This window comes from Haliotis asinina, chromosome 8 (assembly GCF_037392515.1).
Source record: "Haliotis asinina isolate JCU_RB_2024 chromosome 8, JCU_Hal_asi_v2, whole genome shotgun sequence".
Classification (NCBI taxonomy): domain Eukaryota; kingdom Metazoa; phylum Mollusca; class Gastropoda; order Lepetellida; family Haliotidae; genus Haliotis; species Haliotis asinina.
This window is the reverse complement of record NC_090287.1, coordinates 37900273-38455002: the sequence shown is the minus strand read 5'-3', so window position 1 is coordinate 38455002 and position 554730 is coordinate 37900273. Positions and strand designations below refer to the sequence as shown.

The 554730-nt window shown below is 42.1% G+C and overlaps 22 protein-coding genes and 1 pseudogene across 31 annotated transcripts; 10 read left to right on the top strand and 13 right to left on the bottom strand.

Annotated features, from left to right (window-relative positions):
- Positions 1-1099: 1099 nt before the first annotated feature.
- On the bottom strand, positions 1100-18409 carry LOC137293814 (neural cell adhesion molecule 2-like). Its single transcript, XM_067824568.1, has 13 exons — positions 18361-18409; positions 17528-17821; positions 16921-17211; positions 11441-11698; positions 10714-11022; positions 10115-10429; positions 7882-8184; positions 7063-7101; positions 5784-5834; positions 5234-5284; positions 4352-4432; positions 4051-4173; positions 1100-2321 (listed from the first exon to the last, which is right to left on the bottom strand). The coding sequence occupies exons 1-13, from the start codon at positions 18407-18409 to the stop codon at positions 2152-2154; spliced, it is 2334 nt and encodes a 777-aa protein (XP_067680669.1). The 3' UTR covers positions 1100-2151.
- A 9108-nt stretch (positions 18410-27517) lies between these two features.
- LOC137295264 (galactosylgalactosylxylosylprotein 3-beta-glucuronosyltransferase 1-like) lies at positions 27518-50199 on the bottom strand. The gene is made up of 5 exons (XM_067826581.1): positions 50097-50199; positions 47889-48484; positions 40385-40471; positions 39985-40191; positions 27518-27613 (listed from the first exon to the last, which is right to left on the bottom strand). The coding sequence occupies exons 1-5, from the start codon at positions 50197-50199 to the stop codon at positions 27518-27520; spliced, it is 1089 nt and encodes a 362-aa protein (XP_067682682.1).
- A 13631-nt stretch (positions 50200-63830) lies between these two features.
- Positions 63831-67163, top strand: LOC137295263 (uncharacterized). Its single transcript, XM_067826580.1, has 2 exons — positions 63831-65033; positions 65505-67163. The coding sequence occupies exons 1-2, from the start codon at positions 63831-63833 to the stop codon at positions 67161-67163; spliced, it is 2862 nt and encodes a 953-aa protein (XP_067682681.1).
- A 6316-nt stretch (positions 67164-73479) lies between these two features.
- LOC137295262 (galactosylgalactosylxylosylprotein 3-beta-glucuronosyltransferase 2-like) lies at positions 73480-94261 on the bottom strand. Its single transcript, XM_067826579.1, has 4 exons — positions 93917-94261; positions 90807-90893; positions 90067-90273; positions 73480-73581 (listed from the first exon to the last, which is right to left on the bottom strand). The coding sequence occupies exons 1-4, from the start codon at positions 94259-94261 to the stop codon at positions 73480-73482; spliced, it is 741 nt and encodes a 246-aa protein (XP_067682680.1).
- A 9886-nt stretch (positions 94262-104147) lies between these two features.
- Positions 104148-112920, top strand: LOC137294538 (galactosylgalactosylxylosylprotein 3-beta-glucuronosyltransferase I-like). 4 transcript variants are annotated; one of them, XM_067825574.1, is made up of 6 exons: positions 104148-104643; positions 105615-105687; positions 107551-108113; positions 109201-109287; positions 110521-110727; positions 111352-112918. In XM_067825574.1, exons 2-6 carry the CDS (start codon positions 105636-105638, stop codon positions 111451-111453), a joined length of 1011 nt encoding a protein of 336 aa, XP_067681675.1. In that variant the 5' UTR covers positions 104148-104643; positions 105615-105635; the 3' UTR covers positions 111454-112918. The 4 variants fall into 4 exon arrangements, with proteins under 4 accessions (XP_067681675.1, XP_067681677.1, XP_067681676.1 ...); XM_067825576.1 differs by having other exon boundaries at positions 104185-104643; positions 105615-105743; positions 111352-112920; XM_067825575.1 differs by lacking the exon at positions 104148-104643 and adding an exon at positions 104733-104865.
- A 5307-nt stretch (positions 112921-118227) lies between these two features.
- Positions 118228-163580, bottom strand: LOC137294333 (transient receptor potential cation channel subfamily M member 4-like). 3 transcript variants are annotated; one of them, XM_067825334.1, is made up of 29 exons: positions 163516-163580; positions 160860-161061; positions 158852-158931; positions 156303-156462; positions 154330-154528; positions 153620-153786; positions 152000-152168; positions 151134-151237; positions 150090-150187; positions 148098-148258; positions 146799-146900; positions 142836-142978; positions 141961-142020; positions 141126-141276; positions 139184-139290; positions 138570-138670; positions 137095-137323; positions 136514-136587; positions 135036-135135; positions 134404-134532; positions 133169-133423; positions 132358-132538; positions 129063-129186; positions 125906-126156; positions 125493-125612; positions 124245-124433; positions 122031-122115; positions 120499-120603; positions 118228-119945 (listed from the first exon to the last, which is right to left on the bottom strand). In XM_067825334.1, exons 2-29 carry the CDS (start codon positions 161037-161039, stop codon positions 119732-119734), a joined length of 4038 nt encoding a protein of 1345 aa, XP_067681435.1. In that variant the 5' UTR covers positions 161040-161061; positions 163516-163580; the 3' UTR covers positions 118228-119731. The 3 variants fall into 3 exon arrangements, with proteins under 3 accessions (XP_067681435.1, XP_067681433.1, XP_067681434.1); XM_067825332.1 differs by having other exon boundaries at positions 160860-161079; positions 163516-163577; XM_067825333.1 differs by having other exon boundaries at positions 122031-122112; positions 160860-161079; positions 163516-163577.
- A 13829-nt stretch (positions 163581-177409) lies between these two features.
- LOC137295261 (galactosylgalactosylxylosylprotein 3-beta-glucuronosyltransferase 1-like) lies at positions 177410-306286 on the top strand (annotated as a pseudogene).
- On the bottom strand, positions 194839-206448 carry LOC137294985 (uncharacterized). Its single transcript, XM_067826221.1, has 7 exons — positions 206368-206448; positions 198570-198735; positions 197732-198206; positions 197073-197219; positions 196743-196876; positions 195708-196183; positions 194839-195213 (listed from the first exon to the last, which is right to left on the bottom strand). Exons 3-6 carry the CDS (start codon positions 197767-197769, stop codon positions 196137-196139), a joined length of 366 nt encoding a protein of 121 aa, XP_067682322.1. The 5' UTR covers positions 197770-198206; positions 198570-198735; positions 206368-206448; the 3' UTR covers positions 194839-195213; positions 195708-196136.
- On the bottom strand, positions 296437-338258 carry LOC137294635 (uncharacterized). The gene is made up of 11 exons (XM_067825696.1): positions 338014-338258; positions 305958-306057; positions 302217-302493; positions 301388-301862; positions 300727-300873; positions 300397-300530; positions 299363-299837; positions 298737-298882; positions 298407-298540; positions 297363-297838; positions 296437-296875 (listed from the first exon to the last, which is right to left on the bottom strand). The coding sequence occupies exons 4-7, from the start codon at positions 301423-301425 to the stop codon at positions 299791-299793; spliced, it is 366 nt and encodes a 121-aa protein (XP_067681797.1). The 5' UTR covers positions 301426-301862; positions 302217-302493; positions 305958-306057; positions 338014-338258; the 3' UTR covers positions 296437-296875; positions 297363-297838; positions 298407-298540; positions 298737-298882; positions 299363-299790.
- On the top strand, positions 311904-314789 carry LOC137295260 (lactosylceramide 1,3-N-acetyl-beta-D-glucosaminyltransferase-like). The gene is made up of 2 exons (XM_067826577.1): positions 311904-312779; positions 314784-314789. The coding sequence occupies exons 1-2, from the start codon at positions 311904-311906 to the stop codon at positions 314787-314789; spliced, it is 882 nt and encodes a 293-aa protein (XP_067682678.1).
- On the bottom strand, positions 318478-320376 carry LOC137295259 (adhesion G-protein coupled receptor G2-like). The gene is given in 7 exon segments (XM_067826576.1): positions 318478-318584; positions 318587-318838; positions 318841-318861; positions 318864-319487; positions 319490-319578; positions 319840-320214; positions 320372-320376. Coding segments are annotated over 7 exon segments (1473 nt in total).
- LOC137294634 (lysosomal proton-coupled steroid conjugate and bile acid symporter SLC46A3-like) lies at positions 334774-351374 on the top strand. Of its 2 annotated transcripts, none has more exons than XM_067825695.1 (7): positions 334774-334802; positions 342281-343274; positions 344389-344622; positions 345964-346047; positions 346880-347036; positions 347672-347772; positions 348380-351374. In XM_067825695.1, exons 2-7 carry the CDS (start codon positions 342419-342421, stop codon positions 348430-348432), a joined length of 1485 nt encoding a protein of 494 aa, XP_067681796.1. In that variant the 5' UTR covers positions 334774-334802; positions 342281-342418; the 3' UTR covers positions 348433-351374. The 2 variants fall into 2 exon arrangements, with proteins under 2 accessions (XP_067681796.1, XP_067681795.1); XM_067825694.1 differs by lacking the exon at positions 334774-334802 and adding an exon at positions 335497-335617.
- Positions 351375-352762: 1388 nt separating this feature from the next.
- Positions 352763-359085, bottom strand: LOC137293756 (uncharacterized). The gene is made up of 6 exons (XM_067824469.1): positions 359037-359085; positions 358258-358346; positions 357711-357830; positions 357299-357344; positions 356436-356515; positions 352763-356074 (listed from the first exon to the last, which is right to left on the bottom strand). The coding sequence occupies exons 2-6, from the start codon at positions 358321-358323 to the stop codon at positions 354119-354121; spliced, it is 2268 nt and encodes a 755-aa protein (XP_067680570.1). The 5' UTR covers positions 358324-358346; positions 359037-359085; the 3' UTR covers positions 352763-354118.
- Positions 359086-377409: 18324 nt separating this feature from the next.
- Positions 377410-388380, top strand: LOC137293648 (uncharacterized). Its single transcript, XM_067824318.1, has 6 exons — positions 377410-377585; positions 381346-381468; positions 382296-382335; positions 382853-382950; positions 383991-384683; positions 385485-388380. Exons 1-6 carry the CDS (start codon positions 377583-377585, stop codon positions 386919-386921), a joined length of 2394 nt encoding a protein of 797 aa, XP_067680419.1. The 5' UTR covers positions 377410-377582; the 3' UTR covers positions 386922-388380.
- A 521-nt stretch (positions 388381-388901) lies between these two features.
- On the bottom strand, positions 388902-401858 carry LOC137293484 (DNA replication licensing factor mcm5-like). The gene is made up of 16 exons (XM_067824052.1): positions 401613-401858; positions 400875-401001; positions 400634-400762; positions 399825-399997; positions 398598-398753; positions 398128-398212; positions 396713-396969; positions 395854-395965; positions 394346-394414; positions 393802-393942; positions 393063-393239; positions 391826-391941; positions 391560-391688; positions 391208-391350; positions 390626-390753; positions 388902-389485 (listed from the first exon to the last, which is right to left on the bottom strand). Exons 1-16 carry the CDS (start codon positions 401765-401767, stop codon positions 389384-389386), a joined length of 2199 nt encoding a protein of 732 aa, XP_067680153.1. The 5' UTR covers positions 401768-401858; the 3' UTR covers positions 388902-389383.
- Positions 401859-402818: 960 nt separating this feature from the next.
- LOC137293485 (sterile alpha motif domain-containing protein 15-like) lies at positions 402819-406460 on the top strand. The gene is made up of 3 exons (XM_067824053.1): positions 402819-402947; positions 405080-405178; positions 406284-406460. The coding sequence occupies exons 1-3, from the start codon at positions 402819-402821 to the stop codon at positions 406458-406460; spliced, it is 405 nt and encodes a 134-aa protein (XP_067680154.1).
- A 790-nt stretch (positions 406461-407250) lies between these two features.
- On the bottom strand, positions 407251-435571 carry LOC137293430 (arginase-1-like). The gene is made up of 10 exons (XM_067823962.1): positions 435450-435571; positions 423738-423970; positions 418296-418368; positions 416337-416443; positions 411428-411693; positions 410170-410226; positions 409661-409765; positions 409272-409348; positions 408823-408882; positions 407251-408380 (listed from the first exon to the last, which is right to left on the bottom strand). The coding sequence occupies exons 2-10, from the start codon at positions 423804-423806 to the stop codon at positions 408220-408222; spliced, it is 975 nt and encodes a 324-aa protein (XP_067680063.1). The 5' UTR covers positions 423807-423970; positions 435450-435571; the 3' UTR covers positions 407251-408219.
- Positions 435572-446812: 11241 nt separating this feature from the next.
- LOC137293647 (nuclear pore complex protein Nup133-like) lies at positions 446813-502494 on the bottom strand. 2 transcript variants are annotated; one of them, XR_010957491.1, is made up of 35 exons: positions 502238-502494; positions 500303-500439; positions 499846-499949; positions 497977-498195; positions 496696-496761; positions 496379-496489; positions 495725-495841; positions 494682-494741; positions 487906-487967; positions 486921-486988; positions 485518-485597; positions 484890-484983; positions 484415-484474; positions 483400-483481; positions 482653-482698; positions 482143-482247; positions 481872-482028; positions 480808-480917; positions 479449-479555; positions 478462-478564; positions 477477-477596; positions 477100-477237; positions 475766-475979; positions 474165-474298; positions 473660-473699; positions 456464-456588; positions 455532-455591; positions 452537-452609; positions 451099-451160; positions 450523-450579; positions 449847-449927; positions 449170-449237; positions 448777-448862; positions 448217-448471; positions 446813-448123 (listed from the first exon to the last, which is right to left on the bottom strand). XR_010957491.1 is itself a non-coding variant. In XM_067824317.1 (34 exons), the coding sequence occupies exons 1-34, from the start codon at positions 502360-502362 to the stop codon at positions 448335-448337; spliced, it is 3408 nt and encodes a 1135-aa protein (XP_067680418.1). In that variant the 5' UTR covers positions 502363-502494; the 3' UTR covers positions 446813-448334. The 2 variants fall into 2 exon arrangements, 1 of the variants encoding a protein (XP_067680418.1); XM_067824317.1 differs by having other exon boundaries at positions 446813-448471.
- Positions 502495-503162: 668 nt separating this feature from the next.
- On the top strand, positions 503163-506842 carry LOC137294232 (protein ZNRD2-like). Its single transcript, XM_067825228.1, has 4 exons — positions 503163-503267; positions 503654-503814; positions 505050-505134; positions 506320-506842. The coding sequence occupies exons 1-4, from the start codon at positions 503255-503257 to the stop codon at positions 506688-506690; spliced, it is 630 nt and encodes a 209-aa protein (XP_067681329.1). The 5' UTR covers positions 503163-503254; the 3' UTR covers positions 506691-506842.
- Positions 506843-510926: 4084 nt separating this feature from the next.
- Positions 510927-515732, bottom strand: LOC137295258 (uncharacterized). Its single transcript, XM_067826575.1, has one exon. The coding sequence runs from the start codon at positions 515730-515732 to the stop codon at positions 510927-510929; it is 4806 nt and encodes a 1601-aa protein (XP_067682676.1).
- Positions 515733-520083: 4351 nt separating this feature from the next.
- LOC137294489 (cytochrome P450 3A17-like) lies at positions 520084-524300 on the bottom strand. Its single transcript, XM_067825517.1, has 5 exons — positions 524000-524300; positions 522963-523646; positions 522494-522595; positions 521741-521920; positions 520084-520651 (listed from the first exon to the last, which is right to left on the bottom strand). Exons 1-5 carry the CDS (start codon positions 524069-524071, stop codon positions 520319-520321), a joined length of 1371 nt encoding a protein of 456 aa, XP_067681618.1. The 5' UTR covers positions 524072-524300; the 3' UTR covers positions 520084-520318.
- Positions 524301-525038: 738 nt separating this feature from the next.
- LOC137294488 (solute carrier organic anion transporter family member 4C1-like) lies at positions 525039-540915 on the top strand. The gene is made up of 14 exons (XM_067825516.1): positions 525039-525132; positions 525236-525363; positions 526840-526928; positions 528765-529090; positions 530484-530702; positions 532334-532436; positions 532826-532947; positions 533669-533790; positions 534112-534250; positions 535168-535366; positions 538309-538462; positions 539190-539398; positions 539821-539885; positions 540680-540915. The coding sequence occupies exons 2-14, from the start codon at positions 525346-525348 to the stop codon at positions 540898-540900; spliced, it is 1986 nt and encodes a 661-aa protein (XP_067681617.1). The 5' UTR covers positions 525039-525132; positions 525236-525345; the 3' UTR covers positions 540901-540915.
- Positions 540916-543552: 2637 nt separating this feature from the next.
- Positions 543553-550668, top strand: LOC137294072 (complement C1q-like protein 4). Of its 3 annotated transcripts, XR_010957504.1 has the most exons (5): positions 543583-543749; positions 544010-544320; positions 547431-547642; positions 549315-550040; positions 550099-550668. XR_010957504.1 is itself a non-coding variant. In XM_067825007.1 (3 exons), exons 1-3 carry the CDS (start codon positions 544017-544019, stop codon positions 549522-549524), a joined length of 726 nt encoding a protein of 241 aa, XP_067681108.1. In that variant the 5' UTR covers positions 543553-544016; the 3' UTR covers positions 549525-550668. The 3 variants fall into 3 exon arrangements, 1 of the variants encoding a protein (XP_067681108.1); XR_010957503.1 differs by having other exon boundaries at positions 543553-544320; XM_067825007.1 differs by having other exon boundaries at positions 543553-544320; positions 549315-550668.
- Positions 550669-554730: the final 4062 nt, after the last annotated feature.

The window sequence follows — 554730 nt, the reverse complement described above, 5'->3', positions numbered from 1 at the left end:
TTGCTTTTTGTAGGGGTTTTGTTTTTTACTTGTATTTTTTGTCGCTAATAACGAAATTTATTTTGTATTGTTGAGACTTTCTTTCTGTTTTTTTTAAAAAAATGTTTATGCTCAGAGCGAATTGTATTTTTGGAGGGTTTGTTTCTGTTCTTTTATGGTTTCTCTTATAATATTTATATATTTGCTGTTCTTTTTTCGGGGGGATTGATTCATGTTTTTGTGTTTTCGCTTGTCACAAATTGTATTTTGCTGTTTTGTTAGTTTTTCTGTTTTTTGTGTGTATGCTTATAACGAATTGGGTTTTTGTTGTTGCTTTGTTGGGGATTCGTTATGGTTTTGTTTCGCTTATGACGAATTGTATTTTATGTTGTTTTTATGTATGGTGTTTGTGTTTAATTATATTTTTGTACGGGTCTATACCAGGTACAAAACCCCTGATGTCATCACCCCTGTACTCGAAGTTGATCACACTTTCATGTTACAGTTTCTGGTGAGTTTGATGCATATTTATGTGCTTGCACAAACTTCCGCCTTCCTTGGTTAGTACAAGGAAGTTTCACAGCTTGAGTCTGTTAAAGCAGTTTCAGAAGCCAAATCGTCGTTGTGTTTCTCGAAGTGTGGTCATGGTTTCTTAAAGTGAAGTATCGGACGCCAGATGGGCGGGGTGTGCTCATCGTTCTTAAGTGAAGAATTTGTTTCTCGAAGTGAAGTAATGAAATGTATTTAGCAAGGAAATGTAATGATATTTTTTCTCGGAGATTGTTCATGAAGAATTTTTTCTCGAAGAGTAGTAATAAAATATTTGATGTAGTAATGGACGTTTATACTTGAGATGTTAGATACTTAGAGTGAGCGAGGTTAGTCTTACGCCGCTCATAGTAATATTCAAGCAATACCACGGCTTCGGACAAAAATGGATTTCACACATTTGTTCACAGGGGGAATCGAACCTGGGTCTTTGGCGTGACGAGCGAACGCTTTAACCACTAATCCACCTCCCAAACTAACACTTTAAGGGTAGATATCTAGTGATACTCAAACGATGGACTACCTATGGTCATAATTTTCTATTTTACACGAAAATAACATGACAATTTCAGAAAACAAAATATTTTTATTATCAGTAAATATAAATATTGTTTAAGTAAACATGAGTCAAATGATAGAAACTCTTACATGAAACTATCAGTATCTATTTAGTAACACATCTGTTGCGAGCCATTATGTACACGGAAACATTTTAAAGATGAGGTCTGCACACATGTCTGAAACGCACTGTGAAATGATGAATTTATTAATATAACAAAATTTAATGTATATAATACATGTACTTTAAAATGCGTAATACTTAACACTTTTAGTACAACTTGGGTTGAAGTGAGTTTGGTAGGTGAGTTTGTTTTACGAAACTCCTACCGATGTTCTAGCAATAGCACGGTGGAGGACACCAGAAATGGCCTTGTGGGGAATCGAACGTGACGTCGACCGCTCTACCCACTAGGCTACCCCGCAGCCCCTCGTTGACTGAAGATTGTATTATATACAGATTATCACGCTCTCCTTTCCATATCTTGTTTGGTATCATCCACGACACGCCCTTCTCTGACTGAGGCTGTCAGAAATGGCTTGAGGGATGGTAAGTGGCAAGATGTGGAAAAGAGAGGGTCATAATATTTAACATTTAATACTTACAAAGTAAGAATTAAAAACAGCCAAACCTTTTATACTCCACAAAGATATTTCACTCAAACACTCAAAAAACGCATAGATCAAAATTTGGCTCCACATTAGTTCACCAGCTGTAGAATGTCATTCATCGTTCAACTGAGCACTTGACGTCATTTTGTTGTGTTAGGGTCTATGACGTCGCACAGAAAAAAGACACAGAAAGCTCAGATATCTGTAATCTTCCCCGCATGGAGCAAACAAGATTTTGGTTATTTTGTCAGGTTCCGGTATGGTATCGCCAATATCGGGGAAGCAAAAACTTGGATATACGGAGACATTATTACTGTATTATGTGATAATTAAAAAAAACTAAACATGGCAAATATCGTATTTACATGGGTGTGGTTCAACGACACGTTGAACTGATTCTACAGTAATTCAGTTATACCAAGGTACGTCAGCGTGTGATCTCAGATGTTAAATCTAAAATTCACAAGTCGTTCTCTGACGGGGCTGTTCCAGTTTTCTGCATCTTTCTGAAGCTGTCATCAAGTACACGGAAGGTACTTCATGTTCTGTCCCCTCCATCACGACAGGTACTTCATATATGTGTTCACTCTGTCGAGAAGAGCATCCAGCGTTCTCGCCATCGTCTGCAAGTCAGGCGTACTTAATCATTGAATCATTGGACAGTTTTAAACATCAGCGCCAGGCGAAGGCGAAGGCGATATGAGACCTCGAAACGAGAAGTGATAAGAGAAGCTTTTTACCCCAGCATGATATGGCGGATAGACATAGACATCAAGATCGGATTTTAAGAAACGTTAAGGGTAACTCGTGAGTTGATCTGAGGGATCCATCCTACAAGCAGTACACTAGGGTGTACACTTGTAGGGTGGATACTTTTAGAAACCATGGCAGAAAGGAGAGTTACTTGCAACGCTAAAGGTTATGTGATCAATAGTTACAGACATTAACACCAGAGGATGTAGGAAGGATCGTTACCGAACTTGACACCCGATATGCAGGAAGTAGAGTTACAGACCTCGACACTAGAGGATGCTGGAAGGATAGTTGCAGACCTTGACTCTCGTGAATGTAGAAAGGACAGTTACATACCTTGACACTAGAGGATGTTGGAAGGATAGTTGCAGACCTCGACACTAGAGGGTGTAGGAAGGATAGTTGCAGACCTTGGCACTAGAGAATGTAGGAAGGAGAGTTACGGACCTTGACTCTAGTGAATGTAGAAAGGATAGTTATAGACCTCGCCTCTGGTGAATGTAGAAAGGATAGGACATTGACACTAGAGGATGTAGGAAGGATAATTATAGACCTTGACTCTATTGAATGTAGAAAGGATAGTTACAGACATTGACACTAGAGGATGTAAGAAGGATAGTTACGGACCTTGACTCTATTGAATGTAGAAAAGATAGTTACAGACATTGACACTAGAGGATGTAGGAAGGAGAGTTACGGACCTCGACTGTAGTGAATGTAGAAAGGAGAGTTACGGACCTCGACTGTAGTGAATGTAGAAAGGATAGTTACAGACATTGACATTAGAGGATGTTTGAAGGAGTGTTACAGACCTTGACACGAGAGGATATATAAAGGAGAGTTACAGACCACGACACTAGAGGATGTCAGGAGAGTTACAGACCTTGACACGAGAGGATGTAGGAAGGAGAGTTACAGACCTTGCCACTAGAGGTTGTAGGATGGAGAGTTACAGACCTTGACACTAGAGGATGTAGGAAGGAGAGTTACAGACCTTGCCACGAGAGGATGTAGGAAGGAGTGTTACAGACCTTGGCACTAGATGATGTAGGAAGGAGTGTTACAGACCTTGGCACTAGATGATGTAGGAAGGAGAATTACAGACCTTGACACGAGAGGATGTAGGAAGGAGTGTTACAGACCTTGGCACTAAAGGATGTAGGAAGGAGTGTTACAGACCTTGACACTAGAGGTTGTAGGAAGGAGTGTTACAGACCTTGACACGAGAGGATGTAGGAAGGAGAGTTACAGACCTTGCCACGAGGGGATGTAGGAAGGAGTGTTACAGACCTTGGCACTAGATGATGTAGGAAGGAGTATTACAGACCTTGGCACTAGATAATGTAGGAAGGAGAGTTACAGACCATGACACGAGAGGATGTAGGAAGGAGTGTTACAGACCATGACATGAGAGGATGTAGGATGGAGAGTTACAGACCTTGACACTAGAGGATGTAGGAAGGAGTGTTACAGACCTTGACACGAGAGGATGTAGGAAGGAGTGTTACAGACCGTGTACGATAAACCAAACTCGTTATTTAACTTTACAATAGAATAACAATATATCTGAATGGCTGTCTACAGCAACAGGTGTGTTACCTTCGCCTCCTCCAGAGCCGCTGTCGCGTGTTGTGGGCAGCTCATATGCGTTTTCCTCAACACTCATCCTTGTGTGCTGGTTCATGGTACCGCCGAGGCGCATCATTCTATGCTTTAAAGGCCCTAATTATAGAAAACAATTCCGGTAGAGTAACAACGCAGTGGTACACAAAGGCAAGTCAGTTAGTATCGAACCTGCAAACATTTTAACAACCTACGTTTTCTTCTCACTTACTTAATTAGAATCATACATTATAGTTATTTGAAATTATATAAACTACCTTTTTCTTCAAGGTCTTACCTTTAAACAAGAGAAAGGACACCATTAGGAACACCACAGATGTTCCCACGAGAGCAAACACGATGCCAGTGATACGGGAACCTTTTGAAAAAGCAACCAATTATTATCTTATACACTTCAGGGGCGGGTTACATTATCTCTTTAACTATCACACGTATCGCACGGAGAGTTATAAGGTTGTACTTATTCCTTCAGTACCGCACTGGGGGTTAGAGTGGTTGTACTTAGGGGTGGTGGTGCTGTGTCTCTCCTGTGGATGTCCAGTGCATGAACGACACCAGTCTGTCTCGGGTCTACAACTCTTTATTCTCAGTTACACACACGTGTAGGCTACAGTCTCTCTCTCTCTCTCTCTGTCTGTCTGTCTCTCTGTCTCTCTCTCTCTCGTCTGAGCCGTTATATATGCCCAGGGTTGGTCAGTTTTGGTCTTTGTTCTAGCTAATCCCCCTTAGCTCCTGGTCAGTGATGGGTTATCGGTAATTATGTTAATTTGGCCCCTAATTACTAATTGGCCAGAATGTGCACTGCAGATGGTGTCTTAACGTGATTGCTTTTGTTTATACCGGGGTGGCCAATGCATGTAAGGACTTGGTCTTTCTATCTGTGCTATTTTTGGCGGCCAGCACGTGTATGCTCAGTTAGGGGGCCGGCTGGACAACGATTAGCCGCCCGCAACTATAACGGTAATTACCCGGGGCAATGATGTGTCACTGACCAGTGCTAATATCAATTACCCTACCCGCTTAGTGAGTGTGGGCTCCTCTGCTCGGGATTTCTAAACTGACTTAATGCATGGGGGACCAGCTAGGTTCTTGATAATGTGCCTTGGATACATGCTTGCATACATTTCTTATTCTGACCTCAGTTACATAGTATACATACCATATGATACAGGATGGAAGCCGACGAATGATGTCTCATTGTCTTTCATTACTGTCACTGCAAACAGATCTACCGTTAGTCATAATCGGATGGGTGACTTCGGACCTGTCCCACAACGAAAAACGTGCGATACTTATAGTCCCACCTTAGGAAAGTGAGTTTGATCAAAATTGTCGCTGTTCACCCAGCAGAAAATAGGTACCCGGCGGGATAGGTGATGCCACTATAACACTCTAGTGCCTAACAGACACCTTGGTTTATCAGCGGTAATAATGTTCTTTACTTTCATTGCTAGCGGCATAAAATTTACTTAGTGTGGAGTTTGGGTTTGGCGCAATATAAATGGAAACATTATTATCATTTATTCATTTATTTCAATGGAAACTGGTGTAATGTAATTTATTTCGTCTCGAAATGAAATAGCTTTTCTACCTCTAACCCTGAAGGTGTATTCACGAGATTAATTAATTATTTAATTGATTAATTATGACTACCCTCTTCCCGACAAAAGCAACCGGGTAGTTAGTTGAAAAGAGAAGCAGATGCTTACGAGTGTTTCCATCAGATGTGTGATCCCACAGTGGTCGTCCTGTTGTTTGTCCTGAAATGCAAACCTTAAATGCACAGATCTTTCAGTAGGAATATAACAGGAAAACAGACGGGTTTAGAGTTTCTTATCTGTCGACGTGCTACGATAGCTGTAAGTTTAATGTATGGCACTTACGACAATCTTTGCTTGAAGAAAATTTTGAAAATCTAGGCCCAGGAATATAGCAGAATACAGCAGGAATGTAGCAGAAAACAACAGGAATATACCAGATATACAACAGGAATGTAAAAGGTAACAACAGGTTCCTAGATTTTTGGAGCAGGCTTAGTTCTATGCCAGTGATATGTTAATCTTTAATGCATGACATTTACGACTATCTCAGCTTTAAGAAAAGTTCGAAAATCTAGACCCAGGAATATTGCAGAATACAGCAGTAGGAATGTTGCAGAAAAACAGCGGGGAAAAAATCGGGTATGTAGCAGACAACAGCAGGAATACAGCTGAAAACAGTTGGAATATAGCAGAAAATAGCAGGAATATGGCAAACAACAGGAACATAGCTGAAAGGGGCATGAATATAGCAGAAAACAGTAGGAATATAACAGGAAACCAGCAGGAATATTGCATATTGTAGCAGGAATGGAACAGAAAGAAGCAGGAATATAGCAGAAAACAGCTTGAATACAACATAAACCGCATGAGTATACCAGAAAATAACAGGAATATAGCAAAAAACAAAAACAAAAAAACAAACCCAACAACAACCAAAAAAATAGATAAAAAATAAAATCATTGATATGGTTAATTTCGAAATAATTCATTCAATGAATTAGAAGGGGCTTCGTAATTTATGCTCGAGAGAAATCGACAAACGTGGATTCAAATCCCACTTAAACTTGATTTAGTTTCAGGGAGAGTTGCTGAGGGAAGCTACCAGTAAGGTAAACGGTTGGTCCATTGTTTTACGCCGCAATCAGCTGTATAGTGGCGGCCTATAAATTATCGTATCTGGATAATCCAGTGGTCAACAGCATGAAGAATCCATTTGAGCAACTGGTATAGGATGACAACCAAGAGGGCGAGCCTGACCACCTGATCGTGTTCATCGCCTCTTACAATCATGGGTTGCTGAAGATAAGTTCTACTCGGATCTTCACGGGTGACCTAGGTAAATGACTGACATTGCATGACACAGTAATACAACTGAAAGACTGTCACGCTAAACACAAATCAGTCATTCATTCCCACAGCTATCACATGAGGTCAGAGTAATACTGACCCGCTGCTGTTGTGCGAGGATCTGTTCGGGATGGCTTTCCTGTTAAGAAAGAAAACCCAAACAGAATTTTCTTTAAGGACAAAGCTCATAGTCAAAATGTAATTAGATGAAACTAACTATTGTTTACACCTTGACAAGCACTTTATTACACCCACCCAGACACCCATGATATTTCAGGTGTGTTTTTTAAAAGTTCCTTTTGTTTGATGTTTTCGATTTTGTCCATAAGAAAAGGTCACTTTAAAACTGTAAGCAGTTCTTTTTCTGTACTGCCATCCTTTTGTTGCTTAGAATTGCTGTAGATCCTTGGACCTCTTCGAAATTGACATGCCACTTCAATAAAGTTTTGATAACATCGGGCTTATGGATTTAAGAAATCATATTTTGGGGATTGTATTTTCTCAGTAAAGTACAGACACTTTCGGGACAGTGTCAAACCGGGATTCAAACTCACATCTCAGTTTCAGTCACCCCACCAAGGTGACTGTCAATTCCTCAGCGGAAAATGTGGAAAAATGCTTAAAATACACTTCATACCTCAATTCAGAGTAAGTCACCTAATCGCCAGCTCACAAGGTCAGCCGTCTTACCCATTCAGCCACCGTGGCTTCTACAAAAAGGGCATCTTGACAACCGGATGTCTTGACTGAGTAATATGTATTCCTCTGACAAGTGTAAATTGTTGCTCCATTTTACAAAAATGGACTCTTTTTGTCTCATTAATTTTGTGATCACCACTATTTTGATTCTTTTCCTGACGTTAATATTTGCTAACGTTGATAGGAGCATAAAATACCTTTAGCAATACTATCAACATACCTCCTCGCTGTGTCTGAACGTTCACCATGTTGGAGTAACCGCTTGTTCCAACGTCATTCCGAGCGCGTATACGAATCTTGTACATGGTACCTTTGTCTAGGGAACTAAGATTTACGTGAGTGGTGTCCTCTCTGATGATGGTCGGGTCAATAGTCCAGGGCTGTTCCTCAGATGCTCCTGCACTTTTGAATGAAATTTCAAAGTGCTGTATGGCATGACCATTAAATCCTGCCTTCCACAAGATACCAACGTAGGTCTCTCCCACCATGGTGACTCTCAATTCCTTGGGCGCCTCGGGAGGAACTGTGGAAGCAAGTGTATAAAACACAACAGACAATTTGCCTGATAGGATAGCCATGCTTTATGTACCCCCGAACAACTGCTTTAGGGTCACCGCTTGCTGCTGCTCCTCCTCAACCTCATCTCCACCTCTTCAACATCCTCCTCCTTCTCAACCTCACCTACACCTCTCCAACATCCTCATCCTAAACCTCATCTCCACGTCTCCATCCTCCTCCTCCTCAACCTCCACCTCTCCAACATCCTCCCCCTCTACCTCCACATCTCCAGCATCCTCCTCCTCACCTCCACCCCTCCAACATCCTCCTTCTCAACACCTTCGCCTTTCCAACATCCTCCTTCTCATCCTCATATCCACCTCAACATCTTCCTCCTCAACCTCATCCCCACCTCTTCAACATCCCCCCTCCTCAACCTCACCTCCATATCATCAACATCCTCCTCCTTCTCAACCTCACCTCCACCTCGTCTACATCCTGCTCTTTTTCAACCTCATCTCCACCTCTTCAACATCCTTCTACTTTTCAACCTCACCTCCACCTCTCCAAGATCCTCCTCCTCGACCTCACCTCCACAACATCCTCCTCCTCAACCTCATCTCCACCTCTCCAACATCCTCCTCCTTCGCAACCTCATCTCCACCTCTCCAACATCCTCCGCTTCAACCTCACCCCCACCTCTTCAACATCCCCCTTCCCATCCTCATATCCACCTCTTCAACATCCTCCTCCTCAACCTCATCTCCACCTCTCCAACATCCTCCTTCTCAACTTCACCTCCACCTCTCCAACATCCTCTTTCTCAACCTCACCTCCACCTCTCCAACATCCTCCTTCCCATCCTCATATAAACCTTTTCAACATCCTCCTCCTCAACTTCATATCCACCTCTTCAACACCCTCCTCCTCAACCTAATATCCACCTCTTCAACATCCTCCTCCTCAACCTCACCTCCACCTCTTCAACATCCTCCTCCTCCTCCTCAACCTCACCTCCACCTCTGCAACATCCTCCTTCTCAACCTCACCTCCAGCTCTCCAACATCCTTGTTCTCAACCTCACCTCCACCTCTTCAACATCCTCCTTCTCAACCTCACCTACCCCTCTTCAACATCCTCCTCCTTTTCAACCTCACCTTCACCTCTCCAACATCCTCCTTCTCAACCTCACCTCCACCTCTCCAATATCCTCCTCCTCAACCTCACCTCCACATCGCCAGCATCATCCTCCTCCTCAACCTCACCTCCACCTCTCCAACATCCTCCTTTTCATCCTCATATCCACCTCTTCAACATCCTTCTCCTCCTCAACCTCACCTCCACCTCTTCAACATGGCCTAGTCCCAAGTTAGTCATTAATAGGTGCTGTGTTATTACCTTTCCCATGGATGCTAAATTATTCTTGATACTTCTTAATAGGTGGTATGTGTTTGCAAAGAGGCCAAGGCTCTTCTTTAAGTTGTGAAGAGTTGTGCCCCTTAGCTGTGCAAGAAAGGTATTATCTTCAGTGATGTTCTGTCCTTCAAACAGTTTAACTATTATTGTAATTTATCCAAGATGAGTGAGTGAGTTCATTTTTACGTGACAGTCAGCAATATTCCAGCCATAGGGCATCGGTCTGTAACCAGACAATCCATTGCTTAATATCATGAACATTGACGTACGCTGGGAACCAACGATACCTATCAACCAAGCCACCGAGTTTGACCACATCCGACAAGCATGGGTTATTGAAAATCAATTCTGTCCTGGATTTGGACAGGTCGGTTTGATAAAATGTTTAAGGTATGAATGGTTGCAGCATTTCCTCCGAGCAGTATTACAGTCATAATACTGTTTAAATTCGATGTATACTAAACTGACTACGTGAGCATTTCTAACAATATAACACCGGGTTGCCATATGGCGACATTATATAATGATATACAACATACCTTGAACAGTAATAATGTATCTGAACTCCAGGCTACTCCCTACATCATTGGTCATTTCTGTCCTGTACTCCCCTTGGTCAATGTCCGTCATGTCAACGTGCGTTAAAATCAAACCGTGTTCAAATTCCTTTGGCTTGGCGACATACGTCACGGTGTACACCTGTGTGTTGACCTTGATCGCATTGTCACCCACAATATGCTCCCAGCCTATAAGTAGTGGCTTTGGATAAGCGATGACATGTAGAGTGACATTCAGACTTGTTCCTGTTGGAGTAATGAATGATTCATCATGGTCACCGTCTGTGCGAACAGAACCTGCAAGAAAACAGTATATCTATATACACGTAGTCCACATTTATTGTAATACTAATTGTAATATTGTGTACAAAAGAAAACATTGATACAGATGCACAATATGTCCTAAAAAGAAAAATATATATAATTGTTCTGCAACTAAATATAAATCCAGATCGTGTCTGCATTGAAGCTGTAACCAAGTTGAACACATATTACAATTTTGTTCCAGGTCTGGTGAAAGAAGTGTCACAAGTGGCAAATATTAAACTACACATTACACATACAATTACTTAACAGCTTACATTTCACATGTAAGGTAACAGTTTCTTCCCTCTCATTTCCGACACCATTACTGGCTTGACATCTGTACAGACCGCCATCTTCACATACTGCACTCTTCTTTGTGAAGCTGTTTCTGAAGATGTGCTGGTCTCCACTAATGTTTGGTACATCGGCGTCCAGTGCCTTTCGCTTCACTACGATATCCTCTTTCAGCCATGTGATGGTTGGTGCTGGGTTGCTGTCCACATCACATCTCATGTCAACCTCTTGACCCTCGTTGATTGTTTGTGTCGGAGTAAAGTATGTTTCTTTCATGATATTTGGTTGATCTAAAATCAATAAATTATCATGACGAATCGCCAGGCTCCATTTGAGTACAGTAAGTAAACATATGGTTGGTCTTGATAACATTATCAATACAGCTTGCATAACTAGAAATTGCCAATGGTTGGATTAGTGTTATCTCAACCATCCTCTTCGTTACTTCTTGTAACGAAGACGTTCTTGTAACGAAGACGTACTTGGACTAGATAAGTGTTTTTAGAGAGGGGATTAGACAAACTATTAGACCTTGTAATAATCAAGTCTTTGGAACTCACAACACGTATCAACATGTGAATAAAATTTTGTTACTTAAAATTATTTGTTCAGTCTAAAACCAAAGGACACACGTTCTTCTTTCAGTAACCCCCCTGCTCCTACCCCGAGTCTCCAAATGGTTGCCCAAATGGCAATCTTTCAACTCACACTGAACATCCACCTGGATTCGTTTTTCCAGGTCGCCATGACGATTGTAAGCTTTGCAACTATAGTAACCACTCCGGCTCCTCTTTACATGTGGCAGTACCATCACCCCTGAGACTGCGCCATATAGTACTTCGTCCTTCCGCAGCCAGGTATAGGTGCAACTTGGTTTGCAGTCAGCAACGCACGACACACACAGGTTAGAATCTTCCACAGGTCTCGCTATCTCGGAAACATTGACATCAAGGCTGTATGGTCCATCTGCAGAGAGCAGATTACAATGTATCGTTGCTGCTAATTGATATTATACAATGTGCAGTTGGTAACACAATGCCAACATTACAAAAAGAGAAAGTGACAAGTAAGTGCTAAGGTTTCTATACTCCTCAAGAAATCGGGCATAATGCCATTAATATTCATTTGAGGAAACAGAATTACATACATACGTATGCAAGTATGTATTTTGTTACGGTTAAAAATTTGCCGTGACAAAAAGGTGTAAGATATCCCCTGTGAACCAGCAAAATAGCACATTAAAGACAAGTCTAAAACATTCAAATAATGTATTATCAAGCAAAGAGAGCAAGTTGTACAAAGTCACAAGTCAATTTCACAATTCCGATTTCAAATACAATACAAATGAGAAAAAATCTAAGGCAGCGGGTCACAAAATATAAAGCAAACTCACCAAAGTCTTGATTTACACAAAGAGTGAGAAGCACTTATGCAGGATGTAACACACACATATACATGTATATATATACAGTCATTCCCTGAACACATACGACCATCGCCACTAACGTCGAATGCTCTAAAACAGTCTCCCGGAAGTCAACAAACAGAAAGCCAAAAGCAGATACCTCCAAAGTGCTCCCTTAGCGGCGTGTCGTTTAAATAATTCTCTGTAGGAAATGTGACCCATAATAACTTAAAACCTTAAATATTGTGGCCCAATTACAACTACCGCAATAACAATTAATAACTCAAATCACGGAAAATACACTCTCGTAACAATGTACCTACCTACATACATACCTACGTACCAACCTACCTGCACGCACGCACACACACATACATATATACCCAAAAGCGAGCTGAATTGACGTTCTGAGAAATGGTTAACAACACGAGTTACGAACTTGTCCGCAATGTCAAGGACGAATGGACCCTATCCCCAGCCTATGGCGGCAAGATGCTTGACCTGAACAACGTCGGGACCACGGTCGTCGACCGAAACACGCTGTACAGTCTCGAGTGAGTGAGTGAGTTTAGTTTTACGCCGCTTTTTAGCAATATTCCAGAAATATCACGGCGAGGGACACCAGAAAATGGGCTTCACACATTGTACCCATGTAGGGGATCGAACCCGGGTCTTCGGCGTGACGAGCGAATGCTTTATCCATTAGGCTACCCCACCGCCCCGTACACTCTCGAGCTCGTGCCCACCGACGACGACAAGTGGACGTTAGTGCTGTCTTGAAATGACTGGACGATCAACATCATGCTCGGCTCTCCCCTAATTTTCACGGAAAACAAACATCACTACCTGACGAAAATCGTGAACGCTGCTCTTGGCTTACGTCCTGACGCACAGACACAAGCGTAATCATCACTGCAGTAGCGAGTAAAACAACCTACAGGATATCGAAAATAAACCAGGACGCAAAATGCAGAGTTGCAGATGGTGTCGGAATTCAACGGCATGGACACAATACTGGAAGATCTGCTGGCGAATTCCACGCTGGTCATTCAAGTCTACACCGGCAACCACCAGACAGCGACGTCGTTGAAATCGTGAAAGGGATCAAACTCGCGTGGTCCAAGCAACAGGAATACCATGATTTCTTCAATTACGTGAAGGTGAACATTAACGCCTACACCAGCCTGCAGGGATGTCAATATGGAAGACATAATATCGGTACCTCCATGTAGGATTTTCCTACTTGACAGCATACATTTCATGGCTTTGAAATGCATGTTCCGAGACATTATTGGAAAACCAATTGAAAACTATTTTGTATCACATATCCGCAAGAAGAACCATCACAACGTCACACTAGCCTATCTCAGGGACACGGTGGGATTTGATCTGCCCAGGGAGGAAAACGCCTTGTATGGCTTGCAGTTACGTAACAACGTGTCAAGACTGAATCTCAGTGGAACTGGATTATCATTCTCATCTTGACCTATCCCTACCTCATCATCACGGATGAGAATCGCCATGTCCTCGAAATGAAAAACAAAGGGGTTCTATTGGACAGTTTTATACCATGTGAGAAAAACGGAAATTATGCCACACCAATACGAGATCAAACGGGTTAAACACCCATTCGGGAAAGCAATGCATGTATTTAAACAATTTTCTGAAATGGTTGTCCACAATCGTTGCCACGTCCGTGGTTTTTGGGCATCGAAATAACGGTGGTGGGGTTGGCCGGACATACAGTACATACAGTGGCCCGCCTGACTGAGACAACCCACCTCAGGAAGACAGCCATGAGCTGCTTTTCATTCACCTTCAGGCAGCTATCACCTCGCTAGTCAAACAGGCAACCACTTCCCCGTTTCATTCACCTACAGAACAGCTGCTGCCTCGCTAGTCTACCGGCTGAGCATCGGTATGTCCGACCCCGTCCCACCCATGCACCCACCCACCCACACTGTTACTCGTCTACGGCGCTTGCTCAGAGCGTACCTAGACGGTAGGGAGGCGACGACTACCGAGACCTGTGTTTCATTCACACATCGCTACAAGCCCGTCCCAAAGTCACAACGACAAAGAGACGGGGGATGCCGATAGCTGAGTTTCATTCGTCTGGAAATACCTCTCACATCGCTAATATATAACGAGTACGACAAGACGTTGGATTGTTAGCTTTTCGCCAGGCCGACCCCATACTCAAAGTGATTATTTCCTAAACTATTCGACCGATTTTCGTGAGATTTTTTTTAAGCAGATGTCCGCGCTATGACAAAACGGGACTGGAAACGCTCTCGATGACGTCATTAGATTAATTATCACTTAATTACGTCAAAACATTTTAGCTTTTCCCCGACCGACCCCATGCGCATTTCAAAGACTATATCTCGAAAACTATTTGACCAAATTTAGCCAAATTTTGCATCCACCTCTGTAGTAGGATAGACAGTGGTGGCACGGGATAGTTTTCGAATTAAGGCTCTGGGGAGAACCTGGTTTGTACCATCACAGTCTATACAACTCGTGTTTGTAATCGCAAATAACTGAGGACACTAGGTGACACGATTTTAAGATCTAAAACTACAAATTATGATGCCAGCTATTGTATCTATTTGGGATATTAATACATGATATATTTTTTAAAATGGGCAATAATATCAGAACAGTATTTGCAAACTGTATACAATATATTATACATTCTGCAGAAATCAAGCAATGCATACGGCATCTTTTTTTTTTTTTGCTTTTTTTTTTCACCTTTCACACTCTCATTCGTACCCATACATCTTCTACAAACTAAGTTAGTCAGAGGTAAGTTTTTGAAACGGTGCCCATTTTCATTCAAATTCTTTAAACTCACATTTATTCCAATGTCCAACTTTTTCTAGAAAATAATAATATTGTAATTCCTTGAAGTTCTTTAACTACAATAATGTAGGTTTTGTCGCTCCCAACTTACATTTATAAAAGTGGTGTTATGTAAGATCAAGACCAAACCTTCATCAGAATGAAAGTCGGTGAACACCCAAAAAGGATCACACTGAAGATATAACGCACCTGCGTATATAAGCTTGACTCTAACCAGTGTGAGAACTTTTGTCAGAAGCTCCTAGTAACTCTACAGTTCCAGAAAAGATAAACTATTTATTCAGGTCCTGCATCACAGAAAGTACATAAATTGCTTTCAACAATACGCATTTTCTTCAAATTCACAGCTAGAATTCCAGGGAGCAGTCTGAATTGCATCAATCTTAGTTTTGGATCTAGTGTGCTTATAAACGGTTTATTAAAATATTAACCAGTTGGTATTTCTCAAAATTTTATCTTCTTCCCATTTTTCTTTGAGTTTTTCATTATTGGCTGTAAGAACAAAATAATAGTTCTTTGATCAAAAGTTCATCAAAAGTCCTCAAATGACCATTATCATTCAAAAGGCATGAAATACTAACTATGTCTGGTTCATTAAACTTCTTACGTTCATCTGATCATGAGTCAACTGTGATATTGCTGTTATACAAAAGTGGTTCTCTCTTCGATGACAACTATTTTACACCGAACATACTTCAGAAGAAACAGAAACAATTGCTCATTACATTTCCTCAGTCCGGTTTTACTTCAGATGTCCTGTTCTATTTAATCTATTTAAAACTTGTTTGTACAACGTGAAGAAAAGACGCATAACCAAAAGCTACATGTATGAAATAAATGATGACAATCTTCAAAATGGAGAGTATTGGATCTCAAAATTCACAGGAGTGTGTGCATATTTTTCCAACGTGATTGAAAACATGCATAGCACATATACTTGTACACTGATGATAGTTGTTATCATTGGACCTTGTGCAAGTGAGATTTCGTCTAAGGTATCAGTCGCAACGTTGGACATCGGACATAATCATGATTTTGATTGGTTGCTTTGTTGTTTAACGTCGCACTCAGCAATACTCTAGCTATATAGCCGCGGTCTGTAAATAATTGAGACTGGACCTGACAATCCAATGATCAACATCGTTTTGCGCAACGATGATATATGCCAAGTCAACGAGCCTGACCATCCGATCCCGTTAGTCACCTCTTACGACAAGCACGCGTTATTGAAGATCTATTTTAACTCGGATCTTCACGGGTAGCCATAAACATGAATCTGTCATAATAGGAAACACCTCAGCTGGTACCAATTCTTTGGACCGAATGTGTGAACATAGCTGTACGCCGCTTTCGTCAATATAGGGCCCGTACGTAGGTGAGGAGACCTTAGTCCTCCCTGTGAGAAACAACGACGTCGTAAATTTGGTCCGGTCTAGTAAAGCCATATTTGGCGGTTGGAACCAAAACTGTTTCTTGAATATATGCCTGTCACCGGAAATCTGATACCGGAAGTAAGCTGGACCCCGACTCAAATAGCGCATGTTGGTGCGTAAAAAGGGAGCCGAGAACCAGCCAAGTACCGGAAGTAGCGCCTGGCGAGACTTACAGGCCCAGTACGAGCAATATCATTGCGGGGAACCCCAGAAACGGGTTTCCCACACTGTACCCATGGAGGAAATGGCCCCCGGTTTTCATTCTCATTTGTATGCTTGAAATTACTGTATGATATATTTGTCAATTACGAGACTGTCATATAACAAAGTGAACTTACATTCGGGACTGAACTCCAGTTTTGCCAGAACAGATTCAGACTCGTCTTCTTTTGCCAAACATTGATACTGCTGTTCTTCACGGTGGTTGACACGTTTTATTGTCAAGGAATCACCAGAAATGTCATATAACAAAGTGAACTTACATTCGGGACTGAACTCCAGTTTTGCCAGAACAGATTCAGACTCGTCTTCTTTTGCCAAACATTGATACTGCTGTTCTTCACGGTGGTTGACACGTTTTATTGTCAAGGAATCACCAGAAATAAGGATGTTGCTGTTATTCCTAAGTAGCTGATTTTCCTGAAGCCACTGGTATCTCATTACCAGATGATGGGTCGCAGGTATGGTTGTAGAATTAGATTGACATCTGAGAATGGCTTGGTGACCGTAAACTGGGATTTGTTTAAGTCTTATAGTTGGGACAGTTGGCGTGCCTGTGGAGTAAAAGAGTTCTTGTGAGGGATCATTTGTAATTATTTGGATTGGAGGGTGGTGTCAATATCTATGCGGGGAGGTCTAGAAAAAGTATTTTGAAAGAAAATGGTTTAGGATATTTAGCTGGAAAATGTCAAAATCTCCAAACATCTTCTAAATACTGCAGGTCAAAACAAGAGCATAATGAGCCATTTTATCTGTCGAAACACGCCACCAAGTTTCAAATGACAATCGGTGAATGGATTAGTGATAACACCAGATGTTCGTGAAAAGATGTACTGCCATACCAAGCAGAAGTAAATCTGCTATACTGACCTGTCACAAACATCGTCAGCAGCGTGCCACTGGTATTTACCATTGAGCCCAGGGACCAATGATAATGTCCAGCATCTTGAGAGGTTATGTTGGTCCAAGACATTCGAACTTTTCCGATCTCGGTGGATTGTCCGCATCGAAACGTCTGGTTATCAGAATATATTTTCATCGTGTGATAAACTTTGATTATTGTACATAAATGTGTATGATGTGGACTGACCACGTACAGAAATTCATAAGGAGGGAGCTGGACATCAAGGTCAAGGTCATCTCCAATTCTCCTGAATACAGAACCTGCAAAAAAGTGTTTGGACTGCATTTGAATTAGTTAAAAGAGCGAGTTAGTTAATTATCCTTTAGCTGTCACATTAAGATGTACTGTAGTACGTTGTATCAGAGTTAGGTACCTTGGGCGCGCCAGGGAACCATGGTCGTGCGTTCGGTTTCCAGGTTTGCACTATGTTTCTGGTTTAATCGACTCCTGATATATAGCCATGATATGAGATAAGACCCGTCAAGATTCTGATTAGAGTTGTTTTTCAGGAGCCCATGATTGTAAGAGACGACTACAGGGGTCGGGTGGTCAGGTTTGCTGACCTGGTTGGCACATCTTCCTATCCCGAAAGTGTAGACAGATGATCATGGTTTTGATCACTGGATTATTTGGTCCAGTCTCGATAATTCACAGACCGCGACCATGTAGCTGGAATATTGCTCAAAGCTGCGTTAAACAACAACCAACCTACCAACTCGTGGAATAAACATCTAAGATTTTATAACACAAAAACGGTTAGGAAATGTGCAAGAGCAACTCTCTCAAAATAAATACACACCTGCGAAGATGCATTGTAGACAGGCTACCACTATCGCCGAGAACAGCATACTGCTTATTACACGTTTTGCAGGGTTTTGCTTGTAACAGGGTGATAAGGCTGTATAAGCATACGTCCGAAAATGACAAACGGTTCCGGATCAAAACTAAACTGCAACCGGAAATGTCTGTGCTATTCATTTTGCTGTCATTTTGCAATGTGGGGCGCGAAATCATATAAAAATAGATTTGAAAACAATCAAATATACTCACTAATAATAGTTTAGGATTTCGTACGAACGCCAATCCCACCGGTGACACACATTTTACAGACTAATGAAAAAGCAAGCCATTTGTCATTTGACACTACGCTTGAAGAAATACAGAATTGTATCGAACATCAATCTTTTCTTGTTGTCCCGTGGAGATCCAGGTCAGAATTGATCTGGCTTGTCGGAAGAAGCGAAGAATCGAGTGGTCAGGCTCGCCTACTTGCAGGCTGCCACCTTATGGCTTGAAAAATGAGTGAGTGCGGCGTAAAACAATGAATCAACCAAACCGTTGCTCACTGGATTGTCTGGTCTAGACTATTTACAGACAACGGTGTGTGTGTGTGTGTGTGTGTGTGTGTGTGTGTGTGTGTGTGTGTGTGTGTGTGTGTGTGTGTGTGTGTGTGTGTGTGTGTGTGTGTGTGTGTGTGTGTGTGTAACTGATGAGTGCTTATATGTGGAGTGAAGGTAGATCACCATACTACTGCTTGGCTAGTATTAGATGAGCCACAGTCCGAGAAATGACCCCGATTTTACATATATGGGAACGCCCTCCGGAGCATTCCATTTAAAACGAGAGGGAAACAGGTTGTCGTGTAAATATTGAAAAGTTCAATTTCCTGGTGCGAATCGTGTCCTTATGGTGTTTTGCTGTCCTAAATCGCTCTACAAGACACGTGTTAAACAGTAGCGGTGTTGATTTCACGCTCAGCATATATTCTTAATCGCCAATCTACCTGTAGCAACCAAATGTATTCGTCCAGATTACTTTGCTCGCCTGCTTGTCACAAACGCGTTCACAGAGCCTGCTCGTCTAATACTTGTCAAGCAGTAGGGACCACAAGGTCGTTCATGTGTATTTGCTTCCAGCATGGACCCGAACTGATTTTACACTATCCCTTTAATTTATGACAATCTAGCCATAACGTAAAATGACGTACATGCTGCATTTAAAACAAGCATCGAGACGGAGACGATCTTTTTCAGACTATGGAAAGGGGCAGGTGGTGACTAAAGACTAAAGAGTTACCTCCCATCAATCTAGAAAAGTTATTGTATCAAACTGATATGATGGACCAATTATACTAATACCGACATGTTGAAAGTATAACATTATAAGCATAAATACCGTTTTCACTGTCGCACGTTTCACCAAAACACGAAGGTGGAATATGTTATAAATATACGAGTGGCGTTTATTAAAGGTAAAATAAATCCACTCAATTCTCTCTCTCGCACACACACACACACACACACTCTCTCTCTCTCTCTCTCTCTCTCTCTCTCTCTCTCTAAAGGTTTATTAAATCGCCTATTAAGTCACCTTATAAGGGTATTAGCAACAGCATGCATTCAGAAACACCAGGTAAATATCGGAACAGGTATACAAACAACAGTTTAATAACTACTTCTCCAAGTGTATGGACCGATCTATCACTGGATATTTCAAGGGTCTCCGATAAGCAATGAGTAGCGTTGACGTGTCTTTAACAATAACATTTGCTGACAGTTTGTGCTTCGGTCAATTCATTTATTTCATTTACTTGATTCACTCGATCCCGCTATTCACCTCTTCCGCCAAGCATTCGTTACTGAAGATCAATTCTTTCCCTGATCTGCACGACTTCAGGGGATTTATTTAGCACAGTTTAAAGCATGACGTTACCACTCTACAGCCAGTGACGATTTCAGAAACGGAATAGATCAGAAGAAACTCTTCATCAATATCTAGATCATTCGATGGGGTCATTCGAGAGTCCGCAGTTAGGTTAAGACTATAACCACGTGTGTAGGAATGACTACGTGTGTGTGTATGAGTGAGTTCAGTTTTACGCCGCACTCAGCAATATTCCAGCTTTATCAAATCTTTGGCCCGGTGGGCGTGCTGGCTAAAGCGCCAGACTAGTGATCCAGCGAGGTCGAGGTGTCAGGATCGAGTCCACCTGTGACCGGGTGTGCAGGCTTCTTTCCGTGTTGTCACAACCAGTAGTGTACTGTACACAACCCATGTATGTGATGGTATAAAGAGATCTGATGCGTGTAAGATATCATGCCCTGCAGGACACCTCCTTCACAAACAGATGTACAGGTACCTAATTATATACAATTAATTATTATACAAGGCAACCTACATAGTCGACACTTTCAATGGCTCAGGTTTTCACACTGAATGCACGCTGTAGCTGGTCCGTTTGAATTTTGAGTGAGTGAGTGAGTGAGTGAGTGAAGATTTATAGTCACATCGGCAATATATCTGCCATACCGTGACTTTAACTAATTACTTATTCATGATAAATGCAATCAGATCATAAAAAACTGCCGACGAAGGACAGTAAAATAAGTAGACTGTCACAGGTAGAGAATTAAAAACTGTAACGGGCTACTGTAAAATCAAACAAACTTTATGAACAATACAATTTATAAAAAACGGTCTAGAGATCGCAAGCAACTGAAGGTACATCACCACGGGAATTTACAGTACCTTTCTACCGTTAGCTGGGTTTATCAAATGTTGTGAAATAGAATTTTAATATAATCTTTCACGAGAAATTTCCGAAAAGGTATACAGATTTACAATGAACAGGAGACCGCGAGATTGGCCTCGTATTTGAGAAAATACTTTTCATTGAGTGGGTGATTGTGATGGTTTGTTTCTGTGTGAAACTGAGTCGCCCGAAAGTAACTTAACTGTATGGAATATTGATGGGGTTGATGGTGCACGAGCTGCACGGGGGTCAATGGAGCGCAACTGTCTGGGTGACTGTGAGGGTGGACGCTCTCACACGGCAGTGAAAGCTGAGATACCGCTGGGTGGTGCCGGATGGTATTTGTGTCGAAATGCGTGAGTATGTTTATTTTGTATTTGAAGTGGAAGAATGTTTTCATGTACGTAATTTCATGTGGTTATTAAATGCTAGGTATGTAAACACGAGTAGTGACCTGTATTGTGATTGAGTGCCGGTATATAAATGGTGTTTGGTGTATGCATTGAATGTTTACTGCATTTGTTGAAAGTAATAGCACTTCAAGATGCATTTTGTATGAAAGTGTAAAAATGTACAAAACACATGTATGAAACACCAGTGAACTGGGAGAGCAAGGCTCATGTGTGGAACTGAACTGGACAGTTTGACGGAGGTCATTCTGGGATGTGTAATGTGACCATGCGGTCAACAGAGTTGTAAATTTAACCCCGCAACCGTTCAATTTCCAATGTTTACTGATAATTACCTACTTATCTAATTACAATGGCATAATGTTGCGCATGTAGAGTGCATGAGACGTACCGTGGGTTGTATGTAGTGTGTGCGCGTGCGTGCGTGTGTGTGTGCGTGCGTGTGTGTATGTGTGTGTGTGCAATGACTGGGATCTAACCACGCGTGCAAGGTGTATGCAAGACATACAGTGGGGTTAACGTAAATAAATTTTGGAAACTGAAATTTGTCTGATCTGGTTTATGACAATTAAGTCTTTGTTGTTAATGTGTTAAATTCAGTTCCGTTTAAAACATAAAATTGTTTTGGAAAAAAACCCTCTGTTCGAAGCCAAGGTGACATCATCTACAGATAAAAATGTAACCAACAGCTCATGCACATCTGAATAAAGCTGTCTGTCTTTCAGTTGAATTTAATATTCCTAACAGTATGTATTTCATTGGAGAAAACAAATGGGGCTTATTCTACAACCTTGTTTCCATGCAAACGAACACTTTAAGTACCTATACCATTGGGTGTGGGTATGGGTGTCTTCACGACAGGAATATAACCAGATCAACTTTCCTAGAAAGAGGAAAGGCTTAAGCTACCCCACCCCCTTATCAAGCTACCCCACCCCCATATTAAGCTGAAAGGAAAGCCTGAATAAATATAGAACTCACAAAATCTACCTTGGGTAAACTCACAAGCACGAATATGGCTCTCGTTAGTGGTCTCTTAGCATACTGTGCCACATTGATCACAGGACACGGTTCTCCGTAACTAATGTAGGCACCCTGTACGACATCTACAGTATTACAGCCTTGATAATGAAGAAACTTTGACCTGCCTTTCAGCAGGAATTCCTAATGATTGTGCATTCGGGTTTCACCGATTTATTGTAATGAATGCAAAACGAGACACGAGTCTTACTATTAACCAGTTCAGACAATGATCTACTTTTCAGCCGATCCGAATTTTTACGTGTGAAATTAAGACTCTACGAACAATGGTAACATTGAATTCCAATTCTTTGTTTAATATTTTCATTTCAAAATTTTAAAAAGTCATATTTTATGTCAAGGTTCAGACAGCAGGTTGTTCAACAAATACTTCACAGACTGCCCTGTTTGAAGGGGTCGTACAAGGATTCACAATTCATCTGACTCACTGGTAACACCTGTTATTTTGCTCTTAAAGCATATTAAGTGTATTTTTGTAACACAATGGGGTTGACATAATCTAGTCCGTACCAGACCGTCAAACGTATCTAACGGCAAAACATCGTTTTGAGATTTCCACGATTTGCAGATTTCCGTTTGTCAGAGCACGCTGCACGACGTGATTGGAACGATGAGAAGAGACGTTGCTTGCAATATACTGGTGATTAGATGTATCAGTTAATACTAAAAAATACGAGTTGTTCTCCACATTCTGGACTTGTTATTTTACTAAGGTTGCGAAATAGGACGGAGCCCAGTCGACACGAAACGAGACTAATGTGTTGACTTGAAGAGTTGACTTTTTATTTGAATGAAAGCAGACATCACGTAAATACGAATGAATGAATGAGTTAATATTTCATCTCGTGGTACATATAAACATACATATGTTACAATGAAAACTGTAGACGACGACAAATACAGATAAGCAATAAGCGACAGGGAAGGATGTACCATTTCATCTGTTTGTAGTCATAATCCAACAGGATTTTGGAACCAGAAAATAGGTATTGATCATCTCTTTATGTCATTGGGTGAACTTTCAAAGTTGACGCAGAAATTGTGTTGTTAATAATGAGACGACGCTACGTTTTCAGCAAACCAAGCCAAGTGTCACTGATCTTTGTCTGCAACACAAAGTATCCTCAAGGTCGATAAAAAGTAATTCCGACAGAAACTATCTTTTACCGTCGAGATAAAAATGTATCTAAATATCTTATTTTAGCACTAAATACGAAATAAAACGCAATAACCTAAAGCAACATATTATGCATGCTCAATGTAACACGCGTTTACAAAGCCTCTCATTACGGTAAGTCTCCCATATATGGTACATATTTTCAGGACTCACATCTACACTTACATCTCGCCTTTTCATCACAAAATCACAAAGGCTTACTTCATAGTTCCTGTCAAACCAAAAAGTCCTGAATGCTTTCAGCTGGACACCAACTGTTCTGGATAGAATAGCTGTTATATACACGTCTTCCATTCTGACATACGACACGAACTGTGAAGCCTCTAACAACCTTGACATAATTTCCATTGGCATCGCGTAAAAGTACCCAAGAATATAAGATGGAATCATGTAGAAGGGTTACTCCTTGTAGCTTAACATGTATTTGCCAGAGCGCTTAGTAAAGGCGAACCAGACCATGTGACCACCGATGTATGAGCTGAATTGGTGGTGGTGCAGCTGGTCAAGGATCTGGGGCAAGTCCACAAACACATCATCGTCGACCTTTATCACATGCTCAGTTCCCCGACAATGTTCCTTTGCCCATTTGAACCCCATCAGAATCTTCTTCTGTCACATTAATGCCATATCTCTCCGTTATTCCTATTTGAAGAACATCGTCAAACTCAAATGCATCAGCTCTAAGACTTTCCTTCAAATCAGCGTTGTCGGAATAGCCGAAGAGGTGCACAAACTTGACGGAGGTACCAATATGTCTTGAGGGCCATGTGTTCGTCCTCGCAATGCTGCCCCATGTTTCCCGGATCGACATCCTCTTGGTTTAAGATTCTACAGTGGTCAACACAATGACCAGTGTTGAAGGGCTGTTGGAGTAGGAGCAGACATGTCTAGGCGAAATAATGTGCACCAGAGAACAATATCTAGATTATGGTTTCTTGATGACCGTCTCTATTCAGTTAAGGATTATCCGAGAAGTAACTGAACAGCAGTCACTAAAATTTACTTGAGTTCACTCACTGACTTCTCACCTCCTTACTTAATATCCGACACTATGCATTGTCTCCAGATATCATACCATACACCGTACATCACCTCCATATATCATATCGCCTACCATGCATAATCTCCTTACATCACACACCATGAATTACCTCTTTTATGCCCTTGTTCCTCATATGTATTCTGAATCCTTTTAGTGTGGTGTGTGTTACTGTGGAAAGAGCTCAGGTGACAATCAGTTGAAGTTATAGTCTGTTTGCAGTGAAAAACATACCGAGGAAGTTCACTTTAAAAATAATATATATCAAATAAACCGAAATTAAGATTGCAAATTCTCTTAAATCTACCTTGCCAATTGAACATTTTATTCAACTGAGAATTTTATTCAACTTAGGATAAAAGTTGTTTAACAAATGATCACAGTTAACTTAGCGTTAACTCAGACCAAACCTACTTGATCTCGGTGTTTCATTAATAGTGCATACACCCAAGTAATACCTCCATTTTATCATATCACATATATCGCCTATTTATATATATACGAAATCCCATGCTTGCCTTCTTTTATCACATACCTATCAATAATATGGGCCATTTTGCACATACAATACTGGGCCCCGTTTCACAAAACACTCTAAGATCTCGTGACCTTTCTTGTAGCACCCGTGGCTCCTGTGTTACAGTATAGGGGGTACAATGGCTATGAGAAAACTTACGAGATCTCAGCTTTACGAGAGTTTTGTGAAACGGGGCCCTGGCTGTCGGCATACGTCCATACTGACCACCCGAGCCACTCACCCAGGGACAGAATATGCCAAGTATGTGAAGAGACGAGGAATACTGCCACTCTCGAAGACGAAAAACACTCGTTGAAAAATGTTCCTTTTGCACGGATTTACGTTTCAGTCTTTTGAGTTTTGCTGAAAAGGAAGGTAATTATTTCAAATGTAGATAGTTCAATACTTCTTTTACAACCTTTTTTACTTTGCACTCTTTACCAAATGAACAAAAGAAATAATCTTAATTACATTGCTGTTATATTCAGAATTTTATGGTATTTTACATTTTAATGTGTGTCATAATATAGATATTGTTCTTCCAGCTGTTTATAACCAGTTTTAAATTGCATATCACAATCTATGGATTTTTTAATAATAATTTTATGTGTTCATGTGTCTCATAATTCATTTCTTACCTGGACCTAATATTGTATGTGCTTGTCGAGTAGTTTGGTGTGACAAACAAATAAACATCTCCTCTTCTTCCTCATCATCTGTAACTTTCAGCATTATTTACACATCCTATAGATTTGGACCGGTTAACCATATGTCCCTTTTCCGAGAGACACAAGGCAATTAGCATTTATGAATCAATGACAAAAGTAGTAGTATTATGGATAAGTGTTATTGATAAGTATAGGGCTTATATTCGAAACACCCATTAATAATACTACTAAAGTTAAATTTTCGAAACTGTTTCTAAAATGAATTATCATGCTTCTACATTTACTGGTAAATCTGTACAAAATATAATTTATCTGCATTTTGATAATCACGGGACTTATAACTCTACCTTGTGGCGGATCATTTTCACACTAGACACATCTTGACCATGGAAAACTTGGAACAGACATTTCTGAGCATGTTGTCTTTTATGTACATGTGTTCAGCGTGACGAGTGGACGCTTAAACCACTACGCTACCCCACCCCTCTGAACAGATTATGGCTTGTATCTAACTATCAAGACACATTCGCCATCTGCCGCCATATAGATGGAATATTAAACTCCCACATTCATTTGTCATCTGCTCCGGGAGAGAAATTGTGTGGTACTGATATAGCCACTTTATCTTCATCGTTGGATAATTAAGTGTCAGAGTAAGTAAGTGTTGTTTTACGCTGCTTTTAGAAATAGTCCAGCAATATCACGGCGGAGAGACACTAGGAAATGGTCTTCACACATTGCACCCATGTGGGAAATCGAACCTGGGTCTTCGGTGCGACGAGCGAACGCTTTAACCATTAGGCGAGCACACTACCCTGTGTCAGAACTTGTGTCCAACATGTCGGGTAGACAATGAATTTTCTTAAACTCACTTGCAAATGACCAGAGCAGCCAAACGTTTCAAGTTGTTAGTCTAGTGTATTATTTCTGAATATTGGTCACAATACTGTATCGGTCATTGTATCACCTGTAGGAAAACATCACGTCAACTAGAGGGAGAAGTCGCACGATCAACCCGTTAAACTTCGGCAAGTTTCTTTGTAAACAATATCCAGTTAACAGGTACTTGAAAAATGACCAACAGACGTATAGGTTTGTTTCCTTACTTTATTCGTCGTATCAAATTCATCATAACACCAATCTATGGAGATGAAGATGGCTTGTCTGACAATTCTCTTAGGGCTGCCTCGTAAGTAATGTTATCTTGTGGTATGTAAGGGAGTGTGTGGGACTCACTCTTGAAAAGGGAGTGCACATTTCACGGGTTAATTAATGAGCTTTCAGGACAATGGTGTGTGTGTGTGTGTGTGTGTGTGTGTGTGTGTGTGTGTGTGTGTGTGTGTGTGTGTGTGTGTGTGTGTGTGTGTGTGTGTGTGTGTGTGTGTGTGTGTGTGTGTGTGTGTATGTGTGTGTATGTGTGTGCGTGCGCGGGGTGTGGAGAGTCCGGGTCCCCGATCCGTCTATGAGAGGGGCTCGGTATCATTGTCAGTGGTGTGATCAAATGGATCGTTTTCCCTTTTTCAAGTCAACATGTTTCGTGCAACCCAAGAACAGTAGTATGATATGACTTCTCTATACTTCGTCAATGAAGTCCGGTCCAAACTTCGCCTTCATCGCATCCTCTTTTGTCAGATCTGGACTTATGGTTCTAGTGTGCCACACAAGGACCTGCCAAAGTAAAAGAAATACAAAGGAATCTCGTTGATGCTTTGTGCAGTATTGTACCAAACTACGGAAAGTGAAACATCACCTAATTTTGGTATGATTGTACAATCCGGGCTTCGGTTCAATGGCAGATGCTGACTGAAGACGCAATACCAACGTCTGGTATTCAAGCACGATGGAAACATAGGATAACGATTGACTGTGACCAGCGAGCTGAGCCACTCATGCCGCCAGTCCGTACAGAGTGTGTCATTGCTGAATTCGTAAGGAATAGTATTCAGTAGTGATGCGATCATCACCGTGATTTAAACAGTATTTTATTTCCCGAAATTCATGTAGCATACATTAAACATTAATAAACTACAAAATGAAATATTATCAGCAAACAGACTGCATCAGTCTACGTTTCTGCAAAACATAATCTTATAAAGAAAGAGTTTATAAATACATTTGTGGAAATAGAGAATTCAATACTTTCAAACTAAATTCAGAATATGGTACCATTCTTTATGGTGAACGTTTGGTGTCACGTAAGAAATTATAAACCGATCTTGTTATTAATTCGTTTTCATACTGAAGAAAAACAAATAGCATGTAAACTTATTTTATTTTGAAAGAAGTATTAATTAAATCTAAATCTATCATACAGAAGACACTGAAGAAAATAATGGGAAGGATCCTTTCGAGTGTCTTCATAAGAGCAGGTTCGGCACTCTGACAAACATCTATCAAACAAGTGAGAGTTAAGATCACTGCAGCACAGTCGTCAACGACAGAGAAGAATTTGACCTCGCCTGGGACCATCCGATGTGTAATTTTCAAACATTAGGGATAACGTCAGGCCACTAAACGTACACTTCTTATATCAGGCTAATGACTCAACATTTCCAACAATGATGACTAGTGAATTCCATACCTTGACAGCTGATGGAAGAAAAGAATTATTACAGTAAGACACACGCCATGCATTACACTGGAGATTATCGGACTTTCGCAATTAAAGCGGCTTTGACTAGAACACGTCACAATTTAATTCTGGACTCACAATAGTCCAGAAACTCTCAGCACTGTGGCCACTCTCTCACAAGGGATTTCGCAAAATTAAACAGGCAGCTGTTATGTATGTGTGCTAAGGATGAAAAAATGAAAAAAAATTTTTTCGAAAACTCAAAATTTAAACTCGTTCGCCCATGGGCACGCCCATGGGCGAACAGTGGCCAATGGGTAGGCCCATGGGCAGGCCCATGGGCGAAAGTGTTTCATTTCATCCAGAATGAATGTTTTGGAGGTTGTAAATGAATGAAAAAATGTTAATAAGTATCATGACACAAATTTCAGCTTGTTGTGACTTGACTCTGCTAACTGACAGCGATTTTGAAAAATCTCGCCCATGGGTGAAAAACATATTGGCCCATGGACGAGAATAATTAATTTCATTGAATCTACATGTTTTTTTTCCAGGCTGTGCAGTTTTTCAATAAATGAACGTGTATTTATTATTGTCTTGACACGAGATTAAGCTTATTTTGACTTAATTCGGCTAATTAATAGTGATTTTTCAAAAAGACTCGCCCATGGGCGAAAACCATTTGGCCCATGGGTGAGAATATTTACTTTTACTCAAAATACACCTTTTCCCATGTTTTGGAGGTTGTGAATGGATGAAAGTATGTTCATAAGTATCATGTCACAAAATTCAACTCATTTTGAATTAATTCCGTTAATTTAGAGCTATTTAACAAAATCTCAGCCATGGGTGAAAAACATTTTGGCCCATGGGCGAGAATATTTCCTTTTACCCCAAACACATCTTTTCCAACATTTGGAGGATGTAAATGAATAAAAGTACATTTATGAGTATCATGACAGAAATTTCAACTCACTTTGACTTAATTCCTCTAAATGAGAGCAATTTTGAAAACTCTCGCCCATGGGAGAAAGACATTTTGGCCCATGGGCGAGAATATTTGCCTTCACTCAAAATACATCTTTCCTAATGTTTTGGAGGATGTAAATGTATGAAAGTGCCGTTGTGAGTATCATGACACAAAATTCAACTGATTTTGACTTAATTTTGCGACTTTAGGAAGATTTTTTTAAAATATGCCAGAATAATCACTTTTACTCAAAATACATCTTTTCCCGTGTTTTGGATTTTGTAAATGAATGAGGATATATTTGTAAGTATCATGGCACAAAATTCAACTTATTTTGACTTAATTCTGCTAATTTGTAACAAGTATAGGATCTGGATTTCCACTTAAATTTTCATAGTTTTTTTTTTATTGTCTTGGGGGTTGTAAATTTATGAATGAAAGTGTGTTTATAAGTATCACGACAAAAAAAATGAAATCATTCCGGTCTTAATTCGACTAATCTCTCTCGTGGACGAAAATATTTTCGTTTGCTCGTTTTCTTTATTTTGCAAACATATGGTTTAAAAATAGATGAAATTCTAATGAAAATTCAGTTTAATTTCGTGAGTTTAGTTTTATGTCGCACTCAGCAATATCCCAGCAATATGGCGGCGGCAATCCAGTGATCAACAGTGTGAGCATCTACCTGCACAATTGGGAACTGATGACATGTGTCAGCAAAAGTCAGCGAGCCTGACCACCCGATCCCGTTAGTCACCTCTTACGACAGGCATAGTCGCCTTTTATGGCAAGCATGGGTTGTTGAGGCCCTCTTCTACTCCAGATCTTCACGGGTCCCGAACACAGAGCTTTACTTCCAGCAACATATACAATACACTTAGAATACTAAGCCTTGAGATTCTTTTGAATTTAGGTATTCTATAAATATACCAAAATTCAACCTATATCTATGAAGCTGAAGTTATTTGTGAAAGCCCTAATCAAGAGTGACCAAACTCCAGTGACTATGCTGGGACACATTAATAAACGGTGTTGTGAGATCTTTAAACTGTATTGAAATATGTCTTGTCAATTCCACTGACATTCGCCAAATGTATCTACCTAGTAGTTTTAAGTGTACCTACCTTGGTAGGTCACTCGCTTGTTTTCTTTACCATTTGTACTAATTAGTATGCGCCTCCTCATGCTCCAATGCACACAGTGACCTGATTCGTCTCCATCGCAACTTAGGCTGCGTTTAACAGTACTTCAGCCAGTTTACTGTATCAGTCGAAATCTTACAATGAATGAATGAATGAATGAATGAATGAAGAGCAAGAAGTATATGTGAATGAATGAGAAAGATATAATAAAAGAAAGAAGTACATATGTGAATGAATGGAAGAATAAATGATACATCACGGCCATCCCTTCCAAAACATGCTAAAGAACGCAAAACTATCGTTAGATCACATGTGTTAACATCAGCTTGTTATTGTCTCCCTGGTCAGGCGTAACAATTGTCAGACAGGTTAAAACAACAAACTATCTGGTTGACTGCACAGCTACCTGTTGACGTAGTATACCCACAACACCTACTTTTCCTGCCTAACCTTCATCTACATCACCACCCTTAATATATTGAGCAGAGAGCACAGAAGGCCCTATAGCTGTAACCAATGAACCGTGGCGTCTCTCTGCTCCCAAGTTCCCAAGTGGGGGTGTCCTTTTCTACCTATTCCATTGATCTTTAAAACATCTAACACGCTCAACGCATGCATTTTTTTACTCAAATGTGATGTTATACATATCATAAGAGTATTTTTTATGTGTTAGTCAGTTGATAAATTATTATTTCATGATACATATATGTACAATATTTTGCTTCGATTCTGTAACTACCCACATTATGACATTGAGACCATTCTGATTTATCTAGTAAAATACGATTGTATAGTTTTGAGTTTGAATCTTGGCATATTTTACCGGTTTGCCACTTTTGCACTCTACCTATTTAAAGGGGGCGTGCATATTTTGGTGGTTTTTAGTATTCCATCTATTCATTTGGATTTATTAATTTATTTGTTTTTGTTTTGTTTTTTACAGCTAGTGGGCCTGTTAGTCTGCTTTGATAACTGTAAATTTATTCTGACGTTTGACGAGCGGAACATGAAGTGTTGTTATCATGTATGTTATGTAATTATATTATTGGTATGGAGCGGCATTGATATGTATGTTTATGCTTGACAATCCAGTCCCGATTACTTGAGGAGATTAGTTTAAACTATACATTAACGTATCCATACTATTAATGTGTAATCAGTATATCGGGCTATGAGGAATACGTAATGTAATCAAGATTGACTTTGCGTTTACTTTTCTATTTTTTAAATAAATTTTCACTATTTTTGCTACACAGATTTACTTTGGCTTCCGTGATTGTTGTCTCTAAGTATTTTAGAAATTATGTTGTTGAGACAACTGGAACAGTTGATCTGCAGTCTTTCAAAATTCATTTTCACGAGATATATTCTCCCTTTTTACCAGTTCTCAGAATGAACATATAGCTGTTTACACAAAGGTATCTTCCCGTAAAATAAGTAGGACGAAACGTGAAGCATAGCAGCGCATTTGCCATAACTGAAGTTGTTAAAATGATCCTGAAAACTGTCATTTTCAACATTCACCTTGCAAGCAATTTTACCAAGAAACTAAATAACTCATTACTACTGGAAGGAGTGAACTGAAAGCCCATTTTAACTGAAGTCACTGATTGAACTCGCTAACATCGATTCACTTACATTCTGGTACACGTGTCTTATTTCGTTTCCTGAGGACACACATTTTACTTTTTTATAGAAAAGCCGTGTCTAATCCCATAAATCAACACCGTTGTCACTACACCAAACGATTTTGACCTCGACCCAAAACAAAGGTTTAACTTACAGGACTACCTGTAAGATATTCCTTTCTTGATAACGAGTTTAACAGCTACGCCGAAATGCTGCTTACCTTATAAGAAGTTGTATATCCATAGAACTTTCGTATTTTTTTCCAAATGATCATGACCTGAACAGATATTACTTTGTCAGAGACTTCATGAGTGATTTTCAAGTTCTAATCCACACACTGATTTCCACTTTTTCATCATTTTGACTTTTATCTCAGTTTGTTGAGTATCTCAGCATAACTCGCAAAGACAATGGAAACTGAGCGGAACGATGACGCTTTCTGTTTCTTCCGCGTTCACTTACGTAATTTCCGCAAAGCGCCTACGACAATTTGCACCGAAAAAGTCATGTCTCGTCCGCTGGTCTTGTTTATTGGAGTATAACAGCTGCCGCTTTCATGTGTATTTTACTTGTCATTTACAAAATTCATCCATGGATCACATTAGGTCATTAGGAGACACCAGCTTTGAAATGAACAGGTGTTCGTGAGTGTATATGGATGAAAAAGACTGATTGCGCAAGACGCGCAGCCAAATATCTCACATTCAAAGGAAATCTCGAATTGATTGTTCTATAAGGCGTCGAGCTGACCGGTTGGTTTTGGTGTTGTGTATAAACCTCCTTTGCAAGAACTTTGTCAAGCATACCTGCTTTGTCCTTTTGCAAGACCTGCACATATTAGTCTTTGAAAGACATTGACATTTATGTGCAGGTGCTCTGGAAAACCTTGTCCGGCACGATATTCCTTCCAATTTAGTTATTGTGTGCATGCTGCATTTCAATTTTGGAAATGTGCTTAAAACATATTTTGATTCTCAAAAAATGTGGTTCGTTTAGCAAGCAAAATATTGCTTTGATTAACACTTCACCAGTACTATACAATATTACAGAATACACAAAACCGGATACACAAAAACGACAAATTATAGCATTGTGATTAGGGGTATATGGGGTTATAGGAGTCCCTTTTTATTCACCGAGACAAGTCCTACACGCCCTGGTGGGGTGTGGATTCGGGGAGGGGATAGCGGAGGAGATGACCAAGACACACGTACTCCATACGCTATCATGGTCTTCCTTACTGCTTGAAGATCGACCTTTTCTCACTGTGGTCTATGATGACTTCGGTGAACGGAAAAGAACTTATTCACTGTGAAAACCAGAAAATAGTTGATCCGTCCACGATTTTATCATAAAACACAAAGCTTGATTTTTTAAATTTTTTAACAGGAAACTAATTAACTTGTCAAAAACCTTCTCACAAATGTTCAGTGTTTCTACAAAGAGCTAGTCAGACACAACAAACCATAATTCTATTTTTCATGTTTACTTATATGAAAGATGTATTTGATGTAATGATATGTATGCATATGTTATTATATGATAGTTCATATGGATGACGACACATGCTTCATTTATATTTTGTATTAAATGCTGTATGGGTGAGGTACTGTAAAGCTTGTTCACCAGTCCCTATCAGAGTTACAAAACATACAAAAATACAACATGGAGATGTGTGGAGAAAATAGAGACATATGGAGAACAGCAATGTCATAACTGAACAGAAATCATTCCCTCTATTGGTGAAGGCCGTGTGGGATTAGTTAAACAAAGAAATCTAGTCGACCATGCCTCCTAATCCTCTTACTCCTTAAACAAACGACTTGCCTGGGCTGTCTAAAATTGAATTGAAATTTTTGTAAATTCGAGGTCTCGGGTAATACGTAAGGAGGTAATCAGGTGTCAACACTATGGCGTTCGACGCTCCGGACATGAAGGAAAACCAAATACGTTATAAAGTACAGTAATGTGGTCACTATGAGCGAGGCAGACAGTCTGATGAGCACAGCTCATTACGGAAATCTCTTGTCTTTGGAGCTGCTCGTTGAGACGCTGAAGCCTTCTGTCAAGTTCTTCTTTATTCTTTATTGTGGCCACTGTCTCACAATATGCAGTTTACATTGCTCACAGACCCTCGATTCACGATGACGCCAACTTTCTCGACTACTGTTCGTGCGACGACTATCATTCAGGAATTGGTTCCGCAGCTCATTCTTTCACCGAAGTCTGTGTGTATGTGTTTTAGCTCGTTAATTAGCGTAGAGACGAGTCTTCTGCTATTCACGGGCATTCTCGGGCACAAGTTCTCCAAGGTAGTCGACGCTCCGGGTGTCATTAGAACAGTGTTGAGCACTGTCACACTCCACTGCTTTTCGACAGTCCTGTTGTGTATTTGATAAAACAATCGACAATCCGGGTGTGAACCAAAAGAGGATACCACCATTCTCATCGGTGGATGAAATGGGATGAAGAAACCCGCATACTCTTCATCACATTGCTACACCGTATTTACCATAACGAATGTTTAAATATCACTTTATGTAAAAAGAGCATCAAAACAAGCTGAAACCATGTATTATATTTAAGAATGAAGATTATTATGGATATCAACTTCTTTATGAGAGAACACAACGTTTCGGAGTTAATGCTTACTCCTTCATCAGGTGTTGTGTTCTGTCATAAAGAAGTTGATATCCATAATAATCTTCATTCTTATGTATTTTCACTTCTAAATGACATTCAAAGACTTCATGTATTATATTAACATGGTACTAACTATAGTCGATTCGAACCACTGCTTTACAGTTCACTGACTGGATGCAGGCTTTTCCCACGTGGCGGGGTAAAAATTATCTATTCTCCCTCGCAAGGCCACGTGAACCAATCAGAAATGGACATTCTTAAATGAGGTAGGAGAAATGTGCCTTGTACGTTCTTATGAACCTTGATCTTTCAGGTACATTTCATCACTTGTGTACAAATAATGGTCTAGCATAATGTTTCAAACACTTTAATACGTATTGATGCAGGGGCCCCATATATGTTCTTGTTTACGTCCCGCTCGTCAAACGTCAGAATAAATTTACAGGTATCAAAGCAGACTCACTCGCTGGGCCACTTGCAATAAAAAACCCAAACAAAGCAAAAACAGGTAAATCAGTTAATTTAAACAAATAGATGGAATACTAAAAACAACCTAAATATTAGTATGCACGCCCCATTAAAAAAGATAGAGCGCTAAAGTGGCAAGATTCAAACTCAAAACTCTTCAATCGTATTTTACTAGATAAATCAAAATGGTCTCAATGTCATAATGTGGGTAGTTACAGAATCAAAGCAAAATATTTTACATGTTTATGTACGATTTATTTAGCAAAGCCAGAAAAATCCCCGACAAACACGGCCGCTTCTCCTCAATACGTGGGTTTGTGAGAGTGAGGGTACTCCCTGCAAGGCTCACTCCCATTAGTTAACAAGGCGTCCTCCCATTTTATGTATTTTTTACTCGATAGGTACGGAAAATTAATTAGGCGATGTGGGTATGTCATGACTGGTTGATTTCTCAGGATTAGGTGAACTGGGTATGGCAGAGTCGATATACTATGATCATAGGGGATTTAGCAACCATGTTGGAGTGAAGGAATGACAAAACTCTGCGATAGATTAATGAGTGTCTTTTTTAAGCATTATGAAAATGGGAATGGTAAATTAACACAAAATGCCCTAGACCTGTCCAGCGTGTCATACATATATATATATATATATATATATATCATAGAATAATAATTTATCAACTGAATAATACATAAAAATACTCTTATGATTATGTATAACATCACATTTTAATAAAAAGATGCATGCGTTGAGCGTGTTAGATGTTTTAAGATTAATGGAAGAGGTAGAGAAGGACACCCCTACTTGGGAACTTGGGAGCAGAGAGACGCCACGGTTCAGTGGTTACAGCTGTAGGGCCTTCCTTGCTCTCTGCTCAATATATTAAGGGTGGTGATGTAGATGAAGGTTAGGCAGGAAAAGTAGGTGTTGTGGGTATACTACGTCAACAGGTAGCTGTGCAGTCAACCAGATAGTTTGTTGTTTTAACCTGTCTGACAATTGTTACGCCTGACCAGGGAGACAATAACAAGCTGATGTTAACACATGTGATCTAACGATAGTTTTGCGTTCTTTAGCATGTTTTGGAAGGGATGGCCGTGATGTATCATTTATTCTTTCATTCATTCACATATGTACTTCTTTCTTTTATTATATCTTTCTCATTCATTCACATATGCACTTCTTTCTTTTATCATTTCTTTCATTCATTCAGATATACTTCTTGCTATTCATTCATTCATTCATTCATTGTAAGATTTCGACTGATACAATAAACTGGCTGAAGTACTGTTAAACGCAGCCTAAGTTGCGATGGAGACGAATCAGGTCACTGTGTGCATTGGAGCATGAGGAGGCGCATACTAATTAGTACAAATGGTAAAGGAAACAAGCGAGTGACCTACCCCTGTTGTAGATAATTTCTGGTCTGACAAATAGGAGAATACCCCATAAAACCTCGGACGAGGAAAAACCGGCACGGGCAAACGGGAATTACTAAAAATGGAGACCACACTATTAAAACGAAACATGCTAAACTGGGTAGGTACACTTAAAACTACTAGGTAGGTACATTTGGTGAATGTCAGTGGAATTGGCAAGACATGTTTCAATACAGGTTAAAGATCTCACAGCACCATTTATTATTGTGTCCTAGCATAGTCACTGGAGTTTGGTCACTCTTGATTAGGGCTTTCACAAATAACTTCAACTTCATAGATATAGGTTGAATTTTGGTATATTTATAGAATACCTAAATTCAAAAGAATCTCAAGGCTTAGTATTCTAAGTGTATTGTATATGTTGCTGGAAGTAAAGCTCTGTGTTCGGGACCCGTGAAGATTTGGAGTAGAAGAGGGCCTCAACAACCCATGCTTGCCATAAAAGGCGACTATGCTTGTCGTAAGAGGTGACTAACGGGATCGGGTGGTCAGGCTCGCTGACTTGGTTGACACATGTCATCAGTTCCCAATTGTGCAGGTCGATGCTCATGCTGTTGATCACTGGATTGTCTGATCCAAACTCGATTATCTACAAACTGCCGCCATATTGCTGGGATATTACTGAGTGCAACATAAAACTAAACTCACGAAATTAAACTGAATTGTCATTAGAATTTCATCTATTTTTAAACCATATGTTTGCAAAATAAAGAAAACGAGCAAACGAAAATATTTTCGTCCACGAGAGAGATTAGTCGAATTAAGACCGGAATGATTTCATTTTTTTTTGTCGTGATACTTATAAACACACTTTCATTCATATATTTACAACCTCCAAGACAATAAAAAAAGCTATGAAAATTTAAGTGGAAGTCCAGATTCTTGTACTTGTTACAAATTAGCAGAATTAAGACAAAATGAGTTGGATTTTGTGCCATGATACATATAAATATATCCTCATTCATTTACAAAATCCAAAACACGGGAAAAGATGTATTTTGAGTAAAAGTGATTATTCTGGCATATTTTTAAAAATCTTCCTGAATTCGCAAAATTAAGTCAAAATCAGTTGAATTTTGTGTCATGATACTCATAATGGCACTTTCATACATTTACATCCTCCAAAACATTAGGAAAGATGTATTTGGAGTGAAAAGGAAAGATTTTCGCTCATGGGCCCAATGTTTTTCGCCCATGGGCGAGATGTTTTTGAAAATCGGTCTCAATAAGCAGAATTAAGTCATAATGAGTTGGATTTTGTGCCATGATACTCATATATATATCCTCATTCATTTACACCTCCAAACCACAGGAAAAGATGTATTTTGAGTGAAGGCAAATATTCTCGTCCATGGGCCAAAATGTCTTTCTCCCATGGGCGAGAGTTTTCAAAATTGCTCTCATTTAGAGGAATTAAGTCAAAGTGAGTTGAAATTTCTGTCATGATACTCATAAATGTACTTTTATTCATTTACATCCTCCAAATATTGGAAAAGATGTGTTTGGGGTAAAAGGAAATATTCTCGCCCATGGGCCAAAATGTTTTTCACCCATGGCTGAGATTTTGTTAAATAGCTCTAAATTAACGGAATTAATTCAAAATGAGTTGAATTTTGTGACATGATACTTATGAACATACTTTCATCCATTCACAACCTCCAAAACATGGGAAAAGGTGTATTTTGAGTAAAAGTAAATATTCTCACCCATAGGCCAAATGGTTTTCGCCCATGGGCGAGTCTTTTTGAAAAATCACTCTTAATTAGCCGAATTAAGTCAAAATAAGCTTAATTTCGTGTCAAGACAATAATAAATACACGTTCATTTATTGAAAAACTGCACAGCCTGGAAAAAAAACAACATCTAGTTTCAATGAAATTAATTATTCTCGTCCATGGGCCAATATGTTTTTCACCCATGGGCGAGATTTTTCAAAATCGCTGTCAGTTAGCAGAGTCAAGTCACAACAAGCTGAAATTTGTGTCATGATACTTATTAACATTTTTTCATTCATTTACAACCTCCAAAACATTCATTCTGGATGAAATGAAACACTTTCGCCCATGGGCCTGCCCATGGGCCTACCCATTGGCCACTGTTCGCCCATGGGCGTGCCCATGGGCGAACGAGTTTAAATTTTGAGTTTTCGAAAAAAATTTTTTTCATTTTTTCATCCTTAGCACACATACATAACAGCTGCCTGTTTAATTTTGCGAAATCGCTTGTGCGAGAGTGGCCACAGTGCTGAGAGTTTCTGGACTTTTGTGAGTCCAGAATTAAATTGTGACGTGTTCTAGACATTTGGTGGTACCCATATTAAGAGATATTGTAGAGTTAACCCATTTACCATTTTGTAGAACATGCATAATTTATGATAACGGCGCCTTTCGACTAAGGAACTATATGTTGTCTCAGCATGGAGGTTTTCGTGACTTGTGCCCCTCACTGCACCTGATATAGTCCTAAGGGCATAAATGTAGCTTCTCTATCAGATAAACCATAGCAGTCAACGAAGTATTCATCCGCACTTTCAAGCGATATTCTGTTTCAAACTTTTCAGACAATTTATTAGTAGACTTGCTCTGGCTACTATATAATCAATATGTTTCTGCCATTTTCTATAATTTTGTAAAATCAGACTATGGTGTTTATTTTCACAAACTTCAGAAATCGCAGTATTATAAAGTGTTAGTCGACTTGCATAAGTCTTACTGGAGTATAACATAGCTTCTGTCTTTTCAGGATTAAAATTAAAATGCCACTTGCTAGGCTAGTCTGAAATGCGTTCTAGGTCAATATTAAGCAATGTCTGAGCCTGAAACGGATGTTCAGTTACAAGTATAGGGACGTATCACCAGCGAAGAGATTAACGTTACCTAGTATTCTCGCTCGTATAAACGAGAAATAATACTGGTCCCAAGACAGAACCTTGAGGAACACCAGCTAAGACAGATTTTGTATTTGATTTGTGACATTAATAACAACTGACTGTTTTATATCACCAAGATAATTTTCTAACCAAAGCAGTAGTTTTCCTGATATTCCTATGGAATATAACGTATAAAGTTTTGATAACATTCATGAGTGTTCAATATCACAAGAGACAGCTCGGGTTTCTTTACCCTCATCTACAGCATTTGAGAAAAAACGTGATAAACATCACAGGTACTCACCTTTGTGCAGTTGTCAGCCAGCGGTTCTAGTTCATTCAAGGTAATATTGGTCTTAGAGATGATATAGGATTCTTGAGATCCCGGCCGTGTGTAGTGGGAAAATTGAAGATCCGGAATTTCAAAGAAAAGACGAAGATTCATGGCAAATCCTGCCATGTCTATTGCAAATTTTCGAATAGGGTCATAGCTTACACGCCAACGGGTCACCTGAGATGAGAAGCAAAGTCCAATGCATACACATACGTACCGTACGCATCAACATATACATCTTATATTTTCAACAAATTACATTTTAATTTACTCTTTAATAAAACGATCCTCGGTAACAAATCGTTGGAATATGAAATATGTTTTCTCGAATTTGTATCAGAATACGAAAAATATGTCCTTTTATCGTTACCTTTCCATTCTTCACAATAGGCGCTGTATATCTTTGATCTCCAACGAGTCCAACCGGCCAGACAGAAATCTTCCGGGTTCGGCGCATCTGTGGGAGAGGTATGTTTAGAAATATCAATCAAAGAACACACTTGATGACGACATTGAGTAAGGGAAAAGAAGTACGTTAACCTGAGTCTTGAAGAGTGAGTGAGTGAGTTAATGTTTAACGTCACATCGGCAATATTTCAGCCATATCGTGACGAGAACATTAAACAGGAAATGGAATACATTTATATCATAAAAACCTGTCAACAAAGGACAGTAAAACAACTAGAATATCACAGAGAATGTAAAACTAGTAATTAGATCTAAAACAGTTCAACTATAAGAGGACAATACAATATAAAAATGGGCTATGGATTGCCAACAACTGAAGGTAGATCACCATACTAGGGACCATGGGGACTTACATTACTTTTGCTACCTACATGGACCCTAGCTGGATTTACACCATCCCTTCAGTCAGTGGCATTTATGCGGAGAATTGGCCATACATTAAAATGACAAAAATACTGCGATTAAAAACCTGGAAACCTTAAATTTACATCAAATGTTTCGGGACTTACGTACCCTCTTAGGAGGACAATAATTTTACAGTACTTTAACCCCCTTTGAGGGTACAGCCACTAACATATTGAGTTACTAATTTAAACTTCCAGTTATAAAATATGTATCTATTTACAAATCAGTTAACAGATCTAATTCTTTTAAAAATCCTATGATTAAATGAGCACTAGTATTGTTAAAAAGATCCTTCATTGTTTTTGATTTGAAATAAGTGTCCCTTGTGATGGAATACTCAACACAGTCAAGCAAGATGTGCTTGACTGTGATTCTTTCATCACAAGGGATACAAAACGGAGGATCCTCACCTTTTAGTATATATTCGTGCGTGTATCTTATGTGGCCAATGCGACATCGTCGCATAATGACCTCTTCAAATCTCGTCTGACAACCCAAGTAGGTGTAACCAATAGAGGGTTTTATCGCATGTAATTTGTTTATACCTACTTGGGTGTCCCACTTCTTTTGCATCAGATCACGGATGTAAGATCTAATGGTGGCTTTGTAATCGCTGTAAGGAATAAGAAGTGGTGTCACAGATTTGTTGAGTGCTGCTTTAGCAGCTAGATCGGCCATTGTGTTACCAGAAATGCCCACGTGGCTGGGTAACCAACAGAAGACGATGTCGTATTGGCCAGTAGCAAGATCATTATGCAATTCAATAATTTCAATTAAAAGTGGATGTTTGCAAGAAATATTTTTAATAGCCTGAAGGCAAGAAAGAGAGTCGGAATAGATTACATACTGTTTATGCTTGGGGTGTCTTTGAACATATTTAAGAGCCATTAGTATGGCGTTTGCTTCAGCTGTGAAAATGGAGCTGCAATCTGGCAATCTAGCAGATATTGTTCTGGATCCAATGACAGTGGCACAAGCTACTGGGCCATCGTCCTTGGACCCATCGGTAAATATGGGTTTGTAATTGCTATATTTATGTTTTAACTGATTATATTCTTGTTTATATTGTAATTGATTAGTTTCTGACTTCTTAAACTGTGTAAGAGTTAAATCAACTTTTGGCCGCACTAGTTGCCAAGGAGGAGAAGAAAGTAAACGCGAAGGATGTATAATCTCCAGCTCAATGCCAGCATCAGAAAGGAATGGTTTAACTCTATGCCCAAGAGGTGGAACAAGGGAAGATTTCTTAGTATATAAATCCCCATAGAGGGGATTAAAGACACAGTTAAAGGCAGGGTTAGACTTGTTAGAAAAATGTTTTGTAATATATTGTACGGATAATTTTATACGGCGTTGTGAAAGAGATGGTTCATCTGCTTCGACGTAAAGACTGTCCACAGGAGACGTTCTGAAGGATCCGAGACAAAGTCTAAGACCTTGGTGGTGGACAGAATCCAGTAGTCTTAAGCTGCTTTTACAGGCTCCCCCATATACGATGGACCCATAATCAAGTTTTGAGCGGACCAGTGATCTATATAGGTGAAGGAGGGTAGCTTGATCCCCTCCCCATTTTGAATTGGAAACAACTTTTAGTAAATCCAGAGCCTTCAAGCATTTATTTTTTAGATATTTAATGTGTGGAAGAAAAGTTAAATGGGAGTCGAAAATTATACCCAAGAACTTGGCCTCCTTGACCACTTTAATGGGAGTGCCATTTAAAAAGAGTTCTGGGTCTTTATGTGGCTTATATTTTCTACAGAAGTGTAGACAATTAGTTTTTGACTGAGAAAATTTAAATCCATTTTCGAGACACCATTTATTTATTTTGTTTAAACACAACTGCAGTTGCCGTTCAATAGTATGCATATTTTTACCGCGGCAAGAAATATTAAAATCATCCACGAAAAGCGATCCATCGATGGAATCGTTTAAAACCTTGGATAAACTGTTAATCTTAATGCTAAACAGTGTGACAGACAAAATACTGCCTTGTGGGACACCCTGATCCTGAATGTAATGATCAGACAGGGTTGAACCCACTCGGACTTGAAATTTTCTGTCATTTAAAAAGTTGGATATAAATTGAGGTAAACGACCTCGTAATCCAAAGTCATGTAAATCTTTTAAAATTCCATGTTTCCATGTCGTGTCATACGCTTTTTCTAAATCGAAAAAGATTGACACTGCATGTTGTTTATTAATTATGGCATTTTTAACAAAAGATTCTAAACGCACTAAATGATCGACAGTACTTCTGTTTTTACGGAAACCGCATTGTATATCTGTTATGAGGTTATTGGTTTCCAAGTACCAAACGAGTCGATTATTTATCATGCGTTCCATGGTCTTGCAAACACAGCTAGTTAGTGAAATGGGCCTATAATTAGAAGGATTAGTATGATCACGTCCAGGTTTAGGGATGGGAACAATAATAGCATCACGCCACGAGGAGGGGAATTTTCCACTTGTCCAAATGTTATCAAAAATATATAATAGTGTCTCCAAACATGAGTCTGGCAAGTGTTTCAGGAGTTGATAATGTATACCATCAGCTCCAGAAGCAGTATCGTGAGCCTGATCAAGAGCAGTGTGAAGTTCATGTATCGAAAATGTTTCATTGTAGTCTTCTCCATTATCTGAATTGAAATTAATAGGTGTCCTTTCCTGCTGTTTTTGATATTTTTGGAATTCAGGTACATAATTAGACGAGGAAGAGTGTTTGGCCAACGTTTCACCAAGTTTATTTGCAATATCTGATTTACTAGTCAATAATTGGTTCCCATCTTTCAGATGACTGACGCTAGCTTTCGATCCCTTACCCTTGATTTTCTGGATCATATTCCACACCTTTGATATCGGCGTGCGCGAATTAATTTTTGAGACATAGGTTTGCCAAGAGTGGCGTTTACTCTGCTTGAAAGCACGTCGAGCTTTGGCGTTCAAAATTTTAAATTTATCTAAATTGTGGACCATAGGATGGCGACGGAAATAATGTTCGGCTTTCTTCCGTGCCTTCCTAGCCTGTTTGCATTTATCTGTAAACCATGGTTTTCGTATGTGAGGAATTGAAGAGGACTTTGGGATACATTCGTCAGCTATGGTATTTAGCTTATCTGAGAAACATTTCATGGCATCAGGAATATCATTAAAAAGTTCAGGTTTAAGTTGTTCAGCGCAGAGAATTTCATACAGAGGCCAGTTAGCCTTTTTAAAATTCCATCTTGATGATAGCGGAACGTCAGATGGATTCACAGGCTTTAGCATTGTTGGGAAATGGTCACTTCCACAAAAGTCGTCATGGACTGACCATTCAAATTCATTCAATAGGCTGGAGTCAGTAAAAGACAAATCAAGAGATGAATATGTTCCTGTGCCAGGGTGTAAATACGTATTTGAACCGTCATTATAAATGCATAGATCATTATTTGAAATGAATTCCTCCAGTAATTTACCTTTAGTGTTTGTATTACGACTGCCCCAGAGTGGATTGTGTCCATTTAAATCACCCATGATTATACAGGGCTTAGGGAGTTCATCATACAGAGCCTGAAGATCAGTTTGCTGAACGGATGAGGAAGGCGAAACATACAAAGAGCAAAGAGTAACTGCAACATGCAAAGTAAGTCTTACTGCAACGGCCTGAAGACTTGTTTTAAGTAGAACAGGACTGTGGATTACATCATTCCGAACAAGGATTAAAGATCCTCCAGTGGCTATTCCACCCGGAGGAGAAAAACAATGATAAGCATTATATTGACGTAATTCAAAAAGATCAGTCTGCTTGAGATATGTCTCTTGTAAACAGAATGCTGACGGTTTAAAATCTTGGACTAACAGATGTAAATCGTTTAAATTTGTCCTGAGTCCTCTACAGTTTCATTGTATTAGAGGTGAAGAAACAATCTCTATGGGGGATGAACAGGAGATCGACCCCTCACCTTCCTGGCTGGAGACAAGCTATGTGCCCTTCCATGGTTGTGGTCGGACATATCCATGTCTTCGAGTGATCCAAATTTGTTAAATATTTGGACCTGATTATTGGCCCCTTTCGGCGTTCTACCACTTTGATTCTTTCTATTTGTTTCAGCTCTAGTTTTGGATTTGATTTTTTCAAGTTGTGTCTCATTTTTCTCTGATTTTGATTTTTTAGATGAGGTCGTATTTTGAGAAGAGGACGAATCCTTATCGCTAGATGGCATAGACTGATTTAGGGTTTGTGAACTGGATGTTTGTGTACAATTCTCTTTATTTGCGGTAGGGATCAAGGTTGGAGCTGAAGATTTTGCCCAAGTGTATTCGGTCTGGCAAGCTACCGATTTACATGGAAGAGGTCTTGGAGTTGAAGCAGAAGCCACAGGAGAAGCAGTTGCGGCAGCATAAGATAGGCCGGTAGATTCCTGAGCAATGACGTATTTCTTAGCCTCAGAAAAGGTGATATTTCGTTCGTGTTTGACACGAGAAATTTTTGATTGGAATTTCCATGACGGGCATTCTCTGGAAGACGAGGGATGACTCCCAGAACAATTGACGCAAACACATGGGTTATTGCACAGTGTACTGTCTTCACATTTCCCTCCACATCGGTTGCAGGCAGCTGGATTATGGCAAGAGTTGGAACCATGGCCATACTTTTGGCAATTGTAACATCTTAGGGGATTTGGAACGTAGGCATCTACCCTTAGTTGACAATAACCAGCTTTAAGTGAGCTTGGGCGGGATGGAAGACAGAAAGTAAACAAGTACGTATTGCTTTTTACAATTTCATTTTCTCTTTTGAATGTAAATCGTTTGACAGCAGTGACTCCTTGAGACTGTAACTCGGAAACAATGTCTGTTTCAGTCATGTCAGATAGGCAGCGTCCAGTATCACGGACGATGCCTTTGCTATTGTTGAGTGTCCTGTGAGACGACACCTTAACGGGAACATTGGCCAGAGATTTAGTTGAAAGCAGAATTTGTGACTGAATTTGTTTCTTACATTCAATAAGGAGAGATCCTGATCGTAATTTTTTAACTTCTTTGACTTCACCAGCCAGACCTTCTATGCCTTTCGCAATAGCAAAAGGATTCAATTTAAGAGGACCATCATTTGGATCAGACATGACAAGAAAGCGAGACCAACTTGCAGGATTTGAGAGAGCTGTAGTATCTTCGTCCTCTGACGAGAATGAATCATCTGATTCATGCGAACGTTTTTTAAGTGGGGGTGCCATGATTGTATTAAATTGGATTCACTCTCCTAGCTCCCTACCCACCATGGAGTGTCAACAAGGACGATGCCTTTTGTCTGTGGATCTCCGTCAGACGGCACCAAGGATACTAGGAGAGTATACTCAAGCAGGAAAATGCCTAAAAAGGATAGATCCCACCAGATTGGCCCATGAGCCACCGCCTTCTGGCATAGGACTCTAGGCAAATTGTAAAAACAAGACTTTTAGCAAATATGAAATAGCCAAGACCACACAATAATTTTTGAAAAGTCAAAAGTGTGAAAAAATAAGTACTATGCACAGGGCTTGGCGTGACCAGCCGATTGGTCGAACCGGGCCCATTCGACCACCCGTCTAGGTGAAGTCAGGGCCAAAGTAGTGTGTTGAGCAACAGGAGCACGATTGCAGGCCCCTATTGCCCTCAACCACCAGGATCCCCTCCTCCACCGACACAGGGCCGCAACCCACGGCCAACAGGTTGGTGGACCAAATATGCCCCCGGGTCCACAACGGGGGGTTGGCGAGCACTTAGCGTTACCCAGCACCCACCACGAGGAGGTGGCTCGCCACGGGTGCCGAGTCTTGAAGAGTTTGAGAAACGCCAGAAGTAGTTTGGGTTTTAGACATTTACCAATTTGAAAGGGACATAATCCGGATGATCACAGATTCAAACCCACGATCACCTTTGCCTGGAACACCAAAGAGAAGCAGCTGCACACAGACATTCGCATCGTCTTGGAAACCCATGTTTCCCGAGGAAGTATAAACCTTCATCAACGTACGCCTTTTTGAACCCTTGTGAACCACAGGTATACAACTTTGGTTGGGGATTTTGTTTTGTCCTTTTCACCATTTCTGACATATCACAAAGTGTTTGTTATGAAACTACTAATGATAACAATAATGAGGGCATTTAATGCGCTGTGTTCCGCACCAAGCAGGGTCACTCTCAAAGCGTTACAATCTGATTTTCATCACCCAGGATAATCCAAGCTGTTTGGGAGGCGCTAAACGATTGATAGACACGCGATTTATCCCATTGGGTACCCTTTTTCTGCTATGTCAGCTGAGGCACGTGTTTTATAACAAACTCACTTGTCTAAGGGGAGACTTCATGTATCGTACGTGTTTCGTTGTTGGATAGGACTGATCCTAGAAACTCTCATGAGCCAACCTGCCAAACATGGTCATCCAGCCAAGGCCTCTGCGAGCCTAACGTTGCTTAACTTAACTGATTTTTTACACAAGCTCTACGCGCAAAGTCACACACCATGATGGTAACATTATAAAAGTAACACGTGATGCCATGTTACAGGTAGAGGAAACACTTTTATATGGATAGATAGTTTCAGTATTCGCAGTAGATACGACGTTCCGGTGTAGATCCTAACACTGTTATCAAGCAAATGATGCACAACATATGCAGCATGAATACACAAACACACACACACACACACACACACACACACACACACACACACACACACACACACACACACACACACACACATGAAGTGTGTTTAAGTTTCTACAGTTGAAGAGGCTGACGTATTCATAACGAGCCTCATTATGTCATTGACAAGATACTGTGCATCAGTCTTTACAACTGTATTAACTCTATTCATGTATAAGTTCTCCTTGTTGCACATGTTGTGCGCCATTTGCTTGGTAACGCTGCTAGGATCTACATTTATTGCAATAAAGTAGCTGTCTGTCCATAAATAGTATTTCCTTTTCATAATACCAGTTTCTAAATGCCTCTAAAAGGAGAAGAAGGATCTTAGAGATTACCTCCTCAAATATTCTCAGATGGTATGTGTTATCATCATCTGCAAAATACACAACTCCATCTTGAGTCGCTGGATCCACGTTGTTTCGCAGCCAAGATATTCCTTTGTTTCGTTGTTCCACACCCTTTGCAGATGTTCTTACGAGACCACCGACATTTAACTGGGCATCTGAAGGTGTCGAAACACACAGATGTGTGAACGACACACCAGAGTTTCTCAACAGGTTACCAACTAATCGAGTCTTCTTCGTAGAATCTTCAACAACAATCCAATGAAATTTGAATAGGTGTAGAAAGGTTTGAGATAATCTTGTAAGTTCAGCCTTCTGCTGTACCCGTGTATGGGTTGGCATTATGGCGTATATCATAGGGAGATTATTCAAACGGTTTCTCCGAGTTTCAAGCTGCAGCGAAAGATTTTGAATTCTCGTCGCTGCAAGTTTAAATTTGATTGAAAGATCTTTTATGACATTGTCCTTTTTTCTCAGTTGCTCCTTGTTTCTTCTGTAGCTTGCCAGGAGTGTTTCTTGTTTTTGTTTTAACAACACTTCCACGGTCTGTAATCGGGTTCTTGATTTTGCCTTTGAATACCACATCTCTGCAAAAGTCACAGATGACATGTCATATAATTAACAATGAAATCCATCTCTACAAAAGTCACAGATGACATGTCATATAATTAACAATGAAATCCATCTCTACAAAAGTCACAGATGACATGTCATATAATTAACAATGAAATCCATCTCTACAAAAGTCACAGATGACATGTCATATAATTAACAATGAAATCCATCTCTACAAAAGTCACAGATGACATGTCATATAATTAACAATGAAATCCATCTCTACAAAACTGGACAGATGGCATGTCATATAATTAACAATGAAATCCATCTCTACAAAACTGGACAGATGGCATGTCATATAATTAACTGTGAAATCCATTTGTACAAAAGAGAGGAGATGACATGTCGTATAATTAAGAATGAAATCTATCTAGGAAAGAGAACATAGGACGTAAAATATAAGTAACAATATAATCATTCTCTACTAAAGGGGATAGAAGACGTGTCATATACTTAACAATGAAAAAAACATTTTTACAGAGGGGCACATGCCATATGATAAACAATGAATCACATTTCTACAATGTATAATTAACAATGATATCCTTTCTTACAAAGGGGGATGGATGACATCTCAGTTTAATTACAAAAGGGGACAGATGACACGCATATAATTAACAATGAAATCCTTCTCTACAAAAGGGGACAAATGGCATGTCATATAATTAACAATGAAATTCTTCTCTAAGAAAAGGGACAGGTGACATATCATATAACGAACAATTAATTCCGAAAGGCTGTACATCCCCAGGCACATTCCTCCATTTCCTGAGAGTAGGTCAACAACATGAAAACCAAACACGTGTTTTACAAATATAGACTGACCCTGAGTTGTGAAATACAATTCGACTGTACATTATATTGGCTCGATAACTTGCCTACCTATCGACAGACAAATCGACTACATGCCGGTCGAATTACTTGAGAGCTGTCACTCGCCTATCTCTGTGGTCTTCGGTGGCACCATCAGGCCTGGGCTCAATTCCACTAAGCTCTTGTGCCTGTCTTAAGCCAACGCTGAAGTAGAGGGGTAACGATCACCTGCGATTGTTTTGAAGACTAGGAAAATACACCCCTTATAATTATAGTATCGCACTATGTATTTTTGAAATTCTAGGCATCCTGGAATTCAAGTTTCCCTTTGTAACAACCATGGTTCATACATGTTGAGAGAAATTAGGAAATTGGCATGGTGTTTTCTTTTCTACAAATAACGCCAAACAAATCTTGAAACAAATTAAATTGAACGATTTTTGGATAGACAACTCCTGACAGCAATTGATGCATCCATTGAAATAAAGAAGTTATCCGTCCATAAACAAATCGTTCTTGTCCGTAAAACCAACTTCTAAATACCACTCAAAGAAGCAGCTAAGATTGGTTGCGAAATGCTAAGATGTATTGAGAGTTATTGAAACGGGTCGCTGGACACCTGTAATGATACTGCACCATACATATATTGTAGCTTTGATGTTTAATACAGAGGTTCCAACATATCAGCATTTTCAAAATTATATCACACTGAAACACAACCAAACGCCATGTTGTAAATCTACCATGCAATAAACGCGCCACTCTTACCTGCAAATATGATAAAACAAAAAGACAGCAGTACAGCAGGAATCAAGAGGACGAAACGAAAGTTTCCGCTTTTCTGGGTCTTGTTGAACTTCATGTGTTGCATTGTGGAGCAGGACAAATCATATTTGCCTATGCTGATGTGAGGAAGGTCATCCAGCGTTCAGCTTACACGCGTACAACTGGGCGAGGGAACCTGATACCATTATTAAGATACTATATATTTATAGGTAGTAAAGATTTAGTGCATCTGTTTCTTCAATAAATGGGAGCTTGCTCCGAACTGAATGATAGAAATAATATTGTGATGGACATATAACCATGAAATATTAGCACAGAATGAAAATAATGTCACTCTGGAGTGAGTGAGTGAGTTTAGTTTTACGCCACACTCAGCAATATTCTAGCTATATGGCGGTGGTCTGTAAATAAAAGACAATCCAGTGATCAACAACATGAGCAACGATCTGCACAATTGGGAACCGATGACATGTGTCAACCAAGTCAGCGAGCCTGACCACCCGATCCCGTCAGTCGCCTCTTACGAGAAGCATAGTCGCCTTTTCTGGCAAGCATGGGTTGCTGAAGGCCTATTCCACCCCGGGACCTTAACGGGTCTCATGGCAAGCATGGGTTGCTGAAGGCCTATTCTACCCAGGACCTTCACGGGTCTCATGGCAAGCATGGGTTGCTGAAGGCCTATTCTACCCAGGACCTTAACGAGTCTCATGGCAAGCATGGGTTGTTGAAGGTCTATTCTACCCAGGACCTTCACGGGTCTCATGGCAAGCATTGGTTGCTGAAGGCCTATTTTACACAGGACCTTCACGGGTCGTCACTCTGGAAATATGTTGCGTATTTTCAGAGAAACCCTATCGAACAAACACACGATGAGTAGTGTATGAGGTAATATCACCAACACGGGATGCATGGGGATTCACACTCAGGTAACAGCTTGTTCAGCTTGACCTGATCAAGTATATACTACTGCACTGAGTAACAACTGGTTGGGTCTGTTATTGTGCACAGCCGAGGCAAGGTCGCTGTTTAACATTCCCCGCTCCCCTATTTAAAGAAGTTAACTTGACCTGACGTTTGTGCCAACTGACATAACAGGTCATGCACATGTGGAGGAGGTCAGGTAGAGGTTCTATTACATCCTTGACTAAATCGGCTAACCGAAATGTTCTGGTTGGTTCTAGCACTGATATTGGGAACCAGAACATTTGCAAAATACATACACTAATCACTATGAGAAGGATCAGATCTAGGAACGCCACCATATATACGTATGTGTAACAGTTGGTTTCAATCGATGCCCGCGAGTTTGCGCTATAGCAATAATGTATATACTTCAGTTGTTCATGTGATCCAGGTCAGGTCCGCAGTTTGTACTGACAAGCCTGTCTATGGAACCTACCCTACAGCCAAGGGCCCCTATTCTCGAAACGTTCGTAACCCTAGGAATTCCTAACTTTGATCGTAGCCAATCTGTTAAGAATAGGCTTAAGAAGTTCGTAGGGTTACGAAGGTTTCTAGAAACCTAGCCAGGCCTAATCCCCAGTGACTATTTTCTGCCCAACGTGGGCACTACTTCCAGGACGACGATAACAGAAAGGCTGCCACAGAGGCGTGGTAAGTGTGTCAATCTACGGATTCTATAAAAGTGGTAGTAAAAGCTGGAAGGACAAATGGAATAGGTGTATTGAGGTGAATAGGAGATAATTCTGAAAAATAGAGGAGCATTTTTCTTCTGCAACTCGGTCTTGTAATGAAGTTGCAAAACATATTGGACGCCACTCGTGTAATGAACAGAGACTGCGAGTAATGCTGATGTCTTATTAAAATAATAATCAACTCACCGGACCACTGTTAACGCTCATATTGTTATCTCAACTACAATGCGTAATCAGTACGAGTTATCGTACAATGATTAAAGGGAACAAACCTTTACATCGACAACCGTAAGTAGGACGTCGACTGTATATGAATTGGTAGTGTTAGTGACAGTGGACGTTTCACCTGCGGGCGCAATTTAAACGTTGTCAGAGGTGCGATCAAACATGGATACACAAATTGAAAATCATGAAATATAAGGTTACCTTTTCTTCCGTTTTCGTGTGGAGAGGCCCCAGGAGAATGCTTTAATGTGCATATGTTGAGCCTTTCAAAGTCCATTATGCCTTGATTACCGTTATACCCTTGTGGTCGTACACCGGATGTGAAACAGATTTTGTGAAGCAAACAATACATCATTGCCCTATTATTTGTCCCATTCAATATCAATCACTTAGTGGGAGGAGGCACAATGTGTATTATTCCTGAATTTACCATTTACTGCAGCTGCTCCTCTGGGTTTGATAGCATTGCTGGATCATATTTCCTCCTAATTATTGATTGCCTCTCTGTCCGTGCTTGGCGTAGAGCCATTATTTAATTATGTCATAGGCGCAACATGCAACTTCGGCTTCAACGCAAAGCAAAAACTGTCATTTTCATTTTGATTAATTTTACAAATACGTGAATCAATTATAAGACCACTCCAATGGCATTTATGATTGTCCCGTTCGTGTGCACATATTTCAACATTTTTTGCTCGGATTTATGTATCATTCACTCACTCACTGTTCATTTGATTTTCCTTTCCTTGATTGCAAATTAGGCGGAATACGACCCATGGAGATCCTTTAATATTTGGTCTCCAGGACCTCAAGCTTGTCATCAGGTATGACTGATGGAATCGGGTGATCAGACTCGCTGACTTGGTTGACACGTCATCCTTTCCCTTTTGCGTATCTCGATGCGTGTGATGTTGGAATGTCTCGATTATTTACGAACGGCCGCCATATATAGCTGGAATACTGCTGAGCGCTATTAAAGAACAAATAAACAAAAACAGAATACGGGATTATCCTGTGAGAATATGCTATGTTTAAACTAAAACAGATCAATTTTCTTGTGATTGCATAAGCATCTCAGATGATTTCTACTGAAACAGGATCTGAAAAGTTTAATGGAACCACACCAGGGTAGGTTGGTCCCTTCGTTCAAAGTGGGCGTAAAACTAAACTCACTCACTCGCACACTCGAAGGTACAATCAAACACTGTTATGCCGATTGTTTTGGTCGAACATAGGTTTGTGACGTTAAAGCTTGTCAACAAAAGAAGGCATGATCACATCCTGTCGAGAAATCCATAACCATATAACTGACGGGAGACAAATGACCGTCACAGTTAATTATTATTCGTGAATACTGCTATTTGTCTTCGACATTTTTTCTAAATAGTTGTTTCATACCGCTTCAGGTCTTCGTTCCATCGACACTGAATCATTAAAGGGATTCCAGTGTTTGAAAGCATCTGATGTCCAAGTCCAGGGCCAATGACCTCACTTCCTCGAGAACGATCGGCAGTAGACCTCCCCGATATCTACACAAAGACAACGGGCGGTATCGACTGCCTCCTGACATCTAATGGCAACAACCTCATCCTCATCTTCTCTCGACGACAATTCCTGCCAGAAGCTGAAGTGTACTATGCAACACGAACGACCAAAAAAGTGGTGGCACAGAAAACTGAATGTATAAACATCTGCAGAACAGGCTTGTATTCTTCAGCTACAAGGCAGTGCCAAGTCACCATCTTGGAAACGTAAATACATTCAGGTGGACAACAGCGTCTCCACTTTAAAGAATAGACTCATACATTTCTCTTCTATTCATGCTGATCGTGTTTCGCGCCCGATCACCTTGTTTATGTCCATCATTGTCAGCAGTTGGTCCCCACAGTATCTATCAGTATATAGATTATATATTACAGAGTTTCCACTTTCCAAATTCGGAAAATATGTAAGTTTCACATTAGTACGTAGCATTCAATACTTCATTCGAATGATATGTGAGTGCATTAGTCCAGAGCACAACGTGCAAAATTTAACAACAGATTTGCAAATAATTGTGTGAAATACGTTAACAATTTTAGCACTAACCAATTAACATTTTGGCTTATGAACAATTTCATTTGAATTTAGACATGGCATAGTCTAGCAACGAAAAGATAAAGTACTCACATGCGTGTCCGTACATAGTTCAGCTTACAGTTAGTTGGATGACAACCAGGCAGCATGGAGGTCCAGTACACGCTATGTGCTTCAAATTGCATGCTCACTCACATTCCTAAATTATTTGATGAAATAACATTATCCATTATCTTCACGGTCGATAACTGCGCCTAACCTCTTGTAGTGGCTATTCAAAGATACCTGTCAGATAACCCTTATTCACTTTTGACACATTCAGGAGCTTACAATTAACTCTCCTCTTCACTTTCTTTCATATCATGTGTCACATCATGTCAGGATTGGAGTCATCTACAAGCCAAAGCCGTTCGGGCAACAATCACCTGCGATACAAAAAGACATGTCTCTGAACAATAAATCAGTCTATCTGCATTGACATAGATCTCTCTGCTGGCATACTGACTTTATTGCATTTACTCTGTGTCAGTTCAAGCAATCCACAGGGAGCCAAATCTCACATAAGAACACAAGAGAAGTGATAAACCGACCATGCTCCAACCATGGTTAACTGGTGAAGGAATATGATTGGCTGCAGATACTGTTTCCAAACATACACTTGGTAGTATTCTTGCTCCGTGTGATATTGTAGACTGTTTTATGCCTTGTCTCGTCCTGTCTCATCACTTGATTGTTTGGTACATACATTGAACTTAAAGTCTGTGTGATGTGATCTGGTTATGTTGATAGGGTTTTGTATTGTAAGTTCTGGTTTGTAGATATTATAATACGCCGGTGTACTGATGTATTTTTGTTTTAATGTTGGACTTGTGTTTCTGTGTTGGCAGTGTTTAGTAGTGTATGGCAAAAACAAGCACTCCTACACGGCGATAAAGTCGGGCACATCCGATTTCCATGGACAAAAACAGTTCTTCTCGAGTTCACAACTTTTCAATGACAAAAGAACAAAACAAACAAGTACAATGGGACCAGCTGTGTGGATTACGTTCTTTAATGTCATCATTCCCAACATGCAACAGTGCAAATTTGAGATTTGAACAAAGTCAAAGGTAACTGAAGCCTGACACGTAAAACCAGAGAAAAAAAAACTGTGGAACCCTGTTCCCTCAACGTATGCAACGCTACCTATTCTACTGGAGGGTTTACAGTGGTAGACACGCATAATACACTGTCAAAAAATGTACGAACAGTAAAACATCCACATCCTGCTCCAGAAGAATCCTTGTTCCACTTTTGTCCATGGAATGTCTTCTTGGCAGTCGTCCTGCCTCTGGAGGACTTCAGGGTCCATTTCCGCCCCCAGGACGATGGCATCCACGCTCCTGATAATAAAGGTAACCATACTTTACATCATTGGTACTGTGTGTATTAATGCAAAATCTACGCCTCTACGAGAAAAGAGCTCAAACATGAAACTCAAGTTGTGACGTGGCAGTAGACGTCACAGTAGAAACACAGTTGCTCCCAAAGGGAGACGGTTTTACTAACAAAAGCAAATAGTATTCTACATCAATTACACTTCCCACACACACTAAGACTGTGTGAGTGTTGGTTTTACACCGCTTTTAGCAATATTCCAGCTGTATCACAGTGAGAAACAATATAGCCTCCACACAACAAATACATGTATATGCTTCCCACGTCGTTCCCATGTGGGAAATCGAATTAGGGTTGTTTGGAGCGTCATGAGCGAACGCTTTAACCATTCGATTATTCGACGATCCCCATATATTTAAATGCAAAACAGATATGTCAGGACGTGAAAAACAAACTTAAATCTAAATATTAAACTGAAATATTGGAATACTTTACCGGTAGGTGGCCGCGCAGTCGACCAGTATACTGACTTTCAAAGTGACCATCCGGGACTTGATTTTGTCTCGAACTACCTACTGAAGGACAGAATGGTGGGTTAACACTAACTTATGCCATCTATAGATAGCATCGTACAGGGCATGCACGAAGGGGGCGCTATCTACACTACCACCTAAATCTACCAGTCAAGTGCAGTCAGCATTGGGCCTACTGGGGATGCTGAAAAGACTGGGGCCACAGAGTGTGCCAACTCTAACCTAGCTGGGTTGCTGTGACAACCATCCTGACTGTACAATCAGGCCCTAGCACCGAACCTACTCCATGTACAGTCGGCCGCTGGTTACTCGGAGAGCGGACATACTATGGAGCCACCATGAGACAAAAGCTCATTCCATCGGTTCCTCGGAAAGCCAGTGCACTAAAGTCCATGTGGAAGGGTTTAGAGGGACACAACACCAAATCCAGAATGTGCCAGGGTTCCTGCGTCTGAAAGAAATGAGTCATGCATAAGCATCAAGAATCACATTTGTCGCGGATGTAGATTGGTTAAACAACAGAGAGTAAGTGTGGTTTTATGCCACGTTGGCAATATTCCAACGACGGGCCTCAAAAGTAGGCGTGAGACATAGTATTTAAGTGGGAACTAGCACTGAACGTGGCGTGCCAACACTTGAACAACTAGGCTACACTACCACTCCGTTTACATGCAGAAACCTGTATCAACCTTTCCCATTTATACCTAAATGGCTACATGCTATGAGAGAATGAGTGTGCATTGTATATTAAACAGATATTCATGAAGATGCATATTTTCTTCGAAAAAGATTTGGAAACACCTGCCTGTCTGGTCCTCTGTCGCCCTTCCTAAGAACCCTTGAAGTCGTCCTACCTCCACAGGATTTCAAGACTTTCTGTCCCCACAACGAAGATCATTGTGAGTTGGGGCTCAGACCCGAAGCGGGAAAACAAGTTACCTTACGCAACCTAATCCAAGTCGCCGAACCCGAAACAAAGGATTAAAGGTATTGAAAACACCTCATTCACAAGTGTTTGCACAGAGACATGTTTTCTGATTTAGCCTGAGTTAAGTAAGACCTGATAATATTCTTTATTGAAACAAAACGAAACAAAATTCTCTTTCATTTATTACAGATTTATTTATGTAAGACAGCATAATGTAACATAATCAACGGCTAATACAATACAGGTATGACGCACTGTAAATTTAAAATTACAACTTAAAACCAAAGTGGCATAGGTGTATGGATCATTCAGTGCAAATGAATTAAAACAAACTGTCATCCGTGGGTGGGCATGTTGTAAGTTGTGATGTGCTTATCACTGCTCATCGCCTTCGTGACTCACTCGTGTTTTTTCTGCAATTACAGTCTGTTTGCCGTGAAAACGTATCGATGAATGTCTCTTTAAACAAAAGAGTAAATCGAATAAAGTAAAATTATACGGAAGCGTATTAGGGCCACGGTGAAAATTTGTTTTTGGTGTCACTATCTCCTTAGTATCTCCTGTGTAGGACTTAATATCTCTTACGTGGGACTGAATATCTCCTACGTAGGACATACTATCTGCTACGTAGGACTTAATATACTCTTCACAAAAAGTAGGGGATCGTAATTTTTTTATTTACCATTAAACATATTTAGAAGAGTCAATCAATGTTGATATGATAATATTGAATGTTTTGAGAGTGCATCACCATTTGTACTTCCTAAGAACCATAGTTATTTGGAATGCATTTTTAAAGATGATTGGTGGATGGCATGTAACTTGCATGCACACGAGTTTCTTTAAAACAAACCCCAAAACACTAGAAACAAACACTAGGAAATGTGTGGTGCAAGATGAGTATCAAATTTAATGTTCTAATTGATTTCTCGACCTTCTTGAAAAAAATCAAAATCAAGAATGGGACCCCATGAACGTGTATGGGGCTACTGCGTTGTGCACGTGAATATCATGCGTTGTGTTTAGGGGTGGTAATAGAGGGAAATGGTGGTGCGTTCATAAGATGTCTGTACATGTCCTTGAAACGTTTGTTAACGTTTACAGTTCCTATCCAAATTGAAAGTTCAGGTTCCCCTACTTATTTTGAAGAGTATATATCCTTTTAAAGGTTCGGATTATATGAAGCGTGGTTATTGAGAAATGTTTGGTTATGCAGGGCATTAGATAGTAGAAATGCACGTCAATGGACATTTATGACAGTAACGCAGTGTTACTACACAGTGTTATTGTGTGGTGTGGTGTGGTGTGGTGTGGTGTGTGTGTGTGAGTGTGTGTGTTACGTTTGGGTGACGTGAACCTTGATCTAATTGCAGTTATAAGTATACACACATGCACTCACGCACTCACGTACTCACGCACGCTCACTCACAGAGGAGGGGGGAACCGTTTCCGATATGAAATCCTCGTTATGACACGTCCTCCGAAAGTTTTTCTTGTCTTCATATGAGGCTAGTCTGGATCAGATATAACGCTCGTTTGCGGTTTGTTTTTTTCGTATTTTTTACAAGGTGACTTGACTCGAGTGGAACAGTGTTAAATGCGGCGTAAAGCAATATGGAATTAAAAAGATGGCAGAAGATTGTCATTATAGTTGCTTGTATAAGTATAAGGATGTACGTACGTGTGGATTGCCACCGATAGACACGTCTGCGCACGCAGATTATGACTAATGCGCAATGGCCTCTGAAATATCCAGCGCATAATAGAAAAATGTAACTGCAAAGCGTAACAATAGGGCACACTGAACACGAAGTATAATAGTCGGTCCAACACATGAAAGTAATATGAAACAATTATACTACCCATCAAAAGTCTAGACTCACTTAAAACACCCACTATGTGTTATATATGTATACATTTTTACAACGAAGATGAATTTATCCACCAACTTGGGGAAACAACTGCAAACCTTATGCAGATTAATTGCACGAGGAAGATTCATCAAATTGCTGAAAAGCATGTGCAAATATCGTGCATGTGCATGCGTTTTGGTGTAAAGTATTGATAAGAATTTGCCATTTTTCACCGAGTTGAATCATTTGTTGAAAGCATGACAACAACCTTGTCAGTGTTAAGCGAGTGAGTGTGAATGAGTTTAGTTTTACGCCGCACTCAGCAATATTACAGCTATATGGCGGCGGTCTGTAAATAATCGAGTCTGGACCAGACAATCCAGTGATCAACCAAGTCAGCGAGCCTGACCACCCGATCCCGTTAGCCGCCTCTTACAACAAGCTGACTCGCTTTTTATAGCAAGCATGGGTTGCTGAAGGCCTACTCTACCCCGGGACCTTCACGGGTCCCAACGTTCAGCATTTGTTTTGTTATACATCAGTTCATGTGTGAACAGTACCTTTAAACAGTATGGAATATTTTGCAGAATCTAGTTTAGAACAGTTGATTGAAGTATGCGACTACATTTATACTATTGAGCCTAAACCTTTGATGGGTAGTATAGTTGAACACAAGCGTCTAATGGTGAAGGAAACAGTAAACTCTTAGAGTACATGATAGAACATTCCAATGGTAAATATAACATTATCTCCTATGGAGATAATAAATCCTACGTAGGCGATAATAAGTCGTAGGAGATATGAAGCACTAAGTCCCACGTAGGAGATAACGAAACTTAGAAAAGTTTTCACTGTGGCCCTAATACGCTTCCGTAGATGTCTGTCAAAACGTGTACGTGAACTCTATACGTGTTCCTACTACGAGCAATATTGTATGGGTTTTTATTATTATCATTAAGGTTATTATCTGTTTTAATCCCATAAAAATACCAACATACTATGCTTCGGACATTGGAGCCGTGTGCCAATTACCTATGTCAGAGGGGTATATTATGTACGTGGACTACCAGTTGCTGGACTTCCATTCGTTGCTGAAGCCGTGGCGGCTGAGTGGGTTAGATAGTGTGCTGGCGACGAGATGCCTCACTCTGAGTGTGTGGATTCGACACAACTACCATAAGTAATATAGAATCCGTACTTTAATGAGAAAGTGTCATTCTAACTATAACATATGTTACAATATATTTCGTGAAAGAAATGACACCATAGGTCTACATATGTGTGCTCCCTTCCACCACTCAGTAATAGCAATACATCACACACCCACACACCCACAGAGACAGAGAGACAGAGAGAGAGAGAGAGAGAGAGAGAGAGAGAGAGAGAGAGAGAGAGAGAAAGTATACACGATTCATGAGAATACGTTCACGCTTTGTTTTCCATCTCTCCCGCAATGAGTTTACCATCGCCGTGCACGCGTGTAAAGCTGTGTGAACCACGTCATTTTCATTGATTGAATCAATGAAAAGGTCTATTAAGAGCAGCATCAACCACGTGACATGTCAACTGTACTGAATCATGTTCTCAATTACTCTCCGTGTGTGTGGTTTATGGTCTGTAATGGACAATGTTCGGCGATCAAAACAACAAACACATTAGGATAACTGGCAGTCACATAAACAACAGCTTGAATTCATAGAAGTCACAATAGTAGGGTGTCGCTGTTCCAAGAAGTAGTGAATCGTCATTCTCCTCTCAAGGTGGGTGGTGCTGATAGTTATTAAAGGTAAGTATATCCGTTCTAATATATGGTATACTGTGGATGCACTTTTACAGTTAATTACAACTTCTAGTGCCTTTGTTTGAGTCCCAGACATTCAGACAAAAGTACTGAGTGAGGATTGAGTGAGTGAGTTTAGTTTTACACCGCACTCAGCAAATATTCCAGCTATATGGTGGTGGTCTGTAAATAATCGAGTCTGGACCAGTCTGTCAAGTGACCAACAACATGAGCATCGATCTGCACATTTGGGAAGCGATGACATGTGTCAACCAAGTCAGCGAGCCTGACCACCCGATCCCGTTAGTCGCCTCTTACGACAAGCATAGTCGCCCTTTTCTGGCAAGCATGGTTTGCTGAAGACCTATTCTACCCCGGGACCTTCACAGGTAACAAAAGTACCGAGTCGCTAGTACACGAAGTAAGCTATCTAACCCACTTCCACAAAATGCTTTGTGTACCCCTCTGACAAGTGTACATTGACACGGTTTCCACACTCTGAATACACAATGCCTTTTACAGAATGGTTAAATGTAACTCATATGTTCTATTTCAGATTAGACCTTCTCTGTTGAATACAGATAACATTAAACATATGTTTATTTCAAATTTATTATAAGTTCTGGTAATTTGGGTGTTATATATTCGGTCCAACGCGGAAACTTCAGCTTCAGTAATCATTTGAGTAAGTAGTTGTAACAGATTCTGGACAGGATTTGTTTATATACTATGACTATATAGTATATCAAGTTTTCGTACATCATCCTCTCATGTATCTGGTTGTTTTAAGCGATTCTGTAGATGGGTTAAGTTTTATGGATGCTCCTAAAATTTCTTGTCGATGTAAACAAATGCATACTGTTGAAAAGCACGCTTAAAGAACACCCACAAATGGTTTTCAGTTCTAAGAACAATTGTATTCACTTTGGCAGAAAATATTTATGCCGTTTTAGAAGCTATAACATATTTAAATCGCCAATGACAGTCTAACTAGAAAGGAATAACCAAGTAAGTATCAATAATTACATTAAAAAAAAAACCCCAAACAAACAAATATCGGTTACACTTACGTAAACTGTCCAGATTTGATGAGGTCATATTACGACAATGTCGTTTTGGCCACAGCATAAACACAAATGAATATTAATTGAAAGGGGAAGATCTTCCATTTTGTATCCCTTGAAACGAGAGCTCGATTTGCTTGACTGTGTAGAATTTAAGTGTCATATTTAAAGGATCTTTTAATACAATCAATTCTCATTTAATTACAAGGTTTTTGAAAGAGATAGTAGTTGTTGAATATATGTGTTTTAGCTGAGGTTGATGTAATCAAAAACTAATTTAGTTGTTAAATAATGTAGCTGAAGTGTCCTAAAAAGATGTTTCCTGATGGTTGCATTATAGTGCTAAAATACATTGTCCACAACGTTATTGCGAATGTTATTGCTTCAGTTGTACTGTTTATGGCTAGCATCATACACAACTGCCAGTGGCTGAAGTAATGGTTTGAATCCTGCCGGGGATTCAAGCAGGAAGTTCAAGTACTGTACGCCCCCATGAACCCCAGAAAGGTAGCTTAGCTATGGTTTTTGGTGGTCCATAGCCCATGTTTAGATACATTCTGTAAAATATTTTACACAAACTAATCCAGGTTTTAATCCCAACATGTGCAGGGATAGTTGCCGACGACAAAGCGTTTTAAAAACGGAAAGTTGAACAAAGACGTAACGTTACACTCACGTTTGTAGTGAATCACTGGAAGGCATTTTACATGAATTATGAAATTGTGTAACACCCCAGTCTGAAGCCTTTGACTGTGGGCTTTACATGGAACGGTATTCCACATGCATCCACGACTAAAGATTGCCAATACCGACAGGCGTTCAACGACACAACGCCATCGGCCGTTTACTAGAACGGGCATCGGAGCAAGAGGTGGTAAGGCACTTCGGCGAGTCCACACAGACCATCCCAGTTGACGTTTAGGTACATATACACATGAAATAAAGTATCACAACAGTCCTGTTTTTCGTAGTCTCAATATGTTACCGTAATCCATAACAAAAGAATAATTTACCCAAATCTCAATCGAACTGTCGGGAGAATATTAGTAATTTCATGACAAATCCCGTCATTGATTGCATCGGACGTTGAATCTGACGTTGAAGAATTCCGTTCCATTCTTCATGAGACGTTCTGTAGATTTAGGAGGAACGACGATGTGGAAGCCACTTAACAGCTCTTTTTAACAGGAAGGGGTAAAGTCTTGTGAAAATGAGACGGGCTTCGTTAGGACCTGAACACCAACGATTATTGTCGTCATCAGTTTGTCGGTGTGTTCGTGCCAAGTGGCTGATAGTGGATGGATGACAATCGGCATCTCTTGGAAAAGTCCTCAGTGACAAGCCAGAATTTGGTATACCAATAAGCCTAGAGACGTTTCCCTCTGAAGATGCCCATGTCTCATATCTGCTTATCAGCAAAGAAATCAATTTATTTTGAAGTTATCAAGCCGTAAGGACAGATCTCAGAAGCTTGAGATTTTCTTAATGATTTACATGTGACGATCGTATCACATAAACATTTGAAAATCAGTGTATGGTGTGCTTGAACTGTCACAATAAGCATAAAAATGAAATAAAAATAGATTGCTATATGGTGGCCACGATACCACCATATGTGTGTGTGTGTGTGTGTGTGTGTGTGTGTGTATGTGTATGTGTATATGTATGTGTATATGTATATGTATATGTATGTGTATGTGCATGTGTATGTATGTGTGCGTGTGTGTGTATGTGGGTGTATGTGTATGTATGCGTGTGTGTGTACGTGTGTATGTGTGTGTATGTGTATGTATGTGTGTGTGCGTGCGTGTGTGTGCGTGCGTGTGTGTGTGTGTGTGTGTGTGTGTGTGTGTGTGTCTGTATTAGCCCCTCAGGTAAATGCACTTTTTTGTGTACTTGGGGCACTTTAAATGACATGTTGAGACATGAGGTGAAGCAGCTGATTCAGTATCCGTTGGGCTTGAGTGAAATGAAGCATTGTCAAAAACGACGATAAACAAGGTCACCGAAACACGCCAGGACCATGTTTGATTCAAACACCCAAACACAACAACCCAGAGCATATAGAAGTCTTGATGGACGTCTTTGAGAATAGCAATGGTATATTTTCAAATGCTGTACTCTTCCGTCTATCTGTACACATTGTGTTGTTATTTTGCACTACTTTCTGACACTTATAAAACACCGTCTTTATATTTCAGATAAGGACAAGAGAAAATATATCAATGATTTTCCCTCAACTCCATCTTATGTTTCTACCACTGATTCTGACGTCATCTACAGTTATCAGCGACGACGTCAAATCCCTGATACACACGCTTCAAACTAGGTACTGTGGACGACATGTCTGCTCGCCAGATACATCTTATACTCCTCCGATATGTGGGATTCAGGATCCAAGCAGATCGGGGAAGACCACTGTTGGCGTTTCTACCGGCGTGGCTCATCTCAACATGACAGTTGAAAACTATACTTCAGAACCGTCCCATGCATTTCACACAGAGACCATTCCAGATCTGACTACCATCATCCCAGAGACCCACACGTCTGAATCAGCAGATGAATCCGAACATACACAAAACGGGCAGCAACAGTGTGAGCCATGTCACCGGTGTTCATGTGATGATAGCTGTGTGATATTTGGAGACTGTTGTGTCGATAAAGGGATTGGCGGGAAATATTTCTTCGACTGTGAACTTGTTAAAACATATCATAATAGCATTGATTCAAATTTTTTCCTGATTGTGACGAAATGTCAAAACGATGCTCCCAACTACACTGAAGACCTTGCCGAGAAATGTGAACATGGAAAACTGGGATACGTCCAAGATGGCCGCCTGGTGACCGCGCCACATCCCTTCAACACCAGCGTCACCTTTAGAAACAAGTACTGTGCTACGTGTTACGATGTCAACAATTACACACCATGGGATGTATATATCCATTGTAATGAAGATTTCGATTCATCCAATTACACAGACATAAACTCCTTGATACGTTCAGCAAAGGACTTGAATTGTTTGGTTACAAATAATATTGACAATAACAGCCACGTTCAGTCATGTGTTTCTGGAAGTAAACTAGTATCTACTTGCAATGTTACAGGACTTTGGCGAGAATACAACAAAAGCATAGAAGAGGCATGTCACTCTTACTACAACCCTACACTAAACAACTATAAGAACATCTTCTGTCATCTGTGTAATGGAAGACCAGAACAGGAGCTAAAATGTCCACCAGTGTGTCAATTATTCTTGGTGAAACCATTGGCAATAATGCCCTTTTCTGCACTGCTTAATTTCGAAAATTCAGATGCCGAAATTGTTGCAAGTTCGGAGAGACAAAGGGGTAGCTACCAGCCCATCAAACGATTCGGAGATCAGACACATGCTCAGTGCAGAGATAAAGATATGTATGACTCATATTCCGTGAGTATATATTACATAAATACTATCCTATCCAAGTTCGTATATAAGATAAATATTCAGTGACTTTATTGCTTATGTTCGTGTTTTTCTTCAATGATCAATGATATATTCTGTAGCTTCTGATGGCCCAAGATACTCTATTCTCATTGCTATAGGGGTAGACATATGCTCTCTGATAACATAGACTATACAGTTACAATGCATTTTAAGTCGTTGATACTGTGAACGGCTGATGTCACAGCGATCACTGTACATAACGTAATGTTTAGTGTCAGACTCTTCCGTGTCGATACAGCTTATTCCTTTCGGAGGATAATACGGATAATATACAGATATTACAATTGCTATAATTCATTAATGCATCCATGCATTCCCATTACTCTCAATTACACCATGACAATGATTATGACACTTGTTATCACTATTGGCCAATGTCCGTGCAAAATGCAATTTGGAACTCTTTCATTTCAGAAACGGTGTCGTGAAAGATATTGCCCTTTATCAGAAGGTAATGATTCTGCCATATGTATTCAACTGGTGTCAGATGAACATTTGATCCTCACAACATGGAATGTCACACTGTTCTATAAGGAAGGCATAACCATCTTACCTTTCATTTCGTTCTTTTTTCTTAATCCTTTGGGTAACTATTTCCGCAATAATAATCAAAACACTCTAAGTGAATGTGGCTTTATCGTTCGTGAAATGTTAGACACGCCTTATGCCCGTATCAAGACTACAAACAGCCTTCTTATTGATGAAGGTCATTTACTCTTCACACTTCTTCTCCAGCCAAATAACACCATTGCATCTTCACGGGAATGTTTAGCTGCTTTGAAGAGTGTAACATTAAACATAACCCATAAAGGGAAACCATTAGAAGTGGAAATCCACCCCATTACAACACGCAGAAATGTAGAGGACAAACTGGTATTGCCGCCAAACGCATTCGGATTTAGATATCAATCTGCAATGCATCTAGACATGTCACTTAGTATCAAAGTCCCGCTTGCTTTTAATGTGACATGTTCAATGGTTGCGTTTGACAGTCGGGAAGTTAGCAATGTAAATAATTCTGTCTTCATACATGGAGATATAGAACTGAATGAACATGAGTACTTTCTGTCAAACTCTGGTCAAACCTACTTCATATGTCTGGATGCAGTTTTGAGAAGACGGAATGCGATGGTGGTACAAACTCCAACTTACATGTCACTGGCACTTCTTGCTTCCAAAACAACAACAGCAGTATGTTTGTCCCTAAGTTTGCTCTTCCTCCTCCTGACTCTGTCAGTCTATATCCCGATTAAAGAACTACACACGATACCAGGCCTCAACCTCATTCTGCTCTCATCCTCTCTCTTCCTTGCCCAAGTGTTGTATCTGTTTGGAGCTGGAACGGTCGCCACCCCGACTATCTGCACCGTTATTGGAGTCCTCATCCACTACTTCTGGCTTGTGTCCTTTGCCTGGATGAACATTTGTTGTCTACACATGTTCAGAGTCTTCACCAAACTCTTCTCCTCGCTACACTTAGCCGACCACAAGGTGTGTCTGATGATAAAGTATTCAGTTTTTGCGTATGGTGTCCCTCTACTCATTGTAACGATGACTTTAACCATCACCTACATCCAGTCGGGCTATACTACTGTTGGATATGGTGGTCCTGCTCTCTGTTTCGTTGCTTCTGGACTGGTTTCTCTTGTTTCCTTCGGTGTTCCTGTTTGTCTTACAGTTGTCATCAATGGGATACTATTTCTTTGGACAATGACATCTCTGCGATTCAGAAACAGAGAAAGTAATCAGACTTTGGAAAAGAAACAGGCAACCGACATCATTATATTCTTCAAATTGTCGACTTTGACAGGTCTGTCGTGGTTGTTTGGCTTGACTGGCTACTTTCTTCAGAGAGAGGGACTTATGTATGTGTTCACTGTGTTGACAGCAGGTAAGGGTGTCTTTATTTTCCTCTCGTTCGTAGTCAGCAGACGGGTCCGCAAAATTATCAGGGAAAAACTGAGACTTCTATGGCTAAGAAACGAAAAGGGCCACTTAAACATGGAGGAAAGACCCCGTGCAAAGGATACGTCAATGTCTACCTCATCCAAAAGAATGGAGATTCATTTCTGATAGAATCTCTTTGGTCGAATAAAGATCCTTTGTGTCTATATTTCGGACATATTACCTCACATTATCAGTATAGTATATGTGTGTCCATATTACGAGCAGTTGTGTATGACATGTAATCCATGGTTGTGTATGACATGTAATACATGGTTGTGTATGACATGCAATGCATGGTTGTGTGCAATGTGCTCTATCTACGATATACACACAAATACTGTATAAAAGTGAAGATTCTCCGTTTGTATCCCGAGAAAATCACATGTCCTGCTTGACATTGTTCATTTTTCCATCACTAGGGGTAAACGTTTCCATGTCAAAATATAAGGATCTTCTTAATGTAAATGACCATTTACTTATTGCATTTTTCAAGCAAATAGAAATATTAGATACATTTTGTTTACCGTTGTGTGAATAGAAAAACCTTTTTATGATTAGTTGTCTGGGTTAAGAACTGAAATTGTTACTGGTTGTATCCTGAAAAATGGTTAAAGTATTTTACAAATATTGCCATCTCGACAGCATTCGTATATCCCAAAACGTTCAAACTAAACTGACTACTATTAACTGCAATATATATGCCATTTTATGGGTAGACTGTCAAACACCTTAAGGGTGAGTCCAGCTTGGGTCCATGCAGCAAGCGAGTGCACTGTAAGTCCCCATAGCCTCTTCTGTGGTGATCTGTATTCAGTTGTTGACAATCTATATCCCATTTATTTTATATACAGTGTTTTATGGTAATATGCTAGTTATAAGTATAGATCTGTGTTCATTTATCATTTTGTGTCTTGATATAGCTGAAATACTGCGGATGTGACTTTAAATTTTAACACCCAGTTATCTGCGATATATGTAAGACGAATATAATTTTTTTCGTCCTCACTATCATTGAAAAGTTGTTGTCACCCATATACTACCACCGATGTCCATCACAATGGAAACTTGTAAATTGTAAACAGTACTAGAAGAAAGGGTGATGGCTTAACCATTCATGAGAAATATTAACGTATGGAATGATATTATCACATGTTGTAATAATCTTTTATATACTGAATGACTCTGTAAACAACACATCCCCGTGCAGTGTGTCAGTTATTATGATCTGGTCCCTTATTTCCTAACACAGAATATACTGAGAGTGCATGAACACATGTCATGACAGACATTACACATACTATTGTACAATTTCCTTTCATAAGATGACTACCAATTTTAACGTGTCATACATTACTCTAAGGTGTTCAGGCTTGTCAGAGAAAAGCTGGAATGTGTGCGCTCGAGAAAGAAAACCAGACCAAATGCAAGGGGTACAGCAATGAACAACTGAAGATGAGTTGTTAGTGGAGATTCTCCATGTCTACGTGTGTATGGAAAGTGGTAGATGTATAAACAAACCAGCGAGCTTAAGATTGTGGGAAATGTGTTCCTGTTACGATGTAAAAATGAATACCTTTTGTATTAATATGTATTGCTTATGATGATCTACGAAAACGTTGGTGATATTTTCCATCATCCAGCCACAAGACATTACATTGTGTAACTGAAACCTTCCGATTGGTGATGCTAATCTTCTGGTTTCAAGAAATTTTGCTTTGTTCATTTTTATGCCAACAATCATCGTCGCTGCAGCCTGATGTCTGATAATGTATCACCAAGACCAATGGCCTACATTCACATGAACAGGAACTGAATTGTATCTAACATTAACAGTTTATAACATATCTGTTCACGTATGTGGAATACATGTCGTGACAAGTCATGTACACAGGCAGCATGAACACCTGTACTGTTGTTACTTTCGATTGTTCCTCGCGACCATACATTTGGAAGTCGAACACAAAACAGAATAACATCATGGATTTGAGAAGAACCGTAATCAGTTCTTTCAGACTAACAGAGGGTGCATTGTACCCCTGCATATCATCAAAATACAAACGCTCCTCTCGGCCTAATGGTATCATTATTTTACACATCGCTAGGGTTAGTTGTTTCATTACAGCCATGCATTTGGTACGTCTCAGATGTAGACAGTTTGTCCTCGGGATATTATTGCAGCAAGCGCGTTTGTTCTTGTTTCCGTCATAACAACATAACTCAGTTCGGTATCATGGAACGCCGTTTCTAACTTATAGGTCAGCCGACCTTTGTGTGTACGGACCCATGACGGTCCCGGGGTAGAACAGGTCTTCAGCAACCCATACTTGCCACAAAAGGCGACTATGCTTGTCGTAAGAGGCGACTAACGAGATCGAGTGGTCAGGCTCGCTGACTTGGCTGACACATGTCATCGGTTCCCAATTGCGCAGATCGATGCTCATGTTGTTGATCACTTGATTGTCTGGTCCAAACTCGATTATTTACAGACCGCCACCATATAGCTGGAATATTGCGTCTTAAAACTAAACTCACTCACTCACTCGTGTGTACGGCTTATACTGAGTCTCCATTATATTACACGCATGCGCATATATCATATACATGTATAACTGTTTATGACAAGATAAAGAGTGAGGTATAGAAATATTTAGCAATAATAAATAATCGTAACACTAAATTGGAAAATCAAACACACTTTCTACTCTGCATGTATAAGTGTATATGGTTTTGTTCTTTTTGTGAGTAACATTGTGAACTGGCAGATAAGGTAATCTAGATAATGTGACTTGTTTCCAGGAAGGTCAATTTACTATTTATTACATGTGTGTATAAAATGAATTGCATTGGACTAGATTATCGCATCCCTCTATGCATTTCCTGGTAATCAGATTGTGATGATGATATACATTGGACAATTAAATATAGTACATCATATTAAGAGATACACAAGCTGATGTGCGCTAGGTCATATGCTCCGGAGAAAAGGACGGTTTCCAGGGTGCGGAAGCTGCGAGTTCCTTGATGTTTCTGACAGCCAGGGGACGCCCTTTCCACAGATCGTTTTATGCGAGACGGCTGGACTGTTAGCCTGTTCTGATCTGGAGATTGAGTTTCCGGCTCGGCTTATGAGCTGCACGCAGTTCTTCAAGGTATACAGGGACTGATCCATCAAGTAACCTGTGGTCCATCAGGAATGGTTTGAAGTCTATTCTTTGTTTCACTGGAAGCCTGTGTAGTTCTTTCAGCACAGGTGTTGTGTGCTTTTTTTTATCCTAGTCCTGGAGATGAGTCTGTTCACTCCGTATTGTACTCGCTCTAGCTTGTTCTGGTGTTACTCTTGTGGTCTGTATACAATACGGCTGCAATAATCTAGTCTATGGCAAAGGCATGGATGAGACATTTGATGGTATTCCTGTCTACACATTTGCTCCGGATATAATCGTGGTCACTCCACTTTTGCAAACGTTGCTCACAGGCTTGTCGTCCTCCTGAAACTTTCCACTGTTTTTTATCGTAGCATGTGTGTATTTTAAGGGATGGTGTAAATGTGTAAATCTAGGGTCCATGCAGGAAGCAATGTACTGGAAGTCCCCATGGTCCCTCGTATAGTGATTTAGCTGATTTGGCGATCTATAGCCCATTTTATGTAGTCAAATCATTTTATATTTCATAACTAGTTTTAATATATATAATATTAACATGTTTAATGAAACCAGTGCACATTAAGTATTTGTTACATCTGTATATAATTATTCTCTATTATACTTTCATGAATTGAAAATACATGTGATTAATGTATTTATATGAACTGCCCAAAGATCATACATGTAATGATTAGTAAATGGCGTCATTGGAGAATATTTTCTCATAACGTCATTCCGGATGAAGTGGTGTTCTATATTCAGGCAGAGTTCTGGAAGGTACTACACATTGCTGTATATTTGTCGGAGGCTCTGTTTATCTGTGTTTGTTGCGCCTTGAGAATAGCTGTTGACGTGGAAAAGGTACATAAAGAAATGATGATGATGATATTCCAATACACCAAGAACAAGGGCACTGATAACCTTCAGGAGTCTCCTTATGCAAGGGTGCTTACTACTTGTAGCTTACAGTAACTCATCCCTCATTACAATTTATCTTACAAGAAAACCAGTATTGTGTTGGGATGATTCATACCCTGGATAATCATCCTGTTTTCGTAACTTTACCATAATCAACACAAGTGAGGATTACCACCTGTGTATGTAACCACTGCTTTGGTATTATACTGCTTATCAATTTGTATCGCCACTCTATTTTGTAACTGAAATATATTTCTGGTGATTTGCATTTACTTAGTTCGCTTTAAAATAAAACTGCTGATTACATCCCATCTCTGTGTTGTTCTTTTACGGGCCGGTGGGGTAGCTTAGTGGTTAAAGCGTTCGCTCGTCACGCCGAAGATCCGCGTTCGATTCCACACATGGGTGCAATGTATAAAGCCCATTTTCTGGTGTACCCCACCGTGACATTGCTGGAATATTGCTAAGAGTGAACTAAACTCATTGCTTTTACGGAGTTCTTTTACGGACGGATTCCCGGTTAACGTTTAGATTCCGCTTGAGAATCAACATGTAGCAGTATATATACCAACAGCAAAAGAAACGCAAGTCTGGCTTTTTGTCAAGTTGTTAAATAGAACACATATACACGAACGCTTACTTTAATGAGATTTTTTTCGAATCTTGCGTTTCTTTTGCTGTTCAGTATATGTCTGATTTGCTATATTTGCTATTTGTGTGTGACACATTCTTAATACTCCTGAAGCAAGAGACTATACAAGGCTTATACTTTCCATCCGTGTCACTTCAGGCGTATTGTTTCACTGCTAGAATAGGAATGGAAGGCAAACGTATATCCAACTCCATTGTTTACAAGCTGCAGTCACACTGCGTGAATATTGCAAACAACAAACAAATGGTAATTCTAAGCATACAGAAGAAATATTCTAGTATTGACGTAAAGTATAAACACAAGGACGGTTAGCGGTAGTAACTGGTATAAAGTGAGTGACGTAAAGTATAAACACAAGGACGGTTAGCGGTAGTAACTGGTATAAAGTCAGTGACGTAAAGTAGCATTTAGTTACATTCCAGGAATTGCACCCTGAGGAGAACAGAAAGTGACTCTAACACATTGTCCAAATGCTCACTTTAATAGAACATCTATCGTTAAGGTCACTGGTGAACACATTAACAATTGCTCAATGCTACCAAACCACTCCTCAATGCAGTAAATGTAATGACTGTGATCTGTATTGTCCACCAGAAGTTAGAAACATCCTCGATTATCTCCAGGGTATAATTACCGATAAATGTCCACTATACCCTGGATGCATCTATGCCCCAATGATTTGTTGCCTCCCTCGATTGGCTTTATGACCAATCAGGTGTCTTCGCTGTGAAGTTGGCGTACCAATCACATCTCACTTTCGCTTTTAGATTATCTAACCGATTAACCTTGGCAACACAAATGATGCAGAGGCACTTTGGACGAGGTAGAAGGAGTTCTGGCACATACATTTTTCAAGTTTCGGACCTTTCCATTTGTCTGTATGATTTCCACCAAAATCTGAGTCACACTGCGAACAAACCCTGCGATCACCATCTTTGTTAACACTGGAAAGCTCGGTTGTACGGGGGATGAGCTAATTGGCTTCTGTGAGAATGAGGAGCCAGCAAAAGGAGATAATAAAATTGCCTCGTAGATGCATCCAGCCGTATACCCTGGAGATTATTGAGGTTGGCTAAAATGATTATATACTCTTCCAAAAAAAAAGTAGGGGAACTTCATTTTTTATTTAAGATTAAAAATATTTAGGAGATTTATCAGAGTCAATCAATGTTGATATGATATTATTAAATGTTCTGAGAGTGCATCACCACTTGCACTTCCTTACAATCATAGTTATTTGGAATGTTGTCGCCTTTGAAAGATGACTGGTGTATGGCATGTAATTTGCATGTATACGATTTTCATTTTAAAACAAACGACTAGAAACAAACCCAAACAAATGTGTGATGCAAGATGAGTGCCAAAATTAGAGTTCTAAGTGATTTCTCGACCTTCTTGAAAGAAACGTCATAATCAAGAATGGGACCCTTTGCACGTGTATGAGGCTACTGCGTTGCGCACGTGCATATCATTGTGTTTGGAGGTGGTAATAGAGGGAAATGCTGGTGCGTTCATAAGACGTCTGTCTTTAAAACGTTTGTTTACGTTTACACTTCCTATCCACATTGAAAGTTCAGGTTCCCCTACTTTTTTTAATAGTTATTCTTGTCATGCAAGGAATGTTCTTTAACTCTTTATTAGTATATAAATGTTTGCTGTAACCAGAGTTAAACGTAAAGCATACAGCGTATAACCTGGCAACAAGACATCATCAGGAAGATGATATGTGTTATACTTCAACGTTAGGATCAGATCCATGGCCAAGTTTTTTATTTTTCTGCCGTTCACCTTTGAGATTGGGGGCTTCAGTTTTCGTGTGCCAAACCAGCACCTGAGTTGTGAAAAGGAATAAATATCAGTATCCTTACACTGCACTTAGATGACGATATCAGTATAATCATGATGAGTTGTCATTATCAGCATGAGTAGTAGAATGATACTTCAATCAGATGACAATATAAGCATGTTCAGTAGACTATCACTCTAGGATGCCATTATCAGCACCACCGATAGAGTGAAAATACCATTATCAGCACCACCAGTAGAGTGAAAATACCATTATCAGCATCACCGCTAGAGTGAAAATACAATTATCAGCAAGATCTCGAGACGGATGCCACAATGAAGATGCCAATATCAGCATGATCAGTTGACTGATTCTGCGCTAAGGTGCTAAGGTGTCAATATCAGTATGATCCGTTCAATGGACACTACACTGAGATGCCAGTATCAGCAAGATCTATAGACTGACACCACTCTGAAGATACCAATACCAGCATGCTCAGTAGAGTATCACTATAAAGATGCCATTATCAGCAACATCGCTACAATGGTGCCACTATGAAGATGTCAATATCAGCATGATCAGTAGACTGAAACCACTCAGAAGATACCAATACCAGCAAGTCTCTGAAGATGTCCATATAAGCATTAACAGTAAGCAGACAGTGATCAGAAAGTGACACTAAACTTAGATGCCAATATCAGCGTGATCATAAGACCGACAGTGACATCACTCTGAAGATGCCAGTATCAGCATGATCAGTAGAGTGACACTACACTGAAGATCGCAATATCAGCATGATCATTAGACTGACACTACACTGAGAGGCCAATGTCAGCATGATCAGTAGACTGACACTACACTGAAGATGCCAACATCAGCTTGATCAACAAACTAACACTACACTTAGATGCCACCATCAGCATGATCAGTAGAGTGACACTACACTGAGATACCAATATCAGCATGATCAGTAGACTGACACTACACTGAGATACCAATATCAGCATGATCAGTAGACTGACACTACACTGAGATGCCAATGGCAGCATGATCAGTAGACTGACACTACACTGAGATGCCAATATCAGCATGATCAGTAGACTGACGCCTCTCTGAAGATGCCAGTATAAGAATGATCAGTAAGTAGATTGACACTACACTGAGATGTCAACATCAGCATGATCAGTAGACTGACATTACACTGAGATGCCAATATCAGTTTGATCAGTAGACTGACGCCTCTCTGAAGATGCCAGTATAAGAATGATCAGTAAGTAGATTGACACTACACTGAGATGTCAACATCAGCATGATCAGTAGACTGACATTACACTGAAGAAGATGCCAACACCAGCATGATCAGTAGACTGACGCCTCTCTGATGATGCCAGTATAAGAATGAACTGTAAGTAGACTAACACTACACTGAAGATGCCAATTTCAGCATGGTCAGTAGCCTGACACTACAATGACGATGCCAATATCACCATGATCAGTAGATTGACACTACACTGAAGATGCAGTAGTATATACAATGGGGGTTCTGGACCACTTTCAAGAAAAGTCTCTACAAAGCCTTATTTAGTAAATAAGGCTTTGGTTGGGGCCTTAGCTCTTGCTACTATTACCCCTACTACAAAAAAGTTGGCGGTAATTACTGTGCCTATGTCACGTTTATATCGATGAAACAGTTTAACGTGAACCGCCTATGATCTCTTTGGTGTTCGTAATAAAAGCTTGCTGGGCTTTTTGTATCCCCTGTTCTATGTACTTTTTTTTCTCGTCCTCGCTGATAGCAGACTTACGAGACTTGGAACGAATATCTTGTTTCATTCCGTTATATTTTGTGAGTTCAGAGAGGATTGAACGAAACTCCTCTTCTGAGATCTTACTATCAGAGAGTGCTGTGGAAATACGCTCACTCACTGTGTTGAGCTTTGCTTCGGCCAGAACCCTGATCTCGTCGTGTTTCAATGCCTTACGATGCAGTCTGCGTGATACCAACTTAAGCGCCAACCCTAACACCCCCGCTATCCCAGCTGTTATTTCAAAACCTAGCACTATAGGTGCAGCCACGATGGTGGTTAACAACCCAACACCTGCAGCCCCTAGTCCCATGCTGGTTGCCATAAGGGTAGTGTCAGCCCCGTCCACGATATTGAAAGCTCTATTGTACTTCTTACATAGTGCTTTCCGCGTGTCACGGTCTTGTTCTAGTTGACGTTTCACATCACATAACTGCCTCAAGCGGAACCCATCTACGGTTTCCAACGTCTTCGCTACTTCCTCTACAACTGGGTACAGACCCATCCTATAATATATATTTTGAAAGATATTTTAATTGGGGTTCAGTTAATACTCTATCAATGTATTTGAAGTCTACAAGTTCTAGATTACTACTCAGGGTAATAGGTGAGAGGCTAATAGACTTTCCTGTTGTAATAAAAACCCCACTGAGGCTTATTAAGCGGTTTATAGGACCCGTGGGGGTATCCTGTTGTATAACAATACGACAATATTTGCTTCTGTGTTCGTCATACCAGTGTATTGACACCCCGGGTAAAAATTGGTGTACTCTTGAGGTGTTTTCATTGTCTAAACCAAAGAAGACTTCTATGATGAGTGTGAAAGGGACTAATATTCTATCAACAAGATATACGCTAAAAGTATTATTGTTAAATGTTAATTTATTTTTTGATCCAGAACTTAACCCCTTTTTTTCGTTACTAGTAGATATCATGTATACTAATTCCTTCTCCGGAATGAAATCCCCGGGCCAGATACCGTTGTTCCTAATCTTAGAGATCTGCCACGTATCTACGTCTATTGTGATATAAGGTGAGGTGAATGTTAAGTTGATCAGCCATTTGGGCTCTTTTAAATCTGATAACGATACCAGTCTGTACACGTTGTCTTTGAAGTGCAGGATATATAAGGCGTCTTCCTCACCAGGCTGATCGAATCCCTCCGTATCTCCTAGGTCGTTAAGCGTAGTGTTGGGACGATGACTGACCATTATTATACTATTACGATATAATTTCCAACTGGTTTTTTGATAATAGTTCAGGGGTGAACTTCATACCCATGAAGTGTATGTTGGCAGGCAGGAAGATAATGGTTAGTGATATCTTGTTTTCCACGATCACGTTGACACCCTGCAGACTGGTGTTGGAGTTGGAACCCACCTGCACGTAAACGTTGCAAACTTGATACTGGTGTCGTTTCACCCACCCGAGTTTGATCCCCTTCACTATCTCGACATCATTCCCCGATGGTTCCCCTAGGTAGACTTTGATGATCAGTGTTGAGTTTGCCGGTAGATCCTCTAGTATAGTGACCACGCCTTCGAATTCAGACACCAACTGCAATTTCACGTTTTGTATGGTCGGTTTACTCGTTAGCATGTGGGCTGCCATAGTGTTGAGTGGGCTGACGACTATGCTACGTCTCTGAGTTGGGACGTAAGCCACGAGCAGGGTTCCATTGTTCACGACTTTGTTTAGGTGGTTGTCTTTGTTATCCGTGAACACGTAGGGAGAGACGAGTCTAATATTGAGAAACCAGTCGTCGTTATTGGGTAACAACACCCACTTGTCATCTTCGGTGAAGACGAGCATATATGGCTTGTTTCGGGCGACGGTAGTGCTCTCAACATCGTCTAAGTCGAACAGTTTACCCCCGAACGATGGGTATATTATCCAGTTATTACCGGTGTTGACAAGGGCGTACTTAGTGTTGACTTTTGCTCTTGCGGTATCTACTATATCACTTAGGGCTCCACCGGAGGTGACTTCAACGCGTTTGTAAATGTTGTTTTTCAGTTGAAATGCGTACGATGTACCATCTACTCCGGGAGCGTCGAAACCACGCGTGTCTCCGAGGTCGGAGATCCCGATATTGACGCATTTTTTCACTCCGGGCCCTTGTGCGCTGGTCATTTTACATGAAGCGTTAAGCTGAGGTATCCTATATTTACAGGATTATGATTTATATCTAACACCGATATTGTCAGCTCAGGTATGTTGCCCTGGATTAATCTCTTATACTGCCGTGGTGAAAACGACTCGGTTCTACCGTCGTATTTCTCAGTTTTCACCGGCACTGCTCTCAATATAGTGGAAGGGTGACCTCCTTGAATGTTGTACGTTGTGCTCACCTGACCGAGATGAATGTACAGCTCTCGGTACGGTACTAGATCGGGTAACTTCGTGCCTGTGACGGTTGTTGTTGGTTTTATCTCGTCAGGAGACATACCGAGTATCCTCGCTAATGGTCGGCCGAGCCTCAAGGGGTTTCTTCCGTTGTTGATTAACACCACTGTACCGTTTGAGTCGTTCATCTTGAGTTCGGCTCCCAGGGGTTTGAAGACCTCGTCGTTTAGAGAGCACACGCTGTAGTAGCCGTCAGTTATCTGGCTGCGAGTTCCACTGACGAACAGCTTATTGTTGCTGACGTTGATGTTAGTCCATTGCGGTAGGTAGGTGATATCGCAGAGTGCGACTTCGAGTTGACCTGACGTGTTATCGATCGCGTGCGTCAGCTGAACGGCCTCACCGCTCGTTATTCCTGGGAGTGTTATGTACATGTTAGAGTATATATGCTCATTATATAAGAGTTTTAAAATGTTGTTTTCCCCCATGACGATCGTGGTTGCTCCTGAGTTGTATTTCAATGCCCAGCTTTTAGATGTGTTCGATAAGTATAAGCTTTCGGTGACTAACATCAAGGCAGTCCACGCTTGGTTCAACAACCCTATGCAGTTCTGGCAGAATCAATTAAACTTTGCCGTGTGGTGCGCTACAACGGGGTGTGGTGTGGCATTGACCGACACTCGGCGTGGACCGCTGAGTCAGTCTGTGTTCAAGTTCCACGTGTACTACCAGGTCAGACGTATCCTTAAAGAGATCAGCGCCCCCCTCCCACAGGACAAAGCGTGGGACGCAACAAACAACCCGTACGATAGACGGGCCTACGAACGTATTTGCAATGAATTCGAAATAAGCCCGAAGACGGATTGGCGTTTGCCGGGGCTGAATCACGGGTTGGGTATTCCTTACAGCGATGGGCTCTCAGTAAAAGCATTTAAGAAAGATTTACTAACAAACTTTATGAAACGAAAAATGTTTAGTACTGAGAATTTGTTCCATGCATTAGATGATATTGTTCCTAAACCTACCAAATATGGACCAAAACCAGTGAAAGATGCAAGTGATGATTTAATGAAACGAGGTATACTTAGGCAGGACTTTGCTCTGTCGAGTAATGAATGGAGGGATGATCGTATGGACTTTGAAGGTGGTGTTGCTTTCACAATCCAGAAAGTGGAGCAGTCAACCGCAGACGGGTGGAAAATGTTTATGTTGGACACGTCGAAAGGATTCACTCGTGCCGGGGTAGTCAGGTTGAACGACTCGATTCGAACGTACGTGTGGGCGCTGTTGGGTGCGCAGTCGATGACGCGTTCCAACATCATCGGTAAGGGAACTGCTTTCGACGCTCAGACACAGTTCGTTTCCAACGTTGAGGATGCTATCAATTCTCCAGTTGATCTCCCGCGGGCCATCGACCGTTACCAAAACGTGTTAGAATACGCCAGATCGAAAGTCAATTACGTGTTCGGCGTGGGGCTGTACATGGCTCCGAGTGATATGCAACTGAGAGTAAAAAAAGTGGTGGGTTATAACAACAAAATAGTCATAGCCACGGCGGATCAAAAGTTGGGTATCAACCCCGATATTAACACCACCTATATCCCACACATCCCACCACGTGAAACGGGTATAGTGGCGTCACCCCCGGAGTCTAAAGTTCATGTGGGGGTACCCTCCACACACCCTCATATTCAGGCTCAGCAGCATATTGATAGTAAAACGGCCCTGGTGGTTGGTGGGGTAGCTTTGGGACTTATTTGGTTAAAGATTTCTTAGCCGCTACGTACACCAGACCCGCCACGGCGACGATGGCTGCCCACAGGTTTTGACTGAGCCACGTGACAGTTTTAGCCAGAGCGCCCAACAACCACGAGACGATGCTACCCAGGATGCCGGGAAGGGCTTCGGCGGCTTTACCAGCCAGTTTAGCTAGGCCTTCCCCGAGTTTTTTTATCCAGTCTTTAACACCCCCACCGCCACTTGGGGTTCCGCCGCCGGCAGGCACCACAGTACCCCCTGTCAGTGACACCACCAGGGTTGATATGATGATACCAAATGCAGTCAGAATCCTGTCTGCTAACGTGGTGTCTTGGTAGAGGACTTGATTGATGGTTTCCCGCACACGGTTGGTCTGGGATCGAAGCTTTTCTTTGTAGCCGGACGCTGTCTCCAACCAGACCTGCCTTTCATCTTCCAAATTACGTATTCGTTCCTCGATGGTGGTTTTAATAGACTCGTCCTCAGTTTCACCGAGTTTTTTCTTTTCATAGGCGATTTTGTCGTCTATCTCACTCACTTTGGCCGTGCTTTTCCAGAGATGACCACGAATGGTTTGCATCAACAGGTCCAACCCCTTCAGTTCCCGAAAGGTAATTTCGAGGCCCGGGAAGGGCTTGTTCTCGTAGTCAGCCAACACCTTTTCAATATTATAAGTCATGTTTTGAACTGATGTGGCGTCCCTGATGACTTCCAGATCTTGACGGGCCTTCGGGGGAATCTCAGGTCGCGCGCGACCGTACTCTGTGAAACCTATTTCCTTGCGGACAAAGTTCATCTTATGGTCTTTTTTCAGTGTTGATAAAGCAAGCGGTTCTCTAGTTGTTTGATGAAAGAGATCGATCTCCGGGTGCTTTATCAAACGCAGCGTGCCCTCGCGATCAACAAAAAACTTGGTATAGTCCCTTACCCACGGCTTGATTTTGTCTCTTTCTTCAACTGCTTTGTAATAATCGTCGACGGTGCCCTTCACGAGTGTGGTAACTGGCGAGAATGAGATCTCCTGCTTGTTTATATCTTCGACAGCCGGCTGTAGGCTAGTACTGAATGAGGTCTCCTGCTCATCGTATGCCTGGGCACTAGCGCCCCGCATCTCCTCCATAGGTATGTCTTCATCCATTATTTAGTATTAAAAATATATTTCGTTTATATATAACAATGTATGGCAGAAAATTAGATCCTTTCAGAAGATTGAGAGAGCCATTAGGAGCCAGAGCCGTGCGTCAGTCGGTGACCATCACCAACAATCCCAGCAAGATAGACCAGAATCAAACTCTGCTGGTTAGATTTCCAAACCTTGGTGAGAATGACCTCATTGTACCAGGCACTGTTCGACTGGCGTTCAATATCACGTTGACCTCCGACAACGACAAACGCGAGCTAGTGCGGAACGTGGGCCGAGCTATCATCAAGAAAACGACCGTCAAGATCAGTGGTAACGAGGTGCTGAGCATCGACGACAGCGACGTGTTTCACTGCTACAGGGATCTCTGGAAAAGCGAGAGAGAACGAGTCAATGATGTGTACCAGGGCATCAGCAAATCAACCCGGGCGCGCATAGGGTATGTCTTCACGCAAGACCAGCAAGACAAACTATCGGACGGTGAAAAGGCCATCGCTCGAGCATACGGTAATCGATTCTGCGTGCCGCTCGACTTCGAGTTGCTCACGGGACACGCGCCGTTTTACCAGGCCGCGCTGGGTGATAGGCTCGAATACGAGCTCACATTTAACGACTATAACAAAGTAGTGCGTACGCCGAACGGTGATGAGGCCAGTTATGCCATAGACAACATCTCTCTGGAGTTCGACATGGTCACTAGCCCGGAGCTGGCCAGGCAGGTTCGAAGCCAGTACTCTGGGAAGATGGCTATCCTGTACGATCGCGTACTGAGGCATAGATCAGTCGTGCGAGATAAGAGCGACACTGTGTGGAATATCAACCTGAACGTGCCGGCGCAATCGATGAGAGGTATCCTGGTCATCCCCGTGGAGTATTACGATCCATTCCGGAGGGACAGCGAGAAGTTTTTCAACCCCGAGATTGAAAAGGTGGAAGTGACCATCGAGGGCGTGCCCAACCAGCTGTTCAGTCATGGTATGAGACCACACCAGCAGTGGGATGAGATAAAAAAGCTACCAGTGGGGGATTATATAACAAAGGACCTGCACCTCGGCTCCGTGCAGATCGGTGAATACCTGACCACCAAGTACGCCCTATGGTTGGACATGCGATCCACGGATGATGATAAACTGCACGGTAGCGGGCGCCGTATAGATAACGGCAGCGAAGGGATAACCATCCAGATTACTAAGAAGGCTCAACCCGCTGGTAAGTTGAAATTATATCTGTACGTTATTATGGACGCGCAACTTAATATAGACAATGGGAGATTCGTGCAAGCCATCTATTGACCTCCCCACTGACCCACACTGCGCCATAGTGTGCGGGCAGACTGGCTGTGGGAAGACCGTTTTCGTGTTGGATATGTTGGAGGGTTACTACAAGGATGTGTTCGATAACATCGTTATCATGTGCCCTACTCTGAGCATGAATAAAACGTACGCGCGACCTTGGGTGATGACGGACCCGGACGTACACAAAATCGATCCTGGAACACGCTTGCAGGACTGGTTGAAAGCTCTTCACGAGAAATTTAAAGGGGAACCGACGCTGTTCATACTGGACGACTGCAGCGCTAATCGCGAGATAACAAAAAAGAGAGACATGCTATCGTACCTGGCCTTCTCCGGCCGGCATGCAAATCACAGCGTCTGGGTGCTAACGCAGAAGTTCAGCTCGGTGTTGAAAGACCTCAGGGAGCAGACGCGATGGGTGGCCTTATTTCACTGCAAGGACAGGGATTCGTTCGAGGAGTGTTTGAGAGAGAACGATGTGATGAGTAAATTAGAACGGGAACGGGTGAAGAAACAGCTTGCTGAAACTAAACACGCTAAGCTCGTGCTCAAGACCGACCAACCCGTGGCTTATATAGTATGCTAAGCAAAGCTAAGCAAAGCTAAGCAAAGCTAAGCAAAGCTAAGCAAAGCTAAGCATATAGCTATGATATTTGAAGTGTTTGTCGTGTGCAACTTAACTTTCATTTCTCTGTGTTTTGTCTGTATCGGGTATTATATAGTTAAAACTAAATCTTACTTGTTATATTATAAGATGGAGTGTGAGGAATTGCTCGAACAGTTGGGGGTCTCCCCCACGCCGCCGGCAGGCCCCACTGATGACAAGCGAGAGAAACTGGTGGCGTTGGCTGTTGGCGGCAAAGCCAAACATTACTTTGGAGACTACACTCCGGATAAAATTCACAAAATGTCAGCCGAAGAAATCGATAAGCTGTACGCTAGATACGAGTCCCGGCTCGGAGCAGAAATGACAAAGACAATAGGATCGGCTATGACCCAGATATACACCGGTATTGTGTCATACTTCCTTCCCATTCCACCAGAGCGCCGACTTTACCTGTGGGAGGACCTAGATAAAGACCCTTTTATCGAAAACGCTGTGAGCTCTATCAGCTGCGAGCTGTACCACAAATATGGTATGTTGTTGGCTCCAGTGACGGCGGCGATTATCACGGCAAAACATTGTCAATTTGAGAGAAAGAATAATAATAATAGTATAGATGGCCGAGGTGACGGTGGAGACCCCTCCCGAGGTGAGGGAAGTGACCCCAGTGGAAACAGTGGAGACCAGGGTACCCCCTTCAGTGGAGGTACCCCCAACAGTAACCAGACAGAAGAATCCTAAGAGAGTAGCTGCCGGTAAAAAACGGTGGTGTAACCAACATAAAGTGACCAACCCAACCCGACTGTTGTTGGCTGTAGGCGTAACTGCTGCCTTGGCTATCTCGTGGTTATGCGTGGGGGTACCCTCCCACAGTGAGCCACCACCCAACAGTGAGCCCCCCACCCCCACAGTCGACCCGCATATCATGTTATAATTTTAATAATTTATATCATATACATAATGTCTGAGGGGAAAACGTTCGTCAACGACGCATACCACGCCACAGTGGTCGCCAGTCTAGCCGTAGGGTACGCTCGGTTGACTAAAATGGTGCTTAAACAACCAACTATCAAGCTAGATTTCAACCTGCAGGATATGGGTATGCTCATAATGAACCTTGGTATGGCGATGGCCACAAAAGACATCCTAGTAAAACAAGGAATAATACCTGAAAATATAATGAAATAAATATAGGATGGCCACGATAGCTATGATGGCCGGTGGGGCGTTAGTGAATGCCCTGGCATTTTCCGGGAGTAATTTCCTCTTCTCGAAACTACGAGATGATCACGCAATACAGGAAGAAAGGAAGCGACACGATCTCGCTACTGAGAAATTACAAAGGGCACAGGCCGAGTACGCTAAAAAACGCCTCCAGAGGATAGATTTTATTAACGAACAACTCACGCGTGAAAACCATGCCGTTCAAACATTCAACGATGTCGATGAAGCAATGAAAGAATACTACCTACTAACTGGTAAACGATTGGAACCGCTCAATAAACCCACACTCGCTCAGTACTACACACCATCCAAGGGACAAATGAATCGTGAACTGGGCTTCATAGTGTTGGGTATAGCAGCTACTGCGTTGGTTGCGAAGCAATTAAATTAAAATACCTATATAAGTAAACATGAGACCCGCTCCATACCGATGCGAATACATACTTATGGGGAAGACCGAGGCCTGTGGTAGGAAATGCAGGAATCAGGGGTTCTGTTGTTTCCATATGGGAAGTCCTAACTACACGTGTTCTGTGTGTGGTATCGGGGTTAAAGGGCACTACTGTCTATGTAAAGCTCACGGAGCGAACGTAGTCAGACATCAACTCATCTACGAGAATAAAAAAGGCTACATAAAAGAACGTAGGCGACTGCTCAAGATAGACTCCAATTAAATGTTTTACACAAGGAACACTAAATCCAACAGTGCGTGAAACAGCCACTTAAGGGTTACCTCCCTTTACTGTGAACCAATTAGACATTGGTTCTCTTAGGTGTAAACACTATGACTACTGTGCGCGAGCTGAAACGGGTCGCAAAACAGAGAGGTGTGATCGGGTATTCTCGAATGCGGAAGTCAGCATTGTTGAGATTACTAGGTTTAGAAGCCCCTCCTACGGTAACACAATTAAAAGCTCAAGCAAAACAGCTTGGATACACGGGTTATTCAAACCTGGGGAGAGCCGGGTTAACCGCATTGTTATCACATGCCCCCGTAGCAAAACCTCCCACTGTAAAACAACTGAAAGCCGAGGCACACGATTTGGGTTTAGGCGGGTATTCCCGTATGAGAAAACCACAGCTTGTAGAATTATTACGACAGAATAGAGCTATTGACCTACAGTTCGTGCGCACTGAGCGCGCTGTAGGCAACTATTTGAGAGGTTGGCGCATGCACGTTGATAGAAACATAGACATTACAGATATCAAGCCTCTGATAGCTGATAAGGTCAACCAGGAACTAAATAACCTAGGAAGTATCAAGTTTCAGATCACAGTGAAAATGTCGCTCGATAAGCAGGTTGGGGGGCCCACAGGGACCACTGAGTATGTTCAGCCTTACTTCCGAGGTAAACAAGAGGTCGTCACACATACAGAGACCATTGACGCATCAATCGATACCAGTTTTCAGCAGATACGAGAATACCTAGAACGCTACACACACTTGGGGTCCGGGTGGGCTGTAGATAAAATCGATAATGTCTATATAGACATAGCTAACTACGTGCCGTTCAGAGGCGGGTCATACCTAGCCTTGCCTCCCTACTATAGGAACAAACATGCCATAGTAAACGTTAAGAATAGAGGAAACGATTGCCTGAGGTTAGCTATCAGGTCAGCCTTATTTCCAGCTGACACTCATTCAGATAGGCTTTCTAGCTATCCCCAAGACGATGGGCTCAACTGGGATGGTATAGATGAACCCACCCCTATATCCCAGATCACTAAAGTAGAAAAACAGAATAATCTGGCTATAAATGTCTTTGGGCACGAAGGTAACACAACAATAGTACACAGGGTCAGCCCGGTGAAGGATTGCCAAGTTATCAATATATTCATGATCCAGCGAGGTGACAAGTATCACTACACATGGATAAAACACTTTAGCAGGCTGTTGTATGACCAATCGGCACACAGAGAAAAGACCCACTTCTGTGAACGATGCCTACATGGCTTCACACGAGATGATTTATTAGAATCCCACCGGGATGATTGTCAAGGTGTGGGGCAGACGGCCATACGAGTCGACATGCCTAAGGAAGGTGATAATATCCTAAAATTCAGTAACCACAAGAACCAAATGTCTGTGCCTTATATCATATACGTCGACTTCGAAGCCTTAGTTGTGGGGGGCACACAAGAGCATAAAGCCTGTTCGTTTGGATACATTGTCGTCCGTTGTGACGGGGAAACGAAAGCTCCGGTAGTGTATAGGGGCCCTGACGCGGCTGAAAGGTTTCTAAAGTGTTTGCAGGAGGAAGAAAACATTATTAGGAATGCATTGTATAAAATCGCTCCCATGCGTATGACCCGAGTCGACAGGCTAGCTCACGCTAGTAGCACTAACTGTCACGTGTGTGACTCACCACTTAACGGTGATTCGGTGAGAGATCACTGCCACATAACTGGTAAGTATAGAGGCGCCGCTCACAGCGCGTGCAACCTCAAGCTTAAAATCAACCCTAAGACAATAAACATCCCCGTTGTCTTTCACAACTTGAGAGGGTACGACTCACACTTGATCATGCAGGCCATCGCGAAAATCGATGGTAATATAACGTGCATCCCCAACAACATGGAGAGATACATCTCCTTCAGCTTAAACGGACTTAGGTTCATTGACTCGTTTCAGTTCCTCCTGTCGTCACTCGACAGTCTGGTCAAGGCCAACAATACCTTCCCTATCACCGATCGATACACAGACGCCGAGACTAGACCCCTGCTTATGAGGAAGGGTGTGTACCCCTATGAGTACATGGATAGTTGGGTCAAGTTCACCGAGACCAGACTACCCCCTATTGACTGCTTTTATAGCAAGCTGAATGAGGCGTCCGTCTCACGAGATGATTACTCGCACGCGACTAACGTATGGAATAAACTGGGTTGTAACAACCTGGGTGATTATCACGACCTGTACTTGAGGACAGATGTACTGCTGTTAGCCGACGTGTTTGAGACGTTTAGGCGGACGTGTTTCAAGCAGTATAAACTCGACCCCGCATGGTATTACACCAGCCCAGGTCTGTCGTGGGACGCCTTGCTTCAAACTGTTAATTTTAAAAAGTTAATTTGGAATTGCTCACAGATTACGACATGCACCTATTCATTGAGAAAGGCTTGCGAGGTGGGATTTCCATGGCATCCAAACGACACGCGAAAGCAAATAATCAATACGTGAAAGGTTACGATCCTAACAAGCCAACCAATCACATTCTCTACCTCGACGCAAACAACCTGTACGGCTGGGCCATGAGCCAGTATCTACCTACAGGGGGATTCGAATGGGTACCCCACGTTGATGTTATGGGGGTTGCACCAGATTCGAACAAAGGGTATATCCTCGAGGTTGACTTAGAGTATACCAAGGAATTACACACATCACACAACAGCTACCCCCTGGCCCCCGAACGTATGAGGGTTAACCCAGACTGGATGTCTGAGTACCAACATAACTTGTTAGGTGGGCGTGTGACAGACGTTGAAAAACTCGTGCCTAACTTAATGAATAAGACCAAGTACATCGTTCACTATCGCAACCTACAGCTGTACCTGTCGTTGGGTATGAGGCTGACCAAAATACACAGGGTGCTCATGTTCGACCAGAGCCCATGGATGGAGCCCTACATCAGAATGAACACAGACCTACGAAAAAAAGCCACCAGTGATTTTGAGAAAAATCTCTACAAGCTCATGAACAACTCGGTGTTTGGTAAGACTATGGAGAACCTGAGGAAACGCGTGACCGTGAAGCTGGTTCGGTCGAGTGAGGAAGACAAGCTCAGGAGATTGATAGCCAGTCCGGCATTCAACCGTAGTAAGATATTCACAGACAACCTGGTTGCCCTACACATGAAGAAAAGCCACATAAAATTCAACCGGCCTGTTTACGTGGGGATGAGCATCCTCGATTTATCCAAACACCTGATGTACGACTTTTACTACAACGAGCTCAAGAAACAGTACGGTGACAGGTGTGAAGTGCTGTACACTGACACGGATTCCCTGCTGATGGAGATTCGAACCGAGGACGTGTACGAGGACATGAAAAAACACCTCGATTTATACGACACCAGCGACTACCCTAAGACCCATGCCATACACAGTACGGTAAATAAAAAGGTCCTAGGTAAGATGAAGGACGAGTTTGCTGGCACGCCCATAGCCGAGTACATAGGTTTGAGACCTAAGATGTACTCCATACTGAAAGCCGACAATAGTGAGATCCGGAAGGCTAAGGGGGTTAAGAAGTATGTGGTGAAACAACACATTAAACACGCCAGATTCAAGGAAGCCCTGTTCAAGACCCGTACCTTTAGGCATAAAATGAACACACTTAGAAGTGATGGACATAAGATATACGGACTGACTATAAACAAGACGTCCCTGTCGCCTATGGACACTAAACGTTGGATAGCTATTGATGGGATAAACACATATGCGTATGGACATGAAAAAATTTGAGGCTATTTACTACAGCCCGCGTGGGTACTGGAAAGGAGCTAGCGCAGTAGATAAGCTAGCTAAAATAGCGCGAGTACCCCCGGAGGAAGCCAAAGCGTGGCTTGAAAAACAAGCCCTGTGGCAGATCTATTTGCCGACACCACGCTACGTGCCTAGAAGGAGGTTCGGTATTAACATACCTAATAGCGTTCACCAGGCAGACCTACTGTTCCTACCCCACGACAAGAGGTACAAGTATGCCTTAACCGTAGTGGAAGTAGCCAGTCGTTACAAGGAAGCCGAACCCTTGACCACGAAAGATTCGGCCCAGGTAGCCAGAGGATTCGAACGCATATACAAACGCAGCCCGCTGACATGGCCAACAGAGCTGCAAGTTGACCCCGGACGGGAGTTCATGGGTGCCGTGTCACAACTGCTAGCCAAACACGATACAAAGGTCAGGCGTGGCACGGCCGGAGCCCATCGCAGCCAAGCCATAGTTGAGAGATTTAATAGGACTTTGGCTGAGCGCTTGTTCGGCTATCAGTATGCTAGGGAGATGGCCACCCCTGGAAAACGATCGACTGAATGGGTCACGAGGTTACCCAAGGTGGTGTCAGCAATCAACCATGAAGTCACCCGTCTCACCGGTAAGAAACCGGCAGACGCTATCAAACTAAAATCAATAGTTGCAGAGTCGGCTGCTCCATTGCGTGGGAAGGAGAAACAGATACCAGATAGGGCCCTAGTGAGGTATCTATACCAGCCGGGGGAACACGAGGGTGATAGCCGTAAGCGAGCCACCGATCCTATATGGTCAGTCAAAACTTACAACATAGATAAAGTGGATATGAAAGCCGACGAACCTAACTTGTACTACTTGAGGGATGGGCCGGGTAGGGGTTTTGTAAGAGAAGAATTATTGATCGTACCGTACGGCACAGTGTTACCTCCTACCAACACACGGTAATAGTAGCAAGTCACGTTAAACGGTAAACGTGACATAGGCACAGTAATTACCGCCAACTTTTTTGTAGTAGGGGTAATAGTAGCAAGAGCTAAGGCCCCAACCAAAGCCTTATTTACTAAATAAGGCTTTGTAGAGACTTTTCTTGAAAGTGGTCCAGAACCCCCATTGTATATACTACTGATGCTAACATCATCATGATCAGTAGACTGACACTGCACTTAGATGCCAATATCAGCATGATAAGTAGATTGACACTACACTGAAGATGCTAGCACCACCACGATCAGTACAATGACACTACACTGAGATGTCAACATCAGCATGATCAGTAGACTGACGTCTCTCTGACGATGCCAGTATAAGCATGAACAGTAAATAGACTGCCACTACACTTAGATACCACTATCAGCATGATCAGCAGACTGACACTACACTGAAGATGCCAATATCAGTATGATCAGTAGACTGACACTGAAGATGCCAATATCAGCATGATCAGTAGAGTCACACTACACTTAGATGGCAATATCAGCTTGATCAGTAGAGTGACACTACACTGAAGATGCCAACATCAGCTTGATCAACAGACTAACACTACACTTAGATGCCAACATCAGCATGATCAGTAGACTGACACTACACTGAGATGCCAATGTCAGCCTGATCGGTAGACTGACACTGCACTGAAGATGCCAATATCAGCATGATCAGTAGACTGAATCTTTTTGGAATGCCAATATCAGTATGATCAGTACAATCACACTACATCGAAGTCAATTGTAATCACAAAGTCCACAGTTTAATCACAAATTCCATAACTGATTAACAAGGTTGTTTTGCCTGGTCGGTAACCATAAGCAATGTGGCACACGGTAGTTTGTGTTTTCCTACATGGCCTTCAAAACTCTCTGTAGTCATAAATGGAACGTAGTAAGATAAGCACCCACCTTTGTGCAGTTATCAGCAAGAGGTTCCAGATCGTCCAAAGACACTTTCGTGTCTGAGACGAAAGTGGATTCCAGAAAACCTGGCTGCGTCTTGTTGGAGAACTTCAACTCTTGATACTTGAAGAAAAGTTGGAGGTTGACAGCGAATCCAGCCATGTCTAGAGGAAATGGTCGTTCCGGCTTCCAGTTCGCAAACCAACCAGTCACCTGCAACACACAAATCAGATGCAGGTTTCTTCAATGTAAGCAACAGTCTACTTTTGACTTTAAAAGAGCCACTAAGTTATGCAGCTCATCGTTTTCAGAATTGCTATAGCTTAATGAAAGAGCAATTTCTGTGCAGTCTTTTTCGGTAATAAGCGGAGAAGATCAAAATTAGAAATAGTGTTCAGCAACTCATGTTTGTCATGAAGTGTGTTTGTGATTGTTAGAGGAGGCTGTTGCTGTGTAGTAGTGGTTGATGATATCCAAGTTGCGTAGATTGATGCTCATGACATCAGTCACCAGCTCTACTGATCTACACACAGTTACACGCACTTTTATTGTTGGTCAAGACAAAGGCCCAATGTCTAGAAGCAGTGATATTGAAATATTTCTGCCTCTAACAAAGATATGAAAACACAAACACTCCATTATGAAGATTCATGACATCATCAGTGGTCATTGTCTAAAGTCCAAAGTAAGTATGAACAAACAAAGCCATCGCAAAGGTCATGATATTCACAAAACAACACACCTACCTTTCCATTTTTAACAATAGGTCTTTCAAATCTGAGACCTCCAACAAAACCAACGGGCCACACTGAGACCAGTTTTGTTTTTCGCATCTGGAACACAAATTAACACGTTCTCTAGATTGAAGAGTACCAATCACATGTGAAACATAGAACAGTTGCTGAAAATAATATTGGAGCAATTGGTGATCTTTTTACCAATGAGACAGAGTGCGAAGATCTCCGCCCTAATAACCAGTATCATACAGTAGGTTCATTGTTCACAGTATGTATAATATGTTTTAATGATAAGGATGAAAATGCAGCAGAGAGGGTCGGGTGATCCTGGCACAGTCAGGTTGGTAAGGCACATCATCAACCCAGGACTCTTGTCCCCTCTACGGGCAGCCCAGGCAGCGAGTGGGACTTCTCCCAGGAAACGCTGCCCAGTCGAACCCACCCACTTTCCGGAGAATTCTGCATTACGCATGGAGAGTCAGTAGGGTTGTTCTCCCGGTGGAGAACCCTGGTACTCCCCTGATTTGCACCAAGAGATCAGTAGGTACCAAACCAAGGGCACCGAGAGCAATGGGGAGTCTGACAACATTGTACTTGGGATGCAAGCGAGACATTTCAAAGGCATGCTTTCCTTGAAGTTAGCCAATCACGTTGCTGTCAAGAGGGACAAAAAATTCAATGCTATAAATAATTTCATTGTCTTTATTAAAAAGGACAAGATCTTGTACGTTGATAAAGATTTTTTTCTGAGGCTGTACATAGGCATATTCCACAGAACTTTAAAAACATAATTTTCCATGACGCTCTGGACATTTTAAGACTTGGTGTTTGTGCCAAAGATGGGCATCACTGACGATGAATGAGCGAGGTTAGCTTTAGGCCGCACGCATCAATATTCCAGCTATATGGCGGCAGTCTGTAAATAATCGGATCTGACCTAGACATTCCAGGGATCAACATCATGAGCATCAATCTACACACTTGGGATGTGATGACGTATGTCAACCCAGTCAGCGAGCCTGACCACCCGGTCCTTTAGTATCCTCTTACGACTTGCATGGGTTACTGAAGGTCAGTTCTACCCGGACCTACACGTGTAGCATCACTAACAAGGTTTTTCAAAATATTTTCTTTTATGAGTACATTAAGGCGGGTGGAAAGTCTTGGGCAGCTAAAAAGAAGCCCTTAGTTTCACATTTCAGACCAGCCGACTTCATCCATCTGGTCATCTACCAACGAATTGGTGTGTTCTTTTAAGTGCACAGAGCTGTGTACTGTACAATAGGGGTTGTGACAACACGGAAAGAGTCTGCACACAAAGTTGACTCCAAGGTGCACACAAAGTTGACACCAAGGTTTTTACACCCGGTCACAGGTTCGACCCCGACAGCCCAACCTTTCTGGATCTCTAGTCTGGCACCTACTCAGCTCACCCATCATGCATATAAAAAACCCATAAAATTTCGTCAACATAATGAGACATAAATGAACAGTGAAATGGGGCGAGTGATTATGGTCAGAAATATATGGAAGCATGGCAAAATGGATACAGGATTGATGAGGAAGGTAGGGGTGAGTATGGGGGAGGGGCGAGTGATTATGGTCAGAAATATATGGAAACATGGTAAAATGGATACAGGATTGATGAGGAAGGTGGGGGTGAGTATGGGGGAGGGGAGGGGTGAGGTTTTGTGCCAACAACATATACAGTCGACGTCCTAACAGACAATGATAGATACAATAAAATTCCATGTCCCAATCCCCTTATCCTGACCATGTGTGACTTAGTGGTTGTTGATAACAAAAAAAATATTCCTGGTCTTCCTTTATTCTTGAGTCTAAGTTTCAACATTAGATTGATTGTAAGAAAACAAAAGAATATAATGAAGTATATGGCTATTATTTTCCTTCACTTAAGTCACAGAGCAACAACATCCTGACATCATATCATATACCTAAGACAATGTAGATTATAGCACAAAAAGTTGAACACTTTTATAAATAAAGTGTGCAAAACCAGTCACTCAATTACATTGCATAAATAGCAAGCTTAACATTTCAAACATCTTTAACACCAAATTTAGGCCAAAAAAAACCCATTTGTGAACAGATTTCGAAATCAAAGCCATTTTCAATAAGTTAAGTCCTAAACAGCAATAAAACCTAAATCATGAAAATATTATTATTATGTTTTGTACAAGTTAAGATGATACCTGTACAAACACATTTCACCAGTGAACATGCCTAATAAATGAATAATATGTGGCTTACCATTACTGTAGTCTTCACATGTGTCATGTCTGGGTCCACATGTGCTTGCCACAAACCACATGGTCATTCTGCCAACCCTATATCAAATTATCTCCCTTCCCATTTAGGTTGACATAAAAGGATCACCATATCAAAAATGAAATGCTGCATTCTACAATATGAAATGAAAATAAACTTCTAACTCTTAGTACTAATTAATATGACAGTGTAGTGGTGCATTTGAAACAGTGGAATTATGGAAATTAACTAAATTCTTTACTTGGTAAATCAGTTAAGCCATTTAAAGTGAAATAAATGAAATCAATATTTTGGCCTTTACAGTGATTAAAACGAACTCCCGGTTCGATTCCTTACATGGATACAATGTATGAAGCGATTTCTTGCGTCCTCCTCCGTGATATCAATGGAATATTACTTAAAACGGCGTAAAACCATATACACTTTCTCACTCACTCTAAGCATGTGTAGTAATAACAACTGAGTAACTGACCCTATTCTTTAAATAGTCCATGGAGAAATTCAAAGAGCATCAGTACTGTATAAGTGACATTAAGGACATCCAGACAAGATGAAATACAACGTGGTGCTGTAAGGATTCATTATTTTACAACAAACTGAACAGATTCACGTGTAGCAACTCCTGTGCTCTGCCTCGCAGATTATTTTCATTTCTGAATTGCCTTTTCTGCAATGCAAACAAGATTTCCTCAAGATCAGAATCATCCATCTCAAAGAGGATTCTTTCAATTACAATGGCAGTATTGGTCTACCAGTCCTACTAAGGACTGAAAACCCCATCACAATGGTATCTGAAACTGAAGTAAAATACTACACACTCCATTACATACCTGTACAAATATCTTCAGGTCATAGGTGTTGTCATCATCAGCAAAATACACTACACCAGGCTGTTTTACGGGATCCAGGTTTTTTCGTAACCATGACAACCCCATATTTCTCTGTGATATGCCTTTTAGTGTCAGTCTCTTACCATTTGAGAGAATGTTTAAGTGTGTGTAGGATACACCACAATGACTCAAGAAGTTGGTGACCAGTTTAGTTTTTGATGAGGAATCTTCTATCACTATCCAATGAAAATTTGGCAAGTGGAGAAAAGTCTGCGACAACCTGGTTAGTTCGGCTTTCTGCACAGTGCGACGGTAAGTCGGTGTTATGGCGTAAATCACAGGCATTGACTTATCAAAAATGCGATTGTTCCTTCCCTGAACTGCTTCTCTACATTTTTTGTCCTTCTCTTCTATTTGTTCTCTATTTCCAGACGCGGCATTTTCCAACAAACCTGAAACAAAGGAGGATTTGGGCATTAGTTTACGACACTGTTAATGCACACAAGAGTGTTGGCACTTGGATAAACACATATTTGGTACTTAAGTTACGGTTCACTTGCATATCCTTCAAAAAGTCAATTTGTTTTTCACACTCACTAGAATCGAATATTTATGGATCTCTTTTCACAAAGTATTCGTCATTTGTCAAAGTGAGAAATATCATTTGGACTAGTCCAAGCCAGGCCCAATAAGTGTCAACAGTCCCAAAGTCAAAAGACGTCAAAGCATATATTTTGCTATTGTTTCATGAATATGATGAGTGATACATCATCTTCTTGTTGTATTTGTTACCCAGTGTGCATATCCGTCACGCAATACAGTGATGTGTCATATATGTGTCTCGTATACTGAACAGAAAATGAAACGAAAGAAAAAAAATGAAATCCCATGAAAAGAAGTGTTCATGTTTTTGTCTTATATATTTAAAACCTTGACAAAAAGCCAGATTTGTGTTTCTTTCGCAGCTCAGAGTGATAGATTCATTGTAACCCCAATGGTGGTGTACTTTCAGACCAGTTGGTCTTACGACCAGCCCATATTAGTCAATAACATGGAACCTTGTATTCGTTTGATTTATCTCATGTTTAACGCCATGTCCAGCACTTCTCCAGCTGCATGACAGAATGAACAAAATGAATACACACAGTGGGGATTAGAAAGTGGTCTAATGTAACATATGTTATATTTGGGATTGCATTTCTCATTTCTTGTTGGCACCAAAACGCTAGCACACACAGTCAACCATCTAACCCACTCAGCCACAAATAGTAATGGACTTCGGACAAATGATACTCTTCTCATGTCAAGAGCATCGATCTGCGCAATCGAGATGCTATGACATACATCAACCAAGTCAGGAAGCCTGACCACCCGATCCTGTAAGGTGTCTCTTATGACAAGCATACGTTGCTGAAGACATTGTTGATGAATGTGGCTCTTGCGATGAGGTGTTCACATCAAGCATATCCTATTCGACTGCAAAGGAATCACACTATGTTGCGAGAAGATCTGTTTCCAAGCATGAGCGGGCATCTCAGTGTTAAGTACCTGAGGGAAGTTAATCTTTACAATAAATTGTATTATAATGTGAATAGCGAATTTGGTACTATGACATTTTCTTTTTTTTAAATAATAATGTCATGAATATATATGTCTTTTAACGTGGACATTCTACTTAAAATGTGTATAAATGAATACTTGATTTAGTCTGTATGACTGAAATGTTGCCGATGTGACGTAAAACCCCTCACTCATGTGTCTATTGTCAATTTACATCCCGAACCAAAAAATTTAAACACTGTCTGGAAAATGTTAAAACATCTGTAACCAACGGGAACTGATGATGACTGACTCTTCGACCAATTTAGTTCACATGTCAAAAACATCTTATAAATTCTCTTTGTAAAGGATATAAAACCAACTTACCGTAATTGACCATAAAACACATTGAAGCGAAAAGAGTAACCCCCCAAAACAGGTTCAAACGTCTTGAAAACCTCTTAACATACATTGTTGACTGTCAGCGTTATCCCCTCCACCTGTGAATAGATCATACACTGTGCTCAGTGCCTGTCATAGAAGGATTCACACATTGGCCACAACCCACATACAATAAGATGTTTTAAGATAGCATGTAGGGTGAGTTATTACCAGGATCTTGAGATAAAAATAATAATAACAATAATAATAGGAGGGAATCCTTTTTGCTGCTCAGGACCAGTCATTTCCCCACCGTATTCGCCTAAATGTGATTCTTAATCATAATATTAACATGAAATGTCGACAATGTAATGAATTTACAGAGACTGCCCAACACCGTGTCTGCGGATGCCCTTCCTTGGCATAAACAGTATATGTCAAAAGGCATGATGGCATGGCTCGCTGCTTTTACTACCGTCTCCGCCATGCCTGAGGCTTTGAGGTCCATCCATGGTACGTCATGGAAAATGATGCTTTGAACTTGATTTTGTCATAAAACGAATGAATTTATTTATATCGCAGTGGCTGAATTTTCTGTCCCTTTCGACAGCAACGTGACTGGCAAGATTTGGGAAAAGCATGCAAAATATCTTTGAAATGTCTCGCGTGTATCCCAAGTACACTGTCGTCAGGCGCCCCCTTATTCTAGGTGCTCTTTGTTTGGCACCTCCTGATCTCTTGGCACGGATCAAGAGTATGCCCGGGTTCTCGACCGGGAGTACAGCTCTTCTGACAATCTGGGTAATGCAGAATGCTGCAGTGTTGAGGAGCCTTCATATTCTCGGGAAAGTTCTTGGTGGGTTCGACTAGGCAGCGTTTCCTGGGAGAAGTCCCATTCGCTGTAGAGGGGGCGAGGGCCCTAAGATGATGATGAGCCTTAACGGTCTGATTGTGCCAGGATCACGCGAACCCTCTCTGCTGCATTTCTCTCTTAATCTGTAAGACATATTATGTGGGTATTTATATAGCGCTACATCAAGATACTAATACCTGCTCATGGCCCTACGATACTACAGGAGAAAAATAGTTAAAATTATATGCGGCGAGACAACTGCAACATAGAAAGTCTAAATAGACAATACGAAAACAAGTGAATTTTTAGAGGTGATTTAGATGTGCCCAAAAATTCAACATTCTTCGTTTGAGTGGGCAAGTCGTTCCAGAGACTGGCAGCCATGTTTTGAGTTTGTCACAATGTTTAGAGTTTTGAGTTTGAGTAGCTGGTCACATTTCGTATCATATATGGTTAATGGCAATATTATTTTAGTGGCAGGCCTTTTTGATAGCGCTCCATTTATCTGCTCTTGGCAATCTATTGTTTACTTCCTGTTCGTGAAGGTTCTAACTGAATACTGATACAACCAGGCTTTGCAGAAACGTCCAAGGATCTGTGTCAGTATACATAGAGGCTGGTTGTTGTGTTGACGAAGACACACGGACTTACACTCGGAATTATACTGAAGTTGTGTGCTTCTGCCTATTAGTGTCTGTTCGTCAACAACATCTTACTTGCTTTCAAGATTGCAAGTGTCACAGTAGGAATTCTCAAGCCACATATAATGACTGTCAACTATTCAATACACGAACCAAAGTTGGCATAGGCATTTAACAAACGAGTTGGTACATTCGACATTGGTTTGTGAGAATAGTTAATGGATATATATATACAATGTACATAGCCAGCTACATGAAATGGAGTCTTCGTCATTCCAAATGTTATTGGTGTATTAGAAATACGTTTTGAGCTAAAACTTTTCAAAATGTACATACATGTTGACAAAACGTACCAGCACGCCAACTGTCGTTGATTTCATGTCACACGGCTGCGCTGTAGGTCAACCGGAGAGTATATGAATTGACAATAGTTGGACATCATGGAATTCGCTCACGTGAATCACTATCTTCATCAGCTGATGAACATCAGCAATACAACATCAGTCCTAATGTAGTGACAGATCTCGCTCAGATGAACACTACAAAGCAGGCTGCATTGTTCCATCAGAGTAGATGAAGCCATCACCTATGGTCAGCACAGTATGTGTTAAACAAAGGATCACTTCTGCAATATCTTTGTATCCTGCAGACGTCAGGAATTATTCAGCGTTATCATTACAAATTTAGCTATTGTAACCCTCACAAATACAGGGCAAATTTGTTTGGATGATATGATTTCAGTTGGGTTGCATTGAAGTCAGTTTTTAAATAAGAATGGATGAAATATACTACAGCCCACATGGACACTGGCAGCTGCAGCATTTGAAGTATCTGAAGATGTTGCAAAGGAAACAGGCAACATGACAAATATGCTCACCAGTCCCACGATATATAACAAGGAGAACGTTTCTTCAGGCTTGTTTCTTCCACGCGATAAGGTAAGACGTAAAAACAATCAAACATGCCCTGACTGCAGTGGATGTAGTTAGCCGATACAAAGAATCCGAGCCACGAGCCACGAGCCACGAGCCACGAGCCACGAGCCAAGAAAGATTCACCTGAAGTGGCTAATGTTCTGGAACGCATGCACAAACAGGGTATACTATGATAATTATTTTTAAAGTTTCCAAAGGAATTTCAGGTAGACCCGAGTTCATGGGATCGGTGACTAAACAATAATCAAAGCACGGTGTCAAAATCAGGCTAAAAAGAGGCAGAATTAAGCTCACCACAGCCAAACTATTTTTGACAGATTGACTGAACGTAAGTGATTGTAAGTGATAAACAACGAAATGACAGGAATAAATGGTCAGAAACCACCCTGTGCCCTTAGAATGAAAATCTGGTAGTTCTGAATGATCAGCAACGCGTAGTGGAGGAAGACCGGAAACTCACGGATAAAGATTCATACAAACCAGCTGAACTCGACAGAGGCCAAGGCTATGGACCAGATCCAGTTTGGTCTATTAAAACATACAACATTAGCCAGTTGGATATGAAAGAAGGCGATCTTTCTTGCATTACCTTAAAGATGGACAGGGCAGTGGAATTGTATGAGAAGAGTGTAACTACACATAAGTAGTTATATCATCATGTGCCACCTTTCCCTTTATATCCAGTGGCGACAACAATGTCTTGACAATGATGTCTTGACAACAATGTCATGACAACTATGTCTTGACAACGATGTCTTGACAACTATGTCTTGACAACTATGTCTTGACAACTATGTCTGACAACGATGTCTTGACAACGATGTCTTGACAACTATGTCTTACAACTATGTCTTTACAACGATGTCTTGACAAATATGCCTTGATAACGATGTCTTGACAACGATGTCTTGATAACGATGTCTTGACAACCATGTCTTGACAACCATGTCTTGACAACGCTTAACCATTATACCGTGTATCCTATGCTAAATTCCTAAAGTATTCATGTTTGAATGTCCGGCCCAAGACAACCATGTCTTGACAACGCTTAACCATTATACCGTGTATCCTATGCTAAATTCCTAAAGTATTCATGTTTGAATGTCCGGCCATTGGCCATTCGTGTTTTGTTTAGTTGTTTTGCATTTTAACAACATACTTCTTCACACGCTTTGCCTTTCTTATCTCAAGCCGTGAAGATCCGGGTTATAATTGGTCTTCAGCAAGCGATGATTGTTGTAAGTGGAGTTATAAACGTTATACGGTGCATGTCGACGCTCGCTGACATGGCTGACATATGTCATCGTATCCCAGTTGCGTAGACAGATGTTCATGCATTGCCTAAACCAGACTCGATTATGTACAGACTGCCACCATATAGTTGGAATATTGTGACAAAACACAAAGGAACCAGATTTGTTGTCTCAGTACTATCAACTTTCTTTATCAATACATCTTAGGCATTAATCCGATATACTTTGCCAAAATGAGTCCCAGCACCTTACCTTATTTACTGTGATGGTGTGGGGGTGATCGTTGGGGTACAAATTGTACCGTACCGTACATGTCTATTTATCTTTGTACACACATCATCGGTTTCAATATCCATCAAGAATGATGAGCCGTTGTTGACAAACAGCACCTCACATCTGTCACCGTACTGTTTTTTGAGTTGGTTCTAGTAAATGCCATACACCAGGCGTTTTGAAAACTCGAGAATGTTCATGTCGAAGTTTACTGGTCTTGACTTTTATATTACTCTTTTTCAGAATTATTTTTTTATCAAATATATTCCTTCTGTTAAAGTCTGGGCGATTCGTGAAGATCAGGGGTAGAATAGGCCTTCAGCAACCCTTGTAATCGCTTGCCATAAAAGGCGGCTATGCATGTCGTGAGAGGCGAGTACCAGGCTCGCTGATTTGGTTCACACATGTCATCGTTTCCCATTTGCGCAGATCGATGCTCACGCTATTGATCACCGGATTTTTACTTGTAAGGATTGTTATATATGGTGCGGAAGGTGTAATCCTCACCTTGGATTCAGTCCTGATGATGTTGTTAACTTATACTGGAAATGACACTGTCCTTATAAGTGGCGACTCTCCATGGTACATGTAGCAGTGCAATGTCTGTTCTTCAACCCAGGAGGAAGCTTTAAAATGAAAGTAAGCCCGCATACCACTACCAGATACAGTGATAAAATGGCTCTATCCCAGGTGAATTGGTGTGATTTTTTTATATGAACGTTAAATGATTTACAGGAACTTATTATTGCTATGTAGGTTAAACATAGATCTACACACACGTCATATGTATTTATATATGTGACATCTGTGTAGATCTATGTTTAACCTACATAGTGATAACGGGTTCCTGTGAAAGGACTGTCAAGTGGAAAGAATACACTCTGATTCACTATGTGTATCAACTATGTCCATAGATCGTGTTTAAAGCCTGTGTGCTACGGTTTACTTTGTTCATGTAAACCTATAAGCAAAGGGACTATTCACATTAAAATTGTTTCATTCTAGTTTGACAAAATGTATCTATTGATAATACATAGAAATTTTCATCAAGTTATTTTACAGAATAATATTAGTTCAGTCAGGACGAAAATGGTGATCTTAACGTTTCATATTTTAATAAAAGGATGTAAACATTCTACTGTCATATTTCCCTTTTCGTTACGAGTTCATGTTTGTGATCCACCCATGAAGATCCTGCGTAGAAATGATTTTCAGCAACCCATGCTTGCCACAAAAGGCGACTATGCTACATAAATAAGTATATAGAGTTTTTAACGCTAGTGCATAGCAAATGTTTATATGCGTTTCTTATTCAAACCTGAAAGTTGGTGTACTCAAAGCAGCGTGGACCCCCAAGTTTCTAAGCGGTTACAATTGCATGCAATACAGCTTTGTTGTTTATATTTTGCACGTAGGTGCACAACACTCGTCTATGTATCTAATACGCAGGTTAGGGAAAGGTGATCAGAGTCACTTCAAGGCAAAATATGCAAAATTATCTCACTATACTATAACTGTCTGTGGATCAAATGTAAAGTAATCCATTGTAGTGCGCCCTAAATGTGTTACATAGTAAAACATCCAATCTGGACACTTCCAGTTCTTCAATTTAACGTGTGTATTCATAATGTTCTACTGGGACAGAAGTGATTTCCAAAAGCTTTAACCGAGTTATCCTTGGTATTTCGTTTGAGGTTTAATGAGTCACGATCATGTTCCAGGTCAAGATGTTTGACATCATCATCCCAAATGATGGTCCGTTCACATCCCACACTGGAATTCGTGGCTCCAGCAATGATAAACTTTGTATGCTCACCATATATCTAATTATGACTATACCATTTGACCTGACATCATCATCACGAATGAAGGCCCGTTCACATCCCACACAGGAGTTCATGGCCCCGGCAATGATAAACTTTGTATGCTCACCATATATCTAATTATGACTATACCATTTGGGATGACATCATCATCACGAATGAAGGCCCGTTCGCATCCCACCCTGGAGTTCATGGCCCCGGCAATGATAAACTTTGTATGCTCACCATATATCTAATTATGACTATACCATTTGGGATGACATCATCATCACGAATGAAGCCCCGTTCACATTCCACCCTGGAGTTCATGGCCCCGACAATGATAAATTTTGTATGCTCACCATATATCTCATTATATATGACTGTACCATTTGGTTTGACATCACCATCCCAAATGAAGGCCCGTTCACATCCCACACTGGAGTTCATGGTCCCGGCAATGATAAATTTTGTATGCTCACCATATATCTCATTATGACTATACCATTTGGCCTGACATCATCATCCCAAATGAAGGCCTGTTCACATCCCACACTGGAGTTCATGGCCCCGGCAATGATAAATTGTGTATGCTCATCATATGTCTCATTATGACTGTACCATTTGGTTTGACATCATCATCCCAAATGAAGGCCTGTTCACATGCCACACTGGAGTTCATGGCTCCATTAATGATGAACTTTGTCTGCTCATCATATATCTCATTATGAAGTTTCCATTTGGTTCCTGTCCCCTTTCAAAGAAAAGGGGAATTTTCTGGAGTTACATAAGTACAATAGAATCAAGTGCCCCATTCAAACAAACCATGCATACTGTCAACAAAGAAAATAATGCAATCATCAGTAGATTCGTCTATCGTATCAAGTACATAACGAAAGTTTCATATGGACAATAATATCACAGTTACAAAGAAACTGAACAACATTATTGTTTACATGTTTCCTCAAACCATTCACATTCCAAGTGAATCGCTTTAGAAAATCGAGTGTGGTTTTCTTCGGCCACGCCACTACGAGGCATCCTCTGCCCACGGCGACAGTGTTTTACCACCCTTTGGAATCACTTTGCCCCTTTCCAAATCGTACAGTTGTAAGCACGACCAGCAACAGTGCAGAGTGTTACAACGAAGAAATACCTCCCTTTCTCCGAAGTGGCCAGATTGCCTTGCCTTATCATTGAAAAAAAGAGTTTCTGTCTTTTAGCTCTGACGTCAGTATTCATGTTTTCCTTTACCATAACAGGCGGTTTCCGTTTGTTGTCCCCTTTATACTCACGTCTGCAACTTCGGTAAGATTGCAGAAATGGAAGCGCACGCTTAAACCTGCCCAGCAGTATGGGATGGGTGTTTTATATTGTGCACCTTTTCTCCTTCGGAAGGCTCTTTCAGGTGGAAAGGTCATCATCTCAGTGATGCATCTCAAACTGTTCAGGTTTCACTCCTAACTTGCCTCTAATCCCGTGAATAACAGGTTTCAACTCTCAGCTGATTCTTCAAGCGTACATATTTCTTATAACTGTCTGTTTTCCGGTCGTAGTAATTCCACCTCTCTAGGAAGGTCTGCTCTACACTTTTGAATCTCTCTTGTCATACTGTTCTAGTCTGACTTGATGCTTACAGACCACTGTTCAAACGCTGAGGAGTTCTCATCGCGGCCGTGTTTGAATCGTCACTGAGATTCCCGGCTGATGATCTGGTTTCTGGACCTGAATTTTGTTCTATAGCTACCGCATCATGTATCATAAGCACCATTGTTACCAAGTACGTCAAGCTACTTAAAAACGTTGATGGTACAAGTAAGCACACGATCCTCCATTTTCTGACGTCAACACAGAAGTCGCTCGCTGCTGACCTTCATTGATTCCATTTCAGTTTATTTCAACAATCAAAAGGTCTGTCCCCAGAGAGATCTCTACGTTGCCTTTATCGTCAATATATGTCATAAAGCAGTTATCATTACTTAAACACGTACACACGTTCACCATTGACCACAAAACACTGCATTTCGATATTAATGTGGTATATTTTATTGTCAAGCCCTATCATGTAAAAAAGAAATTCTTGTACAAGCACCTGAAACCCGATTTCTATAGGAGTTATATGTCCCACTAGAAGAAGTTCCATCAAATGCATGCGAACTTGTGTATCTGCTCAACTTGCTTAACCCCCTTCTGCCTCCGACAGAGATGTGCATACCATATCAAACCACATGGCCCTCCGAGCATGGTGATAGTAGCAAAGAGGGACCATAATTTCCGAGGCCCATGGGATCTGTTTCCGCCAACGTGAAAGGGCCCACACGTACCGGACCGGTGGCACCTGGGAGACGGCAATTGCACTACAGAACTAAGGTCAGGTGCGTGTGTGTGTGTTTAGGGGGGGGGGGGGGGGGGTCGGTGGCGGTGAGGGAATATACACTTGTGAACGATGTCGGAATATCTGTGCAGATGTGTATGTTTCTTTTAATATTCTGCTATTCATTTATAGCATTCATAGCATTAGTATATCAAACCTTGGACCGGTCCGGCTATTCTTACTCCGGATTTGTGGCACTGCGCAGTGGTCATACACTATATTCGACAGTATGACAGTTCTGATCAATGTGCAATGCGGAATGGATTCGCTCAAGGCTTCGTTTCTGTATTCTGATTTTGGCTTGATTTCGTTTCTGTACACAGAAGCGTACCAAGGGCTGGTATCTCTAGTAACAGGATATTATCTGTTGCATTCTGAGGGCAGATTATTATTATTTTATGCCTTTTAATCAAAAGAAAATAATGTAGATCTGTCATTCAATCGTTTCTATTAATTCATTGACGATCGTCTTTGATTACCGATAGAAACGCAAACAAACCACACAGATTTTCTTTTAAATCACGAACGCATCGCACAGATTGCATGGATGAGACGAGAGTTACCTCCCTTCCTTCAAACTTCCGTGGGCAAGAACCTGTCTGATGTTGAAGTTAGAAGTCTGTGAGACGATGACTTTTAAAGGGAGGACGTGGACCTCAAGCACACTGCTGTACAGGTAAACGGTGTCCAGATTTATGATACAAGTAGTTATTATGCATGGGGCACTACGTGGCTAAGGCCGGATTAATGGAGTTGAAAAGCCCGGCTTTTAGTGGGTTATGTTACATAGACGTGTGGTTGGAAAATGGGCAACTTATTAGTCCCAAGAGCACTATGAGGCACCTACATTGTGAGTCCATGGATAATGAAGAAATCAAGTAATGCATGAAATATTGAGGTAAAAGCAGGGCTCTCGCAGTGATAGGATGATATTTTTGTTGCGGTTGGCCGGTTGGTATGAGTGTAACAGGCAGTGTAACTTTTTAACCAGTGTACACCTCGTGTACAAGAACTAAATCTGGGCTACAACAAATCCTCTATGAGGCAAATATGATACATATCACGAACACAGAAATAACTCAGAAGTAGATGAATTACTCATTATAATATAAACAATAGAATGAAATTGTTTTTGAAAACCTTTTTGGGGCTCTGTTGAATTTTTTTCAGACATGACTATGACCATTGTCCATGTTACACTGATATATGATATGTGTATACTATTATGATTATCCTGCCTGGCATGTATGTATTCCATTCTGCATATCTTTTTTTGATGAAAAACACTCAAACTGAAGAGAAGACATACGTCTGAATTCATCAATGATTTAATCTAATGATAGTGAATAAGAAATGTAATTCTTAAAATGTTGCAGAGTGAATCATAACTGCTCCAAACTAAATATACTAAAAGGCTTCCATTCTCATGATTCTACACAATGTTCATGCTTTTATCCTGTTTCTGTTTTTTTTCATATTTATGTTGTATTTTTACAGAAATGAGTAACTTTCCAAGTGTCTACCAATCTCCAGATCCTGTTTACGATTCCCTTTACTTACAATATTAAAAACGTTTTGTGAATTATCCCTGATATTGTGTGGGGTATATTTTATTGTGTGGCTTTTATGTAATGTGTTCTATTTCAGGCACACCTATCAGCACTCTATATGATCAGTTCATGTCTGGAGGAATGTATCTTAAGAGGTCTGCCAGAATTTGGTACCTATATTTTGCAATTATTCTGCTAGTCTTCATGTGTTTTCTGGTCAATTTTGGTAAGTTGGTTTTACATCTTTTTCAAAGAGAATTTATAACATTTTGTTGACAAGTGAGTTGAACTGGTTGAAGAGCCAGTTATTAGGGTTATCAGATGTTACAGATGTTTTTCCAGAAATCCACTCATTGAAGTGTCACCTAATCAGTGTTATGATAATAATGTTGATTTCAGTTATGAAAAATGACTGTTTCAATAGGTGAAATGAATTCAGTAGATGCTGTTTTGAAGATGTTAAAAGTGGTCGATTTCTCTGCTTTTCTGATTCACCCTGAAAGACTCGTCAAGAAATGCTTCAAATATAAATAAAATATGTGTTGTGGATGAAGTTGTGTCATACCAAATAATATAGGGGTTATAACCTGACCATTAAGCTTATAAGACAGGTTGATTTCATAAACATTTACTGCATGGGAATATCAAAATTGTACAAAGTTTGGGACTTCTGTGATCTACTGTGTATCAGAAAGATGCTAGTTGATAATGGCCAACATCCAGTTGAGTATAGATTGGGCTTACACCCTGGGTGAGCGTTTTCGTCTTAATCCCAGATGGGACTAATTCGAAAAGTGAGTGAGTGAGTTTAGTTTGATGCTGCACTCAGCAGTATTCCAGCTATATGACAGCGGTCTGTAAATAATCAAGTCTGGACCAGACAATCTTGTGATCAACAACTTGAGCATCGATCTGCGCAATTGGGAACCGATGACATGTGTCAACCAAGTCAGCGAGCCTGACCACCCGATCCCATTAGTAGCCTCTTACGACAAGCATAGTCACCTTTAGTGGCAAGCATGGGTTGCTGAAGGCCTCTTCTACCCCGGGGCCTTCATGGGTCTAACTCTAAAAGTAGCGGAATATGTATTATAATGAGAAAGTGCAATCTATGGGTCTAACTCTAAAAGTAGCGGAATATGTATTATAATGAGAAAGTGCAATCTATGGGTCTAACTCTAAAAGTAGCGGAATATGTACTATAATGAGAAAGTGCAATCTCAAATATAACCTGTGTTACACTTTCTAAATCGCATTGTTTTGTTTTCATGCGTTCATATAGATTCAGAATTGCTGAGTGTCATTAAACTTATAAATTGCAAAGAAACGAATACAGGATTTCATGATATTTGTCAATATATTCTCCTTTTGGTCATAGAACTGGGCTTGAAATTGAGGTGAATGTGATATATATTGATAATAATTGGTAACGAATATGTGTGAGTTTAGTTCTACATCACAATCAGCAATAACAACCAAGTCATCGAGCCTGACCCCATTAGTCATCTCCTGTGAAAAGCATGAGTTACTGGAGATGAATTCTAACCCGGATCTTCACAGGTGAAAAGAATAATGAAGTATCTGAGTATATATATGGCTATAGATATTGACTGTTTTCTGCTTGGATGGGAAATATTCCGAGATGCATATTTCAACTTGGTCAATAACAAATTCAAGTGAAGACTGTTTTAAGAAATTGACTGAGTGTACTTTTACAACTCTTTCACTTTTAGGAATATTTCAGCAATATTACAACCAGAAATAGGCTTCACACACTGTATTCCTCTCGGAATCAAACAAGATTTCATGAAGAAACATTTTAATTTAACCACTAGCATGCCCCACCAACCCCATGTTATAAGACAAAAATCATGGATATTTGATTATAGTCATTGTGAATGGCTGACTGAATTCATGAAGGGATAGGCAAGTGAACCCTAACAGCCCTCGCAGACATGTACTAAATTGTGTTTTTCCAGAAAACACTCTTGTGTGCATTAACAGTGTCCTAAAGGAATCCATCTGTGTTTCAGGTGTTTGGTGTCCAAGCGAAAATGAACAAAAACTGGAAAATTTGCTGTCTAGATATAGAGAGCAAATAAAAGAAAAAGACCAAAAATATACAGAAGTCAAAGACTCATTGAGAAAATCAGAGAAGAAAGTAGAAGACCTCATCTTATATCTGGAAGTTCGGGGGAAGAATAATAGAGTATTTGATAAATCAATGCCTGTGATCTATGCCATAACACCTACTTACTATCGTGGTGTGCAGAAAGCTGAACTGACCAGGTTGTCGCAGACTTTCCTTCACTTGCCAAATTTTCATTGGATTGTGATAGAAGATTCATCATCAAAAACTCAACTAGTTGCTGACTTCTTGAGTCAATGTGGCTTATCCTACACACACTTAAACATTCTGACACCAAAAGAAGTCAAATTAAAGCCAGACGATCCTAACTGGTTGAAACCACGAGGCGTATTACAACGAAATGTGGGGTTGTCATGGTTACGAAAAAACCTGGATCCTGAAGTACAGCCTGGTGTTGTGTATTTTGCCGATGATGACAATACGTATGATCTGAAGATATTTGAACAGGTATGTAATGGGGGTTGTGGTGTGACTTCATTGAGCAGCATTTTGTATATCATTTGCTTTCTTTTCTTCTTTCTTTATTTGTTTTAATATTTTTTGGGGTGATTGAACAAATATTTCCAAATGAAGTGGAAAGAAGCCCTTGTGAGGTGGAGATTCAAAATCAGGAAATCTAGACTTACTTCTTTCCAGCACTGCAGAAATGGCTGGACGGAATTGAAAATAATGTGGTTCAGGGACTGTGCGACAAACACACTGCACCAGTTGTTACATGTGAATTTGCTGAGCTTGTCGCAGAACATTGTATGTTCACGATTGCGCATTATGTTCCATCCTATCTGGGCGGTTACAAATAAGTACTGACATTTTTCAAGCCACCACCTTTACCCCCAACTCCTGTGTCCATTTTTTCACTCTGACACAGGGTTCGAAAGTAACGCTTAGAGGTAGCAGAGTTGCTATTTAAAATCCTATTTTGCTACCTGAAATTATAACACAGTAGCAACAACTTGCTACCTGGTATTTTTCAGTGAAACTGCATACTTTATCAATTAGCTGTCATTTTCAAAGGATAGGTCTCCACTTGACTGGAGATGTAGACTGCAGACAGATACCCTTGAAGATTTGCTGAAAATCAAACTTGCAGACCCATAGACTCTTAGAGAATTTGATCCTATAAACGCCTAGTAAACAGGTGGTGGGGGAGTGGAGAGAGGGTCAGGAGACCTAATACAGTTCCATATGGCCAAAGACAGTAATAGGTCTGTTGCTACCAGGGATTTTGCCACCTATTTTTAAACCAGGTAGCCAAACAAGTTAATTTGAAACAATGCTCACATATATTTCTTACCATGATGTCACTCGCCATTTTTCCCTTCCCATTATGTCTCATTATGCTGACAAATATTTATGGTACTTAAGCAAACTTTGTGAATGATGGCATTTGTGCTAGTGGATATTCTGGCAATGATGTATCTTGGTGTCAAGGGCATTTTGTTAAAGATCACCAAATGTTCCAATATTATTTAGCAATGATTCCGTGTTCCAGAACTGATCTTGAATTTTGAGAATATATTCATTTGTGTTCCAGATGCGGAAAACAAAGGTGGTCTCTGTGTGGCCAGTCGGCCTTGTTGGAGGGCTCAGATTTGAAAGACCTATTGTCAAAAATGGAAAAGTAGGTGCTTTGTTTTGTGACAATCTTCTCTTGGATCTTTGCCATGGTTTTGTTTGTTCATTCTTCTTCAGAGTGAGTGAGCTGGCTTTTATGCCGGTTTTATCAGTACCCCAGTGGTGGCCTGGCAGGTACACTAGAAATGGGCTTCACACGTTGTACCCATGTGGGGAACTGAACGAACCAATGCTACTTCAGAGTCAGACAAGGACCACTGAATGAATCTTCATGTGTTTGTTTTCGTACCTTTCTTTTTGGCAAAAATATATCAGTATCACTTCTTCTAGGCATGGGTGTTTTTCTTGACCCACAGTACAGTTTTAGCTTACCTGAATGAAAGCATGACGATGGGCATATAATTATGTATAAACCAGATAATCTAGTGATTGACATTATGAGCCTCAGTCTCACCTATGATACAGGTTTAGCTCCCCTGACTAAAAGTGTAGTGAGCTTATAATTGATGTGTCTATCTGACATTGTCTATAAAGTTAAAACTTCACACTTCAAGTAGGTTAAACTTTGCCTGTATGATCCAAGTCACTGTAGCTATCTCACAAGCATTCCAGTGAAAGTGTGTAGAAATTCTTTGTGCTTTCTTAAGTGCTTCAGCCACTGCCTCATGATTGGATATGTAAATTACGGCTATCAAGAGATCTGCGATTATGTCTTTTTTTGTGTTATTCCTGAGATAGAAACTGAGTTCCACTTTACCTTAGAATGTCCATTTCGCAGTGACCTCAGAAAATGATTGGATATGTAAATTAGTAGTGTCAAGAGATCGTTGATTATGTCCTCTGTTTTATTCCTGTGATAGAAACTGAGTTCCACTTCACCTTAAAACTTTGCAATGATCTCAGATCTCAGAAAACATCTTATGCCAAAATATTTCTGCTAATTTCTATCTCTGGATAAGTTTGAGCAGCTGCTTTTATTTCAGAATGAAATATTAAACTTAGAGTACACATTTCTTGAATTTAAATTGTGGAATAAGTTTCTATTAACTTATTAACTTGTTGTCTGTATCTTCGATTTTACAGGTGCTTCTGTAAATCTAATATGTAATAGACTGTAAAGGGCCTGTGGCTTCATCACTAAATATAGTCATTCATTCACTATAGCAATTCTGAAAATGATGAGCTGCACCACATAGTGGCTTTTTTAAAGACAAAAAGTAGACTGCACAGAGACAGTTGCTTACATCAAGCAAACCTGCATCTGATTTGTGTGTTGCAGGTGACTGGTTGGTTTACATACTGGAAGCCAGATCGACCATTTGCTCTGGACATGGCTGGATTTGCTGTCAACCTCCAACTTTTCTTCACGTATCCTGAGGTTGAGTTCTCCAACTATGTGAAGAGAGGCTACCAAGAATCCACTGTCCTCTCAGGTATGATGGTGACTCTGGATGATCTGGAACCTCTTGCTGATAACTGCACAAAGGTGGGTTCCATATCTTACCAAGCTCTTTATGTGACTAGAGAGAGGTGGAGTTTTGAAGACCTTTTTGGAAAATCCTGGCCATGTCGTATTATTACAATGTCGTAAAAAATTAATAAAGACATGTGGAATTAAATATCACTTTACAGGATAATTTAGCATTTCAGTGAACACAGACTCCATATTTCAGGAAATCACATCACCTGCTCAAATGTTTAGTGAAACAAAACTTTTGGACCATGTTTGAACATGTCTCTTGGTAAATTCAAATAGCTGGTAGTTTTCAGGCATAATTAAACTGTGTGTGTAAACAGGGTTTGACTGTATATTAATTTACTAGGTTTTGTGTGGTTATGCAGATTTAGACAATCATATGTATTTGTTGGCCGTGAATGTCAATCAACTATACACACTTGGCTGACACAAAAATTGGAATTGACTTTAGCTTGTCGAGTTATAAACACAGTGCTGTGAGTCTACTGATCATGCTGATATGTGAGTCTACTGATCATGCTGATATGTGAGTCTACTGATCATGCTGATATGTGAGTCTACTGATCATGCTGATATTGGCATTTTAGTGCAGTGTAGGTGCACTTATATGTATTCCTAATTTTTACAACACAGGTGCTGGTTTGGCACACTAGAACGGAGGCACCCAAACTCACAAGTGAAGACAAGATGAAAAGAAAATTTGGCCATGGATCTGATCCTAATGTTGAAGTGTGATCCTAATGATGGTGGATTGTGTATACATTGCTTGTTTCTATTTATAATCCTGATGCAGAAAGTGGGATAGCTTGAGGCATTGACTCATCATGCCAAAGAGATGCCTTGGTGAAATGTGTGATGCCCATTTCTGGTGTCCCAGCCATTGGTATTGCTGGTATATTACTAAAAGCCACATAAAACTATTCTCTCTGAGCATGGTTTCATATGTTGACCAATCAAAAGTTATCTAATTCATCCAAGGGTAATAAGGTGACATGCATCAACCACGCCAGCAAGCCTGATGACCTGACCTCATTGTTTGCCTCATACAACATTATGGGTTGCTGGAGTTCAAATGAATTCAAAGGATGTCACGTGACATCATTATTGTGATTCTGATTGTCCCAATAGCAGCTGTTCAAGCAATATTTGCTATGGTTACTGTATTATTTTCTAGCAATCACTTCTTAGCATTGGAAATCATCTTTAAGAAGATATGTGGGCAACAGGAAATGTCTTAATCATTTATATGCTTCTGTTAGTTAACAAAACCATATATTTTTTCCTCAGATATTGTTTCAATGGTAAATAAAAATTATATGAGACTTGTGTTTCAAAGAAGGAATATAATTTGTAGTAAGCTTGCCTTTTCTTTTCCTGCTGTATGAGAGTGTGGTGGTGTACTGTCGGCTTTGAGATTGGAAGGTTTATACCAAAAAGACATTATACGTTGATTCATTTGTAACCTGATCTGTGTTCAGCTTTAGGGGAAAAGGCAAGAAATGTTTCAGAGTGGAGTATCTGTGTTACACTGTGGTATGGTAATAACATGTGCTTATTGGGAACTCACAGGGACTTCTTTTGTTGTTTAACATACATGATTCGCACTATATAAGTGCAGCAATCCCGTATGATTAGACAATAGTTTTTACATGGACACATATGAGTCTATCAGTTTTTGTTTGTCATAAACATGTTTTTCAAATAATTGGAAGTTTCAGAGATATTTTCAAAGGCTAAATTAACTTCAGACAACTTCCTATGTACAATACATGCTTCCAGAAGCACAGACATGTGCACATGTCTCTAAATATTACTACCATCCAACTTGTCTATCATCCATCTGGCTTCCATTCATCCATTACTGTCACTAAACAGTTATTATAACATATGAGTATATATATGACAACTCCTGGCTTCCATGTGTCCATTTATATACAGAACAGCAAAGGAAGTGCAACTCTGGATACTTGTCACAAACATGAAGGCTTAATTTTATAAGATATCATTTTTTTATGTGTTCCTTTTGCTGTTCAGTATGTTACAAGTCAACACCAATTAACTTCCCTTGTTATATGTCCACCTGTTATTTTATTGTTTGTCACATATAAATATTATATAAGCTGTATGTTGATGGCCTAAGAATTACACTGTGTTCCAAGTAATAAATGAGATGATATTCACAAACACTCTCCTATATCTACAGTTTGTTTCAATATTGTTAGTTTCTCTGTCATCGAGGGATCACATAGATGTTTTGAGTGAGTGAGTGAGTTTAGCTCTGTGCTGCACAGAGCAATGTTTCAGCTGTATGGTGCCAGCATCTGCCTACACAATTCAGATAGAGTGACATGTGTCAACCAAGTCAGAGAGCTGCTCCCGTTAGTCGCCTCTTACAACATGCATGGGTAACTGAAGATCATTTCTAACATGGATCTTGGTGGGCTTTCAGTATGTGACTATTTGTGAGTATCTGCTACTGTATTCAGAATTAAGGAATGCCATGGGTATCGTGAATGCATGTAGCTCAAATTGATTGAGGGTGTTGATAGTCACAGTGCACTCTCCATGAATCATATCCCACATTACTGCCTCACAAAACTCCAGGATCCAATTGCAAATGAAGTAATTGCTCGAGATTTAAGCATTATTGGTAAAGAACTTGCCTGTTTATCCGATTGTGATACCAAATATATCAGGTTGGCTTATCTCATCGATAACACTAACCATAATATGAGGAAGTGTTAACCACACTTTCTTCCATTCTCTTAAACTTAAACATGCTGGAGCATGTGTGTTTGTTAAATATTGCATTGTAGGTTGATCACTTTGAATTTTCAATTAGATTGAAACAAAGGTGTGTTCTGAGTTCAGTCTTTTTCATGTTCTCCACCTAAGAATAATGTCAAGATGAACTGACATCATGTTAGTGTTTACCTGTGAAAGTGACCAGGTGTTTTATGTAATTCTGATAATGTCACTTTGATAGTGTACACATCAGAACAGAAGATGTTCTGTGTTGGAGGCAATAAAAAGTATTTTAGGGGTGAGGGTGTAATAAATAATATGGTAGCTCCCTTCTGGGCTGATAGTTATTTTTATTGAAAGAAATGAATTATGTATTTATAGAGAAGTGTGGTGTGATATTGTGCCTTTATATAGCAGTTTTATTAAATTTTGTTTTGAATTTTTTATATTTTGAGGCATCTTCCAGCAATGTTTCAGCTACATTTATCTGTAATTGGTTGAGTCCAGGCTAGACACTCCAGTGACACGGATCAACAAATTCTGGTGGTCTGACCACTCAGTTCTATTAGTCAACTCTTAAAAGAAACATGGGTTGCTGAAAACAAGTATCATCTTGGATTTTCTCAGGTCCTTTTTGAGAATAATGCCATTGAATACACTATGAACATTACAGTGGAATACATAGTTGAATATGCTGTTATATACACTATTTTATATGCTGTTGGGTATTAATATTGATATGCCAGATATTGTAATAATATATGTGTTTTATATGATATACATATCACATGGAATTCCTCAAAGGCATTAAAGCTGGTGTGGTATTGCAAGACAAATGTTGTGGATAACAACTTCTTTATTTGTTTCTCATGATATACAAGGAGAGAGTGACATGCATGGCGGGCCACGTGGCAGGGAGTTGGGGAAAAGGGGAGGCTCCACATGGGTGAGTGTATTTTACGTCCGCTTCTTTCTAGAAGGGAACTTAAAGGAATTTTCAGGTGTTCCACTACCTTTGCCAGGGAAGAGGAGATAAGCAATTAGCATGAGTAAGGATAAGTATAAAATATCAATTTTATTCAGAAAATTACATATTTGTTTCTCATGACATTTCTTGGCCCCACTTCGGGTTATTCCAGTTTACTACCCCTGAAGATGGGGCAAGAACTGGCCCAGAAATGTGTGATACAAAGAAGCAAGTTGTTATCCATAAGGTTTGTCTTGTTTTTCACGTGTTTGTTTGATATGAATGAAAGATGAGTTCATTCTTTCACAAGAATATTTTGTTTCAAACACCGGTGTTTACATGTTAATGTTTCTCACCTGAATGCTTTAACAATGCCCAAGATGAAGTGAAGCTAGTCTAAGTCACAGTCTATCCACTGATTCCACATATACACGAGAACAGTCATGTTTTCAAAAATATTCCCAATTTTAGTTAAGAATAGAGAGAATTTCATAAATGTCTTTTACAAAAGAGTTTTGTAAATAAGCTGGTAACACTGTGGTTCCAAAGGATGCAGTAAGTCTTAGTTTTGGAAAAATCAAAGTATGATTTGCAGAGATCATTGAAGTATTTTTCATAATAATTATTGCCAAAATGACTGAAATTGAAAATCTTTGACCTGAGGTGAATTTCTCAACACAATTGTGCTGTTTTGATCTTTATGTAAACAATGTACATGTATCTGTATTCCTTCTGAGTGAGTTAAACAATACATTTTAGCTTCACTCATTTAGTTTTACTGAAGTCCCAAACATGCTTAAGTTTCAAAGCAGAGTATGTCTGAACTCTATAAACATTTCCCTATTTCATATCATATTGTTAAAAATATCTTGGGACATCACCCACACTGCAGATATTGTTGAAGTTTAAGCACGAAAGTGGTACATTGTAATATGTAAACAAATGTAGAGTAAGAAGCATATTACTGTCTAGAAGAAAAAGTGTTTTCTAACATTTGGAAAATTACATGGAACAATGAAACAATTACACTGGTACCAAAAAACAGAGGATATTCTAATGTAAGGATGGTGATTGTGCTTTAAAGATAAAAGAGCTTTAAGTGCAGTTGGCAATAGAATTACTTGTGATCTTGTTAATTTGTGCATTCTGAGGAACACACCATTGACAACATATTCTTTTTTGTGAAATACTCACAAGTGATATTCTCACCACGTTTTTGTTTATCACAGTGTAGAGTATAAATTATCACATTGTTAAATATTTCTGATATTGTTATGTATCAGGTACCTGTTGTATGAACTGGTACGGCTGCATTAAAAGAAAATACTTCAAAGTTTAAACGACACTAGGTTTTTTTAAAAAAATGTTGATGGCAGTAGGAATATATTTTTTTATTGACAAAAAAAGTGATGTGGGGTGAACTTTGAGATGGGTGAGGGGGCTGGATGGGTTTTAAACCCAGAAAACCAGCAAACACAACAAGCACACATTAATGTACATTAAGGCATGAACTTCATGCTTGCATGCTCTATTCAGATCCTACCACTGAAAAACTTCATGACACATCTCTGTTAGGTGAAAGCTTAGTAACACTTTAGACTTACTTTATTTTGGACTTTTGGATATGAGCAAGAATTGGGTGGAAGGGAAAATAATATGGTTCAGGGTCAGTGAGGATTCTAATTTTGTTTTGACAAGTATTTGCAAGCACCTGGATTGTATTGGGGTACCTTGCTTGTTGTGTAAGGTTCCACTGCTTGTTTGCTATGTGAGACTGGTTTACACTCCCATTACAACTGGATGTATGGAAAGTGTTTTTGTTGTATTTAATAAAAGAGAAATGTTAATTTTGGCTGTTTTAGATCATCATGTACTCTAAAGTTATGTATATGCTGTGTTAAAAAATATGCAGGATGAGAAGTTGTACCCTCATGACTCACTTATTACGTGTCCTCATACATAGCTGCATACTCACTCCTCTTTTGTGTTGCTACTCACTCACTCACTCACTCTCAGACTCACTTATGAAAATCGTGAAGTGGAGCTTGTCTAACGGATGACACACCAAGGGACATAACTCCAATTTCTTTTCACTTTGGCAGAAACTTTGATTCTTTGATTACTAATCAAAGTTAACTGACGTATCAATTGTTCTTATAACACCCAGTGTACTGTCTCTATGCTGACTCAATGGGACAGAAAAATTGCTAGGTATATGATACAATGGTATTCATTCATATTCAATCACACCCAGAAATTGGCCAACAGATGTTTATTGACATTGTAAACACAAATGTAAACAAAAAGGCCCACATTTACATTGAGTACGGGTAGAGCAGTTAAGTGTCATCAGTTGTCCATTTCAGCTGGTTCCTTTTGTCCTGGAACTGCTCAATTGCGACATCATTCTGACTTTACATCACAGTATGATTTAGATAATGTAGCAAATAGTGTTGCAATTTCTGGGAATCAAATACCATTCGATCATATTTTCAACCAATCAGATTAAAGAACACAATGACTTTTGGTTTTCAATGTTTCTTTACTTCTTACTTGATGCATACAAAACTCAGGCAAGTTGTTTTCAAAACGTTTTACTTAAAACGCTTTAATTTACAGACATATCTCATCTGCAATGAACATAGTGAGTGAATTTAGTCTTACACTGCACTCGCAATATTTCAGCTATATGGCTGCGGTCTGTAAATATCGAGTCTGGACCAGGCAATCCAGTGATAAAACGAGCATCAATCTGCGAAATTGGGAACCGATGACGTGTGTCAACCAAGTCAGTGAGACTGACCACCCGATCCCGTTAGTCCCCTCTTACGACAAGCATAGCCTTTTATAGCACGCATGGGTTGCTGAAGGCCCATTCTACCCCGGACCTTCACGGGTCTGTAGGAGTGACTATTGAAGGGAAAACAACTATTGCATTAGCATAGTCTATTGCAACATACTTTCGTGATCGCAATAGTCTGTAATGTAACCAACTATTGCAATACTATTGCAAAAGTATTTTCTCCTGAGATCAACGGCATAAGCATTGATCTACATGTTTGAGAACTGATGACCTGTCAACCCCACAGCGAGTCTGACCACCTGATCCAGTTCTGATAAGCGTAGTCAGCTTTTATGGCAAGCATGGGTTGCTGAAGGCTTATTCTACCTCGGATCTTCCTGGGTCGCAATAAAAATAAATGATGAATAATAATTATATATATTATATATACAAAGTCAAAATTAGGTGGATATTAATTATGGAACTGATACATACACATGCATACACATAACATCCCAGAGACTCTGTGACAGCATGTCAGCCTTGGACAGTGACCAAGGGTTTTATTTCAAAGTAGATGAAGTGGGCGTGAAGATAAATTTTTAGTGTGTTTGTGTTTGTTTTCAGCCAAATGCTGAGGGGCCATGATTTCAAGGATGTGCAAGACAAACACATCATACTGATGTGTCAGCCAGGGTAACAATAAGCACCACCATTTCACATATACTGTGGGAAACAAGTAAGGGAACATATGAAAGCACAAGTGTTCCTTTATACTTCTCCAGGTCTGTACACAAGGTGTGTATTGCACTGTGGGCGGGAATCTGAGAATAAATAGAGGAACAATGTCATGAAGTTGTGTACCCTTATTTGTTTCCCTCAGTATATTTTGGTATGATGTGACTGTGTTCAGGCCCGGTAATCTTCTACTCACAAAACAGAAGCTCTGTCCTGTAAAATATCTCATCAAAAGGGTCTACAGCTGTCCCAACAACAACCACTCAACTGGCCAGTATTTTATATAAAATCTTTATTTGTTAAGAAACAGAAAAAGACATTTAAGAAGTATACCTTAAAAGAGTATATGTCAAAAATGCAAGTGTAAATATATATACTTTATATTATGAATACTTTTTTTAAGTATAACAATTGGCCGCCAATGCCAATGACAGTAACAAGCTGAATTACAAAGAGCAACAAATAACAGGGGTGACTATTGAAGGGAAAACAACTATTGCAATAGCATAGTTTATTACAACATACTTTTCTGATTGCAATAGTCTATTGTAACCAACTATTGCAATACTGTTGCAAAAGTTTTTTCTCCAAGAATTTTCTCGTTTGAAGTCATTTCCCAAAAGAATGTATAGTTCATATGAAATAAAAACAAGTTGAAGTAGTTTCAGTCTATTTTGACGACTGACAAGAAACTTAAAACCTGCATCAAGTAAACAGTCATGTTTGTTCAAGAGCGAACAAGGGACAGATAATCATAAATCAAAGTGAACAAATCTACTACTTCCTGTAGTTTGCTCTGGGTGTTTATGAACAGAAGTCAGTTATTAAACTATCAATAGCCACACATTGATTACTTGCAATCAATTGTAATCCTCTGAATGTTTGACGCATTGTTACAGCCAGTGTGAAAAATAGTTTCCAAAGTTTGCAGCTGACTGCAAAAGTCAGACTAGCTGTGCCTGAAAGTTACTAGCCCACAAAATCATGCCTAATCTTGCATAATTTATTAATAGTGTATTATGACTCAACAAATTGAAGAGACTGATATGTTTACAAAATGACTCCATGAAAATTCACCAGGCAAACAGGTCAGTGATTGTGGGGACTTACAAGCCTCACTGGATTCTTACTAGTCACAGGCTAACGGGCCAGCAGCTATTTTGCACACTGGTTAGAGCCCAAACAAATTACAATAAAGAATGTAAACATGGGAAAATGTATTAAGTTAACCAGCTTCAATAAAATGAGCAACAAATTGCAAAAAAGAAAATAAACATGGTAAAATGGTTTGCAATTTTGTAATTAAAAGGTTAAGAGAGCACCTGCATTGAGATTATAGTGCTGATGAAAACAAGATGATGGGAGATCTGAATCTCATGGCAGTAACTATGTGTTTCACCTTTCAGTAAACCACGGTTATGACTCACATATGCAATTCATCTGAGATTTTTGTTTGACCAGTCAGAGTTGAGATCTCAGTGACATGAGACTGACAGATTGAAACATGATCCACTGTGTGAGATACAAGCAGGCAGATGCAACCATTCAGCACCAAAATGAGTCCTATTCCAGCTGCTATTCAATGACCAAAATAAACTTTTTTTGGACAAAAAAAGATATGAAGAGCAAATTTACGAAGTCACTAAGCCGACTTTAAAGCCGACTTATGAGCAATACTTGGCACTGTCTGATCTGCCATCCACATCTCAAGTTGCAGCCATATATTTGTATCTAGCCATAACATGCAATAGTCAGGATAAAAGCCTGACACATCACCTTGATCACATCAGTTCATCTGATGTTGTGGAAGGGATGGTGATGTCTAGTATTTTGGTCTGGACATCCTGTAGCAGTTTCAGTATTGTCTGTTGATTATGTTTGACTTCCTCTATACCCATTTCTAATGTTTTAACTCTCTCTTGAAGAACAGATTCCTGTTCTCCCTGAATGGCAGTTTGTTTCTCAGTCATGTAGTTTTCATGTAAAACTTTCAACCTGGAACAGATCAAAAAGAAAATTATCACATACGAATACAAAATGACTTCCAGTATATGGTGTGGTAGAGTAGTCTAGTTGTTAAAGAGTTCACTCATCACACAGAAGACTAGGGTTGAATTCCTCGACATGGGTACAATGATCGAAGCCCATTTCAGGTGTCCTCTATCATGAAATTGCTGGAATATTGCTAAAAGTGTCATAAAACTAAAGTCACTCACCCACTCACCCTCCCACCCACCTACTCATGTCAGTAGCACGAAGAAAAGTGCCAAATTCCATGCCTCTTCTTAATTTAAGCTGATTCCGCATAACCTCTTTATTCATACATGTACTGCAGTAACTGCAAGTCTACATCTCATCCTAATTGAAAAAGAACTACAGACAATAACCGAGTAAGGAATCTGTCTCTACAACATTGGTTTTTACAATGAATCAGTCATCAATTCAGTTGTTTCGTAAAAGTGGTCAGTGTGATTTGAAACTTTCTACCGACCAATGAGAAATGAGTATCTCCCAGTCATGGATGAACATTCTCCCTACTGCTACGTACTGGGCAACCTCCTCACTGAGGTGTTGTAGAGCCTTGACCGATGTCTGCTGACTCGTGCTACTGGACTTCCCCATCTTTGTCAGCTCCTTACACAGCTCCTCAGTTCTGGAAAATAAAAAAGGAGCTCACTTCTGTTCTGTATTACATCTGTACTCATCTCTGTAGTACATGTTGCATCTGCAGTCACCTCTGTACTACTATATGTTACATCTTTACTCACCTCTGTAGTACTACATGTTGCATCTGTACTCACCTCTGTAGTACTATATGTTACATCTGTACTCATCTCTGTAGTACATGTTACATCTGCAGTCACCTCTGTACTACTATATGTTACATCTGTACTCACCTCTGTAGTACTACATGTTACATCTGTACTCACCTCTGTAGTACTACATGTTACACCTCAACTGACCTCTGTACTTACACAGTGTTTTGAAAGGAATTTACGGAATTTACAAGGGTCTGACAGTCCCGTACACCCTTTCAAAACACCATGTGACGAATTTATTACCATTAAGATCTTTTGATTTAGTTTATCTTTAAACAAAAACATTCAACATTCGTAAGAATGAGATGCCAAACGTTTCGTAATGATATTTCCTGAATGGTCATAAAGGGAGATTACTCTGGATTTCTTCGTTTATGATCAAAATGATCAAAGTTGGGGTTTTGTTAAATGACATGTGAAATACTGAAATTTATTGACACAGTTATGCCAGTAATTTTATTACTCTCTTTATACTCATGACTGTATATGAAGCAATCACCCGTTCGGAAGTCACATTCCATCTAAGGTCAAGGTCACTCATACAACCCATGTAGTGCATCTACTAATGTAGTACTACATGTTACATCTGTACTCATATTACATCTCATCTCACCTCTGTAGTATGACATGTTCACATCAGCACATCTCTGCAGGCCTATAGTCTATATGCCATGAAATGTACCAATGAATTTTACTTTAAACAGAAAAGTAAGCCAAATAAAGTGAAATTAAGTTTTTGAATTTTCATAATTTTACCTTGCCAATTGAACATTTATATTGCAGGATTGTATTCAACTTAGGACAAAAGTTGTTTAAAATAATAATAGATTCAAGTTGCTATTACTGGTTTGTTTTACAAGTGGGTAAGAGCAGTAGTTGGATCAGCGAAACAAATGCATGTGTGGTACATTATGGTACGTTAACTTAGACCAACCCTATCTCTTTTTGGTGTTTCATTTAAAGTGCATAAAGCCCATGCAACCCAAACACATAGAGTGATTTGACACTATGATCATTTGCCAAACAACTTTAATACTAAGTTGAAAAAAGATCTGACATTTAAATGTACGGTTGGCAAGGTAAAATTTTGGTTTAAAGTGAAATTCATCAATACGTTTTCACTGCAAACAGACAATACATGGTACATCTGTACTCACCTCTGTAGAACTACATGTTACACTTAATATAAACTCACCTCTGTAGTACTACATGTTATTTCTCAACTCACCCCTGGAGTACTGCATGTTATTTCTCAACTCACCTCTGTAGTACTACATCCTGAGGGGAAGTCATGGCCAGGATGTTGGTGGCGATATCCTTCTCCATCTTCTGAAAAACCTCACCTGCTTTACAGAAAAAGAAGTGTGCTGCAGAGACAGAACAACTGTATCTCATGTGACCATGATTAAACATTCCTTGTGCAGTGTGTTCTACCTGATGTGGATACAGTGGCATAACCTTCAAATGATTAACGCTAAGGTCACAATATGAGAGTCCCATGAAGGTCCCGAGGTAGAATAGGCCTTCAGCAACCCATGCTTGCCATAAATGGTGACTATGCTTGTTGTAAGAGGCGACTAATGGGATCGGGAGGTCAGGCTCGCTGACTTGGTTTACTTGTCATGGGTTCCCAGTTGCGCAAATCAATGCTCATACTGTTGATCACTAGATTGTCTGGTCCAGACTCAATTATTTACAGACCGCCTCCATATAGCACACATACACATTGTAAACAGTGCCAACTTGAATGTCTGGACAAAATGTTTTTGAAGGTTTAAAATGGGGATGTCCTTGAAAAACAGCTTTGACTAAATATAAATCAAACAATCCAAATCTTTGAATGGTGATTATAACGTGAAGTCATCCATACTGTACTGAGCATATTTATATCATATTATCTAAGCGTGTGCCATCATCCACCACATGACACAGCGTTTTTCACTTTCTGCAATGTTTCAAGAAACATTACACCCGAGTGTGTTGTGATGACAAACATCTTGTCAGCCACATTACACACATATGTGCAATTCTGGATATGCCAATGCTAATGATTCCTTCAAAATTAAATGGAAGATTTTCTAACAATGGACGTACATCGAGAATATAGTGAGGTTAATCACTTTTGGGACATCCATCGTAATACTCTGGAGCATCTTAAGGTAAAAAAATAAATTAATGCTGTTCATGAAAATTTCTCTAAACAAGGACAATGTCTTATCATTCTTCTTATGCATTTTTATTAAATTTTATAATTACATATTTTCAAAACCAAGACATAAGCATCATCACTTCTTGGGTGGGTGAGTGAGTGAGTGAGTGAGTGAGTGAGTGAGTGACTGACTGACTGACTGACTGAGTGAGTGAGTGAGTGAGTGAGTGAGTGAGTGAGTGAGTGAGTGAGTGAGTGAGTGAGTTTAGTTTTACATCACACTAAGCAATATTCCAGCTATATGGCCATGGTCTGTAAATAATCAAGTCTGGACCTGACAATCCAGTGATCAACAGCATCAGCATCTATCTGCGCAACTGGGAACCAATGACGTGTAAACCAAGTCAGTGAGCCGACCACCCGATCCCGTTAGTCGCCTCTTACGACAAGCATAGTCGCCTATTATGGCAAGCATGGGTTGCTGAAGGCCTATTCTACCAAAGACCTTCACGAGTCTCATCACTTCTTGGACAAAGTTTCATGCTAAATGACAAAATGAAATTTCATGTTTGAGCCTCAATCTTCAAAGGGATCATAAAATCAAACCTAAATAAATATTATTTATCACAGACTTACAAACATCTCACCAAGGTAAGATCACTTATGAAACAGGGCCCCATTCTTCAAAGCGATTGTAGCATCATTAGACGTAATTCTATTCTAAAGTATTGGAGTTTTGATCACGAGTGAGTGGGGTTTAAGCTTTAACCAAAATTCCAGCAATATCTAACCAGAAATGGGCTTCACAGATTGTACCTATTGCATCAAACCCAGGTCTTCAACATGACAAGTGAAACCCTTTAACAGGAGTTCAAAACTCCCATCGCCCGATGCCTGGGACTAGTCAATTTTCATTTCCGGCAATCAAATAATGGTATCGTACTGGTCCATGGACAACTAGATAATTTCCACTTATGGTTTCAAACTGCAAATAATCTTGGATTTCATTTCATATCAGCTCATAATGAAGCTATTAAATTTCACAATAATAATAAAGTAGCGCTAGTAGAGAGTGAAATTATCACTCTTCGATAAGTAGCCAATAAACATTAACATCACGCATGGTGTCCTAAAATCAGGGCAAGTGGAAAATTAGACAGGAGAAGTTACTTTCTTGAAGTCACTTGCCCGGTGGCAAGTGGCGTTTCAACATATTTTTGAACCCCTGCTTTAAGTACTAGACTACCTCACTGTCCCCTTTTGGCTTAAAGAAAGCATACACTAAAGACCATGCGACCATCCATATTTCAAGTTGCAGCCACTTACTGTCACTCTCTGTCTTTTGGGTGATAATGCCCAGGTGATCCCAGGTAATCATAGGGCTAGTCTCAGTGTCCGTCTCACAGCCTCCAAAACATTCAAACTCATACACCGTCCACGGAAGGAGATTACTGACAATGCAGGACCTTGTCGGAAACAAGGTCAAGGTCAGCTGAGGATTCTTGTCTGAAAAAGCTGAAGGAACCAGAGATTACATAGAGTTGTCAACTTCATTGTGCTTCAGATGGCTTGCAGTTCTTAAACCTACCTGTATGAAGTGTCAATTGCTAAAAACACAACAGCAGGCTATCACATTACCCTGGTACTATAGTGTCTTCAAACAGCATCAAAGTATGTTCAAAAAGAATTTTAAAATTTTCAATCAAGGTAATAATGTGTCTATCTATTGCCTAAAAGCATGAAATACAATCATAGAACAACAAGCTTCTGAAGTTCAATTGAAAAATGAACAAATATGGGTGGTCATGATAAAATTGGGGTAGGAATTTTGTGAGCAGTATTTAGAAACATCCATAATTAGATTGTATCTGTAGTTTCTACAGTATTTCCATGTAGCCTTGGCACTTGAAGGACATGCTTTTGACTCAACCTCACACTACTGTTAAACACTCACAACACTCATACTCCTACACACCAGCCTGTGTCTCCAGTTCCTCAGTGGTGCAGTGGTGGTGTGTGGTCGAAGATAGATAAGTATGTGAAATACAGCCCATTTCTGATGGATGGTCTTAATGTACAGTTAGACAGTCCAATGGTCTGGTAAAAATTTTAGATAACATGATCCATAAAATCCAATTTCTTACAATGACTGGTGAACAGACTGTTAGGGACAGCTCATAATTTATGGCTAGGGATGGTGATGATGATTTTTATGAAGTTGCATGTACAATTTAAATGACCCCACCACCCTCTAAAATTAATGTAAAAAGTATGTCTGCATGGATTTTGACTTATTTCATACACTGGATACATGTGGTCTCACACATGGCAAGTGAGTTTGTTAAAAATTGACTCTGTTCACCCAAACAAAAATGGATACAGTCATGTGACTGTAACCTTCTGGTGCCTAACAGGCATCTTGGGTTATCTGAGGTAATAATGATCTGTGCTATTCATTGCTAGTGCTATGAGCATACCTGGTGTGGAGTTTGGTGCTATGTAAATGGACACACTATCATTATTACCCCATAAAACCTATCACTGACTTCACCGTCCATCTATTAGGTCACTTACCACTCTCCTTCCTCCGATATGTCAGCTTGTACCTATTATAGCTGTACAGTAGATCCATATCCCACCGGACCTCAATACTGCATGCCTGGACACGCCCAAAGGACACACCCTTGCAGTCATCTGGAAACAGGCATGTCAGGATAAAACACAAATGATGCCACTGGCTGCCCTTGACCTTCAGTGCCATCAAAGACACGTTACAAGGAAGTTATCCTGTTTCGTATAGTAGGTTTATCAAATATGAGGCCATTTGTTAATCACGTTTCAGCATGAGAAAATCAAACAAATTTCATTGTAGGGGTTCATTCTCATTTGATTTGTTTGAAGAAAATAAGTTTTTCGAGTGCAAGTCTATTTTTACTTCCAATTCACTGTTTCAAAGTGTTTATTACTTGCAAATCTTTTAATCTCACCTTCACTGTGGAGTGGAATTGCGCTATCATCATGATGCCTTCTCTGGTTTCCATGGCAACATGAGCGCCTACAACACCTCTTACACAGTGTCCTTAGTGCCCTCACAAATGAAGTTACAATCCAGACAAGAAAGTGGATGACATTGAATGGTGGAGGCAGCCAGGGCCGTGTGTAAAATTCATGGATAATCTGACACCTATGCCATGCCCAGATCTTGCTTGCCTCTCCCTGTACCTCACTAAATGTGTAACTGAAATTTAAAAAAAACAACGTATCAAAAACACAATATCTTGTTGAATGAGAATAAGGTGATTAAGCTAAATTCACCCATGCTTGCTGTATCAAGTTAGACATAGTCGGTTTGATTGTTGTTTGATGACACACTCTGCATTATTCTAGCAATATGACAACAACTGTAAATAATCTAGTCAGGACCAGACTATCCACTGATCAACATCGCGAGCTTCAGTTTAGACTGTTGCAATACGATAACATGTGTCAACCAAATCAGTGAGTCTGACCACGCAATCCAATGAGTCATCTTTTACAACAAGCATTGGTTGCTTCGGACCAATTGTAACGCGGATCTTCCCAGGTAAGGTTAAACACAGGGAGTGGACAATTTAAATAAACCTGAAATATGCTTCTCATTATACATTAGGTCATCACCTGTTTTTCCAGAACTACCACAATTGAGGATTTTGTTTAGTAGTTACTTTTCATCAGAAAGACCTCTTCCAGGTTTTACTTTTCGTTAGTCAGACCTCTTCCCTCTTTCTGCAATCATCTTTTCCTAACTCTATATGATATGAGTGCTTGAAATCATTTGAAAGATATCGTCCAGGATTAATTTCAAAGTGCAATGGTTTTTCCCAACACTGTAACTGCAACTCTCAGATTTGTAGAGAGACACTCTACCACACCACCATGGGGCCAACAAAGGAACTGGGGTTGAATTATCCATTTATAGTTATTATCATTAAATTGAGTTTACGTGCACTTCAGTTATTGTGATGTTGCTTCATTAAATGATTATCTACATTGTAATTATCCATCACTGACAGTATATATACTCTTCAAAAAAAGTAGGGGATAATGAACTTTCAGTTTGGATAGAAAGTGTAAACGTTAACAAACGTTTCAAGGACAGACGTCTTATGAATGCACCACCATTTCCCTCTATTTCCACCCCTAAACACAACGCATGATATGCATGTGCACAACGTTGATTTTGCCGTTTTTAGAACATTAATTTTGATGCTCATCTTGCATCACAATTTTGTTAGTGTTTGTTTTAGTCATTTGTTTTAAAATGAAAATCGTATACATGCAAATTACATGCCATACACCAGTCATCTTTCAAAGGCGACAACAATCCAAATAACTATGGTTGTAAGGAAGTGTAAATGGTGATGCACTCTAAAAACATTCACTAATATCATATCAACATTGATTGACTCTGATAAATCTCCTAAATATTTTTAATTGTAAATAAAAAAAATGAAGATCCCCTACTTTTTTTTAGGGTTATATGTTAGAGAAAACACTTCTCCTCTGTTTTCCCTCCCCTGCCAGTTGTACATTGTGCTTTCTCTTACACATAAATTTCAGTGGCGAGAATGGGGGCCTGAAAAAAGTACTAGAAGCTGTACTCTACTGAAAAAATGTAATCCCAAATACAACATATGCTTCTTTTGATCACTTTATTGAAAGCATTGTTTATTCATTCAGCCATAGGAGATGGCTATTACACGTGGTTTACACGTTTCAGAGGGGAACACCATAGGAGATGGCTATTACACCATAGGAGATGGCTATTACATGTGGTTTACACGTTTCAGAGGGGAACACCATAGGAGATGGCTATTACACCATAGGAGATGGCTATTACACGTGGTTTACACGTTTAAGAGGGGAACACCAAGTCTGACTAGAATGTGTGCTTGCAATTAGGTGGCTTATTCTGAGAGTGAGGGTTCAAATCCCGGTTACAGGAATGGGGAGGCTGAGTAAAGGTTCCCGTATTGATAGTGGGATCTAGGGTCTGCTCAGTATTTGTTACACAGCACTTTGTGCATGGAATGCTACACAGAACACATTACATTGCCATCTTTAACATTTTTTATAAAAACAACAGCATACAAATCATTTGATTTCATTTTGTTATTAATGCACCCACTTTTCATGGCTAAATTGACATACAACTACCAACAGCTGAAGGAATGATGTAAATCCAGCTAGGGTCCATGAAGGTGATCTATTGCCCGTTTTTTTTATATCAGTATTGTCTTATAGTATGAGTTTTAAGTTACATGCTAGTTTTATATCTCTGTCTGTGATTCACTTGTAGTTTTACTGTTTTTGTCAACATTGTTTTTGTCACAATGTGGTTGAAATGTAACGACAAATATAAAGTAAATTGAGTCACTCAAGGTTCAAGGGCTAGAGGTCACAGGCACTCTAAAGAATGGATAAGAAACCATTATTTTGTGTGAATGTTCTAGAATGAAAATATTATTAAAAACCTACAGCTGAAGTATATTTATGAGGTCACAACTGCATCAGCATATCAGTACATGTCTCAAATCTACAAAAATGAAGACTTAAGTTACAAGGGTGCTGTAATATCGTGTGAGTGAATCTATGAAAACTTGCAATTATCAGCACAAACATATTCTACTTATCTGTCAAGGAAACAAACACTGGGATCTTCATGACAATATTGGCATGACTATCTGGAAGGGAGCATAAATAAAAGGAGATTTCAAATCACCCTCTCCAAAATTCTAATCCATGCATGTCTGATGTTTCCAACATGCTAGAATTTGTAGAAATGCCACTCCTAACCTAGCAAATGAACTTCCAAGGCCATTTGCATGACAGATTCTACTATGAAGGATGTTTCAAGGGTATTTCAAGTCTATCTGTTTGTTTGGGGTTTTTTGTTAACTCCATGCTGAGCAATATTGCAGCTGTATGACAGCTGTTGAATCTATGCAGGTGGGATATGATGATATGGGTGAGAGGTCAGCGAGAATGACCATCCGAGTCCGTTAGTTGCCAGTCAAGACGAGCATGGGCTGGTCCAGACTAATTCTAACCCGGATCTCCAGGGGGCTCAAGCCTGTGTGACTGATGAAGAAAACTAAGGCTCACTTGAACTTTGCTATCAGTATATTCAGGAGGAGCACATGAGTGATGATGGCATAGACAGCGAGGAAACCCTCCACAATATACTGCGAAACTTCAGGCTGTTCAGTGGTGGTCTTGTTCACAACGTCTGTAAGTATGCACGTGAAACACCAACAAACAAATCAACAAACAAAAACAAAATAAATAGCAAACAACAAACAACAACCTGCATGCAAATGTAACTAAAATTAAATGCTGAGTTCCTCTCTGGTCACCTGACTTATGTGCAGAGACAGATAGACATGGAGAGGTAACAGTCACATTTTCTTATTAGGAATTCAGGGTCTATTCAGACAGTATTTGGACAAAGGATTTTGATACACTAATAGAAACATATTCTAGTATTTAGAGAACAAAGAGCAAGATTTGTAATCTGGGCTATGTTAATTTGGACTGTCAGTGTTTTCTAAATGACAGACATGGTCATACATATTTACTATATATGATTGCAGAATAAAGCTTGTAAGGTGAATTTTGTGGACAAAAACAAATATTCTGTAGGCCAATTTATGTACAGGATATCATTTCACATAAGCATTTTTTCTGAACGCGCCCTGTCAGAAACTTTAACATCATAACAGTACCTGGCATTTTCATTGAGATTTTGATGGTAAGGTTAATACCTAATCTTAGATGTTGACTAACTTAGTCATATACAGTACTCTAGAAATACTGCATCAAGTTCATGTTCCATGAGATAAAATGTTCTAGGGAGTTTTGCTACCTTTATATCCATCACAATAAAGAATGCTAGAAAACCTATATCACTATCCAAGATGGGTTTCACTTAATCAACACTACAATCTGTGCTTCACTACAGCATGATGCCAAATATAACATTTGTGATATCATTTTGCATGCAACTGAAAACACTTACGGGGCAAAACTGTTTTGAGGATACCAGTGGAACTTCATTGTTATAAGGCGGCGTAAAACTCAACTCACTCACTCACTCATTGTTATAAGGCGGCGTAAAACTCAACTCACTCACTCACTCATTGTTATAAGGCGGCGTAAAACTCAACTCACTCACTCACTCATTGTTATAAGAAATACATATTTATAAGCATTTGCTGTGCATTTGGGTAAACAGGTATAATCAATTTTTTACGTAAGAAAATTTTCAGATTTTTCTACCATTGGACGTTATTAGTTTACGGATTCAAATAGTTCAAATGTGTCTGTTTATTAACATAGATAATAGCTACCAGAAACTACACAATATTTTTGCTATGAAAGTTGGGTCAACCCTCCATACTATCTACATATAATGCTTTGCAATCTATCCGACTAATATAAAACAGATGGTTTGCTATGTGCCTGTAGACATCATATTTTCATATGACATAGTTAAATATCGAGGTAAATAACACTGAATCAGAATCAAACTGGATGAGTCACTATGCCCTCCAGGCTTACACTATTCAACCTACACTATTGGGATACTTTATTACAATCAGACAAAGAATACCAGGGATATTGTCAGATAACGGCATGCAATGGGCATCCACTCTTCTCACTGTTTAGGGAGAAGAAATTCTGCCAATGTGGACAGTAGCCCAGTCCCCATGTCTGTCACTGTCAAGGAAGCAGGTGCTGTCCAACTTGCACCTTGGTTTTGTAATTACACCAATGACAAGAAACATTAATTGCTCCATATCAGTGCCCCTTTCAGTTTTGAATGAAGTAAGATATTGAGCCCAGTTAAGTATTCAGGAATTTCCAAGTCTTCTAAATAGTGCTCATGCACCATGAAATATGATTTGATTAATTGCAAAATTTGAAGCTGATTTACCATGTGACCTTTCTTGACCTTGCAGCAGGAAACATGAAGAGATAGCCCCAAGGCCAAGGTCACCACAACAAGGTTTCCCATGAAATCTAACACAATATGAATGAAACCATGCAACCAGTCTTCTAGATTCCAGTGCACAAAGTACAAACAAAATACAAATTACATGCAAAATCAGAAGTGGTTAAACAGGGCTTAAAAACTAAAACATACCCAAGAGAGACAACTTGATGGTGGGCCCGCTAAGGTGAAAAGAAATACTTCCACTAAAAATCTTACGGTAAAATCATTAGAAGAAAACTGGCACAACATTGAAATAAACTCTTAGTATGGGTATACCAAATTCGGCACCTGCATACCATGTTAGAATGTGCTTGTTACATGACACATAAGATGAGTATATGGAACTTCTTCTTTATAGTATAACACAACATTTCTGGGTTACTTCTTGCCCCTTCTTCAGGTAATTAAGTAGCCCAGAAATGTTGTGTTATATGGTGAAGAAGTTACCATCCATACACTCGTCCTGTATATTCACCTACTTCTAAGTGCTTCTGAAAAACTGTTCCACAACCGTATAGATCGAAATGTGCTGTGAAAATAGGTATCATTTAGGATTTTGCTACATGTCTAAACCTGCAATGGCATGTTGGGGTGTTACCTCTCTGCATTAAGATGTCATGTTGGAATGTTGAGGTGTTTCCTTTCTTCAATTTGGATGTCATGTTGATGTGTTCCATTTCTTCATTTAGATGTCATGATGTCATGCCAAGGTGTTATGATGTCATATTGAGGTGTTAACTGTCTTTAGATGTCATGATATCATGCTGAGGTGCTACCTTTTTGCATTTAGATGTCATGTTGAGGTGTAACCTTTCTTCATTTAGATGTCATGATGTCATGTTGAAGTGTTACCTTTCTTCACATAGATGTCATGACGTCATGCTAAGCTGTTACCTTTATTTCGTTTAGATGTCATGATGTCATGTTGAGGTGTTACCATTGTTCATTTAGAAGCCGTGTTGTGAATCATGCTGTCAGACAATAGATCACTGAAGCCACTCTACAGGATCTGTCTCTTGAAGACAAAGATGGATGAGGTGAAATGCAGCTTAAGAACAGTTTGCCAATATGACAATGTCCATGTGTGTGTATGTTAGGCTGCTTGCACTAGCCCACACTTAAGCTGGTCTTACAGAGCTAGCTCACTGAGATACCATGAGACATGACTATCCTGCTCATACACATTATACTGACTCTGAGCCGACCAGGTCTTGTTGTACTCATTAATGCCAAGCACCAGGCAGGGACCAACAAGTACCATATTTTTAATGTCTTTTGGTATGACATGGAATCATACCCGCACCCTTTTGCTCTCCTTGGGTATGCTCTAACCACTACAACATGGAGGCAGTCTTTGAAGGCAGGGACAAGACATGGAAAGATGCATGTGATGATTCTAATCACCTGTATCCTGCAAATCATCCAGGAAGAACTCTCCGTAGATTTGCCAGTAGGCTCTACGAGGAACATCATACAGGAGGCGCCACTCTGGAGATGCTTGCGGAAACAGAACGGAATGGGAGACAACTCCATATGAGAAAACAAACACAAGGAGGATTGTCATAAATGAAGCAGTATCATCAACCTGAAACACAAAACAGAAACAGTTTTAAGGACGACAGCACCTTCAAACAATGCTCTGACATAACATCCTATTGTCAAGGTTTGCTATTCAACCAATCACAAAAACATAAAAATAGTAATGAATCAATTAATCAAATAACGGAAAGTGAAGTTTTATGTTGCTTTTAGCAATATTCCAACAATATCACGACTGGGGACAACAGGAATGTGCTTCACACATGGCACTCACATGGGGTAATTAACTCGGATCTTTGGTGTGATGAAAAGCAAAAGCAAAGAGTGAGTTTATTTTCAGTGCTTTTAGTGATATTCCAACAATATCATAACAGAAAACACCAGAAATGGGCTTCACACATTGCATCCATGAGGGGAATCGAACCCTGTTGAAAAGACTTATATCATTGCACAAGAATTGTATGCCAACATTACAAAGGAACAGGCAGATTACTGTGTAGCCGGCATGAAGCCTTACATTAACAAGACTTGCCAAACAATACTCGATGCTTGCAGGTATGCAAAGTTTACTCGTCAATTACTCGTAAACTAACAACAGTGTAATGAGTGATCGCTATAACCACCGGGCTACCCCACCTACCCGTAAAGCAAGGAAGTATACTCATAAAATCCCTACCATTCTCTGTATCATGGTAAGCATTGGCCCCGTTTTCTTCCTCACAACAAACATCTGCAGCAGTCTCATAGCAAACAGGAAGATATCGATGTTGAGGATGACCCTACGAATCAGGTAGCACGTCTCTCCTGGTTGCAGAACAAGCACCATGCCCACCATCAGGAGAACAATTGTTAGGAGGTCCAGTTTGTTCCAACCTTGACGGAAATACTCTGCAAGCTTCCTCTTTAAAGACCGTTCAGGAACATCAAATACCTGATAAAAATCAGAGGAAATAAGCGCCAACATCTGTGTACGTGGCACATGTGGAAGATACCCATAATGCTCTTGGTGATACCATACTGCAGTTGTTCTCAGTTATCTGACTTCCTCCCTTAGACTGGACCCACCACACATACACCATCCTCTGTAACAATCTCACCTGTCAGACTTCCTCCCTTAGACTGGACCCACCACACATACACCATCCTCTGTAACAATCTCACCTGTCAGACTTCCTCCCTTAGACTGGACCCACCACACATACACCATCCTCTGTAACAATCTCACCTGTCAGACTTCCTCCCTTAGACTGGACCCACCACACATACACCATCCTCTGTAACAATCTCACCTGTCAGACTTCCTCCCTTAGACTGGACCCACCACACATACACCATCCTCTGTAACAATCTCACCTGTCAGACTTCCTCCCTTAGACTGGACCCACCACACATACACCATCCTCTGTAACAATCTCACCTGTCAGACTTCCTCCCTTAGACTGGACCCACCACACATACACCATCCTCTGTAACAATCTCACCTGTCAGACTTCCTCCCTTAGACTGGACCCACCACACATACACCATCCTCTGTAACAATCTCACCTGTCAGACTTCCTCCCTTAGACTGGACCCACCACACATACACCATCCTCTGTAACAATCTCACCTGTCAGACTTCCTCCCTTAGACTGGACCCACCACACATACACCATCCTCTGTAACAATCTCACCTGTCAGACTTCCTCTCCTAGACTGGACCCCATCCCTCCACACCACCCTTTTTAACAAGCTTAGGTCTTCTCACCTGTCTGACTTCCTCTCCAAGATTGGACCCATCCCCAACACACACACATACCACCCTTTTTAACAAGCTCTGGTCTTCTCACCTGTCTGACTTCCTCTCCAAAATTGGACCCATCCCCAACACACACACATACCACCCTTTTTAACAAGCTCTGGTCTTCTCACCTGTCTGACTTCCTCCCCTAAGAAAGTTGCTACCCATGCACACAGGACCCCTTGTAATGGTGTGAATTTTTCCTGCAGATCCACCAGCAGCACATAACTAAATAGCAACAGAAATATAATGAACATCACCTGAAACAAAACGGACAACTCTGTTTATGAATAGTGGTAATAAGAACATTATCTGTATGTTTCACAGATACAGAATTTTGGGGATCATAAATCTGTGTACTCCACTCACAAAGTTAACGAGTTCAGCACAGACATATAACTTCATGGTACAGAAACAATGTCAAATACCATTCACCAACAAAATGGCTTCTAAAAGTGATATAGCTGAAGTGTGATCAAGCAATATCTCATAGGAAATATCACTTCAGGTAAATTCAGTCACAATATTATGCAAAACATTGTGACATCACCAGTTACAACGATGTCACAGTGCCATGACATCACTAATCTCTCTGCCATTAGAGCTGGTTAGTTGTACTTCTAACAACTGGGGTGAGGCCAATTTCTGGTGTCCCCCACCATAACATTGTTAGAGCATTGCTAAACGTGACATAAAACCAATATCTCTCACTCTTGCTCTTGAATAAATGAGGCTGATACAACAGATGGATCAGTGTACTCACCAGGTTAAGGGTATACTTGACAACAGGAGCTGTGTAGAACAGCTCAACCTTCTCGCAGGGGAATTTGCGTTTCTTCTTCTCATCTGGATCTAAGGAAAACCTGCCAAAAAATATGTAGACACTCGACAGCCAATCATGACTATGCATCAACTGTTATATATGATATTACATGAAACACAACAGTCTTTAATCTTGATTTATAAACACACCTTTGAAGAACAGTCTAATGCCACTCAGGGGAAGTCTATTACACTATCAAGCTATGCTATTAGCCATGGGAAAGGTCATTTTCAACACACACTTCCAGATTCTCAAATCTACATGCTCGACGGTCAGATTAAAATTAGGACATATATATGAAAATATTAATTAATTCATAAAATAAACGCAGAATTTCAATTGGATGATAAATTATGTCACTTGTGAACCTAAATTTATTTGTGGGAAGGTAAGTTTTGGTCAGGGTTGGCATATTTTACACTTAACCTGCCCTGTGGTCTGGCTGAATTTTTTTGGAGTTTCATACCCTGCTATTAGACATTGCATGTACATAAGATTCTAAGATGCTTCAGTGAAAGATCAAAGGCACTGACAATACTTTAACAGACGATAATGTGCACTTTTTGCATTACGTCACAATGTGTTGATGTCACTACGCCATTCCAATCTGACCCCTCGTAATCGAATTTTTTTGCATTACGTCACAATGTAACCGACTTCACGATGGATGTCAGTTGCCATCGCCTCATACAGCCTCCCACAGTTAACTGCTTTGTCGCATCCCGTTTCTTGGTTTGCAGTTGCATCACACAGCTAACATCACTGGTGGAAACATAACGTTTATGTTTTCCGAAGGATAAAATGACTCATAGTTCGACTCAAAATTTTACAGCGACACGGTAATGTTTGCAATGTTTACATTCCCACAATGCAATCGTGGAATGTCGCATGACTAGTCAGCTTCAGCTGAATGTACTGATCTAAACTTTCGTTGGTAGTAGAAATGAGACGGTTATATTGCCTTTTATGGTTTAAGAGAATCACAAATGCAATTAAAATGATCTAGAAAAGATATTTCACCCGAACATAAACCGTCACCGAACTGTTCATCATTTGTTTTTCTAGTAACGTTTGTCTTACCATAGGGAGCTGACATGTCAAAAGAACAGCACATCAGTTAGCCCTGCGCAAGCGTCCTCGTGCTTTAATTATAATAGTTCAGGGCGAAAGTGTGCTTTATTACACTATACATGGTGGTAGAACGAACTGTATTTCTTAAATGATGCAGTACAAAATGAGAAATTAATGGCTACAAACAACCTTTCCAGTATAAGCATCAACACTAGAATCCAATCTGGGCTAAAACGTAACAGCCCCGAACTGCTGATTCTGTTAGCTGTCATTTGACACAATTTGGTGTAGATACTGTCTTTGCTACAAATTGTGTTCGAGAAACAAAATGATCATTCTGTACCAACCCTTTCCTGTCTTTCCTGCTGATCTGGAAGAGAATGAGGGAAGCTCCCGGAATGAGTCCTATCAACAAGGTGAGCTGTAATATAAAGAAAACAAACCCCAGATAAAAGATTCTGTGTATCTCTATCAATGTATGTATTTTCTGGGGAAGAATGACAGAGTGAGTTTGGTTGTGCAGCATTTTTGACAAAATTCCAGCAATATCACAGTGAGGGACACCAGAAATGGGCTTCAAATTTTGTACCCAGAAGGAACACTGATGGACTAACAACATGATCCAAAATATTACCATATACATAGTTATTTGTGACAATATGGGTTAGAACTGAACTTCAGTAAAACATGCTTAGGAGATCAAGGTCACTGACTTAGTTGATGCCATTGTATCAAAACTGTGTTGAATTATGCTCAAGATGTAAATCACTCAATGGTCCGGTCTAGATTCAATTATTGTATATCAAGATATGTATCTGATTATACAGCTTGAAAATTGCGGAGTGCAGCATTAAACAACAAACAAATTATATATATACATAACAATAATGATATGTTGTGTACTCTGTATGAATATTACTTCACATACTTTTTTGAAAGATGACTTTGATGCATTGATCCCCCCAAACCAGATCTTGTCTAGGAGTGACTTGCATGCTTGCTGGGCTATGAAGCTGCGACTCTGCAGTTGTACTGCTAGCTGCAGACACGACTTGCACCCCCACCACTTGGTCCTCCGTAGCAGCAGATTGTAGCTTTCCTCTTCATCCACCTCATAACACTTCCTCAACATCTCCACTGCTAAGCCATCAAATTCTCTAAAAATGATATTAAAAGGTCCAGACACAAATCAGTCAACCACAGTCATAACTTCAGCAGACTAACAAAGTCCAGACATGAATCAGTCAACCACAGTCATAACTTCGGCAGACTAACTAAGTCCAGACACGAGTCAGTCAACCATAGTTGTAACTTTGGCAGACATATGGGAATTAAAAAGTCCAGACACAAATCAGTCAACCACAGTCTTAACTCAGGCAGACTACAAAAGTCCACACGCGAGTCAGTCAACTGTAGTCATAATTTTAACAGGCAAATGGAAATTAAAATGTCCACTTATATAGTCAAAACTTTGACAGACAAATGAGAATTAAAAGGTCCAGACACTAGCTGGTCTGCTGAAGTCGTAACTTTGACAGATGACTGTGTATCTATCTTCCTGCTGGAACTGAGCAATTTCTTCGTCACTGAGCAGTGACACCTTTTCTCACCTCAAGGCAACACAAACATTATTAGGTTCTTGAAAAGGACTGAACACAATTCTTTGACAGATTTAGGTGTGATGGCATGAAATCAAAATGTGTAGCTTGTTAAATTCTATTTCAAAACTTCAACACACACGTAAGAGGGAGCTGCTTTCATATCAAGGACAAAATTGAAATTAAAGCATTCATAAAAATGGAAAAGTTGGTGGAGGTCGATCCTATTTCTTGACAACACTTTGACAACTGTGAAACTGGTGTTGGTGGCGAGTTCATGGAATATACACACTCTCAAACTTGAGTTTGACAACATGTTTTGTCAAACTTCAGTTTGCCATGTGAAGGCTGCTTTACTGCAACCCACTGTGTTCAAATGAGAATGATGGTGGAACAGCGCCAGCCATATCCTGACAAGGAGAGGTGTGTGCCCGTGCTGTTCTACCAGCCGTTTGTCAACCTTTGGTGTGAATAGTGAAAATACAACAATGTTATATGATAGTTTCTTAAACAAATTTTTCTATGACTGATCACAAAGCATCAGATTTCAGATCCTGTTGGGTACAACATGTGAACTATGTGTCTTATTTATGTTTTGTGCACTCATCCCTATTTCAAGTTATTTAATCATTCATCATTCCTGTTTGAACCCAAACAGACTGTATTAAACCAACTATGACGTGGGATTTCAGGACATGACCTTAAGCTTTTTAACAGTTCATCTCTACATCTGTTGCACTGGATGTATCACTGTGTGACTGTCAGGGTTTGGGTTTACGATATGAACTGTATGCGGAATACCAACCCAGAATTGTGGCGTAATACTGTTTCAGTGTCCCAATTATCTTCCTTCTCAGCCAGAGCACGCAGTATTGCTTCCCCAACTAAAGCAGTTGCTATTTTGTCCTGCAAAAAAAAACATCGTCAAACACAATACCTCCTCTACAAGAGCACCTGCTGTTTTGTCCTGCAAACAAACATTGTCACACACAATGTCTCCTCTACCAGAGCACCTGCTGTTTTGTCCTGCAAACAAACATTGTCAAACACAATACCTCCTCTACAAGAGCACCTGCTGTTTTGTCCTGCAAACAAACATTGTCACACACAATGTCTCCTCTACCAGAGCACCTGCTGTTTTGTCCTGCAAACAAACATTGTCACATGGAAGGTCAATAAAATGATACCACCTTTCCGACCCATGTAAATGTCATCATGTCCCACAAACATACACTTTCTCACACTGACAATGACGGACCTGAGATTACAGTCCATCTTTAGTAATAACATACCCACAACTGCTATAAGAACTCTCACAAGAAAAATGCATTCCTATGTACAATGCACCCTCACAAATGGGAGTTATGACATCGTATCCCATGACTGTGCAGGAAGTCAGAAATACAGGTTGATGATTACCTCACTCCACTTCCACAACATCATTGCAAGCTTCTGCTTGTTGGTCAACAGCGCCCACAGGAACATCTCCTGAAGCGGGGGCAGACATGAGCGGAAGTCTTGTGGCTCTGGGAGAAAGATGAAGATAATCAAGCTAAGTGACAATAATTCCATATAAAAACAAAACTGGACATATTGTGTTGTTAAGAGGTTCAACCTGATCCTGATTTCTCCAAACAAACTTAAAGGTCACAAAACAAAACTTTGCACATTCTGATACCTTTCGGTATGCACTTACCGAAACAAATCATCAAAAATGCCAATTCAGCCTTCAAAGTTGCAAAAAATGCGATGATCAAATGATTCACTAAATTTCCCCCAGCGCTGGGGGAAAAAGTGGTTTCAACAATTATACTGCGCTGTGCCCATACGTATGCCAAGTGAATAGATTTGCGGAGCTTGAAAAAGTATGCCTGCCCAGAGTATGAGGTCATGAGCAGTTGTCCAATCTTGGTTGTGTACACAAACAAGCAAATAATCTATTCATTGCATAAAAAAACTTGTTGATTGTGGTAAGCAGCCTCTGTCTCAGCGAAAGCTCAATGTCTGGTTTATTGACACCTATATGTCTGCATGCCTGTCTGCCAAGAACAATATGCAATACACAGCTTCAATCATGGACCACATGCAATTTAAACTTAACAGAGGTTATATGCCACAAGCAAAATAAACTGATTTATGACTCGTGCACCCGAGTCCTGTCTCTGCCACATTATGTACTTAGGCAGGTGATACTTGTCCACATGACATGTTTTTATGTCTGTGGGTTGGAAACAAACTACATCAATTTTTCTCAGATGACTGGATCTAATGGAAACTGGTGTAAACTCTTGTCAGATTCAAGTCCTGCTTTGTACTTGGACGAATGACAGTTTCCAGCCACGCAGTAGTTCACCATCTCTACAGAGATGTTTTTTGATTGGATCAAACGCAAATTCAGAGAACATGTATTTACAAAGCCCAATATCTCTATATACATTCTTTATGGATAACAACTTCTTCTAATGTATATGATTTTGTCTGAATATGAATCCATACTGAAACAACGCATCAAGTACAATAAAAGAAGTTGTTATCCATAAAGAATCTTACTTTCGTGTGACTCGCCATACTTCTAAAATGCCCATCAAACAGATCATCTTTCTGTACACATGAGCTCTCAGCTAATCAGCAAATGAACCAGCCAATCGGAAGCCGTCGTTACACTTGAGTGCATACCCACCCGCTACGACTGGGGTCAGTCTCCCGAGGACTTCGTTCCGAGGGAAGTAAGCCCAAGTCCAAAATATTGCACTTTTGAATCGCAATTGAACACTTCTAATTTTGTTTATTTGTACTTTTTACAAGCAGCAATGTATATTACATGTCATGAATAAGTGACAATTGTGTTTTAATTATTTTTGATTTTTTGGTTGCATGTGACCTTTAAGTTTTTACTCAAATTTGAAACAGCTGAATTTTTAACTCAATTGCAGTTATATGATAAATAATCCACAACAACTTCAGTAATCTATCCACCAAACTCTAACTGTCTACTTTGTTTGAGTTTAATATTGATTTGTTTCAGTGTGGGAAATGCAGTTTCCTATGTTTTCTTAAATTTGAGTAAAATCTCATAGAAAAGTCAAAACTCAGACATACATTTGCTTCAAGAAATCAGGGCCTGTTCTTGCGGTGGCATCAAGAAAATTAGTCTAAGATATCAGCCAACTGAAGATACACTTCAATTATTTAACATGTTATTGTAGATACTTATCCATCATTTGTCAGCAGAGATGAAAATCTTATATCTGTCAGAAAATATGTAAATATGACAGCGTACTGAACTAAATATGGAGGATGTCAGCGTCTCTCACTGAAGGTGTCTTCAAGCACATGTTAAGAAAAAACGTAGAATACTCACCTGTGAAAACTCTGTTCATATCGGAGGGTGTGAGAACTGCTTGACACTGACAATGTCTACCTGTACAGGTGAGCGGGTAGCTAGGACCCAGAATATCTTGAAGGGCAGTTCGGACATCTGATACTGTATTTAGAGTATGGCGGTCAGTGAACTGAAACATAAGATTAATCATGTTCTTCATACAGTAAATCAATGAATCTAACAAGCAAGCATTCACATCACAAAAATGAAGTTCGATTAAAGCTGAAACTTTACGTAGAAATGCTGAGTTGATCACTATGCTGCATATTCCACCTATATCACATTTGGGAACACCAGATATGAGCTTCACACATTGCACCCATTTGGGGATAGAACCCTGGTCTTCAGCATGACAAGCGAACACCTTAACCACTAGATGAGCCCAACCACCCATCTATCATTACGAAGACGTAGAGTGGAATGGAATGGAGTAAAGTGTCCTCGATTTATTAAAAAAGAGACTCATTTGGTTCAAAGATATTTCTGATTTCAAGGATATCAAGGCACATATATGGTTGCATGGCTCACAAGTAGCATGAGAAAGACTTTATGTTGCTTCACAAGACAGATGATTGAGCACTCTAAACACTCAATGTTCAACAAATGCAAATGAAATAATGTCATGTCAACATGAACCATCTGGACAGTTGACAAACACTTAAGTAAAAAGGCTGTTGGCACTGACATTAAATAGTTTTGGAACAACCAGTGCCCTCAACTATTTATCATCAAAGGTTGTAGATTCACAATAATAAGTGGGAATGAAAAGTGTTTTTTCAGATGCTGACAATATGACTGTTTGAAAATTACTTACAAAAGATTTTCTTTCTTTGGCTTCTTTCAAATATTTTCTACATGGCCCCAGATGTTCGAACTGAAATGATGCAAAGACTGTTTCACCATACACAGTATCAAATTACAATGTAAGGTTCAAGCATCTTATGTCCTTCATTCTGTCACATACCTCAATGACGTTATGGTGAAATGTTCTGTGGTCTCACCCTGCTATACACCTGTACAATGCAATAATGAAATGTTCTATGATTCGTCTATATGATGTCATGGTGAGATTTCTGTAGTCTCACCCTGCTATACACCTGTAAAATTAAATAATGCAGTGTTCTATGATCCATCTGTGTGATGTCATGGTGAAATGTTCTGTGGTTTCACCCTGCTATACATCTGTACAATGCAATAATGAAGTGTTCTATGATCCGTCTATATGATGTCATGGTGAAATGTTCTGTGGTCTCACTCTGCTATACACCTGTACAATGCAATAATGAAGTGTTCTATGATTCATCTGTATGATGTCATGGTGAAATGTTCTGTGGTTTCACCCTGCTGTACACCCATACAATGCAATAATGAAGTGTTCTATGAATCATCTATATGATGTCATGGTGAAATGTTCTGTGGTTTCACCCTGCTATACACCTCTACAATGCAATAATATAGTGTTCTATGAATCATCTGTATGATGTCATGGTGAAATGTTCTGTGGTTTCACCCTGCTATACACCCATACAATGCAATAATGAAGTGTTCTATGAATCATCTGTATGATGTCATGGTGAAATGTTCTGTGGTTTCACCCTGCTATACACCCATACAATGCAATAATGAAGTGTTCTATGATCCAGCTGCTAATACAATTGCATCTCAAGGTATCATGTTCTAAGATCTCACCCTGTTATACAGCTGAATGATGTTATCCATGGTGAAATGCTGGTCTAGGTTGTCAAGGCCTTTCAAGATGGCCTCCACCACAGCTGCACTGCTGTTGAACATTGTCTCCAACAGGAAGTAAGTGTGAGGGTTGATCTGTGTTCCTGACAACCATGCATGCATTAATATAGTTAAACACTCTCACACTATAAAACATGACAGGGCCATCAATTGTTATACGAGTGAGTTTAACTTCACACATTGTGTCCATGTTGGGAACTGAACCAGGTCTTTGGTGTGGTAAGCGAACACCTTAACCACTAGGCTAACCCACAACCTCGCCTATACAGATATTTTTCTCAAACTGCCACAAATGTCAAGTAGGGGGACCTATACTACAGAATTTATAGGTAGTAAGAAGTGCCACAGCACTTGAGCTTTCTTAGATATCATTGTATAAAGGCTGAACGTGTTCAGAAAGAAAAATGATCAACATAGAAAAGATATGCAGGGACCAATCTATAGCTACAAATCAACAAAAAGTCAACAGTCAAAATCATAAACAACCACAACTACTTATCAAATTGGAGACAGCGCAGACACAACATATAAGAAGTTGTTATTCATAAATTTGTCAACTTTAAACTGCCAATCAAGAATTGTCAGCACTATGTAAACATACGCTTTGATTTTAACATCTCACACTGGGACATAATTGACAATATTATTGGTATAATTAATTGATAAATGTCCATTTACAGACTCTTGGAAATTTTAACTATAAATTGTATATTTAAATACTTATATTATATCATGTTATGCATCTCTCTTCCTCACTTTGACCATGTGTGGAAACGTGCTGTAAGCTAAGTTGAATCAAATTTTCCTGGCCTCTGACCACCCAACCTCTGCCCCCGCCATAGACACCTGTCAATCCTCTTGCTCGTGCAGCCGTCTCAGCTGATGACGTGACAACTTGTACTTGTCATTCTCGTCTTGGAGCTTGAGATAGGATAAGTATAGAAATATACAATTTATAGTTAAAATTTCCAAATTTTTTAACTTATCCTCTCTCATGTTATGCATTATCCCACAGTTGGCAGGAGGGCTGCAGATTACCCTCTGACACAATCGACAAGTGAAGGAGCATTTCACAAGGATGCCAGGAGACGCACCAACTCCCGATATGCTTCTCCATACTTGGGTTGCTTCAATAAACTCCTTGGCTTATCACGGCACAAAAACTCTAGGGGGTGGGCGTTCCCAAATTAATGTGGTTTTCAGCCGCAACTTTTGCTGGAGCGAAAGGACGCAGTTTGGCAAGTAGGCTTCACCGCCCCACAATTTGTCAAGTGACCCCAGTGATCTGGCACATCCCTGCTTCGGTACTAGCCCCTACAGACCCACGGAATTGCGAGAGCGTCTTGTTTCCAAGCCAATGGCTCCGGGATCGGAGACAGGAACAGGTGCAGCTGATGGTGGAATCTGGTGGCGAATAGGTCTACTGTCGGGTTCATCAATGGAAGACAAACAGTCCTGAACACCTCTGGATGCAACTTCCACTACGTTGGGGTTGGATGCTTCAGATGTGACAGAGAGTCTGCAATGACATTCTTGACACCTGGAATATAATTGGCCCGAACCAATATTTTGAGAGTCCACTAGGTCAAAGAATTGTTTCGTCCACCATAGAAGTTGAGGCAACACTCCCATCTGATTGATGTGCCACACGACTGCTGCGTTGTCAGATCGAACCATAAGGGACATCCCCTGTAGTTGTTCCTGCTAATGACTGATGGCCAAGATGGCCTTGAGAGACCACTGCCCTGCCGCTTGCTGATCGAGAAGGTGAGCTCCCCACCCGTGTAGAAACGCATCCATGTACAGGTGGTGAGATGGAACAAACAGCTCTAAACAAACTCCGCCGCAAACATCCACCACAGTAGATGAGAGAGAAGCTCCATGGGTAGCATGATCAATGCAGATGGAATGCCCCTCCTGATATGTGGAGCTAGAAACACTTGCAATGACCTCAGAGTTGAAGATGACCTCAGAGGGTTAAAACCTGAGCTGACGACACCAGACCCAAGAGTTCCGGCCACTGGCAGAGCGTCCTGGGTTGAGCTAATGCAAGGGGAATTAGTCGTTGCATCTTGCCGAACCACTCCCTTGGAACAAACAGTTTGTTGACCTCTGTGTTGAACACTGACCCGATGAACTGAAGGCATAGAGTAGGAATCAGTTCCGACTTCTGCTGATTAGCTGCATCATGAACTCCATGTGACGCAGAGTTAGTCTGGGCTTGAATGCAATCGTTGATGTACGATTCGAAGACTATCCCCTTGCGATGCAGAAAGCTGGTGATTGGCTTCGTCATCCGAGTGAATAGTCATGGGGCCGAAGAAATTCCAAACGGTAGCACCCGCCACTGATAGTGGGTGCCCTAGAAAACAAACCAAAGAAACTTGCAATGAGCTGGGAAGATCGGGATGTGCAGATATGCATCCTGCAGATCGAGACTGACCATTTAATCCCCCGGCTTGATGATTGTTCTTAAAAGGGCTACTGACACCATCCAGAGGTGGAGCCTGTAGATACCTCTTGTTGAATACTTTCATGTTGAAAATTAGCCTCAACTTGTCCGAATCCTTCTTCGGGAGTAGAAAAATTGCTGTGGTTCGCAAGACATCCAGTTGCTGAACTGGATATGTTCTGTGTTCTGGTAACTGGGATAAGGGAGGATTCCCCACAACCGGGAGTTGAAACCTTTGGACAGAGTGGTTAACACATAAGGGTCTTCCAGAATGGTCCAATTTGGTGCATAAATTTCAAGTCTTCCGCCTACTGGTGATGACTGAATAGGCACGACTGGGGGCGGAAGTACCCAGTCGTGCTCTGATGTCATGCAATCACTGCTTATCCAACTTCCTGTTGGAGGACTGCTCGGAAATGCCTGATGGCCTCAGAGCACCAGAGGAGACCAGCAAAGTAGGTCTTTTTAAAGGCATCGATGTAAACTGCGGAGCACCATGTAACGAACCTGTCATGCCTGAGTAACACTGTAGAGCAAGTTACTAACGGTGCCCTGACAGCTGCAGTCAATGTATGTGGAGTAGCCATCAACACAAGAGGCACACTCCTAACCACCGCACTGCTGACTGTATGTGCACTAAGCGCTGTACTCGAACCAACATGGGAAATAACCACACTGTGAACAAACACTGAACCGAAGTCACCCTGAGTAAGCGCCGCATCAAACCCATACTGTTGTTGAGAGAGCGGCGCTTCAGAATACAGTGCCGCACTGGACCGATATGGTTGAGGAAGCACTGAACCGAGACTGCCCTGTTGTAGTGGAAGCACCGCTTTAGAGTGAATCACCAAATCGACCATAAGTGGTTGAGTGAGTGCCGCATCCAAACGAAGCTGTTGTTGAGGTGAATCGAAGCATTCGTGTGAAGTGGATGGGAAAATGCCAAATCGATTCGACCCCTACCACTTATGTGAATCGCCAGATCGGACTCAATCGGCTGAGATGCAACCACATCGTGGCCTTGAGACAGTCAGCCGCTGAGAAGTTTCTATTACATTGACCGCAACGTTTACGCTTCTTAGATAACTTCTCTTTAGATCCACCCATGTTTATTCACAATTCCAACATATATCTTCACAGAGACAACACGCGTCCACACTGTGGTGTGACAAGAAAGAGAATGACAAGTACAAGTCGTCACGTGATCAGCTGAGACGGCTGCACGAGCATGATGACTGACAGGTGTCTATGGCGGAGGCAGAGGTTGGCTGGTCAGAGGCCAGGAAGATTTGATTCAACTTAGCTGACAGCACATTTCCACACATGGTCGAAGTGAGGAAGAGAGATGCATAACGTGAGATAGGATAAGTTTAAAAATTGTGGTATTAATGTCTCAATTAATTCTTTTTCCTCTGTTTTTCATAACCCATCAGAACACAAGAACACCTTACTTTCCAGGGGATTCTTCATGTTGAAGGTGTTCCCTGCCCAGATGTTCCCGCTGTGGGCAAGGAATGACTCCAGGAGATTGTGTAGTTTATTCTCCTGCCGAGCTGCAACAGCAATAATAATAGCCAGCAATTCCACACAACAATGTACTGGTATATAGATTATTGTTTGTTTCAAGAAATATTCCTGCTACACAGTGGTGGTCTGAAAATAAACAAGTCTAGACAATCCAGTGATTAACATAATGAGCATCAGTGTACGAAATTTGATATGATGAGTGAATGAGTTTAGTTTTACGCCGCACTCTGCAATATTCAAGCTATATGGCGGCGGTCTGTAAATAATCGAGTCTGGGCCAGACAATCCAGTGATCAACAGCATGAACATCGACCTATGCATTTGGGAACTGATGACACCTGTCAACCAAGTCAGCGAGACTGACTATCCGATCCCATTAGTCGCCTCTTACAACAAGCATAATCATCTTTTATAGCTAGCATGGGTTGCTGAAGGCCTATTCTACCCCAGACTCCCATTAGTTGCCTTTCACATCAAACAGATGAATCATTAGTTGTGCTGAGGAAGGAGCAAGAGGAGGCACTGGTTTACAAGAAGTTTTATGGCAACAGATCCACTGAAACAACAGCTGCCCTATGACCTGAGTTTCTTATTGGGCGCTTCAAGGAGATACTTTTGCATCTCCATTGCATGAATTGTGCAGTGACCACATTCCTAACTCAAAGACATGTCCACTGTTCTCACAAGTAACCAGTGAAAATATAAAGGTCCAGGAGAGGTATTGGTGGTATTTGGTAGTCTATCATACGACACTTGCCATAATCATACAACACAAGTCCTGATTTTGTTGTAGTCAAGGGATGAAGTCCTGAGATCCTGAACAACAGAGAGGCGCAATTGTCAGTGTGGCACTGGGACAGAATCAGAGATCCAGTAAGTACTAGAGACCCCATAAGAGTTAGAGACACTGTGAAAGTCAGAGATGTTATGAAAGTCAGAGACACTGTGAGAGTCAGAGATGTTGTGAAAGTCAGAGATCCCATAAGCGTCAGAGACACTGTACAATTCAGAGATCCTGAGAAAGTCAGAGATCCTGTATGAGTCAGGAATGCTCTGTGAGTCTGAGATCACGTAGGTGCTTGTAAAAGTGATGAGAGAGAAAAAATTAGCTCTGAAACATCGTGTAAAGAATAAAAAGAAGTTGTTGTCCACAAAAGTGTCATGTATTCATGTTCTTCTAAATGGCTTTCAAGAACTACAACAACCAAGGACAAGAGACTCACCTTTGAGCAAAGCCCAGACAACAACCATGTCTAGCCCCAGTGTCTCGGGTTGTGGATCAAAGACCGTCAGCAGTTCAAAGTGGTTCAGGATTTCCCTGATCTTCATCTCATCATCACCATCATTATCATTATTGACATCCATCTCTACATTCAGATGATACCTGGAGTAAGTATGACAGGATCATAAGGAATGAATGTCCAGTACATTTACAGTCCAAGTAAACTTATCCTCAGTACTTTTTGTTACACTCCACTACTGAGTCTAACAAAACCTTATGAGAGGTCGTGTCAGGTAACCTTTGAGATTGACCAATCAGCTTACCAAATCGTGAAAGTGGACATTCGTACATACCTTTTGAACTTTTTATCTCGTAAAGGTTCGTACCCGAACGATTCCGAATGCTATATAGCATATGCTCCCTTCTGGGTGATGTACATGGTGTACGTACAACCATGACAACAGTGAGTAAACAGTCACTGAAAATGGTGTTTTGGGCAATATTCAATGATGTCATCTTGTGGAAATATTAGCTAATGGTAACCATGTCAACAGAAACCCAAAAGTGTTTATACTGCAGGTCAAATAACTGTGTTATATGCGGATTTTTGTTTGAGGAGTGATCTGTGTCAGTGCCCTGAATATTTTGAAAGTCTGTCCGATCCCTAAATAGTCGCCATTGTCTGATTGGTAAAATCTACTTAACCATCTCGCGTTTGATTGGATGGTCATTGATTGCTCAAAGGTTACCTGACGTGACCTTCTACTAGGTTTTGTTAGACTCAGTGGTGGAGTGTAACGAAATAAACTGAGACTAAATTTACTGTGTACGTTTACTTCTTCGAGATGTCTAGCAATGGGAAACACCATGACAAATATTGAGAATTAAAATTATTTTCTGCTCACAGAACTGTCTACATTCTGAAATTTCAGGCAGAATAGTTGAGCAAAAGAATCCAGTGATCGTGTTACTAGCACCTATTAGTATGATTAGTATCAGGTTACTGTACATTAGTGGTGTGATGATACAGAAAATTCACGATACGATACGTATCATGATATCTTGGAATGATACGATACGATACGATACGATATGATACGATACGATACACATCATGATTTGCTATCTTCACTTATTTCCTTTAGAAACGTATATTTTGATACCAAGATACACTGCAAGTATTCATATAACCTTTAATTTCTGACAAGTAACAATTCTGAGGTCAACAATACGTATCATGATGCAAAAAAAAAAGTATCAATATATTATTGTTCGATGAAGTATCATGATTATCAATACTACGATATATCATCACAGCTCCACTGTACACTATTCCATCACTTAGAACCATGAAGAGAATTTTGAAGACTGATTTGTGCAAGCATTCCTGGCTTGAGCCTCTTCATGACAATGATGACTTGTAAAGTGACTAATTAAGTGAGTGAGTTTAGTTTTACACCTCACTCAGCAATATTTCAGCTGTATGGTGGCAGTCTGTAAAATATCAAGTCTGGACCCAACCCAATGATCAACAGCACAAGCAATGATCAACGCAACTGAGATACCAGCATGAGTGAGTGAGTTAATGTTTAACGTCACATCAGCAATATTGCAGCCATATCATGACGAAGGATACCAGCATGAACACTGATCTATGCAACTGGGACACAATAACATGTCTCAATCAAGTCAGTGAGACTGACCACCCGATCCCAAAGTCATCTCTTAACACATTCATGGGTTACTATTCAATTCTAACCCAGGTCTTCATGGGTCCATACAGGTTAAATAGCCTATAGGACGTATAATATATTGACAGCCAACCCCCCTCCCATTTTACTTAATTTTACTTAACCTTTCTTTCATCCCCGCTCAAAATGTTCCCAATAACAAATAACCAGTCCCAAAGCAATGTTTTAATAAACTTTTTTACCTGGATCTTTCACCCATGATGTATTACTAGTTCTGAAAAAGAAGTCTAATGTGTTCTTACTTGAAGCTGATGTTGCCAGTTCTATCAAGCGTTTTGTGACACCTGGGTTTCTTTCTAAGATAAACAGATGCAATTTTGTCAGCACAGCCTCCAGACCCCTGTATTAGTAGAAAATACAACATCTCAGTGTTTGTCAACACCATTAGTTTAAAATCAATGCAACACAGCTGATTTTTCATCAAAAAGTATTTCCCAAAGCAGGTATTGCTTAGGTGAGATCAACCCTGTATATAGTTAATATCAAGTCAGTGAAACTGCATCACAATGATTTGCAGACTAAATAACATCTGACATCACAATCAGATTATATCATCAATCACTCTGCTACTGAATTCAGTAGTTTGTACATTTTACATTCAAAACACAGTTACAGGAATGTTTTTCAATGAGAAAAAGAAACTCACTTTCTTTGGCATTAAACAGAGCTCCTGATAATGTTTCAAGCAATTTTGGGTATTTACATCTATGTCTGTTTATTTTTACTGTTTAGAATTTTTTATACTCCCTCTAGTTAAAAACATTGAGTGCTTTTACACAGAGTTTCTTATCCTTATTGGGTAATTAACTATAATTACATAATTAATTAAATAATTAATATAAATACATCTCAATAGACTGAACTTTTTTAGTAATCATCATATTGCCAAACGATTGGCTGCCATTTCTAAATACTGAACATGGAAGTCATGTGACTGCTAGAGTAAACCCCGAACAGTGGCTACGGCTATATGTATGTATATATATAGACATCGCTTACCATTAGCTAATACTGTTGTAGAGTTTGGGCACCTTGACGAATCATATGCAAGCCAATTTAGTTAATTGAGCAAAGTACACAAGGTATTATAGTTTGTGCTCCCAGATTTGTAATTAATTCAGTAAATGTGATTTGTATTGAGTAAAATATGCAAATACACGCCTTATCTGAAGCTCTGCATTAAATGTATTAACACTGGTCACAATACTTTGCAGACTATATGACATTACAATCAAATTACATCATTACACTCTCTGTAATGGTCACCAATTCACTGACTGTTATACCTTGACGATGACAACTGGTATCTGCCTCTGTAGAGCCTTGAGCACATGTGTCAGAGCCTGGGGACCCCCATTCATCAACACCAGCACAGTCGGAGGACCCTCACCTCAGAACAACCAATCCATTGTGGTAACAAAACACTATTTCACAATCATTTATTTCGTCTCTTGAACACTGAATTTAGTTGGTGATAAAATACATTAAAAATGCTAATTATTAACTTTTTTAATGAACAATTATTTCAACCAAGATGCATAGAAAACAGATCCAACACTAAGTGGTTAATTAAAACAAAAAGATACACCATGTCAAACTGCCATCCATCTTGAGTTTAGGAGGCTTATATCAAAATGGGGGAATCATGATGATCTGGGTTTGTATTCTCGAAATATTCATAACTTAAAAAGTCTTAACTTTGATCACACCCAATGTGTTAAGAATGGGCTGAAGAAGTTTGTAGGGCTACAAATGTTTCAAGAATAGCTAGCCCCCAGTTTCTCAATGAAAAGTTTGGCCATCCTGCATCATAAACACCCTGATTGTACCACAACACTTGCATGAGCAGGCTGACTAGAAACATGAAGAGATTAGGAAATTTCGTCAACCTCCAGTTGACACTTGACATTGCACATTTTGTTAAACCTTCAACTGTCTAAAATCACCATTGTAGTTGCCATGTTGTTTCAGTTTTGTCACGTTACATATTATAGGTTTAACCATGCATATACGCTTTAGTCAAAAACAAAACACAGATATTCAAGCCTAAGTCTACAAGGACAAAAACTGGACTTTGACATTCAGTTACCTCCCTTGCCTCAGACAGCAGATACTAGTAGTCCAATGATGTCACAGTTCTAACACAACATACCAAGAGTTCCCTCAAACGCTTTCTCAAGCCTCTCTCTGAAGTGATGCAGATGTTTCATGTTGATGTGGTAGGTGCCATCATCAGCAAACAAGTAGTGGCTATAGTATGGGGACAGTTTTTTTCCCAGAACGTCTGGCTGGGACCTGGCTCCTGGCTTTATATCCCGGTCCTTGAAACACCAAACAGGGAAGGTAGAAGAAGACACATCATATCTAGTAAGCTGAGGGTCACAACTTATAGCTAAAATGGATAGAATTATCATTAAAACACCTGCATGCTATTAGAAATGGGTAGGCCACAGTAATTTGATAATGTCCAAAATATGCTTGATGACAGGCCACTACCGTGCCCATAGTTGGGTGATGTCAAGAGGCACTCAGCTCTTGATCTTCCATTACCCATGTCTGACTTACATTTGTCACATGTACCTGTGCCATTAATCACTTTCTTGCCAACCTTAACAGTTATACAATAAATACAACATGCAGCAACAAAAACATTGACTAGAACTAGGTCTTTTCAACTGCCCTCCTTCATCGATAAGTCAATGAAAGACCTCTTTTTTTTGCAACATATAGAGTTCCACCTCATTAGTTCCATAACCAAACAGTGTAATAATAGGATGAAGAGTGCATCTGTTTCATTTGAAATAAATATAATTCTGTAAATCACGAAATTTTTGCGTCATGATATTTTTGCGAGTGCTGACCAGACCGTTTTACGTCACAATATTTGCGACTTGCCTTATTCTCAAAACATAGTTTAGTTTGACAGTTTCAAAGCTAACTTGCATCTGAAAGTTTTATCTGAAAGTAAATCTAATTACATATTAAAGTTTCCACATGTATGCAATCAGTGATGTTTTCTTAAAAACAACACTTGCTGCACAGGCCAGATAAGCTTAAAACAGTTCAAAGGAATTAAATTAAATGGAATGACTCTAATAAATTGGCACTGATGGAGGACCAGTTTAGTCAGTTTTGGCGAAGCTGTTGATCTCTAGATAAGTGTCATGAAACCTATCCACGCCTGCTGGATGGTCTCGGCCTTCAAACAGTCTCTAAGAAATGTGTGTTGCGTGGTTGGCGCCTGTCTGGACTATCAGACGTACTGACTGAGTGGCTTTTGTTCAGGTATCCATTGTTTGACATGTGACACGTGAGTACGAGTAATGCTAGTAATTAGTCATTCTTTGCATTGTTGTCATTGCTTAATATATGTATCGTCTAGATCTATTGTTAAATATATTTACTGGTGAATAATAAAGCGAAGATAGGACAGGTTGTTCGCTGAATATTCATTGCATTCTACCAGCAAACTGCGTCATGATATTTTTGCGAGCTCAAGTCATTTGCAATTTTCACAAAAATATCATGCTCGTAAACATTTAATGATTTACAGAATTTAAAAATAATCATTTTTGCCCCCAGCTGTATCCATCAAACTATCTAAATACTGACTGCCAACAAACAGTCTGTTCATTTGCACAACAAATACACAACTTTTAGAATTTGGGTGTTTTTCTGTGTACCTGTGCCTACAAAGATCAATTCATCCGAAGTGCTTATTATAGAAACAACACCACAATGAAACACTGGTCTGAAAATTCCCAGTACTGACCATCACATAGTCCTTGAAGATATCCTTGTCATCCACACTGCCCCAGGAAGGGCATGCCATAGTCACAACACCAATACGGAAATTGCTATGACTCTGCAGCTGACTGAGAGCATGATGAAGATGGCTGGATATACCAGTCTGTAGTCCTTGTGATGTCAAAAGCAGCCCTGCAACAGCATGATGAGATCAAAGGGACATAACTAAGGAGACATAAAGCCCTTTGACCATGCATGTATACTGAACAGCATAAGAAACGCAACAATGGCTGGTTGTTGAGTTTTTAAACAGAAGACCTAAATACAAATGCTTACTTTTAGGGGATTTCATTTTCTAAATATTGCCATTCCCTTCAGAAAGGAACAAACATTTGAAAGTCTCAGCTGAAATATATCAACAGCATATTTTTGTGTCAATGTCTTTCAATTTGAGACACATAATTATTTTTTTCTTTCGTTCTTTTCTGTCACAATACATTTTTATTGATAAAATCCACATTCATCCAAACAACTTTCAAACATCAAATGGTCAAGAGGTCTCCAGTTGGTACAGGTCATGTACAAGTGGCAGAGATCATGATAGACATTAACCACAGGCCATGTTGAGGCAATGATAATGATAAGACATAACACTTTCTGTAGATTTCTTTAATGTCCATCACCACATGTATAAATGAAACTGCATCTTATCTTCAGACAAATGATATATCTTACTGGTCTTATCTGCCAGGACTTTCAGGCCTGCTTTGAGCTTGTCCTGGAGTTTTGCAACAACATCAGCATCAACATGGGGTTCAGCTTCATCAAAGTCCACGAAGTGGAGGACCAGATCATTACTGCTCACTTCCAGGATGTCCTTGCTAAGGAGATTAGCCAATTTCTCGCTTGATGTTTTGGTGTCAAGGCGGACAAACTGGATTCACCAATAAGGAATCAGCATAAGGGTTATATGTGATAAATACGGACCTGCATAATCACACATGCTATCTAAAGACCAAATTTAATGATATTGTAAAAGGGCAACATTATGTATGATGACAGACTTTACACTGTGTACTTCTTTGCATTTGGAGACATTACGGGACATTAACTCGTTCTGTGCACCTGCGTTCTTTCATGAAAAGGGGTGAAAGACAATAAAAGCAGTGTATGAAATAAACCCCAAACCCAGTCAGACATCTGGGATGGCAACGTCAAAATGTTACCAGCCCAAAATGGATTTAACCAGGCACCAAAAAATTTACTCATATGTATGGACATCTAAAGCTTGTACCAGACCATAGGGCTGGCTAGCTGTAAATTTAAACCATCCGTCAGAAATCTAGCCCCTCTTGGGCCATTGGACAGGCCTTATTTCATACACTGATAAAAGGCATAACAGTTTTCACAAAGAACAGAGTCATTAGATATCCATCAGAACAGCACATCTTATTTTCAGTCTCAACTCCCTGCTTTCCCATCCCTACCAGGTACCCGTTCACAACTAGGTGGACTGGGACACATAGTCACAATACTTTACCCAAGCGTACTGCACATTACTGTAGAAACCAGACAGAAATTACAGTACAAAAAACAAAATTACCAAATTTTTTGATTGCTTTATGGTATAGCGAACCGAAAAAATGTGCTGCAGTTCTACTAATACTCTGGTATACCATTTCAACCCTAATCAATATGCATCAACTCAAAGTGGGACGAAAAAATGACACAGGACCCAGGCGACTCAGATCTGCACACACCCTAAGTAAAACTACACTCATATACTGAGTCGAACTAACCCTAGTAGAAAGTTGCATCAGTTGAACAACCCATGAATTCCAGACGACCAAATCGAATTTAAACAATCAAGGTTTAAGGTACGGTGGTCACTTACAAAATTCTCGGATCACTGGCACTGATCTCTCAACAAAAAGAATCAGCATAAAACACTGATATTTGAGAAGCAGTATATATGCTTATGGCATTTGTGTGGTATGATTACAATAGCTAATATTTCTGTAAGATGACATCCTTGAATATTGACAAAAACACTCTTTTCAGCACCTGTTGACGCAATCTTGTGTCATGCTTCATGTGCATCACTAAGAAATGATTGTATGGAAAATAGCATTCAGAATTGTATGGATACAAACAAGCTGTGATTATTCAGTTGAAAAGGTTCTTTGATGTGAATTTCTCATAGGGTTTGCTAGATTCAGTTTGGCAATATAACGAATAATACTGAGTCTGGTTCTCTACAGTAAATTGTGGAGTATTACATGATGGAGTCAGCCATGGTTTGTTACTAACACTTTGGTTTGAGACATGTTAAGAATGTCATTTTGTATTTGTTTGTTTGTTTGATGCAAATATTTTCCTGCACTCGAAAATTATCTCCTTACAAGACCACTCCTATACAGACAGTTTATTGATGGTGACCACAGTGGTATCTGCTGAATTCATTCATTTAAATTCCATGCAAAGTATCTTATATATAGTCCTCCAAATCAGGAGTACCAGAAAGTTTAAAAGATAACTTTGTGAAAATTTATGCTGTAAAATCTTTGTTTGTTTGTTTGTTTGTATTTCTAACACTGACATTAGAATGCTGATTATTTTTTGCAAGAAACTCTCAAAACCAGTATGTCTGGCATACTCAACAATGAGGGCACTTCAACACCCTCTAACAAAATGGCCAAAATACTCACCAGTGAAGGCACTTCAACTGCCTCAAACAAGATTCTGCCAAACGTATCAGTCTCTTTCTTAATGAAACTCTTCTGTTTCTGCCAAGTACCAAGTTTATCCCCATCCGTATCATCTGCTGTGTGTTCACCTTGACTGCGGCCACACTGACACACATCCTCACTGAAAACATAACCATATGTATCACTGTCTCACAGTCCCTAAACCACATTAATTCTGTAACTGCCTATTCTGTCACACAGTTCCTCAAACACATTATTTCCCCTACTGCCTATTCTGTCTCACAGTCCCTAAACCACATTATTTCCCTAACTGCCTATTCTGTCTCACAGTCCCTAAACCACATTATTTCCCCTACTGCCTATTCTGTCTCACAGTCCCTAAACCACATTATTTCCCTAACTGCCTAGCCTGTCTCACAGTCCCTAAACCACATTATTTCCCTAACTGCCTAGTCTGTCTCACAGTCCCTAAACCACATTATTTCCCTAAATGCCTAGCCTGTCTCACAGTCCCTAAACCACATTATTTCCCTAACTGCCTAGTCTGTCTCACAATCCCTAAGCCACATTATTTCCCCCTTCATCCCAGTCTGTCTCACAGTCCCTAAACCACATTTACTTTCCCCTACTGCCTAGTCTGTCTCACAGTCCCTAAGCCACATTATTTCCCCTTCAGCCTAGTCTGTCTCACAGTCTCACAGTCCCTAAACTACATTATTTCCCCTACAGCCTAGTCTGTCTCACAGTCCCTAAACCACATTATTTCCCCTTCAGCCTAGTCTGTCTCACAGTCTCACAGTCCCTAAACCACATTATTTCCCCTACAGCCTAGTCTGTCTCACTGCCCCTAAACCACATTATTTCCCCTAACTGCCTAGTCTGTCTCATACTCCCTCAGGTTCTGAATCTCCGGCCTCCCTTGGGCTCCTATTCAATGCACATGGGTTTATTTGTACAGCAGTAAACACGCCTCCAAGGTTTTGGTAGACAATGTAAAACCAGGATGGAGCCCCGAGGGATTTTCCAACCCCGATGGTTTTACATCGTCTACCAAAACCGAGGAGAAGTGTTTTCTCTATCATATATACCGTCAATGATGGGTAATTATAATGTAGATGATGATTTAATGAAGCTACATAACAATAACTGAAGCTCGCATAAAATCAATTTAATGAGAGTAACTATAAGTACATAATTCAAGCCCTCCACCTTTGTGGGCCTGGTGGCCATGCGGTAGAGCATCTGCCAACAGATCAGAGAATTGCGGTTCAAATCCCACTTCAGAAACCCTTTGCATTGTGACTTTAATTTTGAATGATAATTTTCAATTGATTTTTAAACACTCATGTATCATTTGAATGTTGATGTTCATATAAAGTTAGGAAAAGTAAACCCTGGGAAGCGGTCTTACTAATGAAAAGTAAAACCTGTCACTCCAAAACAAAAACCACAAATGTGGTTATTCTGGGAAAACAGGAGATAACCTAATAAATAGTGAGAAGCACACTTTAGGTTTATATGATGCAGTCAAAATCATATATTCAGAGGCTATGCTACATCACTGCAGATATCCAAGTTGCTGGTTGCAAGAACAAACTCATGGGCTCTTGTCATCACACAAGATGGCACGGATGATGCATTTCACTTCCAATTACCATCATCCATGCTTATGGTGTGAATCACCAGATCATCTGATTTGGACATAACTACTTATAGACCTCAGTTATATAACAAACACCATTGGCTCTACATGGGAAACAAATCAGGAAATATTATGATGAAGAAAAATGAAAAATATTGTAGATTTGGTAGTTTCTCAATTGAATTTTTTAAATCAATAACCAATGCAATACATACAGCACAAACACGTTTTGATTAGAAACAGAGACAGCCACGTTTACAAGAACCGTAGAAGAACAGGGTGATGAAGTTACAGAGGTGGTGTACACGAAAATTCATGTTTATTGTTATGTGAAACTAAATGGAATTTTTAAACGTTTAATTTAAATTGATCAATGTTTGAAAACATAAACTCATTTTTTCTTATGCCATTAAGGGTCTTTTGTTTGCCGAGCTGAACAGGCCAGAGTTACTGCACTTAGATGATTAGATGACAAGACACAAAAACAACTCCTGTACCCTCAAGTGAAATTGGTCTAAGAGGGTCTAACAATGTCATTTGTTTCTCAGTTTGATGCCAATGATGTCACTGGCAAGTGACAATAGCCATGATGTGTCTTTGTGGCCAAAGAATGCTCAGTTCATGTGTAAATTGAAATAATGCAAAAAATAAATTAGTTACTTATGATATCTGTACTGTTTTGTAAAGAACAAACCTGACAAAAGATCAATTTTCATATAAACTTCCCTGCATTTGCTTGTCACACAAGCGGCCCAGGTTCGATTCCCCACATAGGTACACTGTGAAGGTCATTTCTGGTGTCACCTACTGTGATGTTGCTGGAATATTGTTAATAGTGACAAAACCATTTTTACACACTCACTCCACCTCTGCACGAACATGAAAAGAGCAAGAAATGTGACTTAACCTGTGATTATTGTCCCATACGTAGCGATTGCATTCACGTATGCACAACTGTTTGATCCAACTCATCATGTCAGCAAATGTCTGCGAACGTAAAACACTGAGTATATAGTGCATGTCTTAATGACGGAAGAGTAGCTTAATTTCCTATAGTAAGGGAACAAACATTTGACAGCCTGCTATGAAGGCGACACATTATTTTTCAACAACATATTCCAACACAATAACTAACTACACATTGAAATAAAAATTTGAGTTGCAATATAAATCTTCTAACAATGTATTTTGTGCCATCAAATGCATGGAAGATTTTTTTAGTTCTTTCTTTTCTGCCATAATTCATTTTTATCCATAAAATCCACATTCACCCAAACAACATTTAGACATCAAAAGGTCAAGAGCAGTTCTTAAATAGGAGCAGGTTTTATTGTTAAGTTTTGGAAGAGAAACATATTTAGTGGGATAGTTTTTTGTAGTGAAGAATCATGGAGTAATAATTAATAATGAATTCTATAATGAAGTAATAACCCATGCAAATCCAGGTTTGAATTGATCTTCAGCAACCCATGCTTGTCATAACAGGTGACAAACAGGATCAGTGGTCAGGCTCGCTGACTGGGTTGCCAAATGATACTGCATCCCAAATGTGTAGACAGATGTTCATACTGTTGATCCCAGGATTGTCTGATCAATTATTTACAAACTGCCATCAAATATTTCTGGGTGCTACAGACCCGTGAAGGTCCCGGGGTAGAATAGGCCTTCAGCAACCCATGCTTGCCATAAAAGGCGACTCAGCTTGTCGTAAAAGGCGACTAATGGGATCGGGTGGTCAGGCTCGCTGACTTGGTTGACACATGTCATCGGTTCCCAATTGCGCAGACCGATGCTCATGTTGTTGATCACTGGATTGTCTGGTCCAGACTCGATTATTTACAGACCGCCGCCATATAGCTGTAATATTGCTGAGTGCGGCGTAAAACTAAACTCACTCACTCACTCTGGGTGCTACATAAAACTAAACTCACTCACTCACTCTTTGAGGGATAATTCATAAAATAAATTCATGATTATTTATTATCACTACCAGCAATGTACAAGGATTCAGATATTGCAAAAATATAAATATAAAATATTAGTTTTACCATGATCAGCAGCAGCTTAGAGGAAGACACCGGTTTAAAGTCATAAAAACTCATCTCACAGACATACTATTCAAAAAGATATAAGTTATGACTACATATTATTTCTAATACACAGCTTGTAGTGGTAATTAATAATGAATTTTTGTGTGAATTATGACTCTATGATAGAAGTCTGAGCAAACAATGTTGTAAAATATCCCACTAAATCGTTATGATCCCAAACTTTTTTTGTTCAGTATATTTGAATACAAGGCCACTATTAAGGCAGTTGCACACACAATATCAAAATGTCAAGAAATTGCTAAATTAATTATGTAATAAATATAGCATGTGATCTTGACATTTGTTTGATAAGTGGCGCCCCCTTGTGGCACCGTCTGTAAAAAGTAATACATCAGTAAAAGTTTTCTTATAAGTAAATTGTTTACTTTTATTTTACAGAATGTGATTATTTTATAAAGATAATAAAGCAGGAAAATCAGTCTTCAAGGCGTGTGGTGTTGAACAACAAACAAAAAATGAATTTTAACATGGAAACGGGGGTCTCATTTGTTGAATTAAAAATTTACAAATGGTGACGGCAACGAAACAAATGACTCTTAAAGCTTAAATCTGACAAGCCAAAAAGTCAGAACATCCTTGATTGCCTTGTTAAAGTTCACCAACATTTAGCAGTTCTTCAGTCAGAGAGGTATCAAAGTGTGAGTAACCCATGAAACAAAAATGGATATGTGAGTTACCTCCCCTGGACAGTTCTTATTTTTCTGAAATAAGTTGCAAAGAAGTGACTCGATTCCATGTAAACATCACTGTAGCACCTAGGCACTTCACAGGAAACTGCCTATAGAGCGTACAGGTTGCTCTTACAATTCTCCATCTTGGATCTGCCTCCAGGGTGTCTGTTGTGGAGGGCATCCTTCTGTACCGTGATGTTCCATCAGCCTCGTCTTCTCCATTCCCCATCAGAGTCCCAGCATTCAAGCTGTCACTGTCACCTGTAATCTCGTCTGGGTCTGGGGCCTCCATTAAACCGTCACATTCACTCATACTTGCAGGATTTACTGTAAATCTGCTCAGCATGAAATCTCTGCATTTTAAAGATATAATAATCAGGAAAAGCATTGATTAATTATTAACAGGACAATCTATACACACTGTGTTGTATTGTCTGAAAGACAAGATGGGAACCAAACTCCAAGCAACTAAATATTACTGTTTCATAAGATCTGTGTAAGAAATATACAAATGTATTTGTTGATAGTTTGGTCTTCAAAAGTAATATACCTTGGATATATCTGTTGCTTGAAAATGATATTTAAAAAGCGTGTTACAATGTTGTTTATATTTTATTTTTATTCTTGCTAATATCTTTTCAATTTATTTTCATTTACATATTTACTTATTTATTAACCCCTTATTATTATCTATATATCATTATATTTCTTTAATTTTTGTATTTAGTTAATCATGTTTTTATTAAGTCTTATTTGTTTTGATTACTCACCCTGGAAGATACTGCAGATACACTAGTGTAATACTGCTAGACATATGACGTCATAACACTTCACAGTTTTGACGTCACAATGCTAACACTGCTGTTGCAATGGCATATTTGGGATTTCACTTTCTCAGTAAAGTACAAATTCTAGTACTTTTTTGGTTAAGTCCCATTCGGGATTCGAACCCACACCCTCAGAGTCAGACACAAAGTCAGATGCCTAGCCCGCTCAGCCACCATGACTTCCACAAAAATGAAAGTCGGACAACTGGTTGTCTAGACTGTGGCACGGCTCCCACGGTCGAAAGCTATGATTACACGATGCCATTTAGAAAGTGGTTTGGGATTTGGATGGGACTCAACCAAAAAGGTACTAGAATTTGTACTCTACTGAGAAAGTGAAATCCCAAATATGGCATATGTTGCATTTGACCACTTTCTAAATGGCATCGTGTAATCATAGCTTTCGGTCGTGGGAGCTGTGCCAATTCACACTTATCAGATTGGGTACACAAAGTAATCTACCAGTTGTCCGACTTTCATTTTTGTGGGAGCGGGGCTAGGCGGCTGACTTTGTGTGTTGGTGATTAGGTTTATGACTCTGAGTGTGCGGGTTCGAATCCTGGATGGGACTCAACCAAAAAAGTACTAGAATTTGTACTTTACTGAGAAAGTGAAATCCCAAATATGACATATGTTGCATTTTACCACTTTCTAAATGGCATCGTTTATCATATAATTACTTGTTAGGGAAGGGGCACAAAATATATTGAATGGGGTATACATTTAATTTTTGGAAAATTAACTTTTCTTCTGGTTTACTTCCATAACGCAGACCTCCCAAAATGCAGAAAAAAATAGCACAATAAATAAATGGGCCATTCTGGTCACCCCTAATTAATGAATAGCCTAGTCCACACTATAATAAATATGCAGAACAACAAAGGACTAAGTGGACATCCTTGTCTAACACCAGCGGAACAATCAAAATAACTTTTCTCCCTTTCCCTGACTACAGCAGACTTCACATTGCCATACAAATGCTGAAGAACATGAAATATTTGTCCATGGATCGCATTTCTAAAAAAGGATAAAGTGATTTAGTTCTGTTAACCATGTAAAACAATTTCTGAGAACACACAGTAAACTCTGCCAGTTTTATGTTTTTCAACAATTGATTTAAGAGTGATTATATGTTGCCTTTATTCTCTTTATGTAGGTTAATTTTCAATCACCCATTTTTACCTATGCAAAGCACTGAACTTATACATTGAAAAGAGTGAGTAAAATATTATTATCATCAATTTGCCTAGATGAATATTTTTGCAACTTTTAAGCATTATTGAAAAAATGAATATTGAGGGAAAAAGGATCACTTGCTACATTGTCTGGAGTGAGAAGCGTTGTAAATATATACCCAAATACAACATAATTCCCCCACTTCCTGCATGCTAATATAGCTCTTTCAATAACAACAACAAATAGTGACTATATCGCCATGATGATGACAGTGTCAATGTCAATGTCTATATTGTTTTTAAAGCCTAGTATTGCAGCTAATAAAGCCCAAGCGTGATTTACTAAAACTCAACACTAATCGTTCCCCGATCGCCTTGAGTAGTAGGCACTGGAGATGGCTGTCGTGACCTAGAAGGCTGAACTCCAACCAATTGTTACAACCCCTGCTTAACCTCCTCGCGGGTAAGAAAAGAGGAATGCAAGTTTTTTTGTTTCCACTCATGAAAACTAATAAGATGAAATAGTGCAACTTCTTTTCAAACACAACATCATAATTTGTGCATTCACAGAGTGACGTTAGGGTATACTCGTAGCAATAACTGCGAATAAATCTGTTTATAATATAACTGAATTTATTGAATTTTCAATCAACAACTGCGTAAAAACTTTCAACTTGAAATAGTCAAGTATTGGCTACCAACAGTTTGAGCACTGCCTATCCTACCTAACGATGCTCCACGGGTGTATTCGTATATTCTGTATGTCAAACTAGCTGTGATTACTCACCAGCTGTAAGTCACTGTGATCCCGAACGCATCGCGGCAAGTAACACGCTCCAAGTAACACATCTGACTGTTGCGCACTTACATTTCCGTGTTGGTGTGAGGAGTTTGGCAAATAGGTCGGGGCTTTCCCTTGGGCTATAAATAAACTTCACCGACTGAAAGCTCGGATTCGCATCATATGCGAAGCGCCCTTGGCATCGATCAACCAGTACACAGAGAGTGTGTGAGTGAGTTTTTAGCAATAAAAACTTCGGGTCACACCTCATTTTCTTGTCTTGCGGACCTCTTTACACTCTGACATATACAAAGTCTCTGGGTCTTTAAACATCAATTAGTCTCACAAATTCACTCTGCACAGCGTACACATGTGGTTTGATATCATGCCCCGCTACTAGTCTGTCTCACAGTCCCTGAAACACATTATTTTCCCAACAGCCTAGCCCTCTCTGTAGTGCTAAGGCTCTAAATAAAACAATTATTACCCACATTCTAGATTTCCCAGGTTCAGGATCTCTGGTCTGCCTTGAGCTCCTTTTTATGCTCGTTTAATGCTCGTAGGTCAGGTCGTTGTGTTTACACCTCAAAATTACACTGAGACATATGAAGCGGTAAACAATACTTTGATGAGTGCGGCAATAACATCAACAACAACAACAACAACAACAACAACAACAACAACAACCAAGAACACAAACGCTTGTCACACAAATATACAACCCAACAAAAGTTTAGATTCATAAGTCCTCACTATTCTATGTCATACACACACACACACACACACTCTCTCTCTCTCACACACACACACACACACACTCACTCACACACTCACACACACTCACTCACTCACACACACACACGACGTGTGTGTGGTTACTTCGTAGATGAAGTCCTCCCCTAACTTGGGGGAACCATCTGCAAACTTTGTGCTGACGAATGGCACGGGGACCATACATCACATTTGCTGAAAAGCATACACAAATATTGTGCATGTGAACAGCTGCGTTGTTGTGTAAAGTTTTGATAAGAATTGAGTAGTATAAGTACCGGCAGTGTTGCGGAGTACTTTCTACCCATGAAACGTTCAGTCTGTATACTGACGCTATGACGCAGCAAACTGTCATGTACAACACAGGAAACGCCAGCTTTTGTTTCTCCTCTACCAGGATATGCATGGTACTTTTCATTCTTTGCCAGCCTATAGAGATAGGCGTCGATTGTGCATGCCCTTTGCAGTAAAAGTAGGATTCTCTTCCTGATGACAGGCTATGCCAGACTAACTCTTCATCTCTGAATGTAAGTAGTAGTATATATGATGGGGGTACGAAATATAAAGCCGTGTAGAGCTCTATTTCTTAGAAAAGGCTTTATTCAACCTTAACCTCCCCCTAACCTGAGATTCCTGGGATAGTACTGAGATTCCTAGGGTAGAATTGAGATAGTACTGAGATTCCAGGGATAGTATTGGGATAGTACTGGGATTCATGGGATAGTATAGGGACAGTACTGGGATTCCTGGGATGGTACTGGGATTTCAATCTAAACATATGGGACGTATGGGACATATATACCCATGCCACCCAAAAGAGATTTGCCTTTGGAGGACATCCAAGAAATATGCCAAGCGAGATAAAAAAAAAAGCGCTGGTGTCTTCGTTACATCCCTTTCCTTTTATATAGTACTAGGGTATACTCTATACACCTGTATGTCTTTCGAACGCCGTTTCTAAGCGACACAAGCCCCTGTGAATTCCGGAGCTAAACTCAAAAACCGTTCTAATATTTTTCTGCAAAACTTCTTAGATATCTCAGGTTTTTGTGACTTATCATTTATTTGGTTTCCAAGGAAACGAGTCTGACTTAGTCTCATAATGGAGGGATGGACTTGGTTTCCGGATCAGAACTCAAAAACTTCTAAATATCTTTCTGCAAAACTTGACAGATATGTGGAGGAGACCGTAAAGTGGTGCCTTTTGCTATTTACAGAGTTTGGGTATTTATCATTTTCCCATTTTTCCATGGCAACAATTCTATCTTAGTCTCATTAGGGAGGGATGAGCTTCGTTTCCAGAGCACAGCTCGAAAACGTCGTGCTATCTTTCATCAAAACTTGGCAGATATGTGAGACGTGCCCCAAAGTGGTGCCTTTTGCTATTTGCAGGTTTTTGTGATTTATCATTTTCTGAGTTTCCATGGAAACGATTCTGGCCTAGTCTCAAAATGGAGGGATGGGCTTCGTTTCCGGAGCACAACTCAATAACAAAGTAATATCTTTCAGTCTTTCAGGGGGTGCGTGTGTGTATATATGTCATCTTCTGATGACTCTTGTTTCCTTTGCTACCAACGATATGTGTGACTTCATAGCTGATGCAGATCTAACTGACATCAGCAATTTCTGAAAATAACATGCAGTGTGCAGTTTTTAATGTGACCCTTGGATTAGCCAGAATCGCGATGGGGTGTTCCAAACAAGACATGACCCTTTAACTTACCTCATACATAAGTGTCGCTTTCTGACTAGCCGAGCGCTCTTGTGTTATTTTCAATGCACTCCGTGTACAAGCGATGTGTATTGCAATACACCCAGCTGCCAATAGCAATTCATTCGGTACTTCATGACCGGTAATTATCTCGAATTACATTGCATCTAGCATGATGCACGGAAATTACCGATATTTTACGAATGCAAATCGATGGAAGGGAGACCTCTAAATCTTTTTTTTTCTTGTGTCGGCCGCCATATCTAGCGATGGCTACGAAAAACATTGCCTCTCATTCCAATAAATATAAATTTTGACAAAACGTTCAAATGTAGTCCCAGTGAATATTAAGAAGGGGAATTACGGGGAAGGCTACTTTACTAAGACAATGCCTAGGGGGAAAAACAGCAACATGGAAGATTTGAAATCGTTCGATTCACACATGTTGGCTGAAGTGTACGATCCGATACTCATGCTTCAAACAGTTCAGAATTAACATTGAGGTGTTCGGTAAGATAAATATATTGTTCGCTGGTCTCTCGAGGACCATGGGTTGAGGTACCCTCGATAAACAAACATCGTGTACACCTCATCCCATGGTCCCCTCGTGACCAGTGAACATGCAACTTATAATGTCGTGACTACTGGTCCTACGCGAATCTCGGCACCTGTTGCCTTAGTTGAACAGCCACATTTTAAGGCGGTAAGAATTCCGATCGTTCCTGACACCTTTCTTCATTTTCAGTTTCATACTACTTTTGATTAGTTGCCATCTAATTGCCATCTAATTCACGAACGTTATATTGCTTTTACTTATAACATATGTTTTGGGAATTTTTTTTGCGAATAACAATTACACATAGGGGTATTGCTATAAGAGGGTCGGACGACCCACTCAGCCACAGCGGTGTGGCGCATATTCAGTCACAGGAGCTAAACGTAATGCTACAAACTGGCTTTAACTACTGTCACCATGAACAAGAATGCATAGCATATAATACAAACAAGTAAAACAGGGTCTGGAAAGATTTAATAAGATATCAGTAGCATGGTAGACATATACAGATGATAAAGTATAGTACATTGCTTAGGGACCGTTCATAATTTATCACCGGGGGGTGTGGGGTGTCATTCATTTTGTCCACAGAATATGGGGGGGGGGGGGGGTCAGCTGTTTTGTACATATATTTTTGGGGGCGGTCAGCTATTTTGTACATGGACAAAAGCTGTTGTTTTGCACATAGAATGTGTGCGAATGAATGATTTAAGAAGACATGTAAACATCATTAAATTTCATTCACGATGATGTTAATGCGCGAGAGAGGCTTAACTGGTCTAGGGGTCAAACAGTAAAGTCAATAACGGGTGTGACCGCCATTTATATTGACACATCCGGTGCATCGTCGTCGCATGGAGTTGATCAGTCTCTGGATAGTGTTCTGAGGGATAGCATTAAACTCCTGAACAAGGGCAACCTCAAGTTCTCGGATGTTGTGAAAGACGTCGTCCAATTTCATCCCATAAGTGCTCGATAGGGGAGAGGTCGGGTGACAGAGCTGGCCACTGAAGCACGGGGATGTTCTGCTGTGCAAGGTACTGCATGGACACCCTTGCAGTGTGTGCCCAGCGTTGTCTCGTTGGAACGTGTGGACATCGTGGTGTTGGTTGAAGAACGGCACGACATGGTTCTGCAGCACCCGGTAGTAGAAGGCGTTCACCCTTCCTCTGCAGATATGGAGAGGGGTTCTGTGAAGGTAGCTTATTCCACCCCACACCATAACGCTGGCACTACACCAACGGTCCGTCTTAACGACACAATCGGCGTTATAACGTTTACCACGTCTCCGTCAAACATGTATACGGCCATCTGCGTCCCTTAGGTGAAATCGTGACTCGTCAGAAAAGATGACACCGTGTCATTGTCGTAATCGCCAATTCTGGTGCCTGTTTGCCCACTGTAGACGCTGGTTTCAGTGACGATCCGTCAATATGGGGCCGAAATAAGGACGTCGTTCACGCAGGCCTGCAGCTCGCAGACGGTTCCGTACGGCGTTGGGGTGAATGAATCCACGTCGTCCTTGGACTTGAGGAGCCGTTCTTGTCGCTGGTAGTGTTCGGTCTCGGATATGATCCCGTACGATCTGACCGTCCTGACGTGCCGTTGCCACACGTTGTTGACCCGGTCGAGACGGTCCCGAGTGCTCCCCGTTTGCAGAAACCTTTGAAGGTGTCTTGCGATCGTTGTGTGTGCGCAGTGTAGCCATCTGACAATTTCCCTGGTGCTGGCGCCATTTTGAAGCACGTTCCCGTTCAGGGGCTGTAAGTCGAGGCGTCGTGTCGGCGTCCCCTGGCTGTCAGAAACATCAAGGAACTCGCCGCTTCCGTTCCACCCTGGAAACCGTCCTTTCTCCAGAGCATATGACTAAGCGGAAATGAGCTTGTGTGTCTCTGGATATGATGCACTATATATATGTCCAGCATATATCACCGTCATAATCTGATTACCAGGAAATGCATGGAGGGATACGACAAACTATGCCCACTGTAATTCATTTTATACACGCCTGCAATAACTAGCAAATTGACCTTCTTTGGGATTGGGAACAAGTCACATGACCTCGATTATCTGCCTGGTCCGATCACAGTACTACAAACAATAAGAAAGAGCCATACACACTTGTTTGATATTCCAGTTTGCTGTTACAAATATCTATAATTATTCATAAATATTTCTGCACCTCACTATTTATCTTGCCATAACACAGTCATACATGTATATGACATAAGTGCATGTATGTAGTGTAATGGAGACTCAGTACATGCTGTGCACACGAAGGTCCGCTGACCTAAAAGAGTTAGAGATGGCGTTCTATGATACCGAACTCCGTTATCATATTGTTATGATGGAAACAAGGACAAACGCGTGTGTTGCAATAATACCCCGCGGAAAAATACTCTACATCTGAGACGTATCAATTCATGGCTGTAATGAAACCACTAACCCTAGCGATGTGTAAAATAATGATACCACAAGGCTCAGAGGAACGTTTGTATTTTGATAATATGCATGGGTACAATGCACACACTGTTAGTGTGACAGATTGATTGAGGTTCTTCTCAAATCTATGGAATACTGTAAGGGACATTCTTGCGATCTCGCATTCTCGCGATCTCGACCTTTGGAAACAAGCTTAAAATGTCAAAAGTGCGAGAATGCGAGATCGTGAGAACGCGATATTTGGCCAAAATCTCGCGTTCTCGCGATCTCGCATTCTCGTGTTTTTGGTACAGATCAAGTTTTTGTCAAAAGTCGACGACACGAGAATGCGACTTTTAAACATGCTGTCAAATCTCGCAATCTCGCAATCTCGACTTGTCAAATAAGGCCAAAAAAACACGAAATCGCGAGAACACGAGAATGCGACATTTCATTTTCTCGCGTTCTCGCGATCTCGCGATCTCGCGTTTTAGACGTTGGCGTTGCGCATGCTTATTATCACAAGGTCAAGGCGCATGCGCATGCTAGTAGTGCTGTGGTCATTCTTCTTTCATGTTTTTCATTGCCCAAGTAGCAGTTAACAAATTTATGACATAGCTTGAAAATACTAAGCATGTAATTTACATTCACGAAGTGTAGGGTAGTGTATATAAGTCCGCTCCCGTTGTTACAATTTCCTACGTGCATAAAATCCTCAACATATCCTGCATAATTTAACAAACGAAATTGTGAATATCCAATGTAAGTGGAAATATGTAAGTGCCTGGAAGCTGAGAAATATATTTACGTTAGTGAGAATAAGAAAAATAATGCTTAAAACCGCATCAATTCGCAGCTTGTCGCAGCAATACCGGCAGTAACAGAAATAATCACAGACCAGTGAGTTTCTCCATTATGTAATATCATATGAGGCCAGCATTAATCTGTCTCACAGTCCCTGAAGACATTATCTTTCTCTACTGCCCAGCCCTCACTGCAATGCTTTAGCCCTAAATGAAGCAAGTCTTGATTTTCCTCGGGTTCAGGCCAATCTGTGTTTGGCGCGTTTTCAGTTTAAATGCAGATTTTATGCAATCAATGTGAGTGAGTTTAGTTTTACGCCGATTTTAGCAATATTATAGCTATATGGCGGCGGTCTGTAAATAATCGAGTCTGAACCAGAAAATCCAGTGATCAACAAAATGAACATCGACCTGCGCCATTGGGAACCCATGACATGTGTCACCCAAGTCAGCGAGCCTGACCACCCGATCCGTTAGTCGCCTCTTACGACAAGCACAGTCGCCTTTTATGGCAAGCATGGGTTGCTGAAGGCCTATTCTACCCCGGTACATTCACGGGTCTTAGGAGTGTGAAGCTTTTATTAACCATAACATTGAAATTTACTTTTTTTTTCTATACTGCGTTAAACATGTGACACCAAATGAACTGTTTGTTTTATATATCAGTACAAATTTAGTCCTCAGCTATGTATGAATAGTAAAAGTACAGTGACAGCCATCTTGGCAGCCATTTTGAATTCTGTATAATATGAAATAATTCCATATAACATGCTGTCACTCTAGAAGTAAACAGGAAACAAAAGCGACTGAGTCTAGTTACAAGAATAATGTAAATTTCAATAAATAAATCACCACCACACATTTCCATGAAAAGTCGGAGAATCGCTAAAATCCCCTGTCTCAAAGAATAAGCTGTAAAACATTATATTAGAACGACATGACTATACACAATTACTTGTTCTGTGCCCAAGCCGCCACTCTAGAAGACACAAGTGTAAAAAAAAACATCAAAGTATCAACATTGGATGTGTTACCTTTATTATCAGGATGATAATGGCGTGGATGCCATCGTCCTGGGTGCGGAAATGGACCCTGAAGTTCGGTGTTAATGTTTATGTAAATTTAACTGCCGAGAAGGCAAGACACGACAATTCAAGAAGGCGGCCAAAATGGCGGTTATATAGGAGCGTGGTGAGTGAGCTGCCTAAGGCTTCATGATTATGAACCAGCGAGCCTGAGGTGCCGAGAGCAATCCACCTGTGACCGGGTGTAAAACTCTTGTACTGTCGTGTGCATTCTCTGTCAGTGTTGTCTTCTCGCTTACACGGCGGTATATATATTTATTGTGTACATGCAAGATTTCTGTACATACAGTTTAATGTACAAAGTGTTTAAAATGAAATTGTTAAGTTAGTTTTAATTAATTTATCCATGGTGGTCCAAAAAAATACTTAATATTTAAAGTATATTTCCATTTAAGTTATCATTTATGTGTAAATATTTGGATTTGGCTAGTAAGTTTCCATTACCCAGTGGCCTTAACCTTCATGTGTAGTATCAAAGGTCACAGGTCACAACAGTCAAAGGTCACATCATGACCTCACCAAATCGCATGCAATTTGAAGCACATGCTTGTCAGTGTGTACTGGACCTCCATGCTGCCTGGTTGTCATCCAGCTTACTGTAAGCTGAACTATGTACGGACACGCATGTGAGTACTTTATCTTTTCATTGCTAGACTATGTTATGTCTAAATTCAAATGAAATTGTTTATGTGCCAAAATATTAATTGGTTAGTGCAAAAGTTGCTAACATATTTCACACAATTATTTGCAAATTTGTTGTTAAATTTTGCATATTGTGCTCTTGACTAATGCATTCACATATCATTCAATATTGAATGCTATGTACTGTGAAACTTATACATTTTCCGAATTTGGAAAGTGGAAACTCTGTAATATATAATCTATATACTGATAGATATTGTGGGGACCAACTGCTGACAATGATGGACATAAACAAGGTGATCGGGCGAGAAACACGATCAGCATGAATAGAAGAGAAATGTATGAGTTTATTCTTTAAAGTGGAGACGCTGTTGTCTACCTGAATGTATTTACGTTTCCAAGATGGTGGCTTGGCACTGCCTTGTAGCTGAAGAATACAAGCCTGTTCCTTCTTGAAAAAGTCTATGGTTCTGCAGATGTTTGGGTGGTTCTCTACGAATACATTCAGTTTTCTGTGCCACCACTTTTTTGGTCGTTCGTGTTGCATAGTACACTTCAGCTTCTGGCAGGAATTGCGGTCGAGAGAAGATAAGGATGAGGTTGTCTTCAGAGAAGATGAGGATGAGGTTGTTGCCATTAGATGTCAGGAGGCAGTCGATACCGGCCGTTGTCTTTGTGTAGATATCGGGGAGGCCTACTGCCGATCGTTCTCGAGGAAGTGAGGTCCTTGGCCCTGGATTTGGACATTCGATGCTTTCAAAGACTGGAATCCCTTTAATGATTCAGTGTCGTTGGAACGAAGACCTGAAACAGTATGAAACAACTATTTAGAAAATGTCAAAGACAAATAGCAGTATTCATGAATAACAATGAACTGCGATGGCCATTAAGTTTTGTCTCCAGTCAGTTGTATGGTTATGGATTTCTCGACAGGATGTGATCATGCCATCTTTTGTTGACAAGCTTTAACGTCACAAACCTATGTTCGACCAAATAAATCGGCATAACAGTGTTTGATTGTACCTTCGAGTGTGCGAGTGAGTTAGTTTAGTTTTACGCCCACTTCGAACGAAGGGACTAACCTACCATGAAATGCGGGTGTGGTTCCATTAAACTTTTCAGATCCTGTATCAGTAGAAATCATCTGGGACGCTTATGAAATAACAAGAATATTGATATGTTTTAGTTTAAACGTAGCGTATTCTCACATGATAATTGGATTACATACAAGGTTATAATTTGGAGTATCTTCTCTGCTCCGTATTCTGTGTTTGTTTGTTTGGGTTTTTTATAGCGTCCGTTTGTAAATAATCGAGTCTGGACCAGACAATCCAACACCACACGCATGGGGACACGCAAAGGGGTAAGGATGACGTGTCAACCACGTCAGCGAGTCTGATCACCCGATTCCATCAGTCGCACCTAACGACAAGCATAAGGTCCTGGAGACCAAATCTTAACGGATCTTTACGGGCCGTATTCAGCTTGTACTTGGAGAGTTTCAACCACACTAACTTGCTGACTAATTTGCAATTAAGGAAAGGAAAATAAAATGAACAGTGAGTGAGTGAATAATACATAAATCCGAATAGTGAAATATCTGCACACGAACGGGACAATCATAAATGCCATTGGAGTGGTTTTATAACAGATTCAGGCATTTGTAAAATTGATCAAAGTGTAAATGACAGTGTTTGCTTTGCGTTGAAGCCGAAGTTGCATCTTGCGCCTATGACATAATTAAATAATGGCTCTACGCCAAGCAATGTCAGAGGGGCAATCTATAATTAGGAGGAAATATGATCCCGCAATGCTATCAAACCCAGAGGAGCAGTTGCAGTAAATGATAAATACAGAAATAATATACATTGTGCCTTCTCCCACTAAGTGATTGATATTGAATGGGACAAATAATAGGGCAAATACGTATTGTTTGCTTCACAAAATCTGTTTCACATCCGGTGTACGACCACAAGGGTGTAACGGTAATCAAGGCATAATGGATTTTGAAAGGCTGAACATATTCACATTAAAGCATTCTCCTGGGGCCTCTCCACACAAAAATGGATGAAAAGATTACCTTACATTTCATGATTTTCAATTTGTGTATCCATGTTTGATCGCACCTCTGACAACGTTTAATTTGCGCCCGCAGGTGAAGCGTCAACTGCCACTAACACTACCAATTCATATACAGTCGACGTCCTACGGTTGTCGATGTAAAGGTTTGTTCCCTTTAATCATTGTACGATAACTCGTACTGATTACGCATTGTAGTTGAGATACCAATATGAGCGTTAACAGTGGTCCGGTGAGTTGATTATTATTTTAATAAGACATCAACATTACTCGCAGTCTCTGTTCATTATACAAGTGGCGTCCAATATGTTTTGCAACTTCATTACAAGACCGACCGCAGAAAAAAATGCTCCTCTATTTTTCAAAATGATCTTCCATTCACCTCAATACACTTATTCCATTTGTCCTTCCAGCTTTTACTACCACTTTTATAGAATCCGTAGATTGACACACTTACCACGCCTCTGTGGCAGCCTTTCTGTTATCGTCATGCTTGAAGTAGTGCCCACGTTGGGCAGAAAATAGTCACTGGGGATTAGGCCTGGCTAGGTTTCTAGAAACGTTCATAACCCTACGAACATCTTAAGCCTAGTCTTAACTCACTGGCTACGATTCCTAGGGCTACGAACGTTTCGAGAACAGGGTCCCTTGGCTGTAGGGTAGGTTCCATAGACAGGTTTGTCAGAACAAAATGCGGACATTACCTGGATCACATGAAAAACTGAACTATATACATTATTGCTACAGCGCAAACTCGAGGATTCAAACCAGCTGTTACGCATGCGTATATATGGTGGCGTTCCTAGATCTGATCCTTCTCATAGTGATTAGTGTATGTATTTTGCAAATGTTCTGGTCCCCAATATCAGTCCCAGAACCAACCAGAACCATTTCGGTTAGCCGGTTTAGTCCAGGATGTAATAATACCTTTACCTGAGCTACTCCACATGTGCATGACCTGTTATGTCAGTTGGCACAAACGGCAGGTCAAGTTAACTTCTTTAAACAGGGGAGTAAAGAATGTTAAACAGTGACCTTGCCTCGGCCGTTCACAATAACAGACCCAACAAGTTGTTACACAGTGCAGTAGCATATACTTGATCAGGTCAAGCTGAACAAGCTGTTACCTGAGTGTGAATCCCCATGCATCACATGTTGGTGATATTACCTCATACACTACTCATCGTGTGTTTGTTCGATAGGGTTTCTCTGAAAATACGCAACATATTTCCAGAGTGACGACCCGTGAAGGTCCTGGGTAGAATAGGTCTTCAGCAATCCATGCTTGCCATGACACCCGTGAATGTTCCGGGGTAGAATAGGCCTTCAGCAACCCATGCTTACCATGAGACCCGTGAAGGTCCCGGGTAGAATAGGCCTTCAGCAACCCATGCTTGCCTTGAGACCCGTGAAGGTCCCTGTTAGAATAGGATTTCAGCAACCCATGCTTGCCATGAGACCCGTGAGGATCCGGGGTAGAATAGGCCTCCAGCAACCCATGCTTGCCTTGAGACCCGTGACGGTCCCGGGTAGAATAGGCCTTCAGCAACCCATGCTTGCCATGAGACCCGTGAAGGTCCCGGGTAGAATAGGCCTTCAGCAACCCATGCTTACCATGAGACCCGTGAAGGTCCCGGGTAGAATAGGCCTTCAGCAACCCATGCTTGCCATGAGACCCGTGAAGGTCCTGGGTAGAATAGGCCTTCAGCAACCCATGCTTGCCATGAGACCCGTGAAGGTCCCGGGTAGAATAGGCCTTCAGCAACCCATGCTTGCCATGAGACCCGTGAAGGTCCCGGGGTAGAATAGGCCTTCAGCAACCCATGCTTGCCATGAGACCCGTGAAGGTCCTGGGTAGAATAGGCCTTCAGCAACCCATGCTTGCCTTGAGACCCGTGACGGTCCCGGGTAGAATAGGCCTTCAGCAGCCCATGCTTGCCATGAGACTCGTGAAGGTCCTGGGTAGAATAGGCCTTCAGCATGGCAACCCATGCTTGCCATGAGACCCGTGAAGGTCCCGGGTAGAATAGGCCTTCAGCAACCCATGCTTGCCTTGAGACCCGTGAAGGTCCCTGTTAGAATAGGATTTCAGCAACCCATGCTTGCCATGAGACCCGTGAGGATCCGGGGTAGAATAGGCCTCCAGCAACCCATGCTTGCCTTGAGACCCGTGACGGTCCCGGGTAGAATAGGCCTTCAGCAACCCATGCTTGCTTTGAGACCCATGAAGGTCCCGGGTAGAATAGGCCTTCAGCAACCCATGCTTGCCATGAGACCCGTGAAGGTCCCGGGTAGAATAGGACTTCAGCAACCCATGCTTACCATGAGACCCGTGAGGGTCCCGGGGTAGAATAGGCCTTCAGCAACCCATGCTTGCCATGAGACCCGTGAAGGTCCTGGGTAGAATAGGACTTCAGCAACCCATGCTTACCATGAGACCCGTGAAGGTCCCGGGTAGAATAGGACTTCAGCAACCCATGCTTACCATGAGACCCGTGAAGGTCCTGGGGTAGAATAGGCCTTCAGCAACCCATGCTTGCCATAAAAGGCGACTATGCTTGTTGTAAGATTCGACTGACGGCATCGGGTGGTCAGGCTCGCTGACTTGGTTGACACATATCATCGGTTCCCAATTGCGCAGATCAATGCTCATGTTGTTGGTCACAGGATTGCCTGTTATTAACAGACCGCCGCCATATAGCTGGAATATTGTTGTGTGCGGCGTAAAACTCAACTCACCCATTCACTCACTCACTCACTCACTCACTCCAGAGCGACCCATTCCAATAACTCTCAATACATCTTAGCATTTCGCAACCAATCTCAGCTGCTTCTTTGAGCGGTATTTAGAAGGTGGTGTGATGAACAAGAACGATTTGTTTATGGACGGATAACTTCTTTATTTCAGTGGATGCATCAATTGCTGTCAGAAGTTGTCTATCAAAAAATCGTTCAATTTAATTTGTTTCAAGATTTGTTATGCCTGGCGTCATATGTCGAAAAAAAACAACACCATGCCTATTTCCTAATTTCTCTCTAGCGTGTATGAACCATGGTTGTTACAAAGGAAACTTGAATTCCAGGATGCCTGGAATACATTTCAAAAATACATAGTGCAGTACTATAATTGTAAGGGGTGTTTTTTCCTAGTCTTCAAAACAATCGCAGGTGATCGTTACCCCGCCACTTCAGCGTTGACTTAAGACAGGCACAAGAGCTTGATGGAATTGAGCCCAGGCCTGATGGTGCCACCGAAGACCACAGAGACAGGCGAGTGACAGCTCTCACGTAATTCGAGTGGCATGTAGCCGATTTGTCTGTCGATAGATAGGCAAGTTATCGAGCCAATATAATATACAGTGTTGTATTTCACAACTCAGGGTCATTCTATATTTGTAAAACAAGTGTTTGGTTTTCCTGTTGTTGACCTACTCTCAGGAAATGGAGGAATGTGCCTGGGGATGTAGAGCCTATTGGATTCAATTGTTCGTTATGTCACATGTCGCCTGTCCCTTTTCTTAGAGATTGATTCTGTTGTTAATTATATGACATGCCATTTGTCCCCTTTTGTAGAGAAGGATTTCATTGTTAATTATATGCGTGTCATATCTGTTCTCTTTTGTAATTAGATGCAGATGTCATCCGCTCCTCTTTGTAAGAAAGGATTTCATTGTCAATTATACGACATGCCATTTGTCCCACATTGTAGAAATATAATTCATTGTTTATTATATGGCATGTCCCCCTCTGTAAAAATGTTTTTCATTGTTAAGTATGTGACACGTCTTCTATCTCCTTTTGTAGAGATTGATTTCATTGTTAATTATATGACATGTCATCTGGGACTTTTGCAGAGATGTGGTATTCAAAGGAAAAATCAAGAACCCGATTACATACCGTGGAAGTGCTGATAAAACAAAAACAAGAAACACTCCTAGCAAGCTACAGAAAATACAAGGGGCAACTGAGAAAAAAGGACAATGTCATAAAAGATCTTTCAAACAAATATAAACTTGCAGCGACGAGAATTCAAAATCTTTCTCTGCAGCTTGAAACTCGGAGAAACCGTTTGAATAATCTCACTATGATATACGCCATAATGCCGACCCATACACGGGTGCAGCAGAAGGCTGAACTTACAAGATTATCACAAACCTTTCTACACTTATCCAAATTTCATTGGATTGTTGTTGAAGATTCAAAGAAGAAGACTCGATTAGTTGGTAACCTGTTAAGAAACCCTGGTGTGTCGTTCACACATCTGTGTGTTTCGACACCTTCAAATGTCCACTTAAATGTCGGTGGCCTCGTAAGAACATCTGCAAAGGGTGTGAAACAACGAAACAAAGGAATATCTTGGCTTCGAAACAACGTGGATCCAGCGACTGAACCTGGAGTTGTGTATTTTGCAGATGATGATAACACGTACCATCTGAGAATATTTGAGGAGGTAATCTCTAATATCCTTCTTCTCCTTTAAGAGGCATTTAGAAACTGGTATTATGAAAAGGAAATACTTTTTATGGACAGACAGCTACTTTATTGCAATAGATGTAGCCCCTAGCAGCGTTACCAAGTAAATGGTACACAACATGTGCAGCAAGGAGAAATGATACACAGCATATGCAAGAAGGAGAAATTATACACAACATGTGCAGCAAGGAGAAATATATACATGAATAGAAGGATATTTAAGTTAATACAATTGAAAAGACTGGTGTACAGTATGTTGTCAATGACATAATGAGGCTCGTTTTGAATACGTCAACCTCTTCAACTGTAGAAACTTAAACACACTTCATGTGTGTGTGTGTGTGTGTGTGTGTTTTGTGTGTGTGTTTGTGTGTGTATTCATGCTGCATATGTTGTGCATCATTTGCTTGATAACGGTGTTAGGATGTACACCGGAACGTCGCATCTACTACGAATACTAAAACTATCTATCCATATAAAAGTGTTTCCTCTACCTCTAACATGGCACATAAATTTGTTAGGCCAAAGGCGAATCATATTGTAATGTATTATAAATAAGTACTGTTCTGTGTTCCTCTTTTATAGAACATAGGGAAGTACTTGAATACTAGCATTTGAGAATTTAACAGATTTTAGTACTTGATGAAGATTGGTTGATTGCACCCCCTACGTGGCAGGATTTGCTGATCTTGGGTTCGATTCCCAGGTTCGAGTTGACTATGATCCTAGGTATGGCATCAGGTGTTACTTTTATAATGTTACCATCATGGTGTGTGACTTTGCGCGTAGAGCTCGAGTAAAAAATCAGTTAAGTTAAGCAACGTTAGGCTCGCAGAGGCCTTGGCTGGATGACCGTGTTTGGCAGGTTGACTCATGAGAGTTTCTAGGATCAGTCCTACCAAACAACGGAACACGTACGATACATGTAGTCTCCCCTTAGGCGAGTGAGTTTGTTAAAAACACGTGCCTCAGCTCACATGGCAGAAAAAGGGTACCCAATGGGATAAGTCGCGTGTCTATCAATCGTTTAGCGCCTCCCAGACAGCTTGGGTTATCCGGGGTGATGAAAATTAGATTGTAACGCTTTGAGAGTGATCCTCTTTGGTGCGGAATACGGCGCATTAAATGCCCTCATTATTGTTATTATTATTAGTTTTATAACACACACTTTGTGATAAGTCAGAAATGGTGGAAAGCACAAAACAAAATCCCCAACCAAAGTTGTATACCTGTGGTTCGCAAGGGTTCAAAAAGGCGTATGTTGATGAAGGTTTATACTTCCTCGGGAAACATGGGTTTCCAAGACGACGCGAATGTCTGTGTGCAGCTGCTCCTCTTTGGTGTTCCAGGAAAAGGTGATCGTGGGTTTGAATCTGTGATCATCCGGATTATGTCCCTTTCAAATTGGTAAACGTCTAAACCCCAAACTACTGCTGGCGTTTCTCAAACTCTTCAAACCTTAGGTTAACGTACTTCTTTTCCCTTAATCATTGTCTTCATCAAGTGTGTTCTTTGATTGATATTTCTAAACATACCTCTCCCACAGATGAGACGAACTCGGAGGTTTCTGTCTCGCCGGTTGGACTCGTTGGAGATCAAAGATATACAGCGCCTATTGTGAAGAATGGAAAGGTAACGATAAAAGGACATATTTTTCATGATCTGATACAAATTAGAGAAAACACATTTCATGTTCCAAAGATTTATTACCGATGATCGTTTTATTAAAAAGTAAATTAAAATGTAATTTGTGGAAAATAGAAGTTATATATGTTGGTGCGTACGGTACGTACGTGTGGGTGCTTTGGAATTTGCTTCTCATCTCAGGTGACCCGTTGGCGTGTAAGCTATGACCCTATTAAAAAAATTGCAACAGACATGGCTGGATGTGCCATGAATCTTCGTCTTTTCTTTGAAATTCCGGATCTTCAATTTTCCCACTGCACACGGCCGGGATCTCAAGAATCCTATATCATCTCTAAGACCAATATTACCTTGAATGAACTAGAACCGCTAGCTGACAACTGCACAGAGGTGAGTACCTGTGATGTTTATCGCGTTTTTTCTCAAATGCTGTAGATGAGGGTAAAGAAACCCGAGCTGCCTCTTGTGATGTTGGCACACAGGGATAGTATACGTTTTATTTCCATAGGAATAACAGGAAAACTATTGCTTTGGTTAGAAAATTATCTTAGTGATAGAAAACATTCAGCTGTTATTATTGTCACAAATCAAATCCAAAATCTGTCTTAGCTGGTGCTCCTCGAGGTTCTGTCTTGGGAACACTATTATTTCTCGTTTATACAAGCGAGAATACTAGGTAACGTTAATCTCTTCGCTGGTGATACGTCCCTATACTTGTAACTGAAGATCCGTTTCAGGCTCAGACATTTCTTAATACTGGCCTAGAACGCATTTCAGACTAGCCTAGCAAGTGGCATTTTAATTCTAATCCTGAAAAGACAGAAGCTATGTTATTCTCCAGTAAGGCTGATGCAAGTCGACTAACACTTTATAATACTACGATTTCTGAAGTTTGTGAAAATAAACACCATAGTCTGGTTTTACAAAATTATAGAAAATGGCAGCAACATATTGATTATATAGTAGCCAAAGCAAGTCTACTAATAAATTGTCTGAAACGTTTGACACAGAATATCGCTTGAAAGTGCGTATGAATACTTCATTTTGCCTATCGTTGACTACTATGGTTCATCTGATAGAGAAGCTACATTTATATGCCCTTAGGACTATATCAGGTGCAGTGAGGGGCACAAGTCGCGAAAAACACCATGCTGAGACAACATATAGTTCCTTAGTCGAAAGGCGCCGTTATCATAAACTATGCATAAATGGTAAATGGGTTAACTCCACAATATCTCTTAATATGGGTACTACCAAATGTTTCTAGTCAAAGCCGCTATAATTGCGAAACTCCGATAATCTCCAGTGTAATGCATGTCGTGTGTCTTACTTTAATAATTCTTTTCTCCCATCAGATGTTAAAGTATGGAATTCACTAGTCATCATTGTTGGAAATGTTGAGTCATTAGCCTGATTTAAGAAGTGTACATTTAGTGACCTGACGTTATCCCTAATATTTAAAAATTACACATCGGATGGTCCCAGGCGAGGTCATATTCTTCTCTGTAGTTTGCGACTGTTTTGTGTTTGTACACTGGAAAAAAAGTTCACCTTTACAAGCTTGTAAATCTTTTGTAAAGATGATGTTTACAAGACATTTACATTTTTGGAAAGATGATGTTTACAAGACATTTACTACTTGTAAAGATCCACAAGGGGAGATAACTGGTGGGTGATGGTAAAACGGTTTGCAAGGCCTCAAATTCACACCTAATAAATCCCAAAGCCTAATTACAGTTTGACCCCTCGACATAACTAATGAGGTAATTGGGGCGTGAAATAAGAGTGGGACAGACCACTGTTCAGTGGACAGGGATCACTCTGTTAGTGGTAGGATGCTGAAGCTCTTACTACAGTGTTCGGTGGAGTGAAGATGCATGGGTGTGTCTTTCACTATGCGCAAGCTGTTTAGAAAAGAATTCCGACTCAGTATCCCACTTACTTTGTGTTTGAGAACAGTGAATAACAATAACCATAAACAATATCACCTTGTCACCTCTGATAATATGCTATATGATAGAGATTGTGTTGTGATAACATAACACATGACAGTATATGTTGCTATGAATCATGTGGTCGATCCAACTTTTACCAATAGTACCAGTGATACAGATGGGATAGGTCACCTTTTGAAATATTTCACAATCATATTTGATTTTTGTTGTTTCTGTTGATTCTTCCTTTCTGTGGTCAGCCAAGCAACAATCCACCACAATCCCATAAAATCATTGAGGCATGAAGTCCCATAAGCCAACTGAATAATTTTAGGCTTCGTGGGACATACACCTGTTGTACACGGGCTAGTTGCAGTTAACACATACTGCTATATTTAACATAACTAAACAATAACCTTCAGGAATGGAAGCCCATGACAGAAATGTGCCCTGGACAAATAACAGGTAAGAGGTTGGCATGGGAGGTTAAAGTAACTTGTTGGAAAAGCCCATCCCAACGTTTTCGAGATGATAAATTTCATGTTGGACTGGAGACGCAAATTAATAAACTGAACATGGTGCAACATAGTGCTGGCCAGACACTGCTCCTAAAGAAAAAGAAACATCAAGACCTCCAGAGAGAACTGCCCACCCTGGAACATAGGGCATTATTGATATGTTGTATTATTTTGATAGGTTATCTCATGGACCGAAACTTTCTAAAAGGTCACATGAAAAAGGAAAACACAACTTTGCAGATTCTGATACCTTTTGGTATGCAATTACCGAAACAAATCATAAAAAATGCCAATTCAACCTATAAAGAAAAAAAAACGCGATGGAAAAACACCTCGAATTCGGAGTTCAAACGATTCACTAAATTTCCCCCAGCGCTGGGGGAAGAAGTTGTTTCAACAGTTGTGCTGCGCTGCGCCCATACCGCATGCGCAGTGAATAGGTTCACGGAGCTTGAAACAGTATGCATGCCCGGAGTATGAGATCGTGAGCAGTAGTCTAATCTTGGTTGTGTACACAAACAAGTAAATAATCTACTCGTTACACAAAAAACACGTTGATTGTAAGAAGAAGCCTCTATCACAGAGAAAGCTTAATGTCTGGTTTATTGACACCTATATGTATGGCTGCCTGTCTGCTAAAGACAATATGCAATACACAGCTTCAATCATTGACCACATGCAATTTAAACTTAACACCTATCAGGCTATACGCCATAAACAAAATAAATTGATTGATGACTCATGCATCCGAGTCCTGTCTCAGCCACATTAAGCAGGTGTGATACTTGGGGGTATTCTCACGACGTCGACCCTCCGAACTTTTCCATTCGCAGGAAGGCGACCTCAAGTTTGTCTTTGATGTTTGATGTTGTTTTAACAGGGGATTAACAAGGGTGGGTCATCTCAAAGACAGGTAGCGAAAAGTGTTCACTCCAACCCATGAAAACCTGGAACACCTCTGTGCGGCTGAAACTATATACGGCGACGGAACCTTCTATGTGACACCAACTATCTTTTATCAGTTGTACACTCTGCATGCGATGATTGACAACCAGATGTTTCCTCTGGTTTTCTTGCTCCTACCGGACAAGCGACAAGTTACATATGAACGAGCTTTTCAGCTCGTCAAAGATGCAGCTGCACAACATATCGTTTTCAGCTGCTCCCAAACCAGATTCAGGTGAGTTTACTATAATTGATTAATATTACTGATATTAACAAGTGTGAGCAATTAGCCGATTACGTCACCACCCAGTGGATTGAAGGAGAGCAGGCACCACCAGTATGGAACCACCACGACACCGAAGGGCCCCGCACCAATAACCATCTGGAGGGGTGGCATGGTCGTCTTAAAAAGATTATTGCCAAGGCACATCCAAATATATTTGAATTGATCCGATTCCTGATAGGAGAACAAAACAAAGAATGAGATCCTGCTGGTCCAATATGCCGCTGGTCAACGCTTGTACATATGACATGTTTTTATGTCTATGGGTTGCAAAGAAACTACATCCGTTTTTCTCGGATGACTGGATCTCACGGAAACTGGTGCAAACGCTTGTCAGTTTCAAGTCCTACTTTGTACTTGGACGAATTACTGTTTCCAGTCGTTCACCATCTCTACTGAGATGATTTTTGATTGGATCGAACGCAGATTCAGAGATGGGTTTACAAAACCCAACATCTCTACATACATTCTTTATGGATAACAACATAGTGTATATGATTTTGTTTAGCAACGGTATATCAATCCATAGTGAAACGACACATCATATACAGTACAAAAAGTTGTTATCCATAAAGAATCTTTCTTTCTTGTCACTCGGTTTGGTCTCCCGCGGGCTTCGTTACGGGGGACGAAAGTCCAAGTACAACCAGGGATACTCTACAATACTCTATATAGGCTCCCTGGTACAACATATTGCACTTCTGAATCGCGATTGTATGCTTGTAATTTTATTATTTTCTTACAAACAGCAGAACTGATATAATGGAATATATGTTACTAATACTTATAGTGGTGGAATATTTGACATGTTGATATTTCATATGTTTGGTAGTGGTAACGCCAAATACTAGTAAGTTCTTAACCACCTTGTGCCTGTAAAAAGACAGAATGGCCTTCGTTCGACTTTGTGCATTGTCAGTTTATTCACATGGCATAGGAACCATATTTGAGGTGTGGCGAGTCACACTGCTTCCATTTCCCTCGCTACTCTGCTACATCTTTATTGGATAAAAAATTGGATAAAAAAACATTTTGAAATTCTTTGAGGAGTTGTAGGCTGGTTTGACAACTTGCAGTGTCATCATCGCGATAATGCGCCGAGGAGTGGGTTGTTTAGGTGGTGAAAGTTGTAATGTGCTGAATTTAGTTTATGACGCGTGAACAAGGAATTTAGCATATCATAACATTGAAATAAATTTGATGTTCGCTTGATAGTGCTCCATGGTCAATACTGCACTGTTGATGGAAATGGTATTCTTTAATGCGGAATTTGTTTCACGTTTATAATACTCCCGTCTTTCATGCAAATTAAATTATCTCAAAACAAATAGACAGCGTCAAGCTTACACTAGATGTTTATTTACAGATTATAACAAGAGGAAGATTAAATTTCATGCAAAAACATTCCATTTACAAATTTACGGAAAATATGTTACACATTATTATCAAATATACAATCAAAAACAATGGGGTAGCATTGTAGTTGTGCATTCTTTAATACTTGTTCATATTTTGCTTTCTTATGGCTGGGGAGGTCTGCCTGTTGCATCCCTTCGACTCGATTTCTGAAGAAAACAGTCAATATGATTATACTTGCATTAAGTGAATGGTAAACCAATGTGAAAATAGAATCAATGGTTATTCTCATAATCTCATAGCAGGTATTATTGATACTTGTGTATTTAGTGCATTAGAACACAGGTGTTGTATGGTACAACCTTTTTTCTCCTTTGAAAGATCACACGGATTAATACTGAGGGGTGATTGTTACTGAATCTCCCAGCCTTGAACAAAACCTCAACACATAACAAGGCCTAATCCCTTGTTCATTGATGAGCAAGTCATGTCAGTAACGGTTCATTAATTAACAAGGCCTAAAGCCTTGTTAATTGATATCATCTCAGTTAAGATTCATCAATTAACATGCCTTCTTCCTTTCTAATTGATGGTAAGCCAAGTTATGTAGTGCATCCTCTTTAAAAAATGTCATCTAATTCTTGATTCCCGAAAGCTACTTAAATTGGTTTTCATGTTTACTTACTGTAGTTTTTCTGGAACTTCTTCTCATGACATCATTGTGTTTGTTTTGGTTGTTTTTCTTTCTTGAGACGGTTTCCTTTTTTGTCTGCAAAGATCTTGTCATAGCCACTGCAACAAACAAAATACAATACCCTGACAGAAACTTTGTTTCAGTAAAACTGACGTATATTATAGAGTGATTACAGAATTATGGCAAGAAGTCGTCACCAAACACATGCACCCGATTCAAACGGTTGAACAAAATCGCCCATGAACATCACATTTTGTTACATAATTTTATTGTTTGGAGCTCAAGAAATGAGCATTCTTATTTACTAGTATATGACAGTGGGTTGTGCTCATTTTTTGTTGTGCACTGAGGCATATAGAACAGAGCATTAAGCAGAACTGCAATACCTTGAAACTCAGCGTGCGGAATAACAGGGAGAGCTGCCTTAGCGTCCTTATTCTGTCCTGTTTCCAACCTAAAAAAATACAATTCTAAATTTATTGTCAGCACAATGAAGATAAATTCATGTCGAGGTTATTGTAGAAACACCTGAAGTTTTACTTGTTGAATGGTTTAATGTATTGAAACTCTTGCAGTTACTGTATTTAAATCATATTAAAGTATATTCTTACGTCTGTTGTGGATTTAGGGTCATTCCTTCTACAGACTCAGCATTCCGTAGAGCCTGCCTCACAGTTGTCTGTGAAAGTAAATTCATGGGGAAAATGCAGTTAGCATTTTGAAAAACCTAAGAAAATGACTAGCAGGTATTACAACTAAAGTCTTAAATAAAGTCGAATTACTGCTAATACAACAGCTGGTGTTACCTGGGGAATATATTGCACCTCCATAGCCTGATTAAGTCCCAGGAAGGATATTTGGGTTAAACATATTTTTATTCAGAAAACTGAATTTGGAACATTGCTGAATTGCATGCAACTGTAATAATAAACACCATCAAGACCATAATGACTGACAGCTGTTAAGCTTCGTTTTAACTTAGATTTCAATTTACGATGCCTTATTCAAATTTATCAAATCTTTTACTCAGAGTAATAAAGTTATGTAATGATTCTAGAATTTTCTGATTTGTGTGGCCACTTTCTGATTGGCTTCCATTCAAAACTGCGTGTAGGGAAAAACCGTTGTTATAGAAATACATTTGACGTCTGATTAATTCGTATTTTTTACAGCAAAATATGTAATGAAGGACATCTTCGTTATGGTAGCCGCAACTGCATTGGGCGTTATCAAAGATATGTCTATTTACTCTATCTGCGTTTAGGTCACTTATCCCGAGCTTGAAGCGACAATGTATTATTTGACAGAATCGATTTCCGTAGTATACATCATAGATGTGTGAGCTGGAGTGCTGGAGATTTCTTTTGAACTCTCCCAGCGAAGGAGAGTTTGCAAGTTTTACACTCAGAGTGTTCCAAACTCTAACTGTATCTGGGAGAAAGGAGCGCGAATACAGTTGCGTCCTGCACATTAAAGTATTTAATCGCTTACTATTTCTAAGGTTGTAATTGCTATTTTCTGAGACAGCGGGTCGGATAAGGTTACTTAAGTAGTCAGGAACCATGTTGTTACACATTTTGTAGAATAGTACCAATTTAGCGTTCTTTCTTCTTTCTTTAAGTGACTTTATATTAGTTTCATTGTATAATTTTTGGTGGCTCGTTCCTCGGACTGCGCCACATATTGTGAGCAGTGCGTCAAGGTGGAGATTTTCGAGACAAAGTGACTCTTCTAGAGTGCAGTTATCCCAGATATGACTACAATATTCGAAATTAGGTAAAATGAAAGATTTGTACATCAGCTCTAAAGTTTTCCTATTTAAACGATATTTGAAGCTTCTCAGGCAATTTATCATCGGACTTACTTTCTTAACAATTTCATTAATATAAGTACTCCACGAGCAATCGTCCTGAAATGTTAGTCCGAGATGCTTATGATTTTTCACTTCTTGAACGGGCATGTCATTCATGTATAGGGTAGGCTTGGGACTAGTATTAAGTTTACGAGTGAAGAGTACGGTTTCCGTTTTATTTGGATTAAAATTTACTTGCCATGTATTGGCCCAGTTAGATATTCTGTTAAGATCACTATTTAGACTGTCCGCTGCTATCGTGTGGTCATCGACTATTACATAAATTGACGTGTCGTCCGCGAATAAGCGTACATTACAATCAATTCCTTCAACAATATCATTTATATAAATTATAAAAAGTAAAGGTCCAAGAACAGATCCTTGAGGTACGCCAGCTGAAACGGGTTTGCTATCGGATTTATATCCGTTTATAACAACCTTTTGGGTTCGATTTTCTAGATAACTTTCAAACCATCTTAAGAGGGAACCATTAATACCGTATTTGTTCAGCTTAAAAATGATACCTTCATGCCAAAACTTATCAAACGCTTTGCTAATGTCGCAAAATACTGCTCGGATTTCTTTTCCTTGATCAAGTCCTTTGGCAATAAAATCATATAAATAAGTTAACTGATTAGTAGTTGAGTCGCCTGGCATGAAGCCAGACTGAAGAATAGATAATATTCCATTATCTCTTAAGTAATTAAACACATGTTTGAAAACACATTTTTCGAAAATTTTGGCTAAACAACTTGTTAAAGCAATAGGACGGTAGTTAGAACATTCGTTTTTACTTCCTTTTTTATGAAGAGGTGTGACCAGAGCTTCTTTCCAGAGTGAAGGATACCTGGAAGTTTGAAGAGACAAGTTAAATAGTTGTGACAATAATGGAGATATCTTAGCGCCTACGAGTTTAAGTAGTCTGTTGCCTATTCCATCTGGACCGGTAGCTTTTGATATATCAACAGATAGAATAATATCTTTTACCTGGTAATCCTTCAGTTCGACCACAAAAACAGCTGGTGTTACCTGGGGAATATATTCCACCCCCATAGCCTGATTAAGTCCCAGGAAGGATATTTATGACGTGTAATAAACCTTTGATCAGACAGTTAGTCGGGCTGTTGTTCTCACATCGTGATTCAATATACTAAACACTTACTGAATGGCAGGGATACTCTACGACTCTGTATATTGAGCTCCCTGCTAAATGATATGGTAGTCTTGAGTGTAAGATTTCTCAACAACCATGCTGCTGAAGGAACACATGGCATCATCAGGGTTGCCTTACTGATTTTACAAATAATATACTTGCATCATCTGCAATATACTCACCTGAATGTGCCCTCTGAAGACAGACATTCTGAACGGTTTGTAGATGTAAAGTCTCAAATTCACGATAGCAAAAATGTCCGTATGTTGGTGTGCAATGAGCAACTGCATTTTCCCATCGGGTGTTCATATATGTATTTAGATATAGGTCATCAAATTACTTTGAGTTACTCTTCCTCTCTGTAACTTCTCCAACCAAGAAATACAATGGACAGTGCACGTGTACACAACGGTTTGTGAAACATGTAAATAAAGGTATGTCACTTTAATATGAATTTTACCAATTGACTATGTTGTTGAAATAGACTATTGTTCATCAAGACTAAGTGTTATCAAAACTCTAACTCAAATCGGCCAAATAATCCCACTAGTGGTATCCTCTTTGGACTGAAGTTGTTTATTTTAAGAGTAAGAGAATTATAAGGCATGCTCAACTGGGTTTGCTCGTTTAATTAATCCCACACAGCCATCACCAGCAGAGGGAATGATTTACACATCTCATTTTTGTGCTTAATTATTGTGTTTGTTATTTATTGGTAAAAAATGACATGGGATTGTGAACAGCTTTACAGTTTATATCGACACCGGTACCATACAACATACAATACAAAATTTAAATGCAGCATGTGTTGTCACATATGTATATAAATTTGAATAACAAACATGGGTAAAGCTTGAAGACAATCTTATATGGAAATAGTGAATTATCTGATCTTATAATAATCTGTCCATCTTAAGATCTGCCTACCTCTTCGTCACTGCTTCTTTTAGAAGGTTTGTCATATGATAGTCTTGTATTAGAACTTTGGTTTATTTACCTTTGTAAAGTGCATTCCACACATACAAACTAATTGTATCAATATAGAACATTTACGAGAATGTTATTGGTAAGATAATTATTTTTGGTGTCTTGATGGTAAAATTGTGGATGCTCACCGAAGTAACCATAGACCTAAGACAAGAAAAACATCTTCAAGCAGAAAGGAAGACCATAACAGAGTATGGAAAAGTTTTTTCCCATCTTGTTGGGTCAGTTGTGTATGAAGTGAACTATCGCTGTTGACACTGATTGATTGTATGATTGTGTAGCACTTTAAGAATTTCTTATATTCACGAAAGGCACCAAATGCAAAGCAGATTGTACAGTTATGTAAGTTATGTTTTATGTATGAATAATAGATTAAAAAATTATGTACGCCGAACATACACAAACAAATGATAGACCGGCACGCACCATTTAAATATTCTGTAACATAATTCTTGTAAATGATTATATAAATCTTGTTACACAATGATTTTTATTAATTCATTTGACTACTTGCTCCAATCCACACGTGCTGACATCACAACCAATTATCTATTGACATGTTATGAGATTTCTTGAATACGCCCATTGCATATCACCGTTAATGAGCACCAACATAAAAGGTCTAGTGACAGGTGTTATTTAGAGAATGCATATAGTTCCCATGGAGTAGAGTGGTAAAATCATCGGAATGAGCTTGGGATGATGATCTCGAACAAAGGCAAGACATTTGTTTTAACAGGCACAAGTATTTGGTATATGGATCAATGCTGGCCGTACACATGAACTTTCATGTTTTCACGCACCAGACGCAGTTGCATTGATATAAAGCACAAATGGACTACACAAAATATGGCTTATTCCTTCAGTTTTCATGAATAAATATGTCACATGCAAGATCCATTATGCATATCAACAGTAAGAAATCTAACAGAACAAAAGAAATAATAAATTAAGTTTAAAGAGTCATGGGGATTCTTGAGAAATGGCAAAAATTGAAAGAAGTAGTGGTAAAATCCTTCCTAAATTTCCAAACATTTACAAGCCTTGTAAACATCACCTTTAGAATCGTTGTAAATATTTGTAAATATGACATCTAAATTTTGTAATTTTTTGTAAATCAACATTTTTTTTCTTCTGCATGAGTACACCACAACATCCACCAATGCATGTAGCACCAGCACCCTCATACATGAGACACAACCATCACATCCACCAATGCATGGCGCACTGCCACGAGTATAGATGAGGACACCACAACATCCAGCAATGCATGGCACGCCGCCACCGACACACCTGAGTACACCACAACATCCACCAATGCATGGTGCACTGCCACCGGCATACATGAGTCCACCACAACATGCACCAATGCATGGGGCACCAGCATCACATCCACCAATGCATGGCACACCGCGACCGACATACATGAGTACACCACAACATCCACCGATGCATGGTGCACTGCCACCGGCATGCATGAATACACCACAACATCCACCAATGCATGGGGCACCAGCACAGGCATACATAAGCCACCACCATCACATCCACCAAAACATAGCGCACCGCCAACGGCATACATGAGTACACCACAACATTCACCAATGCATCGTGCACCGCCAGCAGCATACATGAGCACACCACAACATCCACCAATGTATGGCGCACCACCACTGGCATACATGAGAACACCAGAACATCCACCAATGCATGGGGCAAAGCCACCGGCATACATGAGTACACCACAACATCCACCAATGCATCGTCCACCGCCACCCTCATACATGAGACACCACCATCACATCCACCAATTCATGGGGCACCGCCACCGGCATACATGAGTACACCACAACATCCACCAATGCATGGGGCACCAGCACCCTCATATATGAGACAGCACCATCATATCCACCAATGCATGGCGCACCGCCACTGACATATATGAGTACACAAAAACATCCACCAATGCATGGCACACCGCCACCGGCATACATGAGTAAACCACAAAATCCACCAATCCATGGCGCACCGCCACCAACATACATGACACACCACCATCACATACACCAATGCATGCGCACCGTCACACGCATACATGAGCTCACCAACACATCCACCAATGCATGGTGCACCGCCAAAGGCATACATGAGTACACCTCAAGATCCACCAAAGTATGGCGCACCGCCACCGGCATACGTGAGTACACCAAAACATCCACCAACGCATGGGGCACCACCACCGGCATAGATGAGTACACCACAACATCCACCAATGCATGGGGCACCACCACCGGCATACACGAGTACACCACAACATCCACCAATGCATCGTCCACCGCCACCGGCATATGTGAGACACCCACCATCACATCCACTAATTCATGGGGCACCAGCACCCTCATACAAGAGACACCACCATCATATCCACCAATGCATGGCGCACCGCCACCGTCATACTTGAGTACACCACAAAATCTACCAATGCATGGTGCAACGCCACCGGCATACATGAGTACAGCACAACATCCACCAATGCATGGTGCAACGCCACCGGCATACATGAGCACACCACAACATCCATCAATTCACAAGAATGACTGCATAGAAAATAAGTCACCCGAACCGTAATGTTGATAGAAAACGTGTTTAAAGTCGGAATGAAATCACATCTGATCTGAACGCCCCGTGGTACAACTTGTCGTGTATTTGAAAGGCATTAAATCTATCGCTTCTCCAGTAACTCTTAATTTGCTTTCCAGAAACCGCTGACACAAATTGCATAGTGTTATTTCCAAAACAGCCCCCGGTTCGGCTCGTGTTAAAGACGTCATTCATCCCGCCTTGCCTATTCCAATCTGTTTTTTTCGTCATCGATTCCATTCCGATAAACCAGTCTAACTTACTGAATGGTATAACAATGGTTCCTCCTTACACGTGTCTGAAATCACATTTAGTATCAATCTTGGGATAATGCAAACACGACTCAGTGAAGAATGGCCACCCCTACCTATCGATGAACGTTTGGATGATTCAGGTGATGTATTATACCATTATATGAAGTGATATATTATACCATTGTATGAGTGCCCATGTCAGATTGAGATTCATAATTTACCTTTACAGACAATCAGTCGTGCCTACAAAGACGAAAGTTGGCACAGGTGGATGACGAAACACTGATTATAATGTAGAATGTACAGAAAGTACCTTATTATTTAGCATCATTTCATTTCTGAGACAAGAAGCTTTATACAAATATTCACCTAAATTACACAACTGTTTTACATACATAAATTGAATGCGTTTATGCATTGTACTAATATGGTTTTATATGTTAGTAATATGGCATCTGTAGTAATATGGTTTTATGTACAGTTTTCTGTAATTAATAAAAAAACGACATACTAGTATAAAATGCAACTCGTCTTCAATGTCGTCTTCATAAAAAAACATAGTTTCTTTCTGTTATTTCAACATGCTGTTTCTATAGTTGAATTACGAGAGTTACGTCGGAATTTAGATAAATATTTCCCGAAGATGTGCGGGATAGCTTTACATAGGTAATACAGCACAACTGAGTACAAATATCAATAATATTTATATAAATTACACATTGTGATCAATTGGATAAATAACAACAATCTCTTGAGATGCTTGATCGAAACTTCGTATGTAAGAAGGTAGGTATGCAGGACATACTTCATCTCTATGTCATAATTCATTGATACCAATGTTAGATTAAATATTGTTCCCCTGATACGCCCAGCTATTAACACGACGGTTCTTTACTTCTCACAAAAGACATTCATAATAATTTCGAAGGATAAGATCATTTGTGTAAAGCAACTTGCACCAATACTTCATCATGTTAAATTGTCTCTGATATATGCGAGGGAGACGACCCAATTCTGCATAAGCCATAGAATTACATGTATAGTTTTTTTTACTTCAGTGGAGTAATTCAACAACGAATCTAACTGCTTTTGTGAACCATCAACTGATTCAGAAATTAGGACACGTCGTCTGCATATAGTAACAGAAAAATACTTAGGGATTTACATTGATAAGAAATTCAGTTATCTTAAAAAAGGGGGTCTCAAAATCACTGAGATAAAATGAAAATAGAATTGGAGACAAAACATCGCCTTGCATTAAATCCGATTTATTCTGAATAATTACCCATAATGGCCTCATTTAGAACGCAACGTTATAGAGGAGACGTGGCGTCCTTGCATTGCTCACGACATCACCTCACCATGACAAAGTAATATTTTCCCCTAGGTCATCGTATGAAAAATATGAACCCCGATATTTTCGACCTAGTAGTTAATATGGCTTCATGGGCCAATCTGGTAGAAATATGAATATTAATTCTTCTGCTGGAGTAGATCATCCGAGTATCCTTGGTGCTGTAAGTTGGAGACCCACTTGCTTTTAGCATTGTCCTTGTGATACTCCGTGGTGGGTGGGTGGTTCGAATGATTAACCATATTACACTAACCATGGCTTACAGCTCTGATGTCGTAGCCTCCCCAGTACTGAGTTTGTTTGACACTATCTTCAGTTAGTATGATGTCTTTAACTCATGAAAATGCCTTTACTACTCTGGTTTTCACAGGCCATTTTATGTGGTGGAGGTCTGTAAGCCTTTTCATGACATTTGGTTTGCTGGCCGACAGCATCTCAAAGTTAATCATGGATAGTTTTACTAATATCAATCTGATCACTGTCATTGTGACTTTTGTGTATTGCTAAAGGGTGTATATTTTTTGACATATATTTGCTTTTGAAAATAGTGAAAATGACCGTCATTTTGAATTGTCTTCTCGGCAGTTACATTACATAAAAATTAACACCGAATGTGTCCATTTACGGCCAATGTTGATACTTTTAATGTTTTTTGACACTTGTATCTTCTAGAATGGTGACTCGGGCACAAAACAGGTGATTTTGTATGGTCATGTCGTGATAATATAATGTTTTACAGCTTACTCTTTGAGACGAGATTTTGTTTCCTGTTTACCTCTAGAGTGACATGTTACATGGAATAATTTGATATTACCCAGAATTCAAAAATGGCTGCCAATATGGCCACCATTGTAGTTTTAGTGCCTATACAGAGCAGAGAACTAACAAACAATTCATTTTTGTGCGATGTGATCTAGTAATGTTGATAGGCTTTTGTATTGTAAGTTCTGGTTTGTAGACATTAGAATACCCCGTGTATTGATCTATTGTTTTAATGTTGGAGTTGTTTCGTGATGTGTTTCTGTGTTGGCGGTGTTTAGCAGTACATGGCAGTATATGGCTAAAAACAAGCACTCCTACAAGGCGATAAAGTCGTGCACATCCGATTTCCATGGACAAAAACAATTCTTCTCGAGTTCACAAGTTTCACAAACAAAACAGCAAAACAAACAAGTACAATTGGACCAGCTGTGCGGATTATGTTTTATTAATGTCATCATTCCCAACATGGATTTGAGATTTGAACAAGGTCAAAGGTAACTGAAGCCCGACACGTAAAACCAGAGATAAAAAAACATTTTTGAGAAAAAAAACCCTCTGGAACCGTGTTCCCTCAACGCATGCAACGTTACCTGTTCTACTGGAGGGTTTACAGTAGTAGACACGCAGAGTACATTGTCACAAAATATCCGAACAGTAAAACATCCACATGCTGCTCCAGAAGAATCCTTGATCCACTTCTGTCCACGGAATATCTTCTTGGCAGTCGTCCTGCCTCTGGGGGACTTCAGGGTCCATTTCCGCCCCCAGGACGATGGCATCCACGCTCCTGATAATAAAGGTAAACATATTTTACATCATTTGTACTGTGTGCATAAATGCAAAATATATGATTCCACGAGAACATATCTCAAACACGAAAATCAAGTTGTGACTTGACAGTAGACGTCATTGTACACAAGGAGGCACTTTATGTTTTCTTTAAAAGATCGTTTGGAAGAACACAGTGGCTTCTGCTAATATAGGTAAACAGTATTCTGTATCATAATTTATACTTCCAGCACATATCAAGACTGCATGAGTGTCGTTTTCACACTGCTTTTACCAGCATACCAGCTATATCACGGGGAGAAACAACAAATATCGGCTCCACACATCATTCAGATATGGAAAATCGAAATAGATTTGTTTGGAGCGTCATGAGCGAACGCTTTAACCATTCGGTTATTCGACGATCCCCTTACATTTAAATACAAAGCAAATATATCGGGACGTGAAAAACAATTTAATTTAAGTTTTAAACTGAAATAGTGAATACTTTACCAGCAGATGGCCAGTACACTGACTTTCAAAGTGACCATCCGGGACTTGCTTTGTCTCGAACTACCTACTGAAGGACGGAATGGTGGGTTAACACTAAGTTATACTATCTATAGATAGCATCGTACAGGGCATGCACGAAGGGGGCCCTATCTACACTAACCCCTAATCTACCAGTCAAGTGCAGTCAGCATTGGGTCTACTGGGGGGTGCTGAAAAGACTGGGGCCACAGAGTGTGCCAACCCTAACCTAGTTGGGTTGCTGTAACAACCATCCTGACTGTACAGTCAGGCCCTAGCACCGAACCTACTCCATGTACGCTCGGCAGGGGGCTACGCGGAGAGCAGACGCACAATGGAGCCACCATGAGACAAAAGCTCATCCCATCGGACCCTCGGAAAGTCAGTGTACTAAAGTCCAGGTGGAAGGGTTTAGAGTGACACAACACCAAATCCAGAGTGTGCCAGGGTTCCTGCGTCTGAAAGAAATGAGTCATGCATAAGCATCAGTAATCACATTTTTCGCGTTTGTAGATTGGATTAACAACAGCAAGTAAGTGTGGTTTTCTGCCGCTTTGCACAATTTTCCAGCGTTAAGTAGGCGTGGGGCATAGTATTTAAGTGAGGACTCGAACAATGGTACTGAACATGACGTGCCAACACTTGAACAACTAGGCTACACTACCACTCCCTTTACATGCAGAAACCAGTATCAACCTTTCCCATCTATACCTAAATAGCTGTGACTATGCTTGTCGTAAGAGGCGACTAACGGGATCGGGTGGTCAGACTCGCTGACTTCTTGGTTGAAACATGTCATCGGTTCCCATTTGCGCGGATCGATGCTCGTGTTGTTGATCACTGGATTGTCTTGTCCAGACTCGATTATTTACAGACCGTCACCTTAATGCTGAATATTGCTGAGTGCGGCGTAAAACTAAACTCACGCACTCCTAAATGGCTGTATACTATGAGAGAATTAGTGTGCACTATATATGAAACAAATATTTTCTTCCAAATAGAGTTGAAAACACCTGCCTGTCTGGTCCTCTGTCACCCTTCCGAAGAATCCATGGTTCACGTCTATCCATGGAATATCTTCTTGGCAGTCGTCCTGCCTCTGGGGGACTTCAGGGTCCATTTCCGCCCCCAGGACGATGGCATCCACGTTCCTAATAGTAACGATAACGAATAGGTTAATGTGTCACATCACTGATACTTACTACATAGATAATAAATATTAAAAGCATATGCTTTTTGGTCAGGAAAACGCTGTAACCTGAAATACAAGTTGTAACTTGCTCATGACGTCATTGTCAACAAGAATATATTGTATGTTGTCTTCAAAAGATAGTTTGGAGAACTTGCCTTCCTGGTAGTCTGGCGTCTTTGTGGTCTTTGTCCTGCCGCCAGAAGAGACCTTGATCCACTTCTGTCCACGGAATATCTTCTTGGCAGTCGTCCTGCCTCTGGGGGACTTCAGGGTCCATTTCCGCCCCCAGGACGATTGTATCCCTGCTCATAACAGTAAAGAGAATATAGTTTACATCGCTGGCATTTACTGTGTGCATAAATGCAACTTATATGCCTACACGTAAAATCTCAAGCATGAAACTCAAGTTGTAATTTTGCAGTAGACGTCATGATAAACAAGGATGCATTGCATGTTATGGTTTATTCAAAAGATTGTTTGAAAGGAACAGTTGCATGCGTAAGCAACGGTTCTACTTAAAAAGGCAAAGAACACTTTACATAATTTATGCTTCTCACACAGATTATGACTGCATGAGTGTCCTTTTGCCACGCTTTCAGCAATATACTAGCTATATCACGGTGAGAAACAACAAATAGATGCTTCACACATCATTCAGATGGGAAATCGAAATAGGTTGTTTGGAGCGTCATGAGCGAACGCTTTAACCATTCGGTTATTCGACGATCCCCTTACATTTAAATACAAAGCAAATATGTCGGGACGTGAAAAACAATTTAATTCAAGTTTTAAACTGAAATAGTGAATACTTTACCAGCAGGTGGCCAGTACACTGACTTTCAAAGTGACCATCCGGGACTTGCTTTGTCTCGAACTACCTATTGAAGGACGGAATGGTGGGTTAACACTAAGTTATACTATCTATAGATAGCATCGTACAGGGCATGCACGAAGGGGGCCCTATCTACACTAACCCCTAATCTACCAGTCAAGTGCAGTCAGCATTGGGTCTACTGGGGGTGCTGAAAAGACTGGGGCCACAGAGTGTGCCAACCCTAAACTAGTTGGGTTGCTGTAACAACCATCCTGACTGTACAGCCAGGCCCTAGCACCGAACCTACTCCATGTACGCTCGGCAGGGGGCTACGCGGAGAGCAGACGCACAATGGAGCCACCATGAGACAAAAGCTCATCCCATCGGACCCTCGGAAAGTCAGTGTACTAAAGTCCAGGTGGAAGGGTTTAGAGTGACACAACACCAAATCCAGAGTGTGCCAGGGTTCCTGCGTCTGAAAGAAATGAGTCATGCATAAGCATCAGTAATCACATTTCTCTCGGATGTAGATTGGATTAACAACAGCAAGTAAGTGTGGTTTTCTGCCGCTTTGGGCAATATCCCAACGACGGGCCTCATGCGTAGGCGTTGGGCATAGTATTTAAGTGAGGACTCGATCAATGGTACTGAACATGGCGTGCCAACACTTGAACAACTAGGCTACACTACCACTCCCTTTACATGCAGAAACCAGTATCAACCTTTCCCATCTATACCTAAATGGCTGTGTACTATGAGAGAATGAGTGTGCACTGTATATAAAACAAATATCCATGAAGATGCATATTTTCTTCCAAATAGATATGGAAACACCTACCTGTCTGGTCCTCTGTCGCCCTTCCGAAGAATCCTTGAAGTCGTCCTACCTCTACAGGATTTCAAGACTTTCTGTCCCCACGACGAATATTTCACATCACTATAGGTGGGTGCTCAAACTCCAAGCGGGCTTCAGTCGCTCGCTTCGGGTCGCGCGCTTACGCAACCTAATCCCAGTTGCCGAACCCGAAACAAAGGATTAGAGCTATTGAAAGCACCTCAATCACAAGTGTTTGCACAGAGGCATGTTTAATTATTTAGCGTGAGGCAAGTAAGACCTGGTAATATTCATTATTGAAACAAAACGAAAAAATATTCTTTCATTAATTACAGATTTATTTATGTAAGACAATATAACTAAAACATAATCAACGGCTAATACAATACAGGTATAACCCACTGTAAATTTATAATTACAAGTTAAACCCAAAGTGACAAAGGTGTATGGAACATTCAATGTAAACGAATTAAAACAAACTGTCGTCTGTGGGTGGGAATGTTGTAAATTGTGATGTGCTTATCACTGCTCATCGCTTTCGTGACTCACTCGTGTTATTCTGCGATTACAGTCCGTTTGCCGTGAAAGCGTACCGATGAATGTCTCTTTAAACAAAAACGTAAATCGAATAAAATGAAACTACGATGGCAAATTTCTTATAATTTTATACCTTGCCAATTGAACATTTAATTCTCAGAATTTTATTCAACTTAAGATGAAAGTTGTTAAACAAACGATCATAATTTCAAATCACTTTCTTTGTTTGTATTACAGGGGGTTTGGGGTGCACATTAAATAAAACGTCGAGAAGTTGGGTTGGTCTAAGTTAACGCTCATCACGTACCGCACGTGCACTTGTTTCACTGTTCTAACTGCTGCGCTTACCTCCTTGCAATATAAAACCAGTAATAACGGTTTGAATCTATAATCGTTTGTTAAACAACTTTTATCCTAAGTTTAATAAAATTCTAAAACTTAAATTTTCAGCTGCAAGATAAACTGACGTGGATTCGAAATATTAATTTCACTATGTCTGGTTTACGTTTTGTTTACAGTGAAAAAGTCATTTCAACATCGTACATCACAATACATGTAAATGAGACACCATCATAACATTCACCAATGCATGGTGCACCACAACCAGCATACATGAGTAAACCACAACATCCACCAATGCATGGGGCACTGCCACCGGCATACATGAGTACACCACAACATCCACCAATGCATCGGGGAAAAACATCGGCATAAATGAGTACACACAACATCCACCAATGCATGGGGCACCACCACCGGCACACCTGAGTACACCAAAACATCCTCCAATGCATGGCGCACAGCCGTCGGCATACATGAGTACAAAACAACATCCACCAATCCATGGTACACCACCACAGGCATACATGAGCACACCACAACATACACCAATACATGGGGCACCACCACTGACATACATGAGCCACCATCATCACATCCAGCAAAACATGGCGGACCGTCACCAGCATACATCAGTAGACGACAATATCTACCAATGTATGGGGCACCACCACCGGCATACATGAGTAAACCACAACATGCACCAATGCATGGTGTACTGCCACCGGCATACATGAGTACACCACAACATCCACCAATGCATGGGGCACTGCCACCGGCATACATGAGTACACCACAATATCGACCAATGTAGGGGGCACCGCCACCGGTATACATGAGTACACCACAACATCCACCACTGCATGGCGCACCGCCACTGGCATACATGAGCACACCACAACATTCGCCAATGCATGGCGCACTGCTACCTCCATACACGAGTACACCAAAACTCCCAGCAATGCATCAGAAACCACCAACGGCACACATTAGTACATAACAAAATCCACCAAAGCCTGGTGAACCACCACAGGCATACATGAGCACACCACAACATCCACCTACGCATGGTGCCCCACCAAAGGCATATGTGAGTACACCACAACATCCACCAATGCATGGTGCACCACCAAAGGCATACATGAGTACACCACAACATCCACCAATGCATGGGCACTGGCACCGGTATACCGCCATCAGTACACCACAACTTCAACCAATGCATGGGGCACCATAACCAGCATACATGAGTACAGTACAACATAAATCAATGAATGCGGCACCGTCACCGGCATACATGAGTACAACACAACATCCACCAAAGCATGGGGCACCGACAACAGCACACATGAGTACACTACAACATCCACCAATGCATGGTGCACTGCCACCGGGACACATGAGCACACCACAACATTCACCAATGCATGGGCACTGGCACAGGCATACATGAGTACACCACAACTTCCACCAATGCATGGTGCACCACAACCAGCATACAAGAGTACAGTACAACATAAATCAGTGAATAGGGCACCACCACCGGCATACATGAGTAAACCACAACATCCACCAATGCATGGCACACCGAAACCGACATACATGAGTACACCACAACATCCACCAATGCATGGCGCATCGCCACCGACATACCTGAGTACACCACAACATCCACCAATGCATGGCGCATCGCCACCGACATACATGAGTACACCACAACATCCACCAATGCATGGCGCATCGCCACCGACATACATGAGTACACCACAACATCCACAAATGCATGGCAAACCGAACTCGGCATACATGAGTGCACCACAACATTCACCAATACATGGGGCACCACCACAGGCATACATAAGACCTAACCATCACATCCACCAATGCATTAGGCACCACAACCGGCATACATGAGTACATAACAACATCCACCAAAGCATCGTGTACCGCCCCCGGCATACATGAGCACACTACAACATCCACCAATGCATGGGACACCACCGCCGACATACAAGAGTACACCACAACATACACCACATCATGGTGCACCGTCACCGGCATACATCAGTACACCACAACATCCACAACTGCATGGGACACCACCGCCGGCATACATGAGTACACAACAACATCCACCAATGCATGGCGCATCACCACATTCATACGTGAGTACATAACAACAGCCACCAATGCATGGAGCACCACCACCCTCATACGTGAGACATCACCATCACATCCACCAATGCATGGGGCAAAGCCACCGACAAACAAGAGTACACCACAACATCCTCCAATGCATTGCGCACCGCCACCAAAATACATGAGTACACCACAACATGTACCAATACATCGTGTACGGCCACCGGCACACATGACTACACCACAACATCCCCCAATGCATGGGGCACCACCACAGACATACATAAACCACTAAAATTACATCCACCAATGGACGGCACACCGCCACAGGAATATATGAGTACACAACAACATCCACAAATCCATGGGGCACAACCACCCTCACACGTATACATGAGACACAACAATCACATCTACCAATGCATGGGGCACCGCCACTGGCATACATGAGCACACCACAACATCCACCAATGCATTGGGCACCACCACGGGCATACATGAGTACATAACAACATCCACCAAAGCATCGTGTACCGCCACCGGTATACATGAGCACACTACAACATCCACCAATGCATGGGGCACCGCCAACGGCATACATGAGAACACCACAACATGCACCAATGCATCTGGCACCACCACAGGCATATATGAGTATATAACAACACCCCCACCTTCATACATGAGACACCACCATCACATCCACCAATGCATGGCGCACCGCCACCGACATACAAGAGTACACCACAACATCCTCGAATGCACGGTGCACCGCCACCGACATACATGAGTACACCACAACATGTACCAATACATCGTGTACGGCAACCAGCACACATGAGCACACCACAACACCCACCAATGCATGGGGCACCAACATAGGCATACATGGGTACACCACAACACCCACCAATGCATGGTGCACCGCCAAAGGCATACGTGAGTACACCACAACATCCACCAATGCATGGGGCACTGCCACCGGCATACATGAGAACACCACAACATCCACCAATGCATGGTGCACCGCCAGAGACATACGTGAGTACACCACAACATCCACAAGTGCATGGGGCACCACCACCCTAATACGTATACATGAGAAACAACCATCACATCCACCAATGCATGGGGCACCGCCACTGGCATACATGAGCACACCACAACATCCACCAATGCATTGGGCACCACCACGGACATACATGAGTACATAACAACATCCACCAAAACATCGTGTACCGCCACTGGCATACATGAGCACACTACAACATCCACCAATGAATGGGGCACCGCCAACGGCATACATGAGAACACCACAACATCCACCAATGCATGGGGCACCACCGCAGGCACACATGAATACACCACAACATCCACTAATGCATGGGGCACCAACACAGGCATACATAAGCCACCACCATCACATCCACCGATGCATGGTGCACCGCTAGCGGCATATATGAGCACACCACAACATCCACCAATGCATGGGGCACCACCACTGGCATACATGAGTACACCACAACATCCACCAATGCATGTTGCACCCCCACCCTCATACATAAGCCACCACCATCACATCCTGCAATGCATGGTGCACCTCTAACGGCATATATGAGCACACCACAACATCCTCCAATCCATGGAGCACTACCATCGGCCTACTGAGGCACCACCATCACATCCACTACTGTATGGTCCACTGCCACAGGCATACATGAGTACACCACAACATCCACCAATGCATGGGGAACAACCACAGGCATACATAAGCCACCACGATCACATCCAGCAATGGATGAAGCACCGCCAAAGGCATATATGAGTACATAACAACATCCACCAATGCATGGTGCAGCACCGCAGGCACATATGAGCACACCACAACACCCACCAATGCATTGGGCACCACCACACCCATACATGAGACACTACCATCACATCCACCAATGCATGGCGCACCACCACCGGCATACAGGAGTACACAACAACATCCACCGATGCATCGTGCACCGCCACTGACATACATCAGTACACCACAACATGCACCAATGCATGGGGCACCACCACCGGCATACATGAGACACCACCATCACATCCACCAATGCACTGGGCACCGCCACCGGCATATATGAGTACACCACAACATCCAGCAATGCACTGTCCACAGCCACATGAGGATACCAGAACATCCACCAATGCATGGGGCACCACCACTCTTATACAAGAGACATTACCATCACATCCACCAATGTATGGCACACTGCCACTGGCAACCATGAGCACACCACAACATCCTCCAATGCTTGGCGCACCGCCACAGGCAGACATGAATACACCGCAACATCCACCAATGCATGGTGCACCACCTAGTGCATACATGAGACATCACCATCACATCCACCAATGCATAGCACAACACCACCGGCATACATGAGTACACCACAACATCCACCAATGCATGGGGCACCAACACAGGCATACATGAGCCACCACCATCTCATCCAGCAATGCATGGTGCACCGCCACCGGCATATATGAGTACACCACAACATCCACCAATGCATAGCGCACCACCATCGGCATACATGAGTACACCACAACATCCACCAATGCATGGGGCACCAACACAGGCATACATGAGCCACCACCATCTCATCCAGCAATGCATGGTGCACCGCCACCGACATACAGGAGTACACCACAACATCCACCTATGCATGGCGCACCGTCACCATCTTACATCACTGGAAAAAATGTTCAACTTTACAAGCTTGTAAATCTTTTGTAAAGATGATGTTTACAAGACATTTACAATTTTGGGAAGATGATCGTTTAGAAGACATTTGCAATTTGTAAAGATCCACAAGGGGAGATAACTGGTGGGTGGTGGTACAACGGTTTGCAAGGCCTCAAATTCACACCTAATAAATCCCATAGGCTAATTACAGTCTGACCCCTCGACATAATTAATGAGGTAATTGGGGCGTGAAATAAGAGTGGGACAGACCACTGTTCAGTGGACAGGGGTCACTCTGTTAGTGGTAGGATGCTGATGCTCTTACTACAGTGTTCGGTGGAGTGAAGATGCATGGGTGTGTCTTTCACTATGCGCAAGCTGTTTAGAAAAGAATTCCGACTCAGTATCCCACTTACTTTGTGTTTGAGAACAGTGAATAACAATAACCATAAACAATATCACCTTGTCACCTCTGATAATATGCTAAATGATAGAGATTGTGTTGTGATAACATAACACATGACAGTATATGTTGCTATGAATCATGTGGTCGATCCAGCTTTTACCAATAGTACCAGTGATACAGATGGGATAGGTCACCTTTTGAAATATTTCACAATCATATTTGATTTTTGTTGTTTCTGTTGATTCTTCCTTTCTGTGGTCAGCCAAGCAACAATCCACCACAATCCCATAAAATCATTGAGGCAAGAAGTCCCATAAGCCAACTGAAGAATTTTAGGCTTCGTGCGACTACACCTGCTGCACATGGGCTAGTTGCAGTTAACACATACTGCTATATTTAATATAACTAAACAATAACCTTCAGGAATGGAAGTCCATGACAGAAATGTGCCCTGGACAAATAACAGGTTGGAGGTTGGCATGGGAGGTTAAAGTAACTTGTTGGAAAAGCCCATCCCAACGTTTTCGAGATGATAAATTTCATGTTGGACTGGAGACGCAAATTAATAAACTGAACATGGTGCAACATAGTGCTGGCCAGACACTGCTCCCAAAGAAAATGAAACATCAAGACCTCCAGAGAGAACTGCCCACCCTGGAACATAGGGCATTATTGATATGTTGTATTATTTTGATAGGTTATCTCATGCACCGAAACTTTCTAAAAGGTCACATGAAAAAGGAAAACATGACTTTGCAGATTCTGATACCTTTTGGTATGCAGTTACCGAAACAAATCATAAAAAATGCCAATTCAACCTATAAAGAAAAAAAACGCGATGGAAAAACACCTCGAATTCGGAGTTCAAGCGATTCACTAAATTTCCCCCAGCGCTGGGGGAAAAAGGAGTATGAGATCGTGAGCAGTAGTCTAATCTTCGTTGTGTACACAAACAAGTAAATGATCTACTCGTTACATAAAAAACATGTTGATTGTAAGAAGAAGCCTCTATCACAGAGAAAGCTTAATGTCTGGTTTATTGACACCTATATGTATGGCTGCCTGTCTGCTAAAGACAATATGCAATACACAGCTTCAATCATTGACCACATGCAATTTAAACTTAACACCTATCAGGCTATACGCCATAAACAAAATAAATTGATTGATGACTTATGCATCCGAGTCCTGTCTCAGCCACATTAAGCAGATGTGATACTTGTACATATGACATGATTTTATGTCTATGGGTTGCAAAGAAACTACATCCGTTTTTCTCGGATGACTGGATCTCACGGAAACTGGTGCAAACGCTTTTCAGTTTCAAGTCCTGCTTTGTACTTGGACGAATTACAGTTTCCAGTCGTTCACCATCTCTACTGAGATGATTTTTGATAGGATCGAACGCAAATTCAGAGATGGGTTTACAAAACCCAACATCTCTACATACATTCTTTATGGATAACAACATAGTGTATATGATTTTGTTTGGCAACGGTATATCAATCCATAGTGAAACGACGCATCATATACAATACAAAAAGTTGCTATCCATAAAGAATCTTTCTTTCTTGTGACTCGCCATACTTCTAAAATGCCCATCAAACACATCATATTTCTGAACACACTATTTGCCTCACCTTATGAGCCCTCGGCGTATCAGCAAACGAAGCAGACAATCGGTAGCCGTCGTTACCCTTGAGTGCACATGCACCATCTATGACTGGGTTTGGTCTCCCGCGGGCTTCGTTACGAGGGACGAAAGTCCAAGTACAACCAAGGATACTCTACAATACTCTATATAGGCTCCCTCGTACAACATATTGCACTTCTGAATCGCGATTGTATGCTTGTAATTTTATTATTTTCTTACAAACAGCAGAACTGATATAATGGAATATATGTTACTAATACTTATAGTGGTGGAATATTTGACATGTTGATATTTCATATGTTTGGGTTTTTTTTTATCTCGTGATCAACAGTGGTAACGCCAAATACTAGTAAGTTCTTAACCACCCTGTGCCTGTTAAAACACAGAATGGCCTTCGTTCGACTTTGTGCATTGTCGGTTTATTCACATGGCATAGGAACCATATTTGAGGTGTGGCGAGTCACACTGCTTCCATTTCCCTCGCTACTCTGCTACATCTTTATTGGATAAAAAATTGGATAAAAAAACATTTTGAAATTGTTTCTGAGGAGTTGTAGGCTGGTTTGACATCTTGCAGTGTCATCATCGCGATAATGCGCCGAGGAGTGGGTTGTTTAGGTGGTGAAAGTTGTAATGTGCTGAATTTGGTTTATAACGCATGAACAAGGAATTTAGCATATCATAACATTGAAATAAATTTGATGTTCGCTTGATAGTGCTCCATGGTCAATACTGCACTGTTGATGGAAATGGTATTCTTTAATGCGGAATTTGTTTCACGTTTATAATACTCCCGTCTTTCATGCAAATTAAATTATCCCAAAACAAAGAGACAGTGTCAAGCTTACACTAGATGTTTATTTACAGATTATAACAAGAGGAAGATTAAATTTCGTACAAAAACATTCCATTTACAAATTTACGGAAAATATGTTACACATTATTATCAAATATACAATCAAAAACAATGGGGTAGCATTGTAGTTGTGCATTCTTTAATACTTGTTCATATTTTGCTTTCTTATGGCTGGGGAGGTCTGCCTGTTGCATCCCTTCGTCACCAAACACATGCACCCGATTCAAACGGTTGAACAAAATCGCCCATGAACATCACATTTTGTTACATAATTTTACTGTTTGGAGCTCAAGAAATGAGCATTCTTATTTACTAGTATATGACAGTGGGTTGTGCTCATTTTTTGTTGTGCACTGAGGCATATAGGACAGAGCATTAAGCAGAACTGCAATACCTTGAAACTCAGCGTGCGAAATAACAGGGAGAGCTGCCTTAGCGTCCTTATTCTGTCCTGTTTCCAACCTAAAAAAATACAATTCTAAATTTATTGTCAGCACAATGAAGATAAATTCATGTCGAGGTTATTGTAGAAACACCTGAAGTTTTACTTGTTGAATGGTTTAATGTATTGAAACTCTTGCAGTTACTGTATTTAAATCATATTAAAGTATATTCTTACGTCTGTTGTGGATTTAGGGTCATTCCTTCTACAGACTCAGCATTCCGTAGAGCCTGCCTCACAGTTGTCTGTGAAAGTAAATTCATGGGGAAAATGCAGTTAGCATTTTGAAAAACCTAAGAAAATGACTAGCAGGTATTACAACTAAAGTCTTAAATAAAGTCGAATTACTGCTAATACAACATCGTATAAGAATATCTTGTCTGAAAACGTTACAAACATTTACAAAGGAATAAACAATCAATTTAGTTTTTAAAATATATTTGTGTTAAATTTGATTTTGAAATGCCTTAGCGATTTTGAAAAGGATATATCTATTAAAGTCACTAGTCCATCCATATAATGACGTGTAATATGGGACCCCAAAATACGTATATGCATAAATAATGGGATTAGTCTGTATTGCTCCGTCATTGTTGTTTTTGATGAAACCTATCTCTTAAAACATAAAACAGAACATTTTACATCTGTAAGAATATGTCCAAAACCAGTCTTATACTGATTATACATTATTACTGAAATTACATGCAACAGGTAATCCTTCAGCTCAACCACAAAAAAACAGCTGGTGTTACCTGGAGAATATATCCCCCCCCCCCCCCCCCCCCCCCCATAGCCTGATTAAGTCCCAGGAAGGATATTTGGGTTAAACATATTTTTATTCAGAAAACTGAATTTGGAACAATGCTGAATTGCATGCAACTGTAATAATAAACACCATCAAGACCATAATGACTGACAGCTGTTAAGCTTCGTTTTAACTTAGATTTCAATTTACGATGCCTTATTCAAATTTATCAAATCTTTTACTCAGAGTAATAAAGTTATGTAATGATTGTAGAATTTTCTGATTTGTGTGGCCACTTTCTGATTGGCTTCCATTCAAAACTGCGTGCAGGGAAAAACCGTTGTTATAGAAATACATTTGACGTCTGATTAATTCGTATTTTTTACAGCAAAATATGTAATGAAGGACATCTTCGTTATGGTAGCCGCAACTGCATTGGGCGTTATCAAAGATATGTCTATTTACTCTATCTGCGTTTAGGTCACTTATCCCGAGCTTGAGGCGACAATGTATTATTTGACAGAATCGATTTCCGTAGTATACATCATAGATGTGTGAGCTGGAGTGCTGGAGATTTCTTTTGAACTCTCCCAGCGAAGGAGAGTTTGCAAGTTTTACGCTCAGAGTGTTCCAAACTCTAACTGTATCTGGGAGAAAGGAGCGCGAATACAGTTGCGTCCTGCACATTAAAGTATTTAATCGCTTACTATTTCTAAGGTTGTAATTGCTATTTTCTGAGACAGCGGGTGGGATAAGGTTACTTAAGTAGTCAGGAACCATGTTGTTGCACATTTTGTAGAATGGTACCAATTTAGCGTTCTTTCTTCTTTCTTTAAGTGACTTTATATTAGTTTCATTGTATAATTTTTGGTGGCTCGTTCCTCGGACTGCGCCACATATTGTGAGCAGTGCGTCAAGGTGGAGATTTTCGAGACAAAGTGACTCTTCTAGAGTGCAGTTATCCCAGATATGACTACAATATTCGAAATTAGGTAAAATGAAAGATTTGTACATCAGCTCTAAAGTTTTCCTATTTAAACGATATTTGAAGCTTCTCAGGCAATTTATCATCGGACTTACTTTCTTAACAATTTCATTAATATAAGTACTCCACGAGCAATCGTCCTGAAATGTTAGTCCGAGATGCTTATGATTTTTCACTTCTTGAACGGGCATGTCATTCATGTATAGGGTAGGCTTGGGACTAGTATTAAGTTTACGAGTGAAGAGTACGGTTTCCGTTTTATTTGGATTAAAATTTACTTGCCATGTATTGGCCCAGTTAGATATTCTGTTAAGATCACTATTTAGACTGTCCGCTGCTATCGTGTGGTCATCGACTATTACATAAATTGACGTGTCGTCCGCGAATAAGCGTACATTACAATCAATTCCTTCAACAATATCATTTATATAAATTATAAAAAGTAAAGGTCCAAGAACAGATCCTTGAGGTACGCCAGCTGAAACGGGTTTGCTATCGGATTTATATCCGTTTATAACAACCTTTTGGGTTCGATTTTCTAGATAACTTTCAAACCATCTTAAGAGGGAACCATTAATACCGTATTTGTTCAGCTTAAAAATGATACCTTCATGCCAAACCTTATCAAACGCTTTGCTAATGTCGCAAAATACTGCTCGGATTTCTTTTCCTTGATCAAGTGCTTTGGCAATAAAATCATATAAATAAGTTAACTGATTAGTAGTTGAGTCGCCTGGCATGAAGCCAGACTGAAGAATTGATAATATTCCATTATCTCTTAAGTAATTAAATACATGTTTGAAAACACATTTTTCGAAAATTTTGGCTACACAACTTGTTAAAGCAATAGGACGGTAGTTAGAACATTCGTTTTTACTTCCTTTTTTATGAAGAGGTGTGACTAGAGCTTCTTTCCAGAGTGAAGGATACCTGGAAGTTTGAAGAGACAAGTTAAATAGTTGTGACAATAATGGAGATATCTTAGCGCCTACGAGTTTAAGTAGTCTGTTGCCTATTCCATCTGGACCAGTAGCTTTTGTTATATCAACAGATAGAATAATATCTTTTACCTCTTCTGGGCTGATATCAATATTTGACAAAGAGTGTAAGCTATATTCGGAGCTCATTGTTGGTAGCTGCAGATTTGGATTTGCAATTCTTGATTGGTCTGCAAAATAATTATTTAGTACATTTGCGATGTCATTAGGGTTTTCATACATTACATCCTGAGACATAATTGGTGGAGAAAGTGTAGGAAGAGTTGGTTGTTTTCATATAATGTTTAACAAGTCGCCACCACATTTTGGTACCTTGTTGACTGTTTAGTTGGTTATCGATTTTCTTAAAATGTTCTTTTTTGGTTGTACGTAATAATGATGTTACCTTATTTCTCATAGATCTAAAGTTTGCCCAATCCGAAAATCTGTGCGTAAAATCCATGGGTACGTTAGATGTAAAGGATCTTGAGGCGATATGGGTCCAAATCAAATGCAAAACTAGAACGTATTTCATCGGAACATTTTATCGCACCGATCAGAGTGAACATTATTGGAACTTAATTGAACAATCAATTAGTATGGCGGTCGATTTGAACCTCTTTACCGTTATAGCTGGCGATTTCAACATCGATTTATTAAATACTAATAAAACTAAGATTGAAATGTTACAACAAACGTTCGGCCTCAAACAAATTATCAACGAAGCCACAAGGTATACCCCACATTCTAGAACTTAAATTGATTTGATTTTTGTTTCTAGTGACCACAACGTTCTAAGTGCGGGGTCCTGGAAACCGTATGCAGCGATCACTGCCCGATATATCTTGAATTGTGTGACAAACTTAGCCCCAAAACAACTTATAACTTTAAGAGGAGAATCTACGACTATAAGTCAGCAGACATTGATGGTATCAACATAAGTTTAGAAGATATAAGCTCTGAGCTATTGTCTACAGGAAATATAAACGTAGCAACGGAATTGTTAACAGAAAAACTTTTATCGATCCTTAATGCCAATATACCAAATAAAACAGTAACTATCAGACCCAAGGATCCTCTGTGGATGAACAACCAAATACGTTATCTCATGCGCAAACGTAATCGTATGCACAAGATCGCTAAATCTCGTAACAGGGAGGATATTTATGACATGTAATAAACCTTTGATCAGCCAGTTAGTCGGGCTGTTGTTCTCATATCGTGATTCAATATACTAAACACTTACTGAATGGCAGGGATACTCTACGACTCTGTATACTGAGCTCCCTGCTAAATGATATGGTAGTCTTGAGTGTAAGATTTCTCAACAACCATGCTGCTGAAGGAACACATGGCATCATCAGGGTTGCCTTACTGATTTTACAAATAATATACTTGCATCATCTGCAATATACTCACCTGAGCTGAATGTGCCCTCTGAAGAAATATCGCTGACAGACATTCTGAACGGTTTGTAGATGTAAAGTCTCATATTCACGATAGCAAAAATGTCCGTATGTTGGTGTGCAATGATCAACTGCATTTTCCCATCGGGTGTTCATATATGTATTTACATCTCAAAAGGTCATCAAATCACTTTGAGTTACTCTTCCTCTCTGTAACTTCTCCAACCAGAAATACAATGGACAGTGCACGTGTACACAACGGTTTGTGAAACATGTAAATAAAGGTATGTCACTTTAATATGAATTTTACCAATTGACCATGTTGTTGAAATAGACTATTGTTCATCAAGACTAAGCGTTATCAAAACACTAGTGGTATCCTCTTTGGACTGAAGTTGTTTATTTTAAGAGTAAGAGAATTATAAGGCATGCTCAACTGGGTTTGCTCGTTTAATTAATCCCACACAGCCATCACCAGCAGAGGGAATGATTTACACATCTCATTTTTGTGCTTAATTATTGTGTTTGTTTTTTATTGGTAAAAAATGGCATGGGATTGTGAACAGCTTTACAGTTTATATCGACACCGGTACCATGCAACATACAATACAAAATTTAAATGCAGCATGTGTTGTCACATATGTATATAAATTTGAATAACAAACATGGGTAAAGCTTGAAGACAATCTTATATGGAAATAGTGAATTATCTGATCTTATAATAATCTGTCCATCTTAAGATCTGCCTAACTCTTCGTCACTGCTTCTTTTAGATTTGATACTATATATGATTGAAGAATTAACCTCGTGGTTTGTCATATGCTAATCTTGTATTAGAACTTTGGTTTATTTACCTTTGTAAAGTGCATTCCACACATACAAACTAATTGTATCAATATAGAACATTTACGAGAATGTTATTGGTAAGATAATTATTTTTGGTGTCTTGATGGTAAAATTGTGGATGCTCACCCAAGTAACCATAGACTTAAGACATAACAGAGTATGGAAAAGTTTTTTCCCATCTTGTTGGGTCAGTTGTGTATGAAGTGAACTATCACTGTTGACACTGATGCTGTATGATTGTGTAGCACTTTAAGAATTTCTTATATTCACGAAAGTCACCAAATGCAAAGCAGATTGTACAGTTATGTTTTATGTATGAATAATAGATTAAAAATTTATGTACGCCGAACATACACAAACAAATGATAGACCGGCACTCACCATTTAAATATTCTGTAATATAATTCTTGTAAATGATTATATAAATCTTGTTACACAATGATTTTTATTAATTCATTTGACTACTTGCTCCAATCCACACGTACTGACATCACAACCAATTATCTATTGACATGTTTATGAGATTTCTTGAATACGCCCATTGCATATCACCGTTAATGAGCACCAACATAAAAGGTCTAGTGACAGGTGTTATTTAGAGAATGCATATAGTTCCCATGGAGTAGAGTGGTAAAATCATCGGAATGAGCTTGGGATGATGATCTCGAACAAAGGCAAGACATCTGTTTTAACAGGCACAAGTATTTGGTATATGGATCAATGTTGGCCGTACATATGAACTTTCATGTTTTCACGCACCAGACGCAGTTGCATTGCTATAAAGCACAAATGGACTACACAAAATATGGCTTCTTCCTTCAGTTTTCATGAATAAATATGTCACATGCAAGATCCATTATGCACATCAACAGTAAGAAATCTAACAGAACAAAAGAAATAATAAATAAGTAAGTTTAAAGAGTCATGGGGATTCTTGAGAAATGGCAAAATTGAAAGAAGCAGCGGTAAAATTCTTCCCAAATTTCCAAACATTTACAAGCCTAGTACACATCACCTTTACAATCGTTGTAAATATGACATCTAAATTTTGTAAATTTTTCTAAATCAACATTTTTTTTCTTCTGCATCAGTACACCATAACATCCACTAATGCATCTAGCACCAGCACCCTCATACATGAGACACACCCATCACATCCACCAATGCATGGCACACCGCCACCGGCATACATGAGTACACCGCAACATGCACCAATGCATGGGGCACCAGCACCCTGATACATGAGACACCACCATCATATCCACCAATGCACGGGACACCGCCACCGACATACATGAGTACACCACAACATGCACCAATGCATAGGGCACCACCACCGGCATACATAAGCCACCACCATCACATCCACCAATGCATATCGCACCACCAACGACATACATGAGTACACCACAACATCCACCAATGCATCGTCCACCGCCAGCAGCATACATGAGCACACCACAACATCCACCAATGCATGGGGCACCGCCACAGGCATACATTAGCACACCACAACATCCACCAATGTATGACACACCACCACTGGCATACATGAGGACACCACAACATCCACCAATGCATCGTCCACAGCCACCAGCACACATGAGACACAACCATCACATCCACTAATGCATAGGGCACCATCACCCTCATACATGAGACACCACCATCATATCCACCAATGCATGGCACACCGCCACAGGCATAAGTGAGTACACCACAACATCAACCAATGCATGGAACACTGCCACCGGCATACATGAGTAAACCACAACATCCACCAATCCATGGTGCACCGCCACCAACATACATGACACACCACCATCACATCCACCAATGCATGGTGGACTGCCAAGAGTATAGATGAGGACACCACAACATCCACCAATGCATGGCACACCGCCACCGACACACATGAGTACACCACAACATCCACCAATGCATTGTGCACTGCCACCGGCTTGCATGAGTAAACCACAACATCAACCAATGCATGGGGCACCGGCACCCTGATACATGAGACACCACCATCACATCAACCAATGCATGGGACACCGCGACCGACATACATGATTACACAACAAAATACACCAATGGATCGTGCACCGCCACCGGCATACATGAATACACCACAACATCCACCAATGCATGGGGCACCACCACCGGCATACATAAGCCACCACCATCACATCCACCAATGCATAGCGCACCGCCAACGGCATACATGAGTACACCACAACATCCACCAATGCATGGGGCAAAGCCACCGGCATACATGATTACACCACAACATGCACCAATGCATGGTTCACCAGCACCCTGATACATGAGACACCACCATCACATCCACCAAAGCATGGGACAACGCGACCGACATACATGAGTACACCACAACATCCACCAATGCATGGTGCACCGCCACTGGCATACGTGAGTACACCACAACATCCAGAAATGCATGGGGCACCAACACCCTCACACATGAGACACCACCATCACATCAACCAATGCATGGCGCACCTCCAACGGCATTCATGAGTACACCACAACATCCACCAATGCATCGTGCACCGCCAGCAGCATACATGAGCACACCACAAAATTCTCCAATGTATGACGCACCACCACTGGCATACATGAGGACACCACAACATCCACCAATACATCGTTCACCGCCACCAGCATACATGAGACACCACCATCACATCCACTAATTCATGGGGCACCACCACCCTCATACATGAGACAGCACCATCATATCCACCAATGCATGGTGCACCGCCACTGGCATACGTGAGTACACCACAACATCCACCAATCCATGGGGCACCACCACCCTCATACATGAGACACCACCATCACATCAACCAATGCATGGCGTACCGCCACCGACATACATGAGTACATCACAACATCCACCACTGGATCGTGCACCGCCACCAGCATACATGAATACACCACAACATCCACCAATGCATGGGGCACCACCACCTGCATACATAAGCCACCACCATCACATCCACCAATGCACAGCGCACCGCCAACGGTATACATCAGTACACCACAACATCCACCAATGGATTGTGCATCAACAGCAGCATACATGAGCACACCACAATATCCACCAATGTATGACGCACCACCACTGGCATACATGAGGACACCACAACATCCACGAATGCATGGGGCAAAGCCACCGGCATGCATGCGACATCAACATCATATCCAGCAATGCATGGCACACCGCCACCGGCATACGTGAGTACACCACAACATCCACCAATGCATGGAACACTGCCACCGGCATACATGAGTAAACCACAACATCCACCAATGCATGCTGCACCGCCACCAACATACATGACACACCACCATCACATCCACCAATGCATGGAGGACTGCCAAGAGTATAGATGAGGACACCACAACATCCACCAATGCATGGCACAAGGCCACCGACACACATGAGTACACCACAACATACAGCAATGCATTGTGCACTGCCACCGGCATACATGCGTAAACAACAACATGCACCAATGCATGGGGCACCGGCACCCTGATACATGAGACACCACCATCACAACCACCAATGCATGGGACACCGCGACCGACATACATGATTACACCACAAAATACACCAATGGATAGTGTACCGCCACCGGCATACATGAATACACCACAACATCCACCAATACATGGGGCAAAGCCAACGGCATACATAAGCGACCACCATCACATCAACCAATGCATCGGGCAAAGCCACCGGCATACATGAGTACACCACAGCATCCACCAATGCATTCTGCACTGCCACCGACATCCATGAGTAAACCACAACATCCACCAATGCATGGGGCACCAGCACCCTGATACATGAGACACCACCATCACATCAACCAATGCATGGGACACCGCGACCGACATACATGATTACACCACAAAATACACCAATGGATCGTGCACCGCCACCGGCATACATGAATACACCACAACATCCACCAGTGCATCGTGCACCGCCAATGGCATACATGAGTACACCACAACATCCACCAATGCATCGTGCACCGCCACCAGCATACATGAGACACAACCATCGCATTAACTAATTCATGGGGCACCAACACCCTCATACATGAGACAGCACCATCATATCCACCAATGCATGGCGCACCGCCACTGGCATACGTGAGTACACCACAACATCCACCAATGCATCGTGCACCACCACCAGCATACATGAGACACAACCATCGCATTAACTAATTCATGGGGCACCACCACCCTCATACATGAGACAGCACCATCATATCCACCAATGCATGGTGCACCGTCACCTGCACACATGAATACACCACAACATCCACCAATGCATAAGACACCATGACCTGCATACATAAGCCACCACCATCACATCCACCAATGCATGGCACAAGGCCACCGACACACATGAGTACACCACAACATACAGCAATGCATTGTGCACTGCCACCGGCATACATGCGTAAACAACAACATGCACCAATGCATGGGGCACCGGCACCCTGATACATGAGACACCACCATCACAACCACCAATGCATGGGACACCGCGACCGACATACATGATTACACCACAAAATACACCAATGGATAGTGTACCGCCACCGGCATACATGAATACACCACAACATCCACCAATACATGGGGCAAAGCCAACGGCATACATAAGCCACCACCATCACATCAACCAATGCATGGGGCAAAGCCACCGGCATACATGAGTACACCACATCATCCACCAATGCATTCTGCACTACCACCGGCATGCATGAGTAAACCACAACATCCACCAATGCATGGGGCACCAGCACCCTGATACATGAGACACCACCATCACATCAACCAATGCATGGGACACCGCGACCGACATACATGATTACACCACAAAATACACCAATGGATCGTGCACCGCCACCGGCATACATGAATACACCACAACATCCACCAATGCATCGTGCACCGCCAATGGCATACATGAGTACACCACAACATCCACCAATGCATCGTGCACCGCCAGCAGCATACATGAGCACACCACAACATCCACCAATGTATGACGCACCACCACTGGCATACATGAAGACACCACAACATCCACCAATGCATGGGGCAAAGCCACCAGCATACATGAGACACAACCATCACATCCACTAATTCATGGGGCACCACCACCCTCACACATGACACACCACCATCATATCCACCAATGCATGGCACACTGCCACCGGCATACATGGATAAACCACAACATTCACCAATGCATGGTGCACCGCCACCAACATACATGACACATCACCATCACATCCACCAATGCATGGGGTACCAGCACCCTGATACATGAGACACCACCATCACATCCACCAATGCATGGGACACTGCGACCGACATACATGAGTACACCACAAACTACACCAATGGATCGTGCACCGCCACCGGCATACATAAATACACCACAAATTCCACCAATGCATGGGGCAAAGCCACCGGCATACATGAGTACACCACAATATACACCAATGCATCGTCCACAGCCACCAGCATAAATGAGACACCACCATCACATCCACTAAATCATGGTTCACCAACACCCTCATACATGAGACAGCACCATCACATCCACCAATGCATGGCACACCGCCACCGACATAAGTGAGTACACCACAACATCCACCAATGCATGGAACACTGCCACCGGCATACATGAGTAAACCACAACATCCACCAATGCATGGTTCACCAGCACCCTGATACCTGAGACACCACCATCACATGCACCAATGCATGGGACACCGCGACCGACATACATGAGTACACCACAACATCCACCAATGGATGGTGCACCACCACCGGCATACATAAGCTACCACCATCACATCCACCAATGCATAGCACACCGCCAACGGCATACTTCAGGACACCACAACATCCACCAATGTATGACGCACCACCACTGGCATACATGAGGACACCACAACATCCACCAATGCATGGGGCAAAGCCACCGGCATACATGAGTACACCTCAACATCCACCAATGCATCGTCCACTGCCACCAGCATACATGAGATAGCACCATCACATCCACTAATTCATGGGGCACCACCACCCTCATACATGAGACACCACCATCACATCAACCAATGCATGGCACAAAGCCAACGGCATTCATGAGTACACCACAACATCACCACACCACCACCAGCATACATGAGACACAACCATCGCATTAATTAATTCATGGGGCACAACCACCCTCATACATGAGACAGCACCATCATATCCACCAATGCATGGTGCACCGCCACCGGCACACATGAATACACCACAACATCCACCAATGCATAAGACACCATGACCTGCATACATAAGCCACCACCATCACATCCACCAATGCATTGCGCACCTCCAACGGAATACATCAGTACACCACAACATCCACCAATCCATCGTGCACCACCAGCAGCATGCATGAATACACCACAACATCCACCAATGTATGACGCACCACCACTGGTACACATGAGGACACCACAACATCCACCAAAGAATGAGGCAAAGAAACCGGCATACATGAGTACACCACAACATCCACCAATGTATGACGCACCACCACTGGCATACATGAGGACACCACAACATCCACCAATGCATGGAACACTGCCACTGGCATACATGAGTAAACCACAACATCCACCAATGCATGGTGCACCGCCACCAACATACATGACACACCACCATCACATCCACCAATACATGGCGCACTGCCACGAGTATAGATGACGACACCACAACATCCACCAATGCATGGCACACCGCGACCAGCATACATGAGGACACCACAACATGCACCAATGCATGGTTCACCAGCACCCTGATACATGAGACACCACCATCACATCCACCAATACATCGCGGACTGCCACGAGTATAGATGAGGACACCACAACATCCACCAATGCATGGCACACCGCCACGGACACACATGAGTACACCATCACATCCACCAGTGCATTGTGCCTTGCCACCGGCATACATAAGGAAACCACAACATGTACCAATGCATGGGGTAGCAGCACCCTGATACATGAGACACCACCATCACATCCACCAATGCATGAGACACCGCGACCGACATACATGAGTACACCACAAAATACACCAATGGATCGTGCACCGCCACCGGCATACATAAATACACCACAACATCCACCAATGCATGGGGCACCGCCACCGGCATACATAAGCTACCACCATCACATCCACCAATGCATAGCACACCGCCAACGGCATACTTCAGGACACCACAACATCCACCAATGTATGACGCACCACCACTGGCATACATGAGGACACCACAACATCCACCAATGCATGGGGCAAAGCCACCGGCATACATGAGTACACCTCAACATCCACCAATGCATCGTCCACTGCCACCAGCATACATGAGATAGCACCATCACATCCACTAATTCATGGGGCACCACCACCCTCATACATGAGACACCACCATCACATCAACCAATGCATGGCACAAAGCCAACGGCATTCATGAGTACACCACAACATCACCACACCACCACCAGCATACATGAGACACAACCATCGCATTAATTAATTCATGGGGCACAACCACCCTCATACATGAGACAGCACCATCATATCCACCAATGCATGGTGCACCGCCACCGGCACACATGAATACACCACAACATCCACCAATGCATAAGACACCATGACCTGCATACATAAGCCACCACCATCACATCCACCAATGCATTGCGCACCTCCAACGGAATACATCAGTACACCACAACATCCACCAATCCATCGTGCACCACCAGCAGCATGCATGAATACACCACAACATCCACCAATGTATGACGCACCACCACTGGTACACATGAGGACACCACAACATCCACCAAAGAATGAGGCAAAGAAACCGGCATACATGAGTACACCACAACATCCACCAATGTATGACGCACCACCACTGGCATACATGAGGACACCACAACATCCACCAATGCATGGAACACTGCCACTGGCATACATGAGTAAACCACAACATCCACCAATGCATGGTGCACCGCCACCAACATACATGACACACCACCATCACATCCACCAATACATGGCGCACTGCCACGAGTATAGATGACGACACCACAACATCCACCAATGCATGGCACACCGCGACCAGCATACATGAGGACACCACAACATGCACCAATGCATGGTTCACCAGCACCCTGATACATGAGACACCACCATCACATCCACCAATACATCGCGGACTGCCACGAGTATAGATGAGGACACCACAACATCCACCAATGCATGGCACACCGCCACGGACACACATGAGTACACCATCACATCCACCAGTGCATTGTGCCTTGCCACCGGCATACATAAGGAAACCACAACATGTACCAATGCATGGGGTAGCAGCACCCTGATACATGAGACACCACCATCACATCCACCAATGCATGAGACACCGCGACCGACATACATGAGTACACCACAAAATACACCAATGGATCGTGCACCGCCACCGGCATACATAAATACACCACAACATCCACCAATGCATGGGGCACCACCACCGGCATACATAAGCCACCACCATCACATCCACCAATGTATAACGCACCACCACTGGCATACATGAGGACACCACAACATCCACCAATGCATTGGGAAAGCCACCGGCATACATGAGTACACCACAACATACACCAATGCATCGTCCACCGTCACCAGCATACATGAGACACCACCATCACATCCACTAATTCATGGGGCACCACCACCCTCATACATCAGAGAGCACCATCATGTCCACAAATGCATGGCACACCGCCACCGGCATATGTGAGTACACCACAACATCCAACAATGCATGCTGCACCGCCACCAACACACATGACACACCACCATCAGATCCACCAATGCATGGCGCACTGCCATGAGTATAGATGAGGACACCACAACATCAACCAATGCATAGCAAACCGCCACCGACACACATGAGTACACCACAACATCCACCAATGCATTGTGCACTGCCACCGGCATACATGAGTAAACAACAAGATAAACCAATGCATGGGGCACCAGAACCCCGATACATGAGACACCACCATCACATCAACCAATGCATGGGACACCGCGACCGACATACATGATTACACCACAAAATACACCAATGGATCGTGTACCGCCACCGGTATACATGAATACACCACAATATCAACCAATACATGGGGCAAAGAAAACGGCATACATAAGCCACCACCATCACATCCACCAATGCATAGCGCACCGCCAACGGCATACATGAGTACACCACAATATACACCAATGCATCGTCCACCGCCACCAGCATACATGAGACACCACCATCACATCCACCAATTCATGGGGCACCACCACCCTCATACATGAGACAGCACAATCATATCCACCAATGCATGGCACACCGCCACCGACATATGTGAGTACACCACAACATCCACCAATGCATGAAACACTGCCACCGGCATACCTGAGTAAACCACAACATCCACCAATGCATGGTTCACCAGCACCCTGATACATGAGACACCACCATCACATGCACCAATGCATGGGACACCGCGACCGACATACATGAGTACACCACAACATCTACCAATGGATGGTGCACCACCACCGGAATACATAAGCTACCACCATCACATCCACCAATGCATAGCGCACAGCCAACGGTATACATGAGTACACCACAACATCCACCAATGCATCGTCCACCGCCAGCAGCATACATGAGCACACCACAACATCCACCAATGTATGACGCACCACCACTGGCTTACATGAGGACACCACAACATCCACCAATGCATGGGGTAAAACCACCGGCATACATGAGTACACCTCAACATCCACCAATGCACCGTCCACCGCCACCAGCATACATGAGATAGCACCATCATATCCACCAATGCATGGTGCACCGCCACTGGCATACGTGAGTACACCACAACATCCACCAATGCATGGGGCACCACCACCCTCATACATGAGGCACCACCATCACATCAACCAATGCATGCCGCACCGCCAACGGCATTCATGAGTACACCACAACATCCACCAATGCATCGTGCACCTCCAGCGGCATACATGAGTACACCACAACATCCACCAATGCATCGTGCACCACCAGCAGCATACATGAATACACCACAACATCCACCAAAGTATGACACACCACCACTGGCATACATGAGGACACCAGAACATCCACCAATGCATGAGGCAAAGCCACCGGCATACATGAGTACACCACAAGATCCACCAATGCATTGTGCACCGGAAGCAGCATACATTAGCACACGACAACATCCACCAATGTATGACGCACCACCACTGGCATACATGAGGACACCACAACATCCACCAATGCATGGAACACTGCCACCGGCATACATGAGTAAATCACAACATCCACCTATGCATGGTGCACCGCCACCAACATACATGACACACCACCATCACATCCACCAATACATGGCGCACTGCCACGAGTATAGATGACGACACCACAACATCCACCAACGCATGGCACATCGCCACCAGCATACATGAGGACACCACAACATGCACCAATGCATGGTTCACCAGCACCCTGATACATGAGACACCACCATCACATGCACCAGTGCATGGGACAAAGCAACCATATACATGAGTGCACCACAACATCCACCAATGCATGGGGCACCACTACCGGCATACATAAGCCACCACCATCACATCCACCAATACATGGCGCACTGCCACGAGTATAGATGAGGACACCACAACATCCACCAATGCATGGCACACCGCCACCGACACACATGAGTACACCACAACATCCACCAATGCATCATCCACCGCCACCAGCATACATGAGACACCACCATCACATACACTAATTCATGGGGCACCACCACCCTCATACATGAGAGAGCACCATCACATCCACAAATGCATGGCACACCGCCACCGGCATACATGAGTAAACCACAACATCCACCAGTGCATAGTGCACCGCCACCAACATACATGACACACCACCATCAGATCCACCAATGCATGGCGCACTGCCATGAGTATAGATGAGGACACCACAACATCCACCAATGCATGGTACACCGCCACCGACACACATGAGTACACCACAACATCCACCAATGCATTGTGCACTGCCACCGGCATACATGAGTAAACAACAACATTCACCAATGCATGGGGCACCAGCACCCTGATACATGAGACACCACCATCACATCCACCAATGCATGGGACACCGCGACCGACATACATGAGTACACCACAAAATACACCAATGGCTCGTGTAGCGCCACCGGCATACATGAATACACCACAACATCCACCAATGCATGGGGCAAAGAAAACGGCATACATAAGCCACCACCATCACATCCACCAATGCATGTCGCACCGCCAACGGCATACATGAGGACACCAGAACATCCACCAATGCATGGGGCAAAGCCACCGGCACACATGAGTACACCACAATATACACCAATGCATCGTCCACCGCCACCAGCATACATGAGACACCACCATCACATCCACTAATTCATGGCTCACCACCACCCTCATACATGAGACAGCACCATCATATCCACCAATGCATGGAACACTGCCACCGGCATATATGAGTAAACAACAACATCCACCAATGCATGGTTCACCAGCACCCTGATACATGAGACACCACCATCACATCCACTAATTCATGGCTCACCACCACCCTCATACATGAGACAGCACCATCACATCCACCAATGCATAGAGCACCTCCAACGGCATACATGAGTACACCACAACATCCACCAATGCATCGTGCACCTCCAACAGCATACATGAGCACACCACAACATCCACCAATGTATGACGCACCACCACTGGCATACATGAGGACACCACAACATCCACCAATGCATCGTGCACCGCCAGCAACATACATGAGCACACCACAACATCCACCAATGTATGACGCAGCACCACTGGTGTACATGAGGACACCACAACAGACAACAATGCATGGGGCAAAGCCACCGGCATACATGAGTACACCTCAACATCCACCAATGCATCGTCCACCGCCACCAGCATACATGAGATAGCACCATCACATCCACTAATTCATGGGGCACCACCACCCTCATACATGAGACAGCAGCATCATATCCACCAATGCATGGTGCACCGCCACTGGCATACGTGAGTACACCACAACATCCACCAATGCATGGGGAACCACCACCCTCATACATGAGACACCACCATCACATCAACCAATGCATGGCGCACCGTCAACGGCATTCATAAGTACACCACAACATCCACCAATGCATCGTGCACCTCCAGCAGCATACATGAGCACATCACAACATACACCAATGTATGACGCACCACCACTGGCATACATGAGGAGACCACAACATCCACCAATGGATCGTCCACCGCCACCAGCATACATAAGACACCACCATCACATCCACTAATTCATGGGGCACCACCAAACTCATACATGAGACACCACCATCATATCCACCAATGCATGGTGCACTGCCACTGGCATACGTGAGTATACCACAACATCCACCAATGCATAGGCCACCAGCACCCTCACACATGAGACACCACCATCACATCAACCAATGCATGGCGTACCGCCACCGACATACATAAGTACACCACAACATCCACCAATGCATGGGACACCATCACCTGCATACATAAGCCACCACCATCACATCCACCAATGGATAGCGCACCTCCAACGGCATACATGAGTACACCACAACATCCACCAATGCATGGTGCACCACCAGCAGCATACATGAATACACCACAACATCCACCAAAGTATGACACACCACCACTGGCATACATGAGGACACCAGAACATCCACCAATGCATGAGGCAAAGCCACCGGCATACATGAGTACACCACAACATCCACCAATGCATCGTGCACCGCCAGCAGCATACATTAGCACACCACAACATCCACCAATGTATGACGGACCACCACTGGCATACATGAGGACACCACAACATCCACCAATGCATCGTCCACCGTCACCAGCATACATGACACACCACCATCACAACCACTAATTCATGGGGCACCACCACCCTCATACATGAGACAGCAGCATCATGTCCACCAATGCATGGTGCACCGCCACTGGCATACGTGAGTACACCACAACATCCACCAATGCATAGGGCACCACCACCCTCATACATGAGACACCACCATCACATCAACCAATGCATGGCGAACAGCCATCGGCATACATGAATACACCACAACATCCACCAATGCATGGGACACCACCATCGGCATACATAAGCCACCACCACCACATCCACCAATGCATAGCGCACCTCCAACGGCATACATGAGCACACCACAACATCCACCAATGTATGACGCACCACCACCGGCATACATGAATACACCACAACATCCACCAATGCATGGGACACCATCACCAGCATACATAAGCCACCACCATCACATCCACCAATGGATAGCGCACCTCCAACGGCATACATGAGTACACCATAACATCCATCAATGCATCGTGCACCACCAGCAGCATACATGAATACACCACAACATCCACCAAAGTATGACACACCACCACTGGCATACATGAGGACACCAAAACATCCACCAATGCATGAGGAAAAGCCACCGGCATACATGAGTACACCACAACATCCACCAATGCATCGTGCACCGCCAGCAGCATACATTAGCACACCACAACATCCACCAATGTATGACGGACCACCACTGGCATACATGAGGACACCACAACATCCACCAATGCATCGTCCACCGTCACCAGCATACATGAAACACCACCATCACATCCACTAATTCATGGGGCACCACCACCCTCATACATGAGACACCACAATCATATCCACCAATGCATGGTGCACCGCCACTGGCATACGTGAGTACACCACAACATCCACCAATGCATGCCGCACCACCACCCTCATACATGAGACACCACCATCACATCAACCAATGCATGGCGAACAGCCACCGGCATACATGAATACACCACAACATCCACCAATGCATAGGACACCACCACCGGCATACATAAGCCACCACCACCACATCCACCAATGCATAGCGCACCTCCAACGGCATACATGAGCACACCACAACATCCACCAATGTATGACGCACCAGCACTGGCATACATGAGGACACCACAACATCCACCAATGCATGGGGCAAAGCCACCGGCATACATGAGTACACCTCAACATCCAGCAATGCATCGTCCACCGCCACCAGCAAACATGAGAAACCACCATCACATCCACTAATTCATGGGGCACCACCACCCTCACACATGAGACAGCAGCATCATGTCCACCAATGCATGGTGCACCGCCACTGGCATACGTGAGTACACCACAACATCCACCAATGCATGGGGCACCACCACCCTCATACATGAGACACCACCATCACATCAACCAATGCATGGCGCACCGTCAACGGCATTCATGAGTACAACACAACATCCAGCAATGCATCGTGCACCTCCAGCAGCATACATGAGCACATCACAACATCCACCAATGCATGACGCACCACCACTGGCATACATGAGGACACCACAACATCCACTAATGGATCGTCCACCGCCACCAGCATACATGAGACACCACCGTCACATCCACTAATTCATGGGGCTCCACCACCCTCATACATGAGACAGCACCATCATATCCACCAATGCATGGAACAGTGCCACCGGCATATATGAGTAAACAACAACATCCACCAATGCATGGTTCACCAGCACCCTGATACATGAGACACCACCATCACATCCACTAATTCATGGCTCACCACCACCCTCATACATGAGACAGCACCATCACATCCACCAATGCGTGTGACACCGCGACCGACATACATGAGTACACCACAACATCCACCAATGGATAGTGCACCACCACCGGCATACATAAGCTACCACCATCACATCCACCAATGCATAGCGCACCTCCAACGGCATACATGAGTACACTACAACATCCACCAATGCATCGTGCACCTCCAACAGCATACATGAGCACACCACAACATCCACCAATGTATGACGCACCACCACTGGCATACATGAGGACACCACAACATCCACCAATGCATCGTGCACCGCCAGCAGCATACATGAGCACACCACAACATCCACCAATGTATGACGCAGCACCACTGGTGTACATGAGGACACCACAACAGATACCAATGCATGGGGCAAAGCCACCGGCATACATGAGTACACCTCAACATCCACCAATGCATCGTCCACCGCCACCAGCATACATGAGATAGCACCATCACATCCACTAATTCATGGGGCACCACCACCCTCATACATGAGACAGCAGCATCATATCCACCAATGCATGGTGCACCGCCACTGGCATACGTGAGTACACCACAACATCCACCAATGCATGGGGCACCACCACCCTCATACATGAGACACCACCATCACATCAACCAATGCATGGCACACCGTCAACGGCATTCATAAGTACACCACAACATCCACCAATGCATCGTGCACCTCCAGCAGCATACATGAGCACATCACAACATCCACCAATGTATGACGCACCACCACTGGCATACATGAGGAGACCACAACATCCACCAATGGATCGTCCACCGCCACCAGCATACATGAGACACCACCATCACATCCACTAATTCATGGGGCACCACCAAACTCATACATGAGACACCACCATCATATCCACCAATGCATGGTGCACTGCCACTGGCATACGTGAGTACACCACAACATCCACCAATGCATAGGCCACCAGCACCCTCACACATGAGACACCACCATCACATCAACCAATGCATGGCGTACCGCCACCGACATACATGAGTACACCACAACATCCACCAATGCATGGGACACCATCACCTGCATACATAAGCCACCACCATCACATCCACCAATGGATAGCGCACCTCCAACGGCATACATGAGTACACCACAACATCCACCAATGCATGGTGCACCACCAGCAGCATACATGAATACACCACAACATCCACCAAAGTATGACACACCACCACTGGCATACATGAGGACACCAGAACATCCACCAATGCATGAGGCAAAGCCACCGGCATACATGAGTACACCACAACATCCACCAATGCATCGTGCAACGCCAGCAGCATACATTAGCACACCACAACATCCACCAATGTATGACGGACCACCACTGGCATACATGAGGACACCACAACATCCACCAATGCATCGTCCACCGTCACCAGCATACATGACACACCACCATCACATCCACTAATTCATGGGGCACCACCACCCTCATGCATGAGACACCACAATCATATCCACCAATGCATGGTGCACCGCCACTGGCATACGTGAATACACCACAACATCCACCAATGCATAGGGCACCACCACCCTCATACATGAGACACCACCATCACATCAACCAATGCATGGCGAACAGCCATCGGCATACATGAATACACCACAACATCCACCAATGCATGGGACACCACCATCGGCATACATAAGCCACCACCACCACATCCACCAATGCATAGCGCACCTCCAACGGCATACATGAGCACACCACAACATCCACCAATGTATGACGCACCACCACCGGCATACATGAATACACCACAACATCCACCAATGCATGGGACACCATCACCTGCATACATAAGCCACCACCATCACATCCACCAATGGATAGCGCACCTCCAACGGCATACATGAGTACACCACAACATCCACCAATGCATCGTGCACCACCAGCAGCATACATGAATACACCACAACATCCACCAAAGTATGACACACCACCACTGGCATACATGAGGACACCAAAACATCCACCAATGCATGAGGCAAAGCCACCGGCATACATGAGTACACCACAACATCCACCAATGCATCGTGCACCGCCAGCAGCATACATTAGCACACCACAACATCCACCAATGTATGACGGACCACCACTGGCATACATGAGGACACCACAACATCCACCAATGCATGGGGCAAAGCCACCGGCATACATGAGTACACCTCAACATCCAGCAATGCATCGTCCACTGCCACCAGCAAACATGAGATAGCACCATCACATCCACTAATTCATGGGGCACCACCACCCTCATACATGAGACAGCAGCATCATGTCCACCAATGCATGGTGCACCGCCACTGGCATACGTGAGTACACCACAACATCCACCAATGCATGGGGCACCACCACCCTCATACATGAGACACCACCATCACATCAACCAATGCATGGCGCACCGCCAACAGCATTCATGAGTACACCACCATCACATCCACTAATTCATGGGGCTCCACCAAACTGATACATGAGACACCACCATCACATCCACCAATGCATGGTGCACCGCCACTGGCATACGTGAGTACACCACCACATCCACCAATGCATAGGCTACCAGCACCCTCATAAATGAGACACCACCATCACATCAACCAATGCATGGCGTACCGCCACCGACATACATGAGTACACCACAACATCCACCAATGCATGGTGCACCGCCACCGGCATACATGAGTACACCACAACATCCACCAATGCATGGGACACCATCACCTGCATACATAAGCCACCACCATCACATCCACCAATGGATTGCGCACCTCCAACGGCATACATGAATACACCATAACATCCACCAAAGTATGACACACCACCACCGTCATACATGAGGACACCAGAACATACACCAATGCATGAGGCAAAGCCACCGGCATACATGAGTACACCACAACATCCACCAATGCATCGTGCACCACCAGCAGCATACATGAATACACCACAACATTCACCAAAGTATGACACACCACCACTGTCATACATGAGGACACCAGAACATCCACCAATGCATGAGGCAAAGCCACTGGCATACGTGAGTACACCACAACATCCACCAATGCATAGGGCACCACCAACCTCATACATAAGACACCACCACAACATCCACCAATGCATCGTGCACCGCCAGCAACATACATTAGCACACCACAACATCCACAAATCTATGACGCACCACCACTGGGATAAATGAGGACACCACAACATCCACCAATGCATCGTCCACCGTCACCAGCATACATGAGACACCACCATCACATCCACTAATTCATGGGGCACCACCACCCTTATACATGAGACATCACCATCACATCCACCAATGCATGGTGCACCGCCACTGGCATACGTGAGTACACCACAACATCCACCAATGCATCGTGCACCACCAGAAGCATACATGAGGCCACCAGAACATCCACCAATGTAAGAGGCAAAGCCACCGGCACACATGAGTACACCATCACATCCACCAATGCATTGTGCACCGCCAGCAGCATACATGAGCACACCACAACATCCACCAATGTATGACGCACCACCACTGGCATACATGAGCACACCACAACATCCACCAATGCATGGAACACTGTCACCGGCATACATGAGTAAACCACAACATCCACCAATGCATGGTGCACCGCCACCAACATACATGACACACCACCATCACATCCACCAATACATGGCGCACTGCCACGAGTATAGATGATGACACCACAACATCCACCAATGCATGGCACACCGCCACCAGCAGACATGAGTACACCACAACATGCACCAATGCATGGTTCACCAGCACCCTGATACATGAGACACCACCATCACATCAACCAATGCATGGGACACCGCGACCGACATACATGAGTACACCACAACATCCACCAATGGATCGTTCACCGCCACTGCAATACATGAATACACCACAACATCCACCAATGAATGGGGCACCACAACCGGCATACATAAGCCACCACCATCACATCCACCAATACATGGCGCACTGCCACGAGTATAGATGAGGACACCACAACATCCACCAATGCATGGCACACCGCCACCGACACACATGAGTACACCACAACATCCACCAATGCATCGTCCACCGCCACCAGCATACATGAGACACCACCATCACATACACTAATTCATGGAGCACCAACACCCTCATACATGAGAGAGCACCATCATATCCACAAATGCATGGCACACCGCCACCGGCATACATGAGTGAACCACAACATCCACCAATGCATGGTGCACCGCCACCAACATACATGACACACCACCATGAGATCCACCAATGCATGGCACACCGCCACCGACACACATGAGTACACCACAACATCCACCAATGCATTGTGCACTGCCACTGGCATACATGAGTAAACAACAACATGCACCAATGCATGGGGCACCAGCACCCTGATACATGAGACACCACCATCACATCCACCCATGCATGGGACACCGCGACCGACATACATGAGTACACCACAAAATACACCAATGGATCGTGTACCGCCACCGGCATACATGAATACACCACAACATCAACCAATACATGGGGCAAAGAAAACGGCATACATAAGCCACCACCATCACATCCACCAATGCATAGCGCACCGCCAACGGCATACATGAGGACACCAGAACATCCACCAATGCATGGAGCAAAGCCACCGGCATACATGAGTACACCACAATATACACCAATGCATCGTCCACAGCCACCAGCATACATGAGACACCACCATCACATACTAATTCATGGGGCACCACCACTCTCATACATGAGAGAGCACCATCATATCCACCAATGCATGGAACACCGCCACCGGCATATGTGAGTACACCACAACATCCACAAATGCATGGAACACTGCCACTGGCATACATGAGTAAACCACAACATCCACCAATGCATGGTGCACCGCCACCAACATACATGACACACCACCATCAGATCCACCAATGCATGGCGCACTGCCATGAGTATAGATGAGGACACCATCATATCCACCAATGCATGGCACACCGCCACCGACACACATGAGTACACCACAACATCCACCAATGCATTGTGCACTGCCACCGGCATACATGAGTAAACAACAACATGCACCAATGCATGGGGCACCAGCACCCTGATACATGAGACACCACCATCACATCCACCAATGCATGGGACACCGCGACCAACATACATGAGTACACCACAAAATCCACCAATGGATCGTGTACCGCCACTGGCATACATTAGGACACCACAACATCCACCAATGCATGGTGCACCGCCAGCAGCATACATGAGCACATCACAACATCCACCAATGTATGACGCACCACCACTGGCATACATGAGCACACCACAACATCCACCAATGCATGGAACACTGCCACTGGCATACATGAGTAAACCACAACATCCACCACTGCATGGTGCACCGCCACCAGCATACATGACACACCACCATCACATCCACCAATACATGGCGCACTGCCACGAGTATAGATGAGGACACCACAACATCCACCAATGCATGGTCACCAGCACCCTGATACATGAGACACCACCATTACATGCACCAATGCATGGGACACCGCGACCGACATACATGAGTACACAACAACATCCACTAATGCATGGTCACCAGCACCCTGATACATGAGACACCACCATCACATGCACCAATGCATGGGACACCGCGACCGACATACATGAGTACACCACAACATCCACCAATGGATGGTGCACCACCACAGGCACACATAAGCTACCACCATCACATCCACCAATGCATAGCGCACCGCCAGCGGCATACATGAGTACACCACAACATCCACCAATGCATCGTGAACCGCCAGCAGTATACATGAGCACACCACAACATCCACCAATGTATGACGCACCACCACTGTCATACATGAGGACACCACAACATTCACCAATGCATGGGGCAAAGGCACCGGCATACATGAGTACACCTCAACATCCACCTATGCATCGTCCACCGCCACCAGCATACATGAGATAGCACCATCACATCCACTAATTCATGGGGCACCACCACCCTCATACATGAGACAGCAGCATCATATCCACCAATGCATGGGACACCGCCACTGGCATACGTGAGTACACCACAACATCCACCAATGCATGGGGCACCACCACCATCATACATGAGACACCACCATCACATCAACCAATGCATGGCGCACCGCCAACGGCATTCATGAGTACACCACAATATCCACCAATGCATCGTGCACCTCCAGCAGCATACATGAGCACACCACAACATCCACCAATGTATGACGCACCACCACTGGCATACATGAGGACACCACAACATCCACCAATGCATCGTCCACCGCCACCAGCATACATGAGACACCACCATCACATCCACTAATTCATGGGGCACCACCACCCTCAAACATGAGACAGCACCATCACATCAACCAATGCATGGCGTACCGCCACCGACATACATCAGTACACCACAACATCCACCAATGCATCGTGCACCGCCACCGGCATACATAAATACACCACAACATCCACCCATGCATGGGACACCACCACCTGCATACATAAGCCACCACCATCACATCCACCAATCCATTTCGCACCGCCACTGGCATACGTGAGTACACCACAACATCCACCAATGCATAGGGCACCACCACCCTCATACATGAGACACCACCATCACATCAACCAATGCATGGCACAAAGCCAACGGCATTCATGAGTACACCACAACATCCACCAATGCATCGTGCACCTCCAGCAGCATACATGAGCACACCACAACATCCACCAATGTATGACGCACCACCACTGGCATACATGAGGACACCACAACATCAACCAATGCATCGTCTACCGCCACCAGCATACATGAGACACCAACATCACATCCACTAATTCATGGGGCGCCACCACCCTCATACATGAGACAGCAGCATCATATCCACCAATGCATGGTGCACCGCCAGTGGCATACGTGAGTACACCACAACATCCACCAATGCATAGGGCACCGCCACCCTCATACATGAGACACCACCATCACATCAACCAATGCATGGCGTACCGCCACCGACATACATCAGTACACCACAACATCCACCAATGCATCGTGCACCGCCACCGGCATACATGAATACACCACAACATCCACCAATGCATGGGACACAACCACCTGCATACATCAGCCGCCACCATCACATCCACCAATGCATAGCGCACCTCCAACGGCATACATGAGTACACCACAACATTCGCCAATCCATCGTGCACCACCAGCAGCATACATGAATACAACACAACATCCACCAAAGTATGACGCACCACCACTGGCATACATGAGGACACCAGAACATCCACCAATGCATGAGGCAAAGCCACCGGCATACATGAGTACACCACAACATCCACCAATGCATCGTGCACCGCCAGCAGCATAAATGAGCACACCACAACATCCACCAATGAATGACGCACCACCACTGGCATACATGAGGACACCACAACATCCACCAATGCATGAAACACTGCCACCGGCATACATGAGTAAACCACAACATCCACCAATGCATGGTGCACCGCCACCAACATACATGACACACCACCATCACATCCACCAATACATGGCGCACTGCCACGAGTATAGATGAGGACACCACAACATCCACCAATGCATGGCACACCGCCACCAGCATACATGAGGACACCACAACATGCACCAATGCATGGTTCACCAGCACCCTGAGACACCACCATCACATCAACCAATGCATGGGACACCGCGACCGACATACATGAGTACACCACAACATCCACCAATGGATCGTGCACCGCCACTGGCATACATGAATACACCACAACATCCACCAATGCATGGTGCTCCGCCACCAACATACATGACACACCACCATCACATCCACCAATGCATGGTTCACTGCCATGAGTATAGATGAGGACACCACAACATCCACCAATGCATGGCACACCGCCACCGACACACATGAGTACACCACAACATCCACCAATGCATTGTGCACTGCCACCGACATACATGAGTAAACAACAACATGCACCAATGCATGGGGCACCAGCACCCTGATACATAAGACACCACCATCACATCCACCAATGCATGGGACACCGCGACCGACATACATGAGTACACCACAAAATCCACCAATGGATCGTGTACAGCCACCGGCATACATGAATACACTACAACATCCACCAATACATGGGGCAAAGAAAACGGCATACATAAGCCACCACCATCACATCCACCAATGCATAGCGCACCGCCAAAGGCATACATGAGGACACCAGAACATCCACCAATGCATGGGGCAAAGCCACCGGCATACATGAGTACACCACAATATACACCAATGCATCGTCCACCGCCACCAGCATACATGAGACACCACCATCACATCCACTAATTCATGGTTCACCACCACCCTCATACATGAGACAGCACCATCATATCCACCAATGCATGGCACACCGCCACCGACATAAGTGAGTACACCACAACATCCACCAATGCATGGAACACTGCCACCAGCATACCTGAGTAAACCACAACATCCACCAATGACATGGTTCACCAGTACCCTGAAACATGAGACACCACCATCACATGCACCAATGCATGGGACACCGCGACCGACATACATGAGTACACCACAACATCCACCAATGGATGGTGCACCACCACCTGCACACATAAGCCACCACCATCACATCCACCAATGCATAGCGCACCTCCAACGGCATACATCAGTACACCACAACATCCACCAATGCACCGTGCACCACCAGCAGCATACATGAATACACCACAACACCCACCAAAGTATGACGCACCACCACTGGCATACATGAGGACACCAGAACATCCACCAATGAATGAGGCAAAGCCACCGGCATACATGAGTACACCACAACATCCACCAATGCATCGTGCACTGCCAGCAGCATACATGAGCACACCACAACATCCACCAATATATGACGCACCACCACTGGCATATATGAGGACACCACAACATCCACCAATGCATGGATCACTGCCACCGGCATACATGAGTAAACCACAACATCCACCAATGCATGGTGCACCGCCACCAACATACATGACACACCACCATCACATCCACCAATACATGGCGCACTGCCACGAGTATAGATGAGGACACCACAACACCCACCAATGCATGGCACACTGCCACCAGCATACATGAGGACACCACAACATGCACCAATGCATGGTTCACCAGCACCCTGATACATGAGACACCACCATCACATCAACCAATGCATGGGACACCGCGACCGACATACATGAGTACACCACAACATCCACCAATGGATCGTGCACCGCCACTGGCATACATGAATACACCACAACATCCACCAATGCATGGAGCACCACCACCGGCATACATAAGCCACCACCATCACATCCACCAATACATGGCGCACTGCCACGAGTATAGATGAGGACACCACAACATCCACCAATGCATGGCACACCGCCACCGACACACATGAGTACACCACAACATCCACCAATGCATCGTCCACCGCCACCAGCATACATGAGACACCACCATCACATACACTAATTCATGGGGCACCACCACCCTCATACGTGAGAGAGCAGCATCATATCCATAAATGCATGGCACACCGCCAACGGCATATGTGATTACACCACAACATCCACCAATGCATGGAACACTGCCACCGGCATACCTGAGTAAACCACAACATCCACCAATGCATGGTGCACCGCCACCAACATACATGACACACCACCATCAGATCCACCAATGCATGCCGCACTGCCATGAGTATAGATGAGGACACCACAACATCAACCAATGCATGGTACATCGCCACCGACAGACATGAGTACACCACAACATCCACCAATGCATTGAGCACTGCCACCGGCATACATGAGTAAACAACAACATGCACCAATGCATGGGGCACCAGCACCCGGATACATGAGACACCACCATCACATCCACCAATGCATGGTGCACCGCCACCAACATACATGACACACCACCATCAGATCCACTAATCCATGCCGCACTGCCATGAATATAGATGAGGACACCACAACATCAACCAATGCATGGTACATCGCCACCGACAGACATGAGTACACCACAAAATACACCAATGGATCGTGTACCGCCACCGGCATGCATGAATACACCACAACATCCACCAATACATGGCACACCGCCACCGGCATACATGAGTACACCACACCATCCACCAATGCATGGGGCACCACCACCGGCATACATAAGCCACTACCATCACATCCACCAATGCACAGCGCACCGCCAACGGCATTCATGAGTACACCACAACATCCACCGATGCATCGTGCACCACCAGCAGTATACATGAGCACACCAAAACATCCACCAATGTATGACGCACCAGCACTGGCATACATGAGGACACCACAACATCCACCAATGCATGGGGCAAAGCCACCGGCATACATGAGTACACCTCAACATCCACCAATGTATCGTCCACCGCCACCACCATACAGGAAACATCACCATCACATACACTAATTCATCTGGCACCACCACCCTAATACATGAGACAGCACCACAACATCCACCAATGCATGGTTCACCACCACCCTCATACATGAGACACCACCATCACATCAACCAATACATGGTGTACCGCCACCAGCATCCATGAGTACAAAAAGACAACCACCAATGGACCGTTCACCGCCACCGGCATACATGAATACACCGCAACATCCACCAATGCATAGGGTACCACCACCGGCATACATAAGCTACGACCATCACATCCACCAATGCATAGCGCACCTCCAGCGGCATCCATAAATACACCAAAACATCCACCAATGCATGGTGCACCGCCAGCAGCATACATGAGCACACCACTAACATCCACCAATGTATGACGCACCACCACTGGAATACATGAGGACACCACAACATCCACAAGTGCATCGTCCACCGCCACCAGCATACATGAGACACCACCATCACATCCACTAATTCAAGGGGCACCACCACCCTCATACATGAGACAGCACCATCATATCCACCAATTCATGGTGCACCGCCACTGGCATACGTGAGTACACCACAACATCCACCAATGCATGCCGCACCACCACCCTCATACATGAGACACCACCATGACATCCACTAATTCATGGGACACCGCCACCCTCATACATGAGACAGCACCATCATATCCACCAATGCATGGCTCACCGCCAACGGCATACATGAGTACACCACAACATCCACCAATGCATGGATCACTGCCACCGGCATACATGAGTAAACCACCACATTCACCAATGTATGACGCACCACCACTGGCATAACTGAGGACACCAGAACATCCACCAATGCATGGGGCAAAGCCACCGGCATACATGAGTACACCACAACATCCACCAGTGCATGGGGCACCACCACCCTCATACATGAGACACCACCATCACATCAACCAATGCATGGCGCACCGCCACCGACATACATGAGTACACCACAACATTCACCAATGCATGGGGCACCACCACCGGCATACATGAGCCACCACCATCACATCCACCAATGCATAGCGCACCGCCAAAGGCATACATGAGTACACCACAACATCCACCAATGCATCGTGCACCACCAGCAGCATACATGAATACACCACAACATCCGACAATGTATGACGCACCACCACCGGCATACATGAGTACACCACAACATCCACCAATGCATCGTGCACCGCCAGCAGCATACATAAAGCATACCACAACATCCACCAATGTATGACGCATCACCACTGGCATACATGATGACACCAGAACATCCACCAATGCATGGGGATAAGCCACCGGTATACATGAGTACACCTCAACATCCACCAATGCATCGTCCACCGCCACCAGCATACATGAGACAGCAACATCACATACACTAATTCATGGGGCACTACCACCCTCATACATGAGACACCACCATCATATCCACCAGTGCATGGCGCACCGCCACCGGCATACGTGAGTACACCACAACATCCACCAATGCATGGGGCACCACCACCCTCATACATGAGACACCACCATCACATCAACCAATGCATGGTGTACCACCACCGACATACATGAGTAAACCACAACATCCACCAATTGATCATGCACCGCCACAGGCATACATGAATACACCACAACATCCACCAATGCATGGGGTACCACCACTGGCATACATAAGCCACCACCATCACATCCACCAATGCATAGCGCACCGCCAACGGCATACATGAGTACACCACAACATCCACCAATGCATCGTGCACCTCCAGGAGCATACATGAATACACCACAACATCCACCAATGTATGACGCACCACCACCGGCATACATGAGTACACCACAACATCCACCAATGCATCGTGCACCGCCACCAGCATACATGAGACACCACCATCACATCCACTAATTCATGGGGCACCATCACCCTCATACATGAGACAGCAGCATCATATTCACCAATGCATGGCACACCGCTACCGACACACATGAGTACACGACAACATCCACCAATGTATGACGCACCACCACCGGCATACGTGAGTACACCACAACATCCACCAATGCATGGTGCACCGCCAGCAGCATACATGAGACACCACCATCACATCCACTAATTCATGGGGCACCACCACCCTCATACATGAGACAGCACCATCATATCCACCAATTCATGGTGCACCGCCACTGGCATACGTGAGTACACCACAACATCCACCAATGCATGCCGCACCACCACCCTCATACATGAGACACCACCATGACATCCACTAATTCATGGGGCACCACCACCCTCATACATGAGACAGCACCATCATATCCACCAATGCATGGCTCACCGCCAACGGCATACATGAGTACACCACAACATCCACCAATGCATGGAACACTGCCACCGGCATACATGAGTAAACCACCACATTCACCAATGTATGACGCACCACCACTGGCATAACTGAGGACACCAGAACATCCACCAATGCATGGGGCAAAGCCACCGGCATACATGAGTACACCACAACATCCACCAGTGCATGGGGCACCACCACCCTCATACATGAGACACCACCATCACATCAACCAATGCATGGCGCACCGCCACCGACATACATGAGTACACCACAACATTCACCAATGGATCGTGCACCGCCACCTGCATACATGAATACACCACAACATCCACCAATGCATGGGGCACCACCACCGGCATACATGAGCCACCACCATCACATCCACCAATGCATAGCGCACCGCCAACGGCATACATGAGCACACCACAACATCCACCAATGCATCGTGCACCACCAGCATCATACATGAATACACCACAACATCCGACAATGTATGACGCACCACCACCGGCATACATGAGTACACCACAACATCCACCAATGCATCGTGCACCGCCAGCAGTATACATGAGCACACCACAACATCCACCAATGTATGACGCACCACCACTGGCATACATGATGACACTAGAACATCCACCAATGCATGGGGATAAGCCACCGGTATACATGAGTACACCTCAACATCCACCAATGCATCGTCCACCGCCACCAGCATACATGAGACAGCAACATCACATACACTAATTCATGGGGCACCACCACCCTCATACATGAGACACCACCATCATATCCACCAGTGCATGGCGCACCGCCACCGGCATACGTGAGTACACCACAACATCCACCAATGCATGGGGCACCACCACCCTCATACATGAGACACCACCATCACATCAACCAATGCATGGTGTACCGCCACCGACATACATGAGTAAACCACAACATCCACCAATTGATCGTGCACCGCCACAGGCATACATGAATACACCACAACATCCACCAATGCATGGGGTACCACCACTGGCATACATAAGCCACCACCATCACATCCACCAATGCATAGCGCACCGCCAACGGCATACATGAGTACACCACAACATCCACCAATGCATCGTGCACCTCCAGGAGCATACATGAATACACCACAACATCCACCAATGTATGACGCACCACCACCGGCATACATGAGTACACCACAACATCCACCAATGCATCGTGCACCGCCAGCAGCATACATGAGTACACCACAACATTCACCAATGCATGGGGCACCACCACCCTCATACATGAGACACCACCATCACATCAACCAATGCATGGCGGACCGCCACCAACATACATGAGTACACCACAACATCCACCAGTGGATCGTGCACCGCCACCGGCATACATGAATACACTACAACTTCCACTAATGCATGGGGCACCACCACCGGCATACATAAGCCACCACCATCACATCCACCAATGCATAACGCACCGCCAACGGCATACATGAGTACACCACAACATCCACCAATGCATGGTGCACCGCCACCAGCATACATGAGCACACCACAACATCCACCAATGTATCGTCCACCGCCACCAGCATACATGAGACAGCACCATCACATACACTTATTCATGGGGCACCACCACCCTCATACATGAGACAGCACCATCATATCCACCAATGCATCGTCCACGGCCACCAGCATACATGAAACACCACCATCACATCCACTAATTCATGGGGCACCACCACCCTCATACATGAGACAGCACCATCATATCCACCAATGCATGGCACACCGCCACTGACACACATGAGTACACCACAACATCCACCAATGCATGGTGCACTACCACCGGCATACATGAGTACACCACAACATCCACTAATGCATCGTCCACCGCCACCGGCATACATCAGACACCACCATCACATCCACTAATTCATGGGGCACCACCACCCTCATACATGAGACAGCACCATCATATCCACCAATGCATGGCACACCGCCACTGACACACATGAGTACACCACAACATCCACCAATGTATGACGCACCACCACTGGCATACATAAGAACACCAGAACATCCACCAATGCATGGTGCACTGCCATCGACATACATGAGTACACCACAACATCCACCAATGCATGGGGCACCACCACCCTCATACATGAGACACCACCATCACATCAACCAATGCATGGCGTACCACCACCGACATACATGAGTACACCACAACATCCACCAATGGATCGTGCACCGCCACCTGCATACATGAATACACCACAACATCCACCAATGCATGCGGCACAACCGGCATACATAAGCCACAACCATCACATCCACCAATGCATGGGGCACCACCATCAATATACATGACACACCATCATCACATCCACCAATGCATGGCACACCGTCACACGCATACATGAGTAGACCAAAACATCCACCAATGCATGGTGCACCGCCAAAGGCATACATGAGTACACCTCGAGATCCACCAAAGTATGGCGCACCGCCACCGGCATACGTGAGTACACCAAAACATCCACCAACGCATGGGGCACCACCACCTGCATAGATGAGTACACTACAACATCCACCAATGCATGGGGCACCAGCACCCCCATACAAGAGACACCACCATCATATCCACCAATGCATGCCGCACCGCCACCGGCATACATGACACACCACCACCACATACACCAATGCATGGCGCACCTCCACCGTCGTACTTGAGTACACCACAAAATCTACCAATGCATGGTGCAACGCCACCCTCATACATGAGACACTACCACAACACCCACTAATGCTTGTTGAACTGCCACCTTCATATATGAGTGCACCACAACATCCACCAATGCATGGGACACCACCACAGGTATACATGAGTACATAACAGCATACACCAATGCATGGTACACCGCCACCGGCATATATGAGTACACCACAACATTGACCAATGCATGGGGCACCACCACCCTCATACATGACACATCACCATCACATCCACCAATGCATGGCGTACCGCCACCGGCATACATGAGTACACCACAACATCAACCAATGCATGGTCCACCACCATAGGCATACATGAGACACCACCATCACAACCACCAATGGATAGCACACCGGCACCTGCATACCTCAGTGCACCACAACATCCACCAAAGTGTGGGACACCGCCACCGACATATATCAGCACACCACAACATCCACCAATGCACTGGGCACCAAGATCGGTATATATGGGCCACCATCATCGCATCCACAAATGCATGGCGCACCGCCACACGCATACATGAGTACACTACAACATCCACCAATTCACAAGAATGACTGCATAGAAAATAAAAGTCACCGGAACCGTTATGTTGATAGAAAACGTGTTTAAAGTCGGAATGAAATCACATCTGATCTGAACGCCCCGTGGTGCAACTTGTCGTGTATTTGAAAGGCATTAAATCTATCGCTTCTCCAGTAACTCTTAATTTGCTTTCCAGAAACCGCTGACACAAATTGCATAGTGTTATTTCCAAAACAGCCCCCGGTTCGGCTCGTGTTAAAGACGTCATTCATCCTGCCTTGCCTATTCCAATCTGTTTTTTTCGTCATCCATTCCATTCCGATAAACCAGTCTAACTTACTGAATGGTATAACAATGGTTCCTCCTTACACGTGTCTGAAATCACATTTAGTATCAATCTTGGGATAATGCAAACACGACTCAGTGAAGAATGGCCACCCCTACCTATCGATGAACGTTTGAATGATTCAGGTGATGTATTATACCATTATATGAAGTGATATATTATACCATTGTATAAGTGCCCATGTCAGATTGAGATTCATAATTTACCTTTACAGACAATCAGTGGTGCCTACAAAGACGAAAGTTGGCACAGGTGGATGACGAAACATTGATTATAATGTAGAATGTACAGAAAGTACCTTATTATTTAGCATCATTTCATTTCTGAGACAAGAAGCTTTATACAAATATTCACCTAAATTACACAACTGTTTTACATTTCTAACACTTACAAGTTGAATGCGTTTATGCATTGTACTAATATGGTTTTATATGTTAGTAATATGGCATCTGTAGTAATATGGTTTTATGTACAGTTTTCTGTAATTAATAAAATAGCGACGTACTTGTATAAAATGCAACTCGTCTTCAATGTCGTCTTCACAAAAAAACATAGTTTCTTTCTGTTATTTCAACATGCTGTTTCTATAGTTGAATTACGAGAGCTACGTCGGAATTTAGATAAATATTTCCCGAAGATGTGCGGGATAGCTTTACATAGGTAATACAGCTGAGTGCAAATATCAATAATGTTTATATAAATTACACATTCTGATCAATTGGATAAAAAGCAATAATCTCTTGAGATGCTTGATCGAAACCAGTGTTAGATTAAATATTGTTCCCCTGATAAGCCCAGCTATTAACACGACGGTTCTTTACTTCTCACGAAAGACATTCATAATAATTTCGAAGGATAAGATCATTTGTGTAAAGCAACTTGCACCAATACTTTATCGTGTTAAATTGTCTCTGATATATGCGATGGAGACGACCCAATTCTGCATAAGCCATAGAATTACATGTATAGTTTTTTAACTTCAGTGGAGTAATTCAACAACGAATCTAACTGCTTTTGTGAACCATCAACTGATTCAGAAATTAGGACACGTCGTCTGCATACAGTAACAGAAAAATACTTAGGGATTTACATTTATAAGAAATTCAGTTATCTTAAAAAAGGGGGGTTCAAAATCACTGAGATAAAATGAAAATAGAATTGCAGACAAAACATCGCCTTGCATTAAATCCGAATTATTCTTAAAGGATTCACTCAAATAGCCGCCAACGCTAACAAACGATATAACGTTCAAATACAAAGAATATATAACTGACATTAATTTTCCATTTACATCTAACTTTGACAACTTACCACAACTTACACCTGTCTACAGAGTGCAATACACCCTGAAAGTTGACGTAAGCACGATACAATACGCTTATTATTGTTAAGGCTGTTGCTAATCAATGTGAAACTATGTTTACGACACAAATTGGAATGTTGGTATTCCCCGAACGGAAGCGAGGGATATACAGATATTTAGGCGCGAGTGTGCCTATCGATTACCAAACTCAACTTTCAAACATGGGCTGGTTACCCACAATGGCCTCATTTGGAACGCAACGTTATAGAGGAGACATGGTGTCATTGCTCACGACATCACCTCACCATGACAAAGTAATATTTTCCCCTAGGTCATCGTATGAAAAATATGAACCCCGATATTTTCGACCTCGTAGTTAATATGGCTCATGGGCCAATCTGGTAGAAATATGAATATTAATTCTTCTGCTGGAGTAGATCATCCGAGTATCCTTGGTGCTGTAAGTTGGAGACCCACTTGCTTTTAGCATTGTCCTTGTGATACTCCGTGGTGGGTGGGTGGCTCGGATGATTAACCATATTACACTAACCATGGCTTACAGCTCTGATGTCGTAGCCTCCCCAGTACTGAGTTTGTTTGACACTATCTTCAGTTAGTATGATGTCTTTAACTCATGAAAAGGCCTTTAATACTCAGGTTTTCACAGGCCATTTTATGTGGTGGAGGTCTGTGAGCATTTTCATGACATTTGGTTTGCTGGCCGACAGCATCTCAAAGTTAATCATGGATAGTTTTACTAATATCAATCTGAACACTGTCATTGTGACTTTTGTGTATTGCTAAAGGGTGTATATTTTTTGACATATATTTGCTTTTGAAAATAGTGAAAATGACCGCCATTTTGAATTGTCTTCTCGGCAGTTACATTTACATAAAAATTAACACCGAATGTGTCCATTTACGGCCAATGTTGATACTTTTAATGTTTTTTGACACTTGTATCTTCTAGAATGGTGACTCGGGCACAAAACAGGTGATTTTGTATGGTCATGTCGTGATAATATAATGTTTTACAGCTTACTCTTTGAGACGAGATTTTGTTTCCTGTTTACTTCTAGAGTGACAACATGTTACATGGAATAATTTGATATTACCCAGAATTCAAAAATGGCTGCCAAGATGGCCACCATTGTAGTTTTAGTGCCTATACAGAGCAGAGAACTAACAAACAATTCATTTGGTGTCACATGTTTAACACAGTTTAGAAAAAAACAAACTTCAATGTTATGGTTAATAAAAGCTATACATTCCTAAACTATTTGATGAAATAGCAGTATCCAAAGTATTAGAAAACTATGCTTCACGATCGATAACTGCCCCTAAGCTCTCGTAGTAGCTATTCAAATGGTCTGTCAGATAACTGTTAATCACTTTTGATACATTCAGAAGCTTACAATTTGTTCAGTTTATCTGCTTTGATATAGATCTCTCTGATGGCATACTGACTTTATTGCATTTACTCTGTCAGTTCAACCAATCCATGGGGAGCAGCATCTCTCGACATCAGAACACCAGAATAGGGATACGCTGACCATCACAAATGCTCCAACCATGGTCAACTGGTTAAGGAATATGATTGGCAAACATGCACTTGGTAGTTTACTTGCGCAATGTAATATTCTAGACTGTTGGATGTTGGTGGGAGCTTTTCATTTAATGTCTTGTCTCATCTACAGACACCACTGGATTGTTCAGTACATACATTGAACTAAAGGTCTGTGCGATGTGATCTAGTAATGTTGCTAGACTTTTGTATTGTAAGTTCTGGTTTGTAGACATTAGAAAACCCCCGTGTATTGATGTATTGTTTTAATGTTGGAGTTGTTTCGTGATGTGTTTCTGTGTTGGCGGTGTTTAGCAGTGCATGGCAGTATATGGCTAAAAAACAAGCACTCCTACAAGGCGATAAAGTCGTGCACATCCGATTTCCATGGACAAAAACAATTCTTCTCGAGTTCACAAGTTTCACAAACAAAACAGCAAAACAAACAAATACAATTGGACCAGCAGTGCGGATTATGTTTTATTAATGTCATCATTCCCAACATGGAACAGTACCAAATCCCCGAACATAAACACCAAAATTGTTGTCGCAGAATGTGTGTCTAAATTGATCTTGATCAAATTTGAGATTTGAACAAGGTCAAAGGTAACTGAAGCCCGACACGTAAAACCAGAGATAAAAAACATTTTTTGAGAAAAAAACCTCTGGAACCGTGTTCCCTCAACGCATGCAACGTTACCTGTTCTACTGGAGGGTTTACAGTAGTAGACACGCAGAGTACATTGTCACAAAATATCCGAACAGTAAAACATCCACATGCTGCTCCAGAAGAATCCACTTCTGTCCACGGAATATCTTCTTGGCAGTCGTCCTGCCTCTGGGGGACTTCAGGGTCCATTTCCGCCCCCAGGACGATGGCATCCACGCTCCTGATAATAAGGGTAAACATATTTTACATCATTTGTACTGTGTGCATAAATGCAAAATATATGATTCCACGAGAACATATCTCAAACACGAAAATCAAGTTGTGACTTGGCAGTAGACGTCATTGTACACAAGGAGGCACTTTATGTTTTCTTTAAAAGATCGTTTGGAAGAACACAGTGGCTTCTGCTAATATAGGTAAACAGTATTCTGTATCATAATTTATACTTCCATCACATATCAAGACTGCATGAGTGTCGTTTTCACACTGCTTTTACCAGCATACCAGCTATATCACGGGGAGAAACAACAAATATCGGCTCCACACATCATTCAGATATGGAAAATCGAAATAGGTTTGTTTGGAGCGTCATGAGCGAACGCTTTAACCATTCGGTTATTCGACGATCCCCTTACATTTAAATACAAAGCAAATATATCGGGACGTGAAAAACAAAATTTCATCTAAGTTTTAAACTGAAATAGTGAATGCTTTACCAGCAGATGGCCAGTACACTGACTTTCAAAGTGACCATCCGGGACTTGCTTTGTCTCGAACTACCTATTGAAGGACGGAATGGTGGGTTAACACTAAGTTATACTATCTATAGATAGCATCGTACAGGGCATGCACGAAGGGGGCCCTATCTACACTAACCCCTAATCTACCAGTCAAGTGCAGTCAGCATTGGGTCTACTGGGGGTGCTGAAAAGACTGGGGCCACAGAGTGTGCCAACCCTAAACTAGTTGGGTTGCTGTAACAACCATCCTGACTGTACAGTCAGGCCCTAGCACCGAACCTACTCCATGTACGCTCGGCAGGGGGCTACGCGGAGAGCAGACGCACAATGGAGCCACCATGAGACAAAAGCTCATCCCATCGGACCCTCGGAAAGTCAGTGTACTAAAGTCCAGGTGGAAGGGTTTAGAGTGACACAACACCAAATCCAGAGTGTGCCAGGGTTCCTGCGTCTGAAAGAAATGAGTCATGCATAAGCATCAGTAATCACATTTCTCTCGGAAGTAGATTGGATTAACAACAGCAAGTAAGTGTGCTTTTCTGCCGCTTTGGACAATTTTCCAGCGTTAAGTAGGCGTGGGGCATAGTATTTAAGTGAGGACTCGAACAATGGTACTGAACATGACGTGCCAACATTTGAACAACTAGACTACACTACCACTCCCTTTACATGCAGAAACCAGTATCAACCTTTCCCATCTATACCTAAATAGCTGTGACTATGCTTGTCGTAAGAGGCGACTAACCGGATCGGGTGGTCAGACTCGCTGACTTCTTGGTTGAAACATGTCATCGGTTCCCATTTGCGCAGATCGATGCTCGTGTTGTTGATCACTGGATTGTCTTGTCCAGACTCGATTATTTACAGACCGTCACCTTAATGCTGAATATTGCTGAGTGCGGCGTAAAACTAAACTCACTCACTCCTAAATGGCTGTATACTATGAGAGAATTAGTGTGCACTATATATGAAACAAATATTTTCTTCCAAATAGAGTTGAAAACACATGCCTGTCTGGTCCTCTGTCACCCTTCCGAAGAATCCTTGGTTCACGTCTATCCATGGAATATCTTCTTGGCAGTCGTCCTGCCTCTGGGGGACTTCAGGGTCCATTTCCGCCCCCAGGACGATGGCATCCACGTTCCTAATAGTAACGATAACGAATAGGTTAATGTGTCATATCACTGATACTTACTACATAGATAATAAATATTAAAAGCATATGCTTTTTGGTCAGGAAAACGTTGTAACCTGAAATACAAGTTGTAACTTGCTCATGACGTCATTGTCAACAAGAATATATTGTATGTTGTCTTCAAAAGATAGTTTGGAGAACTTGCCTTCCTGGTAGTCTGGCCTTGATCCACTTCTGTCCACGGAATTTCTTCTTGGCAGTCGTCCTGCCTCTGGGGGACTTCAGGGTCCATTTCCGCCCCCAGGAAGATGGCATCCCTGCTCATAACAGTACAGAGAATATAGTTTACATCGCTGGCATTGACTGTGTGCATAAACGCAACTTATATGCCTACACGTAAAATCTCAAGCATGAAACTCAAGTTGTAATTTTGCAGTAGACGTCATGATAAACAAGGATGCATTGCATGTTATGGTTTATTCAAAAGATTGTTTGAAAGGAACAGTTGGATGCGTAAGCAACGGTTCTACTTAAAAAGGCAAAGAACACTTTACATAATTTATGCTTCTCACACAGATTATGATTACATGAGTGTCCTTTTACCACGCTTTCAGCAATATACTAGCTATATCACGGTGAGAAACAACAAATATATCGGGTTGTTTGGAGCGTCATGAGCCAACGCTTTAACCATTCCGTTATTCGGCGATCCCCTTACATTTAAATGCAAAGCATTATGTCGGGACGTGAAAAACAAAATTTAATTTAAGTTTTAAACTGAAATAGTGAATACTTTACCAGCAGGTGGCCAGTACACTGACTTTCAAAGTGACCATCCGGGACTTGCTTTGTCTCGAACTACCTATTGAAGGACGGAATGGTAGGTTAACACTAAGTTATACTATCTATAGATAGCATCGTACAGGGCATGCACGAAGGGGGCCCTATCTACACTAACCCCTAATCTACCAGTCAAGTGCAGTCAGCATTGGGTCTACTGGGGGTGCTGAAAAGACTGGGGCCACAGAGTGTGCCAACCCTAAACTAGTTGGGTTGCTGTAACAACCATCCTGACTGTACAGTCAGGCCCTAGCACCGAACCTACTCCATGTACGCTCGGCAGGGGGCTACGCGGAGAGCAGACGCACAATGGAGCCACCATGAGACAAAAGCTCATCCCATCGGACCCTCGGAAAGCCAGTGTACTAAAGTCCAGGTGGAAGGGTTTAGAGTGACACAACACCAAATCCAGAGTGTGCCAGGGTTCCTGCGTCTGAAAGAAATGAGTCATGCATAAGCATCAGTAATCACATTTCTCTCGGAAGTAGATTGGATTAACAACAGCAAGTAAGTGTGGTTTTCTGCCGCTTTGGACAATTTTCCAGCGTTAAGTAGGCGTGGGGCATAGTATTTAAGTGAGGACTCGAACAATGGTACTGAACATGACGTGCCAACACTTGAACAACTAGACTACACTACCACTCCCTTTACATGCAGAAACCAGTATGACCCTTTCCCATCTATACCTAAATAGCTGTGACTATGCTTGTCGTAAGAGGCGACTAACCGGATCGGGTGGTCAGACTCGCTGACTTCTTGGTTGAAACATGTCATCGGTTCCCATTTGCGCAGATCGATGCTCGTGTTGATGATCACTGGATTGTCTTGTCCAGACTCGATTATTTACAGACCGTCACCTTAATGCTGAATATTGCTGAGTGCGGCGTAAAACTAAACTCACTCACTCCTAAATGGCTGTATACTATGAGAGAATTAGTGTGCACTATATATGAAACAAATATTTTCTTCCAAATAGAGTTGAAAACACCTGCCTGTCTGGTCCTCTGTCACCCTTCCGAAGAATCCTTGGTTCACGTCTATCCATGGAATATCTTCTTGGCAGTCGTCCTGCCTCTGGGGGACTTCAGGGTCCATTTCCGCCCCCAGGACGATGGCATCCACGTTCCTAATAGTAACGATAACGAATAGGTTAATGTGTCATATCACTGATACTTACTACATAGATAATAAATATTAAAAGCATATGCTTTTTGGTCAAGAAAACGCTGTAACCTGAAACACAAGTTGTAACTTGCTCATGACGTCATTGTCAACAAGAATATATTGTATGTTGTCTTCAAAAGATAGTTTGGAGAACTTGCCTTCCTGGTAGTCTGGCGTCTTTGTGGTCGTTGTCCTGCCGCCAGAAGAGACCTTGATCCACTTCTGTCCACGGAATTTCTTCTTGGCAGTCGTCCTGCCTCTGGGGGACTTCAGGGTCCATTTCCGCCCCCAGGAAGATGGCATCCCTGCTCATAACAGTACAGAGAATATAGTTTACATCGCTGGCATTGACTGTGTGCATAAATGCAACTTATATGCCTAGACGTAAAATCTCAAGCATGAAACTCAAGTTGTAATTTTGCAGTAGACGTCATGATAAACAAGGATGCATTGCATGTTATGGTTTATTCAAAAGATTGTTTGAAAGGAACAGTTGCATGCGTAAGCAACGGTTCTACTTAAAAAGGCAAAGAACACTTTACATAATTTATGCTTCTCACACAGATTATGACTGCATGAGTGTCCTTTTACCACGCTTTCAGCAATATACTAGCTATATCACGGTGAGAAACAACAAATATATCGGGTTGTTTGGAGCGTCATTAGCCAACGCTTTAACCATTCCGTTATTCGGCGATCCCCTTACATTTAAATGCAAAGCATTATGTCGGGACGTGAAAAACAAAATTTAATTTAAGTTTTAAACTGAAATAGTGAATACTTTACCAGCAGGTGGCCAGTACACTGACTTTCAAAGTGACCATCCGGGACTTGCTTTGTCTCGAACTACCTATTGAAGGACGGAATGGTGGGTTAACACTAAGTTATACTATCTATAGATAGCATCGTACAGGGCATGCACGAAGGGGGCCCTATCTACACTAACCCCTAATCTACCAGTCAAGTGCAGTCAGCATTGGGTCTACTGGGGGTGCTGAAAAGACTGGGGCCACAGAGTGTGCCAACCCTAAACTAGTTGGGTTGCTGTAACAACCATCCTGACTGTACAGTCAGGCCCTAGCACCGAACCTACTCCATGTACGCTCGGCAGGGGGCTACGCGGAGAGCAGACGCACAATGGAGCCACCATGAGACAAAAGCTCATCCCATCGGACCCTCGGAAAGTCAGTGTACTAAAGTCCAGGTGGAAGGGTTTAGAGTGACACAACACCAAATCCAGAGTGTGCCAGGGTTCCTGCGTCTGAAAGAAATGAGTCATGCATAAGCATCAGTAATCACATTTCTCTCGAAAGTAGATTGGATTAACAACAGCGAGTAAGTGTGGTTTTCTGCCGCTTTTGGCAATATTACAACGACGGGCCTCATACGTAGGCGTGGGACATAATATTTAAGTGAGGACTCGAACACTGACACTGAACATGACGTGCCAACACTTGAACAACTAGGCTACACTACCACTCCCTTTACATGCAGAAACCAGTAGCAACCTTTCCCATCTATACCTAAATGGCTGTGTACTATGAGAGAATGAGTGTGCACTGTATATAAAACAAATATCCATGAAGATGCATATTTTCTTCCAAATTGATATGGAAACACCTACCTGTCTGGTCCTCTGTCGCCCTTCCGAAGAATCCTTGAAGTCGTCCTACCTCTACAGGATTTCAAAACTTTCTGTCCCCACGACGAATATTTCACATCACTATAGGTGGGTGCTCAAACTCCAAGCGGGCTTCAGTCGCTCGCTTCTGGTCGCTCGCTTACGCAACCTAATCCCAGTCGTCGAACCCGAAACAAAGGATTAGAGCTATTGAAAGCACCTCAATCACAAGTGTTTGCACAGAGGCATCTTTAATTATTTAGCGTGAGCCAAGTAAGACCTGGTAATATTCATTATTGAAACAAAACGAGACAAAATTCTTTCATTAATTACAGATTTATTTATGTAAGACAATATAACTAAAACATAATCAACGGCTAATACAATACAGGTATAACCCACTGTAAATTTAAAATTACAAGTTAAACCCAAAGTGACAAAGGTGTATGGAACATTCAATGTAAACGAATTAAAACAAACTGTCGTCTGTGGGTGGGAATGTTGTAAATTGTGATGTGCTTATCACTGCTCATCGCTCTCGTGACTCACTCGTGTTATTCTGCGATTACAGTCCGTTTGCCGTGAAAGCGAACCGATGAATGTCTCTTTAAACAAAAACGTAAATCGAATAAAATGAAACTAAGATGGCAAATTTCTTATAATTTTATACCTTGCTAATTGAACATTTAATTCTCAGAATCTTTTTCAACTTAAGATGAAAGTTGTTAAACAAACGATCATAATTTCAAATCACTTTCTTTGTTTGTATTACAGGGGGTTTGGGGTGCACATTAAATAAAACGTCGAGAAGTTGGGTTGGTCTAAGTTAACGCTCATCACGTACCGCACGTGCACTTGTTTCACTGTTCTAACTGCTGCGCTTACCTCCTTGCAATATAAAACCAGTAATAACGATTTGAATCTATAATCGTTTGTTAAACAACTTTTATCCTAAGTTTAATAAAATTCTAAGACTTAAAATTTCAGTTGCAAGATAAACTGACGTGGATTCGAAATATTAATTTCACTATGTCTGGTTTACGTTTTGTATGCCAAAGTCATTTCAACATCGTATATCACAATACATGTAAATGAGACACCATCATCACATTCACCAATGCATGGCGCACCACCACCGGCATGACATGGGACACCAAAACATCCACCAATGCATGGCACACCACAACCAGCATACATGAGTAAACCACAACATCCACCAATGCATGGGGGACAAATACCGGCATAAATGAGTACACACAACATCCAACAATGCATTGGGCACCACCACCGGCATACCTGAGTACACCAAAACATCCTCCAATGCATGGCGCACAGCCGCCGACATACATGAGTACACCAAAACATTAATCAATCCATGGGGCACCGCCGCAGCCATACATGAGTACACCACAACATCCACCAATGCATGGTGCACCACCACCAGCATACATGAGTACACCACAACATCCACCAATCCAGGGCACAAGACCACTGGCATATATGAGACACCATCATCACATACACCAATGCATGGCAAAACGCCACCGGTATACATGAGCACACCACAACATACACCAAAACATGGGGCACCACCACTGACATACATGATTAACCATCATCACATCCAGCAACACATGGCGGACCGCCACCAGCATACATCAGTAGACGACAATATCTACCAATGTATGGGGCACCACCACCGGCATACATGAGTAAACCACAACATGCACCAATGCATGGTGCACTGCCACCGGCATACATGAGTACACCACAACATCCAAAAAATGCATGGGGCACTGCCACCGGCATACATGAGTACACCACAACATCGACCAATGTAGGGTGCACCGTCACCGGCATACATGAGTACACCACAACATCGACCAATGCATGGCGCACTGCTACCTCTATACATGAGTACACCAAAACTTCCAGTAATGCATCAGGCACCACCAACGGCACACATTAGTACATAACAACATCCACCAATGCATGGTGAACCACCACAGCCATACATGAGTACACCACAACATCCACCAAATGCATGCTGCATCACCGGAGGCATACGTGAGTACACCACAAAATCCACCAATGCATGAGGTACCATCACCCTCATGAGACACCACCACAACATCCACCAATGCATGGCGTACCACCACCGGCATACGTGAGTACACCACCAATGCATGGTGCACCACCAGAGGCATACATGAGTACACCACAACATCCACCAATGCATGGGCACTGGCACCGGCATACATGAGTACACCACAACTTCAACCAATGAATGGGGCACCACAACCAGCATATATGAGAACAGTACAACATAAATCAATGAATGGGGCACCGCCACCGGCATACATCAGTACACTACAACATCCACCAATGCATGGTGCACTGCCACCGGGATACATGAGTACACCACAACATCCACCAATGCATTGCGCACCGGCACTGGCATACACGAGCACAGCACAACATCTACCAATGCATGGCAAACCGAAATCGGCATACATGAGCACACTACAACATCCACCATTGCATGGGGTACCGCCAAGGGCATACATGAACACACCACAACATCCACAAATGCATGGGACACCACCGCCGGCATACATGAGTACACCACAACATCCACCAAAGCATGGCGCACCGTCACCGCCATACATGACTACACAACAACATCCACCAATGCATGGCGCATCACCACATTCATACGTGAGTACATAACAACATCCACCAATGCATGGAGCACCACCACCCTCATACGTGAGACATAGCCATCACATCCACCAAAGCATGGCACACCGCCACCGACATACAAGAGTACACCACAACATCCTCCAATGCAGGGCGCACCGCCACCAACATACATGAGTACACCACAACATGTACCGATACATTCTGTACGGCCACCGGCACACATGAGTACACCACAACATCCACCCATGCAGGGGGTACCACCACCTTCATACATAAACCACCAAAATTACATCCACCAATGGATGGCACACCGCCACAAGAATACATGATTACACCACAACATCCACCAATCCATTGGGCACCACCACGGGCATACATGAGCACAAAACAACATCCACCAATGCATGGGGCACAACCAACGGCATACATAAGAACCCCACAACATACACCAATGCATGGGGCAATACCACAGCCATATATGAGTATATAACAACATCCACCAATGCATGGTGCACCACTGCAGGCACATATGAGTACACCACAACATCCACCAATACATGGGGTACCCCCACCGTCATACATGAGACACCACCATCACATACACAAATGCATGGCGCACCGCCACCAACATACATGAGTACACCACAACATGTACCAATGCATGGGGTACTACCACCGGCATACATGACAACACCACAACATCCACCAATGCATGGGGCACCACCACAGGTATACATAAACCACCAAAATTACATCCACCAATGGATGGCACACCGCCACAAGAATACATGATTACACCACAACATCCACCAATGCATGGGGAACCACCACCCTCATACGTATACATGAGACACAACCATCACATCTACCAATGCATGGGGCACCACCACGGGCATACATGAGCAGAAAACAACATCCACCAATGCATGGTGCACCACTGCAGGCATACATGAGTACACCAAAACTTCCAGAAATGATCGTGCACCACCAACGGCACACATGAGTACATAACAACATCCACCAATGCGTGGTGAACCACCACAGGCATACATGAGTACACCACAACATCCACCAATGTATGGGGCACCACCACCCTCATATATGAGACACTACCATCACATCCACCAATGCATGGCGCACCACTTTCGGTATTCATGAGCCAGCACCATCTCATCCACGAAGGCATGGTGCACCGCCAACGGCATACATGAGTACACAACAACATGTACCGATGCATTTTGTACGACCACCGGCACACATGAGTACACCACAACATCCACCCATGCAGGGGGTACCACCACCGGCATACATGACAACACCACAACATTCACCAATGCATATGGCACCACCACAGGCATACATAAACCACCAAAATTACATCCATCAATGGATGGCACACCGCCAAAAGAATACATGATTACACCACAACATCCACCAATGCATTGGGCACCACCACGGGCATACATGAGCACAAAACAACATCCACCAATGCATGGGGCACAACCAACGGCATACATAAGAACCCCACAACTTACACCAATGCATGGGGCAATACCACAGCCATATATGAGTATATAACAACATCCATCAATGCATGGTGCACCACTGCAGGCACATATGAGTACACCACAACATCCACCAATACTTGGGGTACCCCCACCCTCATACATGAGACACCACCATCACATACACAAATGCATGGCGCACCGCCACCAACATACATGAGTACACCACAACATGTACCAATACATCGTGTAAGGCCACCGGCACACATGAGTACACCACAACATCCACCAATGCATGGGGCACCACCACCGGCATACATGACAACACCACAACATCCACCAATGCATGGGGCACCACCACAGGCATACATAAACCACCAACATTACATCCACCAATGGATGGCACACCGCCACAAGAATACATGATTACACCACAACATCCACCAATGCATGGGGCACCACCACCCTCATACGTATACATGAGACACAACCATCACATCCACCAATGCATGGGGCACCACCACGGGCATACATGAGCAGAAAACAACATCCACCAATGCATGGTGCACCACTGCAGGCATACATGAGTACACCAAAACTTCCAGAAATGATCGTGCACCACCAACGGCACACATGAGTACATAACAACATCCACCAATGCGTGGTGAACCACCACAGGCATACATGAGTACACCACAACATCCACCAATGTATGGGGCACCACCACCCTCATATATGAGACACTACCATCACATCCACCAATGCATGGCGCACCACTTTCGGTATTCATGAGCCAGCACCATCTCATCCACGAAGGCATGGTGCACCGCCAACGGCATACATCAGTACACCACAACATCCACCATTGCATGGGAAACCGACAACCACTATCGGTATACATGAGTCACCACCATCCTATCCACCAATACATTCAACACCGCCACGAGCAACCATTAGTATATAACAACATCCACCAATGCATCGTGCACCGACTCCGGCATTTATGAGTACATAACAACATAATCCACTCCATGGGGCACCACCACAGGCATACATAAACCACCAAAATTACACCCACCAATGCATGCCAAACCGCCACAGGAACACATGAGTACACCACAACATTCACCAATCCATGGGGCACCACCACCCTCATACGTATACAAGAGACACAACCATCACATCCATCAAAGCATTGTGTACCGCCCCCGGCATACATGAGCACACTACAACATCCACCAATGCATGGGGCACCGCCAGGGGCATACATGAGTACACCACAACATCCACAAATGCATGGGACACCACCGCCGGCATACCTGAGTACACAACAACATCCACAAATGCATGGCGCATCACCACATTCATACGTAAGTACATAACAACATCCACCAATGCATGGAGCACCACCACCCTCATACGTGAGACATAGCCATCACATCCACCAATGCATGGTGCACCACCACCGGCATACATGAGTACACCACAACACCCACCAATGCATGGGTCACCACCAACCTCACACGTATACATGAGACACCAGCATCACATCCACCACTGCATGGTGCACCGTTACTGGCATCCATGAGTACACCACAACATCCACTAATGCATTGCGCACCGGCACTGGCATACACGAGCACACCACAACATCAACCAATGCATGGCAAACCGAAATCGGCATACAGGAGTGCACCACAACATTCACCAATGCATGGGGCACCACCACAGGCATACATAGGACCTAACCATCACATCCGCCAAACGACACCGACAGGGGGTACCAACACCGGCATACAGGAGTACACCACAACATCCACCAATGCATTCCACACCTCCACCTGCACACATAAGTACACCACAACATCCACCAATGCACAGCGCATCGATACCTGCATACATGAGTACACCAGAACATCCAAAAATGCATTGTGCACAAACACCGGCATACATGGCGACACCACAACATCCACCAATGCATGGGGCAGCCTCACCCTCATACAAGAAACACAACCACAACATCCATCTATCCATGGCGCACTACTACCGGCATACATGAGTGCACCAAAACTTCCAGAAATGATCGTGCACCACAAACGGCACACATGAGTACATACCAACATCCACCAATGCGTGGTGAACCACCACAGGCATACATGAGTACACCACAACATCCACCAATGTATGGGGCACCACCACCCTCATATATGAGACACTACCATCACATCCACCAATGCATGGCGCACCACTTTCGGTATTCATGAGCCAGCACCATCTCATCCACGAAGGCATGGTGCACCGCCAACGGCATACATCAGTACACCACAACATCCACCATTGCATGGGAAACCGACAACCACTATCGGTATACATGAGTCACCACCATCCTATCCACCAATGCATTCAACACAGCCACGAGCAACCAGTAGTACATAACAACATCCACCAATGCATCGTGCACCGACTCCGGCATTTATGAGTACATAACAACATAAACCACTCCATGGGGCACCACCACAGGCATACATAAACCACAAAAATTACACCCACCAATGCATGCCAAACCGCCACAGGAATACATGAGTACACCACAACATTCACCAATACATGGGGCACCACCACCCTCATACGTATACAAGAGACACAACCATCACATCCACCAAAGCATTGTGTACCGCCCCCGGCATACATGAGCACACTACAACATCCACCAATGCATGGGGCACCGCCAGGGGCATACATGAGTACACCACAACATCCACCTATGCATCGTGCACCACCACCAGCATACATGAACACACCACAACATCCACCAATGTATGACGCACCACCACTGGCATACATGAGGACACCACAACATCCACCAATGCATCGTCCACCGCCACCAGCATACATGAGACACCACCATCACATCCACTAATTCATGGGGCACCACCACCGGCATACGTCAGTAAACCACAACATCCACCAATGCATGGGGCACCACCACCCTCATACATGAGACACCACCATCACATCAACCAATGCATGGCGTACCGCCACCGACATACATGAGTACACCACAACATCCACCAATGCATGGGGCACCACCACCGGCATACGTAAGCCACCACCATCACATCCACCAATGCATAACGCACCGCCAACGGCATACATGAGTACACCACAACATCAACCAATGCATGGTGCACCACCAGGAGCATACATGAATCCACCACAACATCCACCAAAGCATCATGCACCACCACTGGCATACATGAGGACACCAGAACATGCACCAATGCATGGGGCAAAGCCACCAGCATACATGAGTACATTACAACATCCACCAATGCATCGTCCACCGCCACCAGCATACATGAGACACCACCATCACATCCATTAATTCCTGGGGCACCACAACCCTCATACATGAGACAGCACCATCATATCCACCAATGCATTCAACACTGCCACCGGCATACATGACTAAACCTCAACATCCACCAATGCATGGTGCACCGACACCAACATACATGACACACCACCATCACATCCACCAATACATGGCGCACTGCCACGAGTATAGATGAGGACACCACAACATCCACCAATGCATGGCGCACCGCCAACAGCATTCATGAGTACACCACAACATCCACCAATGCATTCAACACTGCCACCGGCATACATGAGTAAACCTCAACATCCAAAAATGCATGGTGCACCGCCACCAACATACATGACACACCACCATCACATCCACCAATGCATGGGACACCGCGACCGACATACATCAGGACACCACAAAATACACCAATGGATCGTGTACCGCCACCGGCATGCATGAATACACCACAACATCCACCAATACATGGGGCAAAGCCACCGGCATACATAAGCCACCACCATCACATCCACCAATGCATAGCGCACCGCCAACGGCATACATGAGGACACCAGAACATCCACCAATGCATGGGGCAAAGCCACCGGCATACATGAGTACACCACAACATACACCAATGCATCGTCCACCGCCACCAGCATACATGAGACACCACCATCACATCCACTAGTTCATGGGGCACCACCACCCTCATACATGAGACAGCACCATCATTTCCACCAATGCATGGCACAACGCCACCGGCATGCATGAATACACCACAACATCCACCAATGCATGGGGCACCACCACCGGCATACATCAGCTACCACCATCACATCCACCAATGCATAGCGCACCGCCAACGGCATTCTTGAGTACACCACAACATCCACCAATGCGTCGTGCACCGCCACCAGCATACATGAGCACACCACAACATCCACCAATGTATGACGCACCACCACTGGCATACATGAGGACACCAGAACATCCAACAATGCATGGGGCAAAGCCACCAGCATACATGAGTACTCCACAACATCCACCAATGCATCGTCCACCGCCACCAGCATACATGAGACACCACCATCACATACACTAATTCATGGGGCACCACCACCCTCATACATGAGACAGCACTATCATATCCACCAATGCATAGCACACCGCCACCGGCATACATGAGTACACCACAACATCCACCAATGCATGGAACACTGCCACCGGCATACATGCGTAAACCACAACATCCACCAATGCATGGTGAACCGCCACCAACATACATCACACACCACCATCACATCCACCAATGCATGGTTCACAGCCACGAGTAAAGAAGAGGACGCCACAACATCCACCAATGCATGGCACACCGCCACCGACACACATGAGTACACCACAACATCCACCAATGCATCGTGCACTGCCACCGGCATACATGAGTAAACCACAACATGCACCAATGCATGGGGCACCAGCACCCTGATACATGAGACACCACCATCACATCCACCAATGCATGGGACACCGCGACCGACATACATGAGTACACCACAAAATACACCAATAGATGGGGCAAAACCACCGGCATACATAAGCCACCACCATCACATCCACCAATGCATAGCGCACCGCCAACGGCATACATGAGGACACCAGAACATCCACCAATGCATGGGGCAAAGCCACCGGCATACATGAGTACACCACAACATACACCAATGCATGGAACACTGTCACCGGCATACATGAGTAAACCACAACATCCACCAATGCATGGTGCACCGCCACCAACATACATGACACACCACCATCACATCCACCAATACATGGCGCACTGCCACGAGTATAGATGAGGACACCACAACATCCACCAATGCATGGCACACCGCCATCGACATACATGAGTACACCACAACATGCACCAATGCATGCTTCACCAGCACCCTGATACATGAAACACCACCATCACATCCACCAATGCATGGGACACCGCGACCAACATACATGAGTACACCACAACATCCACTAATGCATTGCGCACCGGCACTGGCATACACGAGCACACCACAACATCAACCAATGCATGGCAAACCGAAATCGGCATACAGGAGTGCACCACAACATTCACCAATGCATGGGGCACCACCACAGGCATACATAGGACCTAACCATCACATCCGCCAAACGACACCGACAGGGGGTACCAACACCGGCATACAGGAGTACACCACAACATCCACCAATGCATTCCACACCTCCACCTGCACACATAAGTACACCACAACATCCACCAATGCACAGCGCATCGATACCTGCATACATGAGTACACCAGAACATCCAAAAATGCATTGTGCACAAACACCGGCATACATGGCGACACCACAACATCCACCAATGCATGGGGCAGCCTCACCCTCATACAAGAAACACAACCACAACATCCATCTATCCATGGCGCACTACTACCGGCATACATGAGTGCACCAAAACTTCCAGAAATGATCGTGCACCACAAACGGCACACATGAGTACATACCAACATCCACCAATGCGTGGTGAACCACCACAGGCATACATGAGTACACCACAACATCCACCAATGTATGGGGCACCACCACCCTCATATATGAGACACTACCATCACATCCACCAATGCATGGCGCACCACTTTCGGTATTCATGAGCCAGCACCATCTCATCCACGAAGGCATGGTGCACCGCCAACGGCATACATCAGTACACCACAACATCCACCATTGCATGGGAAACCGACAACCACTATCGGTATACATGAGTCACCACCATCCTATCCACCAATGCATTCAACACAGCCACGAGCAACCAGTAGTACATAACAACATCCACCAATGCATCGTGCACCGACTCCGGCATTTATGAGTACATAACAACATAAACCACTCCATGGGGCACCACCACAGGCATACATAAACCACAAAAATTACACCCACCAATGCATGCCAAACCGCCACAGGAATACATGAGTACACCACAACATTCACCAATACATGGGGCACCACCACCCTCATACGTATACAAGAGACACAACCATCACATCCACCAAAGCATTGTGTACCGCCCCCGGCATACATGAGCACACTACAACATCCACCAATGCATGGGGCACCGCCAGGGGCATACATGAGTACACCACAACATCCACCTATGCATCGTGCACCACCACCAGCATACATGAACACACCACAACATCCACCAATGTATGACGCACCACCACTGGCATACATGAGGACACCACAACATCCACCAATGCATCGTCCACCGCCACCAGCATACATGAGACACCACCATCACATCCACTAATTCATGGGGCACCACCACCGGCATACGTCAGTAAACCACAACATCCACCAATGCATGGGGCACCACCACCCTCATACATGAGACACCACCATCACATCAACCAATGCATGGCGTACCGCCACCGACATACATGAGTACACCACAACATCCACCAATGGATCGTGCACCGCCACCGGCATAAATGAATACACCACAACATCCACCAATGCATGGGGCACCACCACCGGCATACGTAAGCCACCACCATCACATCCACCAATGCATAACGCACCGCCAACGGCATACATGAGTACACCACAACATCAACCAATGCATGGTGCACCACCAGGAGCATACATGAATCCACCACAACATCCACCAAAGCATCATGCACCACCACTGGCATACATGAGGACACCAGAACATGCACCAATGCATGGGGCAAAGCCACCAGCATACATGAGTACATTACAACATCCACCAATGCATCGTCCACCGCCACCAGCATACATGAGACACCACCATCACATCCATTAATTCCTGGGGCACCACAACCCTCATACATGAGACAGCACCATCATATCCACCAATGCATTCAACACTGCCACCGGCATACATGACTAAACCTCAACATCCACCAATGCATGGTGCACCGACACCAACATACATGACACACCACCATCACATCCACCAATACATGGCGCACTGCCACGAGTATAGATGAGGACACCACAACATCCACCAATGCATGGCGCACCGCCAACAGCATTCATGAGTACACCACAACATCCACCAATGCATTCAACACTGCCACCGGCATACATGAGTAAACCTCAACATCCAAAAATGCATGGTGCACCGCCACCAACATACATGACACACCACCATCACATCCACCAATGCATGGGACACCGCGACCGACATACATCAGGACACCACAAAATACACCAATGGATCGTGTACCGCCACCGGCATGCATGAATACACCACAACATCCACCAATACATGGGGCAAAGCCACCGGCATACATAAGCCACCACCATCACATCCACCAATGCATAGCGCACCGCCAACGGCATACATGAGGACACCAGAACATCCACCAATGCATGGGGCAAAGCCACCGGCATACATGAGTACACCACAACATACACCAATGCATCGTCCACCGCCACCAGCATACATGAGACACCACCATCACATCCACTAGTTCATGGGGCACCACCACCCTCATACATGAGACAGCACCATCATTTCCACCAATGCATGGCACAACGCCACCGGCATGCATGAATACACCACAACATCCACCAATGCATGGGGCACCACCACCGGCATACATCAGCTACCACCATCACATCCACCAATGCATAGCGCACCGCCAACGGCATTCTTGAGTACACCACAACATCCACCAATGCGTCGTGCACCGCCACCAGCATACATGAGCACACCACAACATCCACCAATGTATGACGCACCACCACTGGCATACATGAGGACACCAGAACATCCAACAATGCATGGGGCAAAGCCACCAGCATACATGAGTACTCCACAACATCCACCAATGCATCGTCCACCGCCACCAGCATACATGAGACACCACCATCACATACACTAATTCATGGGGCACCACCACCCTCATACATGAGACAGCACTATCATATCCACCAATGCATAGCACACCGCCACCGGCATACATGAGTACACCACAACATCCACCAATGCATGGAACACTGCCACCGGCATACATGCGTAAACCACAACATCCACCAATGCATGGTGAACCGCCACCAACATACATCACACACCACCATCACATCCACCAATGCATGGTTCACAGCCACGAGTAAAGAAGAGGACGCCACAACATCCACCAATGCATGGCACACCGCCACCGACACACATGAGTACACCACAACATCCACCAATGCATCGTGCACTGCCACCGGCATACATGAGTAAACCACAACATGCACCAATGCATGGGGCACCAGCACCCTGATACATGAGACACCACCATCACATCCACCAATGCATGGGACACCGCGACCGACATACATGAGTACACCACAAAATACACCAATAGATGGGGCAAAACCACCGGCATACATAAGCCACCACCATCACATCCACCAATGCATAGCGCACCGCCAACGGCATACATGAGGACACCAGAACATCCACCAATGCATGGGGCAAAGCCACCGGCATACATGAGTACACCACAACATACACCAATGCATGGAACACTGTCACCGGCATACATGAGTAAACCACAACATCCACCAATGCATGGTGCACCGCCACCAACATACATGACACACCACCATCACATCCACCAATACATGGCGCACTGCCACGAGTATAGATGAGGACACCACAACATCCACCAATGCATGGCACACCGCCATCGACATACATGAGTACACCACAACATGCACCAATGCATGCTTCACCAGCACCCTGATACATGAAACACCACCATCACATCCACCAATGCATGGGACACCGCGACCAACATACATGAGTACACCACAACATTCACCAATGGATTGTGCACCGCCACCGGCATACATAAGCCACCACCATCACATCCACCAATGCATGGCGCACCGCCAACGGCATTCATGAGTACACCACAACATCCACCAATGCATGGAACACTGCCACCGGCATACATGAGTAAACCACAATATCCACCAATGCATGGTGCACCGCCACCAACATACATGACACACCACCATCACATCCACTAGTTCATGGGGCACCACCACCCTCATACATGAGACAGCACCATCATTTCCACCAATGCATGGCACACCGCCACCGGAATACGTAAGTACACCACAACATCCACCCATTCATGGGGCACCACCACCCTCATACATGAGACACCACCATCACATCAACCAATGCATGGTGTACCGCCACGGGCATACATGAATACACCACAACATCCACCAATGCATGGGGCACCACCACCGGCATACATACGCTACCACCATCACATCCACCAAAACATAGCGCACCGCCAACGGCATTCTTGAGTACACCACAACATCCACCAATGCATCGTGCACGGCCAGCAGCATACATGAGCACACCACAACATCCACCAATGTATGACGCACCACCACTGGCATACCTGAGGACACCAGAACATCCAACAATGCATGGGGCAAAGCCACCGGCATACATGAGTACACCACAACATCCACCAATGCATCGTCCACCGCCACCAGCATACATGAGACACCACCATCACATACACTAATTCATGGGGCACCACCACCCTCATACATGAGACAGCACCATCATATCCACCAATGCATGGCACACCGCCACCGGCATACGTGAGTACACCAAAACATCCACCAATGAATGGAACACTGCCACCGGCATACATGCGTAAACCACAACATCCACCAATGCATGGTGAACCGCCACCAACATACATGACACACCACCATCACATCCACCAATGCATGGTTCACTGCCACGAGTATAGATGAGGACGCCACAACATCCACCAATGCATGGCACACCGCCACCGACACACATGAGTACACCACAACATCCACCAATGCATCGTGCACTGCCACCCGCATACATGAGTAAACCACAACATGCACCAATGCATGGGGCACCAGCACCCTGATACATGAGACACCACCATCACATCCACGAATGCATGGGACACCGCGACCAACATACATGAGTACACCACAACATCCACCAATGGATCGTGCACCGCCACCGGCATACATAAGCCACCACCATCACATCCACCAATGCATGGCGCACCGCCAACGGCATTCATGAGTACACCACAACATCCACCAATGCATGGAACACCGCCACCGGCATACATGAGTAAACCACAACATCCACCAATGCATGGTGCACCGCCACCAACATACATGACACACCACCATCACATCCACCAATGCATGGGACACCGCGACCGAGATACATCAGGACACCACAAAATACACCAATGGTTCGTGTACCGCCACCGGCATACATGAATACACCACAACATCCACCAATACATGGGGCAAAGCCACCGGCATACATGAGCCACCACCATCACATCCACCAATGCATAGCGCACCGCCAACGGCATACATGAGGACACCAGAACATCCACCAATGCATGGGGCAAAGCCACCGGCATACATGAGGACACCACAACATACACCAATGCATCGTCCACCGCCACCAGCATACATGAGGCACCACCATCACATCCACTAGTTCATGGGGCACCACCACCCTCATACATGAGACAGCACCATCATATCCACCAATGCATGGCACACCGCCACCAGAATACGTAAGTACACCACAACATCGACCCATTCATGGGGCACCACCACCCTCATACATGAGACACCACCATCACATCAACCAATGCATGGTGTAACGCCACCGGCATACATGAATACACCACAACATCCAACAATGCATGGGGCACCACCACCGGCATACATAAGGTACCACCATCACATCCACCAATGCATAGCGCACCGCCAACGGCATTCATGAGTACACCACAACATCCACCAATGCGTCGTGCACCGCCACCAGCATACATGAGACACCACCATCACATACACTAATTCATGGGGCACCACCACCCTCATACATGAGACAGCACCATCATATCCACCAATGCATGGAACACTGCCACCGGCATACATGTGTAAACCACCACATCCACCAATGCATGGTGAACCGCCACCAACATACATGACACACCACCATCACATCCACCAATGCATGGTTCACTGCCACGAGTATAGATGAGGACGCCACAACATCCACCAATGCATGGCACACCGCCACCGACACACATGAGTACACCACAACATCCACCAATGCATCGTGCATTGCCACCGGCATACATGAGTAAACCACAACATCCACCAATGCATGGGGCACCAGCACCCTGATACATGAGACACCACCATCACATCCAACAATGCATGGGACACCGCGACCGACATACATGAGTACACCACAAAATACTCCAATACATGGGGCAAAACCACCGGCATACATAAGCCACCACCATCACATCCACCAATGCATGGCGCACCGCCAACGGCATACATCAGGACACCAGAACATCCACCAATGCATGGGGCAAAGCCACCGGCATACATGAGTACACCACAGCATACACCAATGCATCGTCAACCGCCACCAGCATACATGAGACACCACCATCACATCCACTAGTTCATGGGGCACCACCACCCTCATACATGAGACAGCACCATCATATCCACCAATGCATGGCACACCGCCACCGGAATACGTAAGTACACCACAACATCCACCCATTCATGGGGCACCACCACCCTCATACATGAGACACCACCATCACATCAACCAATGCATGGTGTACCGCCACCGGCATACATGAATACACCACAACATCCACCAATGCATGGGGCACCACCACCGGCATACATAAGCTACCACCATCACATCCACCAATGCATAGCGCATCGCCAGCGGCATTCTTGAGTACACCACAACATCCACCAATGCGTCGTGCACCGCCACCAGCATACATGAGCACACCACAACATCAACCAATGTATAACGCACAACCACTGGCATACATGAGGACACCACAACATCCAACAATGCATGGGGCAAAGCCACCGGCATACATGAGTACACCACAACATCCACCAATGCATCGTCCACCGCCACCAGCATACATGAGACACCACCATCACATACACTAATTCATGGGGCACCACCACCCTCATACATGAGACAGCACCATCACATCCACCAATGCATGGCACACCGCCACCAGCATACGTGAGTACACCACAACATCCACCAATGCATGGAACACTGCCACCTTCATACATGTGTAAACCACAACATCCACCAATGCATGGTGAACCGCCACCAACATACATGACACACCACCATCATATCCACCAATGCATGGTTCACTGCCACGAGTATAGATGAGGACGCCACAACATCCACCAATGCATGGCACACCGCCACCGACACACATGAGTACACCACAACATCCACCAATGCATCGTGCACTGCCACCGGCATACATGAGTAAACCACAACATCCACCAATGCATGGGGCACCAACACCCTGATACATGAGACACCACCATCACATCCACCAATGCATGGGACACCGCGACCGACATACATGAGTACACCACAAAATACTCCAAAACATGGGGTGAAACCACCGGCATACATAAGCCAAGACCATCACGTCCACCAATGCATAGCGCACCGCCAACGGCATACATGAGGACACCAGAACATCCACCAATGCATGGGGCAAAGCCACCGACATACATGAGTACACCACAACATACACTAATGCATGGAACACTGCCACCGGCATACATGAGTAAACCACAACATCCACCAATGCATGGTGCACCACCACCAACATACATGACACACCACCATCATATCCACCAATACATGGCGCACTACCACGAGTATAGATGAGGACACCACAACATCCACCAATGCATGGCACACCGCCACCGGCATACATGAGTACACCACAACATCCATCAATGGATCGTGCATCGCCACCGGCATACATGAATACACCACAACATCCACCAATGCATGGGGCACCGCCACCGGCACACATAAGCCACCACCATCACATCCACCAATGGATAGCGCACTGCCAACGGCATACATGAGTACACCAGAACATCCACCAATGCATCGTGCGCCACCAGCAGCATACATGAGCACACCACAACATCCACCAATGTATGACGCACCACCACTGGCATACATGAGGACACCAGAACATTCACCAATGCATGGGGCAAAGCCACCAGCATACATGAGACAGCACAATCACATCCACTAATTCATGGGGCACCACCACCCTCATACATGAGACACCACCATCATATCCACCAATGCATGGCACACCGCCACCAGCATACGTGAGTACACCACGACATCCACCAATGCATGGGGCACCACCACCCTCATACATGAGACAGAACCATCACATCCACCAATGCATTGTGTACCACCACCGGCATACATGAATACACCACAAAATCCACCAATGGATGGGGCACCACCACCGGCATACACAAGCTACCACCATCACATCCACCAATGCATAGTGCACCGCGAACGGCATTCATGAGTACACCACAACATCCACTAATGCATCGTGCACGGCCAGCAGCATACATGAGCACACCACAACATCCACCAATGCATCGTCCACCGCCACCAGCATACATGAGACACCACCATCACATACACTAATTCATGGGGCACCACCACCCTCATACATGAGACACCACCATCATATCCACCAATGCATGGTGCACCGCCACTGGCATACATGAGTAAACCACAACACGCACCAATGCATGGGGCACCAGCACCCTGATACATGAGACACCACCATCACATCCACCAATGCATGGGACACCGCGACCGAGATACATCAGGACACCACAAAATACACCAATGGTTCGTGTACCGCCAAAGGCATACATGAATACACCACAACATCCACCAATACATGGGGCAAAGCCACCGGCATACATGAGCCACCACCATCACATCCACCAATGCATAGCGCACCGCCAACGGCATTCATGAGTACACCACAACATCCACCAATGCGTCGTGCACCGCCACCAGCATACATGAGACACCACCATCACATACACTAATTCATGGGGCACCACCACCCTCATACATGAGACAGCACCATCATATCCACCAATGCATGCCACACCGCCACCGGCATACGTGAGTACACCACAACATCCACCAATGCATGGAACACTGCCACCAGCATACATGTGTAAACCACCACATCCACCAATGCATGGTGAACCGCCACCAACATACATGACACACCACCATCACATCCACCAATGCATGGTTCACTGCCACGAGTATAGATGAGGACGCCACAACATCCACCAATGCATGGCACACCGCCACCGACACACATGAGTACACCACAACATCCACCAATGCATCGTGCATTGCCACCGGCATACATGAGTAAACCACAACATCCACCAATGCATGGGGCACCAGCACCCTGATACATGAGACACCACCATCACATCCAACAATGCATGGGACACCGCGACCGACATACATGAGTACACCACAAAATACTCCAATACATGGGGCAAAACCACCGGCATACATAAGCCACCACCATCACATCCACCAATGCATGGCGCACCGCCAACGGCATACATCAGGACACCAGAACATCCACCAATGCATGGGGCAAAGCCACCGGCATACATGAGTACACCACAGCATACACCAATGCATCGTCAACCGCCACCAGCATACATGAGACACCACCATCACATCCACTAGTTCATGGGGCACCACCACCCTCATACATGAGACAGCACCATCATATCCACCAATGCATGGCACACCGCCACCGGAATACGTAAGTACACCACAACATCCACCCATTCATGGGGCACCACCACCCTCATACATGAGACACCACCATCACATCAACCAATGCATGGTGTACCGCCACCGGCATACATGAATACACCACAACATCCACCAATGCATGGGGCACCACCACCGGCATACATAAGCTACCACCATCACATCCACCAATGCATAGCGCATCGCCAGCGGCATTCTTGAGTACACCACAACATCCACCAATGCATCGTGCACCGCCACCAGCATACATGAGCACACCACAACATCAACCAATGTATAACGCACAACCACTGGCATACATGAGGACACCACAACATCCAACAATGCATGGGGCAAAGCCACCGGCATACATGAGTACACCACAACATCCACCAATGCATCGTCCACCGCCACCAGCATACATGAGACACCACCATCACATACACTAATTCATGGGGCACCACCACCCTCATACATGAGACAGCACCATCATATCCACCAATGCATGGCACACCGCCACCAGAATACGTAAGTACACCACAACATCCACCCATTCATGGGGCACCACCACCCTCATACATGAGACACCACCATCACATCAACCAATGCATGGTGTACCGCCACCGGCATACATGAATACACCACAACATCCAACAATGCATGGGGCACCACCACCGGCATACATAAGGTACCACCATCACATCCACCAATGCATAGCGCACCGCCAACGGCATTCATGAGTACACCACAACATCCACCAATGCGTCGTGCACCGCCACCAGCATACATGAGACACCACCATCACATACACTAATTCATGGGGCACCACCACCCTCATACATGAGACAGCACCATCATATCCACCAATGCATGGCACACCGCCACCGGCATACGTGAGTACACCACAACATCCACCAATGCATGGAACACTGCCACCGGCATACATGTGTAAACCACCACATCCACCAATGCATGGTGAACCGCCACCAACATACATGACACACCACCATCACATCCACCAATGCATGGTTCACTGCCACGAGTATAGATGAGGACGCCACAACATCCACCAATGCATGGCACACCGCCACCGACACACATGAGTACACCACAACATCCACCAATGCATCGTGCATTGCCACCGGCATACATGAGTAAACCACAACATCCACCAATGCATGGGGCACCAGCACCCTGATACATGAGACACCACCATCACATCCAACAATGCATGGGACACCGCGACCGACATACATGAGTACACCACAAAATACTCCAATACATGGGGCAAAACCACCGGCATACATAAGCCACCACCATCACATCCACCAATGCATAGCGCACCGCCAACGGCATACATGAGGACACCAGAACATCCACCAATGCATGGGGCAAAGCCACCGACATACATGAGTACACCACAACATACACTAATGCATGGAACACTGCCACCGGCATACATGAGTAAACCACAACATCCACCAATGCATGGTGCACCACCACCAACATACATGACACACCACCATCATATCCACCAATACATGGCGCACTACCACGAGTATAGATGAGGACACCACAACATCCACCAATGCATGGCACACCGCCACCGGCATACATGAGTACACCACAACATCCATCAATGGATCGTGCATCGCCACCGGCATACATGAATACACCACAACATCCACCAATGCATGGGGCACCGCCACCGGCACACATAAGCCACCACCATCACATCCACCAATGGATAGCGCACTGCCAACGGCATACATGAGTACACCAGAACATCCACCAATGCATCGTGCGCCACCAGCAGCATACATGAGCACACCACAACATCCACCAATGTATGACGCACCACCACTGGCATACATGAGGACACCAGAACATTCACCAATGCATGGGGCAAAGCCACCAGCATACATGAGACAGCACAATCACATCCACTAATTCATGGGGCACCACCACCCTCATACATGAGACACCACCATCATATCCACCAATGCATGGCACACCGCCACCAGCATACGTGAGTACACCACGACATCCACCAATGCATGGGGCACCACCACCCTCATACATGAGACAGAACCATCACATCCACCAATGCATTGTGTACCACCACCGGCATACATGAATACACCACAAAATCCACCAATGGATGGGGCACCACCACCGGCATACACAAGCTACCACCATCACATCCACCAATGCATAGTGCACCGCGAACGGCATTCATGAGTACACCACAACATCCACTAATGCATCGTGCACGGCCAGCAGCATACATGAGCACACCACAACATCCACCAATGCATCGTCCACCGCCACCAGCATACATGAGACACCACCATCACATACACTAATTCATGGGGCACCACCACCCTCATACATGAGACACCACCATCATATCCACCAATGCATGGTGCACCGCCACTGGCATACATGAGTAAACCACAACACGCACCAATGCATGGGGCACCAGCACCCTGATACATGAGACACCACCATCACATCCACCAATGCATGGGACACCGCGACCGAGATACATCAGGACACCACAAAATACACCAATGGTTCGTGTACCGCCAAAGGCATACATGAATACACCACAACATCCACCAATACATGGGGCAAAGCCACCGGCATACATGAGCCACCACCATCACATCCACCAATGCATAGCGCACCGCCAACGGCATTCATGAGTACACCACAACATCCACCAATGCGTCGTGCACCGCCACCAGCATACATGAGACACCACCATCACATACACTAATTCATGGGGCACCACCACCCTCATACATGAGACAGCACCATCATATCCACCAATGCATGCCACACCGCCACCGGCATACGTGAGTACACCACAACATCCACCAATGCATGGAACACTGCCACCAGCATACATGTGTAAACCACCACATCCACCAATGCATGGTGAACCGCCACCAACATACATGACACACCACCATCACATCCACCAATGCATGGTTCACTGCCACGAGTATAGATGAGGACGCCACAACATCCACCAATGCATGGCACACCGCCACCGACACACATGAGTACACCACAACATCCACCAATGCATCGTGCATTGCCACCGGCATACATGAGTAAACCACAACATCCACCAATGCATGGGGCACCAGCACCCTGATACATGAGACACCACCATCACATCCAACAATGCATGGGACACCGCGACCGACATACATGAGTACACCACAAAATACTCCAATACATGGGGCAAAACCACCGGCATACATAAGCCACCACCATCACATCCACCAATGCATGGCGCACCGCCAACGGCATACATCAGGACACCAGAACATCCACCAATGCATGGGGCAAAGCCACCGGCATACATGAGTACACCACAGCATACACCAATGCATCGTCAACCGCCACCAGCATACATGAGACACCACCATCACATCCACTAGTTCATGGGGCACCACCACCCTCATACATGAGACAGCACCATCATATCCACCAATGCATGGCACACCGCCACCGGAATACGTAAGTACACCACAACATCCACCCATTCATGGGGCACCACCACCCTCATACATGAGACACCACCATCACATCAACCAATGCATGGTGTACCGCCACCGGCATACATGAATACACCACAACATCCACCAATGCATGGGGCACCACCACCGGCATACATAAGCTACCACCATCACATCCACCAATGCATAGCGCATCGCCAGCGGCATTCTTGAGTACACCACAACATCCACCAATGCATCGTGCACCGCCACCAGCATACATGAGCACACCACAACATCAACCAATGTATAACGCACAACCACTGGCATACATGAGGACACCACAACATCCAACAATGCATGGGGCAAAGCCACCGGCATACATGAGTACACCACAACATCCACCAATGCATCGTCCACCGCCACCAGCATACATGAGACACCACCATCACATACACTAATTCATGGGGCACCACCACCCTCATACATGAGACAGCACCATCATATCCACCAATGCATGGCACACCGCCACCAGAATACGTAAGTACACCACAACATCCACCCATTCATGGGGCACCACCACCCTCATACATGAGACACCACCATCACATCAACCAATGCATGGTGTACCGCCACCGGCATACATGAATACACCACAACATCCAACAATGCATGGGGCACCACCACCGGCATACATAAGGTACCACCATCACATCCACCAATGCATAGCGCACCGCCAACGGCATTCATGAGTACACCACAACATCCACCAATGCGTCGTGCACCGCCACCAGCATACATGAGACACCACCATCACATACACTAATTCATGGGGCACCACCACCCTCATACATGAGACAGCACCATCATATCCACCAATGCATGGCACACCGCCACCGGCATACGTGAGTACACCACAACATCCACCAATGCATGGAACACTGCCACCGGCATACATGTGTAAACCACCACATCCACCAATGCATGGTGAACCGCCACCAACATACATGACACACCACCATCACATCCACCAATGCATGGTTCACTGCCACGAGTATAGATGAGGACGCCACAACATCCACCAATGCATGGCACACCGCCACCGACACACATGAGTACACCACAACATCCACCAATGCATCGTGCATTGCCACCGGCATACATGAGTAAACCACAACATCCACCAATGCATGGGGCACCAGCACCCTGATACATGAGACACCACCATCACATCCAACAATGCATGGGACACCGCGACCGACATACATGAGTACACCACAAAATACTCCAATACATGGGGCAAAACCACCGGCATACATAAGCCACCACCATCACATCCACCAATGCATGGCGCACCGCCAACGGCATACATGAGGACACCAGAACATCCACCAATGCATGGGGCAAAGCCACCGGCATACATGAGTACACCACAGCATACACCAATGCATCGTCAACCGCCACCAGCATACATGAGACACCACCATCACATCCACTAGTTCATGGGGCACCACCACCCTCATACATGAGACAGCACCATCATATCCACCAGTGCATGGCACACCGCCACCGGAATACGTAAGTACACCACAACATCCACCCATTCATGGGGCACCACCACCCTCATACATGAGACACCACCATCACATCAACCAATGCATGGTGTACCGCCACCGGCATACATGAATACACCACAACATCCACCAATGCATGGGGCACCACCACCGGCATACATATGCTACCACCATCACATCCACCAATGCATAGCGCATCGCCAGCGGCATTCTTGAGTACACCACAACATCCACCAATGCGTCGTGCACCGCCACCAGCATACATGAGCACACCACAACATCAACCAATGTATAACGCACAACCACTGGCATACATGAGGACACCACAACATCCAACAATGCATGGGTCAAAGCCACCGGCATACATGAGTACACCACAACATCCACCAATGCATCGTCCACCGCCACCAGCATACATGAGACACCACCATCACATACACTAATTCATGGGGCACCACCACCCTCATACATGAGACAGCACCATCATATCCACCAATGCATGGCACACCGCCACCAGCATACGTGAGTACACCACAACATCCACCAATGCATGGAACACTGCCACCGGCATACATGTGTAAACCACAACATCCACCAATGCATGGTGAACCGCCACCAACATACATGACACACCACCATCATATCCACCAATGCATGGTTCACTGCCACGAGTATAGATGAGGACGCCACAACATCCACCAATGCATGGCACACCGCCACCGACACACATGAGTACACCACAACATCCACCAATGCATCGTGCACTGCCACCGGCATACATGAGTAAACCACAACATCCACCAATGCATGGGGCACCAGCACCCTGATACATGAGACACCACCATCACATCCACCAATGCATGGCACACCGCCACCAGCATACGTGAGTACACCACAACATCCACCAATGCATGGAACACTGCCACCGGCATACATGTGTAAACCACAACATCCACCAATGCATGGTGAACCGCCACCAACATACATGACACACCACCATCATATCCACCAATGCATGGTTCACTGCCACGAGTATAGATGAGGACGCCACAACATCCACCAATGCATGGCACACCGCCACCGACACACATGAGTACACCACAACATCCACCAATGCATCGTGCACTGCCACCGGCATACATGAGTAAACCACAACATCCACCAATGCATGGGGCACCACCACCCTCATACATGAGACAGAACCATCACATCCACCAATGCATTGTGTACCACCACCGGCATACATGAATACACCACAAAATCCACCAATGGATGGGGCACCACCACCGGCATACACAAGCTACCACCATCACATCCACCAATGCACAGTGCACCGCGAACGGCATTCATGAGTACACCACAACATCCACTAATGCATCGTGCACGGCCAGCAGCATACATGAGCACACCACAACATCCACCAATGCATCGTCCACCGCCACCAGCATACATGAGACACCACCATCACATACACTAATTCATGGGGCACCACCACCCTCATACATGAGACACCACCATCATATCCACCAATGCATGGTGCACCGCCACTGGCATACATGAATACACCACAACATCCACCAATGTATGACGCACCACCACTGGCATACATGAGGACACCAGAACATCCACCAATGCATGGGGCAAAGCCACCGGCATACATAAGTACACCAGAACTTCCACTAATGCATCGTCCACCGCCACCGGCATACATGAGACAGCACCATCACATCCACCAAAGCATGGTGTACCGCAACCGACATACATGAATACACCAGAACATCCACCAATGTATGACGCACCACCACTGGCATACATGAGGACGCCACAACATCCACCAATGCATGGGGCAAAGCCACCGACACACATGAGTTCACCACAACATCCACCAATGCATGGTGCACTACCACCGGCATACATGAGTACACCACAACATGCACCAATGCATGGGACACCAGCACCCTGATACATGAGACACCACCATCACATCCACCAATGCATGGGACACCGCGACCGACATACATGAGTACACCACAACATCCACCAATGCATCGTGCACTACCACCGGCATACATGAGTACACCACAACATGCACCAATGCATGGGACACCAGCACAATGATACATGAGACACCACCATCACATCCACCAATGCATAGCGCACCGCCAACGGCATACATGGGTACACGAAAACATCCACCAATGCATCGTGCACCGCCAGCAGCATACATGAGCACACCACAACATCCACCAATGCATCGTCCAGCTCCACCAGCATACATGAGACACCACCATCACATCCACTCATTCATGGGGCACCACCACCCTCATACATGAGACAGCACTATCATATCCACCAATGCATGGCGCACCGCCACCGGCATACATGAATACACCACAACATCCACCAATGTATGACGCACCACCACTGGCATACATGAGGACACCAGAACATCCACCAATGCATGGGGCAAAGCCACCGGCATACATAAGTACACCAGAACTTCCACTAATGCATCGTCCACCGCCACCGGCATACATGAGACAGCACCATCACATCCACCAAAGCATGGTGTACCGCAACCGACATACATGAATACACCAGAACATCCACCAATGTATGACGCACCACCACTGGCATACATGAGGACGCCACAACATCCACCAATGCATGGGGCAAAGCCACCGACACACATGAGTTCACCACAACATCCACCAATGCATGGTGCACTACCACCGGCATACATGAGTACACCACAACATGCACCAATGCATGGGACACCAGCACCCTGATACATGAGACACCACCATCACATCCACCAATGCATGGGACACCGCGACCGACATACATGAGTACACCACAACATCCACCAATGGATCGTGCACCGCCACCGGCACACATGAATACACCACAACATCCACCAATCCATGGGGCACCACCACCGGGATACACAAGTCACCACCATCACATCCACCAATGCATAGCGCACCGCCAACGGCATACATGAGTACACCACAACATCCACTAATGCATTGTCCACCGCCACCGGCATACATGAGACACCACCATCACGTCCACTAGTTCATGGGGCACCACCACCCTCATACATAAGACAGCACCATCATATCCACCAATGCATGGTGTACCGCAACCGACACACATGAGTACACCACAACATCCACCAATGCATCGTGCACCGCCAGCAGCACACATGAGTACACCACAACATGCACCAATGCATGGGACACCACCACCCTTATACATGAGACACCACCACAACATCCACCAATGCATCGTGCACCGCCACCTGCATACATGAATACACCACAACATCCACCAATGCATGGGGCACCACCGGCATACATAAGCCACAACCATCACATCCACCAATGCATGGGGCACCACCACCAATATACATGACACACCATCATCACATACACGAATGCATGGCACACCGTCCCACGCATACATGAGTAGACCAAAACATCAACCAATGCATGGTGCACCGCCAAAGGCATCCATGAGTACACCTCGAAATCCACCAAAGTATGGCGCACCGCCACCGGCATACGTGATTACACCAAAACATCCACCAACGCATGGGGCACCACCACCGGCATAGATGAGTGCACCACAACATCCACCAATGCATGGGGCACCAGGACTGGCATACATGAGACAGCACCATCATATCCACCAATGCATGGTGTACCGCAACCGACATACATGAGTACACCACAACATCCACCAATGTATGACGCACCACCACTGGCATACATGAGGACATCAGAACATCCACCAATGCATGGTGCACTGCCATCGACATACATGAGTACACCACAACATCCACCAATGCATGGGGCACCACCACCCTTATACATGAGACACCACCATCACATCAACCAATGCATAGCGCACCGCCAACGGCATACATGAGTACACCACAACATCCACTAATGCATTGTCCACCGCCACCGGCATACATGAGACACCACCATCACGTCCACTAGTTCATGGGACACCACCACCCTCATACATAAGACAGCACCATCATATCCAACAATGCATGGTGTACCGCAACCGACACACATGAGTACACCACAACATCCACCAATGCATCGTGCACCGCCAGCAGCATACATGAGTACACCACAACATGCACCAATGCATGGGACACCACCACCCTTATACATGAGACACCACCACAACATCCACCAATGCATCGTGCACCGCCACCTGCATACATGAATACACCACAACATCCACCAATGCATGGGGCACCACCGGCATACATAAGCCACAACCATCACATCCACCAATGCATGGGGCACCACCACCAATATACATGACACACCATCATCACATACACGAATGCATGGCACACCGTCCCACGCATACATGAGTAGACCAAAACATCCACCAATGCATGGTGCACCGCCAAAGGCATCCATGAGTACACCTCGAAATCCACCAAAGTATGGCGCACCGCCACCGGCATACGTGATTACACCAAAACATCCACCAACGCATGGGGCACCACCACCGGCATAGATGAGTGCACCACAACATCCACCAATGCATGGGGCACCAGGACTGGCATACATGAGACAGCACCATCATATCCACCAATGCATGGTGTACCGCAACCGACATACATGAGTACACCACAACATCCACCAATGTATGACGCACCACCACTGGCATACATGAGGACATCAGAACATCCACCAATGCATGGTGCACTGCCATCGACATACATGAGTACACCACAACATCCACCAATGCATGGGGCACCACCACCCTTATACATGAGACACCACCATCACATCAACCAATGCATGGCGTACTGCCACCGACATACATGAGTACACCACAACATCCACCAATGGATCGTGCACCGCCACCTGCATACATGAATACACCACAACATCCACCAATGCATGGGGCACCACCGGCATACATAAGCCACAACCATCACATCCACCAATGCATGGGGCACCACCACCAATATACATGACACACCATCATCACATACACGAATGCATGGCACACCGTCCCACGCATACATGAGTAGACCAAAACATCCACCAATGCATGGTGCACCGCCAAAGGCATACATGAGTACACCTCGAGATCCACCAAAGTATGGCGCACCGCCATCGGCATACGTGATTACACCAAAACATCCACCAACGCATGGGGCACCACCACCAGCATAGATGAGTACACCACAACATCCACCAATGCATGGGGCACCAGCACCCCCATACAAGAGACAGCACCATCATATCCACCAATGCATGGCGCACCGCCACCGGCATACATGACACACCACCATCACATACACCAATGCATGGCGCACCGCCACCGTCACACTTGAGTACACCACAAAATCTACCAATGCATGGTGCAACTCCACCGTCATACATGAGTACAACACAACATCCACCAATGCATAGTGGAACGCCACCGGCATACATGAGTAGAGTACAACATCCACCAATGCATGGTGCACCAGCACCCTCATACATGAGACACTACCACAACACCCACTAATGCTTTTTGCACTGCCACCTTCATACATGAGTACACCACAACATGCACCAATGCATGGGACACCACCACCAACATACATGAGACACCACAATCACATCAACCAATGCATGGCGAACTGCCACCGACATACATGAGTACACCACAACATCCACCAATGGATCGTGCACTGCCACCGGCATACATGAACACACCACAACATCCACCAATGCATGGTGCACCACCACCGGCATACAAAAGCCAACACAATCACATCCACCAATGCATAGCGCACCGCCAACGGCATACATGAGTACACCACAACATCCATCAATGGATCGTGCACCGCCACCAGCATACATGAATACACCACAACATCCACCAATGCATGGCGCACCACCACTGCCATACATGAGGACACCAGAACATCCACCAATGCATGGGGCAAAGCCACCGGCATACATGAGTACACCACAACATCCACCAATGCATGGTGCACTACCACCGGCATACATGAGTACACCACAACATGCACCAATGCATGGGACACCAGCACCCTGATACATGAGACACCGCCATCACATCCACCAATGCATGGGACACCGCGACCGACATGCATGAGTACACCACAACATCCACCAATGGATCGTGCACCGCCACCGGCACACATGAATACACCACAACATCCACCAATCCATGGGGCACCACCACCGGCATACATAAGCCACCACCATCACATCCACCAATGCATAGCGCAAAGCCAACGGCATACATGAGTACACCACAACATCCACCAATGCATCGTGCACCGCCAGCAGCATACATGAGCACACCACAACATCCACCAATGTATGATGCACCAACACTGGCATACATGAGGACACCAGAACATCCACCAATGCATGGGGCAAAGGCACCGGCATACATGAGTACACCACAACATCCACTAATGCATTGTCCACCGCCACCGGCATACATGAGACACCACCATCACGTCCACTAGTTCATGGGGCACCACCACCCTCATACATAAGACAGCACCATCATATCCACCAATGCATGGTGTACCGCAACCGACACACATGAGTACACCACAACATCCACCAATGCATCGTGCACTACCACCGGCATACATGAGCACACCACAACATGCACAAATGCATGGGGCACCAGCACCCTGATACATGAGACACCACCTTCACATCCACCAATGCATAGCACACCGCCAACGGCATACATGGGTACACGAAAACATCCACCAATGCATCGTGCACCGCCAGCAGCATACATGAGCACACCACAACATCCACCAATGCATCGTCCAGCTCCACCAGCATACATGAGACACCACCATCACATCCACTCATTCATGGGGCACCACCACCCTCATACATGAGACAGCACTATCATATCCACCAATGCATGGCGCACCGCCACCGGCATACATGAATACACCACAACATCCACCAATGTATGACGCACCACCACTGGCATACATGAGGACACCAGAACATCCACCAATGCATAGGGCAAAGCCACCGGCATACATAAGTACACCAGAACTTCCACTAATACATCGTCCACCGTCACCGGCATACATGAGACAGCACCATCACATCCACCAAAGCATGGTGTACCGCAACCGACATACATGAGTACACCACAACATCCACCAATGTATGACGCACCACCACTGGCATACATGAGGACGCCACAACATCCACCAATGCATGGGGCAAAGCCACCGACACACATGAGTACACCACAACATCCACCAATGCATGGTGCACTACCACCGGCATACATGAGTACACCACAACATGCACCAATGCATGGGACACCAGCACCCTGATACATGAGACACCACCATCACATCCACCAACGCATGGGGCACCACCACCGGCATAGATGAGTGCACCACAACATCCACCAATGCATGGGGCACCAGGACTGGCATACGTGAGACAGCACCATCATATCCACCAATGCATGGTGTACCGCAACCGACATACATGAGTACACCACAACATCCACCAATGTATGACGCACCACCACTGGCATACATGAGGACATCAGAACATCCACCAATGCATGGTGCACTGCCATCGACATACATGAGTACACCACAACATCCACCAATGCATGGGGCACCACCACCCTTATACATGAGACACCACCATCACATCAACCAATGCATGGCGTACTGCCACCGACATACATGAGTACACCACAACATCCACCAATGGATCGTGCACCGCCACCTGCATACATGAATACACCACAACATCCACCAATGCATGGGGCACCACCGGCATACATAAGCCACAACCATCACATCCACCAATGCATGGGGCACCACCACCAATACACATGACACACCATCATCACATACGCGAATGCATGGCACACCGTCCCACGCATACATGAGTAGACCAAAACATCCACCAATGCATGGTGCACCGCCAAAGGCATCCATGAGTACACCTCGAGATCCACCAAAGTATGGCGCACCGCCACCGGCATACGTGATTACACCAAAACATCCACCAACGCATGGGGCACCACCACCAGCATAGATGAGTACACCACAACATCCACCAATGCATGGGGCACCAGCACCCCCATACAAGAGACACCACCATCATATCCACCAATGCATGGCGCACCGCCACCGGCATACATGACACACCACCATCACATACACCAATGCATGGCGCACCGCCACCGTCATACTTGAGTACACCACAAAATCTACCAATACATGGTGCAACTCCACCGTCATACATGAGTACAACACAACATCCACCAATGCATAGTGGAACGCCACCGGCATACATGAGTAGAGTACAACATCCACCAATGCATGGTGCACCAGCACCCTCATACATGAGACACTACCACAACACCCACTAATGCATTGTCCACCGCCACCGGCATACATGAGACACCACCATCACGTCCACTAGTTCATGGGGCACCACCACCCTCATAAATAAGACAGCACCATCATATCCACCAATGCATGGTGTACCGCAACCGACACACATGAGTACACCACAACATCCACCAATGCATCGTGCACTACCACCGGCATACATGAGCACACCACAACATGCACAAATGCATGGAGCACCAGCACCCTGATACATGAGACACCACCATCACATCCACCAATGCATAGCGCACCGCCAACGGCATACATGGGTATACGAAAACATCCACCAATGCATCGTGCACCGCCAGCAGCATACATGAGCACACCACAACATCCACCAATGCATCGTCCAGCTCCACCAGCATACATGAGACACCACCATCACATCCACTCATTCATGGGGCACCACCACCCTCATACATGAGACAGCACTATCATATCCACCAATGCATGGCGCACCGCCACCGGCATACATGAATACACCACAACATCCACCAATGTATGACGCACCACCACTGGCATACATGAGGACACCAGAACATCCACCAATGCATGGGGCAAAGCCACCGGCATACATAAGTACACCAGAACTTCCACTAATGCATCGTCCACCGCCACCGGCATACATGAGACAGCACCATCACATCCACCAAAGCATGGTGTACCGCAACCGACATACATGAGTACACCAGAACATCCACCAATGTATGACGCACCACCACTGGCATACATGAGGACGCCACAACATCCACCAATGCATGGGGCAAAGCCACCGACACACATGAGTACACCACAACATCCACCAATGCATGGTGCACTACCACCGGCATACATGAGTACACCACAACATGCACCAATGCATGGGACACCAGCACCCTGATACATGAGACACCACCATCACATCCACCAATGCATGGGACACCGCGACCGACATACATGAGTACACCACAACATCCACCAATGGATCGTGCACCGCCACCGGCACACATGAATACACCACAACATCCACCAATCCATGGGGCACCACCACAGGGATACACAAGCCACCACCATCACATCCACCAATGCATAGCGCACCGCCAACGGCATACATGAGTATACCACAACATCCACTAATGCATTGTCCACCGCCACCGGCATACATGAGACACCACCATCACGTCCACTAGTTCATGAGGCACCACCACCCTCATACATAAGACAGCACCATCATATCCACCATACATGGTGTACCGCAACCGACACACATGAGTACACCACAACATCCACCAATGCATCGTGCACCGCCAGCAGCATACATGAGTACACCACAACATGCACCAATGCATGGGACACCACCACCCTTATACATGAGACACCACCACAACATCCACCAATGCATCGTGCACCGCCACCTGCATACATGAACACACCACAACATCCACCAATGCATGGGGCACCACCGGCATACATAAGCCACAACCATCACATCCACCAATGCATGGGGCACCACCACCAATATACATGACACACCATCATCACATACACGAATGCATGGCACACCGTCCCACGCATACATGAGTAGACCAAAACATCCACCAATGCATGGTGCACCGCCAAAGGCATCCATGAGTACACCTCGAAATCCACCAAAGTATGGCGCTTCGCCACCGGCATACGTGATTGCACCAAAACATCCACCAACGCATGGGGCACCACCACCGGCATAGATGAGTGCACCACAACATCCACCAATGCATGGGGCACCAGGACTGGCATACATGAGACAGCACCATCATATCCACCAATGCATGGTGTACCGCAACCGACATACATGAGTACACCACAACATCCACCAATGTATGACGCACCACCACTGGCATACATGAGGACATCAGAACATCCACCAATGCATGGTGCACTGCCATCGACATACATGAGTACACCACAACATCCACCAATGCATGGGGCACCACCACCCTTATACATGAGACACCACCATCACATCAACCAATGCATGGCGTACTGCCACCGACATACATGAGTACACCACAACATCCACCAATGGATCGTGCACCGCCACCTGCATACATGAATACACCACAACATCCACCAATGCATGGGGCACCACCGGCATACATAAGCCACAACCATCACATCCACCAATGCATGGCGCACCACCACCAATATACATGACACACCATCATCACATACACGAATGCATGGCACACCGTCCCATGCATACATGAGTAGACCAAAACATCCACCAATGCATGGTGCACCGCCAAAGGCATACATGAGTACACCTCGAGATCCACCAAAGTATGGCGCACCGCCACCGGCATACGTGATTACACCAAAACATCCACCAACGCATGGGGCACCACCACCAGCATAGATGAGTACACCACAACATCCACCAATGCATGGGGCACCAGCACCCCCATACAAGAGACACCACCATCATATCCACCAATGCATGGCGCACCGCCACCGGCATACATGACACACCACCATCACATACACCAATGCATGGCGCACCGCCACCGTCATACTTGAGTACACCACAAAATCTACCAATGCATGGTGCAACTCCACCGTCATACATGAGTACAACACAACATCCACCAATGCATAGTGGAACGCCACCGGCATACATGAGTAGAGTACAACATCCACCAATGCATGGTGCACCAGCACCCTCATACATGAGACACTACCACAACACCCACTAATGCATTGTCCACCGCCACCGGCATACATGAGACACCACCATCACGTCCACTAGTTCATGGGGCACCACCACCCTCATACATAAGACAGCACCATCATATCCACCAATGCATGGTGTACCGCAACCGACACACATGAGTACAACACAACATCCACCAATGCATCGTGCACTACCACCGGCATACATGAGCACACCACAACATGCACAAATGCATGGAGCACCAGCACCCTGATACATGAGACACCACCATCACATCCACCAATGCATAGCGCACCGCCAACGGCATACATGGGTACACGAAAACATCCACCAATGCATCGTGCACCGCCAGCAGCATACATGAGCACACCACAACATCCACCAATGCATCGTCCAGCTCCACCAGCAAACATGAGACACCACCATCACATCCACTCATTCATGGGGCACCACCACCCTCATACATGAGACAGCACTATCATATCCACCAATGCATGGTGCACCGCCACCGGCATACATGAATACACCACAACATCCACCAATGTATGACGCACCACCACTGGCATACATGAGGACACCAGAACATCCACCAATGCATGGGGCAAAGCCACCGGCATACATAAGTACACCAGAACTTCCACTAATGCATCGTCCACCGCCACCGGCATACATGAGACAGCACTATCATATCCACCAATGCATGGTGCACCGCCACCGGCATACATGAATACACCACAACATCCACCAATGTATGACGCACCACCACTGGCATACATGAGGACGCCACAACATCCACCAATGCATGGGGCAAAGCCACCGACACACATGAGTACACCACAACATCCACCAATGCATGGTGCACTACCACCGGCATACATGAGTACACCACAACATGCACCAATGCATGGGACACCAGCACCCTGATACATGAGACACCACCATCACATCCACCAATGCATGGGACACCGCGACCGACATACATGAGTACACCACAACATCCACCAATGGATCGTGCACCGCCACCGGCACACATGAATACACCACAACATCCACCAATGCATCGTGCACCGCCAGCAGCATACATGAGTACACCACAACATGCACCAATGCATGGGACACCACCACCCTTATACATGAGACACCACCACAACATCCACCAATGCATCGTGCACCGCCACCTGCATACATGAATACACCACAACATCCACCAATGCATGGGGCACCACCGGCATACATAAGCCACAACCATCACATCCACCAATGCATGGGGCACCACCACCAATATACATGACACACCATCATCACATACACGAATGCATGGCACACCGTCCCACGCATACATGAGTAGACCAAAACATCCACCAATGCATGGTGCACCGCCAAAGGCATCCATGAGTACACCTCGAAATCCACCAAAGTATGGCGCTTCGCCACCGGCATACGTGATTACACCAAAACACCCACCAACGCATGGGGCACCACCACCGGCATAGATGAGTGCACCACAACATCCACCAATGCATGGGGCACCAGGACTGGCATACATGAGACAGCACCATCATATCCACCAATGCATGGTGTACCGCAACCGACATACATGAGTACACCACAACATCCACCAATGTATGACGCACCACAACTGGCATACATGAGGACATCAGAACATCCACCAATGCATGGTGCACTGCCATCGACATACATGAGTACACCACAACATCCACCAATGCATGGGGCACCACCACCCTTATACATGAGACACCACCATCACATCAACCAATGCATGGCGTACTGCCACCGACATACATGAGTACACCACAACATCCACCAATGGATCGTGCACCGCCACCTGCATACATGAATACACCACAACATCCACCAATGCATGGGGCACCACCGGCATACATAAGCCACAACCATCACATCCACCAATGCATGGGGCACCACCGGCATACATAAGCCACAACCATCACATCCACCAATGCATGGGGCACCACTACCAATATACATGACACACCATCATCACATACACGAATGCATGGCACACCGTCCCACGCATACATGAGTAGACCAAAACATCCACCAATGCATGGTGCACCGCCAAAGGCATCCATGAGTACACCTCGAAATCCACCAAAGTATGGCGCACCGCCACCGGCATACGTGATTACACCAAAACATCCACCAACGCATGGGGCACCACCACCGGCATAGATGAGTGCACCACAACATCCACCAATGCATGGGGCACCAGGACTGGCATACATGAGACAGCACCATCATATCCACCAATGCATGGTGTACCGCAACCGACATACATGAGTACACCACAACATCCACCAATGTATGACGCACCACCACTGGCATACATGAGGACATCAGAACATCCACCAATGCATGGTGCACTGCCATCGACATACATGAGTACACCACAACATCCACCAATGCATGGGGCACCACCACCCTTATACATGAGACACCACCATCACATCAACCAATGTATGGCGTACTGCCACCGACATACATGAGTACACCACAACATCCACCAATGGATCGTGCACCGCCACCTGCATACATGAATACACCACAACATCCACCAATGCATGGGGCACCACCGGCATACATAAGCCACAACCATCACATCCACCAATGCATGGGGCACCACCACCAATATACATGACACACCATCATCACATACACGAATGCATGGCACACCGTCCCACGCATACATGAGTAGACCAAAACATCCACCAATGCATGGTGCACCGCCAAAGGCATACATGAGTACACCTCGAGATCCACCAAAGTATGGCGCACCGCCACCGGCATACGTGATTACACCAAAACATCCACCAACGCATGGGGCACCACCACCAGCATAGATGAGTACACCACAACATCCACCAATGCATGGGGCACCAGCACCCCCATACAAGAGACACCACCATCATATCCACCAATGCATGGCGCACCGCCACCGGCATACATGACACACCACCATCACATACACCAATGCATGGCGCACCGCCACCGTCATACTTGAGTACACCACAAAATCTACCAATGCATGGTGCAACTCCACCGTCATACATGAGTACAACACAACATCCACCAATGCATAGTGGAACGCCACCGGCATACATGAGTAGAGTACAACATCCACCAATGCATGGTGCACCAGCACCCTCATACATGAGACACTACCACAACACCCACTAATGCTTGTTGCACTGCCACCTTCATACATGAGTACACCACAACATCCACCAATGCATGGGACACCACCACAGGTATACATGAGTACATAACAACATCCACCAATGTATGGTACACCGCCACCGGCATATATGAGTACACCACAACATTGACCAATGCATGGGGCACCACCACCCTCATACATGACACATCACCATCACATCCACCAATGCATGGCGTACCGCCACCGGCATACATGAGTTCACCACAACATCCACCAATGCATGGTCCACCACCACAGACATACATGAGACACCACCATCACAACCACCAATGGATAGCACACCGGCACCTGCATACCTCAGTGCGCCACAACATCCACCAAAGTGTGGGACACCGCCACCGACATATATCAGCACACCACAACATCCACCAATGCACTGGGCACCACCATCGGTATATATGAGCCACCATCATCGCATCCACAAATGCATGGCGCACCGCCACACGCATACATGAGTACACTACAACATCCACCAATTCACAAGAATGACTGCATAGAAAATAAAAGTCACCGGAACCGTTATGTTGATAGAAAACGTGTTTAAAGTCGGAATGAAATCACATCTGATCTGAACGCCCCGTGGTACAACTTGTCGTGTATTTGAAAGGCATTAAATCTATCGCTTCTCCAGTAACTCTTAATTTGCTTTCCAGAAACCGCTGACACAAATTGCATAGTGTTATTTCCAAAACAGCCCCCGGTTCGGCTCGTGTTAAAGACGTCATTCATCCTGCCTTGCCTATTCCAATCTGTTTTTTTCGTCATCCATTCCATTCCGATAAACCAGTCTAACTTACTGAATGGTATAACAATGGTTCCTCCTTACACGTGTCTGAAATCACATTTAGTATCAATCTTGGGATAATGCAAACACGACTCAGTGAAGAATGGCCACCCCTACCTATCGATGAACGTTTGAATGATTCAGGTGATGTATTATACCATTATATGAAGTGATATATTATACCATTGTATAAGTGCCCATGTCAGATTGAGATTCATAATTTACCTTTACAGACAATCAGTGGTGCCTACAAAGACGAAAGTTGGCACAGGTGGATGACGAAACATTGATTATAATGTAGAATGTACAGAAAGTACCTTATTATTTAGCATCATTTCATTTCTGAGACAAGAAGCTTTATACAAATATTCACCTAAATTACACAACTGTTTTACATTTCTAACACTTACAAGTTGAATGCGTTTATGCATTGTACTAATATGGTTTTATATGTTAGTAATATGGCATCTGTAGTAATATGGTTTTATGTACAGTTTTCTGTAATTAATAAAATAGCGACATACTAGTATAAAATGCAACTCGTCTTCAATGTCGTCTTCACAAAAAAACATAGTTTCTTTCTGTTGTTTCAACATGCTGTTTCTATAGCTGAATTACGAGAGCTACGTCGGAATTTAGATAAATATTTCCCGAAGATGTGCGGGATAGCTTTACATAGGTAATACAGCAGAGTGCAAATATCAATAATGTTTATATAAATTACACATTCTGATCAATTGGATACATAACAATAATCTCTTGAGATGCTTGATCGAAACTTCGTATGTAAGAAGGTAGGTATGCAGGACATATTTCATCTCTATATCATAATTCATTGATACCAATGTTAGATTAAATATTGTTCCCCTGATACGCCCAGCTATTAGCACGACGGTTCTTTATTTCTCACAAAAGACATTCATAATAATTTCGAAGGATAAGATCATTTGTGTAAAGCAACACTTCATCATGTTAAATTGTCTCTGATATATGCGAGGGAGACGACCCAAGTCTGCATAAGCCATAGAATTACATGTATAGTTTTTAACTTCAGTGGAGTAATTCAACAACGAATCTAACTGCTTTTGTGAACCATCAACTGATTCAGAAATTAGGACACGTCGTCTACATACAGTAACAGAAAAATACTTAGGGATTTACATTTATAAGAAATTATCTTAAAAAAGGGGCTTTCAAAATCACTGAGATAAAATGAAAATAGAATTGCAGAAAAACATCGCCTTGCATTAAATCCGAATTATTCTTAAAGGATTCACTCAAATAGCCGCCAACGCTAACAAACGATATAACGTTCAGATACAAAGAATATATAACTGACATTAATTTTCCATTTACATCTAACTTTGACAACATACCACAACTTACACCTGTCTACAGAGTGCAATACACCCTGAAAGTTGACGTAAGCACGATACAATACGCTTATTATTGTTAAGGCTGTTGCTAATTAATGTGAAACTATGTTTACGACACAAATTGGAATGTTGGTATTCCCCGAACGGAAGCGAGGGATATACAGATATTTAGGCGCAAGTGTGCCTATCGATTACCAAACTCAACTTTCAAACATGGGCTGGTTACCCACAATGGCCTCATTTAGAACGCAACGTTATAGAGGAGACGTGGTGTCCTTGCATTGCTCACGACATCACCTCACCATGACAAAGTAATATTTTCCCCTAGGTCATCGTATGAAAAATATGAACCCCGATATTTTCGAACTCGTAGTTAATATGGTTCATGGGCCAATCTGGTAGAAATATGAATATTAATTCTTCTGCTGGAGTAGATCATCCGAGTATCCTTGGTGCTGTAAGTTGGAGACCCACTTGCTTTTAGCATTGTCCTTGTGATACTCCGTGGTGGGTGGGTGGCTCGGATAATTAACCATATTACACTAACCATGGCTTACAGCTCTGATGTCGTAGTCTCCCCAGTACTGAGTTTGTTTGACACTATCTTCAGTTAGTATGATGTCTTTGGCTCATGAAAATGCCTTTAATACTCAGGTTTTCACAGGCCATTTTATGTGGTGGAGGTCTGTGAGCATTTTCATGACATTTGGTTTGCTGGCCGACAGCATCTCAAAGTTAATCTTGGATAGTTTTGCTAATATCAATCTGATCACTGTCATTGTGACTTTTGTGTATGGCTAAAGGGTGTATATTTTTTTGACACTTATTTGCTTTTGAAAATAGTGAAAATGACCGCCATTTTGAATTGTCTTCTCGGCAGTTACATTTACATGAAAATTAACACCGAATGTGTCCATTTACGGCCAATGTTGATACATATAATATTTTTTGACACTTGTATCTTCTAGAATGGTGACTCGGGCACAAAACAGGTGATTTTGTATGGTCATGTCGTGATAATATAATGTTTTACAGCTTACTCTTTGAGACGAGATTTTGATTCCTGTTTACTTCTAGAGTGACAACATGTTACATGGAATAACTTGATATTACCCAGAATTTGCCTATACAGAGCAGAGAACTAACAAACAATTCATTTGGTGTCACATGTTTAACACAGTTTAGAAAAAAACAAACTTCAATGTTATGGTTAATAAAAGCTATACATTCCTAAACTATTTGATGAAATAGCAGTATCCAAAGTATTAGAAAACTATGCTTCACGATCGATAACTGCCCCTAAGCTCTCGTAGTAGCTATTCAAATGGTCTGTCAGATAACTGTTAATCACTTTTGATACATTCAGAAGCTTACAATTTGTTCAGTTTATCTGCTTTGATATAGATCTCTCTCTGATGGCATACTGACTTTATTGCATTTACTCTGTGTTAGTTCAACCAATCCATGGGGAGCAGCATCTCTCGACATCAGAACACCAGAATAGGGATACGCTGACACAAATGGTCCAACCATGGTCAACTGGTTAAGGAATATGATTGGCAAACATGCACTTGGTACTTGGTTGTAATATTCTAGACTGTTGGATGTTGGTGGGAGCTTTTCATTTAATGTCTTGTCTCATCTACAGACACCACTGGATTGTTTAGTACATACATTGAACTAAAGGTCTGTGCAATGTGATCTAGTAATGTTGATAGGCTTTTGTATTGTAAGTTCTGGTTTGTAAACATTAGAATACCCCGTGTATTGATCTATTGTTGTAATGTTGGAGTTGTTTCGTGATGTGTTTCTGTGTTGGCGGTGTTTAGCAGTACATGGCAGTATATGGCTAAAAAACAAGCACTCCTACAAGGCGATAAAGTCGTGCACATCCGATTTCCATGGACAAAAACAATTCTTCTCGAGTTCACAAGTTTCACAAACAAAACAGCAAAACAAACAAGTACAATTGGACCAGCTGTGCGGATTGTATTTTATTAATGTCATCATTCCCAACATGGAACAGTACCAAATCCTCGAACATAAACACCAAAACTGTTGTCGCAGAATGTGTGTCTAAATTGATCTTGATCAAATTTGAGATTTGAACAAGGTCAAAGGTAACTGAAGCCCGACACGTAAAACCAGAGATAAAAAACATTTTTGAGAAAAAAACCTCTGGAACCGTGTTCCCTCAACGCATGCAACGTTACCTGTTCTACTGGAGGGTTTACAGTAGTAGACACGCAGAGTACATTGTCACAAAATATCCGAACAGTAAAACATCCACATGCTGCTCCAGAAGAATCCACTTCTGTCCACGAAATATCTTCTTGGCAGTCGTCCTGCCTCTGGGGGACTTCAGGGTCCATTTCCGCCCCCAGGACGATGGCATCCACGCTCCTGATAATAAGGGTAAACATATTTTACATCATTTGTACTGTGTGCATAAATGCAAAATATATGATTCCACGAGAACATATCTCAAACACGAAAATCAAGTTGTGACTTGGCAGTAGACGTCATTGTACACAAGGAGGCACTTTATGTTTTCTTTAAAAGATCGTTTGGAAGAACACAGTGGCTTCTGCTAATAAAGGTAAACAGTATTCTGTATCATAATTTATACTTAATAAGACTGCATGAGTGTCGTTTTCACACTGCTTTTACCAGCATACCAGCTATATCACGGGGAGAAACAACAAATATCGGCTCCACACATCATTCAGATATGGAAAATCGAAATAGGTTTGTTTGGAGCGTCATGAGCGAACGCTTTAACCACTCGGTTATTCGACGATCCCCTTACATTTAAATACAAAGCAAATATATCGGGACGTGAAAAACAAAATTTCATCTAAGTTTTAAACTAAAATAGTGAATGCTTTACCAGCAGATGGCCAGTACACTGACTTTCAAAGTGACCATCCGGGACTTGCTTTGTCTCGAACTACCTATTGAAGGACGGAATGGTGGGTTAAAACTAAGTTATACTATCTATAGATAGCATCGTACAGGGCATGCACGAAGGGGGCCCTATCTACACTAACCCCTAAATCTACCAGTCAAGTGCAGTCAGCATTGGGTCTACTGGGGGTGCTGAAAAGACTGGGGCCACAGAGTGTGCCAACCCTAAACTAGTTGGGTTGCTGTAACAACCATCCTGACTGTACAGTCAGGTCCTAGCACCGAACCTACTCCATGTACGCTCGGCAGGGGGCTACGCGGAGAGCAGACGCACAATGGAGCCACCATGAGACAAAAGCTCATCCCATCGGACCCTCGGAAAGCCAGTGTACTAAAGTCCAGGTGGAAGGGTTTAGAGTGACACAACACCAAATCCAGAGTGTGCCAGGGTTCCTGCGTCTGAAAGAAATGAGTCATGCATAAGCATCAGTAATCACATTTCTCTCGGATGTAGATTGGATTAACAACAGCAAGTAAGTGTGGTTTTCTGCCGCTTTGGACAATTTTCCAACGACGGGCCTCATACGTCGGTGTGGGGCATAGTATTTAAGTGAGGTCTCGATCAATGGTACTAAACATGACGTGCCAACACTTGAACAACTAGGTTACACTACCACTCCCTTTACATGCAGAAACCAGTAGCAACCTTTCCCATCTATACCTAAATAGCTGTGACTATGCTTGTCGTAAGAGGCGACTAACGGAATCGGGTGGTCAGACTCGCTGACTTCTTGGTTGAAACATGTCATCGGTTCCCATTTGCGCAGATCGATACTCGTGTTGTTGATCACTGGATTGTCTTGTCCAGACTCGATTATTTACAGACCGTCACCTTAATGCTGAATATTGCTGAGTGCGGCGTAAAACTAAACTCACTCACTCTTAAATGGCTGTATACTATGAGAGAATTTGTGTGCACTATATATGAAACAAATATTTTCTTCCAAATAGAGTTGAAAACACCTGCCTGTCTGGTCCTCTGTCACCCTTCCGAAGAATCCATGGTTCACGTCTATCCATAGAATATCTTCTTGGCAGTCGTCCTGCCTCTGGGGGACTTCAGGGTCCATTTCCGCCCCCAGGACGATGACATCCACGTTCCTAATAGTAACGATAACGAATAGGTTAATGTGTCATATCACTGATTCTTACTACATAGATAATAAATATTAAAAGCATATGCTTTTTGGTCAGGAAAACGTTGTAACCTGAAATACAAGTTGTAACTTGCTCATGACGTCATTGTCAACAAGAATATATTGTATGTTGTCTTCAAAAGATAGTTTGGAGAACTTGCCTTCCTGGTAGTCTGGCGGCTTTGTGGTCGTTGTCTGCCGCCAGAAGAGACCTTGATCCACTTCTGTCCACGAAATATCTTCTTGGCAGTCGTCCTGCCTCTGGGGGACTTCAGGGTCCATTTCCGCCCCCAGGAAGATGGCATCCCTGCTCATAACAGTACAGAGAATATAGTTTACATCGCTGGCATTTATTGTGTGCATAAATGCAACTGATATGCCTACACGTAAAATCTCAAGCATGAAATTCAAGTTGTAATTTTGCATTAGACGTCATGATAAACAAGATGCATTGCATGTTATGGTTTATTCAAAAGATTGTTTGAAAGGAATAGTTGCATGCGTAAGCAACGGTTCTACTTAAAAAGGCAAAGAACACTTTACATAATTTATGCTTCTCACACAGATTATGACTGCATGAGTGTACTTTTTACACCGCTTTCAGCAATATACTAGCTATATCACGGTGAGAAACAACAAATATATCGGGTTGTTTGGAGCGTCATGAGCGAACGCTTTAACCATTCGGTTATTCGACGATCCCCTTACATTTAAATGTAAAGCAAATATGTCGGGACGTGAAAAACAATTTAATTTAAGGTTTAAACTGAAATAGTGAATACTTTACCAGCAGGTGACCAGTACACTGACTTTCAAAGTGACCATCCGGGACTTGCTTTGTCTCGAACTACCTATTGAAGGACGGAATGGTGGGTTAACACTAAGTTATACTATCTATAGATAGCATCGTACAGGGCATGCACGAAGGGGGCCCTATCTACACTAACCCCTAATCTACCAGTCAAGTGCAGTCAGCATTGGGTCTACTGGGGGTGCTGAAAAGACTGGGGCCACAGAGTGTGCCAACCCTAAACTAGTTGGGTTGCTGTAACAACCATCCTGACTGTACAGTCAGGCCCTAGCACCGAACCTACTCCATGTACGCTCGGCAGGGGGCTACGCGGAGAGCAGACGCACAATGGAGCCACCATGAGACAAAAGCTCATCCCATCGGACCCTCGGAAAGTCAGTGTACTAAAGTCCAGGTGGAAGGGTTTAGAGTGACACAACACCAAATCCAGAGTGTGCCAGGGTTCCTGCGTCTGAAAGAAATGAGTCATGCATAAGCATCAGTAATCACATTTCTCTCGGAAGTAGATTGGATTAACAACAGCAAGTAAGTGTGGTTTTCTGCCGCTTTGGACAATTTTCCAGCGTTAAGTAGGCGTGGGGCATAGTATTTAAGTGAGGACTCGAACAATGGTACTGAACATGACGTGCCAACACTTGAACAACTAGGCTACACTACCACTCCCTTTACATGCAGAAACCAGTAGCAACCTTTCCCATCTATACCTAAATAGCTGTGACTATGCTTGTCGTAAGAGGCGACTAACGGAATCGGGTGGTCAGACTCGCTGACTTCTTGGTTGAAACATGTCATCGGTTCCCATTTGCGCAGATCGATACTCGTGTTGTTGATCACTGGATTGTCTTGTCCAGACTCGATTATTTACAGACCGTCACCTTAATGCTGAATATTGCTGAGTGCGGCGTAAAACTAAACTCACTCACTCTTAAATGGCTGTATAGTATGAGAGAATTAGTGTGCACTATATATGAAACAAATATTTTCTTCCAAATAGAGTTGAAAACACCTGCCTGTCTGGTCCTCTGTCACCCTTCCGAAAAATCCATGGTTCACGTCTATCCATGGAATATCTTCTTGGCAGTCGTCCTGCCTCTGGGGGACTTCAGGGTCCATTTCCGCCCCCAGGACGATGACATCCACGTTCCTAATAGTAACGATAACGAATAGGTTAATGTGTCATATCACTGATACTTACTACATAGATAATAAATATTAAAAGCATATGCTTTTTGGTCAGGAAAACGTTGTAACCTGAAATACAAGTTGTAACTTGCTCATGACGTCATTGTCAACAAGAATATATTGTATGTTGTCTTCAAAAGATAGTTTGGAGAACTTGCCTTCCTGGTAGTCTGGCGTCTTTGTGGTCGTTGTCCTGCCGCCAGAAGAGACCTTGATCCACTTCTGTCCACGAAATATCTTCTTGGCAGTCGTCCTGCCTCTGGGGGACTTCAGGGTCCATTTCCGCCCCCAGGAAGATGGCATCCCTGCTCATAACAGTACAGAGAATATAGTTTACATCGCTGGCACTTACTGTGTGCATAAATGCAACTTATATGTCTACACGTAAAATCTCAAGCATGAAACTCAAGTTGTAATTTTGCAGTAGACGTCATGATAAACAAGGATGCATTGCATGTTATGGTTTATTCAAAAGATTGTTTGAAAGGAACAGTTGCATGCGTAAGCAACGGTTCTACTTAAAAAGGCAAAGAACACTTTACATAATTTATGCTTCTCACACAGATTATGACTGCATGAGTGTCCTTTTACACCGCGTTCAGCAATATACTAGCTATATCACGGTGAGAAACAACAAATAGATGCTTCACACATCACTCAGATATGGGAAATCGAAATAGGTTGTTTGGAGCGTCATGAGCGAACGCTTTAACCATTCGGTTATTCGACGATCCCCTTACATTCAAATGCAAAGCAAATATGTCGGGACGTGAAAAACAATTTAATTTAAGGTTTAAACTGAAATAGTGAATACTTTACCAGCAGGTGACCAGTACACTGACTTTCAAAGTGACCATCCGGGACTTGCTTTGTCTCGAACTACCTATTGAAGGACGGAATGGTGGGTTAACACTAAGTTATACTATCTATAGATAGCATCGTACAGGGCATGCACGAAGGGGGCCCTATCTACACTAACCCCTAATCTACCAGTCAAGTGCAGTCAGCATTGGGTCTACTGGGGGTGCTGAAAAGACTGGGGCCACAGAGTGTGCCAACCCTAAACTAGTTGGGTTGCTGTAACAACCATCCTGACTGTACAGTCAGGCCCTAGCACCGAACCTACTCCATGTACGCTCGGCAGGGGGCTACGCGGAGAGCAGACGCACAATGGAGCCACCATGAGACAAACGCTCATCCCATCGGACCCTCGGAAAGTCAGTGTACTAAAGTCCAGGTGGAAGGGTTTAGAGTGACACAACACCAAATCCAGAGTGTGCCAGGGTTCCTGCGTCTGAAAGAAATGAGTCATGCATAAGCATCAGTAATCACATTTCTCTCGGAAGTAGATTGGATTAACAACAGCAAGTAAGTGTGGTTTTCTGCCGCTTTGGACAATTTTCCAGCGTTAAGTAGGCGTGGGGCATAGTATTTAAGTGAGGACTCGAACAATGGTACTGAACATGACGTGCCAACACTTGAACAACTAGGCTACACTACCACTCCCTTTACATGCAGAAACCAGTAGCAACCTTTCCCATCTATACCTAAATGGCTGTGTACTATGAGAGAATGAGTGTGCACTGTATATAAAACAAATATCCATGAAGATGCATATTTTCTTCCAAATAGATATGGAAACACCTACCTGTCTGGTCCTCTGTCGCCCTTCCGAAGAATCCTTGAAGTCGTCCTACCTCTACAGGATTTCAAGACTTTCTGTCCCCACGACGAATATTTCACATCACTATAGGTGGGTGCTCAAGCTCCAAGCGGGCTTCAGTCGCTCGCTTCGGATCACGCGCTTACGCAACCTAATCCCAGTTGCCGAACCCGAAACAAAGGATTAGAGCTATTGAAAGCACCTCAATCACAAGTGTTTGAACAGAGGCATCTTTAATTACTTAGCGTGAGCCAAGTAAGACCTGGGAAAACAAAATTTTCTTTCATTAATTACAGATTTATTTATGTAAGACAATATAACTAAAACATAATCAACGGCTAATACAATACAGGTATAACCCACTGTAAATTTAAAATTACAAGTTAAAACCAAAGTGACATAGGTGTATGGAACATTCAATGTAAATGAATTAAAACAAACTGTCGTCCGTGGGTGGGAATGTTGTAAATTGTGATGTGCTTATCACTGCTCATCGCTCTCGTGACTCACTCGTGTTATTCTGCGATTACAGTCCGTTTGCCGTGAAAACGTACCGATGAATGTCTCTTTAAACAAAAACGCAAATCGAATAAAATGAAATTACGATGACAAATTTCTTATAATTTTATACCTTGTCAATTGAATATTTAATTCTCAGAATTTTATTCAACTTAAGATGAAAGTTGTTAAACAAACGATCATAATTTCAAATCACTTTCTTTGTATTACAGGGGGTTTGGGGTGCACATTAAATAAAACGTCGAGAAGTTGGGTTGGTCTAAGTTAACGCTCATCACGTACCGCACGTGCACTTGTTTCACTGTTCTAACTGCTGCGCTTACCCCCTTGCAATATAAAACCAGTAATAACGATTTGAATCTATAATCGTCTGTTAAACAACTTTTATCCTAAGTTGAATAAAATTCTAAGACTTAAATTTTCAGTTACAAGATAAACTGACGTGGATTCGAAATATTAATTTCACTATGTCTGGTTTACGTTTTGTTTAAAGTAAACAAGTCATGTCAACATCGTACATCACAATACATGTAAATGAGACACCATCATCACATTCACCAATGCATAGCGCACCACCACCGGCATTACATGGGACACCAAAACATCTACCAATGCATGGCGCACCACATTCGGTATACATGAGTACACCACAACATCCACCAATGCAATGCACTGGCACCGGCATACATGAGTACACCACAACTTCCACCAGTGCATGGGGCACCGACAACCGCACACATGAGTACACCACAACATCCACCAATGCATGGTGCACTACCATCGGCCTACTGAGACACCACCATCACATCCACCACTGCATGGCGCACCGTCACTGGCATACATGAGTACACCACAACATTCACCAATGCATGGGGCACCACCACAGGCATACATAAGACCTAACCATCACATCCGCCAATGGATGGCACAACGACACCGACAGGGGGTACCACCACCGGCATACATGAGTACACCACAACATCCACCAATGCATTGCACACCGCCACCGACATACATGAGCAAACCACAGCATCCAAAAATGTATTGTGCACAGCCACCGGCATACATGACGACACCACAACATCCACCAATGCATGGGGCACCACCATCCTGATACAAGAAACATAACCATCACATCCACCAATGCATGGCACACCGCCACTGACATATTTGAGTACACCACAACATCAACCAATGCATGGGGCACTACTACCGGCATACATGAGTACACAACAACATCCACCAATGCATGGTGAACCACCACAGGCATACATGAGTACACCACAACATCCACCAATGCATGGGGCACCGCCAGAGGCATACGTGAGTACACCACAACATCCACCAATGCATGGGGCACTGCCACCGGCATACATCAGAACACCACAACATCCACCAATGCATGGGGCACCACCACCCTCATATATGAGACACTACCATCACATCCACCAATGCATGGTGTACCACCACCGGCATACATGAGCACACCACAACATCCACCAATGCATGGCGCACCAATTTCGGTATCCATGACCCAGCACCATCTCATCCATCAAGGCATGGTGCACCGCCAACGGCATACATGAGTACACCACAACGTCCACCATTGTATGGGAAACCGACAACCGCACACATGAGTACACTACAACATCTACCAATGGATGGCACACCACTATCGGTATACATGAGCCACCACCATCCTATCCACCAATGCATTCAACACCGCCACCAGCAAACATTAGTACACAACAACATCCACCAATGCATCGTGCATCACCGCAGGCACACATGAGCACACAACAACATCCACCAATGCATGGGGCACCCCCAACCTCATACATGAGACATCACCATCACCTCCACCAATGCATGGCGCACCGCCACCGACATACAAGAGTACACCACAACATCCACCAATGCATGGCGCACCGCCACTGACATACATGAGTACACCACAACTTGTACCAATACATCGTGTACGGCCACCGGCACACATGAGTACACCACAACATCCACCAATGCATAGGGCAGCACCACAGTCATACATAAGTCAGCACCATCACATCCACCAATGCATGCCGCGCTGCCACCGGAATGCATGAGCACACCACAACATCCACCAATGCATGGCGCACCGCCAGCAGCATACATGAGGACACCAGAACATCCACCAATGCATGGGGCACCGCTACCAGCATACATGAGTAGACCACAACATCCATTAATGCATCGTCCACCGCCACCAGCATACATGAGACACCACCATCACATACACTAATTCATGGTGCACCACAACCCTCATACATGAGACGACACCATCATATCCACCAATACATGGCGCACCGCCACTGGTATACATGAGCACACCACAACATCCACCAATGCATGGGGCACCGCCACCCTCATACAAGAGACATTACCATCACATCCACCAATGTATGGCACACCGCCACTGGCAAACATGAGCACACCCCAACATCCTCCAATGCTTGGCGCAATGCCACCGGCATGCATGAGTACACCACAACATCCACCAATGCTTAGCGCACCACCACCGGCATACATGAGTACACCACAACATCCACTAATACATGGCACAACGGCACCGGCATACATGAGTACACCACAACATCAACTAATACATGGCACATCGCCACCGACATACAGGAGTACACCACAACATCCACCAATGCATGGCGCACCGTCACCATCATACATATATACGTAGGTGTACGTGTTTGGTAGGTGTTTGTCATATTGCCGTACCTACTCTTATGGAGACACTATTATTTCCCTCAGTGTTCTCTGTATGCTAGATTTAGATTTAATGCTGTTCTATGCGGCGATGTGGTTTTCTTCAATATGAAAACGAATTGATAACAAAATCGGTTTATAATTTCGTACATGACACCAAACGTTTGTCATAAAGAGTGGTACCATATGCTAAACTTAGTTTGAAAATATTGAATTCTTTATTTCCACAAATGTATTTATAAACTCTTTCTTTATAAGATTATGTTTTGGAGAAGCATTTGCACAGGCTAATGCTGTCTGTTTGCTGATAATATTTCATTTTGTAGTTTATTAATGTTTAATGTATAGTACATGTGTTTCCGTAAATAAAATACTGTTTAAATCACCGTGGTGATCGCATCACTACTGAACACTATTCGTTACGAATTCAACAGTGACAAACACTGTACTGACTGGCGGCATGAGTGGCTCAGCTCGCTGGTCAGTCAATCGTTATCCTATGCTTCCACTGTGCTTGAATACCAGACGTTGGTATTACGTCTTCAGTCAGCATCTGCAATTGAACCGAAGCCCGGATTACACAATCATACCAAAAGTAGATGATGTTTCACTGTCCGTAGTTTGTTTTGATACAATACTGCACAAAGCATCAATGAGATTCCTTTGTATTTCTTTTACTTTGACAGGTCCTTGTGTGGCACAATAGAACCGTAAGTCCAGATCTGACAAAAGAGGATGCGATGAAGGAGAAGTTTGGACCGGACTTTATTGACGAAGTATAGAGAAGACATAATGTACTACTGTTCTTGGGTTGCACGAAACATGTTGACTTGAAAGGGGGAAAACAGTCCATTTGATCAACCCAATGACAATGATACCGAGCCCCTCTCATAGACGGATCGGGGGCCCGGACTCTCCACACCCCGCGCACGCACGCACGCACGCACGCACGCACACACACACACACACACGCACCATTGTCCTGAAAGCTCATTAATTAACCCGTGAAATGTGCACTCCCTTTTCAAGAGTGAGTCCCACACACTCCCTTACATACCCCGAGATAACATTACTTACGAGGCAGCCCTAAGAGAATTGTCAGACAAGCGATCTTCATCTCCATAGACTGTTATGATGAATTTGATACGACGAATAAAGTAAGGAAACAAACCTATACTTCTGTTGGTCATTTTTCAAGTACCTGTTAACTGGATATTGTTTACAAAGAAACTTGCCGAAGTTTAACGGGTTGTTCGTGCGACTTCTCCCTCTAGTTGACGTGATGTTGTCCTACAGGTGATACAACGACGGATGCAGTATTGTGACCAATATTCAGAAATAATAAACTAGACGAACAACGTTTGGCTGCTCTGGTCATTTCCAAGTGGGTTTAAGAAAACTCACTGTCTACCTGACATGTTGGACACAAGTTCTGACACAGGGTGGTGGGGTCGCCTAATGGTTAAAGCGTTCGCTCGTCGCACCGAAGACCAAGGTTCGATTCCCCACATAGGTGCAATGTGTGAACACCATTTTCTGGTGTCTCTCCGCCGTGATATTGATGGACTATTTCTACAAGCGGCGTAAAACCACACTTACTCACTCTGACACCTAATTGTCCAACGATGAAGATAAAGTGGCCATATCAATAACACACAATTTCAAATGAGTGAGTGAGTTTAGCTGTACTCCGCACTCAGCTATATTCCATCTATATGGCGGCAGATGGCGAATGTGTCTTGATAGTTAGATACACGCCATAATCTGTTCAGAGCGTTGGGGTAGTTTAGTGGTTTAAGCGTCCGTTCGTCACGCGGAACACTTGTAGATAAAAGACAACATCCTCAGAAATGTCTGTTCCAAGTTTGCTTTGATCAAGACGTTTCTAGTGTGAAAATGATCCGCCACAAGATTTTTAAAATTTAGATGAATTATATATTGTACAGATTTACTAGTAAATGCAGAAGCAGTTCTCTGGTGATAGTTCATTTTAGAAACCGTTTAGAACATTTATCTTTTCTCATTGATTCATAAATGCTAATTGCCTTGGGTCTTTCGGAAAAGGGACATATGGTTAACCAGTCCAAATCTATAGGAAGTATAAATAATGCTGAAAGTTACAGAAAATGAGGAAGAAAATGAAAAGGGACATATGGTTAACCAGTCCAAATCTATAGGATGTGTAAATAATGCTGAAAGTTGCAGAAGATGAGGAAGAAGAGGAAAAGGGACATATGGTTAATCAGTCCAAATCTATAGGATGTATAAATAATGCTGAAAGTTGCAGAAGATGAAGAAGAAGAGGAAAAGGGACATATGGTTAACCAGTCCAAATCTGTAGGATGTGTAAATAATGCTGAAAGTTATGAGGAAGAAGAGGAGATGTTTATTTGTTTGCCCCACCAAACTACTCGACAAGTACATACAATATAGGTCCAGGTAAGACATGAATTATGCGACACATGAATACATATTAAAAAATACATAGATTGTAATATGCATTTTAAAATTGGTTATAAAACAGCAGAAAAAACAAAATCTATATTACATATCTATAAATGAAAAATACCAGAAACTTATGAATATAACAGCAATGTAATGAAGATTATTTCTTTTGTTCATTTGGTAAAGAGTGCAAGGTAAAAAGGGTTGTAAAAGAAATTATTTAAGAATTACCATAAGTTGTAATGGACTATCTACATTTGAAATAATTACCTTCCTTTTCAGCAAAACTCAAAAGACTGAAACGTAAGTCAGAGCAAAAGGAACATTTTTTTCAACAAGTGTTTTTCGTCTTCGAGAGTGGCAGTATTCCTCGTCCCTTCACATACTTGGCATAGTCTATCCCTGGGTGAGTGGCTCGAGGGGTCAACATGGACATATGCCGACAGTATTGTATGTGCAAAATGATCCATATTATTGACAGGTATGTGATAAAAAGAGGTAGGCATGGGGTGTCGTATATATATAAAGAGGCGATATATGTGATATGATAACATTGAGGTATTGTTGGGAGGTATACACATTAAATGCAACACCGAGATCAAGTAGGTTTGGTCTAAGTTAACGCTGATCACGTACAGCACGTGCATTTGTTTCACTGTTCTAACCACTGCGCTTACCCCCTTGTATTGCAATATAATAACAAGTTGAATTTGTGATCATTGGTTAAACAACTGTTATCTTAAGTTGAATAAAATTCTGAGATTTAAATGCTCAATTGGCAAGGTAGAATTAAGAGGATTTGCAATCTTAATTTCGGTTTATTTGATGTATTTTTTGGTTTAAAGTGAGGTTCCTCGGTATGTTTTTCACTGCAAACAGACTATAACTTCAACTGATTGTCACCTGAGCTCTTTTCACAGGAACACACACCACACTAAAAAGATTCAGAATACATACGAGGAACAAGGGCATAAAGGAGGTAATTCATGGTGTGTGATGTAAGGAGATTATGCATTGTAGGTGATATGATATATGGAGGTGATGTACGGTGTATGGTATGATATGTGGAGACAATGTATAGAATCGGATATTAAATAAGACAGTGAGTGAACTTTAGTGACTGCTGCTCAGTTACTTCTCGGATAATCTTGGACTGAATAGAGACGGTCATTACGAAACCATAATCTAGATATGGTTCTCTGGTGCACATTGAAAGAAAATGCAACTGAAAATAATAGCTTGGAAATGCGGTGTTGCATTCAGTCTCAGGCATCTTCCCACAACAAAATGTTGCTGACGTTGGACGTTTTATACTCATTATCACCATACGTAGATGCACTTGATGTATACACTGTTCTTTCCACGATAGATGTCTATGCGTTCAGCCTTATAAAACCTGATTTCTGAAATTACAAACGTTTCCTCACCTTGGTGAGCCCGCTTAAAGGTGAGCCCGCTTGACGAACACATAAGCAACATCATTCAGTGTTTTAGAAGTTACTTCGAAGGTTTTAGGAACAAACAAAATCAAGATTCTCTTTATGTCCAGTATGTTTCAAAGAGGGCACATCTACGTCATTTCGCATTTTGCATTTTGTTTGTTGCTTGTTGTTTGTTGTTTGTTGCTTAACGTCTCACTCTCCAAATTTCTAGATATATCAGCGGCGGTGTGTAAGTAATTTAGTCTCTTGGATCAGAAAATCCAGTGATTGGCATCGTGATCATCAGTTTACGAAAATGAGACACGATGACATGCATCAAATATGTCACCGATAGATTGACTGGCTGACTGATTAATAAACGCGTTTCATTTGTATATCCTACAACCCTTGTATCCACGATGGCAAGGGCTGTTCAATACACCCGGTGTCTGTAGTGTTATCGCTCATGTGAGATACGATAAGGTCGATCAACATAGTGTGACCACTAAATCAAACATATTTCAGTTCTCTCTCTACTTTGATGGCGTTCCTTAAATGGCAAATGTGTACTGAACATGCGGAATAAATTAATTGAATAGTCCGTACTTGTCACAGTGATACATGACATACATGAGGTTTGTGCGTGACACGTATAAGCAGCTCATAACTGCATGTTTGACGGGTTAAAAAGACAGCTACATCCAGTGAAAGGTTGTCTATGGCCCGTCTACTCAAACGGCTAGAGCACGTCCAATCAAGCAGATTATGACTATCAACTAAAGTCTAAGGTAAGTTTGCAATGTTACACAATGATGATGACAGTTTTCATATTAGGTAGATCCGTATTGTGCCAACGGTTTTGTATGTTTGCGTGAGATAGTTGCCATTGTGTGATGAAAGGTGTCAGTTTCATATGAAATTGAAACTGGAAAACTATTTCCATTACCAAACATATCTCTGCTCCAAATAAGATTTCATTAATAATCAAAAGTATCGATAGTACATGTTCTCGATCAGTTCAGCTTATCATGCCTCACTAGTGACATTGGTCACAAAGTCAGTTGTTCACCGTAGGACCATCAAACAATCCCGATTGTAAAAGTCATATGAACCTCATTAACAGAAATTATATACTTTACTGAAAAAATAAATAATCCTTGATCGATAAGTCCAGCGTTTTATAGTCTGTGTTCATTGCAAATTACTTGATGTTCTTAACGCATATACGAGTTGATGTTCCAGCACAACACAAAATATTATGGACGTCAACCACTTCCTGATTGTATACACAACCTACCTTGGCTTTTGCCTGCCCCCTCGTCAGGTGAGGCAAGGGAAGGTCCAAATACTGTGTGCATGAAATAAAGAAGAAAGGCCAATACTTTGTGTACACATTAAAGACGAAAGGCCCAAATACTTTTTGCATACAATAAAGAAGAAAGGCCAATACTTTGTGTATACAATATAGAAGAAAGGCCAATACTTTGTGCGTACAATAAAGACGAAATGCCAATACTGTGTACTTACAATAAAGAAGAAAGGCCAATACTTTGTGCATACAATAAAGAATAAGTTGACATCCATAATATTCTGTGTGATACAAATTACTTATAAAGATATTTCAGGTTATCTTGATGCCCTGAGAATGCATGCTGACATAATAATAGTCACTTAGAATGAATCTAGTTGTGCACATTATCAGATAGTTGATAAAAAACCTGTATAACGATCCATTTTGGACAGTACATGGCAATTCAACGTCAAAGTAAGTTTATAAGTGATATTTTCAATCACTATTTCGTGATAAATTAAACGTAATGTCTGAAGTAAGCTCTCAGTATTCCTGCAATCCATCAGTAGCAATGACAACAGACATACATGCCAAACATGCTTTTCATTCGAATTCATATAGACGCTGATCAGGTGCGTGTGTCCATGTGATGAATATACGGGCCATTATATGCATTTGCAATGTGATGATATAGACTTCTGTATTCTGTTGACAGAAACATATCCAAGTGAAATAGCAAATGAAGGAATGATAAGCGGTAAAGTGAATAAATTACATGCTAAATTATTCTCCGGTTATTATTAGTACAATAGTCACTGAATAGACCTGAATGTCTTGCATATAACACATTTATTTCACTTCGAGGGTCCAGCAGTTTACTAGATGAAAGGTTTTGCTTTCCCCAAGACGCATCATTGTTTACACATCGTTTATATCTTTTGACATATTATAATGTGTATATAATAAACGTATCACAACCATTTTCTATTTGTTTGACAATAGGCGAGATGTCACGTGTTATTCACAACGTTGGATGTTTTAGCATATCAGACAGTTCATCATTACATACTTCTGACAAGATATCATTTTCCTTACGACATAATGTGTCCTCTTCTACGTTGATTTACACCTTTACCATGTTTCACAAGATATGTAATTTCATACATTTCAGAGCCAGAGACAAGCTGAGACGCAGTTGAGCATCAGAATCAAATTGTATATTTAAAAAATGATAATTATGGCATGGCTGGTTTCAATTTAAAACGGATAGTCAGACGCCACCTAACACGACTTAACACAAAGTGGCTTGTACTTCTACTGCTAGTGACAATAGCACTGACCGTTCTATGGTGGTCATACCCAGGGGGTGTTTTCTTCGCGCCTCAAAAGAGCAAGGTCAATCAACTACAGTTTCAGTATCTTATTTCGCCTAGACATGTCTGCTCCTTCTCCGACAGCCCCTCAACACTGGTCATTGTGCTGACCACTGTAGAATCCTACACCAAGAGGATGTCCATCCGGGAAACATGGGGCAGCATTGCAAGGACGAACACATGGCCCTCAAGACATATTGACACCTCCGTCAAGTTTGTGTACCTCTTCGGCTATTCCGACAACGCTGATTTGAAGGAAAGACTTAGAGCTGAAGCATCTGAGTTTGACGATGTTCTTCAAATCGGAATTACGGAGAGATATGGCATTAATGTGACAAAGAAGATTCTGATGGGGTTCAAATGGGCAAAGGAACATTGTCGGGGAACTGAACATGTGATAAAGGTCGACGATGATGTGTTTGTAGACTTGCCCCAGATCCTTGACCAGCTGCACCACCGCCAATTCAGCTCATACATCGGTGGTCACATGGTCTGGTTCGCCTTTACTAAGCGCTCTGGCAAATACATGTTAAGCTACAAGGAGTATCCCTTCTACATGATTCCATCTTATATTCTTGGGTACTTCTACGCGATGCCAGTGGAAATTATGTCAAGGCTGTTAGAGGCTTCACAGTTCGTGCCGTATGTCAGAATGGAAGACGTGTATATAACAGCTATTCTATCCAGAACAGTTGGTGTCCAGCTGAAAGCATTCAAGACTTTTTGGTTTGACAGAAACTATGAAGTAAGCCTTTGTGATTTTGTGATGAAAAGGCGGGATGTAAGTGTAGATGTTAGTCCTGAAAATATGTACCATATATGGGAGACTTACCGTAATGAGAGGCTTTGTAAACGCGTGTTACATTGAGCATGCATAATATGTTGCTTTAGATTATTGCGTTTTATTTCGTATTTAGTGCTAAAATAAGATATTTAGATACGTTTTTTATCTCGACAGTGAAAGGTAGTTTCTGTCGGAATTACTTTTTATCGACCTTGAGCATACTTTTAGTTGCAGACAAACATCAGTGACATTTGGCTTGGCTTGGTTTGCTAAAAGCGTAGCTGTCGTCTCATTAACAACACAATTTCTGCGTCAACTTTGAAAGGTCACCCAGTGACATAAAGAGATGATCAATACCTATTTTCTGGTTCCTAAATCCTGTTGGATTAGGACTACAAACAGATGAAATGGTAAATCCTTCCCTGTCGCTTATTGCTTATACGTATGTGTCGTCCTCATTTTCATTTACTGCCCTACAGTTTACATTGTAACATATGTATGTTTATATGTACCGTGAGATGAAATGTTAACTCATTCATTCATTCTTATTTACGTGATGTCTGCTTTCATTCAAATAAAAAGTCAACTCTTCAAGCCAACACATTAGTCTCGTTTCGTGTCGACTGGGCTCCGTCCTATTTCGGAACTTAGTATAATAACCAGTCCAGAACTTGGAGGCCAACTCGTTCAGCTGGTTATATAAATATTTTTTAGCATTAACTGATACATCTAATCCCAAGTATATTGCAAGCAACGTCTCTTCTAATCGTTCCATTCACGTCGTGCAGCGTGCTCTGACAAACGGAAATCAATAACGGGTATTGTCCACCATCGGCACTGAGGACAGCAGTGCATCGACGTATAGAGTCTATCAAACGTGCAAGAAAGGCTTGTGGGATGTCACGCCAGATTCTCTCAAGTTCTGTTGCAAGGTCAAGGACGTTATCTGGCGGATGAGGAAGACGGCGTAAACATGCTCTATCGGGGAGAGATTCGGTGAATTTGCAGGCCAAGGAAGTAAGACAACTTTGTGATGTTGCAAGAAATCTATAGCAACCCTTGCCGTGTTAGGGCGGGCATTGTCCTGTTGGAATGTTTACCCAGGGTCATGACGTTGCAGAGAAGGAACTTGACTTCTCTGGCGTGCTGTTATTCCAACCCAAATCATCATGGAACCACCATGCGATTCCTCTCCAAGACACAGGCCTGTATGTAACGTTCTCCCACGCGTCTGTAGGAACAATGACGTCCATCACTATGAGAAATGTTAAACCTTGACTCATCTGTAAAAACAACATTTCTCCACCAAAAGAAGGGTCTTTAGACATGATTTCGGCACCACTTTCGGCGAGCTTGTCGATGACGTTGTGTCAGGATAAGTCGTATGGCGGGACGTCGTGGTCTGATCCCGTGATGACGTAAACGTTGTCGAACTGTGTTAGGGTGAATACGGCGAAGTCCTGGGGTGGTCCGGGCAGTCACCACTGCAGTCTTAACCTGTGGCGAAGATGGGTCACGCTTATCCATGTGTCCTGTCTTGGCGTTTTTACACGTGGACGTCCAGAACGTGGCCGATGGATGACGTTATTTGTGTTTTGGTAGCGTCTCACTATGCAGAAATGGTGTTCAGGTGGCAGCGGAAATGTGCAGCCACTTGTCGTTGAGACATTCCCCCATGGACCATCCCATTGGCCTCATGACGTTGTGCAGACGTCAGCCTTGTGTTTCAATAGCCGTTGAAATATTTGAAAAATCGCAAGGGCAGAGGTTGAGCTTTCCAAAGTGACAGTATTGTGTGGAATTCGTTTGCTCTGTTTCTCCTTCCTGGAATGCACGTGCAACAACGTATTGCACGTCTGAAGGACGAAACCTCTGTCGTCACGGAACGGGACACGTGCATGCATGTCGGATACATGTCACTGCTTTTGAATCACTCTGAGTTTAAATCCTTATGTGTCTACACAGGTTTGATAAATTTAGATTTTCAATTTTTGTATGCACAGTTTTTTTGTGCCTGGTGTATTATCGCAAGCGTATCTGGAACCGTTTCGATGCTTAAACAAATCGAGTAAACTATTTTCAACAATCAGGTTAGATTTTTAATACAAGGTTGCTGGCTGACACACTGTGTCTATTTATGGGTATACCATATAGCAGTCTGTGGTAATCTAAGAATGTTCCCCGAATTGATATTGTCTGTGTATTCTTTCTCGATTCTTAAATAGTTTGACAGTACACCCAACTCTCTTCTCAAATACAGATTCGCACGGTACTTTTTAATCAAGGGTACAACGTTTAGTGCCTTAGTAAACCGCTCAACCAATTATGCTAGACACATTTCAGTCACAACAGCTGGCGACCATTTCAGTTCCGTGTTTTCTGGTGAACAGTGAACTTGGGTTTGCATGTATGGGTGTTAACAGTTGGGCGGGAAATATATATGATAATTTCAAGACGTTGACGTTTTCACATTTGTCTGGTGATTTCTCTAGAAGGAGGACAGCAACATTAAGATTTTTTTTGTCTCCCCACCGAAGGGTCGGGAGACATATTCTTTTTGGTTGAGCTTCCGTCGGTGTCGACGTTGGCGTCAGCTTTGGCGTTGACGTCTGCGTTCCAATTGTTTCCGTAACATAGTTCTGTAACTACTTCAGCAATCTCACTGACTTTGGTACACTGCTCCTTCATATCATGTCTATGTGCCTTTTGGTTTTGGGTTTTTGGGGGGTTTGAGATCTAAACGTTGGATTGAGGGGAAGGGGAGACATCTGTTTTTACAAGAAAAAAAACATTTTCTAGTCTCTTTAGCGAAAGATGCATGTACCTTTTTTTCTGTATTGGGACCATCAACCTTGAGAGGAGACAGCAGACTCTGTTCTCTTATGTCATGGAACAAGAAGTATTTTAACCACGTGACCACGTGATGACCTTATTGAGAACGGGGTACAGTTGTGTGCATACGGTTTGATTAACTGGTTTATTGCGATAACATACAAGACATCATGTACGTTATACTGAGTTGCGTGGCAACAGTATCAGTTACAGCCAAACAAGAAAAGTATGTGTATAGACTGAGTGGCAGCGCACAGAAATATTAGACGTATATAGTGGGTAACATATAGGCTTAACAATAATCAAAAATGGTATAGGGCCGAACTTGAATTAAAAGCTGGATCCATGCGTAATCGTTATCATTTAGTCCTGGATAACTCGAAGTGTTAACATAGATCCCTTTAACTTCGACCTAATGGTATTCGATTGAACCTGATTAACAGATGTTTCATATACATTTTTGTCATTAATCTGATTATTCTGCTTATAGTTTATTGTTTATAAATATTTCTTAGACAGATAGGATCATCTGTATTTTAGACAGTATAAAAAGTATATGTTGATTTTTGATATTGTTCACATTAAAGTCATGAGTATTAAATCGAAGCAGGAACTTCATTCGAAAAAACATTGCCTTTCATTTGGAGACCAAGTTTCAGAAAGGGAATGAGAATCAACAAATCATCAGTCTGACAGTAGGGTTCTCCAGAAATGGGCTTCACAGATAGAGCTCATTTGGAACATCGAACCTTCGTCTTACGACAAAATACTACCCAGCCGCCACTATTCCGCAGAAAACTGTTTTATTCAGTTGATAACAAAATTACATAAAATTCATGAACGAGTCTTCACAGAATTTCAAATACAGTGTTATTTTTTTTCTACTTAAGTCTGTTGAATCACAAACTACCATCCATTTTTATACACAGTCACAGATTCTTGAGCATTCCAGCGAAGTATGGAACCTTCGCGATAGGCTTCATGGTTACCAACAGTCAAAACACACACCGAAGGGTGGCAACTCTAAAGCGCTACCTTAAAGATGTGCCGCTGAAACACTGTTACTGTGATACGAAATGTGACCTGTAATATAGCTATTACTCACAACTCCAAACGTTGTAACCCAACAATAACTATCACTTAATCAAAAACAACACAAATTACAGAAAACACACCATCGAAACAACATAAAATATTGTTGTTTTTGTATCGGAGTGTAGTGTATTGTTAAACAAGGATGTAATTGTCACTGTAGCGATTCAGTTGAAGTTGATGTCATAGTATACATAAAAACCATTACTTCCAAGAAATGTATTTCCATTTACTATAACCAGCTGTGTGACATTTGCTATATTGATCTTACCGCACACATGAATATCGCTTTCTGATTGGCTAAGTGCTATTCTATTATTTTCAATGTACCCCGCTTACAGGCGATGAATTATTTTTAGTGTACACCGCTAGGAATTCCCAACTCTTCTGGTGCTTCATGGTAGTACTTCGAATAACATTGAATCACGCATCAAACACGGAAATTACCGATGTTTTGCGATTGAAAATCGATGGAAGGGAGAAAACTCTAAATCGTTTTACCTAGTGTCGTCTGCTAAATGGCGATTCGCCTCGCATTCAACAGAAGTGCTTCAAGCAGTTCAAAAACATAACTCAGGTGTTCGGTAAGATAAATACGTTGTTCACTGGTCCCTCGGGGTCCATGGGCTCATGTACCCTCGAGGTTTGTATATTTCCCCCTCGCCCTACGGCTCGGGGTCGGGGCTCGGGGCTCGGGGCTCGGGGCTCGGGGCTTTGGTACATGAGCCCATAGACTCCTACTGGCCCGAGGGACCAGTGAACAACTTATAATGTATGCTGTATACAGCTATGTACATCAATTCGTGACTTCGTTCTTCCGGGACATGCCGAATAGCGACTCGTGCCCTTCTGGAAAGATTTCATTTTGGCAATAGCTCCTGTTTGATTCCAATGACACTTAATATCACCGACGTACTCATACATTGTATTGCTGTTTTTGTTTATTTATTCTAAAGAATTAAACCTCCCTGACACATCTAAAAAAGAAAAAAACAAACATATTTGTTAAAGACATATTGTTTGTTTGTTGTGGGGTTTGTTTTTTCTAACATGAGTTTAATAACCACAAATGGGATTTGTTTATTGAATATGTTAACACATAGTTTTAAAAAACCAACTACATAAAACCCACGGTAGAAAGCCAAAAATGACTGTAAAATAGTTCTTAAACTGAACATTCGTGTAATCGTGCTGTCATACTGTGACTGTGTCCCAGTCAACTCAGCTGTGAATTGGATACCTCGATGCGTCTAGTGGATGCTGGAGTTGTATACTCCCTAGGGAGTTGAGACTGATAATACGATGTGACGTTGGGAATCACATCCAGTGATCGAGGGAAACAAATACCAGCGCCTTGAGTATGTACTAGTTGCATGGATAAATATCCTGTAATAATACAATATAAATAATACAGTATCCTATCTTATGACATGCATAACATAGATCCCAATCATAGACATAGGGGTGTCTTGCTTAGAGTTTGAGTATACAACATGTGATATGTAAATATCTCATATTAATGATTAAGGGCTCCTGTTTTCGCTATTTCTTCTTGACAAAGTATAAGATCTCTAAGTTTGTGTAATGTTGAACACTGATGATAGTATATGGGTAACAACAACTGTCTACTTGACGGAAGTGAGGACACACGAAATGATAGTCAGCTTCTATCTCTTTCCCCTTTTTCTGAAGTGTGTATATAGGCACGAAAGATCTTAATTCTACCATAGAAATTCTAATAGAAACGAATCTCCATTCTTTTGGACGAGGTATACATTGTCGTATCCTTTCCTTTTGGTCTTTTCTGCATGTTCACGTGGCCTTTTTTTCACTTCTTAGCCTCAAAGGTCTTAATTTTTCTTAGATAATCTTGCGGACTCGTCTGCTATCACCGAACGAGAGGAAGTTGAAGACGCCCTGTCCAGCTGTCAACACAGTGAACACATACATCAGTTCCTCTCTCTGAAGGAAGTAGCCAATGAAGCCAAACAACCATGATAGACCTGTCAAAGTCGACAGTTTGAAGAATGTAATAATGTCGTTTGCCTGTCTATTTCCCAAAGTCTGATTTTCTCTGTTTCTGAATCGCAACGAGTTGTCCAGAGAAATAATACTCCGAACAAGCAAGAACACTAAAGGAAATAACTGAGACCAATCCAGAAGTTACGAGGAAACAGAGAGCAGGACCGCCATAGGCAACAGTAGTATAGCCCGACTGGATGTAGGTGATGGGTAGAGTCATCGTTACAATGACCAGAGGGACACCATAGGCACAAACTGAATACTTTATCATCAGACACACCTTGTCGTCGGCTAAGTGCCGCGAGGAGAAGGGTTTGGTGAAGACTCTAAAAATGTGTAGACAACAAATGTTCATCCAGGCAGAGACCACAAGCCAGAAGTAGTGGATGAGGACTCCGATAACGGTGCAGATAGTCGGGGTGGCGACCGTTCTTGCTCCAAACAGATACAACATTTGGGCAAAGAAGACAGAGGGTGAGAGCAAGATGAAGTTGAGGCCTGGGATCGTGTGTAGCTCCTTAATCGGGATGTAGACTGATAGAATGAGGAGAAGGAAGAGTAACCTAAGGGATATGCATACTGCTGTTGTTATTTTACGAGCAAGAAAAGCCCCTGATATATAAGTTGGAATTTGTACCACCATCTCCTCCGGTTTCCTCAAAATTGCATCCAGATATATTAAGTAAGTTCCATAGTTTGACAGAAAGTAATTATGTTCATTAGTTCTATGTCTCCGAGAGCAGAACCATTTACATTGCTAATTTCCGAAGTGGAAAACGCTGCCATTGATCATGTATTAAAATCAAGCGGGCCACTGTAAGTGACATATCAAGATGCATTGTTTCCAGAGATGTTTGTCTGAAGCGTCTTGGAGCCAACTTGAGTTTGCCCTGCACATTTCTGCGTGTTGTACCTGGTTGTATCTGAACTTCAAATGTCGTCCCCATTGTCATGTCACATTTTGTGCAGCAGTTAAACGTTCTCTTAAAGATACAAGCGTGTAATTCGGCAGGAGAAAAGAGTGTGAAATGTACATAATTTCCATCAATTACAAGGGCGTCAGCTCTCTTGATGCGTGCATACGACTCTTCTACTTAGTGACATATCAAGACGCATTGTTTCCAGAAATGTTTGTCTGAAGCTTCTTGGAGCCAACTTCAGTTTGCCCTGCACATTTCTGTGTTTTGTACTTGGTTGTATCTGAACTCCAAATGTCGTCCCTCCCATTGTCATGTTCAGACTCACATTTTGTACAGCAGTTAAACGTTCTCTTGAAGATACAAGTGTGTAATTCGGCAGGAGAAAAAGTGTGAATTGTACATAATTTCCATCAATTACAAGGGCGTCAGCTCTCTTGATGCGTGCATAGGAGTCTTCTTTTAGTTCATAAACAGTGAAACCATATTCATTTAGTATGTTTTGAATATAGGTCTGAAAATGCTGTCCTGAACTGAAATATAAAAATGGTCGATTGATAGGCCAAATTAAGATATCTTCATTAAATGACAGTGTTGCGTTCCATGTCGTGAGAATCAGTCGTTCATTCTTTACCAGTTGAATACAGGTTGAGTTATGCTTTCTTTCTGACAAAGGACAGTATATTTCACGACATCGTTTCTGGAAAAGAAAAGTTTTGGAATCATGTTTTCAGCAAACAGACTATCTTATTTTGTAATGGAGAGAAAAGGAATAACTGAATTCGGAATCTTTCTAGAAATAACCGAGAGTGTCTCTCCTTTATCCCCAAAATTTGGAATCGTGTCTCAGTATTGATCACTGTCGGAATGGCATCAGCAATGCTGCATATATATCCAACTCAATTTTATGGAAAACATGCTTGTAGAGGACCATGTCTTTTTTAGAATACAGTGTACACACGAATCCTCAAAGTATACAGACATGTAGACATAGATGGGGAAAGGCTGGTACTATTTTCTGCATGTAAAAGAGGAGGTAGTGTAGCCTAGTTATCAAAGTGTTGGCTCGACATGGTGTCAATGCCAGGATGGATTCCCTACTTCAGGACATACACTCAGTTGGACCTGTGAGAGCTGTTTTGTAAATAAACGCACGTGTGTGTATTTGAATCTCTCACCGTCTGTAGCATGATTCTTATAAAAAAACCTTCACATAAGACAGCACAATTCTGTTAGCTACGTTCTTAACACTTTCAATATGATGATACAACTTTTTCATGTTTTTGTAACCATAACATTATGCCATAAACGATTTAAATAACTGGGATTATTTTCATCAAAGCACCACATCCGTTACGCGCGTTCTGATTGGTTCGTCTTGTTTTCGCACATAACAAGCATCGAGTGGGGGACGGGTCTTCATGGAGGTTATTGGAACGGGAGAGAAGTAACGAGTGCTGTGTAAGGACGGTAAAAGTATAAAACACTGTCTGTTTGTACAAGGAGAGCAAATGCTGTTCAGTATGGCCAAAGTCAGTAACGGGACTTGGAGGGATGAGGAAAGAATGCTGCTACCTGCTACAGGATTTTGCTACCTATTTTAAAACATGTACTTGCTAAAAAGTTCATTTGGAACACTGTGTCAGTCCAAAACATGATTGATTGATCAACCCTTGTCTGCAGTAACAGAACAATTACATCAAGCCTACCCTAATGCGTACCCTAACCGTATGAAGATGGTTACTTAGTGATGATACACTTAACACGTTTGGTTTGTCTAATGTTTACAGACGCACTCAACAATGCTCCAGCTGTAGATAATCGCGTTAGGACCACACAGTCAAGGACGGATAGTTTGTATATGTGCCAGGCGTCACCTCTCGGTCCTTTCCGTAAACTCGCTATTCAACTTAATTGTCTCGGAATAACGAGTTGGTGACGGATGTTCTCTCAGTCTGGTAAACCGGATCCTGGTTCCCGGTCCTCTCATCAATATAGAGGCCCGGGAACCAGGAAGGTTAAACCGATGAAAGATTCTGTCAACAGATCAGTGCATTCAGTATGAAGAGGGAATAACACGACATTTGTGGGATAGAATGTCAGCGCGTGTACCAGTCCATATACATAACCTGATATATGTCTGTCTCCTGACAGCGATCTTCGTCCTTGCGCTGCTGACGGATATACTGTATTTTCAGAAATTACTGAGAAAGTTGTTTCGACAAATGCCTAATACATGTATATAAACTATAAAAGTTTTACTTAAATGATTTTGTTCACATATATAGTATTCCCAGAAATTATTGGGAATCATGTTGCGTCATGTAACTCATTACGTTTATTAACTTCTGGCGTTTTACTTACATAAACATGTTAAAACATCATCCTTTTACAGTCTCAGTCTTGCTTTCGTACTTTGTTAGACCTCCTCGCTCAGCAATGCATGCCTGAATACGCCTAGGCACACTACCCATCAAAGTTTGTAGGTAATCGTGTGACAGGGTATCCCAATACTGGACCACCTCGGCCTTCATATCTTCAATATTTCTCAGTCCCTTTTGGTCTATTCTGTCCTTCATGACTCCCCACACATTCTCAATTGGGTTTAGGTCTGGGTTGTAACTGGGCCAGTCTAAAACTTGAACATTTTCGCCCGACAACCACTGTTTTGTGTAGTGCGCAGTGTGTTTTGGGTCATTATCATGCTGGAAAATCCAATCATCTTCATACAGTGTTTGTGCTGTCGGAAGAAGGTGACCATTTAGAATGTCAACGTATCTTTCTTTTGTCAAGTTTCCCGTGAAAACACACAATTGCGTCACTCCGCGAGCCGATATGCCACCCCACATGTGAAACTTCGGGCTATGTTTTGGTCGCTGGTAGACAGGTTTGACAGTATCTTTGGTCCAAATTTTCACACAATTAGGGAAAAGCCAAACAGAACTTTCATCCGAAAAGAAAACATTATCCCAATCTTGATTTTCATGAGCCCGACACCAGTTTAAACGTTTTTCCTTTTGTGCATCTTTCATCAACGGCGAGGGAATTCCACGTTTTTTCACCCAATTAAGTCTCTGTAATTCCTGCCTAACTGTTTCATTGCATACCTGAGGACTTCCTCTGCTAATCATTTCATTTCTGATGTTCTCAACACTTTTCAATTTGCCCCTACTCACAATCTGCCCAAGTCTTCGGCGATCCACAACACTGAATTTCCTAGGCCGACCTGCCCCTGCTTTGTGCTCTATCCCGGTTCCTGTTTGAATATTCTTCAAAGTTCTGTATACTGTAGACAGAGGAATACCATGTCTACAAGCTAACACTTTAGCATCAGCCTCACCCCTTTCAAAATCATCTAGAATGAGCTTTCTTTTCTCTCTTGCTGTAAATTCTGCCATGTCAACACAGGAAGCCGTCTGCTCAGACAAGGGAGATAACTCTTGACGTAATGAGCTGCCTTGTAAGCCTTCAAGAGTTGTCTCCCTTATTTAGTATGCTTAGTGCATATAGTGAAAGCCCTTTTTCCAATCTTAGCATCATTAGAAAAAAAACGAAGATTTTCTCAATAATTTCTGGGAACACTGTAATTCCCTTACAGTTCACGCACAGGCAAACTGTTGCGCAAATGGGGTTGCGCTGCATAGAGAATATGACAAGTCTTCTTATATGCGAGCGAAGCGCATATGGCAAAGGTTGCCAACGTACCTTCCTCGCTTCGGTTCGAAAAATATTTTTCATGTCAAAATAAAATATCGCCACCATCCAAGGTACACTCCCATTTCCTCACTTGGCTGTGCTATCACATTTCTTACAACTTGTTTAGTAATTACTCAAGTGAAATATGTTTTATTCAACATTTTAAGCGCCACTCGTGGTATTCAGATCGTTCTTCGCCTCCATTACCCCTGCCAGCTTCCAGTAGAACACTGGTTGATTATTTACAACAGCCTCCGTTCAAAGAATTAACCGCCAATACGTTGATGGATTGATTGCTCATTACTGGCTAACTAAATTATTTAGTTATAATTATAATTTATTTAAAATGGTGGACATCATACAATTAGTTGCCAGGTGTGCTATCTTGGGTGACCAATGAGACTATACACCTAAAACCTGCAACTATACATCACTTTTTCGCATATTAGACTGTTAAAAGACACATGACATAGAGCAGGATTATTTACCAGCTGCTGATGAATGGCATATCGTCTCTTTAATGTGGATATTGATGGATACATTCCTGAAGTAGGTAATAGCCTGACATTGTTGCTATAATGCAGTTTGCTTTAGATTTAATATCTGCATTTTGTTTTAATTTATTTGTTGCAGCATTCAACAGAATCTGTATTACAGACAGCTAGGTCGCGCATAGAGCTCGTATGAAATATGATTCACGTTGGCAATCTATACAATGTTTAGATTTACAGGCATGTTATAAATTCACTATAAGTATATGCTTTTTATTAACTTTCAAAATGCATACAAATATAATACACTAATTAGGGTTAAAAGACGAAATATTAAGACGTATACTGACTTCGTTACTTTTCAGTCTTAACAGTTCATTACCACTGGCAGATGATTAAATCAAATTTCAAAGTGTTTCGTTATTTTTCTTAAAAATGAAGTAAAAATGAACAGCCTATACTTAATCTATCAATTACGCACACGGGTGGCGCAGTAGGGGTCACTTAGGACTTACTATCTCCTTCGTAGTACTTAACACATCCTACGTGTCTAGACCCGTGAAGGTCCCGGGGTAGAATAGGCCTTCAGCAACCCATGCTTGCCATAAAAGGCGACTATGCTTGTCGGAAGAGGCGACTAACGGGATCGGGTGGTCAGGCTCGGTGACTCGGTTGACACATGTCATCGGTTCCTCATGTTGTTGATCACTGGATTGTCTGGTCCAGACTCGATTATTCACAGACCGCCGCCATATAATTGGCATATTGCTGGGTGCGGCGTAAAACTAAACTCACTCACTCCTACGTGTCTACTACGTAGACGTATGTAAGATTTAACATAACCATACCCAAACCTAGACTAACAACTAGTCTCTGAAATGAACATATTTTACTGAAAAAAAGTTCATATTGAAAAAAATATAATATAATGAAAAAGAGCCCTGAGGCTTCCTTCATTTTCAGATGCTAGGGGAATCCAGACTTGCCTGGACTTTCTTGGATATATTTGCTTCAGCGACTGTACGACAGACTAACCCAAACCTCTATAACAGCAGATCTAGGTCCACGTCACCCTAACGTAACGCATGCAAGCGCACGTACACACACACACACACACACACACACACACACACACACACACACACACACACACACACACACAACAACAACAACAACAACAACAACACTGTATAGTAACAGTCATGAGTATTCACTGACTTACATTTCTCCGATCTAACGTCCTCCATATGCAAACATTTCTCAACTTATCAACCTTAATTCATCATCCGAACCTTAGAGAGGATATACAGTATGGTTCAAAATTATTGAGAATAGCTAAAGCATTTCATATTATTAAACGAGAACAAATCAGGTAAAATTGAATGTATTGTGAAAGTGAACTGACCTTTTCATGTTGTGTAGGTAACAATTTAATATTTCATCAAGTCTCCTTGAGCTTCACGGCACAGTCTAAGACGGGTAGGCATACTTCCTATCAGAGAGGTTAGTGTCTCGTGAGTTATGCTGTCCCAGTATCGGACCACTTCTCTCTTCATGTCTTTAATTTTTGTCAACCCCTTTTGATTCACACATTCCTTCATCATCCCCCAAATGTTCTCAATGGGATTTAATTCAGGACTATATGCAGGAAATGGTAATGCAGTCACATTTTTCTCCTGAAACCACTGCTTGGCATGTTTTGCGGTGTGTTTAGGATCATTATCTTGCTGCAAAATCCAGTCATTTCCAGAAAACACATGTGCACTTGGAAGGAGAAAATTATCTAATATGTTAGTGTAGCGTTGACTTGTCAGATTTCCCTCAAACACACACAGCGGGGTCGTTCCTAATAAGGATATCCCTCCCCATACATGAAACTTTGGGCTGTATTTAGGTCGTCGATACAACGGTGCTGACGCAGACTTTGTCCATATTTTCACATTATTGGGATATACCCATATTGAGCTTTCATCAGTAAAAATCACATTTTCCCAGTCAAAGTTTTCATGTGCCAAACACCACTCAACACGCCTGTCTTTATGTTCTTGTTTCATGAGAGGAGAAGGAATTCCAGTCTTTTTCTCCCATCCAAGATCAATCAAATTTCTTCTAAATGTAGATTTTGATACAACTGTTGATCCCCTTTCTATCATTTCATACCTGATGTTGGAGATGCTTGCCCTTTGCTTTTTAGACGCTAAAATTCCCAGCCGGACGCGATCTGAGAAGTCCAATTTTCTGGGTCTCCTTGCTCCTTTCTGGTGCCCAAAATCCTTTCCCTCTTTAAAATTCTTCCTAATCCTATACGCAGTAGAAAGAGGAGTTCCTGTTCTCTCTGCCAATGTATTTACATCATCAATTCCTTGATTACACAACTCAAAAATCAACCTTCTTTTATCTTCAGCAGACATTGTTGACAGTGCTGAGGAAAATGACGTCTGCTACAGATTCAGGGGAGGTAACTCTAATTGTACTATACTCAGTAGGCCAAGATGAGTTACCTCCCTTATACCATTACTTAGTTTTAAGTATCAGTGAATCGGTTGAGGTGTTAGGATAGCTCAAAGTAAGAAGAAAAATTCTCAATAATTATGAACCAGACTATATGTATGAAGTACAACAGAGGAGGTAGTATGTCCTACATTGGAGATACATAGTCCTACATAGGAGATATAAAGTCCGTAGGAGATACTGAGTCCTACGTAGGAGATATTAAGTCCGATGGAGACACTGAGTCCTACGTAGGAGATACTAAGTACGTAGGAGATATTAAGTCCGTAGGAGATACTGAGTCCTACGTAGGAGATAGTAAGTCCGCAGGAGATACTGAGGCCTTCGTAGGAGATATTAAGTCCGATGGAGACACTGAGTCCTACGTAGGAGATATTAAGTACGTAGGAGATATTAAGTCCGTAGGAGACACTGAGTCCTACGTAGGAGATATTAAGTACGTAGGAGATATTAAGTCCGTAGGAGACACTCAGTCCTACGTAGGAGATATTAAGTACGTAGGAGATATTAAGTCCGATGGAGACACTGAGTCCTACGTAGGAGATATTAAGTACGTAAGAGATATTAAGTCCGTAGGAGATACTGAGTCCTACGTAGGAGAGAGTAAGTCCGCAGGAGATATTAAGTTCGTAGGAGACACTGAGTCCTACGTAGGAGATATTAAGTACGTAGGAGATATTAAGTCCGTAGGAGACACAGAGTCCTACGTAGGAGATATTAAGTACGTAGGAGATATTAAGTCCGTAGGAGATACTGAGTCCTACGTAGGAGATATTAAGTACGTAGGAGATATTAAGTCCGATGGAGACACTGAGTCCTACGTAGGAGATATTAAGTATGTAGGAGATATTAAGTCCGTAGGAGACACTGAGTCCTACGTAGGAGATATTAAGTACGTAGGAGATATTAAGTCCGTAGGAGACACTGAGTCCTACGTAGGAGATATTAAGTACGTAGGAGATATTAAGTCCGTAGGAGACACTGAGTCCTACGTAGGAGATATTAAGTACGTAGGAGATATTAAGTCCGTAGGAGACACTGAGTCCTACGTAGGAGATATTAAGTACGTAGGAGATATTAAGTCCGTAGGAGATACTGAGTGCTACGTAGGAGATACTAAGTACGTAGGAGATATTAAGTCCGTAGGAGACACTGAGTCCTACGTAGGAGATATTAAGTACGTAGGAGATATTAAGTCCGTAGGAGATACTGAGTCCTACGTAGGAGATATTAAGTATGTAGGAGACATTAAGTCCGTAGGAGACACTGAGTCCTACGTAGGAGATATTAAGTACGTAGGAGATATTAAGTCCGTAGGAGACACTGAGTCCTACGTAGGAGATATTAAGTACGTAGGAGATATTAAGTCCGTAGGAGATACTGAGTCCTACGTAGGAGAGAGTAAGTCCGCAGGAGATATTAAGTTCGTAGGAGACACTGAGTCCTACGTAGGAGATATTAAGTACGTAGGAGATATTAAGTCCGTAGGAGACACTGAGTCCTACGTAGGAGATATTAAGTACGTAGGAGATATTAAGTCCGTAGGAGATACTGAGTCCTACGTAGGAGATATTAAGTACGTAGGAGATATTAAGTCCGATGGAGACAATGAGTCCTACGTAGGAGATATTAAGTATGTAGGAGATATTAAGTCCGATGGAGACACTGAGTCCTACGTAGGAGATATTAAGTACGTAGGAGATATTAAGTCCGTAGGAGACACTGAGTCCTACGTAGGAGATATTAAGTACGTAGGAGATATTAAGTCCGTAGGAGACACTGAGTCCTACGTAGGAGATATTAAGTACGTAGGAGATATTAAGTCCGTAGGAGACACTGAGTCCTACGTAGGAGATATTAAGTACGTAGGAGATATTAAGTCCGTAGGAGATACTGAGTCCTACGTAGGAGATATTAAGTACGTAGGAGATATTAAGTCCGTAGGAGATACTGAGTCCTACGTAGGAGATAGTAAGTCCGCAGGAGATACTGAGGCCTTCGTAGGAGATATTAAGTCCGATGGAGACACTGAGTCCTACGTAAGAGATATTAAGTACGTAGGAGATATTAAGTCCGTAGGAGATACTGAGTCCTACGTAGGAGATATTAAGTCCGCAGGAGACACTGAGGCCTTCGTAGGAGATATTAAGTCCGATGGAGACACTGAGTCCTACGTAGGAGATATTAAGTACGTAGGAGATATTAAGTCCGTAGGAGACACTGAGTCCTACGTAGGAGATATTAAGTACGTAGGAGATATTAAGTCCGTAGGAGACACTCAGTCCTACGTAGGAGATATTAAGTACGTAGGAGATATTAAGTCCGATGGAGACACTGAGTCCTACGTAGGAGATATTAAGTACGTAGGAGATATTAAGTCCGTAGGAGATACTGAGTCCTACGTAGGAGAGAGTAAGTCCGCAGGAGATATTAAGTTCGTAGGAGACACTGAGTCCTACGTAGGAGATATTAAGTACGTAGGAGATATTAAGTCCGTAGGAGACACAGAGTCCTACGTAGGAGATATTAAGTACGTAGGAGATATTAAGTCCGTAGGAGATACTGAGTCCTACGTAGGAGATATTAAGTACGTAGGAGATATTAAGTCCGATGGAGACACTGAGTCCTACGTAGGAGATATTAAGTATGTAGGAGATATTAAGTCCGTAGGAGACACTGAGTCCTACGTAGGAGATATTAAGTACGTAGGAGATATTAAGTCCGATGGAGACACTGAGTCCTACGTAGGAGATATTAAGTACGTAGGAGATATTAAGTCCGTAGGAGACACTGAGTCCTACGTAGGAGATATTAAGTACGTAGGAGATATTAAGTCCGTAGGAGACACTGAGTCCTACGTAGGAGATATTAAGTACGTAGGAGATATTAAGTCCGTAGGAGATACTGAGTGCTACGTAGGAGATACTAAGTACGTAGGAGATATTAAGTCCGTAGGAGACACTGAGTCCTACATAGGAGATATTAAGTGCGTAGGAGATATTAAGTCCGTAGGAGATACTGAGTCCTACGTAGGAGATATTAAGTATGTAGGAGACATTAAGTCCGTAGGAGACACTGAGTCCTACGTAGGAGATATTAAGTACGTAGGAGATATTAAGTCCGTAGGAGACACTGAGTCCTACGTAGGAGATATTAAGTACGTAGGAGATATTAAGTCCGTAGGAGATACTGAGTCCTACGTAGGAGAGAGTAAGTCCGCAGGAGATATTAAGTTCGTAGGAGACACTGAGTCCTACGTAGGAGATATTAAGTACGTAGGAGATATTAAGTCCGTAGGAGACACTGAGTCCTACGTAGGAGATATTAAGTACGTAGGAGATATTAAGTCCGATGGAGACAATGAGTCCTACGTAGGAGATATTAAGTATGTAGGAGATATTAAGTCCGATGGAGACAATGAGTCCTACGTAGGAGATATTAAGTATGTAGGAGATATTAAGTCCGATGGAGACACTGAGTCCTACGTAGGAGATATTAAGTACGTAGGAGATATTAAGTCCGTAGGAGACACTGAGTCCTACGTAGGAGATATTAAGTACGTAGGAGATATTAAGTCCGTAGGAGACACTGAGTCCTACGTAGGAGATATTAAGTACGTAGGAGATATTAAGTCCGTAGGAGACACTGAGTCCTACGTAGGAGATATTAAGTACGTAGGAGATATTAAGTCCGTAGGAGATACTGAGTCCTACGTAGGAGATATTAAGTACGTAGGAGATATTAAGTCCGTAGGAGATACTGAGTCCTACGTAGGAGATAGTAAGTCCGCAGGAGATACTGAGGCCTTCGTAGGAGATATTAAGTCCGATGGAGACACTGAGTCCTACGTAAGAGATATTAAGTACGTAGGAGATATTAAGTCCGTAGGAGATACTGAGTCCTACGTAGGAGATATTAAGTCCGCAGGAGACACTGAGGCCTTCGTAGGAGATATTAAGTCCGTAGGAGACACTGAGTCCTACGTAGGAGATATTAAGTACGTAGGAGATATTAAGTCCGATGGAGACACTGAGTCCTACATAGGAGATATTAAGTACGTAGGAGATATTAAGTCCGTAGGAGATACTGAGTCCTACGTAGGAGATAGTAAGTCCGATGGAGATACTGAGGCCTTCGTAGGAGATATTAAGTCCGATGGAGACACTGAGTCCTACGTAGGAGATATTAAGTACGTAGGAGATATTAAGTCCGATGGAGACACTGAGTCCTACGTAGGAGATATTAAGTACGTAGGAGATATTAAGTCCGTAGGAGACACTGAGTCCTACGTAGGAGATATTAAGTACGTAGGAGATATTAAGTCCGTAGGAGACACTGAGTCCTACGTAGGAGATATTAAGTACGTAGGAGATATTAAGTCCGTAGGAGACACTGAGTCCTACGTAGGAGATATTAAGTACGTAGGAGATATTAAGTCCGTAGGAGATACTGAGTCCTACGTAGGAGATATTAAGTATGTAGGAGACATTAAGTCCGTAGGAGACACTGAGTCCTACGTAGGAGATATTAAGTACGTAGGAGATATTAAGTCCGTAGGAGACACTGAGTCCTACGTAGGAGATATTAAGTACGTAGGAGATATTAAGTCCGTAGGAGATACTGAGTCCTACGTAGGAGAGAGTAAGTCCGCAGGAGATATTAAGTTCGTAGGAGACACTGAGTCCTACGTAGGAGATATTAAGTACGTAGGAGATATTAAGTCCGTAGGAGACACTGAGTCCTACGTAGGAGATATTAAGTACGTAGGAGATATTAAGTCCGATGGAGACAATGAGTCCTACGTAGGAGATATTAAGTATGTAGGAGATATTAAGTCCGATGGAGACAATGAGTCCTACGTAGGAGATATTAAGTATGTAGGAGATATTAAGTCCGATGGAGACACTGAGTCCTACGTAGGAGATATTAAGTACGTAGGAGATATTAAGTCCGTAGGAGACACTGAGTCCTACGTAGGAGATATTAAGTACGTAGGAGATATTAAGTCCGTAGGAGACACTGAGTCCTACGTAGGAGATATTAAGTACGTAGGAGATATTAAGTCCGTAGGAGACACTGAGTCCTACGTAGGAGATATTAAGTACGTAGGAGATATTAAGTCCGTAGGAGATACTGAGTCCTACGTAGGAGATATTAAGTACGTAGGAGATATTAAGTCCGTAGGAGATACTGAGTCCTACGTAGGAGATAGTAAGTCCGCAGGAGATACTGAGGCCTTCGTAGGAGATATTAAGTCCGATGGAGACACTGAGTCCTACGTAAGAGATATTAAGTACGTAGGAGATATTAAGTCCGTAGGAGATACTGAGTCCTACGTAGGAGATATTAAGTCCGCAGGAGACACTGAGGCCTTCGTAGGAGATATTAAGTCCGTAGGAGACACTGAGTCCTACGTAGGAGATATTAAGTACGTAGGAGATATTAAGTCCGATGGAGACACTGAGTCCTACGTAGGAGATATTAAGTATGTAGGAGATATTAAGTCCGTAGGAGATACTGAGTCCTACGTAGGAGATAGTAAGTCCGATGGAGATACTGAGGCCTTCGTAGGAGATATTAAGTCCGATGGAGACACTGAGTCCTACGTAGGAGATATTAAGTACGTAGGAGATATTAAGTCCGATGGAGACACTGAGTCCTACGTAGGAGATATTAAGTACGTAGGAGATATTAAGTCCGTAGGAGATACTGAGTCCTACGTAGGAGATATTAAGTCCGATGGAGATACTGAGGCCTTCGTAGGAGATATTGAGTCCGATGGAGACACTGAGTCCTACGTAGGAGATATTAAGTACGTAGGAGATATTAAGTCCGTAGGAGATACTGAGTCCTACGTAGGAGATAGTAAGTCCGCAGGAGATACTGAGGCCTTCGTAGGAGATATTAAGTCCGATGGGGACACTGAGTGCTACGTAGGAGATATTAAGTACGTAGGAGATATTAAGTCCGTAGGAGACACTGAGTCCTACGTAGGAGATATTAAGTACGTAGGAGATATTAAGTCCGCAGGAGATACTGAGTCCTACGTAGGAGATATTAAGTACGTAGGAGATATTAAGTCCGATGGAGACACTGAGTCCTACGTAGGAGATATTAAGTACGTAGGAGATATTAAGTCCGTAGGAGATACTGAGTCCTACGTAGGAGATAGTAAGTCCGCAGGAGATACTGAGGCCTTCGTAGGAGATATTAAGTCCGTAGGAGACACTGAGTCCTACGTAGGAGATATTAAGTACGTAGGAGATATTAAGTCCGATGGAGACACTGAGTCCTACGTAGGAGATATTAAGTACGTAGGAGATATTAAGTCCGTAGGAGATACTGAGTCCTACGTAGGAGATATTAAGTACGTAGGAGATATTAAGTCCGCAGGAGATACTGAGGCCTTCGTAGGAGATATTAAGTCCGATGGGGACACTGAGTGCTACGTAGGAGATATTAAGTACGTAGGAGATATTAAGTCCGTAGGAGATACTGAGTCCTACGTAGGAGATATTAAGTACGTAGGAGATATTAAGTCCGATGGAGACACTGAGTCCTACGTAGGAGATATTAAGTACGTAGGAGATATTAAGTCCGTAGGAGATACTGAGTCCTACGTAGGAGATATTAAGTCCGCAGGAGATACTGAGGCCTTCGTAGGAGATATTAAGTCCGATGGAGACACTGAGTCCTACGTAGGAGATATTAAGTGCGTAGGAGATATCAAGTCCGTAGGAGATACTGAGTCCTACGTAGGAGATATTAAGTCCGTGGGAGATACTGAGTCCTACGTAGGAGATATTAAGTACGTAGGAGATATTAAGTCCGTAGGAGATACTGAGTCCTACGTAGGAGATATTAAGTACGTAGGAGATATTAAGTCCGCAGGAGATACTGAGGCCTTCGTAGGAGATATTAAGTCCGATGGGGACACTGAGTGCTACGTAGGAGATATTAAGTACGTAGGAGATATTAAGTCCGTAGGAGATACTGAGTCCTACGTAGGAGATATTAAGTACGTAGGAGATATTAAGTCCGATGGAGACACTGAGTCCTACGTAGGAGATATTAAGTACGTAGGAGATATTAAGTCCGTAGGAGATACTGAGTCCTACGTAGGAGATATTAAGTCCGCAGGAGATACTGAGGCCTTCGTAGGAGATATTAAGTCCGATGGAGACACTGAGTCCTACGTAGGAGATATTAAGTGCGTAGGAGATATCAAGTCCGTAGGAGGTACTGAGTCCTACGTGGGAGATATTAAGTCCGTGGGAGATACTGAGTCCTACGTAGGAGATAATATATCCCACGAAGGTCATAATAACTCCTACGTAGTAGATATAGTGACATCAAAAACATTTCACCGTGGCCATACTACCACTTCCGCAGGAAACAAAGATTTTTCTCAGTTATAGGAAAATATTGTAATACTGTGTTTTCATTTAGCCGGGCTGTTGAAAAGCTATTGTGTTTAACATTTAACTCTCAGGTCAAGGAAGAGGGACTCTCAGAGAGTGGGACTGGACCGTTGACTGACGCTGAGTCACTGGATATATATGTGTTTGCTGGAAACGAAGAATGCCGTTAAACTGAAAATGACACAATAAGAAGGGTGATTCAGACTCTGAACCTGAGGGAATTTAGATTTGCTTCGTTTAGAGATTCAGCATTGCTGAAAGTTCTAGACAGAAGGGTGAGTGAGAGAGTTTTACGGCGCTTGTATTAATATTCCAGCAGTATCAGTATCACTGTGGACGACACGGGAAATGAGTGTCACACGTTGTATCCATGTGGAGAATCCAACTCGGATTTCCTTGTTTGATTTTTGTTATTGGTGGGCTCAGCAATGGTGAATCTAAATGACGGTGGTCTGTCACCATGAAAATTTAAGATACGATGACATGCATCATAAAGGTCAGCGAACCTGACCACCCGACCCTGTTAATCGCCTCTCACAACAAGCATGGGTTAGTGAAGATCAATTCTAACCCGGATCGTCACGGGCCTGTCTTGCGCAGACTCAATTATTATGACAGGAATATACCTGGAATATTGCGGAATTAAACAATACACAAAACTTCTTTACATATTTTGGTGCTAATGTGCTCTATTCAGTGGTGATTTTGATTAATTTTCATACATTTATATTTTTTAACATTAAAAAAACATATTCTTTTTTTGCCTCTCGAACGTTTGTCCTGCTCTGTAAGGAATTGGTTATGTTAAAAAATTCTTTCTAACCCACTTTTGGTCGGTTGAATAGCGTCAGGGGGTGAAAACTATACCAGGGCCGGGCTGTTTATATAGAGGTCAAATTAATGAATCATTTGAGTGGGTCAGGGATGTTTGAGGGAATGAAACGAGGCAGAAAGTCATCTGAGAGGAGAGCAGGTTTTGGCGACACACAAGTAAGGATAGAGGTCAGTGCGCTTCTAGATTTCAAGTTTGTTGTAATTGTTGTTTGGGGTTTTTGGGGGTTTTTTTGTTTGTTTGTTTTTTATAAAAAAGATCCTTTTATTTTATTTATATATATTTTTTTTGGGGGGGTGGAGAGTGGGGGAGGGGGGGGGGTGTGGGTAGCAGGGATCTGATTGTTGTTTTGTTTATTGTTATTGTTTAACGCCACACTCAGCAAATTTCACGTCTATGTGACAGCGAGTGTGGAGCAGAGAGCATGGGTTGTTAAGGATCATTTCTCGGATCTTAACCACTGACGTCTGTTGTTCTCCATTGAAGATACATTGCGTAAAAATATTTAACTAAAAGAAATAATAAATATGTACGGAAATACAGCGTGTCAGAATTGTCACGGTATAGGTCTTTGTGATTCGTCATATTTTTTTAACAAAAATATGCAGTTTTCAATTGTAGTGTCTTTCATTATTTCAGATACGATCATATATGTTTCTTACGCTACCGGCTGTTAATTTTAATAACATTATCTATAAAACCGGGTCATGACCGTGCTAAAATATATTCTGCAAGTGACATAAAATTCCGTTACAGGCAGTCAACAAGTCAAAATATTCACCCTTTGAAAAATCGTGTGAATACAAAATGCCTCATGTACTGTGACTGGCATAAGAAAACTGCCAAGTGAAAGCTCCACACAGCACATAAATCAACCCGTCTGTGTACGGAGCTGAGGCTCGGCACAACAGAATGTCTGTGCACATTTGATTAATTTCTCCCCGCAGAGTAGACAGACATGATTCATCACAAGAGGTTAGCGGAGGTAAGGTGTTATCTTTTTTCTTTTGCTAACAACAATATGTGCGACTGCATCGCTCATGCAGATCTAACTGACATCAGCAATTTCTGACAATAACATGTAACATGTGCAGTATAACGTGACTCTTAAATTGCCTTAGTTTAGCTAGAATCGCGATGGGAGTCCTCCAGAAAAGACATGACCCTATGTCGTGACTACCGCATGGTCCCACGCGAATCTGGGCACCTGTTGGAAAAGTCGAACCAGGGAGACTATATAGAGAGGGAGAAGAATCTCCTCGAAAAGTCGTTAACGTATGCCGCGGGTTGTTACGTAACCAATGTATCCAATATGGCGGAAGCTTAGTATTTAAAGGGTCACAGATGCGGAACTATTTCCGTGGACTGGTTTAAACTTTTGTTATTGTTTTTCTGCTATGATGATATCCCAGCATTCTTTACTGTTTTGTAACCACTGCTGCGCAGTTCGTATGCGCAATTAGGAGTTTATAGACAGCTCAACTAAGGTGAAGTCATTTATACTTCATTACAAATGTATTATGAAAACAAATGAAACACTTTAAAGGTTAATCATCTGCCAGTGGTAGAAATGGTAAAGAACTATTAGGACGGAAAAATAACGAAGCCAGTGTACGTCTCTATATTTTGTCTCATAACCCTAAATAGTTTATTGTCATAATTGTATGATTTTGAAAATTAATAAAAGAACACACGGTCTGCTTATACTTAGCCTCTATATTTTGTCTCATAACCCTAAATAGTTTATTGTCATAATTGTATGATTTTGAAAATTATTAAAAGAACACACGGTCTGCTTATACTTAGCCTGCGACCTCGTTGTATCGCGGTACTTAGCATATCCGTAATCGTCAATAGAATTTGGAACTTATATGGCCTTTTTCATCATGAAATCCGATTACCATGACATTTAATCAGCACATTTGTGTAGAAAATATTATTTTAACTTTGATAGTGTTTCAGCGAGAGCCATTAGACGAACGAAGCCGGTTAATATTTACCAAAGGAGATGACTCCATCGTATCGCGGTAAACACTAAAACTCGGATTGCAGAGTGAAATAGGGAAAGATAATGAAATTTCTTTACTCCCCTCAATGTGAAAAAGGTTGAGATATTTTTTGGCTATCCAAATTGCACAAAACTGTGTCCATAATGAAACATTATCCCGGGAAATCACCGGGCTTCCAAAAATAGAATGCACAAATGTTCAATCAAATTAGTTTCACAGTCATTTAGAGAATTTATTCACAATGTGGACAGAGAAATTCACTATGGCGCCTCACAGAAGTGATGTCAGTGCAAAATGACAAATGGGTCCAGTGCTGACACTTGTCACACTGAGCCCACTTCACTATAACAAGATAGGGGTGGCAGCAAATGCTTGTCCCAACCTAACATTATCATACTGTCGTCTTGCCTTAGCAGAAAAATTGTGTTTTCTCTTAGCTTTGCGACAATCCTGAATAAATATGATTTTTTAAATTGAAATTATTATTTCAAAAATGATTTCTTTTTAAGAATATTTGAATAAAAAAGAGAAAAGAATATTTCAAAAAATGTAATATCTTAAAATATTTCATTTTCATTGTAATGTTCTATGTTATTTCATATATTGTTTGATTTTATACTTTAGGCATGATTTCAATGCAAAATATGATGTTAAATCATGAGAGAATATAATTTTGATTATGTGTACAGGAGTACAATAAAATTCTTTCTCAATTTCTGTTTTGAGTGTGCAAATTCTCTTTCATTGATCAGGGACCATATTACATATTCTTTCCTTATTTGTATTACAAATTTTGCCATCCACCGGTAGATTAATATAGCTCCTAATGTCACTTCCGTCACCTTATATGGCATCAATAAGGTGCAGGCGACCTAGTTCAGATCAATTGGGAAGTGTCATAAACGACACGTAAATATTATTGCAATTATTTCATGGATGGGGTTGAAACAGATTCCAAAAGATTCCAGAATTTAATGTTAACATTTCTCCTGGATAATACTTATAAAGATTTGATACATCGTGCCTGTTTTCCAAAATGTAAAAAGCGACTGACGTCTGACTGCCGATTTACATATGCAAATGATCTCTAGGAGGTGTGTCTCAATCGGAAAACCAGAAATACCGTTTGCCGCGATACCATGAATCCCGCGATACAACGAGGTCCGAGTATATAGTAAATTTCTAACATAACTGTAACATTAAAACATTGTATGGACTGCCAATAGGGATCCTATCTCACACACATACGTGATCTAGTGTGTGTTTTCTGTCATATAGATTCTGCTGAATGCTACAACAAATAAATTAAAACAAAATGCAAATAATGAATGGAAAACAGACTAATTTTACAGCAACAATGTCAGGCTACTACCTTGTTCAGGAATGTATCCATCAATATCCACACAAAAGAACGTCATTCCTTTCATCTGCAGCTGGTAAATAATCCTGCTCTGTGTCGTGTGTCTTACAACAGTTGAAAATGTAACACATTGTTTCACGTCTTTCACATTGGTGAAAACCTGATAAACCTCTCATTGGTCACCCAAGATAGCACACCTGGCAACTAATTGTATCGAAATGAAGCAGACGCGATGCCGAGTCCATTCAGGGCCAATGGATGTGCACTCATGTGTAATAAGGCCTTGTCATCGGCCACAGACTCATTTGCCGATACGCTGAGCCGGCTCTTTAGTGAATCATTTGAAGTCTGACTTCGCACGCTTTTTTTCATTGTGTTTATATTTTAAACTTTATAGGCTGAATTGGAATTTTTAATGATTTGTTTCGGTAAGTGCATACCCAATGGTATCAGAATCTGCAAAGTTGTGTTTTACAGCTGAAGTTGCTCTTGGAACAAGTCAAGTCATTGTGTGTGCTAAACCATGATGAGGCACATGTTGATTAGTACAAATTGTAAAGAAAGTAAGCGAGTGACCTATCCCTGTTGTAGATTATTCCTGGTTGAACATCCACATTTTAGGGCGGTAAGAATTCCGATCATTCCTGACACCTTATCCTTTCATTTTCACATTTTTACTACTTTTGATTAATTGCCATCTAATTCACCAACTTAATATTGGTTTTAGTAATAACATGTTTTTTTTTATGAATACATATTACACATAGGTATATTACTATAAGAGGGTCGGACGACCTACACTTACCCACAGCGGCGTGGCACATATTCAATCACAGGGGCTAAACATAATGCTACAAACTGGCTTTAGGTACTGTCACTATGAACAAGCGTGCATAGCATATAATACAAACAAGTAAAACATGGTCTGGAGAGATTTAATAAAATATCAGTAGCATGGTAGACATATACAGATGATAACGTATAGTACATTGCTTAATGCTGTGATGTTACATTTTTAATATAATGCATTAATCTCCTACACAAATCTGTGGAACAAAAACAATGCTTATTATGAATGTACATGAATTGTGAATGATATGTACATTTACTGAAATGAAAATTATTCCCTTGAAAGCGCACAACATAATTTATGGTAAAAAACACCCACCTAGATGATGTACTAACACTGTAATAATGTTTCTGTGTAGGTATGCTTTAGAGGAGGACATTCAACCCTCACGAAGGAACGCATTATTATGTCTACACTGTTTTATGCGTTATTAAACCTCTGATTTGTCTCACCAGCTGTCAGTCTTACACTGTCAGTTAGGTCACTCATCTCATTAGCTGCCACAGGATGATTTAATGGTGGACTCAATTGTCCAGACGTGAGTCCAGCTATCTCTAATAACAGTGGGCATAAACATTAACACAGTGCAACCCCTACATCCCCCACACCCCCCACACCCCCCACACACCCCACACCCCCACATAGGGGAATGTCTCAAGGATAAGTGGCTGCATATTTCCACTGCCAACGGAACACCATTTCTGCACCGGTGAGATGCTACCAGAACACAAATGACATCATCAATCAGCCATGTTCTGAAAAGGTCCAAGTGTAACAACGTCAAGACAGGACAGATGGATAAGGGTGACCCATCTTTGCCACAGGTTTCAGACTGCAGTAATGACTGCCCAGACCCTCCTAGGACTTCGTCATGTTCACCTCAATACATTTCGACAAAGTTTATGTCATCACTGGATCAGACCAAGACATCCCGCCATACGACCTTTCCTGAAACAAGGTCATCGACAAGCTCGCTGAATGTGGTGCCGAAATCATGTCTGCAGACCCTTGTTTTGGTGGAGAAATGTTGTTTATACAGATGAGTCCAGGTTTCACATTTCCTATAGTGATGGACATCCATGTGCCTATAGACATGTGGGAGAACGTTATGCACAGGACTGTATCTTGGAGAGGAATCACTTTGGTGGTGGTGGTTCCATGATGATTTAGGGTGGAATAAGAGCACACCAAGGAACGCCTTCGGTGATTGTTCAGGGCACTCTTAACTGGTGTGGGCTACAGGGATCAGATTCTTTGACCTGAGGCAATTCCTTTTCTCCATCGTCATGGCCCTGGGTAAACATTCCTACAGTCAAATGTTGCCAGCCCTGTTAACATGTAACCAGCCCTGTATTTAATATAGGAAATTGAGACATTGTGTTAAAAGAAAGTAATCAATGAATTACTTGCAATGACTTAAACGTAAACATGTGCAAAAGCAAATTTGATAAAACCATGACTTGGTGGTCACTGTTAATTCAATTAGTGTCACCGTCATCAGAATAAAACAACATTATTCATTGGCTGAAAGTATTCTTTAGACCAGTCACATTTAGTGTTAGATAAATAGGTAAGTTGATCTTTGAAAGTTACACTTTGATTGATCATGAACTATACAGACATCATCTAGTTACCACAATTGTAATTTATTTTCGAAATATTTCCCATAGTCAATGATGTCAAATATACACCCTTGGAAAATGTAAAATAACACACAGGGTCGGCTATCAAATAATGTTGTAAGCCCACCATGTCACTAACAAGTAACTGACAGTGCCCGCCCTCATACGGCAAGGGTTGCTATGGATTTCTTGCAACACCACTACATTGACTTGCTGCTTTGGCCTGCAAAATCACCGGATCTCTCCATGATAGAGCATGATAGAGCATGTTTGGGACGAGATGGACGACACCGTCTTCCTCATCCAACCGATAATGTCCTTGGCCTTGCAACAAAACTTGAGAGAATCTGGTGTGACATCCCACAAGCCTTCCTTGCACATTTCATAGGCTCTATGTGTTGTCAGTGCACTGCTGTTCTCAATACCAATGATGGACATACCCACTATTGAGCTTGTGACATTGTCGTTTGACCCCTGTCCCGCTTGTGGACTTGTGACGTCATTGTGACTGACTTATCAATTGAAATTCTCCGACTTATTATGGTCTCATGATTCCTCCATTAACGTTTATATGTACGTTTGACAATGTTATGGTACTTATCAACTGGGATAATGTTGTGACAATGCACAGTTTCTTTATGTGGTTAGTATATACTCCTCAAAAACTGTAGAACCTTAAGTTTTATTTCTCTCCCAAGCAGTTACATTGTAATGCGTGATAAATACATTCCCCAAGGATAACACTGTAATGCATGTTTCATGCACTCACCAAGGGTTACATGGTAATGCATGATACATACACTCACCAAGGATTACACTAAAATGCATGGTAAATACACTCACCAAGGGTGACATTGTAATGCATGGTAAATACACTCACCAAGGGTGACATTGTAATGCATGGTAAATACACTCACCAAGGGTGACATTGTAATGCATGCGTGACCAAGGGTTATGTTGTAATGCATGATACATACACTCACCAAGGATTACACTGAAATTCATGGTAAATACACTCACAAAGGGTGATATTGTAATGCATGGTACATACGCTTACCAAGAGATACATTGTAATGCATGATACATACACTCACCAAGGGTTACATTGTAATGCATGGTACATTATTCACCAGTGGTTACGTTGTAATGCATGATACATACACTCATTAAGGATTACACTAAAATGCATGGTAAATACACTCACCAAGGGTGACATTGTAATGCATGGTAAATACACTCACCAAGGGTGACATTGTAATGCATGCGTGACCAAGGGCTATGTTGTAATGCATGGTACATACACTCACCAAGGATTACACTGAAATTCATGGTAAATACACTCACAAAGGGTGATATTGTAATGCATGGTACATACGCTTACCAAGAGATACATTGTAATGCATGATACATACACTCACCAAGGGTTACATTGTAATGCATGGTACATTATTCACCAGTGGTTACGTTGTAATGCATGATACATACACTCATTAAGGATTACACTAAAATGCATGGTAAATACACTCACCAAGGGTGACATTGTAATGCATGGTAAATACACTCACCAAGGGTGACAATGTAATGCATGGTAAATACACTTGCAAAGGGTGATATTGTAATGCAGGCTAAATTAACCTCTTAAAGTAGAGATTAAACTACAGATTAATTGACATCTGCCTGGGTATTCGCTATAATGCTGAATAATTTATGTTGTGATGTACTTGTGGATGTTCATGTTGTTTTAAATGAACCAGAAAGACTGGGTTTACAGGTTTTTGAATAAAATCATTTATCCTTTCACTTTCAGATCTGGTTTGGAAGACTTCCTGAACTTCTGGCAGACAACACTTGATCTGAATCTCATAACTGCTGCTCATGAAATTGTCCCAGAGCATTTACAGTGTGTTTACTGAATAGGACCGTCAATTCTCTTGCATTTTCAAAAATGGCCGTGATTAGATGTGGCAGACGACAGCTTGATCTGAATCTCATAACAGTTGAACCAGTTTTGTTTCTTTACATGATCGGAACCTTTCTGACATACCCAACCATCCAGGCCTTTGTGTACAAGAAGGTCTGTACTGACAGGTACAACCAGACCTTCTGTAGCAGCCTGCGAAACAAGACTTTCCAAGAGGAGCACAAAACAGAAGGGGATTATATCCAATCTCAGGCGTCATATTGGATTTTAAAGATCAGTGTTGTGGCTCTTGTTCCATCATGTTTGACAGTTCTGTTTTTGTATGGATCCTGGGGTGACAAAGTGGGTCGGAAGCTGCCAGTTATTATTCCCTGTATGGGATCAACATTGTGTTCCATTGTCTACTTGCTTATGTCCATTTACCCTTCAAGTAAACTGGAGTATGTTTTGATTGGTGGCGTAATAAAGGGCTTGTCAGGAGGATTCCCTACCCTGCTGATGTCCGTGTACAGCTACGTAAGCCACATTGCTGATCCCAACAGTAAGACTATGCGAATAGGGATCTTGGAGTCTATGACCTTCTTTGCTGGAACGTTAGGAGTCTTCATGTCTGGCGTCATGCTGGACAATACAAGCTACATGTTTGTCTTCACGTTTATAAGTTGCAGCTTCTTCTTAGGAATGGTATATGCAATCATACGTCTAGAGAACATCACTGCCAACACAAGAAGACGTGAGGGTGAAGGTGTCTGCATGTTCTGGTGTCTGATGTCCATTGTAGAATCTGGGCGTTGTGTGATGAAGAAGAGGGAGGAAAAGAAAAATCTTTATATCTTCTTTGCACTCATCATCTTCATCATCATTGTTATCGGAACATCATGTGAGTAGGCTTTGTCGTATTTGTCAGTCTGAGAACTTCATCTAAATTTTAATTCACTACAGTCATGTCCCGTTTATCCAAACCCAAGATATCTGGAAAATTTGTTTTCCAAACGACAATGCCTTGAAACGAGTTCACATTGTTGTAAAATTACTCACATATTTGGAAATCCAGTGTCTGTAACCAGACGGTCATTTTCACATACAAAACACTACATTATGTGCATTTTGGTCTCATATGTCCGGATGGCTGAGCACTTGTCAGTATGTTTACAGACACAAATACCAATTGGTCTTGTGAAAGACAGTAGTCTTTGAAGTGTAAGAAATTTCACTATATGTGTACCTGTAATTAGCAAGGTGACACTGACTTAATTATGAGGTGTGTTAATTTGCCCGCCAATGACAAAATGTTAATTTAAAAAGCATGTCCTCTCAGCAATAGCATGGGTTTCTCGGAATTCACTTATTCTCGTGGCTGGTTAACACAGTTTATGTTTAGACATAGTGTATCGAGCAGGAAATATGAAGGTGAAGCATCAAGTACTTGTTGAGGTGTTATCAGTCAATAAAGGTTATGTCCGAGGCCTAATATGTTCGTTTCTTGTACATGTACATATGGTTCGTGGTTCAGACGATTTCAAGAAAAACACAAGTGTTCAGACAAGAGGGGCACAACTGTATTCTGTATTACAGAGTGAGGGCATGAGTTTTCCACAACTTTTCCCAATATTTCTGCACTATCATGGTAGGGGACTCACATATTCTACCCATGTGGGGAATCAAACCTGGGTCTTTGGCATGACAAGCAATTTGAATTGTTTTTATAACTTCCTACCTAAGTGAAAGCAAAGGGCTAATCATGGTGTGCTATAAACTGTGGTGCTTGTTTCATGATATTTAAACATGACTGACAGTCCAGTGGTCGATAAAGTGAGCTACAATCCATATCTTTCTAGTATGATTGATGACCTCCCTATCTATCAAATCACCTATTCAATTAGGCATCAGGCCCAAGGGCTCCAATTCTGACATGAAGTCCTTATTAACTAACCAAGATGACATGACACATCAACATCAGACTTGTTCATGGTGTAATTCTTCTTGTTTCACAGGTGAAATTGATGTCCTTCTCCTGTACACACGGCGACCGCCACTCAGCTGGTCTCAGACAACATTTGGGTACTTTAAGGGCCTGGAGAACTTCACTCGCAGTATAACCCTGGTGACAGTTCTGCCTTTGTGTCGGAACATGAGGGACACCACTGTGGGATTATGGGGCTTGACGTCCAAGATCATCGGCCTGGTGGTTCTTGGGTTGAGCACAAAGACATGGCTCACATTTTTAGGTACCTTGCTGCTGTGTTAATGCATTTTGATGAATGTTAATTATCAGCTTCATCCCTAATGATTTCTTTCCAAGTTGGTCATAAACTGATTCTGTACAATTTTGCAAAGCCGTATACTATGGAGACAGCTAATCAGTTTTTATGACTGTTATCTGTCATGGTACAATTGCAATATTATGACTGTTATCAGTCATGGTACAATGGCAATTTTATCACTGTTATCAGTCATGGTACACTTCCAATATTATGACTGTTATCTGTTATCGTACAATTGCAATATTATGACTGTTATCTGTCATGGTACAGTTGCAACATTGTGACTGTTATCTGTCATGGTACAGTTGCAATATTATGACTGTTATCAGTCATGGTACAGTTGCAACATTGTGACTGTTATCTCTCATGGTACAGTTGCAATATTATGACTGTTATCTCTCATGGTACAGTTGCAACATTATGACTGTTGTCAGTCATGGTACAGTTGCAATATTATGACTGTTATCTGTCATGGTACAATTGCAATATTATGACTGTTATCTGTCATGGTACAGTTGCAATATTATGACTGTTATCTGTCATGGTACAATTGCAATGTTGTGACTGTTATCAGTCATGGTACAGTTGCAATATTATGCTTGTTATCTGTCATGGTACAATTGCAATATTATGACTGTTATCAGTCATGGTACAATTGCAACATTGTGACTGTTATCAGTCATGGTACAGTTGCAATATTATGACTGTTATCTGTCATGGTACAATTGCAATGTGAGCAATTAGACTTTTGTTTACCAGGTGTCAGTTCCATTAATGAATATATCTAACAGCCATGTTTAACTGTCCAAACCGTCCCTTGTCAACAGCCATGGATCCTTATCTAACACCATACAGTTCTTTTGGAGTCTACAGCCATGGCCACCTACCCAACACTATGCCCCTATACTGGAATCTACATCCATGGTCATCTACCCTACACTATGCCCCTATACTGGAATCTACATCCATGGCCACCTACCCAACACTATGCCCCTATATTGGAATCTGCATCCATGGCCATCTACCCTACACTAGGCCCTATACTGAAATCTACATCCATGGCCACCTACCCAACACTATGCCCCTATACTGAAATCTACATCCATGGCCACCTACCCAACACTATGCCCCTATACTGAAATCTACATCTATGGCCACCTACCTAACACTATGCCCTTGTACTGGAATCTACATCCATGGCCACCTACCCAACACTATGCCCCTATACTGGAATCTACATCCATGGCCACCTACCCTACACAATGCTCTTCTATTGGGATCTACAAGCATTGCTTTTTGTTTCAGTTGTGATATTTGCCATGTTTCAAGGCTTTCCAGCAACTGTCATACGGTCACTACTGTCCAATATGGTCAGCCAAGGAGAACAGGGTAGGTCTCATAACATGCTGGTATGTAGTATGTAGATAATATGTGTGCAGTGTTTTATGTGATGCAAAAATATGTGTTTGATGTGAACAAACATATTGAGCATATTCTAAAGAGTGAGTGAGTGCATTTAGTTTTATGCCTCTTTTAGTAATATTCTAGCAAATTCACAGAAGGGGGACACCAGAAATGGGCATCACAGATTGTACCTATGTGGGGAATTGAACCCAGATCTTGGGCGTGACAAGCGAGCACTTGAACCATTAGGCTAACCCTCCTCCATGGATACATGAGAAAATGTTTGATGCACCCCAGACATTCATAGTAACAGTTATTTACCAAATTCTTAAAAGGATTATAATTATAGTTCAAGTAATCAAAATCATTATCTATTCCTATGGTTTGGTACTCTACACCATTTCACTACTCCAGAACTGTGAAGATCTAGGCTGGAATTGGCCTTCAGTAAGCCATGCTTATTGTAAGAGGTGACTAATGGGTCGTCATGTTGATCACCAGATTGACTGGTCCAGGACCCTTGAAATTAGTAAGTGTGGTATATATACCTTCCAATCAAAAGGTTTTCATGTCGAGGCTGATCTGGCTAAGTGCAGCATAAAACTAAGGACACTCCATCACCCTTTCATATAGTAAATGTGATGTTTTGATACTACATTTACCATTATCCTGGTTGCCAACAATGTAAGAATCTGTACCAAAACATCGCATTCATAAAATAGAACAAGTTGTTATCCATAAATTTGGCAGGTATATACCTCCCAACTTCTAAAATGCCAAACTAACTTGTGGAATATGTTCATGTTTCTGTTACCAGGACGACTCTTTGGACTGGTGGCTGCCATGGAGAGCATTGCAAGTTTGCTGGCATCTCTCCTCTTCAATCAGCTGTATCCATTATCCCTTGGTTTCTTCCCAGGCTTTTGTTTCCTGCTAGCCGCTGGTCTGTTTGTCATTGCTGTAGCCCTTATGCTGTAAGTGGTCAACAAACTGACTGAAACCCTCATTTAAGAGGGTTTCATTATTTCGTGCACAGTAATAACGCCTATCTTTTTTGTGATATCATTGATCCATGCTGTGTATGACTGTAAAAAAAGACCATATATATGATCTCAGCTGTAGATATGCCGATCTTAATTAACTGAGGTCCAAAATTCACCCTTAAAATCAACATCACAATGGTATGCTTCGTTCATGAGCCAACCCTTGATCATCTTCTTGTGATCAGTGTTCAGAAATAGAGTGTCAATATATCTATATTGAATTATGCAAATAAATTGTGTTGTTACACTGTCTTGTGATGAAACGTATTCTTTGCATTTCTAGACTCTAGTGTGTAATCAAGTGTATCAATTTTACTCAAAGTGGCATTCAATAATGTTCATATTAATTGCGTTGAAGTTGTATGTCCCTCCAGCAAGTTTTACTTGCTGAATATATAAGTAATGGTCGGGTAGCATAATGGGTAAGGCATTCGTTTGTCATGCCAAAAACTCAGGTTTGATCCCCCACATAGGTGCAAGGTGTGAAACACGTTTCTGGTGTTCCTCAACATGATATTGCTGAAAGTTGCATAAAACTAAACTCACTCGCTTGTTGAATATTTCAGATGGCTACATCTTGATTCACGAAGACTAGCAGGCTACAAAACAATACAAGAAGGTCAGACAGACACAGACAGTCCTCAGAGTGACAGATATGTCACAGCTGGTAGGTCTACCTAGCACAATGTCCTAGATGGCCCAAACACTTGTCTCCCAGAGGCAAGAGTGCCCACAAGATTTTAAGTTTTATCAAAGTAATAAAATGAATTGTACCATGCAAAGAACATTAATCTACTTGCTAGAATATTGCTAAAAGTGGCATAAAGTGGCACTCACTCACTCACTCACTCACCCACTCACTCATATTTGGCAAACCCTGTTTAACAACCACGTGTTGTTTTCAACACACAATCTTTATTAGATTCATGGATACAAGGATGGAAAGTGGATTTTTATTGTCACTGATGTCAGAAAGATAAACAAAAATTATTGAAGTCATTTCTTCATCTTCATTGTGGGGTTGGTGGGGAAGGTTGGTGGTTTAAGTGTTTGCTTGCCACCCAGGTTCGATTCCCCAAATAGGTACAGTGCATGAAGCCAATTTCTGGTGTCTGCCACCATCATAATCCTGAAATATTGCTAAAGCAGCCTACAACCATACTCACTCACTTAGCACAGACTTCTTTAACATAACAGAATACAAACAAATTATGCACTTGAGTACATGAGTTTTTAACCCAACTCACTCATCACTGTGTTTTGTTTTGACGTAGGCGACGAGGAAGTGAAGGCAAACAATGTGACAGGAGGACCTGATCAGATCTAGGAAGTCAACGTGGCAATGTGCTGTGTAAGGAGAACCTAACATTCAATCTTTACCTGGACACTTTCATGGGACCACATTTTAATCAGACTGTACTCATTCCATCGACCACTTGTTCGTAATATGCACAATGGTGGAATGGGGCCACTCCCCACTCATCATGCGCTTTTTGTCAAGTTCGACTCCAAGCGACTCCTAAAATATGGTCCCATTCTGCTATTGTGTATACAATGGAAGTGTTACTTCTGTCCTGTGAACTGTCGACACAAATGTGCTACAGCTTGGCTAATTCGTATTGGACAAGGGGGAGCAGTGTTATCTCCATCATTGTGCTTACAGTCGTGTGCGTGTGTGTATGTGTGTGTGTGTGTGTGAGAGAGAGAGAGAGAGAGAGAGAGAGTCTGTGCAGTAATCTATAAACTGGTGGTTTACATTGGCTTCAAGTCTCCACATACTGTTAACGTTAGTACAGCAACCTGGTTCAGTGTATGGTTTAAGTCGCCTCAACTCAAACATGGGTACTTTCTACAACAGAAATAATCCTTACTTATGAAAAGAAGAAAGAGAGGTGCGATGGGGTAGTTTAGTGGTTAAAACATTGGCTCATCATGCCAAAGACCCAAGTTTGATTCCCCTCCTGCGTACAATTTGTGAAGCCCATTCCGGTGTCCCTTGCCGTGGTATTGTTGGAATATTTCTGCTCACTGTAAAACAATACTCACCGTGAAAAGAGAAATTTAATAGTTTTTTTCATGTGTGCACTTTGTTTAAATTTGGCTCACATGAACCAACTGAATGTCAAGATGAAGGTCATATGTTCTCAATTTCTTATCGCCTGTCTGCAGTTGGCCGATGGCATTGTTGCGTGGATAGTTGTTTAGGAGTTTCCTACAAGTTCAGTACTTTTGGGCCATACTCTGCCAGCACTAATCAATCTTTTTTTTTAATTTTACATTTTTGACCTTTGAAAATATAAGGAATATTTATTTTTATCAGTGAAAATTAATTTATATATTTTTTTCTTATTCTTAAATACATATGATGTATGTTGCGTAAAACAAGAAATAACATTGGTCTGGCCTAATCTAGTTGTTTTATTGTTCTTTGCAGACAGGGAAGTGTATTATCGAAATTTATTTGTATTCATTTATAAATTTACAACCTTCTTAGTCACAATAGGACTGAAATACTGCCGATGTGACTTTAGCTCACTGTCCCACCATGTTTTACTTCAGAAGTATGTTGTCTACTTCTGTTGGTCGTTAGATCTGCAGATGTTAGGAATTAGTGCTGTACAATGATTATTCCTAATGCAGGATATTAACCATTCCGAAACAGACTCACGTGATAACCTATATTTATCCTTTCTTCGCTAGGAAGCAATTACTATATTATATAATTATCAGCTTATAAGACCCCTTCTGTCAGTAAGATAAATTTAGTAATCAGTCACATCGATTTAGATAATATTTCAAGTTTGCTTTCGATGTGTTTGCTGCTTTGCAGTGGGATCCTAAAATTTGGCACAGTGTTGCATGGTGAGGCATATTAAAGCCTCTTTCCTCTTTAGGAAACACCATTTTGATTGTTACCTTGGCTGTATGGGTTGACTGTAAAATTGTTGTGCTTTGTATTCTTTGCAAATGGTCTGAAACATTACTCTCTGTTGGTGACAGATTATGCAATAATGTTGTGAAGATATTTAATGCAAAAAGTATTACCACAATATATTTCATATTTCTTATAGTCAGGCTATAACAGCTATAACGTTTAGAGCTGTAACCTCTGTAGATTATGAACTGTATATGTATGTATGCAGCTGACATATTCCATGACACTGAGAAGATACATAATAATGATGATGATAATAATAATAATAATATGTGCATTAATATTGCACCAAACTCCACTCACGAGGTGAATGCTCATAGCACTAACAGTCAAAGCAGGCGTTTTATTACCCCGGGTAACCCAAGCTACATCAGCTACAGACAGCCCTTGTTTATATGATCAGCTTACTGTAGACAAAGAGCATGAAGCTCCTTTCCTGTCCTGTCCTGTGATGTTGCAGGAATGTTGATAATAGCAATATGAAGCCAAACTCACATACATGCACTGATCAGTGAGTGAGGGAGTTCATATTTAACATCACATCAGCATTCTCACCAGATCAGTCAGATATGGGGCGGTTTGGTAGCCTAGTGGTCAAAGTGTTTGCTTGCCACAGGTTTGATTCCCTACATTGGTATGGTGTGTGAAGCCCATTTCTGTTGTCCCATGCTGTGATATTGCTGGAACATTTCTTAAAGTGGCATAAAATTTAACTCACTCACTTCCTCAATTTGCTGTGGAGAATCTTGAGAAAATTTCAGTATTACTGTATGACCTTTATGTTATATGGACTTAAATTCATTATCATCATAAGGTCAACAGTTTGCCTGAGTTTTTGTTAGGGGTGAAACTGTATGCTCTCACCACAGTATGATATGTATTGATGTACAAGGCCTTCAATTTGGTTCGTATCGGTTTGTTATATGAAATATGATCATGATGAAATTGACAACAATAACCAAAGCCAGATAGATTTAGACAAAATAATTTTTGAATAGGTTCAAGAAAGTTAATAAAATGTTCCCAAAAACAAAAATGCCAAATTTGTGGACGGCATTACGGTATACTGAACCAAAGGCTAAACATCAGTTCTGTTAGTACCGCTATATACCGTTTTTTATATTGTCATAAAACATGCACAACCCAGGCAATACGTCTTCCACAAACATGGGAAGGTTTAGCTGAAGAAATTCAAATATCATTGATATATGGTGCTGTCAGATTGTACTATGCGGGATTATTTTACATATTTCTTAAGCTTTTAAGTTACTTCTTGTGACAATATTTTGTGCCATATTATATTATATAGCAGGAATAAAATTCCTCAGACCTTTTCCTGTTGTCTTTAGTTATACAAAGATATGTTACCTTAAGTAATATGAAATGTCATTCTATGAAGATCGGGGTTAGAATTCAGACTTCAGCAGCTCATGTTTGTCATGAAGAAAGGGACAGGATCGGATGATAGACCAATGCTCACACTGTTGATCACTTGTTGTCTGGTCCTGACACGACTATTTACAGACCGCTATCATATAACTGGAGTATTGTCATAGTGGTGTTACAACAGTGTACGAAATTTACGCTGGTCCTTTAGTCCCTGCCAAGTAAAAATTCGTCAGGACCACGAAATGATCAGTTTGCAGTGGTCCTATTGGCCAGTGATTTTGTATAGATAGTGAAGTCATTTGCTGAATGTCATTTTGGACCAGTGAAGTACAACATCATAACCTCTCAGAACAGCCAAATCACTGGTCAAGGGTAAAATAGGTCTTCAGCAACCCATACTTGCCACAAAAGGCAACAATGCTTGTTGTATACTTGGTTGACATACGTCATCGGTTCCCGATTGATGCTCATGCAGTTGATCACTGGATCACCACCACCACATAGCTGGAATATTGCTGAGTGCTGCGTAAAAATAAACTCACTCACTCACCGTTGTCTGGTGGGAAAGTTTGCACCTCATATGCATGTACCTTCTAAAGTCACCATGCTTGTAAGAAACAGACAACTAAGGGATTCACGTTTCCTGGAGTTGTTCTTGCATGTCATCGTATCCCAAGTGTATAGATCGATGCTCATGATGTCAATCATCTACTGTCTGGTACAGACTGAATAATGTATGGCTGCCTTATTGCAATTTATATATTGCTCACCTCAGCATTAACCAACATACACGGGAATTACTGTTTTCTGTCAGTAAGCGATCCGTGAGGGTCCCGGAGTAGAACAGGCCTTCAGCAACCCATGGATGCCATGAAACCCGTGAAGGTCCCGGGGTGGAATAGGTCTTCAGCAACTCATGCTTGCCATGAGACCCGTGAAGGTCCCCGGGGTAGAAAAGACCTGCAGCAACCCACGCTTGCCATAAAGGGCGACTATGCTTGTCGTAAGACGCGACTAACGGGATGGGGTGGTTAGGCTCGGTGACTTGGTTGACACATGTCATCGGTTCCCAATTGCGCAGATCGATGCTCATGTTGTTGATCATTGGATTGTCTGGTCCAGGCTCGATTATTTACAGACCGCCGCCACATAGCTAAAATATTGCTGAATGTGGCGTAAAACCGAAAGCACTCACTCACTCTTTCAATAAGCATGTTAAAAGTAAGTATGCATTTCAACTGCCTGCTCTAAAGACAATACATTGTGTTTAATAAATCCATAGGAAACTATGTATGTTTTATCTGTAAGTGAATGAAGATCTATCTCAAAAACATTTGGATCTTTTATAAGTTTTTATTTTTTTCTGTTGTTGATTTGTACAGATTCAGTATAAAATGATACAATTAAACAAAACAAAGTTTCATGCCAAACCTGTCATCATCATCCAGTGATATAGTCTATTTACAGTCAACAAATGAGAGAACAATTCGCTTGATAATAAAACATGACATTGCATATGAACTGAACTGCACTCCAGTTAATGCTTCAATGGTCACATTGTACATCTAGCATAGTCACCATAGCATTTTATATTTACAATTCAATGCAACCAGTTCAATATCATACCCCTGTGGAACCAAGGGCCACATGGGTGAAACAATGTGACATATAAAAACAGACTGATATAATAAACAACTTCATATCATATAACATAATATCAGATTGAGAAATGTGTTCTGCATGTACTAAATGAAATGCAATTGCACCTTATCAGGAAACGCCATAAGAAAGCTCGGCCAGCACACGACACACCAAGGGACATAACTCCAATTTCCTACCATTCGAGCAGATACTAATAACTGATTCAAAATACGCTGACATGCCATGTATTAACCCGGGAATGTCAATGGGTGTAATGCAGGTTTGGTTACAACAACCTATGCTAACTATGGAACATTCAAAGTGCATTTTATCATTTCTAGATATGTGATAAAATGGTATATAACACCACTAAGTCTTCATTGTACACGTGTCACGGAGGCTCAATTCTTGTATAGCACAAATCAAATTGTATATGGAATCAAGGCTGATACAAATCTAGGATAATAAACTGGATTAATCTGAGATTTGAAACATGTTAAGCAGATCATGGTACATCGAGGGATAAAATTCGAGACGATGGTGCCTTGGCACCGGATGTCAACCATGACCATTGGGCAATACAGTACCCAGTGCAACATTGTTTTCAGCTGTTTGTGATTACTTATTCGTAATTTGACCTTGAAGCAAGGTATATTATTATCCTAGAAAAATCCTCAGTAGACCAAGAATTAATATCAGAAGCAAAATGCCACGATCCAGTACATGTGTTCTTGTCCTTTGTGAAAAAGCTATCATGCTCGAAAAGAAACATCCCCAAAGGATTCTTTGTGGGGCTGTCCACTTGTACAACAAGATCTAGGTCTGCCTGTACTGTAGAGTATAACATGATTAAATCAAACATGTTATGTTTACCTGAGTGAAATATTTGAGATATGCAATGGAAGTTTGTGATAGATGACAGTGGAAGAACATGACTGCAAGCCATCAAGTTGTAAAGAGCCTCATGACTCATCACTGCTTCGTAGCGGTCTTGTCTCTAGGACAAGAACACTAGAGATCACAGGCGATGCTTTGAACCAGGAGTATTTCACATTGTTGTCTTGTATTGCACTTGGAACGACACCTGTCTGGTATAACCCTTCAGAAGCTCCCTTTGAATATTATCCCTGTATTTCTTTCTGTATGTGTGCCATGGCTCCCCGTCATACTCCTCCACCAGGGCAGCCTCATCCATCTTGCTTACCTGCGTCCGCAGTCTGGAGATGAATAGGGCCCACTCGTATGTTGACTCTGCGCATTCTTTGAGGAGAGGCGTCTCTGCCACAGTCAGCCGTTTGGCTTGACCAGCAAGTGGGAGACCAAATTCACATGGGATGTTCATGATATAGTCCAGCTTTGTCACAATGGATCTGATTTCCTCCTCATTCTGTTGCAGCAGAGCGTTGAAGAGCTGCTCCCTCATTCCGTTCTCCACACTGGATATGGTTCCCTCAAAGAACATGGTGTCCAGTCTGACTAGGAGGTGCACGCCTCTTCCACGGACAGACTTGGCAGCAGTGTCTCTGCTCTGCAGGATTCGCGGGATGTTCTCTTCCGTGTAAGGTCCATGCATGCCACTGTCACTGTCCATGTACCTCAACACCTGAGCTCCCCCTATACCGATACCGTCCACTCCGGCATACACGGCGTGCTTGATTTCGTCGAACTTGAAGCCAGCGGAGAAGTATGTGACCAAACCTCGCATGTGGGCCTCGTGGTTGAAGGTGAGAGCTTCTTCAAATCCCATCTGGTACATGATACATTTGGATGGGTAGGTGTCACTTGCCCCGTCCAGTGTCACCTTATCAAAGCCTCCAAGTGAAGTGATCTCGATAGCTCTTAGGGCAATCTCTTTCCTGGTCTTCAGTTCAATTGTGTGTTCCCGTTCAAAGTCGTCGACGATGACCTGGTTGAGATTCCATGCTGCGGACAAGTATTGGTTGAAGCGATCGCGGTTGACCTGTGCCTTCAAAGCTCTCATGTAACGCAGGGCCTGGCTTGTTGTGAGTCCCTCCATCGCCACCTTGCACTCGGCACCACCCTGGTAGAAAGCGGCAGAGATGGTAGCAGACGTCATGTGAACAACTTTAAGGAAATCCTCTTCAAACTTGCCAGATGATGAGTCTTTCATGGCTCTGCCGACAAAGTAGGTCGTGGGGGCTGCCTGGCCAACGTGGAGACGGACTTTGGAGAAGTTGAAGAGAGATGATATTCTGTACGACTCGATATTCTTCCTTGGGAGATGTTTCGGTCTCTCGAGATGTTCCACGTGGATGATTGCGCCCTGCATCCACTCATTGAAGCGGGTGGTGCCCAACACGTGGCCCTCGCCGGGGTCTGTGAGAGACATATATGTCTGAGTATGAGGACGGAAGCCAGGAGAGCCAAGTGACCTGTGAGGCTTCAGGGTGACCTGTTTCCCTTTAGCGAGACAATGGTACGCCAACTGGAAGGCAATGTACTCCACCGGAGTGGGCTGACGACGTTCATCTCGCAACGCTTGAGCCAGCTTGCAGGTTGTATTCATGAAGTCTTTCTCGAACTTGTTCTCGTCCCATGTTAGCTTGACCTTGTTGATGTCATCGACAACGCTGAAGTTGATGTATCCGGGTCCTTCCGTCGGGACAACGCCCACAAACAGCTCCCTTTCAGCCTCCCACTCTCGGACGATGCCCAAGCAGACACGACAGATTCGGAAGGTCGAGTCCAAGAGTTGCCTCACGGTGTTGTCCTTCAGGATCTTCTCGCCAATAGCCATGAAGGTTTCAGCCTTAGAAGAGTCATTGGGAAAGATGAGTTGAAGCGTCTGCGCGAGTTGTTTGGTGACGGTCTCGTTGTCGGCAGCAGTGGTCATGGCCAGTTCTCGGTCAGACTGGAACTTTTGTGTCGTCCTGCACTCGAGTTTGATGTGGATGTTATACAGGTTGAGGAGCATATCGTGGAGGAGAGACAGCGATATCTGACGTAGGGTTCCCACACCAAGACACATGTTGGCTTCCTCACACTGGAAACAAATACTCACATATCAAATACTGGAGTTACGTTTGTTTAGTAGAGACTTATATAACATAAAGTAATACAGTACATGATTTATTTATTTATTTATCTATTTATTTATTTATTTGGGTGATATTTCTGGAATACTATATTCTATCCCCCATATAGCTGGTATATTGATGAGTGCGGCGTAAAACAATAAACAAATCGTATTTGCATGTTTGTCTGCCCAACAACCGTGTGTTTAAACGACTAAGACTCACATTACTTTCTTCCCAAATTCAACAGACACGTCTTGAAAAACGCAGAACGCTATACAAAACGGTGTCAGACCCAACACACCCACTAACAACTACTACTGTACTCACCAGGGTTGTTGACTGTCTACGTGCGTCATCGTTAACTTCAGCAGCAGGCAGAGGATTTTTCTCCATCAAATCAATTCGATCTGAAACCACAGACACGAATATACAATCGAATCAGTTCACGCTATCAGAAAAAAAACGTTGCAGAGCCGATATTTCCATGGATCTTTCTTATGCGGTGTTGTAAAATTAATGATTAAATTCAAACAAATTTACCTTAAAATAATACATAAAATGTTAATTTTGAAACTACCACTTTTGTTAGAGTCCTTCACAGACCCTGAACCATATTACTAGTATATTCCCAACTGCCCAGTCCTCCCCGCAGTGCTAGAGCCCTAATTGAAGCAAGTGTAGATTCCCTCAGGTTCAATTTCCCTCGTGAATGGGGATCCTTTTAAATCTAAACGGGTTTATTTGTCTCAAGAAAATTATGCACTTTCAGAGACTAAACATTAGTCTAGAATTTTATTCGTTCTTCTAGTATATCAGCCATAAAGCCTCAAAATCAAATTTGCATATAAACACAAATCCGTCATTTACACAAAGTCACATTCAAAAGCAAGATTTCATAAACACAATCCAATACTATCTGCAATTTAAATAATACTCTATAAGTATCCGATTTACGGCCATATACTGCCATTCTTTAGAAAAAATAGCGAGGAACTTGTAATGTAAACATCTACATATCTATAGTTTACGATTCAATTTCATTTGTACATTTACGCTTTCAATCAGAGTCAGAAGGCCGTGCCGTTGGGTATTAGGTTACATAATACTCGGCGCTTGAAGGCCGGTATGTACAAGGAACCCGGATGTATCACCGGAAAAATAGACAGCGTTATATCGAGGGAATAACCTACCGGACACGGAGTTGCCGTAGTTGCTGTGTTGTCCGTATCCGTCATGCTGAAATAAACAATACACGTGATTGTTATGACAGGTGACATGTCTGTTGACGTTCAGGTATTTCCGGGATAGCACACACTAACTGCATGGTTTTTAAGACGCATTGCACGAGTAGATATGGCGGGTTTGTAACGGAATTAATACTCCTAAATGAGTTTGTTTATGAGAAGAAATAGGAAACAGGGCCCCCCTAAGTAACTGAAGGAAATACGGCAAATTTGAAGGAATTGCATCTCAAATGGAAACAAACGCAGCCCACTCGTGAAACAGTTGCAGCCACAGGGGCTTGTATTGCTGAAAACAATACGTCCTGGCTCCAGCAAGCCTACACTGATATATGTGTATGGATATATGTGTAATATTTACCTGTATTCTCCTCATGTAGCATGCCAGAGCCGACCCCAGGAAGAGTATCCCCACACATGCAATGATGCCAATGATAAGAGCCGCTAGGGCTAGTCTTGTGTCCGGTCCATTTGGATCGCTCTGTTAAAAAGAGGACTAACGCACTGAGTAAACATTCTCTACAACGATGCAGTCTAATTAAACCTATTACTAGGCCTATCTCTCACATTTTCATTGATATATTTTTAAATCGTGAAAATAAAAAAAACCCAACATTTTAATGACTTCCCTACTTACACAATGCAACGGTCGGATAATGAGTTTGTATAATGCGATGCACAACGGCATATGTACACAGAGGCGACTGTATAGAGTGCGCATACTGACTCAGAACAAGCGACAAACAAATCGTTCATGAAAAAACTACAAATGCGTGGCTGTTAACAAAAAGTCCCATAATGACAAAATACGGTTACAAAATAGGAAAATATGACTGTGTCATAAAAGTGTCCTTTATCAATACAAATGTGTTAATAAATATTGTGTAAATTCAACTATGACAACCTACCTGGTTCTGAGCCGCGGCCAGACCAACGAGCAGTGTTAGAAGTACACTGCCTAAGAATCTTTGCATGCTTGTCCAATTTGTAGTACAAACTGAAAGACATAACATACAAGTACTGCATTATTTTTTTTCTAAATCAGATTCGGATTTAAAGTAAGTGTATAAACATAGGAGACGAGATATGTATTCTAAACAGAGCCAAAGTATACAAGTACATATACTATGCGTAACTGTATCATTGTTAACGGATTATAGTACCTATTGTTCTTATTGCTGTGAATTCAAAAGTATGTTATTTTTAAAAACTGAGTTGGTCCGACACTTACATTTTATAATTAATGTTCCACTGACGCTTTTGAATATTTGGAAACGTTAAGTAAATTTTCCACAATGTCTAAGTAATTTTGAGTGAAATATTTTCTGGAAACTAAATATAAATTTCTATTTAAATCTGTTATAACAGACTTTTAACTTTATTTAACTAAAGCTGCTTTAACTTTAATAAAAATAAAAATAAAATGGAAAATTTACCCTGTATATCCCCAATAGGGTATTTGAAAGTTCCGTAATGAATATTAAGAAAACTTAATAAAACTTAAGATATGGAAACTTCTATTATTTCTTTTCCACCAGTTTCATCTTCTTCTTTTGCAACTTACGTCCAAATTGTTAGTATAATTAAGATTTATCCCTGCTGTAATCAACTTAACAATTGCCCTAATTTGAAATAAACGCAATGAAGTATCATGCATGTACAAGACAATGATGAATTTTGAGCAAACCTGTAAGTTTTCCGAGCGTGTGGAGGATAAGCCAAGTGTTGATAAAAGTGTGTTGTCCGACCCGGCTCGCTCCGGTTTATATAGCCCGGCGCGTCACGTGGTTCCGGATTCGTCAACCAGACTGCACGGGCAGGATCTGACCACACCTTTCCAAGAACTCTCTACGGGGCATTCCCCGTTCATGCAGGTCCGGCTGTCGTCACGTGTTTACCATAACTTTATGACATACTGTGAATCGAGAAAGGACGGCTTAATGGGGCAGTCGAGAACGAGTGAATTAATTATCAAAGTCAGGACAATGATATTGGACTACATCCTACATGAAATTCAGCAATTAAATAATATTTTTGTGTACGCACGTGTATTTTACTGTGGTATTAATACACAGATCATTATGAAACCTACACGTTGGTCTCCTCTAAATGCAGAATACGTCTCGATAAGATTATATATAAACGAACATTAACCTAAATGGCATCACGATTACTGTTAGATATTAGTCGCACTTTCCATCAATACATGCAAGGGCGAGTCAGTTGTCTACATAAAAAATATGCAGAAATATGGTACAAGTCAAGATAAAATATTTTATATCATATACAATCGTTTACCTATAGGAGTGGGTAGGTGGCACAAAATTCCATTAGAAAGAATGTGTAACCCCTGCGACATGTTTGATGTTGGTGATGAATTACTTTACATTTTTTCTCCGACCTTTCTTCAAACATCATCGGAAATTTCAAATCCCAAACCATTATTTTGAACAGACGTAATGTGTTAAAACTGGTTAACTAAACAAAATGGATTTTTAGAAAGCTATGTATATTTTGTAATACCATCATGAAAACTACAGTCTTCCGTGTAAACCATCCCGCCATTCTATGTACACTTAACCATACATTTGCCTCTTATGCCAAGTATTCCTGCCTGAGCGTAATGGATTAGACTAACAACTAGTCTCTGAAATGAACATATTTTACTGAAAAAAAGATCATAGTAAACAAATATCATATAATGAAATGGATCCCTGAAGCTTCCTTCATTTTCAGATGAAGCTAGGAGAATCTAGACTTGATACATTTTCTAGACTTGGATATATTTGCTACAAAAATCGCAGCTGTAAAATTTTCCTTTTATGAACGGACGGTATCACTTAGACATTCGAAAAAGAAATATAAAGAGCATGAGTGCGTGACAGCAAGTGAAAAAGATCAGTACTAATTTTGGCTCTCTCGGAATGACTTGTTTTATCACATGTCTGACTTGTTTTATCACATGTCAGTAAACACGTGTTCCCTAATCCAGCGGTAATAGTAACAGTCACACAAGGCCATGAAGTGGCTCTAATTTTAACCGTGCAGACATTGAAATGCACCCTATTTCTGTATTCCTGGAGAAACAAGTGGTTCTGGAGCTGAAAACTGAAACGACGATGTGGAGATAAAGTTATGGACTATTCTTGACATGTATAGAAATTACGCGACTTCGCCCTTTCGATAATTGTTTGAAAAATACTATATTTTATGCTGATAACGTCATTGCCCACGTGAATATGAAAGACTCTGGTGTGACTAAAATCCATTTGATCAGGATTTCATGATTTGATGAAATAAAAATGAGGGAAAAACTATTGAAACATTCTGTCATATATTCCTGGAAAATCACAATTCTTCAGGATTTTTATGTACGCTGCAATCTAGACGTGGCTGCATGCCACAAATACGGGACAACATACCTGCCTCCAGCTGATATATATAGAAAGGTGCAAGTAATGACACGCGTCGTATTTAGAGAAAAATGAGTGACTAAGGTTTTACGCCGCTTTTAGCATTCCAGCATTCCAGCATTCCATTTAGGTCAAGCCATTGTAGCAATGTCTGGATTTGAACCCAGGCTTTCGGCGTGACGAACGATCGCTTTAACCACTATGCCGCCCATACCCCTCTTTCGAGAAAGAGAGACCATTCTATCTACACCGTTGTCTACTCAAAACCACGGAAAGGACCATCAACTAGTAACATTCATGAAATCACTTTGCTGGCGGTAAGTGAGAAGACCCTGGACTTTTAATGCAAAGCCCTGTTGACCAAGGAATGACCTAAATTAGCCTCTGTGGACCATTGTCAACTCATTGTTAATTGATTGTTAATTGACCATTGTTAATTGATTTGCTGCACGCCTCGGTTTACCAGTTTATAATCTGTCTCACAGTCCCCGGACCACATTATTTGTCAAGGCCCTCTCTGCAATGCTTTAGACTCAAATGAAGGCCCTCTCTGCAATGCTTTAGACTCAAATGAAGGCCCTCTCTGCAATGCTTTAGACTCAAATGAAGGCCCTCTCTGCAATGCTTTAGACTCAAATGAAGCATTTCCCCAGGTTCAGAATCTTTGGTCTCCCTAGGGTTCCTTTTCAGTTTATATGGCTTTGTTACCATCAAAATTATATATGTTCAGAGACTAAGCATTAGTCCAACCTGTTTAGTCCACGCTACCTTACCTTAACCCATGTATAGGATAATACACTGGCAAAGAAAGTTAGAGAGACACTAGAAACTGGCTTCACACATTGTACCCATGTGGGGAACTGAATGACATATTTTTATTCAATCACGAATGAAAACATATTAATTATGATGAATATAAAGTACTGTTATTATATTTGTCGGTTGTGTCAAGGAAATGGCATTATAGAAGCTGATTGTTTGATGTATAGTCATGAAAGTCAATGTCACTTGGATAATCGTACTGAATCTCGTTTGGATCTATTAAGCGTTAGTTTCATCTGTCGTAACTTTCACACATTTAATCAGAATAGCACAGTGGCAACGTTGTCAAGCAATAAAACACTTGTTGAAATACGTGTTTGTAACCTTCGTACACATATATTTGTGCTCAAATCATTAATTCCACAAATTCCATGTTGTTTTTAGCTTTCAGCATCATTAATGTTTTGAGTACTTGGATTATTGTTCAAGCGTCCTTCACCTGCTCCGAAAATGATATCACACATTTTGTGCGTTTTGTGCGTTCTCTGTGATTGACAAAGATTAACACTGGTTGAATTAAGTCAACCCTGGTTGATAGAAATGTATTAACCTCGGTTAATAAAAGTTTTAATCACTGAACGCAGGTCATGTAACGCCGGATTCAGGATTCGTCGTACATGACGCCCACATTCGTGAAAGTCAAAGTATTTATATCAACAATCGGAAACTATATCACTTGAGGCATACAACAAGAATGCATATTACATACTTCTGAAGAAGCAGTAAGAATTTACTTTGAAAAATTGTTTTCAGGGAATATAGAAGCTGATGTACAAGAAATCTTTTCTTAGTGTTCATTGCTAACATGCCATTCAAAGAACGCAGTCATACTGTTAACACCTATTTATTTAATCAGACTGTTGGGTATTTTTCTGTTATGAAAAATGCCAAAGTAGATCGTTCTTTTTTGCTTTTTTATTTTTTTAAATATTGTTTATAATGAACATTTAACAGACTATTAAGAATATACACAGCGCACACTCAGGTTACAATTGTGCAAACACGATTTACAAATAATGTGAACAATCCGTGGCATGAAGATCAACGGTGCTGATATTGCACTCCATTAAAGAAGAACACTTAGACATAATGTAGTACTGCCTAAGCTCATTCTGGAAAACATGAAAAGGGAGCCTTTCTTTCATTCTTTCTTTCTTTCTTTCTTTCTTTCTTTATTTATTTATTTATTTATTTATTTATTTATTTATTTATTTATTTATTTATTTATTTATTTATTTATTTATTTATTTATTTATTTATTTATTTATTTATTTATGTGTGTTTTCCGATTTAGACAGAATTCAAGTTTTTCGTATTACCGTATTATTACCATGCAAGACCAGAAAATGTGATTAGGTCACTTTTGTCACTGGTCACGCGGCTTATAGTTCGCCATCTATTAATGACGCCGTTTTAGAGAGTTATCGCTTGCCTTTCAATTTATGGAGAAGTAACAGTCATATATAATTGTCGAATGTTAGAATTTACTTAGGCTGGTGGGGAATGTGTGCATTTCCAATTTAACGAATTACGAGCGGTACGTAAAATATGCAGTTTTAGTCTTGATAATTTCGAAATTTTGTAAGAGTTTGGAGTTTAATGTTTGTTTGGAAAATGTTTATGCAAAAAGATTTTTCATATTCTGCAGTGGCATGTTTTAATGTGGTGTATAAACTGAATTGTCATTTCTTACACAATGGAACTATTTCTACATGTCTTATCAATGTCATGGTACTATCTTGGAAATAACTTGTAAGCAGTGAGTATTCCACACAGAAATTGTTCTCTGAACACAGTTTGTAGTCTGGGTCATGAGCTGTCGAATACTGAACCAAAAACTTTAAATATTAAGTAAAATATGATCTCATAAAGTTAATGTTAATATGAGTGATACGTTATACGATTTAGCTATTATGCATGCGTTTCACTGACTTAAAACAATACAAGATTGTCAATATTCTGGTAAAAACAGTGAGACAGACATAATTATGCAGTATTTATTTTCAAGCATTTTCTTACCGAAATAATACATGCGTTTCACTGATTGTCAATATTCTTTTAAAACATTGAGATGGCTATAATTAACAATGTCTATCAACTTTCAAATGGACTGTTTAGCCAGCAGATCAATGTGAATGGTGATTTGGGTATACTGCAGACACGGTTCTTTGTTTAGTTTAATTGTTTCATGATATACCCACCCCTTCTTCGTGATAACAGGAGCAGTGGGGTAGCCTAGTGGTTAAAGCCTTCACTCGTCATTCCGAAGACATGGGTTCGATTCCCCACATGGGTATAGAGTGTGAAGTCCATTTATGGTGTCATCCGCCCTGATATTGCTGGAATATTGCTAAAGGCGGCATTAAACTCATCCGTGATCACGGCCATGTGGGTTCGACCAGTATCGCACTTACTCTGCCGTTGTTTCAAAACGAAATCACATACCATGCTTGTATGTACGACGAGACACACTGAAACCCATATTTGGATGCGTCATGTTCCAGTATGTTTAAAGTTTATGATGTGCCTATTATTAACACAGCGCAAATGTATTCCATACATGGCGTCATATTTACCACGAAAGGTAATTGGGTGTTTCCCAAGTCTTGTGTTGAAGAAGTTACAAAACACCCCATCCTTTATTACATATAACTACAGTTTATGGGTCATTACTGCTAAACGATTATAAGTTCGAAGATTCCAGGGTCAAATTCTACAAAGCGATTGTAACGTTAAGACCTATCACATATAACCGTACGCTAACAATCGTCATAACGCTACGAACGCTTTGCGATCGGGACCTAGTTGTACTTAAAGGTTTCTGCATGAAATGGATGATTTCCATCACTGATTCCAGAAAAAAGGTATGTTTATTTATTCCGTTCCCGCTTCAATCGTATATTGTTTCCGCAATGTTTGAATCCGCCAATCCTCAATTACGCTGTCAGTGGATGTTCCTGTAAGTATAAACCTATACACACCGCTCGGTGTGGATGTCACCAGTATACGAGTTGGAGAAAACAGGCATATGTTTTGGGGTAGACTAACGGTTTGTCGCACAATATACACTGAACGTAGGTTTTGGCACCCCAGGGAGACTCAGAGGAAATCCAGACTTGCTTCAATTACATGTATATAGGACTGTAGCATTGCAGGGAGGTTAAGGCAGTAAAGGAAATATTGCGGTTGAGACGGACAAGTATTGGGACATTGTGGGGTGCGTGTGTGGCGTATGTACTTACAGATACGGATATATATATCACATATATGTGTTGGGAGGAGTATAACGAAAATTAATAAAGTATACACTGTAATATGTTAGGGTTCGTGCTAAACAAAGCTCCTACAAGTACACAGAATCGTTTTCATATAGCTGGCTGCTTGTCTCGACAAGACCAATTAACATCAACACCGAATAACATCAACACCGAGTAACACCGAATAACATCAATACCGAATAACATCAATACCGAGCAACATCAACATCGAGCAACACCGAATAACATCAATACCGATTTACATCAACACCGAGTAACACCGAATAACATCAATACCGAGTAACATCAATACCGAGTAACATCAACACCGAGTAACACCGAATACCATCAATACCGAATACCATCAATACCGAGTAACATCAACACCGAGTAACACCGAATAACATCAATACCGAGTAACATCAACACCGGGTAACATCAACATCGAGTAACACCGAGTAACATCAACACTGAGTAACACCAACACTGAGTAACATCAACACCGAGTAACCACGCTGTTCTTTACGACGATACATTTATATTATGATATAATCATATCAGAGACGATGGGTTAGATTGTATCCATTATAGTAGTACTCAAGACAGGGGACACCAAAACTGGACTTCATACATTTCACCCATGTGGGTAGTCGAACCCCGGTCGTCAGTCAGACGCGCGGAGGCTAACCATGAGGCTACCAGGTGGTCCCTTATCGAAGAAAACTACACGCATGACCACAATGTCACACAGGTGACAGCGTGTTTATTGATTGAAACATACACGGGTGTTTGTCAGCACCCCGATGTCCAAATATCATACAACAGAATTCAGCGTATTTTGAACCTGTATAGACAAATGCGCATACAGCACATCCGTCTTTCTCCAAAGTCCCGGACACAGAGCGAACATCCCGCACCCCTCCGCCGTCGTCATGAACGCCGAGAGCTTTGTTGACCTTCGTGACGTCTTCTGTGAGCTACCTCCAATCTCTGGTTAATAATACCCAGATTTACAACTGACACACAAAAGTGTTTGCAAGCAGGTTGAGGGTGTGTATGTCGAAACGTGAATGCTACTAATGCCGTCTATAAAGTCTATCCGATCTCCCCGAATATCTCATATCTTGAATGAACGGGCCCGCGGGATTTACGTTTGTCGGTAGGGCTCTAGACTCTGTGTGTGTGTTTACACTGCCTAGCATTTAAACAGAAGCGTAAACATTTCCCTGTTTACGTCCTTTCTTAGGTAAACATTGCCCAATAATACTTATCAGTCGGATACACAAGTGGGATATGTATGTCACAGCGATAGTATGTAGACATTAAAAGTACAGTCTAAGTAAACTTAGTCTCAGTATTAATCCTTATACTCCTACACTCCGCCCCTGACTTAGCGATATTGTTAGGGGAAATGTGTGTGAAATTACTGCCTTTAAAAAAAGTAGTTGTATTTTCGAATACACACTGTCTTTGAGATGGCGACTTAATGTAATTTGTTGTATTTGTGACTTCACTTTCTCAATGAAGTACAGATTCAAGCAAGCCAAATACAACAGAATGCTATTTTGATTTTAGAAAATGTGCTTAACAATCTAATTTACCGAAAGATAATGGACGTTCCTGGACATTGATAGACATGACTTTCTCAGACCGATTTAGTTACGATAATAGTCAAAAGTGCACACTTGCGTAACAGTTAACATATGCACCGTGTATATAAGCATGCAGCAAATACGCAAGTGAGTGACTTTGGTCTTGGGACACTTTTAGTAATATTAATACAATATCACCTCGTGGAACATCAGAAATGTGCTTTATACTTTGTACCCAGATGGGGAATCGAACCGGGCCTTCGGCGTGACGAGCGAACGGAAACCATTAGGCTGCCCCACCGCCTCTAATCGTACTAGAAGGAAATGCATAACAACGTCAACAGCACTTTAAATGTGTCTACGATACACGTGACTTTATTGAAGATAATTTTCAAACCTACGTACACATGCGAATATGTATAACGTGTGCATGTTGCAATGCGGATGCATGTTCTGGGGGGAATGTGCAGCAATATCACCGAGTTTATTTCTATAAACATAACAGAGTAATTATGTCATTATCGAACAAGGACCACGTGTGAGTAAGGAACAGGAAGTGTTGTCTTCTATTTTTAAGTCCAGTGTCTCGCCACGTGAACCTTCTTATGTAATACTGTCACGTAACTCACTGATTGGGACGGAAGCGTCCACACGAGGAAGACAGAGTTATAGTCCGTTTGGCTCAAAAGCGGACCGATGAATTGCAATGTAACTCGAAAATGAGAAAGAGAAAGTTATTTATTCGTTAACCTGTGCTGTGCTGTCACCATGTTTTCTCGCACACCTGCAGCTGGCTGTCCCTTTCTCTGCACTCCTCCCTCGTAACAAACCGTGGACTGTATCAATATTTTAATGATAATTACTGCTTTATGTTTATTTGTTTTCGAGCTAGACTGCAATTCAACGGTTCGCTTTTGAACCAAACGGACTACAGAGATAGAGGGAGCGAAACAGAGGGAAAGAAGGGGGAGAGACTAGGCAGACAGACAGAGCGAAGATACTGAGGGAATGAAGAGTGAGCGAGAGATAGAGAGAGGGGAAGGGCTAAGAGGTGAGACAGAGTGAAAGAGGAGAGAGCTCGAGGAAGACAGAAAGAAAGAGAGAGAGAAAGAGAGAGACACTATACAACACCTGACCCCTGCTGACTGGGCACTGAGCATTTCCATCAAAGTATGCTAAATACCGTATAATTATGTATATCTCTCGACAAGACTATTTCAGGCCCTTGAAACACATGCCCACACACACACACACACACACACACTCTCTCTCTCTCTCTCTCTCTCACTCACTCACTCATATATTCCAACTATGTCACAGTGATCTGTAACTAATTGAGTCTGGACCAGACAAACAAGTGATTAACATCATGAGCATTAATTATGTTGAGAAATCATCATGTAGTCATCTTTGAGTCACAGAACTAACTAACTTAAATCATTCGTATATGAAAGGGGCAGTCGGGTTGCCTAGTGGTTAAGGCATTTGCTCATGACACCGAAGACACAGGATGTTTCCACACATGAATACAATGTGTGAAGCCCATGTCAGATTACTGAAATTTAATCATTTTCCCACTGTGGGGCCAAGAACATCCAGTCATCTGGGAGGCTGGCACTGCAAACTGGGGAAGCTTGCTCCCGGCCATCCAAACATGTGTATTTAAATGCAACCCAAGTCACCGAAGTAGTAATAAGGGTACACAGAACGCATTCTCTCCATTGACATGCCCGCTACTAACGCCATCACTCCCATTACATTCTTTATCACATGCCTTTGCTCGCCAAACCACCATGACAAATATGTCCTTTCGGGTCCGGCTCACTTCAGGTACACTCCATACCACCACGTAGGACAGCTGACATGTACTAAACATGTCGGATGGCGCTGGAGAAGATGTTTATTTATTAGGTTTTTTCACAAATCCCTGGGAAGTACAAGCAATAACGCACGTCTCTCCTAAAAAGGATGCGAGGGAAAAGCTATACGCCATGTGACCTATGCCAGCATAACTAATCTAGAATTTATTTCTTGTCTTTTTTAAAACATTAATTCAGAGGTATTTCTCGTAAAAATAATTAAAGACGTATTGACGCTATGTGTGACAGAATGGCACTTTCCAAAAAAAAATTGACGAACATCAAGTCAATGGGCAATTTGCATATCTAATTCTGAGTTTACTAACAACGGTTTTTCGGACTTGAAGAATGCTTCAGAGAAAATAGTTTCCGATTGTTGATGTGAATACTTGTACTTAACGAAATTGTTGTCGTCATGAACTGAATCATAATTTGATTGATCTGAGTCAAACCAGGTTAATATAGTTCTGGTAATTTCAGGGTTGACTGTATGGAACCAGAGTTAACTTTTATCAATCATGGAGAACCCAGGACGATACCTTAAATAAAACTAACAAAATAAACCTTTGGTATAATGAACGAAGCAGGTGAAGGGCGCCTGAACAATAAGCAAAGTACTCAAGTACCAAGTACACGTACATCAAATGATGCTGAAAGTTGAATACAGTAAATGGAATGAATGTTATTAATTATTTGAGCAAAAATATCAAAATATATGTGTTCGACGTTACATCTGTCAACAAACAGAGACGCATATTTCAACAAGTGTTTTATTGCTTGACAACGCCGCTATGGTGTTTGTTCAGATTAAATCTGTGAAAGTCAAGGCAGATAAAAATAACGCTTAACAGATCATTTTCAAAGTTACGCATTTGATTCTCGTGACTGTATATAAAACAAGGATAGTAACATTCCCTTGACACAAATGACTTATACACTAACAATACCTTGTATTTATCATAATTAATATGCTTTTATTCGTGATTAAATCAAAATATGGATGTAATAGCCTAGCCACTAATAGCCCACACACACTCTCCCTCTCTCTCTCCCTCTCTTTCTCTCTCTCTCCTGCACGCTCACACAAACACACACACACACAAACACACACACTCATGTGCGCGCGCGCACACACACACACACACACACACACACACACGTGCACAGACATATAATCATACACCCATACATGTGTGTGTTTTTGAACACGTGTTTCATTTCTAGGCAACGTTGTCATCATCCCTATTTCAATAGCATGTTTATAACGATAAAGGCTCAAATAACGCTGAGAGCATTGAAAAGGAAATTCATAATCACGTTTACACTTTTACTTGTGATTCTCAGGATCATATAAAATTCCCCTGCCATTGATGACGCACACACACCTTGTTAATTATGACAATGCCTTGTTAATTGTGTTCTACTATATTTTAATCGTGATAAAAAAGAACGACACTTTCATAACTAGTTTACCCTATCTTATGTGCAGAGAGAGAGCTTCAGCCAAATAATGGTACCATCAGTTATCAGTGGTCAACCATGGTCAATTTGGGTCATTCTTTGGTCAACGGGGCTTTCAAATCTAACGCCAGCAAAGTTATTTCATACAGTGTCACTACTCCATAGTCCTATCCATGGTGTTGAACACACCTACTGTAGTGAGGTGATTAAACGGCTGACACCACAGGAGTATACGTATTTTTATACCCGTGTAATGTATTAGACATGAAGAAGGTTATCAAAATAAGAATTTTTTATGTTTTTAAACAGAAATCACCCGTGGAGGTCCAAGTGGCTCCAGAAAGCCATGCTTGCCACAAAAGGTGACTATGCTTGTCGTAAGGGGCGACTATAGGGATCGGGTGGTCACTGACTTGGTTGATGCATGTCATTGGTTCCCAGTTGCGCAGATCGATGCTCGTGCTGTTGATCACTGGTTTGTCTGCTTCAGACTCGATTATTTGAAGACTGCAGCCATATAGCTGGAATATTGCTGAGTGCGATGTAAAACTAAACTCACTCACTCACTTTTAAATAGAACTAATTGCCCTAGGTGAATTCATCAGTACCCTCGGTCAGTTAATCAGTTATGCTTGTAAAACACTTCCAAGAACAATGGACATAACTTTCCATAAGTAGTGTTTTAAGCGGTGTAGGTCGAGTTGGCCGGAATGCTCTTTCTCTAAAGAGAAGCAGTGGGTAGCCTGGTGATTAAAGCGTTTGCTCGTAAAGCCGATCCCAGTTGAGTAGATCGATGATCATGTTGTTGATTACACGATCGTCTGGTCCAGGCTTGATTATTTTACAGACTGCTGTCAAATATCTGTAATATTGATAAGTGCGGCGTAAAACTAAAGCCACTTACTCGTCAAGCAGAAGGCCCGGGTTCAAGTACCTACTTGGATACAGTGTGTGAGGCCCATTTCTGGTGTCTCTCACCCCTCGGGGTATTGAAATATCACCAACTAACTCACTCGGTGGGTTTGTGGTTTCATGTCAGGGACATATAGCCACAGTGTTGTCTAGGTTATATGGAAATTCTGATGTAATTTGATTCCCCGGGAATATGTTGTGTTACAGCTAGTCAGGCACCAAGTAACACATGACGCGCTGCAGGGCTGGTGATGACCATATATGGGCATGTCATAAAAAGCCCCATGTGTAAACTGAGCCAGAGTGACCACGGGGCGACACAAAAGTAGTGACATAATGGTGGTTGTGAGGCTGGAACATAGCAAAACCAATCTGCATCAGGTTGACAGAGTAATTTATAAGATAAAACATAGAAACAGTTGCATTTGTACCAGTTTCTTATGTGAAGCCAACTACCTTTGGGTCACCCCACGTACACTATATTGTGATGCAAGATGAGAAGACCCTAGGGGTGGTCTGATTGGTGCATATGAACTGTATTAGCTTGAAAGTAGCCAGCTGGGAGTTACTTGCAAGTTACATCAAGAACGACGCAATACTCTTCATCCAGCATTTTTCTTAGTAACAGCCACACTAGGAATGTTCCAGATGAGTGGAATTCATTTGACATCTTTGACAAATATAACCAAATGCCAATATGATCGACACATGCTATAACCCACAAACATTACAAGACGGCCACCAAACTTCAGTAGGTATGAAATAAATTAAGTTATATACAAACAAACCAACTTGTAAAATTCACATGTAAAGGTCTCTGGCACATATGTGATAGCCTGTCTTACAGTCAGTGAATCACATTATTTCTCTGCTGTCCAGCCGTCTGCTATGCTAAAGTCCTAAATAAACCCCTAGATTTCCCCGGGCTTTGAATCTCATATATCCCTGGAGCTCCTTTCCCATTTAAATGGTTTTGTTTGTTACAATCAAAATTATTCATGTAAATATTCAGAGACTAAGAGTTAGTAAAAATATGTGACCATATCTTTTATTGAGTCTTATTAAGTAGCTCTCTGACTCATGCGCCCTTACTTCTCTCACGGGTTTTAATTTTTCGAAATATAGCGAGTCATGATGTTAATCACTCTCAAGTGCATTTTATTTTGTTGTCATGTGTCATCATCTCGTGGGTAGACATTTATCACTATGACGAATCTCAGAAATCTGAGAGAGGGAGAACATTTTCCATCTAGATATTGTTTATTTTAACCGAACTAAGAAGTCAGATTCCGCGCATCAATACCACTGTCTCATTTGTCAGAGAAGGACCTGTTAACACGGTATTTGCGAGGAATGACGACTGAAAAAATGAAAGGCCTGCAAAACAACAGGGTTCGCCAAACACCTGCTGTTGAGAGTTGTCATTAAATATACTGTTTGAAAAAAGAAACCATTATGCTGTTTTTGTGTTTGCTTACTGAACTGAGTACATATAACGTGGCATCATTGCTCAATTACAGTAAAACCACCACTTTCCACAAATTTTCAAAACACGATTATTTAGAAAGTGTTTGGCAAAACCACAGACAAACCACATTGGTCAAATGTCAGTGTCTGGTGTGACCACTATGAGCATCAATAACAGTTTGGCAGTGGTGATCCATAGATGAAAGGAGATGCCGAATGGTGTCTTGAGGAAAGTTTCGATACTGTTGCCAAAGTGCTGTGCGCAGTTCCTGTAGTGTGTAAGATGGCGGATTACGATTAAGCGTCGACCAAGAGTATCCCATAGATGTTCAATGGGGGACAAATCGGGTGATCGAGAAGGCGAGAATAAAACCTGTTAACTCTAGGTCGACCTGACCTGGGAGTGTAATTGACACGTCCAGAATTGTTGTACAGGGGCCAAAGGTTTGAGCATGTGGAGTGCCATTGATGTGGTGATACGGTGTCTCAATAAGAATTAGGTTATTAGCCTTCGATTAATTTGTATTGGTCCATTATATTGCACGATTTAAATTCTGATACAGTTTGTAGGAGTATCCCCCGCAACACACATAAATTACAGTAGTTTCAGTGTCACTTACATTTGCAAACAAGCTACATTGGATAAAAGTAAACAAATACTCCTTCGGATGGTTGGTGTTAAGTGACACACCAGTGTAACTTAAGGTGTACCAGCGCATCTGTAGTGAGTGAGTGAGTGAGTGAGTGAGTGAGTACGATTTTACGCCGCTTTTAGCAATATTCCAGCAAATCCTCTGAGGAAAACATCACAAGTGGGCTTCACACACTGTACCATGTGGGTACATTTCCAGTCTTGAGTCCAGTCATTACGAAAGAGGAAGCGTTAGACATCACCATGACCAAAGTGAGTGAGAGAGATAGTTACGTTTTAAGCCACACTGAACAACATTCCACCTATATGGAGGCGGTCTGTCAATAAGCGGATCTAAACCAGACAATCCAGTGATCAACAGCATGAGCATAGATCTACGCAATTGGGAATACGACGACGTGTGCCAGTCAAGTCAGCGAACCTGACCACGGAATCCAGTTAGTCGCCTCTTACGACAAGCATGGGTTTCTGAAGAGCAATTCTAACCAAGATCTTCACTGGTCCCATGACCAAAGCACGATAAAGACTGGACATATGGAGCGTTCAAGGCCTCCGTGTTTACCTGTATTCAATGTGAACTGTCTTTCAAAGCAAATGCACGGAACACATTATGTTATTACACATCAGGAAAATACGGGTGAAATTTATACATTACGAAACATAGGAAACTGAAGACGTGTGTATTCTACGACCAAAGTGAGTGAGTGAGTGAGTGAGTTTAGTTTTACGCCGCATTCAGCAGTATTCCAGTAAAATGGCGCCGGTCTGTAAATAATCGAGTCTGGACCAGACAATCCTGTAACCAACAACATGAGCATCGATCTGCGCAATTGGGAACCGATGACATGTGTCAACCAAGTCAGCGATCCTGACCTCCCGATTCCTATAGTCGCGTCTTAAGACAAGCATAGTCGCTTTTTTTATGGTAAGCATGGCCTACAACCAGAACAAGGAACATGGCAAAGTAATATTCAAATAAAGTAATGGATATTAAAAAAATAATAATATTTGTCCATACAGATGAAACATTTCCAAAGGAATGGAATAAATGTTTCCTTTAATTCTGTCACATTTTCACTTAATTTCTCTTCATCATCTATTTTCTCCTTGGCTTCATCACTTGCATTTTATCAGTCTTGTAAATATAATATCCCCTGGTATATAGCAGTCACTGTCATAAGCAGTCATACAGTAGTGGCTTCAGTGACCATCTAATTCTCCACATCAAGGGCTCTTTCACGAAGCAACTACTGCATGAGCCTAACCTTAACTCCCAATCTTTAACACTGCACTAAGGCTGCCTTAGCAACTTTCCACCAAACGGTCTTAGTGGTACGACTATCCAAAGCCATTTTTTAAGTATGGCAGTTACGGGTTCAGTCAGACATCCATATAGTCCCAAACACGAAGAAAACTCAAGCCGGAACCTCGCTGACTTGAAGAATGCCGTCATCACAGATGGGGAGACGTTTTCGGACAGCACAGAGGACCGGTTCAGCACCGGTTCTGAAAACCGGTGTAAGGTTCATCCAACTTCCTTATCTAACGTTTGTCAAGGCGGGGGAAAAATGAGTAATGAGTTTCATCAGTACTGGCTTTCTATTTTGGGCTCGGAACTTGTAAGTGAGGGAATGAGGTAAGTTTTACGCCGCTTTTAGCAATATTCCAGCAGTATGAACACGGATGACACCAGAAATACACTTCGTATTGTGCCCATGAGAGCAATCGAACCGCGGTCTTAGGCGTTATGAGCGAGCACTTTGACCTCTGGGCTACTAGAATGTTATGGCCAGTACATTAACATTTATACTACTAACTGATTCTTTGAAGATGTGTCTAAATGTCGAGTATGGATCAGACAATCAAGTGATTAACAGCATGAGCATCGATCTGCGCAACTGGGAACCGATGACATGTACCAACCAAGCCAGCGAGCCTGACCACCCGATCCCATTAGTCGCCTCTCACAACAAGCATACTCGCTTTTTATGACAAGCATGGGTTGCTGAAGGTCTATTCTACCCCCCACTTTCACGGGTCTACGCCACACTCAACAATATTCCAGCAAAATAGCGGTGGTCTGTAAATAACTGAGTCCGCTTCAGACAATCCAGTGATCGAATGCATCGAGCTTGACCAACCGATCTCTTTAGTCGCCTTTTAGCATGGGTTACTAAAGATCAATTCAAACCCGAAACTTCACAGGTTTGACTCAAAGAAGAATTTGTTAGATACTGTTATCTAAACATGAGAATCATAAATACTCCATGTTTAGTTATTGAAAACGCTAAATATGTTAATAGATCGAATTCACAATATCATTTTTTTTTTAATTTTCAGATTGGAGTAGACAGAAGATAACAGGGTTAAATAAAAAACGGCTATAAATAGAAAAATATTTTTTTGCACGAGAGAGAAAAAAACGAGTAACGTTTGCATGTAGTGCACACAACATCTGTTGTGCACGAATGCAGCGTGCAGAAATTTAGCAAACAAAACGTGAGCTCGATCAAGCCATTAACTAACAGCACGTGGAGTAGCAAAGCGTCCCGGATGTACTCACGGCCTATCCAACACGTTACATGTAAAACGTGAATTTGTTCCATGTCACGACATGCACGTCACGCCCTACAGTCCATTATCAAATGAGTGGAGTCGAGGTGAAGTAGGGGGAAGATCAAAAGGATGCATTGAAGAGTTTGCAGATATACAGTCACCTGCATGTACGCGTGAGGGTTCTTTATCAATGCCGGTTTTTAAATTACACTTGTGACGTCGTTACATTGTGCGCTCGCTCCATTATTTTTCAGAAATGGAGCGATGTGTACCAGTTTCAACTGTAGGAGTTTTATAGTTCGTACTCTTTGCATTACATTTGACTTTATCAATACTTTGAATTTGATTTAATTTAATTTTTTTATTTATATTGATTTTTTTAGAGTTACGCTGGAGAGTTATTGCTACCTGAGATACCCTGACATGGATGCCGGGACATGCAAACATTGTGTATAATTACCTGCGCTGATTAGCCAACGTCATCATCATCGTCATCGTCATCGTCATCGTCGTCGTTGTCGTCATGGTCGTCGACATCATTATCCACAGTTTATAAAAATTCATCTGCCTTTATACATCTGGTGCTCGCTGTCAAAATATACGGGCAATCTGAGCACCCCCATTTCTATGATGCTAAAGAGTTGTTGATACATACATTACACGTTTTTATAACAGATCGTTCTTATTCTTTACACGACGTTTCTTACTAGTTCTTGCCCCTTCGTTCACCTGATCAAGAAATTATGTCCAACTTCTAAATATCTTTCAAGTACTTCAGTTATCTTTAACATGTAATATTGAACGATACATTTGCTGCTGTAGTCATACCACGTTCGCGTCTACAACCAGCTCCGACAATAACGCGTGGTCAGCTTGAGCAGTGTGTCATATCACGGTCAGGTGGTGCTACGAGATATCTCACGGAGATACGAAATGATTTTAGGGGATTTCTCGAAAGTGCTGACGTGAACTGTAACATTCTAATCCGGAATATGAAGGGACACTCCGCCACCTGATACAAGACCAAAAGGGCAATCCTATTTTCAAGTCTCCGAAATACGGATGATTGAAGCTGACATCGATACTACCAACTACGCCACACCACCATTGTCGGGAAGACGCAGTCGCTACCTAAATGAGATCTTAAGCGGCCTTCACACTAAAAACTAAAGTATGACAGCACTCGCGTTTGTGGGTGTGAACATTTCAACAACTCGCCAACCAACACCAATTTCAGAGTTGCCAAAGTGTTGTCGAGAGATAGGATCGGTCCCCTATTCACACCAACTTTTACATTAAACTTTCTGCGCTGTCAAACTCGAGTTTGACGATTGAAGTGTTGTCAAACTGGTGTTGTTTAGAAACGATCAATCGCGGTCAACAAAATTGTCATGTGTGAAGCGCGAGTTTGACAACTTTCTAAATTTTAACATGTGTTGTAAAACTTTAGTATACCGTGCGAAGGCTGCTTCACTTAACGCCAGGTGGAACTTGTTGCTTTTATTGCTAAATGCTGCGTAAAACTAAACTCTCTTACACAAAGCCTTTTACCACACTGTAGAGAATGGGATTCGTACCCATTTCGTCCAAGATTCAAAAGTGAGAATAGCTGGTCCTGGAAGCGACCAAGAATCTGGAATGTTAAAAATAGGTACTTTAACAACGCGGAGGATGTTAACATTATTTTAAGCTTTCCGTCTTTCCGGGTTAATCCAATGCGTAGAAGAAAATGTTCAAATATGACCAGGTTAACATGACAAGTTACACGTGACCGCCTTTCAGCAAGGTGAAGGATATCGTTTGGCGTAATGTCAAGGTCGGATTTCTGTCAGTATTCGCGTAGGCAAAACCGGACCAAGACCAATTTGGTATAGCACATTCGCTTTAACCGGATGTATGGGTGGGCCATGACAACAGGATTGCAACATACATCACGTTGATAAATATACTTTCCATGTCCGGACCAGGTTCTCGGGAAAATGGATGTCTCAGCCAATCAGATCAGTATAATCGCAGCAGGTTGATCAATGCAGATCTACAAACCTCAAATGCACATAGTTTAATAAATAGAAAAATAGCGAAACAACCGTCAACGTCAACACGGTAGAAATCCGTCGTCCTATCGGGCAAGGGACATTTCGAAAGAACAAAACTGAGACCTGGAAGACTAAAGAGTAGATTTTGATCTGTTTCCCAGGACATAATGTAGCGTACGTGGGACTCATGAACCAGGCTTCGCTGCATGGTATGTATGACTGACCTGTTGGTTTGTTTGATGTTTGATTTCATAGTTTTGTTTGATATGTGTCGCCACCATTGACTTGATAGATCCTTTTTCTGATTTTCCTTACTTTGAAGTGAACATTGTTTTTGACAAATATTTGGAAAGATATAATTATTTCATGCATAATTAGTTAAGCGGTTGTGTTGTTGTTTGTATTGTATTTTGTTTAACGCCGCTCTCAGCAATATTCCAGCTTTGTGGTAGCAGTCTGTATATAATCGATCCAGTGATCAACAGCATGGACATTGATCTGAAAATTAGTATCATCATCATCATCATCGTCGTCGTCATCATCATTCATATTTTATTAATTTAGTTTCGTGGCTTTTATTGCTCATTATCTAGAGTATCCGGTGTTTAATTTAATAGCAATCAAATGATCAGTGTTCATAAACCATGGACATCGAAGGTGATTTTTTTCATTTTTTATTATTTTTTTTCAGTAATAAATATTGTCAAACAGACAATATCATAGAACTGACACACCTAATGATGTAAAACATTCAGTGTTTTCTTCTAAGCCCGGACTTCAAAGCTTTATATTCAGATAGTATTGAAGGCTTTCCCAACCTGCTTATATGTAAGGCCGGGTTTTTTCGCTATAACGGTAGCTATGCCCCTTGACGTAATCAATTATTGGCTTTTATGGTAAGATCATAATACTTGTTTCTGTTCAGCTATACCTAATTTTAGAACGACCTACACTGTCTGTGGTGTTGGTATTCACAGAACCAATATTAAAATGTGACTCCGACGTCATGATTGTGACTGTCAAATCTCTCAAATGGAGTCTTAATGTATTAATTCCCCATTTTCTCTTCATGTTTGATAAACAAGTACTTTCTGTAATCAGTATGAGGAAAATAACACGAGACGGGACCGTTCATACTGTATGGTTAAGGGGTGATGATGAATTTAATGGAGACGTCCATTTTGTTGTCAGAAGGAGGGGGTGCTTTCAGCAGTTTCGTCCATGATAAAATGTTTATGCTTAAAAATTATGGGAAAAGGGGAGGAGGTCAGGAGGCTGTGTGACCGTCCCCCTTCCATAAATTCCCTAATTACCTTCAGTAAAATCCCCACTACAAGATAAACCCAAACACATTCACATATAAAAGCATGTCTTAATATTTCTTACAACATAATTATCGATCAATAATTTTGATTTGAAAGTGAAGTAGTGTTACTTTGGGGTTATTATTTCATTATCTACTACAGAAAATTGTTTGGAAGCAGCCTAAAAACCAAACTTGTTGCACCTATTGTTAGTGTACTTGAGATGCTACTCTGGAATTGTACACAAGACTCTGTGCTTTGTTACACTGGGGCTAGCATTCACGGAATGGAGACTTATAACACACAAGATACACGGTAATGATAAAATGCCTTAGGGGCCGTTCATAATTTATGGGTAGGGGAGGGGGATGATGATATCTTTTATGGAGAATCATGTACAATGTGAATGACCCCCCTCATACCACCCTACAGCTCTCCCTCTTAATATTTATGTACAAAATACGTGATTCCCGACCCTCTGCATGTCTTGTACAAAATCAGTACCCACCCCCTTTCCCCAAAATTTAAACCATATATATTTTGATATATCCACAAAATAGCTCACCCAAAGGGTTTAACGTCACTTTCCCCACATCTGAATGTTTTGGAGGTCACTAGACTGTAGATGTGGGACTATAGTCTGTTCTAATTGGTGTCAGTGGTGAACACTTCTCAGTATCAGTAGAAGGGAACAAAGGCCAATTGGGGAAATCAGTTCACTTATAAATTGTGAACTGTTTGGACAGGTTTTGAAGTAATAATTAATCTGAAATAAAACCAACTAGACTACTGAAATTTAATCATAAACAGCTCCTCTGAATCATGTGACCCCTCCTGTGCCATGGTTCGACCATGTGCTATAGAAGGTACCAGGTCTTATGTCATAGAACAATCTGAGTAAGAAGATCCCCGAATCAACCAGTTTCGACACTATGAGACATAGCAGTGAATCAATGGTCAGAAGAAGATCCCCGAATCAACCAGTTTCGACACTTTGAGACGTAGCAGTGAATCAATGGTCAGAAGAAGATCCCCGAATCAACCAGTTTGCACACTTTGAGACGTAACAGTGAATCAATGGTCAGAAGAAGATCCCCGAATCAACCAGTTTGCACACTTTGAGACATAGCAGTGAATCAATGGTCAGAAGATCCCCGAATCAACCAGTTTGCACACTTTGAGACATAGCAGTGAATCAATGGTCAGAAGATCCCCGAATCAACCAGTTTGCACACTTTGAGACATAGCAGTAAATCAATGGTCAGAAGATCCCCGAATCAACCAGTTTGCACACTTTGAGACACAGCAGTGAATCAATGGTGACAGGGAATTCTGGAACCATTTCTTCACTGTGGGGCCAAGAACAACCAGTCATCTGGGAGACTGGGACTGCAAACTGGGGAAGCATGGTCCCGACCATCCAAACATGTACAAGGTCCTCGACTTGACCTAGACTGAACAAGAAGACATTGAACTCGCCATCAGACAATTCCCAAGAGAAGGAAGTACCACCGCCTTGATGAGAGAGTCACAGACGAGAACTTGTTGCCCACTAGCGTAAAGACACCCATTCAGTACTTCAACACTGTAATGAATTTTGTTGGACTGTAAATTGCCTTACCGTACGTTAGGTGCCACGAATATCATCTGCACTGACTTTGGTTACTATATGAAACCGATGTGGGGTATGTGAGGTGTTCCTCCCCCACCCACCACCCCAATGTGATCTTCACGCATTGCATCTATGTGGGGAATCGAACCCGGGTCTTCGGCCTGACAAGTGAAGGCTTTAACCACTGGCCACCCAACTGCCTCTTACTTATATACACGACTAAACTTGAGATATATTTTATTATGCAACAAATGTCATATTTGGGATTTCACTTTCTTGGTAAAGTAAAATTCTAGTACTTTTTAGGGTTGAATCCCATCCGGGATTCGAACCCGCGGTGGCAAAGCGGGCTAGACGACAGACTTTGTGTGCTGGTGATTAGGTGCCTGACTCTGAGGGTGTGGGTTCGAATTCCAGATGGGACTCAACCCAAAAAGTACTAGAATTTGTACTTTTAAAGTGAAATCCCAAATATGACATATGTTGCATTTGCCCACTTTCTAAATGACATTGTGCAATCATATATTATTGTATAGATACATTTTGTGAGATCATTATGTGCCTTCCCTGAAACCACAGGCAACTGAAACCATTCAGAACTTTCCCTCCTGCAAGAATCTAATTTGATTGGTTGGCTATTTTTGGCATCGCGTCATTAAATCACTACATTGTTATGCATTATGGAGACGCAATAACCGCGACTGATTGTTTTAACAACCCGGAGTGTTTTCATGGAGGTATGCGACTGGACATAATTACATGACATTATCATTTTATGAATTTGTCTAACGGAAATTCCAAATGTTAAGTGTCCAGATTCACTCAGATTATAATACTTAAATGTTATCTCGGAAAATACATCTGTGGTGGGAAGCTGGCAACCAAAGAGATCTTTGATGCGCTTGTGAAGTGGGTTTTCTCATGATCAATGTCTAAATCTAACTCGTACGTCATAATGATAATGACAAATTGACACTTAGATTATTGGACTCTTCGTTATTGAGTTCTCATTGTCTCTTCACGTTTATTTAAAAGTAATTTCTACTATCACAGGTTGAGACCATGACCTGTATGGACTCGAGTTGGTATGCGCTGATCGGAGCTGGTCTGTCAGCAGTTGGGCTAGTCGGAATGGGGGCGATGCTATCACTTTGGGCCTGGTATCATATCACTCAGGTAGGCCAGTTGTTTAGTCTTGTTGGGCAGTGAGTGAGTGTGTTTGTACGCCGCTTTCAGCAATATTCCAGCAATATCACAGCGGGGAACACCAGAAATCGGCTTCACACATTGTACCCGTGTGAGGAATGGAACCCGGGTCTTTAGCGTGACGAGCGAACCACTAGGTTACCATAGCAACGCTATTGAGCAGCTGGTCTGAAAGATTAAGTGGAGTGAGTGAGTTTAGTTTTAAGCTGCAACCAGCAATATTCCACCTATATGGCGGCGGTCTGTAAATAATCGAGTCTGGACCAGACAATCCAGTGACCAACAACATGAGCATCGATCTGCGCAAATGGGAACCGATGACATGTGTCAACCAAGTGAGCGAGCCTTACCACCCGATCCCGTTAGTTGCCTCTTACGACAAGCACAGTCACCTTTCATGGCAAGCATGGGTTGCTGAAGGCCTATTCTACCCCGGGACCTTCACGGGTCGATGAAGTGGAGTGGAATGGTGTCTGTTAGAGACTTTATCCAACATAACTGTGTGTTTGTCTTAATATTGCTTTACGTCACAAGAATAACATTGCAGTCTTTCGCAATATCACCATAATTATTAATTAATTATGCTTAAGATACAAAAAAAAGAAAAGAAAAAACATTCTAAACATTAAAAAGTATATTTAAACAACATCTTACGTATAGTCTGCTAGTATAGTAGGCCGCGGGTGTATCTGAAATCCAGTCAAACAAGTGCTTGATTATTTTAATAAAACAATTTACGCGTATTTTCTTCATACATATTATATTATGCATAAAGAATTTCTATTCTCTTTTTTCAGAGTTTATCAAAGCGATCTAGTTGGAGCGAGCTGTATCCTAGTAAGTCTTAATGGGAAATCTCTAGAGTTATCAGGTCTGTTAAGCGATATATAGGTGATAAGTCGGCCTTAGGATTAACATAGCTTTGCGGGACTGAACCTCAGCAGTGCTGGTCGTGGTGTGCTGTAATGAAACAGGGTTCATATGACACTTGAAATGTCTACTTTGTATTATTTGATAGTGTTTTAATTTGTGAAACGCGTTCATGTTAGCAACAGTTAACAATTTCAAGAAATCTGTAATAACATGTTCCGTTTCTGATAAGGATATTCTAACTGTCCGGGTTAGGGCGGAACGAGGTCGATTGTTCGGATGTGTTGTCATAGCTATAGTATATGATATTGTAGCGGAACAGAATCATGTTTCCTTTCAATTCGACAAATATGTAATCGTATTCAAGTTTAGCTACCGTGTTTCTCAAAGTTATGTGTATGTAATATTCTGTACATACAGCATAGGCGCGCTGCGTTCCTCGAATTTGGTGCCCGCCCTCTGACGTAAATATTGTGTGTTGTAGGCAAGCCAGATCTCGGACAGTCCGGCTCAACATCGGTCACTGAAGAAAACATCTGCCGTGTAGACGTGGACAATTATGGCTTGATCACAGATGAGCTGGTACAAAACATTTCATATTGATATAACAACACCATCTTCATGATTCAAGTACATTTTATATAATGTACATTTTGGGGCGGCGGGGTAGCCCTGTCGTTAAAAGCCTACGCAAGTCAAGACGGAGGTTCGGGTTCGATTCCCGGCATGGGCACAGTGTGTGAAGCCGTGGCTGTTTGTGCCACCGCCGTGACATTGCCGGAATGTCGATAATGCAGCGTATACGCGTACCACGTCACTAGTATAGAAGCCATGGATTGTGTATGCTAATGGTTTTTCAACTGATGAAAGGATGACACAGAGAATATATAACGCTATAAAGTCCACCCTTTCAGCATTAGCGAGGCGATGGGGAGCCAAGTGGTCAAAGTATTCGCTTGTCATGCTGAAGACCGGGTTCGATTCCCTACATGTGTGAACCTCATTTCTGATATCGCCCGCTGGGATATTGCTAGAAATGACGTAAAACTAAAACTCCCTCACTAACTCTCAGCTTTAGCTGAGATGCTTATAATAATATGCTTTGCCAGCCACATAAAAATGCCATCGGAATTGTACCACATTTCCGCGAAACACCGGGACAGTTCCAAGCTCAAAACTGAAGTGCGTGAGTGAATAGTTGTGGTTTTACGACACTTCCAGTAGAATTACGATGACCACCATATTACATCAGAGTGAGCGAGATTAGTTTTACGCCGCACTCAGCAACATATGCCGACGGTCTGTAAATAACCGAGTCTGGGCCAGACAATCCAGTGATCAAAAACATGAGCATCGATCTGCACAAATGGGAACCGATGGCATGTATCAGCCAAGTTAGCGAGCCTGACGACCCAATCCCTTTAACGACAAGCATAGTCGCCTTTTATGGTAAGCATGGGCTGCTGAAGGCCTTTTCTACCTCGGACCTTCATCAGACACTAAGAATGTGTAAGCTACTTGTTCAAATCAAATGTTTTCCAATTCTGTGATTGTAGTCATGTTCTGTTTTAAACGTCCAGAACTGATGATGTCTTTAAAATCCATGTACGTTCCCAATACAGTGTCCTGCGACCGTGACAGCTGGTGTTGGCACCCTCCGCCAGGTGGCAATCTCTAGTCTCCATGACCTACTACTCGGCCTTGCCACGCTCCGACCCCAGGGGTGCGAAAGGGACAATTTAACGGCACCCTCATCTACTCACACCGAGGACACGGACAGGGATGTCGGTCCTCACACACTGGAAAATGTATCGATGCCACGACCGAACACGGAGAGGCGTGTGTCTCTCCTCAACAGACACCTTCCGGTTTGCGAGACGCTGGAAGGAGAATATGTACCGACCTCCGACATACCAGCCTATATGGTAACAAGTGGTACTGAAACGGTGAACAGTCTAATTGCACCCATGATGTCGGCAGGTGTTGCGAAACCGGCACTCTCTGCAGCATGGTCTCATCCTTCCCGCACAGACAGTAACTCCGCCCACGTCTACACGACCACATCTGCAGACACAGACGCCTTCAGGGCATACGTGAATCACCAGGTCCAGGTCATCTTCCCCAAAGATAGTATGCGGCGTGAGACCTTCTTATCCATCGCTGAGGAGATCCTGTTCGCCTCCACTGCCCAACTCGTATTGGACGCCGTCTTCAGAGCGTTCAGGGTCACCCTGGGGGTGCTACGTCACTGGGAGCTTGAGCATACACTTGTGGGTGCCTTTCCAAGAGAAGCTCAAGGCGAGATCACATACCAGGTTAGAAGATCGCATTATCACATACACAAATCTCTCAGGAGAGTAAGGCACCGGAATTCGCCATGTCTGCGTTCCTGCGACGACTGGTTCGAATCCCGAAGTGAAAATGTTTATGGGATCGTTTGCTTATCGTCATGGGTTTCACCATAGAACCAAGCGTCTAGTCTTCCAAGAGCGTCACTAAGCATCAAGCGGCGGTGGTGTAGCCCCGTGGTCAAAACGTTTACTTGTCACACCGAGGGTCCGGATTTGATTCCCCAATCTGGTAAGCCCATTCCCCGTGTATCTGACCGTGATATTGCTAAAACGGCGAAAAACCTAACTCACTCACTCACTCACTGAGCATCATAATGCTCATGTTTAAGACTTGTATCACACTTATACCAATTTACGACAACACGGGTTCTATCTTACTTAAATCGGACCAAAACTGGTATTCGTCTTCATTTTAGGTGAATCTTTTCGCCTATAGCAATATTCCAGCAAGATCATGGGGAGGGACACCAGAAATAGGGAATTGAACCCGGGCCTTAGGTGAGACAAGCGATCACTTCAACTAACAGTGTGCGAGTGGGTTGGGTTTTTAAGCCGCTTTGGCAATATTCCCGCAGTATCACGGCGGGGGACACCAGACATGGGATTCACTCATTGTACCTATGTGGGCATTCGAACCCGGGTCTTCAGCGCGACGAGTTAACTCTTTAACCACTACGCTACGCCACCACTCTCAAATATCACGTTACCTAGTTTCCTATCTATATTTTAAACATCATATCTAATGTTGACTTTGGTCCATTTCAGGTCCAGTTCGTCTTGAACACCGTCACTTTCACATGGGACAAACACAAGTATGGATCAGATCTGATACAGACGATGTCACAGATAGCCCAGCATCTCCGGGAACATGAACGGCAACCTACGTGCTCAGAATACCTGGCCTTCCAGCTGGCGTACTGCAAACTATCCGAGGGACATCGTTTGGACTTGTCCGATCACATGCCGATAGGCTCCCCTGGTTTCCGCCCACACATGCAAACATACATGTCCTTCACAGATCCAGGCGAGGGACACGTACTGGGCACAACTCGATACATGAGCTGGATGCATGGAGTCGTCATCAACGTGGGGACCCGATCAGAGGAACACCCTGCTGATAAACGACCATCTTTGTTCGATCTGTCCAAGGTGCGCCTTCATACTGGATCAGCAGCGCCAACTTCAACATCTGTGGGAACAATGGTTCACTCTGAATATGGTGGATTCGATGAACAGTTTTGGCAAACAGTTCATGTGGTATCATCAGAAGCCACAGCGGCCTTCCATCGGGGAGCTGCCGAATATAAGGTGACAATGGACGGGCTTAGTACAAGCCAGGTTGTGAGGTACATGAGAGCGCTAACTTCTCACGTCAGCCGTGAACACCTCAGTCAGCATCTTTCCGCTGCTTGGACTCTCAATCAGATCGTCTTTGACGACTATGAGCGAGAAAAACCAAAGCATCTTGTCAGCAACAAAGATATAGCAACAAGAATTCTTGAGATAACCTCACTGGGTGGTTTTGATGTTGTGTGTCTCACGGCAGGATGTGGGGACAGTGATTCAAAAGACATGTTGGAATTTGAAGAAGCTCTAACCTTCAATCACCAGGCTCACATGCTCGGTCTTGCCACTCACGTCTCTGGTATAAAGTTCCACGAAATCAGACAGGCAGTGTTTGCCGGAGTTGACATTGTCGGCATAGCGGGAGAAAAAGCTTTGTGTTTCATGGACAGTGAAATGGAGGGCATCCAGCGGATCTTGCAGAGCAGGGACGAGGCTGCTAAGTCTGTCCGTGGAAGAGGCGCGTACCTCCTGGTCAGACTGGACACCATGCAATTTGAGGGAACCATCAGTCAACAACAGAACATTCTCAGAGAACAGTTATTTCAAGCGCTAAAATCGAATAACAAAGCCGAAATAGAAAACCTACTAAATGAACTTCATATCGTCTGCTGCGAAGCCACTGGTTCACGCCCTTTTGTGGAGGGAGCTGCAGGTCGTCTGTGTCGCGCTTCAGCGCCATTGCTGCAACAATGCGCAGAGAGTCCAACCGAGTGGCGGGTGTTCATTGCCCGTCTCAGGCTGCTCCTTCATGCTAAAGACTATCTTAATTTAGCTGAGGAATACAAGAGCGAGCCGTGGTTGACTTATCGGCAGAAATACACTGACCAACTTAAGCAATGGCAGTGTAGGTCGTAACACCAGCGACTGAAAGCGCACATTATCATCATCGTCGTCGTCGTCAGTAGAACTCGTACTCGGCACTTGACTTGCGCTAACTACATCATTATCCCCACCGTTTCTACTGCACATCAGTTCTCACTTCATCATCACTATACAATTATTATTACCTTCATCGTCAGTAGAGCTCATGCCTCCGCGCCATGCATTACCAGAAAAACATCTTGCAAAGGTTGCGTAAGTTACAGGAACCTTGGTATCCGTCAGAATTACTAATGTTCTGCATTGGGGCGTATTTATTTTTTGTGATCAACGTTACATATCCGTTATTCATATGCTAGTCAAGTAAATATATGTTCAATCAGCTCTCGGATTGATAACACTTTGGTAATGATCTAGTCTGATTTATAACCATTTTTGAAGGAATGATGTTTTGGGCCGGCTGTTCGATTTGGTGTGCGAGCCGTGAGGCTAACTACGACAGGGTCACTAATTAATAGGAGGGATATGTAATATACACATTTTGAATGGAAAGGCATTTTTATTTGCCTCCTTATATGTGAAGTTGCGTTTCACAAATATTTGTCTTAATTAGTCACAGTGTCATCACCACATGAATCTACCTCTATATTCATTGTAAACCAACGGAACAACCGCGACAATTTCTGTCTACCGAACGATGTGTATAGCCCATATCAGGTGTCCCGCGATATAGCTGAATTATTGCTACATGCGGCGTAAAACTAAGCTCACTCAGTCTTTCCTAAGTAACGGCTGCTTTGAGTGAAAAGGTACAAGTCGACAACTTTACGTTACTGTCGCTTCATGGTGCTCGCCTCGTGAAATACCGCTATGGATGCTGGTATCAGTCTTTAACCATTACTGACTCCGACATCTGACGAAACAGATCAAGTAGTAGTCAAGTCAGATATCTGAGTTTGTGAATCACTCTTATACAGTCTAGGAAACCGCGAGTCATTAGAGGAAAGTCGTCATCCTTGGAACACATAATACTCATGACGAAAGTCGACCACCGCCATCTTTTACCATGGTCCATGTAAATAACATTTCTCTATTTTTTTTTCATTAGAAAAAGATGCAGGTATACTGTACCTGTTTGTGATAGTTCGGAGAAACCCAGTTTGATAGTTTGCTATAAAGACATGAGACTGATTATAAGAGAGACTGAGATGAATCTCCATCACTTCACGCCCATGGGTAGCCAGGTGCTATCAGTGATATGGAGCTTGCAGGGTTTTCTAATACACAAACTTTTGATATGGAGCATGCAGGGTTTAATCCACAAACTTTCAGCTCTCCAAGCTGTCGCTCTTTTCAGGCCACCAACAAATCCACAGTTTTGTTTCATCTGTGTATCTAGCACACCATTACCACGCGATTGCTTATCAGGACGTTATTTATTGTACCCTTGCCTTATTGCTTTCTCTTAAAATATTACAGTTTAGTTTTCAACAACTCTGTGCCTTTTGTCTTGATGTTACCCAAGTGTTCTTTGTCTGTTTGTGGTTTAACACTGCATTCAGCAACATCCCGGCTTTGTCACAGCAGCCTGTAATAAAAAGGAGTCTTCTCTGGACCATCCAGTGATCAACAGCATGAACAGCAATCTGTGCGATAAGAATATTATTAAAATCTAAATATTTTAGATATTTAAATACTTACCTTACCATAGTCTGCAAGTTTGACCACCTGGTAGTATATATACCCTGTAATAGTCTACATCCATCATTGAATAACATGGATATTTTTTATCGATGACTCTATCGTCAGGCCAAAATTGTATTAACATTGAGGTTTGGCCACATCATGACTTTCCACCTTCACTTAACAGATGGATTAATGAGGTTTGGACAGTACTGCAGTTTTCCTTCAATCTTCATCAAACAGATTGATCACAAGGGTGTGGCTAAGTTTTCATAATTAGCAGCTCAAGATAACTGGATTACCAAGGTTAAATGACAAACAAAAATACTCACATTACATGAATGAACATTTATTGTGTATTTACAAACACAAAGCACTTGCCTCATATAAAGTGAACTTGCAACCATCTCCACACTAACTTATTGAATAGGTTGATCACAACAGGCACCAAGAATGAACATTATATTCTGTACAGATACATAGGTAGTGAATCTTCCTGATAACAATATCTACACATCATTTACATTTGTTTGGTTTTTTTCACATTGAAGCATATCCCCAACACTGGTGGTACAAGAGCAGCGATTCAGCCACAAATTCCACTCAATTTATGTCCAATGAACAAAACCATGACATTAGATCATAAAACATGACTTGGGAAATTTGTAATTTCAAATTGAGACCATAAACTGATTTTATCTTGGGGCTAAAATTGGGTCTTTTCGAGTAGGTCCAGACAAATCCCAGACATGACTTCCTCTTCCATGGAAACGTCCACCCACAGCTGTTGTCACCTCTACGCAGCATCAAAGGCATTACTTGACTCGGTACAACATCTTTCGTTGCATGCGATGTTGAATCTCTCCACGCCGCAACATCAGATAAATAACTTTCTGTATTGCCCTCTCTGGGTATTTCTGAAACCAGGACTGCACGGTCAGACCCAATGTCGAGCAGGAAACAATCTAGTTTACAATGATTATATAGTCAACCTTCCTCAACAGGTTTTCCCGAGACAGCGCCAACAACTGTACTCGATTCTTCTAAGTCTTAGTAAAGATACTATGAATTAATAATATTCTGTAGTCAATCCTATGTGTGAGCGAGCAAGTTTAGTTTTAAGCCACTCTCAGCAATATTCCAGCTATATGCCGGCGGTGGTCTGTAAATAATCGAGTCTGGACCAGACAATCCAGTGATCAAAAACATGAGCATCGATCTGCACAACTGGGAACTCATGACATGTGTCAACCAAGTCAGAGAGCCTGATCACCCGATCCCTTTAGTCGCCTCTGAAGACAAGCATACTCGCCTTTAATGGCAAGCATGGGTTGCTGAAGGCCTATTCTACCCCGGGACCTTCACAGGTTCAATCCTATGCAATTCTAATGCTTTGATAAATGGGGTGCAGTCAAGTTGTGATTCTGATTTTTGCATCTCAAAAACACTGACGTGACCTTACTACACATTCTATGGATACTACTTATTCTTTTATTTGTGAGAGGTATGTCACTTCACTCCAGAAAGCCTGTTTAGTCACATTTTGTTCTTACTTCAGGAAAAAGGGATTCAAGTAACACTGCATGAAGCAGAAACTGCAACTTGATTGATCACAATGACAATATCAAAATAATGATGCCCTAAATTTAGATTTTCAAAACCTTAGAAATCCCAAGGTTTTGGAGAGATTAGTCTGAAAGCAATCACAAATAGAAAGAAAACCATCTTTGATTCCAACAACCATAACAAAGAACACCTTTGTAAGAATGTTTTCTTATCATTTGAAGAAAAGGCATCAATAGGTGGAAACATCTATCACATTTGATGTTTTTGTGGCTTCTGTATTACTACTCGGCAAACTCAGATCAGAGTTGCCTCCCTTTTACTGTGACTGCTTAATATACGGGAGACAACTCTACTTGTGAGAGTTTGCTGTTTTTGTACAAGGGCAAAACTTGAGTGACAAAATTTCTAGGACCACAAATGGCATGAGCTTATTTTTCCTTGATTTATACTGTTAAAACAGACCCTGGTGGAATTGAACTGTTGCAGCATACCTGTCTGGTGAAGTCCTGAATGATGGCGTGTTCCGATACTTGGGACCCGATGATGAAGCGTCTCTTCATCTGCTTCTCAATACGACTCAGTAGCTCCTGGTCCTCCTCAGTGGTGAAGCCTTCAGCTCCTGGCAACATAAAAAACGCATGAAACGCCGAGGCAATATCATCCACAACCTTACTAACACCTCAGCAACATCTACATCACAAACACAAGCAACACCATGGAGGTACCATCCATACACTCCAAATCACGAACACATACAACACCAAGGAGGTATCATCCATACACTCCAAATCACAAACACAAGCAACATCATCTACCTCACCAAAACATGTAACACGATAGCAACAATGTCTACAGACTGAGCCTTACAGACATCAGTATGACCATTGAGATACACAACATTAACACATCCTGTGATGTACCACAACAAAAAGAAAATATCAACTAGGTATCACAACTGACTTATCGGAGCATTTGCGTTAACACACTTCTCAGTTTTGTTAGTGGTTGAATGATATTTGAATCCAATCCTGGTGACTGATGACTGATTTTAAGACATGAGAGGGTGGGCCTACCTGCCAGGTTGCCTGAAGTGGCAGCATCGAGAGTTGACACCTGGAACAGACGCAGAGCTTCATCCACATCAGCCTCAGTAGCAAAAGCCTCCATTCTCATCTTTGCCAGACTCTCAGAAATTCTGATGATGGCCTCAAGTTGCCTAAGATCATAAAAAGTCACGAATTAATTCAATGACAGTGTTTTAATGGTAAAACATGTCAACCACACGTGAGAGTAATGCTACCGGTCAGTGACGTAGGAAATGTTTGTCATTGAACCTTCTCGGAAATCTTGCAAAGTCTTGTGACCTGCTTAAGGGCCCTATTACATCTGTGTGACATAGTTGGGGTCGAGTAATGTGATGCCTACCTGACAGTGATAGGGATGCTGACTTTCTTTCCTGTCTCCCTCTCGTACTCGTGGGCACCATTCCTCATCAGGACATAGCGGTTCTTCAGCTTCTCAGCAGCCTCAGGAGAAAGACGAGGTCCACATTTGCTGTAAGGAGAGGAAATAATGTTCACATAATGTTCACATAATGTAACACAGTGCTACTGGCAACTAAACTGATCTTTACAAAAGATATCATTTCGCCTGCTACAGTTTTCACGCCATGTTTGTAACTGGCAACTTACGTTCTAACGAATGATATCAATTTCTTGAGGGTGTTGAGATCAATCTCTCCATCATTCAATTCTTCAGCAGACTGTAGTGAGTTCAGGTGCACATTCATCACATGCTTTGCCAGAGTCTGAAGAAAAACAATTAATCATCATCATCACAATATAAGACCCTGAACCCAGCTGAACACTGACAGTCAGTAGTTCGCTTGACATGTAGGATTTTATTGGACCCACAAAGATAGAAATTTGATTTTTTATATCAGTAATGATTATCACTTCATACATCAGCCCAAATGATACGATCCATCCAGACACCAAAGAAATTATCAAAAGGCGCAATTCTCTAGAGTGCTACTTCATAGAACAGTGGGTTTTCCTACGAGGGCCCTTGAAACTAATAATAAGGGCTCCCCAGACCCCCATGTTTGAGAGTCAAGGTAAAACCCTGCATGTAGGATGCCTAAAATCCAGTGTTACCAAGAGTCTTTGTAAAATATAGAACTGTCACCAAAGGCAACAATAATCCAGCTATATCAAGGCAGCTATGTTAGCCTTGGACAGAATCTCTTGCACAAAGAAATACATAAAATAAACTTATAATCTGTAAAATTGACAAATCACATATCAGTGATTGCAAGCAATCATGACATGGCAATTTCTTTCACATTCCCCTATAAAGCATTACTGTACCCATCCATATATAAACACAAGTATGTTTGTGAGAAGATACTAAATAACAGATCTGATTTGTTTTTCAGCTGGACGAACTGAAGATCTTCAAGGTTTATTTTCCATTACTTTCCAAGGTCTTTATAAGCTCTGAAAATGAACACCTTTTCATGTCCAGTGCTGTCAAACCTGAATCTACTGAAAGCTCGAGTCATACCTGGCCTGGGTCCAAAAAATGTGATTTAGGGGTAAGCGCCACCAGAGAGTTGGGGTCTGACAGGCCTTCCCCATGACTTCACATGGCAACATGCAACTTTCTACATATTCTGGGCATACTTTCCAGATAAGACATAACTCATTTTCAAATGGATATTTACTAAAATTACTTCAAACATTCTAAATTTATAAACATCTTTGTACTTCCTCAAAAATAAGAGATTTTTAAATGCAAATAGGAGAGTGGATTTTGTATTTGTAAATCTGAGTAACTCCCCCCAAAATCGGAGTGGTTGGCATCTCTGCAAGCCCCATGCACACCCTATCCCATCAGTGCCAGCTTCCAGGCATGTTGCCAACTTACCACATCCCTCTTCTCATCGTGCTCGTCCTTCACGACGAAGATCATGTCGAACCTGGACAAGATGGTGGGCATGAAGTCGATGTTGTCACCACCCTTAGTGTCATCCCATCTTCCAAACACGCTGTTCGCAGCAGCCAATACGGAACATCGGGAGTTGAGTGTTGTCGTAATCCCAGCCTGAAGACAGGACATGACATGAAAGGAACTCAAACACGTAACACTTGTAAATACCTTGAGTGCTTTTTTCTATCACTGGAGTACTGTGTTGTGCACATTTGCCGCTCTTTTTCTGCAGTGTTGTGTACACCCAAATGTTGTGCATATCCTTTGTACTACTTGTAGCCTTGGTGAGGTTGTGCATACACTTGGTACTCTTGGACCCGTGAAGATTTGGGTAGAATAGGTGCTTGCCACAAAAGGCGACTAATGGGATTGGGTGGTCAGAATCGCTGACTCGGTAGACACATGTCATTCCTAATTGCGCAGATCAATGCTCATGCTGTTGATCACTGAATTATCTGGTCCAGACTCAATTTACAGACCACTGCCACATACCTGGAATACTGCTGTGTGTGGAGTAAAACTTAACTCCCTCACTTAGAGCTGAGTCAAGTATACCTTTGTTTGCTGTCAATTATACCTTTAAGGCTATACTGTACGCTTATCTTGCTTTATCTTTAGTGAAATACTGTCTATTTCAGTAGTATAGTGATACACATTCAATCACTGGGCCCCTCACCTTGGCTATAGAGATTGTCTGTTGTTCCATTGCCTCATGGATGGCAACTCTGTCATCTTCCCTCATCTTGTCGAACTCGTCAATGCACACCACACCCCCATCAGCCAACACCATTGCTCCACCCTCCATTACAAAGTTTTTCTACCAAAAAAGATACCACATGACAATGCTTGTTTTCATAACTCACATGCAGCTCTGTATATTGTATCCGTTGTATGAGGTTCTACGTTAAAATCAGTGTCCTGTTTCACAAAGCGATCATAGCTTTAAGGTGATAGTAACTCCCAAACATAAACAGACATTCTTGAGTCAATGCTACGATTACTTTGTAAAACTGGGTCCAGGACAACGGTCCACAACAAGTTTGTTAACAAGATCAATACATGCACATGATACTGGTCAAATTGGTCGTACAAGTTAAGCCATAGCAATTACAAAATTCAGGCCGGACACATGGACATTCGGATAACCAAATAAACTTATGTTGTACACGTCCCACGTTAAAAATTATTGATGGACTGAAAAAGAATCAATCAATACTCACGGTCTGTGGGTCTCTCAAAACTGAGGCTGTCAGTCCAGCAGCACTACTGCCCTTTCCTGATGTGTACACCTGCAAAATATGGCTGTCTTTTCTGTACTGTCCTAAGAACAACAAAAATGGGCTTCACACACAATGCGTATGTGGGAAATCAAACCCAGCTCTTTGGCGTGACGAGCCAACGCTTTAACCATTAGGCTATCCCACCCTAAATGTTGTTGGGTAGGCAAGTCAAACAGATTGCTGTGTGCTAATGTACGTAAATGCAAATCAAGAAATCCCAAATAAACACCATTTGCAGAAGACCCTTGTTACCCTTTTTTGAAATAACATTTAGTTTGAGTATAAGTCATTTGTCATAGTTATTAAGAGTGCAGGATTCAACTACATTACTGCTTGACAAGTATTATATATGAGCCAAGACCTCACAAATGACCCCAATTAGAATATATGGGAATACCCTCAATAAAAACCCCATTTGAAACAAGAGGGAAAAAGGTTGCTGTCTGAATATTGGAAAGTATAATTTCCTCGTGTGAAGTGGCGGCACGTATTGCACGTACTTAATCGCCAATCTACCTGTAGCAAGCAAGTGTATTTGTACAGATTACTTGCCCTGCCTGCTTGCCACAAATGCGTTCACTGAGCTGGCTCATCTAATACTTGTCAAACAGTAGTGCTAAACTTCCCATCATGCAATGCACTTTGATGATGTTGGTGCTTCATGTACAAATGTATTAGAAATAGGCAGCGGCTATCTGGTCCTCATATCTAGGCACACCACCTGCTCACACGGCTATTTACATTACCATCCCCGGTCACAGGACACTATCATACTTTCCGACAACTTTTTCAAATCCACGCAACATTTAGCTCATGTGGGTGCCCAATGTATTTTTGGAGTTGGTGTTTCACAAATGTTGAGTAGGCATTTCATTTTCCTTTACCCACTGCTTTCAAATATGTGGGTATTTCAGTGATTTTCCTCACATAAGTATACGTCATTGAGTATGTTTACTATCAGGTATGTACTGCCTTATGTCAAAACTAACTTAAAATATACTGAAAATGATTTCGTAACAAATCACTTATCCTATGTTGACAGAACACCACTAGTCCTACACTAACAGTACAACTTGACAGCAATTGATGTCTTTTTCTTTATGCAAGTGATATTTATAAATTTATTCAGCATGCACAGGTTTTAAATTTTCAGCATCTAACAGTCTAAATGCGTAATTTGTACACAACAATCATTTTTTAATTTAAGATGCAAATTTTCTATGCATATTTTAACCACATAAGCAGCGTATCTGCGTTACTCTACTCTACCCAGGGGACCATACAGACATGTTTGTCACATGCCTGTCTCTTAAAAAATGCATCAATTAGTTGTTCGTCTTATGTCTGTCATAAAATGAAAACCATTAGTTGCTATGAGCTGTATCAATTTTGCTGAAATGTATAATATGAACTTATGTCTTGAATAAAGACACTGAATCTGTACTTACAGAGATGGGGGACACTCTCTCTACGAACTTCAGCAGCTGACTCTTGGCTGTTCCAGGATCACCTAGCATCAGCAAGTTGACGTCACCTCGGCGGGTCAAGCCATCTGGCAATCTGTAATAGATAACTTCCTGTAACACTTGTCCCCATAACTGATATAACTGATATAACTGATATAACTGCTTCCTTAAAAAGGAATATTAACATCCAGGAAATGGTTAAGGGAGGGGCCATGGGCCATTTGCAAAAAATTACAAAAAACAAAAATGACCCTTCATAATTTTGAAGTTTACCATCTCTATAATGGCAGTGGCCCATTCTAAATTCAGAAAATGGCTGATAATCCTGAAAATAGTCCATTTTCAAAGTTCTCTAGCCCAATCCCTAAACATCACACATTGACTTAATACTTAAATATTTGAGTCTCCAATAGAATGGTGAAGATAACAAACATCACCATTTTGTAAGGAATCTTACCCTGGGCTTCAGCATGACCTTATGCTCAGTTGCTACACAATCATAAATACAGAAAACAAAACTTCATCAAAACTACAAACATGCGGAATGTAAGGTTGCTGCAGCTAACAGAGATACAGGGCCTGGATTTAAAAAGTTCTCTTAGCGCTAAGACAGACCGAGTTAATGATAATGCATGGCCCCTATGACCATCCTAACACTAGAGCTTCAAAATCTAGACTCAGGTCAGTAGAAGGTCTATAAATATAGAGGACATGATCTAGCTAGGTTTGTCCCAGATAGCGTTCACAGTTTCCCCAACATTGGGTCAACTATGAATGTTATCTGGGGGTACAGTGACTGCAGTACATTTTAACGTAATGCCAGAAAATAAGATTTTCTCACTTCTTCCTGGAACCTCCAAACAGCAGGCAAGCTATAGCCTTCTTTATATCTGCACTGCCCCAGATGGATGGTGCTATACTCTTGGCAATTGTCTCATAGATGTTTGGGGTTTTGGTCAACCTGCGAAGTTCCTCCTCCTCCTGGGGGGTGAGTGGGTTGAGCGCAGTGCGACCGGCACCATCAGTGTCCACCTGGATGCCCACCACACGGAAATATGGCATCCGGATTCCAACATTTACTTTATCTCTAGCACCACCCTGCAGACGCATTAATTGTTGTTAGCAACACAAACCATCAACCACAAAACAAGACACAGCTGCCTCCATCCGCAAAGAAAATAAATTGAAACCTGAAATAATACATGCATGTCCACGGTCTGACATTTACTGCAGACTCAACACTACACTGAGGGTGCCATTAGTTAGATGGTGCTATGCCACTCTTGGCAATTGTCATACAATATCCTGAATTCACCTTGGCGTGATACCAAAATGTGAAGTTCTGTGGCTGTAGGTTATGAGACAGTAAGTCAGGAGCACCCCTTCTGTGAAACATACTGATCTGTCCAACAGCGATTCAATGAGGTGTCAATGACAAAAAAATCCTCATTGGTCAGAATGTATTTACAAAATGCACAATGACTGTAAATACACATAACCACATGGCTCGAAGTTCATATTTTGACTTTATTACCAAGTGAAATTTAAAATTCACCAGCCCAAATTTAATGTCAGTTGTCATAAATACTTTCAGTTATTGTTCACATACTCAGTGTTTTACATGAGGAATGATTCCTGTGTACTTAACGCAACTATTCGGGAAAAGACTTTCAAAATATTTTCATACGCGTCAAGTTTAGGAATTCAGTTCAATAAATCAATTTGATACGCAAACAATTAGTGTCTTTGTGAGCTGTTCATTTACACAGATATTTCATTCAATTTATGTTAATGCTACAGTGAACAAATCACAAGCATGACTATTTGTTTTCGTAAATTGGACTTTGATAGACTGAAGTAAACAATGAAAGAAATACTACTTCTCAACTACAGGTAACATTTAAAAAGATATACAACATGAAACAGCAAAATCTGCACAACACTTGCTTTATGATTTTCACAAATAGACAACTCCTATATACTAGCAATCATCAGCAAATTCTTAATAAATCCGAAGTTGGAATAACTTATGGTGAAAACTGGTATAACTGCCTTAACATAATTAAATGATTACATCACTCAGCAAAGGCTAAGTTTTTCACAATATTTTGCTTTTCTCGAATTTTACTCACAAACGTGACACACTCAATTTCAACTTGGAGTCATATAACCTGAGTAACGTGTTGTACAATACAGCAACCTGTGAATCGTTTTGAAGCAGCTTGGCATCTTACTTATCAGATCATGATTTCTTACCTTTGCTGGTTTGAAACTCTTCTTAATGGAGTAGACTCCCATGACTGTTACTCTGTTTCCAGGGACAATACGATCACAGAGATATCTGAATCATAAATCACGTAATTATGTATAATGTTTGATAACAAGGGAGGCAATTCACCCATTAAATACAAATTCTTTGGCTTCAAAGTTTGTTCCATGAAGTCTTGATTTTGTTGCTGTCCCTGCTCGTTGGTAATGAAGCAATCATCAAATGATAGACATCAATTGTGAGACTTCAATTAATTCGCAACACTAGTACCCATGTGGGGAATCGAACCTGGGTCTTTGGCATGAAAAGTAAAAATTTTATCCACTTGGCTACATTACTCTTTTAGATTTATCATTGTCATGGAAAAATCTGTTTCCAATAACATTTAGCACTCCTGCCTTTAACTAGAGCCCTCCTCCATTAGTCACACCAAGCTGCCAACGATGTCTCTGCTCACCTGTCGCAGTACAGCTGCAGATGGCGTGGCATTTCACCATTAGGTACAGCTTCTGGTGTCTCCTGCAGCTTCAAGACCTGGAAGTCTACACACTGGCACTTATCCGGGATGATGAAAAAAGGATCGATTGGACACTTTGGTCGGCCTGCCTGGTCACTGAAAGGAAAAGTCATCGTCTCGAAAATCTTGGGGTTTTAAAAGTTACTATGTTAGTATGAGCAAGTGAATGAAGGCAAGGTTCAATGTTAAATCAGCCATTTTGCAATTATTCATGGAAAGAAAGGTTTTACAGTACCACTGTCATATATAAAGATTCTTCTGGTCCTCAGGTTCAAATACAATCTGAGGAAAACTTTCAGAAGCTTATTGACTGTGTCCACAGCATTGTACAACTATCAAACGAGATAATTCAAATGACTACCTAAAATATCATAGGCGAGATGTAGTGGGGTTTAATTTTACTTTAAAGTCACACTTCAGATTATTTCGATCATATGACGATGTGCATGTGTGGGTATGTGTGGCTGCTTGTACTACCCAGGACTTGAACTGGGTTTACAATGCTATCTCACCCAGACACAATACCGCAGTTATATAAAAATACCCCATTCAGACACATTATACCGACTCCAAGCTGACCAGTCCTTGTTGTACCCACTAATTAATGCCAAACACCAGGCAGTGACTGATAAGTACCACATATTAAGGTCTTTTGGGTTGACGTAGCCGGGGATCAAACCAGCAACCCTCCTCTCTCCGGGCAGACTCTCTTACCACTACATCAATGGGTCCACACAAGTACTAACAGTACATGCACTCCTTCAAGTCCGTGGTTGTACTTCATAATATCCAGAAATAGTTTATCCCTACCCAATGGGTCTGTTGCTACCTGGGAGGTACATCATAACACTATTTCTAAAAACATTGTTTTCACTTCCAGTTTAACAGAATATGGACTACTGCAAAAACAGCATCATGGGCTTAGTGGCCACGTCAGAAACATCTTTGAAATCTGACTCAGGCAATTTCATTTTACCTGCTGTTTATGTTCAGTCTGTCATTTATGTTCAGTTTGATACTACAGCAAGTTCAAATCTTCGGGAACACGTTAAAAATCCAGAGAACTGCTATCAGTTAATGTCACTTAACAGTGACTACTGACACTGGTGTTGCTTGTCTTCTGCTGAAGTTAGTAGTCTTGTGGACTAATGCAAACATCAGACTTACGTGTTGCACTTCCTTGGCAGAGCATATCCCTCTAAACCAGGTTTAACTGCAATGTTGTTCATGACGTTGCTGCAACCACGACATTGTATTGCCAGACGGGTTGCCTTGGCCCTGATAGTGGAGGCAGCAATAACAATCCCCGGAATCTTCACAAGTGACGACACCTGCTCAGACTGAAAACACATGATGTAGTTAAGTGCTCTGTGACTACTTGTTTTATACAAAAGACAGATGCTACACGCAAAATGTAAAATGTAATACTAAATATAATTTTCGATTCTTATTTCTCACAACATGACATTTGCTATGTACATCCACACACTTATTTTCTCTGAAGAATACTTGGAAAGATTTCTGCCACTTTTCTTTTAAGAATTCCTTGTCTAAATATAGATGTTTTTTGTTTTGGTGGGGTATACAACAAAAAGAGAGGCGCCCATTTATTTGTTTTTAAACCTTTCAAAGGGTTTAGAAGTTTGGGGGCAAGAAAAATTCCTAAAAAGAAACAGATGTACCATGAGATTTCAAACGGGTTACGAGCGGAGCTTATACCAAACAGTCGATCCAGGTTAGAACTAGTTCTCAGCAACCTATGCTTGTCATAACAGGTGAATCACAGGATCAGGTGGTCAGGTGTGTTGACACATCATCACATTCCAAAGGCAAAAATCATGCACTTGATCAATCATTGTCTGGTCCATACTCCATTATTACAGACTGCCATCATACAGCTAAAATATCACTTATTGTTGGTCTTAAACAACATCCAAATCAAAACATAACCTAAGCAACAGTGCAGTAATACTTACCTTGAGTTCTCGGACTGAACATGCATTGGCAGACGAAGTCAGCATAACTTGAATATCCTCGACCTCCTCCTCTCCTTCAGGTCGAGGTCGAGTAACCTCATCCGCAACCTCTTTGGCAGCATCCTCAAACTGAAAATGAAAGTCAGGAATCTCTCAATACCACTTCCCAAATATGCCAAATGGTGAAAAAGGTTTGGATTGAGCTATTAGACTGACATATGACAAATATATTTATAATTACCAATGGCAGATGTTCAGTAGGTTGCTTGAGAAGTTTATCGCCCAGATTTTCATCAAAACTACGGACATCATCTAGATCAACATCCAGCCAGTAATGTTTCAAGTTGTAATGTCTCTTCAACTGGTCTCTGAAAACGAAGTAATAATTATATAACTGCCAAACACACAACTTTAACCACTGTCGTTTCTCAAGTGATTAAGTATGGTCTGACATCGCCTTAAGCGACATCCCAGGACCATCCCTGCTGGGGACAAAAAGTGGACTTCATACAACCTATCCAATTGAGGAATCGAACCAGGTTCTTCCAAAGGACACGAATTTGCACATTATAACACTGTAGGTAAAATCTTCCGTCTGAATTTGAATGGTAAAGAAAAATTACCATTATTAATGTTAATCTTGTATCCAATTGAGCTAAGTTGGTTTGTACGTTACGTCGGCATTATTCAACCCATAAAAAGTAACGAGTCAAGCATACACAGTTCAAGGTAGCAGACTAACAGTAACACCGACACAACAAAATACGATCTTCAGTTAAATTTGACATCATACACATAGCCAAATAATCTATGTGACGTTGGTGTTGGAATTTACGATAACACGGGTCCATTTCGAATGCAAAAGCTTAATAATTGGGTTTGATGATCAAATCTTAGATCGGTCCACCTTAGATTGACCAGCAAACATGAGATGACAATATGTGTATTCAACAGGTCAGTTTTGTCAAAGCCACCTCACCTGTAACGATAGGAGAAGTTGCCCTCGTGGAACTGTCTGATAAAGTCCTTAAATCGCTTCTTTACTTGTGTCCTGTTGACTTGGCCCTCATCTGGTTGATCTTCTGAACCGAAGTTATCACTATAAAATATTCCAGCATCATCAAACCCTGCCATGACCGTAAGTTCTGTCAGCAAGCCGATCAGCCACTGCGCTTTGTTGTCTTCACGTGTCGAATTTGGCGCGAGAATTTTCCCGCGAAAACTAAAATTAGATGCCGAAAAAAGGCGAGTATTTAACATGTAAAATTTTAAAACATAATGGGACGTCGAGAATGCATTTCGATTGAATAATAATGAAACGTTTTTAGAAAAGAAGATAATATAGTATGTGTCACTTTTATTTGATATAATTGCTATTACCTTGCCGTGTAAGATTGTTTACGATTAAAGCCGAATATTCATGATGGGGCGGGGCGACAAATAAGGGACATCACTCCAAATACGATCGTCTTCAACAACTATTTGTATTTTGCTGTTAGTGCGATTTCGGGATCGCCGCTGAACAGTTTAGCTCGCGCCCTTGATTCGTTTGTGTTCACTTCAGTTGTTTGGGGGGGGGGGGGGGGGGGGGGGGGGGGTGTTGTGTTTTTTTTTTTGTTGTTGCTGTTTTTGTTTTTGTTTTTTTTTTTGAATTTCGGTTTTTCTTGAAGAATTGTCGTCAGATAGTTTTAAATGATGCATCTATAATTTCAAAGCATGCACGTTGTTCTATTATATAATCCTTTAAATGACTTCATTTATTAATGAGATTTACAATTTGTTGTCTAGGATTTCGATTTGGTATGGTTACTACGTGCATATCTCAGGACTGCATTGAGATCCTTACGTGTCTTTGACGGAATTTAACGAAATCTTGCGAATGACGGATTGCACTGTTGTGGAGCCAGAAAGTAACAGTAAAATATTTTTCAAATATTGATCCTTACATGTTTTAAAGCATTTGCATTGTATGTCCATGTTCCTAAATGATATACTTCTGACAATGTTATAAAGGAAGAATATAATTCACACTAAAAGCAAAACATAATGGAATAAATAATTAATTTAATTTGAAAAATCAAACACGAAAATACTTCGGCCAAACATAGAATGTTTTTGCAAGTGTGACGTCATTGCATTTGATGACGTCACAATCAGCTACATTCCATGCGTACAGGTGGACGAGATGTACAGGTCGTACAACAATTATAAAGTTATAGAGTCTGACAGGAAGGCAAACATTGCTCCGTGTTTGTACTGGGATGTGGATACGGTAGCTGACTGGGTGGAGGAGATAGGCTTCCCTCTGTACAAGGTAAAACACGCACTAAGAAAACATGTGCAGCATTACATTATACACCGTATTGTCCGTATCCGTGATACAGATTTTTAGCTGTCTACAAAGTGAGTGAGTGAGTATGGTTTTAAACCGCACGATGCTATATCCTTGCAATGTAACGGACGTGGACGCCAGAAATGGGCTTCCCCATCAGTGTTCGAAATGACTGCCTGCCCGCTAGCAAAATGCAAGTTGACCTTTGGGCGGGTCTGTCCAAAGTCACTGATGCTGGCCTACATGGATAGTGATCATTTAGATTTCTTGAATCCTGACTTGATAATCGACAACATCGTCCTAACGCACTTTATTACAAATAACTATCTAAATCGTAAGGATTCTCCCAGTAATGATGACTGAAGTCCTTAAGATAATTTAGTATGAATATAAGTATTTTTTTTACAACTGAAACATTTATTGTGATGTTTTCTTAACTACACCAACTAATATGATTGTGGTTTAACAAACTTTAATACACGTTTTAGAGTCAATTTTTCATGTCATCATTTGAAATATGAGTTCTGCCAAAGAGTAGCTTGTGGACAATGTACGCCTGACTTGAGGAAAAATGTAGATGTAAATATAATACGCGACAACCTATTGTGTGGCTATAGTAGATATATCACTGCAGTTGAACTATTGTTTATGGTCGACAAGGAAATTCTGAGAAAAAGCAAAATGTATAGATGTAGTGCTTTTTTTCTTTTTTTTTTTTTCTTTTTTTTTTTGCTTTTTGTTGTTGTTGTTGTTCTTGTTGTTGTTTGTGTTTTTTCCCATTCAAATCAGTAGATACAAATACACAAAAATCTTATAATGCAACAGAGACAGGACTGAAGTTGATAAGGGAAGACATTATGCAAACTGGAAATACCATTTTTGATCAAATTTCATTATTATATTATTCCTATTAACAATACACTTTTCAATTTTGAAAATATCACCTAAAATTCTTAGAAATGTATCTAATGATTTCTTGGTCTTTTTAGTACTTGATACATAAATGTATTTTTTACCAGCAAGAAGTATATGGTTCATTAGGTCAGTTTTATTTCCGCTGGTTAAGACTGTATATTTTATCAGGGTAGTTTTGGAATTCTGATTAAAGTATATTTTGCAATTGCATGGTAACAAACTTTTCTGCTGAATTCTGCTGAATTCGGTGATAGTGCTCCTTTCTGGGGCAAAAGTTAAAAACCTGTTTGACACTCTCCTTCCACTTTGCTACATACGTGTACACGCCACAACATTTGACATAATCAGACATATTAATGAAGAATATTTTGCCATTGCGGTGGATATTGATGACTTTGTCTTCTTGTTTGAAAATGCATTAGTATTCTTGGAGTGTCCCATCAATGTCAAAGGCTCATGGTTAATAGTCGAAAACAGTTAATTTGTGAAATGAATACTTGAACTGTTCTCATATGCGCTGTTTTATTGCCTATAAAGTATCATGGATCATTCGGGCCAGTGTGGTGTCTGACATTTGGGGTCACTAACCCCACTGGTTAGTGACAGTTTGAGTCTATTTCTAACACTGTTCCCCGCGTGGGGAACACCGGGGTCCGATTTCTCGAAACAAACTTAAGTCTGAGTTTTGACTTAAGTTCAATTTTTTGCTCAAATCTGGGAAAACACAGGTACATGCATTTTCCAGAATGGACGGAAATCGGTATCAAACTCAAACTTAGTAGACAATCTGAATTTTGTGGACAGGTTTCTTTAGTGGTTTGAACATTTTTATTTAAAAAAAATGCAGCTGAGTTAAAAATTCCGCTGTTTCAAATTGTCAAACTCAGTTTAAGATTTGAGTAAAAACTTAAGTTTGTTTCGAGAAATTGGGGCCGGGTTAAGTACTAGCCCCCTGGATACAAAACAAGCGTAAGAAATTGTTAAATTTATCTACTTTTTCAGTTTATCGACTGTCTGAATTCTAGATCAGAATTAATCCTAACCAATCTATGATGGTTTTAAAAGTCAGATCAACGAGCTGGTAAAAGCTTAGAGCAATGTATCACTCGGTCAGTGATAATGTTTTTACTTAAACAACTATCTCGCTCCTTTAGTTCGTGTATTATGTAACTTTATTGTTAATTTTCAATGTATTTCAGGAGTGTTTTCGCCGGAATTTCATCAACGGCCGTAAGCTGATCTGTGTGCACGCCTCCTCGCTGCCTAGGATGGGGGTAATGAAGTTTGATGACATCTTGGTCAGTGTTTTATGGAATACTGTTAGTGTCTAAAAACAATGTCATCTGGGTAGAAGAAAACTAAAGAATAATATTTTCAAACCCATGAAGATCCGGTTAGAACTGGTATTCAGCAACCCATGCATGCTTGTCGTAAGAGGCGACTAACTTGACGGCACGCTGACTTGACACATGTGACATCGTATACCAGTTGTGTAGTTTGGTGTTCATGCTATTGATCACTGGATTGCCTGCTTTGAAGGTGACCCATGAAGGTCCCCGTTGGAATATTGATAGTCAGAAACCCATACTGTTGATCACTGGATTGTCTGGTTCAGACTCGATTATTTACAGACCGCCGCCATACAGGTGGAAGATTGCCGAGTGTGGCGTAAAACTAAACTTACTCACTCACTCACTTAGTTGGAGGAGACATCGTCATTGAATTATCGCCTTCGGTGACTACTTTTTTATCGAGTCATCGACGCTGGTTCCGCGTCTTTTTTCGTAAGAACTGAAAATTTCAATAAATTCTGATACACACGTGTCGTCAGCTGGCCTTGTATATTCTATTTAAAGAAACAGGTTATTATACTGTGATACTAACGCCATGCACTAACGTCCTACGTCCTGACTTCATTGCGAGCACTTTTAAACACATGTAGTCAGTGGCCTTGTATATTCTATTTAAAGAAACAGGTTATTATACTGTGATACTAACGCCATGCACTAACGTCCTACGTCCTGACTTCATTGCAAGCACTTTTGAACACATGTAGTCGGTGACCTTGTATATTCTATTTAAAGAAACAGGTTATTATACTGTGATACTAACGCCATGCACTAACGTCCTACGTCCTGACTTCATTGCGAGCACTTTTAAACACATGTAGTCAGTGGCCTTGTATATACTACTTAAAGAAACCGGTTATTATATACTGAACAGCAAAGGAAACGCAAGTTTCGAGAAAAGAAAACTCATAAAAGTAAGCGTTAATGTTTATATCTTCTGTTTAAAGCTTGACCAAAAAGTTGCGTTTCTTTAACTGTTCAGTATACTATGAGAACCTGCTGTCACAACGTCATGCACAATGATCCAATAGATGCCATCACGTGGTTGCTTCAGTGTATCACGAAGAAGATCCGACAGCTGTTGGACATCGAGGCTGCCGGCACGAACCACTTCAGGACCCAGAAGGACCGTAAATACATGTACTTCCAGCAGAAGAAGCGCACTGGGCGGGTGGTGGACAATCTCTCATACAGAGTGTTCATGAAGAAGAATGACAAGATCTTCAGATAGACACATAATGAGAGCCCCGCCCACACGTTGTAGTAGTTTCTGAATAAAAGCGTAAACGTACTCGGCAGTCTGTATTTTCGTGTATTGATATATCCTACACGACAAGAGCAACCGATGTTGATTGTTTGAATAACATTCCACAAATTGGCGAATGTTGAATGAAGCATACGACGTTTTGTTAATTGCACAGAGGACGTTTCGGTGTACATACTTTCGCCGTCATAAAGTGAAAAGCAACGGTACTACCACTCTCTTTACACCTGAAAATTATCTAAGCCTGCATCCAGTTGCACACACTACTGAGTAATTACGACAATCTCTTATTTTACCGTTTGGAATGTTTGTTTTTCCTTTTGAACATATTGCATTGGTTCAGCGTAGCAATTACAACTATGAATACTGCCAATCAGCTACACCGCCGTGACAACCGAGCTTGCCATTGGCGACAAATATGTCGCTGTGAAGGTTTGTTTTTCACAGAATATGTAAGAACTCCTTCTATCCCTTTCAGAGTACCTATGCATCACTTGTGTTGCCAAGTTTAAGCGGTTTGATAATTTAAAAAGGGAAAGTGAGTTGTGATTAGTATTCTCAGCTTCCCGGCGTAGACACCTGACCTGAGCGGATAAAAATCCAACCAAGGGAGGTAATAAGTGGATGCATCCAGGGTATAGTGGTGACTTATGGGAACGTATACCCTGCAGATATCGAGAATGAGGTACTGTCCATGTGTTCAGCAATGAATCAACCAACATGCCGTGTATACGCGGCATAAAAGAAAAAAATACAATTAAAAATTCAAAGTTTTATTTAAATAAAATTATATCCATGCAGTTGGTTTTAATTAGAACATAATTAAGACACATATGTACATATTTCCAGTGTATATCCTACGTGAGATATAAGGTCCTGCTATATTCCATGTAGGTAGGTCACCTCGGTTTGTAACACCGATCTATGGGCATTGCTCGCATCCCGCAATTCGAGATTGAAAGACAATCTGATTGTAACAAACACATAAAATCAAGATGCAAAAACATTAAAAACACATGCATAACTTTCAGAATAATAAATAAATAACAATGCCAAATTAAATACAATCAATCCAAGATCAGCTAATGAGGTGATAAGTGAAAATATCATCGACGTACGTAAACGCAGCTAAAGGGATTTACGAGTCGAGCTCATCGGTTAAATATAAAAACCATGGCGAATACTGATTAGCAAGGAAAGGTTTAATACTACTTTCATTCATATTTGCTTATCTCAAGATGGTAAACAAACTGTTGTGTTGCATAAAATCCGGCATAGTATCGCTCAACCCACGCGTCCATTCGTGACCACTTCGTGTTATTCCGTGAGGTTCACAGAAAGGGCCGAGTGGTGACGGAAGCTCCACATTATCTACACAACATGCAGACGATCTTTCCAGGAACCACCACAGATCTAAAGCTGGTTAATACAAGGATAAGAGAGAGGGCCTTCCTTTCAACAAAACCCGTGGGACGAAGCATTCACCTCAATGACTGAAACTACAAAGTGTTGTGTTCTGTTCCGTTTTTTAAATAATGACGTTTTTCATAAATAAAAACGGAAAGTGAATCGTCACTCAAGGGGAACCAAAGAGATGGGGACTTGCCAATGGTGGAAATTTGCATGATGCTTCCAGTGGAATGTCTGTCGTGGCTATGTGTTCTTGAATGGCATGTGTGTATGGCATATTGAATATGATGACGTTGATCAAGGCTTAACAACGCCATCAAGGCTCTGGCAGGGTGTATCCGCGAGGAACATTGCCACATCTCTTGGTGCCGTAGAACCGTGACATGACTTCAACAGTATTCTTCACTGTTCGTTGCTGATCTTCCTTGCTTCCAAGCAACGTGTTGACTTCAACACAGTCCAGCACGCTAAGTCGACCTGTAACACGAGAGCGTAATCCCCCAAATAACATGTGTAACAGGTGTGCATGAGGTATAAAATGAACACTTAATACCGAAAATCTCCATACATCTGTAAAGTCCAAGCACAGGCAAACTGTAGCGCAAGTGGGGTTGCGCAACGTAGAGAAAATGCCTGTGGTCCAAGTAACCGCCTGACGTCACAGGGCACTAAGTTTGTGTATGTTTCACAAATATTGTCATAGAGCATTGTGACGTGTGTATAGTTTGTCGTGCTGAATTCTAAAGGAATGCCAAGCCCAAATCCAAGCCCAATCTCTCAAAAGTGTCCGGATAAGCAAATGTCCGGAATATTATAGGTTGTCTGTATTACCGTATGTGTAACGTTTCAAATGGCAGCCCCAGTAGTAATCTCAAAGAAACTGAACAAGGTGTATTTTGTACAAATGATGCTGTCTCACCTGTCTCTGCGATCTCTTCCGCTATGTAGTACGCCTCCCTGAGCGACAGACCGCCCGGCACTGTAACATAATGTTATTGTAGATTTTAGCAACCGTGTTTGACGCCGGTCACTCAGTGACTAGCAGACTAGCAGAAGGAAACGAACACGCATTTAGCAGCATTCAAGCAATAACACGGCGGGGGAAACCAGAAATGGGCCTTACACGTTGTACCCATGTGGAGAATCGAACCCGAGTCTTCAGCGGGACGAGCGAACGCTTTAACCACTAACTATTGATTATGAGTTTGGTCAGAAAGCCTGTCAAGAGCTCTTTTACTATGTGTAAAGATGTCGCTTGCAGGGTTCAATAACGAATGTAAAATTTTAGTCAAATAACAGAACTGTCAATATCCTCAAGATACGCATCATACTGAAATACAAACACCATGAATGCGACTGGCGACCTACCCGGAGTCCCCGTGGAAGGGATTATGCTGGGGTCAATGGCATCAACATCAAAGCTGACATGGATCGGGCGAATCCCACTGAAACAAACGTTTTCATGCATAAGCAGTTTGAATCATCTGGCAATGAGGTCCAGTGTTTTTTGCTTCGAAACTTAATTAGACGAAGAATCAAGTTCACACAAGTATTTTTAACATGCGTGAAAAGGAAGTATGTTTTAAGGGCACATTTACACGGCGAGGGACACCAGAATGTCACGGCTTAGATCCGGGCTCGATTCCTGACATGATAAATGTGTGAAACTCATTTCTGTTGTCCCTTGCCGTGATATTGCTGGAATACTGCAACATGCGGTGTAAAGCACACTCACTCACACGAGGGACACCACTCACCTTGGGTCCAACGCCTTCAACGCCCTGTCAACAACTGCTGCAATGCCGTACTTGTCCACCTCATGCATGGAGAAACAATGGATGCCCAGCTTGTCAATTATCGCCCTGAAATTCGCATCAATGTATTCCGTAAAGTACTACTGGCAAACAAGGATAAGTTAGACCGGCGCAGAAAATGGACTGCACGGCAATAAGCAAACCCATTTGATTTGTGAAAGGGAGAGCAGATTAGGCTAGTGCACGTGCAATACATGACTATTCATTCCGCATCCAGCTGCTCATAAGCCTCTTACACGGTCGGTGTAGCAAGTCAGTAATATTCGGACAGCCTCAATCCCACAATGGAAAGCGCCAGTGGGCGGCACTCATACATGCTAATACGGGCCAGTTGTCAGGTCGGTACTCAACTTATCCATGTTTGCCAGTAGTTTGCCCATGGCAAAATTGAACAATCTGTTTTAACAGGTGCTCGCATATTAGGTTAAGTTGTTGATAAAGTGGAGACTCACTTTTCTCCCCCGTCTACATCTCTCAGACCAATGTACGCTATATCCTTAGCTGCCAAGCTGAAAGGTAAGTGCATGAATACATTACTCACATTATTGTTTCATTTACGCAAATAATACGTAAATATCCAACAAAGTATTACATGGTATCTTAATTAATCGTAATTGGTAAAAACCAGAGTTTCTTCACAAGTGAGTATATACCGGAACGTTCGTCTGGTGGTGATTCGGGTTAAAATTTGTCTTCAAAAACATCATGCTTGTGAGAGACGACTAACGTATGGACCGATGCTCATGTTGTCGATCATTGGATTGTCTGGTTCGGTCGTCATGTGGCTTGAATCACGAAGTTAAACTGCCGAATCCTAATTCAATTCAACTGGGAGAGTCTTTATGATTCTTAAAGATTTTTAATGAATAACAATTTCTTTATTACATATGATGGGACGTTTCGGTATGGATCCTTATGCCGTTGTCAAGCAAGAGTGAAGTAATACAGCACAGAACAGACTTATATACATACATCAAAGGGATTAACAACAGCAATGGATGGTAGTAATGATGTGACAATAAGAGGAAGTCGATGGTAACTGTAGCCGAAACAAAGTATACATGGCTGATAGTGTAATTAGTAGTGATGGCAGTTGTGCTCTAATCTGTTGTTTTTATCAGTTCATTGTATGCAGTTGGGATGAGATATCCCTGATCTCTGTTGATTGAGGGCCCCGTTTATTACTAACCAACTTCTAATAATGCCAGTCAAACAAATCAATTCAAATGCTATCACCATTTAGATATCTTGGTTAGTGTCTTCGTTTGTTGCTTAATGCCTCACTCGGCAATATTACAGCTATATGGCGTCTGCAAATCGAAATTGAACCCCGACAATCAAGTGATCAATGGCATGAGCATCTACATACACAATCAAGGTACGTTGACATGTGTCAGCCATAACAGCGAGCCTAACTTATCGATCCCGTCTGTCGCTTCTTACAATTGTGGGTTGCTGCAGATCGATCATGGGAGTAAGATGGCGTTTTTGTGAGTGAATTAGTTTAGTTTTACGCCGCTTATAGCAATATTTCAGCAATATACATGACGGGGGACACCAGCAATGGATTTCACACATTGTACCCATGTGGGGATCGAACCGGGGCCTTCAATGTGACAGTCGAATACTTTAACCACAAGATGTAGACGGCTCCACTCGACCTTTTCCTGAGACATACCGCCATGATCAAGATATAAATGTTCTACTCACCTCGGTTTCATCCACTCGAACCCAGGCACATTGGGCATATATTGCTCGAGTTCTTTGACCATGAAGGAGAGGGGCATACCATGCACGTTGCCGCTAGGTGATGTGAGGGGGGTGTTGATATCGGCATGAGCGTCTATCCACAACACCACGAGATCGGGTTCAGCTTTGAGGTGTCCCTGGATGGAACCCATAGCGATGCTGTGGTCCCCACCAAGTACCAGGCACCCCTGCTGTTGTCGAAGAACCTTCTCAACGGCCTCACATAGCTGTAAGATGAATATGAAGATTTTTTGTGATTTTCAGGATTGTACTTAATTGCACTTCCTGATATGTGTATTTTCGATTATAATGACGATGGTGAGTGAATATGGTCTTACTCCGTTTTCAGCAATATTCCAGCAATATCACGACTGGGGACACTGTACCCATGTGGGGTATCGACCTCAAGTCTTAGCCCTGACGAGCGAATGTTCCATTGCAATATTGTTAAAGCTTAAGTGGCTCGATGGCATCTTGCCTTTAAATAGTGAGTAGGTTGGTAGTGAAGTGGGTAAGTTAGTGAATCAGAGAGTAAGTGAGTGAGTGTCTTGAACATAAAACGGCCTAACACAAGAGCGCAGCATACAATGACACCTCTCCGCAATATTTAAGAATGTTGATGTGGGAGGCCTTCCCTATGCAGCCATAATAACTAGGAAAAGCAAACTTGAAAATGTAGAGCCGTACATTGCCAAGATCTAACAGTGAGTTTAGGACACGTCATATCTTTACATTGCGGAGACCAAAAGTGAATTTAGGACATGCCAGATCTGTACATTGCTGAGCTCTAACAGTGAGTTTAGGGCATGCCAGATCTGTACATTGCTGAGATCTAGCGGTGAGTTTAGGACATGCCAGATCTGTACATTGCTGAGATCTAACAGTGAGTTTAGGACATGCCAGATCTGTACATTGGTGATATCTAACAGTGAAATTAGGACATGCCAGATCTGGGTACAATTACAGAGTACCGGATACCTTGTGTCACGTCACCCCAACCCTAACGCAAACCCTAAATCTTACCCTAACCTAAACCTTACCCAAACCCTAACCCTAACCCCAAACCGAATCCTAACCCCATTCCCAGCCCTAAGCAAATGCAAACTTACTTACTTCAAAGATGGCAGGAGGTGTCTGGTATTCTGTAATCTATGAATGAAGATTTTTATGGATATCAACTTCTTTATTATGAGAACACAACGTTTCGGAGTTAATGCTTACCTCTTCATCAGGTGAGTAAGCATTAACTCCGAAACGTTGTGTTCTCATAATAAAGAAGTTGATATCCATAAAAATCTTCAATCTTATGTATTTCACTTCTAAATGCCCTTCAAAGACTTCTGTAATCTAGCCCAGATCTGTACATTGCTGAGATCTAACAGTGAATTTAGAACCTTTGACTTTGTAGCCTTTTCGTGAACTCCAAGTCTCCATCTATGCATGTGATTGCTACAGGTTTTCTATTTGATGTCAATGTGCCTAGCAAACGTCTATACGATGCTTTATAATAAAAAAATGTCCCGACGTATAAAATGAAAGACAATGTTCCTTGAGGGAAAACGTTTGAGTAGCCGTGATAATTTTGTAATTGTTTAATTCATTGACACTAGGATAGCCAAGTGGTTAAAAAGTTCTCTCGTCACGCCGAAGGCCCAGGTTCGATTCACTACTTATATACCCCCACATGTGTAAAGTGTGTGAAGCCCAGTATTGGTGTTCCCCTGCATGTTGTTTCTGTAATATTTACAGGGGCAGTGGAGTAGCCTAGTGGTTAAAGAGTTCACTCGTCACACGGAAGACCCAGGTTCGATATCGGGCACTTATGGCGACCAAATTTCACAATCAGGAATGATATAGCTTTGATCTGCCATCAGGACTACATTGCAGAGGCTATTTTAAGATAAATCATATAATTTCTGTCGTGGCAATATTTTAACCGATAACCGGAGGTTTTAATTTGAAAACACTAGTTTGGATTGACCGATTTTCGTCACAGCATTAGTTTTGCAATACACTGACCATGATCTAAAATTGTGGACAGTAATATTATGTGCTCATCGCCAAAATATTTTGGTAAGGTCAGAGGTCAGTTTTAATAGAAAGTTCGTTTGATAAAAAAAATATATTTTTTTTGTTAAAATTCATACATTAAAGGTGATTTTTCTAAAATTATGGGGTTTTTTAAATTAAACTATACCGTTTAAAGATCACATATACGTTTGATTGGTATTGTATTCATGAAAAAAACATGACACGGAAACACAATGTGATACTTTGTGTTTAGGTCAGCAAAAAACTATATGTCCGTTCAACGGTAACAGCTTCATTTGTTACATAGCAGAGGCAGGACAGACAGCTTTTTGAAAAAAGGGGGGATGCACACTATTGAGAAAAGGGGGTGCACTCTTTATTTCTGTCCGAGTGGCCATTCAACAAAATTTCTTGACAAAGGGAGGGGGCGGGGTTGCAGGCCTCAATTTTTGTAATATCTAATGATATTCACAAACGGCTTACACATAACATGATCATGACACTATGAACATCGATCTTTGCAAATGGGATACGTTGACATGCATAAAACAAGGAAGTGAGAACGACCACACAGTCACATTAGTTCCCTCTTGCGACAAGATGGTTTGCTGAAGCTCACTTTTGATCGTTTCACATATCCAACATATATGTGATTGTGTGAGAATGGATAATGAATGTGTGTATATTCAATCTCAAGATATGGATAGTAGGTCATCCAGTTGACAACGTAATGTTCGTCGCCACTATCAACAGATGCATATAGGTCGTGTATCAGAGACAGGATTGTCAAGTTACATTTAATCTCTGTCAGCTATTCAATACACGCACAGACGTTCTACTGTCGTTGCCATATGTGATGCTTCACAATTGAATTTTGCACTGAAAACCTTAAAAAAGTCGCACGTACATATTGACAGTTGTGGGTGAACTTGCCTAGATGGATATTACCAATCCAACTGTCGGTCATTTTCCCAATTGTCAGTCAAGCAAAGAGTTAATGAATTGATAATAGTTATTGAATCATTGAACTGGCTCACGTTGATAAACGTCAACAATACAACGTCAACTCTATGGTATTGACAGACCTCGCCCTGATGAGCACTACCACGCCGGCTGTGGTCAACTGCGTTATTACAACAGACATTGTGAAGTCACCAGCTGTAATCAGTAAAACGTGTCTTCCATGAAGGTATTCTTCTGCTTGCCCAAATCTATATATTTATTTCCCAAAACACAAATACTAACATTACTAGGAGACTAGGTTAAATATAAAAGTGAAATGTTTCTCGGGCATCGACGTGTCACTTTTATTTGTGAACGTAACAAATTTTTATTGCCATTTAAAAAAATAATTTGGACTTCGCCGCGTCCCGATCATCCATTTGTCCCCTATAAGAATGGGTGTCTGTAAGAGCAAGTGTGACTAAATCTACAAATCTTGCTGGTAATACAATTAATATAAAAGACACTGATGTGAGAAGTATTGTATTTTACAAAGGAAAGATGCAGTTGAAAATATGTATAAAATACCGTCCACTATTAGTTAAACGGTGTTTTGAAACGGTGTACGAGACTATAAGACCCTTGTAAATTCCGTATTTTCTGAGGCGCAAGGGTGTACGGGACTGTAAGACCTTTGTAAATTCCGTCTCACAGTCCCGTACACAGTTTCACAACACCGCGTGGCGAATTTATTACCTTTATGATCTTTTGATTTAGCATACCTTTAAAGAATAACATTCAACCTTCGGCAGAACGCAAAACGTTTCCATGGTTTTTCCTGCGCGGTCATAAAGGGAGATAACTCGAGATGGCTTAGTTTATGATAAATAATACTGCGTCACATAACAGATTTGACGGGGTGTTCGGTTAGTACACCCTGGCAAATCTTGTACATGGTACATGTTTTTGTATACTTTGGTTATTGGTCAGTTAGAATTTGACAGATTCTTAAGGGTAATTAATACTTGCATCGTTTTGGTATGCGATATACATTCAGATTTGAGACAGCGCTTTATTCCAAATTTAGGGCGGTTGGTTAGCCTGGTGGATGAGGCGCTTACTCGTCACGCTGAAGACCCGGGTTCGATTCCCCACAAGGGTACAATGCCTGACGCCTATTCCTGGATATTGCTGGAATATTGCGAAGTGCGGCATGAAACCATCCTCACTCACTCACTCAAAATTTACTGACGATCCAAGTAAACCTCGTGTTCTCATTCCACTGCCAAACAAAATATGTCCTAACGTTGGTTTGTTTTGTCAATGTGCCTTGTTAAAAGGACAGCTGAGCAATCACTGCAAACCATTGTAAATACAGCCCATAAGCCTATTGCTTAGAATTCAGGAAAATGTTTTATGCCGCACTCAGCAATATCCCAGCTATACGGCATCCAGGAAAATAAAATGCAGCAATGCAATAACAAGAAAATGACGCCCACCAATGTTTTCAAGTTGATAGTGTCAGTGTTCTATGACTCCTAATATCGGGTGTGTGTGTATCGATTTTAACAGGTTAAGAAATGCGAAAATATACCCCACATGATTCAGTGATGTATAGATCTCGGAGACACAACTTAATACTGACGCATTACCCAACAAAACAATATACCATGTTATTATCTGCTAGCTACTACTGAAAAACAACCAACAACAACAACAAAACAAAAACCGCGGTGACACGTGATTGTTCATATGTTGCTGAAGATGTTGGACAAGCCCTCAATACTATCTAATACAAAACAACCTACCGTACTTACACGAAAAAATGGCTATACGTCTGATTGTCTTTAAATTATAAACGGCATTATAACAGTGTGTGTAATTTGGAAAGACATACCAGTTTGTTGGCTGTTCCCACGTTTTTGGGTCTTGAAACGTTTTTGATAGGTTCATCAGAGGCGATGTCCTCCACAGCTAGATCCCCGTGATCAACCACGTCGTTCCCTGTAACATAGTTGTGCCAGAGACAAAAAACGTAAATAAGTGACTGTTGGCAGTTAACTGTATCATAAAGTGAGTGTGAGTCAGTCAGTCACTCAGTGAGTGAGTGAGTGAGTGAGTGAGTGAGTGAGTCAGTGAGTCAGTGAGTCAGTGAGTCAGTGAGTGAGTCAGTGGGTGAGTATGGATTTACGCTGCTTTTAGTAATACCCCAGCAATATTATGGCGGGTGATACCATACTTGGGCTTCACACATTATACCCATGTGGAGAATCGAACCCCAGAAATGCTTTAACCAGTAGGTTAGCTCACTGGAAAATGAGACTATTGTACAGAATAACCAGAATGAAAAGACGTGTCAGAACTGTGGGAACAAAACCCGAAGGCATTCATGACATGATGAAAGTCACGAGCAGGGGTATGGTGATGACCAGGGGTATGGTGGTGACCAGGGGTGTAGTGGTGACTGGGTGTAGGGCTGACGAGGGGTATAGTGGTGACCAGGGACATAGTGGTAACGAGGAGTGTAGTGGTGACGAATGGTGTAGTGATGACGAGGGGTGTCGTAGTGACCAAAGGCATAGTGGTGACCAGGGCTATAGTGGTGACTGGGTGTAGGGCTGACGAGGGGTATAGTGGTGACGATGGGTATAGTTGTGACGAGGAGTGTAGTGGTGACGAATGGTGTAGTGATGACGAGGGGTGTCGTAGTGACCAAAGGCATAGTGGTGACCAGGGCTATAGTGGTGACTGGGTGTAGGGCTGACGAGGGGTATGGTGGTGACGAGGGGTGTAGTGACGACGGATGTAGTGGTGATACATACTTTTCTTTAAGTTTATACTCTCTTAACACACTCACTATATACTAGTATCGGGGAAACCAACTGCAGATGAATTACTAGTGGTTCATGCAGCAAACAGCTGAAAAGCGTATGCAAATATCGCACATGTAAACCACTGCGCGTTGGTGTAGAGTTTTGTTAGGAATTCGCCAGCTTTCACCGATTTGTTTTCATTTACTGAACTCATTACGAATTTATTTTACAATACACCAGCTCGTATATAAACAATACCTTTAAACAGTATCAATTATTTAGCCAAATCTAGTGTAGAACAGTTGATTGAAGTAAGTAGCTACAATTACAGTAGATTTCGAAACGTTTGATGGGAAGTACACATGATCAGGGCGAAGCAAGAACTGTTTAATGCTATAAAAGCTGAAGTCTTGTTGAAGATGAGCCAGACCTCTCTAATTAGCTAGTGGTAAACAAAATGTTTTGGTGGTGAATTGATGCAAGATATATGATGGGGAGGGGCATGGGTGATTGATATATATTTTGTTAGTGGAGAACTGTTTCTAGACAGATGTCGCGTTAGTGCTAGGTAGATATCGTGTTGGTGACGAGTAGGTGACAGATAAATGACATGTTAGTGATGAGTTCGTGCTTTATAGATGGCGTGATGGTGCTGACTTGCCTCTTTTAAGATGTATTGTAGATGGTAGGTGGATGCCGTGACGAGTTGGTGCCACAGAGACGTTGTGTTGGTGACGAGTAGGTGACAGATAGATGACATGTTAGTGACGAGTTGGTGCCAGAGAGACGTAGTGTTGGTGACGAGTAGGTGACAGATAGATGACATGTTAGTGACGAGTGGGTGCCAGAGAGACGTAGTGTTGGTGACGAGTAGGTGACAGATAGATGACATGTTAGTGACGAGTTGGTGCCAGAGGGACGTAGTGTTGGTGACGAGTAGGTGACAGATAGATGACATGTTAGTGACGAGTGGGTGCCAGAGAGACGAATTTTGGGTGATTAGTAGCAATTATCCCAACGGATGATATAAAAACAAGCATCACCTGCTTCAGTCATCTTTTCCAGCATCCCCGCTTGACGGATGAGTTTCGGCGCCAGCTGTGTCCCCGCCTTCGGCTGCACAAAACACTCATGTACAGTCTGCATATATGATAACCTTACTTCTCACATTCCCATTCAGTACATGTATTAAGGCCACAATGTTGTTTGTGTATTAATTGTTTAACGCCTTCCTCAACAATATACCACCTGTATGACGGGTCTGTCAATAATCGAATCTGGCAATCCAGTGATTGACATCATGACCATTGCGTAAAATGTTTTAAAGAACAAACCAAAACGCCGGCAAACCTACTTGAAACATGATCAGGGATTCGAACCCAAGACACTGGATTCCCGGTACTCCTAAGGGGCGCAACTCCGGGGGCACATGAAATACCATCGAGTACAGAGCCAGCCTGCTATAGACATTGCCAAATATTTTGTTGAATTTATATGTTATATTTTGAATGTTAAATATAACACTCTTTCAACCGTATCAATGATAATTCTGTTTTTTATGTAAATTCGGATCTGTCTAAATGCTTCGAGGACTGTCCTCGATAGTGTGCTTCCACATAGGTTTGCAGAAACCTGCCTTGATTTGAAAACATCGGTTCATAATACAATTGTTAAAAACAGTTTTGTTATTTATTGGTTTCACACTGAGATTTACGTCTAGAGATTTAAGGGGGAAAACTTACTGTTTCAGTGGCAGTAACACAGTCTCAGATCCAGGGAACTCGTAATGTAAACCCATTACTAGTCACAACGCCATAGGTCAGTGTATGAAACTCCTATAAAAATATAGGAAGTCCACCGGGCTGATAACTGAAAAATGTTACTGCCTCTGTGAACATGTAACCAGCCCTGTATTGAAAATAGGAAACGGAGGTAAGGTGTTAAAATACTCTTGTCTAAGAAATACTTATAGTGAGGTAAACTTAAACATGTGCAAAAGCAAATTTTACAAAGCATAACTTGGTGGTCCTGTTGATTCATTAGTTTCACTGTCATGTGAATGAGACGGACAAAGTCAGAATGGTCAGTTTCTTTGGCAAGAATGGTCTCTACATGTTCTTCCTGCAATTAGCACGTGGGATTTGTAACGCTCCTTGTGAAAGTAAACATGCGCAACAGCAAATTCAACAAAAACGACTTGGTCACTGAAAGCATTCTTTAGACCAATTGCCTTTAGTTTTAGATAAAAGAGTAGGCTGATCAGTGGAATTTACGGTTTGATTGATCATGAACTATACGTACAGACGTCTAGTTACCATTATTATAAACTATTTTCAAAGTATCACCCATGGTCAAAGTCATGGTAAAATACATACCTATGGAAAATGGATTGGCCCACAGGGCTGGCTATACAATAAAGTAAGCCAAGTATCTTCAGTAACCAAGTTTTTCGTAAAAGGCGATTAAGGGGATTGGGTGGTCAGGCTCACTTACGTGGTTGACACGTGACATCGAATCCAACTTGCTAAAATGGATGCTCATGCTGTTGGTCACTGAATGTGTCTGGTCCAGACTCGATTATTTAGAGACCGCCACCATATAGTTGAGTGCGGTGTAAAACTAAACTCACTCAAAACACGATAGACAACGAAACAAATTTGAGGACACTAAATGGAAGAGGTTGTATAAAACGGGAATGTATCGAGTTACCAATTCCATGAATACATAATACCACTTATCAAGTGGTCAAATGTAACATATGTTATGTATGTGATCACTCTTTCTCTGTCTATGAATCCCGGATGGGACTTAACCTGAAAAGGAATTACAAAATGCAATCCCAAATATGACATATGTTACATCTGACCTTTTCACAAAGAGCTTGTATGTGTCTATAACTTGTGCGCGTGGTGGCCTTGCACTTGACTTAGGCATACACAAAGTATACAACCCATCAAAAGATTCGACACAATTAAAGCACTATGTTATCCGAACAATAGCTAGCTATAACCAATTTTGTTTACTATGTAAACTCATTACCTGTTGATTCAGTAATCCGGTGCTTCACTCTCCGTATCCGAACGTTAATCAGCGGTAACAGATTAGCTAATTACACATAGTTTTGCTTCATTAATCCGGCGGTACATCAAAAAGGTTGGGATAATCCCTTTACACCATGAGCCCTATTCAGTGGTAATTGTTAAGTGACACTTGAAGTTGAAGATGTCGTTAGTTTGTGATTTTGATCAATTAGTAGGTCTCACTTTTGGTTAGTTGGAGTAATACCTGCCATGCTTACTTCCTGTATAAAACACTGATCGTATCAAAATGAGATCACCTGACGCTTGTCAGTCATAATGGCAAGTCCCGCCCCAAGGCGTAAAAGATGTGAAATTACTGCAGCACAATAAAAGAAGAAAACCCTAAAGCCAATTTTGATCTTATGTGTAAACATTTTGGTCAAGAATTAGGACACTCTATCGGCAAGGGCACAATTTCGGACATCGGATATGTTTTGTGATTGGCTATGATCATTTGACAGACAGATGCAATCACGTGGTTGACACGTGATCTTACTTCGTAACAATGCTGCCAGTCACAAGTATGCCAATGTCAAACTGACCAATGTCAACTGAAAGTTGATTTCTTGCCCCCAAACACCACATTGCACATTCAGCCAACTTGTATACGTTCGTATGTTTTTGTATTGCCATGTCAAAGGGAAGTAACCCTACTGTAGTTGTGTTCATAAAAGTTCGTTTCAGTAGTCCGTACGTTTGACTATCCGAAAGTTTTTGATGAAAAACAGAAGTGTTCGGATTAACGCGGCCTGACTGTATATGCATATGTTTACAGCTAACATAATTTTCCCACTAACTTGGGGGAACCAGTTGCAAACCTTACGCAGAGTAATTGCACGAGGATAATTCAACAAATTGCTGACAACTTCGCGTATATGAACAGCCGTGTTCTGGTATAAAGTTTTGTGAAGAGTCGGCCATTTTTCAGCGAGTTTCATTATTCATTGAACGCATAATAATGATCCTTTCAACGTTACGAATTTGTTTTACAATACATCAGTTTCTATGAAAACAGTACATTTAAACAGTATAGATTAGTTTTGCAAATTATTGTTTAGAGCAGTTGACTGAAGTAAGTTCCTCTGTTTCACTAGTGAGTCCAAACTGTTGATGGGTAGTATGTATCATCTAGACTACCAGTTGTCACTCTTTCGTGTTTTGGAAGCCGGCATAGCTATGTGGATAAGATCGCTGACTTTGCATGCTGGGTTCGAATCCCGGATGGGACATAACACTAAAACGTAAGAGAACGCGTACTTCACTGATAAAGTCAATAATTCCAATAAAACATATGTTTATATTATTATCATGTTTAACAGATTAAGACAGTAATGCAGCAGACATGGTTTGGGTGATCCTGGCACAGTCAGGCTGGTATGTATCATCATCAGCTCAGGGCCTTCGCCCTCTCTACGCCAGCCCAGACAGCGGATGGGACTTCTCCCAGGAAACCCTGCCTAGTCGAACCCACTAAGAACTTTCCGGAGAATATGAAGGCTCCCCAACACTGCAGCCTTCTGCATTACCCAGATTGTCAGAAGGGCTTAGCTCCCGGTGGAGAACCCGTACACTCTATTGATCTGCGCCAAGAGATCAGGAGATACCAAACCAAGGGCACCGAGAACAATGGGAAGCCTGACGACAGTGTACTTGGGATGGAAGCGAGACATTTCAAAGGCGAGGTCTGCATATTTATCATGCTTTTCCTGAATCTTGCCGCCAATCACATTGCTGTCAAAAGAGACAGAAAATTCAATGATATAAATAAATTCACTGGCTTTATCAAAAGGACAAGATCAGGTTTGTTGGCTGGAATTCGTCACAGGCGGTACATTGGCCTATTCCATGGAAGTTTAAAAGCATCATTTTCCATGACGCCCTGGACATGTTCAGGGGTCAGAGTCACTGCATGGCGGAGACGTAAGAGCAGCAAGCCATGTCATCATGGCATGGAGAGTGACTGGTCCAGCAAACAGGAGCTTCACATTTGAGACCAGCCGACTTCATCTAGACGAAGGAGTCGATTGGATTGCTGTTCTGTTCTACACACTGCATGTACACACAATGCAATGGCTTCTCAGGAAGGTTCTCCACAAAGGACCCCCTCTGAGCAGACGTGGTGAAAGACTTCACCTAGTTTACTCACATCGCTGTATTGTCCAGGAGTACATCAGCATCAGCAAAGTCAACTTCAATTTTCAGATTCTGTCCAACAACCTTGCTTTCATCGAGTCTTGACATGCATCACCAGAGGACCATCCGATAAATAAATGTGTAAAAACACACATTGAAATTCTATCATGGAGAGCCTCCACATTCATCAAACCCCGACCTCCAGAACTGATTGGCATATATAAACGATTAAAGAGAGGAACGAGGTGAAGGCCTGTTTTCAGACATGATCCTTCTGCTCAGGAGGTCAAAACTCTGTATGTCTTGTTTTGTCCAATCAACTATTCCAAAGGAATAGGAGAGGACTGGCACAGCAAAAGTATTGATGGCTTTGACTTTGTTTCTAGCATTAAGCTCTGAACTCCAGTACATCTCAAGTTGAGTCGGCCAGCAACACATTAAAGACTTGAGTAAATCATGTAGTCGCTGATGGAGGTCAATACACTGATGAGACTTCAGAATTCATTCGTAAGGGACTAAGGGACAGAGTCATGTGCTTTTTGTCAGTCCAGCAACATGGAGAGGTTGCGGTGATTTATCCTCTTCCAAAATCATTTTCTGTACAAGAAGTTGATCCTTGCACCCCAACATCCCCTTCTCGCCCTTCTACTCTCTGTAAATTATATCACTGGAAGAGCAGTAAGATGACACGAGGTCTGATGGTTTGTCAAACACCCTGTAAATGATGTGTATTGTGCATTCAAACATGTGATAGAGCGAAAGGGGTTTCTTAATCAGTCAAGTCTCCTTTTTTGGGAAGGAGTATCGTGCGACCTTTCCAAAACCACGGAGGAAGATCACCTGTGTTCACAAGAGAATTATAACAGTGAAGTAACGGTGTTTGGACACAGGAGAACAGTTTCCAGTACCGGTTTCAAATGCCTTTAGGCCCTGGAGCTGTATTAGATTTGGACCTTTTGATAACATTCTCCAGGCAATCTGGTGAGATGTAACAGACAAACGGCCTTGTTATTTTCTTATGCATTGTATGGTCGTAATCACGGTTTCATGGTGCCTGCAGGTTACGGTCCAGGTTACAAAGGAAACAATGCATTATAATGACAAAGCTAAGAGCGGAGATGGGAGCGGGTGATCGAACGAGAATATGCAAAATAACAACACATTTATGTCGTGTAAAGACTAAAAAGAAGTTTTTATCCATAAAACATGTCATACATGCAAATCCAATTCTTGTTTCTAGTGAAATAAATGTTTTCGAATCTCAACACATACCTGTCCTTTTGAGAAGGGCATCCCGACAACTCCAACCTTCATTTTACCGCCATTGGTACAGACAGGCATGTTTGTTGCTTGTAAAAATCCACCTAGAATCAGCTACCAACAGTTTTGTTTGATCCGGTTAAATAACCGCAGCGCCTCTTCAGTTTCTTCTCCCATTGGCTGAGAACACATGTTGCGTCAAAGGGGAGGGGTTACATATGCTAATGAGTCTGCAACAGATGTCCCTGAAAACCAAGCGTTAGTAAAGAGATAGGAAAAAGGACTACTTTATTCACCATAAATTCTAACATATTTGCATTTAGTAACGTTTAGATTATTTTACCATTGCACATTGGTAGCTGTCTATTGAATATAGTACGCACGAGGTGAATTGTTTCTTTCTATGTTTTAAATATTCTTAAACTCATTTTGGTGATGGTTTTGATTCTGGTATTTTTGGAAACGTAAGTAACTGTATAGGTAAGATGTTTCATGATGTGAATATCTTATTCCGTGATTATGCGACATGGAAAGCTGTGTATGCAAAGGGTTTAAAAAAAACTAACAAAGGGTAATGGTGTCAACAAAAGAAAGAACATTTGTACATGACGGGTCACACGTCATCTCTGTAGTGTAAGGATTAAATACGTCATTATTGTGGGAGAGGAATAAGAACACAATGACAGAAAACAACGAGTGAGATTTTTTTCAATAGTACCAAAATACAACTAATAATACAACTAATACAACAGCATCGCTGTAGGCGAATAGAGAGGGGTCTTCCCACCTACCCAACTCCTATTGCTTTAGCAGAAGAAACTGGGGTGTGATAATCCCCTTTAATTCATTATTTTGTTCCCCGTGGAATAGCATCCGGGACCAAAAGGGATAAAATACTACTACTTTTGACTCAATATTTGTCTATATATCTATTAATTGTGTATACAAGCTATCCATTTCTACAAATTATCCATTTATAAAACTTATTACACAACATCATATCACATGCGAAAGACAGACGTTTATTTCAGTCTCTCTACTTCTACATCTTATCGTGGAAGGAATGTACACGCATAAAAACAGCACCACACCTTTGAGGAGTTATAGGGGACTTTAAAACGGTTTCAAATACACTAAAAAAATAAACACTTTGATAGAACTCCTTAACAGGCTTTGGATGCAACAAAACAAATATCACTGACATGTAGAATGGTGACCTGTTTGTCTATATCTGACATCATCAACAAAACCAGGAATTTTACTATGCCATATATTCAGGAGGTCAGATCATCCCATTATGACTATATCCAGTTTGACTACTTCCGGTCTGAGTACTCATGAACATAAACATAAAATGGAGCACCCCCAACCGACACCCCCACCACCCAACCCCCCCCCTCTTGATAATGTACTGTACCTGTATAACTGATCACTCCCAGTTTGTCTATTCTTGGAACATCAATGTTATGGCGCTAGATGAATGTAGCAGAGTTACTTTGCAATATTACCATAGCATCTGTCTAAATGTGTCAAATATTGATATACATTGCTTCAGTTTAATACTCATACCAATGTTATCAAATTCTTATGTTATTGGGTGAAGCTGGTAGAAATATTTGGGTTACATCTGATGAACAGGTATCTTCCCATAAGACAGACCTCCCAAAAGACAGACCGCTGAAAACAACACATTTCATGGCTGGCTCCATAGGCTTAATTAAGCTGTACCCTTGATAATGATGGTATGTGCTCAGGTAAAAAGAAAAGTTAGGGATTGTGTAAAGTTGAAAGATTGATTTTTTAAAACACTATAAGTGGTTACCTTTGGAAGATGTTTCATTTTTTGACATCCATGTTTGCAGATAGATATATTTTAACTTACCTTTGATAACACTTTTAGGACAAAATATACTTTTCAAATTTTAGATTTCCAGATGAAAGTCAATCAGAGATCGTCGAAAATTCTCTGAAGATAGATTATCCATTTATGAGAGCAATTGCCAAACATATAATTCTTCAATATTAATTTATACATCACGAAGCAAAAACTTGACGATTTTCCTGTTAAAACGATGCAGGCAGGCATCTGCTGAGCGTGGTGAAAACTTTATTCATTAGTGACTCTGGTAGCGATGAGTCAGCAAAAGGATTAGAAATATATTTTGAGAATGGCACAAGAGATATGAGTTTGTTGTTAGAATACTCTGTATGGTGTCCTCGCATTAGTTATACGTTCCACTAGTCATACGGGTTTACACAACTTACGGTATGCTTGGATGCACCAACAACTACCTTTGTAATACCTTTGAAATAAAATGGAATGATCCATGAAACAAAAATACAGCTTTACATCTATGAACTTTAATGACCTGCTGTCAGCAAGAATACATACTAACATCTTGTAACCACTAGACACAATCTGTAAATGTTTAACAATATATTTTATAATATGTCTTATCTTTGCAGTTATAGTGCTTTGAACAGAGACACTTTAAGCACTTTAAACACCAGACACCTGCATTCTTATTATAACTTATATAAATTTACAGTTCGCTACTCGCCATTAAAGGTCAGTTGGGTCGAGGTAGCAGACAGCACCCATCAACTGAAGAGTGTTTTTTTCTCTCCTGCCTCAAGCCGGTCCTACAATCGGACAAGTCCTTGTCTTTTTCGCGATACACTCGCATTCTTCCCTGGATGGAAGCGCCGAAGTCGATTTGGCGCATATCTTTGCAGATTCAGACTGCTCACTCTGCTTGATCAGTTCAACAAAGCGATAGATATTTACATGGGTGGTGGTATGGTAGAGTTTTGTTCATACGGTAGTGGAAGCCTGCAAGATTATTATTCGTTCGAGGCCAAACGTTGCGGTGCTGATTCCATTGAGGGACGGGGAATCTTTCCATCATTACCTAAGGCTGTAGTATTCTCAGTGTCAGAGATATTAAACTAACTTCAAGTTCTCCGGCATTTAGCGGGCTAGTCCAGTTTGTACAAAGGGTATGTGCCTGTTGTTATTTTATTTAATCCCTCATTTGCTGTATGATTAGTGGGAGTATAGCTTATGACCCTCTGTATAGTGACTATGGGTCGGCTCATTAATTATAGGGGTGGACAGCATGGAGAAGCTCAGTATACTCACTGAGTCTGTCTTATGGGTGGTCTGTCTTTTGGGAGTGAACCGTTGAACACAGTTTGGTTGTATTTGTATCTTAGAGATATAGGTAATGTATCTTAGAGATATAGGTAATGTATCTTAGAGATATAGGTAACGTATCTTAGAGATATAGGTAATGTATCTTAGAGATACAGGTAATGTATCTTAGAGATATAGGCAATGTATCTTAGAGATATAGGTAATGTATCTTAGAGATACAGGTAACGTATCTTAGAGATATAGGTAATGTATCTTAGAGATACAGGTAACGTATCTTAGAGATACAGGTAATGTATCTTAGAGATATAGGTAATGTATCTTAGAGATATAGGTAATGTATCTTAGAGATATAGGTAACGTATCTTAGAGATATAGGCAATGTATCTTAGAGATATAGGTAATGTATCTTAGAGATACAGGTAATGTATCTTAGAGATATAGGTAATGTATCTTAGAGATACAGGTAATGTATCTTAGAGATATAGGTAATGTATCTTAGAGATATAGGTAATGTATCTTAGAGATATAGGCAATGTATCTTAGAGATATAGGTAATGTATCTTAGAGATATAGGTAACGTATCTTAGAGATATAGGTAATGTATCTTAGAGATACAGGTAATGTATCTTAGAGATATAGGTAATGTATCTTAGAGATACAGGTAATGTATCTTAGAGATATAGGTAATGTATCTTAGAGATACAGGTAATGTATCTTAGAGATATAGGTAATGTATCTTAGAGATATAGGTAATGTATCTTAGAGATATAGGTAATGTATCTTAGAGATATAGGTAATGTATCTTAGAGATACAGGTAATGTATCTTAGAGATATAGGTAATGTATCTTAGAGATACAGGTAATGTATCTTAGAGATATAGGTAATGTATCTTAGAGATACAGGTAATGTATCTTAGAGATATAGGTAATGTATCTTAGAGATACAGGTAATGTATCTTAGAGATATAGGTAATGTATCTTAGAGATACAGGTAATGTATCTTAGAGATATAGGTAATGTATCTTAGAGATACAGGTAATGTATCTTAGAGATATAGGTAATGTATCTTAGAGATATAGGTAATGTATCTTAGAGATATAGGCAATGTATCTTAGAGATATAGGTAATGTATCTTAGAGATATAGGTAACGTATCTTAGAGATATAGGTAATGTATCTTAGAGATACAGGTAATGTATCTTAGAGATATAGGTAATGTATCTTAGAGATACAGGTAATGTATCTTAGAGATATAGGTAATGTATCTTAGAGATACAGGTAATGTATCTTAGAGATATTGGTAATGTATCTTAGAGATATAGGTATCTTAGAGATATAGGTAATGTATCTTAGAGATACAGGTAATGTATCTTAGAGATACAGGCAATGTATCTTAGAGATATAGGTAATGTATCTTAGAGATACAGGTAATGTATCTTAGAGATACAGGTATCTTAGAGATATAGGTAACGTATCTTAGAGATACAGGTAATGTATCTTAGAGATATAGGTAATGTATCTTAGAGATATAGGTAATGTATCTTAGAGATATAGGCAATGTATCTTAGAGATATAGGCAATGTATCTTAGAGATATAGGTAACGTCAAGACTTTGTGTCACGAATGACATTTCATAGTATGTAAGTCATCGTAATGTAAAATTGGGTTAGATATAAAAACATCAGCTGGTGGGATTGGTTTTTATTGTTGGTTTACATTCGGTCGATGACGAATTCCATGTTCTGCTAATATATGAGAGATATGGACATATCAGGCAAGAATACCTTCCTTCGTGTACACTTGTTAACCACAGTTTTGATAACTTTATGAGGCTAATTTCTTGCAACAACACAAACACATTAATTTGTGTTGGATGTGTCCTCTGTCATATAAAGAAGGCAAATCTGATATTACAATGTTTTATTCACTGTATTTACAGTACTAATACTTAAGCGTGTAGAATGTGATGTTCCAATGTGTCTGCACCAAACTGCTAATGTGCGTTGGTGGAACAGTCAACCTGATGGACGGGAGAGAGCTAGTAACTAAAAACCAACGGGGTTTTCAGGGGTGCGCACCCCCAATGAATTAATTACGATCTGCCCTGATGAACTTTTATAAATTATGCCTTCAAGGCCATTTCCCAAGTCACATATCGTCATAGAAATCTTGCTTGTTTCACATGCGGCATCCATGTGATGACACCACGGACCTTTTGTCTATCCATTGTTATCTTTTCGTCTGTCCATTGTTGTCTCTGACAGCCTGATTTCACATGTTCTCGTCAGGGGGTGCCCTCGGTTTCCCATCATTTCTACAAAGTCAGCCAGGTGTAGAACAATAGAGGGATTAGTATGGGTCATCTCTTCGTGGGGGTGTATCTTGCGCTGCCTAGTTAGTGTCAAACTGAAATTTGTTCACCACCCCCTGACATATATATATACTTCTCTTTGGTACTGTGCACTCATGTCAAAAGCTCAAGCTGGTATCCAGTACATCAAGACCAAGCATGGAGGTGAAAACCTTGTCTATAATTGCTTGAAGTTTAGAGTTTAGGGAAGACGAAATGCTGGAGTTTACTGGGACTGTTGTGGTGTGATTATTTTTGAATGATGATGCATTGTCAGAGATGGTTTAAACATATTTATTTAAAAAAGAGGAATCGGATCGGTAAACAAGCAGTTTATATTGCTTATGTGAATACCGCTCAGAAATACAAATAACTTAGATATAACAGTCATGAGGAGGAAAGCATGCTAATAACAAACAATAAACAATAACTTTCTGAAAATATAACAATCAAAAGTTGTTAACACAGCCACCTACAACATTAGAATCATTAGTGTCGGAAGTGCAATTTCGTTTTTACTAACACAAATCCGCCTGAGAATAAAATGAAAGAATGGATCTAATAGTTTAAGATTATCTTTAGCAGATCCATTAGAGTGGCCGTGTAATACTGATTTGATGTCATATCCGTTGGTATAGAAGTCTTAATATCTTATGCCATTGTAATTAATGCATGAAAAGAAATAGTGATTTGGGTCTTCGTAAGAGTAGCCACAAGAACAAGACGGATTTGAAGATAAATATCGTTGATATTTTATGTGCATTAAAATTGGTTAGGGCTCTGGACGTCGCCCTTCGGCCAAATCATCACGGATGAGGGAAGAGAAAAGGTCTACATCCTGGCTTTACGTACGGACTTTAATCCAGATTATGCGAATGAAAACAAGCTACATATATGAAGAAGAAGAAGAAGAAGAAGAAGAAGAAGAAGAAGAATATTTTATTCAGTGTCACATGCTCTTACAACAAAATCGTTAAAAGCTCATACAATGTATTGCACATATTGTGAAAAGGAGCATTCGGCCATACATGTGTGAAAGACTGTGTTGTATTTCAATCTCATTTCACAGAATATATATACATTAAAATACAAGACATAACATAAGATACATAACTGTACAAAATGCATTTACAAAATAAATGCAATACAAAAAATATTAAGGCTTATGAAAGATGTAAAAGGTGACACGCTGAATCAGCAAATTGCCTAACACTCAATGTTCGATTTTGGAGATGGTGTCTCAGATCTCGAAGTCGACGTTCCAGGTCTCTGTAGTTCTTCTTTTTGATTGGTTGTCTTTGTCCTTCAGGATATTGTGTCAACTTGTGTTCCGTGTTGGCTTTCTCCCTGGAGAGGAACGTGATGATTTCAAATACGTTGGGTTGATTCTTGCCGATGGTTCGTTTAAGACGGGAATGCCAACCTTCAAGGTGGTTATTTGTTCGTGGACCCTCATCCTCATGGTGGTTCCACTGTGATATGTGGAGGTCCCCTTCTACCCAAAAGTTGGTGATGTAGTCCGCTAGGTCTTGGCAGCATTGATCTTCAGACATGTCTTCAATTGTGTTCATCCATAGGTCCACAGCCTTAAAATAAATTGTTATAATGAATGATTTGGCAAATATGACGGCATCGATGAAATGTATATCATTTAGAATAGCTGATATTATTAGTTATTCATATTATTGAATTATAGCTAAAACATAACGAAACGAAACAAGCAATGTATATCCCTCTTGAACAGGCACCAAAGGCAAGACAGCACATCTCCTGACAAAATTACGGATCTCCTCGTCATCATGGTAGGCTTTGTGAAGATGATCATGCTGAGTTCTCCAGATACACCGAGTATAATGAAAGAAGCAGCCCCTCCACTTGGCTCGCGGGAAGACGACAGCGGCGGCGTTCCTTGAGGCGGTTTCAAAGTCCATCTGTAACAAATATCATGGGATGTGTGACATACAAATACACGAAAAGTTATACAAGGGAATGTGTAACAGTCAAAATTTTATACATAATCTTATTATTTATGACTTTGATAATCATCATGTGGATACAAAAGATTAATGTACCTGTATTTTTTGTGGATTCAATTGAAGACCTCTGGTGGCAGCTGGGTTGGACAACAGCTTCAACATTCCCGTCAACCAAGGCATGGATGGTATAGAGCTGATGGAATATTGTTGGTGTGACATAGAACGTTCCATCTCCATTGATGGTGTCGGCCTCGCAAAGATAACACAAGTTATCATCAGTGGCAAATCAAAGGGTTCTCAGGTCGTCGCCATCATCAATGATTAGAAAACATGTGGTCTTGCAGCTGTCCGGGATGACCAAGTCCTGTCGTCGAAGGGGCAGAGGAGGTACAACTGCACGTATGACTCGGTAGAGGAGGTTCCGTGCACTCGGGTAAGTTGGCATGGAAGAAATCGGAGCCTTGGTTTCGTCATTCCACTCGCCATCTCCCATCTCAATAAGGCCTTCCTCGTAAAGGGACGGCATCGGGGTGAGGGTCGATGGTGCCTTCATCTTCAGCTTTTCCAAGGATTCCTTCACCTAAAAACAAACAGACATGTCATCCGTTACATATGTAAATGTATATACAGTGGAAGCTGTCAAAACCGGCATCTGTCCAATACGGCAAGTTGTCAGCGCTGGCATAAAATCTAAAGCCCATCCATGGCTTGTACATTTATCATAAGCTCTACAATCCAGCACACTGTCTAAACCGGATTATTTCTTCAGTCCCAATGAGTGCCGGTTTAGAGAGATTCTACTGTATATATTATGTTAATGTGTAGAGGTGCATAGTTATCTTGGACATCTTACATGCCATGTTTTCTTACTGATTATGATCAAGAATATACATGACCTCAAGAAATAAATACCTCAATATCCATTTGGACGTTTGGATGACGTGGTTATCGTTCACCATGGTGACAATGTCATTCACGGTTGATGCTGTTGCATTGCAATCCTTCTCTGTGCATTTCCAGGAAATCCATTCTCGTTTCCTTTTGTTGAGTCTATATTTGAATCTAGCGACACAAACATAACCACGACATGTCGGAATAAACTTGTGTTCAAGCTGGCCATTTCGAAATCGAATGTTCACTATCATGTTTCTTCTCATTATATATTCCCATGACGTTAAATGTAGTCATAATTTTGGTTGCTTTGATCATGTTTAGACACGGTCGGCTTCCGTGTGCAATGTGTTCACTTCCATCAACCACCAGCCTTGTAATAAGACACAAGAAATTAGTCATGTGCTAAAATAATATCCAGACTTCAAAGCGACCCGACGTGATGAGCCTAATAAAAAATCCAAAGGTCGACTTCGTGAGCCGGCACCTTTAAATCTCTGCAACCGAGCCTGAGCCGTGAATGGATAATGTAACAGAATCTTGATCCAGAGTTTTAAATTAAATTAAAGTAGTTTTGACTATTATTTTTTGATACATTAATTTGTTTCTCAAAACTACCCAAAGTAGCCGATTCTCTATGATCGCTAGATAAAGAATTCAACAATATTACAGTATCTTGGAGAAATGACTTAGCATAAATTGCACTTTTACTATCGATAGTCTGGAGCTTCAAGCGGTCTCAGAAACTGTAGTTTGCAGCGTCAGATACACTGGGAGGGACGAGATTACAGAAATATTTTGGAGTTAAATTATTAATCATTTTACAGAAAAATGTTAGTTTTTGAAAGTATCATAGTGGTTGGAAATTTGTGTCACCATAAATGTTCTCGTACCGCGAACGGCACCACAAATAGTTCTAAGTGCATTAAGATTACGTTTTTCAAGTGTTAATACTTGCTGTTTGGTGCAGTTGTCCCAGATATGACAAGAATAAGTCGAAAATAGGCACAATGAATTGTCTGTACATTGTTTTCAGTGAGAGGGGACATTTAAAACCTCTAAAACAGTTTACCATGGGTACAGCCTTTTTAGCGATACAGTTATTATGGTCAGTCCAGGAGCAATCGTGCTGTAAAGTGAGTCCCAGATGTTTATGGCAATTAACATCCTTAATGTTACTATCCTTCATTGCTAAATTATGGGTTGGGTCGCACTTTACGAGAGAATTATATAGAATCTGTTTTATTAGGGTCAAGTGTAACTTGCCATTTGTCAGGCCAATCAGAAATATTACGAAGATCACTATTAATACATAGAGCACTTTCGTCAGGACTATCTATTATGGCATATAGTGAGGTGTCATCTGCGACGAAGCGGATATTGCGCTTAATTCCTTTGACAAAGTCATTGACATCAACTATAAACAGCAGGGGTCCTAGGGCAGAGCCTTGGGGAACGCCAGCTAAGAGTGATCTTTGATTAGACGTATAACCATTTATAACAACTCGTTGAACTCTCTTGTCTAGATAGCTCTCAAACCATTTGAACAAGTTAACCTCGATACCATAATGTCTTATGTATAATACCTTTATGCCAGGCTTTGTCAAAAGCCATACCCACGTCACAAAATACAGCTCTAATTTCCGTACCGCTATCCACTGCACCATCTATAAAGTCATACAGGTACGTTAATTGATTTACTGTTTAATCACCTGGCATAAAACCAGATTGTAAGTTTGTGACCTAACAATTGTAAGTATTTCATTTTCCCCAAAATGATTAAATACATCTTTGAAAATCTGTTTCATCACTATCACCATATAGTTTATCGTTATGGATTATCGAAGGAAAAGTGTTAATATTGGTGATATGTTTACTTTTTATATAATTCTTAACTAGGCGCCACCATGTTTTTGTACCGTGTTCATTATTTATTTGTTCAATTTTATTCATGCACTCCCTCTTTGCCTTTCTTATATATAACTTTATTTCTACTCGATATAAAGATCGAGTTAAGCCTTTTTTCGATTTATTGTAGCGATTGCGTACTTCACTACTCATTCAGGGGGCATGACGTGACCTTATCTTAACGACTTTATTTGGAATAAAACTATCGCATAAATTATATATTTTTCTCTTGTAATTCATCGATTTAGCAATCGACTCATTAATAATGACATATACAGGGCAATGATCGCTACATACAGGATCTAAAACACCCGATTTTAGTACAGCGCTAACACTTGAAACGAAGATAAGATCAACTAATGTCCTACAACTGGGTATAATCCCTGTAGGTTCAGTTGAGTAGTGTTAGTCCAATTAGTTGCTGTAATTGATTGATTTTATAATTTGTGTCTGTAAGAAAGATCAATATTAAAATCACCAACCACAATTGTGTCCATATTAAGATTAGTAGCGTTATTGGTAGAGTCTTCGATTAAATCCCAATAAGGTTTTGTTTGGTCTGCGTGATAGAACGTTCCTATTAGGTAGTTCCGTTTTCTACATCTTATTTTTATCCATATAGCCTCAAATCCGGTTATAGTTAAATTTTCCATATATTCGGCACCCATTTTACTTTTTACATATACCGCGACACCCCGCCCCTGCTCTGCCTATTAGTTCTGAGAGGTGAATGGACACCCGGAATTAAAATATCCGTACTACTTATACGATCATGTGACTATGTTTCAGTAAGACATGTGACGTCGTAGGATTGGAACTCTGCCTCAAGTATGTCAGTTTTATCTTTAAAGGCTACACACATGTAAATGAATTATGTTTAGTTCATTATTATTAGTTGGACCTGGGTTAGGATGAATAACACCGCAGATCAAGAGAATAAGAGACACCACGAAGGAGACTTTGACATTGTTTAAGGCAAAGGAGTAGTAAAGAATATGCATTATTTTAAAGCTTGTTGGCAGATTTGTTTTAAAACAAAACAAAACAAAACATATAATAAACAAAGGAACCCACCACTTGTCTATATACTGCACAATATCAATCATCATCGAATAATTTAATCATAATAACTTGGGTGGGTTCTCTTTTGAGAAAGTTGAACTGATCTAATTTCCAACATACAACTGAAATGCAGTATAAGTGTGTATGTAAAGCTATTGATATGTTAAAAGAAAAAGGCAAACATATCTGTATGCTAATGAGTAGATGACGCAAACAATGGGTCTCTCTGACAGAAGTCCAAGTACATAATCTGACATAGGTAAGAAAACAGGAATGAACGAGAAATAAAATCATGTTACGGATGGAATCTTTCATCTGTTACAGGAATGGCAACAATGGAAAACAAAACAACATAGAACATCATCTGTTTACTGAACCTACCTGGTGATCAGTCGTAATCTCGGCTGTGCGTGCTGCTCAGGATGCAGGAGCGTCTGTTATGTAATGCGAATATGTTGGACGGACTGAACCTGACAAACACTATTCAAGAGAGACAGCCATATGTCACAAGTACATATTAGCAAGATATTTATACATTTATACAGTTACTCTTTATGAATTATGTCAGGAGTGAATACGCAATACAAAATGAATCATAGGGAAGTTTCATAGCATTTACTCAACGTAAGTTGCACCTGTGTTCCACATGCTGCCTGCGCATACAAACTAATATAGATATACACACACATACACACACACATATGCATATGCAAGCATACACATACATACACATGTACCCATATACCCCCATACACACACACACACACACACACACACACACACACACACACACACACACACACACACACATGTATACATACACTTACACGTATACATACACAAACACATTCACATGCACATGCAAGAGTACACATACACATATGTGCATGAATACACATATATAAATGCGCATGCATATACACACATACACACACATGCATATACGTGAGTACATTCACAGACTATCTGTCATAACAAGCAGCTCATCATAGGCACTTAGTTACCAGAACTGACCGTTACTCTTTTGAACCTCCATCTATCAACAACCGATAGCAAAAAATCTGAGATACTCAACTTGCATTAAACAAACTAATGGTTCCATGAACAACGTTGAACAATACACAGTACTGCAATAATGCTGCAAGAAAACTTGAAACAATCTTAGATGTGTTTTGGTCAGGTTATAAATCGACATATGCGAGATATGTCATATTTGGGATTTCACTTTCTTAGTAAAGTACAAATTCTAGTACTTTTCGGTTGAGTCCCATCCGGGATTCGAGCCCGCACCCTCAGAGTCAGGCACCTAATCGCCAGCACACAAAGTCAGCCGCCTAGCCCGCTCAGCCACCGCGACTTCCAAAATGAAAGTCGGACAACTGGTAGTCTAGACTGCGTACTTTGTGTACCCCTCTGATGAGTGTAAATTGGCACGTCTCCCACGGCCGAAAGCTATGATTACACGATGCCATTTAGAAAGTGGTCAAATGCAACATATGTCATATTTGGGATTTCACTTTCTTAGTAAGTCGCGGTGGCTGAGCGGGCTAGGCGGCTGACTTTGTGTGCTGGCGATTAGGTGCCTGACTCTGAGGGTGCGGGTTCGAACCCGGATGGGACTCAACCGGAAAAAGTACTAGAATTTGTACTTTACTAAGAAAGTGAAATCCCAAATATGACATATGTTGCATTTGACCACTTTCTAAATGGCATCGTGTAATCATGACATATGCGAGGTCGAACATAATATATTCACAGCATCACGTCACTTCATTGAAGTCTTCAGAACATGTAATGCACATGTCTACGTTGCTTGTGTATTGTAAGACATTTAGCTGCAAGAGCCATTTTTATATCGAACCTAAACACTAATAGCTCATAACAGTTTTGGTATCGCACGTGGAATAGATGAGACTCATCTTCAATGAGTAGACAGGACGTTGACTGTGTTGCGCTGATAGCTCAAGTCAGGTTATGGGCCGTTCCATATCATGACATTTGGGTGAAATTTATATGTATTAAAATCACGACACGCATGAAGAAACATTCATGACATAAACCACACGTGTCGCAGACGCACAGGACACTAAAATATGGTAACACTTTGTCAGTGGGCGTAAACACTGATATCTCAAGACACAATTTGGATACCGAATGCAGCACGTGAAAAACATGAATGCGTCTTGACTAACTCAGGGAGGCCGTTAAGCTGTTGTACTGGCGTAACACATAACACCATGACACCGGTCGGGAGGGAAAAACAACAAACGTTCACTGCACGTGGGCACATTTTCAGCACAGAATAAACAAGCCATAGCTGAAACCACTCATATACTGTATGAAAAAATAGTGATTCGTGAGTGAAAACACTGGTAATTGCACGTGGAAATAATGCAAAGCATCTTGACTCCGCATAAGCGCCGATGTTAGATTTGTTGCGTTGAAGACAAAACATGACCAGTTTTCACACACATGATTATTGGTGTACTGCGCATAGATTATGTCAGCGTTGCATGCATTAAGACACCACGATGCATGCTGAAGCAACGCAATACATACGGGTTAACTATGCATAGTAGCATGAAATCTCTTGAGTCAATGAACGTCTATTTATGATTTTACGATCTTTTATTGGCTGAGACTAATAGACCCGTGAAGGTCCCGGGGTAGAATAAGCCATGTTTGCCATAAAAGGCGACTATGCTTGTCGTCAGAGGCGACTAACGAGATCGGGTGGTCAGGCTCGCTGACTTGGTTGACTCATGTCATCGGTTCCCAATTCCGCAGATCGATGCTCATATTGCTGGTCACTGGATTGTCTGGTCCAGACTCGATTATTTACAAACCGCCGCCATATAGATGGAATATTGCTGGTTGCGGCGTAAAACTAAAGTCACTCACTCACTGAGACTAATAGTTGTCGGAAGTTGTGTGGAACCGTAAGCTTACTTGTACTGAGTAGGGTTTGAGACCCTCTTCACCCTGCCATCTTTGAGCTGTATCAAGATGACCCCTACTGTGACCCAGGAGGATTCAAACTTGCGGTCATTAAGCACATGACGTGCGTCACGAGCTGTAGTGGATCGTGTTTTGGTTAAATCTTCAGTTATGAAGACTGTTGGTTTTCCCAGTGTCCTTACGTTCTTCAGTTTGGACCGGGATTGCAATAGCAGAGGCTTGGTGGCGTTGCTTAAAAATCTCACAAGCACTTTCGAATCCCGGATGGGACTCAACCAAACAAGTACTAGAAATTGTACTTTACTGAGAAAGTGAAATCTCAAATATGACGTTTGTTGCATTTGACCAATCTCTAAAATGGCACTGTGTAGTCATAGCTTTCGGCCGTCGGAGCCGTGCCAATTTACACTTATCAGAGGGGTACACAAAGTACGCAGTCTTGACTACCATTGTCCGACTTCCATTTTTCATGGAAGTCGCGGTGGCTGAGCGGGCCTGACTCTGAAGGTGCGGGTTCGAATCCCGTATGGGACTCAACCAAAACAATACTAGAATTTGTACTTTACTAAGAGTGTGAAATCCCAAATACGATATATGTTGCATTTGACCACTCTCTAAAGTGGCATTGTGTAATCATCTAATAACCTTACTGACCAACACATCGCTAATGCATAGACTAGTTAATCTCATCATCTCATAGCTCCTATCAAGTGGATACTCACAATGCACAGATTAGCCACATCGCCCCATAAAATTCATTTGGAGTGAGGAGCTATTAATATCACCGCATCTACTGTAAAGTTAAATTTTAAGTCACCTGTCGAGCCTGTCCCCCCTGAAATGAAAGTGAGTCTGTCCCACAGTTCTTAATCCTTCAGTCCCTTTGTTTACCAAATGTTGGGAAACCTGGAGTACACCCTCGTCACTTCTGTATAATCCGACTGCTTATGTAACGACCACCTCAAGTAGAATGTGCCGCTCATAGGAAACGCCCTGAGGTTTAGCTGGGACTCATCTCAACACACTTCAGTAATATCCGTGCCTGAAGCTCATGTTATTGTCCCTGTGATTACCGAGCGTGCATTTCTTTACTTAAATATTTGTGAGATACGGGAACACTTATAAGATGAACAACTTCTTTATTCAGGTTACGCGACGTTTCGATGCAGATTCTTAAATGTGGAGATGGATAGATGGGTGGATGGATAGATGGATGGATGGTTAGCTACAGAGAGAGAGAGAGAGAGAGAGAGAGAGAGTGTGTGTGTGTGTGTGTGTGTGTGTGTGTGTGTGTGTGTGTGTAAATAATGAACTAGAACAACCTGAAGTTGATTGGGAAGCACACTAACAATGCGACAACAAGGAATTACATGTTGAAGCCAGGAGGGGTTGAACATGTTTATGCAAGTTTTGCAAGCGGTTACGCTTAGCTGATGGGTTTTCGTTTGATTTCTATTAAGTTTGGTAAAGTCAGGCCGGTTTGTTGCTGGTATTGTGTATCCTGCCCAGTTGACCTGTTGTCGAATTTGTTTGTTGGTGCTCTTTTACTCTGGTGTTAACTGGCCTAGGTGTTTGGCTAAATATGATTATCCACGAAGCATTGTAGGTAATGGAACAACCCACATGAAACGGCCACAAAAACTATTAACAAGCAGATTGTATTCATTTGACATGGGATGAGTTTAAGATGTGTGCGTGTGGGATAGAACATGACCCGTGGGCATTGTTGAAAAGTAAGCCCGCTTCCCGTGGGAAATGCCCAAGGACCGAAGGCTTATGAACCGACTGCAGATAGGTACTTTAGATATAATTTGCAATATTTGGTATTCACTGATGAAATCAGCAGAGATGAGACTGGCAGCCAACGCCTCGTCATGCACGTGCTTCTCATGCGCTCTTCCCGCGCTACTCGTCTTGCTAGAAACACACGGTTGTGTGGCCTTTAAACCCAGACAGGTCTTAAGTCCACAAAGAACATGAATAGGGACTAAGACCATTGTGGTTTTAAGGGTTCAACACACGGTTCATCTTCAATCTTACTATTTACAGCGATCCTTCGTTGACGAGTGGATGCAGCCGTCAAGTCAGTAAGCGAAGGGTTACAGGTTTCAAAACCGGGTGTGGGCACTACGTGATGAAAATTGTCAGAAATGTCATATTCTACGATTAAGCGGAACCGTTACCTACGAGGATATTCAGTGATGGCAAGACAAAGTCGTATCAATGTTCAAAACAAGTAATAGTTCAAAGTTCCGGCATCTGTCTAATGATGCATGCCGTCAACACTGGCGTAAAATCTCAGTCCCGCCTGTGGTTTGTACACTTAACATGAACTCTACAATCCGGCACATTGCCCAGACCGGATTATTTCTTCAGGCCCAGTGAGTGCCGGTTTAGACAGTTTCCACTGTATATGTGCAAAACACAGCAATTGGTCTGATTTTATTTAACAAATTGGGCTCACTGGCCCACGAGGGTGAAGCTGTTGATATTGTGCTTGGAAACACGGTCATTGAAAGACAATGTACATGAATGTGATCCATTAGACTTTTGTAGAGTTGCAGTGCGGCAGTATATCAATGGGGTATCTTGGGGTATGTAGTATAAACCAATGTGTTATGTACCAGGGGTGTCACTATGCAGGTGCCTCACCATGCGATACACATCTGGGTACTGAGCTCACGATACGATACGTATCGATACGACATATTGTGTCCTTAACAAACGAGCATTACTTTGATGCTAACGTGTTTGATGTTTAAATCACTGTTCACTGAAAACCTGTAAACAACTAGTAATTTCTGTTATAGGTAGAGATTAATAGAGGAGGTATATGTAACCATCAGTCAAGCACCCATCAATCACTCTCAAAAAGTAATATTTGCTGTTTTGTGTAAAAAATGCGAGAGACAAATGTATTCAGACTCAAAATAGTAATCGATATGGGGAAAAAACAACAACCCTAATTGATATAAAATCACATCAATCGTATATCGTATAGTACAAAGCTTGTAGACGATGCACCTGTGCATCGGTGCACCGGTGCATCGGTGAATCGTGACATTCCTGTTATCTACCGTGTGCACTGACTCGATTGATGAAACGTCCCTGACTGGTGCCAACACCTGGTATCGTCATAGGTCACAACAATGCTTTGTCAGGAGAGATGTGAATGGTTGGTTTGATGTTTAACAACGTTTTCTACAACAGAAATGACGTCATCATCACTCGCGTTGTGAGCACCAGAGAGTGCTTTCTTACTGTCGGGGCTTATTGGGTTGCCTAGTCGTTAAAGTACGCACCATGTCGGAAAGTGCACGTTAAATCCTCAAATCATCATCGTCATCATCATCATCATCATCATCATCATCATCATCATCAACGCTCTTCTCTACTTATTCAGGCACATTTTAGTCCCGGCGCTTATTAGAGGCAATGCGATATTCAGCATATTGGAGTACAGCAGGTGGTACAAAAAGCGATCTATTTTGTGCGATGTGAGGAATTTGGAGTATGTTTGAGTAGCATATGTCGAACTGGCAGACATATGTACTGTTACTACCTGTTAAAGATAATCAGGCGTTCATTTGTAGTACAGTTTATGAGCGGAGCGATCAGCACCCGGAAATTAATGGTCCATTATATTATATTTTGATAATATCCTCTGACAGATCAAGGTAGAGTCCTTAATGCACCTGAAGGAGTTACAGTAATATTTCTTGATTCTATCTGAAAGTTTACACGATAGATGTATTCAGTAATTGTGTTACACGTCATGGCTATAGCAGTGACTCCCTCTAACAAAAACTAAGATATTGTTTGAATTGCCATCTTTATTTTAACAAAACAAACACTTTGATTTTTTATTATTTCTATTCAATCAGGCATATTTTTTAAATGTCGATGCGTTACAAAACAAACGCATGTCGTTCATGTACAGTGTTGTGTTCAAAATGTAAACACGACACATTTAATACATTTTCACCCTAAACACCTATTTTTTACAGCGTGCGCTTTATAAAGGTGTCGGGCCATTATTGACACATGAAACGCCAAGTACATAAAGAACATGTTGAATATGTAATTAATACTGTCAAATAAATTTAAACTACATAAATATCATACGACCTTGTGACATGATAATAATATGAAATTGCCTCTTTTATGGACATTTCTATAAGAAAACCATTGTTATGTCTCATCGTTGTGCTGATCATGTCAACATTAGGTTTCTGGTGTTCCCAAAGACAAACGTTTCACAACAGACTAAGGCACATTTCGACACGATGGGTACCAATGTGCTCTCACATTTAAGGGTCACAGTAATGAAACATTTCCTTGTTAGTTATATAGATATTGTACACTGGCAATTTTTCTTTTTTTTCAGATTTTTTTTTCATTGTTGAACTTCATGCATAGCAATAGTTCCAGCTGTTCACTTTGTAACAGTTTCACCTGTTAACGCCAGGATTGTGGCCTCTATCAGAAACTGAGTTTGGGTGGACTGTTCTCTGAACAGTGATTCATTTAAGCGCGCAGTTTGCTCACGTCGGATTAATGTCCGTGGGCTAAGGACAGGACTTTGTGAATCCCCTTTCATCCAATGAAATAATTACCACCTTCTTCTTCTTCTTCTTCTTCTTCTTCTTCTTCTTCTTCTTCTTCTTCTTCTTCTTCTTCTTCTTCTTCTTCTTCTTTTGGAATCAGGAGTGTAGTAAGATACCCCACACATGTAATCAGGCTGAAAACAACTCTATCCACATCAAAGGGGTTTAGAGCAACAACAAAGGGTCATTGTTGACTATCTAACAAGGTAACACCGGCCGGTGCTATATATCTTAATTAAAATTTGTGAGATTAGACGCAAAATTCTCACGTACTTCTGAGTGTATTTTTGTTGTAAGCTGCGGTCCAAATTTGGAGAATGTACAGAATGTTCACCAACATGGTGGTTAAAGCATTTACTCGTCACATCGAAGGCCCCGGTTCGATCCCCACATGGGTTCAATATATATCTAGTCCATTTCTAGTGATGCTGCTAAAACCGGCGTAAAACTAAACTCACCCACGTCTTACAGTTAATCAACTCTGTCATACCTGGTGAGTATATAGCTTCAACGACTACAAAAGCACCGTCAAGCACTGACCGGCGTAAAAACAAACTGATTCACCCTTCTTGATGGCTGCCATCTTCCTAAACCCCGAATTTCGTATAACCGATAAGGTGAACATCTTAAATGCCAACTATATGGAACTATTAAAAACAATCGTACAAAATCGTGTTTGTACCAGACAATCCAGTGATCAGCAGAATAAGCATCGGTCCACACAAATGGATTTTTGCAGGTTTGTACGTATTTAAAAAGCCATATGGGAACGGGGTGGGGTTTGGACGGGGTGTCATTGATTTCGTACATGGCACGCAGGGGAGGTCACTTACATGGAACATAAATTTTAGGGGGAGGAGGGCATTCACACTGTACATGCTTCTCCATAAAAATCTTCACTCACACCATGCGCATGGACGCACACGCACACGCACACGCACACGCACACGCTTCACTCCGCTAGCCATGAATCATGAACGGTCCTCTATAGTCCCAGGAGTAACAAAGATGGTAAGAAGTGACTCAGTATGTAGGCTGGTGTGCATTTCCAGACTCATGTTTCCGGGTTAGTCGCAGCGGACAGTCTGCTGGGTTTCCATGGTAAGTAGATATGGGTTTATCATCGTGTTCAGGATTTATATGCGTACATACGCGCGTCTAGCTAATGCCGGTTTTATAGTGCCTGCCGGATTACACACCATTTATTGGAGTTGGTTATTAATTTCTGAAATGAATAATAAAGTCGGTGACCACAAACAAGAAATCGGCCATCTTCCATCGGCTGCATATATTGCCACTGACTCACCTTTCGCGAGGCAGTTTTACATCGTGTGGGCGGGAAATAGAGGCTTAAATCTAGCCTTATCCGACATCTGTGAGCCAAGAAGAATATTTAAGTGGCTTTGGATTGGTTGGTTGATACACCGCCTCAGCAGTTTTCCAGCTGCTGATAGGTGATCTATAAACAATAGAGTTTGGAACAGACAATCCAGTGATCAACAGTATGATCACCGATCTGCACAGCTGGGATACGATAGCATGTGTCAACCAAGTCAGCGAGCCTGACCACCCTACCCCGTTAGTCGCCTCTTACGACAAGCATAGGATGCTGAAGACCAGTTCTAACCCGGATGTTCACGGGTCCAAGTAACTTTTGCGGTTGGTTGGATCAAAAGAAACACATTTTATGGATTGACAACTTCTTCATTGCGTTAGATGAGACGTTTCTGTGTACACGTTAATATTGTAATTAAGCAAGTGATACACATCAAGGAGAATCCATACATCAATGATATTTGAGTATATACAATTACAGAGGTTGATGTATGGTATGACATTACATATGGTTGTGATTACAGTATATACAATTACAGAGGTTGAAGTATGGTGTGACATTACATATGGTTGTGATTACAGTATATACAATTACAGAGGATGAATGCATCTCAAACATGCATATCAATGCATCCTACACACAGCAGCCAGCGTATTGCTGAAATGTTGCTGAAGTAACCTATCGAATAACACAAATATTCGACTTAAACCTCTAAGCATCTCGTAAAATAAGCGTTAACCATTCCGCCAAATATCCTGGAGCTGAAATACAGGTACATGATGATATTCAGAGGTTACGAACAGAATCTTGAACCTAACGATAGATGTCAATGGAAAATGAATCTCAAATTATGAAACAGACATCACTACTAAACGGCCCAGAATGGTATATTATATGAAGTGAAGAACAGACATTAAAACAGTAGTTATTAGAGACAATGTGAGTGGATATGTTTTTAGGTCGCTTTTTGCAATATTCCTGGAAAATCACAGCTGGGGACACCAGAAATGGGCTTCGTATTCTGTACCCATTTGTGACCCATCCCGGGTCTTGAGCGTTACGAGTGAACACTTTAACCATCAGGCTACTCCGCCGCACTAATGAGCCAAAGGACAATATTTAGCGGAAAAAGTAACTTCAGGAAGATCAAATGTCAAAGGACAATATTCACAATAAACGGCCGCGGTGACGCCGACACTGCTGCTATTTGTACAACTTTCCAGGTTTTACCGGGTGATTTATCCGTATCTACGAACCATTCATGCAATGCATATCACAAGGTGCATATTGCATCAATTTATTGTTAATGAAAGTAAACATCATTTATTATTCCTTTTGCTACGCAATGCGACATACACTTACGTTCAGCTGTGTTTCTGCTTCATAAATAATACATTTTTCTTTATTGATTATTCCTGTTAATTCATTTGAACATGATATCGTGTGTTTGACAACACTCCGTGTTGATACTGACGAATGAGTGCTTAAGTGTTATTGCACGGCTGAGTTATGTATGGACGTGTCATCGTCATGGTGGTAGGTTTCGAAACACACACATGATACGAACAACCTCGATTCCAAAACAGGACTTTCTGCTATTGAATTATTTTAATAATACCAGCATGTAAGTTTATACTTCCCCTGACTCTACCTGCGCCTGATCGTGTTGCTTGCCATTGAAGTACGGTGCGGTATAGTGACAAGTCATTCATGTCTGCAAATAACATACATCATCACCTGGCGATCAGCAGCTTCACAATTCTATTGATAAAGCGACCTGTGAAAATGCGACTAACAGGATCGGGTCCTTAGGCTCCCTGACCTGGTTGACATCATATCTCAATCTCATAGATCAATCCTAATATTTACAATTATTGACCCAATTACTTAGATCCACGCTCATGTTGTTGATCACTGGGTTGTCTGGTCCAGGCTCGATTATAGAGTGACATATTACTCTACTGCAACACTACAAAGTCTACCTGATCACATTCATGTACATATACATCAACAACTTCTCTCAAATGAACCAGTAAGCCTAATTTGGTAAGCAAAAGATGCTGTTACGCACAGTTACGTTTCCAATCAGTATACAACCATACCATAAAGCATTCAGAGTGAATATATCAGTACCCACAATGTTTATGGCATGGTACAGGCACATTCATATTCAGATATACATCAGCTAACTTGTAACCAGATATGTAATCAAAATACCCCATTAGTTGTAATGTTAAAGCCGTCTTGAGTTTCAGTATGAACTAAATCGCGATGGTGTACATGCATTGCTCTATTTGATATAATGGTAAGTTTCAAAAGCCTTCAAAAGCCTCATCAACAGCCTGTAATGGTTGCCATCAACGAACTGACCCCAATATTTGAAGTTAACAACTTATTTTGACTTGTAATTTCTTAGAAAAAGTCAGTGGATCAAAATATAATTTTCATTCAATTTCCAGAAGCATCATTGGGGGCTAGCCGTAAATGTTCAGACTAACCATTGGTTGTATTTATTTCAGAAAGTCAATAACATGTATCTGATCAGTTAAATATTCTTCTCAATATCCTTAAGATGACATCTTTGGAAACATGCATGCACGCATGCACCTACACACACATTCTGATTTGTGGCAGGGTATACGATGTGTCAGTGTCCTCTTAAATTGTTCTATGCAAGGAGTCCTCGGTAACCATCAAATGTTGATGTCAACTAACAGAGACTTGGTGTCAACTAGTTATATCTTGAGGCTAGACATCTTCCTTTCTTGGTCCTTGACTTCACCTGTTTGCTTGAGGGGGTACTATGGGCAGACAATACACCTACACACAGACACGGAACACCATTTTTCTTGTGTGAAAATTATATTGATTTCTGAGACATGATACACTATATACAAAACAGAAGCAGATTTTTCACTGAGATATACAATGACTGTGCTGCTGCTCCAGTTGTCTTATACAGGACCAGGGCCTGTTTCACAAAGACTCATAAGCCTGAGATCTTGTTCATTTTCTCATTGCATTCATGCCTCCTGTAACATTTGAGGTACGAATCCAGCATGAAAAGTAACAAGATCTTAGGCCTGCAAGAGATTTATGAAAAGGGGCCCTATGAGATCTTACACTGGATCAGGTCTTACACAGGATCAGGTCTTACATAGAATCAGGTCTTACACATGGCCATGTCTTACATAGGATCAGGTCTTATATGCGACCAGGTTTTACACAGGATCAGGTCTTACATAGAATCAGGTCTTACACATGGCCATGTCTTACAGAGGATCAGGTCTTATATGGGACCATTTTTTACACAGGATCAGGTTTTACACAGGATCAGGTCTTACACATGGCCATGTATTACATAGGATCAGGTCTTACAAGGGAACAGGCCTTACAAAGGATCAGGTCTTACACATGACCGGGTCTTACATGGGAACAGGTCCTCATGGGAGCAGGTCTCACACAGGATTGGGTCATACACAGGACCTTGTGTTCCACAGTGGCCTCATGGTACCATCATAGCTGTACTCCACAACAAACGGTTTTGAAATAAAATTGCCACAGCTTGCTGTCCACTCATCATATAACCTTCGTGTATTCTGGCCAGACACATGCTTGATTAAAAACAACAAAATTTCCTGGCAATGTCAATATATTGATATAGGATAATCACAATGTCCCAAAAAACAAACCATAGTTGAGACACAATCAAGTGTCATTTACAGATTGTCAGCATTGACAGACAGGCCAGTTTTGATGACGACTCATGTTGCCTTATATTGTTTATTATGACACATGACATAGGACAACATTGATATTACCATGACACAGGCCATCTTACATCATGGAATATCATGACAAATGCCATATCACAATGTTCACTACCACGACACGTTGTCTGACATTGTTGATTCCCAAGACACATGTTGCCCGATATTGTTGATTATCATGACACATGTTGCCTGACATTGTTGATTACCGTGACACATGTTGCCTGACATTGTTGATTACCGTGACACATGTTGCCCAATATTGTTGATTATCATGACAAATGTTGCTTGACATTGTTGATTGCTGCGATACATGTTGCCCAGTATTGTCCATTACCAGAACACATGTTGCCTGACATTGTTGATTACCGTGACACATGTTGCCTGACATTGTTGATTACCGTGACACATGTTGCCCAGTATTGTCCATTACCAGAACACATGTTGCCTGACATTGTTGATTATGACACATGTTGCCAGATGCTGTTGATTATCATGACAAATGTTGCCTGACATTGTTGATTGCCGTGATACATGTTGCCTGATATTGTTGACTACCATGACACATTTCCTGACATTGAAGGTCGATCAGGCTTTAAGCCATGATGTTTTTCATGTGTTCATAGCCTGCTCTGATGAGGTACTGGAACTGAGAGTTGTGTCTGCAGGCTCCAAGCTCTTCACTTGACAGGATAACTTCCTGGGAGGGCAGTACATCATCCAGACCTCCTCCTACAACACGCACATATCACTTACACTGTCACATCTACTGACTCCATGGAGTTGAACCTCTGCACAGCTCTATATCTGTTAAAGTATGGGAGTTACAATCATCTTAGCGCTATAATCTCTTTGTGGAACAGTGATAAGCACTAGAATAGGAAAACAAGATCACAAGCACTGGCACAGGGAACCAAAGTCACTAGCACTAGCAAATGGAACCCGAGTCACTAGCACTAGCACAGGGAACTAGAATCTTGGTGTGTATAGACTACTTGTATGATCACTGCTGGGGATTCAGTGATACACAGACTTACCTTCTGTGTAAGCAAGATCAATGGTCTTGAAAAACACTGTCTCCCTGATGATATCCAGTGGGTCACCATCTGCTGGGTTGGTCCAGCTGCCAAACACAAACACCAGTACGCTGAGTCACGCTCAGACTACTTGACTTCATCACATAGCTGCCAACTCGGCCAATTTACACTCAGTATTTTGCCACAATTATTAGATCATAAGGACACCAAACTGTGATCATAACGTTGGTGTAAGTTGATAAGTTTAAACTTTAGTTTTTGCATCTACTGCAGGATTTGGTTGCTTCATTGGCTGGTTGGTTGGTTGTTTAACAGTCTGTAAACAATGAAGTCCGGACAATTTTCCCTAATTGAGTCTACATAAAATGCAAAAGATGTACAATTCACACTTACTTGTCTCTTAAAATAGCACGACACCAGATGTGTAGCTTGAGGGCTTCCAAGTCAGCACCTCCATCAGCCTGCAACAGACAACAGTATTCCAGATACCTTAATTGGGTTGTGGCTTACCTGGTTTGTTGTTTAACCCTGCACTCAGCAATATTCCATTGTTATACAATGACAACCTCATCCCGTTAGACACCTCATGGGTTACCGATGATCAATTCTAAACACATCATCATGTCGATGCTACTTTGTGAAAGACAATGGTAGATTCTAAAAGATCAATGAGGTGACACAATGGCCTGGAACTTTCTGGATAAACAATGAAACATTCCCTGCGCACACCGACTAGGGATACCTACAGGGTGGTTCTTGATGCCATGATAACGGCAAACACAACAGACACTTCCGTGGAAATGACCTACAGGGTGCTACTTGGGGCAAAGCAACAGCAAATCACAATGGCACACTGATGGAGGTGACTTGGCATCTGCCTCTTTGAATGAGATGAACATGAATGAGTGAGTTTAGTTTTATGCAGCTTTTAGCAATATCAAGGCACAGGGACAAAGGAATGGGCCTCTCATGATGTACCCATGTGGTACCAGGTCTACGGCGTGACAAGCAAATACTTTAACCACCCCACCCCCACTTGACATTGTTGCCATTGAACATATGCTACTCACTTTATCAACATACTGCAGGAGGTCCAGAGCCTTCTTGAAGTCATACTCAGAAGCCATCTTGTTCTTGCTCCCAACATAAAGCTGAAACATCAGGCCATGTGTGAAGAATGAAGATAAACTAAATACTGTGGTCAGATACAAGGGAAAAGTTACCCGTTCGCCTGCAATAAACCAGCTGTATGACAGTGGACCAGCCAATCCAGTGACCGGCAGCATGAGCATCAATCTACACAATTTGGAAATGGTGACATACATAAACCATGTAGGTGAGCTTGAACACCAGATATTGTTAGTTGCCTCTGACAACAAGCATACCTGTGACTTGGAACACAGATGATTTGTCTTCACTGATGAGGAGTAATTAGGTCAACAAAAACTGAATAGATGGATGGATGGATGGATTGCTTGACTGCTTGGTGTTTAACACTGCACCCAGCCATATTCAAACTACAAAGCGGCAGTTTCGAAATAATCAAATCTGGACCAGACAATCTTGAGATCAAAAGCATGAAGATAGATTTATGAAACTGGGAATATGTGTCAGCCAAGTCAGCAAGTCTAGCCACCCAATCCTGTCACCTCTTACAAGCATGGGTTGCTGAGGACCAGTTCTGTCATGTATCTCCACAGGTCAGACATAAAATCTGAATCTTTCCTTCACAGCAGTAACCCTCACCTCAATCAGTTCTGTGGGAGTCATCACACCCATGTTGGTGGGATCCATGCCAAGTGTCTGCAAAAGTTAGGGAGACAAATTTTCATACACTTCCACAGAACCAAGGAATTTTGGATTGAAATAACAAGCTGACCTTCCATCATAAGTGTGTCGCCTCTATTATCAATGCTTTTCACAGGGTTTGACAAATCAGACATTTCAGGTAGATAGTTGGGCCACATTGTCAGACAAGCATGCTAAGTGATAAAGTTAACTGGCATTTGTGTATCAGGATATTTGTAAAGCTATTATTCTCAAGTCCTCCTGTGAACAGTGTTACAACATTTTACACTTGTGAACATTTCACATAATTGTTAACAATTACAGGATGCAGTAGGGCTGGGCATCGCTCTTCAGATTGATCGTAACCCAATGATGATCTTAACTTCAACAGACTTACGATTGTGGTAGCACTATGATTGCTATGTGGAACAGGTCCCAGATACTCGTAAGTGCCATTCATTAACATTAACTTACGACTATCTTAACGCTAAGAGAGTTTTGAAACAGCTAGACCATGGACAGTAAGTGTCTCACCTCCAGCACCTCCTCTGGCAGCTGTTCCTGGTGTAGGATCAGGGTCAGCTCATCGTTGATGTCTGCAACACAATCAGTCACTTTACTGTGACATCAGGTTAGTACACACAACCCATCCCACACCTAAATAAAACACAGTATACACGGTTCTTAATATATTCCAATTCATATGCATAGATGGATGGAGCCTAATACTATATTCCCCGCTTTGTGCTAAACACACAGCTGGGGGGAAACAAAAACAAAACAAAAAAACCCCAAGTAAATGTAAGTGAATGGCTTACAGCCATGGATGGAGTTTAATTTAATACCTTCAAACCAATATGTTCACAAACATGATGTCTGTGGTGACAGTAAACAGTCCATAGGTAGCCTAGTGGTTAAAGTTTTTGCTCATAACACTACAGACCTGTTTTGATTCCCACCATGGGTTCAATGTGTGAAACTCATTTCTGGTGTACCCCACCATGATATGCTGGAATATTGCCATAAGCAGCATAATCTTAAAGTGGTATAAAACGAAACTCACTCTCTCACTCAGGCACTTGGAAGGAGCTTGTATGCTCAGTGGACAGTGTAGTTAAAAAACTGCCCCTTTACTTCTTCCACACACGGAGGCAATGTTAGCTGGAAAGATTTCTTTTGGTGTGATGTGGTCAGTGTGTTCATTTGACAGCCCAAGGCATTATAAGTGTAACATAATTCTTGGGAAGTAAACGTATGACATTAAAGCGGGTGGTGTCAAATAGATCTTTTATAACTAAAGTTAGGAGTGTTTTTGGACGGTGTTCTTCATCTTCATTTCCAGTTATTTTACTCAAATAGATCAACTATTTCAAAAGCAATAGGTCCTTGAAGCAAACTGGGATATACATATGAGTACAACGCAAGTGATGCTGAGGGCTGGAGTTCTGATTTTACATGACAATACTTAGTCTCACACCTCTTGAATGGCAAAGTCTGCATTGCATCAATGTGGCTTCAAAGAACTTCCTCATCCTTCATATTCACCTGAACTGGACTCAAGCAACTTTCACCTATTTCCAAAATTGAAGGAACATCTCTGTGGAAAACACTATGCCAGTAAGCTCAAATCTGCTGTACTCGTACGTATACTCCAGTATCTATTTGAGTAAAATAACTGGAAATACAGATAGAGAACACTGTCTAACAACACTCCTAAGACTAGTTGGTGTCACCCGTATAGAAGTTATGTAGGCCTGAACTTTCTGAGCAGCCCTCGTACACTGTGAAACTTAGTGAACAGAGTAATGTCTGTTTAGGATTACATTGCTTTTAGCAACAATCCAGCAATATCATGGTGGGGAACACCAGAAATGGATATCAAACCCAGGTCTTCAGCATGACAAGCAAACGCTTATACCATTAGGCTACCCAACTGCCGAACATAATGGACCAGCATGGTATGCAGTCTCACCTTCCACGGTATCCTCCATAGACTCTGGGTCATCTGCTGCAAGCGCAGCCAGCTTGCTCAGACTCAGCAGTGTCTGCAACAAACCACAGTAACCTGACTGAGGGATCAGTGGGCAGTAACAGGATTGTGTCCTTTATATGGAAGTCTTGTGTTTGTCTTGTAACATTGCACTCAGCAATGTTCCATTATCCTCGTGTCATGGAAGTCTCATCACTTAAAAATCAAATTTTTAAAGTAATATTCATATGATCTAATTTTCAAATCTCTTGCCTCTAAACTTGTTTATTTATGTCAAACATTTACAACATCCATGTATGTTTGCTGCTTTTCACAATCGCGATATGACCGCCCTCTCACTGCCAAGACAATTGACCCAGACAGTTTAATCATATAATTAGCAGGCTTGTCACGTAAACAGGATGACTTGTCTGGACAACTTCTTGTGTCAGATTCAGAGTTAGAGCAGTTCCAGATAATTTTATGCTATTTATGTCCATGACACTTTATTTTTTGTGTTTTAATTCTTTTAAAAATGATGAAAAGTCACAAATATTCAGCTTGTTTGAAAGTATTATGCAGGATTATTCTTCAGCCTCATCGTGACGGGCACCAAAACTCAGAATGTTGACACACAACACGAACTGGTGTGTAGAACCGTATATGTGTTCAGTGATAACATGTAGTGTCAATGATAAGCCATGAGGCACAAACTTGAATCTCATCAAGTAAAAAACTGACGAAAACTTCTCAAAAAGCTTTACTTTTCTTTATAAGAAATGACCCTTCTTTGTTTCCAAAGTTTTACATTTTGCAGAGGATATCACATGTCTGGTCATGTGACATTTAGACCTGAAACTTAAACAAGCCGAAGACAGGTGCGCTGTCAATTTACAACACGTGAAATAAATAATGTTTACATTTTATTTAAACTGTTAAAGTTACATCACTTTTCTACGGTTAAAAAGTCATTGTTTGCTGAATATGAACTATAACTTAAGTTTGGTAACTTGACATGAAGCATTTTCCACTCAAAACAAACTAAAGCAGTGTTTCTAGAAGATCAAAGCTGCAGATACTGTAAACTGTAGTTACATATCGCGAGAACTACTATTGAAAATGGAGTGGACGAAGATTCATGTTGATCGAACTTGTGTCAGGGTGACTTGACAATAATATGGTGGCAGTCTGAGTATGGACAAGACGATACAGTGATCACAGCATGAGCATCGATCTATGCTTTGGAATATGATGACAGGCGTCAACGGAGTCAGCAAGTCTGACAACTTGATCCCATTAGTTTGCCTTTACAACAAGCATGGGTTGCCAAACACCGTCTCACTGGTTCTTCACAAGCATAGACGGGTCATCTTGACAAAACTTGAAACATAGCAACCTATTACATTACCACCAGAATAGCAAACTTCAAATGAATGCTCTATTTCGCTTAAGGCATACTGAAACATTCAAAAGTCTTGATATCAGTGATCTTAGTTTTTGTGTCTTTATTGCAGCAATTTCATGGACCTTGCAGTATTGACAGGAAGGATTCTCATATCTATCATCAGAGCCACTAACAGTGCATTACATTAGTGTTGCAGAGATGCCAACCCCAAAATGTTGCAAGTAGTAGTTGCAAGGATCAAAAGTAGTAGTCTGACCATAAAATTAGTAATCAACTATATTCTTAAAATAATGATGGATTCTGAGAAATGTGACACTAATCAAGAGTGAGGCTCTAAGTACACAAACCTCCAAAAGCAGATTTCAAATTATCAGCATTACATTTCTTCACTTGTCTCTTTTCGGTGAAATGTATTTAATATACAAAAATATCGGGTTCTTTTATATATATCTGAATTTCAATGAATTTTCTTCAGATTACATATTTAGGTTAGATTTAGATTAAATTTTGTAGCAATTATGATAAGATCATAGAGGTTGCATCTCTGGTGTTGTGACAATTTGTCTCACTATGAACCTGTATGGTTCACCAACCATGAGACTCACAGTTTTACACTGACTTACAAACCCTGGGGTCCCTGGGACACCCAATTATTTGTTTTAACTGAGGTGAGGTGAAATGGGGTTGGACGTTGTACTTCGCTCTCATGATGACATGAGTGTATGTGTGGCTGCTTGTACTAGCCTGGACTTAAGCAGAATAGTGCTATAAGATCATTTCGATACCATGCTGCAGTCAATCAAGAAGGCCCCATATTACACTGACTGAGCAGTCAGTCCTTGTTGTACCAATGTCAAGCACCAGTTAGTGACCAACAAGTACAATATTTCAATGTCTTTGAGCATGATACATATTGTTTCAGGGGTCCATGCAGGCAATGTGAGGGTCCTATCAAGTAACAGTGTAGAGAACTGTATGTTTTGATCATTCTTCAGAGCCTGGAAGGTATCATTGATCATGTGGACTTGTGGATGAAATGATGCATATAACAGCTCTGAAAGTCACAACTAAACACTTAGCAAGGTCATAGATGTGTTGTGTGTGCAAGGTATAATATTGTGCATCCCCCTGGACGTAGTGAATTTTTTTTCTGTGCACATCCTCTACATTTGTGCTTACTAGACACATTTATGTCACGTAAAACCCTGAGACGCTATACAGACCTGAGACTGCTCGGGCTCAATTCATGGAAAATCAAATCTAACACCTTAACCATAATCATATTTGGATTCAATATTGAAATTATTTCCACACAAACAGAACATTGACTCTTGAGTAGTTTTGAGAGCTAAAATAAGGCGAAACGTGATTGTGTGAGGCCAGGCTAATTAGCAAAGTTGTTGTTAGTAGGCATCGTTAAGTTGACAACGGATTTCATGATATGAAAGATAACACTGAAAATTTAATAAAATCTGATGTTTTTACTTGTATGTAGAATGGAATCAAGATCTGCGTGAAGTGCTATGGCCCTAGTTGCTGTCATCTACTTAAGCTTGATACATCCATAGCAACATGAGGATAAAGATACACTACCTTTTTCTTTGCTAAGAAGGCTGTTTCCCCTTGAGCCAAATTAAACAATGTTTCATGTGCCTGTAATGACAAAAAATGGTGGTAAAACAGACAGAATTTCTCTCATTTTCCTTCCTTCCTCAAATCACTCACTCATTTACTTACAGGATCTTGACTCGATACCTGTGCCTTTGACGTTTATTTTGGATGTAATCAAGAAGTTTTGAGGATAAATACGACACTCTCAGTCTTAAACCACTGTTACTTTACAATCTCCAGTGGGTTTGACATGGCAAGTCCTGCTGGCATATATGGTATAGAAATGAGACATCACTGTTAAGACGGGGGCGTAAGAGGAGCCAAGTTGTTAAATTGTTCACTTGTCACGCCAAAGGTCCATGTTTGACCTCCACATGGGTACACTGTGTGAAACCCATGTCTGGTGTCCCTGCCATGGTGTAGCTGTATATTGCTAGAGGCGGTGTAATTCCCTAGAAGAACTAGGCCTCCTTTCACAAAGCACTAAGGTGATCATAAGCCACTAAGGTAACCTAAGTGCAATGTTAAAGAATGGTTAAGGTTAACATTAACAAAGGTTGCTTCGTGAAAGGAACCCCTAGTCCACAGGATAGGATTTTTGGGGAAATTTCAAGAGCCTGACAGCCAAGAATAGAATAAACAAGTCAACAGTGCCAGGATGTGTTTTTTGGGTTTATCAGTAAACACATCAAATTATTCAAATGCTCAAACCCCCAGGCCTCGATTTTCAATGCTCTCTTAGCATTAAGATAGTAGGAAGTGCAGTACATTAACATTAACTTGCAACTATCTTAGCACTAAGAGAGCTTCTTAAATCCAGGCCCTGGTCACATAGACTTTGACAGTTTATGACGCCTGGGATGCATACATATTTCAAAGATGTTCTGACATCTGATCTCTGATCCTTTACTGACCTTATCAAAGTTGTTGGTACCGATGTCGTGAAGCCAGCTGAGGTATCTTGTGTTGTCAGAGTTCAGGAACTGACTCAGGTCGGCATCGGTGCCGATTGGCTGGGACAGGAGACGGCCTCGCTTACCTACAACACATCACAATGAAACTGCTTCCTTGTCACTGAAGACTTGATGAATCAACATAAGAGAACACACAGCACTCAGTTAGGAAGTGCATGACAATATTCTAGGAGTTTTAAAATGATCCTCATTTGAACAGCAGATGCAGCCTACACTTACTAGAGGTGAAACAGTACGCTTTTACCATGCGGTACGAGGCCTTTGGTTCAGTCGCTTTAGATTGGAATTTGAGATATGATCACAATGCCAAATACTGATAACAAGAGGTAATCATTTTGTTATTTTGCATGAACAAAACTGTCATTTTATGACTACATAGAGATTATGGTAAGAAAACAACCGTTTGGATTGCATTACAGTGTACCCAACTGAAGGCAAAATGCTGTGGTTCTACTGATACTGCGATATACCATTTCACCCAAAATACTACCACAACACATCCATCATTGATCGACATGGACATCGCAAGCAGCTTGTAATATTTTCCAATTTTACAAAGTTGATGGTATGAGAATGCAAATATTCTATTAACTCTTTATGTTACAGTTCAACTTTGAAGGTTTAGGCAGATTCAAAACATCAACTTGATTTGAGTAACTACACTGAGAGTGAATGCGGCGACCATGTTTCACAAAACACACAAAGATGGCCCTGAGGTAAGAGTTCCGCCAAAACCCCTTCTTAAAATACATTCTATTTCTTAGGGTTAATTCAAGGTTTTAGGGTTAGGGTTAGGTTTAAGGTTAGAGTAAAATTTTTTTTAGATACAACTATCTGTTCTTAGGCATAGAATAATAAGAAAACCCTAGGGATTACGGGCAGAAATCTTTCTGAAATTGATCCATGGCAGACATGACTGCAACATTTCATGTGGGTGAACATGTGAGTGAGTGAGTGAACATGTGAGTGAGTGAGTGAGTGAGTTTAGGTTTATGCTGCTTTTAGCAGTATTCCAGTATTTCATGCTGGGGAACAGCAGAAATGGGCTTCACACACTGTACCCATGTGGGAAATCGAACCCAGGTCTTCGGCATGACAAGCAATTGCTGCAACCATTAGGCTACCCCACCACCAGTAGAATATGATGTTTTAGGATGAAGGAGGGCTGTAGAAGGAATGATAACACCACAACCCACAGTGAACAATAACAGTAGAAGTACACAAACACAGTTAGGTTTTAGGAAAAATACACAATACCAATCATAAATTTATTTGCTTCATTAACACATGGCACACATCATATGATACACGTATGTCAGTCTGTCAACAGATCCATTCCTGAACTGTAATGTACATGATACTGACAAGTGTACATGTCAAATAATCTCCACCATATCCTCATATGTCACTTCAAACTGAACAATGATCGCTTCCATAACTCAGTATGTGATACCACAACTTGTCTGTCCTCATGTTCATTACTAAATTTTGATCACATATCTTGTTCTTTCAGGATCGTAATAAACAGGATCACAAATCATGAATGACAGCTACTGTTGTTGATACCTAAGGCCACATACTAAACCCACTAAATTTACAGTCAACTGATGTGTCCCATCAATGCCTGTATGTACCTATTAGGGGTGGATGTTTCACATTAGTCTCTGTATGTACCTATTAGGGGTGGATGTATCTAACATGTCATGGTACTGTCTACATATACCTAGTAGGGGTGGATGTATTTGATGTTTCACATTAGTCTCTGTATGTACCTATTAGGGGTGGATGTATCTAACATGTCATGGTACTGAGTAGTATAGGGAATGATAGTTCTGGACCACTTTCAAGAAATGTCTCTACAAAGCCTTATTTAGTAAATAAGGCTTTGGTTGGGCCCCTTAGCTCTTGCTACTATTACCCCTACTATAAAAAAGTTGGCGGTAATTACTGTGCCTTGGTAGGAGGTAACACTGTGCCGTACGGTACGATCAATAATTCTTCTCTTACAAAACCCCTACCCGGCCCATCCCTCAAGTAGTATAAGTTAGGTTCGTCGGCTTTCATATCCACTTTATCTATGTTGTAAGTTTTGACTGACCATATAGGATCGGTGGCTCGCTTACGGCTATCGCCCTCGTGTTCCCCCGGCTGGTATAGATACCTCACTAGGGCCCTATCTGGTATCTGTTTCTCCTTCCCACGCAATGGAGCGGCCGACTCTGCAACTATTGATTTTAATTTGATAGCGTCTGCCGGTTTCTTACCGGTGAGACGGGTGACTTCATGGTTGATTGCCGACACCACCTTGGGTAACCTCGTGACCCATTCAGTCGATCGTTTTCCAGGGGTGGTCATCTCCCTAGCATACTGATAACCGAACAAGCGCTCAGCCAAAGTCCTATTAAATCTCTCAACTATAGCTTGGCTGCGATGGGCTCCGGCCGTGCCACGCCTGACCTTTGTATCGTGTTTGGTTAGCAGTTGTGACACGGCACCCATGAACTCCCGTCCGGGGTCAACTTGCAGCTCTGTTGGCCACGTCAGTGGGCTGCGTTTGTATATGCGTTCGAATCCTCTGGCTACCTGGGCCGAATCTTTCGTGGTCAAGGGTTCGGCTTCCTTGTAACGACTGGCTACGTCCACTACGGTTAAGGCATACTTGTACCTCTTGTCGTGGGGTAGGAACAGTAGGTCTGCCTGGTGAACGCTATTAGGTATGTTAATACCGAACCTCCTTCTAGGCACGTAGCGTGGTGCCGGCAAATAGATCTGCCACAGGGCTTGTTTTTCAAGCCACGCTTTGGCTTCCTCCGGGGGTACTCGCGCTAGTTTAGCTAGCTTATCTACTGCGCTAGCTCCTTTCCAGTACCCACGCGGGCTGTAGTAAATAGCCTCAAATTTTTTCATGTCCATACGCGTATGTGTTTATTCCATCAATAGCTACCCAACGTTTCGTGTCCATAGGCGATAGGGACGTCTTGTTTATAGTCAGTCCGTATATCTTATGTCCATCACTTCTAAGTGTGTTCATTTTATGTCTAAAGGTACGGGTCTTGAACAGGGCTTCCTTGAATCTGGCGTGTTTGATGTGTTGTTTCACCACATACTTCTTAACCCCCTTAGCCTTCCGGATCTCACTATTGTCGGCTTTCAGTATGGAGTACATCTTAGGTCTCAAACCTATGTACTCGGCTATGGGCGTGCCAGCACACTCGTCCTTCATCTTACCTAGGACCTTTTTATTTACTGTACTGTGTAGGGTATGGGTCTTAGGGTAGTCGCTGGTGTCGTATAAATCGAGGTGTTTTTTCATGTCCTCGTACACGTCCTCGGTTCGAATCTCCATCAGCAGGGAATCCGTGTCAGTGTACAGTACTTCACACCTGTCGCCGTACTGTTTCTTGAGCTCGTTGTAGTAAAAGTCGTACATCAGGTGTTTGGATAAATCGAGGATGCTCATCCCCACGTAAACAGGCCGGTTGAATTTTATGTGGCTTTTCTTCATGTGTATGGCAACCAGGTTGTCTGTAAATATTTTATTACGGTTGAATGCCGGACTGGCTATCAATTTCCTGAGCTTGTCTTCCTCACTAGATCTAACCAGCTTAACGGTCACGCGTTTCCTCAGGTTCTCCATAGTCTTACCAAACACCGAGTTGTTCATGAGCTTGTAGAGATTTTTCTCAAAATCACTGGTGGCTTTTTTTCGTAGGTCTGTGTTCATTCTGATGTAGGGCTCCATCCATGGGCTCTGGTCGAACATGAGCACCCTGTGTATTTTGGTCAGCCTCATACCCAACGACAGGTACAGCTGTAGGTTGCGATAGTGAACGATGTACTTGGTCTTATTCATTAAGTTAGGCACGAGTTTTTCAACGTCTGTCACACGCCCACCTGACAAGTTATGTTGGTACTCAGACATCCAGTCTGTATTAACCCTCATACGTTCGGGTGCAAGGGGATAGCTGTTGTGCGATGTGTGTAATTCCTTGGGATACTCTAAGTCAACTTCGAGGATATACCCTTTGTTCGAATCTGGTGCAACCTCTATAACATCAACGTGGGGTACCCATTCGAATCCCCCTGTAGGTAGATACTGGCTCATGGCCCAGCCGTACAGGTTATTTGCGTCGAGGTATAGAATGTGATTGGTTGGTTTGTTAGGATCGTAACCTTTCACGTATTGATTATTTGCTTTCGCGTATCGTTTGGATGCCATGGAAATCCCACCTCGCAAGCCTTTCTCAATGAATAGGTGCATGTCGTAATCTGTGAGCAATTCCAAATTAACTCCGGTCTTTTTAAGCAAGGCGTCCCACGACAGACCTGGGCTGGTGTAATACCATGCGGGGTCGAGTTTATACTGCTTTAAACAGGTCCGCCTGAACGTTTCAAACACGTCGGCTAACAGCAGTACATCTGTCCTCAAGTACAGGTCGTGATAATCACCCAGGTTCTTACAACCCAGTTTATTCCATACGTTAGTCGCGTGCGAGTAATCATCTCGTGAGACGGACGCCTCATTCAGCTTGCTATAGAAGCAGTCAATAGGGGGTAGTCTGGTCTCGGTGAACTTGGCCCAACTATCCATGTACTCATAGGGGTACACACCCTTCCTCATAAGCAGGGGTCTAGTCTCGGCGTCTGTGTATCGATCGGTGATAGGGAAGGTATTGTTGGCCTTGACCAGACTGTCGAGTGACGACAGGAGGAACTGAAACGAGTCAATGAACCTAAGTCCGTTTAAGCTGAAGGAGATGTATCTCTCCATGTTGTTGGGGATGCACGTTATATTACCATCGATTTTCGCGATGGCCTGCATGATCAAGTGTGAGTCGTACCCTCTCAAGTTGTGAAAGACAACGGGGATGTTTATTGTCTTAGGGTTGATTTTAAGCTTGAGGTTGCACGCGTTGTGAGCGGCGCCTCTATACTTACCAGTTATGTGACAGTGATCTCTCACCGAATCACCGTTAAGTGGTGAGTCGCACACGTGACAGTTAGTGCTACTAGCGTGAGCTAGCCTGTCGGCTCGGGTCATACGCATGGGAGCGATTCTATACAATGCATTCCTAATAATTTTTTCTTCCTCCTGCAAACACTTTAGAAACCTTTCAGCCGCGTCAGGGCCCCTATACACTACCGGAGCTTTCGTTTCCCCGTCACAACGGACGACAATGTATCCAAACGAACAGGCTTTATGCTCTTGTGTCTTGTGGGTGAAGCTACCTCCACTAGGGGGTGTGGGGGAATCCCCACCCACAACTAAGGCTTCGAAGTCGGCGTATATAATATAAGGTACAGACATTTGGTTCTTGTGGTTACTGAATTTTAGGATATTTTCACCTTCCTTAGGCATGTCGACTCGTATGGCCGTCTGCCCCACACCTTGGCAATCATCCCGGTGGGATTCTAATAAATCAGCTCGACTGAAACCGTGTAGGCATCGTACACAAAAGTGTTTTTCCCCAACGTGTTTCGACTGGTCGTGCAACAACCGGCTGAGATGTTTTATCCACGTGTAGTGATACTTTTCACCTCGCTGGATCATGAATATATTGATAACTTGGCGATCCTTCACCGGGCTGACCCTGTGTACTATTGTTGTGTTACCTTCGTGCCCAAAGACATTTATAGCCAGATTATTCTGTTTTTCTACTTTAGTGATCTGGGATATGGGGGTGGGTTCATCTATACCATCCCAGTTGAGCCCATCGTCTTGGGGATAGCTAGAAAGCCTATCTGAATGAGTGCCAGCTGGAAATAAGGCTGACCTGATAGCTAACCTCAGGCAATCGTTTCCTCTATTCTTAACGTTTACTATGGCATGTTTGTTTCTATAGTAGGGAGGCAAGGCTAGGTATGACCCGCCTCTGAACGGCACGTAGTTAGCTATGTCTAGATAGACATTATCGATTTTATCTACAGCCCACCCGGACCCCAAGTGTGTATAGCGTTCTAGGTATTCTCGTATCTGCTGAAAACTGGTATCGATTGATGCGTCAATGGTCTCTGCATGTGTGACGACCTCTTGTTGACCTCGGAAGTAAGGCTGAACATACTCAGTGGCCCCTGTGGGGCCCCCAACCTGCTTATCAAGCGACATTTTCACTGTGATCTGAAACTTGATACTTCCTAGATTATTTAGTTCCTGGTTGACCTTATCAGCTATCAGAGGCTTGATATCTATAATGTCTATGTTTCTATCAACATGCATGCGCCAACCTCTCAAATAGTTACCTACAGCGCGCTCAGTGCTCACGAACTGTAGGTCAATAGCTCTATTCTGCCGTAATAATTCTAAAAGCTGTGGTTTTCTCATACGGGAATACCCGCCTAAACCCAAATCGTGTGCCTCGGCTTTCAGTTGTTTTACAGTGGGACGTGCTACGGGGGCATGTGATAACAATGCGGTTAACCCGGCTCTCCCCAGGTTTGAATAACCCGTGTGCCCAAGCTGTTTTGCTTGAGCTTTTAATTGTTTTACTGTAGGAGGGGCTTCTAAACCTAGTAATCTCAACAATGCTGACTTCCGCATTCGAGAATACCCGATGACACCTCTCTGTTTTGCGACCCGCTTGAGCTCGCTTACAGTAGACATCGTGTTTACACCTAAGAGAACTAATGTCTAATTGGTTCACAGTAAGGGGAGGTAACTCTTAAGTGGCTATCTTGAGCAGTCGCCTACGTTCTTTTATATAGCCTTTTTTATTCTCGTAGATGAGTTGATGTCTGACTACGTTCGCTCCGTGAGCTTTACATAGACAGTAGTGTCCTTTAACCCCGATACCACACACAGAACACGTGTAGTTAGGACTTCCCATATGGAAACAACAGAACCCCTGATTCCTGCATTTCCTACCACAGGCCTCGGTCTTCCCCATAAGTATGTATTCGCATCGGTATGGAGCGGGTCTCATGTTTACTTATATAGGTGTTTTAGTTTAATTGCTTCGCAACCAACGCAGTAGCTGCTATACCCAACACTATGAAGCCCAGTTCACGATTCATTTGTCCCTTGGATGGTGTGTAGTACTGAGCGAGTGTGGGTTTATTGAGCGGTTCCAATTGTTTACCAGTTATTAGATAGTATTCTTTCATTGCTTCATCGACATCGTAGAATGTTTGAACGGCATGGTTTTCACGCTTGAGTTGTTCGTTAATAAAGTCGATCCTCTGGAGGCGTTTTTTAGCGTACTCGGCCTGTGCCTTTTGTAAGTTCTCAATAGCGAGATCGTGTCGCTTCCTTTCTTCCTGTATTTCAGCCCCATCTCGTAGTTTCGAGAAGAGGAAATTACTCCCGGAAAATGCCAGGGCATTCACTAACGCCCCACCGACCATCACAGCTATCGTGGCCATCCCTATATTTATTTCATTATATTATCAGGTATTATTCCTTGTTTTACTAGGATGTCTTTTGTGGCCATCGCCATACCAAGGTTCATTATGAGCATACCCATATCCTGCAGGTTGAAATCTAGCTTGATAGTTGGTTGTTTAAGCACCATTTTAGTCAACCGAGCGTACCCTACGGCTAGACTGGCGACCACTGTGGCGTGGTATGCGTCGTTGACGAACGTTTTCCCCTCAGACATTATGTATATGATATAAAATATTAAAATTATAACATGATATGCGGGTCAATAGTGGGGCCTGCCGGCGGCGTGGGGGGGTGGTGGCTCACTGTGGGAGGGTACCCCCACGTATAACCACGAGATAGCCAAGGCAGCAGTTACACCTACAGCCAACAACAGTCGGGGGTTGGTCACTTTATGTTGGTTACACCACCGTTTTTTACCGGCAGCTACTCTCTTAGGATTCTTCTGTCTGGTTACTGTTGGGGGTACCCCCACTGAAGGGGTCTCCACCGTCACTGGTTCCTGTGAACTCACTGTTTGGGGTGTGGGGGGTACCACCACTGGGGTCTCCACCGTCACCTCGGGACTCACTGGTTCCTGTGCAGTATCCATCTATACTATTATTATTATTCTTTCTCTCAAATTGACAATGTTTTGCTGTGATAATCGCCGCCGTCACTGGAGCCAACAACATACCATATTTGTGGTACAGCCCGCAGCTGATAGAGCTCACGGCGTGTTCGATAAAAGGGTCTTTCTCGAGGTCCTCCCACAGGTAAAGTCGGCGCTCTGGTGGAATGGGAAGGAAGTGTGACACAATACCGGTGTATATCTGGGTCATAGCCGATCCTATTGTCTTTGTCATTTCTGCTCCGAGCCGGGACTCGTATCTAGCGTACAGCTTATCGATTTCTTCGGCTGACATTTTGTGAATTTTATCCGGGGTGTAGTCTCCAAAGTAATGTTTGGCTTTGCCACCAACAGCCAACGCCACCAGTTTCTCTCGCTTGGGGGAATCCCCCACAGTGGGGCCTGCCGACGGCGTGGTGGAGACCCCCAACTGTTCGAGCAATTCCTCACACTCCATCTTATAATATAACAAGTAAGATTTAGTTTTAACTATATAATACCCGATGCAGACAAAACACAGAGAAATGAAGGTTAAGTTGCACACGACAAATACTTCAAATATCATAGCTTTGCTTAGCTTTGCTTAGCTTTGCTTAGCTTTGCTTAGCTTTAGCTTAGCTTTAGCATACTATATATGCTACTGGTTGGTCGGTTTTTAGAACGAGCTTAGCGTCTTTAGTTTCAGCGAGCTGTTTCTTCACCCGTTCCCGTTCTAATTTACTCATCACATCGTTCTCTCTCAAACACTCCTCAAACGAATCCCTGTCCTTGCAGTGAAATAAGGCCACCCATCGCGTCTGCTCCCTGAGGTCTTTCAACACCGAGTTGAACTTCTGCGTTAGCACCCAGACGCTGTGATTTGCATGCCGGCCGGAGAAGGCCAGGTACGATAGCATGTCTCTCTTTTTTGTTATCTCGCGATTAGCGCTGCAGTCGTCCAGTATGAACAGCGTCGGTTCCCCTTTAAATTTCTCGTGAAGAGCTTTCAACCAGTCCTGCAGGCGTGTCCCAGGGTCGATTTTGTGTACGTCCGGGTCCGTCATCACCCAAGGTCGCGCGTACGTTTTATTCATGCTCAGAGTAGGGCACATGATAACGATGTTATCGAACACATCCTTGTAGTAACCCTCCAACATATCCAACACGAAAACGGTCTTCCCACAGCCAGTCTGCCCGCACACTATGGCGCAGTGTGGGTCAGTGGGTAACCCCAGGGGGGTGTGGGGGTCTTGTTTATTGTTGGGGGGTGTGGGGGGGTACCCCCCATCAGTAGATGGCTTGCACGAATCTCCCATTGTCTATATTAAGTTGCGCGTCCATAATAACGTACAGATATAATTTCAACTTACCAGCGGTTTGAGCCTTCTTAGTAATCTGGATGGTTATCCCTTCGCTGCCGTTATCTATACGGCGCCCGCTACCGTGCAGTTTATCATCATCCATGGATCGCATGTCCAACCATAGGGCGTACTTGGTGGTCAGGTATTCACCGATCTGCACGGAGCCGAGGTCCAGGTCCTTTGTTATGTAATCCCCCACTGGTAGCTTTTTTATCTCATCCCACTGCTGGTGTGGTCTCATACCATGACTGAACAGCTGGTTGGGCACGCCCTCGATGGTCACTTCCACCTTTTCAATCTCGGGGTTGAAAAACTTCTCGCTGTCCCTCCGGAATGGATCGTAATCCTCCACGGGGACGACCAGGATACCTTTCATCGATCGCGCCGGCACATTCAGGTTGATATTCCACACAGTGTCGCTCTTATCTCGCACGACTGATCTATGCCTCAGTACGCGATCGTACAGGATAGCCATCTTCCCAGAGTACTGGCTTCGAACCTGCCTGGCCAGCTCCGGGCTAGTGACCATGTCGAACTCAAGAGAGATGTTGTCTATGGCATAACTAGCCTCATCACCGTTCGGCGTACGCACTACTTTGCTATAGTCGTTAAACGTGAGCTCGTATTCGAGCCTATCACCCAGCGCGGCCTGGTAAAACGGCGCGTGTCCCGTGAGCAACTCGAAGTCGAGCGGCACGCAGAATCGATTCCCGTATGCTAGAGCGATGGCCTTTTCACCGTCCGATAGCTTGTCTTGCTGGTCTGTCGTGAAGACGTATCCTATGCGCGCCCGGGTTGATTTGCTGATGCCCTGGTACACATCATTGACTCGTTCTCCCTCGCTTTTCCAGAGATCCTTGTAGCAGTGAAACACGTCGCTGTCGTCGATGCTCAGCACCTCGTTACCGCTGATCTTGACGGTCGTTTTCTTGATGATAGCTCGACCCACGTTCCGCACTAGCTCGCGTTTGTCGTTGTCGGAGGTCAACGTGATATTGAACGCCAGTCGAACAGTGCCTGGTACAATGAGGTCATTCTCACCAAGGTTTGGAAATCTAACCAGCAGAGTTTGATTCTGGTCTATCTTGCTGGGATTGTTGGTGATGGTCACCGACTGGCGCACGGCTCTGGCTCCTAATGGCTCTCTCAATCTTCTGAAAGGATCTAATTTTCTGCCGTACATTGTTATATATAAATAAAATATATTTAAATACTAATGGATGAAGACATAGATATGACGGAGATGCCGGGCGCTAGTGCCCAGGCATTCGATGATGAGCAGGAGACCTCATTTACTAGTTCATCATTGAACCAAGAACTTTTGGCAACAACGGTAGATAATTATTACGAAAGTTTAAGAAGAGATAAAAACTACGTTGAACCACAGGGCCGATACCTTGATAATTTTTTTATTGATACAAAGGGTGTTCTACGCCTTAAGTCTGACCCAGGGGTTGACCTCGTTAACAAGCGCAATAAAAAACCACTGGCCTTGTCAACTCTAGCCAGCCGCCATGGTGTCGAATTTATCCGTAAAAATCTAAACATGAATGATTACGGTGGTGCAATACCTAAGGCCGTTAAAGAAGATCTGCAAGCTACCAGATCCCACCTCACCACTAGAGATGAAATGACACCACAGCGTGCTACAGAAGCCTCAGACAGCATAGAAAAACTGTTGAGCACCTACTGGGACAAACCGTTACCGGGGTTTGACTTTCCGGTAAGGGAACTGCGCGGCTTAGACGAAGCCGTGAAACGCGTGCGTGGAGAACTCGTGAACAACATGGGGAAACTGAACGAAATCGACGAGCACATCGCTAGGGAAAAAACCAAACTCAACGAAACTGAAAACGATGATATGAAGCGCCGTATCAATGAACGACTACGCGATTTAGAAGACGAGAGACGTACACGATTGGAATCCGCTTCCTCGAATCGTGAACAGCTTCGATCCCAGATCAGTCGTATTCGGGAAACAATCGATAGAATACTGAATGAGGATACAACTTTAGCCAACAGGATTCGGATATTGTTCCGGGAGCAAGGGATCACCATCGTCAGCATTCTAACTGCATTGGGTTTCATCATATCAACCCTGGTGGTGTCACTGACGGGGGGGACCCCTGTGGGGCCTGCCGGCGGAGGGGGAACTCCCAGCGGTGGTGGTGGTGTTAAAGACTGGATTAAAAAACTCGGGGAAGGCCTAGCTAAACTGGCTGGTAAAGCCGCCGAAGCCCTTCCCGGCATCCTGGGTAGCATCGTCTCGTGGTTGTTGGGCGCTCTGTCTAAAACTGCCATGTGGCTCAGTCAAAACCTGTGGGCAGCCATCGTCGCCGTGGCGGGTCTGGTGTACGTAGCGGCTAAGAAATCTTTAACCAAATAAGTCCCAAAGCTACCCCACCAACCACTAGGGCTGTTTTATTATCAATATGCTGCTGATAGGGGGGTACCCCCACATGCACATAAGGGTGTGGGGGGGACACATGAACTTTAGGCTCCGGGGGTGGCGCCACTATACCCGTTTCACGTGGTTGGGTGTGTGGGCTAGGGGGGGTGTTAATATCGGGGTTGATACCCAACTTTTGGTCCGCCGTGGCTACGATTATTTTGTTGTTATAATTCAACACTTTTTTTATTCTCAGTTGCATATCACTCGGCGCCATGTACAACCCCACGCCGAACACGTAATTGACTTTCGATCTGGCGTTTTCTAACGCTTTTTGGTAGCGGCCGATGGCCCGCGGTAGATCAACTGGAGAATTGATAGTATCATCAACGTTGGCAACGAACTGTTTCTGAGTGTCGAAAGCAGTTCCCTTACCGATAATGTTGGAACGCGTTTGCGCCTGCGCACCCAACAGCGCCCACACGTACGTTCGAATCGAGTCATTCAACCTGACTACCCCGGCACGAGTGAATCCTTTCGACGTGTCCAGCATGAACATTTTCCACCCGTCTGCGTTTGACTGCTCCACTTTCTGGATTGTGAAACCAACACCACCTTTTTTAAAGTCCATACGATCATCCCTCCATTCATTACTCGACAAAGCAAAGTCCTGCCTAAGTATACCTAGTGTCAGTAAATCATCACTGGCATCTTTCACTGGTTTTGGTCCAGATTTGTTAGGTTTAGGAACAAGATCAGCTAATGCATGGGAAAAACGTTCCGTACTAAACATTTTTCGTTGCATAAATTTTATTAGTATATGTTTGTCAAATGCTTTTGGCGAGAGCCCATGAGCGTAAGGAATACCCAACCCGTGGTTCAGCCCCGGCAAACGCCAATCCGTCTTCGGGTTTATTTCGAATTCGTTGCAAATACGTTCGTAGGCCCGTCTATCGTACGGGTTGTTTGTTGCGTCCCACGCTTTGTCCTGTGGGAGGGGGGCGCTGATCTCTTTAAGGATACGTCTGACCTGGTAGTACACGTGGAACTTGAACACAGACTGACTCAGCGGCCCACGCCGAGTGTCGGTCAATGTCACACCACACCCCGTTGTAGCGCACCACACGGCAAAGTTGAATTGGTTCTGCCAGAACTGCATAGGGTTGTTGAACCAAGCGTGGACTGCCTCAATGTTAGTCACCGAAAGCTTATACTTATCAGGCATATCTATAAACTTAGCATTGAAATACAACCCAGGAGCAACCACGATCTTCATGGTGGAGAAATCTACGTCCAGTTTAGGGTACAACACACCAGGGGAATACATTTTAAAACTATTATATAATGAGTATATATACTCTAACATGTACATAACACTTCCAGGAATAACGAGCGGTGAGGCCGTTCAGCTGACGCACGCGATCGATAACACGTCAGGTCAACTCGAAGTCGCACTCTGCGATATCACCTACCTACCGCAATGGACTAACATCAATATCAGCAACAATAAGCTGTTCGTCAGTGGAACTCGCAGCCAGATAACTGACGGCTACTACAGCGTGTGCTCTCTAAACGACGAGGTCTTCAAACCCCTTGGAGCCGAACTCAAGATGAACGACTCAAACGGTACAGTGGTGTTAATCAACAACGGAAGAACCTCCTTGAGGCTAGGCCGACCATTAGCGAGGATACTAGGTATGTCTCCTGACGAGATAAAACCAACAACAACCGTCACAGGCACGAAGTTACCCGACCTAGTACCGTACCGAGAGCTGTACATTCATCTCGATCAGGTGAGCACAACGTACAACATTCAAGGAGGTCACCCTTCCACTATACTGAGAGCAGTGCCGGTGAAAACTGAGAAATTCAACGACGGTAGAACCGAGTCATTTTCACCACGGCAGTATAAGAGATTAACCCAGGGCAACATACCTGAGCTGACAATATCGGTGTTAGATATAAATCATAATCCTGTAAATATAGGATACCTCAGCTTAACACTTCATGTAACATGACCAGCGCACAAGGGCCCGGAGTGAAAAAATGCGTCAATATCGGGATCTCCGACCTCGGAGACACACGCGGTTTCGACGCTCCCGGAGTAGATGGTAAATCGTATGCCTTGCAACTGAAAAACAACATTTACAAACGCGTTGAAATCCCCTCCGGTGGAACCCTAAGTGATATGATAGATACCACAAGAGCAACAGTAAACACTAAGTACTCCCTTGTCAACACTGGTGATAATAATTGGGTAATATACCCATCGTTCGGTGGTAAACTGTTCGACTTAGACGATGTTGAGAGCACTACCGTCGTCAAAAACAAACCATATATGCTCGTCTTCACCGAAGATGACAAGTGGGTGTTGTTACCCGAGAACGACTGGTTTATCAATATTAGACTCGTCTCCCCCTACGTGTTCACTGATAACAAAGACAACCACCTAAACAAAGTCGTGAACAATGGAATTCTGCTCGTGGCTTACGTACCAACTCAGAGACGTAGTATAGTCGTCAGCCCAGTCAACACTATAGCAGCCCACATGCTATCGAGTAAACCAACCATACAAAACGTGAAATTGCAGTTGGTGTCTGAATTCGAAGGCGTGGTCAAGATACTAGAGAGTCTGCCGGCAAACTCAACACTGATCATCAAAGTCTACCTAGGGGAACCATCGGTGAATGATATCGAGATCGTGAAGGGGATCAAACTCGGGTGGGTGAAACAACACCAGTTTCAAGTTTGCAACGTTTACGTGCGGGTGGGTGTCGACTCCAAGACCAGTCTGCAGGGGGTCAACGTGATCGTGGAAAATAAGATATCACTAATCAATATCTTCCTGCCTGACAACATACACTTCATGGGTATGAAGTTAACCCCTGAATTATTATCAGAAAACCAGTTGGAAATTATATCGTAATAGTATAATAATGACCAGTCATCATCCCAACACTACGCTTAACGACCTAGGAGATACGGAGGGATTCGATCAGCCTGGTGAGGAAGATGAATTATATATCCTACAATTCAAAGACAACGTGTACAGACGGGTGTTGTTATCAGATTTTAAAGAGCCCAAATGGCTGATCAACTTAACACTCACCTCACCTTATATCATATTAAACGAAAATACGTTTGTCTCTAAGATTAGGAACAACGGTATCTGGGCCGGGGATTTCATTCCGGAGGAATTATTATCCATAAGAAGTAACGGGAAAAATAGGTTAATGACTGTATTAAAAACTAAAATAACATTTAGCAATAATCCTTATGGTAAAGATCTTGTTGATAGAATATACTCCTCTTTCACACTCATCATAGAAGTCTTCTTTAACCAGGAAAACATCGCAATAGTACACCAAATTTTACCCGGTGTGTCAATACGCTGGCATGCCGTACACGCACACAAATATTGTCGTATTGTTATACAACGGGATACCCCCACGGGTCCTATAAACCACTTAATAAGCCTCCGTAAGGGAGTTTATATTACAACAGAAAAGTCTATTAGCCTCTTACCTATTACCATAACTGATGGTCTAGAACTTGTAGACTTCAAATTCATTGATAGATTTTTAACTGAAACCCAATTAAAATATCTTTCAAAATATACATTATAGGATGGGTCTGTACCCAGTCGTAGAGGAAGTAGCGAAAACGCTGGAAACCGTAGATGGATTCCGCTTGAGGCAGTTATGTGATGTGAAACGCCAACTAGAACAAGACCGTGACACGCGGAAAGCACTATGTAAAAAGTATAATAGAGCTTTCAATATCGTGAACGGGGCTGACACTACCCTTATGGCAACCAGCATGGGACTAGGGGCGGCAGGCGTTGGGTTGTTAACCACCATCGTGGCTGCACCTATAGTGCTAGGTTTTGAAATAACGGCAGGGGTGGCAGGGTTGGCAGGGTTGGCGCTTAAGTTAGTATCACGCAGGCTTAATCGTAAGGCATTGAAACACGACGAGATCAGGGTTCTGGCCGAAGCAAAACTCAACACAGTGAGTGAGCGTATTTCCACGGCACTCTCTGATAGTAAGATCTCAGAAGAGGAGTTTCGTTCAATCCTCTCTGAACTCACAAAATATAACGGAATGAAACAAGATATTCGGTCCAAGTCTCGTAAGTCTGCTATCAGCGAGGACGAGAAAAAAAAGTACATAGCACAGGGAATACAAAAAGCCCAGCAAGCCTTTATTATGAACACCAAAGAGATCGTAGGCGGTTCACGTTAAACTGTTTCATCGATATAAACGTGGTATAGGCACAGACGTTAAGTAGTAGGGGTGAGGTATCTATACCAGCCGGGGGAACACGAGGGCGATAGCCGTAAGCGAGCCACCGATCCTATATGGTCAGTCAAAACTTACAACATAGATAAAGTGGATATAAAAGCCGACGAACCTAACTTGTACTACTTGAGGGATAGGCCGGGTAGGGGATTTGTAAGAGAAGAATTATTGATCGTACCGTACGGCACAGTGTTACCTCCTACCAAGGCACATTAATTACCGCCAACTTTTTTGTAGTAGGGGTAATAGTAGCAAGAGCTAATGACCCAACCAAAGCCTTATTTAGTAAATAAGGCTTTGTAGAGACATTTCTTGAAAGTGGTCCAGAACTATCATTCCCTATACTACTTACTGTCTATATATACCTACTAGGGGTGGATGTATTTGATGTTTCACATTAGTCTCTGTATGTACATGTACCTATTAGGGGTGGATGTATCTAACATGTCATGGTACTGTCTATATATACCTGCTAGGGGTGGATGTATTTGATGTTTCACATTAGTCTCTGTATGTACCTATTAGGGGTGGATGTATCTAACATGTCATGGTACTGTCTATATATACCTACTAGGGGTGGATGTATTTGATGTTTCACATTAGTCTCTGTATGTACCTATTAAGGGTGGATGTACTTGTCATGTCATTTGGGGTGGATGTATCTGACATGTCATTTGGGGTGGATGTATCTGACATGTCATTAGGGGTGGATGTATGTGACATGTCATTAGGGGTGGATGTATTTGCAATGTCATCAGGGGTGGACGTATTTTCCATGTCATCTGGGGTGGGTGTATTTTCCATGTCATCTGGGGTGGGTGTATTTGCAATGTCATTAGGGGTGGATGCATTTGCCATGTCATCTGGGATGGATGTATTTGCCATGTCATCTGGGGTGGATGTATTTGCCATGTCATCTGGGATGGATGTATTTGCCATGTCATCTGGGATGGATGTATTTGCCATGTCATCTGGGATGGATGTATTTGCCATGTCATTATGGGTGGATGTATCAGACATATTACCTACAATACAAGCTACTGATGCCAGGTGTGTCCCCCTGGGGTTAAGCACCTTTAAAGTGAAATCACTTTGGTTGACAGTTGGGAGAACTTACCTTCCTTCATATACCAGTGGAAAAGGAAGTTGGAGAAACCCTGCAACATATACAGAGGGCCATGTGCTAACTGCTTTCTTTAGGTACATTTCAAAAGGCCAAAGTATCTCAGGTTTGGTGAAAATGTTAACATCCAGCAGAAAATTGTCACAGGGACTAGGAGGATAACTCATAAAGCTGGTACTGATCGATAATCAGCCATACAAGCCATACAATATATATAGTCATATATATATCATTCTGTATCATTCTGGACAAGAGCTGCTTCTCAGCTAAAAGCAACCCAAACCTGTGTTCCATTTTTAATTGCAAATACAAAACATACACAAGCAGTAATATATATTCACTATGCTGTGGAAGACTTTGTATAATAATAACAACATTCTTCTCAGAGTAGATATCTACAAATCAATCCAAATAGCTTCATGCCCAATCAGCACTATCCACATCAAAGCACGCTCCACTTGTGGTGTTATTACTACTATGTCAGAGAGAGTACACCTACCTTGTCTGCAAATTGCTGAGTGTAGCGTTGAAGTCTCTCCTCATTCTTCGTAAGTTCACAGATTTTTACCAAATTTTCAAAATCGAAATATTTTTCAGCTAATGTGGCAGCCCTCTCGTACTGCTCATGGTCCACTGAAACAAGTATGGCATGGCAATCTTATCCTAAATTCTCCACAGTAACTCTAAACCTGAATGGATCTGATTCAAGAAAACCACAATAGAAGACAAGTGAAAATGCAGCACTGTTCCTTAAAGCAAACACATTATGACATGGAACCCAACACGAACCCACAAAGTCTCCAGTACATCTGACATAAACCCACAAAGTCTGCAGAACACCCAACATAAACCCACAAAGTCCCCAGTACATCTGACATAAACCCACAAAGTCTGCAGAACACCCAACATGAACCCACAAAGTCTGCAGAACACCTAAAATAAACCCACAATCTCGAGTACACCTGATATAAACCCACAAAGTCTCCAGTACACCTGATATAAATCCACAAAGTCTCCAGTACACCTGATATGAACACACAAAGTCTCCAATATACTCACCATAAACCCACAAAGTCTCCAGTACACCCAACATAAACCCACAGTCTCCAGTACATGTGACACGAACTCACAAAATCTCGAGTACACTCAACATAAACCAAGTCGCCATTAGACCCAACATGAACCCCAAAAGTCTCCAGTACACCTAACATAAACCAAGTCTCCAGTACACCCAACATAAACCAAGTCTCCAGTACACCCAACATAAACCAAGTCTCCAGTACACCCAACATAAACCAAGTCTCCAGTACACCCAACATAAACCAAGTCTCCAGTACACCCAACATAAACCAAGTCTCCAGCACACCCAACATAAACCAAGTCTCCAGTAGACCCAACATTAACCCACCGTCTCCAGTACATCCAACATGAACCCCAAAAGTCTCCAGCACACCCAACATGAACCCCAAAAGTCTCCAGTACACCCAACATGAACCCAAAGTCTCCAGTACACCCAACATGAACCCCAAAAGTCTCCAGTACAAACAACATGAACCCCAAAAGTCTCCAGTACACCCAACATGAACCCAAAGTCTCCAGTACACCCAACATACACCCACAGTCTCCAGTACATGTCACACGAACTCACAAAATCTCCAGTACACCCAACATAAACCAAGTCTCCAGTAAACCTGACATGAACCCACAATGTCTCCAGTACAGCTGAATTAAACCCATAAAGACTTCAGAGTAAACCCAACACAACCCCACAAAATCTCCAGTGCACCCAATGTAAACCCACAAAATCTCCAGTGCACCCAACATAAACCCACAGTCTCCAGTAAACCTGACATGAACCCACAATGTCTCCAGTACAGCTGAATTAAACCCATAAAGACTTCAGAGTAAACCCAACACAACCCCTCAAAGTCTCCGTGCAGCAAAGTCCCGAGAGCATGTTATATACTGAGAGAAAAAAATAATGGAACACAGGATGCTTTAAGTGGTCCTTCAATGCAAGGGGAACACTGAGAATAAATACATGAACAGTCCCGTGAAGTGGTGTTTCCCTCAGTTAATGTACATAGAAGCATAGCATACTTAGAGGGGAGATGAGTTTGTCTCGCTCCTGTTCATATTTGCGATGCAGCTGGTTGTATTGATCCTGTCGCCGGGGACACTGCTGTAGAGACACCAGTTGACTCTTGTAGCCGTCCAGGAGGATGTCTGCCAGCCCGAGCAGCTGCTGGAACAATACACCCTGCGTCTCGATGTCCCGTGCCTCAGGTACCGCGCTCTCTATTGTCAGCATATACTGAAATTGATATTGAAAGTAATCTCCATGGACAACACATGACTCAACAGCTCTTACACATCAAAATATCCCCATACACATCAATATTCTCAGTATACATCAATATTCTTAGTATACATCCACATTCTCAGGACACATCCTCATCCTCAGAACATACATATTCTCAGTACCCATCCATATCCTCAATACACATCAATATTCTCAGCACATATCAGTTATTTCAGTACACATCAACATTCTCAGTACCCATCCATATTCTCAGTACACATCAGTATTCACAGTACACATCAATATTCTCAATACACATCAACATTCTCAGTACTGATCAATATTCTCAGTACACATGAATATTCTCAATACACATCAATATTCTAGATACACAATAGTATTTTCAGTACACATCAACATTCTCAATACGTATCAATATTTTCAGCACACATCAACGTTCTCAGTACACATCAACATTCTCAGTACCCTTCAGTACCATATTCTCAGTACACATCAGTATTCTCAGTACACATCAATATTCTCAGTGCACATCAGTATTCTCAGTACACATCAGTATTCTCAGTACACATCAATATTCTCAGTACACATCAATATCCTCAGTATTCATTCATATTCTCAGTACACATCAATATTCTCAGTACACATCAATATTCTCAGTACACATCAATATTTTCAATACACATCCACATTCTCAATACACATCAATGTTCTCTGTACACGTCAACACTCTGACTCAGGAAATTCGAAACAAAATGTTCACAGGGTAAGCCTAGTGAGAGGATAATATCCAGACCCGGGAGTCTACAGCAAACATCTCTTCTAAAATTCCAGGGTGATGGCTCAGTCAAAATGTCCTGTATTTCACTGGAAGCCGGGCCAAGAAGCAGTAGCTTAATTATTAATTTTACACTACTGAAATGACAAACATCTTAAAACACAAATACGATGCCTTTGAAAATTAGGAAAGTATGAAGAAAAACACTTTCATCACAATTTTCCTGTAAATGATTACAGGTTATGACCACTATGCCAACATAACACATATAAACTCTGAAACAAAAGAGCATTGATATTGATGGATCTTGCCAATCTGATCTTTGAGAACACTGACCTGTCTGGTGAGCAAGGTGCGGATGCCACGAGTGCCCCCTCCTGAAGTCCAGGGTATGTACTCCAGCTGTCTGTCTGAACCTCCCTGGAACACTCCAGCCCGGGACTGGCGGTACTGCAGACCACTGTGCAGCAGACCCTTTTGGTCAAGGACAGAGTGTAAATAGAAGTGATTCTCATATCTTATGGTACATAAGACATGACCACAGCAAAGCACAAACAATCAACTATGAAAATTTAGCCAGGGGTCTTTTATTGCAAAGTTACATAAATCTCAAAAACGTTCAAAATGAGACTAAAATCCAGGAAATCCACAGAAAATTCTCATGTCTACATATACACGCTCAGATATAGCAGAACTAAAGGAGAGATACATACCTCCAATATTCCATTGACTGAGGACACTATCATCACACACTGTTTTGGAGACTGATCTGAGGACAGACTCTCGTCTTCATATTCCAACAAAGCCGAGACTATTTCTGAGATCCTTGAAACCTAGATTAGGAAAATTTACACCTGAGACAACACTAAAATTATTTATAATACAAGATTAGAAACAAGCATTACCAATAGTCCAAAGCATTCTGCATGGTAAGGAAATTCACCAGACTAGTGACTTTGCGTTGGTTGGGTTGTTTGTTTAATGCAGTAATATTACAAATACATGGCAACAGTCTGGAAATAATCAAGTCTGGACCAGGCAAAACATCATTAGCATCGATCTGCACAGTTGGGATATGATGATCTCAACAAAGTCAGTAAGCCTGACCACCTGATCTCATAGTCGCCTCTTACAGATTGCTGAAGACCAATTCTAACCTGAATTTTTGCTGGTCCTGGACTAGTGGAAGAAACTTCAGGAAATTTGAAATGACATATTGTCTTGTAAAGTTAAGTCAAGATTTGCATCTACATTTAAACAGAAAGGGAATCACAATGTATCCCCTGACAGAAAATTCATTTAATTATCACCCTTGACCTGGTATAAATTTCAATGCCACTTTGAAAGACAGTTCAGAACTTTATCCACCAAAGGTTGTCATGCAAAAAGTTTGTGACAAGAAAAGGGCTGTGCTATTGTGACTTGCTTCCAAGAAAGCATTTTGAGTCCATTCAACTGCATGTTCTACTTTTTGCATCATTTCAAACTAGACAAAGAGTGAAAGAATGGTGGTGAATATAGGATGATCATAATCTAATAATATTCGCGTCTGACTAGATGCTACTTGGTGAACAACTTCCAATACTACATGTTTCATATGTAGACATGTGATGAATATGGAATGAAGATAAACTACTTGTAAGAATAATCTAGTATGATTGAGATACTACTTGGTGAAGAACTCCCTATGCTACCAACCTCTCTGTAGAAGACATCAGCAGGAGAAAGGCCAGCAGGAATGTTTGCATCTCGCATAGACTCCAACACTCGTCGGATACAGTTGTCTATGATTGCACTTTGGCTGGACATCAACAAATAGATCACATAAACATCAGCCAGTTCATTAGACAGCAACAGTCATGAACACTGCAGTTTATTAAATATTAATTAATAAAAATATTTATTTAATATTAACAGCTTACAACATTAACAAAAATAAAAAAAAACTTTCTCAGCATTAATCACACACTGACATTCAAATACATGCTGCATCACCTTCGACTTCAGTCTAACAGAATGTGATGGTATACAGTACAAAGTTAAGTGGAATATTGCTGAAGCTGGTATAAAACCCAACTTACTTGTTTCATATATATAACCTCTCTATTTCAAGGCATTTATAAATTGGGGGTTGGCAAAGCATTAAAGATCACTGAACTTATAACAAAATGTGGTGCGAGTAAGTTAGGAGATAAACATCATATGTTGGCCAATTTCTAGGTGTCATGATTTGAAATGAAGTATTCCTGTGCTTCAAATACTCAACGGAAATTGTCCAACAATTGATGTTTATCAACATTGTAAACACAAAAGTAAACCAAAAGGCCCAAATAAGTTTTACTGTCTGCACTCATTTACATCAAGTATGGTTACAGCAATGAAGTGTCACAGCTGGCTGTTTCAGCTGGTTCCCTTGGTAGGATCTCAATCTGTTCATTCTGTCACAATATGATTTGAATGACATCACCACAGCTGACGATGCAACAAGACAATTGTGTGCACATGTAAATATGCAGCAAATAGTCTTGCAATTTCCATGAAATGAATACTATTCAGTCATGTTTATCAACCAATCAGATCACAGAATCGGAATCGAACAGAGACATTTGTCAGGATGAGCGAACACATTAGTCACCAGGCAACCGCACTGATGTATCAGGTACTAATACAATGAATAGTACATACTCGCTGTGCAGCTCCCTTAGTCCTACAGCAGCTGCAACTTTCTCAGCATGTTCGCACAGTAACAGCTGGGTGGACATCAGTGTGTCTCGAACAGACACAGCCTTCAACTGACACAGCGAGAAAAACAATTCATTAACTCAGAAATTAAACTTTGAGGTACACATTTCAAAAGCCTATGAAGTAATGACAAAGTATATTGGATCAGCTATTTTTACACCTCATTGAACACTGTTGCAATACATCAAGGCTGAAAGAGGCGCAGTCAGCCAGTGCTTGTCCCTGTAAACCTGCAGGCCTTAAGGACCAAGAACCATAAAAACTTTGTGCGTCTGAATAAGAATGTGTGGGCCCTATATTTTAATATGGAAATAATACTCTTTAGTCATTTGGGATGAAAAAGCTATCAGCCATGAGGATCTGCATAAAAAAGCTATGGACCCAAGCGATTTTGGCTTAAGGACTGACTTTAATTCACTGTCAGCATACAGAAATGTATCTTCACCCAAATCAAGTACCTTAGGAGACTAATCCACATTGCACCGAGCATGGCTGTTTGAGATGCACTTGATCATGTGATATAAGAAAGAGGCATACACAATGCCATACGTACACTAATCAAGTATTCCACGATGCATAATATAATCAAGCAAGCACTCATGATAAGATAAATGGGAACAGGTGTCAGGATGAGGAATATAGACCCATCTGCCATTTACAGTATGTTTCACCATTTTTTCACTCTGTTTAGGGGATATGTCTCCTTGAGGCTACACATTACTGTAGTCATGACTAGGGCTGCAACAATTCAGTTTGATGCATCAAAAACCGAATCTGACACTTAGTTTCGATTTTCGATAACCATTTTCACTATGTTAATTCAATATTTGAATACCATTTAAAGTATTTCCATGCATCAAGAACATAATTTTGACTCAAACTCGAACAGTTTCAAACTCTAGAAGAAGATGAAACATGATTGGTTGACACCAGACAATAATCCAATGAGAATCATTTAGTACACATCGCCCACGACAATGGTCGATTTCATACAGCAAAGGCTGACTCAGAGAGTTAAATTAGAAATGAATCGAAAACGATCGAATTGAGGGTCCAGCATTGAAAATCGAATCAAATCAAGGTCTGGGTGAATCATTCCAGCCCTAAAGATGGTCCCGTCAGCTTCATATGGGAATAAGCCCCATCATGTCATGTCTAAGACATTGACCACAAGTGAAAATATGGCATAAGACACAGAATTAGAATCTTAGAGTTTACAACTGTGAACAATCAACTGCTGATTTGCCCACTACACATACAAAAATTATCAGAAATTATACCAGAATGAATACCCAAACTCACCCTGTCCCATAGTTCCAGGCGTTTCAGGAAGCTGATGAGGTACTCGTGAGCTTTCTCCTTGTCCTTCAGCTGCTGCAGGATGATCAGGGACGTTGTGCTGCCAGCAGAGTCTAGGCAAACCAATGTACAGGAACATGTACACCAAGCTGGAGAAATTACTTCACACACAGGCCAGAAAAAGAAAACCAGATCAATCTCCATAAAGTTTGTGGTTAAAGTATGCACTCAACAGTGAAGCCATACCTGGGCTCAATTTAAGACAAGTTCACCTTCTTGCACCAGGTGCAACCTGATATAAAAACCTAATTGCACCAGCCAAATTCCGGTTGCACTGCACTTTTGCAACATGTAACAAAATAAATACGGTATATAATTATTCAAAGTTTAGAAGACGTTTAGCTGACATAGTTATATGCTGTTAATGTAACGTTAGATTTAATGATGATTTATTTCTCAAAAGGTGCACCTGGAGCAAGCAAGAGCAACAACTAGGTCGCACTTTGTAATATTGGGTTGCATAAGTGCAAGTAAGATAGCACTAAATTGAGCCACTGCATATGACTCATATTCAAGTCTGGACCTGACAATATAGTGACAGTGGGCTGACCATCACAACAACCCTTATATCATCCTGTACAGCCATTTGAATCATGTGAAGATCCAAGTTAGAAGAGGTCTTCAGTAACCATGCTTGTCATAAAACGTGACTATTGCATCGGGTGGTCAGGTTCACTGACTTGATTGATATGTCATTGTATCCTCGTTGCATAGATCGATGCTCATGAAGTTGATCACTAGCTATGTATTGTCTATACTGTCTGGACTAATCAGAGAGAGTGAGTGAGTGATTTCAGTTTTACGCCACACTCAGCAATATTCTAGCCATATGGCAGTGGTCTGTAAATAATTGAGTCTGGACCAGACAATCCAGTGATAAACAACATGAGCATTGACCTGTGTGTCATCTGTGTTGACATGTGTCAACCAAGTCAGCCAGCCTGACCACCCGTTTCTGTTAGTCGCCTCTTATGACAAGCAGCTCACCAGAAGTAACATCATCTCACCATTTCTCAAGCTCTCCGCCCACCGGGGATCTGATGTTGGGTAGTCGTCGATGAGGTCCCGACTCAGCATTGTCACCAACTTGTCCATCTCAGTTGTCACTTTATCCTCCATGTCTGTCAGTGGGAACAGGTCACTGACGATCTTCTGAGCTTCCGGCTGATACAGGGAGAGGTATGTCAGAAAGGCATATTGAGAGAGGTGGAGAATGTCTGAGAGTAAGACATAATCAACCAATACTGTATGTAAGATTCAGTGCTTGAATAGGCTTACCAAATTGCCATTGAGAGAGTTGATAAATGCTGCCTTGAGTCGGGCAGACTTGTCCTCACTGGCTCCCATCTCAGCAACCTGCGGTCGGCTGGTGGCTAACGTGGACTGAAACACAATCAGTGGAAAATAAAAGCAATGAACTTTACTCAAATCACCTTTAACCTGTTTTGAAAGCGTCTAATTTCTTGCCAAAAGGCCCATGCTTCAGTGAAATGATTAAAATATCCAGGAAAGTATCAACTTGACTTGTTTCAGTCATTCCAATTTCATTGTCTTCTTACAATAAAGATATAGGTGAACACCAGACTTCAGCAACCGCTCATAAGAAGCCATTATCTGGTGGTCACGCAGACTGACTTGGTTGTCACATGGCATCATTTCCTGCATGTTTTGAGTTACACAGTGTTACTGTTAATCACTGGATTGTCTGGTCCAGTTTTGATTATTTATAGACTGCCATATGGTTGGAATATTGCTGAGTGAGGCATTGAACAACAAAATAGAACCTACCACTTCAGATCTGGACAGTGCTTCCTGTGCGGACTCTTCCAGAATACTGAAACAAAGGGCCATGAAAACATCACAAAAGAGCAAATGGAGGCAGATCCATCATTACTGATTCAAACGCTCTTCAATAAATTCTCCATCAACGAATACATTTTGTTGTTCTCACATTAAGGTTACCATTATTGAGCATATTGAGCTCTATTGAGTAATAACGTTGGTCACATTTCTCCATCTTCAGCACTATTGAGTAATAACGATAGTCACATTTTTCCATCTTCAGCACTATTGAGTAATAACGTTGGTCACATTTCTCCATCTTGAGCACTATTGAGTAATAACGGTCACATTTCTCCATCTTCAGCACTATTGAGTAAGTTGGTCACATTTCTCCATCTTCAGAATGTAATTGGTCATGTTTACAAATGTTGCAACTGTGGAGAAGTTAATTTTGGACATTGTTAAGTGTAAAATAAACTTCCATCATATTCAGAGATGTCAGTGGTTGTATATGTGAACAACAGTCATTTTTGTTCTTAACAACACACAGCAAGTTGTCAATGGTTATACAGTGTTGCATCAAGGAATTTGGGATTAAGAGGGACATCGCGCATCAGTTTTCATATTTTGCTGGTGATGGGGGAATTCTGCAATCTCGCACCCAAGATGCATCACTGGTAGATCCACTTTCTTGCATTCATATACCCTATTACTGAAACTGAGACATGAGACCAGCTAACTCACTCTCATTACCTCTGTTCCAGCTTGGCTGCTGAAGATAGACAGAAAAGGCCATGAGTGCTTGAGAAGAACACAGCCGTCTCACCACAGCGACCTGGACCAAGGGAGAGAAGCAAACATTCAATCACAATTCTCAAACAGACCTGCATCATTACAAGCAGTCCTGGAGTGTGTCAAATGTTAGGTACAACTACAACCATAGCTGAAGATACACTATGTAAATATACTAGATCACCATGACACTATTTATTATAATCTTGCATACAATACTCAGGGAAAATTAATAAGCCAAAAATATGACATGACAGTGTGTTTTCACATAGTGCATACATGAACTCCTTGGTTTAGTGTTGGATGGGATGCAGAAAGCACTGCTGCATGTAAGGCATATGTCAGTGTTTAGCACTTAATAGTACATTAACGATGCATCGACCTATCCATGGATTGCAGTTGTTGAGGCTTCCATAGCAAATAAATCAAAGGTAGAAACAAAAAACTATCAAAGAATCGATAGAATGTGTGACTGTTAGTTTAGTAATAGACTTTCATTGATAAATGGACAGAACAAAATACAGGATGCTTGGGTGCGTACTTGAAAATTCATTCAGTTTATGTTTTAATTGCTGACTTGATCTGGGTTTAAAGTTTCTTGCCAGTTAAGAGAGATTGACACTAATTGAACTTGTTTATATTTCATATAAATCATAGATTCAATTGGGAAATGACTTCAAATGAGACAATTTAAGAAGAAAACTATTGCAACTATCACTAATGCAGTAGTTGCTTCGCCCTTCAATGGTCAAACCTAGAGCTTAAGCGAACAAAATCATTACCATAAATGTCTACCCATAAGCAATATTCCAGCTATACAATGGTGGTCTGTAAATAATGAAGTCTGGGCCAGACAATTCAGTGACCGACACCATGAGTGTCACCATTACTGAAATTTTACAGCAAGCATTGTTTGTTGAAGACTAGTTCCAACCCAGATCTTCACAGGTCAAAGCAGTAAAAAAGGTGACCTTACCTGCTCCTAGAATCTGATCTCCAGAAGACTGCAGTTCCAACTTGTCACTCACAGACTCCCCTGATAACATAAGCTAACCTTGTAACACAGAGTTAACATGCAAACCTGGGCAGGTATTTGACGTAACATCTCTAATGACATATACAATTTTGAAAAACTTTATTGAAATACTCTGCCATGAAATTGGAAATTAGAGATCCTTACTTGTCATTCAGAAGTTTCAAACCATGATAACAACCTCTGATTAAAAATGCTGATTTGCCAAGTGTATGACATCATGTGTAAGTAGATTGCTGATGCAGCATGTTCATCATCCTGACTCGACAGAACATGAGTTCTGCAGAGTTGCTGTGCTGGCCAAGATCAGTGGGAAGGACGTCTTACCGCTGTAGTAGAGTACTGGGCCGAGGCAACATCAAATGATGAAGATCCTCTTGGTAGTGACATTGTCCTCCAGATATTAATACAAGCATACCTTGTTTGGCAAAGATGACCTTCTTATCATACACATAGGCTGTAGAGTCAGGAACAAGTAGGTGGAGGTCGAGCAGATCCATTTCTGTGTCCTCCTACAACAGACACAGTGCAAGCTCACTTAATTCACGTCTGCTTCTCTGATATCTCAGACAAATCCTCTGTTGGAGGTCATGTAGCCTAACTTTAGGATCTTATTACCAAACATACCAGACATGTCCTTTAATCTTGAGTACTCAGAGACCTCTGTCAATCCTCTGCTGAAAGTTGTGCAGACCCATCTTAGCATTCTCTTACAAAATATACACATCGAGCTCTTTAAACGCACATCCGCTACTCTGAGACCTCTGACAATCCTCTGTTGAAGGTTGTGCCCACCTTTCTTAATATACTCATACAAAATATACAGATCAAGATCTTTAAACTTAAGTCTACTATTCTGGGACCTCTCCGACAATTTCTACAAAGGGAAAGCTGAGAAACGTTTCAGTGTAAACACTACATAAGTCGATCATACCTCAGATTCTCTTTAATAGTTTGGTTTCATTCAGCTTTCAGTCAGGTGAGCTAAAAGCAAAATATCCACTAAATCTGGGTATAATTTAAACCAAGGCACATGACGAACATACCTCATATTTCTCAGTGTGTTCAAGTGAAGTGAAGTCATCAAGTACTGTAGGGGGAACCTCATCATCTGTTGACAGCGTTGCTAAAACATGGAGAAAGGTTGGTTGTAACAATAATAATTCCACTAATTCTACACATGGCTGATAAGAGAAAGACTGCTCTAAGTTTAACATTAGGCACAAGAAGTAGATAAGCCATGCCATGGAGGATCTCATGTTCACATATACAGTCAAGTCTTGTTTATCCGACAATTGGCTTTATCTGTTATTAACAACGGGAAAAATGTAAATTAGTCTCATTTATTTAGTCTGACATCCTCATTAACCCAACAATTTGCTGTGCAATGGATGATGTCGGATTAACAAGACTTGACTGTACTACAGTGAAACCTGCAAACAATGGCAACTGTCTAATCCAAAACAGGAATAAAATTGTGGTCTCTCCATTTTACAACAATATTATGACCTTCAAAACAATGTCCAATCCAGCACCTGTCTATTCAATATTCCAGCAAAACCTTCTAATCCCAACCAGTAATTTTAACTGGAATTAACACTGTCTAAACTGGCACTGGTGTGAGCAGTCCAGTCAAGGACCCATAATACAATGCACGATTTAATCCTCTTGGCATGCTAGATAATCCGGAAGCAGTAATTGTGAAGTGAATCAAATGCTCCTAAGCCAGCATAGGTATAAGCAGTCCAATCATTGTCCCTAAATCCACTACATCATCAACATGATCGTTTTAATATATTGCTCAACTACACAAGATCAAAGGCACTATATTGACAGTGAATGTCAGCCATGTTGGAAATTGATCATCACTGTCTAATACAGCATCCTGTCTAAATTGGCATTTTATTTAGGTCCCATGGGGTGTCAGTTTAAACAGGTTTCATTGTAATCAAGTCATGTTAAAGAGTGCGCGAGTGAGTGAGTTTTACGCTGCACTCAGAAATATTCCAGCCATATGGCGGTGGTCTGTGAATAATCAAGTAATCAGACGATCCAGTGATCAAAAGCATGAGCACCAATTAGCGCAATTGGGAACTGATGACATGTGTCAACCAAGTCAGGGAGCCTGACCACCCAATCCTGTTAGTGGTCTCTTACAACAAGCAGAGTCGCCTTTTATGGCAAGCATTGGATGCTGAAGGCGTATTCTACCCTGTACCTTCACGGGTCACGTTAAAGAACAATTGTGTTGCTACGCTCCCAGACATGATACATCAGCTATAGTCATCATGGTCATGTTAAAGGTTCAGGTATTCTTTGTAGTCTTTTGAGTGGCATACATCTCACACAGAGGCTTACAGGGGTCAACCAGTGAAATGTTAAACACATTAACCTTAGTGTCACTGGCACATCCTTACATTCATTCGTATAGGTGATACTGTAGACTCACCAAGGGCATAATGGACAACACTGTCAGTCTCTAAGTTGACCCCTGCACCCAGGATCATCACACCCTCACTGAAACACAATATAGGTCAGCAAAACATGGAGATGTTGGACAATATGACCAGTCACTCCTATCTAAATCGACTATCTAAAACCTTATATTCTACAAAATCTGTTGAAATGCAAAGGGCAGTGGGGTAACCCAATGGGTAAAGTGTTCGCTCTTCATGCTGAAGACCTGGGTTTGATTCCCCACATGGGTACAATGTGTGAAGCCTATTTCTGGTGTCCTCCACCATGATATTTCTCAAATATTGCTAAACGCGGTGTAAAACTGATCCCACTCACTCACTAACTGAAACATAAAGTGTTCAGAAGATAGACTGAATACTTTCCAAAGATATCTTCCCGAATTACCATCTTGGATGACAAGTTTAATGTGTGCTGCAGTAGGTTTGAGGATTTCTTGTGAGTGCACTGGGCATTATGTACTGGATAACAGGTTAAAGGTGTACTGCTGTAGGGTGCTGTCTACAAGTGAACTGGACAGCATGTAGTATGGATAACATCTTGTAATTGTGGTCCTGTGCATGGAGCTCAGGTCACATTTCGGTTGAAGTTAGACACTGTAGAGCTTGGACAGTCTTTGGATGGGTGGCTGTGTTTGGTAGCTTGACTCCTGAGAGTTTCCAGGACTTCAGACCTGACCCACAACGATGCACATGTGATAAATGTGCTCTGAGCTTAGGCAAGTGAGTTTGTTCAAATTTGCCTTTGTTCACCCAGCAGAAAATGGGTACCTGATAGGATAAGTCATGTGACTATAACCTTCTAGCACCTAACAGGCGGCTTGGGTTATCCAGGGTAATAATATGCCTGCACTGACTATTAGCGCTATGAGCATTCACCTTGTGAATGGAGTTTGGCGCAATATAAATGCACATATATATTATTACTTGATGTACATTGTAAACTCTGCAACAACTCACGCTGTGGTTTTCATGTCTATGAGCCAGGATCGGAGTTGGGGCATCTGCACTGAGTCCAGGTCCTGGAACAATGACGAAGGACATCACAACACCTACAACACAGGCAGCTCGCAGACAATGGGTCATGCAGCCTTAGAAATTCGAACAAACCTGTAGAGGTTGCAGATTCTTTGAATAGAGTCCTCCTTGGGGTACTTATAAGCATTTAAATGTTCTTTAAATTCTCGCAACAGTTGTAACTATATTTTTTCAATAAAATATATACAAAACAAAAAACATCGTTTTTGTCTTGTGAGACCACCCCTACAGGGCCCCTGGCCCCATGACAGCCAAGAGCTGGTAACTCTTCAGACTATAGCCTCCAGCAAAACACTTCCGTTCTGTAAGCAATACAGACAGAATGTGGGGAGGTGGGTGGCCTTACCCCAAGGAGGACTCTATTCAAAGAATCTGCAACCTCTACAGGTTTGTTCGATTCTTTTTCATAGAGATCCTCCTTGGGGTACTTATAAGCATAAGACAGACTCCAAAAGACTGATCTTAGGGAGAGGCATTCTGTCTGCTCTTAAACCTGACATAAGATGATAACCTTTATTACATTTACTGAAAGTAACAAGGAATCAAACTTACCTGGTCACGTGACCTTCTATGCCTTGCGGCAGGGGTGCGGACCAGGGCCAGGCTATTACACTGTCTAACCCTACATTTCTATGAGAAAGTCATAGGGTGTTTATAAAAAATGCCCCCCCCCCCCCCCTTTTTTTTTCACAAAAAACGGGAGTTGAGACAGGCGACCGATATATCAGGGTCCATTCCCGTGCACTGGCCAAGGTGCTAGGGAAGACCTGAAACAGTCTAGACCGGTAAAGCAAAAAATACCACCACCATAATAGAGCCCACCACCGGGATAAAAGATGGAAAGTATACAGTAAGACACCACCACCAGTCTACTTGTTGCAGCTACAATGTCAAATGATCGTTCGTCAAATGATCGTTCGTCAAATGCAAGGGTAGCTCAATCGGCTAGGGCACTCGTGCCCTGCCCACTGGTGAGAACTGACTGGCCAAACCGAGCACGCTCGCTTGACAGTCTGTCTAACTGGTAATGACAGATGAACGTGCTCGGTCGGCTCCAAATAGCCGCGGAGCAGATCTCCTCAATGGGCAAGGCAGACGCATATGCCTTAGACGTCGCCACAGCCCTAACCTAATGAGCTTTCAAACCCTCAGGGGGCGTACGACCTTTCGAGGTGTATCCCATACAAATGGCAGAGACAAGCCACCTAGATATGGTCTGCTTGTTCGCCGGAAGGCCAGCCTTGCCACTACCATAACAGCAGAACAATTGATCATTCTTCCGAATGTCTTTTGTTCGTTTGATATAAGCCTTAAGGGTCTTACGGACATCTAAGACGTGAGCACGTCGAAGAGAGGTACCGGGCAGCGAAGGCTGCGTGAAAGCGGGAAGCTCAATAGGCGCCGTAATGTGAAAGGTGCTATCTCTCTTAGGACGGTAAGCATCTGGCAATCGAATGCTCACTCTGTCTTTGTGAAACACCGTTAATTCAGGGTTGGCGGACATAGCGTGTATGTCGCCTACCCGCCTGCCAGAGGTTACCGCCACAAGAAAAGCAGTCTTCCATGTCAACAGCTGGAGGGACAGAGCCGACAGGTTGTGAAAAAGAGGACCGGACAGCCAAACAAAAACGACTGGCAAGTCCCATGGGGGACTAATCCGCCGGATAGACGGACGGATTCTGTCCACGCCTGCAAGAAAGCGCTGAACTAGAGGGTGCTGCCCCAATAATGCACCATCGACAGGAATGTGGAAGGCAGAGATTGCCGTGGAGTAACCTCTAACTGTAGAAGCGGCCAGACCGGCTTCCAGTTTAGATTGCAGAAACTCCAACACAGATACTAGATCTGCAGAAAAGGGATCGAGAAACCCCCTGTCGACACACCAGCGCGCATAACAGGCCCATCTATCCTCATATCAAACGTTCATCGAATCCCTCCGCAAAGCCAGAATTGTGTCTGCAACTGGTGCAGGAATTCCTCTCGCATGGAGGCGACTCCGGACAGCAGCCAAGCCACCCACTGAATCCTGTGATTGGGGTGTGGCACTCCGTTCTGGGATAGTAAGTCCGGTCGAAAGGGTAATAGTACAGGAGGCTGAGCCAGAAACCTGAAAATTACCGGAAACCCGCTTTGAGCCGACCAAAGCGGTGCCAGAAGCACAAGCAGCCAAGCCGGTTGTGCGGTCAGCAGCAAGAGGACTCTTGAGATCAGAGGAACTGGTGGGAACCCCACAGCACTCTGTCTGTCCAATCGAGCAGAAAGGCGTTGTTGGCTTATCGCTCTCGGATCTGGTATCCTTGAGCAAAACACAGGAATCTGATTCGTCGCCCCAGAGGCAAACAGATCTACCTGGAACGACCCAAACCACTGGGAAATAATCCCGAATATCCCCCGATGCAGCATCCACTTGTGTGGGGCTAGTATACGTCTCGATAGCGCATCTGCGCGGACGTTGTCTATGCCCGGGAGGAAAAAAGGGGAGTACCCGAATGTCGAACTGGTCGCACCACAGCAGAAACTGCCACGCCTCCTGAAGGAGGGACGGAGACACTGTGCCGCCTTGCTTCAGGATATACATCATAGCGGTCTGGTTGTCCATCTCTAGGTGAACCACTTGACCCCGCACTGACTCCACAAAGCTCTCGAACACCCGGCGGACTGCTCTCAATTCCAACACATTGATGTGTAGGGTAACTTCGTCCTCAGCCCAACGGCCCGAGACCGATAGTTCGCCCAGGACGCCCCCCCAGCCTGTGAGGGAGGCGTCCGTCTGAATCGAGAGGGAAGGTGTCGGTGTCTCTAAGGGGATCCCCCTGGACAGATTTCCGACTTCCGTCCACCACTGCAGGTGAGGAATCAACCAAGTGGGAGTCTCGAGAATAGTCTCGTAGCTCTCCGAATGGGACCACAACTGGGCTAATGCCTGTTGAATGGGTCGCATCCTCAACCTCGCACGCCAGACCACGTCCACTGTAGCCGCCATAGTGCCCAGCAAATGAAGCCAAGTTCTTGCTGTGGCTCTGGGGAACTCGAGAAACTGAAAAACAGTTCTCTGAACTTTGACGATGTGGTCTGGGGCTAGGGAAACAATCCCCTGAGCCGTATTGAACCGTGCCCCCAAGAACACCAGATCCTGCGTAGGGGTCAGGTCTGATTTCTTGAGATTGATGATCCAGCCGAGCTTCAACAGGATGTCCATCACTTGTTGTGTGGCATCGTGTGATAACAGGAGCCTGAGGGCCCTCAAAAGCCAATCGTCCAGGTACGGATGACAACATCTGCCCTGTGACCTGGCCAGCTGAGCCGGAATCAACATAAGTTTGGTGAACACCCTCGGCGCCGTGGAGATGCCGAAGGGTAGAACCCGAAACTGATAACACTTCCCGTCGAACGAAAACCGAAGGTATTTCTTGAACTCGGAGTGTATCGGAACATGGAGGTAAGCGTCCTTGAGATCGATTGACGTGAGCCACTCCCCTGTCTCTGAGGAAGAGATCACTGACCGCAGTGTCTCCATCCTGAAGGACGGAACCTCTATGAACTTGTTCAGCCCTTTGAGATTCAAGATCAGTCTGAACCCTCCGTCCTTCTTGGTCACAAGGAAGTACGTGGAATAAAACCCGTCTTCTTGTTGACCTTCCGGAACCATCTCGATGGCAGCCTTGTCCAGTAACGACTGGACCTCGGCACGGAGGACCTCTGCTTTTTCCCGGGAGAACGGCACCGGTGTGTGCCGAATCCCTGAGAAGCGTGGAGGGTCTCGCTTCCACTGTGGCATATGGCCATCCCTGACTGTGGACAGGACCCAGGGATTTGAAGTAACTGCCTGCCATTCCGAAAGGAATAGTGACAGCCTGCCGCCTACAGGGACTTCTGGCGCAAGGCAATGCACCCCCCACCGTCGGCAGTTCTCCGCCTGCTTGTGTGGGGGACACCAAAGGCTCTGGGCAAATGTTTAACGGGAAGCTGGGGCAGGCTTCCCTGTGCCCCGAAAAGGCTGCTGTTGCTGCGACTGCTGCAACGCAGGCCCCTTGCCTTTGCCTTTCGCCCTCTTGCTTCGTTTGTGCTGCAGCGGAGCAGTCCACTTAGCACCTTCCTTCGCTGGCGCCGAAGGGTAAGCCGAAGCAAGAGTGGGAGGCCGTTGGCGAGACGAGGAGGGTTGCTCTAACAAGGGCTTAGAGTCCGTGAAAGTGCTAACAGCCTCCGCGGCCTCCCGCACAACCTGTAATGCCCCAGGGAAGAGGGAAGATCCCAACCTGTAGGGCAGAGCCAGGAGTGCCTGTTGGGTAGCGGGAGAGTACCTGGCTACGGATAGCCATAACCGACGCAACCCCATGACGGCCCCCATCATCTGGCTGGCACAGCACCTGATGCTGTCCCTCGCCAGATGAGAGTGCACGTCCGTAAGCTGCCGACCCAACATTGCCGACGGAGAGTCGTCAGCAGTGCTCCCATGATCCAACAGCGGCCCCTGCAAAGCAGAAAGGTAAGCTGAATGGACCACTACTCTCAGCTGCTGGGCCGCACACCTATATTGCTCCTCAAAGGAACGATAGGCGGACCTTAGCACTGGAGCGGCCATGGAGAAGGGCAGCAGCCGCCGGCCCTGCCTGGCCGAGGCCAAGGAAGAGGAGGAGGACCCCCCAGGGTGACCGAGGCGTACACACACTCGTCCACCACTATCGGTTCGAATACCGAATCCTCATCCAGTTGATACCGGCGGCTAATCTCCGGGAGATCAAAGCGCGACCGGGTACCCGAAAGGAGCGGATTCACTACCTCCCCGACCAGCGATGGGAGCAGACGCAACCTCGCCTCGGCGACCTTAGTAGGCGCAAACGCCTCCCCCCTGGAGCCGAAACTCCAAGGGGTCGGGCTCCGACACAGGAATAGAAACCTGAGGTAAGACCTCGGCAATTTTTTCTCTAACCTGTCTGAGGGACGAACCGAATGAGTACGTGACCTCCGACTCGCACTCCTCCCCAATCCCCTCCTCCTCAATATCCATCTCCTCACGCTCCTCGGACAGGGAACCTTCACCGTAAAGCAAACCTGTCGAGGGCGCTACCGAGACGGAACTCGCAGGAGCAGAGAGACTAAGAAGGGCCGAGCCGCTAGGTTCGCCCCTGCCAGAGCCCGAACTAGGTCGCCTGGGCAACTGGGGCAAGCCCCCCACCGGAGGGTGACCCGAGAGCCCAGGAAATGGATAGGATGTCGATGCCCCCAGCGGCTGGGCAGCACTAGACTGCCTGCCCACCGTGGCACCAGGCGCGCTGACTGAGGTCAAGCCGCCGACACCGGGCGTCGTTGCCCCACTTGCCCCACGGGACAAGCTGGGGTCGACTGCCCTAGGCACATCCGCCTGAACGCCCGAAGCGCAGGACGGCTGCCCAGAGGGAGGAGCGTTCTCCGAGCCTAAGCCCGGGCCGCGGCCTCCCTCCATTGAACCACCATGGCCGCTCAATGAAGATCGGGCGTCCAGTTCCTTTCGGAAACCGGACAGCGCCGAATCTATCATTGATTGTACCGAAGACATCTGTTGCTGAAACAAGGCATTAATTGAATCAACAGAGATTAATGGTGCTTGCGAAGTAGGGGTAGGTGCTGAGGATACAACGGCAGAAGAAGGGGAAGGGTCCATAGACACCCTGGCCTTCTTAACCGACCCCTCCGAAGAAGAGGCTGCGCCTTTCTTTTTGTGGGAGTGCTTAGATGGAGGGTCCTGAGCCCAGATATCCCCCCCCCCGCCTTCAGTAAGTTGGAATAGAACAAGAAGTCCGCGTGTCTAGACTTTCTGGTCTGAGGGGTAAACCCCGCGCACACATCACAAGACTGATCGTCGTGATGACATTCCACTAGGCATCTTAGACATACATCATGCAGGTCTTTAGCCGGAATGGAGGATTTGCATGTTGAGCAGGATTTAAACTGCAAGGCAACAAATAACCTCCAAGTGTTGCATAATAAACAACAATAAAACAAGACACGCATGGGCGCAAAGCTAAAACTAAAACTATGTACATAGTTAAGGTAAAAGCTAAGTGCCACTACACCATAGTTTACGACATATTTTTATAAAAAATAGTAGTAAATATGGAGATAACAAGAATAAAGTACATAAAAGCATAGCTACACAAGCTTACTTTTTTTAAAAAAGACCGCCATAAAACTAAAAAGTTTTGGCGGGAAAAAAGGTTTGCCTTCCACCATTACGCTAACCACGTGGCTACCAACAAGGACGGCAAAAGTTACAACAGTTTGACAAGTAAACTGTAAAAAATGATTCCTAATGCGCCCATGCGTCTGATAAAGAAACCATACATACGGTTTGAGCCTCTGAGGTACTCATCTTAGTACTTGTCTTTGTCTTTGTAGCAAGAATCTCTGAGAACGCTGAAGCACGTCTGCATAGGCGGGCGACAGAAAAGGAAGTGTTTTGCTGGAGGCTATAGTCTGAAGAGTTACCAGCTCTTGGCTGTCACGGGGCCAGGGGCCCTGTAGGGGTGGTCTCACAAGACAAAAACAATGTTTCTTGTTTTGTATATATTTTATTGAAAAAATATAGTTACAACAGTCGCGAGTATTTAAAGAACATTTAAATGCTTATAAGTACCCCAAGGAGGATCTCTATGAAAAAGAATCATTTCTTTAAAACAAGTCAATGCCTGCAAGAATCACTCTCAAAAGTGCCTACTCACCCAGGTTTTGCGAGCCAGTGCTTCTCTGAACAGTCTGTCCACATCCACTTGATACAGAAGCTGAACAAGGAAAAGAAATACAATGAAACTATATGCATCTTGCCTGTACAGTGAGTGACAGAGTGAGTGAGTGAGTGAGCAAGTGCAGTTGCTTTGTACTCCAGTTTTGTCCATTTCACAGAGTGAACAGGTCTAGAGTTAATTAACCGATACTCATTGGTGAGTGTGTGAATTGTGTTTGACAAATCTTGAAGCAGTTTTCCAGCAATATCATGGTGGAGAAAACCAGAAATGGGCTTCACCCATTCTACCCATGTGGGGAATCAAACTCGTGCCTACTGTGAGATGCACAAACACTTTAACCACTGGGCTACCCCACTGCGACAGCTAATGATGGTACTGAAGAAATTACTGGTGCAATAACCACAGTCCAGTACTAACATCTGTCACTTGTATCTTAAACATCTAAAACATTGGTCTTCAGTAACCCATGTGTCTAATGAAGTGGCTAACAGGGTCTAGGTTGCCAAGTACACTGACATGGGTGACATGTTATCATGTCCCAGTTGCATTCAGACCACTGTCATTCAGTCATGAGTATAACAACTGCATAGCACATTGACTTCCACTGCAAATATACTTAAAGCATCAATTCTCATCGATTTTCCCACTACAAGTTAGATCAGTGGTATGTTAAAGCAAGTTCTACATGCAGAAGAAGCAACCATCTCCTGGCGGTAACAAGGAACGACAGGAGATGTTTGTTTCTTGTGTCTATTTTGCCAACATGTGATCCTTGCTTTTAAATACCACTGATGTACACACGAGATAACTTGTAGTGGCAAATTCGGCCAGAAATGATACAAGTATACCTGTGATAGCTAGTCAACGTGATAAGTTTATTTGAACTGAACCCTGCAAATGATACTAATATAAGATAAGTGGTTTCACTTTACAATCACTGATTTATTACTGAGGAGCTGGACCCTAAACTAGAGGTGTTCCAGTAACACTTGGTAACAACAGCAATGAGATGTACAAACCTTCTCTGGGCCTGAGTTGGAGATCTCCCACTTCTGTACATATGTTCCTGACAAGACAAAGAATGGTCGACTCATCTCCTCCTCATCTTCATCTCCTGGGACAATAGCTTGGAAAGGCTGAAGAAGTAAACAGTTGTAAAACTCTTAACACCAGCTAGAGAAATATCTGTATGGTGGTGACAGATTTATGTATGACTTTCACTGACATACAAAAGTAACAACTAGGGCTGCAATGATTCAGTTTGATTTATCGAAAATTAAATCTGACACCTTAGTTCTGATTTTCGATAATCATTATCACTATTTCGATTTGCTATTTGAATGTCTATTTAAACTATTTCCACACAGGCACAAAAAGATTTTCACTCCAACACAAGCAGCTTCGAGCCATGAAATAAATCAAAATGTCACTGGCTGATGCAGAGTCTGTTATCCAAAGAGAATTGTTGTCAGAAGACATAACCAAGTAGACAATATATTTCACGCTAAAAAGGCGGACTCTGAGACTTAAATGAGTTATACAGATGAAGAATCACATCGAGAGGTCAGTCAGTATCAAAAATCGAATTGGGCTCTGGGTGAATCCTTGCAGCCCTTGAGACAACCATTCAAACATTACTTTAAAGCCAGTTCATGATGTATGCGAATACTTACAGCACCCATTGTCTGCATGGGAGAAGCTCCAAATATGAAAGATGACATCCTGCGACCAATGCCAGCAAACATACCCTGGGCTGCCTTCAGGGGCTGGCACATGATGGTGTTCTGCAAGAAGAACATCTTTCATGCAGTAAAGACTCAAAACAATTACGCTTGAAGTAATTTTATAATTTCTCCAAATTTCTTTCTTCATCTGGTGTGATGCTTGTGTGGTAGGACCATTCCATCTCCTTCCTGTATCCTGTTAGGGAACACTGTATGCTGTGTGTCTGCATGCATGTCTGTTCGTCTGTGAGTGTGTGAGTACATACCTGTCCAGGGTTGGTAGTCAGCAGTATGAGGGAGCTGGTAGTGGTGGCCAGGAGACATCCGAATGGCTGTTAGGAAGAAAAGACATCGTGAATACATGGTGAACAATCAGGTGCACAGACATTGCAATTTAAAAAGCTTAATTAAAAAATCAAGTATGAGAAGAGAGACACACATTCTAGAAGGAGAATTTGGATTAAACTAAGTTAAAGCTAAAGACACAATTATTCCAATTGACACTAACATGGAAAACTGATGTTATTTGCCATGGACATTTAGATATCAAATTAAAGATGATGTAGGCATTGTACATTGGCTAAAGAAATTGAAACAAAAGAAAATGTCATTGGTGTAATTGATAGTGAGTGATGGTGTAAATGAAATTAGTTTTTAGTCGCATCAGCAATATTCCAGCTATATGGCGGCGGTCTGTAAATAATCGAGTCTGGACCAGACAATCCAGTGATTAACAGCATGAGCATCCGTCTGCTCAACTGGAAAACGATGACATATTTAAACGTCAGTGAGTCTGACCACCCAATCCCGATAGTCGCCTCTCTTGACAAGCATAGTTGCTTTTTGTGGCAAACATTGGTTGCTGAAGACCTATTCTACCCCAGATCTTCTCTGGTCTCTTCCATGAAGCATTTAGTCAACTTACACCTGAAGAAGAAGAATGTTAGTTCAGCAGCCATTATTACAACACTTGTTTACCTTTCACCCTTCACACCAGATTACAGACAATATGACCCATGAAGGTCCCGTGGTAGAATAGGCCTTCAGCAACCCATGCTTGCCATAAAAGGCGACTATGCTTGTCGTAAGAGGCGACTAACAGGATCGGGTGGTTAGGCTCGCTGACTTGGTTGACACATGTCATCGGTTCCCAATTGCGCAGACCAATGCTCATGTTGTTGATCACTGGATTGTCTGGTCCAGACTCGATTATTTACAGACCGCCGCCATATGGCTGGAATATTGCTGAGTGCGGCGTAAAACCAAACTCACTCACTCACTACAGACAATATACTACAACAGTGTACTGCAGTACACAATTGTGTCCTCATAAATATGCATCAAAAGAGTAAGTGAGTCAGGTTTCACATCACTGATAGCAATAATTCAGTAATTTTGAACCAATGCCAACGCTGGGCACACCAGAAATGGGCTTGACACACTCTACCCTTGTGAGGAATTGAAAAGAGGATTTCGACATGACAAGCAAACGGTTTAACAACTAGGCTATCGCACTGCCCTCATCACAAAAGCAATACAAGTGTTACCTGGAAGTTGATGACACATGCACATTCTTCTCCTTTGAGCTCAGCGCTGACTTCGCCTGTTGATGACTCGTATGCGATGTTGGGCCAGTACCGAACTACCCCCTCTGGTGATACAGCCACACATGCAGCAGGCTGGTTGTCGCTGGGGATCACACACACCCTCTCAGCACTGTGGGCAAGGTCACTTGGAGGCAAAGTCAGTTCTTTACAAAGCACACCCTGGCAACACATCAAGTGAGCACTGAACATTCTGAACATAATAAACGTATGAAAAACTTCTGAACAATGTTCATGGTGCCAGTACCCAAATGACTTTTTCTAACATTGTCTTTTTAGAATGACTCAAAAATAATTTCAGTATCTGATAATACATGTCCATGAGGCAACAGTTAATGTCATTATGTTAATGTTGTGCACATGGATCACCTGATGTTTTACATCAACAATCACTGTATGTATATTTTCCCATCTTCCTCTTCAGAGATCAAGGGCATTAAGCCCCATATAGTTGTCCCACTGATAGCATAAATATGGTTTTCTCCACTAATTCCAACACATTTCTCCAGCTTTGGATGTTTCTCACCACCAAAGGATACAAATACATAGGGGCAAATAGTTGGAAAAGTTGCATTATTAGTGATTCCAATGAAAGGTTTTTGAACATAATGCAACATATGGGGATATCAGTTTCCAAACAAAATGACCATACTTTTATGCAGGACTTTTAATGAACCCTTGTCATTCTAATTCAAAACTACCGTCATTAGTGTTTTTTTAAATTCATACAAACATTGACACAATGAATGTACAATGTAAGTTATTACATTGTGTTGAGGGAAATACTTGGTTTTATCAGTTGGCTCAGGGAATACAACCTTACAAGGGACTGATAAAACCCCATATTTCCCTTGACACGATGTGATAACTCATTTATCTAGCTGAATGTTTTCACTAAATCAAAACAAAACAACACGCATCGAATCGACTTGCTGCCATGTTGACACCAGCTGATCGTTTGACCTAACTGCACCGCACGTTACTAAAGGCTTGTCGATGCGCGCTTTTCACACTTCGCGTCGTCACCGAAGCGTAGCAGGGTGATATGACTTTTGTAGCAGGAGTACACAACTTTTATACTCCCGCTTGCGGATCGTGATGTATGTACATGGTATTTTATCAGAGTCACAACACTTTGATAACAGGAAGAAAATGCACGAAAGAGTGCCCTCTGAAAGGTTATGGAAACTGAAAGGCCAGATAAATAAGAGGGCATCCTAACCACTAGAGTTGTGACGATACGCCCACGCCACAATACGATATGTATCACGATACTGGTAGTCTGATACATATGATGCGATATGTATCACAATATTTTGTCCTTGTATACAGAAAAACAAAAGTACTAGAAATAATGTGCTGTTATGTTATCATTTCAGGGAAGGTATTCTTCTTCCAAGAAAAACAAAACATGTCATCATGAAAGACATTTTATTAAAAATGTTTAGCATGTGTCAGTAAAGTAGTGTTTCCCAAAAAATGGAACAGCAGGGATCAACATTGGCACATCTGACTTTTTTGCACAGATAACAAAATAAATTTGTGAGAATTATCTCAGTCGGAGCATGTCCATGGCAATATTTTCCAAGAAAATCTAAATAGAAGGGGAGACAGTGTTTTCGTAAATTGCTAAGTATGTAAGTATCGTGTTGAATCCATACATGACAATCGCATCGATGTATTGTATCGTGCAGCTCTTGAATCGCAATAACTTGCGCATCGATTAATCGTCACAACTCTACTAACCAGTGAAAGAAATGCAAACTACAATCACACAAACTTAAAAATTTCTGTGAAGTTGCCGTGACTCACTCTAGTTCCTGGCTGAGGCTTGTATCTCCACACAAACAGTTTGCGACCTCCTACCAGCCACGCCCACCCAGATGGGTCTATGTTAACGGTGATCTCTGTGTTTCCTGCAAGATACCAAACAGTTTATGAACATAAGTTGGGAAGTTCATCAGAATATCAGTTATATCATAGTATATAAGTTGATCAGAAGATCATGTCAAAAGTCAGTGAGAATAACAATTACAAAATTTAGCAATGATTCTAGCAGCATCACAAGGCTCCCACACTGTACCTGCATGGAGAAATAATCACAATGTATTTTAGAAAAAAAATACTTCTGCTTTTTGTGACTTTTCAAGAATGCCCATACAGTATCAGAATGCTACACAGACAGACACACAACTTGAATTCTAAAAGGATCATTTGAGACTGCATGTCCTGTATGTTGATGTATACTTGTAATCTCCTCTGGACCTACTGTCAGCTAGGGTGAGAGCTTCTGTGATCAAAACAGGGAGAGGGACCCCAAAACTCTCAACACGGTGTTGTGAGCTGACGTCATCAACTATCTGAGATGTCTGCAGAGATCGGTTGGATTTTGAAGGAGTGTGGCTTCTGAAACAATCAAAATAATAACACATTAAACAGACAAGTTTGGGTACTGTGTGTATAACCAAAAGCTATGACATTCATGTCTTGACTGTATAGAACTGCATCGTAACTCTTGGCTACTATGCATAGAGACAGGGATCACTCTGGTGCAAATGGTCGATGAGGGGGAAATCCCTTCCCTAATCTGAACAGTGGGATTTTAAGAAGAAATTAATTAATATTTCCATGTTATTACAGCCTACCTTTAGAATACAGCATGAAAAACTTTAAAAACATGTCATAATACCCTTTTAAGTAACTGCAAATGATTTAGTTCAAAAGCACGTTCTTGAAACAATGCTCTATGACACCAGCATAGCTACAAGTTCATCAAGCTCAGCAAGTGCGTATAAGCTCCGCTCACTGATGTTTCATCTCAACCAGCCATGTCCTTGCAGAAACCCAACGATGTTACGAATTTCTAGTAGTAGTTCACAGGTGATGCGCAAGTTTTCGCAAGCACCAGTTTTAATATTCTCTATTGACTAATATACTCATATTTCTTTGTATTAAGAGGTGCTGAGGTGTTTTATTTTGTCTACTTTTGCAGAATGCCTTACATTGGTAACATTTTGCCATATTCTATCATTCCCAGTTTTGGTCAATTTAAATAATCTAAATATATTTTATATTTCGGTTTCAAACGTGAATATTTGGATCAAATGAATTATAAATGTAAACTAATATACATATATATCTTTGTCATTCATTTGCACCACTACACTGAAATGGAGTTTATTTGTATTTATTTTTCGCAGTGGTAAGAATTCCTTACACTTGACATGTCAGCCATTTTCGTGCTGGTTCGGTCAATGTATTCTATTTAAAAGAATTATTGAAGCACCTTTAGAATTTAGCACAATTTGTCGAGAGGACGTTCCCAGCCGTAGGTCACATGTCAGTGAGACAGGCAATCAGTTTGGTAGAACCCATCGTACGCGAACCCGCGACATTTGGGTTGTTAGCCGGACAGCTAACCGACCTTCCACATTGTTGCACAATGTGCAAATTTAGCTAGTGATTCCTGTGACGTCACGGAAACAACCTTGTTGCTATGCCGGCGTCATAGGGCATTGTTTCAAGAACATGCTTTTAAACAAAATCACTTGCAATTACGTAAAATAGTATTATGACGTGTCTTTAAAGTTTGTGGTGCTGTATTCTAAAGGTAGGCCAAATTATTTGAAGGGTTTTGGGTTTAGGGTTAGGGTTCACATCCAACAGGTTCTCACAAACTGGTTGCCTGTCTTAGTGACATGTGAGATAGTGACCCATGGTTGAGAACATCCTCACGAGAAATTGTGGTGCTGAATTCTAAAGGTGCTCCATTATTACATTGTGTAAGCATGCATAAGCAATGGGAATTTCTCCACATGTTAAAATTTTAATGTTTATTTTGCATTTCAGTGGGTAAAAAATCGCCATATCCCTGCCAAAAGTGATCCCTGTAGAGCCATATCCTGATTTTGTTTTTGGTTATTACCAGTCTGTAATTCCACGATAAACGACCGCACATGATAACTGACAGTTACATCAGTGTTGCTAAGCAAGAGCTAAGTGTTGCCAATAATATCTTACATGCGCGAAAACCGAGGAACACGATGGGCCAACAATATGCAATGATGAAAAAATGAATTTGAAGAGACAAGTTCCAAACACTTTCTCCACAGATTATCGACGGTTCTCACATCACACACCATACAATAACACCACTACAAAATAAGTCGAGTAGCAATAAAAATGTGGCAAATATGTGGGATACCTTAACGATGAAAGTCGACGGCTCTGTGGTGTAAACACACCGGATGATCGTTTGGTTTGAGAGGCACGTTGAGATCCCGGAGTGAAAGGAGATGCTCTAGCACGGGTTGAACGTGGCGTGAACATGTTGCCCCTATATCCGATAAACGGATCTGAAAATGCCAACAAATCTTTGCGGTGAAACAAGTACCTATTTTCAATTCTTTCCAACTCCCGCGTGATTGCATGAGATCGCTTCCGGTACCGGGGAAAGTCCCCTACAGCAATGGAAAGCTGAAAAATGTGCGTCATGCGTATCATACGTCATAGTACCTTATTTGAAAGAAAAAAACAATAGCAACATAAATGTAATTTGTTTGCAGTAAGAGAGGCATTAGGTGTTTTACATAGATAGTCAATATCCCATGACTGTATGCGGTTTACATAAGTAGCTTTCCAAACTTTGGAAACACGCACTATGCTAACCAGAATATATTGTACTTTAACAAAACGGACTGATTTTCGAGAAATAGGAACAATGCTTATCTGTTATACCCTCAAGAGAACGATGACAGATCTGTATAATTTTACATAGAACACGGTTTTGGGGGATTTCCAAACGGACAAAATTGCCTATATTAATGATTATCCCAACATTCATATTCTATATAAGTTCCTTTAATGTTGTCTATTTTCAGTAACTCCTGTATGTCGTATGGTAAGACTAACGCCACAGGTGGTCAGGCTCACATCCTCGTATCCCAATTGCGTAGATTGATGCTGATGTTGTTGATCACTGGAATTTCTGGTCCAGATTTAATTATTTACAAACCGACGCCATATAGCTGGACTATTGTCGAATGAGACGCAAAACTAAACTCACTCACTCACTTACTTACACACATTTCCGTTTTGATAATTTTCAAGTAGCTCCATTTTCCTACCGTGCTAGTTTTGAGGGTATACAATACAAGCATGTCATCCTTCACTTCGCTGTGCATCAACGAGTGGTAGTTATAGTCAACAAATCAAACACAACATGGCAGATTATGGTAAATCTTGACTGTAATTCTTCAGATGTCAATATACTCTGTTTCCTGTACAAATATGAACCTGTTTACATCTGTATATATGAAAAGTACTGTACCCACGTTCATCGAGTCTCTATGCATAGCGACCACGCATTTGATATACTGTATGTTCTTAGGAAGGTTTGGATGCAATAAAGTAAGCAAATTTACAAATTAGAAGCAAAATTGGTGTCCCTAGTATAATAGCTGTATGATTAATATAAAACAATTCAGGAACACATTGCAGCTGATAGTGAACTAGGCCCTGAATCTTTACCACAAAATATTCACTGACTTCCAATTCCACCACCTTACCAATATATTCAACCATCACTTGGTTATCACTAGCGGGGATTTATGACTTCCAGGTGACATTCATGAAGATAGTGACTATGAGTGGAAGCCACCCTCTGAAGCTGAAATGAAGATCATTCGAGCTCGCCGTGAGCGAGACAACAAGATCAGTCAACGTATGGGGGACTACCTCCTGAAGGGCTACAAGATGCTCGGAACTGTGTGTTTTTGTGGTGTAAGTGTGGACCTGTGGGAGGGGTAAGTGCATCCTGGATATCTCCAGGGTATACGTTCCGATAAGTCTCCACTATACCCTGGACGCATCTACGGCTCTGCCAGATAAATTTATTACCTCCCTTGACTGTCTTTTCATCCAGTCAGGTGTCTACGCTGGGAAGTTGAGCAAACCAATCACAACTCACGTTCGTTTTTTTAATTATCTAACCGATTAGACATGGCAACACAAACCATGCAGAGGTTCTCTGGAAGAGGTAGAAGGAGTTCTTGCATATGTTGTTTTGAAGTTTCGCCCCTGTCAATTTGTTTGTATAATTTCCCTAACATCTGGGATGCACTGTGGGCAAACCTTCGCAGTTGCGACCGCTACCTTTGTTGACACTGGCAAGCTCTGTTGTAACGGCGGCCTAGCTGATTGGCTACTGTGAGAAAGCGGAGCCAGCAAAGGGAGGTAATAAATTTATCTGGCAGAGCCGTAGATGGGTCCAGGGTATAGTGGAGACTTATCGGAACGTATACCCTGGAGATATCGAGGATGGGGTAAGTGTGGCCTTGTGGGATATGTAAGTGCCAACCTCTGGGAAGAGTATGTGTGGACTTGTGGGAGGTGTAAATGTACACCAGTGGGAAGTGTAAGTGTGGTGTAAGTGGATGTGATGACTTGGCCTAGAGAATCACATTATTTGATGACCCTGCCCTAGACACACAATATTCGATGACTCTTCTCCATCTTCTCCAGAGAATCAAATTATTTGATGACCCTCTCCCAAGAGACTCCCATTATTTCTTGACCCTTGTTTATTTGATTTTTCATAATCAGCTATGCATGTTATATGTCATGAAAATATGATAATTGTGTTAAATTGTGGTTGATTTTTTGGTTGTATGTAACCTTTAATGTAATGTATTTAATGTGTCCCAAAGGATACACATCATTTCTTGATGCTGCCCTAGAGACTCACATAATTTGATAACCCTCTCATAATGTATCTGGCTCAGTTACTGTCCATGCTGTTTAGATCAGTCCATGTAATGCTTCATACTTGTGTCACCTTTCAGACAATTCTCCTGCAAGACTGTATTTAATGTGTCCCAAGGGATACACATTATTTCTTGATGCTGCCCTAGAGACTCACATTATTTGATGACCTTCTCATAATGTATCTGACTCAGTTACTGTCCATGCTGTTTAGATCAGTCTATGTAATGCTTCATACTTGTGTCACCTTTCAGACAATTCTCCTGCAGGACAAGCAGGGCAGCAACTACTGCATCGCCTGCAGCGAGCTTGACTCAGATGCTGATAAAGACAACCCAGGTATGTACCAGTGGAGGTGACTACAACTCTAATAATAAAAAACAGGTTCAGCAAACCAAGGACAGATCACTGGCAGATCCCTGGGGGATATGGATGTGTGCAGATCCCAGGTGGGTGATGTGTTCACATGCAGGTTAACAGAATAGTGACAAATATGGTTCTAGGTTGAGGGATGTGTGTGGATGCTAGGTGGATTGTGATGTTTGCAGATCCAGACTGGAGGGGAATGTTTGCAGATCTAGGGTGGAAGGGGATGTTTGCAGATCCTGGTGTTAGAGTCAAAATATAATTCTTCATTGTCAGGGCCTTTGCAGTCATTTTATGAGTGCTTCAGTCAGGATTTTTGCTCTATTTTAGTTGTTCAATAGTTTATATAGTGTTGATTTGCTTTCCTAAATATTTGTTAGTTTGTTTAAATGCAAATCAGTGTAATATGTTCATCTTCAAAGGGTTTTGGTGTGAATTATTGTAATTCTTCAAGCTTTCTGGTGACTTCTGGTCCAGTCTGGTCCGGTGAAGGGAGGTAAAAACAAGTTATGGCTTCTGCCAAACACATGTTTATCGTGTGAGACATGATTTTAACTTTATGTAGGTTTTAAGGATGCACAAAACTTGTAAGTATGCTAATAATGTTAGCTATATAGTATAAGTCACTTATCTATGTGCCTAATTTAATATCAATACATATTTTGTGTAAATTTAAAGTTTAATGCACTAGTTATCTCCGATGTTAAAATCCGGAATAGTAGTTATGTATTAATCATTGTATTATGGCAAGTTATTTATTGTTGTATTTTCATTTGTTGCACCTATTCAGCCCTTGTTCAGAATCTATTCAGTCCTTGACACTTGCAGATCCAGGTTTGATGGCAACGTTAATAAAGGGTGTAATTTGTGGGCATGGTTGCAGATCCAGGGTAGGAGGGATACTTGCATAGCCAGGGTGGGTAGGGATGTTTGCAGATCAAGGTTGGATGGTCATGTCTGCAGATCCAGGATCTGTGGGAATGTTTGCAGATCCAGCTTTGATGACAATGTTGTTAATCCAGCACCTAAAGGGTGGGCATGTTTGCAGGTGTATGCAACACCAGTTTTCCAGATCCTGGACATGACTTTGTTACCTTAATATCTTTGGATATGGAAACCAAAGCAAATGTGTGATGATTGTCTTTCCGTCTATTCCAGTGAGGAACGAAACTGCAGCTCTAGCCCAAGTTCGAGAACAACAACATTCATCTGAGAGAGTTGTTGGGGAGGAGTCTGCAGAACAACCAGCTCCACCATCTGGTGCCACACTGAACCCTCACACCACCGGCACCACCCACCCTCCAGACACTGTCACATCCACAGTTCCAAGTGCTCTCAGACTAACAGGTGGTATGCAAGCAGTTGTCTCCCCTGTTATATTAGATTCTATGGACAGCCTGTACAGAAAGCTGACTTGGGCATCTGAGGAACTTCTCAAGACTCAAAGTGTTGAATATAGCATACAGTTGTGCCAACTCATCAAGAATTGTGCTGATGCAATTCAGAGCTTGAAGAGTGTTGGGACTTGAGAACAATATGTCAATTGTCATATCTTTTCCATTCATGTATTGTTCATCCACCAAAAGAAATAATAGTTTTGGTGTTTGGATTTTTAATCATTATTATCAATGCCTTGTTTCCAGTGTAAATTGGAAACATAAAAAAAAAACATTGCTGAGAACAATGTTCTGTTTTTATTTGGATTTGTTGTTGGGACTGCATGGGAATCTTGAAGGACAGGAACATTCTTCAATTGGTATTGGCGAGTACAAACAGACGTTATTAGATGAGGGTATTCTCATAAATAAATAAATAAATAAATACATACATACATACATACATACATACATACATACATACATACATACATACATACATACATACATACATACATACATACATACATACATACATACATACATACATACATACATACATACATACATACATACATACATACATACATACATACATACATACATACATACATACATACATACATACATACATACATACATACATAAATAAATAAATAAATAGCTCTTCAGTCAAGGAAGGACCACACTCCTGTACCAGTGATGTTAAGAGGCGGTGGAGTAGCCAAGTTCTTAAAGTGCTGGTTATGCCAAATAGGTTGATTCTCCATATGGATGTAATGTGTATTCTTTATCACAACATGCTGTCCTAATTTGACCAAAGAAACAAGTTCACTTCCGACATGGATACAGTGTGTGAAGCCCGTTTCTGGTGTTCCTGCTGTGATATTGCTGGAATATTGCTAAAAGCAGCATAAAACTAAACGCGCTCCCTCACCAGTGATCTTAAACGTAATTCCTGTAATTGGTTGTGGAGTTTCTTCTGCGTCAGTGACACTATCCAATTAGTGAGATAAAATATGTCTATCAGCATGGAATGAAACCGGAAGCCCTTTTAAGCAAATCGCTCGTCATGCGGAAGGCCAGGATTCGATTCCCTACAATCATGGGTACAAGATATGTTGTCCCCCTACCGTGATGTTCCTGGACGATTGCTAAAAGCACCATAAAACCAAGTCTGTCTTTTGGTCATTATCAAAATGGGTGTCTTTTATATGTCCGCGGATTTCTGCCGATTTTATTTCAAACAGATGTATATTGTGAATTGTCTGAACGCCCACTCGATGACACAGCGTTAAGATTTCAGCTCAAAACCTGTTTTCCTGTTGCAATCCCTGTGGATTAAGTTTATGTTCTGGACAGAAAATCAACTCAGTTTTGTAAAGGTAATGTTTATTCATGTAATGACACCAACAGCTCGTGAAGTAAAGATCAGCGGAGTATGATACGTTGTAACATCAGCACTGATACAGGGCTGTCTCTAACAACACACAGAGTGTACGTATCATTTCTTGTCTACCCGACGCTGACTTAATTATCACCTAAAATCACTTTTACAGCCGGACTGAATCAGAAATTGACACAGGACTAACAGTTGTCTGAGACGACACAACGAATGTACGATTCGTTTCAAGTCTCTCCGACTAGGGTGCTTGACTGAATCACCCTAATTATCACCTAACAACATTAACATTGCCGTGTGAATCTCCCCATCCACCACCAACAATCACTGAATTCCATCCCCATGTAACAACCAATGTCTCACTGAATCGGTACCGTTTTCTCTCAATACAAATACTCTTGCTAAAGGTGCTGTCATCTTTGTTAGTCGAGCAAAGTGTTTATTAAGGGAATATAAGAGACTTCATATTGGGATATTGCTGGGATATTGCTGAAAGGGCGTAAAACCCAACTCACTTTAAACACATGAATGTTATTGATGAAAGAAGCATCAATGTTTACTACATCAATTTTGTCCTAAATACAATACTGTGCTGAGTCACCAAGTCCTCTCCTGATATCAAATATGATGTCTCTGCAAATCTCTCCGTTCTACCACACACAAATAACCATTCTCTCCTCAAAAGAGATAAATGTCTTGTGAAATGAGTTCGTTCTGTCCTCACATCACAATAACGCCTCACTCTATTACCATGTGCTCGCTCTCCTAATTACAAAATGACGTTTGCTCGTCTGTCCGGAGTTGGCTTTGCCAATGTGTGAAGCCCATTTCCGGTGATATTGCTGAAATATTGCTAAAGCGACGTAAAACCAAACTCACTCACAATGACGTCTCGCTGATTTATCTTGCTCTTCCTAATTAACACAATATCCCACCAACTTACCCTGCGAAACATAAATATTGTGTTAGAAAATGGAGTAATTCAGATAGGCTTTATTTGTGATATGGGGAGAGAATGCAGGTATTTAGCGAGGTGTTATTTGTGTTAAATGGAGATAATGCAATTCATTGATGCAGGCGAAGCAACGTCGCCAAAATTGGACTAAACAATTGTTTTTCATGAATAAAGGTAATAATCAATAGTTACAATTATTCAAAGAGACATTCAGAAAGTGATGAAATGAAATACGTGAGGCGTTACAATTATACACCCTAGTTATATACACATGAGCATTAATTAAGCACCATCAAAAATAATTTTTGATTACAACAAAAAGGGATCAAAACAGAGAAGTCAGCCAGTTATATCTAAATACACATGCAGTTAGCTTGAAATTCACGTGCTTTTCATGCTAAAGTTCTGTCATGGTACAAGCGACTGGGGGGTATAAAAAGGTGAAATGAAGTATTTTCATTGCTTTCTTATCGACGCATCAGTAAGTGAACAGTGCTGAAATTGCTGAAAATTTTTGGACATGCCGAGGCGTAGGCTTTCTGAAAATACCAGATGGTAGATTACTGGTATGCATGAAGCTGGTTTGCCCTGGGTCGAAATTGAATATCAATCACACTGTCATTAGTGGCCTTGTAAGGAAACATGCGACCACTGGTTACAAGGATCAGCAAGGCTGAGAAAGACTCCCCGTGATGATCGTGCCCTAGTTCACCTAGTGAGACGCAGACCCATGACCAATGCCAAAGATCTCAGGGAGCAATGGGGAGTTGGTGTTCGTCTCTCATCCAGCACCGCTCGAAGGAGGCTCAGGTCCGCTGGACTCCGTGCAACCAGACGTCCCTTACTGGTAGACACCAGGCTCAACGTTTGGCGTGGTGTAATCAACGGCAAAATCACATTCTAAGGACACGGTGCAGGTTCCATTGGGCTGAAAGCAGTTTTCGGCTTCGTGATACTGATGGCCGTTGGCGAATTTGGAGGAGTAATGAGGCTTATCAACAGCGGGTGATCCATGCAGCTGAACCCTTTGACGGTGGTTCTGTAATGTTGTGGGGGTGTATCTCCTATGACTGTAAGCTGAATCTTATCACCATTCAAGGAACACTCAATGGTCAGAGATACCAACAGGAAGTACTGGAAGCTGCTGTTGTCCCTCATTTTGATAACCAACTCCTCACCAGTCGGCCAGTATTTATGGACGTTAATGCTAGGCCCCATCGTTCGAGCTGTTATCGTATACGTACAGAACAACGCAGTTGACATTTGACAGATTACCTTGGCCTGCGAGAGAAGCCCTGATCTCAACCCAAATGAGCATTTTTCGGACCATTTTTGGGGGCGTCAAGTTCAAGTAAGGGATCCACCTGTTCAAAATCTACAGAAATTAGCCCCGGCTCTTCACGGGGAATGGCAGAGGATTCCAGTGATGCGCATTCAGCGTTTGATTTCCAGCATGAGGAGGAGGAGGAGGGTTGCAGCAGTTATCCGTGCGAGGGGAGGATACACCAAATACTGATGTCACCATTACTGTTGGCTTAGGATCGAACAGTGAAAGTTTTTTTTGAGGATTTTGTGTACGTTGGACCATAGACATTGTCTATGTGACTATAGTTTTGGACATGATTATTGATAACGTTTTGGTGCCTCTAATTGACCGTCAATAGATTACAGACGAATGTATCGACAGTGTTGTTAGGTGATGGATTGACACTTTAGATGGTTCAGTTAACGAAAATTATAACCATGTGGTTGGTTTCCATATCACGAATGGCCAGTGTGTTGTGTTAAACACAATCTTATAGCATGAAAATGGGTGGTGCTTAATTATTGCCCTTGTGCATATTAATGACCATGTCTTTGGTATGTAAAACACGCTAATATACAATGAACACACTTTTTTGTCAAAAGAAGTATTCTTTCCAATTTTGAAAGGAATTATCTTAGTTAAGCAGTTGCAGCTGAAGCAGATAAAAATAACATGTTCAGCAATGTTACCTTTAGGTATCACATAGCTGTGTTTCGATCATCCGGTTCACACAATCTCTTCAATGTTAAAGAATTGCATATATGTCTGGAGAAGGTCCCTGGCTGGCTTCAACAGCTGTTTGGTGGACTCACTGATCAACAAGTCTGTGTTAGTTGTGTCAAACACTGGCCAGTGTCTGGCGCGATCCCAGAAGACCGACATGAAAAACGGCGTCAGAGGGAGCAGTTCAGCGTTGTCATCAGGAGCATGGCGAAGATCTTCTCGCCATCTGTCAAGTGGCAATGAGGCAAGTCCCATTCCTTGGAACAGTTCCCTGAATGGAATAGTGTCTTTATTGAACAGATGGAACACCCGGAGACCTTCCCCTTTTCCGATTCTGATCTTACAGGCAATTTCCACAATGGCTCTTGCACAGAAATCCACAGGAGTCAGATCATAGGGGAAGTCCAGATCAGGATGACTGCCCAGTTTCCGCATTCCTAGCAAGGTGGAGGCGAAGAGGTCGTTCCGTGATCCAATACCATCAGTGGAAGTACCTGATATCCGAGCCGGTCGGAAAATAGCACCACCTGGGAGCAACTCTAGTGCTTGCAACACTAGTCTTTCACTTGCCCATTTACTCTGACCATATCCACCTTCTACATTGATTGGGTCATCGAAAAAGTCTGACTCGAGTATCACAGACTGATCTCGCTCACCTTGACCGGGCGTTGGGAACAGAAAGACGCTGAGAGAGGATGTCATGAAGAGATATTTCCTTCTGTTAGTGATAGCAAACTTTATAAACTCCTTCGTACTGACAACATTTGCAATTCGGTGATCTTCATAGCTTCCGTTGAAGTTCATCATAGCAGCATTGATGAAGATAGCATCAACATCATTGGTCAGACTGCTGTAGATGTCAGGGGCGATTCCAAGTTTCTCCTGCCTAAGGTCAGACAACACAATGGCAATTCTGTTTCCATACTCAAACTTCCACAGGTTGTATTTGCGCATGTTTTCAACCACTCTGCCGAGTCCCTTGACTTCTGAGGTTTCTCTGACCATACAGCATATGTTGCCCACAGTGTGTTCTAGGAGCTCACTCAAAAGAAATGCCCCTAGGAATCCTGTGACTCCGGATATCAGGATTGTCATGGGACTCTTCTTCCCATGAAATGGGGGTGAACAATACAGGCCCAATTTCACCCCGAAGACTGTGTTTGCACTGGTATCTACTTCTAGATCTGAATCCGACAGGATATAGGTGTTTAACTGAATTGATAACCTCCTTGGCATGTCGTTATTTGTTTTAGCAATTTCTGTTTTCCTGGTGATGATTTCGGCAAGTGCTTGAACTGTATCAGCCGCACCAATGTCAGTAAACGAGAGGGAAATGTTGAATCCTTCTTCAATTGCTCTCTGTAGCAGGACTAGATGAAGGGAATTTCCACCCATCTCACTGAACGAGCTCATTCGATGCATGGAATAGGTAAAGGAAGCATCCAATTTTAGAACCTTACACCACAATCTGGCAATCTGAAGCTGCACTTCATTCAGATGACTATATCCAATGTGCTGGCACTGTTCGTGTACACTCTCGTCCATTGACAGAGTTTTTCTGTCAATTTTCCCATTCAGAGTGGTTGGAAATTCTTGGTTTTTGAGTTTCTTGATATAGGTTGGGATCATGCATTTTGGCAGCACTCTTGCAAGATATTCCCTCAGTTCAGAGATGAACACGAAATCAGGTGCAATAAATGCAGACAAGACCGTTTCCCTGGTGATGGAGCATTTATGGAGGACAACAACAGCGACTTGGACCATGATGTGTTGTATCAACACCTGCTCAATCTCACTGAGTGAAATCCTCTGCCCCCTGATCTTCACTTCATCATCCAGTCTTCCGACAAATGTGATGTTGCCATCACTGTCCTGGAACGCATGGTCTCCAGTCTTGTACAGTAAATCTGGTGTACTGGTGAGAGGATTCTGCACAAAAGATTCTGAATTTCTGTCTGCTGCGTGACCTATGTATCCCCCAGACACACCTTGGCCGCCAATATACATCTGACCTACAGTTCCTGGAGGAACTGGTTTGACAAAGTCGTCAAACAGGTATATGTGACATCCAGATATCGGAGGACCGATCGGCAAGTCCTGGTTGACCTCTTCGAAGTGATTCTTTGAATGAAATTCATAGATCGTAGCACAAACCGTTGTCTCTGTTGGGCCATATGCATTGAAGAACCGAATTCCAGTTTGCTTTGTCCACTTCATGGCAATATTGAGTGTGCAAACTTCTCCAGCTGCAATGATATTTCGGACAGTTGGGAGATCTGAAGGTGAGTATATGTTCAGAACAGAAGGTGGGAAGGTGATGGTAGTGATTCCCAGCTGTGTCACAGTGTTCACCAATTCATGTCCTAGTCGCTGGTCCTTGTTAAGAACAGCAAGAGTCCCACCTGACAAAAGAGATGTGAATATTTCAGATATTGATGCGTCAAAGCCAATAGAGGCAAACTGAGCTGTCACATCATAGGGTCCCAGGTCCCATTTGTCGACCTGTGCCAGGACCATGTTGATGACACTCGACTCCTTTACTAGGACACCTTTTGGTTGTCCCGTGGACCCAGAGGTATAGATGACATAGCAAGGGTCCTCCATCGGCGTGGCACATTTTGTAACGTTTCCAGTGTCGTTCCCATCATAGCAGGAATCATTGTCATTCTCTGTAAGGATTTCTTTGTTTTCATTTATTTTCAAACTAATCAACAGAATCGGAATACCAGCAAGTTTTGTCCTGAAGATCACCGTTGAAATATTTTTCAGAGGCTCAAAGTTTTTGCTGCCATATATTTCGTTGGATGTTAACATTACCCCAGCATTGCTGTCGGATAATGTGAACATGATACGGTCAGATGGAAAATCCACTGGTAGGGGCAAGAATGAGAGGCCACTCATGAGTGTTGCCAGCACAGACAGGACATAACTGATGGAATTCGGTAGATGAATGGGTATAAGCTGCTGTTGGTTCAACATATGTTCCAAATTGTTGTTAAAAAGCTTTGAAAGACTTGTTGCCTCGTCTAAACACTTTTTATATGAGAGGGATTTCTTGGAGGTTTTCAAAGCAATTGCTGATGGTCTTTCTCTGCATTGCTTTTCAAATTCTTCAATGACAGATGTTGTTTGGCTGAAGCTGACTTTAGCTGGAGTATACAATGTTCGTACCTCTTCTTCTGATACAAGCGAAACATCAGACACAATACTTTCAGGTGAAACAGATAAAGATGACAGAAAGCTTGGGAAATGCTTCAATGTTTCAATTATTTGGTTGTAGTCCTGTCCAGGCCTTTTGTTGTACACAGCAGTCAAATAACGTTCTTTGTCTCCATTGTCGGGAAACAACACCACTATGTTGCAGTCGTGAAATACATCTGGGGGGAGGTAAGATGAATGCTGCCCAATGACCAAGTTGTGGAAAGGGGATCTGTTAATCTGCACATCAGGATATCTGTACATAACATCTTTCATAAAAGGCTTATCGAGACTGTGCGTTCGCAAATCTCTTAGAATCGTTTCAATAGCAGTTTCACTTTGTGATGATAGATTCACATGGAAGAGGCAGGGACATATATCAGAGTAGAGGGCCTTGCAGTTGTCAGGAATACAAGATTTGTCAGCAATAAACCCAACGTTCACGTCAGCCACACAGCATACTCTTGCAAGAAATCCCAAGAAGGCTGCCTGAAGATGCATCAAGTCTGTGTCAAGATCAATTTCGCATATCCTTGTCCTTTGAAGGTTTACTCTGGAAGAGATGTCAATGATATTTGCGAGGACATTCATCTTTTGGCGGAAGAAAGTCAGCGGTTCATAAACTTTCAGTATTTTCTTCCAAAACCCTTCCTTCTTCCTAATGTCCACAAGGTGGTCATTTGGAGCAATGATAAGGTCGTTCTGAAGGAGAAGCCCCGGTGCCAACCCAATTTGTTTGAACTGTGTTTCAGGAATAGGACTACCATTCAAGTTTGAGAGGCATAAATGGATTTCTGATGTAGCAGTAGCAACCAGTATTGCGTCATCAAAAACGTCTAGTATGGTACCAGGCAATTCTGAATGCGGTCCTCTTTGAGATTGTTCTGCAGATTTGACCAAAAGAAATACCCCTTTTGCAGTTCCAACCTTTGCTGATCCTAACTGGTTTTCATGATGTCCGAACTCTACGGATCTTACGAAATTATAAAGGGTATCACATGATGCGTTGAAGGAGAGCACACCTAGGTTTGGTAGCAGTTTGCTCAATCCATAGTAGGATCTTTTGGACAAGTCCTGAGGAACACTTGCAATGTCATTGTTAAGAATATCCTGAAGGAGACACCTGAATGCTATCTTTGAAGCTTCCTGGCATTTTAGATTGAGAGTAAAGGCTGTGTCTTGACCATCAATGTCTACTGTTTCGGATCGTATGATGTGTCCTGTGTCAATACCGGTCTCAATGACATGCCAGCTTATGCCATGGGTCTTCTCCCCTTGCATAATTGCCCAACAGGTGGCGTTGACCCCAGCGTAGGCAGGCAGAAGAGAATCATGATAGTTGATGGCAAGGCGTCGTGGCAGACGGGTCTCTTTTTCCTTCAGGATTCTTGGATTGCTGATGCTGAATAGATAGTCCAGGGGACACACGCCGACCAGTTCAGTGATTGAGGTTCGTCTAGGATATACTGGAATGTGTTTATCCTCACAATATGCAGCCACATGCTTGGTGTCTGAGAACACAGCAACCACGTTGAAATCAGGTGTCTGCAGATCCTTCAGGCAAGAGAGTAGCAGATTTCCTTCCCCAACAGCAGCGACATGTATAGCCATCTTGACGACGGTAGCACTCCAACTGTAACATCAGGAGTTTGTGCAACATCATCATCAAATCGAATACTGACTGTAATCTGTTTTATTCATCCACAGGGTTGGTAGGGTAACCAGGTGGTTAAAGCGTTCGCTCGTTACCCCGATGACCCGGGTTCGATTCCCACATGGGTACAGTGAATGAAGCACCTTTTTGGCGTCCCCGTTGTGATGTTACTGGAATATTGTTAAAAGCGGCATAGAACCATATTCATTCAGTCAGTCAGTTGCAGAATTATTTCTTCTCTACATATCTGCGCACTCACTAACAAAATGCTGAAAAATACTTAGCGGCAATACTTGGTTTTGAGTCGTTTTAATGGTGTTCCAACAACATAACGACATCGGGAATTAGAGCTGAGCTTCAAACATTGCACTCAGGGAACGGGCGAAAGCTTTAACCATGTGGCTTCCTCACTACCATTAACAATGCCATACACTAAGAAAGTAGTTGGCCGCAGTACCAAAGGTGAACCTATGACGCCGAGCATATCATAGGTTTACCCAGAGGGGTGTTGCAGGTGCGCACCCCACCTTTTGTTCTAAAGGACCATTGGAACTCTTGTGAAAACGGGTGAAAATGAAATGCGCATTCCCCTTTCTCAACACACATCTTTTCAAAAAACTGCATCCGATCCTGAACAGTTACATTTGGGGATTTTATGGAGCTTGCCATATTAACACTGGCTGAGTCACCAGCAGATCTTAGAAAGCATACAGCACAATTGATTGCAGTGCTATTTATAAAGAAAGAAAAGTAAACTATTCAATTATATTCGCTGGTTTCACTAAAATGAAATCTCTGGCTTGTACAAATATCACAATAACTGTCACATTCAGCTAGTGTGTGTAAATGTGGATTTGGGCAAATACAACACTTTCTTAGAAAATTGAAAAGGTCCAATGGGATTACGACAAGGATGAGTGCTAGGTCCACGGTTATTGTCTTCGTTTGTGAGTAAGAGTAGCTTTAGAAAATGAGTGAAACTGGAAATGGGATGCAAGCGCTTACAGACATTATACAACTATTTTTACTATTATTTGTATATGAGGTAATGTATTTTGCATTTATCTGCAATGTTGTATATATTTTGTATAATATTTTACATGACTTAAGGTATATAAATCTAAAACTTTCTAAAATTGTAATGTTTTGCGGGAAGGTTCAGCTAGGTTACATATGTCATATTCATCTGGGTCATAATGCCCCACTCCTTAAGATAAGAGTCATGTGTGAGAATCAGGTGACTATGTAAGCCCTAATTGTGTTTTGGTTTCTTCTGTGATTATTTAGTCATTTACACCCCGCTGTAACATATTGATGATCGAACTATGATATACTGAGGGACAAAATAAGGGATCACAGGAAAGCACGAGTGCTCATTTATTGTTTTCCAAGGTTTCTTCAAGGCTTTTTATCGGACAGGGTTTGAAGAAACCTGAAAAAAATAAAGGAACATTTGTGTTTTCATGTGACCCCTTATCTTTTTCCATCAGTGTATAGCACAACAATATCAGTTTAAGCAAACAGATTCAATTTTGTGACGTTTATGAACTGCTTTTATTCTTGTAAACTAAACTTTGCTTTCTGTTGATGGTTTTAAGTTGGTTCCAGAAAACTCAAATAGCTTTCTTCACTAACAAAGTAGAAACTGAGCGTTCGACAAATCATAATTCCATAAGTGCCTAGATTTGGCATGTTATTCGTGATTTGATTTGACTCTTTCCTGTTACGTTTTAATGTGTTGGAGACATACTCTCAGAATACAATTTTCTGTTATCTATTTATTTATTAATGCTTTTTTTTTATTTTCTTAACTTGAAATGTTCAACAAGTGTTTTTAATTTAGATAAACAAGACAAATAGCCTACATATTTTATCTAAAAGGCAAAGATACTTACATGGCAGTTCTTTATATGACGCAGGACCGACTGCTATGGAGTTGTATTTATAGGTTTTGCGGCACAAATGTATGTGGCATATTTCTCAAGTCAGTTAAACTTATCTTATCTTCGCCTCGCCTGTTATGGTAGAGGTTCATTTCAGAGATCAACGACGGATTACTAAGAAAGAAGGAGGGGCATGACATAGACTTGTGTCAGAGAAAAACCCATACAGTCATGTTTTATGGTAGTTAAAGTGGAACAAAAAGGAAATGATTATTTAATACTGATGTATTTGCAACGGGTGTTCCGTCCATGTTTTGCACCGTAAAGAACATACATTGAATATCAACGTCTTAACATATGCCTGTGTTACGACCTGTGATGATCAGGATTTGAACTGATCTTCAGCGGTCTTTAATAGCCGCTGCCTGCTTTAAGAGGCCACTAACGGGTGCAGATGGACGAATGTGGCATGCACATATTTATAAATTATGGTGCGATTGTTTATATAAGAATAGCATCGTCAGTTTTATTTCAATTATTTGTGTTTAAATGTATTTTTTATTTCATTCAAATCTTCCTCGTTTGTGTTTGTGTGTATGTAATATATTAGATTTGTGAATTACTTTGTGAATACAAAAATGTAGTCTCCCGTTGGTGACAACTAACTAACTGTCTTCACCTAACAGATCAACGCCCCTATCCTGGGCGGCAGGTAGACTAGTGGTTAAAGCGTTCGCTCGTCACGCCGAAGCGTGGTGTTTGATTCCCCATATAGGCTCAGACTGTGAAGCCCATTTCCGGTGTCCACACCGTGATATTGTTGGAATATTGCTAGCGGCGTAAAACCATTGTAAGGGCTTTAAGCATATTTATCTTTGAAATTCGTTTCACGTCACCGATTGATTGGTTTCCTTTGATTAATATTGTTTTTAGAGCTGAAGCACTAGGACGTTTTGTCCTGATAAGTATTGGTCAAACCCAGTGTTCCTTCTTATGCTTTGTGGTCTCCGTGTCTATTAGTACAGCGCCATTGTTGAATGAATGAAGTGTACACACGGCGTGATTATCGCGAAGGTCAGTCTTGAGCTGGACCTACTGACAACCACATGTTGTTTCCTTACATTAACAACCACATGTATTCTGTTTCCTTATATTGATTACCACATGCTCTTTGTTTCCTTACATTGACAACCACAAGTTGCTTGTTTCCTTACATTGACAACCACTTGCTCTTTGTTTCCGCACACTGGCAAATGCATACTGTTTGTTTCATTACATTGACAACCACACGCTTTTTATTTCGCAGTATTGACAAATACATGCCGTTTGTTTCGTTAGATTGACAACCACATGTATTTGTTCGCTTACACTGACAACCACATGTTGTTGGCTTCCTGACATTGACAAACACACGCTGTTTTCTTACATTGATGTTTGTTTCCTTACATGGAATACAACATTGCTGTTTCCTTATACTAACAATCACATATTGTTTGTTTACTAACACTGACAACAACATGGTGTTTGTTTCCTAATACTGACAACAACATGTTGTTTGTATCCTTACATTGACAACTACAAGTAGTTTGTTTCAGTACACTTACAAACACTTTTTTCCAGTATTTTCATGCACCAGTTTTTGGTACATTCATTCGCACAATATTTAACATATTAGAATATACATTTGTGCATATTGGTGATTCTTGTAACCATGGTCAATACTGACTGTGAGAAATAGTATTCATAAGAGAATGGTCGTTCTTTCTACAGATCATTAGCGTAGGGCTATGCTGGTTGGTAAATCCTGGCACTAGACCACTACTGTAAGTAGCAGTGTTCATAGAAATAATGCATTCCTTTTACATTGAGATGATCTAGCGTTATGCATATTGGCAAATCATGGCACCAGTGGAGTAGCAGTATTCACAAGAATTAGGTACATTCATTCTATAAACAAATAACAAAGGGAATACATATTGGCAAATCATGGCACAAGGGGAGTAGTAGTACTCACAAGTATTAGGTACATTCATTATATAAACAGATAGCATAGGGAATACATATTGGCGAGTCGTGGCACAAGTGGAGTAGTAGTATTCACAAGAATTAGGTACATTCATTATATAAACAGATAACACCGGGAATACATATTGGTGAGTAAATACATTGTGTCAACTAAAGCACACTGACAACCACTTGCTGTTTCCTTACATTGACAACTGCGTGTAGTTTACATCACAACCTTGCGAACCCTATCACTTCCATATCGTGACTTAACTAAGTTATAATTCCGTAATAGATAAAGGTAAATTATAAAACCCTGTCAACAAAGGACAGTGACATAACTACTTTATCTCAGATTTCAATTTAAAAATTGCAATGAACTCTAGAACACTATCAGGACATGAAGGACAAAAGCCACAAATATCTAAAATTGATTTAATTCCAAGGGACAGAATTTACAAGACTTGGCTTGACTATCTTCGGTAATTATTGCACAAGGAAATACCAGAAATTTGTGTATGTTCTTCTAAATAATTACGAATTGATGGAAAGAATATAATGGTGGGAGTTCAGTTCCTAAGTCCTTGTTTCTTGTCTCCCAGGTACATGTGCCTGTGTTCCCCAATGACATAACCAGGTATAGTGGCATCTGGTCGTCAAGGCAATCTTGTCCTGACTCCAAGAATGATGTCTTTGTCAGGGTGGACAACCGCATGTTCCCAGTCCACGCAAAACTGTAGTTCGGGAGTTTCTGGTATGGTGAAGAATGTGAAATGATGAAGCAGGAATGTGAGAACGAGGCGCAGCTCCACCCACGCCATGTGCTGACCAATACAAATGCGTGATCCTGCACCAAATGGAATCCAGAAATATGATTGGTTATTGGTGGACGACTGTAGATTCAGGAATCTGTCTGGTTTGAAGTCTTTGGAATCCTTCCACATGAAGGAGGATCGGTGGATTCCCCAAATGAAGATTCTCAAATCAGTCTGAAAGGTGAAAAGCAACCTCAGGTTGATAAAATGATGCTTACCTGCTCTACATACTGATTTAAACGCCGTATTCGCAGTGTTCGCCGTAGGTTTTGTAGGAGTGCAGAAATAAAATGATGAATATATAGTCCAAATCTCTTGCGCGTGAAATTTCTTTACAACCCTGAATCATTTCAAAACATACAGTTTTTTTGTTGCTGTGTTAGGGTATTTTTTAAAAAAAACAATTCAGTATCTGTGCGTCCAAAATACGCACGAAAGATACTGTGTGTGTTTTTTATTATTTTTTGTGTGGAAAACGCAGGTCAACGCGAACATTGTAAATTAGAGTTGAACGCTGGAGTGAAAAATGCAAATTTTATGCTTTATTCATTTTATCATAAATGTGAAAAATGTCAAGCTGTCAAGCAAAATGGAAAATGTCATGTCATGTGACTTATCTGAAAGACAGAGAAAGTGATGTTTATAAAATATTACCTCTAAATAAATATTTCCGAAAGCATATCTGCATCACAACTACCTGTTGTTGAGACATTCGGTTGAACGAGCCCGAACATAAACAAACATCGATCCATTTGCCCCGAGGGACCAGTGAACAACATATTTACCTTAAAAAACCCCCCGATGTTAAGTGAATTAATCATTTTGCAAAGGACAAAAAAAAGATCTAGAGTTATCTCCCTTCCATAGATATGCATTCGCAAACCATAGGTAATTTCCGTACATCATACGTAATTCAGTGTTATTCAAGATAAAGAATTACTACCACGGAGAACCAAGTTCGGCATTCCCAGCGGGGTACATAGGTACATAGTAATGTTACTCGCTTGTAAGCTATGTGAGGTAAAATAACTGTATACATACCATGTTTATCGAAACTATGTCTTGATTTTATTGCTAAAACGCATTCGTAGGTTGCAGAATACAGCAATAGGTGTTGTGTATAATAAGTTTCCACTTTGAGGTATTATGCTTTCATACCCCGAACTCTGGCGTTCTGATGTTAAAAATCGACACAAAGAGTGCTTTCGATACAATGATATTAACGGGTAGCGTTTTCACTTGGTATTGTCGAACATAACCTACCCCTGTCGGGACGTGGACAGCTCCCAGATGGAGGTCTGAGTCGGTGCGTCGACTTATGAAGGGGGCAATAGGATAGACGCGGAGAACTTCCTTCATGGCACTGTCCAGTTTGGGTGGGATGGAACCGGGCGCTTTTCGTAGGATCTCCACAAACTCATCAGCTTCTGTCTGCAGTTTCATCTGGTTAAGAACATGATGCTAATTAGGTAGACAGAAAACACATTATTCAACCGTAATGTCGTTGTACAGGGAACATCCGATCGTTGAAGCGACCATATGTGTGTCGTCGTTGCTGTTGTGTCTTCCCTGAACGTTTGGCCTGGGTCCAGCACATGTAACACAACTGGCATGATGGTGAACCAGGCGGATGTCTGGGATGGTTTGTTTGCTCATCTGCATATCAGGTTTAGTGGCTCACACACATGTCCCTTTTAGTTACTCACCTGTACGCCTGGTCTGGTGAAACAGTCGGGTAGCGGATCTGGTTACTCACCTGAATCTCGGGTCTGGTGCCTCACGTGGATGTTGAATATGGTTGGCACCTGGATATCGGGTCTGGTGCCTCACCTGGATGTCGAGTGTGATGCCTCACCTGGTTTGTCACCTCGATGTCGGGTCTGGTGCCTCACCTGGATATCGGGCCTGGTTGGTCACCTGGATGTTGGATATGGTGAGTCACCTGGATATCGAGTCTGGTGACTTACCTGGATATCGGGTCTGGTATTTCACCTGGTTTTCAGGTAGGTGACTCACCTGGATGTCAGGTCTGGAAGCCAGGACATGCAGCACTACAGGGATTGTGGCGGCCGTCGTCTCAGACCCTGCCATGAGGAACAGCTTCAAGTTGTCCTTGGCCTGGAGAGACACAAGTGTTGTGTGCTATTAGTTTAGAAATGTAAACAACTGAGACAGTAATCCCTCTTTGCACAGAATCTGTTCTGTGTCGTCGTTCAGGATGAAAGATAAGTGTAAGAGACCGTTCATTATTCATGACAAGGAGGGTGATGATGAGTTTAAGGAGGACTGGCATTGTCACCCATTTTGTACTAGCGTAATCAGTTTTGTACATATGTACAAGGGTGTCAGCATTTTTTTCATATATAAATGTTTAAAAACATGTTTAAAAGGGGGGAGATTCATTTTGTCCTTGATACGCATGGGAGGTCTCTTATGTTGTACATTAGATTTTAGGCATTTAGGGGGTCACATTCATATGAAATACCTCATCAAAACCGCATGTCCTCTGCAGGAGTTGTGGAAGGTTAACACTGGGTCTCGCCTCATCCGAAGAAAGGGCGTCCTCTAAAATGTTGTTTGTCAGTTTGTCAAAGGTCTCATTAGCTCTCACGAACTCTTTTGAGTCGTATGTTATTTCCCCCAGTGCGTAGGCTTTGTGTAAGATTGTCATCATGCATCCCAGTATTTCGTCCCGTTTCCCGTCTAGAGCTTCAAGGTCGAGGTCGATTAGAACGTGACCCACGATGTCAAGGGCTAACTTCAATGTTATTTCGTTCACATTTATTTTCGTACTTTTAGAAATCATCTTAATCATTTTCTCTATGTCTTTTATCATAAGCAGTCCCTTTTCTTCCATGTTGGATTTTCTAAAAATGGCTGCGATTGATCGCCTGGTTTCTGGGCTCTTGTTGGACGATCCGAGGAAGCTGCCTCCAAGGGGTGAATTGGAAAGATACTTTTCCCCCCCTTTGTCCGACTTATGTATGACTGCTTGGCAATATTTGACGTCAGTTACGTAAACTTTGTCTTCGTATCTGAAAAGTCCGTATGAAAAGAAATGTTCGAAAAGGAAATCCAATATTCTCAGTCTGTTGTTACAATATACAACCTTGAGCACGAGGTCAAGGACGTAGCAAGGTTCGGGTATAGTTAACCCTGGAGCCCATATCTGAAATAGAGTAAGATAAATATGCTATCAGCTGAGGACTTAGAATCAAGGGGAATCGGCGTATTTTTATCGCCAATGTATTTAAGCATCAACCTTATCGCGTTAGTCTCCTCATGCGACAAGCATGAGTTACTGATGACCAATTGTAACCCTGATCTTCGCGGGTGATTTCGGACACGGAAATAGAGTCCTGCTAGATATCTTTATTTATGTAATTTATATCTATTGAAAACCTACTTGTAACATCAAAAAAATACAACAATAAACAAACAAACAAAAACGACAGCGTTAACGGTAAAACAATGGAGCGGATTAATTAAACAGAATATGTATCGGATACAGTTAGTGCCTACCTTATCACGGATTGACCTCCATGTCATCAACACAAGTGATACGGCATCTGTGACAACGTTCCAAAACCACATGGTCGTCAAACGCGTTGAACAGGTATTAATACTGCAAATATCTGGGACACTCCAGCAATCGCCAAGTCAAAGGTAATTCAGCTTATGTCTTCGCGATAACGATCAGTTGTGTCACATGTATGTATGTAAACATCTGAAGATGTATGTGAAAATCACCGAGCTAAATAGTACAATAATGTTAAATCTACTCTCCGAACAGTCTAGCTGTGAATTAACTTATACTTGTGACGATTCTTTGCAAGTTATCAGTATGGAAATGTGTATAAAGAGCTGATCCGGTGTTATCTTAGATAAGCCTGAGGTATGTCATCATTCCCACATCTATGTAATGTTAAAGCAAGCATTCTGAAAGGACTTTGATGAAAGGCCTTTGGCCGTGTTATCAATGCACATTGCTTTCACGCAACCAGAGACTACCTTTACTTTTCTTTAAACGCGACCTATGTTTCTGTTATTTTACGATGACGTTTTTCTCATTGTGTTAACGTTGCTGACGTTAAAATATACACCACTTATAGCCCGGATGGAGCTGAATAGTGCATGCCTAATCAGAAGTGTTAATGGCTATGACGCTTGTTCTGAGTACTGCTGAATAACGTGCGTATTCGTCAGTATTGTTTGTGAGTGAGTTTAGCTTTACGCCTGACTTAGCAAAATTCCAGCAATATGGCGGTACATAATCGAATCTGGATCAGACAAACAAGTGGTCAACAGCATGAGCATGAATCTACGCCACCGGGATACGATGACATGTGTCAACCAAGCCACCGAGCCTGACCACCCGATCCCCTTAGTCGCCACATACGACATGCATTGGTTACTGAAGATCAATTCTAATTCGGATCTTCACGGGTGTCGATTTTGTTAAAGGGAAATAACAGCACTTTGCTTTAAGATAATGAATGAAAGACGCTCACGTTGCACCATGGTAACATTGCTGAACACTATCAAACTATCCTGGGTCATCAGAGATAGCCAGGTAACGGTGTCAAAGCTCTCGTGCTCTTGTTTGCGGCTGGCGACAGGGACATGACTGCTAACTTGGGGCAGGTGTTACAAAGGTGGGTTGCAAGCGGCGATCATATTATCATTCTGTAATATTACCGTAGAACAAAGATCCAAAGGTCAACAGTACTTGACACAGGGTGTGCAATGGCATTTCAGAAAACACAAGAAAGGCTATTGGAGACACAAGCCACAGGGCAAATCGAGACAGGGGTGGCACACATGAAAGTTTATTGGAGACCTGCATACATCAGAGAGCACCCCCTAAAATGAACAAAGACACGGAGGTAAAACATTTTCATTTTGTAAAAAGGTTTATCAGCTGTGGCGCGGTGGGATTCGAACCCCCCGAAAAATGCAAACGATTGGTGAAGAGGATAAATTTCTGAATCATGTGAAATCAACGTGTAACAATATCAAATCACCTGTACAATGTACCAAGGAAGTGTCAGACTACTTTTCATGCAACAATTGCGCCAGGCATGGGGAATATCTGCCAATTTTATTATTTTCCATTTTTATAAATGATACATGATTTACCTTCTTCAGGCTGTAATGATGAAAATGTCAACCTTATTGAAGACCAATATTTGGTGATATTTGTAAAGTTGTTAGTTTTATTATATGAGGATGATATAGTATTATTTGATGAATTGCCAAAGGGATTACGTTGGACGTTGGACTCATTTAAGGACTGTTATGCTTCAGGGAAGTTAAAGGTGAATGTAAACAAAACTAAAACGTAATATTTGGGAGAGGACCATCAATAAGCACAATAGTTAAATTATAACCTGGATGGTAATTTACTTGGCATGGCTATACCTACCTCGATATAACGCTCCACAGAAAACTCGTATTAAGTACTAACACTGTAACCAATAGCACCTCAAAAGCCATAGAGACATAGGAAAAGTCCCTTTTAGAATTGCGATATATAAACGTTTTAGAATTTTCGAACATGCTAACTTAGCAAGCGGGTTTTTCAAGCTATCCAACTTAATTTACAACTATCTATTACATCAAAGAACAATACATACGAACATTCCAACACCGAACCTCTAAAAGCATCGGAAATGAATACCATTCTATTTCTAACTGCAAAACACTATATACCTCGAGGAAACCATATTTACCTACTCATTTAATTTTTTTCCTCAATATAACAAATTTTACAAAAATATTATCTGCCAAAGAATTTCGAGACTTAGTAAATTTATCAAAATATATCATAAATGTGTCATCGCTTGTCAGAATAAATGCTATCTGGAATGCAAGTTTGTATAATATGTTTATGGTATATGCTCTTGTACCACCAAGGTGGTTTATGACAATAGAGAACTGAATTTCAAATGCAACTGAAAGATGTCTCCTGAACAAGTCACTGAATACCTAGTCCAATCTGAGAGAGAGTGAGAGAGCGACCATAGCATTAAAAAATGTCGCATACCGCGGCTACCATATTGGTTTATTATATCGAGTACCGCGATTCTGATTCTTTCTAGTATTTCAGACAGTTCATTTGAGGTTTTGCATTACCATCCCAAAACTCGTTGTCATAATTTAACATAACGTCATACTATTTCATAAGTAGAATGTACATTCTTCAGACATAATTGGCAAGGAGACCTGACCCTATACAGGACACATTTCGTTTTCGTGTAGTGCTTATGTTTTTACAAATCTCATCAACATGGACATTCACGTACGCATCTCATCAACATGTATATTCACTTGTTTTTTGTGTCCTGTTTATTTAAATGAAGTCGTCCTTTCCCCTCCGATGTAACGATGAGACAGAAGACAAGGGAGACAACCGCGAGGACCCCTATGGCTGTGGGCAGTGCAAACCCAAGTAGGTATCATGCATACATTAAAGCTTAGTTTCTGTATATAATTTTGATAGCAAATAAACTTTCAGAATAAGAGCCCCAGTGAGATTCCGAACCTAAGGAAATCTAGACTTGCTTCGATGAGTGATTTAGGATTGCAGGGAGAGCTGAAGACGGGAAACAGTGTGGTTTAAGGACTGAAAGCTGAGAGACAGAAGAGTCGGGTACCACCAACCGCCTTATTCTGAACACACTTCCTTCAATATGGTATATGTTATATACACATCCTATTGCAGAATGTAATTTGACGGCACACATTCTAGGGCGGTGTTACCCGTGAAGGTCCCGGGGTAGAATAGGCCTTCAGCAACCCATGCTTGCCATAAAAGGCGACTAAACTTGTCGTATGAGGCGACTAACGGGATCGGGTGGTCAGGCTCGCTGACTTGGTTGACGCATGTCATCGGTTCCCAATTGCGCAGATCGATGCTCATGTTGTTGATCACTGGATTGTTTGGCCCAGACTCGATTATTTCCAGACCGCCGCCATATAGCTGGAATAATGCTGAGTGCGGCGTAAAACTAAACTCACTCACGCACTCACTGTAGGGCGGTGGGGCGGACTAGTGGTTAAACCGTTCGCTCGTTACGGTTCGATTCCCTATAGGGGTACAATTTGTAAAGAGCGTTTCTGGCCCCCATCTAAACTCATTCGCAACGTACACATTCTGTTCGTCCTTCTAAATCCCTCAACTTAATAAACTGTCAAGTTCCTGTTTCTAGCAAAGGATACGACGCCCTGACTTTTTTATTGATATCCCGTTGTATCATAGGAACCTTACTAACAATGAGTGAGTAAGATAGTTTTAAGATGCTTTTAGCAATATTTAGGCAATATTGCTACATGTTGCCAAGTGGTCTTCACTCATTGGCCCATATGGGGAATCGATCCCGGGTCTTCGGCGTGACGAACGAACGCCTTACCCATTTGGCTACCCTATCCTCTCCTATTAGTGCATACTTTCCTGCAATATAAAGTACAGACATGGTCCTTTTTTCTGATTTCTATGAGTCTATGACTACAGCTGTGTAGTCTTTTGTGCCAAATTAAATATGTTTCGGTGGATTTTTGTTTTATATATTTTTAAAATATCACAAATTATTGCAGTTTATGATCTGATAGTCATCAGGATGTTCCAGTACGCTAGCCTTTCATAATAGTGGTGGGTTGGCGTTATTCGTTAAAGCATCCGCTCGTCACGGTGAAGACCTGGGCCTCATTTCACAAAGCTCTCGTAAGCCTAAGGTCTCGTAACTTTTCTCGTAGCATTCCTACTTCCTATTTTACAGTATAGCAGGTACGAATGCTATGAGAAAAGTTACGAGACCTTAGGCTTACGAGAGTTTTGTGAAACGGGGCCCTGGACTCCACGTGGGTGTAAGGGTAATACGTGGGTATTTTAGGAGTCCCCTACCGTGATATTGCCAAAATATTTCCAAAAAGAAAAGAAGCAAAACCAAACTCACTCACATAATTGTGCTGACGCTGTAAGTTCCTTGAAGTGTACCGATGCCGCTCTTTGGATCATAGAAGATCATAGTCGTTGAATTATCAGAACCCTTCATTACAATGTGTCATAGTATAGGCAGAAATTATTTTTAGGGAATGAGTGAGTTGAGTTTTGTGCCGCCTTTAGCAATATTCCAGCAATATCATTGCGGTGGACACCAGAAAATGGCTTCACACATTGCACCCATGTGTGAAATCGACACCGGGTCTTGACGCGAGATCCACTATTCTACCCCGCCAGCCGTTATCAGCCGGTATGTAAAATTATCTCTTGTCCTTTCTTCCACAGAACCTTGCAGTGTATGAACACCATCCAAGCACATGTCCTCTGGCAGTGTATCTTCAACTTCTTCGAGGGTTTTATTGTCAACGGCATCATCAACGTTGTCATCGTTGCCTTGGAGACGCGATATGCCCTACCCAGCAGCCTGTCGGGCCTCATATCCAGCAGCAACGACTTCGGCACATTCCTCGTCATCCTTCCAATCAGTTACTTCGGGGAACATCGGCACAAACCGAGACTGATGGCCGCTGGGATAGTTGTTATGGCTCTTGGGAGTCTTGTCTTCGCCCTACCCCACTTCATTGGAGGCCGATACGAGTACACTCTTTCCAGTAATGCATTAATCTTGCAGAGTACACGTTACATCCGCAGTGTTGGCCGTGCATGGATCCGCTGATCGAAAGCACAGATTCTTCCCGATTATGGTCCTTGGCCTGTCAACGCTATGCATCGGTGCATGTTATGAGGAACATTTATTTATGGATCGACAACTTCTTTATAACATTTGTCTCTATTCATCATACCAGCTTCTAGAAGCCGCTTTAAGTTATGGGAATACGCGAGTTTGTCCTGCCTCACATAACCCATGGACTTATGTAACAGTTACAATAGGAACGCGTCGTAACTTTACTAAATGAATAGACTGGCCAGGCTTGATGCCTTGGCTCTATGTTCATGATATCTGTCACAGGAATGTCTGGTCCAGAGTGGATTAATTACTGACCACTGCCCTCATACCTAAAAGATGAGTGCGGGAAAGAAGTATCGTAATCTAATTGAACGTACACGTTTACTACTCTACAGAAAAAGTCGGGGAAATTCATTTTTAATTTACGATGGAAAAATACTGGCAGATATGTCTGAGTCAGTCAGTGTTGATTCGATAATAATGAATATTTGAGAGAGCATAATCACTTGCACTTATGACCACAATTGTTTGTACAGTAATCGTATGTGGATGCTGATTGGTGTATGACGTGAACTCTGCATGTGTACAGTTTTCAAAACCGGCTAGAAATAAACACTAGCAACTGTGTGATACAAGATGGCTGTCGAACTTTGTGGTCTACAAATAGGACAAATTGTTATGGATAACAACTTCTTTATTGCGTGATTGCGACGTTTCGATACAGATTCTTGTACCGTTGTCAAGCAGGCATCATTCCTGCTTGACAACGGTACAAGAATCTGTATCGAAACGTCCTGCTTGACAACGGTACAAGAATCTGTATCGAAACGTCCTGCTTGACAACGGTACAAGAATCTGTATCGAAACGTCGCAATCACACAATAAAGAAGTTGTTATCCATAACAATTTGTCCTATTTGTACACCTCAACTTCTAAAATGCCACTCAAACAAGTTTGTGGTCTACAGTGATTTATCGACCTTCTCAAAAACCAAGAATGAGGCTACCTTGTTGTGCACGTGCGTTGTGTTCAGGGGGAATTATAAAGTAAAATGATGGTGCGTTCATACCATGTCTGCCTTTGAAGAGATTGTTAGCGTTTATACTTCGTATCCAAATTGAAAGGTGAGGTTCCCCTACTTTTAAGAGCATACTTAACGCCCTGGTATGGGCGTTATAAGACGAATGCTCAAATGTAATTGGTTGTGCATTACACCTGATATTAAGTAGTTGACTCGCTTGCTGATCACTCACCTAAAAGTCCACATAAAGGATACTCTATATGATGATAACTGACCAGATCTGTTTCGTTCACAGACAACGGAATGACAAACACATCCTCTAATCTTTGTCTGCCGAATTCGTCTCGTTCTGAATCCTGCCTCGATACAACAAGCCAATCAAATTGGTCACCTCTTTATGCCCTGTTTCTGATTGGCCAAATGTTGTTGGGAGTTGGAGCGTGCCCCCTGTTTACGATTGGATTGACTTATATTGATGAAAACACCACGGCGAAGATGACCTCCTTCTACACAGGTAAACACGTGTCATTTTACCATTCTTATACTCATACAGTGGAGGCGTCTATATAGTACTCATACAGTGGAGGCGTCTATATAGTACTCATACAGTGGAGTCGTCTATATAGTACTCATACAGTGGAGTCGTCTATATAGTACTCATACAGTGGAGTCGTCTATATAGTACTCATACAGTGGAGTCGTCTATATAGTACACATACAGTGGAGTCGTCTATATAGTACTCATACAGTGGAGTCGTCTATATAGTAGTCATACAGTGGAGTCGTCTATATAGTACTCATACAGTGGAGTCGTCTATATAGTACACATACAGTGGAGTCGTCTATATAGTACTCATACAGTGGAGTCGTCTATATAGTACTCATACAATGGAGTCTTCTATATGGTACACATACAGTGGAGTCGTCTATATAGTACACATACAGTGGAGTCGTCTATATACAGAACCACAGTGAACATTTATATTTTGTTGAGTAGCAGTGAGGCTGATTGCTACTATCCATCATATATCCGAGCCCAAGGGGAAACTTGCCAGAGTTGTTTCCTGTTGGAAGGGACCATTGATGAATATTGATTGGCCATAGTGTGTTACTTGTGTTGTCTAGTGATTTTTACTGTTTCAAACGCTGACCTGACTGAATGTGTTGACTTCGTAGAATATATTACAATATGTGACTTTGTTGAAAGTGTTGCAGTGTGTGACTTGGTAGAATGTGGGACAGTGTGTTATCTTTTAGAATGTGTTACAATGTGTCACCTGGTAGAATGTGTTACAATGTGTGGTCTGGTAGAATGTGTTACAATGTGTGATCTGTAAATGTGTTACAACATGTGACATGGAAGAATGTGTTACATTATGTGACCTGGTAGAATGTGTCAGAATGTGTGACCTGGTAGAAAGTGTTACAATGGGTGACCTGGCAGAATTTGTCACAATGTGTGACCTGGTAGAATGGTGTTACCATGTGTGAAATGGTAGAAAGTGTTACAATGTGTGACCTGGCAGAATTTGTCACAATGTGTGACCTGGTAGAATGGTGTTACCATGTGTGACCTGGTAGAATGTGTCACAATGTGTAATCAAGTAGAAAGTGTCACAATGTGTGATCTGGTAGAAAGTGTTACAATGTGTGTTCTTGTGGAATGTGTTACATTGTGTGTCCTTGTGGAATGCGGTACAATGTGTGATCTGGTAGAATGTATTACAATGTGTGTTCTTGTGGAATGTGTTACAATGTGTGTCCTTGTGGAATGTGTTACAATGTCTGATCTGGTAGAAAGTGTTACATTGTGTGTCCTTGTGGAATGTGGTACAATGTGTGATCTGGTAGAATGTGTTACAATGTGTGTTCTTGTGGAATGTGTTACATTGTGTGTCCTTGTGGAATGTGTTACAATGTGTGATCTGGTAGAATGTGTTACAATGTGTGTTCTTGTGGAATGTGTTACATAGTGTGTCCTTGTGGTATGTGGAAATGTGTATGACCTGGCAGAATGCGTGACATGGTACACGATGATACACAAACTGGTAACACAGATTGGTAACGCTTCTACTCAAATGTAGTGATGAATTCAACGGGTTAAACTTACAAACAGCCTTGCTAATCTCAGTGCCCACTTTCAAGGATGGACTTTCTTCGCCGCTGCAGTTGGTGTCGCTGTTGGTTACGTGGTAGGTGGACAGACTCTTAGCATCTTCGTCGACATCAACACCGTGGATCCAAGCAGGTCAGTAGGAGGCACATATACTGGACAAAATAATATAGGGATGTTGGTATTTTTATGATTGATATATCATCAGATTAATTGTCAATGAATAGACAGATCATTATTCATAACTTCAAATTTACATATATCCCTAACTATTTTTGTCCAGTATATTTCTACAATCCATGACCTCCTTTCACAAAGCACTACGGTGATCGTAAGCCACTAAGGTAATGAGACTTAATGTTAACCTTACCAAAGACTGCTTCGTGAAAGGAGGCCCAGCTTTATAACAGCATGGTTTAACAGCGGAATCGTTAAGTATCTGTTAGGTTAGCGTGTACACTTTCTATACTTAGTGATGTAGAATGTTTAACTACCATCTGATGTCCCTCACCCTCTACCTCCAGCATCCCCCTAACACCGGCGGACCCCCAGTGGGTGGGGGCGTGGTGGATCGGCATCCTGGTCACATTTGTCGCCTTCCTCCTCGTCTCCATTCCTTTTCTTGGATACCCGAAAAAACTTCCAGGTGAGAGCGGCTTCAGAGAGGGTCCCGTGTGTTTGATTGTTTCGGAGATGCACACAGGCGACGTCTATATTTACAGGGGGAACTAAATCTAAATGCAAACCTCGACCTCCTTTAACAAAGCACTAACGTCATAGTAAGTCACTAAATTAGCCTGTGTGCAATGTTAAAGAATGGGAGTTAAGGTAAACCTTAGTGAAGGTTGCTTCGTGAAAGGAGTCAGAGATCTGGGTGACCTTGTTAAAAACAACCTTAGCGATAAGTCTACCTTAAGTCTATGATAAAGTATGGGAGCTGCGGTCACCCAAGCGGTACGATCACATTGTACAACGACACCTAAGATGACACTTGTCACAGACCATCTCTTGTTAACACTTACATTCCACTTAACATAAGCTACGAACTGATGTACCTTTCATGTTACGATTTTTAATCTTGTAAATTTCATGTCGCTGTTGGTTTTTATTTTGTTTGATTTTTTTATCTTTTGTATTTATTTATACTGACTTGTTTGTACGATCATTATATTTGCAAGACAGAGTGGACATACTCTCTCTTCTCTATCGTCGCTATATGGCTGAAATATCGCCCACGCGACGTCAAATATATTAACCTTCTTTAAGTATTCGGTAAGAGATCACTTGTTAGAACTCTACTGCGTAGTTTGGCAAAGTATCGCCGCTATTTTATTAGAGTATACCTCAAACATGTTCTCTTCCTTCAGGCTATGGTGAATTGCAGCGGAAACGGAAGTCAGAGGCGCACAGCGACGGGGCGGAAGATGTAACAGCTACACCAGGGTTTGGGGAGAACATAAGGGATTTTCCCACTGCAATGTTGCTCCTTGTACGTGGATGGTTTGTTTGCTTGTTGGTTTGCATGCTGGGTTTTTTTATTGTTTAACGCCGCACTCAGCAATATTCCAGCTATATGGCGGCGGTCTGTAAATAATCGAATCTGGGCCAAACAATCCCGTGATCAGAATCATGAGCATCGATCTAAGTAATTGGATTACGATGGTATGTGGATGGTTCTGCTGTTGAATGCTGACATTATGATTACAAACGAACGACATTTTGTAAGTTCATTATCTCACGCGTGTGCAAGACGGGAGACCTTAAAACTTACATAAAACCTAGATCTTTAAAACGTAGTTTCAAATTTCAGTTTAAAAACCCGACCTATGTTCTGACTTGCCTTGGCGCAACTGTAGAAGCTATGATCATCACAGGATTAGCAACATTTGGGGCAAAACTCCTACAGCAGAAGTTCCATGCGGACATTGCGACAGCAGGGCTCATTATGGGTAGGTGGAATATAGTGAGTGGGTATGTTTTACGCTATTTTTCGCGAGTTAAATCCGGATCTTCCTAGTGACGAGCGAACGCTTTAACACTAAGATACCCTGATGAGAAACTGACATAGGGCCATGCGCGAGACTGTATGACAGGAAGCACCCTCCCCCTACCCGCACCTGATACTCTGAGGCGGCAGTCTACGCCAGTCCTCGGGTAAAGCAGCTTCCATTTGGGCCAGGTTCAGTACACGGTGATCCCTTTGTTGCCCATGACGATCAATCATGTCCCAATTTAGCATTTTAGGTTGATGTAGTGATGGTCTCTAATTCTTGCGGGATGTTGAACTTGTTGTGCTGGAACTCGTTATTGTTCAATGAATATAATTAGGGGCCAGTCTGCACGTTTGCTGAGAAAAGGAACCTGCTTCTCGGATCTGAGACACATCGATATCCAGATTGATTTAGTTATGTTGACCTTATTGTCAAAAAACCCACTTGGTGTTGATCGAAGATGACATTCTTACACACATACATCTGATTTTAATCACCCAGTCACTTATTTACTGAGATATGATTTATTTTCCGATCTGGGAAAAATGCCTTGAAAGGTAAACAGAAGCAGATTTCAGCTGCTTGCAGAATAGAACGAGTCACCTGTTTGGCATAAAAACGCAGAGCTCGAATTAAAGAAATAAGCGCTATCTTTGATGTAGTTAAAATTTGATTACTTTAAAGATAGTTCGACAGAAGAATCCACAATTTCATGGTAGATCTAAATATATGTTATATAACCAGTGGGAATAAGGCTCCTTTTCAATCGTGACAGCGGTGGGTGCTGGCGAAGGTTGATGACGTCGTGTCGTTGTCTGCGGGTTTGACGGTGTCGGGTGGCTGCCGATGGTGATACTGTGATGTTGTTGCTGCAGGTATCGTGACAGTTCCTGGTGCTGGTGGGGGGATGATCCTGGGTGGGTACCTTGTCAAACGGTTGGATCTGAAATGCCGGGGTATTCTGCGTCTGTGCGCCGCTTCTGCTGCTGTTTGTCTTCTGTTGACGCCCTCCTTTCTGGCATGGTGTGAGGATACTCCACTGTCCGGCATCACAACGTCGTACCAGGCCGGCATGTCAGTACCTCATCGCATCCATATCCACAAACAGCTCCCGTGAAATATGCGATAATGATAAAAGTGAACTGAAATCAGACATATATAGACTTAGAACTTACCTAAGCATCCCTGTATTTTTTCAACGATAAATTTTCAACAAGTACATAAAACCTCTCGTGGTGATCACGATAGAAAAACGTGAGTTTTTCTGACCCGTATGATCCTTGGACTTTTTAAAAAAACGGCAGATGGTTTGGAATCCGTGTTGATTTCATGGTGCTAATTGCTCATCCGACCGCCTGCTGTCGGATGAGTGGATTGTTTTAAGTGCACAGGTTGTGTACTGCACACTAGGGGTTGTGACAACACTGAAAGATCCTGCAAGCAATGTTAGCTCCACGGTTTTTACACTAGGTTTTTACTAATGTTTATCTCCTATCATTCTCTTCCCACAGAGGTTACTCCTGTCATATCATGTAGATATGACAGGAATCACCGCTGTGGGAAGAGAATGATCTTCTATAAGTTGATTGGATTTTGTTTGTTTTCCTTTGCTGTTGACCCCTAGGAAGCTCTATTTAGTTTACTCACTCACTCTCTGCAAATGGATATTGGTTCCTTTACGGTATGATTGCTACGTCTGTGTCGCCATAGCGATGATTGTTACATTTCACCGTAGCAATAATTGTTGTGTTTCGGCATGACGATGATTGTTGTGTCGTCATATCGATGATTGTTGTGTCGCCATATCGATGATTGTTGTGTCGCCATATCGATGATTGTTGTGTCGCCATATCGATGATTGTTGTGTCGCCATGGATAGCGAGGATTGTTGTGTCGCCATATCGATGATTGTTGTGTCGTCATATCGATGATTGTTGTGTCGCCATATCGATGATTGTTGTGTCGTCATATCGATGATTGTTGTGTCGCCATATCGATGATTGTTGTGTCGTCATATCGATGATTGTTGTGTCGCCATATCGATGATTGTTGTGTCGCCATGGATAGCGAGGATTGTTGTGTCGCCATATCGATGATTGTTGTGTCGTCATATCGATGATTGTTGTGTCGCCATATCGATGATTGTTGTGTCGCCATATCGATGATTGTTGTGTCGCCATATCGATGATTGTTGTGTCGCCATATCGATGATTGTTGTGTCGCCATATCGATGATTGTTGTGTCGCCATATCGATGATTGTTGTGTCGCCATATCGATGATTGTTGTGTCGCCATATCGATGATTGTTGTGTCGCCATATCGATGATTGTTGTGTCGCCATATCGATGATTGTTGTGTCGCCATATCGATGATTGTTGTGTCGCCATATCGATGATTGTTGTGTCGCCATATCGATGATTGTTGTGTCGCCATGGATAGCGAGGATTGTTGTGTCGCCATATCGATGATTGTTGTGTCGTCATATCGATGATTGTTGTGTCGTCATATCGATGATTGTTGTGTCGCCATATCGATGATTGTTGTGTCGCCATATCGATGATTGTTGTGTCGCCATGGATAGCGAGGATTGTTGTGTCGCCATATCGATGATTGTTGTGTCGTCATATCGATGATTGTTGTGTCGCCATATCGATGATTGTTGTGTCGTCATATCGATGATTGTTGTGTCGCCATATCGATGATTGTTGTGTCGCCATATCGATGATTGTTGTGTCGCCATGGATAGCGAGGATTGTTGTGTCGCCATATCGATGATTGTTGTGTCGCCATATCGATGATTGTTGTGTCGCCATATCGATGATTGTTGTGTCGCCATGGATAGCGAGGATTGTTGTGTCGCCATATCGATGATTGTTGTGTCGTCATATCGATGATTGTTGTGTCGCCATATCGATGATTGTTGTGTCGTCATATCGATGATTGTTGTGTCGCCATATCGATGATTGTTGTGTCGTCATATCGATGATTGTTGTGTCGCCATATCGATGATTGTTGTGTCGCCATGGATAGCGAGGATTGTTGTGTCGCCATATCGATGATTGTTGTGTCGTCATATCGATGATTGTTGTGTCGCCATATCGATGATTGTTGTGTCGCCATATCGATGATTGTTGTGTCGCCATATCGATGATTGTTGTGTCGCCATATCGATGATTGTTGTGTCGCCATGGATAGCGAGGATTGTTGTGTCGCCATATCGATGATTGTTGTGTCGCCATATCGATGATTGTTGTGTCGCCATATCGATGATTGTTGTGTCGCCATGGATAGCGAGGATTGTTGTGTCGCCATATCGATGATTGTTGTGTCGTCATATCGATGATTGTTGTGTCGCCATATCGATGATTGTTGTGTCGTCATATCGATGATTGTTGTGTCGCCATATCGATGATTGTTGTGTCGCCATATCGATGATTGTTGTGTCGTCATATCGATGATTGTTGTGTCGCCATATCGATGATTGTTGTGTCGTCATATCGATGATTGTTGTGTCGTCATATCGATGATTGTTGTGTCGCCATATCGATGATTGTTGTGTCGCCATATCGATGATTGTTGTGTCGCCATGGATAGCGAGGATTGTTGTGTCGCCATATCGATGATTGTTGTGTCGTCATATCGATGATTGTTGTGTCGCCATATCGATGATTGTTGTGTCGTCATATCGATGATTGTTGTGTCGCCATATCGATGATTGTTGTGTCGCCATATCGATGATTGTTGTGTCGTCATATCGATGATTGTTGTGTCGTCATATCGATGATTGTTGTGTCGCCATATCGATGATTGTTGTGTCGCCATATCGATGATTGTTGTGTCGCCATATCGATGATTGTTGTGTCGCCATATCGATGATTGTTGTGTCGCCATGGATAGCGAGGATTGTTGAGTCACCATAGCGATGGTTGTGCCGCCATGCAATTCGACGATTGTTACATTTCACTGTAGCAATGATATGTGTCTCTATATTGATACTTCATCTATACAATATTCAGAGACAACCCAGTTGGAGGTCTCACGTCAGACTGCAACTCTCAGTGTGGATGTACCACCGCCGGCTACGAACCAATATGTGTCAACTCCACCGTCGTCTACTTCTCCCCGTGTCACGCGGGCTGTACCTCATTTACAACGCTGAATGGAACAAAGGTAAGGGAATAGATTTACTTATGCCGGTACCACTAAATACGCATGATTCGATGAAACCCAATAGTTGGGAGTGAGGTCCGGGGTAGAATAGGCCTTCAGCATCCCATGCTTGACATGAGACCCGTGAAGGTCCCGGGGTAGAATAGGCCTTCAGCAACCCATGCTTTGCCATGAGACCCGTGAAGGTCCCGGGTAGAATAGGACTTCAGCAACCCATGCTTGCCATGAAACCCGTGAAGGTCCCGGGGTGGAATAGGCCTTCAGCAACCCATGCTTGCCATAAAAGGTGACTATGCTCGTCGTAAGAGGTGACTATCGGGTAATCAGGCTCGCTAACCTGGTTGACACATGTGATCTGGTCCAGAGTAGGCAGATCGATGCTCGTGTTGTTGATCATGGATTGTCTGGTCCAGCCTCGAATATTTACAGACCACCGCCATATAGGTGGAACATTGCTGAGTGCGGCGTAAAACTAAACTCACTCACTCTTATGTAGCATGCGTACGGTATGTGGGTTTAAGTAGAAGAGTATTCCAGTTATTAGTACTCCGACTGTCAGTATAAGGCACCATTCATAATTTTGGCGACCGATTTCTAATGGTAGCACTTAACTGGTACATACCACAGTAGCCTTCAGATACATGAGAGCTAAAAGTTAGTCGAAAACAATGCATGTGTAATGTAATGTGTAATCTGACTGATGCCTTGTAAATATGTATTGTTTCAGATTTATGACAACTGTTCTTGTTTCAACAAGAAGCTGCCTAGTTACCGTACTCCGAACAGTTCCCTGATCACACGAGAGACTGGGGCCATGGTTCAATCAGGGACATGCGCTGAGAGCTGTTTCTGGCTTTACGTTTTCTCAGTGATGTTCTTCTTCATCATGTTGTTTACCTTTAGCACGATGGCACCAACGGTCTCTGCGCTGTTCAGGTGAGCAAAACAGCCTTGGGTGACTGCCTTCAGATCAGTCTTTGTTGTTGCAGTTTGTTATGTTAATGTAAATACACACCATCGGACCCGTGAAGATCCGGGCTGAAGATCTTCGGTAACTTATGTTTGTCGTTAGAGGTGTCTAACGGGATCATGAGGTCAGACTCGCTGACTTGTTTGACACATAGCATCATACCTCAGTTCCGTAGATCGATGTTCGTGTGATCAATCAAATGATTGTCTGGTCCAGGCTCGTATATTTACAGTCAGACTTATCTGACTCTATACTGGACAACTGTCTCCATGTTGAACGTCCTTGGACGATGTGTTTTGCAAAAAAGACCCAAAGAATTTATCAGTTAACCTACATTTAACTGTGTAATAATGCGTGCACTGATCAAGATGATTTGTTTTACACACAGGTGTGTACCTCACAAGCAGCGTTCACTAGCCCTGGGGCTCCAACTTCTGATTGCTCGGCTATTGGGTAAGGGGTTATCGAATGTCGGTTATTTCCCCACTTATAGTGGGGTCCAGGGGATGGGGCGTCAGATGGTGGTGGCCTTACTCCCGCCTCCAACTGAAGGTTAAGAACAGAAAGGTTAAACCCCAACCACTCTGAAAACACAGTGGTCCTTTTTAAAACTTCTTTTTTATTAAACACGCACTTTCACATGTCTGTACACAACCCTGTGCACTACAAAAACATGCTTGTAATATAGCCGGTACACAGGATACACAACCGTGTACACTCAAACGAATTCACGAATCCGTTGGTATATAACCAGATGGTGGCCGTATGAATACGTGCAAACACCTAGTTGCGGGTACAGCAAAGTGCAATAAACTTGGACAAAGTACTGTGACTGTGTGTCTAAGTCAACCCAGCTGTAAACTGGGCATCTCATTACAATGAGAGAGCCACAATAAACTCGGTACGCCTACTGGCAGCAAGAGGTGTATACACCCCAGGGAGTTGAGATTGATAATACGATGTGACATTGAGATTGACATCCAATGAACGAAGGAAACAAATACCGGCGCCTTGAGCAAGCACCAGATGTACTGATATGAGCGCTACATAAATATAGTTTAGTATATAATTATACCGTATATAATTCAGTAGACTTATGACAGAATTTTCGAGTCTATTCTCCTAAATACAAAAGCATAATCTGGTCTTTAAGAAAACATACCTCTCACGTGTAAGGAACCCTAACATGATGTCATGATTCCTTACTCTATCCGCGTTGCAACTGTGTGATGTCTTTGTTTCGCCAGGCACCACCCCAGGGCCGGTGTTGCTGGGAGCCATTCTGGACAGTACCTGTGAGGTGTGGCAGTCGTCGTGTGGGGACAGCGGGTCATGTTGGGTGTACAACAACTACAGCATGGCGTACCGCGTCCTAGCCTGGTGGGCAGTACTCAAGGTCGTCAGCATCATCTTCTATGGACTCGCCTCTAAAGTCTATAAAGCACCGCCTGATGAAATAGAACATTAAAAATACTCCGTGTTTTGTTGTTGTTGTTGTTGTTTGGTTTGTTTGTTTGTTTGTTTGTTTTACTTTTGTATTGTTTTGGGTTTTTTTGTTTGTTTGTTTGTTTGTTGTTTCTTTTTTTGGAGGGGGGTGTTTTTAGTAATGCTGAATTCAGCATGACAAATATTTATCATCGTTTTGTTTGGTTTTTTGTTAAACGCCGCAAAAATTATTATTCCAGCTATGTAGCTGCGGTCTGTAAATAATCGAGTCACGACCAGACAGTCTAGTGATCGACAGCATACACATCAATCTACGCACTTGGGATACGGTGTCTTGTGTCATCAAGTGAGCGAGCCTGACCAAACGACCCCGTTAGTCGCCTCCTACCAGGAGTGTGGGTTATTGAAGATCAAGCATAACCCGGATTTTCATGGGTCTATTTATTATGGTGCTATTGCCAGACAGGAAGACTTATTATTGCCATTGCTCAAACGATTGTTTGTTGTATGCCATACCATGGCGGCGGTCGGTAAATACTTGAGTCTAGACCATACAATCCACTGATCAACAGCATGAGCATCAATCTACGCTACGATGAAATGTGTCAACCAAGTCAGCGAGTCTGACCTCATGATCCCGTCAGTCGCCTCCAGACTAATTCTAACCCGGATCTTTGAAGTTTCTGTATGTTATCATGATGAATAGTCTGACTGTGACCACCTTATTGCTGAAGACCATTTGTAGCACGGGTCATCGCAGGTCGCTGTGGTCAAGGATAAAGTAGAGTCAAGATAATGACATAGACGAATGTATAGTCAAATATATTACATGAATGTATAAAAGAGGAAGGGAGAAGATTATGTCATGAGGTACCAGATTAACATGGGAGGGAAGCCCGAAATAATGCAGATTTCGGACCTTTACGACTTTGGAGACATAAGTGCGCTATGGTGCTGACATCCCGGTTCCATGGCCTCTCATTAATAGAGAGAGGCCCGGGAACCAGAATGTGGTGCTGATAGACCTACCGACAAGCACGTATGGAAATGACAAACGTAGAAACATGGAGGGGACGCACCGCGATTCGAACAAACCATCATACTGTCTCAGTAAATCTAATATTATCCGTTACACTCCAACGCCGAGTCTAACGAACCCTAGTAGGAGGACCTATGGCCTTCCAATCAAATGCGAAATATCGAACGGACTTAACCAATCAGACAACAGCTTACAAAATTTACCGATCACTGACACTGATCTCTCAAGCGAAAATCCGTATAAAACACAGATATTTGACCTGTAGAAATTACGCTTAGGGATTTCGGTTGACATGGCTACCATTAGCTAATATTTCTGTAAGCTGACATCCTTGAACATTGGCGAAACGCTATTTTCAGTGAATATTTACTCACTGTTGTGGTGTGCTCAATATCCATGTGCGATTGTAAGGAAAATAGCATCCGGAATCGAACGGGTATAAAACTTTTCGAGGTAAAGGTTCAAAGCATCCGGAATCGTACGGGTATAAAACTTTTCGAGGTAAAGGTTCAAAGCATCCGGAATCGTACGGGTATAAAACTTTTCGAGGTAAAGTGTTTGATAGACTCAGTATAAGAATGTAACCCATAATACTGAGACTAAGTTTACTTAGACTGAACCATCACAGATCCTGGTGCGCTCAAGGTGCGCAACTCTGCAGGACACAAATTCAACGCCTTTGGCGACTGGGCTAGTCCACAGTCTTAGGCCTACCATACAAACGGTGAACAAATCATCACAACTGGACTCATATACACCGAAACAGAACAAAAGTCATCACAATAGGAAAACAATCTTCCAAAACTGCAACAATATCCTCTAAAACCGAAACGAACGCTCTGTAACGGAAAACTAATCGTTTGAAATGGAAACTCGCGTATCAGCTAACACGGCGCTCGAGAACGGTCGCCAAGCGTACAAAACGGCAGTCATGGCATCCAAAAATGGCAACCATAGCATCCCGAAACGGCATAAATATTGCCAAAGATGGCGGAGAAGGGAGACGAAAAGACTTTGGTCAGTAATGTTTTTCGTCACCATGAATCTAATCTTGAAAGTTTGATATCGGGATGTAGCGCGTCAACCCCCTATTGTATTAAGCTTCAAACCTGTGTTCATACTTCCCAGTGTCAGGCTTGAGATTCTACATAATTTGGTCCAAGGACAAAGGAGGGGGGCTTAAATAACTAAAAGCTGTGTTGTGCCATTTATATCTGATACATTATGTATGAAGATTCTCTCAGCTTCACTCCAACTTGATAACAGTGTAAACATTTGTATGGAAACGTCTCTAAATGCTGTAAACGAGAAATTGTTATCCTCCATTTCCTGTCCATTTTCTAAAACGGCAATAAAACAGTTCACGAAGGACTCACGCTCTTACAGCCTGACTCTCCAATCCACATGAGCTGTTGATTGTTTTAAAAATGGTCATGATACGTTTACAAACAGATATTGATCTCGGCAGGAAAACTTCAAAGAAAACGAAAGGTCAGCTTTGAGTGCAGAAAATGAATTATCCAGTTGTCTAGACAACAAGCAACATCCGGCCTATTGTGACGACCGTTTAACCCTCGCTCATTCATAAAAAAGAGTATGTGAAACTATTGACATTTGGACTAGTAAAGTAACGCTATGTATGGATCAGAGTGTAGCTTCAGCAGCAATAGAACAAGGCACAAGAGGCAAGACACAAGAGGCAAGACACAAGTCATTGATGCGCCTGTGATAGTTAATCTATATTTGATTTGCCAAGTGATCTTTGTGGCTTAGAAATCACTTCAACTTAATTAGAACGAATCTGCCTGTAATTTCCAGCAAGCTCTTTGAAGGTAATTGGCCTTACGATACGAGCTGGATTATGTGGAATGTGCAATGAATACGGAAACAAAAAGTTTAAAAGAGGCAACTATCGATCTTCGGATCTAGACAGACAATGTGAAAATCGATCTCAACCTTCGCTCACACAATTTGTGTGTGTACAAGGAACAGTTTGGGTCTTGCCCACGTTTTATACGATATTCTATCTCTTTGTGATACGCCTTTATTATCCATAAAAACTGAATCTGCACGCGTGTCTTTTTTTTTCGAGAAAAAACATGAGCTGGATTTCTTTCATACCGCTTGTGCTGACGTCGACATGGTCAATGACGACGGTCTTGTCCGAAGACGCTGGGCGTTCTGTCTTGTCACAGAGGAAGAAACTGAAGGACGACTTTTACAAACCTGACATCGAGAAGTTCTGTAGCCTGGAGGTGGCTTGTGATGGCGTCAGCGGTACACGTATCCCCATTCAACTTCCCCGAGGCCGCGATGGCAGTGACGGTGCTCGAGGCCCCGCAGGTCCCCCCGGGCCACGAGGAAGGACTGGTGCACGGGGACCGACAGGACCGCCTGGAAAAGGTAAAAAAAGTACATGTTTTTATATCATTATCTGCTAGCTACGAGGAAAATACATAGGAAATATATAAAGGTCAGAGTGTACCATGGAAGATTTTGAACGTGGTGGTGTACGGGTGTAGAGAACACATCAGTCTGCGAGAGTAGGTCTGCACCATAAGACTGTACTGGTGACAAGAGTAGGTCAACACCGTGAGAGGGTGCCGGTGACGTGAGTAGGTCAGCACCATGAGACTGTAACGGTGACAAGAGTAGCTCAACACCGTGAGAGGGTGCCGGTGACGTGAGTAGGTCAACACCGTGAGAATTTGCTGGTGACGAGAGTAGGTCAACATACGGAGAGTATACTGGTGAGGAGAGTAGGTCAGCATCGTGAGAGGGTACCGGTGACGTGAGTAGGTCAATACCGTGAGAGGTTGCCGGTGACGTGAGTAGGTCAACACCGTGAGAGGGTACCGGTGACGAGAGTAGGTCAACACCGTGAGAGGGTACCGGTGACGTGAGTAGGTCAACACCGTGAGAGGTTGCCGGTGACGTGAGTAGGTCAACACCGTGAGAGTTTGCTAGTGACGAGAGTAGGTCAGCACACGGAGAGTATACTGGTGACGAGAGTATAATATATAAAGGTTAGATTGCACCATGGAAAATTTTGAAAACAAGCTCCTTGGTGGTGTACGGATGTAGAGAGCACATCAGTCTGCGACAGTAGGTCTGCACCATGAGACTGTACTAGTGACAAGAGTAGCTCAACGCGGTGAGAGGGCACCTCTGACGTGAGTAGGTCAACACCATGAGAGGGTGCCGGTGACGTGAGTAGGTCAGCACCGTGGGAGGGTACCGGAGACGTGAGTAGGTCAACACCGTGAGAGTTTGCTGGTGACGAGAGTAGGTCAGCATAGGGAGAGTATACTGGTAACGAGAGTAGGTCAACACCGTGAGAGGGTGCCGGAGACGTGAGTAGGTCAACACCGTGAGAGTTTGCTGGTGACGAGAGTAGGTCAGCATAGGGAGAGTATACTGGTAACGAGAGTAGGTCAACACCGTGAGAGGGTACCGGTGACGAGAGTATGTCAATACCGTGAGAGGGTACCGGTGACGTGAGTAGGTCAACACCGTGAGAGGTTGCCGGTGTCGTGAGTAGGTCAACACCGTGAGGGTTTGCTAGTGACGAGAGTAGGTCAGCATACGGAGAGTATACTGGTGACGAGAGTAGGTCCACACCGTGAGAGGGTACCGGTGACGAGAGTAGGTCAACACCGTGAGAGGGTACCGGTGACGTGAGTAGGTCAACACCGTGAGAGGTTGCCGGTGTCGTGAGTAGGTCAACACCGTGAGAGTTTGCAGGTGACGAGAGTAGGTCAACTCCGTGAGAGGGTACCGGTGACGTGAGTAGGTCAACACCATGAGAGGGTGCCGGTGACGTGAGTAGGTCAACACCGTTAGAGTTTGCAGGTGACGAGAGTAGGTCAGCACTCTAAGAGTATACTGGTAACGAGAGTAGATCGGCATCTTGAGAGTTCACTGATGACGAGAGTAGATCAGCACACGGAGAGTGTACTGGAGACGAGCGGAGAGTAGATCAACCCCCCTAAGACCACACTGTTGACGAGAGTAGGTCAGAGATTAAGGGTTCGAATCCCCTGCCGAATTCAGATTTGAAGTGTATCAGCAACATGCCCGTGTCATGAATTTTAAGCTTGTGGTTAGTGAATGTGGTGATGCCACCCCACTTGGATCGGAGTGTATGTAGTGACATAACAAGATATGTTGTGACGTGAAGCGGGTAAGGTGAGTGAGTAAGTTTAGTTTAAGTAATATTCCAGCTATAAATGGCGACGGTCTGGAAATAATCGATTCTTGACCAGACAATCCAATGATCAACAACATGATCATGGGTCTTTGCTTTTGGCATACGATGTAATGTCAGCCAGGTCAGCGAGCATGACCACCTGATCCCGCTAGTCGCCTCTTAAGGGTTGCTAAAGACCATTTCTAACACGGATCTACACGGATTTGTGAGTTATTGCTGGTAAATACAAGGGCCATTACACCTCCGGAATAGGTGGACAACCACAGACATATAATGTTGCTGAGTGTGGCGTTAAACGCAACCAGTCATGTCTGACAAATACCTGTCCTGCAATGGGGTCAACATCGCATTTTACTATGTTGACAGCGACCTGTACGAAGTGTCGTAAAATAACTCACCTGTTACAGATGGACGAACGCGGATGCTCGAATCTGCATCGGTATACCAAAACTGAATACAAATGTCATATGAGGTGATATTTATGCAATATGCAGGTATGCGATACATTTTGGTTTACTGAATACAAACGTTGAAGACGGAATGCAAGCTGTAATAATGTGTGAAGTTTACACCCAGGGTATTTAGTTGTAATAGTGCATCCATATTCACGAAGAATAGTAATTCCTATTATTAAATCATTCATCGGCCACATCAGACATCTAAAGAAACGAAATCAGGAGCATCAGCGAAATATAGAACCCCCACTCTATCAATTTTCGAAAAGAGACTGGCGTGAACCAGGAATATAGAAAATAGAGAATACAAAGCTTTTTAGTCAACTAAATACACTCGAACCACTTTCAGGTATATATAAATTTTCACACACGCTCTCTCTCTCTCTCTCTCTCACACACACACACACACACACACACACACACACACACACACACGTTTTACGTGTCGTTCCATTACAATTGTTGGCACCTTACGTTTGTGCCATTACTTGAGTGAGTGAGTATGGTTTCACGCCGCCTTTAGGAGCAATATTCCAGCAACATCACGGCAGGGGGGACACTAGAAATTGGCTTCACTAATTCTGAACAATTGGGGAAGCGTTAGAAGCGGCATGAAATTATACTCTTGAGTATGACCCATAATAGTGAATATGTTCATGCTTGTATGTACAATGGAGTCACACAAAAAGAAAGTCACTTCTTAATATCGTCAATTGTAAGTGTCATCAAAAATAAAACTCTCGAAGGTTTATATCATCGAGAATACATGTTGTAAAATAACGATCTGTGTGAGACATATTGCGTTTGTACACGTTGTATTAACCATCTTCTCTCAACACTTCCTGCAGCTAATACTGGAGTGAGACCATCGGCATTCATGGTTGGCACTATTGCCCATCGCTACCCACACAGCCACAAGAAAGAGCGGGAAGTTTTGATCTACGACTACGTCTTGACTAACGCTGGCAAAGACTACGACAATATCACTGGCATCTACTCGGCGCCACTGAATGGAACGTACAGCTTCACCGTAACCTTCGCCGCTCACGCTGGCAAAGAGGTATGTGAGACACCGGACGAATCTAAACCTGATCCACTGAGCAGAGAAATAGTGTTGTCCACAACAGAACAGTAAATGACCATTTAATACACATCCGGTAGACAGTGGTTGAATGAATGAATGGATGAATGTCTTTATTTCTCAAATAGATATTCGAAGATTACATAAATATAACATCAGTCAGATCCCGTTTCTCATATGCTATGGTCGTGCTATCATGTTTCACGCCACGATTGAAATCATAAATCATTAGTCATAATGGTGGACTAATCGTGGTGGTCGTATTAGGTCTCATAAGATCTCGAGGTCAGTCGTAGCAATCGTGTAGAAACAAATGGACGATTTAACAGTTTTCTACGATTAAAACGATAATTGTCAACCGTGATCATCAAATCATACTGCATAGTAACAATGCGCAACACAACGCGCTCCCGTCTAATAGTAATTCCAAATCGTGGAGATCGGCATCAGTCGTGGACAAGACCACAATGGCTGTAGTATGTTGTCACACTGTAGAAGTTCAAGAAACAATGAAGTCCGTGGTCCGCTGGCCAGTATGTGTACCTGTCGGGGCCCAGTCGTAGCTCAAATCGTGATCACCTCGATCGTGAAAGACATCTCGACCAGAATCATATCCTATCGCAACAGAGTGGATCAGTTCATGATGAAAGTATCTGAACGTACCTGCACGTACCAGATCGTCCCGAAGAGGAGACTCCTACCGTGATGATCGTTTCAAGTCGCGACACAGCCGTGGACTCGATCGGGGCAACCCTATCACAACGTATGTTATCGTATCTGAAAGGGACACCAGATTGTGACAGATAATTTAATCCTTATTGACCAGTCGTGTCAAGTTCGCATACAAGCGCAACAAAACGTACAAGAGCGCATTGACTCAAATCACCTCGTATCCAACCCTTATACAGAGTCTCAGTTTCCACTGAGTGTTTTCGTGTAATGACAGTGTTCACAATATATATCGTCTGTTCGTGTTACAGGCAGCTGGAGAGTTGTAGACAGACGGACAGTAATAGTAGTGTTCACAGTGTATATCGTCTGTTCGTGTTATAGACAGCTGGGGAGTTGTGGACAGACGGACAGTAATAGTAGTGTTCACAATATATCGTCTGTTCGTGTTATAGACAGCTGGGGAGTTGTGGACAGACGGTCAGTAATAGTAGTGTTCACAATATATCGTCTGTTCGTGTTACAGGCAGCTGGGGAGTTGTGGACAGACGGGCAGTGATAGTAGTGTTCACAATATATATCGTCTGTTCATGTTACAGACAGCTAGGGAGTTGTGGACAGACGGACAGTGATAGTAGTGTTCACAATATGTCGTCTGTTCATGTTACAGACAGCTGGGTAGTTGTAGACAGAGGGACAGTAATAGTAGTGTTCACAACCTATATCGTCTGTTCATGTTACAGGCAGCTGTGAGCTGTGGACAGACGGACAGTAATAGTAGTGTTCACAATATAACATAAATATGTTCATTTTGCAGGCAGCTGGTGAGTTGAAAGTGGACAGAGAGTAATAGTAATGTTCGCAGTATAACATCGTCCGTTCACAATATAACGTCGCCTTTTCATTTTACAGGCAGTCGTTGAGTGGTGGACGGAGAGTAATAGTGGTCTTCACAATATAACGTCGTCTGTTCATGTTACAGGCAGCTGGTGAGCTGTGGGTGAGCGGGAGCGACCACTTCATTGGTCGAGTGTGGGCCATCAGTCGCCCCTCCTGGACCATGTCCTCAAACACCTTCGTCATTCAACTGACAAAGGGACAGAATGTTTGGATCAAGCCCATCGAGTCAGCACTGCAGCTCTATGGAAACTTTTACTGTACCTTTTCAGGGCATGCCTTGTTTTACGACTAGACAGAATGTACGTGCTACCTTGCCACACGTTGTACTAGACCCAACACACATGTAACACGTTGTACAAGACCCAACACACATGTAACACGTTGTACTAGACCCAGCACACATGTAACACGTTGTACTAGACCCAACACACATGTAACTCGTTGTACTAGACTCAACACACACGTAACACGTTGTTCTAGGCCCTCTACATGCAAGACATTGTACTAGTTCCAGGACACTCGTAACACGCTGTAGTAGACACAACACACGTGTAAGACACTGTCCTAAGCCCAACTCACATGGAACACGTTGTACTAGACCCAACACACATGTAACACGTTGTACTAGACCCAACACACATGTAACACGTTGTACTAGACCCAACACACATGTAACACGTTGTTCTAGACTCAACACACATGTAACACGTTGTACTAGACCCAGCACACATGTAACACGTTGTACTAGACCCAACACACATGTAACACGTTGTACTAGACCCAACACACATGTAACACGTTGTTCTAGGCCCTCTACATGCAACACATTGTACTAGTTCCAGTACACTCGTAACACGCTGTAGTAGACACAACACACGTGTAAATCACTGTCCTAAGCCCAACTTACATGGAACACACACGTCACACATTAGTAGTTACAGCACACGTGCAAGACGTTGTACTTGACCCGACACATATGTAAGACGTTGTACTAGATCCAACTCAAATGGAACACGTTGTAGTTGACACAACACACGTGTAAGACGTTGTACTTGACCCGACACATGTGTAAGACGTTGTACTAGACCCAACTCACATGGAACACGTTGTAGTAGACACAACACACATGTAAGACGTTGTACTTGACCCGACACATATGTAAGACGTTGTACTAGACCCAACTCACATGGAACACGTTGTAGTAGACACAACACACGTGTAAGACGTTGTACTTGACCCGACACATGTGTAAGACGTTGTACTAGACCCAGCTCACATGGAACACGTTGTAGTAGACACAACACACGTGTAAGACGTTGTACTAGATCCAACACACATGTAGCACGTTGTACTATACCTAGCACACAGTTATTCGTTGTACGAGTAATAGACTTTCTCAACCATGCAACTACCTGTTTATAAATAATTAACTTAAACTTGTGTTGTTGTCTTCTGTTTGGTTTTGTTTGCTTTTTATAGGAAGATGTGTCCTCAATTCCGTACCTTAGTGAAAACAACGTTGACGCTGAGAGTTTTGTTAGAAAAAGAAAGAAATTGCCCGACCAAGAATTGTATTGATGCATGAACCTATTCCCTGCAAAATATACCTAGTCTTCATACCCAAAGTCATAAGCTTGAAAAGGAGTTTGTCAGTTTTGTACTTTCATAAAGTCAAAATGTGAAATAGTATACCGAGAATAACAAGTTAAGCACCAGCCTATTTCAAAACTAAGATGTGAAGCTGTGGAAATGTTAGGCTGAACTAATTGGAAAGACCAATTCATATTTAGAGAATGTTTATTTTTTAACTGTTTTAGGGATGTCCTAATCATTTGTATTTACAATTAAAGGAAATATTGCTACAGATATGATGACAAAGCCTTTTAAATCAAAATAACTATTCCTGTCGTGCTTATACAAGACTATTAAAATTAGGCTTCACTTGTTAAAAGTGGCTATCAATTGACCATATAATAGTCATTTCTGACTTTCACATTTCAAAAGAGGTAACCTTTTTCAGGAAAACAAAATGCATATTTTCCAAAACTAAAACTGCTAAACCCAATTATGATAACTCGTTATTTTCTGAAAGATTTTCTATGTGCCAACCTATATTTTTGCTAAATATATTGGGTAGCGCTTTACTTTTTATTCACGGTTTATATTCCACGCTTATGAGGTCCTGCTGTAGGGATAAGTGGCAATTGCCATTGGGTTGAGGTAGACTGAGCAATCGTTTGACCAGAATGTCAAACACGTCTGTGACCCTGCTGTGAGTAGGGGTTCCACATCACATCTCCACATTTGTGTTGAGTAAACATTTTCAGTTATTAGCACGCCTGACATCCGGGATACTGCTTGTTTAACAACAGATCATAACACGCTAGGCGTGATGAAGCCGTCTGACGTCGCTGATGGTGGCGGCGCTATCGCACAGAACACGTCCGTCACTGTCCTAGCTGTATCGGTGGATGAGTGAGGTCGATGCAGGGACACAGGAGAGGGGACAATGGCAGGAAGTCACAGCTTACCAACGCCAGAAAATTACCGTAGTTGTCGCACGCTGTGTTAAATAATGACAGCAATTGCGGGATTTGCTCTCTTGACTAATATCAACTTTCAGGTTGTGCAAATCAGTGTCAAACCGCCTGGGATAATTCCTGTAAGTTATGAGGGCTAGACGTTCCCTCCATTATGTCAGTTTTTGTTAGCACAAGTCACAACTCTTTATGGGGCTATGGGCCGGCATATAGTGGTAAAAGCGTTCGCTCGCCATTCCTCAGACCCGGGTTCGATAACCCACAAGGGCACGATGTGTGAAACCCATGTGTATTCATGTGGTAGTACTGCAATGTTGCCAAATGTGGCGTATAACACATTCTCCAAGTTCTTCATCAGTGGTTTAAGGTAACCACTGTGTCAAGGCTGGGAACATTTTGATACCTGTTTTATCTTTTAAAATTACATCTGCATACTTTATTTGACCTGCACAGTACATTAACAACATTTTTGAAAAATTAAGGAAAACAAATATTAAACTGTAATTATATTGTGAGCTTACATACATGGTAAATCTGCACTTGTGCACCTGTCTTCATGATGACTTCCATCAATGTTTGATTGAGATAAACAATACATTTCACACGTGTACGTCAGATGAAATCAGTATCACAGTGCCTGAATCATTGTATTTTCTGTTCCGACCAGCCCCACTGTAATGCAAGAGCCCGAAATAAAGCGAGTCTAGATTTCCCCAAGTACTGAATGTCATCTCATCGGGGCTCCTTTTCAGATTAAGGATTTATTTCTTTCTATGTTTAGAGACAAAACGTTACATACGTTGAGACTACAGCTGCACCCCCATCAATCACGCCCTACACCACGATTGTGGAATATACGCATATATTTTCATCACAACCAAATTATGCAGTGCTAAAGAAAATCTAGCTGTATTACGTGTTAGGAAAAAAGAGTTTTTTTTTCGAAGAGAGAAACAAATTGTGAACGAAATATTTCACAGATTGTAGGTTAGTCAAACCACCTCTCATGCAGATAACACGTGATTAGTTTCATCAGAAATGAGAAGCACTCGAAACATTCGGATTTCCTCTGCCGGCCCATTTCTCAGAGGTAAACATGTCGTGTTTATACCGACAACTGAAGACGCATTAGTATCACAGATCAAATCTCCGACAGGGGCTCTGTTCCGGATAAGCTGAAACGGACCAGCCTCTTGATATCAACATTGATTGTCATCTGCTGTTGTCAATGGCTATAGATTGTTACAAGTGTAATATCACACGGTCTTGTTTGGTGCGTTGATGGATCATGCCCTCGACATCGCTGAATCAGCTGATGCGTCGTTTGTAACATTACCGGTGCTTGAAATTTACACCTTCTTGTGACCTCCTCCTGTCAATCACAGGCTCGTGTTTTAAACACTAGGGTGGGACCGATCCACATGGTGTAGAGTGAGTTTAGTTTTACGCCGCACTCAGCAATATTCCAGCTATATGGCGGCGGTATGGAAATAATCGTGTCTGGACCAGACAATGCGGTGATCAACAGCATGAGCATCGATCTGTGCAACTGGGAGACGATGACATGTGTCAACCCGGTCCCGTTTCGTCGCCTCCAGCGACAAGCATGGATTACTGAAGGCCATTTTCTAACCTATTAGCTGTATTCCAGCAGGGCGTTGGGCACCAGACTTTACCGAATTGGGAATTCGACCTCGATCCTTTGGCGTGAGCACTGAATGCTTTAACCTCTTGACTACCAAACCGTCACAATTTTAAAGGCAGTATTGTGTTGTGCACAGGGCTGGTCAGTACGTAACGCGACCTTTACTGGACACATCTTCTTTTAGAAGTGTTTTGTTTCATAACTACAGGCTTGTATTTAATAATACAGAAATAGCACAATTTCGATGTTTGAAAGGGTCACCAAGAATCCATACCATACACGCCAATGACGTAGCTTCCCTTATACAAAGCCCGGGCTTACACATGATTGTCGCTGAAAAGATGGGCAAGCTAACAATACTATCTACATGTGAAGCTCTGAAACCTATTGGGCTTACACGAAGAAACTGCTACGCGTGCTACACTAAGAAATAAGTCATCATTTTTCGATTTATTATCTGCAAACTTTAAAGCAAAATGTGAATGGATATAAGAGCAATGTTCAATAAAACTTTCCTTATCGTTTATGACTTAAGCGACATTCTTTGAATTCTGTCATTATATCAGGTCTTAAAGTGAGTGAGTGAATTTAGTTGCACTTTGCAAAATTGCTAAGAAATGAAGTAACACATACTGGACAAAATAAGTTAGGGATATTGGTATTTTGGTATTTTTATAACTGATATTTTTTTGTCAGCATGTCAATGAATAAATATATCATTATTTATAATTTCAAAATTTACAAATATCCCTAACTATTTTTGCCCAGTATATATACTATAGTGAAAACGCAAGTATATCTCTACATCAAGTGTGTCGTTTTCATGGAATTGGTTCAACAGCATATCCCGGAAACGAAATACGTTTGTCTCTCAGTCTAAAATTGAGAGTGCATTTAGAGAGTGCATTAAATCCGAAAAACTGGAAGTCACAAAATGCTTCAATCAAACGAGCATATTTGCAAGGTAACCCTGTGGACACATGGAGACTTCGTGTCACATCCTGTAGCTACAGGCACCACCTGTGACCCAAGTCCAAATCAAATCACGAATACAACTGTGCAGGACACCTTCCACTAACTAGCTACAACTGTTAGCAAACATAATTATAAACAGTGACAGGTAAAACTACCTACCCTAAACATTCTGCATAAAGATATTGGATATTATTATACAAGATACGTAAGTGTTTATTTGCAATTTAACATAAGCTGACAGAATGCACGTTATCAAAATACGAGATGAGTCACAATAGTGAAAGTAGAGTTCAACTAACAGTCATGATGACGAAGCTTGTGTGGCAGTTTTCATAAAC

Bases quoted from the DNA above. Each gene is read 5' to 3' on its own strand.
- LOC137293814 (XM_067824568.1), bottom strand. From the start codon at position 18,409: ATGCTGTTCTCGGCGATAGTGGTAGCCTGTCTACAATGCATCTTCGCA. The intron at 17,822-18,360 runs GTGTGTATTTAT...ACTTTTTTGCAG, and splicing joins TCTACAATGCATCTTCGCAG to GTTCTGTATTCAGGAGAATT. The intron at 10,430-10,713 runs GTAAGCTGTTAA...GTTTTCTTGCAG, and splicing joins TGTTACCTTACATGTGAAAT to GTTCTGTTCGCACAGACGGT.
- LOC137295264 (XM_067826581.1), bottom strand. From the start codon at position 50,199: ATGCAACACATGAAGTTCAACAAGACCCAGAAAAGCGGAAACTTTCGT. The intron at 48,485-50,096 runs GTAAGAGTGGCG...TGACTTTTGCAG, and splicing joins TTGTTTTATCATATTTGCAG to AGATGTGGTATTCAAAGGCA. The intron at 40,192-40,384 runs GTAACGATAAAA...TTCTCATCTCAG, and splicing joins CTATTGTGAAGAATGGAAAG to GTGACCCGTTGGCGTGTAAG.
- LOC137295263 (XM_067826580.1), top strand. From the start codon at position 63,831: ATGATTTTCCCTCAACTCCATCTTATGTTTCTACCACTGATTCTGACG. The intron at 65,034-65,504 runs GTGAGTATATAT...CTTTCATTTCAG, and splicing joins ATATGTATGACTCATATTCC to AAACGGTGTCGTGAAAGATA.
- LOC137295262 (XM_067826579.1), bottom strand. From the start codon at position 94,261: ATGCCTGTGATTTACGCCATAACACCGACTTACCGTCGCACTGTGCAG. The intron at 90,894-93,916 runs GTATGTAATGGA...TTTGTGTTCCAG, and splicing joins ACCTGAAGATATTTGTACAG to ATGCGAAAAACAAAACTGGT. The intron at 73,582-90,066 runs GTGGGTGCTTAT...TTCACAACTCAG, and splicing joins TTGCTGATAACTGCACAAAG to GTGCTGGTTTGGCACACGAA.
- LOC137294538 (XM_067825576.1), top strand. From the start codon at position 105,647: ATGTCTGGAGGAATGTATCTTAAGAGGTCTGCCAGAATTTGGTACCTA. The intron at 105,744-107,550 runs GTAAGTTGGTTT...TCTGTGTTTCAG, and splicing joins GTGTTTTCTGGTCAATTTTG to GTGTTTGGTGTCCAAGCGAA. The intron at 110,728-111,351 runs GTGGGTTCCATA...TTTACAACACAG, and splicing joins TTGCTGATAACTGCACAAAG to GTGCTGGTTTGGCACACTAG.
- LOC137294333 (XM_067825332.1), bottom strand. From the start codon at position 161,072: ATGCTGAGCAGATTTACAGTAAATCCTGCAAGTATGAGTGAATGTGAC. The intron at 139,291-141,125 runs GTGAGTATTCTA...TCTTTCTCCCAG, and splicing joins TATGAACAGAGTTTTCACAG to AGCCACAAGACTTCCGCTCA. The intron at 126,157-129,062 runs GTGAGCCTTAGT...TTTAAATTTCAG, and splicing joins ATACTGATAGCAAAGTTCAA to TTACACATTTAGTGAGGTAC.
- LOC137294985 (XM_067826221.1), bottom strand. From the start codon at position 197,769: ATGGTCACTTTGAAAGTCAGTGTACTGGCCACCTGCTG. The intron at 197,220-197,731 runs GTAAAGTATTCA...TGTTATGAGCAG, and splicing joins AGTGTACTGGCCACCTGCTG to GGATACAATCGTCCTGGGGG. The intron at 196,877-197,072 runs GCAAGTTCTCCA...CGTTACTATTAG, and splicing joins GACGCCAGACTACCAGGAAG to GAACGTGGATGCCATCGTCC.
- LOC137294635 (XM_067825696.1), bottom strand. From the start codon at position 301,425: ATGGTCACTTTGAAAGTCAGTGTACTGGTCACCTGCTG. The intron at 300,874-301,387 runs GTAAAGTATTCA...TGTTATGAGCAG, and splicing joins AGTGTACTGGTCACCTGCTG to GGATGCCATCTTCCTGGGGG. The intron at 300,531-300,726 runs GCAAGTTCTCCA...CGTTACTATTAG, and splicing joins GACGCCAGACTACCAGGAAG to GAACGTGGATGTCATCGTCC.
- LOC137295260 (XM_067826577.1), top strand. From the start codon at position 311,904: ATGGCTGGTTTCAATTTAAAACGGATAGTCAGACGCCACCTAACACGA.
- LOC137294634 (XM_067825695.1), top strand. From the start codon at position 342,419: ATGGCCGTGATTAGATGTGGCAGACGACAGCTTGATCTGAATCTCATA. The intron at 343,275-344,388 runs GTGAGTAGGCTT...CTTGTTTCACAG, and splicing joins CATTGTTATCGGAACATCAT to GTGAAATTGATGTCCTTCTC. The intron at 344,623-345,963 runs GTACCTTGCTGC...TTTTTGTTTCAG, and splicing joins GACATGGCTCACATTTTTAG to TTGTGATATTTGCCATGTTT.
- LOC137293756 (XM_067824469.1), bottom strand. From the start codon at position 358,323: ATGCAAAGATTCTTAGGCAGTGTACTTCTAACACTGCTCGTTGGTCTG. The intron at 357,831-358,257 runs GTAGGTTGTCAT...TCTTTTTAACAG, and splicing joins TGGCCGCGGCTCAGAACCAG to AGCGATCCAAATGGACCGGA. The intron at 356,075-356,435 runs GTGAGTACAGTA...ATTTGTTTCCAG, and splicing joins GTAGACAGTCAACAACCCTG to TGTGAGGAAGCCAACATGTG.
- LOC137293648 (XM_067824318.1), top strand. The intron at 381,469-382,295 runs GTAGGCCAGTTG...CTCTTTTTTCAG, and splicing joins CCTGGTATCATATCACTCAG to AGTTTATCAAAGCGATCTAG. The intron at 382,336-382,852 runs GTAAGTCTTAAT...TGTGTGTTGTAG, and splicing joins TTGGAGCGAGCTGTATCCTA to GCAAGCCAGATCTCGGACAG.
- LOC137293484 (XM_067824052.1), bottom strand. From the start codon at position 401,767: ATGGCAGGGTTTGATGATGCTGGAATATTTTATAGTGATAACTTCGGT. The intron at 398,754-399,824 runs GTAAGTCTGATG...TTTTCCTTTCAG, and splicing joins CTGCCAAGGAAGTGCAACAC to TGACCAGGCAGGCCGACCAA. The intron at 398,213-398,597 runs GTGAGCAGAGAC...TTTATGATTCAG, and splicing joins CTGCAGCTGTACTGCGACAG to ATATCTCTGTGATCGTATTG.
- LOC137293485 (XM_067824053.1), top strand. From the start codon at position 402,819: ATGTACAGGTCGTACAACAATTATAAAGTTATAGAGTCTGACAGGAAG. The intron at 402,948-405,079 runs GTAAAACACGCA...AATGTATTTCAG, and splicing joins TAGGCTTCCCTCTGTACAAG to GAGTGTTTTCGCCGGAATTT. The intron at 405,179-406,283 runs GTCAGTGTTTTA...TGGTTGCTTCAG, and splicing joins TGAAGTTTGATGACATCTTG to TGTATCACGAAGAAGATCCG.
- LOC137293430 (XM_067823962.1), bottom strand. From the start codon at position 423,806: ATGCCTGTCTGTACCAATGGCGGTAAAATGAAGGTTGGAGTTGTCGGG. The intron at 418,369-423,737 runs GTATGTGTTGAG...TGTTTTGTGCAG, and splicing joins TGCCCTTCTCAAAAGGACAG to CCGAAGGCGGGGACACAGCT. The intron at 410,227-411,427 runs GTGAGTAGAACA...CTTACCTTTCAG, and splicing joins TTCGAGTGGATGAAACCGAG to CTTGGCAGCTAAGGATATAG.
- LOC137293647 (XM_067824317.1), bottom strand. From the start codon at position 502,362: ATGTTCACGCCACGTTCAACCCGTGCTAGAGCATCTCCTTTCACTCCG. The intron at 487,968-494,681 runs GTGAGTAGGCAC...TCATTGTTCCAG, and splicing joins CACTGGCTCGCAAAACCTGG to GACCTGGACTCAGTGCAGAT. The intron at 482,248-482,652 runs GTAGGTTCTATT...ATTGTGTTTCAG, and splicing joins CACTGTCCAGATCTGAAGTG to TCCACGTTAGCCACCAGCCG.
- LOC137294232 (XM_067825228.1), top strand. The intron at 503,815-505,049 runs GTAAGTGTGGAC...GTCACCTTTCAG, and splicing joins GAACTGTGTGTTTTTGTGGT to ACAATTCTCCTGCAGGACAA. The intron at 505,135-506,319 runs GTATGTACCAGT...CGTCTATTCCAG, and splicing joins TGCTGATAAAGACAACCCAG to TGAGGAACGAAACTGCAGCT.
- LOC137295258 (XM_067826575.1), bottom strand. From the start codon at position 515,732: ATGGCTATACATGTCGCTGCTGTTGGGGAAGGAAATCTGCTACTCTCT.
- LOC137294489 (XM_067825517.1), bottom strand. From the start codon at position 524,071: ATGTGGTTTTGGAACGTTGTCACAGATGCCGTATCACTTGTGTTGATG. The intron at 522,596-522,962 runs GTATTTCATATG...GTGTCTCTCCAG, and splicing joins GGACATGCGGTTTTGATGAG to GCCAAGGACAACTTGAAGCT. The intron at 521,921-522,493 runs GTGAGTCACCTA...GTTCTTAACCAG, and splicing joins CTTCCAGACCTGACATCCAG to ATGAAACTGCAGACAGAAGC.
- LOC137294488 (XM_067825516.1), top strand. The intron at 532,948-533,668 runs GTGAGAGCGGCT...CTCTTCCTTCAG, and splicing joins ATACCCGAAAAAACTTCCAG to GCTATGGTGAATTGCAGCGG. The intron at 539,399-539,820 runs GTGAGCAAAACA...TTTTACACACAG, and splicing joins ACGGTCTCTGCGCTGTTCAG to GTGTGTACCTCACAAGCAGC.
- LOC137294072 (XM_067825007.1), top strand. From the start codon at position 544,017: ATGAGCTGGATTTCTTTCATACCGCTTGTGCTGACGTCGACATGGTCA. The intron at 544,321-547,430 runs GTAAAAAAAGTA...CACTTCCTGCAG, and splicing joins GACAGGACCGCCTGGAAAAG to CTAATACTGGAGTGAGACCA. The intron at 547,643-549,314 runs GTATGTGAGACA...TTCATGTTACAG, and splicing joins CCGCTCACGCTGGCAAAGAG to GCAGCTGGTGAGCTGTGGGT.